The sequence below is a fragment of the Budorcas taxicolor genome, chromosome X, assembly GCF_023091745.1.
Source record: "Budorcas taxicolor isolate Tak-1 chromosome X, Takin1.1, whole genome shotgun sequence".
In the NCBI taxonomy this organism is placed as follows: Eukaryota; Metazoa; Chordata; class Mammalia; order Artiodactyla; family Bovidae; genus Budorcas; species Budorcas taxicolor.
Genome location: NC_068935.1, coordinates 142,493,981 through 143,070,696, shown reverse-complemented (window position 1 = coordinate 143,070,696; position 576,716 = coordinate 142,493,981). Strand labels below are relative to the sequence as shown.

The window sequence follows — 576,716 nt, the reverse complement described above, 5'->3', positions numbered from 1 at the left end:
TACTCAGCCATTAAAAAGAATACATTTGAATCAGATCTAATGAGGTGGATGAAACTGGAGCCTATTATACAGAGCGAAGTAAGTCAGGAAGAAAAACACCAATACAGTATATTAATGCATATATATGGAATTTAGAAAGATGGTAATGATGACCCTGTATGTGAGACAGCAAAAGAGACACAGATGTAAAGAATGGTCTTTTGGACTCTGTGGGAGAAGGAGAGGGTGGGATGATCTGAGAGAATAGCACTGAAACATGTATATTACCATATGTGAAACAGATCGCCAGTCCAGGTTGGATGCATGAGACAGGGCGCTCAGGGCTGGTGCACTGGGATGACCCAGAGGGATGGGATGGGGAGGGAGGTGGGAACGGGATTCAGGATAGGGGAGACATGTACACCCATGGCTGATTCATGTCAGTGTATGGCAAAAAAACACTACAATAATGTAAAGTAATTGCCCTCCAATTAAAATAAATAAAGTTAAAAAAAGAAGTCAAAGATCAAAAAATAAATAAATAAACTTACGTTCACCATCAAAAAAAAAAAGGAAAGAAAGAGATGGGGACTTCCCCCGGCAGTCCAGTGGGTAAAAGACTCCAAGCTCCCAGTGCGGCGGGGACCCAGGTTCAATCTCTGGTCAGGGAACTCCATGCCCAAAGTCTTGACCCTGCAAGCTCGAATGCAGGTGAGAGATCCTTTGTAGTGAGACTAGAGACTAAGATCCAGCGTGGCCAAAGGAATATTCGAAACTATTTTTGAAATAAGAGAAACAGATGCTATTCTATTGTACTCATCAAACTGAATTTATAAAATGTGGGAAATACTCCCCTCTGTTTGTAAGGAAAACCCCTTTGGGACAGATCTTAAATAAACAGACTTCCCTGATGATCCAGTGGTTAAGATTCCATGCTTTTAATGCCAGGGGCACAGGTTCGATCCCCGGGCACAGAATTAACATCCCACATGTTATGTGTTGCAGCCAAGAAATAAAAATTAAAGATATGTACGTACGGGCTTCCCTGGTGGCTCAGCTGGTAAAGAATCTGCCTGCAATGTGGGAGACCTGGCTTGGATCCCAAGATTGGGAAGATCCCCTGGAGAAGGGAAAGGCTGTCCACTCCAGGATTCTGGCCTGGAGAATTCCATGAACCGTATAGTCCATGGGGTCGCAAAGAGTCAGACTTGACTGAGCAACATTTTCCCTTTCATGTATGGAGAGATATATATTTATATGCCTGCATGTGGGCCAAGTCGATTCAGTCATGTCTAACTCTTTGCATCCCCATGGACTGTAGCCTGCCAGGCTCCTCTGCCCATGGGGATTCTCCAGGCAAGAATACTGGAGTGGGTTGCCATGCCCTCCTCCAGGGGATCTTGCCCACCCGGGGATCGAACTTGCGTCTCCTGGTCGGCAGGCAGATTCTTTACTGCTGCACCATCAGGCGGCAGAACTTTCATAGCTCAATCATATCTCATAGTAGTTTTTAACTTGTCCTGCTGCAAATTTGCAAACAGGAAAAAAGAAACGGAAACGAGCTGTTCATTTACCACGGATGTGAGCTGCAGACCTTTTCCATTAAGAGAACTTTGAGTGGCCAATTAATAAAACGTGTCACCCGAGTCGGCACCCTGAATTGTATGAAAAGTCGAGACGCGAACCAGAAAGATTTCTGAAAACCTCTTCCAAAGGCCTGCAGTGGCCAAGGTGAGAAGGATCGGGTGTGCAAAAACCCAGCTTCCTGCCCTGTGTCCTCCTCTGCTATTTTCCCATGTTCAACGTCTACTGTCGGGCGAAGGCGCCCTCTCCGTGTTAATACCTCTTCTCAGAAGAGGCCTCTCACCTTGTCCTGACATGCCCCCTCATCTCATAACCAGCTCAGAATTCTCCCTCCCACCCTCTGCTTAGTTTGAAGGCTGCACGCTGTCTTTTGTGGTTTTGGGAACAGCCCTTTGGAATTGTAAAACGCTTTGCACATTGTTTCAAAGGCGTCGTCCTTTCTGAGCACCAGGAGCAGCTCAAAGAAGCCTCTCTCTGTGCCCCATTTGCCTTTCAGCTTTTAGCCACACGCACGCACACACACACACACACACACACACACACACACACACATCCAAAGGAACAGGAGGGCATGTTTACTTGGTGCTAATAAGAAAGGACCACCGTCCGCCCTGGTCCGTGTTGAACCATGACCCTCCCATTTATGGTTTGAAGTCGTCACTCTCGGCATCTCGACATGGGACCTTATTTGAAGAGGCAGATGAGCTGGGAAAAATCCATGCCGGTGGGGGCCGATCTGATAGCCCGGTGTCCTTCGGAAAGGGGGAAATTTGGATCAGAGGCACATACCCAGGGAGAAGGCCAGGTGAAGAAAACAGAGGGAAAAGATGTCCACGCACAAGGCCAAGAGAGAGGTCTGGAACTCGTTCTTCCTTCCCAGGCTGGAGAGGGAACCACCTCCAAGGCCAGCTTGATCTGCACCTTCTGTAATTCGTGGCTTATATATACGTAGGAGCTCTATCGATCTAGCTAAAGATTTATATGCCCATCACTCACCAGACGAAGCAACTAACACTTTCACTTTACACACTCCAGAATACCCGGGATGTTGTGTGTGGATGGATGCTGTGTTCAGTTGCTCAGTTCATGTCCAACTCTTGGCGATCCCACGGACTGTGTAGCCCAACAGGCTCCTCTGTCCATGGGATTCTCCAGGAAGTATACTGGAATGGGTTGCCATTTCCTCCTCCAGGGGATCTTCTTGACCGATGTCTCTTGCATCTCCTGAATTTACAGATATTTATATTACAAACAAGTTTATTATGCAGTGTGTTGGATTCACTTTCTTTTCTTTTCTTTTTTTTTTTTTTGATAAATCGCTCATATAGTTTATTTCAAGGAACTGGCTCCCAGGATTTGCATGGTGGAGGGGAGAGTACCTTCACATTCAAAATCTGTAACAGACTTTAAAGTTAGGCGGGAGTTGATGTTTTAGTCCTGAGACAGAATTTCTTTTTCTTTTTTGGTGGGAAATCTCAGTTCTGATATAAAGACTTTTCATCTAACCAGGAAAGACCCCTTTTTCATTATGGAGGACAAGCTACTTTTTTTTTTTTTTTTAACTTTTATTGGAGTATAGTTGATGTACAATGTTGTGTTGGTTTCAGGGTTACACAAAGTGATTCAGTTATACGTATACCTGTATACGGACTTCCCTGATAGCTCAGCTGGTAAAGAATTGGCCTGCAAATGCAGGACAGCCCTGGTCAATTCCTGGGTTGGGGAAGATCCGCTGGAGAAGGGATGGGCTACCCACTCCGGGATTCTTGGGCTTCCCTGGTGGCTCAGCTGGTAAAGAATCTGCCTGCAATGCAGGAGACCTGGGTTCGATTCTTCAGTTGGGGAGATCCCCCTGGAGGAGGGAATGGCTACCCACTCCAGTATCCTGCCCTGGAGAATCCCAGGGACTGTAAAGTCCATGGGGTTGTAAAGAGTCGGGCACAACTGAGTGACTTTCCCTTTCATACATGCATACACTTTTTTTTTTTTTAGAGTCTTTCCCCATGTAGGTCATTACGGAATATTGAGAAGAGTTCCCTCTGCCGTACCTTAGGTCCTTATTAGCTGTCTATTTTATGTACAATGGTGTGAGCCTGTCAGTCCCAACCTTCCGATAGATATATCCTTCCTCTCCACCCCGGATAACCCTAAGTTTATTTTCTACATTTGTGATTCTAGTTTTGTTTGGTCTTTCTTTCTTCGCTCATGTTGGAGCTATAGTTGATGCAGGATGTTCTGTTCCTTCCGAGTGTATGGCCAAGTGATCCAGTTATGCATATTCATATATGCACTCTATTAGATTCTCTTCCCACAGAGGTCGTCACAGATCCCTGAGTAGAGAGGTCCTAATTAGTCATCTATTTTACACGTATTAGTGTGCCCGTGTTCATCCCAATCTCCCAGTTTATGTCTCCCCACTCAACTACTTTTCTTGAAGCCTCTGATCGTGGATGCTAACCACACCGCCCAAAGACCTTCACAGCCGCATGCAAACTAGTGTTTGATTAAGCTCCCCGGGCACTATAGCCTAACCCAGCTGATATGCTACAGAGGAAATCGTGTTCCCACCCCCAGCACCATTCACGCGCTAACGCCCCGACCCCCCAGGACCTCAGAATGTGCTTTATTTAGAGGGGACGGTCTTTAAAAGGCGGATGAAGGTCAGATGACGTCACTGGCTGGGGGGGTGGTCTCTGACCCCACAGGACTAGGGTCCTTATAAGAAAAGGAGGTCAGGACTCAGACCCACACGGGCGGACGGCCACGTGAGCAAGCAGGGAGGAGACGGCCGTCTACACACCCAGGAGGGAGGCCAGCCCTGCTGACTGGTTATCCCCAATTCCAACCTGCAGGACATCGAGAGGTAAATGTCTTTCCTCCAAGCCGCTCAGTCTCGCGTCTCTGTTTTGGCAAACTTTGCAGGCTAAGGATACATGTAAGACTAACCATTAAAAGAGCTAACAGACTGGGGGCTACCATGCTTAAAGGATGTCCAGAATATTCACCCCAAACAATAATAACAATCGAGTTTGAGAGGAACAAATAATAAATAGCATTAGTGTTAGTGACACAGTCCTGTCCGGCTCTTTGTGACTCTCTGGACCACAGCCCGCCAGGCTCCTCTGTCCATGGGATTCTCCAGGCAAGAAGACTGGAGTGGGTTGCCATGCCCTTCTCCAGGGGATCTTCCCTACCTGGTTCTCCCCAGTTGCAAGCAGATTCTTTACTGTCTGAGTCTATATAAATTTCCCACTTATTTAAATTTATATATATATATATATAGAAGACTTATTACATATATATGTAATTTTATTTATATATACAATTTCCCACTTATTTAAATTTATTAGATAAAGTTTATATATATAAATATATTAAGTTAATACATAAAAGATATGTATATATATTAAGTTTATATAATAAATTTAAATAAGTGGGAAATTATTTTTCCCTCTAAAGTAAAGAAATACAAACAGGGATGGGAACCCATATTTTTAAACCTTCCACTGGAGATCTAAAAGCTTGATAACACCTAGGAAGTTTTGATAAGAACAGTGTCGATGGGGCAGCTCCCTCAGGGGAAACTTTGGCAGAGATGCTCCCCACTCACAATGCACACAGCCTGTGACCGAGCAGCGCTTCCTTTGTAGGGGTGAGCTCAGGTATACAAGCACCCTCATGGCAGACAGATCTGGGTGGTAGGGTGCATATACTACACAGTTGCTCCGTGATAGTGCAGAAGGACGCTGGAATCACCGTTGACAAGAGTGCAATGACAGCCATTGGTAAATGGAATATTAGGCAGCCATGGAAAGGATTGTGTGCATGGGCCTGTGTGTGTGTATGCACACGTGTCTACCTTGTTCTAAACTATACTATTTGCAGAAGCTTACAAGAGAACTTTGTAGCAGCCTCTAGGAAATGGGGACTCTGAATCTGCTGTCCAAGAATGGTTGATTCTTAGTTGTAGAACTCTATGTTCTTGCACTCATAATGTTTCCATATGTGTCCTGGCCGTCAGTGAAAAGTCATCAGTTAAATATTCTTGAGTTCCTTCACTTCTCTTTAGACAATGTTAGATAGGGTTCTGTTTTCTGTTGTTATTGTTTCCTTTTATTTTATTTTTTCTTTTTGTTTTTTAGGGTTCTGTTTTAAAAACAGTCATGGGCTTTGTATGACAGTGAACGTTTTTTACACAAGAGGCTTGTGAAACGCTGGGTTCTGTAGGTGGATTCTACTCACTTACATCTTTCTCTGCTGAAGAAGTAATTTAAAATCAAATGCAGCTTCACATACAGCTCCTTGTTAGATAAAGATTAATCACGAGTTCATCTCTGGACAAAGAAAACGTCAACCTTTCACTGAAGGTTTGATGTTTCTTTGAAGCAGCCAGTTCTTTAAGATCAGTCATCTTGAGTTTACCTTTTACATAAGAAATAATCCATTTTGAGGTCTGGGTTAAAATTTGTCGTGCCCACCACGACAGGTATATAACTATTGATTTAATTTCTGAGCACACCTTTCAACCTGTGTTTTCTGCCCAGAGATACAGAAGGAATCATTAGTACTAATATAAAATCTGAACCATAAAACTTGCATCAGAAAACAACTAAGAGGAAAACTTGAGAGCTTCGCTTTGCAGGTTTTTAATCCAGGTTCTGAACATTCTGCCAGGAAGCACGGCAAACTTAAAACATTCTCAAGTGCCGACAATCGTCAGTGCTGGTGCTGAGGAAGCAGGCTGTAATTGCTAAGATAATATGTGAGAAATGTGCTGAGAAGAAAAAGTACTTGACATCTATTTAATTGTGCTACGGTAAAAAGGGAAAAGTTTCCAAAGTGGACATTAACAATGACGCGAACTTGAACTCATAACCTTTGCTGTTGTTTAGTCACACGGTCGTGCGGTCGTGTCCGAACCGACTCTTTGCGACCCCATGGACGGTAGCCCACCAGGCTCCTCCATCCGTGGGATTCCTCAGGCCAGAATACTGGAGTGGGTTGCCATTTCTGCTGTTCCATGTCAGCTTCTAACTGTTGCTTCTTGACCTGCATACAGATTTCTCAGGAGGCAGGTCAGGTGGTCTGGTATCGCCATCTCTTAAAGAATTTTCCACAGTTTGTTGTGATCTACACAGTCGAAGCCTTTGGCATAATCAATAATGCTTCCCTGTCCTTCACCATCTCCCAAAGCTTGCTCAGACTCACGTCCATCGAGTTGGTGATGATCCAACCGTCTCATCCTCTGTCGTCCCCTTCTCCTTTTGCCTTATGTCTTCCTCCAGACCTCAAATTCCCTTCATACCGTGTGACTTCTCATTTCTCTGGAACCTACTTTAAAATAAGTACATTGAAACAGACGAAGTTCACTTTAGTAATATAATTCATGTAACCCACTGTAGACAAGACGCTATCATTTCAACATGCAATTTGTATACAAATAACACCTTAACGTCTTTTTGGAGGGACTTGCGCTGTCTTTGAAATCTGTTGAGTATGTGATACTCATAGCTTCTCTCACACTGGACTGCCCACATTTTTCATGAGGGCCATAGCTGTGTGTTCCTAGAGCCGCCATATTAAGCAGCAAAGATGTCTATTTTTATTTTCTTTTTCCAGTCAGTAACCTATGACTGTATCAACAGTAAGTGTCCTAGGAGGTTAGAGATACACAGGACCATAAATATTTTTCTAGTCCATAGAGCTAGACTTCTGTTTCCCTTTTGTTGTTTGGTCCATTCACATTAAAGCATCTTTTTTGTAAAAAAAAAAAAAAAAAAAGGGCAAAGTATAGAGGCTTCCCTAGTGGCTCAGACATTAAAGAATCTGCCAGTAATTCGGGAGATCCACATTTGATCCCTTGGTTGGGAAGATCCCCTGAGAAGGGCATGGCAACCCACTGCAGTGTTCTTGCCTGGAGAATCCCATGGACAGAGGAGCCTGGCAGGTTACAGCCCATGGGGTCGCAAAGAGTCAGACACAACTGACCGACTATCACTTTCACTTCACAGTTGATATTCAGTGCTATCATATAAGTACACGTGTGTGCTATAGTGATTCATTATTTTTAAAGATTATACTCCATTTATAGCTTCTATAAGATGCTGGCTACATTTTCCATGTTGTACCACTCATTCTTGCAGCTTGTTGTAGACCTACCGGTTTGTACGTCTTAGTCTCCTACCTGAGTTTTGCCCCTCCCCACCTTCCCTCTCCCCGCTGGCAAGCACCGCTTTATCCTCTATAGCTCTGAGTCTGCTGCTTTTTTCGTTATATCCACCAATCTGTTGTATTTTTTTAGGCTTGCTATATACGTGAGGTCGTACAGCATTCCTGTTTCTCTGACATCTCACTTAGCACAGTACTGTCCAAGCCCATCCATGTTGCTGTAAATGGCATCACTTTTTCCTTTTTTGAGGCCGAGTAATATTCCACTGTGTATGTGAACCACATCTTCTTTCTCCATTCACCTGTGGACGGACACTTAGATTCCTTCTATGTCTTCGCTGTCCTGAACACTGCTGCTGTGAATACCGGACTGCGTGCATCTTTTAAAATTAGTGTTTGAGGGGGATGCCCTGGTGGTCCAGGGGTTAGGACTCTGCACTTTCACTACCGAGAGTGTGAGTTCAATCCATTGTGGGGGAACTAAGATCCCACAAGCCATGCGCTGGGGCCAAAAAATAATCAAATAAAATTAGCATTTTTTTTTTTTGATGAATAGCCAGGAATAGAGGTACTGGATCATATGGTATTTGCAGTTTGATTTTTCTTCAAAACCTTCCATCCTGTTTCCCACAGTGACTGTACCACTTTACAGAAGCAGAAGTTGAGATTTCCTTTTACAAAATCAAGTAACCTGAGCCTGTAAGAAGCTCTCACAAATAATAAAAAAAAATGGCTTGTCCTGCACAAATGATTAGAATATATATATATATATTTTTAATGTATGATGTCAAGAGTCACACAACTAGAGGGGAGCTTTATGGTTTACATTTCGGTTGGAGATTGCAGTCCAAACACAGACGAGCAAAGTTCAACAGTCAGGCCTTATCGATGATCGGCTTATATATCTGCAAGGTATCTTAGCAGACGCTCTATCAGGGAGACTGGACTTAGCTCATATAAAGGCCATCCCCAGTGTCTTAAAGGCTCTTGGCATTGTAATACGAGAGAGAGAGAGAGAAAAATCAATGCGCTCACCTCAAACATCAATAGCTTGTTGAGGTTTGGGAATGAGCATAGAAGGCAGATAATTACAGAGACCTTGGGAGAGGAGAGGCCTGATATTTAAACCTGTCACACAACCCAGAGAGGGTCCTGTATTCTGGAAAGAATGGCTCTTCAGGCAATTCCTTCCTCTCTGAGCAGGATTCCTATTAGATCTGAGAAGCAGAAAAAGAATACAGTAAAACTAGCTGAGCACCATTCACCTCTCTGAACATTCAGTCCCTGGGAAAAGAATCAGTACAGCAAAAATGACAGTGATAGCTTTATTAAATAAATATATATATATATATTTATCCAGGGGATCTTCCCGACCCAGCAATCAAATCTGGATCTCCCAAATTACTGGCAGATTCTTTAATGTCTCAGCCACTAAGGGCTTGACTCTCTGCGACTCCATGGACTTTACAGCCTGTGGAATTCTCCAGGCCAGAATACTGCAGTGGGTCGCCCATCCCTTCTCCAGGGGATCTTCCCAACCAGGAATCGAACCCAGGTCTCCCGAATTGCAAGCAGATTCTTTACCAGCTGAGCCACCAGGGAAGCCTAACAATATTGCAATGGGTAGCCTTTCCCTTCTCCAGGGGATCTTCTCGACCCAGGAATCGAGCCGGGGTCTCCCGCTTTGCAGGCGGATTCTTTACCAGCTGAGCTATGAGGGAAGCCCCCTGAAAATGAACACTATCTGTATAATGAGCTGGTGGGATGAAGCATCACTGGCTCAGTGGACATGAATGTGAGCAAACTCCGGGAGATAGTGGAGGACAGGGGAGCCTGGCGTGCTGCAGTCCATGGGGTTGCAAAGACTAGGACACAACCAAGCAATTGAACAACAACGGCAATATATATGGTGAATCTAGGATGGTGAGGCTGTTATTTGTTCCAGCGGATAGGTGAGCAGGAGTCAGAGAGAAGCAAAGTCTGTTTGGATTCGAAACCCAGGTCTTACACTCTCTGCTTCTCCTTACATTATAATAGTATCACATATGCCCTCCTCGCACGCTCAATTGCTTGGTCATGTTTGACTCTTTGTGATCCCCTGGACTGCAGCCCACCAGGCTCTTCTGTCCAGGGGATTCTCCAGGCACAAATACTGGAGTGGGTTGCCATTTCCTCCTCCAGGGCATCTTCCCAACCCAAGGAATCAAATCCACATCTCCTGGGTTCCCTGCATTGCTGGCGGATTCTTTTCCACTGAGCCATCAGGGAAACCCCGTAATTGTGTCTTCCAGAAATCATAAAATCTTGCTGGGGAAAGAAAATTTAAATTCTTATCTAGAGAGCCTGGTTTTCTTTCAGAGACTGATGTTCTATCTTGCCAACTTCCAGTAGGGTCCGTGTAAACCTTTCAAATTTAGGTCTTCTTCTAATATTGATATAATTCCTTTCTCCAGGGAGGTTCGGCATGTTTTTCAAGAAGTTTCTTCAGTTCAGTTCAGTGGCTCAGTCGTGTCCGACTCTTTGCGACCCCAGGGACTGCAGCACACCAGGCCTCCCTGTCCATCACCAACTCCCGGAGTTCACCCAAACCCATGTCCATTGAGTGGGTGATGCCATCCAACCATCTCATCCTCTGTCATCCCCTTCTCCTCTTGCCTTCAATCTTTCCCAGCATCAGGGTCTCCTTCCATCATTATGATTTGTTAATTATTTGCGTATTTATTTTTAGCTGTGCTGGGTCATTGTTTCAGCATGCATGGACTCTTCCTGGACCAGGGACCAAACTCCCGTCTGCTGCTTTGGCAGGTGGATTCCTTATCACGGAAGCCCTGCTCGTATTATTGATTCTTTTTTTTTTTTTTTCTGTGATAGAAGCATTCACTCTTGATTGCTGTGTTTCTAATAAGTTTACCTGTAGACTCTTCCTTTTCAAAACAAGCATTCATCTTAGAAACACCTTTTGGGCAATTGAAACATTGCCTGATAGTCTAGAGAAACCATATGGTACCTGGAAGTATATTGATTTACAATTTCCCTGAAACATCCAGGCAGGAGATGAAGCGTGAAAACAAGGAAATCACACGAAAATAAAAAATAAGATGAGTTCACTAATTATTTTTTTTTTTATGCTGACATTGAAATTTCAGGTATACGTTTTTCAAAACCATTCTAATGTGACAAACGGTTTAAAGAAATGTCCAAGAGAGAAAAAAAATAAAATAAAACTGCTATTCATCAAATAAAACTATAGACAATTCTGTAAAAGATAAGTATAGAAAAACTATAGTTAAGTCCATAGAAAGATGTACCATTATACACAGATTTGTTACAGATGTCCTTTTTAAAACTGCATGTTGAATAATTGAGTGGGTACATATGGAAGATAAATTTCTCACTTTATTCTTCTTGAACTCTGTAGCTGCAATTTAACTTTGAAGAGTTGCTTATGGGGGTTTCCCTGGTGGTCTGATGGCAAAGACTCTCAGCTCCCAATGCAAGGGGCTTGCCTTCCATCCCTAGTCAGGGTACTAGATTTTGTATGCCACAACCAAGAGTTTGCGTGCAACAGCTAGACAGCCTGACCTCTGCGACTAAGACCCAGGGCAGTCAAAGTAATTAATTAAAATAAATATTTTTTAAGAGTTGTTTATAACTGGAAAATAGACACTGATTACTGGCCCTTAAGGATATATCATCTTCCATCTGAAGCCATGCTGTATTGAGTGAAATTCCACGAGGAAAAGAAAGAGAAAAGCAAAAAGAACTAGAGTTGCAACATATTCTTTGCTGGCATAATTCCGTGTGATGATAATAATAATCACATTAAAGTCAGCACCTTTCCTTATTAACCCCATCTCATAATAAAAGCAACTGTGAAGATTCCATTAGAAGTTGAAAAGTGTTAACCCAAGCACGTTCGATTTTAAACCAGGAAGCAATTAAAGAGAAAACAGCATTCACTTAATTATTTTCTCCAAAATAAGATTTTCCTCAGAATCCATTTGGCACTTCTCAAAAACATGATAATTTTTTTTTTCCTATCTCCTTTCTGTATCCAAGAATATGCTTGGAGAGCAATTCTAGGTGTCCACGTCCCAAACCTCTAATAGCTAAGAGGACAGGTCGAATTAAAGTTAATAATTGGAGGAGACTGGGTGATAACTGTCATCATGCAGGTCGTATACCTGAGTAATTTCCACTCTGTAACTGCAGAAGGTAACGGAGCATCACCCACAGGCCTGAACCCAAATCCTCCTGTCTTTGGAGGTCCCCTTGTAATTGCACCTCTTAAGAGATACAGGGCTTGTTTCAGATTCTGCCTTGGTGGCCCTTGCCCATTCTCATGGGGTCCGGGAGCCTTGCAGACTCGGGCAGTCAACGTTTGGGGGTGCGGTACACCTGACATAGGGGTGTCAGATGGGGGTGGGGTACACCTCCATCTTCCTGTAACCCTGTCCACACTGACTTCAAACTGTGGAAAAAAAAAATCACCTGCCTTATCAATGAGAAAGGATATCCCAGTCATCAAGCCACTGCAACTACCCATGGAATAAAAATTAGTCACAACCTGCAAAGAGTCAGACATGACTGAAGCAATTTAGCAGGCTCACAAGTAGAGGGCTATTTTACTTGGTGGGAACGTTTAGGACCTCTGATCACCTAGAGACAGCATCTCAGTAGGTCTGAGAAAACTGCTGGGGAGTCAGGCTGTATACAAGTTTGCAACAAACAGAGCAGGTTGTCTGAACGTCAAAGATTATTCTGAGGTGAAGAAGACCTTGATGCTGGGAAAGATTGAAGGCGGGAGGAGAAGGGGATGACAGAGGATGAGATGGTTGGATGGCTCAAACTCATGTAGTTTGAGCAAGCTCCGGGAGTCGGTGAAGGACAGGGAGGCCTGGCATGCTGCAGTCCATGGGGGTCACAAGGAGTCAGGACTGAGTGACTTAACAACAAAAGGGAAATGACATATCCAAGAGAGGAATTTAGTGTTCTCTGTTTGGGTGAAGAAGCAAAGGAACAGGCTGAGCTGACTCCATCTTGATAGAGAAGCAAACTCCATCTTACATTCCCCGTGAACTTGGGACGGCATGCCTAGTAGTCATGGAAATCACACACGGAACAGGCCTCCCAGACTGATAGACACCAGATTCCATACTAAGATTTCCCTTCACCAGAAAGAATGCACCAGTCCCCTATGTGGTCAGTCACCTTTGGAATCTTAACGGCACCCGTTGATGCACGTTGCAATGTAGAGCCAGCTGACCCTTCTGATTATTATGACTCATGGCTGTGACCTGATGGCATGTCCCAGTAACATTTTCCAGGCTAGGTTTAAGGAATTTGCGGATGTGGGCTTGAGCACGTCGTACACTTAAGGGACATAAGGTTTTCACAAAAGCCGGTCAGGGTCCCTGGCTAAAGAGGATGCTCTGCCTCAGACCTGCCGGTGTAATAAACTGCAGGTTGTCCTTCTGAGTGAGTTTGTTTCCTAGAGCGTTTGACTATAACATGGGAAGATGCAAGCCTCTAGGGCTGACCGAATTCATTCCTTTCAGCTATCTGGGGCCAAGTCCTGTGTTTTTTTTTGTTTTTTTTTTTTTTTTAATTTTTTTAATTTCTCAGACTGGATCTTCATCACTGTACTCCCTTTGGGGAGCCCCTTTCACTTTTGGAGGTTTGCAACGGCTGATGGCTACTCAATGCATGTTCACTGATACTCCTGCTGCTGCTAAGTCGCTTCAGTCGTGTCCCACTCTGTGCGACCCCATGGACGGCAGCCCACCAGGCTCCTCCGTCCATGGGGCTTTCCAGGCAAGAGTAGCAGAGTGGGGTGCCACTGCCTTCTCCATCATTGATACTGGCCAGAGATGATTCCAATTCGCACACCCCTGACTGTGCACCCTGAAGGGATTCAGGGTGGAGAAAACCTGCTCCTTGGCCCTCAAGAGCTGAGGTGTGTATCAGAGGAAGGGTTTCATTCCCTTCTCCAGGGGATCTTCCAGACCCAGGGTTTGAACTCACATCTCCTGTGTCTTCCTGCATTGGCAGGCGGATTATTATTTTTTTTTTTTTTAACAGCGGAGCTGTCTGGGAAACCCAGGAATGATTTCAGGGAGCCCAGATTCCTACATTTTCCCATACATAGGAAAGCTCTAAAGTCATTACCTTGAAATGCCTGTTTTTTGTTTTTTAATAGTAGTTGTTTGATCTTCCAGATACTGATTTTTCTTGCAAGATCTGCTATCCATGGTGACCCCTCCCTCAGCTGCTGAGAGCAGTCCCTTGCAGCTATCGGAGGGGCCACCTTCCTGGCTTAGGATCTCATCAGGTCCACCGAGTAAAACATAATTTTCAACTTCTAGGCTGCCTGCTAAAGGGCTGCTTGAAGGACCTAGACTTGCCTTCGAGATTTCTCCCTCTTCCTCGGTCCTTGACTTTAGAAACAATCCCGCTTGCCAGCTTGCTCCTTCTAATGATCAACCCACGGTTTAAGCACAAAACCATGACTTTTAAAAAGTTTATCAGGCTCAACTCTTTTATTTTTGTTTTAAATTATTTCCTTTTGTAGTAAGTAAAAAGAAAAAAAAATTGTTTCCCTTTTGTCTTTTGGATGAAAAAACAAAAATCTTCCCAATCCCACGGTCAACCTCCCTAGACATTTTGGGCACACACATCACTGACTGTACTCTTGCAAATGACCGTGGTGATATTGACCCTGTATGTGGGAATTTATGGTACTTAGCACATCCAAGCTTCCAGGAAATGCATGTTAATTATGGGGAATAAAGAAGGATGTTTCTCACGTTGAATGTTTTGTCTGCAGAATGAAACAGGTGGCTATTCAGAGCAGTCTATACATACAATAGTCTTATCTGGCTTAACAAAGATAACTGGACATGGACCAACAGACTGGTTCCAAATAGGAAAAGGAGTACGTCAAGGCTGTATATTGTCACCCTGCTTATTTAACTTATATGCAGAGTACATCATGAGAAACGCTGGACTGGAAGAAACACAAGCTGGAATCAAGATTGCCGGGAGAAATATCAATAACCTCAGATATGCAGATGACACCACCCTTATGGCAGAAAGTGAAGAGGAGCTAAAAAGCCTCTTGATGAAAGTGAAAGTGGAGAGTGAAAAAGTTGGCCTAAATCTCACCATTCAGAAAACAAAGATCATGGCATCCGGTCCCATCACTTCATGGGAAATAGATGGGGAAGCAGTGGAAACAGTGTCAGACTTTATTTTTGGGGGCTCCAGTATCACTGCAGATGGTGGCTGCAGCCATGAAATTAAAAGATGCTTACTCCTTGGAAGAAAAGCTATGACCAACCTAGATAGCATATTCAAAAGCAGAGACATTACTTTGCCTACTAAGTTCCGTCTAGTCAAGGCTATGGTTTTTCCAGTAGTCATGTATGGATATGAGAGTTGGACTGTGAAGAAGGCTGAGTGCCGAAGAATTGATGCTTTTGAACTGTGGTGTTGGAGTCCCTTGGACGGCAAGGAGATCCAACCAGTCCATTCTAAAGGAGATCAGCCCTGGGATTTCTTTGGAAGGAATGATGCTAAAGCTGAAACTCCAGTACTTTGGCCACCTCATGCAAAGAGTTGACTCACTGGAAAAAACTCTGATGCTGGGAGGGATTGGGGACAGGAGGAGAAGGGGATGACTGAGGATGAGATGGCTGGATGGCATCACGGACTCGATGGACGTGAGTCTGAGTGAACTCCAGGAGATGGTGATGGACAGGGAGGCCTGGCGTGCTGTGATTCATGGGGTTGCAAAGAGTCGGACACGACTGAGCGATTGAACTGAACTGAACTGAACTGAACTGAAGTAAATGACTTCTTTGTTTAAGTTTTAAGGCCTAACTATGGGAGAGGTTTCTTCTGTTTTGCCTCTAACTTTTATAGCAGTGAAATGGGAGGAGGAAAAGTTTAAAAAATAGGGTGGGAAGTCCCATGACATCAAAGTGAAGCTAAGCATTCCTAAATGGAACTCATCATACAATTTTCGTATTTGAGTTTCAGGAGGAAAAGCTATAATCTGCTTTATCATTTTTTTAATGTCATGAAAAGCAAACACTTTTTCTAAATGATGCTCAACACTGACTTTAAAGGTTTTTTTTTTCTTTTTTTCACATCATTCAAACTGGTAGAAGCTTTCTTTAATGCCCAGACCAAATCAAAACTGACTTAATGTCCAGACCAAATTGGTTGTTCAATTTCAAGGTCTACCAAAACAAATTGAGTGTGTCTTTTATCCAGATAGTCAGACTACAGACCTATTAGGATGGCCGATCCACTTCTTAAAAAAAAAAAAAAACCCAAAAACTTAATTTCAGCTTTGTGTGAGGTCTGACGTACCCAGAAGCAGAATCAACTGCCTTTTTCTGCAGGTTTTCTTAGATAAACCTTTCACGACCATGTTCCTATGGACTGTATATGGATTTGTTTGGGAATTAAACACTTGACTCTTTCAACCCATGGTTTAGCCAGAAGACTCTTTTGAGTGTGAAAGGGGAGTGTAAGAGATCATTTGGTCTCTCTTCCTTATTTTCCAAATCTCAAGGGAAGACATTCTTCCATTGGCTATAGTAAGCTAAATATTTGTTTATCTCAATAGGAAAATGTCCCATGAAAACTCATAGAGCAATGTGGCCAACACTGGTCTGATTTGCAAACAATAAAATGAAGCTGAAATGGTGGGAAACGGATCTTTAGGGAGTTTGGGACGGACATGGACACACCACTGTATTTAACATGGAGAACCAACAAGGACCTGCTGGGCAGCACAGGGAACTCTGCTCAATACTCTGTAATAACCTTTTGGCCACCAGGGGGAAAGATGGGGGAAGGGATAGTCAGGGAGTTTGGAATGGGCATGGGCACACTGCTGTATTTAACATGGAGAACCAACAAGGGCTTGCTGTCCAGCACAGGGAACTCTGCTCAATACTATGTAATAACCTTATGGTCACCACAGGGGAAGGATGGTGGAAGGGATAGTCAGGGAGTTTGGGATGGACATGGACACACTGCTGTATTTCACATGGAGAACCAGCAAGGACCTGCTGGACAGCACAGGGAACTCTGCTCGATATCATGTGGCCGCCTGATGGGAGGGGAGTTTGGGGGAGAATGGACAATACTTTATAATTATGGTCCTGGAGAAGACTCTTGAGAGTCCCTTGGACTGCAAGAAGATCAAACGAGTCCATCCTAAAGGAAATCAACCCTGAATATTCATTGGAATGAGTGACATTGAACTTGAAGCTCCAATACTTTGGCCACCTGATGCAAAGAGCCGACTCACTGGAAAAGACCCTGATGCTGGGAAAGACTGAAGGTGGGAGGAGAAGGGGATGACAGAGGATGAGATGGTTGGATGGCATCACCGACTCATGAGTTGGACATGGACATGAGTTTGAGCAAACCCCAGGAGACAGTGAAGGACAGGGAAGCCTGGCTTGCTGCAGCCCATGGGTAGCAAAGAGTTGGACACGACTGAGCTACTGAACAACAATATGTATGGCTGAGTCCCTTGCTGTCCACCCGAAAGTAACAAAATGTTGTTAATCAGCTGTACTGCATTACAAAAAAAAAAAATGTTTTTGTCAAAAATGGAGCTGAGTTCTTTGTGGCTGTGCAGGTTTCACAAAGCTCTTTCCTTCATCTAGACTCTGAGTCCTTGTGTTTGTACATCCTTCAAATAGATAGTATTCAGAGTCCATGGGTCCATCCAAATGGTAACAGCCAAAGTAGCTTGGGAACATCTTGCTGGTCACAGCTCCAACTTGTAAGTCTGAGGGCACTTCTCCAGCTGCAAGTCTACTACACAGGCAGTCTTGCAAAGAAGGAGCCAATTTTACAACAACAAGAAGTTCATTATTTCAAGATGGTTAAAGCCTTGGGCAAGCCTCCGTGGTGGCTCAGATGGTAAAGAATCTACCTACAATGCAGGAGACCCGGATTCACTCCCTGGGTCAGGAAGAGCCCCTGGAGAAGGAAATGGCAACCCACTCCAGTACTCTTGTCTGGAGAATTCCATGGACAGAGGAGCCTGGTGGGCTACAGTCCTTGGGGTAGCAAGAGTTGGACACAACTTAGCGACTAAACCCACCACCACTAAACCGGGTTTGAGCATTTGGGAAGCAGTGGAGATACGTCTAGATTGACTCTTTTGCTGGAAAAAATGCTGTGCCTACATGCTCAGTCACTCAGTGGTGTCTGCCTCTTTACGACTGTAGCCCACCAGGCTCCTCTGTCCATGGGATTCTCCAGGCAAGAATACTGGAGTGGGTTGCCGTTCACTTCTCCAGGGGATCTTCCTGATCCAGGGATTGAACAAGCATCTCTTGTGTCTCCTGCATTTTGTAGGCAGATTCTTTACCACTGAGCCACGTGGACAGCCTCAAAATGCTGTTCCAGAAAGGTTATCCACACCCCACATGAAACATACACACTGCACATTACCTTCCTGTTCCTAACTTGCAATTTGCCACTGCAAGCTCATTGACTTTATCACAGTGTCAACATATATTATAATTCACTGTGGTTCTTCATTGTTGCAGAAAGACAGGCAAGTGACCTTTTGTAAACACATAGTATCTTAACTGTAGCTCTCTGATGCTCACCGCTAGGAAAATTGTTAGCCACGATCATTGAGTCACACCTAACTGAGAACACATTTAAAGAAATATGAACACTTCTCTGGTGGCTCAGATGGTAAAGAATCTGCCTGCAATACAGGAGTTCTGGGTTCCATCCCTGGGTTGGGATGATCCTGTGGAGGAGGGCATGGCAACCCACTCCAGTATTCCTGCCTGGAGAATCCCAGGGACAGAGGAGCCAGGCGGGCTACAGTCCATGGGGTCACAAAGAGTTGGACATGACTGAGCAACTAACACTTTCAAGGTAGCCCTTAAAATCAGCAGAAAGATATTTGATATCAGTTATTTGCCTTCGTAGAAACATCTCCAGTTGACAAACCAAGGACTTTGGCAGCAGCTTAAAAAAAAAATGTAACAGTGTGTCCATAAGCGTTTTTAAAACATCAGCTTTGACCAACAAAACATTTCGACTGCCACTCTGTTAACGTAAATATGAGTGACTTTTTAGAACAAAAACTTTGTGATCTGTGTAACAGCATTGGTCTTCTCTGTGAAAGCCTCCTGCATTTTTAACCTCTGCATCAGTGAATGGAAGAAATCAAATCTAGTACATTCCTATAGTTAGTCTCACCAAATATCTCTTGCCAGTCTTTTTTTTTCTCCATAAAATGAAATATTCATCTATTGCAAATGTTCATATTCAATCACTATATTACTTTTACTGAAATGTCTACTTCGAGAAGGGAAAGCAGAAGATATAATAAGAACTGAATGTCAAAAAATCTACTAAAATCAACTGAAATTTGTGTAGCCATTACTAATCCGGTTAGAGTGTGAGACGAGCTGCAAAGCTGGCACCAGTGCTAAAGAATCCGCCTGCCATTGCAGAAGACCTGGGTTCGATCCCTGGATCAGGAAGATCCCATGGAGGAGGGCATGGCAACCCACTCCAGTATGCTTGCCTGGAGAATCCCATGGACAGAGGAGCCTGGAGGGCTACAGTCCAAGGGGACGCAAAGAGTCGGACACGACTGAAGCAGCTTAGCACACAGGCACTCAGAGTGTGAGATACGGCGTTTGAGTTCCACCCTGTGAACAAAACAAATCTCCGTAATTGCACAGAAAAAAAAAATATTGCTTTTAATTCTTTGTTCTTTATCCTTAAATATCATTGCCTTGTAATTAAAAATGAAACATTTGCCAGTCCTCAAATGACAGATGACCAATCTTTTCCTGATGACTCCATCTGAGTCAAAATATCTAAGATAAGTGAGCTTGGTTCATGTCCAGTCAGAGAGAGGCAGGTTGGGTTTTTGTGGTTCTTATATAAGGTTCCTGGGTGAAGGACTGTTTCTGGAATCTTCATGAGGCAGGGAGCTTGTGTGTGTCTAGAACAGGCACGGCTTGCGTTCTGTCCACTTGGCTAGGACAAGAATATATAAGAAGTATAAAATTTCTGAAGTAGGCTCTTATAAAATCATCAAACGTTATCAGCAAAAAGGAAGACTGCTCTCTAGTAGTTATAGGAAGAGATTATCTAATACATTAAAATATGAACGCCACCGACTTTAATACCTGTCCCATAAACCTATTATGCTAAAGCCTTTGACTCTGTGGATTACAACATACTGGGGAAAATTCTTAAAGAGATGGAAATACCAGACTACCTTACTTATCTCCTGAGAAATCTATATGTGGCCAAGAAGCAACCATTAGAATTGGACATGGAATAAGTGACTGGTTCAAAATTGAGAAACAGTGTAACAAGGTTGTATTGTCGTCCTGTTTTTTTAACTTCCATGAAGAGTACATCATGTGAAATGTCAGGCTGGATGAATCACAACCTGGAATCAAGATTTCTTGGAGAAATGTCAACAACCTCAGATATGTAGATAATATCACTCTAGTGGCAGGAAGTGAACTAAAGAGCCTCCTGTTGAGGGTGAAACAGGAGAGTGAAAAAGCTAGCTTAAAACTTGATATAGCCGCTATGGAAGATGATATGGAGATCCCTTAGAAAGCTAGGAATAAAACCACCATATGATCCAGCAATCCCACTCCTAGGCATATAACCTGAGAAAACCAAAATTGAAAGAGACACGTGTATCCGATTGGTCACTGCAGTACTATTTACAATAGCTAGAACATGGAAGCAACCTAGATGTCCATCAACAGATGAATGGATAAAGAAGTGGTGGTATATATACACAATGGAATATTACTCAGCCGTAAACACATTTGAGTCAGTTCTAATGAGGTGGATGAACCTAGAACCTATTATACAGAGTAAAGTGAGTCAGAAAGAGAAAGATAAATATTGTATTCTAACACATATATATGGAATCTAGAAAAATAGTACTGCAGAATTTATTTACAGGGCAACAATGGAGAAACAGAGAGAATAGACTTATGGACAGGGGGAGGTGAGGGTGAGATATATGGAAAGAGTAACATGGAAAATTACATTACCATATGTAAAATAGATAGCCAACTGAATTTGCTGCATGGCTCAGGAAACTCAAACAGGGGCTCTGTATCAACCTAGAGGGGTGGGATGGGAAGGGAGATGGGAGGGAGGTTCAAAAGGGAGGGGACATATGTATACCTATGGGTGATTCATGTTGAGGTTTGACAGAGAAGAACCAAATTCTGTAAAGCAATTATCCTGAAATAAAAAATAATTAAAAGAAAAAAAAAAAATAAAATAAAAGTCCCATGCTTTGGTTTTTCTTGCACAGAGATCATCCTCACCCCCAACCCCCAGATTGTAAGAATTTGACGCCCCATCTCCTTCGGAAAAAGAGTCCTCAACAGAGAACAGGAATCAGTCAGCAACTGTATTCTAACCAGGTTTGTGTTTTTATTTAAATACCAGTGTGCATGTTCACAGGGCAGGTTTGACGAAGTTTCATTTACAAGACATATTCACTTTTTTTGGAAGTGATTGAAGTATACTTGGTTTAGAGTATTGTGTTAATTTCTGATTTCTGCGGTACGGTAAAGTGATTTCGCTATATATGTATATGTATATATACATACATATGTGTGTGTGTGTGTGTGTGTGTGTGTGTGTGTGTGTGTGTATGTGTGTGTGTGTGTAGGAGAAGGGAATGGCAACCCACTCCAGTCTTGTAAGGTATAATTCCGGCCGAGGCAGAAAGAGGAAAGACGATCTCAACAGAAGTAGGTTACCTTTATTCAGGCGAGGAGGGGCGACGGTTGGCCTTACTATCAGGCTGAGCGCAGAGAGGGATCAGGGATGAGCGCAGAGAGGGATCAGGGAGGTTTGTGGAAGCGATAAGGAAACGTTAATCAGGGGGGATGTTTCGGGTATTCTTTAGTTGAGATGGCATTTGTAGTTTGGCAGGGGGTGATAAGTCTTCTGAGCAGGTGTAGGGCGTGGAAGGTTTCTGGACAGGGGTTGATAAGTCTTCTGGGCAGGTGTAGGGGGTGGAAGGTTTCTGGACAGGGAGTGATAAGTCCCAGATAGATGCAACCGGCCTGGAGCATCAGGGCGGGACCTAAAGTTCTCTTTTATTTTCTCCGAAGTTAGATGATTCAGCAAGAGCCTTTGAAACTGTTGTTTTCTTTTCTAGGCCCAAAAGACTCCTTCACTTGTTGCCTGGAGAATTCCACGGACAGAGGAGCCAAGCGGGCTATAGTCCACGGGGTCGCAAAGAGTCACGCACGACCGAGAGAGGAAGACACGCTCACACACACACGCCATGCACACACACACGCATTTTCTTGCTCGTTTCCATGATGGTTTATCACAGGATATTGGATACGGTTCCGTGTGCTCTATAGTAGGTCCTTGGTGTGTATCCACCCTATATGTAATAGTTTTCGTCCGCTAACCCCAAACTCCCGCTGCGTGCCTCACCCTTGACAACCACACGTCTGTCCGTTAGTCTGCTTCTGTCTTATCGAAGGATCCTTGGGTCTTATTTTGGATTCCACGTATCAGTGACAGCCTGTGGCCTTTGCGTTTCTCTGTCTGACTTACTTCGCTCAGTATCACTTAGTACGATCATCTCCAGCTCCATGCATGTTGCTGCAAATGGCTTTGCTTTATTCTTTTAAGCGGCTGAGCAATATGCCTTTGTGGACCACGTATTCTCTGCCCATTCGTCTGTCAGTGGACCCTTGGGTTGCTTCCATGTCTTGGCTAGGAATTCCCAGAGGTCTCAGGTGGTGAAGAAGCCGCCTGCCAAATGGAGAAGACACAGGGAAGGCATGGCCAGAATCCTGGAGTGGGGAGCCTTTCCCTTCTCCAGGGGATCGAACTGAGGTCTCCCACATTGCAGGCCAGTTCTTTACCATCTGAGCCACCAGGGAAGCCCAAGAATACTGGAGTGGGTAGCCTATCCCTTCTCCAGGGGGTCTTCCTGACCCGGGAATCGAACCAGGGTCTCCTGCATGGCAGACGAATTCTTTACCAGGTGAGCCACCAGTGAAGCCCGTTCTCCATACTCGTAGACTTTCTGATGATGGCCTTTCTGACCAATGCGAGCTGATACCTCATGGTAGCTTTGCATTTCTTCAATAATTAGCCATGATGAACATCTTTTCCTATGCCTGTGGGCCATCTGTACGTCGTCTCTGGTGAGATGTCTGTGTAGAGCTTCTGCCCATTTTTCAATTGAGTCGCATTCTGTTATTCAGTTGTATCAGCTCAGATTGAGTATCCTGAGTGCTCAGTATCATACTTGGAGCTCAAAGTATGAAGGAAGAGATCATGTTCTTCCTATTGTTTGTCTTGCTAAATTTTTTTTTTTTTTGGTTTCTCTTTTGGTTATTTTTGGGGGCAATTGCAGTGAGGGCTTTAGCACTGAGTGATTACAGCCCAAATGGGAGATACATGGGTTTACTGAGCTTCAGGTGGTACAGGGTATAGACGCAAAAAGCCAGGTTTACTAGGATAGGAAATGCAAAGCAGAGACATCATTTGAATCATTCCGGTTCCTGTTTTTCTAAACTGGTAGAAATCACCACTTTTTTCATTCACTGTACAATTAGTTGCTCAGTCGTGTCCGACTCTTTGGGACCCCATGAGCTGTAGCCCTCCCGTGGCAACCCACTCTGGTATTCTTCCCCGGAGAATCCTGTGGACAGAGGAGCCTGGTGGGTCTACAGCCCACGGGGTCGCACAGTTGGACATGACCGAGAGACTTACACACGCGGCAAACACCGTGATAAGAAAAGCCCCGACACTGGAAATAACTGAAATCAAATGTGGGGTGGGTAGCTGACAACTTTAAGAAATGAGCCAAGAAAAAGTCTGTTTTCCCTAGGAATTCTCCAACCGTCTTCCGTAGCTTCCAAGCCACCACTGGGCGTTTGATTTCAGTGAGACGTGAAAGCGTGTGTCCTTTATAAAGAAAAGAAAGTGGCTTGAAAGCAACCACATGTTTGAGGAATTAGTCACTGGAGAAAAGACAGCTCTGCCACTCTGACAAAACACTCGTGGGGCACACTGATGAACCCCAGGAAGAGTGTGTCTCTTGTTTAGTTGCTCAGTCGTGTCCGACTCTTTGTGACCCCACAGACTGCAGCACACCGGACCTCACTGTCCAACACCAACTCCCAGAGTTTGCTCAAACTCAGGTCCATGGAGTCGGTGATGCCATCCAACCATCTCATCCTCTCTCGTCCCCTTCTCCTCCTGCCTTCGATCTTTCCCAGCATCAGGGTCTTTTCCAACGAGTCGGCTCATCGCATCAGGTGGTCAAAGTATTGGAGCTTCAGCTTCAACATCAGTCTTTCCAATAAATATTCAGGACTGATCTCCTTAAGGATGGACTGGTTGGATCTCCTTGCAGTCCAAGGGATTCTCAGGAGTGTTCTCCAACACCACAGTTCAAAAGCATCAATTCTTCAGCATTCAGGTTTCTTTACAGTCCAACTCTCACATCAGTACATGACTCCTGGAAAAACCATAGCTGTGGAAATACTGATCTTGGTCAGCAAAGTGATGTCTCTGCCCCTCTCATTTCAAGTGCCCTGTGTGGACTAGGTGGAATCTTGTGGGCTGCAAGTGGCAGCGTGGTGCTGTTGTCACAGAGCAGACAGATGAAAGGGGAGATTTCTCTGGGGCAGTCTTTCTGCAAATGTTGGAAGTGCCATCTGGAAGCCCTGGAGGAACCGGCCAGTCGGAATGACCTGAGGGCATCCGAGGCTAAAAAACATCTCCATTGTTTGAGGCTTGTGCTATCCCAGCAAATGAAGACAGACTAAAGGAATAGGTTATAAGGATCATGGAATCTTTAAACATAAATTTATACACACTGAAATAATGTTCTCAGAACAGAACAGAGAAACACACCACATTGATTGTTTGGGGGCCAAAACGTCTCAGGCTGGGGTCTCCTCAACCTCTGAGTCTCCTACGCCCCAGCTTTTTAGGGGGGGCTGCAGGGCCCTGGAGATTGGCTAAGGGAAGGCTTTCCTGGAAGGGGATGACTCTGGGAGCCTGCGGACACATGGGCGGGTCTGGGGGAGGCTGAGGACTGAGGATACTCGCGGTTCTCAAGGGGAAAAGAGGATTCAGCCTGCAACCCAGAAGGACCTGTGAGGTTCCTGCAAGGAACAAGAGAACTTGCCCAAAAATAGAACCCCTGGTATGCGCTCCCCAGTCCCGTGCAGGGAAAAGCATGTGTGTGTGTGTGTGTGTGTGTGTGACTGATTGAGAGAGAGAGAGAGAACGCGACGGAGTGATCCTTTGCCCTGAGTAGAGTGAAACTCGCTTCTGCTGTGATTTAAGAAAGATTACAACCGAGGTGGGCTTCCCAGGTATCTCAGTGATAAAGAATCCACCTGCCGAGGCAGGAGATAACAGGTTAAGCCCGTGGTCCTGGAGGATCCAGTCATACCATGGAGCAAATAAAACCCGTGCCCCGCAAGTCTGGAATCCTGCGCTCCGCAACAAGGGAAGCCACCGGCACGACAAGCCGGCCCACTGCAACTCGACAGTAACCTCCCCACCCCCCAGCTCAGCACAACTAGGGACACACCCACGCAGCAACAAAGACCCAGCACACCCAGAAATAAAGAATGCAATCATTTTAAAAAATACGATCTAGGGACGTCCCTGGTGGTCCAGTGGTTGAGACCTCGCCTCCCAATGAGGAGAGTGTGGCTTCAGGCTTCAGTCCGCATGACTTGAGACCAAAAAAAGCCAACAAAACAGAAAACAGCTTCAGCCAAGACTTTAAAAATGGTCCAGAGAAGAAACTTCAAAAATATGATCCGTAAGTAATCTTTACATTCTTTAAATCGGCCAACCTAGGATACATGTATGGCTGTGCAGTCTGATGGCCCACGGGCTGGGTACTCACGTTAAAGACTGTTGATCCCCAGTGGCTATCAGAGAGGACTTGTTTATAATCACGGTCTAGGATCTAGGGACAGACACCTTGATGATGCTAGTTACCTTTGAGGTTGACTACAGACTGGCTGATGGTGACTGCAGCCATGAAATTAAAAGACGCTTACTCCTTGGAAGAAAAGTTATGACCAACCTAGATAGCATATTCAAAAGCAGAGACATTACTTTGCCAACAAAGGTCCATCTAGTCAAGGCTATCGTTTTTCCTGTGGTCATGTATGGATGTGAGAGTTGGACTGTGAAGAAGGCTGAGCGCCAAAGAATTGATGCTTTTGACCTGTGGTGTTGGAGAAGACTCTGGAGAGTCCCTTGGACTGCAAGGAGATCCAACCAGTCCATTCTGAAGATCGGCCCTGGGATTTCTTTGGAAGGAATGATGCTGAAGCTGAAACTCCAGTACTTTGGCCACCTCATGTGAAGACTTGACTCATTGGAAAAGACTCTGATGCTGGGAGGGATTGAGGGCAGGAGGAGAAGGGGACGACAGAGGATGAGATGGCTGGATGGGATCTTTTCTGGGAAGGATCTTTTCCATCCTTCCCAGTAGATTTCCACTGAGGTTTTTGGAGGAATCTGCCCAGTCTATGAAATGAAAGCAAACTGAAAAAGGTGAAGCTAAAGTCAAAACATAACAAATCTTTTTTTTTTTTTTTTTTAAGTGATCCATAGACACGAATGCTGGGAAACATCGAAGGCAGAAGGAGAAGGGGGTGGCAGAGAATGAAATGGCTAGATAGCATCCCCGACTCAATGGACATGAGTTTGAGCAAACTCCAGGAGATGGTGAAGGACAGGGAAGCCTGGCGTGCTGCAGTCCCTGGGGTTGCCAAGAGCCAGACACAACTGAGCGACGAGACAGCAGCAATAGAGTGGATTTACAACAGACTGACAATGTCGTGTTAGTTTTCGGTGGACAGCAAAGTGATCCAGCTGTATGCACACATATGTAAATATACATATTTTCACATTCTTTAGCTTTTTATAAGATACTGAATACAGTTCTTTGCTCTGTAGTGGTTTATATTTCCCTAATCCCAAACTCCTAATTCATCCCTCCCCAATTCCCCGGTGGTAATTATAACTTTGTTCTCTTAAGTCCCTGGGTATATTGCTACTTTGTAAATAAGTGCAATTGTATCATTTTTAAGCTCCACATATAAGAGACATCATATGAGATCTCTCTTGCTCTGCCTGACTTAACGTCACTCATATGATCATGTTGCTGAAAATGGAGGCACTTCATTCCCTTTTCATGGCTGAGTAATATTCCACCACATATATGTATCACATCCTCTTTACCCATTCTTCTGCCACTGGACATGCAGGCTGCCTGCACGCCTTGGCTAGTGTAAACAGTGCTGCTGTGAACACTGGGGTGCACCTATCTTTTTTCTTTTAACAGCTTTTGTCTTTTCTGGACATATGCTCAGGAGTGAGACTCCTGGATCAATATCGGTAGCTCTAAAAAAGTAGCAAGCATTTTTAAAGTGAGGCATTAAGGATAGACTTCTAAATGCAGCCTACAGGGGACAAGATACACACACACACACACACATAAACACACACACACGTACTTTCTAGATGCCACCAGGAGCAGGCGGTTTACGTGCTAGCAGAGGGTTAACCTACGTGGAAAGAGGAGGAGGTAGAATGGTGAGTTTTGTGTACAGGAAGATGTGGGGGAGAGGGGAGTGAGGGAATCTATCACGACACTATGCATCCTTTGCCACTGAAAGGTAGTATCCCCAAGGCCCCGACATGCTGGTTAGCACACAGAGCTGATTGGACGAGGGGGGAGGTCCTCTGTCATCCCATGATGTCATAGACTGTGGTGGACACACAGGAGCCTGCTGATGGGGATTAAACAATGCTCAGCCAGAGGGCACACCGTCTATTCTGCCGGTTGCAGCAATTACAGATCTCCTTGTTAGGTTCTGCCTCGCCGTAATTTGATAGCTTTTTGGCAGGCTTCACGGGCAGATGATAATACTTCTTCATCTGGGTGTGTTCATCTGCGCTGTCCCTTGAAAGAGCCATCCCCATCACGCTGCACGCTGTGAAATCCTTAGCATCCTGGTTTGACTGGGTCAACGTTCTTTTTTTGTTGTTTAAATAATTATGTTTATTTGTTTCCTGGGTTGTAATCGGTCTCCTTTGCTGCATGGGCTTTTCTCCAGTTGAGGGGCGTGGGCTCATTGCAGTAACTTCTCTTGTTGGAAAGCTCGGGTTCTAAGTGGACAGGCTTCAGTAGTGGCTGAAGCCCTGGCTTCAGAACATTGAGGCTGAAAAGTGTACAACCCAGCGACGGTACTAATGATTTTATGGTCAATCTCATTTTTATTAACGATAAAGATTTGTAAACCATTTTGCATTTGCCAGAGTTGTTCCATTTCCCTACTGACACCTGGACTCAGCAGTTGAGGCTTGTGGGCTTTAGAGTTTGGGCCCAGTGGTTGTGGCCGACGGGCTTCAGTTGCCCTGCAGCACGTGGGGACTCTTCCCGGACTGGGACTCAAACCTGTGTCTGCTGCATTGCAGTGAGGACTCTTGAACCGCTGGACCGCCCCCACCCCCAGGGAAGCCCCAGTCAGGATTCTTTTACAACCCCTGTTTGCTCCAGCTTGGTAATGGCCCTCCACCTCCACATCCATTCTTGCCTCTGTTCAGGCAGCCCTCTGTGTTGAAACAACTCAGCTGTCTGTCACAGTGTAAAATATTCGCAGCTGCGGAGGCTGGGACGCACCCTGGCGACACCGGAGTATACCTTGGCGGAGTCCCCTGGTGCTAACTGTTTTCACAGGCTGCGGTCTGGATCACAGTTGAGGCTGGAATCTCAGCGCAGAACTCAGTGAGGGAAGGACCCACTTTCGCAGTTCTGTGCGTGGGAATTCAGTTTGTCACAGGCTGTCGGACTGAGCATTTCAGCTCTTCACCAGGATTTAGCCAAAAAGCAACGTCAGTATCTTTCTCTCTCTTTTTTTAAAAACTGAGGCATAGTTGATTTACAATCTTTTTATTTTATTTTTAAATTTATTTGATTTATAGTTGTATGTCCATTTCTGCTGCACAGCATGGCGACTCAGTTATACATGCATATCCGTTCTTTTCTGCATTCCTTCCCATGATGGTTGCTCACAGGACATTGCATAGAGTCCCCCGTGCTGCACAGGAGGACGTTTTTCATCCGTCCTATATATAAGAGTTTGCACATGTTAATCCCAAACCCCCAGGCCTTGCCTCCCCTACCCACCTATCTCTTCCTTGTAAACCCCAAGTCTGATTGCTATGTGAGACTGTTTCTGCATTGTAGGCTGTGTTCATTTGTACCATATTTTACATCAGTTTCTTGATACGAGGATATTTCACATGTTGGGCTGTTTTCTGTATAATTTGGGTCACGGCTGTTCCGGCAGAATATTGCCTTATGATTCATGTACCAGTGTCTTAGAGCAGAAGTTGGTCCCTCTTTAAAACTAATCCGTTGGTATAAATATACATCTTCTTGCTTTGATTCCACAGGCACATAAATCCACTTTTGTGTGCATGTCACGCAGTTTCCCTGGTTGACTTCCCTTGTGGCTCAGTGGTCAACAATCCACCTGCCGTTGCAGGATAGATGAGTTCAATCCCTGGGTTGGAAAGATCCCCCGGAGGACCGAATGGAAACTCATGCCAGTATCCTTGCCTGGAGAATCCCATGGACAGAGGAGCCTGGTGGGCTACAGTCCGTGGGGTCCCAAAGAGTTGGACCCGACTGAACAACTTAAGAACCACAACTGCAAAGCACAATTTGGAATCCCTTCCTCCTCTTCCCAAGGAAGGATTAAAAAAGGAAATGATTATTAACATTCCATAATGAACCTTGAGGTTGAAAAGGTACATGAGAGCAATGGTATTAATCATGTTATGCTCAGCTTCATTTTATTAACAATAAAGTTTTAAACCACATTGCATTCACCAGAGTTGTTCCCTTTCCCCACTGGCGCCGTGGGTACAGGTCATAACAAGACAGAAGGCTCTTTGCGTCAATGAATAAGGCACATCTAGGCCACTTCTTAATTTGTCCCCTCGGCGCTAAACTTCTTTCTTTTTAAATATGGCTCTCTGAAGTGTGGGCTTTCCTGGTGGCTCAGCTGGAAAAGAATCCGCCTGCAATGCATGAGACCTGGGTTCGATTCCTGGGTCGGGATGGTCCCCTGGAGAAGGGATAGGCTACGCACTCCAGTATTCTTGGGCTTCCCTGGTGGCTCAGCCGGCCAAGAATCTGCCTGTAATGCGGGAGACCTGGGTTTGATCCCTGGGTTGGGAAGATCCCCTGGAGGAGGGAAAGGCTGTCCACTCCAGGATTCTGGCCTGGAGAATTCCATGGACAGAGGAGCCTGGCGGGCTACAGTCCACGGGGTCTCAAAGGGTTGGACACAACTTAGCGACTAAGCGGAGCACAGCACAGCTGAAGTATAGGGTATAAATTAGGAAGAGAAGTTGTGTGTCTACACCGAACAAGAATACAGGAACAGAATCAGGAACCAAGCAACTTTTAAAGAAATGTAAACCTCTGTCTACAATCTACATACATATAAATGATGTATGGATGTTTATATAGTATGCAATAGAGAAGGATTATGTATAACATAATAATTACATCATCACTTCAGTTCAGTAGCTCATGACTGAACCGAACCAACATATAACACAGATATGTTCCCTACTGTTGTTAACAGTTCAGTCACTAAGTCGTGTCTGACTTTTTGCGACCCCATGGACTGCAGCACGCCAGGCTTCCCTGTCCTTCACTGTCTCCTGCAGTTTGCTCACGCTCATGTCCATATATATGTATAACTCTCTATATGTCATATATAATGCTATATGGGCAGAGGTGGTGCAGAGGTTAAAGCATCTGCCTGCAATATGGGAGACCTGGGTTCGATCCCTGGGTCGGGAAGATCCCCTGGAGAAGGAAATGGCAACTCACTCCAGTATTCTTGCCTGGAGAATCTCATGGATGGAGGAGCTTGGTGGGCTACAGTCCACGGGTTGCAAAGAGTCAGACACGACTGAGTGACTTCACTTTCACTTTCATAATGCTATACAGACATACCTCATTTTCTTGCACTTTGCTTCATTTTACTTCATAGATGTTGCTTTTTTTTTTTTTTTTTTTTTAACAAACTGGAGGTTTGTGGCAACCCTGCTTCAAGAACATCTATCAGGGCCATTTTTCCAACAGTATTTGATCATTTCACGTCCCATTTTGGTACTTCTTCAGTTCAGTTCAGTTGCTCAGTTGTGTGTGACTCTCTGTGACCCCATGGAGTGCAGCACGCCAGGCTTCCCCTGACCATCACCAACTCTCGGACCTTGCTCAAATTTATGTCCATCAAGTCGGTGATGCCATTCAACCATCTCATCCTCTGTACTTGGTCCTTCTTGGAATATTTTGTACCTTCTCATTGGTATTATATTTGCCACAGTAGCTGTGATTCATGATCATTGATGTCACTTCTACAACTCGCTGAAGGCTCAGAAGCTAGAGAGCATTTTTTAGAATCAAGTATTTTTTAATGAAAGGATGGACATTTTTAAAGACATAATGCTATTGCATACTTCATAGACTACACTCAAAAGTAAACATAACTTTTCTGTGCGCTGGGAAACCAAACCATCTCTTGACTTTATATAGACATTCACTTTATCCTGGAGGTCTGGAACGGAACCTGCAGTATGTCTGAGGTATGATGCTGGGAGAAGGAAATGGCAACCCACTCCAGTACTCTTGCCTGGAAAACTCCATGGATGGAGGAGCCTGGTGGTGTATAGTCCGTGGGGTCGCAAAGAGTCAGACACAACTGAGAGACTTCACTTTCACTTTAATTTCATAATTTTGGGGAAAGATTGAAGGCGGGAGGAAAAGGGGACAACAGAGGATGAGATGGTTGGATGGCATCACTGACTCGATGGACATGAGTTTGAGTAAACTCTGCAAGTTGGTGATGGACAGGGAGGTCTGGTGTGCTGCAGTCCTTTGGGCCACAAAGAGTCAGACATGACTGAGCGACTGAACTGAACTGAATGCCTATATATTATATATAACCATTGTCATTATATAAATACATAAAAATTATATATGTATATTTTAAAATACAAATTTACACATAACATATAACGCTTCTCTATAGTATTATATAATATAGTACGTGTGTCCGACTCTTTGCGACCCCGTGGACTGTAGCCCTGCCAGGCTCCTCTGTCCATGGGTTTCTCCGGGCCAGAATACTGGAGTGGGTAGCCTTTCCCTTCTTCAAGGGTTCTTCCCGATCCAGGAACTGAACCCAGGTCTTCTGCACTAGGGGCAGATTCTGTACTGTCTGAACCACAGGGAAGCCCTACCAGTCATATATATATGTGTGTGTGTATATATATATATTCCTTCCCTCTCCTCCCCACATCCCACCCCTCTAGGCTATCACAGAGCACCGAGCTGAGGTCCTTGTGCAATACAGCAGATTCCCACTAGCTCTCGGTATATATCTATATGTGTTTTATTAAATGAGGATGGGGTGTTGCTGCTTCTGGTAAACATTTTCCTTCTTTCCTTTCTCTCTCTCTGTCCCTTCCGATTTCCCCAGCACAGCTCATGGGATCTCAGGTCCCCAAACTAGGGTTGGAACCCTTCCCGCAGCCTTGAAAACGCCCCGTCCTCACCACTAGACTGCCAGCAACTCCCTACCCTTGTTTCCATTCTTCAACTTTGAATATATGCAAAAGTTTCCATATTTCATTATATGCAAAAGTTTCCATTCTGCAACTTTTATTATACCTTCAAAGGTTCACGCCTGGAAGGCAGAGCCTTGTGGGCGCCCTGTCGTGTATATTTCAGGCAACAGGCAAGATAGTTTCACCAAAGGGGCGGAGCCAGCATGACGGATCCCAGGAAATAGAGCACAAAGATTAAACCGGAAGGATTCGATTCACCGGAAGGATTCGGTTCAACATGGGGTCCGGTCTGCTCTGGTGTGTTGCAGTTCCTTCCCAGCTTTCTCCTTCACTTCCACCTCCATGGATCCCGGTGAATTCATGCATCAGAGGTATTTCCACAACTTCAGCTACTCTTTCTTTCTTTTTTTTTCTTCATTTCTTATGCTGTTGGCTCCCTTATCCACTGGATTGTTTGTGTCTTCCGAAATAAAATGGATGGGTGTTACTCACACACGCCCTTTTTCCTTCTTAGCGTTATGCTTGTGCTCAGGATACACTTGATAAAGTTATAAATAAATCAGTTAATTCACACTTTGTTGGCAAAGCCAATGACTTTCTGGCCTGCTGTAAGTTTTGTGTTTGACTTGAGGCTCTGCTCCTAAACTCCACTTTAGGAAGGATGTATGTGTGTATCTATGCCTGTGTGCATGCATGCTTAGCTGCTTCAGCTGCGTCCGACTCTTTGCGACCCCACAGACTTTAATCCCGCCAGGCTCTTCTGTCCATGGGATTCTCCAGGCAAGAATACTAGAGTGCATCACCATGCCCTCCTTGTTTATAACTACCGTCTGTATATATTTATATTTTCGTATCTGAAAGTGAAAATGGCTCAGTTGTGTCTGACTGTTTGCAATTCCATGGACCATACAGTCCATGGAAGTCTCCAGGCTGCGATACTGGAGTGGGTAGCCTTTGGCTTCTTTGGGGGAATCTTCCCAGCCCAGGGATTGAACCCAGGTCTCCCGCATTGCAGGTGGATTCTTTACCAGCTGAGCCGCAAGGGAAGCCCTTTGTATCTGAAGTTACATGTTTTACTACTTTGGAAGGAAAGCTATTATTGGCGATACTGTTATTGGATTTTAAATATCTATTCAATGATAAAAAGAAAGTGAAAGTGAAGTTACTCAGTCGTGTCTGACTCTTTGCGACCCCATGGACTGTTACTTACCAAGCTCCTCTGTCCATGGAATTTTCCAGGCAATAGTACTGAAGTGGATTGCCATTTCCTTCTCCAGGGGATCTTCCCGACCCAGGGATTGAACCCAGGCCTCCCACATTGTAGACAGACACTTTACCGTATGAGCCACCAGGGAAGTAGAAGAAAATAAATATTTATATAAATCATATGTACGTTTCTTCTACTATTAGATTGTGTATCTATTTTGTGTACATATAATGTATATATAACAGTGATTGAAATAGTAACCTCTTTATGCATATGAGATTTACAGCTCTTTTTGGTAAAGGGTGTTTCGTGCATATTATCTCATTAGCCATCCCGAGGGACCCACAGGAGAGCTATTTTAATCTCTGTTTAAAGGATCTATTCCCTAAAGTTCACCGACCCTAACAGACTTTCCAGAAGGTTACGGCTGGCACAGATCAGACACTTGATCTTAAACTGGGTCCCCTAAATCAGTGTGCATCACCTTCCCCTCTATAGACTGTGTCCCTGAAGTGTCTTTCTCTTAAAACTTGTGAGGAATCCCTAACTGTGCCATCACACCAAATAAGACAGTGGATGGGATTCCGGAGCACTTGTGAGCATGTCCTCTGGATAGGAGACATCATCTTTGTCTTCCAAGACACGACGCCATAGGTCTACAAAGTAAGGTGATTAATAGAAGCAGACATTTATTTACAGCATCTTACATGCCTGAGCCCTGTATCACTCATCACATCACAAGGATATCATGAGGTGATGACTTTCATCTGCTCCACGTCACAGAGGCAGAAACCCAGACACAGCATCTCAGCACACGCCCCGAAGGTCACAGGCCGCTGGAACCCAAGGAATCGAGTTTGGGAATCTGTGTGCAGCTTGCCACAACACTCTACTGCCTTCTGCACTTTGTGGGCAGTAAGCAGCCTCAGATATCACCCAGTGGACAGCCAACTCAACCTCAACTCAGTGATGAAAACCAGGTCCTGTCCACAAACGTGTAGTTGGCTGGAAAAGATCTCAAAAGTGAAGAGGGACGTTTCAAAGTACATGACAGACGCCACCAATGTCTTCACTATTTTATTCATCAGAACCATTACGTGTTTTATTCATCAAAACCATACGTTCTTACGTGTAAAAAACAGACCCCCAAAGGGATTAATATTAGCCCATGACCTGGACAAAAAAGAGCCTGGTGGGCTACAATCCACGGGGTGGCAAGAGTCTGACACAACTTACTGGCTAAAGAGAAAGAGAAAGACAAACCCAACACCATCCAGAAACAGTAACAGGTTTTGTCAGTCCCACTCCAGCACTCTTGCCTGGAAAATCCCATGGATTAGAGAAGCCTGGTCGACTACAGTCCACGGGGTCCCAAAGAGTCGGATATGATTGATCGACTTCACTTTCACTTTGCCTACTCAGGAATCTGTGTATGCATTAATCTACAAACCATTGCTTCCCAGTACCAGGCAGAAACGGTAACGTACTTGTCAGTCTGTCTGCCTGTCCATCTTTGTATCTATCTACGTATATCTATGGGTATGTATCTATGTGTTGGTCTGTGTGTTTCTCTGTGACTGTGTGTATGTATCTCTGTGTTGGTCTGGGTATCTGTCTGTGACTGTGTGTATCTGTCTGTGACTGTGTGTATCTGTCTGTGACTGTGTGTGTCTGCCTGTGACTGTGTGTATGTATCTCTGTGTTGGTCTGTGTGTCTGTCTGTGGCTATGTGTATCTGCCTGTGACTGTGTGTATGTATCTCTGTGTCGGTCTGGGTATCTGTCTGTGACTGTGTGTATCTATCTGTGACTGTGTGTATCTGTCTGTGACTGTGTGTGTGTATCTCTGTGTTGGTCTGGGTATCTGCCTGTGACTATGTGTATCTGTCTGTGACTGTGTATGAATCTCTGGGTTGGTCTGGGTATCTGTCTGTGACTATGTGTATCTGCCTGTGACTGTGTGTATGTATCTCTGTGTAGGACTGTGTATCTGCCTGTGACTATGTGTATCTGTCTGTGACTGTGCATGAATCTCTGGGTTGGTCTGGGTATCTGTCTGTGATTGTGTGTATCTGCCTGTGACTGTGTGTATGTATCTCTGTGTTGGTCTGTGTGTGTGTCTGTGACTGTGTGTATGTATCTCTGTGTTGGTCTGTGTGTCTGTCTGTGACTGTGTGTGTCTGTGACTGTGTGTATGTATCTCTGTGTAGGACTGTATCTGCCTGTTACTATGTGTATCTGTCTGTGACTGTGTATGAATCTCTGGGTTGGTCTGGGTATCTGTCTGTGACTATGTGTATCTCCCTGTGACTGTGTGTATGTATCTCTGTGTTGTTCTGGGTATCTGTCTGTGACTATGTGTATCTGTCTGTGACTATGTGTATCTGTCTGTGACTGTGTGTATGTATCTCTGTGTTGGTCTATGTGTACCTGCCTGTGACTGTGTGTGTGTATCTCTGGGTTGGTCTGTGTATCTGCCTGTGACTGTGTATGTATCTCTGTGTTGGTCTGTGTGTGTGTCTGTGACTGTGTGTATGTATCTCTGTGTTGGTCTGTGTGTCTGTCTGTGACTGTGTGTGTCTGTGACTGTGTGTATGTATCTCTGTGTAGGACTGTGTATCTGCCTGTTACTATGTGTATCTGTCTGTGACTGTGTATGAATCTCTGGGTTGGTCTGGGTATCTGTCTGTGACTATGTGTATCTCCCTGTGACTGTGTGTATGTATCTCTGTGTTGTTCTGGGTATCTGTCTGTAACTGTGTCTATCTGTCTGTGACTATGTGTATCTGTCTGTGACTGTGTGTATGTATCTCTGTGTTGGTCTATGTGTACCTGCCTGTGACTGTGTGTGTGTATCTCTGGGTTGGTCTGGGTATCTGTCTGTGACTATGTGTATCTCCCTGTGACTGTGTGCATGTATCTCTGTGTTGTTCTGGGTATCTGTCTGTGACTGTGTGTATCTGTCTGTGACTATGTGTATCTGTCTGTGACTTTCTGTATGTATCTCTGTGTTGTTCTGGGTATCTGTCTGTGACTGTGTGTATCTGTCTGTGACTGTGTATGTATCTCTGTGTTGGTTTGTCCATCTGTCTGTGACTGTGTGTACGTATCTCTGTGTTCATCTGTGTATCTCTGTGTCATCGCTTCCCATTAACCATCAGTCAGGAAACAGTAACACTTTTGTCTGCCTGACGCCCAGGGAATCGCTACCACCGCTGGCTCTCTGGCTGTCGCCTAGCCCAGCAGTAAAGGGTTAAAGCTGTTTGCAAATACGGCGGCACGTTTGCTATCTCCGAAGGGTGCCCTAGGAGCGCAGGAAGCTCTCACCTCCCCACCCCACCCCCCCAACCCCCGCGCTTCGGGCACTGGGGGCCCAGGGAGACGCGGCTCACCTGTTCACCACCCCCGGCACACCCGGGGAATCTCTCCGTTCCAGCTGGTTTGCACTGGGATTAGCTGCTCTTTGCAAGCGCTTTGTAGCCGCGGATGTGGTTTCTGTAGTGACGGGGCCGACTGCGGAGATCTATTGGCTGCTGGCTTTGTAAATTTCATTCAGTTTGGTCCAATAGCAGAGGGCGAGCTGGGAGCCATCAGGACCTTTCGCTTCAATCTCTCTCTCTTTCTTGCAGCCCGGGTCTCTGTCTCTCCGTACAGAGCGCTATTCAGACCTCACGTTGCCCTTCGAGCTCCGCCTGCGTCCTCGTTTCTTCCTCCCCGCCAGACTATTTACGCCAGGAACACCGAATTTTCCTGCCAACGGCCGGGGTCGGTGGTCCTCGCATTCCTTTGGGGACGTGGGTTGGGGGTGGGGGACGGTGTGCAAATCTGGTTGGGATTCGACAGAACCCCAGGCGTCTGGACTTATACACATCCTCCTGAATCATAAGCACCGGTCAGGGTTCCCTGGAAAAATCTGGATGTCTAACAGGAACACTCAGAACCGATGCGGCTTCTCCACGGCTGAGGTAGGTGCTGTTTTAAGATATACGTCTCTGGGTTATTTTTCATTTAAAGTCTTTAAAAAAAATTTTTTTTAAACGATTGGACTCGTGTGTGCTTCCCAGAAAAAGAATGCTAATAAGCCTGATTGCTAACGTTTGCGCTTCACTTCATCCGACATTTTTTAAAATTATTTTTTTCCCCCTAATTTTGAAAATTTCAATAGGACTTTCTTCTGTCGCTCCATTTCTTAGGTGTGGGTGGGAGTGTGGACGTGCGTGTCGTCTGCCAGCTCCGTGTACATCTCGACACAAACGTTATATTATTATTATTTTTCTTTTCTTTTGACTTAGAAAAATCGCGATATACCACCGTGGGGTTGGAAGCCTTTTGGCTGCAATCAGCTGTTTAAACGGCGCCGGGGCCGTGTTTGCTGTTTACAAAGTAGCGCTGTGTTACATACAAATAAACAGAGAAGAGTGTGGCCGAGAGAGAAAGGGGGAGAAAAAAATATATATCTGCAGTACAGGGACAGGAAGACCGAAGCGCTAGCTCTCTGCAAAGCGGGACTGGCGAGGCAGCCTGGAGGACTTAATGGAAACTGTGAGCAACCATGGCATTTTTTTTTTTTTTTTTTTGCCTCCCTCCTTGTTTAAGGAAAACTGTCAGCTGCTACCTCCTGGGGTGCATTTTGGGGGGGAGGCGGTTAACCAGGGAGAGGAAAAAAAAACACACACAAAAAACAGGCTTGTCTGGTCTTGCATTAACCGATTTTCCTTTTTTTTTTTTCTCCCTTCGTTCCTCTGCTGGCCTTGGGAGCAGGTGACGGGCTTGTGTGATGCGCTGAATAACGCACGTGACTGGTTAGGACCGGGCTGGGGTTTGCTGGGCAGCGACCCGGGGCGCGCTGGAGACCCCGGGGTGAAGACGGATTGATGGTTAGCTCCGCGCGGCTTCTGCCAAGCTTGGGGGGGGGGGTGGGGGAAGAGGGGGGCGGGCTACCTGCACCCCCCAATCTTCCTCTTCCCGTGCGTGTGGGCTGGGAGGAAAAGCCAGCGGCGCGAGGTGGAGGGTGCTGGGGGGAAGCGACTCGGGGGCGGCTGGTGGCGGTGGGGAGCGGGGTGGTGGGGGGTCTGGCCTGGACCTGTTCGAGGGGCACGCGGCTCCCGCGCGCGGCACGGTCCCCAAGGCTGTCCGCTCGGCCCCAGGAACCACAAAAGTTGCTTTAGCAGCGGGCACCCTCGCGGGGCGCTCCAGGCCGGGGTCTCGGGTGGGGGTGCGGACCGACCCCATCCGTGCCCCTTGGAGGACCCCGATTCTCTAGAGCAGAGCCCGCTCCCCTGCTCCCCCATCAGCACCACCACCGCCGCCGCCGCCGGGCGCGCGGCCGGCCAGCCCTTTCGTCCCAGGTTGGGGCTGGGGGTCTGGGGAGTCTGTGGGATCTGAGGACCACCCTCACAGCCTGTGGCCCACAGAAGCGCCCCCCACCCCGACCTAAAAGCCGGCGGCTCTCCTCCCGCCCTCCCTTCCCCACGCTTTCAATCTGATTTCGTCCCGACCACCTCCCGTTACCCCCCCCACCCCCCCACCTCCACCCCACAAGGCATTCCCGCGCGCCTCGGCCTGGTTATGCCGCCACCTCCAGCGGGCGGAACTGGTGGCCAAGATCCGCCGCCTGGGGAGGGGGAGTTGGAGATGGGGCGGCGGGGAAGCGGGTACCCGGAGGTGGGTGAGGGGTTGGGAGAGCCGGGCAAAAGCCAGCCCCCTCCCCCAGGCGGCTGCGGCGGCGGCGGCGGGCTGCCCCCTGGGCCTGAGTGGCCGGACCTGCGGGCGCGCGGGGTGGGGACCGGGTCTGGGGAGGTGTTGATGGTGGTGGTGGGGGGTGTGTGTGTGCGCCGCTCGGCTGCAGACGGTGCGGGGGGTTCTCGAGCTGGAGGAAGGAGGAGAGGCTGAGGTTCCCCGGCTGCAATCTACCACCCACCCCCCCCCCCCGCCCCGAGCCCCCAGGCACGACAGTTGCCTGCCCCCCTCCGGCCCCCAGGACGCCCGCCGCCTTCTCCCGGCGCGCACCCATCTTTCTGTCTCCTAGACGCGCCCCTCTCTCTTCACCCCCTCCCCGACCTGGACCCCCGCCCCCCGGCTCTTTTCCTCCCGCCGAGAACCCAGGAGGCTGGCTTTCTCCCCTCCGATCCTCCCGGGCGGCCTTCCCGGGTTGCGGGGGTGGGAGGGGGTTGCACCTCCAGATTCGGACGCGGGTACCCCGCGCAGCCCTGGGCCCGGGCGCACCATTCCGGCGCCTCTCTCTCTCTCTCTCACACACACATCACCCGATCTTCCCCCATCGGCGGGGTCCCGGGGTACCCCCCTACCCCGACCCGCGGACCATCCCCCTCCCACCGGGGGCCCGGCTGGGGGACCACCCTGGGAACCGACGTCCGGCCGGGAGGACGAGGGGCGCTCGGACGACGTCCTCTGCGTCTCTCCCGCCTCCCCTTTTCTCAGCGGGTTTTGATTTTTTTTTTTTGGCTGCGGGTTTCCTCGGCTTCGGACTCATTCCTCGGAACCGACCAGCAGGTGTGGGCCTCTTTAAAAAAAATTTTTTTTTTTTTACTTTATTTCTGGAGCCACCAGGTTGCTATTTCGGGGCTGGCGTGGGGGGAGGGGGGCAGCAGGCAGCGTCTCGGGGGTCCGGGGTGGGGGTGGACCCCCCCCAACCCCATAACCTGGAGCTGAGGCTGGCATGTGGCGCGCGCGCGGGGTGCGCGCGTAATGTATGAAACCCGGAGCGCGGGCGGGTCCCGGGGCGAGCCCGTGTTTCAGGTGGACCCAACTTAAGAAATTTGGGGGGAGGGGTGTCGGGGGCGGGGGGCAGGGGGGAGTAGCGAAGTAAGCAGGTGCTGTCCTTGCGAGCAGGATCCGCAAGGTGGTAGTATGGATGCTTCCTTTCATTTTGATTTGCCTTCTTTTTCTTTTTTCTTTCCTTCCATTTGGTCAGTGGGGTGAAATAGCTTTCTGTGATATCCTATAGTTTTGGAAAGGATCCACTGGCCGACCGGGTTTCCACCTTCTGAGCGCGTTCCATTTTCCCCGTATCCCGGTGCGAGGTGGTGCCGACCTAGCTTCTTTTCTGAGTCAAGCTTGTCCCCTGATTTGAGGAACAGGACGCAGAAGGAGGTGGGGTGGGGAAGGAAGAAAAACGAAGAAAAAAGTTTGGGGAGACTTAGTGATCCTCACGGGGCCGAATTTCGAGTCCGTGGAGGTCTCTGCAGGCCAGACCAGAAGCGCAGGCGTCAGGCACCGTCTGGTGGGCACCTCCTTCGGGCTAGAAATGAAACGACCGGGGTGTCGAGACCTGACTTCCCGGCGGAACAAAGCAACCTCAGCTGCCTGGGAGAGCGGCGTGATTTGAATGGAGATGCTTTCGCGTTTTTTCCTCGGGGCTGGCGGAGCCAGGGGAAATGGTTTTGATGGCCCCGAAATCTGCGTGTGTGTTGGGGCACATTGGGGGGTGGGGTAGGGACAGGTTGCGGGCCTCCCATCCGCGTTGGGAAGAGGTTACTAGCGATCTCGAAAATATTCAGGGCTGGTGCCCGTGTTTGAATGCGGCACAAGGTGTGTGTGTGTGGGAAGCCGGGCCTTTATGGCACATGGTTGCATTCATCCTTTATATCCAGATTTTTAAAAAAATATTGAATTTTAGAAACGTGCCCCGATATTAAAAACAGAAGCATCTCACAGAGGCCTCTACAAATAATTATTTTTCCAAGATCAGAACCTCAGGATTCTATTACTCAAAGAAATGTAATTGATAGTTTTTAAAGAGTATTTTCCTTGACATGGAAGGAAAAAAAAAAAAAAATGAGGGCCAGGATGTAGCAAGTGGAAAATTACTTCATCAGTTTTAAATTACTGGATTAAAATGACACATTAAATTTTTTGGAAACCAGTATGATTTTGAGCAAGGGGTTAATGATCATTGCATTTTCATAATAACAGCCATGCTTTGATGCTGTTTGCAAGGTGCTTTGACATGTTTTTCTTTGGTGGAAGAATTGTTAACGTTCCTTTGTAATTTTTTTCCCCTTAAATAAAAGAATGCTGAATGTACATTTAGCCCTAAATCCAGCTATCCAGGTAATTTTTTATCCCAGTCTTAAGAATAGATAACGTGCTTGATAAATGAGGAATTGTTCTGTAAGAAGCACAGAGCAGGTATGATCCTATGAAATTCACAAGTGAATACATGTGCAGAATTGTTAAGTTATTTTTTGGCCTGGCATGTAGACCAACAGCAAGTTGGTGTTTTTCTTTTATTTTTGAACTTGGCCTTTTCATTTTTTTTTTTCTTTGCAGTAATTTGTGGAAAGCTTCTGGTTTCCATACAAAGACAGGAGTGTTTCCTGTCTATAGACATTTTGTTGCTTTTCAGAATGCACAGGCAACTCTGTAAGAACTCTTTAGAACACTGGGCTTTGATGCCTGGACCACAAAACAAAAACGCAGAGATGGTTCTCACAAAAGTGAATATTCAAGTGCATGGAATCTGGCAGGGGGCTCACCGTTCTTCCGTTTTAATTGGTACTCCAGATTCTCAACCTTTGTTACAGCCTGAGTATTGTCGATGGTGCAACCTGTTGACAGAATTTATGTGATTCAAATGAAGCGACCCTGTGAAAATATTTAAAGTCCTTTAAATGACCTCACTCTGAAGACAGGCTTCTCTGATGAAAACAGATTTAAATCCCAAACTTGATGACAGTTGATTTTTTTTTTTTTTTTTGTATGTGAAAGTCAAGGGCAAGGACCAGATTTTTAATATATCAACGATGACTGTATTCTTTCTGAATATTCTCCATCCTTCACAGCATGCCTTTATTTTCAAATGAGAGAAATATGTTCAGCTTTAAATCAGTTGCTCAATTAAAAAAAAAAAAATTCTGGATGCCGTATTTTTTTTTTTTCAGAAGTGACACTTGATCATCTGCTTAAGGACTTTAAAAAATTTCTGAGACAGATTATGCCTTCTAACATAGCAACAGCTGATTTCTTCAGCGTGTCAGCTACCAGATTCAAATAAAATATTCCGCTTGTGTGCAGAGACGGGGAGACAGTGAGGCTCTCAAAACTGAGCCCCCGTGGTTGTAGGCAATTAGGTCATCTGTTGTGGCCTGTAAACCATTCATGGGCCATTCATGGCACGAATATTTTCCAGTTTTGTCATTTTTTTTCCCTCTCTAAACAACCTACATTTGGCCTTTCAAAGCCTCTTCTGTTCTTTCTTCAGTGGATGGCAGGATGGGAAATCCTTCCTCTTATTCTCTTGGAGAGGGGCAGATTAGCGCAAATGAATAAAGGAGAGGGGTGGGGGAAAGTGGTGGTGGTTGTTGTTCATTTGCTAAGTCGTGCCCGACTCTTTGCGACCCCCTGGACTGCAGCACAGCAGGCTTCCCTGTCCTCCACTGTCTCCCCAAGCTTGTTCAAACCCATGTCCATCGAGTCAGTGAGGCCATCCAACCATCTCATCCTCTGTTACCCCCTTCTCCTCCTGCCTTCAATCTTTCCCAGCATCAGGGTCTTTTCCAATAAGTCAGTTCTTTGCATCAGGTGGCCAAAGGATTGGAGCTCCAGCATCAGTCCTTCTAATGAGCATTCAGAGTTGATTTCCTTTAAGATTGGCCTGTTTGATCTTGCAGTACAAGGGACTCTCAAGAGTCTTCTCCAACACCACAGCTCAAAAGCATCACATCTTTTCACTCAGCCTTCCTTATGGTCCAGCTCTCACATCCACATGTGTCTACTGGAAAAACCATAGCTTTGATTATATGGACCTTTGTTGGAAAAGTGACGTCTCTGCCTTTTAATGTGGCGTCTAGGTTTGTCATAGATTTCCTTCCAAGGAACAAGCATCTTTTAATTTCGTGGTTGCAGTCACCATCCGCAGTGATTTTTGAGCCCAAGGAAAGAAGTTGGCAATTTATAGGCTGCGAACAAACATCTAGGCTGTGAGAAGGATTTATGTCTGCGGTGGGCATATGACACAAAAATGAAATAAAAGGCTCGTAAAATTGGTGCCTGAGTGGAGAATATATCCAGGCCACTTGGGGCTCTGGTTTCAAACTTCAGACATTCACTGTTGAGAGCAACTGCTCTCCGTGTGCAGGACTCTGGAGCGCCCTCTGCCTGTGGAAATGGGCCAATCAGTTTCCAGAAGGAGTCTCTAAATCAGTCCTGAACGTTCATTGGAAGGACTGCTGCTGAAGCTGAAACTCCAATACTCTGGCCACCTGATGCGAAGAAGTGACTCATTGGAAAAGACCCTGATGCTGGGAGAGATTGAAGGCAGGAGGAGAAGGGGACAACAGAAGATGAGATGGTTGGATGGAATCACTGACTGGATGGATGGATGTGAGTTTGAGTTAACTCTGGGAGTTGGTGACGGACAGGGAGGCCCGGCGTGCTGCAGTCCATGGAATCGCAAAGAGTTGGACATGGCTGAGCAACTAAACTGACCTGAATCTGGTCCAGCCTTCCCCTCCCTGCTCCCCAGAAGGGATAGAACAGAAACCAAACCTTAGCAAACATAAAATATACAGTTAAGATGAGGTATTATTGAATTGATTCCAGGAAAGAATAAGTGTCTTAGGAAAGGCTTGAGAAAGAGAAAACCCCGTAGGGCCTCATTGGAAGACATCTCAAAGAGGCAAGTCTTGATTTCAGGATGTGTTACATCTGACTCTTTGTGACCCCCTGGCCTGTAGCCCTCCAGGCTCCTCTGTCCATGGGATTCTCCAGGCCAGAATACTGGAGTGGGTTACCATTTCCTTCTCCAGGGAATCTTCCTGACCCAGGGATTGAACTCAGATCTCCTGCACTGTAGGCTGATTCTTTACTGCCTGAGCCACCAGGGAAGCCCTCATTTCAGAATGGTATTCGGGAAATAGCAAGGTGCTTTTACAGGTCTTCAGAAATGAGGTCGAGAAACCCAGAGCTCTGGTGGTTTTCTTTAAAATGTGCATTGAGTATAATGGTTTCCCATTAACAGATGACAGTGTTTTGGCTGACAGTTGGAACTTGGTTTGACGTGTCAACATTGGTGAACATTTTGGTTTCCAGAGGCTGAAATCCCATTGGGTGATGAAGTCATCATTTGATCTTGAGGCCACCACCCCAGGCACATCTTTTTAATCTTAGGAAACTTAGTAGCTCAGTTGTGTATGATGCTTTGTGACCCCCATGGACCGTATGTAGCCCGCCAGGCTCCTCTGTCCCTGGAATTTTCCGGGCAAGAATACTGGAGTGGGTTGCCATGCCCTTCTCCAGGGGATCTTCCCAACCCAGGGACTGAACCCAAGTCTTCTGCACTGGGGACAGATTCTTTACCGTCTGAGCCACCAGGGAAGACCTTTTCATCTTATGGCATTGTGGTAAGAACAGGGGAAAACAGATGTACCCTTTTAGCTTGGGTTTCAGTGTATCATACAGTCTTGTGGGGTGTAGCTACAACATTATACAGCAGGTGTAAAACATTGTCACCTTGCTTTGAAAGTGAAAGCGTGAGTTGCTCTGTCCTATCTGACTCTTGGTAACCTCATGGAGTATAGTCTGCCAGGCTCTTCTGTCCATGGGATTCTCCAGGCAAGAGTACTTTACCTCAGCTTTATAAGCATGGATTTGCTAACCTGCCGTTTCCCCTGACCACCCCCATTCTACACTTTCATTCTCTGCACTTGGCTCTCTGTAGGTTCCTGTAAGCACTCATCCCCCATCCTGACTCATCTTCCTCTTAAAAAAAAAAAAAGAAATGGAAATATGGCTGATTTGTAGGGTTGGGTTTCCCTGGTGGCTCGGATGGTAAAGAATGTACCTGCAATGCAGGATTCCTAGGTTCAGTCCCTGGCTTGGGAAGATCCCCTGGAGAAGGAAATGGCAACCCACTCCAGTATTCTTGGCTGGAGAATCCCATGGACAGAGCAGCTTGGTGGGCTACAGTCCCTGGGGTCACAAAGAATCAGACACGACTGAAGAGACTTTAACTTTTCACTTTTCCTAGCTGGTTTACAAAGTTGCGTTTCAAGTGTGTGATTCACGTATACGTACATACATATATATATATATTTTTTTTTTCTTTTGCAGATGATTATAAAATAATTGAGTATAGTTCCCTGCACTTTTCAGTAGCTCCTTGTTGTTTATCTATTTTATACATAGTAGTGTGTGTCTATGAGGCTTCCCTTGTGGGTCAGTTGGGAAAGAATCTGCCTACAATGGGGGAGACCTGGGTTTGATCCCTGGGTTGGGAAGACCCCCTGGAGAAGGGATAGGCCACCCACTCCAGTATTCTTGGGCTTCCCTGGTGGCTCAGCTGGTAAAGAATCTGCCTGCAATGGGGGAGACCTGGGTTTGATCCCTGGGTTGCGAAGATCCCCTGGAGAAGGGAAAGGCTGCCCACTCCAGGATTCTGGCCTGGAGAATTCCACTGACTGTATAGTCCATGGGGTCGCAAAGAGCTGGACACGACTGACTGACTTTCACTTTAGTGTGTATCTGTTAATCCAAAACTCCCAATTTACACCATCCCCTTTCCCCTTTGCAAACCACTTTTATTTTTGTTTGGCAGATTACGGCTTTTATTTTATTTTATTTTATTTTTGCGGAGGTCGATGATGGGGAAAAGAAATTTTGTTCCGCCAAGTGCAGTCCTTTGAAATGTGGAATTTCTCTTCCGATTTTTCTCACATTAAAAAGCAAGCTTGTTTAAGCTTTGGAATCCTTTAAGAAAAAAAAAAAAATGAAGGTGACAGAAAGTGTGATTGGCAGTGATGAGAGGTGTGCCCTTGGAGCCCCTGATTATTTTTGCAAAGCTCGAGAAAGAGCTCCTTGCTTGTGTTCTTACAGCGGTGATGGGATTGGAACGTGGTGTCATTTTCCGGGTCTCGTTTGTCGGTATCACCCGTGTTTGGTTCACAGTCACGGCGGGAGACGTAGATTGGGTTACCTTGACGGCCTGCCAGCTTTGAATCTCAGCCCGAGGCGTCAAACTGTGGTCTCGGAAAACCACCAAGAGGGTTGCGAGGGTGGGGGCGGCTGGTGGTTATGGGGTGAGGAGCCCAGAACCCACTGAGGTTGGGTAGCTGCAGAGCTTTCAAGTTTTTTTCCTGCACGAGTATCCTCTGTGAATGCGCTCGATGGTGGGAAAGCAAAAGCTTGTTTTTAAAAGAATTTAGGTTGCTTTGCATAATTTTCCTAGTTTCTCACGGCCAACACAGTGATTCGGTATGTTTACACGTTATGCAACACAGTTCCCTGTGCTGATTGGTATATCTTTATCTCTTTTATAACAGCAGCTTATCCCTCTTTTTAAAAAAATTTAAAAAATTGAGGTATAGTTGATTTACCTGCTTACCAGTGGCTCAGATAGTAAAGAATCCGCCTGCATTGCAGGAGACCCTGGTTCGATCCCTGGGCCAGGAAGATCCCCTGGAGAAGGGAATGGCAACCCACTCTAGTATTCCTGCCTGGAGAATCCCATGCACAGAGGAGCCTCAGTTCATGGGGTCACAGAGAGTTGGACCCAACTGAGCGACTCACACTTTCAGTTTCATGGTTGCTTTACAATGTTGTGTTAGTTTCAGGTACACAGCAAAGAGTATCTGTTTGTTTTCTACGTCTGTGAGTCTGTTCTGCAGATAAGTTCACCTGTGCCCTTTTTTCCGTTCCACGTGTAAGTGATGTCACGATACTTGCCTTTCTCCTTCTCCCTAACCTGGCTTGGCATGATCACCTCTAGGCCCATCCACGTTGCTCCAGATGGCATTGTTTCATTCTTTTTTTTTTTTTTTTGTGGCTGAGTCGTGCTCCATTGTGTGTGTGTGTGTGTGTGTGTGTGTGTACATTGCATCTTCTTTACCCTTTCAGCCATCGATGGACCCTTGCATTGTGTCCACATCTTGGCTACTGTAAATAGTGCTGCTGTGAATATTATGGTTGAAGGGGTGGTGCGTGTGTCTTTTTGAATGAAAAGCTTTTGTGTTTTCCCGAATATATGCCCAGGAGTGGGATTGCTGGGTCATATGGTGGTTCTCTTTTTAAGGTTTCGGAGAAGCCTCCATCCTGTTTGCTGTCGGGGCTGTAGCAGTTCACATTCCGTCCAACAGTGGGGGAGAGCTCCCTTCTTCCCATGCCTGTTGACCGTTTGCAAGACTTTTGATGACGGCCGCTCTGACCCTTTTGAGGTGATATCTCCCTGTGGCTTTGATTTGCATTTCTCTTAGTTACCGGCATTCTCTCACTTTTTCTGTACCTGTTGGCACACTCATAGGAGGGTAGTGTCTTTGTCTTATTGCCCCTCCATCTTGCTGTATAGGTTTGTGGTAGCTTTTCTTCCCGGGAGGAGGTTTCTCTTATATACGTGTATCTCTGTATATACGTGTATATATGTGTATCTCTGTGTTTTATTCAAGTGTAGTTTATTTACAACGTTGCCTTAGCTTCAGGGGTACACCATAGTGAGCCAGCTATACATATATGTGTATCTGCTTATTTTATCGGTGTTTTGTTGATTTACCGTGTTGCGTTAGCTTCAGCTGTACAGCGCAGTGACCCAGCTATACATATACCTGTATCTGTTTATTTTATCGGTGTTTGGTTGACTTACAATAAGTGTACAGCGCAGTGGTCCCTTTATGCCTATGCAGATTCTGTTTCATGCGCTTTGCTGTTAGGATTTATTACAGGATGTTGAGACTTCAGTCGTGAGACTGAAAGAGTTTGCGAGTGTGCGTTGAGGGGCACACGTGTACTTTCTCTAATTTTCCCGGAAGCTTTCTCTTCCGATATGAGTGATGTTTTCCGGCTGGGTATCATTGTGCACACCAAGGGTGAGCCCCTCTGTGAGGTAGGAGTGAAATCAGACAGCCCCTTCATGTTCATTCATATTCCACCAGCTTGCATAACTGGGATGCAGAAACTGACTTTTTTTTTCCCCCTGAGGATCAAACCAGACACTCTTTTTTTTTTTTTTATAAAAAGACAAAACTAAATAGCCCTTTTATCTGCCTGGTAGGAGATGCCAGCCTTTGTGTCTTTCTCGGTGTGCAAGGGCGCTGATGAGAGGCTGTTGCCATTCACTTCGCCTGGCATGGTCCAAGGAGCTTTGTATCAGCACAGCAGACAAAGCCGGGGTTCATGTTCCCTAAACCCTGAGAAGCTGCAAGTCCCCAGAGTGGGGCTACTCAGGAGAATCTCTTTGTGGCCTGGGGTCCCTGCCTTCCTGCCGTTCCCATGGATTCCGGTTCCACGTGGATCGCTTCCCTGCAGTGCACCTACCAAGAAGCGTGGGCAGTATCCCAGCCCCTGGGAAAGATGGGTCAACGGTGAATTAACACCTCAGGGTTTCCAGACCCAAATTGCCACTGTGTCTTCAGCCATGGGTTCTTTGGAAATCAGATTGCACGTAATAGTAAATAGACTTATATAGCAAATATATAAATAGCTATATATACACATACACCTACCTATATATAGCAAAGACCTCAATAGCAAATGGACTTAAATAGACTTTAAGCCCCTGACATGTCTGTTCACTGCCATGTAGGCACAGGGGGGTCTCAGGATAGTTACAGATGACATCACAGAGCTGTTTCTCGAACAAAATCATTTCATTGGCAAATCATATCTAGAAAGCCTTCATCCAGTAAACTAGCTAAAGTTAATTTGAATATATGTGTATATAATTATTTCAGTCTTGCATTTATATATATATTTATATTTATACATTGCATTTTTAAATTTGTTTGGTCGATTTGCAGTGTTGCATTAGTGTGTACAGCTAAGTGATTCAGATATATATTGATATATATCAGTGTATATACATATGTATACATGAACTTATATATATATATATATATATATAACTTATATATATATATAACATAGGGGTGTGTGTGTGTGTGTGTGTGTGTGTTGGTATCTTTTCAGATTCTTTTCCCTGTAAGTTACTACAAAATGTTAAGGAGAGTTCTCCATGCTATACAGTAGGACCTTGTTGGTTGTCTATTTTATATATACTCTGTGTTCTGCATATGTAAAATTGAATTTGTATATAGTTTATACAACTGATAAGAAAAACCCGTCAAAACATGCTTTATTTCAACATCTGTTGGAAAACCTTTATATCCATAATGAATAAAATTCATTCAGCTACCTAATGTCTTATACAGAGAAGGAAATGACAGCCCACTCCAGTATTCGTGTCTGGAGTACACCCATGAACGTGAACCTGGTGGGCTGCCGTCCCTGGGGTCACAAAAGGGCCAGGCATGACTTGAAAACTAAACAATGTGTTATAGAAATATAGCTGTGTTATATAACGTACATGAAGCTTAGTGTATATAAGGAATCAATAAAAATATATAAGATTGAGATAGATATAAATTATATAGACAGATCGATGGATGGCTGGATAGTTTGATGGGCATTTTCCAGAAGAAACTGTGTCATCTGTGGCCAGTCCGTTTCCAGGCTGGTCCCCAGAATCTCCATTTAATGGTCCCCAGAAACTTCCCACTTCCCACTCAAGTGAAGTTGCGTATTGCTATGGTAACAGGCTTATTACAGCCCTCACTGAAACATACCTAATTGATACTTAGTGGGCAACCTTATGTCAGTTTGGGAACATATGTATCAAGTCAACCGTGATAGGTTTCTTCTGCCCTTAGAATGCAAGACCCAGAATCTATGTCAGCCCGGACAGAAGTCTCAGGAAACCAGTGCTGGGCACCACGGACCTGGGGCGGTGGTGGTGGTCCCCTGTCTCTGCGTCTGAGTAGCTCCTCTTGGCGAGGTGTCTTTTGGGGTCTTCTTCCGGGTGGGAAGTCAGTATGGTGGCTCAGGAATGGAGATCCTTTCAGCAGTGGCAGGAAGAACAATTGGGCGATTAACAAGTATGCATCTCTTTTTCTAGAAACTGGTTTCTGACTTCTATTCCTTCTTACCTTCATCACTTTTCTTGAGCACGTCCAAGGTGCAAGTCTGGAAGGAAACTCAGTCCTCGTGTTGTAGAGGGGAATTACGCATCAGTTCAGTTCAGTTGCTCAGTCGTGTACGACTCTTTGCGACCCCATGGACTACAGCACGCCAGGCCTCCCTGTTCATCACCAACTCCCAGAGTTTACTCAGACTCACATCCATTGAGGCGGCGATGCCATCCGACCAACTCATCCTCTGCCGTCCCCTTCTCCTCCTGCCTTCAGTCTTTCCCAGCATCAGGGTCTTTTCCAGTGTGTCAGATCTTTGCATCAAGTGGCCAAAGGATTGGAGTTTCAGCTTCGGCATCAGTCCTTCCAATGAATATTCAGGACTGATTTCCTTTAGGATGGACTGGTTGGATCTCCTTGCAGTCCAAGGGGCTCTCAAGAGTCTTCTCCAACACTATGCTTCCTCAAAAAAGCTTGCCTATGTGTGTAAATGATCATGAGAGGGTTGTTAAGATATTTAATTCATGTGTATGTCACTGCTTCCCATTTCTCCGTATGTACTGTGAATTTTCCTTTTTTTATTTCTTCTTTTCTCCTTCCCTCTCCTCCTTGTCTTTCTTCTGCTTGACTGAGTAATGAGGACTCAGAGGTCCTTAAAGGATTAAAGGACCAATGAAGGTAATTAGATAGAGGATAATTCTTTCCATTAGTCACGAAAGAAGAGCAAAATGAAATGGCTAAGAAGATTTTCCATGACAGTGTAATAGAATCCTTCACATGCCCTGTTTGTTTAGCCTCGTGGAGCTTTCAAAGTTGTCAAATCATACATTTGTGAAACGTTGATTTTTCATTTTAGTACATCATGTGAGTGAATACATATATGAAACAGATTATTTTGATTCAACAAAGAATTGAGGGCCCATAAAATACTGTTTTTTTTTTAAAAAAAAACATAAAGTAGTGAATCTAGCTAATGAATGGCTATTTCATACAGTCACTATAAAAATTGATAGGCAACAGTTGTGTATTTCAGCAATTTTGTGGGCCTGAAAAATACCATGGATCCTCATGTAACAGAGTCTCAAAGATGATAAAATCTCAGATAGTTGTCTCAAACTCCACCACCTCTCACATATGTTTCAGCTGTTTAAGGTCTTTGACAAGACCTCCCAAATCAGGGATTCCCTTTTCTTAGATTTCTTTTATTGGAATATAGTGGATCTGCAGTGTTGTGTTAATTTATGCTCTGCAGAAAATTGATTCAGTTTATATATATATAAATATATATTACACACACACACACACACATATATATATATATGTATGTATGTATAGCTTTTCATATTCTTTTCCATGACGGTTTATCACAGGCTATTTGGTATAGCTCCTTGTGCTCTACAAGGAGGACTTTTGCTTTCTATCCATATATACTAGTTTATCTCTGCTAATTGCAAACTCCCAGCCAATCCCTTCCCTGCCTTCTGTATGCTTAGTTGCTCAGTCATGTCTGACCGTTTGCGACCCCACGGACTGTAGCCCACCAGGCTCCTCGGTCCATGGGATTCTCCAGGCAAGAATACTGGAGTGCGTTGCCATGCCCTCCGCCAGGGGATCTTCCCCACCCAATGATGGAACCCAGGTCTCCCGCATTGCAGGTGGATTTTTTTTTTTTTAATCTGAGCCACCAGGGAAGCCCCTACCCTCTCCCCATCGGCAACCACATATCTGTCATCTTTGTGAGTCTGTTTCATAGCTCAGTTCATTGGCTTCCATGTATAAGCGATATCCGGGCATGTTTGTCTGGCCTCCTTCACTTTGTTTGGTCCTCTCTAGGCTCATCCACGTGACTGCAGATGGCATGATTTCATTCTTGTCTGTGGCCGAGGAGTATTCCATTGTATGGAAATATACACACCACATCCTTAAGGAGTTCTCCTTTAAGGAGACTCCCACATCCAATAATTCTGGAAAACCTCACTCATCATACTTGGGTCTTGAGTTTTACACTGAAAACAGGCACCCTGAGGATTTGAGAAACCCCACGCCGATGGATTCAAGAGACGTCACCTAATTCGAGATTCTTTGTAACGAGTGTTCCCAAAATTGTGGAACCGGAGTAATATTGAAGGCTTCTATGATATTTTATTGACACAGAGCTAACAGGATCTAAGGTGACTTGGAAGTGTTTCAGTTGCCAGAGCAGCTTCTTTCCCCTTTCTTGCATCTATTCAGCATTTATTGAGGGCTGAGACACAACTGAAGAAGACCGAGTTGTTCATCTTTCTTATATGATCCATGTGACGGGTCCACCAACAAAAACAGTGGGTGGAGGACGGGGGGCGGGGGGTTGGGCACCTAACAGGAGTCAGACTCAAGACTAAGAACAGAGAGGTTTTATAGCAGAATCTCCCTGCTGGTGAGTGCGTGCATGGGGCTGAGTGCGTGCATGGGTGTGTGTGTGTGTGTGTGTGTGTGTGTGTGTGTGTGTGTCTAATTCCTCGTGTCCTACAGCCAACAATAAGGGAAATGGCAACTTTATTCAGTGTTCATCAATATTTTTCCAAGAGTTAAAGGCAATTATTAGGGCCACATAGCTGAAATATTAGAAGATCAGTAATTGTATAGGAGAAGGCAATGGCACCCCACTCCAGTACTCTTGCCTGGAAAATCCCATGGACAGAGGAGCCTGGTGGGCTGCAGTCCGTGGGGTCGCTGAGAGTCGGACACTGCTGAGCGACTTCTCTTTCACTTTTCACTTTCATGCATTGGAGAAGGACATGGCAACCCACTCCAGTGTTCTTGCCTGGAGAATCCCAGGGATGGGGGAGGCTGGTGGGCTGCTGTCTATGGGGTCGCACAGAGTTGGACACGACTGAAGTGACTTAGCAGCAGCAGTAATTCTATGCTTTTCAGATACAGATGATATTGTTGTTTGGTCGCCCAGTCTTGTCTAATTCTCTGCAACCCCATAGACTGCAGCACCTCAGGCTTCCCTGTCCATCACCATCTCCCGGAGTTTAGGCAGACTCGTGTCCATCAAATCGGTGATGCTATCCGACCATCTCATCCTCTGTCGCCCCCTTCTCCTCCCACCCTGTTAAATTTTATCTTCTTCAACAGCATAGGCTGCTGAGGTTAATACGCAGAGAGACGATTTGCTAAAGAAGCAAGGAGTTAACCAGGGTCTTCCGGGGAAAACTGTCTGTCTGTCCTTGTGCAGGCTGAGGATGCTACCCGTGTCCCGGCCCTGAGCTCGCCATCTAGGTCTGTCTTCATTAATTTCCTGTTTGCTCACCCACGGCTTCCCTGGCAGCTCAGCGGTAAAGGAACCGCCTGCTCCTCTGTCCGTGGGATTCTCCAGGCCAGAATACTGGAGTGGGTTGCCATTCCCTTCTCCAGGGGATCTGCCCGACCCAGGGGTCGAACCTGGGTCTCCTGCACGGCAGGCAGATTCTTTTACTGTCTGAGCCACCAGGGAAGCCCCAGTTGTTTTAAAAACAGGAAGATGGAGGAGGCATGTTAATATAATGGCTATCCTGGGAGAAATCCCATCTCAACCCGCATCTTCTGATAATTTCGGGTCACAGTGGAAATCAAACAGCGGCGTATTATGGGAATGGACATGCAATTCACACGTTGCTTCACTTACAATTTGTGGGGAGGTTTTCCATTGATTCTGCTAAAGCAATTTCACAGATAAAGCCATGTCTCTGAGTGTGTGTGATGATTTTTATTGATGGAAAAGTCTCTGATGAACAACAGGGATCAGCTATTAACAGTTATCAAAATTACATGAAAATGACACATATAAGCCTGTGTTTTAATTTCACGAGTTTGGGGGAGGGGGAGTATTGATTCTGGTCCCATCTAAATTAATAAGAAATTGCCTAATTCTCTGAATATATGTCTAAATTGTCAGGATACATGTTGGGCATTTGTAGAGACAACCGATTTCCTGTGCATTTCTTTTATTCACATTTTTTGGAAAATTGGAAAATAATTGCTTTATTATATTACGTTCCTGCTGTACAACAGCGTGAATCAGCCGTATGTATCCATATATTCCCTCCCTAGTGAACCTGCCTCCCACCGCATCTTGTTCACTTAGATGTGTTTGTGTGAGTGCTGAGTTGCTTCAGTCATGTCTGACTCTTTGTGACTCCATGGACTGCAGCCCGCCAGACTCCTCTGCCCATGGGATTCTCCGGGAAAAAAATACTGGAGTGGGTTGCCATTTCCTCCTCCAGGGAATCTTCCCGAACCAGGGATCGAACCCACGTCCCTTGCAATCTCCTGCCTTGGCAGGTGGATTCTTTACCACTGGGCCACCTGAGAGGCCCTGTGTTCACACAAAGAAAGAGAATAGTTGCTCTGTGTTGTGTAAAACCGTAACAGAATCAGCTGAAAGGTACGAATGTGTTGATGAGGTGGACAAAGTCTGACTGGTAACAGTTCTATTGCTAAGTCGTTCCAAGGTGTAAATTTACCTTTTCTCTCTTTGAAGGTCGCTGAAGGAAAAAGTCAAAGGGAAAGGAGCTTGAAATATCATATTTAACTGTCAACTGTATCTCCCGTCTTCCACTGTCTGCATGGTGTGTATTTAGAGAAATCACAGAACAGCCTCAAACCCTGTATGATCTGTGAAGACCTCAGACATCCCTGGAGTGTGGGGCTGAGCCCAGGGAGGGGGCTTTAGTCACAGCTAGGAGTCTTCCCCGGATTACCTGCTGTTGAAACAGCTATCTCTTCCCTAGCTGTCATCCTTGCTTCTTCTGGTTTCTCTTGATACGCATCAGTGGCATTTCTTCAGAGGGAATTAATTCCCCAGGTGGTCCTAAAGGGGTCCTCCCCAGGGCGAGGGACCAGGGGTGCCCTCTGGGTCTGGCTGCACCTCTGAATCTCATCGGAGGAGATCAGAACGAAACACAGCCGTCTTTCCTCTGTCCCCCTCCTCCTCTGGTCTGATTTCCTTCCAGACCTACTCAGTAGGAAAAACAAATCCTCTCTTCAAATTAAGAACGCTATTTAAGGGACTTGCCTGGTGGTCCAGTGGTGAAGAATCTGCCTTCCAAGGCAGGGGCGCAGGTTTGATCCCTGGTCGGGGAACTAAGATCCCACATGCGATGAGGGAGTTGAGCCTGAGTGCCAGAGAGATGAGATGGTTGGATGGCATCACCGACTCGGTAGACATGAGTGTGAGCAAGCTCCGGGAGCTGGTGGTGGACAGGGAAGCCTGGCAAGCTGCAGTCCATGGGGTCGCAACGAGTAGGACACGACTGAGCGCCTGAACTGAACTGCCTCAACTAAGATCCAATGTAGCCAAGTAAATAAATACTTAAATTAAAAAAAAAAATGTTCAAATATGCCTTATCCTTTCTTGGCTGTTTCAGTTTTGGGCGTAGAGAGATGGCAGGTGTAATAATTCTACGAAAGTGTGCATTTGATTCGACCTTTAATTCCAGGAATATAAAAATGAGCTTAGATCATGATTGAATCACCTATGTCAACTGTATAGGCACTTGGGATATTTGTGAGAAAATAAGATGGTACTTGAGAATCACGGGTTATGGGAACTTCTAAAAACTGAGTAACTATTTGTATTCACTCTGTATACAGAAGGTAACTTAAGTCATAGGGAAAGCCCGTGATTCACTCATCTCTGACCACACAGGGGGTCAGTCCTTTCAAACACGGTTCTTGAAATGAAGATTGAAAATGAAAGCGTTAGTGCCTCAATCCTGTCCAACTCTGTGACGCCGTGGACCATATCCCACCAGGCTCCTCTGTCCATGGGTTTCTCCAGGCAAGAATAATGGGATGGGTTACCATTCCCTTCTGCAGGGGATCTTCCTGACCCAGGGATTGAACCCATGTCTCCTGCATTGAAGGCAGATTATTTATCATCTGAGTTACCCGGGAAGGCCTGAAAATTTCAGGGCCTGGTATCTCTATTTTTGCCCATTTTGTGAGAATCTCAAGAAGTCAGACACTTCATCAAACAGGTTACTAAGGGACTTCCCTGATGGTCTACTGATTAAGACTCTGCCCTCGCAATGCAGGAAGCTGTGGTTCAATCCCTGGTCAGGGAACTAAGATCCCATATGCCCCCACAAGCTGATTGGTGTGGCCCAAAAAATAAGATAAAGTAAAAACACATCAATTAAAAAAAAACATAAAAAAGGAAGTACAGATTACTTAAAAAAAAGAAAAACAGGTTACTAAAACAAAAGATATAATTTCATTTTCAAAACTGACTTTATTTTGTGTCACAGGGATTGAAAAAAGCAAATCTTTCTGATGAAAGGAACTCGGGGGGGATGCAGGGGGGAAAGAAGTCTTCAAAATCAAAAGTAAAACGTGTTACTTGGACCTCCATTTAAAGAAATTATTTTATTATTATTATTATTATTTTTACTTTACAATATTGTATTGGTTTTGCCATACATCAACATGAATCCGCTAACAAATTTTTTCTGAATTGCAATGAAAGCAGCTTACTTGCCTCTGATCTCCCTTTTCTCTTGATTCTTAATTATTCTCTGTAAGAATCCAATGCCTCTCTCTTTTTTTGAAACGTTAGTTAATTGCACTTGTTTATTACACCTTGCTGTGTTTCACACATTGCTAGGAGGAGATGAGACGATTTTAGGAATGCTGTCTCTTTTCTTCCTATAAGCCTTGCAGTGTAATTTTATCCCAGATAGAAACTTTGTGTTTCTTTAAAAAAAAAAAAAAAATCATTCATTTCCCTGGCCATGACAAGTCTTAGTTGTGAGATGCCAGTTGTGGCATGTGGGGTCTAGTCCCATCGCTGAGGATTGAACCTGGGCCTCCTGCTTTGGGAGCATGATGTCTTAGCCACCGGACCACCAGGAATGTCCCTGGACATTCTTTCAGTTCAGTTCAGTTGCTCAGTCATGTCCTACTCTTTGTGACCCCTTGAATCACAGCACGCCAGGCCTCCCTGTCCATCACCAACTCCCGGAGTTCACTCAAACTCATGTCCATCAAGTCAGTGATGCCATCCAGCCATCTCATCCTCTGTTGTCCCCTTCTCCTCCTGCCCCCAATCCCTCCCAGCATCAGAGTCTTTTCCAATGAGTCAACTCTTCTCATGAGGTGGCCAAAGTACTGGAGTTTCAGCTTCAGCATCATTCCTTCCAAAGAACACCCAGGGCTGATCTCCTTTAGAATGGACTGGTTGGATCTCCTTGCAGTCCAAGGGACTCTCAAGAGTCTTCTCCAACACCACAGTTCAAAAGCATCAATTCTTCGGCGCTCAGCCTTCTTCACAGTCCAACTCTCACATCCATACATGACCACTGGAAAAAGCATAGCCTTGACTAGACGGACCTTAGTCAGCAAAGTAATGTCTCTGCTTTTGAATATACTATCTAGGTTGGTCATAACTTTTCTTCCAAGGAGTAAGCGTCTTTGAATTTCATGGCTGCAGTCACCATCTGCAGTGATTTTGGAGCCCCCCAAAAATAAAGTCTGACACTGTTTCCACTGTTTCCCCATCTATTTCCCACGAAGTGATGGGACCAGCTGCCATGATCTTCGTTTTCTTTATGAAGGCGTAATGCTCTTGCTCACTCACTAGACTGCAGTCTAGAATAAGCATCACTTTTACATGCAGTGGGAACCCAAAGCATTTTTGTCACCAAATTCATATAAACGGTATGGAACCATACCTGCATTATTCCAAGGTATGCACCCACTGTTTTCATCTTTAAAAAATAAACTAGGGACTCCTTGGTGGCCCAGTGGTAAAGAGTCCACCGGCCAGTGCAGGAGACGTGGGTTTGATCCTTAGCCCGGGGAGATCCCCTGGCGTCCCTGGTGGCTCAGCTGGGAAAGAGTCTGCCTGCCATGCGGGAGACCTGGGTTCCATCCCTGGGTTGGGAAGAGCCCCTGCGGAAGGGAAAGGACTACCCACTCCTGTACTGTGGTCTGGAGAATGCCGTGGACTGTGTAGTCCATGGGGTTGCAAAGAGTCGGACAAGACCGAGCGGCTTGCACTTTTTCTGGGAAGATCCTGCACGCCGCAGGGCAAACTGAGCTTGTGCAGCGCAGCTGCTGAGCCTGTGTTCTCGAGCGTGGGACTCACAGCTCCTGAGACCCACGTGCCCTAGAAGCGGGGCAGCTGCAACAAGGGAAGCTATCACAGTGAGAAGCCACGGCTAGAAGTAGTGCCCGCCCCTTGCCGCAACCAAAGAAAGCCTGCAGGCACCAGGGAAGACCCAGCACACCCAAAAAATAAAAAATAAAAATTCTAGATATCCCCCTCCCCCAAAACCTGTAAAGTTAGTACAGAGGCGGCTTGCTTACCCCATATTTAATTAATGTCTTATTTTACCCTGGAACGTCTGTCAAACTAAGGAGCCAACACTGGTACCGTGCTGTTAGCTAAACACCAGATCTGTGTAGATTTTCCCAGGTTTCACCAAATCCTGCTTTTCTGTGCCCGGGGCCCCTGCAGCCTACCAGGCTGAATTCATTAGTCTCTCCCATCTGCTCCATCTCCTCTCGTCTGTGACCTTATCTTCCGTGATTTTATTAATTGCTTCGTGATATTAGGTACAGAGGTCCCCCCGCCCCACCCCCCCGGCCCCGCCCCAGTTGGAGTTTGAGTGATGTCGTCTGGGATTCGTGTCTGGGCAAGGAAACCCAGAAAGGTCAGCTGAGTTTCTCAACTCTGTCAAGGCATCGCCTACCCATAGGGTAAGGTTGACCTTCCAAAACCTGGTGAAGGTAGGAAGTGGGTTTTTCCCACATTCAAGTCAAACCCTCGCTCACATTTTCCCAGACTGTTCTTCGTGATCTAGGCACTTAAAAGTGCACAGAGGCAAGGAGGTGGGCTGTCCGGCTGGTCGTCTTGGATAGTAGAGTATTGACTTGGATTATTTAGAATTTCTCTATAAGGGGACTCCGTGCCACCTCCGTCATTTCTTCACCGATTGTCAGTCTTTCCTTTGCAAACGTAGGGGTGAGTGGATGTGAAGCTGTGGATATTTAGCATGTGAAGCTGAACGTGTCAATGGCTCAGTAGTGTTCGACTCACTGCGACCCCATGAAGTGTAGCCCACCAGGCTCCTCTGTCCATGAACTTCTCCGGGAAAGACCCCTGGAGTGGGATGGAGCACGGGTCTCCTGCATCTTGACTGCTGAGCCACCAGGGAACCCATCCTCGGTTGTAGAACCACGAGGAAAAGTCCCATCCGGGGTTTGTACCTGGGAGGAGGATTCTGTTCCTGAAAGATCTAGAACAGCAAATGTGACTCTGCTGTTTCCTTGGGCCTCTTCCTCTCTTGTGGGTCAGCTCTGCTCAGCACACTGACCCGGGGGAACTCAGCTTGCAAAAACGCCACCTTCCACCTCAGTGGACGGGCAGAGGTCACAGTGTTGCTCACGGTTCCTCATTGCGTTCATCTGCAACCCTCCTGGGCAGCGAGTTTCAGAATGGCCTGGGGCTCACTCCTCACAGTTCATCCCAATATTTTTCTATTTCTTGTTGTTGTTAAGTCACTAATCATGTCTGACTCCTTGCAATCCAATGGACTGCAGCACTCCAGGCTTCCCTGTCTATCACTGACTCTTGGACTTTGCTCCAACTCACGTCCATCAAGTTGGTGATGCCATCCAACCATCTCATCCTCTGTCGTCCCCTTCTTCTCCTGCCTTCAGTCTTTCCCAGCATCAGCTCAGTTCAGGTCAGTCGCTCAGTCGTGTCCGACTCTTTGCAACCCCATGAACTGCAGCACGCCAAGCCTCCCTGTCCATCACCAACCCCCGGAGTTCACTCAAACTCATGTCCATCGAGTCATCAGTCTTTTCCAATGAGTCGGTTCTTTGCATCAGGTGGCCAAAGTATTGGAGTTTCAGCTCTAGCATCAGTCCTTCCAAAGAACACCCAGGAGTGATCTCCTTTAGGGTGGGTTGGTTTGATCTCCTATACAGTCACAAAAATAAAGCCTGGAGCTGACTGTGGCTCAGATCTTGAGCTCCTTTTTGCAAAATTGAGGCTTAAATTAAGGAAAGTGGGGAAAACCACCAGGCCATTCAGCTATGACCTACATCAAAGCTCTTATGATTATAAAGTGGAGGTGGATGAATAAATTCAAGGGGGTAGAATTTTTTTAATCAAGAGGCACAAATTTGAGGGAACAGATTCCTGACTTTTTTTCCACTGGCACCACAGGGAGGGTAGATTTTGAAACGCTCATAGGCACGGGGTCACCTTTTCACCTTGATCGATACTGTAAAACCTGAGCTTGTCCTCTTAACATTATGGCTGTGGGGATTGCTATGAAATATGCACACAGGTGATTATCATTTCAGCGTATCTTGAGAAGCCTGCTGTTTGGAATTCTATGAGTCCACTTTGTGAAGCACACAGAAGCACATGAAACCTTTTCAAGGACATTTTAAGGACAGTGTGATTTTCTTTGTAAAGAAAGGATGAGAGGCATCTTATAGGAATAGAGAACTTCTGAAACAAATGTTAGCATCAATCCTCACCCTATAAGTCACTGGTTAAACACTACGCAACTTGTACAATTTATCTCTGAATTTTCCATATATTTTACTATTGTCTGAATATTTTAATAATTTATTTACCTGTGTGTCCATCTTTATCTGTATGCTTGCGTGCTAAGTCGCTTCATTCGTGTCTGACTCTGCGACCCCATGGACCGTAGCCCACCAGGCTCCTCTGTCTAAGGGATTCTCCAGGCCAGAATACTGGAGTGGGTTGCCGTTTCCTTCTCCAGGGGATCTTCCCAACCCAGGGATCAAAGCTGTGTTTCCACGTCTCTTGCATTGGCAGGCGGGTTCTTTACGACTGGCACCACGTGGGAAGCCCCGTATCTGTATATGTGTATATAAATTTCTTTGTGTGGATGTCTGCATGCATCTTTCATCAGCACCTATATATCTGTATCTTTATCTATATCAGTGTATATCATACCCATATCATATCAATGACTATATGAGGTCATGTTGTTCCCACCTGGGTTTATGTCTGAATTATGTCCATGTTCATCTCTCTACCTGTATCTTTATTTATATACCTACTATGCATGTATTGGAGCTTCCCTACGGGCTCAGGTGGTAAAGACTCTGCCATGCCGGAGACCTGCGTTCGATCCCTGGGTCAGGAAGATCCTCTACAGAAGGGAATGGCAACCCGCTCCAGTATTCCTGCCTGGAGAATCCGATGGACAGAGGAGCCTGGCGGGCTATAGTCTATGGTATCGGAAAGAGTCAGATATGACTGAGTGACTAACACTTTGTTTTCTTTATATATTTACATCTATGCCATTCTGAACTCTACATTTCCCAAAGTATTGCTGCAAAAGCCTCTTTAAAGGTATTGCAAATGTCCCGCAAATGTCCATGAGTGTTATTTTCTGTGACTAATTCTCTCAGGACGTTACACCCTAACCATTTATTTTCTTTTCTATTACAGGGCATTATAAGATATTGACTATCGGTTATCATAAGATATTGAACGTACTACAGCACGTCCTTGTTTATTCTGTATATAGTAGTCTCTGCTAACCCAAGGACTTGAAACCTTCAACAGTAACATATCTCAACAGTCAAATAATCCCTAAGACTTCAAGCGCAAGTTTAAAAACACACACACACCAAAGATAAACAAGTTTACAAATCAAAACAGTGTATATACATCAATCTACAAAATGAAATAAGTAATGCCTCTCTAGTGAAGCATGTGGGATTTATATGTATGAATTTGAAAATAAGCTACAGGTGCAATATCCCTCCGAATATCCCTGCAGTATCCCTCCCTGCCTTGCAATATCCCTCCGAATATCCCTGCAGTATCCCTCCCTGCCTCTCCCTCTTGGTAACCGCAAGTTTGTTTCGTGTGTCTGTGAGTCTGTATCTGTTTCGTATAGAACTGCCTTTGTACTATTTTTTGAGGCTCAACTTGTAAGTGATACTGTATGTTTGCCTTTGACCAAATTCACTCAGTGTGATCATCTCTGGGTCCCACCGCGTTGCTGCAAATGACATTATTCCATCTTTGTTACAGCTGAGTAGTGTTCCTTTGTATGTACGGAGCATATCTTTATACACTCGCCTGTTGATGGACACTTAGGTACGTTCCCTCTCTTCGCCACTGTGAATATTGCTGCCGTGAACATCATGATGCCTGTATTGTTTCAAATTCGAGTTTTTGCCTTTTACAGATGTATGCCCAGGAGGTAGGCTTGATGGATCATATGGTAGCTCTAATTTTATTTCTTTTAAGGAGCCCCTACTGCTCTTATTGGGGGCTGCACCAGTTTCCATTCCCACCTGCAGTGGAGGAGGGTGCCTTTTCTCCATGCCTTCTTCATCATTAATTGTTTGTAGATTTTTTGACGATGGCCATTCTGACCGGTGTGAGGTGCTAACCTCCTTGCAGTTTTCTTTTGCATCTCTTTTATAATTAGCGACGTTGAGCATCTTTTCAGCATCTGTTGACCGTCTGTATGTCTTCTTTGGAGAAATGTCCATTTAGGTCTTCTGCCCGTGTTCGGATGGGGTTGTTTGTGATTTTCTGTCCTTGGGTTGCATGAGCTGTTTGTTTATTTTGGAAATTAAGCCCTTGTCCATCCTGGCTCTTGGATGTATTTCTCTCTCATTCTGTAGGTTGTCTTTTCATTTCGTTTGTGACTTCCTCTCCTGTGAAAAAAGCTTTCAAGTTTGGTTAGGTCCAATTTGTTTATTTTTGTTCTTATCTGTTTGCCTTTGGAGACTGACCTAAGAAAACATTGCTACAATTTATGTCAGAGAATGTTGTGCCTGGGTTTTCTCCTGGGAGTTTTACAGTGTCATGTATTATAATAAAGTCTTTCAGCCATTTTGAGTTTATTTTTATATGTGGTATGAAAGACTGTTTTAACTTCATTGATTTATATGCAATGTCTTTATTTTTTGGCTGGTAGAGGGTTTATGTAGTCTTGTACCTATAAATTATTTTCAAATTCATACATATAAATCCCACATGCTTTACCACAGGGGCATTACTTATTTTGTTTTGTAGATTGATGTATATGCTGTTTTGATTTGTAAACTTGTTTATCTTTTTTGTGTGTGTTTTTTTAAACTTATGTGCTTGAAATCTTAGGGATTATTTTGCTGTTGAAGTTTTCAAGTACTTGCAAGAAAAAAAAAAAAAAGAAAGAAAGAAAATGGAATAATGAATCCCAAGTACCCCATCACTCAACCTTAACAATTATGAATGCCAGATCTAAATGTTCCTATATAACGCCATGCCCCTTCCCTCACCAAATCTCATTATGGGGACATATGATTCATGTCCTGACATGGCAGTCCACTACTTTAAGATGAAAAAGAACTATTTTTTTTCCCCATATGTAACAGTTGTATCTTTACTCCCTCTAAAAATTATCAACAGCTTCTCAGTGTCACCAACAATGAAGTCACGAAACTCAGAGGATTTTTAGTTTGTTTTTTTTACTAGTTTGCTCGGATATGACTGAAGCGACTGAGCAGCAGCAGCAGCAGCTTACCCAAGGTCTGTGCCTTGCGGTCGGTTGATGTATCTTTTGAGTTTTGAGTGTCTCTGACCCTCTGCGTTTTTTTTCTTGCAAATTCTTATTGAAGGAACCGCTCTTTTTATCCAGTGTGAAAGTAGGTTATAGGCTCAGCAAAAAGTAGCACTCAAGTTATTTTTAAAAGAACCAGAGTGTTTCCTGTGATACTCAGTCTTAGCTTACCAGCTCCTTAGGGAGGAAGCCTGCCTCACCCGAGCCATCGTTCTCCTTAGAAGGAAAGCTTTGTGAGTATGGACCGGTATGACTGGGTCCCTTCTGGGATCACTGGTACCCATTTTATCTGGGTGCCCATAGGAGAGGCAGAGATGGAGAGACTCGGATGGTAACCTTTGCCCCATCATTGCAAAGGCATCTACACACACACACACACACACACACACACACACTCCTGCATTTTTATCCCCCTTTGCTAGCTCAGGTGCTGTGCTTAGTTGCTCAGTGCTGGTGCTTAGTTGCTTAGTCTGACTCTTTGTGACCCCGTGAACTGCAGCCCGCCAGGCTTCCTCGGTCCATGGGATTCTCCAGGCAAGAATCCTGGAGTGGGTAGCTAGTGCCTTCTCCAGGGGATCTTCCCAACCCGGGGATCGAACCCAGGTCTCCTGCATTGCAGGTGGATTCTTTACCAGGTGAGCCACCAGGGAAGCCCGAGAATACTGGAGTACGTAGCCTATCCCTTCTCCAGGGGATCTTCCCGACCTAGGAATCGAACCGGGGTCTCCTGCATCGCAGGCGGATTCCTTACCAGTTGAGCCACCAGGGAACCCCTGGTAGCTCATACTTAACCCAATTTTATCATTTTTTTTTTCTTTTTTAAGAAGAAATGTGTTGATTGGTTTTTGGCTGTGCTGCTGGGTCTTCTTTGCTACCCATGGGCTTTTTCCCGTTGCAGCAATGGATTTGGGGAGGGTGGGTGGAGTTTACTCTCTAGTTGCAGACCACAGGCTCTCGGGCAAGTGCGCTTCAGTAGTTGGGGCTCCCGGTTCCAAACCTACTGAGTGTAGGGGTCAGTAGGCTTAGTTGCCTGTGGGGTCTTAGTTCCCAGGCCAGCGATGAAACCCATGTCCCCTGCATTGGCAGGTGGATGCTTACCCACTGGACCAACAGAGAAGGCCAAATGTTGTCAGTTTGGTTAATAGTCCGTGCTGTGTATCCTATTTACAAAAATAAAGACGAAACACAAGCAACCTAAGCTAGCCAGTTATAGGGCTTCCCTGCTGGCTCAGCTGGTAAAGAATCCACCTGCCAGGTGGGGGACCTGGGTTGGATCCCTGGGTTGGGAAGATCCACTGGAGAAGGAAAAGGCTACCCACTCCAGTATTCTGGCCTGGAGAATTCCGTGGACTGTATAGTCCAAGGGGTCGCAGAGTCAGACACGACTGAGAGGCTTTCACCTTCATCATTCTTATGGGGCCCCTGGTTAAGACAGTTTAGGGTCAGGTGGCTAACCGAGGGGCTTTCTCATCACTGTTGGTCTGTCTCATCCTTTCTTCCCACGATGGGTTTCCTGAGACATGACTGATACATTATAAGTGGAAGGTAACTTCCCTGGTGGCTCAGATGGTAAAGCATCTGCCTGTGATGCGGGAGACCCGGGGGTCGGGAAGATCCCCTGGAGAAGGAAATGGCAACCCACTCCAGGACACTTGCCTGGAAAAATCCCATGGACGGAGGAGCCTGGTAGGCTATACAGTCCATGGGATGGCAAAGTGGAAAGTGTCCAGTCTGGTGATTTGATACCTTTATATATTATAGAATAACTGCCACCGTGGTATTAGCCACCAGCCCCGTTACACCATGCAATTACTGTTTCTTATTTGTGGTGAGCACCTTGAAGGTCTATTCTCAACAGTGTCCAAGTGGAGGAGACAGTCTAATGAGTCCCCTGCATACGAACCTTCACGCTGCAAAGAAGTGGATGTGTTATAAACCCATGACAGAGAAGGACTGCTTGTGTTAGCTGGGCCCCTGGGCTCAGTCTGATGGACTTTGGAACAAACCGGACTTAAGAACGTGGTCTCCGGACGGAACCAGTTCATGGGTAGGGGACTCACTGTGTTGTCAGACCTTATCTCCTAACTGGAAGTTGTGACCCTTTGGTTGCCATCTCCCCATTTCCTCCGTCCCCCAGCCCCTGACAACCACCGCTGTACTGTCCGATTCTAAGTTTATTTCGTCCTTCAGCACAATGGCATAGACCCTTTCAGTCAGTGGGTCCATATTTGAGAAAAATAATACCTCTTGGGTTTCTAACTTATAGAGTAAAAGAAAAGGAATGATGTTATTATCATTGATGTTGTCAAATAAAAGTGAATTTCATTGTCTTGGCAGAGTGGTAAAGAATCCACCTGCCAATAGAAGAGACCAGGGTTCAATCCCTGAGTGGGAAAGATCCCCTGGAGAAGGAAATGGCAACCCACTCCAGTATCCTTGCCTGCTGCTGCTGCTGCTAAGTCGCTTCAGTCGTGTCCGACTCTGTGTGACCTCATAGACGGCAGCCCACCAGGCTCCCCCGTCCCTGGGATTCTCCAGGCAAGAACGCTGGAGTGGGTTGCCATTTCCTTCTCCAATGCGTGAAAGTGAAGTCGCTCAGTCGTGTCTGACTCTTAGTGACCCCATGGACTGCAGCCTTCCAGGCTCCTTCTTCCATGGGATTTTCCAGGCAAGAGTACTGGAGTGGGGTGCCATTGCCTTCTCTGATCCTTGCCTGGAGAATCCCTATGGACAGAGGAGCCTGGCAGGCTACAGTCCATGGGGTCCCAAAGAGTCAGATGCTACCGAGTTCATGCACTTGGGATTCTGTTAGCCTAGTATGCGTGCCAGGCATGATCATAAAAACTGGGGGAACTGTTTGCCATGAGAGGTAGTAATTGTATTATTTTGGAAGCTCTGTTTTATACAAACCAGGCTTTTTTGAATTATGTCGGTTGTAATGCAAATGAGGATGGTGTTGCAGATACTCATTATTGTGTTCTTGACCGCAAAGGAAGATGGAATTGATTTGTATAAGGGAGCACTTCAGAGCAAATAAAAAGGGGAAACAGGAACAGCAAAATCTCAGTGACTATGTTTCAGAACAAAGTGCCGAGCAAAATGCAGCTAGCTTATCTGCAACTGGACAGAATCGCGTTGCAGTTGGAACACTCGGTAGATGAGGGTTGAGACAGTGTTGGAACATTTGATGCCTGGAATACGATTTGCACTTCTGTAGATGAGCATGAATGGGGGAGAGCTGCCCGTTGTTGAGAAGTTATTGGCATCAGTGGAAACCATAGAGACGTTCTTTGCAGAGTTTCTGACGCCTTGAAAATGGTGTTGCCTTCTGTACAGTGTTGCATTGATGGCTTAAATTTAGATTCTTCCGCAAAATAAGAAATGTTAATATTCTGTGAGTGATCACAAGATGGATTTGTGTGGGGAAAGGGTGTTTTTGAGACATGCTGTTGTTAACCTCAGAGGTTCAGATTGAATATCGTTGACCCCAAAGAAGGCAGTGTAAGATCTGTGATAAGTGACTGCATTATAACTTACTTTCTGTTATCATTTTTAATTTCTATAAGACATGGGCACCTTCTCCCTTTTTTTTTTTTTTATGATCAAAGGATTACGCAGCAACAGTGATTTTCATTCAGCTGGTAGTAAAATAGCAGTACCTTGCCATGCTTCATTTAAACTGCTGATACCCACCGAATAATGGTCCCTAACAACCTAGATGAGACACCCTAACTAATACTTAACAGTTTATCTCCGTAAAATTGGATCATGACACTTGCTGTTTTTTTTTTTTTTCTTCTACAAACATTTCTTTGGTTTGTATGTTTGCTACAATGGATAAGGATTTCATCGTATTCCGTTTGTAGTTTGTAAACAGGAATGCTTTACTTTTCCTTGTGTGTGTTTTTAAGAGTCTCCCTTATATGGTTGAGGTGTTGATGCCATGGCAACAGTGTGTAAACTAATCACTAGAGCAGATTTAAAATGAGAGTCTGAACCACAAGGAAAGAGGTGAAGAATCTGGGCTCCGGGAAAATAGAGGCAAGGAAAAAAGTCAGTTCATTACTCAGGGATGGCAAAGAGCTTTCTTTCTTTCTTTTTAGATTATTCTGTTTTACTATGCTTTGTGAGGTGTTGGTCATCTCCAGCAATTCCTTTATCATCAGTTTCGTGTTTTTTTAATATTGTTTATTTTTGGATCATCATATCGTTTATTTTATATTATTAGTTCTGGGTGTGCTGGGTCTTCCTTGCTGGACCAGCTTTCTCTAGTTGTGGTTCACGGACTTCTTATTCTGGTGGCTTGTCTCATGGTGACTCCTGGGCTCCAGGCGGACTCCCAGACGCAGTACTTGTGGTTCAGGGGCTTAGCTGTCCCGTGGCCTGTCAGATGGCGATCGGGCTTAGCTGTCCCGTGACAAGTCAGATCTTCCCTGGCCAAGAATCGAACCAGTGTCCCTTGCATTGGCAGGCCAATCCTTCACCACTGAACCGCCAGGGCCATTCTTGGGAAAGAGCTTTGGATGCTCGCATGCAAATTGTTCCCAGGGCCCATCTGGTTACCATTCTCCTTACATTTCTGGGGGGGGGTTCCTGGGTGCATGTGGCTTCTGCAGAAAACATACCTTCTGGCTTCATGCAAATGTACAGAAAGTAGTTCTTTGTATAAAGGAAAAGTACAATAAAATACCTGGTTGAAAGCAACCATCCAGCCCATGGTTAGAATGTTCTTGTTTCGGGATTCCAAATGTGTGTCTGTCACACACACACACACACACACACACACACACACACACACACATAGACACACACATACACACACACACATACACGCCTGGAGCAATTTTCTTCTATTTCTTTCTAGGATTAACACTTAGACACTTAAAGCCAAAAAGTCCAAAGCCCGACCATCTCATTTTGTAGATAAACCCGGCCCGGTGAGTCGAATTGCCCTTCTCCAACCCTGAGGACCTCCGAAGGTGACCTTGTTTGAAAGTGCGGGCTTTGCAGATGTCAGGAAAGATGAGGTCATTGGAGCGGGCTGTGATCTAACATCCCCTTTAAGAGGGGCAAACGCCACGTGCAGACACAGACAAGGCAGGGCCGGAACAGACAACACACGAGGAAAAGATAGCGATGGGAGTGCCTGGCAACAGCTCCGAGTCAGGGAGGGAGGGCCCACCGGGCCCACCCTGGCCAAGAGCCCTCTGATTCTAGAACACAGCAGGGAACACCCTCCCCAGGAGTCTTCAAAGGCAGGGAGGACACCTTGACTTTAAGACTTCTGGCTTCCAGAAGCAATAGTCCCTACTTTTTTTTTTTAATTAATTTTTTTTTTTTTTTGCTCACTGAACATTTTTAATTGGAGTATGGAGAAGGCAATGGCAACCCACTCCAGTATTCTTGCCTGGAGAATCCCAAGGACGGAGGAGCTTGGTGGGCTACAGTCCACGGGTCGCAAAGAGTCGGACACGACTGAGCGACTTCACTTTCACTTTGCTTTCCAATGGGCTGTTAGTGTCTGCTGTGCAACACTGTGAATCACCCAGATGTCTACATACATCCCCTTCCTCGTTTCATTTTTATTTTTGGCTGTTCTCGGTTTTTATTGCTGCACCTGGGCTTTCGCTAGCTGCAGAAAGAGGCGGGTTGGGGGGGGGTGTCTACTCACCAGTAGACTTCTCACTGCAGTGGCTTTCTCTGGTTGTGAGGCTCTGGGGAGTGCATGGGCTGAGTAGCTCTGACGCCACGTGGGATCTTCCTGGACCCGGGATCGAACCCGTGTCCTCTGCACAGGCAGGCGGATTCTTATCCACTGCGTCTCCAGGGAAGCCCTCATGAAGATTGCTAGGATGGCGCTCTACCCTAAAACAGCATCACCCGTCCCGGGGCGAGGATGGGCCCCCTCCACTTTTTAATCACAGTGCTTACAAGGGAGGCAGCCTCCTGCCCCCTCGACTGTGAAATGAGTGGGTTGGACCCATCCCCAGGTCCTCTCCAGCTCTTAATTCTGCCTGATTCAAGAGCCGTGATCATTGTAATTACGACTCTCCATGTGAATAGGGCTCGTTGGACACCGTGATTATCGAGACCACATGCTGCAGGGATTTTACTTAGTGTCTTGGCGATCGCGTGAGACATCACAGACAGATTGGGAAAAGGGCAGGGCTGGGGAGGGGGGCGGTTTGCGATTTGAAATGTGTCACTGCCCTTCTCCAGGGGATCTTCGTGATCCAGGGGTCCAACCTGGGTCTCCTGCATTGCAGGCAGACTCTTTACCATCTGAGCCACCTGGGAAGCCCCCAGGATGTAGGGTTTGCCCTATCTCATCTTCAGCTCTCTCTCCAGCGTCCAATGCTAAGCAAACAGAAGATGCCACGTTGGTCTGCCCCAGTGTATTTTTCCACTTGCAGCTCACAGATTGTAAACAGTTAAGCAAATAACAGACCTTTTGTCTTACGCGTGTTTGCATGAGGTGACACGCTGTCCAGCCCTTCACGCCTTCTCTCTTCTCTGCTCCCCGAGGACGGTATTTCTTGACCTTGACCAACTGGATGGATGGGAACGTGGAAAACAATCTCCCAGTCGCTGTGAGTGTCAGAACCTTTAGAAGCGTAGTCATGTGTTTTAACACGCTGGGCAGTCCTGGGCGGGCATGGGACTTGCCATGGGGGTTGCTAGATGAGCGGGAGACCCCGTCTTGGTCTTGGGGTCTTGTGGTCTGTTGGAGGACTCCGATGCTGACATACTTGCAGGTGATGTCATTCCTTGAATCGGGGTGATGTCATGTTTACGGCCCTAGGGGAGAACGGCAAGGAGGGGGAATGCTTCTTTAGACCAAGTTCACCGGACACCTTCCTAAAGGACTGACACCCGCCCGCTGGGAGGGTCTTGAACAGATCGTGAAGGATGGGAGCATTGGGGATCAGAGAAGTGTGGAGTTTAGAGCAACTGCCGAAGAGCCCTTACTGATGGCCCATGAAAGACTTGGCGGGCGTCCCTGGTGGCTCAGATGGTAAAGAATCTGCCTGCAATGCAGGGGACCCAGGTTGCCTTCCAAAGGGGGTGTTCACTGGCTATGTGTTGAAGAAAGGGGCAATTGTCAGGCACCCTGTACATATTCACTGAGAGAATGGAGAAATCAAACGTTGCCTGTTAACAAGTGTTAACCGAGGCGTCACTGTTGGACTTGTAGGTGAGGCAGAGAGGCTGGAGAAACCACCTCTGTCATCGAGTCAGTTTATGGTTGGAGAAGCTGGCCACATGAGGCAAGGTGGGTCTTCTTTGATGGTTCAGCTTGTTTATAGACCAACACGATTTACTAAAATACAGGGCTTCCCTGGTGGCTCAGATGGTAAAGAATCCACCTGCAATGCAGGGGACCTAGCTTCAATCCCTGGGTCTGGAAGATCCCCTGGAGAAGGGAATGGCAACCCACTCCGGTATTCTTGCCTGGAGAATCCCATGGACAGAGGAGCCTGGTGGGCTACAGTTCAAGGGGTCGCAAAGAGTCGGACACGACTGAGCGACTAACACACCCAGTTAGGAGCTTTGTGCCCGAAAGCAGGGGCAGAGAGCTACGTGTATATTTTCGCCATTTCACATACAGGCATCCTTTGTCCGTCACATGAGGCTACGGCTCCGTTCCCCTCACCCCCTCCCCTCTCTCCGATGGGCGCTACTGACCACCCTCTTTGATACTCATCGGTGCCACTGTGGCCAGGCCGCCTCTGATACTTCCCAGGTGGTGAATTGCAATAGCTGATTTGTCACGTTCCAGTTTTCTCCTCCTCGAAGAGGCTTATACGAGAGTCCATGCTTGTAGAGATGGTTGCAAAATAGGTCGAGGAATCAGTGAAAGCTCATTGAAATAGAGGCAGATAGTAAGTGCCTGTGAGGGAGGTTTTTCGTATTATTTATCTTTGACCTGCTGCTGCTCCTTCTCAGCCTAAAAGAGCTCACAAAGAAGGGCTGCGTATGAATGATGCTTACCAGCAACCCCACATTCCTTCCCGTGACCTATTTGGCTTTGCGGAAGGAGCTTCCCGCCTGCCTATTGTGTAGGGTTACAAGATTCCTCACGTAGCGTTCTCCGAGGACGTCGCTGCTGGTATACCAGCTGTCTTTAGCTTTCCTGGTCCAACCAAGCCAGGTTAGCATGTGGCCCCTCTCCCTGCCTTCGTCCCACCATAAACTGGGCTGCACACCGTTGCTTTCTTCTTAAAAAATATCAATAGATCTGTCTATTTTTGGCTGTGCTGGGTCTTTGTTGCTTCACAGACTTTGGTTGAGGTGCGTGGGCTTCCCACTGCGTTGGGTTCTCTTGTGGACCGCAGGCTTCATAATGGCTGTGCCGCACGGGCTTGGTTGCTCTGTGACACGTGGAATCGTCCCTGACCAAGCATCGCACCCATGTCCCGTCATTGGCAGGCGGATTGTTAATGGCTGGAACACCAGGGAACCCCGCCTGCTGTTTTCATATTTCATCTCCTGCTTGCTGCCGTTTCCGTGCTCGCCCAAACTTGAAGGCATTTTCGCGCTTTGGCTACATGTGTGGGTTGAAACGTTTTTCTGCCTTGCCCTCACAAGGGGGTGTTGATTGGCTATGTGTTGAAGAAATGAGCAATTGTCAGGCACCCTGTACGTATTCACTGAGACAATGAGGACATCAGGCGTTGCCTGTTAACAAGCCTTAACAACCGAGGCGTCACTGTTGGACTTGTAGGTGAGTCAGGCTGGAGAAACCACCCCTGTCATTGAATCAGTTTACGGTTGGAGAAGCTGGCCACGTGAGGCAAGGTGGGTCTCCTTTGATGGTTCAGCTTGTTCATAGACCAGCACGATTTACAAAAATATATGAACTTCCCTGGTGGCTCAGATGGTAAAGCATCCACCTGCAATGCGGGAGACCTAGGTTCAATCCCTGGGTCTGGATGATTTTGCTGGAGAAGGGAATGGCAACCCACTCCAGTATTCTGGCCTGTAGAAGTCCCTGGGCAGAAGAGCCTGGCGGGCTACAGTCCACGGGGTCAAAAGAATCAGGCATGACTGAGTAACTATCATGTTCATACATTCATGGATCATTCAACATCCTTCTGTGATTTATTTCTAAATGTCTACTTTGAAGATCTCTGCCAGTATTCATGTCCCTTGAATTTTTAGTTTCTTTTCTTCTGTATTATTTTAAAGACACTGTCATAGAAAAGCTTTATCAAATTTCCCATTCTAGTCCACACCTAGAAAAATTTAGAGGGATACAGTTTAGGAACGTTAAGGATTTTGGACTTTAATCCTTTTAAGTCTTATCTGAAAGCTATAAATGTACATTTATAGCTGTTTCTTTGCACCATTTGCTGGATAACGACTCTAGTACTTTTTAATTTTGTTGTAAAGATTTGGTTCAAAATTAGCAAAGTGAATACGAAATGAATTTCTTGAGAATCATCAGAATCTGGGATGTTTTCGGCAGAGCAGAACTGTGTACAATTGGCTATCTGTATTTTCAGTTACTCTTTAACTGCTAAGGAAAATTTCTCTCTGTTTCTCCTCGCTGGATTTTCCTAATGCTAAAAATGAAACAATTCGAGCATTGCTTAAAGTTGGGAGCAAATCCAAGACAGAAACACATGTTTTATTAAATATGCGTCTTTTCAAAACTGAATGTGGTTTGGAAGATTGTGACAGAAAAGAGATAAAGTCTGGGTTGGATACATTAGGGTGCAAATTAAGATGATTTATGTTAATTGGGACATTTATCTGCACATTAGACGTGTCTGGGTCACCCTGCTAAAACCTTGCAATAAGTAGTATTCTCATCTGAGCATGCATTTTACTCAATTTTTTAGCTACTCATGAAAGTCTATCAAAATTCAACTTCTCCCATTTTTCATTTAAATTCAGCAAGTCACTGAGACTCAAAAGACAGTTAAATGATGAATGATACTATATTTTTTTAATTTAAAAATATCTCCGAAATATCTTGTGGTTTTAAAGACAATTTTATATTTTCCTCTTTCTGTGGATGTGTGTGCAAGATGACAATAAATGATGCCTGCCGCTAGATTGTTCTTTTCTTCTGAACATTTTTATTTTCTATTGGGGTATAGCCAGTTAACACTGTTGTGATGGTTTCAGGTGAACAGCAAAGGGACTCAGCCGTACACATACATGTATCCACTATCCCCACAAACTCCCCTCTCATCCAGGCTGCCACGTAACATTGAGCAGAGTTCCCTGTGCTGGACAGGAGGTCCTTGTTGGTTCTCCATGTTAAAAACAGCCGTGTGTCCATGTCCATCCCAAACTTCCTAACTATTCCTTCCCCCATCCTTCCCCCATCCTTCCCCCGGTGACCATAAGGTTATTACAGAGTATTGAGCAGAGTTCCCTGTGCTGGACAGGAGGTCCTTGCTGGTTCTCCATGGTAAATACAGCAGTGTGTCCATGTTCATCCCAAGCTCCCTGACTGTCCCTTCCCCCATCCTTCCCCCTGGGAACCATGAGGTTATTACAGAGTATTGAGCAGAGTTCCCTGTGCTGTCCAGCAGGTCCTTGTTGGTTCTCCATGTTAAATACAGCAGCATGTCCATGCCCATCCCAAACTTCCTAATTGTCCCTTCCCCCATCCTTTCCCCTGGGAACCATAAGGTGATTACAGAGTGTTGAGCAGAGTTCCCTGTGCTGGACAGCAGCTCCTTGCTGGTTCTCCATGTTAAATACAGCAGTGTGTCCATGTCCATCCCAAACTTCCTAACTATTCCTTCCCCCATCCTTCCCCCGGTGACCATCAGGTTATCACAGAGTATTGAGCAGAGTTCCCTGTGCTGTTCAGCAGTCCTTGCTGGTTCTCCATGGTAAACACAGCAGGGGGTCCATGTCCATCCCAAACTCCCTGACTGTCCCTTCCCCCTTCAGCAACCATACCAAGTCTAAAAAGAAATGATACACATGAACTTAGCAAACAGAAAGAGACTCACAGACTTAGTAAACAAACTTATGGAAACTAGAGTTTTTTTTTTTTTTTTTTTTTTTAACAAATCTCTCTGAAATATTTTAGGTTTTAAATGTACGCTTGTATTTTCCCATTTTGTCTATGTGTGTGCTGGACTACGTGCAGACATTGGTCACGAGTGATGTGGAAACCTCAGGCCCCCTCAGCTGTAATCCTGGCTCCAACTTCTTGAGAGCTTCTGGTGGCTCAGTCGGTAAAGAATTCACCTGTAATGCAGGAAACTTGGGTTCGATCCCTGGGTGGGGAAGATCCCCCAGAGAAGGGAATGAGAACCCACTCCTGTATTCTTGCCTGGGGAATCCCATGGACAGAGGAGCCTGATGGGCTGCCATCCATGGGGTTGCAAAGAGTGGGACACCACTGAGTGACTCTCACTTCCCTTACTTTACCTTATTCATTTGGCTGCAGTCAGTCTTGCTTGCGGTCCATGGACGCTGCAGTCTTTGCTGTGGCGTTGGACCTCTTAGTTGCGGCCTGTGGCGTGTTTAGTCATTGCATGTGGGGTTTAGTTTCCTGAACAGAGATGGAACCGGGGCCCCTGCATTTAGAATGCAGAGTCTTAGCCATTGGACCACCAGGAAAGCCCCCGATACTTCTTTTCTACTATCCTCAAATCTTATGCAAAGTCTGTGTTCAATAAACAATTCTGAAATGAAATAACTTAGGATTTCTAGGCAGTGCTTACTGTACAGCATTTGTTGGTGTTGTTTAGTTGATAAGTCCTGTCTTTGTGACTCTGTGGACTGTAGCCCACCAGGCTCCTCTGTCCATGGGATTCTCCAGGCAAGAATACGGGAGTGGGTTGCCATTCCTTCCTCCAGGGGGATCTTCCTGACCCTGGGAGCGAACCTGCATCTCCTGCCTTGGCAGGTTGATTCTTTACCACTCAGCCACCTGGGAAGCTCACAGTATTTAGCTACCAGGGAATAAAATCATATTCATACCCTATTGAAAAGTCCTAGCTTCATCAACGGCGTCGTTTACGAAAGTACTTATGTCCCTGTTAACCTTATGTTCTAGGTGTCTGCCGGACCTGCTGCCCGGGGCCATTTGGAATGGCTGTGAACATCTCTATGAAACCCCAGGTCTTCGGTCGTAAAGATGAAATCATTTGGAGAAGCTTCCTTGAATCGTTGTCATAGAGTGGAGTAGACCGTTCTTAGCTTCTGCATCGACTATTCTGCCAGAGGTCTGTATGCTTTCACTCCTGTGTTTGCTGTGTCCTGAGATGCCAGCAACGTGACATAAGATGTTCATGCTAGTATTTGCTAACATCTCAGTAACTTATCAATACTGGTGTAACTTGAGAATTTAATATCAGTCACCCCAAGGGATTTTTTTTTTTTTTTTAAATCTGCACTGGTTCTTCATTGTGGAATGCAAGCTTAGTAATTGTGGTACACGGGCTTACAATTCTGGTACATGGGCTTAGCTGCCTCGAGCATGTGGCATCCAAGTTCCCCAACCAGGGATTGAACCCATGTCCCCAGCACTGGCAGGTGGATTCGTAACCACTGGACCACCAAGGAACTTCAGATTTTAAAAGAAACTTTCACAGATGAGTCAATAACAAAATAATTATAGTGTAACTTTTTTACAGATGGTATATATATGGTAGCATATAATTTTATGCCCTATATAGGGAAACTGCATAATAAAATGTAATTTCCTATTAATTTTCAATTAATCAGCAATTTGTTGTCATATTTATCCGTTTTCAGGACATCTGTAATATGTCCTCCAGCACAAATGTAATAGACACATCGATTTTTTTTCCCCCCAATAAGTGGTTTACTGTTTTGGTAGTTCTTTCCTGACACACACACATATGGTTGACTTTCACACCTTGTGAAATGGACACTGAGCTGTGGGTGTGAACCAAGGCAGGACCTCTGATCAAGTGAAATAGAAACAGAGCCAGTTCGTAAGCTGTGATATGTAATCCCGCTATGTTATAATCGCTCCTAGTCCATCAGATCAGATCAGATCAGATCAGTCGCTTAGTCGTGTCCGACTCTTTGCGACCCCATGAATCGCAGCACGCCAGGCCTCCCTGTCCATCACCATCTCTTGGAGTTCACTCAGACTCGCGTCCATCAAGTCAGTGATGCCATCCAGCCATCTCATCCTCGGTCGTCCCCTTCTCCTCCTGTCCCCAATCCCTCCCAGCATCAGAGTCTTTTCCAATGAGTCAGCTCTTCACATGAGGTGGCCAAAGTACCCGAGTTTCCGCTTTAGCATCAGTCCTTCCAAAGAACACCCAGGACCGATCTCCTTTAGAATGGACTGGTTGGATCTCCTTGCAGTCCAAGGGACTCTCAAGAGTCTTCTCCAACACCACAGTTCAAAAGCATCAATTCTTCGGCACTCAGCCTTCTTCACAGTCCAACTCTCACATCCATACATGACCACTGGAAAAACCATAGTCTTGACTAGACGGACCTCTGTTGGCAAGGTAACGTCTCTGCTTTTGAATATACTATCTAGGTTGGTCATAACTTTCCTTCCAAGGAGTAAGGGTCTTTTAATTTCATGTCAAGCAGTCGAATGCTTGCTATTACTATCCGCATCACGGGGATACTGAGGCTCTTTGGTCCTGATACAAAGTAACCTTTGATGGAAGCCTGTCAGGCAAAGATTCTCACAGGCTGGGGACTAAGAGTGTGACAAAGAGAAGGTATTAATTGCTCCACTTGATACAATCTGTCTTGATAGTCTGACTGCCCACTTTGAGCCTTACACTGCCATTAACAGCTCTGTGATCTTGAGTGAGTTGCCTAATACCGCCTTCATTTGTGGGTTTTTTTTTTTTTCAATTAAAAGAGATAATGCTGCTTTTTGTGCTCATTGAGAGGACGAAAAGAGTGCGAATGAGAATTCCCTGGTGGTCCAGTGCTTAGGACTTGATGCTTTCATCACTGGGGCCCCGGGTTCCATCCTTGGTCAGGGAAGTAAGATCTGAAAAGCCAAAAATGAAAGAGTCCATGCGTAAAGCAGTATGCTTAAGGTTGACCCGCCATATCTATGGGCTTCCTAGGTGACTCAGTGGTAAAGAATTCTCCTGCCAGTGCAGGAGGTGCAGGAGACTCAGGTTCGATCCCTGGCTCAGGAAGATTCCCTGGAGGAGGAAATGGCAGCCCGCTCCAGTATTCTTGCCTGGAGAATCCCCAGGGACAGAGGAGCCTGGTGGGCTACAGTCCATGGGGTCACAAAGAGTCCGCCAACTGAACACACACACACACTGTACACGTTTAACGTTGACCCACCAGGGACACGTTACCTCCCGTAACAATTCCTATTATGTTTGGACAAAGAGGCATCTTGATTCTGGGAAAAACATGTGCTCTCTGAACTCAAGGCAGACATGGGCCCAACTCTGTGTTACAACTTGTGAGTCGTGAGACCTAACATCTGAATATCCTTTTTCCTAAAAGTACTTAAAATCAGTGTGATGGTAAACTGTCCTGCATGACTATAGAAGGGTCAAGAATAATGAGTGCAACTAAAATTGTTTGTTTCATACAAATTCATTTTCATAAATGTATTTGCCTCGGCGATATTTATGACATAGTAACTGATGGTGGTTATGTGTTATGAGTGATCAAAAAAAAAAAAATTAGACCATGAACCTCCCTTCCTACAATCAAAGAATGGGCTCAAGTCGTTAGCTTTGAAAGCCAACCATCAGTACCGATGTCCTCTAGGGTTGAAGTGTGTTAAATTGAGGGTAGAAAGGTTTATCCTCTGTTCCCACTTGCTGTCTTCCTGCAGAAGTAAAATGATGACTCAATGACAAGTGTGTAGTCTGTCCAAATATCTCACGGGCGGTGGGGGGCGGTGATGCGATGGTCACTTGCTTTGTGGTGATCCTCAGTTAGAAGTGGGAAGAAGTGGGGTTGTTAGAGTCGTCCTGTTAAGAGAAGACTCCAGCCTGAGATGACAAGTAAAGTGCCCAATGGTTCCAAGATGGTTACTGACCAAACAGAGCCTGCTTTTGCCATAGGAGAGCCGAGAGACATTGACCGCTTGAATCGTGCCCGTCTGACATACTGCTGTTGGAGAAAAAAAAAATCCCTGCAGGCTGAGAATCAGTCTCTCAACTAAATGATGCCTGAGGTGTTGTTGGGCTTCCTCAAATCAAATTGTGCAAGGAGCTTATTGTTGTTCAGTTGCCTCAGTCATGTCTTTTTGCGGCCCCCATGGACGGTAGCCCCCCGAGGTCCGCTGGCCATGGGATTTCCCAGACAAAAATACTGGAGTGGGTTGCTATTTCCTCTTCCAAGGGAGTCGTCCCAACCCAGGGATCAAACCCTAGTCTCCTGCATTGCAGGCGGATTCTTTACTCCTGAACCATCAGGGAAGCCCAGGCAAAGAGTTTAAATCCTTAACTTAAATAAACTAGATCAAACATAGACATGAACTAAACTGACTGTTCATTTTCAATGAAAATTTAATGGCGGCCCAATGAGTGTAAGTGGTAAGTATTAATACACTGCTGACCTCCAATCGCCCCAGTTTATTCTGAATTCTCAAATCGCCCGTGGACTCGTGTGGTCAGACAGAAAACCTACAGTTTGCTGTAATGACTGTCCTTTCTTGATTGGTTGCTTGAGTTTAGGAAGTCGGTTCAGAATTACTTGATGTCTCTATCCCCTACTTTTTCTAATCACCGAAAAGAAGGCTTAGGAGAAATATCACATTGGTTTTGACACAACGATACCGTCTCTTTTACTGAGTGGATTTTTCTCTCTCTTTCTCTGTGTCTCTGTTTTATGGTAACAGGGGAAAACTGTGCTAAGATGGAAAAGCAATCAAGTAGATTTTCACGGAGGCATTTTTAAAAGCATCTTCTTAGAAGGACGATGTAATGGTAAGTATGAGAAAAGTAAACACTGATCTCCGCTGGTTTATTTTCTGGAAGCATTTACTGCCTGGTTAATTCACATCTAGCAGTGCTTTGAAATTACTTTGGTGGGGGAAAAATGGTTTTCTTTCAAAAAAAAGAAAAAACAATCTATTTCAAATTCACCACAGTGCAGAGCAGCGATTTCAGCCTCCTTTGGCGGGTACAACAGGCATGCCCTGTGAATTTAGGACTTCATCATAATCACTTGTTTCTGCAAATAGCCCCAGTGCGGAGTCTCTCTCATTAATGAGACAGAAGAGTCAATCCTCTGACTCACCTTGTGTATATTTCTTCTGAAATGGACCGTCATCCCACTTTATCCTGCAGGCAGTATCTCAAGCTGCTGAGGTCTTTGAATGGCCTCAGTGTATCCTTGTATCATTTATGCCTGAGGCCCTGAGGAGTGGAATACAAAATATCAGACGTACTTTAAATGCAGGTTGGGGGCTCACTGAGGCCCCGGAATCCTTCTCTTTATCAGAAATAGAGCACAGCACAAAGAAGGGGAAATGGACAGAATATTTTGATGGTTGTGAGCTCACATTAGTGAAGATACTTCACAAGTCAAAACTGACACACTTACCCCCCTCCCCCCCATACTTAAAAAAAAAATGCGTGCATACTTAGTCCATAGTCGGGTGCAACTCTTTGCAACCCCATTGACTGTAGCCCGCCAGGCTCCTCTGTCCATGGGGATTCTCCAGGCAAGAATACTGGAGTGGGTTGCCATGCCCTCCTCCAGGGGATCTTCCCCACCCAGGGATGGAACCCCGGTCTCCCGTATCGCAAGCGGATTGTTTACCATCTGAGCCACCAGGGAAGCCCTTTAAAAGTATGTCAGTATACTAAAAAGAGTATGTCTTAATGTATTTCAAGTAAATAGTTGAGATTTTTCATGACTCAGCGGTCCATTCAAGCCCTGCTGATATATATGTGATTCTTGTTGCTGTTTGTTCAGTCAGTAAGTCGTGCCCGACTCTGGCTTTTAACTGTTTCCCGTTTAACCACTTAATTTTCCAGTCTTCACTCTAACAAACTTGAGTGCCTTTCCGGGATTTTAGGTGATTGCCAACGTCATGTCCTTCACTGGACTCTTGCTTTCAACCAACTAGAATTCTGAACTCCGCTTCCTGTATCCTGCCATAAACAAATGCTAGGTTGCTTTCTTTTTTGGCTTCCCAGAAAAGTAATTTGTAATGGATAAAGAAAGACTAATGCCACCCCTGTTTTTGCTGTTAACATGGAAATGTGAAAGATAGTGGATGAGGAAACAAATGAATCGCAGTTTGCTCTTTTTATCTTGTGTAGACATACCTATGTTATCAAAAGAGTTGTGTGCACACACATTTCTCATCAGGATATATGGCTCAGCAATCAATAACAACACAGTAATCAAATCCGTTTCTCTTGTGAATTCCGAAACTTTTTTTTTTTTGTATTGTCATTTTCTTTTTGGAGGAGCATGGGATATATGTAACCAAGGCGTGAGGTTGCGCAAGTATCGGGTCGGCTGAAAAGTCTGACACCCCAAGGAACTTCTTGGCCAGCCCAGTACGTGTCTTCCTTCTCATACCACCAACCTTTAGAACAGCTGTATGCAGTTCTGCTTGCCGTCACTTCAGCAGCCGCCCTGCAAGGAGCAGTCAGTGCAGTGAAGCAGGCCGTCCTGGTTCTAAGGAGAAGCGGTGGTTACTAGGTCTGGAGTTAGAGCTCTATAGACAGCACAGCTCTGAATATGGGCCTCCCGTGTGGCTCAGCTGGTAAAGAATCCGCCTGCAGTGTGGGAGACCTGGGTTCGATCCCTGGGTTGGGAAGGTCCTCTGGATGAGAAGGGAGAGGCTTACCCACTCCAGTATTCTGGCCGGGAGAAGGGTTGCAAAGATTCAGACACGACGGAGTGACTTTCATTTCAGGCCATGAAACCCAAAAAGGAAGATGATAGACAGTGCCCCAGGGAAGGGCTTTCCCAGGCGGTGCTGGTGGGAAAGAACCCACGCGCCAGTGCAGGTGGCATTCGAGACTCGGGTTCGATCCTTGGGCCAGGAAGATTCTCCTGGAGGAGGACTACAGTCTGTGCAGTCGCAAAGAGTCAGACGTGACTGAGCTTGTGTGCACGTTAATATACAACAAATTATGGATACTATAGGTGTGTGCTTTCATAATTAGGAATTTTGTGAATGCACCAACTACAGTCTCTTAACTGTACGGCAGGTGTTTGTCAGCTGAAATTTGGGGTGCATGCAAGCCTGAGGCCTGGGCTGTTGTTGAGCTGCCCAGTCGCGTCTGACTCTTTGCGACCCCACAGACAGCAGCACGCCTGGCTTCCCTGTCCATCACCAGCTCCTGGAGTTTGCTCAGGAACGTCTGGGAGCTCCCCAGAGTTTCATGTCTGAAAGTGACCTGCCCTGGGGAGAGCCACAGCCATCCACAGAAAAGCGTGTGTGATTCAGCCGCCCTGATGAGGGCGGGTCACCCCCAGCAGCTGTCATCCCCTGTCCATCAGGATCAGAATCAAGAGGAAAGGACTGCTTGAGGAAGTGCCTTCAGTCATTAAGACTTTTGCTTTCTGCTCCCCTGAATATTTTAACGAAGGGCATTTATAGGGTTCAAACCAAGCAGTTCGCAGATCCCATTTGTGCCTGTCTCAGAGAGCCAGGTGATTGTGACTCAGCAGGCTTCCAGGAAGAGGGTAATTAACATCAGGATGCAAGGGACTTGTTTTCTCTTTTCTCTGCCGGGTTGTCGGACGTCACGCCTTGGCGTGCTGGGGACCTGCAGTAAATATTAAGAAAATATATTTTTGTTGTATGTGATTTGGGATCTTTTGCGTAAACATATGCCTTTTTCTCAGTTTTTTTTAAAATTGGAGTCAAGATGCTTTGCAAAGTTGTGTTATTGTCTGCTGTGCAAGAGTGTGACTCTGTTATATGCATACATATATCGCCTCCTTTGTGAGCCTCCCTTCCACTCCTCTAGGTCATCACAGAGCTGAACACCCTCTGCTATATGCCAACTTCCCACTAGCTAGCTGTTTCACTAGCTCAGTTGGTAAAGAATCCGGCTGCAATGCAGGAGACCCTGGTTTGATTCCTGGGTTGTGAAAATCCCTTAGGGAAAGGATATGCTACCCATTCCAGGATTCTTGGGCTTCCCTGGTGGCTCAGCTGGTAAGGAATCTGCCTGCAATGTTGGAGGGAGAAGGCAATGGCAGCCCACTCCAGTACTCTTGCCTGGAAAATCCCATGGACGGAGGAGCCTGGTGGGCTACAGTCCATGGGGTCGTGAAGAGTCGGACACGACTGAGCGACTTCACTTTCACTTTTCTCTTTCATGCACTGGAGAAGGAAATGGCAACCCACTCCAGTGTTCTTGCCTGGAGAATCCCAGGGATGGGGGAGCCTGGTGGGCTGCTGTCTGTGGGGTCGCACAGAGTCGGACACAACTGAAGTGATTTAGCAGCAGCAGCAGCAATGTGAGAGAGGCTACCTACTCCAGTATTCTGGCCTGGAGAATCCCACGGACTAGTCCATCGGGTCACAAATAGTTGGATGTGACTGAGTGATTTGCACACTTCAGTGTGTATATATGTCAGAGCTACTCTCTCCATTCATCCCGCCCTTTCCTTTCACCTGTGTGTCCACGAGTCTCTTCTCTACATCTGTGTCTCAATTCCTGCCCTGCAAACAGCTTAATCCATACTGTGACTCAGAAAGACGCAAAGCACCCCAGTGTTTGCAGCCAGGACATGGGAGCCACCTAGATTGTCCATCAACACACAAATGGACAAGGACACTGTGGTACATATATTCAGTGGAATTACACAGCCATAACAAAGAGTGGATTTGACTCAGTTGTTATGATGCAGATGAACCTAGAGCCTGTCAAATAGAGCAATTTAGAAAGAGAAAAATAAATATTGTATATTAATGAATACGTATGACAGCGAGGAGATCCAACCAGTCAATCCTAAAAGAAAAGAGTCTTGAATATTCAGTGGGAGGATTGATGCTGAAGCTGAAACTCCAATCGTTTGGCCACCTGATGCAAAGAGCTGACTCACTGGAAAAGACTGATGCTGGGAGGGATTGGGGGCAGGAGGAGAAGGGGACGACAGAGGATGAGAGGGTTGGATGGCATCACTGACCCAATGGATGTGGGTTTGGGTGAACTCTGGGAGTTGGTGATGGACAGAGAGGCCTGGCCTGCTGCAGTCCATGGGGTCACAAAGAGCCAGACACCACTGAGCCACTGAACTGAACTGACTGATGGAACCTCAATACATGCCTCTAACATGCTCTGCCCTCCTTCCCTTTCCATGGTGACTGCTGAAACAAGATTTTCCACTGTGTTGCTCAATATTTATTGAAGCATGACATGGGGTCATGGGGAGTAGAACAGTTTGGACCTCAGTGAGGTATCCCGTAACATAACCTCATGAACACCATTAGCAAACGGGACTGGAGACGTGGTCCTGTTCCGTCACTTGAACCTTCCTGGGATCCTTCTTGGCAGGCGGTTGGAATTTCTTTTTTGACTGTCCTGGGTCTTCATTGCTTTGTGTTTTCACACGCTGTGGCGAGCGGAGGTTACTCTCTAGTCGAGGTGCACGGGCTTTTCATTGCAGTGATTGCTCTGGTTGCAGAGCATGTTTTCTAAGGTGTACTGGCTTCAGCAGTTGCAGCTCATGGGCCCAGACGAGGGATCAAACCTGTGTCCCCTGCACTGGCAGGTGGATTCTCAATCACTGGACCATCCACGAAGTCCTGGTGATTTAACTCGAGAAGATTGAGTCTTCTGTGTTCCCATCAGAGCACAAGGCCTTGCAGAAGGTTCTCAGTAAATGACGGGTGAATGCAGGTCAACAAGCTTGACTCCTGGCCTCACAGGGACACGTGCTTTCTGGCAACCAGTAGCTCTAAGGTCTAGTCCGGGTTGAGACGCTCAAGGGCGCAGGTCAAGGACACTGCACTAGTTCTTCGACCTCCTTCCTGTGCCATCTGCTGACAAGTGAAGGAATCAGCCTGGCAGATGCAGTTTTATCCAGGTGTAAGTGGTCCCCTCCTATGTGTGAAGCTTTTCTGCCCAGCGTCTGAGTGGACGGGACTCTTTCCCATTGTGCACGTAATCCTTCTTCGAACCTTTAATATCAGACGGATAAAACAAAGTCATTCCAGCCCATGTTTGCTGTGTTCAGGAGACCAAACATCTTTTGACCCCAGGGATGGAACTCCTTTCATAGCTCAGTGGATAAAGAACCTGCCTGCCTATGCAGAAGAGTTGGGTTCGATCCCTGAGTTGGGAAGATCCCCTGGAGAAGGGAATAACAACCCACTCTCCAGTATTTTTGCCTGGAGGATCCCCATGGACAGAGGAGCCTGGTGGGCTACAGTCCATGGGGTCACAAAGAGTCAGACACAACTAAACGACTAACCAACCACCACCACAATGGAGCCTCGATTCTCGAGAATTTTTATTTCCCTCGCTATTTGTTCTGGTCTGGTTCATATGCACGGAAGACCATAAATTATTTAGCATTGACTTATCTGTAATTAAGTCTTCTAAATGGACTACGATTTCAGCGGCTGTGTTTTCTTCTCAATTACTTAGAAAATTTAAGGCTTCCTTGGCGGGGGGTGAGGGGGGGATGTTGAGTCTTTCACTTGTCCTTTCAATGGTAATTGATTGGCTTGTTCAAATTAGGCTGTTCTGGGGAGAAGGTTAACAAATAAAACCTGGCGAGGGGAGAAGCAGGTGGCGTCAGATGAATGAAGCGCTGTTCGCACTGGATCTGTGTCCTCATTAATTTCTCACCTTCAGAGAGATTGCAGATTCATCACGAAGGGTAACTTGAGAAAGGAGCGTGTGTCAGCTCCAGAGTTTCACTTTCCTAACAGGTGTTCCTTTGCTCTCTTCTGTTGCTGTTTTTTGCATGGGGTCTTTTATTTTTTGTTGGTGTTTCGTCACTCAGGCGTGTCCGTCTCTTTCTGTCCCCCAGAGTCTGTAGCCCACCAGGCTCCTCTGGGGATTTCCCAGACAAAAATATTGCAGTGGGTTGTCCTTCCCTTCCTCCAGGAGATCTTGTCAACCCAGGGATCCAACCCACGACTCTGGAGCCTGTTGCCTCAAAGGCGGATTCTTTAACAGTGAGCCACCAGGAAAGTCCCTTGAGTCTTTTATAATCCAATGTTAATTAAACATGTCTGCTAACTGTGTTCTCTTGACATTGTAGGCTTAATTTTTTAAAATGTTGAAACCACAGACGTCCTCAAAAATCGATGGATGAGGGGAACTGAGGCTGAATGTGGAATCATGGTTGGTCATTTGTTATTTTATGGTTGGAAACGTCAGATTAGAGTTGAAGCATTTTACAACACCGAGATTTAATCTTCTCAAGTATTTTCAAATCATTAGGTTTTCTGGGGTTAAGTCTTAAATCTCTGACAATGATGTGCTGTGAAAACCATAAAAAAAAATGTTTAGGTTAATTCTTTATTTTGGCTGCACTGGGTCTTAGTTAAGGCATGCGGATTTTTTGAGTTGCAGCATGCAAACCCTTAATTGAGGCTTGTGGGAGCTAGTTCTGGGATTAGAGGTCAAACCCAGGGCCCCTGGATTGGGAGCAGACTTTTACTCACTGGACCACAGGGAAGTCCCTAATATATATATAAATTATTATTTTTTTCTTTCTGAAAGCAGTCAAGTGGCACTGTGAATGAAGTAGGACTCAGGACTATCTGACCCAAAAGGAACTGATTTGAGGATAGCAGTCATTTCCCACCGTGGGGCCATCTTGTTTTCACACTTCTGAAGGTCCACGAATTGATCTTAGGTCTTCAGGACAAATTGGAAGGATGCTTGTACTGAAATGGCTAAACGGCTTTGGAAAGAAGTGTCGCCGTTTGTGACATCTCAGGGCTTGGAGAGAACCCTCTGGAGCTCTGATTCTGTCCCTTTCTCCCCAGTGGTTTCCGCCAGCTGCTGGTTGAGAAGCTTTCAGATCCATTGCTCTCTCAGGCCGTTCTGTTGGGAGATGCTACGTCAGTCGTTGCAATCTGAAAGGCACCCTCTTGAAGCCTCACCATTACGTCTGCTGTATTTTTCTCAGCCAGTCATCTTCTTTTTGTTTTTTAACTTTTTGTTTTGATTTGGGCTGTAGCTGATTAACAAGGCTGTGGTAGTTTCAGGTACACCATAAAGGCACTCAACCATGCATGTACATGGATGTATTCTCCCCCAAACTCCCCTCCCATCCAGGCTACCACACGACATGGAGCAGAGTTCCCCGTTCTCAGCCAGTCTTCTTGAAGAAAAGAAAGTGAAACTTGCTCTTGCGACCCCATGGACTATACAGTCCGTGGAATTCTCCAGGCCAGAATACTGGAGTGGGTCATCTTTCCTTCCTCCAGGGGATCTTCCCAAACTCAGGGATTGAACCCAGGTCTCCTGCATTGTGGGCAGACTATTTACCAGCTGAGCCATGAGGGAAGCCCAAGAATCCTGGAGTGGGTAGCCCATCCCTTCTCCAGGGGATCTTCCGCACCCAGGAATCAAATCCCGGTGCCCCGCTCTGCAGGGGGATTCTTTACCAGCTGCGCGGTCAGGGAAGCCCTCTTGAAGACAGGGGTCATGGAAACGCATTCGCGTCACTTCCCTCTGCTTTTGCAGTCTGTTCATTTCCTTCTAGTGCTGAACAGATGATCATGAAGTTACTGGTGTGAACGGGACACGTGGACAAGCTCAGTGCTGGCGCTCCCATGTCTGGGGCAAAAGCCAGGGTCAGCAGGGGCAGTTCCTTCTGGAAGGTCTAGGGGAGGGCAGGATCCACTGTCATGCCTTCTCCCGGTTCTGCCCCTACTTGATTCCTGCTGTCTTCTCCCATCATCTCCTCTGTCTCCGTAATTTATTACATCACCTTCTCTCACTCTGACCCCTGCCTTTTCCTTCCAGTTGCTGCTTAGTCACTCAATCCTGTCCCAATCTTCTGGCACCCCAAGGACTGTAGCCCGCCACGCTCCTCTGTCTGTGGGGATGCTCCAGGCAAAAAGACTAGAGCGGGTTGCCATGCCCTCCTCCAGGGGGATCATCCTGACCCAGGGATCAAACCTCCATCCCCCGTGTTGGTAGGCTGATTTTTCCCTGCTGAGCCACCTGGTGAAGGAGGCCCCCTCTTCCTTTTAAGGACTTTGTAATTCTTCTGGCCTTACCCGGATGAACCAGGGACATCTCCCCATCCTAGGACCCTTCGTTTGATCACGTGTTCGGCGTCCACATAAAGTTCTCTGCCAGGGAAAGCTGTGTGTTCTCAGGAATTCTGGAAATACAGAAGTGGATGGCTTTGTGGTGTCTATGTGTATGTTTGGCTGTGGGTGGAGTCATTCAAAAGCATCAAAAGCTGATGCTTTTGAACTGTGGTGTTGGAGAAGACTCTTGAGAGTCCCTGGTACTGCAAGGAGATCCAACCCATCCATCCTAAAGGAGGTCAGTCCTGGGTGTTCATTGGAAGGACTGATGTTGAAGCTGAAACGCCAATCCTTTCTTCACCTGATGCAAAGAGCTAACTCATTGGGAAACACCCTGATGCTGGGAGAGATTGAAGGCAGGAGAAGGGTACGACAGAGGATGAGATGGTTGGATGGCATCACCGACTCAATGGACATGGGTTTGGGTGGACTCTGGGAGTTGGTGATGGACAGGGAGGCCTGGCGTGCTCGGTTCATGGGTTTGCAGGGTCGGACATGACTGAACCACTGAACTGAACTGAACTGAACTGGAGTCGTTCAGCCTAGCGCAGGTTGAAGGCTGCAGTCCTATGAGTTATGAGTGTCAGGAGATAAGTCTCAACGCTCACCTTCACTGACCTCTGCCACACCCATCTCCTTCCCTGGCATGGTCTCTCTTCCTTCTGTCTCTCTCTCTCTCTTTTCGGCCGCACCTCCTGGCATGTGGGTTCTTAGGTCTGAACCAGGGATGGAACCTCTGCCCACTGCAGTGGAAGCCTGGGGTCCTAATCCCTGGACCCACAGAGAAGTCTCCTCCTGCATCTCTTTTACAACATTCTCATTCCCTTTTATTTTTCCCTTCCTTCTTAGCATCCTCTTCACTTCCATTCCACCTGCTCTCACCCCTTCTTTCTCTTCCACTCTTTGTGACCCCATGGATTGCAGCACGCCAGGCCTCCATGTCCCTCACCCTCTCCCAGAGTTTGCTGAAACTCATGTCCATTGAGTCGGTGATGCCATCCAGCCATCTCATCCTCTGTCGTCCCCTTCTCCTCCTGCCCTCAATCTTTCGCAGCATCAGGGTCTTTTCCAATGAGTCAGCCATTCGCATCAGGTGGCCAAAGGATTGGAGCTTCAGCTTCAGCATCAGTCCTTCCAATGAATATTCAGGGTTGATCTTCTTTAGCCTTGAGTGGTTCAATCTCCTTGCAATTCAGGGGACTCTCAAGAGTCTTCTCCAGTAGCACGATTTGAAAGCATCAATTTTTCAGTGCTCAGCTTTCTTAATGGGCCAACTCTCATATCCATACATGACTACTGGAAAAATCATAGCTTCCCGAAGATGGACCTTTGTCAGCAAAGTGATGTCTCTGCTTTAAATGCTCTGTGTAGGCTGTCGTCTGTGGCATTGCATAGAGTTGGACAGGACTGAATCACTGACACTTTCACTTTCCTCCCTTAACTCAGCTTTCTGGGCAGCTAGGAAAAAAATCCCGTTCAGCCTTCTGACTCCATTCCCACCCACACATCACTTCTCAGGGAAACCTTCCTCCCCCTGTAAAATCCCTTATCTAACAGCATCTCAGGCTAACTGGATCGCTCCCTGTTTACTGGAAGGTCTCACTTCTCTCCCAGACTAAACATTAGAGTATCGGAAATATTCTGTGTTACTATAACCACCACCTCATTGGAGACAGTGCTCATGCACAGTCAAAACTTATTTGTTGAACTGACGTTATAATAAATTATGATAAGCTTATATGTTATAAGCTTGTAATATAATTATAATAGATTATATTACTGTTGTAATAAAAATATGTATTAGTAGCAGTGAAGGCTGTGTTTAGAGCAGTGATCCCCAACTTTTTGGTACCAACCTCTGGTTTCATGGAAGACAGTTTTCCCACAGACAGGGAGGGGAGGATGGGGGATGGTAATGGGATGATTCGAGCATGTTGCATTTATTGCGGTCTTTATTTCTATTATTATTACATCAGCTCCAGCTCAGATCATGAGACATTAGATCCAAGAGGTTGGGGACCCCAGGTTTGGAGGTATATCTCACTACTCAACGGTCAGTCTCTCTTAGAGTTGCTTGTTCTTGTTAATTTCCATAGTATGTATATGTTTAGCGCTGATTTACTCGCTAAGTCGTGTCCCAGGTCTTGCGACCCCGTGGACTGTAGCCCGCCAGGCTCCTCTGTCTGTGGGATTCTCCAGGCAAGAATACTGGAGTGGGTTGTCATTTCCTTCTCCAGTGGATCTTCCCGACCCAGGAATCTAGCCCGGGTCTCCCACGTTGCAAGCCAATTCTCTACTGACTGAGCTAAGAGGGAACATCTGTGTAAATGATAACGGGGCTTCCTTGCTGCCATCAGTGGTTATGAACCCGCCTGCCAGTGCAGGAGACACAGGAGCTACGGGTTGGATCTCTGGGTCGGGAAGAGCCCCTGGAGGAGGAAGTGGCAACCCACTCCAGTATTCTTGCCTGGAGCATCCCATGGAGCCTGGCAGGCTACAGTCCATAGGGTCACAAAATGAGCTGACGAAACAACAATGTGGAGAAGGCAATGGCAGCCCACTCCAGTACTCTTGCCTGGAGAATCCCATGGATGGAGGGGCCTGGTGGGCTGCAGTCCATGGGGTCGCTAGGAGTTGGACCCGACCGAGCGACTTCACTTTCACTTTCATGCATTGGAGAAGGAAATGGCAACCCACTCCAGTATTCTTGCCTGGAGCATCCCTTGGAGCCTGGCAGGCTACAGTCCATAGGGTCACAAAATGAGTCGACTAAAAGACAAAGTCAGAATGAATGACTGAAGACGTCAGGAATCCCTTGGCAGTTCCCCGCGCCACCTGCTAGAATTTATTCCATCTGTACAGAGTTGGCAGAAGACGGCCAATGTCCCCAGTGACCTGAGCGGTCTGGTTTCTACTCGGCCAACCCTGATGTCCCCGAGACCTCTCGATCTACGGATGCAGGTGAAAATAAACCTCCCTCCTGAGCACACAGAACGTTTGTCTCTGTCTCTCTGAAGAGACAGGCTAAATATTGCTGTCTTCTGATGCAATATTGTCTTCCTCCAAGAGGTGCTCAGCCTTCACTTAAAAGAAAAATGTTGGCCGGGCTGGTGGAAATGAACTGATAACCTTGTTTGGGGGGACAGGACTCTGCTCCAGGGTAGCTACTAAAGAGTAATGTTTTCAAAATAACACTGAGAGATGAAAGTGAACATTAAAAAAAAATGCTGTCAGCAATTTAGACCTTCTCAAGGTCATGTGGAGAATTGCTTAACTGGAGTTATTGCCACTCTGATCTCATATATATATATATATATATATATATATATATATATATTTTTTTTTTTTTTTTCCCCCTGAGAAATGGCCTAGCCAAAGATTTATTTATGTTTTCTCTTTTTTTTAACCCAGTTCAGTTGGTAGTTTCTATATTTATAAGCAGGAGAGAAACATACTGGATGTTAATTGTAATCAACAGACACAATAGGATGGAACCTGTTCCTCTTGATTTGTGCTCTGGTGGAGTTTTATCAAGGACGGTTGAGTTGAAGGCTCTCTCTGTCGTGGAAATGAGTTGTTTTGTTCTGTCCAAGGGCTCTTGTTTTAATTTCTAAAGGGGATGTACTCTCTAAAGCTACACATTTAATTTCGTAACACAAAAGGAGCTAACTTTGCTTAAAAGAGGAAGGGTTTGTAGTGTTAGTGACTTGTCACTTCCTGTGTGAAGGTAGCTGTCTTCAGCATTTTAGTCATTAGGTATGTGCGTGCTAAGTCACTTCAGTGTGTTTGACTCTCTGCAACCCCACGGACTGTAGCTTTCAAGGCTCCTCTGCCCATGGGATTCTGCAGGCAAGAGTTCTGGAGTGGGTTGCCATGCCCACCTCCAGGGGATCTTCCCAACCCAGGGATCAAACTCGGGTCTCCTGCACTGGCAGGCAGATTCTTTTACCCCTAGAGTCACCTGGAAAGCTTAACTCTTAGGTGACAGAGAGAAATAAGGAAATGTCTTTTGGAAGGTGGAAAGGTTCAGAGGGCGCGCACATCCCAACTTTGCAAGGGAGCAACAAGCCATCTCTTGCTTTACCTTCTCTGAACCCGAACTTTGCTAGCCTCCCTGGGTCGTATAATTGCTTTTTGGTCCCGAGAGACAAGCACTTGCTCCCTCAAACTTTTGGACAGTCAAATCTTGCAGGGCCCAGAGGTCACACTGGCTAAATCTGCCATCGGATAATACGCTATGAACTCAGCTGTGATCACACTGGGGCGTCCAGGTCAGCATGCTCACACCCAGTTATCAGACCACCATGCCCCTTGTGGAGACCAGGGGTTTTCTCTCCTTGTAGAGGAATGCTCTAAGATTTTCGCAAATGGCTCTTCTCTCAATTTGAGCTTACCGTCACTTTTTCTCTGTCTAACAATATGTTTTTTATAAGAGTCAATTTTTGGCTGCACTGGGTCTTTGCTGCTGTTCAGAGGCTTTTCTCTAGTTGGGGTGATCAGGGGCTGCCCTCGACTTGTGGGCTCCTCCTGTTTTGGTAATTATGGCTCAGGGCTGAGTAGTAGCATCTCCTGTGCTTAACACAGGCTCGGTAGTCATAATGCAGGGGCTTAATAGCTGCGTGGCATGTGGGATCTTCTTGGACCAGAGATGGCACCCATGCCCCCTGCACTGGCAGGTGGATTCTTAACCACTGGACCACCAGGGAGGTCCTACTACTGTGTTTTAAAAGATAACTGCAGACACTCACCGGAGATGGTTGACCTTCGGCATACTCCTTTCCCGCATGTCTGGATGATGCTGTTGCTAACATAACATGACCTGAAGCCTCCTGCTTTTACCCGTGGCTCTGTGATGGTTTTAGAACCTTGGCAAACAAAGCCTGCCTTTTCTTCTTTTTCATGCTATAATCAGTGGTTTGATTTTTTTTTTTTTTTTTAGTTATTAGCGCACGGAAGTTTTGTTAGCTCAGAACTCCACAAGGTCAGGTTGATCTTTGCCAGTCCCATGGAATTTAGGATTCTGCCGTTCTTGTTGTTGTTCAGTTGCTCAGTCATGTCTGACTTTTTGTGACCCCATGGACCATCGCACGCCAGGCTTCCCTGTCCATCACCATCTCCCGGAATTTGCTCAAACTCACAGCCATTGAGTCAGTGATGCCATCCAACCAGCTCATCCTCTGTCGTCCCCTTCTCCTCCCACCCTCAATCTTTCCCAGCATCAAGGGCTTTTCCAGTGAATCAGTTCTTCACATCAGGGGGCCAAAGATTGGAGCTTTGGCTTCAGCATCAGTCCTTCCAGTGAATATTCAGGACTGATTTCCTTTAGGATGGACTGGTTGGATCTCCTTGCAGTCTGAGGGACTCTCAGGAGTCTTCTCCAACACCACAGTTCAAAAGCATCCATTCTTCTGTGCTCAGCTTTCTTGATGGCCCAGCTCTCACATCCACATCTCCTGGATTTTAGTTCGTCTCTGGCATTTCAGTTCGTCAGCTATTTCAGCATGCACACATGTGTGTACACACACACACATACACACACACCACACCACACCACACCTATAAATGTGACTGTTTTCTGTATAGGAGATGTAGCAGATTTACGTTAATTATCACCAAAAAGATCTGTGATGATGATCCAGACATCAGGAATCCTCTCCTTTCGTTTCTGCAAACATTTCTATCACAACGTCGTAAGTGAGCTTACTTACGACTTACACAGACCCGCAGAACGTCTTTCCACAAAGTGAACGGCAGCTTCCTCTGTACTGCCTTCCGTTTTCAAGATCATAGCGTCTTGGAAACATTCTGTGCTGGCGATGGGTTTAAGAGCTCAAACCATGGAGGGACTGATTTAAAGGCAAACACTTTATATTAATGCTTTATGTTAGTGCTGCCAGATAGCTTGAACTTAAAACGGAGGTAAGGGGCACAGGGAATTTAAAGCTCAATTAACACGTTCAGTTTAGTTCAGTCGCTCTGTCGTGTCCCACTCTTGGTGACCTAATGAATCATAGCACACCAGGCCTCCCTGTCCATCACCAACTCCCAGAAGTCACTCAAACTCATGTCCATCAAGTCGGTGATGCCATCCAACCATCTCATTCTCTGTCCTTCCCTTCTCCACCTGGCCCCAATCCCTCCCAGCATCAGGGTCTTTTCCAATGAGTCAACTCTTCCATGAGGTGACCGAAGTACTGGAGTTTCAGCTTTAGCATCATTCCTTCCAAAGAACACCCAGGACTGATCTCCTTCAGAATGGACTGGTTGGATCTCCTTGCAATCCAAGGGACTCTCAAGAGTCTTCTCCAACACCACAGTTCAAAAGCATCAATTCTTTGGCGCTCAGCTGTCTTCACAGTCCAAGTCTCACATCCATACATGACCACTGGAAAAACCATAGCCTTGACCAGATGGACCTTTGTTGGCCAAGTAATGTCTCTGCTTTTGAATATATTATCTAGGTTGGTCATAACTTTCCTTCCAAGGAGTAAGCGTCTTTTAATTTCATGGCTGCAGTCACCATCTGCAGTCATTTTGGAGCCCTCCAAAAATAAAGTCTGACACTGTTTCCACTGTTTCCCCATCTATTTCCCATGAAGTGATGGGACCAAACGCCATGATCTTCGTTTTCTGAATGTTGAGCTTTAAGCCAACTTTTTCACTCTTCTCTTTCACTTTCATCAGGAGGCTTATTAGTTCCTCTTCACTTTCTGCCATAAAGGTGGTGTCATATGCATATCTGAGGTTATTGATATTTCTCCTGGCAATCTTGATTCCAGCTTGTGCTTCTTCCAGCCCAGCGTTTCTCATGATGTACTCTGCATAGAAGTTAAATAAGCAGCGTGACAATATACAGCCTTGACATACTCCTTTTCCTATTTGGAACCAGTCTGTTGTTCCATGTCCAGTTCTAACTGTTGCTTCCTGACCTGCATATAGATTTCTCAAGAGGCAGGTCAAGTGGTATTCCCATCTCTTTCAGAATTTTGCACAGTTTATTGTGATCCACACAGTCAAAGGCTTTGGCATAGTCAATAAAGCAGAAGTAGATATTTTTCTGGAACTCTCTTGCTTTTTCCATGATCCAGCGGATGTTGGCAATTTGATCTCTGGTTCCTCTGCCTTTTCTAAAACCAGCTTGAACATCTGGAAGTTCACAGTTGACGTATTGCTGAAGCCTGGCTTGGATAATTTTGACCATGACTTTACTAGTGTGTGAGATGAGTGCAATTGTGCGGTAGTTTGAGCATTCTTTGGCATTGCCTTTCTTTGGGATTGGAATGAAAACGGACCATTTCCAGCCCTGTGGCCACTGCTGAGTTTTCCAAATTTGCTGGCGTATTAACCCTAATTAACACATAGTGGTTTTATTGTTTCATTGTTTCAGCTTTGCTAGGTAGAATATTAAAATACTGAAGAGACTTTGTATCCTAGTGGTTCAGAGCACAGAATTTGGAAAGAAACAAAGCATAGTGTGACTTCTGATATCACCTCTGCTTCCTTAGACAGGTTTCAAGTTCTTTAGAGCATCAACCTCCTTCTCTGTAAAGTGGGTAGAGAATAGTTGCTCTCATCACCGTGTGGGGGGTAAGAGAGAGAGCCTGGCATTCAACCTGGAACTCTGGTGGTACTCAGTGATTTCACGGGGACAAAGTAGTTTATTTCAAAAAAATATTTTTTGCAGTTATATGACCATTTTCTGAATTTGTCTTTCTTCAGTTGCTCAGTCATGTCTGACTCTTAGGGACTCCGTGGACTGCAGCACGCCAGGCTTCCCCTGTCCTTCACCATCTCCTGGAGCTTGCTCAAAGTTATGTCCATTGAGTTAGTGATGCCATCCAACCATCTCATCCTCTGTTGTTGCCTTCTCCTCCCGCCTTCAATCTTTCCCAGTGTCAGGGTCTTTTCCAATGAGTCAGTTCAAAGTATTAGAGTTTCCGCTTCAGCATCAGTCCTTCCAGTGAATATTCAGGACTCATTTCCTTTAGGATGGACTGATTTCCTGACTCTCAAGAGTCTTCTCCAGCACCAGCGTTTGAAAGCATCAATTCTTTGGCGCTCAGCCTTCTCTATGGTCCAGCTCTCACATCCGTCCATGACAACTGGAAAAACCAGAGCTTTGAGTAGACGGAAGTTGTCGGCAAAGTGACGTCTCTGCTTTTTAATAAGCTGTCTAGGTCTGTCATATGTTTCTTTACAAGGAGCATGTGTCTGTTTATCTTAAGGCTGCCTTCACAGTCTGCAGTGGTTTTGGAGGCCAAGAAAATACATTATCTATTTAACTAAGGGATAACCTGCATTGCCACATTGTCAGCATCCAAAGGCCAGCCTTTGCGTTAGAGTTCACCGTGGGTCTTCTACATCCTATGGGTGTGGACAAGCGTGGAACGACATGGATCCATAGTTAGAGTGTCCTGAAGAGTATTTTCAATGTCCTAACAGTTCTGTCAGAGAAGGCAATGGCAACCCACTCCAGTACCCTTTCCTGGAAAATCCCATGGATGGCGGAGCCTGGTGGGCTGCAGTCCATGGGGTGGCTAAGAGTCGGACACGACTGAGCGACTTCCCTTTCACTTTTCACTTTCATGCATTGGAGAAGGAAATGGAAACCCACTCCAATGTTCTTGCCTTGAGAGTCCCAGGGACAGGGCAGCCTGGTGGGCTGCCGTCTGTGGGGTCGCACAGAGTCGAACATGACTGAAGGGACTTAGCAGCAGTAGCAGCAGCAACAGTTCTGTACATCACCCTTCTCACCACCCCAGTCCTGGCACCCACTGATGCTTTTACGTATATACATAAAATGTAGAGATAATGTCTCTGCAACGCTGCCTTTACCAGAACGTCACCTACCTGAAATCACACACTCTGTACCTTTTCAGATCAGCCTGTTGCACGGAGTGAAATCCATGCATTGAAGGTTCATCCGTATCTTTTTTTACGGCCCAGTAGCTCGGTTCTTCTTTATCACTGAGTACTCTTCCCTTATCTGGATTGACTATAGTTTATTTATCCATCTGGCTGCTGGGGACTATCTCGGTTTCTTCCAAGTTTGGACCATGATCGCTAGCGATACTATAAACACCAGCGTGTGGATTTTTGTGTGGCTACAAGTTTTCAGCTCCTTTGGGTAATTACTCAGGAGTGTGATTGCTGGAATCTACTGTATTCGTCACGTCCTATGCAAGGGAAGACTCTGGGTTTTCTTCTTGAATACCAAAACAGTGGTATGCCTCAGGAATGACAACACACTTGGCAAAATTAGGCTTCCCAATTCAGGGGCGATGTGTTTGCCAAAGGGATTAATCACACCTATTTTTAGGATAGCATTTCTGGCAGGAGAAGCAAGGAAAGGGAGGAAGCATTTGAAAATGCCCACTTCTCCACAGACCAGCCAATCCTAAAGAAAATCAACCCTGGATATTCATTGGCAGGACTGATGCTAAAGCTGAAACTCCAATACGTTGGCCACCTGACATGAGGGGCCAACTCACTGAACAAAGACCCTGATGCTGGGAAAGATTGAGGGCAGGAAGAGAAGGGGATGACAGAGGATGAGATGGTTGGATGGCATCACCAACTCAATGGACATGAGTTTGAACAAACTCCAGGAGACAGTGAAGGACAGGGGAGCCTCGTGTGCTGCAGTCCATGGGGTCACAAAGAGTCAAACATGGCTTACTGAGTGATCAATTTCTCCCCAGACCAGCTCACTGATGGCACTTGCTTGGACAAGGCTCTTATTTGAGTCAGATCTACCTTCATAAACAGCTATGCTTCCGTAGCAAAGCTCTACCTCTGAGAACTTAAAGAATTAGAAAAATCTAATATATCACTGATGCTCCACAAAGTTACGTCTGATCCCCTGTCCTGTCTCTTCTTTTCTGTGAATGCAATTCCACCCCCCCCCCCCCCCAACACACATTATGACAGACTTTCCCCACCAAAGCTTCTCTCCTGGGGAAAAATGGTTGGATTTAATTTTCTGTGTACCTAATTCTAAGATTGGAAAGTTAATCCCATGGTACTGTTTAGATAAGCTATTGGGTTTTCTTTGGCAAATTCAAGAATATGGAAATCGCCGTATATTCCTGACGTGTTTCATGTAAGAGATGAAAGGGCAGGAGCAGGGCTGTTATTCTCTAATTTCTGGCATGGCTGCAAAGTAGCTATACTGCATTCGTCTGCTGTGACTGTTGTTTACTCGTTTAATCATGCCCAAAACTCTTTGCGACCTCATGGACTGTAGCTTACCAGGCTCCTTTGTCCCTGGGACTTCCCAGACGAGAATACTGGAGTGGGTTGCCATTTCCTCCTCCAGGGGAATCTTCCTGACCCAGGTCTCCTGCATTGGCGGGCAGATTCTTTACCCTCTGGGCCACCAGGGAAGTCCAAAAGAGGCATAAATGGCTTACAAGAGGCTTCCCAGATGGTGCAGTAAGCAAACAGTCCACCTGTCAGGGCAGGAGACGCACAAGACACAAGTTTGATCCCTGGTTCGGGAAGATTCCTTGGAGGAGAAAAGGGAAAACCCACTGCACTGTTGTTGCTTGGGAAATCCCATGGACAGAGGAGCCTGGCAGGTTATAGTCCTTGCAGTTTCAAAGAGGGGAACATGAGCGAGTGATTCAGAACACATGCAAATATCTTATAAATAAATTCTTCTGCTGTCATTGAAAGATCTCAGCTTCCATGCCTGCACGGCACACTGCATGCCCAGCATGAGAATGAAATGAAATTCACTCCCGAAGCACGCCGCTGGGAAGTTTCACAACAGCAGCTACAGAGAGAAGATCCTAAGAATTTGGGATCTTCAGGTGGTTGGAAGGGCAAATAAAAAAAAAGAATGACCCCAAATAATCAAGAGTTAGACTACCTTGGGCACTTCAAAAATCTTCCGTTAATCTAGGTAGAGGGCTTCCCTGGTGGCTCTGTTGGTAAAGCATCTGCCTGCAATGTGGGAGACCTGGGTTTGATCCCTGGATTGGGAAGATCCCCTGGAGGAGGAATTGGCAACCCACTCCAGTGTTCTTGCCTGGGAAATCCCATGGACGGAGGAGCCTGGAGGGCTACAGTCCGTGGGGTAGAAAAGAGTCAGACACCACTGAGTGACTAATCACACATTCTAAACAGAACTGATTTCCAATCTATAACTCTATTCTGAATGATACAGTCCACTGAAGGTCAGAGTCTAGAATCTTAACTCATCCAGGGTCTCTAAAGATAGCCTTCTCATGCCTGTTTTTCCTCGGAAAGCTGTGTGATGATGTGTTTCTTCAAATAGCAGAATACATCGAGCTTCCCTGGCAGTCTAGTCGGTAGCACTGTGCACTTCCCACTGCTGGGGACTCGGGTTCAATCCCTGGTCAGGGAACTAAGATCCCACAAGCCATGTGTCTTGGCCAAAAACCAAAAAAGCAGAATGCTTAATGAATGGAAAGACTTGCTTTCCAAGAAGCAGTGGACTTCACAGAACATAGCCAGAGCCACTGAGTCTCCCATAAATTCCGGGCAAAGGCTGGGACAGAAAAGGATGTTCAAGAGAGATATTTAGGGGGGAAAAAAATAAGTAAACAAGAAGGAAATGGAGTGTTTGGTCATTTGCGCATGCTCATGGGCTGCCCAGTTGGACAAATGATGCTTTAGAAAAGGGTATCCACCTGGACGCACCCTCAAACTTTGACTTTATTATTTTTTCTTTGAGAAAAATTTCATTTCAACAAAGAAAGACTTAGTGTTGTCTTTTTAAAAAAATGTTTATTTCTTTTCTTTATTTGTTTATTTTGGCTGTGCTGAGACTTTGGCTGTGTGTGTTACTGCCCACGGCCTTTGCTTTAGTTGCAGCGAGCAGGGTCTGTTCTTGGCTGATCACAGGTTTCTTGTTATGGTGGAGTCTCTTTTTATGGAGCACAGGCTCAGAAACTGTAGCACAGGAGCCTTCTTGCCTCAAGGCATATGGGATCTTCCCAGACCAGGGATCGAACTCGTGTCTCTTGCTTTGGCAGGTGGAATTTTAACCATTGCACCATCACAGAAGTTCCCCATGTTGTCTTAAAAGTCAAACTACTAGTATTGTTTAAGGACCAACAGCAACCTCAAACAGCTAATTCGTGCCCCAGGGTCCACCCCCTCCCTCACAATCATGCTTGTCCTGAGAAGAGAGTTTCTGGTGAAGACAGTCCTGGAGATGGGGATCATGTTTTTTCTTTTTCTTTGAGAAGGGAAGCATTTAGAAAAATGAACAATAGGTTCACAGCAAACATGAATACGAAGTTCTGAGGCTGTTAAACTGTCTCCAGTTAAAACAGGTCATTAAAAAGAGGAGAGTTTTTTTAGACAGCCAATGGGAATTTGCTGTATGTCTCAGGAAACTCAAACTCTAGACTCTGTATCAACCTAGGGGGGTGGGATGGGGAGGGAGGTTCAAAAGAGAAGGTATATATGTACACCTGTGGCTGACTCATGTTGAGGTTTGACAGAAAACCGCAAAATTCTGCAAAGCAATTATCCTTCAAAAAAAAAAAATTTTTTTAAAGGAGATTTTTGTTAGACTCCAGAGCTTGCTTCAAGAATGCCCATTAATTGCACAGGGACAGTGATGTTTGTAGTAGAGAATGATAAAAGCTAGAGTATCTGTAACTGTTCTGGGAAGTTTAGACACCAGAGGCAAAGAGGATGGATGCTGTCTACGTATGATGTAGACATTCTCTATCTGCCCTCGTACCTCCCTAGCTAGCTGTTCTACATACGATGGAGAGTCATTTCTGCATGTTCTAGCTGAAAATCATGTATCGAGAAAATGTAGCGGGGGCTTCCGAGGTGGCTCGGTGGCCAAGAACCCACCTGCCAATGCAGGAGACACGGGTTCGATCCCTGATTGGGGAAGATCCCATACGCCGCAGGGCAACTAAGCCCATGAACCACCAATATCAAACCTGCACTCTGTTGCCCGGGGGCCGCAACTATGGAGCCCACATGCCCTAGATCCCTCGCTCCAGGAGAGAAACCACCCCAGGGAGAACCCCAAGCACCGCAATTAGAGAGTGGCCCCTGCTCGCTGCAACTAGAGAAAAACCCGCCCAGCAACAGAGACCCAGGACAGCCAGAAACAATATACACAATGAAAAAAAAGAGAGAGAAAGTAGCAAAGCATATTTTTTTAGAACTATGTGGGGAAGGATAGATAGATTGGGAGTTTGCGATTGACACACAGACACGGCTCTATTTAAAACAGATAGTCCACAATGACCTAATGTTAAATTAAAAAATTTTTTTCGATGGAGCATAGTTTAAGAAGCAAAGCTGAGACATGCCTGGAAATCTTTCTGCCTCCAAGGCAGGCATGGTGGTTGGGGGTGGGGGAGCAAAGGGGTTGAACCTTGGGGCCCACATTTGCTGTGTCCTGTTATTGCTGCTGCTTAAATAATACTTATAGTTTCCCTTTTAAGACAACATATGAGTATTTGTGGTGAAATGAGATTTTCTTAAAAAAAATAAATAAATAAAATAAGGCCCAGGTTTCATGAGATTGTTTTACGTGTAAGCAGAGACCCTGGGTCCAAGCATCAGTGGCCGGTCGGGCGGCCCATTTGGATCTCCTGGAGGATCTGGTATTTACAAATACCTGGTCTTCCGCCCCTCCCCACCCCTGGAGATGTTGACCACGTGGGTCTGGAGTGGAGCCTGGACTGGAGGATTTCTCAGTTCTTCCCCAGGAGTCTAGTACCGAGCTGAGTCTCACAACCAGAACTATAGTACAGGGTTTCCTGCTGATTCAAAAATCACGACCCTGGTTCCCTTCACCGAGGTACGGCACTCTCCCTTAAAAGATAAAAATGAGGCTGTGCAGCACGTGCCATTGGCTCTCTATTTTACATTTGGTAATGTAATCCAGGCTACTCTCTCCACACATCTCACCCTCTCCTCCCCTCTCCCGATGTCCGTAAGTCTATTCTCTGTGTGTTTCTCCACTGTTGCCCTGTAAATAAATTCTTCAGTACCATTTTTGTAGATTCTGTAAATATGCGTTAGAATGCAATATTTATCTTTCTCTTTTTGACTCACTTCACTCTGTATTATAGCTCTAGGTTTATCCTCCTCATCAGAATTGACTCAAATGGCTTCCTTTTGATGGCTGAGTAATATTCCATTGTGTATATGTGCCCCAACTTGGAACTCAAACAGGGGCTCTGGATCAACCTAGAGGGGTGGGGTGGGGCAGTAGATGGGAGGGAGGTTTAAGAGGGAGAGGATATATGTACACCTATGGCTGATTCATGTTGAGGTTTGACAGAAAACAGCATAATTCTGTAAGGCAATTATCCTTCAATTAAAAAAATGAAATACGTTAAAGAGCAAAGAAAGAGAGAGGGACTTAATATCCGAAGCCCTAGTTTAAATCTGGAACTTACACCTTATTAACTATATAATACTGATTCATTTAATCTCTCTTTTCTTCCATTTTTTCACCTGTTAAAAGGAGGGTTACGTACGACTGTATTTAGGGTTACTGTAAAGATTACATCATTTTCAACCTTAAAAAAAAAAGACGAGGGTGTACCACGAGCCAGCTTCATTACTCGTTTTGTTGTTTTCGTTTCCCCCTTATTCTTGGATGTGTTCTTTCCAGAAAGGCAGCCGTGGCTGATCAGTGACCTAATGCCCCTCTCAGAAAGCCTTTCACTCTTGGAGTTGTTTTCCTTGTCTTTTCTTTAAAAACTCAAGTCGCAGGAAGTCCTCGGGGTAGAGGGCTTTTTGTCTGTCCCGCGGGAGGCCCATCGGGCCGGTTCAGAGGCGCTTCTGACAATTCCACTGCTGCCCCTTCTCTTTCCTGTTTCTGGAACATTGCATGAGGTTAAATTAAACACACTTATCTCAGTTTGCATTTCCTGGGGAAGTCCGGCCTTCTAAGTGGCTCCTTGGATGAGTTCCCTGAATTCCAAGGGTCTTAATTCCATGAGGTCCTTTCATGACGTCATTACCTGCTGTAGAAATGTGTCCAGTGGTCAAGGATGCGCGTGTGGAAGCCAGGTTTTCCTTTCACCATAATCTGGCTTCTACTCAGCTTCTACCTTGATGCTGGGAAAGACTGAGGTCAGGAGAAGGGGACAACAGAGGATGAGATGGTTGGATGGCATCACTGACTTGATGGACATGAGTTTGAGCAAGCTCCGGGAGTTGGTGATGGACAGGGAGGCCTGGCGAGCTGCAGTCCATGGGGTGGCAAAGAGTCAGACCCGACTGAGCGACTGAACTGAACTGAGCTTCTATAGTGAGAAGTATTGACCTTCTCCTGACAAAACCTGGCCACTATCAACAGCATGCTTTACCTTCTACAGCTAGTATACCCTGCATTTCTTCAATACACTTTATACCCGATAAATAATCTGATGCCGTGCAGGTAGGTCTCTGTATTATGAGACAAGAAGTGACAGACTCAGCTCCCTTCTGTTTATTTTTAAAAGAGAATGTTTTTTTTTTTTTAAGGAGTTGCTTTCTTCCAAGCAGAAACCTGATCAAAATCCACGTTGGGGGCTGGCATATTGAGCTGGCACTGTGACACGATCTGATCCTTGAGTCTCTTTCTCAGATGATGGATGTTGCTGGAACTCATTTGTTCCCCAGTGGCAGACACCTGTGTTTCCTCTTGCCTGGAGGTCCCTTCCTAGGATCTAGAAAACTCTTCTTCATGGGTGGTGGGCTGTCTCTCCTTCCTGCCTCTCGTGATTTGTCTTCACCATTTTCTTTAAAGAGTTTTGCCTTCCTGACTTTTCTCTTGTGTGTGTAAGCCTTACTCAGTTGCTTGGTTGGTCATGTCCGGCTCTTTGCGACCCCACGGGATGAAGCCCTCTAGGCTCCTCTGTCTGTGGATTCTCCAGGCAAGAATACTGGAGTGGGTGGCCATTTCCTCCTCCAGAGGATCTTCCCAGCCCAGGGATCGAACCCATGTCTCCTGCGTCTCCTGCACTGGCAGGCAGATTGTTTACCACGGAGCCACAGTCTTGTTAAAGCGAGTGAATTTCTGATGTTCTTGAGTGTGTGTGTGTGTGTGTGTTTAAATTGGAGGATAATTGCTGTACAATGTTGTGTTAGTTTCTGCTGTATGACAGTGTGAATCTGCCATACGCATGCATGCATCCCCTCCCTGTTGATTCACACCTCGTCCCACCCAGGTCATCTCCGAGCCCAGCCGCACTCCCTGTGTCATGCAGCAGCTTCCTAGCGGCCTGTTCCACACGCGCTGGTGTATAGCATAGAAGTCAGCGCTGTGGTCACAGTTCACCGCCCCCCTTCCCCCGCTGTGTCCACGAGTCTGTTTTCTGGGTCTGCATCCATATCCCCCCCTGCAAATAGATTCATCGAGACCATCTTTCTATATTCCATATATATGCCTTAATATTTGATATTTGTTTTTCTCTTTTTCACTTTCCTTTCTTCTTGATGACAAACTCTGCATTTCTCCACCTCACCAAAACAGACTCAATTTTGTTCCCTTTTTATGGCTAATATTCTGCAGCCTAGAAGTCCATCAACATGAATGGATCAAGAATCTGTGGTACATACCGACAACGGAATATTGAGTGTATTTTTGAAAGCTCTTCATTTGGGAAGTAAAATCAAGCATCTAAATGGGTCTCCTTGAAAGAGGGTGAAAGTGAAAGTCGCTCAGTGGTGTCTGACTCTTAATGACCCCATGGACCCATGGAGTTCTCCAGGCCAGGATACTGAAGTGTGGATAGCCTTTCCCTTCTCCAGTGGATCTTCCCAACCCAGGGATCAAACCCAGGTCTCTTAAATTGCAGGCAGATTCTTTACCGTCTAAGCCACCAAGGAAGTACCTCTAATAAAGTGAAGGGAAGTGTTAGTCACCCAGTCCTGTCTGAGTCTTTCTAACCCGAAGACGTATAGCCAACCAGACCCCTCTGTCCATGGGATTCTCCAGGCAAGAATACTGGAGTGGGTTGCCATTTCCTTCTCCAGGGGATCTTCCCAACCCAGGAATTGAACCAAGGCCTCTTCGGAGAGACACTTGTTTGCAGCTCATCTGTAAAAGTCTTGGATAAGCAATTCTGCCCCCTCCCCATAGACACAGACAAGTGAAGTTTATAAATACATGTGGAAGGCGGTCACCTGGACTGCCATAAATTCAGTTTGTTTTCCTAACGACCTAATTAATTCAAAGACATTCTCAGCAGAGGCAAGTTGCTTTGTATGTGGCTGTTTTAAAACCTCTTCAACATGATCACCCTGCCCTCCTCCAGTATGTGAAGCTCCTTTGGAATTCAGTCTTAAAATGGCAGTGTCGTGTTGGTGAATTCCCACTTGGCAGGGAGTCTGCCAGGTGAAAATCTAACGTGAAGATTTAATCTGCATGTGTATCACGGCCTCTGAGTGATAACGCTGGGGGTGTGGGCCAGTGGAAAAGAACACGCAGTAACAGAGATGTGCTAATGGATAATTAAGGCAGGGGAAATAGAACCGTCAGGCAGAGGATTTAATTGGGTTTAATTGGGTTAAGAGGAATAGGCCAGAAGGAAAGAATAGCTCTTAATAGGAGGTCTGAAAATAACCAAAGAAAGCATTCATTGCAAAAAAAAAAAAAAAAGCTGTGACATCTGATAATTGTAGTGCAAAGGAAAAATCAACCTTTTTATATCCTGCTCTGTGCTAAATGAGGTGAAGGGTAGAAAGAAATCTTTCCATATATTTATGTGTGTGTGTGTGTGTGTGTGTGTGTGTGTGTGTGTGTGTGTGTGAAAAGTCTGAAAGTGTTAGTTGCTCAGTTGTGTCCGACTCTTTTCGACCCTGTGAACTATAGCCCACCGGGCTTCTCTGTCTATGGAATTGTTCAGGCAAGAGAACTGGAGTGAGTTGCCATGCCCTCCTCCAGGGGATCTTTGCCACCCAGGGATCGAACCCAGGTCTCCTGCCTTGCAGGCAGATTCTTTGCCATCTGATACATATATAAGAAAGGAAAGTTCTGAGTTGTGAAAGGGGAGATGCCACAGGTTACACGTCAGAAAGGATAGCGTTATCTTTAGGGTTTCAGGATTTCGCCATTAAACACTCTGGAGCGTCTATAACATCGAGGTTTTCTTGTGTCCCTTGTCTCAGACACGGATCGCAGGAAACAGGTGAGCAACACGCCCGAAAACAGCGGCTTTATAAATGCCGTGATCAGTTCTGTTCTTGCCTGTATTGCTTCTCCACGGCTTCAATGAGTGGAGACTCCGTCTTGGGTACCCAGCATCCAATGGCATCTTTTTTTTTTTTTAAATTGGAGTATATTTGGTTTACAATACTGTGTTCATTTCAGGTTTACGGCACAGAAAATCAGTTATACGTATACATATATCCACTTTTGCTTAGGTTCCTCTCCCATCCACGGCATTATACAGTATTGAGTACCGTTTCCTGTGCTTTCCAGGAGGTCTTTGTTCTTTCCTATTTTATAAATAGTAATGTGTATATGTCAATTTCGATCTTCCAGTTTATCCCTCCCCTCGGTCTCCCTGGTAGCCATACATTTGTTTTCTACACCCGTGACTCAATCTCGGTTTTGTAAATAGGTTCATTTGTATCATTGTTTTTTATTAATAGATTCCACGTAGAAGTGACGTCATATGATATTTGTCCTTCTCTTTCTGACTTACTTCACTTCGTTTGATAATTTCTAGGTCCATCCATGTTGCTGCAAGTGGCAAAATTTCATTCATTTTTTTATGAGGTAAAACAAGCAGGAAAAAAGACTGCTTGGCATGTGGGACTCCTTACTTTGCTTGCAGAGGTCACACCAGTAGGTCCTCAAAACCAGATCTGAGCCTTAGGTGATGGTTTGTTTTTTCCACTTTTCTTATTAATGGAAAGATTAATTGCTTCTCGGTGTGTTGGTGTCTCCTCTACAACACTGCAGACCAGTCCTAACTATATATATATATATACACTATTTTATATTGGAGTATATGGTTAGAGTCTTTGGCAATGACATGTACACACTACTTTATTTCAAAGGAATCTCAGTTTTTACAGTTAGATTCCATGGGGACTGGCTGGAATTTGTCAAGTGCCAAAGACTCTGCTGCAGCTGCTGCTGCTGCTGCTGCTAAGTCGCTTCGGTCGTGTCTGACTCTGTGAGACCCCATAGACGGCAGCCCACCAGGCTTCCCCTTCCCTGGGATTCTCCAGGCAAGAACACTGGAGTGGGTTGCCATTTCCTTCTCCAGCCAAAGACTCTAGCACTGTTGATTTCCTGTGTCAAAGGGCAAACGCTAGAGGCGCTCTTTAGCATGAAATTTCTGCGGGCAGGAAGCATAGAGGCTGGGACTTCCCTGTGGTCAAGTGGTTAAGACTTCGCCTTCCAACGCAGGGGCTGAAGGTTCTGTCCCTGGTTGGGGAGGGAGGATCCTGCATGCCTCGTGGACAAAGGACCAGATACGTAAAACAGAAGCAATATGGTAACAAAATCAATAATGAATGTAAAAATTAATGATAATAATAATAAAAACCGTTCAACTTCAGCTTCTTCAGCATTACTGGTTGGGGCATAGACTTGGATAACTGTGATATTGAATGGTTTGCCTTGGAGACGAACAGAGATCATTCTGTCATTTTTGAGACTGCATCCAAGTACTGCCTTTCGGACCCTTTTGTTGACCATGATGGCTACTCCATTTCTTCTGAGGGAATCCTGCCCGCAGTAGTAGATATAATGGTCATCTGAGTTAAATTCACCCATTCCAGTCCATTTTAGTTCGCTGATTCCTAGAATGTCGACGTTCACCCTTGCCATCTCTTGTTTGACCACTTCCAATTTGCCTTGATTCATGGACCTGACATTCCAGGTTCCTATGCAATATTGCTCTTTACAGCATCAGACTTTGCTTCTATCACAAGTCACATCCACAACTGGGTATTGTTTTTGCTTTGGCTCCACCAATTCGTTCTTACTGTAGTTATTTCTCCTCTGATCTCCAGTAGCATATTGGGCACTTAATGACCTGGGGAGTTCCTCTTTTGGTATCCTATCATATTTTAGCCTTTTCATACTGTTCATGGGGTTCTCAAGGCAAGAATACGGAAGTGGCTTGCCATTCTCTTCTCCAGTGGACCACGTTCTGTCAGACCTCTCCACCATGACCCGCCTGTCTTGGGTTGCCCTGCAGGAATGGCTTGGTTTCATTGAGTTAGACAAGGCTGTCCGGTCCCATCACTTCATGGAAAATAGATGGGGAAACAGTGGAAACAGTGTCAGACTTTATTTTTTGGGGCTCCAGAATCACTGCAGATGGTGACTGCAGCCATGAAATTCAAAGACGCTTACTCCTTGGAAGAAAAGTTATGACCAACCTAGATAGCATATTGAAAAGCAGAGACATTACTTTGCCGATTAAGGTCTGTCTAGTCAAGGCTATGGTTTTTCCAGTGGTCATGTATGGATGTGAGAGTTAGACTGTGAAGAAGGCCGAGCGCTGAAGAGTTGATGCTTTTGAACTGTGGTGTTGGAGAAGACTCTTGAGAGTCCCTTGGACTGCAAGGAGATCCAAGCAGTCCATTCTAAAAGAGATCAGCCCTGGGTGTTCTTTGGAAGGAATGATGCTAAAGCTGAAACTCCAGTACTTTGGCCACCTCATGTGAAGAGTTGACTCATTGGAAAAAAACTCTGATGCTGGGAGGGATTGGGGGCAGGAGGAGAAGGGGTCGAGCGAGGATGAGATGGCTGGATGGCATCACGGACTCGATGGACGTGAGTCTGAGTGAACTCTGCGAGATGGTGATGAACAGGGAGGCCTGGCGTGCTGCGATTCATGGGGTCACAAAGAGTCGGACACGACTGAGCGACTGAACTGAACTGAACTGAATAATAAAAGGGATAGAGATTGAACCATGGGACTCAAAGGAGGTTTATGTCTGGAGTATGAATGGAATTGACGAAAAGGCAGAGGTTTACCAGCTACCCAGAGGAGAGGGAGTTAAGGAGAGAAGCTTGAACGCTGGCCTGGCCTTCCTCATCCGGGTACTTTCTGACTTCTCTCTGCATCTCGTCTCTTCCTTTTCATGGAATAACCTTTGCTGAGGACCTCCTGTTTCACCAGAATCAGTATTAATCGTCTGTGGTCTTTGACCTTCAATTGGTCATTGTCTGGCAATGAATGTCAACCTGGAGGAATTAACTCTGACATAATGTGTGTTCCTTGATCCTTTCCGCTGTCCATAAGCCCTTGTAGGCTTGTATTCACACGCTCAAAATTCAGTCTTTCACTCCTCTGGTACCGCGTGACCAAACCCCTTGGAGCTCTGTCTCCGTATCTAAGATACTCAAACACATCTCTCAGACATGCCATCTCAAATTGCAGCCTGCACGAGCCCAGGGTCCCACAGGAGGAGGGAAGAGGAGGAAGTGGACCAAGCATTTGCTCAACTGTAATAATTTATATCTAGGCTTGATTTCATCTTCTGGAATATAGACTGTCTTCAGATGGAAGTTTGATGGATGTATCTTCATACTGATCAAAGTGGGTTTCACAGTGGAACCACTGACTAGCACCTTAATTAGTAATTACAGTTAGCTCTCACTTCTCTAGGGGACCTGTCTTGTACTAAATGTATGTTAACATACAGGTAAGTGAAACTGAGAGTTGGGGTGGTTGAGGTGGTAAAGATCGTGCCTGCACTGCAGGAGACCCAGGTTTGATCCCTGGGTCAGGAAGGTCCCCTGGAGAAGGAAGTGGCAACCCACTCCAATATTCTTACCTGGAGAATCCCATGGACAAAGAGCCTGGGAGCTACCGTCCATGGGGTCACAAAGAACTGGACATGACTGAGCTGACAGTGGCTCAGATCATGAGCTCCTTATTGCCAAATTCAGAGTTAAATTAAACAAAGTCAGGAAAACCGCTGGACCATTCAGGTATGACCTAAATCAAATCCCTTATGATTATACAGTGGAAATGAGAAATAGATTTAAGGGACTAGATCTGATTGACAGAGTGCCTGATGAACTATGGACGGAGGTTTGTGACATTGTACAGGAGACAGGGATCACACCATCCCCATGGAAAAGAAATGCAAAAAAGAAAAATGGCTGCCTGAGGAGGCCTTACAAATAGCTCTGGAAAGAAGAGACGTGAAAAGCAAAAGAGAAAAGGAAAGATATACCCATTTGAATGCAGAGTTCCAGAGAATAGCAAGGAGAGATAAGAAAGCCTTCCTCAGTGATCAGTGTAAAGAAATAGAGAAAAACAATAGAATGGGGAAGACTGGAGATCTCTTCAAGAAAATTGGAGATACCAAGGGAACATTTCATGCAACGATAGGCTCGATAGAGGACAGAAATGGTAGGGACCCAGATAACCACGATGGTGTGATCACTCACCTAGAGCCAGACATCCTGGAATGTGAAGTCAAGTGGGCCTTAGGAAGCATCACTACGAATAAAGCTAGTGGAGGTGATGGAATTTCAGTTGAGCTATTTCAAATCCTAAAAGATGATGTTGTGAAAGTGCTGCACTCAGTATGTCAGGAAATTTGGAAAACTCAGCAGTGGCCACAGGACTGGAAAAGGTCAGTTTTCATTCCCATCCCAAAGAAAGGCATTGCCAAAGAATGTTCAAACTACCACACAATTGCACTCATCTCACACGCTAGTAAAGTAACGCTTAAAATTCTCCAGGCCAGGGTTGAGAAGTACATGAACCATGAACTTCCAAATGTTCAAGCTGGTTTTAGAAAAGGCAGAGGAACCAGAGATCTATCAAATTGCCAACATCTACTGGATCATGGAAAAAGCAAGAGAGTTCCAGAAACACATCTATTTCTGCTTTATTGACAATGCAAAGCCTTTGACTGTGTGGATCACAATAAACTGTGCAAAATTCTTCAAAAGATGGGAATACCAGACCACCTGACCTGCCTGTTGAGAAACCTGTATGCAGGTCAGGAAGCAACAATTAGAACTGGACATGGAACAACAGACTGGTTCCAAATAGGAAAAGGAGACGTCAAGGCTGTATATTGTCACCCTGCTTATTTAACTTCTATGCAGAGTACATCATGAGAAACGCTGGGCTGGAAAAAGCACAAGCTGGAATCAAGATTGCCAGGAGAAATATCAATAACTTCAGATATGCAGATGACACCACCCTTATGGCAGAAAGTGAAGAAGAACTAAAGAGCCTCTTGATGAAAGTGAAAGAGGAGAGTGAAAAAGTTGGCTTAAAGGTCAACATTCAGAAAATGAAGATCATGGCATCCGGTCCCATCACTTCATGGCAAACAGATGGAGAAACTGTGGAAACAGTGGCTGACTTTATTTTTCTGGGCTCCAAAGTCACTGAAGGTGGTGACTGCCATATTAAAAAGCAGAGACATTACTTTGCTAACAAAGATCTGTCTAGTCAAGGCTATGGTTTTTCCAGTGGTCATGTATGGATGTGAGAGTTGGACTGTGAGGAAAGCTGAGCACTGAAGAATTGATGCTTTTGAAACTGTGGTGCTGGAGAAGACTCTTGAGAGTCCCTTGGACTGCAGGAGATCCAACCAGTCCATTGTAAGATCAGTCCTGGGTGTTCTTTGCAAGGACTGATGCTAAAGCTGAAACTCCAATAGTTTGGCCACCTGATGTGAAAAGCTAACTCATTTGAATAGACCCTCATGCTGGGAAAGATTGAGGGCAGGAGGAGAAGGGAACGACAGAGGATGAGACGGTTGGATGGCATCACCGACTTGATGGACATGAGTTTGGGTAAACTCCAGGAGTTGGTGATGGACAGAGAGGCCTGGTGTGCTGTAGCCCATGGGGTTGCAAAGAGTTGGACATGACTGAACGACTGAACTGAACTGAACTGGAGGACTAACACTTTCATTTTCACACACACGTGTGTGTTTATAAAAGAATATGTATATACATTCACACAGACATGCATTCCCATATCCCTACATACAGTAATATGATAAGTGTCATTCTAATCTATGCTCATTGTGCAAAGAAGAATATGGCATCATTCATGCGTATTTCATGTGTATTCGATCTCTTGCTTTATAGTTTTCATCACATTTAGAAATTTTAGTCACTGCTTTCAAATACATTTATTTTTGTCCCTACTTCCTTCTTGGGGTTGCATTTTCATTATTTAAGATTTTGGGGGGAAAAATAAAAGAATATGGTGGCTTTGATGGCCGAGAGCCTTCCCTGTGGTTGCTGATGGGCAGGCCACATTTAGAAAGTATGTTCCTAACCCTTGCTCCATACTCCTACCAAATGTTTAATACCTGGATGAGAGAATGTTTCGATGCCCACTGGTGCATATTTGAGCCTGTGTCTCAGATTGCTCACGCTTGACCCATCTATCTAGAAATGGGTGGTGACCATCACATGTATTTGATTGATCATCTCCAACACAAGGAGCATTGATCAAGGTGTTGTAGAGATTTTCAAAGAATGGAGAAGGTGTACTTCTGAGCCCAGGGAACTTAATTCCTCAGTGAGTTGGTTTAAAGGTAGACACACACACATAGACATAGATATACACATACATACACATATCGTATATTAATGGCTTAAATGTAGATATATGTATATTTTAAAACTTGTTGTTGTTTGGTCACTCGGTTGGGTCTGACTCTTTGCAACGCCATGGACTGTAGTGCACCAGGCTCCTCTGTCCATGGGATTTTCCAGGCAAGAATACTGGAGTGGGTTGCCATTTCCTCCTCCAGGGGATCTTCCCAACCCAGAGATTGTACCCGGATCTCCTGCGTTGACTGGCAGATTTTTTTACCACTGAGCGACCGGGGAAGGCTGTATTTTGAAACTGTATACATGTAACTACATACATGTATATATAACTTACAGTACTGTTCACTTCAGTCGCTCAGTTGTGTCCGCCTCGTTGTGACCCCATGGACTGCAGCACGCCAGGCCTCCCTGTCCATAACCAACTCCCAAAGCTTGCTCAAACTCATGTCCATCGAGTCGGTGATGCCACCCAGCCATCTCTTCCTCTGTCATCCCCTTCTCCTCTTGCCATCAGTCTTTCCAGACCCTGTGAAATAACCCTGTGTGGTTAAATATGGGAATAAGGCAATAGATGCTTTGTATGGGACAGTGAATAGAATGAATACTGGGGGTAAAGAGAGTTAGTATTCCTTCTGAATCTGGCTGTAGACTTCAGGTGCATGAACCTCCAGTGACATTTTAATCCTGCTCATAGAGGGTGTGTGGTCTTGAAAAGTACATCCATTAAGAACGGGGTTGTAAGGCTGCTTTATCTGCTTCTGACAACATTAATCTTCCCGTATTCTTCAGTACCAGTGGTCTCCCCTGAACTGTGACTTCCTGCTTCACTGGAGACCTTTCTGTCCCCACGACCTCCATATTTCATGTACAGTCTGGGTGTTGGTTTAGTCGCTTTGTTGTGTCTGACTCTTGTGACCCCATGGACCATATCTCACCAGGCTGCTCTGTCCATGGGATTTTCCAGGCTAGAATACTGGAGTGGGTTGCCATTCCCTTCTCCAGGGGAATCTTCCCAACCTAGTGATCGAACCCGGGTGCCCTGCATTGCAGGCAGATTCTTTACCACTGAGCCACCAGGGAAACCCACACACACTCTGCTTTGAAGATAACAGTCAGGTTTCTGAGGACCCTCGGGCTGAAGGCAACTGATGAGGTCACTTCATCCAAGCCCTCGTGGCTCAGTCCAGGACGCTGAAGCACTGGGCGCTACGTGATGTTTCAGAGGTCTGCTGGCTAATTGGTGACTAAGGCAACGGCAGTCTTAGGTGACCTGACTCTGTGTGAGCAATGCTGTCAGCCTCTGCTGCTTTTTCTGGATTGTGTGGGCAGCTGGTCTATCTCCTTGGCCTTGGAATGTAACCTTGGCGTTGATATCTTTCTTCCTTTCTTATTTTCTTATTTTTCATTAATTTATTTTAATTGGAGAATAATTACAATATTGTGATGGTTTTCCTTTGGCCATACATCAACTTAAATTTTCTTTTAAATTTCAGATAGTTTTTAAGTGCTTGGGAAAATTAATTTTGGGGAGAAACCTGTAAAGATATGCATCTCCTAATGGAAATTTGCACTGTAGGGTGATAGAAAGCGAAAGTGTTAGTCGCTCAGTCGTGTCCAACTTTGTGACCCCATGGTCTACCAGGCTCCTCTGTCCATGGGATTCTCCAGGCAAGAATGCTGGAGTGGGTTGCCTTTTCCTTCTCCAGGGGATCTTGCTGATCCAGGGATCAAACACAAGTCTCCCACACTGCAGGTGGATTCTTTACCATCTGAGCCACCAGGGAAGAACTGTACAATAACCACACTTAGAAAATGTGCACTGTATGGAAACAGAGAAATATATATATATATATATATATATATATGCATATATATGTATATAAGTTAAACAGATACATCTATGGACATACTGTAAAAGAGAACGTCACCAATATCTTTGTATGTCCATATGAATTGCTACCCAGAATCGGGTAGTTACTGCCTTGGCTTTTGGTTTTTATAATGCCCTTGTTGCTTTTTTGTATTTCAGTACAAGTACAGCTCTAAGCTGTTTATACAATGCCAATAATAGCATCCCATCATATGTCTTTTTCTGAGACTTGCTCTTTACTTGGACAATGTATCTGTTTTGACTCAGATCTTCATTTTATACATTTGTCACTGTTGTGCAGTATTCTAATATGCTAAAATGTACTTATCCGTTCACCTCTTAGTGAATGTCTGGGGTTTTCCCAGTGTTTTTTTTTTTTTTTTTTTTCTCTATTATGATTTTGCTTGTAAATGGAACTTTTTGGTTAGGTCTCCTGACATGACTATCAAGGAAGCTCTATAGGAGACATACAGACTGTTTAGGTTGTATAGTTTGTATGTACGCATTGTGTGTGTGTGCATTTATCTGCGCCAGAGTCGAGTGCACGCCTGACACTCTTCTATGACACAGAATTGTTTTCCCGGGGGACCGCCCTAATTTGTGAGCAGCCTGGCATGGAACTGCTCCACATCGAGGCTCAATGCTTTCTGCCTCTTGGCTCTTGCATTTTCGCTGACCCTAAGTGACCTCTTCTCTCTTTCACCAGTACCCAATGAGTTAATCTCTCTGGTCCAGTATTAAGACTCTCTGCTGATTTGAGGACTTACTGTATGTGGTGTCTTGAAAAGGGGAAACACTGGAGATGGCTTGGAATTTATCTAAAGTGAAAGTGAAGTAGCTCAGTCATGTCTGACTCTTTGAGACCCCATGGACTGTAGCCCGCCAGGCTCCTCCGTCCATGGGATTCTCTAGGCAAGAATACTGGAGTGGGTTGCCATCCTCTCCTCTCCAGGGGATCTTCCTCACCAGGGATTGAACCTGGGTCTCCCGCATTGCAAGCAGACACTTTAACATCTGAGCCACCAAGGGAAGTCCTGAATTTATCTAAATATTTAGAAGAAGGATGGTCCTAGTTACTGGAGTGTGGAACAAAAATTATGAAGGCTATTTGAAGAGCACAGAAATGGGAAATTTTTCAGAGACAAGATGTCTTGAAGGCCTGACACTTTGACCATGATGTTCTGTGACTGAGTCTGGTGAGAGAGTTCCACACAAACCCTGGAGATATTTGCAAGTAACTTGATTTATATTTGGAAATCATGTTTGGTAATATGTAATCATTTTTTTTGCAAAAAATTTAAACGTGTTTATTAAATTTTCTGTTAAATATTGAACACTTTTGTTTGTCCTAGGGCTGCAGTGATTAATAAGATGGATAGATTTTTAAAATTTATTCATTTATTTTAATTAGAGGCTAATGACTTTACAATATTGTGGTGGGTTTTACCATACATTGACATGAATACGCCGTAGGTGTACCTGTGTTCCCCATCCTGGAGCCCCCTCCCACCTCCCTTCCCATCCCATCCCTCTGGGTCGTCCCAGTGCACCAGCCCCGAGCACCCTGTCTCATGCATCGAACGTGGACTGGCGATCTGTTTCACATGTGATGATATGTTTATTTCAATGCTTTTCTCTCAGATCATCCCACCCTCGCCTTCTCCCACAGAGTCCAAAAGAGTGTTCTATACATCTGTGTCTCTTTTGCTGTCTCGCACATAGAATTGTCCTTACCATCTTTCTAAATTCCATATATATGCATTAATATACTGTATTGGTGTTTCTCTTTCTGACTTACTTCACTCTGTATAATAGGCTCCAGTTTCATCCACCTCATCAGAACTGATTCAAATGCGCTCTTTTTAATGGCTGAGTAATATTCCCTTGTGTATATGGACCACAGCTTCCTTAAGGATGGATAGATTCTTTTGAAACTTTATTTTTTGTTGGAAGGTAGTTGAGTTACAATGCTGTGTTAGTTTCAAGTGTACTGCACAGTGATTCTGTGATACGTATACATGCATACATATGTACAAGAATCTGTTTCAGAATCTTTTCCCTTACACGTCATTACAAAATATTGAATGTAGTTTCCTTTGCTATACAATGGGTCCTTGTAGTTTAGTTAATACGTAGTAGGGTGCATGTGTTAACGCCAGACTCATAATTTATCTCCCCCTCCCCTTAGCGTTTCCCTTTTGGTAACCATAAGTTTGTTTTCTGTCTATGTGGGTCTGTTTCTCTTTTGTCTGTAAATTCACTTGTATCTTTTTATTTTTTTTTTAAGACCCTCATATAAGTGATAGGACATTTGTCTTTTCGTTTGACTTACTTCACTTAATGTGACAATCTCTCCATCTATGTTGCTGCAGAGGGCATTATTTCATTCTTTATTATGGCTGAGTAATGTTCCTTTGTATCCCATAATTATCCATTCGTCTGTTGATGGACGTTTAGATTGCTTCTGTGACTTGGGTGCTGTGAATATTGCTGCAGCGGATATAAGGGGTCATGTGTGTGATTATGGTTTAGTCCAGATACATGCTCAAGGCTCAGGCTATCCAATAAGTCTTGAGTGGACCGCCTACGAGCCATTAGATCCTTTTACCTGGGTTTGTTCTGAGTTCTGTCTCTTGTTGCAAAGTCCACTTCCTATGGCCGTGCCCCAGATGTGTTCCTGACCCATTAAACTTCAGCACAAGAACAGAAACGGTGATGGAGGTGACAATTTGGATCCCCTCACTGGGCACCAGTCCACCTTGAAGGAAGTTCCTATGGCATCTTTGCTGTTTGATTATTTACATGGAAGCCTCATGGTTCAAAAGCATGGATTTTGATGGGCTCTGCTTTTTAGAAGTGCAACTACGTGGATGGGTGTGCAAAGAACTGTAAGAACTGACAAAGATAGAGTAGTACTCCTGTCCATCTTGGAGATAAAATCAAAGCCAGGATTTTTTTTTTTTTCAGGAAACACAAAACTGCTAATTGGCTGAGTACTGGCATGGAGTAAGTCTTGAATAAGGACTGGATGTGTGTGTGTGTGTGTGTGTGTGTGTGTGTGTGTGTGTGTGTGTGTGTGTGTGTTGTAAGCCAGTGAGAGTGTGTGTGTGTTGTAAGCCAGTGAGAAGTGTGGAGGTTGTAGACATTTGTAACTGGTGCCCTGCGCTATCTCACAACAGAGATATGTATTCTAAGGTAAAAGATGAACCACACGTCACTTGAAGAAGTGAAAGTGTGAAAGTGTTAGTCACTCAGTCGTGTCCGACTCTTTGGGACCCCATTGACTGCAGCCCGCCAGGCTCCTGTGACCATAGGGATTCTGCAGGCAAGAACACTGAAGTGGGTTGCTATTCCCCTCTCTAAGCGATCTTCCCGACCCAGGGATCGAATCCACTTGGGTATCATAAAACACTGGTGTGTCCGCCCCAGAATCTAAAGACAAAATAATAGATCTTGGGAGAGATACAGGCTCTGCAGTTTGGGGGAAGGCTATTTCAGACTGCTAGCCCACAGGGTGGAAGGACTGTCGTACAGGCTCCCTCACTGGGACAAGGACCGGGATCTGTTGGTCTTGTTTTCTTGATGCTTCATGGTGCGAGATGGAAGTGTATCTTCCAAGTGCCTCTGCTTGTTGGCAGCCTCCCGGCAGCAGAAAGCAAATCCCAGACGTTCCTGGGAGCTGAGAGTAACACCAGAGAAGGCTGTTTCTGACCTCATTAATTCTCTCATTTTTTGTTCCCTTTTTCTCCTGGGAGATGCATCCTCAAAGTTCTAACATGTATTTCATGACCACAGAGTTGTGAGGCCGTGAACACCCCAGAGACGTGATTTTACTCCTTGAAAGGCCAAAACACCAAGGTAAATTTGACCAGGCTTCCCCTGAATTAGGGCCTCCCTCATAGCTCAGTCGGTCAAGAATCTGCCTGCAAATGCAGGAGACCTGGGTTCGATCCCTGAGTCAGGAAGATCTCCTGGAGAAGGAAGTGGCAACCCATTGCAGTATTCTGGCCTGGAAAGTCGCATAGACAAAGGAGCCTGGTGGGCTACAGGCCATGGGTTGCAAAGACTCAGACACGACTGAGTGACTAAACCACCACCGCCACCCCTAAATTAAATATATACGTTTTAAAATTAAACCAGTCTCAGTCAGAGTGATGTTCACTTTGGGAGGAAGTGCATTGCAATTCTAGATTGACAGGCCTGAGTTGGTTGGAGCCTTGCCTAATGACAACCTCAGATAGAGTTGGGTCCTACAGAAATCTTTCACAAATACCCAGTCAGGGGTCTCCCTGGTCATCCAGCGGTTGGGAGTCCACCTGCCAGTGCAGGAGACGCAGGTTGGATCCGTGACCCCAGAAGATCCCACGTGCTATGGGGCAACTAACCCCAGGGGGTACAACTGCTGAGCCCAAGCGCTAAAGCTCGCAAGTTGCAACCACTGGGCCCATCCATCCGAGAGCCTCTGCTCCCCAGTGAGAGTAGTCTCTGCTCAGCAAAGCCAGAGAAAGCCTGGGCATGGCAATGAAGACTCAGCACAGCCAAAAATGGATAAATATATAAATAAGTCTAATTATGTATTTTATGTCGTGTATGGATAAGAGAGTGGGATTATAAAGAAAGTTGAGCACCGAAGAATGGATGCTTTTGAACTGTGGTGTTGGAGAAGACTCTTGAGAGTCCCTTGGACTGCAAGGAGATCCAACCAGTCCATCCTAAAGGAAATCAGTCCTGAATATTCATTGGAAGGACTGATGCTGAAGCTGCAATACCTTGGCCACCTGATGGGAAGAGCCTACTCATTGGAAAAGACCCTGATGCTGGGAAAGATTGAAGGCGGGAGGAGAAGGGGACGACAGAGGATGAGATGGTTGGATGGCATTACTGACTCAGTGGACATGGGTTTGGGTGGACTCTGAGAGTTGGTGATGGACAGGGAGGCCTGGCGTGCTGGAGTCCATGGGGTCGCAAACAGTCGGACATGACTGAGTGAGTGAACTGAAATAAAAATATATAAAAAGAAAGCCCAATGTCCTTAAAAAATACCCAGTCAAGTTATAAAGCACGTTGAAATGCCACTCAGAGGTATTACTCTTTGTGCAACTTTTGCAGAGAAGATAGGCTGGTAAGATCCCTCCAAACTCCTCAGTTTCATGTATGTAGTAAAGTTAGGTTTTTAACCTTTTCCATGAAAATATTTTATTCAGGAATTTCTTTTTTGTAGTACTTTGTTTTCATTTTGGACACATTTGAAAGCTACGTAAATACATCTTATAGAGAAAAGATGTATAAATATGTGTACTATTAACGTTTACTGAGTATACACATATATTATGTGTAGCTGGAATGTTCCATTCCCTGTGAAATTATTTTCAGTGTGAAATTTACATGAGAAGTCTTTTTTTTGTCTTCAAATGTGTTTGAAAGGCTTTTCTGGTGGCTCAGATGGTAAAGCGTCTGTCTGCAATGCAGGAGACCTGGGTTCAATCCCTGGGTTGGGAAGATCCCCTGGAGGAGGAAATGGCAACCCACTCTAGTACTCTTGCCTGGAAAATCCCATGGACCGAAGAGCCTGGTGGGGCTACAGTCTACAGGGTCACAAAGAGTCGGACACGCCTGATAGACTTCACTTCACTCAAATGTATTGGTTCATTAAATTTCTTCTGTGGAGAAGGAAATCGCAATGTGCTCCAGTATTCTTGCCTGGGAAAGCCCATGGGCAGAGGGGCCTGGCGGGCTACAGTCCATGGGGTGGCAAAGAGTCAGGCGTGACTGATCGTGTACACACACACACACACACACACACACACATTTATTGTGATTTTTAAGTGATGAGGAGGATGCCCATTTAAAAAGTTTACTTAAAAAAATCTTTGTTGTCTGTAATGTTAAAACATTTAAGGTTGCCAAGTAATTGAATGTGACACACACACACACACACATACACACACACATATATACACACACATACACACACATATACACACACATACACACATACATATAAATACACACACATATACACACATATACACACATATACGCACACATATATATACACACACACATATACACACATACACACACATATACACACACATATATACACACACATACACATATACACACACATATACACACATATACACACATATATATATACACACACATATATACACACACATATATACACACACATATACACACACATATATATACACACACACACATATATACACACACATATATACACACACATATATACACACACATATATATACACATACATATACACACACATATACACACATATATACACACACACACACACATAATTACACACACACATACACACACATATATTTAGTTCCACTGATAATTCTCACACATACCTAAAGATGCTTAGTCATTGAGATGGCTGCTGTAAATCATAAATTTGGTGATGTACACCAGCAGTTCTTACCTTGAGATGCTTTTGCCCCCTGGGGGTCACTTAGCAGTGTCTGGAGACAATCTTGATTTTGAAACCTAGATTGCTAAATCTAGTGGGTATAGACCAGCAAAACTGAGACACAAGACTGTTGAGACTCCCTTGGACAGCAGGGAGATGAAACCAGTCCATCTTAAAGGAAATCAACCCTGAATGTTCACTGGAAGGACTGATGCTGAAGCTGAAGCTCCAGTACTTTGGTCACTTGATGGGAAGAGCTGAACATTAGCAGTGGCGCCAGAGAAATGTTTGTGGGCATATGTATGTGAGTCACCTTCAAATATTTGGCAACTTGAAGAAGAGTGGGGTCCGAAGAGTCACTAGTGTGGCCTCTGAGAGACAGTGCTGGAGGTTGATGGTATGCCATTTTCTGCAAATTGGCAGATGCTAGAACATGATGACTTAACGTAGCTCAGAATGGTTATTGTGACGCCTAACCTGGACGTCATGAGTGTCCTGGTAACGCCACCGCCAGGCTCCTCCTCCAATGTCCTGCTGGTTCATGGTCTCTCCGTGGCCTCCTGCTCCTTGTGGGGAGGTAGCTTGAGTGCAGGACTCCAGCATGAAGGCCCCATGTGATCCCACTTGCTCAGTCGTAAAGAACGTGCCACATAGTGGTGTTCTCCTAGAGGAGTCATGGAGTGGACCATACTTCCTCAAGGCGCACACCTTGGAAGTCCTGGGACCAAGCCCCTGCCTGAGTACTTTCTCTTGTTATTCAGTCGCTCGGTCGTGTCCAGCTCTTTGCAACCCTATGGACTGCAGCACACCAGGCTTCCCTGTGCTTCACCATCTGCTGGAATTTGCTCAAACTCATGTCCGTCGAGTCAGTGATGCCATCCAACCATCTCATCCTCTGCCGCCCCCTTCTCCTCCTGCCTTTAATCCTTCCCAGCAGCATCAGGGTCTTTTCCAGTAAGTAGACTCTTTGCATCAGGTGGCCAGAGTATTGGAGCTTCAGCCTCAGCATCAGCCCTTCCAGTGAATATTCAGGGCTGATTTCCTTTAGTTTGATCTCCCTGCAGTCCAAGGGACTCTCAAGAGTCTTCTGCAGCAAGACAGTTTGAAAGCATCAACTAAATGCTACTTGTATGAAATGCTGCCTTCCAGGGACAGTGTGGTGCCTTGTGTAAGCTAACTCAGTTACTCCCCAAACGAATTAGAAACAGGTAAGTGAAACGAGGATCAAATAACTTAAACGACTTGCTCTGTCTCTCTACGTGCTTCATGCCAACAGGGGGCTGACTTCAGTGCGTTTTATGTCTATGCTCAGGAGCCTTTTGAGCAGCTGTGTGTACAAACTCCAGGCATGTCAAGTCAGGAAGACATAAAGGAAATGCTGCATATTAATATGCATATGTGAAATGCCAAAATATGGTACAGACGATATTACTTGCAAGCAAGAAACAGGGACACAGTTGTAGAGAACAGGTGTATGGATACCAAGGTGGAAAGAGGGTAGAATGAACTGGGAGGTTGGGATTGACGTACATACACTATTGTTAGTATGTATAAAATAGATAACTAATGGGAACCTGGGCTTCCCTGGTGGCTCAGACAGTAAAGAATCTGCCTCTAATGCAGGAGACTCAGGTTCGATCCCTGGGTCGGGAAGTTCCCCTGGAGAAGGGAAAGGCTACCCACTGCAGTATTCTGGCCTGGCGAATCCCATGCACAGAAGAGCCTGATGGGCTACAGTCCATGGGGTCGCAAGGAGTCGGACACAACTGAGCGATCAGCACTTTCACTTTTCAGTGAGAATCTATTGTCCTGCACAAGGAGCGCTAGTCAGGGCTCTGTGTTGATCTAAACGGGAAGGAAATGCAGATAAGAGGGGATATGTCTACACGTGTAGCTGATCGACTTTGCTATAGAGTAGAAAGTAATCGAACATTCTAAAGCAACTATACACCAGCATCTCCTGATACTGAGGGGAGGTTTTCTAAACCCTGACCCTCTGCTCACCTGTGGCTCACCCCAGCCCCATGAAGAAGGCATGACACTCCATCCACATAAAAGCTCAGGGAGGTTGAGTCACGTCTCCCAGCTCATAGACAGGTAGCATTCGGCCACACAAGTCTATCAGAGTGGGATATGACTGACACCTCCTATGACCACGAGGCAAGGTTGAGAAGGACCTGCTGAGGGCTGGTTCTAAACCAGAAAGGACTTTCAGGATCAGAAAGCCCGAGCAACTCAACACCTCTGCCCCATTCTTATCTGTCCCTGAATTATCCAGCAGTTGGATCACCGCGTGGCAGGCATTCAAGTGTTGTCTCCAGTGCAAAGATAGACGCAGACACAGCCATCAGCTGCTGGGTGCGATGCGGAGTTTTCCCTGTTGATGCTACCACCCGGCGCCTCAGCGCGTTTTCATCCAGCTCTGATTAACTCGGCCTGGGCTGTCATGGATGGCGGAGCTTCCCCCAGGGGTATTCTAGCTCCTCGATGGACAGATCTGGCTCAGCTACGTTTCATTAAAAAGTAAATTATCTGTTTGACATATTTTGCTCAGCCCCGTTCCCTGAAATGAAATGCGTAATTACATTCTGGTCCAGAAAGACTCTTGAGTAACCCACCGTGTCCTTGGAAACACATTCGTTTATTCTGGGTTGCAGAATGCTGCATATTTAAAGGTAGGATCTGATGGAGAGTTGGAGGAGGAAATGGCCACCTACTCCAGTATTCTTGTGTGGAGAATCCCATGGACAGAGGAGCCTGGGGGGCTACAGTCCATGGGGGGCAGTCGCAAAGAGTTGGACACGACTGAGCAACTGAGCAGCTGATGGAGAAAAGACTGGTGGTTGCCAAAGGTGGGAGGTTGAGGGAAGGATGGAATTGGAAGTTAGGGTTAGCAGATGTGAGCTTTTATATACAGAATGGAGAGACAGCAAGATCCTCCTGTATAGCACAGGGACCTGTATTCAGTATTCTACGCTAAACTATCATGAAAAGGATTCTTAAAGTACGTGAAGGTATAACTGAATCACTTTGCTGTACGGCCAAAAATACCACAACAGTATAATCAACTATATTGTTTTGTCACTTAACTTGCGTCCAGCTCTTGCCACCTCATGGACCGTAGCCCACCAGGCTCCTCTGTCCATGGGATTCTCCAGGCAGGAATACTAGAGTGAGTTGCCATGCCCTCCTCCGGGTGGGGTGGAGGGGGGGGGGGGGCGGGTCTTCCCAATGCAGCAATCAAGCCCAAGTCTCCTGCATTGGAGGCAGATTCTTTACCACTGAGCCCCCTGGGAAGCCTGTAATCAACTATACACTTCAAGAGAAAATGTTGATTTTTAAAAAGTAGCATCCTTGTATGATCACTTGAAATACTGTCTCTAATGCATTAATTGTAATGCTTGTGTGTGACATTCTTATAAATATCATACATCCCTTATCTATTGAGAGTTGTGGGATCCACACCGAGACGCAGAGAAATGGTCAGGGTTTTTTTTGTTTGTTTGTTTGTTTGTTTTGAGGGGAGGGGGAGGGGAAGCAAGTGGCTTGCAGGATCTTCAGTTCCCCAATCAGGGACTGAACCCGGGTCCTTGGCAGCGAGGGCGTGGAGACCTGATCCCTGGACCGCCAGGGAATTCATTCCCAAGGATGTCACTCTTGGAAAGTGGGCTCCTCCCAAACTCCACAGGTCAGTAGCTTAGACGTATCATAGGCTTCTTACATAGGCTGCGGGCTTTCCTCTGGAAGGCAGGCGGTATTTGACATGGACATCAGGATCGCTCTACCAACACTCTTAACTATGAATGGTGACTTGATATGACAGAGGCTGCATGACTTGTTGATGACCCTGGAGATGTACCTACCATGTTGTCCAGTCTCTTCCAAGGAAGCTAAGGTTCAGGGCAACAGTGCCTGGAGCCCAGATGCGTGCTGTTGAGCCGCCCGAGACTGATAAGTATTCATGGTCTGCATGCCTGCTTAGTCGTCTTAGTCCTGTTCTGACTCTTTGCGACCCTATGGACGGCAGCCCTCCAGGCTCCTCTGTCCATGGGATTCACTGGACAAGAATAGGGGACTGAATTGCCATTTCCTCCTCGAGGGGATCTTCGTGGTCCAAGGAAGATCTTTAACATCTTTTGCTTTCACAGGCGCTTTCAATTTGATGCGCCCTTTGTGTTGGGCCTCTTAGGTGGTGGCTAGTGGTAAAGAACTGGCCCGCCAATGCAGGAGACTTGAGAGATGTGGGTTCCATCCCTGGATCTGCAAGATACCCCTGGAGAAGGAAGTGGCAACCCACTCCAGTGTTTTTGCCTGGAGAATTCCATGGGCAGAGGAGCCTGGCGAGCTAGTCCTTAGCTTTGCAAAGAGTCGGACATGACTGAGGCGACTTGGCCTGCCCTTGGTATTGGCTGATAAATGTCCACATGGCACGAAGCCGATCTGTTTTCCACATCTTAGAAGACTTTCAGAGTTCCACTCATAATATTTTAGGGCATAGTGACGGGTTTTTTTAATATTTATTTTTTTAATTAAAGTATAGTTGGTTTTCAGTGTTGATTCAGCTATATATGAGTGTGAGTCTGTGTATGTGTGTTTCTGACTCTTTTCCCATATAGCTGGTTGTAAAATATTGGGTATAGCTCTGTGCTGTACAGTAGGTTCTTGTTTATCTATTTTATAAAAGTAACCGAAGAATTGATGCATTTGAACTGTGCTGTTAGAGAAGACTCTTGAGAGTCCCTCGGACTGCAAGGAGATCCAACCAGTCCATTCTGCAGGAGACCAGTCCTAGGTGCTCTTTGGAAGGAATGATGCTAAAGCTGAAACTCCAGTACTCTGGCCACCTCATGCAAAGAGCTGACTCATTGGGAAAGACTCTGATGCTGGGAGGGATTGGGGCCAGGAGGAGAAAGGGACGACAGAGGATGAGATGGCTGGATGGCATCACCAACTTGATGGATGTGAGTGTGGGTGAACTCCGGGAGATGGTGATGGACAGGGAGGCCTGGTGTGCTGCGATTCATGGGGTCGGCAAGAGTTGGACACGACTGAGCGACTGAACTGCATTGAACTGTTTTTTTTAAACATCCCAGAAACAGTGTTGCCTGTCCATTGACGGGCTGATATCAACAATAGTGAAATTGTACTTGTTTAGTTGCTACACTTAGGAACTTGTGTGACTGTATGGACTGTAGCCCGCCAGGCTCCTCTGTCCATGGGATTCTCCAGGCAAGAATACTGGAGTGGGTTGCCATGCCCTCCTCCAGGGGATCTTCCAAATTCAGGGATGGAACACACATCTCTTGCAGTGGCAGGCAGGTTCTTTACCACTGAGCCACCCCGGAAGCCCAAGAATCAAATTAGATGTCCATACCATTGTCTGCGTCCCTATCAGTACATGTTGTGGTGACATGTTGGTTCACGTAACGAAGTCTCAAGGGTTCCTGGAATATTTTGTTCTCCGGTGGGGGAACACTGTGAAGTTGTCAGGACACTGGCTAGAGTCTACGGCCTGGAGAGACCATGCACTCGATTGATCGGTGAAAAAAGCATTTCCAGGAGTGATGTGCAGGGTTTCCCAGAAGACGTAAAGTGCTAGCGGTGACGCTGGTGTTCCGTTCACCATCTGTGTCTGCTTTTTCCTTTCCCTGCAGGCCGCCTGCTGTGCGTCGGCGTTCTTATAAAGGACCACTGTTGCTGGGAGGTGCCGGACGGGCCTGGCATCTTTGGAGCCCTGCAGCGGCGGGAATCCGGTGCGAGGATTAGGGCCCCACCACGGTCTTGCAATGGGCGGTCAGGACCACCGCCGGGCTGGCTGTTGACCTTGGGCTCTGTCTATGCCTCATCGGGAGTGGGTTTGCAGGAAGCCCTTCGCCTCTCCCGGCTCTCGGTCCTTGGAAGCCCCTCTCTCTCCCCGAGGGCCCCCCGACTGCCCTGTTCTGCTCACAGTCTCCACCCCAGGACGTCCCACCCACCCAACCCCGGATGTGCGCGTGAGCCATGTCGAGACCCCAGGGACTGTTATGCCTTCCGCTGGCCTTCACCCCCGTCTGCGTCATGGTCAGTTCCAACGTCCTGCTGTGGATCACCGCCCTGGCCGTCAAGTTCACGGTCATCGACAGCCAGGCCCAGTACCCCGTGGTCAGCACCAACTACGGCAAGATCCGGGGCTTGAGAACGCCGCTGCCCAATGAGATCCTGGGTCCCGTGGAGCAGTACCTGGGGGTCCCTTACGCCTCGCCCCCCACTGGGGAGAGGCGCTTCCAGCCCCCCGAGCCCCCCTCCTCGTGGACCGGGGTCCGCAATGCCACCCAGTTCGCCGCCGTCTGCCCCCAGCACCTGGACGAGAGGTCGCTCCTGCACGACATGCTGCCCGTGTGGTTCACGGCCAACCTGGACACCCTGATGACCTACGTGCAGGACCAGAATGAAGACTGCCTCTACTTGAACATCTACGTGCCCACGGAGGACGGTGAGTATGCGTCTTCCGCAGAGCGCACCAGCTGGGTCAGCCTCCCCGTGTGCCCGAAAGCCTTTTATCACGTCCTGTGCGTGATTATTTCTATGACCCAGTTATTATCTTCCATCGTCACGGTGCAGTTATCACTTGTGACTTAGCGCAGTGTGTATTTACGCAGCTGGACAGTCCTGTAATGAAGGACTTAGCTCTTTCCGGACATTGCCTTTGTAGTATTGCTGTCATCTTTATTCCCAGATGAGAATCCATGCGAGTGGATAGTCTTGTAGGTTACGCTGGGATCACCTATAAAAGGTGAATTTAAAGAAACCAATAGAATTAACGTGATCGGCCTTCAGCGAGCCACTGAAAATAACATCAGGAATAGTGCCCTTGGCTTTAACGTCTTAAGATGCTAGCACTTTTCCTTTTGAGTCTTAAGAGGAACCACAGATTGTTTTAAATACCCAAGCGAGGGATAGTTCGTTGAACGATTGAAATTGGTTGTTGAGAAGCCACCTTGTCGCCGTAAACTTGTACGTCATTTTGTTCCAGTAGTCACTGCCAGCAAACGGCAGATGTGTGTCGTCAGAAGGGTCTAGCTAAGTCATAAAAATAATGTTCTTGCTGGGACCCAATGCCCCCTTTGCTTTTGGATAACTCAGCAGTGAAAGTCTTGGTAACAGTAATGTTCCATCTAAATCCAGTGCTGTAAAGCTTGGGTATCTCCTTCTTTGTGTAGACTTCAGAAGGCCAACCAGACTGAAGTTGGGCTAGGTTCATGAGGAAAATTATGTTCTTATGTTAGAACAAAATGACCGTTTTTTGTTTTTGTTTTTTTTTTGCTTGGATAACACACCAGTGAAAGTCTGTGAAAGCCATCACGTTCTATATATTATTATAATTTAACCTCATGCTAGTCAAACTTGGCTATCTCCTTGTCCGTGAAGACTTTGAATTAAAATGTTTGATACAGACCAACCAGACCACTGGATACAGGGTAGACCCATTTTTTTTTTTTTTCATTTCTTATTTACATGTGCTATTTTCGTACCAGGAGAAGGAAAAGGGTAGAATGCAATCTTCCTGGAATTTTAAATTTAGAGGCATCATAGTAGCTATCCGTGTCTACTCTGAAAACCAAAATGCATCCTTGTCCTTGGTAACTTTCACGCGCACCTTTGTCTTCCTTTTTTTTGCCCTCTTTAATCCTTGAGAGATATTTCTCCGTGAGACTCAACTGAGAGTCTAGCCGCAAATGCTGTGGTTCTTTCTCAGAGTAGACGCAGGGAGGTGGTGTGATGACTGTTCAGGAGAAACCAGGCCACAGGTGTCTGTTAGGGAGATGACAGGTGACGTCCAGGGAAACGTATAGAAGGGTTGGGCTTCATCATATCAGCATAGGTTGGCATGGAGACGGCTTCCTTGTTGCTATGGAGACAGGCGAACCAATCACCTTGCATAGTCTAGGGCTAAATGGGGTTCAAGGAGTGACACCGGGTGCCTTACTTCCATGCCGTGCCCTGAGCTGTCCTTGCATGTGGCAGCTCCTAGTTCCTCCTTGGTGCATCGACAAGGACCGCATCCCAAGCGAATTAAGGGTTCGCCTTTCAAAGCCACCTAAGTCCTGGAGTTTGTCATCATGAGCTGTCCACATGAAGGAATTAAAAGAAAGATGGAAGGGGAGGCAGGGTAGAGAGAACAAACTTGGGTAAAAGATTAAACTTGCTTTCACAGTAAATTTGACATGCTGGTGTTTATGAACAGGTAACTTGAGAGTGCTACCCTTCCAGATAAGGCACGTGCTTCAAAGGGGATGCCTCCTTATGAGAAAGTGAAAAACAGTGTTAGTCCCTCAGACATGTCTGTCCCTTTGCGACCTCGTGGACTGTAGCCCGCCAGGCTCCTCTGTCCATGGGATTCTCCAGGCAGAAATGCTGGAGTGGGTTGCCATTCCCTTCTTCAAGGGACCTTCCCAACCCAGGGATCGAACGAGGGTCTCCCGCATTGCAGGCAGGTCCACTACAGTCTGAGCCTTGAGAGGTAGGGCACAATTACACCATCCAGGAAGAAAAGTCAATAGCTTCCTTGATGGCAGACTCATAAGTGTGCAATTGTGTGGATGGAAACCATAAGCAATTTGGCCATTTCTTTGTGGTTCAGTATTCAATAGGAATTTGGGGGGAAAAAAAAAACACGTGAAAAATGCTGCCTAACAGAGAAGCAGTCTAAATTTAAGAATAAAGGCAGTGCTGCTTGTTGACTTCTGGGGTATTTTTATAGCACTTTTGCACGCTGTATCTCACACCATCTTGACGGGAGAGTCAGAAATCTAATAGGGGCTGAATAGCTAAAATTGATCTCCCTATAATATTTAAATAATGGAGTTTCGCTGGTGAGTGAAGCCACACGCCTGTGTGTCTGCAGAAACAGAAAATTGCAGCCTGTTGGGTCAGGAGTTCTGTGCGTTTAAAAAAGATAACTCGTGTCCATTTGACAATGAACATGGATGTTTAGATATTTAATTACTGGTTCTTCCTAAATGAAGAAATCCTACTTCTGCCATAACACATGGAAATTATGGCTTCATGCTGGTTCCTGCAAACAGTTTCCTTTAGGGCATATCTAAATTCGTAACTGTGCCTTTGATTAAATGGATGTATGGCGATGCCAGCTATTTGAAATTCAGAATTCCACTTTGGCACTCGGTTATTTGTTTATTTATTTATTTTTTGGTTTGTCCTGATGGTTTGATCAGTTGGTGTGTCCATGTGACTTCACTACCAATAATGTAATTATGGGTTGGTGTCACGTACCAGTTAAGCTTTACATGTTGTCATGGCAACAGAGACAGCCATTCCTAATTTCCAGAGACATGCACTTATTGTAAGCAGAATAGTGGCTCCCCCAGAGAAGGGCGGGCTTCCCAGGTGGCTCAGTGGTAAAGAACCCGTCTGCAATACAGAAGGCGTGGGTTCCATCCCTGGGTGGTGAAAAGTCCCTGGAGGAGGAAATGGCAACTCACTGCATTGTCTTTGCCTGGAGAATCCCATAGACAGAGGAGCCTGGCTGCTGCAGTCCATGGGGTTGCAAAGAGTTGGACACGACGCGACGGAATTCACTTAGCAGGCATGCATGACCACACATGGAGGGAAGGGCAAGTCCTAAGCCCAGGAAACATTGACTGTTATTACCTTAGAGTGCTAAGCAGAGGAGGTTGCATCTGAAATTAATACCTGCTTACCTGTGGACTTTAAGATGCAAAGAATATACCCTGGCTTATCTGGGTGGGTCCGTATGTGATCGCAGAGACCATTAATTGTGGATGAGGGAGAGAGAAAAGGGGAGCAGGGCCAGAGGAAAGCAACAGGGAAAAGGCGCGACAGCCATTGCTGCCTTTGAGGAGAAGACGGAGCTGGAAGTCGTGGGATTCGGCAGCTTCTCGAAGCTGGAAAAGACAAGATTTCTCCCCTTGAGGCTCCAGAAAGCCCTGCCCACCCCTCAATCTTAGCCTGGTGGAACTCTGGCCTTCAGATCTCTAAGAGCTTCAATAGCTGCCTCTTGAAGCTGCAACATTGGTGGCGATTTGTTACGGCAGGGACAGAAATCTCATACAAAATTTGGGCGGCTTTTATCACAGTTTGAAATTTATCGTAAAGTGTTCCCCTGATTGAAAACAACCTACACACCACTAAACAGTTAATGCGAAGTTTCTCCGTCACTACTCATTCTGAGATGGTAATTCCTTTGTTTACCTTTGTAACGCCAGAATGGCTTGTTTTCATAAAACTGTGATTTTAATGCTGGGTAGTTAAAAGCTTACTGCTTTCTGTTATACATGTCAAGGAGTCAACGTTAGTTGTGATGGCTGGGTGGAGATTTTGAAGATGTGAGGTTTAAACTCTAGAAAGCAGACACCCAACTTTTGGTTGGAGGTGTGAAAAGAGGTTTATGGCAAACCTTACTAGTATTCAAAAGCAATGCTGATTTTACACAGGAGCGTAGTGAAAATGCTAGTCGCTCAGTCGTGTCTGACTCTTTGCAACCCCGTGGACTGTAGCCCGCCAGGCTCCTCTGTCCGTGGGATTCTCCAGGCAAGAATACTGGGGTGGGTTGCCATGCCCACCTCCAGGGGAATCTTCCCGACACAGGGATGAAATGAAGGCGCTTTTAAAGATCTCCAGATGCCCAGAGTGGGTGTAAGTGAATGGCATCAAGGAAAACACCCAAATGGTTCTCTTCCCTCATCTGACATTTAGAAACAGCTGTACCTCTTGATGGCTTCTTCCTGTGTTAGCATAATCTTTTCAGCTCCTTGTTCCTTCGGTCAAGACCTTAAGATCTGATCTCTTCTGCAGTCAGGTGGATTCTCTCCCCTTTTGAAAAACAACTTACTGGTGAATTTATTTCAGAGGATGTCAGTTAATTCTGTTCCCTCCTCAGTTTTAGTGAGATGTCTCTGAGGGACATCACCATGCAAGTTGAAGGCAGACAGCATGACGGTTTGACTTCCATGAACTGAGAGACATGATCACAGCAATAGTTTCAGCTAACGTCCATCTTCTCACGGGCTTCCCTGGAGGCGCAGTCTGTCGAGAATCTGCCTGCAGGAGACATGAGTTCGATCCCCCTGTTGGAAAGGTACCCTGGAGGGGAGGGCACGGCAACCCACTCCAGTATTCTTGCCTGGGGAATCCCGTGGACAGAGGAGCTTGCGGGCTACAGTCCATAGGGTTGCAAAGAGTTGGACACAACAGAGCACCTCTACCACCTACCACCACAGATCTCATATAGCTGTAAGAAAAAGAAAAAAAGGAAAGATTTTCTTTTCCTTGTGATGAGAACTGTTAGGCTGTACACTTTAAAAAAAATTATTTTAATTGGAGGGTAATGACTTTACAATATTGTGGTGGTTTTTGCCATACATCGACATGAATCAGCCATGGGTGTACATGTGTCCCCCATCCTGAACCGCCCTCCCACCTCCCTCCCCATCCCATCCCTCAGGGGCATCCCAGAGCACCAGCCGTGAGCGCCCTGTGTCACGCATTGAACCTGGCCTGGCGCGGTCTCCAAGTTGCCTGTGTCTCATCGAGCAATCGTAACTACAGCCGTCAACCCTGTACATTACACCCTTGGCGCTTGCTTATCTTAGAACTGGGAGCTTCTACATTCTGACAACTTTTATCCAACACCCTACGCCTCTGCCATCCCCCTACTTCTGGCTGCAGCAAATCTGATCTCTTCTTCTATGAGTTTGGTGTTTTTAGAAAACTTTTAAATTGGAGTATAGATGGTATACAATGCTGTATTAGTTTCCGCTGTACAGCAAAGTGAATCTGCTAAATATATACGTATATCCCCTCTTTCTCAGATTCTTTTCTGGCATAGCTCACTACAGAGCGTTGAACAGAGTTCCCTGTACTATGCAGTAGGTTCCTGCTCGTTATCTAATTTTTATAGAGTCCTGTGTATTTGCCAATCCCAATCTCCCAGTTTATCCCTGCCCCCCTCCTTACCCCTTGGTAACCATAAGTTGGTTCTCTACATCTGTGCCTCTGTTTTGTAAAGAGATTCCCTTGTACTATTATTTTTTTTTATATTCTACATATAAGTGATACATTACGATTTTTAGATTCCATATAGATGTGAATACAATATTTGTGCTTTTTTAAAACCAATCTCACTGAGCGTTATGCCATCAAGGCCCACTCACTTTGTCACAGACAGTGGGGATTTCCTTTTTAACAGCTGAGTGATACTCCACCGCATACCTACACCTACACACCTACTTGTGTATCCATTCACGTGTGCGTGGTTGCTTTGGTTGTTCCCCCGCCTTGACGATTGTGTTCAATGCTGCTGTGAAGGTAGGGACGCAGTAACTTCTCTGAATCCTCCCGACTGTCAGCTTGCTTCACTCCTTCCACTGAGCTTGTAGCACTGATTGGCTGAGAACACGCCTACCAGCCTGCAAATGCCAGCCTGTTCCCTTCCCGGTTGAGTGATTATGGCTGGGTTCTTAAGCTAGTGCGTGCCTCATTTTCCTTGGGTATAAAATAGAGGTGAGCTGGGAGACTTCTTTGCACACATATCCAGCCCCCAATCAGATGTTTGTGAAGCATAGTTAATGCAAGAACAGAGAACCTGAAGATGTTTCTCGCTCAGTTGTGTCTGACTCTTTGTGACCCCATGGACTGTAGCCCACCAGGCTCCTCTGTCCATGGGATCCTCCAGGCAAGAATACTGCAGGGGGTTGCCATTCCCTGCTCCAGGGGGTCTTCCCGAGCTAGTGATCGAACCCGGGTGTCCTGCATAACAGGCAGATTCTTGGTCGTCTGAGCCACTAGGGGATCCCGGAGAACCAGAACTTTTCAGCTAATTTGTACATGTGGGTCTGTCTGCTATAATGTCCAGTCCATCGCTAACATAGGTTGCCTGTAACAGAAGTGTTTATATGTCATAGTGGAAGGGTCAGTTTAGGAAATGGGACCGAGGGTCTATCAACTTCTGGACAGTTCCTAATATGGCTTTAACAAAAGAGGAGTTTTGAGAAATGGAATATGTTTTTTTAAATTGAAGTGTAGTTGAGTTACAATGTTGAGTTAGTTTCTGCTGTACAGCAAAGCGATTCAGTTACACACACACACACACACACACACACACACACACACATATTGATTTTTATGTTCCTTTCCATGGTGGTTTATCGCCGGATATTGAATGTGGTCCCCTTTGCTGTCCAGTAGGAACTTGCTTGTCTGTTCTAAATACAGTAGTTCCCATCTGCTAATCCCACCCAAGGTCCTATTCCATCCCTCCCCCTACCCTTAGGCAGCCACACACCTGGTCTCTCGTGCCTCTGAGTCTGTTTCTCTTTCGTAGATAACTTCCTTTGTGCCCTGGTTTAGATTCCACGTATAAGTGATATCACATGATATTTGTCTTCCTGTTTCTGAATCACTTCACTTAGTATCATCAGCTCTTGGTCCATCCACGTTGCTGCAAATGACAATATATCAGGAATGGCCTTTTTTTTTTTTTAAACAAAGAGCAGAGTATTACCTTCTGCTTTATTCCTAAGCTTTGTCTTTTACGGCCTGAGTCGTCAACTGGATTTTTAGCATCCCACTTGATTTACAGAAATTAATCACCAAAGAAGCATTAAAATGCATTTCTTGGAACAGGCTCTCAGAACAGCCGAAGACAATAGCACAATTCTTTTTTTTTTCTTTTTAACGTCAGATAAAGGAAAAATTAAGTGCCTTTCTCTTCTCATCAAGTCACAAATAGTTCAGGTGTATGCAGAGGGGGAAAAAAAAATCTAGGTGAAAAACTTAAAGCTGTGCCAGTTAACATGGTGAGACAGGTGTTTTAGCCGGTCCACATCAGCATGAAGCTACGTGAGAGTCACTAATTGCTTCCCATTTTCATGTCAGGGGGATGTTTGACGTTGTGTAGACGTGGCTTGTAAGTGGAGATAATTGCGAAAGATTATTAGATAAATATCTCCCTGACAAGGAATAATTGAAAACAGTTTAGCATGTTGTGAACACGGTTAAACGAGAGTGGATTTCTGGCAACATGTGTTTCTCTCCCAGCTTAAGAAGTTCTCCAATAGAAGAATAATCCTGTGGAGGGTTTAGAAATTTTCCATGTTTCAACGAATACTACTGGCTTAGCATGCCTTGCAAGTTAGAAAACCTGTTCTCTAAGGAAGAGAATTTCCCATTGCACTTGTCATCTTCCAGAATATGAGTTTTAACTCACTTGGCAGTTTATAATTTTTTTCCCATTACTACAACAAGTCCCAGGGACATCGTTGTTGTTGTTAAGTCGCTCAGTTGTGTGCGACTCTTTGTGACCCCATGGAGCACAGCATGCCAGGCTTCCCTGTCCTTCGACATCTCCCGCAGTTTGCTCAAATTCATATCCATTGTGTCGGTGATGCTATCTACCTATCTCATCCAAGTCACTTAGGATGTATTAAAAACCACGTTTGCTATCTATGCATATTAATAAGCAATATTTTTTAAAAAAAACTGTTAGAAAGTTGAGGTACAAGTTAGTCCGATAGAATATGTGTGCGTGCCCCAGATTTGCTCGTTATTTGTTCAGTATCCCACCACCCACGAGGGCTTCCCTTGTAGTTCAGCTGGTAAGGAGTCTACCAGCGATGCAGGAGACCTGGGTTCAATCCTTGGGTTGGGAAGATCTCCTGGAGAAGGGAAAGGCTACCCACTCCAGTGTTCTGGCCTGGAGAATTCCACGGACTGTATAGTCCATGGGGTTGCAAAGAGTCAGACACAACATAGAGACTTTCAGGTTCTTTCATCCCACCCCCAGGACCTGTAATAGGTTCATTTGCTAGAGACTTTCAGGTTCTTTCATCCCACCCCCAGGACCTGTAATAGCTTCACTTGCTGCCAGAGACGCTGCTGGTTTGGACACTGTTGTTTATTTTGCATATCGTCTTGGTGAAGCCTTCAACCTCCTTAGTGTGACCTCACTTACGAATAATAATAGTATTGTGTGTGTGTGGGTGTGGTTAGTTGCTCAGTTGTGTCCGACTCTCTGCGACCCCATGGACTGTGGCCTGCCAGGCTTCTCCATCCTTGGGATTCTCCAGGCAAGAACACTGGAGTGAGTAGCTGTGCCCTTCTCCAGGGGATCTTCCTGACCCAGGGATCAAACCCAGGTCTCCTGCATTGCAGGCAGATTCTTTACTGTCTGAGCCACCAGGGAAACCCAATAGTATTACATCTCCTGTGAATGTCTTTTCATGTTATAGTGATTTGGGTCTAAGCTACTGTATAGGAAATAATTAGAAAAGAGAAAACGTGGGTATGTTCTTGTGACTTCAGTTTTATGGCCATTCAGCGTTGGCCTCATTACCAGTATCTGTCACTGGAAGATTAAGTTTCTTCAGTGTCATGAAGGGGAGTAGATTCCTGTCTTTTTGGTCCCCTGCTTGCTGAGACCAGGCTGTTTGTGTAATGAATTACCTTCATTAATGTTGGTACAATGAATTCGTGTTATGTTTTCTCCTTTATGGTTAACCAGGCTGTTGGGTGTAATGAATTAGGTTAACCAGGCTGTTGGTGTAATGAATTCGTTTCATATTTTCTCCTTTATAGTTACACGTGCATTAATTTCATGTGTTACTCCCTGAATGGTTAACCAGGATGGTTCTGTAATGAATTAATTTCTTGTTTTCTCCTTATAGTTACACATGAATGAGTTAAGCAGGCTGTTTCTATAATGGATTAATTTCTTGTTTTCTCCTTTACAGTTAGCCATGAATTAATTTCACCTGTTACTCCATGTACGGGTAAGCAGGCTGTTTCTGTAATGAGTTAGTTTCACGTTCTCTCCCTTACGATTAAACACGACTTCGTTTCATGTCTTACCTCCTTTACGGTCACTGAGGCTGTTTCTGTAAGGAGTTAGTTGCGTGTTGAAGGCAATGGCACCCCACGCCAGTACTCTTGCCTGGAGAATCCCATGGACGGAGGAGCCTGGAAGGCTGCAGTCCGCGGGGTCGCTGAGGGTCGGACACGACTGAGCGACTTCACTTCTTTCACTTTCTCTTTATGCTGCATCCAGAGACACACAGACTTCAGTGAGAGTGAACGCAAGGTGATACTCCATTCAGTTCGGCTATCAGGACTGCAGAGAGTTTGTGAGGCGTGCACAACAACAGCCCTGCGTCAATAAATCGGACCTACAAATCACCGGGGAGCTTGCAGATGGAAAGTGTGAAAAAGAGCTGTCTGTTCACGCCCTGACCCCTTGTTAGGATGAAATGAAGCTGAGACACATGGTCGTCCCTATCTCATTAATTCAGTCGAATATTCTGTGTAGGCTTGGAAAAGTAAGTTTCTACAACTGGAAACAGATTTTTTAAAATGGGAAAAACCAAAAAAATTCTTGGTAGATTTCACATCTCTGAAGATTTGGAGTGGTGATGACGCAGGTTGGTGTGTAGTTTGTCCTGTGTCTGTGTGTGTCTGTCTGTATGATTTAGGAGGAAAATCCATAAGAAAAACCGCCCATAATCCCCTCAAGATCCCGTGTGTTCCGATTTTCTGGAAAAAGCCAAATTGCGCATGGAGGAGACAAGACTGTGCCTTCCTCCCAGAGTCCCCAGGCACTTTGGATTTTCCCTTCATCAGGACACTGCCTTGTCAGACGTGACTGCGGTCCCATGTACAATCCTAGAGTTTTCCCCTGGGGAGGAGGGTGTGTGCCCATCTGAAAGGGAGGAACACTGAGAGTACTGATTTGTCTCAAGTCAAGGAGCTTTTGTAGTTTCCACGAGTTCTGAAAATGACATGTCCCCGAGCACTCCTATCTCTTTGCCTTAGGACGGGTGCTTTCCGCTGGGTTGTGTTTTATTTATGACGCAACATAATCCATCACTCCATCCAAAAGCGCACACATTCACCTCACGAGCTATATCTTCACCGTGGTTCTAACTCGAGCCAGATCCTCTTTGGGTCTTTAGAGCCCATCGGGGAATCTTTCTGTATTTTTTCTTCTCTCCTCCATTTCTTATTCTCCTCGCAGCCTTCTTGGATGGTTCACTGAGAAATAGTGATGAGTCACTGTTTGTACTTAGCGTATGCAAGGTTTTGGGTGAATCCAACAAAGGTCCGTCTAGTCAAAGCTGTGGCTTTTCCAGTAGGCATGTGTGGATGTGAGAGCTGGACTATAAAGAAAGCTGAGCACTGAAGAACTGATGCTTTTGAACTGTGGTGCTGGAGAAGACTCTTGAGAGTCCTTGGGCTGCAGGGAGATCCAACCAGTCCACCTAAAGGAGATCAGTCCTGAATATTCATTGGAAGGACTGATGCTGAAGCTGAAATTCCAATCCTTTGGCCACTTAACTCAAAGAACGGACTCATTGGAAAAGACCCTGATGCTGGGAAAGATTGACGGCAGGAGGAGAAGGGGATGACAGAGGATGAGACGGTTGGATGGCATCACCGACTCAATGGACATGAGTTTGAGCAAGCTCCGGAAGTTGGTGATGGACAGGGAGGCCTGGCGTGCTGCAGTCCGTGGGGTCGAAAAGAGTTGGACATGACTGAGCTGCTAAAACAACAAAAAAGATGACGTAAAGAGATATAAGCCTTTGATGGGAAAGTACATGAGTCCCAGCAAAAACTATAAGCTTCAGAAAGGCATCAATAGGCACGGTGAATTCAAGCAGGGAGTGCTTTAAGTTACCATGGAGAAAAAAGAAAAAGAATTTGCAAGTTACCTTTTCTGTTGAGGATCCAGGATGGAAATGTTCCCATCCGTCTTGAGATGACGATCCAAACATCCACTCCTTTACCGTGAGATGAAGAAACTCTTTCTGAGTTTCCGAAAGCTAAGCTTCTTGTTCGTTGCTTCTCTAGATGGACCAAGACATAAAAATGTACAGAATGGTGAGGGGGGGGGGATAAATAAAAACCCTGACAGAACTATAGGGAGGGGCTTTGATGGTGCAATTCAACATGCAAAGTAGTCACTTGGGTTTTTTTTTTTTTTTTGCATCGCTTTTTTTTTGACATTGGAGGATTCATAAATGGAATTACATCCGAAGGAATACTAATGCCTATTTTTCTTCTCAACAGACTGTGCAATAAAATTTATGTCAAAGAGCACAAGTTTCCATTCTTACCAAATTCAAATATACTTATCTTCTGAAATTAGGAAAAAAAAATATCATTAAAAGCTTTGCTGCTCCTCCGAAATCTTTGCCTAGTGAAATACTTTCATAATGCTACATTTTAGACTCCACAAATCTTATATCACTATAATATTAATTTCCTACATTTTGACAAATAGCTTAGGAACTTCCCTGGCGGTCCAGTGGTGAAGACTCCACTTTCCAATGCAGGAGGCGTGGGCTTGATCCCTGGGAAGGAAATAAGGTCCCGCATGAAGAGGAGTGCATCCAAAAATTAAAAAAAAAAAAGTTTTAATTTAAAAAATAGAGCAGTAAATTGTAGAGAGGAAACTGTCTCTTCCCTAAGAAAATTAAATCGATAAAAACATAAGAAAGCTCAGTTCGATATTTCCTTTTGAGTGTAAGTCAGGTAATGAGATTAGCATATGGTATAAGGATGTTTGCCTTCCTCTTCCCCCCTCTCCTCCCAAAGAAAGGCATTTTAGTAGGTTGACTATCCTACGACCCAGTGATCATATTACCCAGGAGTGACCGGGGAATTCAACCAGCACGTGAATCACAGAATGATGAGGTCCTCCCTAGGCTGCTGTGGATAACCTGTCCGTTAATTATCTGACTCTTGGTTGGATGTCTTGGTACTAACAGTCATAGCCAGTATCAACCTATAGGCGTGCCTTTTCTCTCATTGATCATGACATGTGTGTGGCAGTCATGTTATTATTTTTTTAATTGGCGGGTAATTGCTTTACAATAGCGTGTTAATTTCCGCTGCTCAGCAATGTGAATCAGCCATATGTATACATGTATCCTCTCCCTCTTGAGCCCCCCACCCACCCCCCGTTACCCCTCTAGGTCATCCCGGAGCACTGAGCTGAGGCCCCTGAGCTATACATAGCAGCCTCCCACTAGCTGTCTGTTTTACGCATGGTGCTGAATATGGGTGGGGTTCTCTGGTGGCTCAGATAGTAAAGAATCTGCCTGCAGTGCCGGAGATGCAGGTTCGATCCCTGGGTCGGGAAGATCCCCTGGAGAAGGGCACGGCAACCCGCTCCAGTATTCTTGCTGGGAAAATCCCATGGACAGAGAAGCCTGGTGGGCTACAGTCCATGGGGTCGCAAAGAGTCAGATACGACTGAGTGACTGACATTATCATTTTCAGTGTATATATATCAGCAGTTTTTTTTTTTTTTTTTTTTTTTTTGCAAATGCATGTAGTTCTTGGCTCATCTATATTGAACCTGAAATATTTTTATACTTAAAACAAAAAAGTAATACAGATCCAATACGAATTATAGAATGAGAAAGAAAATAGATCCCCTCTGCTTCCTGCAACAGCCAGATCACGTGCACCAAGGAGGAAGTGTTTTGCAGCTGAGGCTTCAATTGCCCCACAGGAAACCCTCTGCATGACAATTACCAGCTTCAGTCTTTCTGAAGCTGCATATTTCCCCAAAATAGCAAACCCCAGAGGTGTTCCAGGAGAAAGAAGCAGAAAATTGTGACGGAATAGGCGGCACACTAACGCACTTGCATTTCGGGGATAGCAGTGGGTTGCCCGGCTGTAAATGCAGTCGTCTATAATTTGATTTCATGGAGATGGAATCGTTTCCGAGGAATTAATTAAAGTTCACAGGTAGGAAAAAGAGTGGAGCTTAACATCTCAGAGGGCTTTCTCTAGACTTAGGGGAAAATGCTCTTCCTCTAGTCTTTTTTAAAAATTAAGGTTGTGCAATTATTATTACTATTGTGTGTGTGTTAGCTACTCAGTCATGTCCAACTCTGTGCGACCCCATGGACTGTAGCCCGCCAAGTTCCTCTGTCCGTGGGATTTTCCAGGCAAGAATACTGGAGGGAGTTGCCATGTCCTTCCCCAGGGGATCTTCCCGACCCAGGGATCAAACCCGGGTGTCTTATGTCTCCTGCATCGGCAAGCAGGCTTTCATTACCAGTGCTGAGAAGCCCATTATTATTGTTACTTTTTAAAAAATCATTATTTATGTTATTTATTTAGGGCTGCAGAGAGGTTTTTGCTAGTTGCTGTGCTCGGGCTTTTTCTTGCCAAGGTTTCTCCTATTTTGGAGCTTGGGCTGAGTACTTGTGGAGCACGGGCTGAGTACTTGTGGAGCACAGGCTGAGTACTTGTGGAGCACGGGCTGAGTATTTGTGGAGCACAGGCTGAGTACTTGAGGAGCACGGGCTGAGTACTTGTGGAGCACAGGCTCAGTACTTGTGGAGCACGGGCTCAGTACTTGTGGTGCATACATTTAGTTACTCTCTGGCAAGTGGAATCTTTGCAGACCAGGGATTGAACTCTGGTCTCCTGCATTGGCGGGACGACTCTCCTCATCACTGAGCCCCCAGGGGAGGCCCCTTATTATTATAATTACTATGGTCATGGTTTACAGTAGATAAGCTATGAACAGGTAGCAGGAGGTGTCTGGGGGCACATGAGATGTGGCAGGGGTGGGATATAGTCTGGGAGTGTATCAATGCTTATTGGGATTCCCTGGTGGTTCAGTGTTAAAGATCCCGCCTGCCAATGCAGGATTCATAATAGAATTGTGGGTTCTACACCTGGGTTGGGAAGATCCCCTGGAGAAGGAAGTGGCAACTGACTCTAGTGTTCTTGCCTGGAGAATCCCATGGACACAGGAGCCTGGGGGACTACAGTTCATGGGGTCGAAAAGAGTTGGATGTGACTGAAGCGACTTAGCACACACAGGTCAGTTGGAATCTTTTAAAAACTTTTAGAGACCACGCCTTGGCTAAGCATTCTTCAGACTTTTTTCTTGTCACATGTTTTGAGTTTATATTTTGAGTGAACTCTGGGAGTTGGTGATGGACAGGGAGGCCTGGTGTGATGCGATTCATGGGATCACAAAGAGTCGGACATGACTGAGCGACTGAACTGAACTGAACTGAGTAGAGGTTGAATTGTGTCCTCCCCCCGCCACCCCCACAAAGATATGTCGAACTTTTAGCAGCCCCCCAATATGTATGAATGTCACCCGATCTGGAAATAGGGCTTTTACAAATGTCATCAAGGTAAAAATGAGGTCACACTGTATTAGCAGGGACCCTAAATCTGTTTTACCTGGTGCCTTTATAAGAAGAGTTAGTGTATTCATTCAGAAATTTCTATTTATGATAAAAATGGGCAGAAAATCAGAATAGGTGTTTTCCGAAGAAGCCGTAACACAAGGTCAGTGGGTACTTGAAAAGATTCTCAACATCTTTAATTATCAGGGAACTGCAAGTCAACACCGGGAGATATGCCTTCACACCTGTTAGAACACCTGATGTTCAAAAGACAGATTTGGCAAGGATGTGGACAAGAGCGCACTCCTGTTAGCTGTCGGCAGGAATGTGAATCGGTACAGCCCCTAGGGAAAACAGTGTGGAGGTTCCTCAAAAAAAGCAGAAAAAAAAAAAAAAGCAGCCATAAGATCCATCAAACCCACTTCTGAGTATTTATCCAAAGAAAGCAAAAGATGCTAACTTGGGAAGATGTGTGCACCCCTGTGTTCACTGTAGCATTAGTTACAATAGCCAAGATATGGACAGTCCACCAATGGATGAAATCAGTGTCCATCAATGGATGAAAGAAAAAACAAGATGTGATTGATATATTCAGTGGGATATGGTTCCACCATTAAAAGAAGAAAACCCTGCCGTTGGCAACAATACGGATGGGTCTCAGTGACAGTATGTTTAGTAAAGGAAGCCCGACAAAGAGAAATACTGTGCTTTTTTCAGTTATGTGTCCAATCTGAAAAGCAAAACCAGAAAAAGAAAAAAAAGCAGGACACTCAAGCTCATGCTGAGAGCGGACTGATGCTTATGTGGTAGGGAGTTGGGAGTGGGAGAGATAAAACATAAGAACCCTGTAAATCTCACTTCCTTCCTTTGTACAAGTGTATAAAAAGAAAAAAAAAAAACTAGCTTGGGGGAAGCTGTCCCTTCTCTGTGAGCTTCGCCCATGGAGTCCTAGTGAAGCGTTTGCCTCAGCATTCAGAAGGAACTAATATAGGAGTCCTGGGTGTTCATCGGAAGGACTGATGCTGAGGCTGAAACTCCAATCCTTCGGCCACCTCATGTGAAGAGTTGACTCATTGGAGAAGACTCTGATGTGGGGAGGGATTGGGGGCAGGAGGAGAAGGGGACGACCAAGGATGAGATGGCTGGTTGGCATCACCGACTTGATGGACATGAGTTTGGGTAAATTCTGGGAGTTGGAGATGGACAGGGAGGCCTGGCATGCTGCAGTTCATGGGGTCAAAAAGAGTCGGACATGAACTGACTGAGTATAGGAGGGAAGATAGTCAAACACATCAGCAGCAAGCTTGGTCTTTGTTTTCTCTTGGGCAAAATGTTCTTCAGTCTGGAGAGTGGATCTTAAAAAAAAACCCCCAAATCTTAGCAGAAGTGTTCATACCTTTTGTATGAGCAGATCGTGAATTTAATAAACAGGGATTGAGCCCTTACATTGGGAGAAGGAGGATGATGGAGGAGAAATAGGAGGAAAAGAGAAAAGGTCAATGGAAGTGGGTTTTGGGGAGGGGATGAGATCAGAATGAAGCCCGCAGAGATTCAGTGGGAAAACAGCTATGATGATGGAGGCAGAGACGCAGAGATGGAAGGGGTGCATCTCCAAGCCAAAACCCACCAAGGACCAACACCAACAGCTCTGAGCTGAGAGAGAGAGACATGGAACAGAGCTTCCCTCACAACCCACGGAAGGAACCCACCCTGTGAACTCCTTACTACTGCACGTCTGTCCTGCAGAACCGTGTGACCATCACATTCTCGTTGCTTAAATAAAGCCACCTAGTTGCTCAGACTTCCCTGATGGCTCAGACGGTAAAGTGTCTGCCTGCAATGCAGGAGAGAACCTGGGTCTGGAAGATCTGGAGAAGGACATGGCAACCCACTCTAGTATTCATGCCTGGGAACTCCCACGGACATTTGGTTGTAGTTCATGAGGTCACAAAGAGTTGGACACAACTGACTTCAGTTTTAGTTGGTGGTCATCTGTTCTAATTGCGCTAGTCATCTTTTTCTTTTTTTAGTTTAACATCCAAAGCATTTTGCATTGAGGTATAGCCGATTAATTATGTTGTGATGGTTTCAGGTGGACAGCAAAGGGGCTCAGCTATAGGTAAACACGTATCCACTCTCCCCAAAACTCCCTTCCCATCCAGGCTGCCACATGACATTGAGCAGAGTTCCCTGTGCTGTCCAGCAGGCCCTTGCTGGTTCTCCATGTTAAACACAGCAGTGTGTCCATGTCCATACCAGACTCCCTGACTGTCCCTTCATCCCATCCTTCCCCCTGGTGACTGTAAGGTTATTACCGAATATTGAGCAGAGTTCCCTGTGCTGGACAGTAGGTCCTTGTTGGTTCTCCATGTTAAATATCAACTGTGTTAGGAATCTTAATACACCCTGGACTGTGTATTTTCTATCTGAACTTCCTGTTGAGGCCAGAAGAAGCTAGAACAACTGTCCTCCACCTTCACGCTTCCAAAAACCATCTCTCTCTCCTTGGGAAACCCTCCTGAGACTCTCACAGTCTTCTTCCCCTGTGCTCAGCAGAGAAGAATGTCTTGTCTTCCCATCCCCCAAGAAATGAAATTGTGTTTGAATGACTCTTCAGCATATTCCACTGGGAGGTTGGGAAACTGACAAGTTCCCTCCCTCATTTTCTCTATTTAGTGGAGTCTGCAAGAAGCAAAGAAGGTCATGATGCTCAGTTGCTGCTTTCTGCTTACTGGGCTCTTTTTTAAAATTTTGGTTGTGCTGGGTCTTCATTGCTGGGTGAGGCTTTTATTCTAGTTGCAGTGAGTGGGGGCTCCTCTCCAGTTGTGGTGGGTGGTCTTCTCACTGCAGTGACTTCTCTTGCTGTGGAGCACGGGTTCTACGCACGCGGGCTCAGTCGTTGAGGCTCGGGGTCTCAGTACTTGTGAATCACGGGCTTAGTTGCTCTGAGGCGTGTGCAATCTTCCCGGGCCGGGGATTGAACCTACGTCCCCTGCGTTGACAAGCAGATTCTTACCCACTGTGCCAGCCCTGGGATTTTTGTGTCTCGGGTGGGTGGGTTCTCGGGATGGTGGTCTTACCTGGTTTTCCCTTGTCCTGCAGCGCTGCAAATCCAGGGGGCACCACTGGTAACCTTGCTTCACTGACTTTCTTTGCCTTGGTTGTTAACCTTTCTTATTCTGTGGGCCCTGACATGAACAAAAACCCAGTTATTCACCTGTCTTCATTGATCTCATGAATACTTATTTATTGTTGTTGCTCAGTCGCTCAGTCATGTCTAATTCTTTGTGACCCCAAGGACAGGCGTCCCTGTCTTTCACCATCTCCTGGAGTTTGCTTACTCTCAACATCCATTGAGTCGGTGATGCCATCCAACCATCTCATCCCTTCTCCTCCTGCCCTCAATCTTTCCTGGGATCATGGTCTTTTCCAGTGAGTCAGGATCAGGGTCTTTTCCAGTGAGTCAGCTCTTTGCATCAGGTGGCCAAAGTATTGGAGTTTCTGCTTCAGCATCGGTCCTTCCAGTGAGTATTCAGGATTGACATCCTTTAGGATGGACTTGCTTGGTCTCCTCGCTGTCCAAGGGACTCTCAAGAACACTTACTGGTCAGCTTCTAATTATCAGTCCACTTGGCTCGATGTGGTCGCTACCCCTGTCCTTGTTACACGGGAGAAACCAGACGGCTACCTGGAATAATCGTTTAGTATAATGAACGCGATAGTCTCACAAGTTGGAGAGATATGCAGATATTCAGAGAGACACAGACTCTCGATGCAGGGTCAGAATCCACTTGGGAGGAACTTGAAGGACATCCCCGTTGCTGTGGGGAGGGGTACTTTTGAGAGCATGAATCACGGCTTCAGTGGTGGAGCCCAGAGGCCGCCGTTCAGATCGATTCTCTTAGAGGAGCCTCATTGTTTAAAGAGATGGAGCGAGTGAATTGAAAGTGTTTGCTCAGCCGAGGAACTGAAGTGCGGCCGCTGTGGTCAGTGAATTGCAGGTCAGTGTGTTCCCGGCATCAACTGAGCTAAAGAGAGTATTGACAGATGTGCTTTTAGCAAAAATTGAGAAGCCCAACACGGACAGGTATTGAACTGAAAGAGTGCCCGCCCTGCCTTGCGGAGATGTGAAGCAGGAGAGGCTGGATCCGTCCTGCCACTGCAAAAAAAAAAAAAAAAAAAAGCGAATGCAACATAGCCATGCCCACGAATTGGCCTATTTTCTGCGGCTACTCTCACACTGCAGTGGCAGGGTGCAGCAGCGGCTATGTGGTTTACGAATGTAAAATGCTGTCCTGTATAGAAAACGTTTGCAGCCCCTCTATGTGAAGGAATGAGTTCATGAAGTCATTTGGGCATCTTCTCGTAAGCACACAGAAATGAAGGACAGAATCCAGGGGTTCATGTTCTGGAACACTTGCTCCCAAACTAATTGGCGCTTTTTCAGTATGTGTGTGACTATATCCGTGTCCCCACTGGCTTACTCATTTAGGGAGGGTGGACCCTGGTGGCTCAGCGGTAAAGAATCCGCTTGCCAAAGCAGGAGATGCTGTTGCAATCCCTGGGTCAGGAAGATTCCCCTGGAGAAGGAAAGGGCCACCCACTCCAGTCTTCTTGCCTGGGAAATCGCATGGACAGAGGAGTCTGGTGGGCTACAGTCCGTGCGGTCACAGAGTCGAACATGACTGAAGTGACAACTTAGCACGCACGGGCCCCTAGAAGCTATATTCTAATGATCCTGAAGGTCATGCTGGCAAAGATCTTTTCTGTAAAAGTCATAAACAAGATGTGTTTGTCTATAAAAACTCCGGGAGTTGGTGATGGACAGGAAGGCCTGCAGTCCATGGGGTTGCAAAGAGTCTGACACGACTGAGCAACTGAACTGAACTGATGGCTATATGAAGACCATCTTTGAAGATGGGACTAACTATATGAAGAATCGGCACAAACAGGACCTCACAAAATTCAACCTGGCTCATTTTCCTTTTTCAGAGATGATTTTAAAATTAAGAAAAAATTTTTTTCTTTTGCGATATTATGTTGGTTTTCTTCGTACAGTAGTGCAAGTCAGCTGTAACTATACATGCGTGCACTCACTCCTGGGCCTTCTTTTGCCCCATCCCACCCCTCCACATCATCACAGAGCACCAGCCTGGGCTCCTTCTGCTATGCAGCAGCCTCTCACCGGCTGTCCATCTTACAGTTGTTAGTGTATATAGGTTGGTGCTGCTTTCTTCATTTCCCCCACCCTCTCCCTCTCCCACTGTGTTCCCAAGTCCATTCTCTATATCTGCGTCTCCATTCCTTCCCTGCAAATAGTTCATCAATATCATTTTTCTAGATTCTCTCTCTCTCTCTCTCTATATATATATATGTTGCTGCTGCTAAGTCACTTCAGTTGTGTCTGACTCTGTGCAACCCCATAGATTGCAGCCCACCAGGCTCCTCTGTCCCTGGGATTCTCCAGGCCAGAACACTGGAGTGGGTTGCCATTTCCTTCTCCAGTGCATGAAAGGGAAAAGTGAAAGTGAAGTCGCTCAGTCATGTCTGATTCTTAGCGACCCCTTGAACTGCAGCCCACCAGGCTCCTTCGTCCATAGCATTTTCCAGGCAAGAGTACTGGAGTGGAGTGCCATTGCCTTCTCCGATATGTGTTGTGTGTGTGTGTGTGTGTGTGTGTGTGTGTGTGTATATGTGTATATATATATATGTTAATATGTATTAGTTTTTTGTCTTTCTGACTTTTCCATTCTGTATGACAGGCTCTAGGCTCAAGTACCTCAGTGGAACTGACTCAAATTCTTTTTATGGCCAAGTAACCGTCCATTGTATGTATGTACCACACTTTGTTTATCCAGTCATCTGGACTTGATACGTTCCTATACCAAACATAAACAAATACTCGTTTCTGCCAATAGGGAAAAAATAGGAAAAAAAAAATAGTGAATCATTAAAGAAACCGGGGTCTATATACAGTAAGTTTTTGGAGAGAACTTCAAGAAGGTCAAGTTGTGTATTTTATCTGTAGGCAGTTTAATGAATGGATGTGCCACAAGGGATTACAATAGAGCTTTGATTTTAAGTCATTTTAAATACAACTCTGACATCCTAGTAATAAAATACACAACCAGCCGATAGATGAATAAATATAGTTCTAATAGGTGATTTTGGTGAAGTTGTTGATATAAATGAAGAATATGATGGTGATGAGTGGTGATGAGGGGAACTATGATCGTGGTGATTGTAGTGATGATGATTTTGATGGTACTCATGATGGTGCTGTGATGACAAGGAAGATGACGGTGGTGTTGCTGCTGGTGGTGGTGATGGTCATGATCATGGTGGTGATAATGGTGGTGTTGAGGTCCTGATGATGGCGCTGTGATAACAAGGAAGATGACGGCGGTGTTGCTGGTGGTGGTGATGGTCATGATCATGGTGGTGATAATGGTGGTGTTGAGGTCCTGATGATGGAGCTGTGATAACAAGGAAGATGATGGCGGTGTTGCTGCTGGTGGTGGTGATGGTCACGATGATGGTGGTGGTGATGGTCACGATGATGGTGGTGATAATGATGGTGTTGAGGTCCTGATGATGGTGCTGTGATTACAAGGAAGATGACGGCGGTGTTGCTGGTGGTGGTGATGGTCATCATGATGGTGGTGATAATGGTGGTGTTGAGGCCCTGATGATGGTGCCATGATTACAAGGAAGATGGTGATGATGGTGTTGCTGGTGGTGGTGGTGATGGTCATCATGGTGGTGGTGATAATGGTGGTGTTGAGGCCCTGATGATGGTGCTGTGATTACAGGGAAGATGACGGCAGTGTTGCTGGCGGTGGTGATGGTCATGATCATGGTGATGGTGTTCATAATGGCAATTGTGATGATCCTGATGATGGTTCTGTGATAACAAGGAAGATGACGGCAGTGTTGCTGCTGGTGGTGGTGATGGTCACAATGATGTGGTGATAATGGTGGTGTTGAGGTCCTGATGATGGTGCTGTGATTACAAGGAAGATGGTGATGATGGTGTTGCTGGTGGTATTGCTGGTCATGATCATGGTGATGGTGGTGATGATACTGATGATGGTGCTGTGATTACAAGGAAGATGGTGATGATGGTGTTGCTGGTGGTATTGCTGGTCATGATCATGGTGATGGTGGTGATGATACTGATGATGGTGCTGTGATTACAAGGAAGATGGTGATGATGGTGTTGCTGGTGGTATTGCTGGTCATGATCATGGTGATGGTGGTGATGATACTGATGATGGTGCTGTGATTACAAGGAAGATGGTGATGATGGTGTTGCTGGTGGTATTGCTGGTCATGATCATGGTGATGGTGGTGATGATACTGATGATGGTGCTGTGATTACAAGGAAGATGGTGATGATGGTGTTGCTGGTGGTGTTGCTGGTCATGATCATGGTGATGGTGGTGATGATACTGATGATGGTGCTGTGATTACAAGGAAAACGATGACGGTGTTGCTGATGGTGGTGATGCTCATGATCATGGTGATGGTGCTGATGAGGACATTGGTAATATTGATGATGGTGTTGGTGATCACAGTGAAGATGGCAATGGTGATGATGGTGGTGATAAAGACGGTTCTGAAGATGATAATTTTTCCGATGATAATTTTTTGGGTGGTTGTGGTGAAGATGTCTGTGATAATAGACATCATGATAGCGAGAGAGTATCCCTCGCTCCTTTCCCCTTTGGCACCCATGAGTTTGCTGTCTACGTCCATGAGCCTGTTTCTCTTTTGTAAATTAGTCCATTTGTACAATTCTTAAAACAGATTCCAGAGGTGATGTGATATAATGTTTGTCTTTCTCTGACTTAACTTCCCTTAGTATGATTACCTCTAGGTCCATCTGTATTTTCTGCCGGTGATGCTGTATCTTTCTTCATGGCTGAGTAATATTCTATTGGCGTATATGTATCTGTGTGTGTATGTTTATATATACACACTACACCTTTTAAAAGCAGTCATATCTTCATTGGCAGTTGGTTTGCTTCCATTTCTTGGCTGCTGTAAAAAGTACTGCTATGAGCATTGGGGTGCATGAATTAAAGTTTTTCCATGGAATTCTCCAGGCCATACTGGCATGGGTAGCCTTTCCCTTCTCCAGGGGATCTTTCCAATCCAGGGATCGAATGCAGGTTTCCCACGTTGCAGGCAGATTCTTTACCAGCTGAGCCGCAAGGGAGCTCAAGAATACTGGCGTGGGTAGCCTATCCCTTCTCCAGTGGATCTTGCTGATCCAGGAATTGAACTGGGATCTCGCACATTGCAGGCAGATTCTTTACCAGCTGAGCTACTGGGGAGGCCCAATAGTGACTGCACTCAGTTTACATTGTCATCAACGGTGTTGGAGGGAGTTCCCTTTTCTCCACACCCTCTCCAGCGTTTCTTATTTGTAGACTTCTCGATGAAGGCCATTTTGACTGGTGTGAGGTCATAGCTCATTGTCCTTTTTGATGTTCATCTCTCTAATATAGATTAAGGCTTCCCTGGTGGCTCAGATGGTACAGAGTCTTCCTGCAATGCAGGAGATTTGGGTTCAGGCTCTGGGTTGGGAAGATACTGTGGGGAATTAACAAGGTTGAGTATCTTTTCACTTGCCTATTGGCCACCTGGATGTCATCTTTAAAATGTCTGCTTAGGTCTTCTGCCCATTTAAAAACAAACAAACAAATTTTTTTTTGATAGACTTTTCGAGCCATTTGTACAGTGTAGATATTAACCCTTTGTTGATTGCATTATTTGCAAATATTTTCTCCTATTCCGTAGGTTGTTTTTCTGTTTTGTTGATGATCTCCTTTGCCGTGCAAAACCTTTTAAGTTTGATTAGGTCCCATTTGCTTGCTTTTGCTTTTACTTCTTTTGCCTTGGGAAACTGAGGTAAGAAAACATGGCTATGATTTATGTCGGAAAATATTTTGCCTATGTTCTCCTCAGCGGTTTTTATGGTGTGCTCATGGCTTTTCTTGGTAGGCATTTTTGTAAATCGGTATATGAAAAAAGCATGTTTTTGGAAAAGCAACATAACAGTATGTGTGAAAAGGATGAAAAATATCCATCAATTTTTTTAAAAATATAAACTTATTTATTTTAATTGCAGGTTAATTACGTTACAATATTGTATTGGTTTTGCCATACATCAACATGAATCTGCCACAGGTGTACATGTGTTCCCCATCCTGAACCCCCCTCCCTCCTCCCTCCCCTATCCATCACTTTTGAATCAGTCCCTCGGCCTTGTTTTTACAAAGTAATCTTAAAAAAATGCTCCTGAAAACTTAGGCTTAAGAATTTTCCATTTACTATAGAGGAAATAAATGATAAATAAAACCAGTTGAGAGGTAATTGATGGTCTCTTCATGGAATGAAATACTGTGTTGGCTGCTTTCGCTTATTGTGTTTAAGGACTTGCTGATGAATAATACCTCAGGTGCAGGGACTAGTTAGCTGTAACCAGAGTTGAGGGCAGGCAGCTTTCCATGCATCTTCCTTTAGGAGCACAGCTTCCTGTGCCTCTTCACAGCCACTCAGGGCCCTTCTGTGACCAGCACATGAGCAAGGGAGTCTAACCAGCAGATCCCTATGTAGGCAGATAAAGAATGTGGCAGATGACCAGTAGGAGCTATGGAAAACGGACGGTGGCCGTTGGGGTCACACCCACTCTTGACGGTTGATACACAGGGTCTCCTTAGAACTCCTTGACCATGAAGGAACCCGGGAACTGAGACCTGGGTTCAGAATCTGCCTCAGGCATCGGTAGCTGGATGTCCTGTGACATACCATGGACAAATGACCAAACCATTCCATCATTTTCCCATGCCCTTTAACACCTGTCATCCACACTCAATCAGTAATATCGTCTTTAGGTTCTAAATGATTTGTTGATGTTCAGTTGCTAGGTTGTGACCAACTCTTTTCAATCCCATGGACTGCAGCACACCAGGCTTCCCTGTCCTTCACCGTCTCCCTGAGTTTGCTCAAAGTCATGTCCATTGAGTCGGTGATGCCATCCATCCATCCATCCATCCTCTGTCCTCCCCTTCTCCTCCTGCCTTCAGTCTTTTCCCAGCATCAGGGTCTTTTCCAGTGAGTCAGCTCTTCCCATCAGATGGCCAAAGGATTGGATTTTCAGCTTCAGCAGCAGTCCTTGCGATAAATATTCAGGGTTGATTTCCTTTAGGATGGCCTGGTTTGATCTGATTCAGTAACACAGGTCAGATGTTGAAGCACAGTCTTCAGGCGTGAACCTAGGGCTGGTGTGTTGGTTCCAGACTGATAAGAACAGAACCGTCAGAGGGCACCGTCTCTTTCACGTTCTAGAGATCTCTGCGTCCTTCGTGCTCCGGTTAACGTTTGGTGCAGGGAGGCTTGATTGTATAAATGTGTGCCTGCCATTTCATTTGCAGTCCTCTCCACAGGGAGGGGACTGGACCACTAATGTGTGACTGTCTCAGCTTGGCATAGGACCCTCACTTTACACAGCTCTTCGTGGAGCACATTCCTGTCTGTTATGTTTGCAAGAATGGTTCATGTAACTTCATGGCAGAACAAGGAACATCAAAAACCCTGAGTGTAAACACTGTATACATATACATACACGTATATATATACACACAAAAATATTGTAGTTGTTATATATATATGAATGTACATATGTGTATGTATATATGTGCATGTATATACATGTATGTATATATAGTTAAGCCAGGCTTCAGCAATATGTCAGCCGTGAACTTCCAGATGTTCAAGCTGGTTTTAGAAAAGGCAGACGAACTGGAGATAAAACTGCCAACACCCGCTGGATCATTAAAAAAGCAAGTGCGTTCCAGAAAACAAACATCTATTTCTGCTTTATTGACTGTGCCAAAGCCTTTGACTGTGTGGATCACAATAAACTGTGGAAAATTCTGAAAGAGGTGGGAATACCAGACCACCTGACCTGCCTCCTGAGAAACCTGCATGCAGGTCAGGAAGCAACAGTTAGAACTGGACATAGAACGACAGACTGGTTCCAAATAGGAAGAGGAGTACGTCAAGGCTGTATATTGTCACTGTGCTTATTTAACTTGTATGCAGAGTACATCGTGAGAAACGCTGGACTGGAAGAAACACAAGCTGGAATCAAGATTGCCGGGAGAAATATCAATAACCTCAGATATGCAGATGACACCACCCTTATAGCAGAAAGTGAAGAGGAACTAAAAAGCCTCTTGATGAAAGTGAAAGAGGAGAGTGAAAACAGTTGGCTTAAAGGTCAACATTCAGAAAACGAAGATCATGGCATCCGGTCCCATCACTTCATGGCAAATAGATGGGGAAACAATGGCTGACTTTATTTTTCTGGGCTCCACCGGATAGGCCTTCACTTTCCAATTCAGGGGGTGTAGGTTCAATCCCTGCTCGGAGAACTAAGCTCCCATATGCCCCCCCCCCAAAAAAAAAATCCTGAAATATAAAATAAGCCATATTGTAATGCATTCAATAAAGACTTTTTTAAACAGAAGAGTTGGAGCATTTGGAGGAGGAAGGGGTAGCACACAGAAGGAAAATAGGACATTGTCTCAATTGTTGTTCACGCCCTCAGTCGTGTCTGACTCTTTGTGACGGCATGGACTGTAGCCCCGCCAGGCTCCTCTGTCCATGGGATTCTCCAGACAAAAATACTGAAGTGGGTTTCCATGCCCTCCTCCAGGGGATCTTCCCAGCCCAGGGGTCAATGCCGAGTCTCCCGCATTTGCAAGTGGATACTTAAGTGTCTGAGCTATCAGGGAAGCCCGCTCGTCTCAGTTACTACCTGCTTAATTTTGGCATGGAAACGTGTGCTGGTGCAAGGTATTACGTGGTTGGTTCTGCTTCCCAAGTTGGGTGATGAACATTGTTTTGGTCACTCTTGTCCAAATGGTATACTAGTATAGTAAGATTGAAAGGGAATATCCACAGGTGCATTTAGAAAGAAAAGATGAACCTTCCTTCATGGTAGGAGAAATGATCTAGTTACTATTGCATGGAACATAAAGCAGAAGCTGACTCATCGGACAAGACCCTGATGCTGGGAAAGACTGAGGGCAGGAGGAGAAGGGGGCGGCAGAGACTGAGGTGGTCTGATAGCATCACTGACTCAGTGGACATGAATTTGAGTTCAGCATCTCGAGGAGATGGTAAAGGACAGGCAAGCCTCGCATCCTGCAGTCCGTGGGGTGGACTGAACGAGAACAAATTCTGAAATCACAGACAATTATCTCAGAGGTCCTTCCTCGCTGCAGTGATGATGGCTCGAATGAAACGCCAGAAAGAAATACTTTGCCCCTTGTATATACAACTGGGACAAAAATGTCCCCATATGCAAACACTATAAAGAGCACACCCTACAAAGAGAATGTTCCACCATCACCATTAACAAAATTAGCCAGTGGTCATTATCCTGGGATTTGTGGTACATTTAATATGGTCCTGATTAGATTCAAGAAATGAACAATAAGGCCTAATTGATGAAAAACAGGCTATAATTTTGTGCTTTTAATATAATGGCCACTGGCCAGATACAGACAAAGGGAAGAGGGTTTGGTTTGTTACTTTAGATCCGTTTTCCCCATCCTCCTTGAAAATAGCCGTGATTTACAGTTTTAATATATTTTTCACGCACAATTAACATCATTGTTGCCAGATTTACGGAAGAGCTAGGAGTGTGAAGCTGCAGTGATTTATGTGGGATGCGTGAAAGAGAATTAATGGCACCAGCAGCCAGAGTTTAATGGGAAAACGCTGAAGCTCAAAATCTTAAAAATGAAAATAAAGTCGCAAAAACATCTCTGCTTTGCGTAAGCGTCTGGCCTTCGTGGGGGCTTCCCCAGAGGGCGCTGGCACTAGGGAATCCAGTAGCTAGTGCAGAAGAGGAAGGAGACTTGGGTTCGATCCCCGGGTCGGGAAGAACCCCAGGAGAAGCGCATGGCAACCCACTCCAGTATTCTTTCCTGGAGAATCCCAGGGACAGAGGAGCCTGGCGGGCTACAGTCCGTGGGGTCACAAAGAGTTGCCAACCACTGAAGTGACTTAGCACACACACCCGGGCCTTGTAGATGCCTGTTTTTACTCTTTGCGAACCCACGGATTATACAGTCCATGGAATTCTCCAGGCCAGAATATTGGAGTGGGTGGCTATTTCCTTCTCCAGGGGATCTTCCCGACCCAGGGGTCGAACCCAGGTCTCCCACATTGCAGGTGGACTCTACCAGCTGAACCACAAGCGAAGCCCCTTTTTAAACAACAGTAGTGAATTCACACTGAGGACTTCTCTCCATTTCAGAAGATTTCTTGTGGGCTTTCCATATGGGAAAATATAATGACTCTGTGATAAGAGGGACTCAGGGAAAATCCAGTGATTAGATGGACATTTGTAGAAAGAAATGTGGCATCAGGGAGTGTTTTAAGAATGAGAAACCTTTTTTTTTTTTTTTTTGCACAATTGGTACGGAAACTGACAGCCAGGTATTGGATAGATAAATAGGTCTTCAAATTGAAGCATAGTACATTATGGAGAAGGAAATGGCAACCCACTCCAGCGTTCTTGCCTGGAGAATCCCAGGGACGGGGGAGCCTGGTGGGCTGCCGTCTCTGGGGTCGCACAGAGTCGGACACGACTGAAGCGACTTAGCAGCAGCGGCAGCGCACTTGCAGGTATACGGCAGAGTGATTCGTTGGTGTATTTTTTTCAGATTCGTTTCCATGACAGGTTGTTATGAGACAGTGGATATACTTCCCACTGCTGTACAAATGCGTGTTTGCTGGTGTTCTGTTTTCTGTATAGTCGTGTGTATCTGTTGATCCCAGACTCCTAATTTAGTCCTCCCCTCCTTCCCCTTTGTAACCGTTTGCTTGTTTTCTACGTCGGTGAGTCTGTTTCTGTCCTATAAATACATTTCAGTGTTTTTTCATATTGTAGATTCCACACACAAGTGATATCACATGGTATTTGTCTTTTTCTATAAGAATTGCTTCAGTTAGTATGAACATCTCTATGTCTGTGTTCCTGCAGATGGTTATCATTGCATTCTTTTTCATGGCTCAGTAATATCCTATCGTATATATGAACCACATCTTTATCCGTTCATCCATTGATGGGTACTTGGGTTGCTTCTGCAAATAGGTTTTTGTAGACATTTTAGTATATATAAAAAAATTGTCAGTCTTGGGTGCTTGTGAATAACTTTGTTATGTTTTTGTTATGTTTTGTTGTTGTTTTTGAGAGAGAGGAAGGGGACCTTTTCATTGAATCTTGGAAATTTTACTGAAGGAGGACATGGCAACCCATTCTAGTATCTTGCCTTGGAAATCCCGTGGACAGAGAAGTCTGGTGGGCTACAGACCCTGGAGTCATAAAGAGCTGGATACAGCTGAACACACAGGCATGGGAGATTAAAATACATTTTTGGCAGGAGGCGCACCCATAGACAGATTTCTTGACTTTTCGCACGCCTTTGTTTGAGTCGAGCAGCAACTGAAACTCCTTTTAAGCGCAAAGAAGTGACCTCCTACGCATGACACCTGTTCTCTTTTAATGGAAAGGGAGACATTTTGCAAAAAAAAAAAAAATAAAATAAGGACAAGGTAAAGATCTTGCCAGATAATATTCAGCTATCTGTGAATTTAGCGTTTTGGAGCGATGATTATACTTAGGGAAGCCTGCTGGTCTATGTAGATCATAAATGTAGACAGGCAAAATCCTGCGTCAATCCAGTGGGTTCAACGAAGCTTGTTTCTAGAATGCCTTCTCCCCGACTGTGACCTCAAAGCTCCCTCCTGTCTGTAATGGCAGGTTTTCTCTGATTTGCAATGCTCTGTTCTGCCCCGTTTACATCAGGTGACCTGCTTTCCTTCTAAATCCACCGCAGGCAGGAGTCTAGTAACAGGGCTGTATTCCTCTCCAAGAGTCTTCAATGTTGCTAATGATGGGGGCATTCAAAGTATAGCTGAGTCTTATTATCCATAAATTGAGATCCGTTGCTGCCTGAATATTAGACCCGTCTTTTCTCTCTCTCTCTCTTTGAAGGGAGGACTTCAGTTTTCTCTGCAGCTGCTGTACTTTACAGCATCAATTCCTCTTCGTTCTCCTAAAACTCCCCAAGCTGCAGGATGGGGTGAAATGCCCACCCACACAGTGTTGGAGGGTTTGCAAATTGTCTAGTCTTCTCAGGAGACAGCACAGCAGTAGGTAGCAAATGCTAGGAACACATCACACGACATGGGAGTTTTATCCTCAGGAAGAATTTGGACATGTACAGAAAGACCCAGGTAGAAGGCATTTTCATAGCCAAGCGCTTAAGATGGCAAGAAGGAAAAAGAAAATGGATGCACCGTTTTTCACAGTCTAGAATTTGTTATGCAATTAGAGATACAATATAAGCGTGGGATATCAGCCATTAGAAAGCCATTATAGGGTAATGTTTAGGGACACGGTGGAAACAGAGGGTCAAAAGCATCTTAATCGTATCAGTTCCTTCCGTTGCACTTCCAGTGTTTTTAAGTTGCCTTGTGCAATCGACTCTGTGGCATCTCAGGTTTATTTCTTATTATGACAAGAATAGAAAGCAATGACAGGCTGACACAGTGGATTTTGAGAATATTGACAGTGGTGTCAATACAAGATCCCACTGGCTTCCTTCATCCTTCAGGTTACATCCCCCTTAGGGACCCCATGTCTTGGCTTTCCAGCCATAGGGTGCCAGGCACACAACTCAGCATGCTCTGCTTTAAAAAAAATCAGCCATAAATTTTTTTTAAACATTTCAAGTGTGTTCTCCCAATTCCCTGCCATCGTTTCCACCATGTCTGAAGCAAGAAAAAAAAATAATGAATATTTTTCATTTATCAGTAATCCCTCAACACTTTCTTTTTTTCTATTTCCTGAAATCTTTTTGTGAAGGACATATTGAAGAAATACTAGTTTATTTCAAGGTCATGAGATGTTTGCCTTACATAGGAGTTTGGAAATGCTGGACTTCATCCCTGCGTTTTTTTCTATGCGGATTTTATTTGTAAGTGTGGTGTGAGGTAGGGATCTGATGTTATTTTCCTCCAAATGGTGAACAAATGTTTTCCAGATTGAAGATAAACAGTGTGCATCTTTAGCCAGTGATTTGTAGTGTTACCTTGGGTCCAGATAGGGCAAGATGGTGCACGGACAGGGGGTGTGTTGAAAGATGTGTGTGTGTGTGTGTGTGTGTGTGTGTGTGTGTGTGTGTGTCTTCTATTTCTTCAGTTCTGTCTGACTCTGTGTGAGCCCGTGGACTGTAGCCCACCAGGCTCGTCCATCCATGGGACTCTGCAGGCAACAATCCTGGCGTGGGTTGCCATTCCCTTCTCCAGGGGATCTTCCTGACCCAGGGATCGAACTAGGGCTGCATTGCAGGCAGATTCTTTTCTGTGTAAGCCACCAGAGAAGCCCAGTAAAGTAAACTAGGAATCAAACAGAACAAATAATCTGTGTTTTTCTTCTTCACCCATTCTCTTCCTTCTTTGTAGATGTTTATGTTTCCCTGTACAGGAAGGATCAGTGTGACAAAATCTGTAAAGTTCTGCTGGCTTTGTTGAAAGCTGTATTGAGTTGAAGAATTAAAAAAAAAAAGATACTTTTCCAAATTCTTGAAGCCCCCATGCATAAATTGGTAGAGTTCAGCACTTACTGAGTTCTTATTTTATCTGTGTTAAAATGATATCGAAGGTAACTTATTTGGGGGGTACATGTTATCTGTTTTCCTATGTCACTTCCTGCTTCTGATACAAAATGGTATCTTGACTCTTGATACGTTATGAATATATATTGAGCGATCGTTCTGAGTCGTCTACTCTTCTGAGTGCCTTACCAATTAAAGTGCTTGTGGCTAAGGAGGCTCATTTAGCCTCCAGTCTGCGCTCCTCAGCAAGACAAGCCACTGTATTGAGAAGCCAGAGCATCGGGACTGCACAGTAGCCTCCACTCCACACTCTGCTCTTTTTTTGTAGAGAAAGTCCACACACAGCAGCAAAGACCCAGTGCAGCCAAATATAAAAATAAATACATAATAAAGAGATTTTTGAAAGTGTGATGTTGACTAGAGGGTTGTTTTTTCTTTTCACAAATGGCTATTACCAGATAAAAGAGATTACCCACAATTTGCAGTGTTTTAGTAAGTTATTAAAGAATTTTTTCTAAACTCTAAATAGGAATTTTGAATATTGTTAAAAAAAATAAAGTAAAAGTCTTGGCATGTCTACAGTTGATTACATGACATGTTTCTATTTTTTTCTCTTCACCCGGTTTAATAATCTGTTTTTTCCTATTAATGTATTTTGAAAATAGCCCCATGTCGATCATGGTGTGAACTTTTAAAAAATGGTGAGTGCTCTATTAAGTGGTTTCTCAGTGTTTCACTTACGATATGTGCATCTGCACATGCATCAGTGAATTTGATTTAAAATCGTATTTGAATTTGATCTACGTTTGGCAACTGAAAAAAAAATTTGTTCTTGCTGTTTCATCGCTGAGTCCAGTGTGACTATTTTGCGACCCCACGGACTGTAGCCCACCAGGCTCCTCTGTCCCTGAGATTTCCCAGGCAAGAATACTGGGACGGGTTGTCATTCCGTTTCCTACGGGATCTTCCTGATTGAGGGATCGAACCTGGGTCTCGTGCATTGCAGGCAGACTCGTTACCATCTGAGCCACCAGGGAGGTTGCAAGCTCAAGTTACTCGTACAAAAATATTTTGGCTGCTTCCTTTCATTTTATCTTTTCTGAACAAATGTCAACACACAGGATTGTTAGCAGTTGCCTGAAAGTTATCTTGATTGGAGCGTTTTATGTGGGAATTTGTTTTTATTTACAATAGTCTTTAGTTAGTTTCAGTTCAGTTCAGTCGCTCAGTCGTGTCTGACTCTTTGCTACCGCGTGGACTGTAGCAAGCCAGGCCTGCCTGCCCATCACCAACTCCCGCAGCTTGCTCTAACTCATGTCCATTGAGTCGGTGATGCCGTCCAACCGTCTCACCCTCTGTCGTCCCCTTCTCCTCCCGTCCTCATCGGTGTTTAAGATGGTGATGGACAGGGAGGCCTGGTGGGCTGCAGTCCACGGGGTCGCAAAAGAGTCGGACGCGACTGAGCAACTGAACAACGACAAACTTTTCTTATTTTTTCTCAAATATTTAGTTACGAGCGACTGAACAAGAAATGTTTATCTTTTCGCAAACATTTATTTCAATTTAAGTTTTTTATCATCAGTGATTATATCATTAAAAGATTTTTTTTTTCCAATTCTTCTCTATTTTTTTTAATCACTTACTCAGTCCAAGCTTGGTCTGCTCACCTCATGAGAGGCCAGTGAATCCCAGAGGTGAGGTGTTGAGGCAAGGAAGAGGCTTTAACTGGGGAGCCAGCGGACCTAGAAGACCACTGGCTAGCTCCTCAGAATAACCGTCTGATAGGGATCTGGATGCCAGGTTCTTTTATATATCAGAGAGAAAGAAGCAATGTGGTTCAAAGGTCAAAAGGCAAACTAGAGAGGGAGAGAAAGTTGGGAGGTAAAGTGAGAGGGTCTTCAGTCTTGCAAGACATCTCCAGGGGAACAGACAACCTTGGGAAGGGGTGTGTTAATCTCTCCTACTCACAGGTGGGCAGGGACAAACCCTCTCTCCTTGAGCTAAACGAAAAGGCTGTTTAGTTTATAGTCCAGCAGAGGAGCAGGTCCTCCAGGCAACCACTGAGTATGATGATAATAACAAAAGCAAGGAAAAGCAAGGCAGACAAACAGTTTCCAACTTGGAGTTACAATTGGCTTTTCCCCTGCAACATATATGCCATTACTTCCAATGAAATCCCCCTTTGTTCATTTCCTTTCATCACGTTTTGAACTTGCTTCATCCCTCTTACCAGATGTTTGCTTACATGACTAAGCCTTTCGGTAAATTAGATTTCATGTTGCTAATTATCTCAACTGTTTTCCTGTTTCCTGTTTCACAGATTTCTACTCTTGTCTCTATCAGACATTATTTTGCTATTTACTTGCATTTATTCTGTTTCTTTTATTCTAGGTTTTCTGTTTGTTTCTCTGGCTCATTTATCTCCAATCTTTCTTGTTATCTTGTAAATGTATTTCAAAGTTTTAATTATCTCTGAAAGCATTTTCTTTGGATCTGTGAAATTTATACATGTGATGCCTTACTTGTCATTGAATTTCAAGTATATTGTATCTCTACTCTAGCTTTAGTGTGTATTTTCAGACAGATCCAATGTCCTAGCACCTTTTGTATGCACTCAGTTGCTCAGCCATGTCCAGTTCTCTGTGACCCCATGGACTATACTCTACCAGAATTCTCTGTCTGTGAGATTTCCCAGGCAAGAATACTGGAGTGGGTTGCCCTTTCCTATGGGATGTTGTCAAGTATTGAGTTATAATTCGAATGAATTATGTATCAAAGAATATATTGGCTTATGATGATGCTTCTTTAAAGTACCACTTGCGATTTTGTCAATATTCTGTGTGTGCTTGAAAGCTGTACACACACACACACACACACACACACTCACAGACACACACACCTCTATTTCTGCATATGCACATTTACAAACATGTATTTTGAGGGGCATAGATTTCCATGTATAGCTATCAGATCACATTTTATCTCCTAATTTGATCAGTTCCTAGAAGATGCTATTTTAATTTCTTGTCATATTTTTTCTTACATTTCTTGCATCTTAAATGTTACAGGTTAACATTGTATATTAATATATAATAACACATTATCTGTTATACAGGGAAAGTGAAAGTTTCTCAGTCATTTCTGACTCTTTGCCAACCCTATGGTCGGTAAACTGCCAGGGTCCTCTGTCCATGGGTTTCTCTAGGCACGAATACTGGAGCGGGTTGCCATTTCCTTCTGCCAAGGGATCTTCCTGACCCAGGGGTCTCACCCAGGTCACCTGCATTGTAGGCAAATTCTTTACCCTTTGAGCCATCAGGGAAGGCGACATTGTATAATATAAAATATTAAATGTAAAACTTATAAAAGTGAATTATATATATATTGGGTTGGTCAGAAAGTTTGTTCTTTTTTTTTCTATACCATATCGCAGAAAAACCCAGATTAGTTTTTGGACTAACTGAATATTATTGAATGTATAAATAGATTACAGATTGCACATCTAAATCTATAATTATAATTGCAATTATCATCATACTATAAATATAATATTTCTGAATAATACATATGTGTTACTGTTTAATAGAAAGCTTTACACGTTCTTCATATAAATGTACTATATATATATATATTACATTTTTTGCACACTTTGAGGCTTTGTTATGAAGGAGTTACATAAATATGTCCTTTACATCTTTTCTCTCTTTTACTCCTTTCCCAGAGTTTAGTAAATCATCATGACGTTTACGATTTTTCATCTGAGATTAAATTTGCATCCCAGAAATGTTTTCAGTCAGTTTATATTCTGCTTTATCTTTTTAGTCTGTTCTGTGTCAAGTTTACTTAGCCCTGAGTTTTAAACATATCTACTGTCAACAGCATATTGATGAAACTATTTGTGGTTCTAATCTATCAGTTTTCTCCCACTTGTTTTTCTGCAGTTACATTTTTCTGCAGTTACATTTCCTCTACAGTCGAAATAATTGAAAGTCGCTCAGTGTGACTGATTCTTTGCTTCCCCATGGACTAACGGTCCGTGGAATTCTCCAGGCCAGAATACCGGAGTGGGTAGCCTTTCCCTTCCTTCTGCAGGGGATCTTCCCAACCCAAGGATCACACCCACATTGCAGGCAGAGTCTTTACCAGCTGAGCCACCAGGGAAGCCCGAGAATATTGGAATGGGCAACCCACCTCTTCTCCAGGGGATCTTCCCGACCCAGGAGTCGAACCTGGGTCTCCTGCATTGCAGGCGGATTCTTTACCAGCTGAGCTATCAGGGAAGGTCTATAATTTATGTTACTATTTTGGTGTAGTCTGTTTGCCACGCTTGCTCGGTTTTTATTTACTTTGCATTTTTTCGAAGTGAAATTGTCGAACTCTGAGTTATTATCGCTACTGTTTTTTGTCATATTGTCTTTTCCTGGGGTTTGTTTTCTTCCGTCTTCCGATAGGATGGATTCGTCAAGGTTTCTTGTAACCGCTTGAACGTTAGCATCCGTAATTACATTTTACAGTGAGAGGCACATCTGTTCTTAGTATTATCAATTAAATGTTTTGATAGTTGGAGATCAGGATAAGGACTAGTAGGCTTTTTGCCTGCCTCTCTTCTCAGCCCCATCGTCCCCTACCATGCTGGATGGTAAGGGAACGTGCGCTCTAAATGACTGTTTCCTGAGACTGCTAAAGCCGTAAGCTTACTTCTGTTCTATTGATTTCTTCTAGTCCTGTGTCTCTCTTGGCAGAACCAAATCATTCCAAGAGTATTTTCCCTGAGGGCTTAATGCAGTCAATTTTATAAGACTTGCAAATTTGGTTTTCCTTTTCATTTAACAGATAGATTCACTGTATTTAAAGTCCCACACTTCCTTCCCTTCCCTTTAACTTGTTGAAAATAATACTCCACATATATAGTGTGTTGCTTTTTCTATCTTGACTTGCTGTGAAAACCTCTGATTACAATGATTTCGTTTCATTTGCTCTTTTTTTTCTCACTGGAAGCTTGAAAAGTATTCTCTGTGTTGTTAATGTTCCTAAAAATCATAGTATTTGGTCCAGAAATTGATTTTTTGGTTTGGTTTTAAAAATAAGCCTGTTCTTTCACTTGTGAATTTCCCATGCTAAGCATACATTTTCCTTTACTGCTTGGACAGTCTCAGACACTCTTTTATCCCCCTCTCCTTCCTTTTTTTTTTTTTTTCTTCCAGTTTTTTTTCTTTATTGAGATAAAATTCATGTAACATAAGGTTTGTCATTTTAATAATTTCAAAAGAGGCTTTGCTGCTGGCTCAATGATTAAGAACCTTCCTGCCAATACAGGAGATGCTGGGTCGATCCCTGGGTCGGGAAGATCTCCCGGAGGGGGAAATGGCAACCCACTCTAGTATTCTCGCCTGGAGAATCTCACGGACAGAGGAGCCTGGTGGGCTACAGTCCACGGGGTCGCAAAGAGTCAGACACGACTGAGCGACTCAACAAGAAGAACAGTAATCATTTAAAAAGGGTGCACTTGAGTGTCCTTGAATAGAATGCCTCTCATCCTTCTTGGGCTGGTAAAGAATCTGCCCGCAATGCAGGAGATCTGGGTTTGATTCCTGGGTCAGGAAGATCCACTGGAGAAGGGATAGGCTACCCACTCCAGTATTCTTGGGCTTCCCTGATGGCTCAGCTGGTAAAGAATCCGCCTGCAATGCAGGAGACCCTGGTTTGAGCCCTGGGTTGGGAAGATCCCCTGGAGAAGAGAAAGGCTACCCACTCCAGTATTTTTGCCTGGAGGATCCCATGGACTGTAGAGTCCATGGCGTCCCAAAGGGTCGGACACGACCGAGCGACTTTCACTCTCAGCCTTTTAACCTGCGTTGTCTTTCGATGATCCTCCTCTGAGATGACATACAGATTCAGCCTTTGTCTTCCATATCTTGGGATGGAGAGCATTTCTTTTTCCCATTCCTCCATTCCAGATCCTTCTGGGAAAATGACTTCATCTTTTGGCGTTCACATTGTCTTTGTTGGCTGAAAGTGTTCACTGTTGCTGGAGCTTTGAATTTGGCAGTTCCAGCACCCTATTTCTCTTGCGCGGCAACTCTCGCGACCCCCTTCAGAACTGTTCCTGTGTCTGTTGCCTTCCAGTGGGGGAGGATAGTTAATATCCTTAGAGTGAAGCCTTATGTTTACTCCAGTCATCCATCGTTCTCATAAACAGATGATTCTGTCTGTCGTATTTGTTGGATTCCATCTGTCTTAGCGGTTCCTGTTTCCTAACTGGCTTCACTGTATTTCCTATGAGTTGATCAGGAACAGTAAGTCCCCTACATACGAATCCGTTTACTTCAGAGAGTCTGTTATTACATCAGAGTTGTTGAAAAGTCCCAACAAAGTTAGCCTAGGTGCCCAATGAACACAGTTGCCTCTGTACTTAAACTGCTTCAGCGCTTGCTTTCTGGACTTCCTGCGCTTGAAATAAACATCCTGTATTCCTGTATTCTATCCAGTAACGCACAACCGCTCGTTAAGGAGACTCGTGACAATGTACGCAAGACACGTGAGCTACGTTCCCGGATTGGACATGCGAACACACACGTTCGCCTCGCTGATGGTTTGCAACTTGAAGGTTCCTATGTGGGTGACTTGCTATGTTTCCTTGGAGCCAGCAGATAACCCTGGCAGATCACTTATGTCCATTTTCTGCTCAGAAACCCTGCTCTCAGCTTGATGCCTCGGGGCATATTGGAAGGGGCTGTGGATCTCCCTTAAAGGGGCTGTAGAATTTTCTGGCTCCTCAACCAAAGTCTTTATGCCCTTTTCCCTCCTGTCCCATCTCCCTTCCAGAGGCAGGCTCTTCTCCAAAAAATCTACAAGGTTGAGTTGTAAATACATGACCTGCTGCATGGAGGGTTCAGGGAGGAAAAGTCCCAGTGTTTCATCAGCGTGACTTTCCATCATCATAGAAACCTCAGTCTTTTGCTGAAATTCGTCCTCTGTGTATGGGTACTGCATTATATCTCAGAGGTTTGGGTGAAGTAGAAACAGCTAGCTTTCTAGCTTTGCCAGGCAGAGGGGAGCCGCCGTGGGCAGATGCCCTCAAGATTGTGTGTTCTGTTTAGATGGGATGGAAAGGAGTCTTGTAACTTGCAAGAAGCAGGGCGTGGTCAGCTCACGGACATCCTTCTTATGAGATGGTGATGAAGTAACCGCAAGTCCGCATCAACAGCTTTCGTGTCCAGCTGGTCTGCAGTCTCCATGCTTGTGGGCAGCATGAACTTAATTTATCCCACCTGGCGGGCTTTTAATAAATGCTAAACAGCTCAAAGACTTGGCTCAGAATATTATCTGTAGCCCCTGACTGTGTGTGTGCTATGTTGCTTCAGTCATGTCAGACTCTTTGCAACCCCGTGGACCATAGCCCGCCAGGCTCCTCTGTCCGTGGGATTCCCCAGGCAAGAATCCTGGAGTGGGTTGCCATGCCCTCCTCCAGGGGATCTTCCCCACCCAGGGATCGAACCTGCGCCTCTTATGTCTCCTGAATTGGCAGGTGGGTTCTTTACCGCTAGGGCTACCTGGGAAGCCACTCTATCCTGTGAGGAGGAGCTAAAGGCCCTTGACTTTGTGTAATGGCTAAAGTATTATTATTGTTGTCTTGCTTGACTATTTTCCTTTTCTTCTGCATTTCCTCACATGTGTGATTAAATACATCCTTAAACTAAAGTTTTCGTACAGAAGCAAGGCAGGGTGAGGACCGGGGTGGGGGTGAATTCTGGGAAGGCCTCACGGGGTTCCTGCTTGGCTACGCCTCCAGTGGGAAGCCAGACCTCTGTGGAGTTCCCAGGAACCCAGGCACCTTGGGTTTTCCCAGATCTGTACCGTGAAGTCCCTGATTCAGAATCCTGGTGATGGGAAACACCATGATCCTCTGGTAACCAGGAAGGGTTAACTGTGAATTTATGCTGCATGTGTTGTTGGAGAAGACTCTTGAGCGTCCCTTGGACAGCAAGAAGATGCAACCAGTCCATCCTAAAGGAAATCAGTCCTGAATGTTCATTGAAGGGATTGATGCTGAAGCTGCAATACGTCGGCCACCTGATGTGAACGACTAACTCATTGGAAAAGACCCTGATGCTGGGAAAGATTGAAGGCGGGAGGAGAAGGGGACGACAGAGGATGAGATGGTTGGATGGTGTCACCGACTCAATGGACATGGGTTTGAGCAAACTCTGGGAGTTGGTGATGGACAGGGAGGCCTGGCGTGCTGCAGTCCATGGGGTGGCAAAGAGTCCGGTTTGCCTTAGCTACTGAAGAATAGCAAAAGGCTAGGTCTGCTCCTGTGGCTGTAACCCCCCATCTTGCTGCTTTTGTTATTGCAGGCTGTTGTTAATGTAATAGATACATTATTATGTAAACATAATGGCCTGCCTCGGGGAGATAAACTAAGCCACCCTCTTGCGAAAGACTGAAAAGCAGGAATAAGCATCCCCCTGCCTGAGGCTGGCCATCCTGGGGGACATTAGCAAGAACTGAATAGTCTTTTTTACTTCGTTTCTTCACCCCACCCCACCCCCCTCTCAGATCCGTAAGCAAACCTGGCAACCAGCCCATTACAAGATGGTTATTCAGAGTCCCTCCGGAATGGGAGTTCCAAGGTGGCTCAGTGGTAAAGAACCCACCTGCCAGTTTCAGGAGATTCTGGAGATGCAGGTTTGATCCCTGGGTCAGGAAGACCCCCGTGGAGAAGGGAATGCCAACCCACTCCAGTATTCTTGCTTGGGGAATCCCATAGACAGAAGAGCCTGGCGGGCTACAGTCTACGGGGTCCCAGAGAGTTGGACATGACTGAATGACGACACTTTGTTTTTTATTGTGCTAAGTCGCTTTAGCCGTGTCTGACTCTGTGTGATCCTATGGGGTGTAGCCCCGCAGACTCCTCCGTCCATGGGATTCTCCAGGCAAGAATACTGGAGCCGATTGCCGTGCCCTCCTCCAGGGGATCTTCCTGACCCAGGGGTCAAACCCAAGTTTCTTACATCGACTGCATTGGCAGGTGGGTTCTTGACCACTAGCGCCACCTGGGAAGCCCATTCTTCTTTTAATTAGAATGTTGAAATGCGATCGTCTTGCAGTCTGAATCTGGATTCTAAAATAACTAAGCACAAGAACCAAATGTAAACGTGATTAGTAAAGAATGTTGAGGAAATGGCAGAGGCTTTGCTTTCAAAATACAGTAGTCATCTGAGCCAGTAACACACAAACACAGCCTCCAGAATCAAGTCCCTTCCTGGTTCCACCACCTTGTCTGGGATTCATGGGCCTTCCTTGCAGTGAGCAGGGTGACCTTGGACTCAGTAACATCTCTATCCAGTGAGGGAAACGTGGGCACTCAGTCTGAAAGCTCACTCATCTTTCTCACCTGGGTGGTTCAGGTTCTAGGACACCCCTGTCTTGTCACTACGGAACACAGCTACTGTTTATCTCTCCAGTTAAGCTCAGTCACTCAGTCGTGGCTAACTCTTTGCGACCCCACGGGCTGCAGCACCCCAGGCCTCCCTGTCCATCACCAGCTCCCAGAGTTTACTCAAACTCATGTCCATTGAGTCAGTGATGCCATCCAACCATCTCATCCTCTGGTATCCCCTTCTCCTCTTGCTTTGCCAGTATCAGGGTCTTTTCCAATGAGTCAGCTGTTCGCATCAGATGGCCAAAGGATTGGAGTTTCAACTTTAACTTCAGTCCTCCCAGTGAACACGCAGGGCTGATTTCCTGTAGGATGGACTGGTTGGATCTCCTTGCAGTCCAAGGGACTCTCCAGAGTCTTCTCCAGCACCACAGTTCCAAAGCATCAATTCTTCAGCGCTCAGCTCTCTTTATAGTCCAACTCTCACATCCATATGTAACCACTGAAAACACCACAGCCTTGACCAGACGGACCTTGGTTGGCAAAGTAATGTCTCTGCTTTTTAATATGCTGTCTAGGTTGGTCATAACTCTCCAAGCCCTTCTCAATTTTTGTAGTGATCTCAGACGAGATAAAGAGTTGGGTCACAGAAACAGAGAAAGGAATCAAGGTGGCTCGTTGAGAAGGTGGTGCGGAAAGTTCTGTGACTGAACTGCTTCTGGCGTGATGCTTTTTCCATCCGTCGATCGGAAGAAGCAGTTTCCAGAACTCTTAAAATAATTGATGCTGGCTCTGCGAGGAGTCTCTCACAACATCTGGCCACATCTCCATCCGATATTCTTATCCTGTGAGCCAGCCAAGCTCTGGCATTCTGGAACTTTGGGATTGCCAGTGGTCCTCTTAGAACATGGAGCAGCTGTGTATTTCTCACGACACCTCCTCATGTCCTGCACTTTGTGACCTGTTGACTGTCTCGAAGACCCGAATTGACTTTGGGAAGCTCCTCTTTATTGAGACAGAGCTACACAGTGGGCTCTTGTTTTCTTGTTTCATCGCTTGAGGCATGTCTGACTCTTTGTGACCCCCGTGGACTGCAGCCCGCTAGGCTCCTCTGTCCATGGGTTTCTCCAGGCAAGGATACTGGAGTGGGTTGCCATTTACTCCTCCAGGGGATCTTCCCCACTCAGGGATCGCGCCAGAGTCTCTTTCATTGGCAGGATGCTAAATGTTAGATTGGTCGCTGTGGATTGGAGCGTTGGCTGGAAATGGAGAGTGTGGCCTGGAGATGCCCATTCAGGAGACCTCAGAAATTGGAGGCGTTTTGAAGTTATGAGATTAAATGAGGGTATGTAGAGAAGCAGATATGGTCACTGAAAAATAAGGGGGAAGGGGAGGGAAGGAGGAGAGGAACAGAGAGATATAGAAGGGGTAAAAGTTGTGTCATCCAGAACCATCGTGCCAGTTATTTACAACACAAGTGGTTCCTCTTCCTTCCGGTGGTGAGCTGCTTTCCGCCTTGCTTTCCTGCCGCGTCATCCTCATTCTGGAATCCAAGCCGAGGGGACTCAGGAGACCAGGCTGACCACACGGGGGAAACTGGCAGCCGTCCTTCAAGCTTCTGCTCCGATGTGGGATGTGTCATGTTGAGAGAGTCGGCACGAGTTGAGTCTAGTTGAGGTGCCTAGAGTCAATTTCGAGGCAGGTTGATAAGACGTCCGGAGCCCCCGAGGAGGAGAGAGAGGTCTGGAGTTCTTGAGAAGGAGATAAGGGGTCTGGAATCCTCAAGGAGGACGAAAAGACAAAGCTTTTTTCCAACATTCCTTAGTCTCAGTCACTTCCCTTGTGGCTCAGCTGGTTAATAATTCACCTGCAATGCAGGAGACCTGGGTTCGATCCCCAGATTGGGAAGATCCCCCAGGGAAGAGAAAGGCTACACACTCCAGTATCCTGGCCTGGAGAATCCCCTGGACTGTATAGTCCATGGGGTGGCAAAGAGTCAGACCTGACTGAGAGACTTTCCCTTTCTTTCTAGTCTTGCCACATAAAACATTGTTTCCTTTAAGGTGGTAATTACAGAACAAGCCAACTCAGTTTCACCTCTGTACTAAGGATTAGGTAACAGCAAGGTATCCTTGCTTGAGGACAGGTTCCTCTTCTTGAGAACCTTCTGACTAATCCCGTCATCTTAAAATGTATATTATGGGAGTGGGCCTGGTAAGATCTTTCTATTGTTAGTTCTAATCCTCTCATCTGAAACTATAAATGGTGGGAGTGGGTCTAGGAAGATCTTTACAACCTTGACACATTCTTTTCATATATTGTAATCACCAGTTTAAAAAGTATATATCTCCTTAGCAAGGGGGTACTCTCTGTCCCTCTTCTGGTGTTGATGTCAGAAGTTTTGTCTGTCCCGTTTTATACTTTAATAAAACTCTGCTGCACAAAAGCTCTGGAGTGGTCAAGCCTGGTACCTGGTTTGTCCCGAAGGTAATTCTTCTTCTAGAGATCACGAGTCCAACACTGTTCACTGCAAGCTGCCAGTGTCCACGCTCAAACCTCTGGCTCCACGCTGCAAGGAGCCAGCCAGTGGCTCTTGATGGAGACTGAACAGGAGACGTGTTGCAGCCGGCACGCAATGTATGCAGAGTTTCAGAGGGAAAAAAACAGAATTAGGAACTGACCGTGCTAAACGCACCAGCTGAGAGTAATGATCCAGAGATCGCAGGTGACTGACCACTGTGACCGTCGCTTGGAGGTCATGGTGACCATGCTTTGTCGGGGCTAAAGCTGCTTTGAAGAGGCCTCCAAAGAGTCAAGAAAACCAACGGAAGAGACTCCGCTTAAGGAATTGTGCCGTGTAAATAGCGGCATATGGGTGGGGCCGTCTAACTGTGGGTCTGAGGCGGGAAGGGTGTGGAAAGTGCAAGGTTTGTCCAGGTGCAGAAGGTTAGAGCAGGTTTGTGGGATGAACTGAAGAGGGGGTGAAGATACAGGACGGGAGACTTGCGTGATGGTCCTGCACTTCCACTTGGGTGATGGTCCTGTGGCCCAGCATTTCCACTGCAGGGGCTGAGACTTCCACGCCTGCTGAGATCCCACGTGTTGTCTGGTCCAGCCAAAGGGAAAAATAAAAGATACAGGATGAAAGAGACAGCTGCAGTGTGATGTCAGTGAGTTCAGTGGGCTGGATGGTCCCATGGAGTGGGGAGCTCACGAAGACGGGACCTTTCCATGCGTGCCTGAGACCCTCGGGGTGACGGAGACTCTTGGTTGAGAAGCAGGAGGCTGGGCTGCTGGGACCTTTGGAGGGGTATTCTTCTGATTGTGTGTGCTTTCTCCCATCTGTCCCTGAGAGCAAGGCTGTGGAGGGGCTGGCACAGAGTGTGGAACAGACCGTTAGGAGACAGGGTTGATGAGACCGTGGTGTGACAGGTGATGGACAGAGATCTGTCTCCTGCTCAGGTGCCCAGCAAGGGGGGACGGCAGGAGCTGGGGGGAGCCTTCCAGAAGGATGGATCTGAAACCTAATGTGGGCAGGCTCATGTCAGGTAGGGGAGAGGAAAGGCTAGGAAGCTTCCTGCCTGATTGGTTACTTATGTACTTATTTTGTGTTGAAGTATAGTTGAGTTACAATGTTATATGAGTTCCAGATGTATAATGTAATGATTCTGTATTTTGTAGTTTATGCTCGATTTAATGTTATAAAATAATGGCCATATTCTCTATGTAGTATAATGTTCATTCGCACAGTTGAGTCCGACTCTTTGCCACCCCATGGACTGCAGCACGCCAACCTTCCCTGTCATTCATGAGTTGGCTCTAACTCCTGTCCATTGAGTCGGTGATGCCATCCAACCATCTCATCCTCTGTCGTCCCCTTTGCCTCCCGCCTTCAATCTTTCCCAGCATCAGGGTCTTTTCAGTGAGTCAACTCTTTGAATCAGATGGCCAATGGACTGGAGTTTCAGCTTCAGCATCAGTCCTTCCAATGAACACCTGGTCTGATTTCCTTTAGGATGGACTGGTTGGATCTCCTTGCAGTCCAAGGGACTCTCAAGAGTCTTCTCCAACACCACCGTTTGAAAGCATCGATTCTTCGGCATTGCATTATACATCCTTGTGTCTCATTGATTTTACACGTGGCAGTCTGTACTTCTTACAGCATCTTTCCCCTTCTGCCCAGTGGCAACCGCCAGTTTGTCCTCTGAGTCGATGAGTCTCTTTCTGTTCGATTATATACCTTCATTTTACTTTCCAGATGTCGTAGAATCACAGAATATTTGCTTTTCGACATTCTCAAGACGTGATGCGAGTTTGTTCTGCTTCGTGCTGGGCCATCATGTAAAATTCGTCTCTTCTCCCAGGACCCCCTCCCCTCTGAGCGATCAGTGTGTTCTGAAATTCCTGATCTGAATTATTAAATGATTCTCTCGGCCACTCCCTCGTTCAAGAGCACACCTCTTTCATCACAGGATCAATTTTTTTTCTTTTCTTCTCTTCCCAAAAGCCACTTAGAGACAAAGACCCACTTAAGGAGATGGGTTGATCTTTAAAACTAGGTTATTGATGGCAAGAACCGAGGTCGTGGTGACTGGTGTCAGTATCTGTCAGGGATTCGTTCTCTCGATTGAATGAAAGAGAGAACCTTTCGTGTCGCTGGTTCTCCACAGGCTTTGGATGGTTTGCGAGATGAAAGTGATGCTTTCTGAGAACGCAGATGTTTAAAAAGAAATGGCAACCTGCTCCAGTATTCTTGCCTGTGAAATCCCATGCACAGAGGAGTCTGGTGGGCTACAAGTCCATGTGCGTCGCAACACTTAGACATGATTTAAGTGACTAAACTGTCTCAGCAGACATTAGAAAATGGGCAAGGAGGTTTATTGAACTTCCTGTGGGTTGAAATGATTCACAGCCTCACAGATAAGTTTTATACCTGCAGTCACCACCGACCACTGTACCGGGGTACCTTCATTTTAATATTTTGCCTGTGTGAAGCAAAACGTTCTCTGATTTGATGTTTTGTTTCCCTGACTCTCATAACTGCAGTAACAAGGAAGAAATGTCAATAATGAAGAGAAAAAAATTATACTTAAGGCTGTAGATAAGCTTATCAGATGTTGCAGGGAGAGGTGGTGTGTGTTGTGTTTTGGCCAGTTGGGTTGCTATTTCATCATATCTGACTCTTTGTGACCCCATGGACTTTAGCCCACCAGGCTCCTCTGTCCGTGGGATTTTCAGGCAAGAACCCTGGAGTGGGTTGTCATTCCCTTCTCCAGGGGATCTTCCTGACCCTTGGGTTGAATCCATCTCCTGCTTTGGCTGCTATCGCCCCGTGGGAAGCCCTTGCCAGTTGTATAGGAAGAGACTTTACAGCTGCTACGGCTTCCCTGGTGGCCCAGCTGGTAAAGAATCCGCCTGTGACGTGGGAGACCTGGGTTCGATCGTTGCATTGGGAAGATCCGCTGGAGAAGGGAAAGGCTACCCACTCTAGTATTCTGGCCTGGAGCATCCCATACACTGGTAAAGAATCCGCCTGCAGCCTGGGAGGCCTGGGTTCAATCGTTGCATTGGGAAGATCCGCTGGAGAAGGGCAAGGCTAGCCACTCTAGTATTCTGGCCTGGAGCATCCCATACACTGGTAAAGAATCTGCCTGCAACGTGGGAGACTTGGGTTCGATCGTTGCATTGGGAAGATCCGCTGGAGAAGGGAAAGGCTACCCACTCTAGTATTCTGGCCTGGAGCATCGCATACACTGGTAAAGAATCCGCCTGCAACGTGGGAGACCTGGGTTCAATCGTTGCATTGGGAAGATCCGCTGGAGAAGGGCAAGGCTAGCCACTCCAGTATTCTGGCCTGGAGCATCCCATACACTGGTAAAGAATCCACCTGCAACGTGGGAGACCTGGGTTCGATCGTTGCATTGGGAAGATCCGCTGGAGAAGGGCAAGGCTAGCCACTCCAGTATTCTGGCCTGGAGCATTCCATGCACTGTATAGTCCATGGGGCCGCAAAGAGTTGGACACGACTGAGAGACGTTCACTTTCAAGTCTTGTTAAGAGCTTTCCATTACAGTAGAGCTTCACCTTGGTTTTAACATTGATGGCATCAGTCGGGGGAAATGGGAGAGTGTGAAACTTAAAAGGTACTCACACGTGGTAGTGACCCAGATGGGCATGTGTGCGTATGATGCTTTTATCTCTGATTGTAAACAAGAGCTGAATGTTGGGATCTGTCTCAGTCATTAGTTCCATCAGTGGATGCAGGAAGTGAAAGTGAAAGCGTTGGTCCCTCAGTTATGTCCAACTCTGCGACCATGGGTTGTAGCCTGTCAGGCTTCTCTTTCCATGGGGTTTCCCAGGGAAGAATACAGGAGTGGGTTGCCATGCCCTCCCGCAGGGGATCTTCCCCACCCAGGGATCGAACCTGGCTCTCCTGCACTGCAGGCGGATTCTTTATCACTGAGCCGCCAGGGAACATGTAATAAATCAAAGTGACAAATATGCTTCTAAGGCTATTCTTTCCCACACGCTCTTTGCCAAGAGCGGTTTTAAGTCTCTGAAGCTTTAAATCTGTGGCTATGAGACGGGAGAAGAAACACTGGGAAAATGAAAATGGAGGCTAATTTAAGATTCATCGGTTTAAAAGAAGCAGTTCAATTCTGTGAACATCTACAGTAGCTCAGACACGAGTTGACTCTTCAAGTCTATCTGTCTATGGTATCATATGTATCTTTTGCATCATATGTATCTTTTTGAGAATGAAGGATGTCCCAACCTGAATTAACCCTTAGTATCCTGCTCAGAGCCAGGTCCTTCAGAAGGACTGTGATGATCCTCTGTTCAGTTCAGTTACTCGGTCATGTCTGAGTCTTTGCGACCCCATGGACTGCAGCACCCCAGGCCTCCCTGTCCATCACCAACTCCCGGAGTTTGCTCAAACTCATGTCCATTGAGTCAGTGATGCCATCCCACCATCTCATCCTCTGTCGTCCCCTTCTCCTCCCACCCTCTGTCTTTCCCAGCGTCAGGGTCTCTTCCAGTGAGAGAGTTCTTTGTGATGATGCTAGATGGTATAATTCTGGGATTTTTGTTAATTCTTTCCGAATTTGGGAGTTATTGAATTGTAAATCACTCCAGGCTTTCTTTTTTCTGTAATACCTAGTAAGTCTTAAAAAAAAAATATCAACTACTTATTTCTTTTCATTAAAAGGTTTTTCTACTACTTTGCATTTTTAGATTTTTTTCTCAAGTTTAAAGTATAAAAGAAATATGTTATATATAAATTGAAATGTACATTTTAATCTCTTTCAAGTTTATATGTATGCAGATTACTCCCTTGAGAACACAGTATGTAAGATTTACATTCTTGAGACAATATTATCAAAAACTGCTTTTAGACTGTACTTTTAACTGTAGTTTTATTTTTTTTTATATAGAGAGTTTTTTCTTTTTTTTTTTTTTTTTGATGTGGACCATCTTTAAAGCCTTTACTGACTTTGCTGTAATTTTTCTTCTATTTTGTATTTTGCATTTTTTTTTTTTTTTGGTCCACAAGCCAGGTGGGCCTCTTAGCTTCCCAGCCAGGGATTGAACCTGTTTCCCCTGTACTAGAAGGGGAAGTTCCAACCACTGGACTGTCAGGAAAGTCCTGGTTTAATTTTCGCTTTACAAATTGTTGGAGGGGACATCCAGTCTCCTTGGAATCTCATGTGGTCCATATCCCACCCTGGATTCCCTTCTCATTAGCATCCTCTGTTACTAATGTACATCTGATACAAATAAGGAACCTGTCTGTGTGCAGAGTTAACCAACCACAGTCCACACAGCTTCCAGGCTGCATCAGTCTTCATCCTTTGTGTGCGTCTGAGCCAGGATCCCATGGTCTAATGCCTCTATTCCTTATAGCTGATGGGCAGCTCTTGTCTGTGACCGTCTCTCCTCCTTTGCTTGTCTTTTGGGACCCTGACGATTTTGGAGGAGGACCGATTGGGGATCGTGTGGAATGTCCCTGCATCAGGGTTTCTGTGGCCGTTAGACTGCAGTTGTGGGTCAGGCGCTGAAACCCACAGAGGTGCCCTGCCTATCTGCTCACGTGGCGGCCAAAGGGCTGTGCCCTCATGGCCCATGGTGTGACCTTCATCGCCCGGCCGAGATCGTCTTCCCGGGGCCCTCTACCACGGAGGGACTGTCCCCCTTTGCCTGCCGTCCTCTTTGGAAGAAGCCTGTACTGTGTGTTGCTGGCTTCAGGATCGGGACTCACTGCTCTCTTTCTGTTCTTTGTCTACATCATTTGAAGGTTTTTTGCATGAGAGATTTGTCCGTCTTCCCCTGTTTATTTATTCAGTCATTTACTTGTGCCAATATGGAGTCAATAGATACTTTAATCTTTGGTTTAGAATCCAACATTGTGTATTTATCCACAACTGGTTTTAGGAAATAATCTACAATTGCTATAAATCAGGCACATATCTATCTATCTATCTATCTATCTATCTATCTAAAATATGTTATATATTTTGACTTTATAATATATATTATATATTTTGAATTTATGATATGTATTATATATTTTGATTTTATAATATGTATTATATATTTTGACTTTATCATATGCATTATATATTTTGATTTTAACTAAGCATGTTAGAGTCCTCAGTAACTGAATGCGGGCTTGCCAAGGAAATGAATTCCATTTCTCTTGGGTGGATCTCACAAGCACCTCCAAGGTCATGTGCGTTTTTTTTCCTTCTTTATTTTATAGAAGTGTGCATGCCTGCTAAGCCAGTGCAGTCGTGTCCAACTGGGTGAGACCCCATGGACTGTAGCCCGCCAGGCTCCTCTGTCCATGGGATTCTTCAGGCAAGAATACTGGAGTGGGTTTCCATGGCCTTCTCCAGGGGATCTTTGCCCAAATGTGCTGTTCCCAGTGAGCCTGGTACGTCTGTCTCTTCTTGCCTCTATAGAACCTGGCATTAAAGTCGATGCTCTTCTGCAGTGCTTTGATATTTATTTGTTGTTGTTCAGACGCTCGGTCGAGTCTGACTCTTTGCAACCCCATGGACTTCAGCATGCCAGGCTTCCCTATCTTTCACTGTCTCTGGGAGTTTGCTAACACTCATTTGCCTTGAGTCAGTGATACTATCTAACCATCTCATCCTCTGCCGCCTCTTTGCTAATAGAGACATTGCTATAACTCCTCAACGGCTCTTGGTCTGTTCACTGGGGCTCTGCTATTCCCAGTGTGGCTTGGCAGATGAGAGTGTGGATATCTACCCTTCCTCCAGTTGAGTGAAAGCTTTCAGTGTACCTTTTCTGCTTCGGAACAGTTCTCTGCTTCTTGACCTTGGAGCTCCAGGACGCAGGTACCCGTTAGGGCATGCTGGAATCTTGCCTGGCTTATTTCTGAAACCTCTCCATTTCTGGTTTCATTGCTCTAATTACGGAACCTGTTACCAGCGGGTCAGCGAAGGATTTGCAGTCCCAAGAGAAAGCATTCCTCTCAAAAGAGAAATAGACCGTAGATTCAACCATGGTGTTTGCGCATTCTCGTTGTTTTTTTTTTTTTTTTTTTTACCTACTTGGGGTTTTTTGTTGCTGTTATTTTTTTTTTCACCCAGACTGCTCAGAGAATAAACCCCAAAAGGCATGTATGGTAAACATATGTCTGCTATTTGCTGCCATGGAAACTCTGAGTTTATGATTCATGTGCCCAAAGGTTAGAGATCAGGAGATTTAAAAGAAGAACGCATCCACCAATTGATAAGCTACACGATTATAACCTACATGTTCATTATAATGAACGGTTTTGGTTCATCAGCCTTAGCGAGTCTCTGAATACAGGCAAGCGTGTCGATAGATCCCAGAATAATGAGAGTTGGGTCCTGTCCTCCTGTTTAGCCCCATCCTTCTGTACGTCTTTCTTTCCCTTTACTGGTTTCAACGCTCTTGTCTCTTATGTCAGCAGACCCCAGGCTTTTTGGCCCCAGCGACCGTTTTTGTGGACGCTAACGTTTCCAAGGACCAGGGGTCGCTGGTCGTTTCCCGATGATTCGAGCACGTTTCATTTATCCGGCACTTTATGCTTAACGGAATATGCTGCTCTCAGTCTGACTGGAGGTACCAGTCAACGGCATGGAAATCGGGGGCCCCTGTTTGATGTGATTCAGTGCTTAAAGCCACATGTACAGTGTACAGCCAGGTGTTACTTGATTCCAGAAGGCTTTTTGTCAGTGTGATGTGTAGGGCGTTGAGCTCTTGATAGAAGGGAAGAGAAACAGTAAATAAATACTTTAAAAAAAAACCCCGAAGTTCCTCTCGTGCGGCTTTTAAGACAAATGACACATTTGGAAACAGCTAGAAATCACATCTGAGTTGATCTTGCACACAGCCTGGAGGGCTTCCTGGAGGAAGCACATTATGGCAAAACCCAAAAGATAAGAAGGGAGGCCGTGAAAACCCACACATTGAACTCTGTAGTCAGTGCGTTGAATGCTATGGAAAAGGGGTTTCTCCGACTAAGCATTATGTTTCCTCTCTCTCTTTTTTAAACCTGATTTTCTCTCTGTTGTTTTAAATTGAATGGAAGATTGTTTAAATTCTGTGTGTGCTAAGTCGTGTACAACTCCTTGTGACCCCATGGACTGTAGTTTATCAGGCTTCTCAGTCTACGGGATTGTCCAGGCAGGGATACTGGAGAGGGTTGCCATTTCTTTCTCCAGGGGATCTTCTGACCCAGGGATTGAACCCATGTATCCTACATTAGCAGGCGGATTCTTTACCACTAAGCCACCAGGGAAGCCCAAATCAACTCTACAAAAAATAAAGTGAGAAAACACAAGAGCTAAGAAATGATTTAAAAACGTGCAAAAATTCTAAATCCCCTCCCTTTCCACAAAGCATCTTCCTTCTCAAGTGTTTCCAGATCCCCTTCGGTAGACCCAGCATACCAAAGGTGTTATTCAGAGTCTTGGTGGTCGGGGGTCACATGGGTATAAGATGTGCAGAGAAAGGCAATGTAGCCTGGACGTTAGGCAGTGTCTGTGGCAAGAAGTCATATTCAGTGTTTTCCATATGATGGCTAGTAATTTGTCTCTGTCCCTTGCCTCTGAAGACTTACATATGGGTGGTACCTAGAGAAGATGCTACAAGTTGAAAAATAAGCGTGGTACCCATTACATGAGCTGAGTTATTGGAAAAGACCCTGATGCTAGGGAAGATAGAAGACCAAAGACGGGGACGTCAGAGGATGAGATGGTTGGGTGGCATCCCCGACTCAATGGGCATAAGTTTGAGTAAACTCCGGGAGCTGGTGATGGACAGGGAAGCCTGGTGCGCTGCAGTCCGTGGATCACAGAGATGGACACGACAGAGTCTGAATGACATGCAAGACTGCATTTCTTTGTAGAGAATGGAGTTGGATGATGAGTCTCTGTGTGAGTTGCTTAATTTTTTTGGACTGCACCTACTCTTAGCTATCACATGTGGGCTCTTTAGTTATGACCTGTGGAATCTAATTCCCTGCCCAGGGATTGAACCCAGGCCCTCTGCTTATGGAGCACAGAGTCTTAGCTTCTGGACCACCAGGGAAGTCAGTGTGTAAATGAAGCTCCCTCTTCTTCATGGGATGGATTTCCAAGGGATGATTCTGGGACTCGGTGATCATCAGAGGAATATGCTAATTTCCCCTATTCATAGTAATGAAGTAAAATAGTACTTTACTTAATCAGACATGTCAGACAACACTTTCTAAGCACTTGGAAATTATTGAACCCATTTACATCTTGGAAGGAAAGTTATGACCAACCTAGACAGCATAGTAAACAGCCGAGACATCACTTTGCCAACAAAGGTCCATTTTAGTCAAGGCTATGGTTTTTCCAGTGGTCATGTATGGATGTGAGAATTGGACCATAAAGAAAGCTGAGCCCTGAAGAATTGATGTTTTTGAACTGTGTTCTTGTAGAAGACCTTTGAGAGTCCCTTGGACTGCAAGGAGAGCCAACCAGTCCATCCTAAAGGAAATCAGTCCTGGATGCTCATTGGAAGGACTGATGCTAAAGCTGAAACTCCAGTCCTGTGGCCACCTCATGGGAAGAGCTGACTCATGGAGAAACACCCTGATGCTGGGAGAGATTGAGGGCAGGAGAAGAAGGGGACGACAGAGGGTGAGATGGTTGGATGGCATCACTGACTCGATGGACATGAATTTGGGTAAACTCTGGGAGTTGGTGATGGACAGGGAGGCCTGGCGTGCTGTGGTCCGTGGGGTCGCAAAGAGTCAGACACGACTGAGCGACTGAACTGAACTGAACATTTGTTCACATCCAACCCCTTAGTCTGTTTTTCAAATTTATTTATTTTTGTTATTTTTTTTCACTTCTCCCCCAACATTTGTTAGGAAGGTTTTCAAACATAACTTTAGCAAACCAAAGAATTCTGTGACTTTACATTCATACAGCTATTACCTAGATCCTAGAATTAATATTTTGCTCTGTGTGGTACATCACGTGTCTCTGCACAGAGTGCCTTTTAAAGAAGCCAAGTTTTATGATTTTTACAAAAGACACATCCAAGACAACATGGCACAGGCTAGTTAAGTCAGAGAAAAAATAGCCTATATTTACACATATACGTGGGATCTAGAAAAATGGTCCCAGATGGACCCATTCGGAAGGCAGAGATAGAGACACTGACGTAGGGAATGTAGGTATGGAGACAAAGGGTTTTAGTAAAAGGCGGGTGGGATGAGTTGAGAGGTTGGGATTGACAGGTACACTACGGTACTATGTGTAAAATAGACGGCTAATTTAAACTGCCTAATAGCACAGGGAACTGTAGTCAGTACTGTGTGGTGACCTAAATGGGAACGGAATGCAATAAAGAGGCGACACTTGTACACCTACAGCCGATTCACGTTGCTGGACAGCAGAAACCATCCCAGCTTTGTAAAGCAACTCTACTCCAATAAAAATTAAAAAAAAAAGACAGTAAGAGGATTCAACAGTCCTTCGAGTTTTTGCAGATAAATTGAACACTTAGGTCCACATGTAAACCCACCCCACCAAGGCTTATCACTGCTTTCATTCATACCTGCTAAAACTTGGGACTAACGGAGAATAAAACCACCCTGTGCCCCAGCAATCCCACTCCTTGGCATATGCCCTGAGGAATCCAAAACTGGAAAAAGACGTCGGTCTCCCATTGTTCATTGCAGCACTGTTTACAATACCTAGAACGTGGAAGCAACCTAGATGTCCATCGAAAGATGAATGGATAAAGACGTCGTGGTACATATACCCAGGGGAACATTACTCAGCCATCAAAAGGGACGCCTTTGAGTCAGTTCTAACAGGTGGATGGACCTAGAGTCTATAATGCAGAGTGAAGTCATAGAAAAATAAATATCGTATTCTAACGGGGGGCCTGGCGTGCTGTGATTCATGGGGTTGCAAAGAGCTGGACACAACTGAGCAACTGAACTGACCTGAACGCATGTATTTGGAATCTAGAAAAATGATACTGAAGAGTTTATTTACAGGCCAACAGTGGAGAAACAGACATAGAGAATAGACTTATGGGCACGGGGAGAGGGGAGGAGAGGGTGAGATGTATGGAGAGAGTAACATGGAAACTTCCATCACCATATGTAAAATAAAGAACCAATGGGAATTTGTTGTATGTCTCAGGAAACTCAAACGGGGCCTCTGTGTCAACCTAGAGGGGTGGCATGGGGCAGGGAGATGGGAGGGAGGTTCAGAAGGGAAGGGATATATTCATACCTATGGCTGATTCACAGAGAAGGCAATGGCATCCCACTCCAGTACTCTTGCCTGGAAAATCCCATGGATGGAGGAACCTGGTGGGCTGCAGTCCATGGGGTCGCTAAGAGTCGAACAGGACTGAGCAACTTCACTTTCACTTTTCACTTTCATGCACTGGAGAAGGAAATGGCAACCCACTCCAGTGTTCTTGCCAGGAGAATCCCAGAGATGGGGGAGCCTGGTGGGCTGCCGTCTCTGGGGTCACACAGAGTCTGACACGACTGAAGTAGCTCAGCAGCAGCAGCAGCATGGCTGATTCATGTTGAGGTTTGAAAGATAACAATAACAAAAAATCTGTAACGCAATTATCCTTCAATTAAAAAATAAATTTAAAAAACAATGGGAAAAAAAAAAAAAAACCCAACTCGGGAGCAATCAAGAATGGCCCTCTGTAAGTGAATGGATGAACAGTGGTCCATCCACTCAGTGGGATGTGACTCTTTGCTCAAGAGAAATGTGCTATCAAGCCATGAAGAGACATGGAGGAATCTTAAATGCGTAAGACTGGGTGTGAAAAGCCAGCCTCGAAAAGGCAAAATCTATGATGACAGTGAACAGACCCGTGGATGCCAGGAATTTTAGAGCGGGGGTGAAATAGGGGAGTATAGAGGAGTTTTAGGTCCTTTTGCTATTTATTTGCCTTTAATCTCTCGACTGTACTTAGCAGTGTGCAGGATCTGACTTCCCTGACCGGGAGTCAGGCTGGTGCCCCCTACCTAGGAGCCCAGAGTCTTAACCACTGGATCGCCAGGGAAGTGCCCATTTCGTCTGCTTTAGACTTGCTCATACACAGTCTGAATGCAAGACTCTTGGAAGGCACTCTCTTTTGGTTCATGCTTTGACTTCCTTTTCACACCCAGTTTAAGTTTTCTGTGAATACATACACACACATACTAGGCTGCCAGTTAAGGTCCTAAAAAACCAAGACAGACACTTGCAGACATTTGTAAAAATAACGTTGATTAAATGCTCTCAAGTGATTTGGTTTTGCTAATCTGATTTCCGCTCCCACATACACACACACACACACACACACACACACACACACACACACACACACACACATTATTCTTCCAGCTCAAGCAGGACAGATATCTAGCAGTTGTGCCTCCATCCCTACCTTGAAGGGGACGGCAGAGGACGAGATGGTTGGATGGCATCACCGACTCGATGGACATGAGCTCAAGCAAGCTCCGGGAGTTGGTGATGGACAGAGAGGCCTGGCGTGCTGCAGTCCATGGGGGTCGCAAAGAGTCAGACACAGCTGAGCAACTGAACAATTCTTCTCCATTCCCGCATTAGATCTGGCAGTTCTATTTGGATCGATGCATGAGGTTCTTTTTGCTCACCTCCATCTTCATTATATAAGTTGTTATTTGCACCTCACCCACCATGCATGTGGCTCACAAGTGTCTCCCTGTGTGCTAAGTCGTTTAGTCCTGTCCTACTCTTTGCAACCCCATGGACTGTAGCCCGCCAGGCTCCTCTGCCCATGGAATTCTCCAGGCCAGAATACTGGAGTGGGTTGCCATTTCCTCCTCCAGGGGATCGAACCCAGGTCTCCTGTGTCTCCTGCATTGCAGGCAGACTCTTCACCCACTGAGCCATCAGGGAACCCCACATGTGTCTAGTTCCCAACAACAGTGCGTGTCCTCCAGGAATACACAGAGGGGAGACGGGAACTCTGGGTCTATCCAGGTTGTCTGTCTTCCATCATCCTGTATTTATGCATGCTTTCTCTCTATTTGTCCTAACACTTGTCTCATCACGTAAACACGCCCAGAGCAAAACTACATCCTGGAGGCCTTCCTGTGGGTATTATTTTTTTCTCAGAAAGACCTTCAGGATGCAAGTCAGAGAAGATGAGGAAGGAAGCATGCAAGATATGAATACCCTCAGATATAATCCTCCAGACTAAGTTAAGAGCGTGTGTGTAGTTAGAGATGGTGCAACCTGTAAAGGTAGGTACGTGGAGGAGGGGACGGCCACCCGCTCCAGTATTCTTGCTGGGAGAACCCCGTGGACAGAGGAGCCTGGCGGGCTGCAGTCCCTGGGGTCACAGGAGTTGGACGTGACTGAGCGCAAAGCTGGTTTACAGAAATACATGACATATGTATTTCTGCATATGCAACACTGTGTGAAGCCCTCAGTGAGGATGAGAAAGACAGTAACAACTTTAACAGCTCTGCAATAGCTTTACTTTTATTTTTTTACATTTAATGCGTGTTTTTTCTTTTTACTTTTTTATTTTCCGTCGGCGTGCAGTCAGTTAACCATCTTATGATAGTTTCAGGTGCACAGCAGAGCGACTCAGCCGTGCATAAACATATATCATGAAATATAAGGTTTTCTTTCTAGAAATGCGTATTTGTAGAAACATGTCAGTACTTGCCATTCCAAGAATGCGTTCAAGCTGCTTAAGAATAAGTAGGAAGTAAACGAGCAGCCACGACAGCTGGCTCAAGAGGTGACTTTTACAGTAAACGTTAGCAATTTTGAAATCTAAGGTGGAGATCTGTGTAGTTTCTGAACAATACTGAATCGCTTTTCCAATTAATTTGTTTTATTGCAGTGTAGTGGATTTACAGTGTGGTTCGTTTCTGCTTTACCGACAAGTGATTCGATTATACGGATACATGCATTTTCTTTTTTTTCCTATCCTTTTCCCTTATATTTTATCCCCGTATGTGAAGTAGTTTCCAGTGGTGTGCAGCACGTCCTTGCTGTTGGTCCATCCTATGCACTAGTTTGCTTGTCTTGACAGTTCACGGCTCCCGTCTTCCTTGTGTAGATTTTAAAGTGAGTCAGAGTATATATGGGGCTTCCTTGGTGGCTCACTTGGTAAAGAATCCGCCTGCGATGCCAGAGACCCTGGTTTGGTTCCTGGGTTGGGGCAGATCTGCTGGAGAGGGGGTAGGCTACCCACTCCAGTATTCTTGGCCTTCCCCGGTGGCTCAGCTGGTAAAGAATCCGCCTGCAATGCGGGAGACCTGGGTTCCATCCCTGAGTTAGGAAGATCCCCTGGAGAAGGGAAAGGGGGTAGGCTACCCACTCCAGTATTCTGGCCTGGAGAATTCCATGGACTCTGTAGTCCATAGGGTCGAAAAGAGTTGGACGCGACTGAGCGACTTTGACTTTTTCAGTTTCAAGAGTGTATACACACACACAAATGTATGTGTGTGTGTGTGTGTGTATATATATATATATATATATATATATATATATAGGTGTGTGCATATATATATGGGTGTGTATATATATATGGGTGTGTGTATATATATATGAGTGTGTGTGTATATATATATAGATGGGTGATATATATATGGGTATGTGGAGATATATATATATGGGTGTGTATATATAGATGGGTATATATATAGATGGGTGTATATATATAGGTGTGTGCATATATATATATGGGTGTGTATATGTAGATGGGTGTGTGTGTATATATATATGTGTGTGTGTATATATATATATATGGGTGTGCATATATAGATGGGTGTATATATATAGGTGTGTGCATATATATATGGGTGTGTATATATATATATGAGTGTGTGTGTATATATATATATAGAGAGAGAGATGGGTGATATATATATGGGTGTGTGCATATATATATACATGGGTGTGTATATCTATATATGAGTGTGTATATATATAGATGGGTGTGTGTATATATATTGGTGTGTATATATATAGATGGGTGTATATATATGGGTGTGTTCATATATATGGCAGTGTGTTATATACAGATGGGTGTATATATATGGGTGTGTGCGTATATATATGAGTGTGTATATATATAGATGGGTGTATATATATGGGTGTGTATATATATAGATGGGTGTGTGTATATATATATAGGTGTGTATATATATAGATGGGTGTATATATATGGGTGTGTGCATATATATATATGGGTGTGTATATATATAGATGGGTGTATATATATGGGTGTGTGTATATATATATATATGGGTGTGTATATATATAGATGGGTGTGTGTATATATATAGGTGTGTATATATATAGATGGGTGTATATATATGGGTGTGTGCATATATATATGGGTGTGTATATTCATATGGGTGTGTGTATATATATAGATGGGTGATATATATATAGATGGGTGTGTGTATATATATATGAGTGTGTATATATATAAATGGGTATATATATATGGGTGTGTGCATATATATATATGTATGGGTGTGTATATATATGGCAGTGTGTATATATATAGATGGGTGTATATATATGGGTGTGTGCATATATATATATATGGATGTGTATATATATATGGGTGTGTATATATATAGATGGGTGTATATATATGTGTGTGTGTATATATATATATATGGGTGTGTATATATATATAGATGGGTGTATATATATGGGTGTGTGTGTATATATATATATGGGTGTGTATATATATAGATGGGTGTGTGTATATATATAGGTGTGTATATATATAGATGGGTGTATATATATGGGTGTGTGTGTATATATATATATGGGTGTGTATATATATAGATGGGTGTGTGTATATATATAGATGGGTGTGTGCATATATAGATGGGTGTGTATATTCATATGGGTGTGTGTATATATATAGATGGGTGATATATATATAGATGGGTGTGTGTATATATATATGAGTGTGTATATATATAAATGGGTATATATATATGGGTGTGTGCATATATATATATGTATGGGTGTGTATATATATGGCCGTGTGTATATACATAGATGGGTGTATATATATGGGTGTGTGCATATATATATATATGGATGTGTATATATATATATGGGTGTGTATATATATAGATGGGTGTATATATATGTGTGTGTGTATATATATATATGGGTGTGTATATATATATAGATGGGTGTATATATATGGGTGTGTGCATATATATAGATGGGTGTGTATATATATATGGGTGTGTGTATATATATAGATGGGTCTATATATATGGGTGTGTGTATATATATATATAGCACTCACATACAAATACATGTACACATACAACATGTATACGTAGACACCACATTTAATCACCCCTTCCACTTATGCATAAAGACAGCCTTCACACATAATCACAGCACACACACAGACACAGACACACACACACAGACGGACACACACGTACCCCTCACAGACATGTACTCTGTAGTTTTTGTTTGCTGTAGGCACTGAATTTTGGAAAAAGTGTAATATACCAACCTCCTGGTTTGGTAAGTAGCACCCTAATGGCTCACATACTGCATAGCTGGCATGGATTTTCCCTGTAGTGCTGAACTATGACTTGTTGATGTTTAGAAACAAAATTGGTTTGCAGGTTGAAAGAAAATCCTGACATATTATCTGTGTACTTTTTTTAGAAAAATTTACTTTTTTGAATGATCGGTTCAGTTCGGTCACTCTGTCGTGTCTGACTCTTTGTGACCCCATGGACTGTAGATAGATAGAGATATATGCATAGAAAGATACATATTTCTATAGATATCCATATCTCTCTATCTGTGTGTGTGTGTGTGTGTTAGTCACTCAGTGGTCAACTCTTTGCGACCCCATGGACTGTAGCCCACCAGGCTCCTCTGTCCATGGGATTCACCAGGCAAGAATATTGAAGTCGGTTGTCATTCCCTTCTCAGGGGGATCTTCCCAACCCAGGGATCGAACCCAGGTCTCCCGGATGCAGGCAGATTCTTTTCCGTCTCAGCCACCAGTGAAAGTCGCTCAGTCGTGTCAGACTCTTTGCAACCCCATGGACTATACAGTCCAGGGAATTCTCCCAGCCAGAACACTGAAGGGGACAGCCGTTCCCCTCTCAGGGGGATCTTCCCAACCCAGGTCTCCTACATTACAGGCAGATTGTTTTCCGTCTGAACCACCAGTGCAAGTCACTAAGTTATGTCCAACTCTGTGACCCCATGGACTCTACAGTCCATAGGATTCTCCAGGCCAGAATACTGAAGTGGGCAGCCATTCCCCTCTCAGGGGGCTCTTCCCAACCCAGGGATCGAACCCAGGTCTCTTGCATTTCAGGCAGGTTCTTGACTAGCTGAGTCACCAGGGAAACCCAAGAAGAGTGCAGTGGGTAACCGATCCCTTCTCCAGGGGATCTTCCTGGCCCAGGATTCGAACCGGGATCTCCTGCATTGCAGGCAGATTCGTTACCAGCTGAGCCACAGGGAAGCCCCTAAATCATGCTGATTGATACAGAGTATATAATTCAATCCAGTGCCAGTATTTCCAGAATATTGGTTGAGTACCTGGTCTGCACAGGACACGATGGTGTCGGTACTAACTGACATCACAGTGAGCAGGACAGCCCTTGTCCCCATCTGCTTTGAAAGGCAGGTGCCTGGTGGTGGACTCATGTCACTAAGCCCTTGTGGGAATGAAGACATGTGTCTGCAATCAGTTAGCTCAGAAACCACCTAGAGAGGGAGCAAAAGCAGGATTATACTGAGAACCGCAGAGGTCATAGACGGAAAGAAGCCAGGCTCTCACGTGTTTTTTTATCTTCTTCAGACTCACCCAAGTGCTCAGAACTTGGCAGAAATCGATAGATCACACTTGCTGATTTGAGCTGTGCCTTTGAGAATATTCCACCAGTTATCATTAAATCTGAAGTTAACCCACCGTTAAGTGTCGATTGATTCATTTGCACGCCTGAATGTCATCCGTGCCTCCTAGGTGTTCTCTGTGGAGCTAAGCTCTGAAACTAGAACATTGAACAAAGCAGTTTCGTACCTTAGATCACTGGTTGTCGTCCAGTGGTGATTTTGCTCCCGGAGGACACGTGACCATGTCTTAGGGCAGTTGGGATGGTTGTGACTGGGATTCACTCACGGCTTCTCAGCCAAAGATGCCTCTGAACACGAGATCATTCTCACGAGAATTAAGTTTTCGACCCATAAAGAAGACACAATACAAGTACAGAAAGGAGTGCTACGCAGCCACGAAAAGGAATGGAATAAATACCATTTGCGGCAACATCGATGGACCTAGAGATTATCGTACTGAGTGAAGCCAGTGAGACAGACAGACAAATATTATAGGATATCACTTAGATGTGGAATGTAACATGTAACACCGGTGAGCTTCTCTGAAACAGACTGAGACTCACAGACAGAGAACAGCCTTCTGGGTGTCAATGGGGAGGGGGCAGGGACAGAAATAGATGGAAAATTTCAGCTTAGCAGATACGAACGATTATATATAAGGATGGGTAAACAGTGAGGTCCTACAGTACAGGACAGGGAACTTGGTTCAATATCGTGTCATAAGCCATAATGGAAAAGAATATTAAGAAAAGAATATATATATATATCAGGAGTACTTTGCTGTTCAGCATGAGTTAACACAACATTGTAAATCAACTATCATGGAAGAAAATAGAAAGCAGAGAATTATCAGAGAAAATATCAACAATGCCAAACGAGGCTGAGAAACTCTCTACTTTTGGAGGAAAAATAATCTGCTTCTTATCCCAAGGATAATTACACATTGTAGTATCTGCTGTCTGTCACTCATTTTACGGGTTTCATTACCAGGAGACACGTGGATAGTGAGAACAAGGATCCCAAAGGATGGGGGTGGATTACCAGTGAAGCAAGTCTCGGGGGTAGAGAGACATGAATGAACGAAGACCCGGGGGTCAGAGAGGGGTGGCATAATCCAGGACCTCAGGGTACTGGGGCAGTTCAAGGGCAAAGGTAGAGATGGCCAAGGGTGAAAGTATATAGAAAAGCAGGGAGCGGTCGGATTTCTGGATTTCCCCAGCCATTAATAATATGGGACACTGATATGATTCTCTGGACTCCTGTCTTCTCTCCCGTAATAATATTCAGCGTCTGGATCAACATTTTTTGCTGTGTTTCGTTACCGGGGTTCAGTGGCTGAGTCGTATCTGACTCTGTGACCCCATGGACTGCAGCCAGGCCTTCCCTGTCCTTCACCCGTTTGCTCAAACTCATATCCATCGAGTCTGTGATGCCATCCAGCCATCTCATCCTCTGTCGCCCCCTTCTCCTCCCACCTTCACTCTTTCCCTGCATCACGGTCTTTTCCGGTGAGTCGGTCAAAATTATTGGAGCTTCAGCATCAGTCCTTCCAATGAACACCCAGGACTGATCTCCTTTACGATGGACTGATTGGATCTGCTTGCAGTCCCAGGGACTCTTCAAGAGTTTTCTCCATCACCACAGCTCAAAAGCATCCATTCTTCGGCCCTCAGCTTTCTTTATGGTCCAACTCTCACATCCACACATGACTGCTGGAAAACCATAGCTTTGACTGTATGGACTTCTTGTCCACTCCCATCTAAGCCAATGACAGACCCCTGGGGATTCAAGCAAAGATAAGAAATTGTGCCTGGGGAAGCGAATTGGTGTTCTCAGAAGACCCTGGCTGGGCTACACCCGTGGGTCTCAGATGTCTGTAATTTCATAGCCATCACTTATGCTTTCCTAGCTTTCCACCGGGCTCTTTACTTCCCACATTTTAGGTCCAAGCCATTGAGGCTTCACTGTGGAGGTGTTTCCTTTTCTTTCTCCATCCCCCCTTTTTCAGAGTCAGATGGCAAATAGCAAAACCTTGTCACTCACGCCCCTGAAATGCTAGACGTCAGTTCTGCAAGTGGCTTGTTGCCAAGAGCTCTGATTTGAGAGCTTCTGGCATTTTTTTTGGTTTGAAGCCTGATGTTGAACTGATTTGAATTGTGTGTGATCCTTCAGCTCTTTCGAATGGGTGGATCTGTGAGCTGATGCGTGACATGGAGTCTTTGAAAAACTCCCTTTTTCAGATTGAGAGTACTCTTTATAAAGTTATTGTCTTAGAGCACCTGAAGGTCACGGGGTGTATTTGCTGCAGATACATCCAAATCTCTAAGATGAATGTATTTGTCTTTGATTTTAACTTTTCCTGACGTCTCCCCCATCCTGTTAAACCATGTCTCTCATTCTGGGGGTTCTGTAAATTTTTTTTCCCCTTTCGGATCATACAAGGAGGACTAGCTGGCTGGGGTTAGGATGCGGGAATCTCCAGAAACCCCCCCCCCCCCCCCCCTTTTTTCTTTTTTTCCAAAAAGCAATCACAGCAGTATCATTAAGAGTAGCTCATTAGAGTTTGCTTGTCCTGTGGCTTACGTTTTGGAACACAACTCAAAGCATTTTCAAGAGGATAACCAACGAAAACATAGGGTGATGATTACTTTCCTTTTACAATAAGATCTGAAACAAGACACAGATGTCTGCTCTCCCCACCTCTGTCTAACAGAAAATTGGAGCTCTTCACCGGGGCAGGAAGGTTTTTTAAGAAGGAATTACGTGTATGTGTTTGGAATGGAAGTAGTGTCTTTGCATGCAGATGACATGGCTTGGTTATGTAGTGAATCCTAAAGAATTTACACAATGGTAAAACAGAAATGATTTTATCAAGATCTCAGAATTAAAGACACACATTTGTGTTACTCTTCAGTTCAGTTCAGTCGCTCAGTCGTGGCTGACTCTTTGTGACCCCATGGACTGCAGCATGCCAGGCCTCCCTGTCCATCACCAGCTCCTGGAGTTTACTCAAACTCATGTCCATTGAGTCGACGATGCCATCCAACCATCTCATCCTCTGTCGTCCCCTTCTCCTCCTGCCCCCAATCTCCCCCAGCATCAAGGTCTTTTCCAGTGAGTTGGGTCTTCCCATCAGGTGGCCAAAGCATTGGAGTTTCAGCTTCAGCATCAGTCCTTCCAGTGAATATTCAGGGGTGGTTTAATTTAGGATGGACTGCTTGGATCTCCTTTCTGTATTACTGTATTCAACATAAAAATGCTGGAAAGTAAAACTGATCATAAACCATTAACCATAGCAACCTTTAAAGGTGAAAATATCAGAAAAAAGCTAATTTGTGAAACACCATACAGACTTACAGATTGTGTATTATTTTAACAAAGAAATGAGATTTGGGGATTTTTCATTAAAATGGTTAGGATTCTATAAATCATTTGACAACTTTTAAGACTATTGAGTCTTCCAATTCATTAACGTGAGTTAGTGCTCTGTTATTGGAATCCTCTTAATTTTTTGAGCAAGTTTATCAGTTTTAATGTAGAAATCTTGCCAGTTTCTGTTAAAAATATTTCTGTATCAGAATGTGTCCACATAGTGTAGCTGAAATTCTGAAACATACATACGTAGTCCTCATCATTCTTGCTGATGAAAATAAAATTAATAATACTTCTAAAATTAAAAAATCTTAACTTTATAATATCTGAAAATGATATAAAATTTGAAAAGCCAGCAATTGAATGTTATTACTGAATTTGTCTCTTCTGAAATATTAATACCTGCTTAATGGTTACCTATTTAATATTTAATAGTCCTTTTTGAAACCTGTCGTATAAATCTGTTTTCCATTTTCATAGCAAGGGCCAAACTCACTATACGTCCATTTGTATAGGTTTTTTCTTTTTATATGTTGTATGATTTCTGTACTTTGCTAGAACATTCTTTTCATGGCTTTTAATTGACTTATTTTTTGTCTCTCCACCTGGTTCTTCCTTAACCCTTGATATTCTTTTTATTTTTTTTCCTTGATATTCTTTTCTTCTGCATTTAAACTAGTGATTTCAAAACATGTTTCATTCAAGTAGAGTTCCTTTACAATGTTGTGTTAGTTTTAAGTATATAGCAAAGTGATTGTTACACACATACACACGTATATACACATATATTCTTTTTTTAAATATTCTTTTCCACTATAGTTTATCATGGGATATTGAACAGAGTTCCCTATGCTGTACAATAGTTCTTTGCTGTTTATTTTTATATACATAACTGTGTGAATTTATTACTCCCAAATTCCTAATTTATCCCTCCACTTCCCTTTCCCCTTTAGTAACCATTAAGTTTTTTTTTTTTCTTATATTCAGAAGTGTTTTTCTCTTTTGTAAGTAAATTCATTCTGTCACTTTGCAGATTCCACATACAAGTCATATCGTATAATATTTGTCTTTCTATATCTGACTTCCCTTAGTGTGATCATCCCTAGGTCCATCTGTCTTGCTGCGAATGGCATTATTTCATTGTTTTTATGACTTCACAATATTCCTCTGTGTGTGTGTGTGTGTGTGTGTGTGTCTTGCATGTTCCTTATCCATTTCTCTGTGGTTGGATATTGCGGTTCCTTCCATGTCTTGAGTATTGTGACTAGGGCTGCAGTCAACACCGGTGTGCATGCATCTTTTTGGATTACAGTTTTGTTGGAATGCATGCATATGAGTGGGGTGGTGGGATGGTATGGCAGCTCTATTTTCATTTTTTTAAGAAACCTCCATGCTGTTTTCCATAGTGGTTGTACCACGTTCCCTTCTCACCTACAGGGTTCCAGGGTTCCTTTCTCCCCCTGCCTTCTGCAGCTGTTGTCCTCTGCAGACTTTTTGATGATGGCCATTCTGACCGGTGGAAGGTGATGCCTCACTGTAGTTTTGATGTCCGTTTCTCTAACAACAAGTAGTACTGGGCGTCTTTTCCTTTGCCCGTGGCCATCTGCATGTTTTCTTGGAGAAACGTCCATATAGGTCTTCTGCTTATTTTTCCAATGAGTTGTTTGTTTTCTAAATATAGAGTTGTATGAGCTGTCTTTATATTTTGGGAATTACGCCTTTGTCAGTTGTATCATCTGCAAATATTTTTTCCCGGTCTCAGGTTGTCATTTCCTCAATCATCCTTTCTTGAAGGAAGAAACTACATCTTCAGATCTATGCTGTCTTCTCTTATTGCTTATGTGATGGATCAAGGGTCTGCCATATTATAACTAGGAAGTAGTTTTTTTTTTTTTTCTTTTTTCGCTCAACCAACTGCAATCATTTTTGAAGGTCCTATTTTACACAGCTTCACAGACTAAAAGATGGCATCACTGACACGATGCACATGAGTTTGAGGAAACTCCAGGAGTTGGTGATGGACAGGGATGCCTGGTGTGCTGCCGTCCTTGGAGGCACGAAGAGTCAGACACGACCGAGCACCTGAACTGAACTGAACTGAAAAGACTAAAAGAGCAAGTGTCTTTGAAATCAGCATTTTCATAATTTCGTTCTTGTTTCCTCACATTTTTGTAGGACTCTTCAATGTCCACACTGCCACATAAATGTTTTGATGGTATTACTACTCACTTCAAGTCAGATGGATAGCATTGTTGGAGTTGTTTCCTTGCTGAGTCACGTCTGACTCTTTGCCAACCCCCATGGACTGTAGCCCACCAGGCTCCTCTGTCCATGGGATGTCCCAGGCAGGAATAGTGGAGGGGAAGCATTTGCTTCTCCAGAGGACCTTCCTGTCCCAGAGACCAAACCCTCATCTTCTGCACTGGCAGGCAGATTCTTTACCACTGAGCACCAGGGAAGCCCCATGGATAGCTTTAGTGAAGTCGCTCAGTCGTGCCCGACTCTTTGCGACCCCGTGGACTGTAGCCCACTGGGCTCCTCCGTCCATGGGATTCTCCAGGAAGAATAGTGGAGTGGGTTGCCATTTCCTCCTCCAATAGATGAGCCAACCACGTGTGAGGTGAGTGACTCATGTGAGGTCTAGTTAATCCACTGACACCTCAGATCCCAGTGATTAGACAGAGTCTTTCCATCCTTTGCAGGAATCTAGCCGCTTGAGAATAAGGAAAGCACTCTTGCTGCTGCTGCTGCTGCTGCTGCTGCTGCGTCTCTTCAGTCGTGTCCGACTCTGTGCGACCCCAGAGATGGCAGCCCACTAGGCTCCCTCGTCTCTGGGATTCTCTAGGCAAGAACACTGGAGTGGGTTGCCATTTCCTTCTCCAATGCAAGAAAGTGAAAAGTGAACTTAAAGTCACCTAGTCGTGTCCAACTCCTAGCGACCCCATGGACTGCAGCCCACCAGGCTCCTCTGACCATGGGATTTTCCAGGCAAGAGTACTGGAATGGGGTGCCATTGCCTTCTCCAAGCACTCTTGAGATATATTTAAATAGCTATTAGGATCAGTTCAGTTCAGTCACTCAGTCGTGTCTGACTCTTTTCAACCCCATGGACTGCAGCACACCAGGCCTCCCTGTCCATCACCAGCTCCCGAAAATTGCTCAAAAGTCATGTCCATCGAGTCAATGATGCCGTCCAACCATCTCATTCTCTGTCGTCCCCTTCTCCTGCCTTCAGTCTATTAGGATAGTTTCACTGGTTACTTTTATTTATAACTTGATTTGCACACCTCCTTTTGCTGGGATTGAAATGGTTGATTTTAGCCAAACATTTCTGAAACATTTTCTTTCTCGTAGCAAGACGCACTCATGATTGTATGTGCTTGCTTCTGCTCATGAGATCTTAATGTCAAACAGCCAGAGGCTCTCAGCAGATTAACATCTGTGACCTTGAATTCCTCGCATAATGGCTTACACTGTCCATTCTTCTAGGAGAGGCATTTTGAGTGTCTCGAGACACAGTCGTTTTCCCTTGCAAAACAGAATTTCATTTGCATTGTTCATGGAGTCCTTGCATTGGGGTATACCTTACAGCCTTAATATATTTTTAAAAAATGCATATTCTAAAGATTAATTCTGAGCATGACACTGTAAAGGTTGTACAGTGAACCAGGGTGCACTCCAGAGTACATTGTTGATGTCAGTGATTTCAGATAATGAGATTATTGTTGATGCCTTCCCACTCCAGAGTGGTTGCTAATCCGTGGGCGAGGCTAGCCCTGAGACGCAGGCAGTGGGGCTGCAAGAGTCGGGAAGCACCCCTGTTAATGGACCGTGACAACACAAGAAAGAAATGTGAGGGAGATTGATGGATGTGCCCTTTGACGGGCTTGTTTTGGGTTAGATTTGTGGCTCATTGACCTCTTCCCTCTCCAAATGGTCAGCAGGATGAGTTTTCTTTTTTTTTAATTTTTATTTTTACTTTATTTTACTTTACAATACTGTATTGGTTTTGCCATACATTGACATGAATCCGCCACGGGTGTACATGAGTTCCCAAATGGTCAGCAGGATGAGTTTTCAATAGCAAAATCCCAAACGTGTCCTCCAGAATCTGAATTTGTCTGTGAAGCTTCACTTCTGTCTGGGCTGGAAGATATATGACAGTTGTCATCTTCTTTGGGCAGTCAGTCGTATTCTATGAGTATTCTCCACTTAGTTAATAGTCAAAGCTTAGGTAATAGTCAAAGCTATAATTTTTCCAGTAATCATGTATGGATGTGAGAGTTGGTCCATGAAGAGGGCTGAGCGCCGAAGAATTGATGCTTTTGAACTGCGGTGTTGGAGAAGACCCTTGAGAGTCCCTTGGACTGCAAGGAGATCCAACCAGTCCATCTTTGACTGCCTTTACCTGAATATTCATTGGAAGGATTGATAATTGAAGGCCAAGCTCCAATACTTGGGCCGCCTGATTCGAAGAGCTGACGCGTTGGACAAGACCCTGATGCTGGGAAAGGTTGAGGGCAGGAGGAGAAGGGGACGACAGAGCATGAGGTGGTTGGATGGCCTCACTGACTCAATGGACATGAGTTTGAGCGAGCTCTGGGATACAGTGAAGAACAGAGCTGGTACGCCGCAGTCCGTGCAGTTGCAAAGAGTTGGACACAGCTTAGCAATTGAACAACAGTTTTGTGGGAAAGCCCTAATCTTGGCGTGAGATTTTAAATTTGTGTACATGTTGCCTGATTTCTTTCCACAGAGCCTGTACTGATTCCCCTTTCCACTATGAGGCTATCTGTTGATACCTCTCTTGCCAAATTGACGTGTTCAAGTCCCCTGACCAGAAAGAGAAATGACTGAATTTATATCCTGAATTCATCACTCTGCGAACTTCTTTGTAAATGGGCTTCCCTGGTGCCTCAGACGGTAAAGAATCTGTCTTCAATGCAGGAGACCTGGGTTCGATCTCTGGTTTGGGAAAATCCCCTGGAGAACGAAATGGCTACCCCCTCCAGTATTCTTGCCTGGAGAATCCCATGGACAGAGGAGCCTGGTGGGCTACAGTTCACAGGGTCACCAAGAGTTGCGCACGACTGAACGACTAACACGTTCATACTTTGAGAATGTTCGCTTGACTCATTCTCAGGCATATTTGAGATGCACTGCATATACTTTCTGTGATTCCCCTCCCCGCCCGAAATGTTAATATCCAGGATGGTGACCTACTCTTGGTGGTTCATGTAAGAACTTTTCCATCTCTAGGCTTCCCTCCTAGCTCAGATGGTAAAGAATCTGCCTGTAGTGCAGGAGAGCCGGGTTCGATCTCTGGGTCGGGAAGATCCCCGTGGAGAAGGAAATGGCAACCCACTCCTGTATTCTTGCCTGGAGAAATCCCATGGACAGAGGAGCCTTGGGGGCTGCGGTCCATGCAGTTGCACAGAGTCTGGCACGACTGAGTGGCTAACGCTTCCCTTCTGTAGCACGGAGAGCCCCTGACTCAGGAAACACCTCCATCCCAAACAAAGCCGGGCATACGGTCGCTCTAATTTTAGAGCTGGTGGACACAGCCATGGGTTCCTTCGGCTTTGAGGTAAAGGTGTCTGGAATTGGGCAGTGACTTTCAAATCTCTTCACTGAGAAGATGCTCTACTTCATTCCTAGTACTTTGGGATCGAATGTTGGTGTGTGTGTGTGTGCACTCATTCGTGCCTGACTCTCTGCGACCCCCATGCACTATAGCCCTCCAGGCTCCTCTGTCCGTGGGATTCTCCAGGCGAGAACATGGGAGTGGGTTGCCCGTTCCTCCTCCGGGGAATCTTCCTGACCCAGGGATCTTCCCGAACCTGCGTCCACTGCGTTTCTTGTATTGGCAGGTGGATTCTTTACCCCTGCTCTACCTGGTAAGCCCCCAAAGCATGTCTTACTCAGATGGGATTGTTCTAGAGAGGGAGGTTCTGTCCGAGTATTGTGTATCATGTCGTAGCTACCGATGATGTAAGGGGAAGCTTTTCATTTCAGAAAGTCTCTCCTGATCAAGAGATAAAGAGAAAGAAATGGAGAGAGAGGGAAGAAAAGCTGGAAGAAGGGAGGAAGGGATGGAAGTGTGGGAATAAGCAAGGCTCGGAGGATGGAACAGAGGAATAACGATGCTGACCTTAGCTAGCTGTCAAAACTGTCATACGCTCTTCCTTCATGAGCCAGTAATTTTTTTTTTAACCCCGGAGAGAATTGGACTATCTCTTACTCTGTAACACGGATCCACGAGACAATAGGTTTCATGAAAAGGGATTTCGCGGTATTAAACAGTTGGCAGGAATAGAGCTCCATGTTTTAGTGATGGATCCTAATCTTAAATAGGAGGATGAGAAGAACAAAGAGCATTAAAAGGGTAATTCCATTTTGTGTGTGTCTGCATGAAACCCGTCCTGTACCGATTACTGATTTTCCACAGTGCCTAAGTTCTTGAGGCAGCTGCCGCTGCTGCTGCTGAGTTGCTTCAGTTGTGTCCGACTCTGTGCGACCCCATAGATGGCAGCCTACCAGGCTCCTCCGTCCATGGGATTTTCCAGGCAAGAGTACTGCATTGGGTTGCCATTGCGTTCTCCGCTTGAGGCAGCTACTCGGCCATTAACAGAATCTGTTTTCATATCCTGTAAGGGAAGGGCACTATTTTAGAAACCAGGTTTTTGCATTCATGTATGAAAGTGTATTGGAGGAGGAAATGGCAACCCACTCCAGGATTCTTGCCTGGAGAATCGAATGGACAGAGGAGCCTGGTGTGCTGCAGTCCGTGGGATCACGAAGAGTTGGACACAACTGAAGCAACTTAGCTGAGCATGAAAATGTGTATTCCTTTTCTGAGGGTTCTGTTTCCTGGGACCTAAGACAGGTGACTTAAGAAGGTGTCTTACAGTAGCAAATATGTTAAGTCATTGACTTGAATACTTTAAAAATACGTGTATTTATCTGGCTGTGTTGGGTCTCGATTGCAGTATGTGGAATCTTTGTTGCCACATGCGAGCTTCTCTCTATTTATAATAGGAGGCCTTAGCTACCCCATGGTATATGAGTTCTTGGTTTGCCAATCAAGTAATGAACCCGCTTCCCCTGCTTTGGAAAACAGATTCCTAATCTCTGGACCACTAGAGAAGTCCCTCTTTCTTGACTTCATGTAAATAGAAGGTCTCCAGGAAGCAGACACTTTGAACCTACAGTGTTTGGGGCAAATCATTGATCTCAGTTCTGTTCAGTTCAGTCGTGTCCGATTCTGTGACTCCATGAACCGCAGCACGCCAGGCTTCCCTGTCCATCACCAACTCCCAGAGCTTGCTCAAACTCATGTCCTTTGTGTCAGTGATGCCATCCAACCATCTCATCCTCTGTCGTCCCCTTCTCCTCCTGCCCTCAATCCTTCCCAGCATCAGGGTCTCTTCCAGTGAGTCAGTTCTTCACATCAGGTGGCCAAAGGATTGGAGTTCCAGCATCAGTGCTTGCAACAAGGTATTGCAGTTCTTGCAGTTAAATGGAGATAAAAAGGTCTAGCTTTGGGTTACTTGTGGAAATAAATGATCTGTTTTTGCATATAACCAACTGCCATGATAGCAAATTGTTTCTGTGGATGTCTCAAATTCCCGCCCTCCATTTCGGCATCCTCTCTTTATCTGTTTCTCCGTTCTGCCAGCCTTCCTTTCTTCCTTTTCCTTTTGCTTCTTTCCATCCCTTCCTTATAATACTAGATTTCTCAACCTCGCTTCTACCGACATTTCCGCCTGGAGATTTCTGGGTTTTTTTTTTTTGGTGTGTGTGTGCGCCTGTGTGTGCATGTGTGTGACCCTTCCTCTCCATCTTAAGAAATGTAGCATCAACCCTTTCTGCTACCCACTGGACCCCCGTAGCATTCTGCATCAAGGTATGACATCCAACAGTGTTTCCACACATGTCCTCTCTGGGGCAAAAATCACAGAGCCCCTTTCTCTAAAATGTTCCACCTGTTCTGAGAATCCTGCTTCCTCTCTTTCACTCAGTTGAAAGTGCTGTTCACTCCGTTGAAGGGTGCAGTTTTATAAGATGCTGGTGGTGTGTTTATCAAGTACTCTTGGATTGAATCTCATTCCCACTCTTGATGGGAAAGAGGCAAATGATACTGTTGCTTCTGTAGCTCCTCACACAGAACCGTGAACTTGGGAGTTTTATGGGAATGAGCATGAGCCTAAATCTGATTATATCAACTACTTTTACATGTCTGAAAAAGAGGTTGTACTAGGAGAAAAAGCAAGGACAAGTGTAAATAGAAAGATAAAGATATGGCATTGTAATTAACTTGCTTGTTTTCCCTGTCAGGTTTGGGGTATTGACTTTATTCCCCATTGTTTCAGGTAGGTTCTCGGGACTCTTTAAGATAAAAAGAAGCTTTTAAGTCTTTATTTATTTGGCTGCATCAGGTCTGATTTGCAGTACGAAGGATCTTCATTCCATCATGGGAGATCTCTAGTTGTGGCTTACAGGGTCACATGGGATCTGAGTACCCTGCCCAGGGATTGAACCCGCGTCCCCTGCATTGCAAAGTGGATTCTTCACCACTGCATCTCCAAGCGAGTCCCAGATGAAAATAACTTTAATTCGCTCTTCTCTAAATATATTCACAGAGGATTATAGAATCTATATTACTAGTGGACACTACGTGCCTCTTTATCTACCCACCTGGTTATCTATTGATTTATATGTTGACAATGAAGTAACAGGAAGAATATTATTATGTACAATTATTGTTATACAGAATAGTAATAGTTGCTGCTGCTGCTGCTGCTAAGTCGTCGCTTCAGCCGTGTCCGACTCTGTGCGACCCCGTAGACGGCAGCCCACCAGGCTCCCCTGTCCCTGGGATTCTCCAGGCAAGAACACTGGAGTGGGTTGCCATTTCCTTCTCCAATGCATGAAAGTGAAGTTGCTCAGTCGTGTCCGACTCTGTGCGACCCCATAGACGGCAGCCCACCAGGCTCCCCCGTCGCTGGGGTTCTCCAGGCAAGAACACTGGAGTGGGTTGCCACTTCCTTCTCCAGTGCGTGAAAGTGAAGTTGCTCAGTCATGTCCGACTCTGAGCGACCCCATGGACTGCAGCCTACCAGGCTCCTCCATCCATGGGATTTTCCAAACAAGAGTACTAGAGTGGGGTGCCATTGCCTTCTCCAGTAATAGTTGAGCATACAACATTGGAGGGACCAAAAGACTTGTTGGATTTTTCTATAACAGCTGATGAAAAATCTGAATGAGCTTTATGGCCAACCTCATAATTAAGAGGGTAACACCCACTCCAGTGTTCTTGCCTGGAGAATCCCAGGGATAGTGGAGCCTGGTGGGCTGCCATCTATGGGGTCGCACAGAGCTGGACACGACTGAAGTGACTTAGCAGCAGCAGCAGTTACGAGAAAATAATAAAACAGTACGTGAACTTCGTGTTTTTGCTTGTCTAAATTTTACTGGAGTGCTACTGTATTTTTTAGGATTCAACAAAGACAGCTAAATGCCAGCTTTGACACTGTCGGGTAAGAATTAGGATCGAGGAGACAGAATGGATTTTTCATGGAGATGTGAGTGATCCAGTGACTGGTCAGATGATAAAGCTAAATGTCCACCCTTCTCCATCACTAATATCCCTTGATGTGTGCGTGGTGTTGCCATGGGTTACATCATTGTCCCGGATGACAGGGACCCCGATGCCATGTGAAAGCATCATTGTCACCCAGGGAACAGTTAAAGAAGGAGCTGTTCCCTCAGTTTTATTCTTAAAGGAAATAGGTTGCTTACTTCCTAGGTATATAAGAAAATTATTAATTTTTTTAATATGGTCCATTTTACAGTCTTTATTGCAGTTGTTACCATACTGCTTCTGTTCTGTGTTTTGATATTTTGACCTCAGGGCATGTGGGATCTTACTGATCTGACCAGGGGTCGCATGCACACCCCCTGCTTTGGAAGGCAAAGTCTTAACCCCTGGACCACCAGGGAAATCCCTAAAGAAAGCATTTTGATGACAACCAAAGGACGGTTTAGTAATTTCGTCATCCTTTAATCTCATGTCTGATTCCTGTGATAACGTCGAGGCAACAGACGTGTGCATTGTTTTCTAAGGACCAGGATGGGGTAGGGCAGAGAGTTTGATAAGACAGCCAGAGACGATTCTCAGGCTGAGATCCTGGTGTGAACACACGCCCTGATGGCACAGCGGGTAAGGAAACCATCTGCAATGCAGGAGACACGGGAGACGGGAATTTGATCCCTGGGTCGGGAAGATCCCCTGGAGAAGGAAATGGCACCCCACTCCCATGCACCCCACTCCAGTGCACCCCACTCCCGTGCACCCCACTCCAGTATTCTTGCCTGGAGAATCCCATGGATGGAGGAGCCTGGCGGGTACAGCCCGTGGGGTCGCAGAGAGCCAGACACGACTGAGTGACTAGCATCTTTGCTTTTATTTTTTCAAACCGTGTGTAGTGAACCTGTGTTAACAGACTTGTGGGGAGAAACAGAAAGCTCCACGTTATCTTCAGATTTGATGCCTAAAGGGTGTTTTGTTGGAGGCAGTGAAGAAAGAGTTCAGTGGACAAAACAGACGGCAAGCAGGCACTTGGGGCGTGGTACGTGTGATGGTCTTGGGCAAAGCCAGGGTGGTACACCGTTCTCGATGGGGGCAGGGTGGTAGGTCCTGAATGCGAAAAGTAGATTTGGGCAAGACAGTGCCCTTCCTGTCATGTCCTATAAGGTCGTGATCTTCGTGCTGTTGGAAATGAAGAAGTGAAGGGAGTTGAAGCGTGTTATTTTTGTATATTTTAATTTTCTTATTTTTCTGGCTGTGCCGGTTCTCAGTTGTTGCCCCGGGATCTTTCCTTGTGAAATGTGAACTCTTAATTGTGGCATGCAAACTCTTAGTTTTTTATAGTGATGACATGCGGGATTTAGTTCCCTGATACAAATATTGGGGAAAAAAATGATTGTCAAAATGCATTTTCCTAGAAAACCTTTGTTTTTCCTTAATTTCACATGAAAATTCACTGCTGAGATGGCATCATCCGTATTATCTTTTTAAGGTTTTAGAGAAGTCGTTAAATCATTTTAATACTAAATACATATAAAGAGACATCTATTGGCCTTAAAGGAAAAATTGATCAGATAACCGAGAGACATTTCTTAATATTTATTTTTAGGTCATTAAATCATATGTCACAACAGATTTTAAAATTAAATTATTTGTCTTTCATTGTTAAATGTACCCAAATGTTAATGACTGTAAGTAATCTTTTTCTTCATTGTATGGTGTGAACTCTACTTCCTGACGTTTATGAAGAGATTCTTTTATTAATTTAGAATAATGATCTATATGAATACAGCATTATATATGTGTGTGTGTGTGTGTGTGTGAAGGTTGTCAAAAAGTTCCTTTGGGTTTTTCCATAACATCTTGCAGGAAAACCCAGATGAACTTTTTTGGCCAACTCTGTACACACACACACACACACACACACACACACACACACACATATATATTATATTTTATATTATCATCAGACATGTTCAAAATTCAGCAGTGTTTACTGTTACTTTGGTGAAAAGGCTATATGTAAAATAGTAGATAAGGTGCTTAGGTGGAGAAAGTAGAAGTTGAGTATTTTTCCTTTCCAGTTTTAACCCTTGAGGGTCTTTGATGACAACCTGGTACAAGCCCTCTTCAGCCACCTGATGATGTAGAATAAGTTTCTAGTTTCAGTAGCGATGAGGGGATTTGCCCGGCCCAGACTACACAGCAGCATATTAAGAGCTGACTTCCTTTTTATTGAGGATCCAGGCATGTAGCATCACGCTGCACCATCCCTGAATAAAAGCAGAGAAAAGCAAGCTCCCGCACACGGGGACAGCCATGTGACTACCACCCACCTGGCGTGGATGAGCGTCCCTGTGTGAATGGCTCTGGTTTCAGGCATCTTGACACTCTTATGGGAATCTCTGGCCACGGACCGTGAAAAACGGCTTCTGCACGGGCCCAGGGTAGAAAGTGAAGACGGCTGCATTTTCTCTCGGCATTTGCTGCTATTGCTAAAAAGGTCACACGTGCAATTTAAAACGCTCCATGCGTGCAGCTTGAGAAATGCCACCTAGAAAATGAAACTGCTTCCGTCGGCATTTATGGCCAGTTTCCAAAGGGGATTGTTTCCCCCCCTTTCCCCTCTCATGGATTTGCAAATTTGGGCTTCTGTTGAAAAAAAAAAAAAGCCTGCTCCCCTGTGAATCATGGGCAGAGAAATGTACTGGGAAGATATGGGAACTGTGTGTAGATAAAAAGATTAAATGGAGAATGAAAGTGATTAGTGGCAAAAATAAAAAACAGAGAAACAACTTGCAAAGGATGCTTTCAAAACTATTAGGAAGCTCATAGTTGAGGAAGTTAAATGTCTAAAACTCCATCAATAGAAATGCTGAAGCCCATTCATGTTTAGAGACAGGCTGATGAATTTTATAATATTTTGCTTCACTTTATTTGCAAGTGAAAGTCGCTCAGTCCTGTCTGACTCTTTGCGACTCCATGGGCTGTCCATGGAATTCTCCAGGCCAGAATACTCGAGGGGGTAGCCTTTCCCTTCTCCAGAGGCTCTTCCCAACCCAGGGATCGAACCCAGGTCTCCCACATTGCAAGTGCATTCTTTACCAGCTGAGCCACCAGGGAAGTCCACAGAGACAGGCAAATATATATTATTTTCCTTTATGCTATTATACTCTTGCCTAGCTTAATGAGAAAGCTAAATACATTTATCTGTGGGCGTGGTCAAATGATCATTCTCACACTTTGCTGAATTGATGGAGAATTTTGAAAGAAATTAGGTGTTATATATAAAAATGTAATAAGATACCTGTTTCTCTCTGCAGCAGCACTCCTCTGAGGATCTTTCATATAGGAAAGTGAAAGTCCCTCAGTCGTGTCCGCCTCTTTGCGACACCACGGACTACACAGTCTACTGAAATTCTCCAGGCTAGAATACTGGACTGAGTACCCTTTCCCTTCTCCAGGGGATCTTCCCAACCCAGGGATCGAACCCAGGTCTCATGCATTGTGGGCAGGTTCTATACCAGCTGAGCCACAAGGGAAGCCGTTCCTCTATAATTAAGTGCAGAGATTCACTGTCTCAGTTCCTTGGAGCTGCTGTAACAAAAATGCCTCTGATTGGCGGTGGGTTGGGTGGGGCAGGGTTTAAACAGGAGACATTTATTTGTTACATTTCTGGAGGCCGGACGTCCAGGATCAAGGTGTCAACAGATGTATCTGGTGAGAACCCGATTCCTGGTTCACAAATACCATCTTTTCACGGGGTCCTCACATGGTGAAGAGGGTGGGAGAGTTCTCTGATTTGAGTGGAGGTGGTTCCTTTTCTAAGGACACTGATACGTCTGGGTCTCCCATTTCTGCTCACGTTCCCTCCACTTTCTGCCGAGCACCGTGCGTTCTCTTCCCCTGGAGCACAGGGCTCGCAGGCCCCCGAGTACAGTCTGCTCTCGCATCCGCCCCCAAGCCTTCCTTCTGATGAGCTGTACACTCAGATGGCCTCCACCACATTCTCCATCTGGGAAAGTCCCAGGCGTTTATTACATCCAGTAAAAAATTTTTTTATTCCCCCCCCCACCTCATTTTTTTTTTTTTTTTAAGAGCATAAGGGAAAGGGAGGATACAATCTTTTTGAGAGAGAGTGTGTTTTCAGGTATCATTGTGGGTTTTCAAATACTTCTGTATGTATTTGGTGGCACTGCGTCTTAGATGCCTCACGCAGGATCTATTTTCGTTGAAGCTTGTGGGGCCTTCAGTTCAGTTCAGTTGCTCAGTCCTGTCCAACTCTTCGCCACCCCATGGACCGCAGCAAGCCAGGCCTCCCTGTCCATCACCAGCTCTGGAGTTTACTCAAACTCATGTCCATTGAGTTGGTGATGCCATCCAGCCATCTCATCGTCTGTCCTCCCTTTCTCCTCCCACCTTCAGTCTTTCCCAGCATCAGGGTGTTTTCCAGTGAGTCAGCTCTTCCCATCAGGTGGGGATTTCAGCTTCAGTCCTTCCAATGAATAGTCAGGACTGATTTCCTCTAAAGCAAAATCCTAAGAATGACTGGTTGGATCTCCTTGCAGTCCAAGGGACTCTCAAGAGTCTTCTCCAACATCACAGTTCAAAAGCATCAATTCTTTGGTGCTCAGCCTTCTTTATAGTCGAACTCTCACATCCATACATGATTACTGGAAAAGGGGTCTTCAGTTGCAGCATGTCAGCTTTGAGTAGGGGCATGTTCATTCTAGGTCCGGGACCAGGAATCGAACTTGGGCCCTCTGCATTGGGGAAAAAAAAGTCGTAGCCAGTGGATGACCAGGGAAGTCCTCTATCATTGTATTTCTAATGCTTAATCTCATTTTTTTTCCCCCAAATGTTTCTTCTCTCTCTCTTTAGTCGCTAAGTCCTGTCTGACTCTTGCGACTCCATGGACTGTAGCCTGCTATGCTCCTCTGTCCGTGGGATTCTCCAGGTGAAAATGCTGGAGTGGGTAGCCATTTCCTTCTCCAGGGGATCTTTCCGCCTCAGTCATAGAACCCTGGTCTCCTGCACTGCAGGAGATTTGCAGGCAGATTCTTTACCAACTGAGCTACGAGGGAAACAAATATTTCCTAGCAAATAATTGTTGGATTGACAAATGCGTGTGAGAGATGATTTCTTTTCTTTTCTTTTCTTCTTTTTTGTTTAACCAAATTACAGGATATCCGCCAGTGAGTTCTGCTTAAAACAAAGAGGATGGACTTACTTTATGTTTGAAAATCATTCAGTGAATTATATAAAAAGGGCATTTGTCTAAAGTGTTGAGAACTTAAGAGAAGGAGATATGAATCATTGCAGCCTTCATCAGAGCAGAGGTTAGAGAAACATAGGGGGTCTCTTGGTTTTCCTTTTCAATCTTCCATAAGTGTAGTTCCGGCGCCCACAACTCTGTGTCGGCATCATCATTGCGGTGTTGCAAAATGAGATCATGTATTTCTTCATTTATGTTGCTTCAGCTTGCATTTTGAGTCCTTAGTTCAGTTGAGTTCTGTCGCTCAGTCGTATCCGACTCTTTGCGACCCCGTGGACCGCAGCACGCCAGGCCTCCCTGTCCATCACCAGCTCCCAGAGCTTGACTCCTCATGGGTTTATTGTTCCAGGTGTTTGGTTTCTGGACATGGGCAGGAGGTGGAGTGAATGATGCAAGGAGAGCACTTGCTCTAGAGAGATGTCGTCATGCCTTCCGGGCGCTCCCCGTGTCTTTTTCTGCCCCGACTTTGTGTTGCTTTTCCTTGAGTGCTTTGCCTCTGGGTTGTCTCCCAGCCTTCATGTCCGACTCTTTGCGACCCCATGGACTGTAGCCAACCGGGCTCCTCCGTCAATGGGATTTTCCAGGCAAGAATACTGGAGTGGGTTGCCATTTCCTTCTCCAAGGGAAGGAAATTTTTTTCCTCTTTGTCAGGGGCCACATTGTCCAGCTGACTGGGAAGACATACCTTCTCACCCCCTTGCTTGCACTTTACCAATCTGGAATGATTCTGGAACCTTCCAAGGGAATGATATATAGGGGGCCCTTATCGTTCGAAGGTAACAAACATTAGCAACCTGTCTACAACAAGGTAGACGAGTTGTCTTGTTCGCTGCTTTGGGCTTCTCCAGTAGCTCAGCTGGTAAAGAGTCCACCTGCAATGCAGGAGACCCCGATTTGATTCCTGGGTCGGGAAGACCTCCTGGAGAAGGGAAAGGCTACCCACTCCAGTATTCTTGGGCTTCCCTGGTGGCCCAGCTAATAAAGAATCCACCTGCAATGCGGGAGACCTGGGTTTGATCCCTGGGTTGGGAAGATCCCCTGGAGAAGGGAAAGGCTGCCTACTCCAGGATTCTGGCCTATACAGATGGTCACAAATAGTTGGACACAACTGAGCCACTTTTGCGATAAGGCAGACAGGCTGTTGTTTGCTGCTTTCCACTGTGGGCTAGACTAATTGACTTTTTTGCTACTTTGCTCAATTTATATTTTGTTTCGGTTGGTAAAGAAAAGAGATTTTTGAAAACCCGATAACCACACTGGTTAAGTAGAATTGTACATATCATAATAGTTTAAAAGCTTTTATCCCAACAGTCTAAGCACAGAGCGTTTTTTAAATCATATTAATTGGTAACAATGTTTGTGAGTGAGTGAGTGAAGTCGCTCAGTCCTGTCAGACTCTTTGTGACCCCATGGACTGTAGCCTATCAGGCTCCTCCCTCCATGGGATTTTCCAGGCAAGAGTATTGGAGTGGGGTGCCATTTCCTTCTCCAGGGGATCTTCCTGACCCAGGGATTGAACCCAGGTCTCCCGCATTCCAGGCAGATGCTTTAACCTCTGAGCCACCAGGGAAGCATGAAAAATGTTTATAAGATGACTTAAAAAAAAAAAAAGAAAAACAAGCTGAATGTTTTCATTAGACTCCACAGACGCCTGATTGCATTTCAGTGAAGCCAATCAGAACAAATATAACCTACCAGAAAGGAAAATAATTGCAGACAAGGTGCACGCTGCTTGTGAAAGTCTGTGTGTAGCCATTAGGTACAGAGAATTTCTGTTACCTCCACAGCCTTCTGTTATCTCATACCATGACATCAGATGACTTTGTGCTTTGGTGGTGCCTCTTACATGTATATTGTTTTGGAACCGCCTTTTCTCAGCCTTCTTTTCTTTTTTTTTTTTAAACTGAAGTATAGTTGATTTAAAATGTCTTATTAATTTCAGGTGTACAGCGAAGTGATTCAGTTACACTTACATATGTTATCTATGTTTTTTTCCAAATTCTCTTCCCTTCCAGGTTAATATAAAAGGTTGAGTAGAATTACCTCTGCTTTACAGTAGGTCCTTGCTGGTTATCTATTTTATATATAGTAGTGTGTATATTTTAATCCCAAACTCCTAATTTATACCACCCCCCCCCCCCCCCCAATCCATTTGGTGACCATAAGTTTGTTTTCCATACCTGAGACTCTGTTTCGCAAATTAGCTCGTTTGGATAATGTTTTGGATTCCACATATAAGTGATACCATATGACGTTTGTTTTTCTCCTGTGTGACTAATGTCACTGAGTATGGTAATCTCTAGGTCTGTCATGTTACTGCAAAATGCTTTTATATGGCTGAGTTCTGTTCCACTGTACATATGTAAAAAGCATCTCATTATCCGTTCTTCTCTTGATGGGCATTGAGGTTGTCTTTGCTGTTGTAAACAGCGCTGCTGTGAACATCAGGATGAATGTATCTTTTTGGATTAAAGCTTTGTCTGGATATATGCCCAGGAGTGGGACAGCTGGATCATATGTTAGCTCTGTTTTTATTTTTTTTAAGGAAGCTCCATACTGTTCTCCACAGAAGCTGTAGCAGCTTACGTTCCTGCCAAGTGTAGGAGGCTTCTTAGGAAGGGATAACCTTAAAAGTGATGTAGGTCTGTGTGTCCCTGACTGTGGTCTGTGTGTCCCTGACTGTGGACTGTGGTTTCTGATCAACCCACATAGATCCAGTAGTCTTAACCTAATTAGAAATATGTGGATCTTATCTGTAGACAAATTAGTCAGCAGCCGGGGAGACAAGGATTAATGACAAGTCTCTGGTTTGAAATCCTGGCCCGAGATCATCCCATCTTTCCATCTACTGCGCAATCACTTTCTCCGTCTGTGAAATTTGAAACGCCCAGACAATTTTTTTTATCAGATCTTGACTGTTACATTAAATACTATAATCTTGTTTCAGCTGGGTCAGTTCATTTTCTAAACAAAGGTACACGGTTGTTATTTTCCTGGGAAAAGTGTCCAGGCTAAATACATTCCTCCCAAATAATAGAAAGTTTGCTTTCAGTCTTTATGGCCCAGTGTCTGTCAGTAAACACGCCAGTCCCTTGAGAGGATATGTTTAGACGGGAAAAGAAAGATGCACTGTTTTATTAATTTTTATCGAGCACAGTTGACTTACCCTGGTAGTTTCAGGTGTATAATGTAGCAATTTGGTATCATGTATATATTGTGCGCCCTGCAGAGTTGTCACAGTGTTACTGACTGGATTCCCTGAGCTGTATGTTACAATTCCGTGACTGTTTTCCATCTGAATTTCTGCCTCTTAATCTGCATTTCAAATTTCCAGTTAGTTCTAGAAATCTGACTCCATGAACCTTTCATATATAATATCACCTGTTTCTGTCGGATGAAGATAATTTTGCATCCTTGGATCTAGATATTCTCAGCTAAGCCCCACGGATCTTGGGGAAACTCCTCGCCGCCAACCTTTATGGCGCTTGAGTGAATACGTGTGAGTGTATTTTCCATGGAAAGGGATAACTCCTCGGAGAAGGCTGTGACCCAGAAAAGAAGAAGCATCTCTGACTTAGATTCTGAATGTCAGGACCACTCACTTGAAACCGAAGAATCTCTTCCTAGCACCTATGAGAGGGAACCATATGGAACTGACATTTGCTTGGACCTAAAAATGTCAAATACTGTCACGTTCCCAGAACTCATACTATATTTTCCCCTACATTTGCATTCTATCCCTTCCTAAATAGTCATTTCCTTCAGAAGACAGGGGGATTTATGTGCCTTACTCAGCTCATGGTAGAGACGGTGACTTGAAAGGGTACGTGTGAGTAAGGTGGCTCTTGTTTGAAGTGCCATCTGTATAATCCAGGATGAGTTAATGCCGCTGTCTGGAAGACTGGAATAATAAGACCTCTTTGGGTTTTGGTAAGCATTCCTTGAAACTATGAGTTTTACAATAAAGAGAATTTCCCTCTCCCCTGGTGTGACTAATACGATGTAGACAATGATGCCAGCGGTCTCCTTGCTGTTTCTTTTTTATTGTAGTTACTTTACAATGTGGTATGAGTTTCTGCTGCACAGCAGAGGGAGCCAGCTGTACCTATAGCTATATCCCCTCTTTTTGTGGCTTTCTCTCCTGTTTCGGCCACCCACAGGTTCTCATTGTGGAACCCAGTAGGTTCTCACTGGTTATCTATCTTATACATAGTATCAGTAGTTTGTAGCTCACCCTGAATCTCCCTATTTATCCGTCTCCCTTTCCCCTCTTTGTGACCACACATATGTTCTCTACATCCCTGTCTCTATTTCTGCTTTGCAAACAAGATTATGTATGCAGTCTTTCTAGATTCCACTCAGTATCTTAATATAGGATAATTTGTTTTTCTGTGACTTCCTTCACTCTCTGTGAAAGTCTCTAGGTTCACCCACATCTCTGCAAATGGCATCGTTAATATTTTAGACAGATAAATGCAACTCATGTTGACTGTTCACTACATGTCAGGTACAATTCAGAGTGTTACGACACTGATTCCCTGCAAAACAGGTGTTTATTAAGTGGCTGTATGTGTCCAAGCCTGAAGACAGAGGCATCAGTTTTGTTTTTCTCTTAATTAAAATTTTAAACCTTTATTTATTTATTTTGGTAAGTTAATTTATTTACTTTGCTGCTGCTGCTAAGTCACTCCAGTCGTGTCCGACTCTGTGCGACCCCATGGACGGCAGCCCACCAGGCTCCCACGTCCCTGGGATTCTCCAGGCAAGAACACCGGAGTGGGTTGCCATTTCCTTCTCCAATGCATGAAAGTGAAAAGTGAAAGTGAAGTCGCTCAGTCGTATCCGACTCTTAGCGACCCCATAGACTGCAGTCTACCAGGCTCCTCCATCCATGGGATTTTCCAGGCAAGAGTACTGGAGTGGGGTGCCATTGCCTTCTCCATTGTTTACTTTAGTTGGAGGCTAATTACTTTGCAATATTGTCGTGGTTTTTGCCGTACATTCACATGAAAGCTGTGGGTGTACATGTATCCCCCATCCTGGACTTTATTTATTTTTAACTGAGGGCCGATTGCTTTACAGTACTGTGTTAATTTCCACCAAACATCAAGACGAATCGTCCATAGGTTGACCCCTGTCCCTTCCTGCTTGACACTCCCTCCCACCTCCCGCTCCCTCCCACCCCTCTCGTTTGTTACGGAGCCCCAGGTTGAGTTCCCTGAGTCATAGAGTAAATGCTCATTGGCTGTGCCTTTTAAATTCCCTGAGTCATTCCCATTGGCTATCTGTTTTAAAGATGGCAATGAATGGTTCCATGTTGCTCTCTCCATACCCTGTCCTTCCCCAGCTCCCAGCCATGCCCATCTGTCTCTTCTCTAGGTCTGCATCCCCATTGCTGTGACAGAGTTATCTTTAGCTACAACGGCTCCACCTTGTCCTGGCTTCCATGTTGTCATGGGGACAGAGGAACCTGATCCATTAGGCTCAGGAGTATGAAATGGTACAGCTGGTCATAAGGGACTCTTGTGATTATTAAGGCAGGATGGAGGTTGACAGGACTTGAGGTTGCAGTTAGATTAAATCAGGAGCTTTTGGGTGGGCACCGTTGCTAGGTGGCATTTCATCTGGGACTTCCCTCGTGGTCCAGTATCTTAAGACGCTGCATCCCCAGGTTCAATACCTGGTCACGGAACCAGATGCCGCATGCTGAAACTAAAGGTCCCACGTGCTCCAGCTGACACTTGACTGCTATTGTTGTTGAGTTGCTCAGCTCAGTTGTGTCCAGCTCTTTGCAGCCTCATGGACTGCAGCATGCCAGGCTTCCCTGTCCTTCACCATCTCCTGGAGTTTGCTCTAACTCAGGTCCATCAAGTCGGTGATACCATCTAACCTCTGTAGACCCTTTCTCCTCCTGCCTTCGATGTTTCCCAGCTTCAGGGTCTTTTCCGATGAGTCAGTTCTTCACATCAGGTGGCCAAAGGATTGGAGCTTCAGCATCAGTCCTTCCAATGACTATTCATGGTTGATTTCCTTTCGATGGACTGGTTGGATCTCCTTGTAGTCCAACGGGCTCTCAAGGATCTTCTCCAGCACCACAATTGGAAAGCTTCCATTCTCTGGCACTCAGCCTTCTTTAGGGGCCAACTCTTACATCCACACATGACGACTGGAAAAATCATGGTTAAATCGTAAGACCAAGTAGACAACGAAAAGCAACCTGATGTGACTTTTCACAGTAGGGTCAGGAGATGATGTTATTCATGGACTGCAGTTTATAGATCTGGAAATGGAAAATTAGGGCTGCGAGAGAACTCAGCAGTCTTCAGATAAGGACTAGGGTAAAAGCCTTTATTGCTAAACTGTCTTAGCAGCTGCGTACATACTTCCAGCAACCAGAGTATAAGACCAGAGCTCGTCTCAGACCTGTTTATGAGGGCATGTCCACCATTTAGTCACCTCATTCAGCTGCCCCCAAAGGGTTAGTCAGGGAGCCACAGGAAAACATTTCTGAATGGTTTCAGTGTAACTGAAAAGTCCTCCACCCTGTACTTGTAGCTTGTGATTAATTAGAAAATGGTGAATTTCATCTCAGAGGCTGGGCTCATTGGATTACGTGGTAGACATTGGGGATGATCCATTGCCGGGAGCATATAATTAGAGTCGCTGTGAGCGTATAATTAGAGTCGCTGTGCTGAGTTGCCATGGAAACAACTCTGTCCCTTCATCTCCCATCACAGCAGGCTTGCCAGGGGATGGACACACTCAGTAGTGAGATGTTAGAAGTAACAGGAGATCAGAAGTTGGTGGAGAAGGACCAGCAGAGTACCTCAGAAACACAGGTGCTTGGGAGCAGGTTAAATGAGCCCTGTGGAGCCCCTCCACTGAATAAACCAACCAACCCAATGAAAAAAAGGAGGGGGGGAGGGAACAGAAGATCTAAACAGACATTTCTCCAAAGACGCCATACAGAGGGCTGATAAGAACATGAAAAGGTGCTCAACATCACTCACTCTTCAGTTCCGTTCAGTTCAGTTCAGTCGCTCAGTTGTGTCCGAGTCTTTGCGACCCCATGAATCGCAGCACGCCAGGCCTCCCTGTCCATCACCAACTCCCGGAGTTCACTCAGACTCACGCCCATCGAGTCCGTGATGCCATCCAGCTATCTCATCTTCTGTCATCCCCTTCTCCTCCTGCCCCCAATCCCTCCCAGCATCAGAGTCTTTTCCAATGAGTCAACTCTTTGCATGAGGTGGCCAAAGTACTGGAGTTTCAGCTTCAGCATCACTCCCTCCAAAGAAATCCCATGGCTGATCTCCTTTAGGATGGACTGGTTGGATCTTCCTGCAGTCCGAGGGACTCTCCAGAGTCTTCTCCAACACCACAGTTCAAAAGCATCAGTTCCTCGAGATGCAAATGAAAACCACAATGAGATATCACCTCACACCAGTCACGATCGCCATCATCAAAAAGTCTGCAAACAGACTGGAGAGGATGTGGAGAAAACTGACCCTCCTACACTATTGGTGGGAATGTAAGTTTGGTACAGCAGCCTCGGAGAACAGTATGGAGATTGCTTATAGAAACTAGAAATAAAGGTACCATATGACCCAGCAACCCTCCCACTGGGCGTATCATCTGAGACAAATGTAACTGAAAAAGACACGTGGACTCCGCTGCTCACTGCAGCGCTATTTATAATATCCAGGACTTGGAAGCAACCTAGATGTCCAGCAAGAGAGGGATGGATAAAAGAGCGGCACCACATATATACAGTGAAATACTACTCAGCCATAAAAAAAGATGGAATGATGCCATTTGGAGTAACATGGATGGACCCAGAGATGACCTTACTAAGTGAAGTAAGCCAGACAGAGGAAGACAGATAACATAAGAAATCACTTATATGCAGAATCTCAATAAAGGAAAAAAGAAAAATACAAATGAGCATTTTTCTTAAGACAGAAAGAGACCCACAGACAAGGAAAACAAATTTATGCTTCACAAAGGGGAAACACCGATGAAAGTGAAAGTTAGTCACTGTTGTGTCCGACTCTTTGCAGCCCCATGGACTGTAACCCACCAGGCTCCTCTGTCCATGGGATTCTCCAGGCAGGAATGCTGGAGAGGGTTGTCACTTCTTCCTCCTCCAGGGGATCTTCCCGACCCAGGGATCGAACCCACATCTCTGTCTCCTGCATTGGCAGCTGGGTTCTTTACCGCTAGTGGTACCTGGGAAGCAGGGATGTCTATATTGGAAGTTTGGGATTAACAGGTGCAAACTACTGTACATAGGATGGATAAACACCAAGATCCTCCTGTGTAGCTCAGGAAACTATATTCAATATCCTGTTATAAATCATAATGGGAAAAATGTTAAGAAAAATGTGTGTGTGTGTGTGTATAAAACTGAATCACTTTGCTGTATACCAGAAAGTAACAAAACATCACAAACAACTCAACTCACAGTCTTTCTAAAAAAATGAAAATTTGAAGAAAAACAGGATTTCGACGTGTAATGAGAATTGTGAAGGAACCCAGAGTAACTCCCATGTGGTGGGGTTACTTAATATTGCATGATCGGGGAGGGCCTCTCTGAGGTTGAGAAATTCAGGCAAAGAACAGATAAAATCACGATAGAAAGAACAGGGCAGATAGAATCCAGACGGAGATTCTGCGCTACACGTTTGTCTTTTTACCACGTGCACGAGCGTTGTAAGTTTGCTGAAATTTAATAAACTTTAGCGGCGGGAGTTCAGGATCTCACTGCAGGGAACTCAGCTTTCTCCGTGGCTTGTGGGATTACAAAAGGTGCTTTGCTGGAAATCCCATTTGCACTTTCGAAAGCTGGTGACAGGCTATGACCGAGAACGTCTTATCGTTTGCCAAGCAAGGAAAAGTGTACTGAACGTGGTGAAAAAGCAGTGTCTTTCTACAAATCCTAGTCTTTTCTCATGTTCAGCTTCCGTGTTCGTTTCCATTTTGGTTGAGTCAGTGGGTGGGTGGATGATTAGCTCGATGTTTCTGGTGTAAGAGGAAGGTAAATGAGAGAAAAAGAAAAACAGCCAATTTCTATTTAATGCCAGGAAAAAAAAGAACGGGACTTTTTTTCTGGTGATCCGGTGGTTAAGGCTCAGAACATCCAGTGCAAGGGATGTGAGTCCCATCTCTGATCAGGGAACTCCGATTCCACACACTTAGTGTTTTGTGCAGCGCAGCCAAAAAAAGAATTATTTTAAAGAAGGTAAGTAGAGTGAAAAAGCTTGATTGGAAAACATTCTAAAGAAGAAAGAGGTAATCGGTTCAGTTCAGTTCAGTCGCTCAGTCGTGTCCGACTCTTTGACCCCATGGACTGCAGCACGCCAGGCCTCCCTGTCCATCACCAACTCCTGGAGTTTACTCACACTCATGTCCATCAAGTCGGTGATGCCATCCAGCCATCTCATCCTCTGTCGTCCCCTTCTCCTGCCCCCAATCCCTCCCAGCATCAGTCTTTTCCAATAGTCAACTCTTTGCATGAGGTGGCCAAAGTACTGGAGTTTCAGCTTTAGCATCAGTACTTCCAGTGAACACCCAGGACTGATCTCCTTTAGGATGGACTGGTTGGACCTCCATGCAGTCCAGGGGACTCTCAAGAGTCTTCTCCAACACCACAGTTAAAAGCATCAGTTCTTCAGGACTCAGCTTTCTTCACAGTCCAACTCTCACATCCATAAATGACCACTGGAAAAACCATAGCCTTGACTAGACGGACCTTTGTTGGCAAACTAATATCTCTGCTTTTCAATATGCTGTCTAGGTTGGTCATAACTTTCCTTCCAAGGAGTAAGCGTCTTTTAATTTCATGGCTGCAATCTATAATGCTGCCTAAAACTATAAAATGTCTGAATGTAATATTGTGGCTACCGTGAACTCTGAAATAAGATCATATAAAATATATATATTTGAACCATGTGATGTAACTTTCTCTCTAGGCTTTAGTTACCAAAGTTTGAACATAAACATTTTTAAACGCACACCTGTGCAAACGGCAGGTGGAACATCACTTTTCATATTTAAGAATTACGTGGGAGTGAAAGAAACGGTTTTCAAAATGGGAAGTTTAACAGTATTTAACATAAAATTGTGGAGAAAGAACATATTGGATGTATCCAAATATTTTTTAGGACTTTGTTCTTTTAGGGTCTGATCATAGGCAGTGCTAAAAATAGTTCCTCTCTTTTCTTTTTTTATTTTGCCATTCTTTGGAAATAAATGTTAATTACTGAAAAGAAATAGCGTAAAGAAGCAACAGGAATTAGCAAAAATGCATTTCCTATCTTCTCGTTTTCCTGTCTCGAGGAAATAGGAAAGACCTGTAGAGTTAGTCTAATTAATTGGTGTTTCCTTTCAGTGGAGAAATGATGCCTGTGGTTAAATGCACACAGTATTTCCAACTGCAGCTTCCTTTAGATACCATGGGAGAGTGTACTGAGTGGTAAGGTTTCACATGGAGTTTGTCTGGGAGTTGGTGAAGACAGGGTCCTCGCTCTGACCCCAGAGCACTTGTTGCATGACAGATGGACCAACCTTGTCTGCTGAGAGATGAGCCAAACTGCATATTCTACAGAGTTAAGGTGTTTGCTTCCCTGAAACTCTGCTGGGCGTTCAGGATCACCGTGATGCTGGGGAAGATTGAGGGCAGGAGGAGAAGGGAACGACAGGATGAGATGGTTGGATGGCATCACCGACTTGATGGACATGAGCAAACTTCTGGGACATAGTGAAGGACATGGCCCAATACATGGGGTTGCAAAGACTTGGACAGGATAGAGCAACTGAACAACAGCAATTCAAGGTCACAAAATAGAGCTCTTGTCGAAGAAAGTCTGTTAGCTGCTCGTCGTGTCTGACTTTTTGCGACCCCATGGACTGCAGCCCTCCAGGCTCCTCAGTCCATGGGATTCTCCAGGCAACAGTGCTGGAGTGGGTTGCCATTCCCTTTTCCCAACCCGGGGATCAAGCCTGCGTCTCTTGCACTTTATGGTCCAAGCTGCCAGGGAAACCCTGTCACAATATTATCCTAACAATTAATTTCCTCTCCGACACCTCTTCCCTGCTTGGGATACCTTTTTTTGGAAACTAAGCCCAACCTTAACTTCTTGCAAAATTCTCATTCCTCTTTCTTGATCTTCTCTCATCCTGCACTTGGAACTCGGTCTCATCATTTTATTCTTTTCTAGTTGATGATTCAGCTTTTTATATATTGTCTGATAATCACCCCCCTTCATTTCACCCCTGTGTATTTTTCTTCTTTGCATTATCCCCCTCCCTCCCTGAGGACAGATATCTGGCCTTACGTGTCTTTCATCTTCAAAACAAAGTATCATGATGGCACAATGAATTATCTTTCATGACCCCATTTTTCTTTGTACACAGTGGCACGAATTTTGTCTAGATGGCATAGGTCCTCTGAGTAAATTTCACCATCGGGAAGAGTTCTCAAACCCACCATCAATCTTATGTATAATTTCTACTAGTTTTTAAATATATACCCTTGATGCTATTGTTGACATTTTATGTGGGCATTAATTCATTCCAACAGCAAACATTTATGGTGTTCCAGATCTTTTGACTGCAGTGACATTGGTACCACTGGGGGGGGGGAAAGTGTGGAAAAGTCACTTTGTGTTGTAAGAGAAACACAATATGTGTTCGTCATAATCTGGGAAAAACAAGGTGTCTTCTTCTTTATAAGAATTTTTTTTTTTTTTTTTTTGGATGGGGGACCATTTTTAACACCTTTATTGAATTTGTTAAAATATTGCTTGTTTTATATTTTGGCCATAAGGCATGTGGGTCCCTGAGCAGAGATTGAACCCACTACCTCCTGCATTGAAAGGCAAAGTTTTAACCACTGGATCACCAGGGAAGTCCCAAGGGGTCTTGATTATCTAAAGCAGAGTATGTTCGAAGCTGGAGCAGAAGATGAAGTTACAGCCAGATTTGGGAATGAACCCAGAGTACAGTGAAAGGTCCGTCTAGTCACAGCTATGGTTTTTCCAGTAGTCACATATGGATGGGAGAGTTGGACTATAAACGCAGCTGAGCGCCGAAGAATTGATGCCTTTGAACTGCGGTGCTGGAGAAGAGTCTTGAGAGTTGCTTGGACTGCAAGGAGATCCAACCAGCCTATCCTAAAGGAGATCAGTCCTGGGAGTTCATTGGAAGGACTGATGCTGAAGCTGAAACTCCAATATTTGCCCACCTGATGTGAAGAACTGACTCATTGGAAAAGACCCTGATGCTGGGAAAGATTGAAGGCAGGAGGAGAAGGGGACAAGAGAGGATGAGATGGCTGGATGGCATCACTGACTCGATGGATGTGAGTTTGAGTGAACTCTGGGAGTTGGTGATGGACAGGGAGGCCTGGCATGCTGCAATCCATGGGGTTGCGAAGAGTTGCCCACGCCTGAGCGACTGAACTGACAGTGAATGTGAGAGAAAAGACTTTGGGGTTACTTTGGGCTGTTGCTGTGACTGTCCCTAGGTTTTTCAGACGTGGCTCTGCCAACACTGAGTGGCACAGAGGAAGGTGGGCGGGAGGGAATTGGACACTTCTCTTTAGGATCCTTGGGAGGAAGCTCAGCGAGGAATGAGGCATGATTTACAAGGGATAACAGGGCAGCCATGATGGGCGAGAGGATAAACACAAGGGTGACCCCAATGGTGGACTCAGCATGACCTCAGCAAGGGAGACCCATGCTAAGGGAAGGTGAACACAGAGACAGACACACACGTCACGTGGAGGGGCTGGGAACCACTGATAACTGGGCATTTATTGTAAAGCTAACCTGAAGGCTTGGAGAAGGCAGTGGCACCCCACTCCAGTACTCTTGCCTGGAAAATCCCATGGACGGAGGAGCCTGGTGGGCTGCAGTCCATGGGGTCGCTAAGAGTCGGACACAACTGAACGACTTCACTTTCACTTTTCACTTTTCACTTTCATGCATTGGAGAAGGAAATGGCAACCCACTCCAGCGTTCTTGCCTGGAGAATCCCAGGGACGGGGGAGCCTGGTGGGCTGCCATCTCTGGGGTTGCACAGAGTCGGACACGACTGAAGCAACTTAGCAGCAGCAGCAGCAGCAACCCAAAGGCTAGAAAAAAAATGGAAGCTTTCCTTAGAAATGGAGCAGTTCAGAGCTGTTAGTCCCAATTCAGAATCTCACACCTCTGCTCTCACGTGGTTCCCTTTGTTTTAGTGGGAAAGAAGGGAAAGAAAAAAAAGACAAGCTGGAAATAAATCTCCCTGACATTGTGCTATTCAGGAAGTCAGACCACCCCCCACGCATCATGGAAGTCTGTATCCGGCTTTCTCTTGCAGTCTCTGAAAATGAAAGGACACACGCGCCCTCCCCCACCATCCCTTGGGCCAATAACCTGTCTCAGCTCATCGGGAAAAGTGGGGGGGCGGGGGGAAACATGCATTTGTTGTAAAGCTCTCTGTAATCTATTGAGGCATCATCAGCTGTCCGTGGTGCTGAATTTATAATGGCGGCGTCCAGTTGACAAGCCTAATCCTTGCTCGTCTCTGAAGGCTCCCTGGGTGCTGCTTTCAAGCTCTCAAGCATCCAGACTGTCATGTATAAAGCACTCTCCAAGTATCTCCCTTAATGATGTTGGGTAAGGAGCCTTGGCGGCCATCCTCAAATTCAGATCTTGCTTGTGCACTGACGAGGTCTGGGTTTCTACAGATATTCAGATACTTCTCCAGCCATGGGAAGCACGTGATACATGTCAGTGATGTCAAGGAGCAGAGCAGCTGACTGTGTCTAGAATTAGGCTGCTGCTGCTGCTGCTGTTTCAGTCTCTCAGTCATGTCAGACACTTTGAGACCCCATTGACTGAAGCCCGCCAGGCTCCTCTGTCCATGGGACAAGAATACTGGAGTGTGTTGCTATTTCCTTCGCCAGGGGATCTTTCAGACCCAGGTATCAAACCTGGGTCTCCTGCATTGCAAGCTGGAAATACCATCTGAGCCACCAGGGAAACCCCCGAAATTAGGGTGATACAAACCTGATGAGGATTTTTCTCCTGGCCCACTTACGGCAAAGGGGAAAGAGAACAAAACCAGAAATGTGTCATTTGGCTTCACCTTCAGTTCATGCCTTCCTCCTTATGCTCACCTATCAGGCAGCTTATCCTTCACTGCTTTTAGATTTTTTTTCTAGCAGCGTGTTTTACAACAGCACATTTTAGTATGGTTAGAAAGACTTTTAATTTTAAGCTTGAGCTGGTCTTAAAGAAGCATAATTTTCCCTCCCTCCCACCACTGTCATTGACCTGGAACATAAATTCATCCCAATACACCATGAATACAAACTCTTGGCCTGAAAGGGTCTTGACCACAAACTTAGCTGAAGTTTTGTTGAATTAATTCATTTAGACTCTTGTGTTAATTTCTGCTGTAACCACTGAAGGGACTCGGTTATATGAATGTATATATACATATATACTTAGGAAAGTCGCTCAGTTGTGTTAATTTTTGCTGTAACCACCGAAGTGACTTGGTTATATGAAGGTATGTATACATATATACTTAGGAAAGTCGCTCAGTCGTGTCCGATTCTTTGCAACCCTGTGGACTATACAGTCCGTGGAATTCCCCAGGTCAGAATATAGGACTGGGTAGCCTTTCCCTTCTCCAGGGGATCTTCACAACCCAGAGATGGAACCCATGTGTCCCACATCACGGGCGGGTTTTTGCCAGCTGAGCCACAAGGAAAGCCCATTTATATATACTTATATACACATATATACACACGTGTACAGATGGGCTACCCAGCTGCCACAGTGGTAGAGAATCTGCCTGGCAATGCTGGAGACAGAGGTTCGATCCCTGGGTTGGGAAGATCCCCGGAAGAAGGAACTGGCAGCCACCCCGCTCCACTATTCTTGCTTAGAAAGTCCCATGGATAGAGGAGCTTGATGGGCTGCAGTCCATGGGGTCACAAAGAGTCGGATGTGACTGAGCTTGCAACACATATGCATAAATATACGGGAATACTCTTTTTCATGTTCTTTTCCATGGTGCTTTTATACCACAGGATGCTGAATACATTTCCCTCTGCTATGCAGTGGTTAGTCGCTCAGTTGTGTCCGACTCTTGGCGATCCCATAGACTGCAGTAATGCAAATGTCAGTATCTTCCTTCCTATGGCTGAGTAGTGCTCCAGTGTGTGTGTGTGTGTGTGTGTGTGTGTGTGTGTCTGTGTGTCTGTGTGTGTGTGTGTACACCAAATCTTTATCCGTTCCTCAGTCGACGAACCTTTAGCTTACTTTCATAAATGGCTGTATTACCTTCTTAATGGTCATGAAGACATGTTGCCCTTGGTTCTAAGTGGTTTCTTACAGACAGTAAGATGCAGTCATTTTATCAGGGAAGATAAAACCTGTGTGTCACATGCATGCAATGTAAGGTTTTCTATCAAAGATACCGTCTCTCTGTACAAGCTCTTGGGAAATCTGTATTAAGTAAAAAAAAAAAAAATACTATAACCATTAAACATTTGGGAAATAGCTGAATTTTCAGTAAAGCCGCCCGTTTAAATAGTTGTGTTTCTAATCTCTTCCATGCACTTCTTTTTAAAGGTTATATACCCTTTTCTTTGTTAATGCTGGTATTGTTTTCGCTCTTTTACCTGTCCTGCTAATCGGGAAGCATCTCAAGAATCTGGACCATCTCCTATTTTAACAAATACTGTGGTGTCAGGAACCCAGGGTGAAAAAAAATCACATTATTACATTTGTATTGGTTGATTATTGGTTGATGACTATAGTGGCTTTTTATTGTATTGGATTCATACATCTTTCATTCCTACCTCGTTATTTTCCATCAGTGGAAGCTAGAAATCTGTTCACTTACCTCAGTTATCTTGTATCAGGCACCCAGGAAATTTTCCTCTATTTTGCATTTCAGTATGATGTTTGGAAAAATTATGATAAATTCTCACAATGACACTTCTTACTTCTCTAAAGGGCATGTCCTGTGTCGGTCACAAAGAACATCTGTCTAATGGAAGTCATCTTTTTGAAATGATTAAAGATTGTTTATAGATTCTATTTCTGGATGAGCTCCTGGCTCATTAGATATATTGCCAGGTGATTTTTTTTTTTTTTTAACTGCTGGTGCTTCACTTAATTTTTCAGTTTTACTTTCTGTAACATTTATCTTTAAAGCTTGAAATCTGTGAGAAAAACGTACTGATAAGAATTAGCCATCACTCACTTTTCTTAGGAAGAGCAGTTACTTTTGACATTTGTTAGTATCCTCATAATATTTCCTGGTCTTGATTTTTGTTGGTATTTAATGTTTATTCAGTGTTTTTCTTTTATAAGTCTTGTCTCTTCAAGACTCAGCACGAGAACTATCTTTTATGGTGGCGCCCTTAGCATGTAGGCAGGACAGCCTGTCCTCCTAGAGGCTAAATACATCTGTGTCTTCTGACTTTATTCTTTTTGATGGATTGTTCATTTATTGGCTTGGCGAAAAACGTTCATTTGAGTTTTTCCGTAACATCTTATGGAAAAACTGGAACTAACTCTTTGCCATCCTAACATATTGTTGCTTTCAGATGAAGGAATTGGAACACTAATCAAATCCTTAAGTTCAGTGACATTCAGGCATTAAAATGGAATTTCCCACTGACAGCAAAACAGTTCTTAGAACTAGACACACCTTGGTTGGCTGTCCCAGTGCACTCTCACAACCTGTATGTGGGCAGGGAGGGGATCAGAGATGAATGCTGTCAAAAAGACATCTTATGTGTCTAGTTCAATTAATTGATTTACACTGTAACATACCAATACATGAACACATGTGTATACATGCATATATATGTTTATATGAATACATATGTGTATATAGTGAGAGTGTGGAGAAGGGAATGGCAACCCACTCCAGTGTTCTTGCCTGGAGAATCCCCTCAACAGAGGAGCCTGGTGGGCTACAGTCCGTGGGGTCACAAACAGACAGACATGAATGAGCAGCTAACACACACACACACACACACACACACACACACACACACAGTGAGAGTGAGCATTCTCTGTTGTGTGCGACTCTTTGCGACTGTGTGGACTGCAGCCTGCCAGGCTCCTCTGTCCATGGAATTCTCCAGGCAAGAATACTGGAGTGGGTTGGCATTCCCATATACCCAAGTCACTTTGGTGGTTACAGCAGAAATTAACACATCAATGTCAATCCAGTAATTGAACTGCACACTAAGACAAGTAAGGAGTCTTATGGATTCTTCTGGGGACTATTTCTTCTCAAGCTTCCTCTCTTCTGATAAAAGAGACCCGGGTACCTTGCAGCAACAACCTCCCTTCCTTGTACGTGTATGTAGGTGACTTACAGGGTCATCGTCTGTCAGGAGCTACAAGTGTGAAGACAAGATAAAAACTCAACACTGAACATGGGGCTGTTGTTAGCAAGACAGAGATGACCTCAGATCCCGTTGGCACAGTGGAATACCTGCTCCATAAACATCTCTCGTTGGCTGTCTCATTGCATAAAATATGTTACCTTCTTCTTTTATAAAAATTCTCTTGGGCTTTCCATTATATACAACCTACAGCAGACTCCGGGAGGTGGTAAAGGACAGGGAAGCCTGGCGTGCTCAAGTCCACGGGGTCACAAAGAGTTGGACACAACTTAGCAAAGAGTCAGACCCAACTTAGAGAAGGGTCAGACAAGACTTAGCAAAGAATGGGACACAGCTCAGTGAGTGAACAGCAATGCTTTTTAACCACAATGGTGGAGAGGAACAGAATCTAGCCAAACGGGGAGGAGGATCATCACTGTAGTGTTAATTTCAGCAAGTGATTTCCGTCTGAGTGTGTTTGCCATGAGTATCCGTCTGTTTCATTTTTTTAATTTTTCGTGAACAGAATAACCATTAGCCATTGATGTAAGGGATGAAAGTAATAGCGTGAGATGTGGATCATCCCAGATTCTCCATCTATGGCCCCTGTGAGTGGGCAGGGGTCTGTGCTGCAGGGTAACTGGTCTCTGGGGAGCTAGTCTGCACGGTCACGTGCTTGGAGAAATGACCTGCTGAGTCAGTGGACTGTGAAGGAACCCACAATATCACCATGCAAGACCACTCCAGGGAGCTCATTGCAAGTGGCACGTTGCAGTGAAGGTGTGTACAAAGACAAAGCCTTTGTTATAAGCTCTTTTGTTTGTGTATGTGTGTGAGTGTGTGTGTGTGGTGGTGGGGGGGGATGTGTGTATGTCTTCTCTCAGACTCAAGGTACCAGGGAAATCCAGTTGTATGAAAAGCAATAGTGTCAACAAGGAAAGAAAAAGAATAGTCGAAGCAGGACAGAAGAGATGAGAAGAAATGGAAGTTGGGAAAGAATGGGCATCCCTGAAGGGTATGAAGACCACAAGCTCATAGCAGGACATCTCCATGAACCAGGGAGCCCAGAACTCCCCTGAGAGCCACATCCACTTAAGGATGGACAGTGAGAACTGTGAGGCTGGTTGTCACATTACACGTCTCCTGAGAACTTGACTTCGGCACAGTTGTAGGCATTTGCTAGCTTCTGGTCTTGACTGGTATTTAAACAGTGAAACAGAATGTGACTGGGGTAGATCCACGTGGGAAAAACCACCAGTGGTTCCGAAGAGGATGTGCAGAGGAGAAAGAAAGAATTATCCACAGTTGGAGATGAAAATCAAAGTTACGGGTGGAGGAAGACAAGAGAAGACTAGCAAATGATAAATGTTTGACAGGACACTGAGCATCTCAAAAGTGGACAAAGTTCATAAGGGAAGGGAATCACTTATGGCTTGTGGTCCTCATATACCCTTCAGGGATGCCCATTCTTTCCCAACTTCCATTTCTTCTCATCTCTTCTGTCCTGCTTCGACTATTCTTTTTCTTTCCTTGTTGACACTATTGCTTTTCATACAACTGGATTTCCCTGGTACCTTGAGTCTGAGAGAAGACATAAGAACGAAAGACATAAGAACTTGCACCTCTGAGCAGAGCAACTCAGGGTGCAAAGAGTGAACATCACACCAAGTTCAATGCCATGTTAAATCATAGCTACTTCGGGACATCCCTGATGGTCCAGTGGTCAAGAATACGCCTTCTAATGCAATGGCTGTGGGTTCAGTCCATCGTCAGGGAACCAAATTCCCCCATTCCTTGTGGAAACTAAACTCTTGTGCAACAACTACAGAGCTCAAAGGCTGCAACCAAGACCTTTATTTGCCACTAAGCCAAAGAGGAGAGTGAAAAAATTGGCTTAAAGCTCAACATTCAGAAAACGAAGATCATGGCATCTGGTTCCATCATTTCATGGGAAATAGATGGGGAAACAGTAGAAACAGTGTCAGACTTTATTTTGGGGGGCTCCAAAATCACAGCAGATGGTGACTGCACCCATGAAATTAAAAGATGCTTACTCCTTGGAAGGACAGTTATGACCAACCTAGATAGCATATTGAAAAGCAGAGATATTACTTTGCTGACTAAGGTCCGTCTAGTCAAGGCTGTGGTTTTTCCAGTGGTCATGCATGGATGTGAGAGTTGGACTGTGAGGAAGGCTGAGTGCCAAAGAATTGATGCTTTTGAACTGTGGTGTTGGAGAGGATTCTTGAGAGTCCCTTGGACTGCAAGGAGATCCAACCAGTCCATTCTGAAGGAGATCAGCCCTGGGATTTCTTTGGAAGGAATGATGCTAAAGCTGAAACTCTAGTACTTTGGCCACCTCATGCGAAGAGGTGACTCATTGGAAAAGACTCTGATGCTGGGAGAGATTGGGGGCAGGAGGAGAATGGAACGACAGAGGATGAGATGGCTGGATGGCATCACCGACTCGATGGACGTGAGTCTGATTGAACTCTGGGAGTTGGTGATGGACAGGGAGGCCTGGTGTGCCGCGATTCATGGGGTCGCAAAGAGTCGGACATGACTGAGCGACTGAACTGAACCGAAGCCAAATACATGGATACTTTTTCTAAAAAATAACATAGATCATTTACTACAACCTCTTATGATCTGTCAGGACACTGAATATTAAACCTGGAATAGGTAGTGTCTTTTTAAAAACTGAGTATTCTACTTAATAATCCATTTTAAGAATATTATAATGTGTTGAAACCTTCTACTCGATTTCCCTGGCGAACATATAATCTAATTAGATGGTGCAAAATATTTTGCTGTGTTTTACTGTTTTGATTTTTTTCTGTTGTCAACATTTTCAAATTAGAAATGTAGTTCATCGAAAAGCATTGTTAAAAATAAACAATCTCAGTGTCAGGAAGTGCAAGAGAAAATCTTAGGCACGAAATCGTTGATGACACATTTTCTGACCTATCTTATGTGACTTGGATGGAGAGATTGTTTTTTTTTCTTTAAAGGAAAGAGTTGATTCTATTTTTACTGCACCAAAGCAAAGTTTCAGGTTATATGTGGAAATCGGCTGTAAAGAGGAAGCCATTTAGGTCACCATGGAGCATTGAATGCACTTCTGTGTGCTGTAGAGTGAGTTCTCATTAGTCAGCTATTCTGTACATTGCAGTGAATATGTGTCCATTTCAGTCTCCCTGTCCATCTCATCTGCAAACGTGAAGGAAATCCAAGAAAGGGCAGATATATGTGTACATATCTGATTCACTTTGCTGCTCGTCAGAAAGTAACACAACATTGGAAAGCAACTATGCTCCAATAAAAAACAAATTTAAAAATTAAAACACAAAGAGGAACACATGTCTAAGTCGTCCACCCTCAAACCCCCAAAATACTGGACGATAAAATATGATAAAAGCCATCCCTGGTGGTGCATTGTTTAGAATTCACCACTTTTACTGAGGACACAGGTTCAATCCTCGGTTGGGGAATTAAGACCCTGCAAGATGTGTGATACAGCCAAAAGAAAAAAAATTTTAAGTATAAAGTAATCATTGTGTTGAAGCTGAAACTCCAATCCTTTGGCCACCTGATGCAAAGAGCTGACTCATTTGAAAAGACCCTGATGCTGGGAAAGATTGAGGGCAGGAGGAGAAGGGGACGACAGAGGATGAGATGGTTGGATGGCATCACTGACTCAATGGACGTGGGTTTGGGTGGACTCTGGGAGTTGGTGATGGACAGGGAGGCCTGCTGTGCTGCAGTCCATGGGTTGGCAAAGAGTTGAGCGACTGAACTGAACTGAGTCATCGTGTGCAATCGAGTTTCTTGTTGTCGTCTCTTTTCTAACATCTCTGTATTTCCTGAAATTTCAAATTGAAATGTAGGCACCTTGTAATTGGAAGCCATGATGACTGTTTTCCTCTTTGCTGATTGACTCATCTGTTTGTAGTTTTCACCATCTTTTGATTTCTTGCTTCCTTTGCATACCATAGCCTGTCTTCTTGAGTACACTGTTGGCCCCTGTTTCCACATTTGTTCCCACAAATCCACACACACCTCACCTCAAGACGCTGCTTCTGTTTCTTTTTCGTGGTCTGTTTTGAGCTCAGAGCGCACCCTTCCCTACATGGTGTGAAGATGAGATAATTATACATGTGTTTCCCGGAATGGAATGGCTCCCAAGAGAAAGTCATAACATCTCTTCTGGAAATGGTGGGGAGCATCATAAGTGCTACGCACACCAGTATTGTGGCCTGGGGGAATTCCATGCACTGTACATTCCACGGGGTCACCAAGAGTCGGACATGACTGAGCGAGTTTCACGCACTCCCGGGTTTCAGATGCAGTGTGGACGATTGTCTTTCTGTGCAAGACAGAGGTTGGATCCATCATCATCCAAACACCTTCCCCAGCTGTGCGCCTCCATTACCAGTCTGCACGAAAGCAGAATAAATGTGGCAGCCAGTCTTGCCAAACGAGAACCCTGCTTTGCGACCACAGCCCTTTAGGAGTCTTACCGGACTATTAACTGAAGGCGTATTGATACCTCTTTTGTTTGCTGTTGTTGTTTAGCCGATAAGTGATGTCTGAGTCTTTTGCGACCTCCATGGACTGTATAGCCCGCCAGGCTCCTCTGTCTGTGGGATTCTCAAGGCAAGAATACTGGAGTGGGTTGCCATTTCCTTCTCCCGGGGATCTTCCCAACCCAGAGGATCGATCCCACATCTCCTGAATCATAGGCAGATTTTTTTTACTGCTGAGCCATTGTGGAAGGCCCGAACTTTATTGACTGGAGACATATCAATACATTTTTAGAAAGTGATAACAGTTAACATCACAGTGTGAAGCTGTAAGAGCCTAAAATTGATCAAGGATTGGTTATACAACTTAGGATTATTGTTTTCATTCATATTTTGCTCCATCAGGTTTTTGTTTCAACCTTGTATGTATTATTAATTCAAGTTTATTATCATAGAAGGTTCAGAAAGAACATAATTCGAAGTTTTGAGTGAAGAACAATCTTCCAGTGAATTTGATGCAGATACTTCCTCTGATTGTGCAAGTGACATGTAGACTAGTGTCCAGAAGATGATAGATAGTTCTTTGGGATGTAGTTCTGATTCAGATAATGTGACGATTAGGCCCAGAGAAAGATAGAAATCCTTACTGTGACAGACTCCGATATGGAAAGTGAAAATAGAGCTCACGGCACTGGAGAAGACTTTAAAATTGTGCAGCTATTCAATGAAATAACCCACAAAGTGATGGTGAAATCACAGAATGAATTGTTTTTGTCCTGTCAAAAGCAAAACAGCTTCCTGTTCATTTCTGCAAAAATACTCCAGTCAGTAAGAAGTTAAGAAAATCCGGAGAGAGAAGTTATGGGGAGGTAGGCACAAGATGGGGCTGGAGGTGACAGAAATAAATAAAAACCATTAGAAAACCAGAGGATCTGTACGCTTCACTGACTTCTCAGATATCTGTGCAGAAGAAATATAAATTCACTGATGATGCCTAAAAATAGGACAGACATAGGGAAGAAACAATAGGAAATATAGGTTCATGTGTGACAGAAACAAGGACCCAAATGAGCAAATTAAATAGAGCCTCCTGCAGCCCTGGAAGCAGCCGTCTTACTCATGGTTCAGTGACCTTGGAAGGACTTCTCAAGTATTTCCATATCTGGTGAGGCACAGTCTGTACCTTTTCTTGATTTGTCCTTCGACAATTCTGTGTCTCAACTAACCCGAAAATTCATCTTTTCAAAAGATTTTTGTCTCTAAAATTTTTAGAGCATTTTTCTGGTTTACCTAGACAGCTTTCAGCTAGACCGCATATTAAAAAGCAGAGCCGTCACATTGCTGACAAAGGTCTGTCTAGTCAAGGCTGTGGTTTTCCCAGTAGTCATGTACGGATGTGAGAGTTGAAACATAAAGAAGGCTGAGCTCTGAAGAATTGATGCTTTTGAACTGTGGTGTTGGAGAAGGCTCTTGAGAGTCCCTTGGACTGCTAGGAGTTCCAACCAGTCCATCCTAAAGGAAATCAGTCCTGAACGTCCATGGGAAGGACTGATGCCATAGCTGAAACTCCAATACTTTGGCCAGCTGATGTGAAGAGCTGACTCATTTGAAAAGACCCTGATGCTGGGAAAGACTGAAGGCAGGAGGAGAAGGGGACGACAGAGGATGAGATGGTGGGATGGCATCAGTGACTCCATGGACATGAGTTTGAGCAAGCTGCAGGTGTTGGTGATGGGCAGGGAGGCCTGGGTGCTGCAGTCCATGGGGTCACAAAGAGTCGGACCAGACAGAGCAACTGAACAACAAGAGCAATATCAGTGTCTAAAGTTTCCAAACAATACTCACAATATAGGATCTTTTACTAACTGATTTTTGCTGTGGATTCTCTCTTTCCGCTAATGCTTATCACGTGTCTGTTTTGCTCTAAGCATTGTACATGCATTGAAGTAGATAACAGACAAAACTGCCTACCTTATGAAATTTATATTCTGTGCAGGGGATGGAAAATAAACTTTAGAATTAAATATGTTACGTATCACTTTGGGTTAGTGATGAGTACTTTGAAAAATAAACGGGGACAAAGTGAGCTTTTCTGTTACGGAGTCAACAGGGCCATCACTGAGAAGCGAGAGTGTGAGTAAGCAACCGAAAAAGAGGTTGTGAGTTCCCTGGTGGTCCAGTGGCTAACAGTGTGCATGCCCAGTGTCGGGAGCCCAGATTTGATCCCTGATTAGGGGACAGGATCCCACATGCCTCAGTGTGGATGGAAACATCCCAGGTGCTTCAGCTGAGACCCAGAGGAGCCAAATAAGTGAGTTCAATAAATAGCTTTCAGAAAAAGAAGGAGGTGAGGAAGGAAGCCAGGATGATGTCCCTGAAGGCGGTCCTCCAGTCAAAAGGAACGAGCAGCCCAAAGACATCAGATGTATTGCCTAAAAAATGCTTGTAAATGCCTCCACCCTGTTGCATTGGGGAACACCCATGAGAAAGAGGGGGATCAAAGTGGAATCAGGCTCTGAAGGGTTTGATTTTAATTGTGGAAACAGAAGGAGGCCTGTTAGAGAAGTTTAGCAGGAGGATGATAACGGGAGTTGTGTTTTGAGAAAACTGTTTAGCTGCCTTGTTGGGAGTACCCTGGAGAGTCAAGACTAAAAAGCAGGAAACAGCTTGGAAGATGAAGGCCAAAGTCCACGTGGGAAATGATGACTGCGTGTCTATGACAGTGGCGGTGGAGATGGCGAAGAAACGTTGTTCCATATATTTTGTTACGTCATGCAAAATGCCGGGCTGGATGAAGCACAGGCTGGAATCAAGATTGCCGGGAGAAATATCAATAACCTTAGATCTGCAGATGACACCACCCTTATGGCAGAAAGCAAAGAACTAAAGAGCCTCTTGATGAAAGTGAAAGAGGAGAGTGAAGAAGTTGGCTTAAAACTCAGCATTCAGAAAACTAAGATCATGGCATCAGGCCCCATCACTTAATGGGAAGTAGATGGGGAAACAATGGAAAAAGAGACTTTATTTTGGGGGCTCCAAAATTACTGCAGATGGTGACTGCAGCCATGAAATTAAAAGATGATTGCTCCTTGGAAGAAAAGCTACGACCAACCTAGACAACATATTAAAAAGCAGAGATATTACTTTGCCAGCAAAGGTCCATCTAGTCAAAGCTATGGTTTTTCCAGTAGTCATGTATGGATGTGACAGTTGGACTATAAACTGAGAGTTGGCTGAGCACTGAAGAACGGATGTTTTTGAACTCTTGAGAGTCTCTTGGACAGAAACGAGATCCAACCAGTCCATCCTAAAGGACATCAGTCCTGAATATTTACTGAAAGGACTGATGCTGAAGCTGAAACTCCAATATTTGCCCACCTGATGCGAGGAACTGACTCATTTGAAAGGACCCTGATGCTGGGAAAGATTGAAGGTTGGAGGAGAAGGGGACGACAGAGGATGAGATGGTTGCATGGCATCACCGACTCGATGGACATGAGCGTGAGTAAACTCCGGGACTTAGTGAGGGACCGGGGAAGCTTGATACGCTGCGGTCCATGGTGTCGCAGAGAGTTGGACACGACTGAACTGAACTGAGCTGATATTTTGTTACTGTTTACTTGTTTTGGCTGTGTTGGGTCTTTGTGGCGTCACACTCATCATTTGTAGCGGCACGTGGACTCTGAGTTGTGGCTTCTGGGCCTTGGCAGTTCCAGCCTTTCTAGAGTTGTACAGTACAGGCTTAGCTGCTTCATGGCAAATGAGGTCTTCCTTCCCCAAACAAGGATTAAACCTGCATCCCTTGTGTTACAAGGCAAAATTTTAACCACTGGAGCACCGGCAAAGTCCCAGTGATGGATTTTTTAAAAATGCAAATGATTTGGATGTGGAGCGTAGGGAGGAAAGGTCTCCATTGTTTGGATGTGGAGCGTAGGGAGGAAAGGTCTCCAGTGTTTGGATGTGGAGGGTAAGGGAGGTAAGGTCTCCAGTGTTTGGATGTGGAGCGTAAGGGAGGAAAGGTCTCCAGTGTTTGGATGTGGAGGGTAAGGGAGGAAAGGTCTCCAGTGTTTGGATGTGGAGGGTAAGGGAGGAAAGGTCTCCAGTGTTTGGATTTGGAGCATAAGGGCGGAAAGGTCTCCAGTGTTTGGATGTGGAGCATAAGGGAAGGAAGGTCTCCAGTGTCTGGATGTGGAGGGTAAGGGCGGAAAGGTCTCCAGTGTTTGGATGTGGAGTGTAAGGGAAGGAAGGTCTCCAGTGTTTCTGACTCAAGCCCAGGTTGGCCACACAAGAATCTGGAGAAACAGCTGGTGGAGAGAACCTGGAGGATTCCGTGAGGTTTGAAAGTTTGAATGGGAAATGTTTTGGGGATATCACATAATTGGCATTCCATAGATGAACAGTGTCAGAGTCTACCACTCAAGGGAAGGAGCTGTGTAAAGAGAAGAACGTTGAGCTAGTGAACATAGGCTGTGTTTACACACACACACACACACATTTATACGCACACACACTTTTTTTTTCCTTTATCTCCAGCATGCAGCTTGCAGAATCTTACTTTCACGACCAGGGATCGAACCTCAGGGCCCTGGTGGTGAGTTCACGAAGCCCCGGTAACCGGACCCCCAGGACTACCTCTCAACGTAGATGGAGTTTAAAAATCACAGAGTCGTGAGGCTGAGTGCGGTCATGAGCAGAGTTCTGAACATAGAGAAATGAGAAAACAATTTCGCCAACATGGCAACTAGGAAGCTTCCTGGCAACTTTCACTGTTGTTGTTCAGCCTCTCAGTCATATCCGACTGTCTGCGACCCCATGGACTGCAGCACGCCCGGCTTCCCTGTCCTTCCCGACCTCCTGGAGCTTGCTCAGTCTCATGTCCATCCAGTCAGTGACACCAGCCTACCTTCTCATCTTCTGTTCTCCCCTTCTCCTTTTGCCCTCAGTCTTTCCCAGCATCGGGGTCTTTTCCAATGAGTTGGCTCTTCCCATCTGAAAGGCAAGGAGCAATCACAGCAGCTGGGGTAATTATTGATACTTGGGCAACTGGGTTGTTGGAGATAATATGGAAATTTTCTTCAAATTAGTCTGATTTTTTTTCAATACAATTGGAGACAAGTTCATACGCCGACTGTAGTGATGGGAACAGATGCATCAGAAATCAGAGGAGGCAGGAAGCAGGTGTTAGGGATTTAAGGAAACTCTGAAGGAAATTTATTTCAGTCTCCACCTTGAACATACTGCACTAATCGCCAGTCCAGATTCAATGCAGGATACAGGATGCTCGGGGCTGGTGCAGTGGGATGACCCAGAGGGATGGTACTGGGAGGGGGGTGGGAGGGGGGTTCAGGATGGGGAACACGTGTACACCCGTGGTGGATTCATGTCAAGTATGGCAAAAATCACTACAATATTGTAAAGTCATTAACCTCCAATTAAACTAAATAAATTTATATTAAAAAAAAAAACATACTGCATATCTGTGGGCAGCCACTGAAAGTGAGACCAGTCAGGATGGGCCTACAAATTCCTTCATCTATGTTCAACCAGCAAACATACAGGTGTGCCCTAGATGGGAAAGTCCAGTTTTATCAGGTTTCAGTGCAGTTCAGTCGCTCAGTCGTGTCCTACTCTTTGCGACCCCATGAATCGCAGCACTGCAGGCCTCCCTGTCCATCACCATCTCCCAGAGTTCACTCAAACTCACGTCCATCGAGTCAGTGATGCCATCCAGCCATCTCATCCTGGGTCATTCCCTTCTCCTCCTGTCCCCAATCCCTCCCAGCATCAAAGTCTTTTCCAGTGAGTCAGCTCTTCGCATGAGGTGGCCAAAGTACTGGAGCTTCAGCTTTAGCATCATTCCTTCCAAAGAAATCCCAGGGCGGATCCCCTTTAGGATGGACTGGTTGGATCTCCTTGCAGTCCAAGGGACTCTCAAGAGTCTTCTCCAACACCACAGTTCAAAAGCATCAATTCTTCAGCGCTCAGCCTTCTTCACAGTCCAACTCTCACATCCATACACGACCACAGAAAAACCTAGCCTTAACTAGTCAGACCTTAGTTGGCAAAATAATGTCTCCGCTTTTGAATATACTGTCTAGGTTGGTCATAACTTTTCTTCCAAGGAGTAAGCATCTTTTAATTTCATGGCTGCAGTCACCATCTGCAGTGATGTTGGAGCCCCAAAAAATAAAGTCTGACACTGTTTCTACTATTTCCCCATCTATTTCCCATGAAGTGATGGGACCGGATGCCATGATCTTCGTTTTCTGAATGTTGAGCTTTAAGCCAACTTTTTCACTCTCCTCTTTCACTTTCCTCAAGAGGCTTTTTAGCTCCTCTTCACTTTCTGCCATAAGGGTGGTGTCATCTGCATATCTGAGGTTATTAATATTTCTCCCGGCAATCTTGATTCCAGCTTGTGTTTCTTCCAGTCCAGCGTTTCTCATGATGTACTCTGCATATAAGTTAAATAAGCAGGGTCACAATATACAGCCTTGACGTACTCCTTTTCCTATTTGGAACCAGTCTGTTGTTCCATGTCCAGTTCTAACTGTTGCTTCCTGACCTTTAACAGGTTTAGGGTTTTGCTAAACAAAAAATGAAAATTTGAGAGAGTGACCTGTGGGAACTGAGGTTTATGCAAGGTTATGACTCTCTAGGTTGAAGGAGGAAATATCAAATCTTAATCTCCTGTTCTTGGAAATGATAAAAGAAGGAAAGGAATGTGTTTAGCATTTTGTAGCCTTCTGGAAAGAGTTCCTAGGTTGCCTATTTTCTTTATAATTCTCCTTGTGTGCGTCAGAGCATCATTGAGGGTATGCGCTGTAATGGGAACCATACAGATTCTTGGAATGAAAGCGGTAAATGAGAGAACGTATTGATGAGACATTGTCGTATTTTCCATATTCAGAGAGTGGCCCCCAGTGTTTCTTCCCAGCAGCAGAAGAAATTTGTCATGTGTCCAATTTCCGTCCAAGAGCAGTGTTTTGAAAGCAGCGGCACCATCAGTTAGGTGACTGATAAACTGTCAGATCATGTGTCGATGTGTCCTGACTCAGGAAAGAGTCCTTGTGCCATCTTGGGAAAAAAGAAAAAAATAATACAGCATTACTCGTTGCGATGAGAGAGTGAACAGAACGTGACAGCAACATCATACATCGTGGAGGCAGAAAGCCGCAGAAAATAAATGTTCTCAAGACAATAAGTGGCTGGCTTAAGTTCTCATCATTTTTGCTCCAGACTTCTTCTCTTGGTCTCTCAGCTGAAGTTGCCCTTCGTCACAACTCTTTGAGCATTGTGACGTTGGATTCTTATTTAGCAGAAAGTCTTTGTTGACGGTATATTGTGCCGGGCAGGTAAAGAAAGTTGCTTCAAAGAGCAGCATAGATTTCCATGCAGTTCACGAGAAGTGTAAATTCTTGTTGAGAAAACCCACAAGGCTGCAATTAGGGAATAATAGAATGTGCAATTAACTGCCAAGCCTGTATGGGGTACGTAATTAGAGAATAAAGAGGCACTGATATTTTAAGGTGCTGATGGAGGGTTTTAGACAATAATGGAAAATTGAAGGAAACGTCATCCCTGTGGGCTGAAATTGTTAGCTTGAGAACTCCATCTTTCTGTCACGTTGTAACCGTCGAACCAGTGTTAGCTGAATTTGATATTATTGCTCTGAATGCAGGTTTCTTATCTTCTCTCACTTTATCAGAGAACTGTTTCACGTCGTAAGTGGAGGGATTCATTCATGGATACACACGTGGGTTGTGAATTTCCATTTCTCTGGGGGCAAAGGAGAATTCCTAACAAAATCAAATCATACCGCTTTTCTGGAAAATGCCCAAATGCATTCTGAGGTCCACGGAGGTCTAGTGTGTGTTTTCAAGCCAATTCCATAGCGTATTCCACTTGTTCAACAGTTTCGTTATGAATTCTGTGTTTTCCTTCTCTGTCAAATATCTCTGTGATTATTCTTCCAATAGACCAGAGGTCAGAGAATTGGGGTTTATGCTTATACTCGATCTTGAATGATTCATCTTCACTAGGGGCAGACACATCCATCATATTGAACCCATAGCGCGTCTGGTTGTATATCCTTATTTGTCTTCTATTATTTTTAAGCAGCTAATGCAGTTGGCAGAGATCTTCAAATGGGAAAAATATCTGAGATAAAAGTGCAGTGCTCATAATTATTCTTATACATTTACATTCATGTTTAATTATAAGAAAAAAATATTTATGTTACATTCTCTAGTATCAGTCCTTTGCTTAAAATCACTTTTAATTTATTATGTTTTTTTTTCTTTTTTGAAATTAATTTTTATTGGCATAGAGGTGATTTACACTGTTGTGTTAGTGTCTGTTATACAGCAATGTGAATCAGTTATACGTATATACACATATTTCCACTCATTTAGATACTTTTCCCATATAGGCCTTACAGAGTATTGATTAAGGGTCCCTATGCTATACAGCACGTTCTTATTCGTTCCTTATTTTATCATTTCTTAATTATTATACTCCTTTTTACTATTATCTATGGTCTTGAGGTTATTTGTATTTTTAAAAATTTATTTATTTTAATTGGAGGCTAATTACTTGACTGTATTGTAGTGCTTTTTGCCATACATTGACATGAATCAGCTATGGATGTACATGTGTTGCTCATCCTGAACCCCTCTCCCACCTCCCACCCCATCTGTCTATCATATACTAACAATAAGAATTCCTGACAGTGAGCAAGCAAATTTTATAAACGTGCAAAATATGCACATAGGTAGTTCAGAAATAGAATTTCAACAAAATATTTTGTGATTAAATAGTTTATGTTCATGGAACTTTTAATGATCTATTTATAGTAACCGAGTTGCTCTTTACTCGGAAAATCGTCATCAACTCTTTTGCGACCTGATGACCTGTATCCCACCAGGCTACTCTGTCCACAGGTAAGAATACTACAGTGGGTTAATTTTCTTTTTCTATTTTACTTTATTCTTAAATTACTTTTTAATTTGAGGTATAGTTGACTTTCAATATTGTGTTAGTTTCTGGTGTACGGGAAAGTGATTCAGTTATACATATGTGTGTGTGTGTATATATATATATATATATATATATATATTTATACATGTATATATATATATATCTACAACTACCACACAATTGCACTAGTGATTCAGTTATACATATGTGTGTGTGTATATATATATATATATATTTATACATGTATATATATATATATCTACAACTACCACACAATTGCACTCATTTTACATGTTAGCAAGATCATGCTCTAAATCCTTCAGGCTAGGCTTCAATAGTATGTGATCCAAGAATGTCCACATGTATAAGTTGGATTCGGAAAAAGTCAGTGAAACCAGAGATCAGATTGCCAACATTCAGTGGATCACAGAAAAAGCAAGAGAATTCCAGAAAAACATCTACTTCTGCTTCACTGACTACTTTAAAGCCTTTGATTGTGAGGATCACAAGGAACTATGGAAAATTGTTAAAGAGTTGGGCATATCAGACCAGGTTACCTACTTCTTGCAAAACCTGTATGCAGGTCAAGAAACAACAGTTTGAACTGGACATGGAACAACGAACTGGTTCCAACTGGGGAAAGGAGTATATTAAGTCTGCATATTGTCACCCTGCTTATTTAACTTCTATGCAGAGTACATGATGAGAAACGCTGGGCTGGAGGAAGCACAAGCTGGAATCAAGATTGCCAGGAGAAATATCAATAACCTCAGATATGCAGATGACACCACCCTTATGGCAGAAAGTGAAGAGGAGCTAAAAAGCCTCTTGATGAAAGTGAAAGAGGAGAGTGAAAAAGTTGGCTTAAAGCTCAACATTCAGAAAACGAAGATCATGGCATCTGGTCCCATCACTTCATGGGAAATAGATGGGGAAACAGTGGAAACAGTGTCAAACTTTATTTTTGGGGTTCCAAAATCACTGCAGATGGTGACTGCAGCCATGAAATTAAAAGACGCTTACTCCTTGGAAGGAAAATTATGACTAACCTAGATAGCATATTGAAAAGCAGAGACATTACTTTGCTGAGTAAGGTCCGTCTAGTCAAGGCTATGGTTTTCCCAGTGGTCATGTATGGATGTGAGAGTTGGACTGTGAAAAAAGCTGAGTGCTGAAGAATTGATGCTTCTGAACTGTGGTGTTGGAGAAGACTCTTGAGAGTCCCTTGGACTGCAAGGAGATCCAACAAGTCCATTCTGAAGGTGATTAGCCCTGGGTGTTCTTTGGAAGGAATGATGCTAAAGCTGAAACTCCAGTACTTTGGCCACCTGATGCGAAGAGTTGACTCCTTGGAAAAGACCCTGATGCTGGGAGGGATTGGGGGCAGGAGGAGAAGGGGATGACAGAGGATGAGATGGCTGGATGGCATCACTGACTCAATGGACATGAGTTTGAGTGAACTCTGGGAGCTGGTGATGGACAGGGAGGCCTGGCGTGCTGCAATTCATGGGGTTGCAAAGAGTAGGACACGACTGAGCGACTGAACTGCACTGATGGGTAAAGGTATTTACATACCTTTCCCCACATGTGCAAGCTTTGTTTTGTTATGATGAGTTGTTCAGATCTGCTACATTAGAAACATTTTGGGTAGGGACTTGATTTAGGATGACTAAAATCTTACAGCCAGTGTGTAGCTGAGTTACTTTTCCCTTCTCTGGAGGCATTTTTTTTTTTTTTTTTTCCTCTATCACTATCCATTCTAGTAATTTGGAAATAAAATCTCCTTCTCTGTTGTGCTTAGTGATTCTGTCAATTTGTGAAACATCTTCTGTTCGTTCACATCGTGTGGTTAATTACAGGCCGGCTTAAGTAGTTTGTTTTAAAGCTAGAAACGTGGAACCTGTATGGAATTGCATGAAGTTAAATCAGCCTGATAGTCTGCAGCAGTGATCTCATGTTCATGAAATCTGTGATCCTTACATATAGACCTGGGCGTGTTACTGATCTGGAAATATGAAAAAGCTGATCGTTTTCTCTTTCACTATATCCATCCATCCATCAACCCATCCAGGCATCCATTCTTCTGTCCGTCTGTCTAATCTTTCCATCCATCCGTTTGTGCACTTTGTGATTTAGCCTTCTTGTAGAACTGTCAATAAGGGGTTTCCTAATTCTTCTTCTAAATAATTCAGAGCCTCTTAACGATTTTCATCTGGACTCCTTTCCTCTGAGTGTCTGTCTAGGCATCTTGACCTTCATACGCTTGAGTGAAGTGAAGTGAAGTGAAGTCGCTCAGTCGTGTCCGACTCTTCGCGACCCCATGAACTGTAACCTACTAGGCCTCTCCGTCCATGGGGTTTTCCAGGCAAGAATACTGGAGTGGGGGTGCCGTTTCCTTCTTCAGGGGATCTTCCCCACCCAGGGATCGAACCCAGGTCTCCTGCATTGCAGGCAGACGCTTTACCTTCTGAGCCACCGGGGAAGTCTGGTACACTTCAGAATCATCTGCAATCCTGTGACTCCCATGTAGCCCTCGCTGCTTGAGCCTGATTCTCCAGAATCAAAGTCTCTCCACAGCCAACCTAACCCAGTTTCCTATGATGAGGCTCCTGGATCCCTTTTTCCAAAGCTGCCGAAACACTTCTGTTTGGTCTAGGGAAAAAACGAATAACATTTGCAGTTTACCCAGTCAACATTAGGCACCTTACCTTTTGGCAGGCTCTATTCTTTCCGATGTGCCCTTGTGGTGATGTAACACTCTCTATGCATTCAAATAACCAGAATGGTTGAAATCAGCACCATTGTTTAATACCAAGTGTCTTATACCGTCACTTCTGTTTTCTTGTGCAGCTTCACTGCATTAGATTTGTATCATTAAAAATATTCACAGCATCGCTGCAGTCACTCCCCAGTAGCTAAGGAATGTGTTCCTCTGCAGAGTGATCCAGCTACCATTGGCAGTTGCTGGGGTTTAGAAGGCTGTGCCTCCCTTCCTGCTGCTTTTTGTCAATAACCCCCTTTCCTTGGTGACAGGGGAAATGTTCCGTGTATCCACAGTGACGCCTGCTAGATTTATTAATAGAATTCATCTTCACACTGGACTGGTCCCAATCTGGTCTGTTCCGCGCAGCCTGTCACCTCATAATATCTGGCTAAAAAGATGCTAATGCGTTGCTGGGCCACGTCCAGTCATCTCTGCCTAATTGTTTGATTTCAAAGCGATAGTCCATGTTCCGCGTGATCACCTCTCTGTCCAATTAACGCGTGTTCCCCGGCCATTCTGATAGAACAGACTGATGCTTCTTCCTCCGGCCGGAAGAAAACAAAGCAGAACGCTTACGTGATGCACAACAACGTGATTCAGTTTTGTGTGTATGTGTCTGTGTATGTGTGTATATATGTGGAAGTGAAAACGTCGCTGAGTCGTGTCTGACTCTTTGCGACCCTATGGACCATACAGTCAATGGAATTCTCCAGGCCAGAATACTGGAGTGGGCAGCCTTTCCCTTCTCCAGGGGCCCTTCCCAACCCAGGGATTGAACCCAGGTCTCCTGCATTGCAGGCGGATTCTTTACCAGCTGAGCCACCAGGGAAGCCCGAGTATGTGTGTGTGTGTGTGTGTGTGTGTATATATATATTATATATATATAAATATATATATATATAAATATATATATAAATGTATACATACATGTTGTTTCGTTGCTAAGTCATGTCTGACTCCCTGTGACCCCATGGACTACTGCACACCAGGGCCTTCTGTCCTTCACTGTCTCCTATGTTATATATTATATATATATTTATATATACATTTTATATATATATATATGCATGTGTGTGTGTGTGTGTGTTATCTGCTCATTTGCGTCTGACTCTTTGCCACCCCACAGATTGTAGCCCGCCAGGCTCATCTGTCCCTGGGATTCTCCAGGCAAGAATACTTGGAATAGGTTGTCATTTCGTATTCCAATATGTATGTATATATGTGTATAAATATATATCCCTTTTTAGGTTCTTTAACAAAATATTTATTTCCTTATTCGGTTCTTCATTGCAGCATGTGGGGAATTTAGCTGCAGCATGCGAATTGTGGTATCTAATTCCCTGACCAGGGACCGAACCTGGGTCCCCTGCAATGGGAACAGAGTCTTAGCCAGTGGACCACCAGGGAAGTTCCCTAGATTCTTTTCCATCAGTTTTCTGAAAGATATTGTGTAGAGTTCTCTATGCTATAAAGTACCAGACAGTTAAACAACATTGTATTATAAATCAAGTATATTTCAATAATAATGTTTAAAAAAATTACAAATGATCCTGAACTTTGCTTCTTTGTGAATTGCTTAGGCTACATTTCCTCTGATGGATAACGTATCACTTATCCATCTTTCCAAAGCGTGGATCTGTCTGGTTATAATTGCAGCTCTTTATTGGTGGCATGAAGAAGCTTCGTTTGGACTTGTTAAAATAGGGGTAGCTTATGAAGGACAAGATGACAGCATCCTTCAGCCTCTTGTCTTGTTGACGTTTGAGAAGCCTAGCTTGGCAGTGGGCTCTTTGCACCCGCAGGGTCGTCCACTCATTGGATGAGCTAGTCAAGTGGACATACGGGTCGTTCCATTTGTCCTGATGGGAATCCGAGATGGCAGGGTGAACAAGGCCAGGTGCTCAGGAGCTGTAGGCACTTAAGAGCTTTTCCCTCGCAGCAAAGAGTTCAGCTGCTGGGCACCAGCCTTCCATCCTTGTGGGGTGCGTCTGCCTCAACAGCAGAATAGCTCATCCTTCCCAAACCTGAATGGTGGGGGCCAGTGCACAGTGCACGTTGGCAAACTCCAAATATTCGAATGATGCTGTGGGAGACCCGGAAAATCGTGCCCAAGAAGGCACACCCAGCGATTTCCTCAGTTATGTAAATCAGCGTAGAGTTGCTGTTGTTCAGTGGCTAAGTCGTGTCCAACTCTGCAACCCCCTGGACCACAGCACACCAGGCTTCCCTGTCCATCACCAACTCCCAGAGTTTACTCAGACTCATGTCCATTGAATGGGTGATGCCATCCAACCATCTCATCCTCTGTCGTCCCATTCTCCTCCTGCCTTCAGTCTTTCCCAGCATCAGGGTCTTTTCCAATGAGTCAGCTCTTCATATCAGGTGGCCAAACTTTGGAACTTCATCTTCAGCATCGGTCCTTCCAATGAACATTCAGGGTTGATTTAGAATTGACTGGTTTGATCTCCTTACAGTTAAAGGGACTCGCAAGAGTCTTCTCCAGCACTGCAATCAATTTTTCGCTGCTCAGCCTTCTTTATGGTCCAGCTCTCACATCCATACATGTCTGCTGGAAAAACCATAGCTTTGACTAGACAGACCTTTGCCAGCAAAGTGATGCATAGAGATCCACTTTCAAAAGGCAGTATCTCGGACTTCCCTGGTGGTCTAGTGGTTAAGACTTTGCATTCTGATGCAGCAGGTGTGGGTTTAACCCTTGGTCAGCGAGCTAAGATTCTCATATGCCTTGCAGATAAAAAACCAAAACGTAAAAGAGAAGCAATATTGTAACTAATTCAATAAAAATTTCAAAAAATGGTCCATAGCAAAAAAAAAAAATTCTTTAAAATGATTTTGCTTTAAAAATCTTTGCTTCTGTTTTCATGATGTTATGGGAAATCCCAAACAAACCTTTTAGCTCCTCCAGTAAATGGAAGGTTGGAATAATCTGGTGAAATAAAACACGTGGTTTTTGATTTACGATTTGACGTGATAAAATTTGGAATTAACATTATGAAATTTAGAATGTAAATTACTTTCTTATTCCTGCAAAAAACAGGTTGTGTTCTAGTTCAGGGACAGACATCAAAATTACTGTATTAACTCCCTTTTGACTAAATGCTTATCAATGAAAATTACTTTATTTCTTCAGTAATTTCTGGATAATAACAGTGCAGGGGGACTCTGTTGACTTTTAGTAACTTCTGAAAGGGAAAGTCGCTCAGTCATGTCCAGCTCTTTCAGATCTCATGGACTGTATAGGCAATGGAATTTTCCAGGCCAGAATACTGGAGTGGGTAGCCTTTCCCTTCTCCAGGGGATCTTCCTGACCCAAGGATCGAACCCAGGTCTCTCGCGTTGTGGGCAGATTTTTTACCCTGTGAACCACAAGGAAAGCCCAAGAATACTGGAGTGGGTAGCCTATCCCTTCTTCAGGGGATCTTCCCTACTCAGGAGTAGAACCGGAGTCTCTTGCTTTGCAGGCAGATTCTTTACCATCTGAGCTCTCAGGGAAGCCGAGGAACTTCTGTGTTTCCCTTAAATGTAGATCATCTGGGGACAACGTCCCAGGTGGTTCAGTGGTAAAGAGTAAGCCTGCAGTGTAGGAGACCCTGGTTCAGTCCCTGGGTTGGGAAGATCCTCTGAAGAAGGGAATGGAAACCCACATCAGTATTTGTGCCTGGAGAATCCCATAGACGGAGAAGCCTGGTGGGCTTGTCCATGGGGCTGCAAAGAGCTGGACATGCGTGAGCACACACACACACATTTGGTTTGCAAACTGCATTGTCTTACGGAGCTGGTCCATTGTGGAGTCATGATAACAGAGACTGCTTTCCAGGTGAAATGTGAAACAAGGAAGACCAGGCTTCGTGGCTGGAACCGTTCTTTTCCGAGGCTCCCTTTAAATAGCCCTGAGCGAATCCATGGCAAATAGAATATTTCTGCCTTAAAATGGCTTATTTAGCTCGCTGTGTTTGGGAATACTTCTTCTGTGAAGCAGGGTGCCAGAAGCTGAGAGATGCTTTTGTGGGGAGCCAGAGTCAGCCTGGGCGATGCTTACAGGACGCTGTTGGAAATGGTGCTGGGGTTTCCTCAACCATCTCCGTGGCGATGGGATTATGCTGTCCATCAGAGATTATGCTGAAATTATTTTTTTCCCTGTCTCTCTCTCTCTCTCTCGAGTCATATGCCTGTAAATACAGGGACTTGACCTTTAAAATAAGATTTAAAAAAAAAAAAAAAAAAAAAAAGCCCTGTCTTCCCCTTCACTGACCTGATGGTTCTGTGCCATCCGAATGGCAAGGAAGCCGCTGGCCTGGCTCCAGTGGTGCGTGCCCATCGATGCTGGCATTAGCTCTGCCGTGCCCTGGGCCAGCAGGCACCCGGACTTCCAGTCTGTGGCGTGAACAGCAAGTGGAGAACCACGCTCTCCCCGAATTGCCTGCAGGCTGCCACATGGATGATTTGTGGGACCTCAGAATTCCTGCTGCGTGCAGGAAAGCTCGCTCCTCACCAAGTTACTGCTTGTGTGTGCCACCCGGGAGGATGCGGAGAACGGCATCATCCTTAACGAACCGGCCTGTCTCAGCACTGATGTCTGTGTTCAGACACCACCAGGGCTTAGAGGGGCGCTTGGCAGGCAAGGAAGCATGCAGGGGCCTGGGATCTTTCCTTGCTTTCTCCAGCTGTGTCCTGGGTTTTCCAGTCTCGATAATTTTTTTAACTTATTTTTTATTTTTATTTTTCTAAATGAAACAAAGTGAAATATTTTTCGTGATAAACGGTACAGTCCACAAAGATGACAGACATCATAAACCATTAGGCTCCTAACACCAAAGAGACAAAGATACATACAGTGAAAATGGGAAGAAATATAAGGGAAAAGAAAAAAAAATAATCACAGGGAGACATATTAATGTTTCTCTGCATTTTATTCAGTGGGAAAAGCATAAGCATCTTTTTTTCATGTCATTAATGATTTAAATTAGATTGATTTATTTATATGTTACTGTAGGTTAATCTTGGGCTTCCCTGGTGGCTCAGACCGTAAAAAAATCAGCCTGCGATGCAGGAGACCCAAGTTCAATCCCTGGGTTTGGAAGATCCCCTGGAGGAGGACATGGCAACCCACTCCAGTATTCTTGCCTGGAGAATCCCATGAACAGAGGAGCTTGGCAGGTTGTAGTCCATGGGGTTCCAAAGAGTCAGACGTGAGTGAGCAACTTTCACACTCCCTTATTAATCTTATACCCTACACAAATATATTTCAAATGTTGTGTCTCATATGTTCTTATTGCACAGGCGATTCAGAAAACCTGGCAAAAAGATAAACAGTACTAAATTTCAAAATGTAGAATTTTTTTGTGATTCACATGTATATATACATGTATATACATATATTATTTTTGAAATTATTCTCTTTATTTTTTATTGCAAGATATTGAGTATAGTTCCCTGTGCTATATATAACCAGCCTCGATAATTAATTTCACGAGGAAGTTCAGGGGTTGTCCATCTAATGGCTCGTGGAGGAGGAGGTTCTTAGATTCTGATGATGACAAGTAAAGGGGAAAGGGAAAAAGGCAAAGAGAAAGAAGCAGGACAAACCGTGCAGGGTTTTCCAAGCAACCGGGAGAAACCGGACCGGATCCAGGCGCAGCTTCCACCTCTGAGCTGCGTTCTCCTTTGTCGTGTCGGTGGCTCATAGGGAATTTATGCCTTTGCTCACAGGTCTCTCTTCACGGTAGCTCTGCCCCTCATCTGTAACGAATTGAGAAGCAGTGGCTGCCTGGTGGAAAAATGCAGTGTTCTTCACTTCCTATCGAGAGGCAGGCACGCGGCTCTTCAGCCCCCAGACATGAAGGTGGAGCCCACTGTGTGAGGTGTAAACAAGTGGGGATGCTCGGTCTGGGGCCGCATCCACGCTGCAGGCAAGGCTAACATCCCAGCACCCGAATGGGTCCACATGGTGGCTGGTGTCCCGTGGCCCTGCTTCAACTCCTGCTGATCTGGGTTCGCTCCCAGAAGCCCCATTTACCTGGCAATGCAGGGAAGGCATGGGGTTGGCGTGATTGGCCAGTTGATGAAGAATCAATCTGCAGGGCGGGAGACCCAGGTTCGATCCCTGAGTCAGGAAGATCCCCTGGAGGAGGGCATGACAACCCACTGCAGTATTCTTGCCTGGAGAATCCCTTGGACAGAGGAGCCTGGTGCGCTACAGTCCGTGGGGTCTCAAAGAGTCAGACACCACTGAGTTACGGACCTTACCACAACTACACTATTTTTAATATGAGCAGAATCTGTTTCTAAATATGCTAATAGTTATATATACAGACGTTGATTTTTGTGTTTTGCGTTGACATATTCAGAGAACGCAATGGTGACCCAGCTCCAGTACTCTGGTCTGGAAAACCCCATGGATGGAGGAGCCTGGTAGGCTGCAGTCCATGGGGGTCGCTAAGAGTCGGGCACGACTTGAGCGACTTCACTTTCCCTTTTCACTTTCATGCATTGGAGAAGGAAATGGAAACCCACTCCAGTATTCTTGCCTGGAGAATCCCAGGGACGGGGGAGCCTGGTGGGCTGTCATCTATGGGGTTGCACAGAGTCGGACACGACTGACCTGACTTAGCAGCAGCAGCAGCAGTTCATATATTTAGAAGTAATAAGTCACCCATTCTATCTTATTTATTTATATGTATAGAAGTAGACTTTTCTATTTTGTATTAATACATTTAGAAGTAATAAGTCACCCATTCTGTCTTCTTTAGTCGGTGATGTGAATTCCTTTTATCTGGTTAGATACACATCAGAAGGAGTCACTCCTTTGAATATTTGCATATAACTCAGCCTTTTCCACAGCATGTTGTTTGCACTGATACATCAGCTCTTTATAAACTGGATGAAAAAAGGGTTCTTTGTCAAAACAAATACTGCTGCTAAGTCGCTTCAGTTGTGTCCGACTCTGTGCGACCCCATGGACAGCAGCCACCAGGCTCCCCCATCCCTGGGATTCTCCAGGCAAGAACACTGGAGTGGGTGGCCATTTCCTTCTCCAAAAACAAACACTACAGAGCCTCTAATCCTTTACTTGACTGTATTAATTGCATCAGATGTTATTTTCCATATTCCCAATGGTGTTTTCTCCTTTGACCATTCTGTTGCTCAAAAGTGAATGTTGCTCAGTCATGTCCGACTCTTTGAGACCCCATGAACTATTCGGTCGATGGAATTCTCCAGGCCAGAACACTGGAGTGGATAGCCTTTCCCTTCTCCAGGTGATCTTCCCAACCCAGGAATCGAACCCAGGTCTCCCTGCATTGTGGGTGGATTCTTTACCAGCTGAGCCACCAGGGGAGCCCATTGCTTCTCACTTGTCTTTTCTCCTTCCCCTGTTGATGCCAAGCAACACACCTCCTTTCTTCCCTTTGATCTGCCATCTGAATTCTTAAACTCATTTCCTTATGTTATCTTTAGACCGTTTCCCTTCCTTTTGAAAGCTTAGCATTTTATAGTGTTCAGCAAAGTGTTTCTCTTGAGGAGAATGTGTCAGGATTCCATAAAGTGAAAGTGAAAGTCGCTCAGTCATGTCCAACTCCTTGCGACTCGTGGACTACACAGTCCATGGGATTCTCCAGGCTAGAATCCTGGAGTGGGTAGCCTTTCCCTTCTCCAGGGAAAGTTCCTGACCCGGGGATCGAACCAGCGTCTCTTGCATTGGCAGGCATGTTCTTTACCAGTGAACCAACTGGGAAACACCACATTTTCGGCAGAGAGGAATAAAATTCCAGTAGAATTCTCTGTTTGGAGACTTTATACCTGCAGTAACACCTAGCAGTTGACATGCAGGGTCTTGATCATTTGTTGTTTTTTTGTTTGTTTGTTTGTTTTCTTAGCTTTTTCTACCATCTCCTAATGGTAGACCTCTTGCAGGTCATCCTGGCGTTGTGATCCTCAAATGCATAAATGCTCGGTATTCTGAGTGTTCCCTTCAAGACTTCCCGTTCTTGTGCTCAGTTGTTCAAGCAGGCCCAACTCTTTTGTGACCCTGTGAACTGCAGCCCTTCAGGCTCCTCTGTCCATGGGATTCTCCAGGCCAGAATACTGGAGTGGGTTGCCATTTCCTTCTCCAGGGGATCTGCCCGACCCAGGGATCAAACCGCATCTCCTGCCTTAAAGGTGGATTCTTTACCATCTGAGCCTCCAGGGAAGCCCAGTTCCTTCCACTACACTTGCTGTTTCTTTCTGTGAACATTTATCAGCTTACTCTTTTCTGTCTTAGACTGGCCCCATTTCATGCCTCTCAACCAAGGAAACGGCATCTTATTCTACTCCATGAAAAATGGCAAACAGTTATCTAAATGTCCCCACGGAGTCTTTCAAAGTCTGCGGTTATCTTTTGTTCCGTGCTGCTTTCATTCCCCGACAAAACATATACCGTCCTTCTTTATTTCTTCTTTCTTTATCATAGAGCAAGTTAGGATTTACCCAGATAAGGTGTCTGCCAACTGAAGGGAGGAATCTATAAGAATATGTGTAAGAATGAACGAAAGCGCCTTTCCTTTGCCAAGGGTCCAGCGGTCTTCATCATCCAGTGGAGTGGTCACAAAGCACCATCACACATTCCTGGGCGTTCCTAACAAATGTAGTGGTTGTGGTAGTTATTGGGCTCAGCCTTCCAGTCCCTTCCCAGTGGCTGATCCAGTCAACTCCTTTGCAAATTCAGTTTCTAAAGAAACATTCACCTCCAGGCAACCTGGGCCCCTTACCAAGACAGTCTACATATTTGTTAACACTCAAGCACTCTGTATTTGCTGAGTGTGTGAAGAACTTCAGTGGACTTCTCAGATTTGTTCCGAATTGTCCATTTCGGCAGCAGTTAGTGACTGGGCGTTTCCATGCACCGACCCTTATTAAGCCTTACCTGTTTCTTCCAGTTGCTTTCATTTAAAGGTACGCTTTGCAAAGCTGGAGTCAGGAGGTTTCCTGAAATAATGTCCAAGCAACACCCTGAGGTAGGATTGTGTCTCCATTTTGTAGTTTTGTGTGGTTTGTGGACTCAGTTGCTTACAACCCTTTTGTGACCCCATGGACTGTAGCCCGCCAGGTTCCTCTGTCCATGGGATTCTCCAGGCAAGAATCCTGGAGCGGGCTGCCGTGCCCTTCTCCAGGGGATCTTCCTGCCACAGGGATCGAACCTGCATCTCTTAACATCTTCTGCTTTGGTAGGTGGATTCTTTACCACTGAGCCACTTAGAAAGCCTTGTTGATAGAGACAGAGGCGCTATTTTTAGGAAGAGGTCAGTGAATATACTAGGAGAAGAGATTCCAATGGTTTACTGATTGATTTTCTGTAATTTTTTTTAAAGTTCATTTTGTGTTGTGGTATACCAATGAGGGATTCAGCCATACAAATATATGGATCCATTCTCCCTCAAACTCCCCTCCATCTAGGCTGCCACGTGACACTGAGCAGATTCCCTGTGTTGGACAGCAGGTCCTTGCTGGTTCTCCATGTTAAATACAGCAGTGTGTCCATGTCCATCCCAGACTCCCTGACTATCCTTTCCTCCATCCCTCCCCCTGGGCACCTTAAGGTTATTACAGAGTATTGAGCAGAGCTCCCTGTGCTGGACAGCAGGTCCTTGCTGGTTATTCATGTTAATACAGCACTGTGTACATGTTCATAAAATGATTTCCAGTGTATTACCGCCTCCGGAAAATTCCTCACTAGCCTGAACTCTCTTCAGCGTTGGGATTAGGTTTCATCGAAACCTACCAGATACAGCCTGAGATATTCCTCTGTTCTGGGTTTCCTAAGATGTTTACATCTTCTTTTTTGTTTTCCTGAGTGTTTTAGTTGGGAAATTTGCATCCAAGGATGCCTCTGAACACAGCATCAAGAAGGCGCTTCTTAAGAGAGGTTCCTGCAGAAGAAGTTCATGCGAATCTTGAAAGCTGGTGGGATAATGACTAGTCACCACACGTAACCGTGGGAGCAAGAATGGCTTTTCTTGCTGAAGGACCAGCGGTTGAATATATTTCAGCACTATTAGCCATCTTCTTGTTGACTGTATGGTGATGAACGTTTTGAGCAGGACTCAGTGCAGTTCAGTCACTCAGTCGTGTCCGACTCTTTGCGACCCCATGAATTGCAGCACACCAGGCCTCCCTGTCCATCACCATCTCCTGGAGCTCACTCAAACTCATGCCCATCGAGTCCGTGATGCCATCCAGCCATCTCATCCTCGGTCGTCCCCTTCCCCTCCTGCCCCCAATCCCTCCCAGCATCAGAGTCTTTTCCCGTGAGTCAACTCTTCTCATGAGGTGGCCAAAGTACTGGAGTTTCAGCTTCAGCATCATTCCTTCCAAAGAAATCCCAGGGTTGATCTTGTTTAGCATGGACTGGTTGGATCTCCTTGCAGTCCAAGGGACTCTCCAGAGTCTTCTCCAACACCACAGTTCAAAAGCATCAATTCTTCGGCGCTCCACCTTCTTCACTCAGTCATTCCCTATTTCTTCAACTGAAAATAAGAAGAATCATGACCCCAATCCATAACCTTGAGAGATTTCCATAAATACCTGGAATTGCATATAATTACCAAAGAGACTGAATCATCAAGCTCCCAGTTGAATTTGTCTCTGGTTCTCAAAATAACATGCTTTCAAAGCTGGAACCCCTTGTGCATAAATCTGTAAACACCTAGAGAGATATTAAGCTTCCATCTTGGCCCAAAGCAAATGCTTTATGAATTGACAATATATTGATTGCCTTGGAGTCCTTTAAGCCTATGGGATTAAACGTTTGTATTAATGAAAATCCCATCCTGGTGTAACCATGCAGTTTTATTTTCTGAGGCAGTGTCTTGCTAATGTAAAAATGCAGGCGTATCGAGATGGAAGACAATTAGAAATGATCGGAATGTGGTCAGCAAGACTGGGTCATATTTTGTGATCGCACCATATTGTAAGGATTCTGAGTCTTTGTGGACAGTTTCTTAAATAACTTAAGGCTCTGTTTTCACTAACATTTAGGACTATATCTAAAACACAATTGTGTTTCATTTTTGTTTCCAAACTTAGTGCCACATTCTTGCCTGAAGAATGGTTTAACTTAATAAACAATTTTCATAACAATATTGTTATGATAAACAGTCATAACAGCGATGAACACATCTACCTTTAGTCGAAAGGGTCTCTTTGCACGTACTTTTTTCCTCCCCATCTGGCTCTTTGAAACACAGTTTCTGACATCTGGTTCTTACGTTTCTCTGAACAAGTGTTTTCCTTCATATACACAGCTCTCGTTGTTGTTGCTCCCTTGCTAAGTTGTATTCAGCTCTTTGTGACACCTCGGACTATAGCACGCCAGGCTTCCTTGTCTTCCACTATCTCCCGGAACTTGCTCAAACTCATGTCCATTGAGTGAGTGATGCCATCCAACCATCTCATCCTCTGTCATCCCCTTCTCTTCCTGCCCTCAATCTTTCCCAGCATCAGGGTCTTTTCCATTGAGTCAGCTCTTCGCATCAGGTGGCCAAAGGATTGGAGCTTCAGCTTCAGCGTCAGTCCTTCCAGTGAATATTCAGGGTTGATTGCCTCTAGGACTGACTGCTTTGATCTCCTTACAGTCCAACGGACTGTCCTTCTCAATAGTTATTTAGGTATAATTTTCTTTTTCTTGATTACACCAGTGGTCTTAGGTTGTCATCATTTGCTTATTCTTCTGTGATGCGTAAGTTTATTTGGGGACCAAAACAAAACCACATTCCCCAGAGACTAACCCACCACGTCACAGCAGTACCCTTCACCCTTTGTTCCTACATACATGCGTTTGCTTGCTGGTTTTCACTCTGCCGACTGTGGCACGTTGATCTCCTGGAACAAATTACTCAGCTGCTTTCGGATTCCGTCGTCCCATCTGTACAGTGGGGGCAAAAATAGTTTCTGACAAGTTTTCAGGTGGTTACAAAGTAGATGGACCAGCGCCCTGCAGGTTCTAAGCCAACATGGTAATTCGGACAATCGTAGTGTTATAATGAAATAGCCATTGTCGTGATAGGAAGATGAGCTGGATGAGGGTCATACGAGTGATCAGGCTTGGTCCATCACTGGCTTGCATGTTTTATAGGCCCAGCTGCACGCTGTAAAGCCTGTCACGTAAATATCTGCTAGGTCACCAACTCATTCCGCATCTGTTAAGGAAGACATCCTCATTTGACCTCCTTCAGCTTCTGGACTTACAGTATATACAGATGTCAAATTGAAGGAACCAGAACTCCCTGGAGAAAGGGCTGACTCTAGAAATGCAGTAAAAACTGTACCAGACCATCCTGAAGTATCTGATAGTGTCAGGAAGCAAAGCAGTGCTTAAAAGTCAATGAAAAATAACCACAGTGATGGGGGTATGTTGAAGGGGTATAGGGCTTCCCTAGTAGCTCAGCCCATAAAGAATGTGGTTGTAATGCAGGAGGCCCCAGTTTGATTCCTTGGTTGGGAAGGTCCCCTGGAGAAGGGAAAGGCTACCCACTCCAGTATTCTTGGCCTTCCCTGGCAACTTAGATGGTAAAGATTCTGCCTGCAGTGCAGGAGACCTGGGTTGGGGATTTCACCTGGAGGAAGGCATGGCAACCCAATCCAGTATTCTTGCCTGGAGAATCCCCTGGATGGAGGAGCCTGGCGGGGCTACAGTCCTTGGGGTCGCAAAGAGTCAAACATGATTGAGTGAATAAACATGTCACAGAAACCAAATAAAGACTTCTTACTGGCCAAGGCTAGAAGAACTTGAGGAACAGCATTAAATACTGTTGTATCAGAATACATACTTACAACCTCATATGGTCGTAAATGAGGGGGGAAATAAAAAGGAAGTATGAGTTTTGTACTGCTGCTGGAACAAATGACTTACTGGCTTTTAACAACACATATCTAACTTACAGTTTTGGAGGTCAAAAGCACAAGCGGGTCTCACTGGGTAAAATCAAGGTGTACACAGGATTGAATCCTTTCGATGGATTGAAGGGAAAACTTCTTTCTTCAATTTTTTTTTTTTAGTAGATAGAAGCCACCTACATTCTTTGTCTCAAGGTGCCCTCAATCCGCAAAAAACAATACAGAATGCAAAACTCCCCCAGCATAGCATTTTCCAATCCGACTTCTCCTCTCTTTCTGCCTCCGTGTTTCATTATAAAGGACTCTTGTGAAGACACTGGGGCCCGACTGATGATCCGGGATAATTTCTTTATGTTAAGGTCAAGTGATTATCATCCTTAATTGCACCTGCAAACTGCAAACTTAAATCCTCTTGCCACGCATCGTATCATATTCTCAGATTCTGGGGAGCAGGGTGCGGATGTCTTGAGAAAAGTGTGACAAGATTCTCCCTGCCATGGGGAGAGGAAGCCAAGCTCCTGTACAGAAGTCGTGTCGATAATTTTTGAAGATTCCATCCCTTGGCGCGTTGGAGCATGCCTCTACTTGAGTTTGACCCTGCCTGCTGTTTTCCACCCAAGCAGTCTAAAATTCAAGGAGGAGAAACCCGACAATGGAGGAATCTGACAGCCGTGACCTTCGCCAGGGGATGGAGGTCCATTTTCACCTCGTAAGTCATGCTGAGAGCACACGCCCTTGATATGTGACAAGAAGGACATTTCACCCCCGAGCCTCCTTTCCAAAATCGTAATCCTCGTCTACTCGTGAAAAATACAAAAAAAAGAAAGGCCAATTGTGGGAAATTCTCCAAAAATGCCTGGTGAGAGCTCTTCAAAACTGTCAAGGTCAGAAGAAAGAGGGAAAATCTGAGAAGCTGTCATGGCCAAGAGGAGTCTAAGCAGACATATTGACTAAAATGGAATGCAAGATCCTGGGACTGGAAAAAAAAAAAAAAAAGATATATGGTAATAATGAAGGAAACCTAAATTGAGCATGGTCTTTACTTACTTGTAATATTTCACAATTGAATCATTTGTTATAACACATGGACCAGGAACAGTTCAGATGTTAATAATAGAGCAAGCAGGATGTGAGACAGAGAACACTATATACTGTCTTGACGTGTTTGGGGTTGTTTTTTACATTTGAAACTATCCTAAAATCTATGTTTATGAGTAAAAGGAACAACAAAAAAATGCAGATACCCAACCTTCCCTTCTAATTCCCAAGGATGCTTTGAACATCTCAATGGTTGATATCCACGCAGATGTTTTCAAAGAAGTGTCTTGCATTTAAAATCCAAGTGGGATTTTGCTTTTTTTCTCTTCTTCTTTAATGCTGTCAATCTTACGGGCATTGAGCAATCTAAAAAAGAAGTGGATATGATTAGCTTCACGCTAACCAGCAAGCACTGTCCGAAAATCTACATTTATGAACAAAAGGAGCAACAACAAAAATTGCGGATACCCAGCCTTCCCCTCTAATTCCCAAGGATGCTTTGCACATCCCAATGTTTGATAATCCATGCAGATGTTTTCAAAGTGTCTTGCATTTAAAACCCAAGTGGGAGTTTACTTTTTTTTTTTTTTCAATCTTGCTGTCAACCTAACTGGCATTGAGTGATCTAGAAAAGAAGTGGATATGATTAGCTTCATGCTAACTAGCAAGCATTGTGTTGGCACCTCTGGGTTCAGTCTTCCTCTCCCAAGTGGTTTTGGTTCCACAAGTCTGATTCTTTGCGACCCCATGGACTGGTAAAGCGTCTGCCTGCAATGTGGGAGACCTGAGTTCCATCCCTCCGTCGGGAAGATCCCCTGGAGAAGGGAATGACTAACCCACTCCAGTACTCTTGCCTGAAAAAATCCCATGGATGGAGGAGCCTGGTAGGCTACAGTCCACGGGGTCACAGAGAGTCGGACAGGACTGAGCAGCTTCACTTTCTCTCTTTACGTCATGACTATAGTCTGGTCATCATGTAGTTAACTTCCTCACCTAGTGGGGGTTTCAGTATCTATAAGGCAGCTCACAGGACAGGGCTCAGAATACTCTCGATACCTCTTCAGGAGGAGCTCAAGGTCCTTGACTTTGCTTAAAGTGAAAGTGAGTGAAAGTCGCTCAGTTGTGTCCGACTCTTTGCGACCCCATGGACTGTACCGTGCATGGAATTCTCCAGGCCAGAATACTGGAGTGGGCAGCCTTCCCCTCCTCCACGGGGGTCTTTCAAACCCAGGGACCAAACCCAGGTCTTCCTCATGGCACGTGGATTCTTTTCCAGCTGAGCCACCAGGGAAGCCCTGCCTTTGCTTAATGAGGGTATTATTATTATTTGATCTTTTCAGTGTTGTTTCTTCCTGCGTGTTCTCACTTCTCTGATTAAGCTTAGGCTTTGGCTAAAGCTTGTCACAAACAAAAGACAGGCAGGGGACAAACGGTTCTGCTCCGTTTCAGACGCACCTCCTCTCCTTGCAGAATGTCGGGCACGTAACGTGACAGTGGAAATCAGTCCTGAATATTCTTTGGAAGGACTGATGCTGAAGCCCCAATACTTTGGCCACATGATGCGAAGAGTCGACTCAGTGGAACCAGGAGGCTAGGAAAGATAGAAGGCAGGAGGAGAAGGGGACGATAAAGGAAGAGACGGTTCAATGTCGTCACCAACTCAGTGGACATGAATGTGAGCAAACTCCAGGAGATTGTGAAGGACACGGAAGCCTGGCTTGCTGCTACTCATGGGGGAGCGAGGTTCAGTTCCTGGGTCTGGAAGATCCCCTGCAGGAAGGCATGTCCACCTATTCCACTATTCTTGCCTGGAGAATCCCATGGACAGGGAAGCCTAGCGTGCTGTGGTCCACAGGGTTGCAAAGAGTCGGACACGCCTGAAGCGACTTAGCACACCGCACATAGTCACACGTGGGGGATAGTGCTACATACAAAACTGTTACTTTTCTTTAACATGAAAACAAAAAGTGGAGATGCCAACCGGTAAAGGAGGCGTGCACTCTTTAAGGAAAAGTATTACATTGCCTTTGGTTCACGAACATCACGCATGCTGGCTTCAACAAGATACGTTTCTGATCTAAAGTGATATCTTTCGTGGAGGTACATTTGGGGATGTTAGCAGGCATGTACACATGGCTGAGGCTGTGCGGATGTATCTGTGTATGTGTGAGCGTGAGTGAGAGAGAAAGTGTCTCATGCAGACAAGCAAATAGTTACAACAAATAGTTACAAAGGCTGTGCTGCTGTAACAGAGAAGGTGTACGTTTCAGCAGCTTGCAATAACAGAAGCTTCCTTCTCTTTCATGAAATCTGTGTCCATTTCAGGCTGATCAGCTACTTTCTACACCCTCTTCTTTCCAAGACCGAGGCTTGAAGGAGTAGTTCTCATCTGGGAGGTACTGGACTGGTGGTGTTTCAGGAAGCAGGACCCCTTTCAGGGCCCAAGAGTGGGCTCTTGTCTAACACTCGGAAATGAGCTGTCCGAGGAGACACAGGTGCTGAGAAACCAATAGACTGTAACGGGAAGGGGCCTCCTGGGCGGAGAGCCAGAAGGGTCAGGGAACCCAGGAGGACTGCCCTGCCTCTTGGTTCAGTCTTGGGTTTTATGGTGATGGGATTAGTTTCCTGATTTTCTCCTGCCCATCACTGACGTCAGGCTCCTTCCTGGTGGCTCACGCATTGCTCAGCCAAATTGTGATGCCAGAGAGAGGAATTCTCGATGGTGGAAGGACACATGGTGTCTCCTTCTGACCTTGGCTGAATTCTCCCTGTTGGTGATGGCTTGTTAGTTCTGTGTTCCTCATCAGGACCCCCTGTCGTGAAATAAAATTGTCGGCAAATCACGCAGATGGTCACTGTGGTGCCTGGCCAGGGTGGACAGTTTCGGTCAGCGTGCTTCCCCTGATGGTGGTGGAGGGTAAAACCACCGTGGAGATGGATCAGCTCCTAGAGTTTTAGTGTACTGGTGTCCTGCATCTCTTTCATTCTTTTTTTTTTTTTGGTGAGGAATCCTTGTAACACATGGGTTAGGTGTGATGGTTCGCCCAGGGGATGCTTGTGGGGGGTATTTTGAGTGAACGATAGAACCCATTTTGCAGACTGTGTTGAGGGAATATAATCAGTCACACTGAGAAAGGGTTGCTAGTCATTTCCCCTTGAGTTTATTTTCTCATCTCTCTTGTTACATCAGTATATCCTTTTGTTTCTAGCCGAGCAGAACCAGTGGCCAGTCAGCTAGGTTCTGCAGTGGATAAAGTGTCTGAAGTTCTTATCGTGAATAAAAATGGTCCCGTATTCCAAAGACTTGGGCTGTCTTATGGTTTTTTTTTTCTTTCTTCCTTCTTTCCTCTATCTCTTTCTCTCCTTGTAGCAAGACTTGAGGGATCTTAGTTCCCCAACCACATATTGAACCCAGCGTTTCGACAGTTAAAGCTCAGAGTCCTAATTGCTGAACTTCCAGGGAATTCCCATGACCTTGAAATTCTTTAAGAAAGAAAATAAACATAAAAGAATATATATAATAAATATAAGAATATATTTATTAATATATACAGGTCAATACATATTAATATATAGCACCTACATTAATTTATACATAATACATAAATATATACACATGTATCATTTTTACAGCCATTACCTGAGGTCACTTAATTGGCGGCTTCTCGCTTGACAAACTCAGGCGTTGGAGAGAGGGATGATTTTGTATAATCTAGACTTTATTTCATTTTGAAGACATTGTGCTGTGTGTCAGACAGACTCGGGAAGACAAAGACATCTTGACTGACTTGCCTGGTAAAGACGGAGAAGCCACTTTTCAAGGCAGATAGTCTAGTCTCTTATTTATCTGTCTCTTTTATCACAGGATAGCAGATTTACAATGTTGTGTTCATTTCAGGCGTGTAACACAACTGTATATACATACATATATATCTGTGTTTCCCTATTTATTCTTTTGCATCAACAGCAATATGCCAAGGGTTCTAGCTCCCCATAATTCTTGCCCTGAACACCAAAAAGCAAGGGCTTCCCTGATAGCTTAGTTGGGTAAAGAATCTGCCTGCAATGCAGGAGACCCTGGGTTGGGAAGATCCCCCTGGAGAAAGTAACCGCTACCTACTCCAGTATTCTGGCCTGGAAAATTCCATGGACTATAAAGGTCACAAAGAGTCATATAGGACTGTGCGACTTTCACTTTTCACACCAAAAAGCACATAGACATTTCACCCAGTCTTCAGTGGTGTGTATTCTGGCTATTTCCAGAAGCTTTTGTTCACAGTTAACACTAGGAAACAGAACTGAGAACCTTCCAGAATCTCCTGGCAAGAATAATGTGTTTGAGAACCCTCCAGAATCTCCTGGAAAGAATAATGTGTGTGTGTGTGTGTGTGTGTGTACACACACATCCATATATATATATATATATATATATATATAATTTTTTTAATACAGCATCTTAAGAAGTGTCTAAGGGCAAGCCAAAGCCGATGTAACTCTCAGCACGAGAACAGAGATGCATGGGCAACATCAAGCATGATTCAATACTGACGTAGCTTCAGGTATTAAATATGTTCTCACTCACTCTCAGGCTCATGGAGATGTTCAGTCAGTTTAGTTGCTCATTCGTGTCTGACCCCGTGGACTGCAGCACGCCAGGCCTCCTTGTCCATCACCAACTCCCACAGTTCACTCAAATTCAGGTCCGTCACGTCGGTGACGCCACCCAACTATCTCATCCTCTGTCGTCCCCTTCTCCTCCCGCCTTCAATCTTTCCCAGCATCAGGGTCTTTTCAGTTCTTTGCATCAGGTGGCCAAAGGATTCGAGTTTCAGCTTCAGCATCAGTCCTTCCAATGAACACCCAGGGCTGAGCTCCTTTAGGATGGATTGGTTGGATCTCCTTGCAGTCCAAGGGACTCTCAAGAGTCTTCTGCAACAGCACAGTTCAGAAGCACCAATTCTTCTGTGCTCAGCTTTCTTTATAGTCCAACTCTCATATCCATCCATGACTACTGGAAAAGCCTTAGGTTTTACCAGATGGACCTTTGTTTGCAGAGTAATGTCTCTGCTTTTTAACATGCTGTCTAGGTTAATCATAGATTTCCTTCCAAGGAGCAAGTGTTTTTTAATTTCATGGCTGCAGTCACCATCTGCAGTGATTTTTGAGCCCAAGAAAATAAAGTCTCTCACTGTTGTTAGGGGAGGTAATTAGGGGAGTTGTTAAGGGAGGTAATGTATTCTATCAGGGGAAAGTGCTAATAAACATATGTGACAGTGATCTAAATCTAATTGGATTTGTCTCTTATTCCTGTGGATAGAAGTGTTTCAGTAACAAAATTCATAAGAACAACAAAACAACTTGGGGAAGTCTGCAGTGCCCTGAGGTTTTAATAACCAGTGTTGACATATATCAGAGACCTATAAAGTTTTAGATTTATTTTGATTCCTACCAAAGTGTGAAATAAGTGCTTCCTAATTCCACCAAATGGCAACCCACTCTAGTGTTCTTGACTGGAGAATCCCAGGGACTAAGGAGCCTGGTGGGCTGCCATCTATGGGGTTGCACAGAGTCGGACACGACTGAAGCGACTTAGCAGCAGCAGCAGCAGCAGCAATTCCACCAAAACTAGAAAGCAAAGTTGTTACTCATATTTTTCTCTCATTCTGCCTTCCACAGCCAGTCAGAGGAAAAGAAAACATAGCCACCCCCCCCCCCCCAACCAAAAAAAAGGCAAGAACCTTTTATTTATTTCCATTATTGCACAGAGACATTTTAAACTGCCAGAACATTAGAAAGAGTTAGATCTGTTTTTATTGTGATCACAAACATATGCCTTTAATTTTCCTGCAGTGACAACTGGCAGAATTCTTTTTTTTTTCTTTATTAAACTAAAGTTTACTGCATTTACAGTCTCCTTACTTTCAAGTGCACAGCAAAGCAATTCGGTAAATATATATTGTCAACTTACTAATGAATAAGCAGTCCAACATGATGCTGAGAAACATTGAAGGCGGGAGGAGAAGGGGGTGACAGGGGGTGAGATGCTCGGATGGCATCACCGACTCGATGGACATGAGTTTGAGCAAGCTCCGGGAATTGGTGATGGACAGGGAAGCCTAGCGTGCTGCAATCGACGGGTCACAGAGTAGGACACCACGTCTTAGCGACTGAACAGCAAGCCACAGCCCAGAAGTTGAGAGTTTTGTTTTATTCGGTGGGCATTTTTAGGACTTCAAGCCCGGGAGATAGAATCTCAAGTAACCCTGAGGGAACTGTTTTGAGGGGGTGAGGGGCAGGGCGTGGGGATGGAGTCGAGTTATCCAGAAGTTTGCCACAAAGGGCAGGTAGTCTGAACATTTAAAAATTGTTTATTTTTTATTAATTGTATTTCATTTGACTGTGCTGGGTCTTTTTTGCTGCATTTGTGCTTTCTGCAGTTGCGGGAAGCATGACTTACTCTTCCTGGCAACGCACAGGCTTCTCATTGATTTGGCTTCTCTTGTGGGGCACAGTGTCCAGGGTGTCCAGGCTTCAGTACTTCTGGCTCATGGGCTCTGGAGCAAAGGCTCAGTAGTTGTGCCACATGGGGCTTAGTTGCTCCCAGGCACATGGGATCTTCCCAGGCCAGGGATCAAACCCATGTCAACTGCATTGGCAGGCAGATTCTTTACCGCTGCGCCCCCAGGGGAAGTCCTAAAACATTATTGTTAATGAAGGAAACACTGGGTATCTCAGGGTGAGGAATTTATGCTTTTCTATATAGGGGAAGAGTCAAGTCTGGGCTCACTGAAACCCCTCCTTCCATATGCATCTCAGTTATCTAAGAGGGAGCATCCTGAGATGGGATTGTTAGCATCCCTAGTTCCTTGTTCACCTTAAGGAGTGGCCACAGCTCTCCGTGGCGGCTCAAAGGCTGGCAGCCAAGTTAGAAAGGCTTGTTCTTCCTGGGTTCAGAAAGTCACATGTGGAGGGCCGGAATGTAGCAGAATCCGTGATGGCTGTGTCATCCTTTTTCATTAATACGGCAGGGAATGCTTAATTTCACGATATGAAAACATTTTTCAGGGAGGCACCTGCATTGGATGGACCCATATGTAAAAAGTTTCACGTCATCTTTGAAATTCACTGTGCCCACTGTAATGTTTACTTGGAGGTGAGAACATGTGTTATGGTTCATGTGTGGAGTGTGTCGAATGAAAAAAAAAAAAAAGTACGCAAAACTAAAAGTTGAGAATGATGTTTTATCTGGTGGCCTTTCTGAGGACTTAAGCTTGGGAGGCAGGCTCTAGGATGACTCTGAGGGAATGGTCCAAACACGGTCAGCGAAGAAAAATGCAGGATCTATGGGATATTTTGCAGCAAAGACCAGGTTGTCAGGATATCAAAACGTGACAGCTACTTAATGAAAACTGGAGACCTCAAATTAATGAATGTGATGTGTTTTGTTTCCTTTTTTCTGTGAATGGAGAGTTGCAAGAGTCTGTGCTCATGGAAATAAATTCTTTTGATACGCATGTCAGCTCTCTGGGGCCAGCATCCTCGTTTTCCCCATCCTGAATCCCCTCAGGGTACCCGTAGCTGCGGACTTGATTTCCTACAGCAGGCTTTGTTTATTGGTGAGGCAGGCATCCTTCCTGAGCCACCCTTGTCCCGGGGCAGGGGGATTTCCTCCTGTCCTCCCATCTCCCACAGTCTCAGTTGCCCCGGCCCCCCCTCTAAAACTGCCCCCTCAGAGCAGTCCACTTTCTTTGCTTCTAGAGAGTGAGTCCTCACCCTAGCGTAACTGAAAGCTCAGCCTCTCAGCACAGTTGAGCCAAATCATGTCTCAGAGGCAGAGTGCTGCACGCAGTAGAAAAGGCTAGCTTTATTGCTTTGCCGATAAAGAGAGACACTCTGGAATTTCTGCCTTGAAAAACTCCATGTCTCAGCTCCAGAGGACTTGATTAGGGTTTTTTTGTTGTTGTTGTTGTTTTTTTGTTTTTTTTTTTAATAGCAGTGGGGTCAGAGGTGTGGTCTCGGACAAGACTGGGATGTGAACAGAGCTTGCGGTCCCTTAATCTCATCTGTCTTGAGAATGCTTTGGACTGCAGATCAAATCAGTCAATCCGGAAGGAAATCAACCCTGAAGATTCGTTGCAAGGACTGACGCTGAAGCGGAAGCTCCAGTACTTTGGCCACCTGATGCAAGGAGCCGACTCACTGGAGAAGACCCTGATGCGGGGAAAGACCGAGGGCGGGAAGAGGAAGGGGGAGACAGAGGATGAGATGTGTGATAGCATCCAGTCAACGGATGTGAGTTCGAGCAAACTCCTGGAGATGGTGAAGGAGAGGGAAGCCAGGGCTGCCTCAGCCCGTGGGGTTGCAAAGACTTGGACGTGAGTTAGAGAATGAACAGCAGCAAGAGCTTTAGTCCCTTATTGATTAGAAGATGGTAGACTGGTCCCCTGTGGCCTAGTCACTACCTGATCAAGGACACATCTCTGAGAGCCAAGAAGGCATCCGTTTCCCCCATTTGTTGCTGCTCAGGAACAATCGCTCGGTCGTGTCTGACTCTTTGTGACCCCATGGATTGCAGCATGCCAGGCTTCCCTGTCCTTCGGCATCTCCCGGAGCTTGCTTAAACTCATGTCCATGTCCAGTCAAGGGATGCCATGCAACCATCTCATCCTCTGTTCCTTTCCCATAACCCAGTATATAATAACTTCCTCTGTATGGACAACAGTGCGTTTAGCCTAAGCACTACACTTTTTAAGGTACTTAAGACAACATGAATAGGTAATACTTAGAATTTGCCCTTGCAAGGGACAGAAAAAAAAAAAACATTTTGTTTAATACGCTGTATGACGTTTTGCTTTTTCTGAAGTGAGTCACAAAGAGAAAAATATATACATGGCATTTTCATGCATATATCTGGAATCTTAGATGATTTTAGTCACAAAGCAGAAACAGAGATACAGACACAGAGAAAAACAAAGACACCAAGGGAGGAAGGAGAATGGGGTTGAATTGGGAGATTGCATTTGATATATACGCCACTGATACTCTGTGTAAAACAGATAACTAATGAGAACCTACCAGATAGCACAGGGAACTCTGCTCACTGCTCTGTGATGCCCTAAATGGGAAAAAAATCCAAAAAAAAAGGGGAGATATATATATTTATCTGATTCACTTTGCTGTGCAGCAGAAATGAACACAATATTCTAAAGCAACTATACCACCATAAAAATTTTCTTCAAATAAATACCAAGCAAAAAATGTAGGATAAAATGAAAATAGTTTTATTCATAAAAAAATTAATGTGAGCTGATGAACGCATTTTTAATATGGTAGACCACATTAAGAGCCATCATTCAAAGGGTTTTTGCGGGTTCTGTCATTTTTGTTTTTATATCTTACATAGATAATGTGATTTCATAGCACCACTGGTGACTTTACAGGACGATTTGCATCATTGGTGATAACATATCATTATGTATATTTTAAAAAAAAAAAAAAAACAACACATGTAAATTTACTTTCCCGCATCCAAATTGTGATTGCAGCATCTACGGGCTTTCTATATTCTTGTACTTTCTCATTGACTCCGGTTGGTCCACCTGTTTCATAGCCTCTACAAAGAGTTTTTTATCACATTTATGACATAAAGTACCTCTGTGGTGGCTGTGATGGTAAGGAGTCTGCCTGCCATGCAGGAGACTTGGGTCTGGACTATCCCCTGGAGAAGGGAATGGCTATTACCCACTCCAGTATTCTTGCCTGGAGAATTCCATGGGCAGAGGAGCCTGGCGGGTTACGGTCTGTAGCTTCGTAAAGAATTGTACAGGATGGAGCAGCTACAAGTTTCACTGTTTAAAATAGTTTGGCTTGGAACGTGATGTAGATATTGTGGTAGAAGGGAACATCAGAAGAACTGGTGTAAAAAAAAAAAAAGGAATAAAAAAAGACCTCCTTCAGGACTGGGGACTGAGATAGTTCATTTTTAAAATCACATTGAAATTTTCATGAAAGAATGGCTACACATTTGTTTGAAGTTATTTAAATATTCCCTCTCATGTTTAGAGCCATCTCCCCACGAGGTTTGCTGCAGCTGCTCATTATTAGATGTAAAGGAATCAGATGCTGGCCTTCTGGGGACCGGGAAAAAACTCAGGGCCCATCTGGACCTTGAAACACCTTTTCAGTATGTATGGAGTAGGTGTCTTCAGGACTAAATTACAGCAAAGTCTTTTTTCCTGTATCCTCTAATCCCTGTATTGACATAGTTCATGAGTGTAACTAAATGAGATACTCAAAGAGAACTTGGTTGGTTTTTTTAGGCCTTTTAATTAGTTGTATCTGAGAGAACAAATATTGCGGCAGCTTACCAAAAAAGAACAAAAGGCTGGGAAGTTAAATAGACATAGAACATTACAGGTGACATCTAATTATGTTTCTGGGTCAGACTGCTATATCCAATTAATTTAAAATTGTGGTGTGGCAAGTAATTTCCATCAGAATCTCAGTGGGTGTTTCTTGCTTCCATTGACAAGCTCATTCGAACATTTCGTCTGTACGGAGAAGAAGCAAATTGTGTTGAAAAATCAGAGGAAGGTTGGAAGACTTGTCTTTCCCTATTTCCAAACATACTCTAAAGCTCAGACAGTAAGGTACTCACGTGTACAGAAGTATAAAAGGAGATATAATTAGAGTCCAGAAATAAGCCCTTGCATTCATAGGCAGTTGAGTCGTAAAAATGGTGTCACAACACTTCTTCACTGAGGAGAGTGTGTTTAATCAGTGGTGCTGAAACAATTGGATAAGAGATGCATTTCAAACCTCCCCACATACCATCTGCCAACATTCACCAAAGATAAACGAAAGGTGGACGTCACAGGAAAGCTTGAACCATCTAGGAAAAAAAGAAAAAATCTTCCGGGTTAGGCAAGGATTTCTTAGATATGATAGCAAAAGCAAAAGCAAAAAAAGAAAAAAAAAAAAAAAACAATAAGTTAGACTTTTCTTGAAATTTAAAACTTTTGCACTTTAACAGAAGCTGATGCAATTTTATTTTATTCTGGAAATTGGCACTGATGAATGGTGTTGGATTTGTGATCTCCAAAGAAGATTTCGGGACCTGGGACCAGGCTTGATGCCTCAAGAACTTTTGTGTAGCAGAGTTTTATTGAAGTATGAAAACAGACAGAGAAAGCTTCTGACAGAGACATCAGAAAGGGGAGGGAGAGTGATCTGCCTAGCTAGTCTCAGCAGGGGAGCTGTATACTTTTTCAGCTGGTTGTTCTAGTTAAGCAAAAGAATGTCTCAAGGTTGTAAAGGTCTTAGCAGACCCACTCTGGTAATTTACATTTGAAGATAACAAGATTAGCCAGAAGGTTTTCAGGAAGGAGGAGAAATTGTCTTCCAGCAGGGTACATTGTTGTTATATAACCCTTGCTGCTGCTGGTAAGTCGCTTCAGTCGTGTCTGACTCTGTGTGACACCATAGACAGCAGCCCACCAGGCTCCCCTGTCCCTGGGATTCTCCAGGCAAGAACACTGGAGTGGGTTGCCATTTCCTTCTCCAGTGCAGGAAACTGGAAAGTGAAAGTGAAGCCGCTCAGTCGTGTCTGACTCTTAGCGATCCCATGGACTGCAGCCCACCAGGCTCCTCCGTCTATGGGATTTTCTAGGCAAGAGCACTGGAGTGGGGTGCCATTGCCTTCTCCTATATAACCCTTAGTACAGAGTTTAAGCTGAGTTGTTTGTTCTTTACTTGTCAGTACTGGGCTTGCTAAGTCGCTTCAGTCGTGTCCGACTCTGTGTGACCCCAGAGACAGCAGTCCACCAGGCTCCCCCGTCCCTGGGATTTTCCAGGCAAGAACACTGGAGTGGGTTGCCATTTCTTTCTCCAGTGCATGAAAGTGAAAAGAAAGTGAAGTCGCTCAGTCGTGTCTGGCAGTACTGGGCTTAAAGGAAAAAATAAAAAAAAGTTTTTTGTGACTAAGACTAAGGAATGCAGAGAGGGGAGGAAAAAAAGACCAAGGCTTTTGTCCTTTCTTTCTCTGAGAATTCGAGACACCTGTCTGTTTTTTGAGAGCCCCAGACTCCTCTTTCCTGCTTGGAGACCCTGGACGTCTTATCAACCTGCCCAGGAATTGACTCTCCCGGCACCATGCCGTGCGTCTGTTCTGTCCAGTCTGTTAGTGGCCTTTCCTCCGAGGGGTTCCCTTAAGGATGCTCGCTGAGCTGGCTCTTTGGTCTTGCCACCACCTGCAGCCTTTCCTATCAGCTGTTGCGTGCCACTCGGGTCTCTGCACTGCGGCGTTCTGCTTCGCAGGGGCTTCTGTTTTCCGTCAACTTGGCACGTGTCATTCGTGACTGTGACTCTTGCGCGTTGGACAGGGAAGAGAGATGCCGGGTAGTCACTCAGATCTGCCTCTTATGGGGGCTTTGGCCCATCCCGTCGAGCCCTTGATGGGTGATTAGCATTGCCTTCAACCTCGGTTTCCAATGCCTTTCATCCTACATTTCAAATGAAACCTGAGGGCTTTCCCTGGGGTCTCGGTTGTAAAGAATCCACTTGTCGCTGCAGGACACGCAGCTTCGATTACCCCACACGCCTCTGAGCAGCAGAGGCCGTGTGACACCACCATTGCACCCACACCCAAAAGCCTGTGCTGTTCTACAAGAGAATCCCGCGCGCTTGAGTGTAGCACTTGCATGAAGCAACTAGAGAAAAGCCAGTGCCAAAACCAAGACCCGGATCAGCCCAAAGTAAAAATAAATATGTACTTAAGAAAAGACACCTTGGGAAAACCCAAAGAGAAGTGGTGGACCGGGAGGAAAGATTTGCACGTTATCTTTCCAGTAAAAGATCCGTCTCTACAAAATATAAAGGACTTTTTCAAGAATGATGAGCCAAGAAACCAGTTTTTAAAATGGCAAAATATTTGCATTGATCAACTGATAAAGAATCCGCCTGCAATGTGGGAGACCTGGGTTCTATCCCTGGCTTAGGAAGATCCCCTGAAGAAGGGATAGGCAACCCACTCCGGTATTCTGGCCTGGAGAGTCCCATGGACTTTATAGTCCGTGGGGTCGCAAAGAGTCGGACATGACTCAGTGACTTACACTTTAATTGTGCTCTTTCATTCACTGAAAAAGATTGTACAGGAGAAGATACTTGACAAGATTAAGTCATTATCTAAATGCAGATTAAGACCACAGTGAGGTACCGCCTCACCCCCACTGCTGCTGCTAAGTCGCTTCAGTCGTGTCCGACTCCGTGCGACCCCATAGATGGGAGCCCAGCAGGCTCCCCCGTCCCTGGGATTCTCCAGGCTAGAACACTGGAGTGGGTTGCCGTTGCCTTCTCCAATGCATGAAAGTGAAAACTGAAGGTGAAGTCGCTCAGTTGTGTCCGACTCTTAGCCCCACTAGGATGCTTACAATCGAACAGATAGTAGCAGGTCTTGGTTAAGAGGTGGAGGAATTGGAACCGACATACACTGCTGATGGGAATATACCGTGATTCGGCTGATTTGGGAAACGGTATAGTTTTTAGATTATTAAACATTTGAATGAGTCCTGAGAAGTAGCAGTTCCACTCCTCCATATCCACTTAAGAAAAATTCAAATATGCATCCATAAAAATATTGCATGTAAATGGTTCATGGGCATCCCTTGTAGCTTGGGGCCGGGGGAAACGCCTCAACTGCAGGTGACCACCTGGTAATCGAAGAGGTGCAGCTTTGATCCCTGCACTGAGAGGATCCTCTATAGCAGGAAACGGCAGCCCAATCTGGTATTCTTTCCTGGGGAATCCCATGGACAGAGGAGCCTGGTGGGCTACAGTCCATGGTATTGCAAAGTGTTGGACATGACTTGGCGACTAAACCTGCAACTGTTCATAGCAAGAGAGACGGGAATACATATTCTGTGAATATGATTATAGGAGATGCCCCCAAATGGCAAGTGACCACTAACAGACTGGACACTATGCCATTAGTTGACCAAGAGAGATTAATGTGAGAAATTTTGAATACCTGCAGTGGACACAAGCAGTCATTTTACGGTGATGGAAATATTCTCAAACCAGGTTACGCAGTGAGTAATATGCCACACGGTTCAGTAGCTCAGTGGTATCCGATTTGTTGTGATATTTGTTGGAGTGTAGCCCGCTGGGCTTCTCTGTCTGTGAGATTTCCCAGGCAATAATCCTGGAGTTCGTTGCCATTTCCTCCTGAGAAAGATCTTCCCGACCCAGGGATCGAACCCACGCCTCCTACTTTGGCAGGTGGATTCTTTACCACTAGCGCCACCTGGGAAGCCAAGTTTATCTTGCTGGATGAACAGCTCCATACCTTTGTACACACACACGCACAGAGACACAAATCCTTCAACTTTACACCTTGGTGAGTGGATTTTATGATTGAAAATTATACCTCTCTGGAGCTCTTACAAATCATACTTGGGTGATCAAAGGAATTTGCTGAAGCCTTGAAGACGCTGCCTTTGTATTGCCACTTAATCAGTGATATAACTAGGCTGTGTGACTTCTGCCGCTGCTGCTGCTGCTGCTGCTGAGTCGCTTCAGTCGTGTCCAACTCTGTGCGACCCCATAGACGGCAGCCCACCAGGCTCCCCCGCCCCTGGGATTCTCCAGGCGACAACACTGGAATGGGTTGCCATTTCCTTCTCCAATGCTTGAAAGCGAAAAGTGAAAGCGAAGTCGCTCAGTCGTGCCCGACTCTTAGCAACCCCATGGACTGCAGCCTACCAGGCTCCTCCGTCCATGGGATTTTCCAGGCAAGAGTACTGGAGTTGGTCTAAAACATTGCATATCTTCAAAGCATTTTCCTGTACCCTTGTGGAGGGGGTCGGGATAGTTTCCTTCGATACTGCCTCCCATCCTTCCCCAGGGAAGAAGTCCAGATTCCTGCAATTTCATGCCCTGATGGTGAGCCTGAAGACATTGAGAACTGGAGCTTGAGACAGAACTCTGGCATTTAACTCAGCCCAGACCTTGCAGAGTGGCCTCTGTTTGGGTTTCAGCCAGGCCAGCGGTCGTGTTCCTGAGATTTCAGCTGGGGCTGGGAAGACAAAGAAGAAGAAAATCCAGAAGAAGGCAGGGCTATAAGGGCAGACTCATGCAAAAGGCAGAGTGCAGGTGTGGGGTCCAAGCTCATTGCCTACCGAGCTGGAAAGGGCTGTGGTCAAGAGAGATAGTCAGACTTCATGAGAAACATATTTTCTGGGAAGGAACTGACATCATCAGATAACACTTTCAGTCCCTTAGTCCATTCCACATCTCTTGAAAGTCAAAGTTGCTCAGTCCTGTCTGACTCTTTGCAACCCCATGGCCTATACAGTCTGTGGAATTCTCCAGGCCAGAATACTGGAGGGAGTGGCCTTTTCCTTCTCCAGGGGATCTTCCCAACCCAGGGATCGAACCCAGGTCTCCCACATTGCAGGCGGATTCTTTACCCCATGAGCCACCAGGGAAACCCACACCTTTATTTTTCTAGCCTCTTGTCTTTTTCGATGAAAGAGGTGATCTGTTCTTTTTAAAAACTTAGAAAATCTTCAAAAAACTTAAATTTTGATCAGAAATGCAGAGGAATTTATTTCTAGCCTCCACATAGACTATGTGTGTTAAGAAAGGCATTTCTTAGACTTGTCTGGTGGTTCGGTCATTAGGACTCTGTTCTTCCACTGCAGGGGACACAGCTTCCATCTCAGGTTCAGGAACTAAGATTCTGGAAGGTGCATGGTGCAGTCAAGAAAGCAAGGTACTTCTTACACTCTTCTTAACAATATGTAGCCATAAGTTCAGCCCATGAGATAGCTGTGAAATAAGTGTTATACTGATAAACTATGAACAGAGGACAATGAAGCTTATTCGAAGAAGGTTGATTCTTTAAGATCTTTCATGGCAGTGGAATTCTTGGACATGAATTGACTTCCATGTTAAGCTGATGGCTATAATAGGTTGACTCATCAGGGTCATCAGTTCAGTCCCTCAGTCGTGTCCCAACTTTCAGTTCAGTTCAGTTCAGTCGCTCAGTCGTGTCTGACTCTTTGCTACCCCATGAATCGCAGCATGCCAGGCCTCCCTGTCCATCACCAACTCCCAAAGTTCACTCAGACTCAGGTCCATCGAGTCAGTGATGCCATCCAGCCATCTCATCCTCTGTCGTCCCCTTCTCCTCCTGCCCCCAATCCCTCCCAGCATCAGAGTCTTTTCCAATGAGTCAGCTCTTCTCATGAGGTGGCCAGAGTACTGGAGTTTCAGCTTCAGCATCACTCCCTCCAAAGAAATCCCATGGCTGATCTCCTTTAGGATGGACTGGTTGGATCTTCCTGCAGTCCGAGGGACTCTCCAGAGTCTTCTCCAACACCGCAGTTCAAAAGCATCCATTCTTGGGTGCTCAGCTTTCTTTATAGTCCAGCTCTCACATCCATACATGACCCCTGGAAAAGTGTCATGGTGGTTCCTTAAAGACTGGGTATGAACCTGCTACCGTAAGGAGAAAAGACTGTCTCTTAGAATAACCACAGCCAACCTTTCAGGCACCAGGGACCAGTTTCATGGGAGGCAGTTTTTCTAGGGACTGAAGTGGAGGAGATGGCTTTGGGTTGATTCAAACACACTGCATTTATTGTAGACTTGATTATTATTGCATGAACTGTACCTTAGATCATCAAGCATTAGATCTTGGAGGCTGGGGTCCCTCTCCTAGAACACCTCATTCCACCTTCAAGCAGTTAAGGTGAAAACCTGCTGATAAGCTTGAGTTTCAAGGGGGCCACTGCTTTCCCAAGCTCTCCTCAGAGACTTTATGTTGGTAGCTTGACATTGTCTACAGCGGGGAGTATTTAAATCTCAAAAAGTCTACCAGCAGAAGGAATCAGGTTCTCACCTTCCCCTCCCAGTTCTGCTTGTTTAATCCAAGTGATATTTCCAATACTCAACCCTTGTTGAGGGACAAAAGCAGCAATTTCAGATCTTGGTTTTGAAACATGATGTTGTCCCCCTCCGTTTGGAACAACTGTAGTTGTCTTTTCAGATACAAGTCTTGTGGGTGACAGGGACGAGGTTCATCCAGGCAGGAACGTAAAGGGAAAGTGTTAGTGCCCCTGTTGTGCCCAACTCTTGGCGACCCCGTGGGCTGTAGCCCACCAGCCTCCTCTGTCCGTGGGGATTCTCCAGGCAGAGACAGTGGAGTGGGTTGCTATTCCCTTCTCCAGGGGATCTTCCCGACCCAGGGATCAAACCCTGGTCTCCCACATTGTGGGCAGATTCTTGACCCTCTGAGCCCCCAGGCAAGCCAGGAAGGAAGGTAAAGACCATTTTTTCACTATTTGCCACCACTCAGGTTTTCCAGAACTAGTGCATACGTCCTAGTGGGTCAGGTCTGTCTGTAAAAAGAAGACAGTTGAGCAAATGGAGTAACTGAGTTGTATTTAATGTTTTAGCTTCTTGTATCTTTAAGATAAAGAAACCAGAATGGCACACTGCATACAGACAGCCTTGTTTTGGGTTTTTGTTTTTGTCTGTTTTTGAGGGTTTTTTGGTGGCATTAAGGGAACCTCTCTGTTCATTTTGCTGACAAAGAAATTTCAAGGTGCTTTATATTTCATGTCATCCAGGTAGGTGACTTTGTTTATTTATTCTTTTTTGTAAACAAATAACAATAATCTTCAAGCGATATTTAGTAAGTCTTTGAAACAGAAAACCATGATTTATAGTGTTTTATCTTGATTTCAGAAACGCTTGTTGAAAGTGGTAGCTTACAGTAGACCGAAGGAATCAATTATGTGACGTGTTCTCTAGCTAATAGTGACAAGTGAGCATTCATGATTTAAATAAATTACACTGACTATCTGATGTTTATCAGGAATGGTACGCTTTTAAGTTCTTAAGCATGAAACGAATGTCAATTTTAAGATATTTTGATTCACCTTTCGTGTTTATTGTTTAATGTGTTTCTTCTTACTGTATAGAATTTCCTAAGCAAAGTGTATGAGTGACATTTCAAAAATGTATCTAGATTATTAGTTGTTAAAATTAGAGGAATATTTCATATGCATTTCTTTTTAAAATTTGGGAAACCCTTTAAAAAATAATTTGATTTTCTTTTTTTTTTTTTTTTACAACTCACATTACTTTTTTTTTTTTTTTGCAGTAGTATCATTTTAACCCTCAAACTGCATTTTCACTGGGTATCTAATTTTTTTTTTGCAAGTAACATTTTGAATTTGTTCTTCTTGACATATTTATGTTTATATGCATTTTGCATCTCCCTATTTCATGATTTTGAAATCAAATGTAACAGATTTCAGCTTTTTGTATGACTTTTTTTTTTCTTTGACTGCGTAGTATCTCTCTTCTGAATTTTTTTGCAAACCTGTTGTTTTTGAATTCTCTTTTTTTCCCTTTATTTTCCTTCTCAATATGACCCCAGGAGCCAACTCAAAGAAAAACGCTGATGATATAACCAGTAATGACCGTGGTGAAGATGAAGGTATTTTTTGTTTTTTACAAAGCTCGATCTTGATGCATGATTTTATATCTTTTTTTTTTTTCCATTTCAACCCGTTTTTCCTCCCCTTATCTGAAGAGAGTACACTTTTATGTGCTTCTTTATTTTCTTCTTGTTTGGGGACTACTGTCATTTGTAACCACAATGACTATGTAACCCCCCCTGGCAGAATGTATATACATGTTTCTCAATATGAAGTGAGTAAGAAAATGCCATTTCCAGGGAAACTCACCATTTTCTTTTTTCTAAGCTTTTTTTTTTTTTTTTTTGCTTGATCACAAGAAGAGAAAGTGAAATTTTAAAGCATGCATGTATGCCTTCTTTTCTTTCTTCCAAATGTTCTTTTGTAATTTCATGTTGTATTTTGGAGCTTCGGTCTTGTTGGTTTCTTCTGTGGACACCAAGACAGCTCAGTACAACTTTTTTTTAGGCCGGGGGGGGGGGGGGCGGGGGGGGGGGGCGGGGCGGGGGTGGCTGGCATTTCCGTCTTTGTTTGTTTTTACGATTGTTTCCCCCGAATGTACTGATTCCAAAATAGGGTTTTCAAAGCATCTTCTCTGGCTCGCAGTAAAACACATGAGAAAGTGTCTTGAAGAGAATTTGTTATTTCTCTCTGAAACACATTTTGGAAGCTTTAAAGGAAAAAAATTTAAAAGTAGGGGATATAAGCAAAGAATTGAAAAAGGCTGAAAAGCTAGATCTTTTCATCTCTGTTTTCACACCACGCCTGCTCTCAGAACTTTTTTTTTCCCCCCTCCTAAAAATGTTTAGTTGCTATGGAGAGTTTCTTTTCGAAGGCTCTCAAATTGTTGGACAGATTACCCCCTAGAAGTAGAGTGATTTTTTTTTTTTTTTAAGATGGAAGATAACGCAGCAAGTAACCCATCATTAGCAAGTGGTATCTTCTTCCTTCAGTGGAACAAATGGTTTAGAAGAAAAGAAACAGCTTAAAATCAGCCTTTGCAGGCTTGGGCAGCTTGGGTCTGCCTCTGTGTACTTAGTCGTTCAGTTGTGTCCAACTCTTTGCGACCCCGTGGACTGTAGCCCACCAGACTCCTCTGCCCATGGGATTTCCCAGGCAAGAATACTGGAGTGGGCTCCCATTTCCTTCTCCAGGGGACCTTCCCGACCCAGGGATGCAACCTCGTATATTCCATTGGCAGGCGGATTCTTTACCCCCTGACCTGTCAGGAAAGCCCAGGGCATGGATTTCTGACTATTTAAGTTAAAGGGACGAGCGCCCTCGATGGACCTGTGGTTCTCTAGCTGAAAGACGATTTAAAGTGGACCTGAGACACATCCTTGCTGGGAAGCAAAAGTTCCCTCCAAAAAAGTTTGCCTTTTTATCACTTGCTTGGCTTTTCCCATCCTCTTAGGTTTGTCTCATAAATCAGCAGGTCTCTGAGAAAAGCTCTGCCATAGCTGTCTTCTCACCCGCTGTTCTCACAATATGACTATTATTTAGTATTTTGTAGACCCCCATTCAGAGTGTCCTTCTTGCTTTCGGTATTCACCTTAGAGGTTTCTTCTGATGCCTTTGGAACACAACAGCTGCCCTGAGTCTCAGCTACCCTGTCCTTGTCAGGCCCCCAGACCACTTGTAATTTCATCCGTATCCTTATATAACCAACTACAGGTGTCATTTGCATCTTGTACCCTTCTATCCTCTTAGCATCTTATTCCTTTTTTTATCACTGGCATCTGTTTTCACAATCCCGCCAGCTACCTGTTATATTAAAATGCTTTCTCCTTTTACTTAAATACCATAGAAACTGTTATTTTGTTCTTTTTCCCCTAACGTTGAATGAATATGACATCTGATTATTTCTTCCCCGAGCTCACAAGAACCTTCTTCTGTGTGTCTTAGAAGGTAATAGCTGTTAACCTAATGCTTTTTTTTTTTTTTCACCCGAGGGAACCCCTTTAAACAGTCCCAAAAATGTCAACATTTTTGTTTCCGGTAATGCAACCAAGAAGGGTAACATTAAATAAGAACTCAAACAGCAAATCAGTGTCCAGAGACACTAGTGGCTGGTGTAAGACACCACACTTTATACGGATGATGATTGATGAAAGAGTTCCAAGTAGCATATGATGACTGAGGGCCTCCCAGGGGGCTACGCAGTGAAGAATATTCCTGCCAGTGCAGGAGATGGAGGTTCAGTTCCTGAGTCGGGAAGGTCCCCTGGAGAAGGGCATGACACCCCACTCCAGTATCCTTGCCTGGAGAAGCCCATGGACGAAACAGCCTGGCGGGCTGCAGTCCATGGGGTCGCAAAGAGTCAGACACGACTGACCACTGTTAAGTGAAAGATTCAAAAAGGAGTTTTTACTTCTTGCTCAAATTTTACATGAGAAGATAGTGTTCTTCTGCTGTGGGTTAAGTATCTACAGACAGATGCGGCTTGACACTTTTTCCTGTACTTGACTGTGACCACGGGGTTCTTGGGCCTCCTGGAGGGTGTCTGGTAGCAACCAGGAGCCTGTTTTCAGATGGTGCTCATAATTCATTTTATAAGCAGCCTCCATCCACATGTTGGTTGATTTCCTTAAAATTCATTCCTGATCATTCAAACATGTCTCCATAAATTAGGGGAAAAAAAAGTTTTTAAGGAAAAAAAATGTAAATACATTTACATGGATACATTTGCTTTTTTCTTGATAATACATATCCATCATTCGCTCAGTCATGTCCGACTCACTGCGACCCCATGGACGGTAGCCCTCCAGGCACCTCCATCCATGGGGTTCTCCAGGCAAGAATACTGGAGTGGGTTGCTATTTGATAACGTGCAGGTATTTAAATGACACATGTGTGTATGTATATACATACAGAAGTTCCCAGAAATAATTATAATTGGGGTCAGGATTCTTAAAAGACTACATTTAAGCTCAAGGGATGATGAACACCAAAGAAGTTATTTGATCACAACTTTTGAGAAAGCAGTCATATGCTGGGCAAATTTCTCTTGTCACAGACCATTGCAAAGTAGGATTTTCACATCAGTGTCCAAGTAATGATGACTAAGGATACTCTGGTTTCAGATCACAGTGGGAGTTTTTATTCCATGTGGAATTGAGCAGGATTGCAACCATTTCATCTTGAGGTTGCAATCTTGCACCATCTTTATTTCAGTTTACATCTCTTCCACTTTTTTTTTTTTTTTTGGTCACTTCAGTTGTTATATCGTTGCAAACAGTCATTTAGAGAAAAGACACTTGCTTGGGTACCTTTGTTTTTCCATGTTTCTGTTCTGTTGATCTTTTTTTTAACTATTTTTTCTTTCTGTCATAATGCATCGAGAGCTTGTGGTTTCACTACCAGTCTTACTTCTGATTCTTACGTCGAAAGTGAATCTTGAAGCTCATGTTTGACTGAAGAAGGCAGTTACAGTAAAAAAGTGATAATTTTGAAGTTGAGTTTGCACTAACTTAGATAGTTAAAATATATGCTTTAATAGATACTACGTACCGACTCTTTGTGATTCCATGGACTGGAGCCCACCAGGCTCCTGTGTCCATGTGGTTTTCCAGGCAGGAATCCTGGAGTGGGTTGCTGTGCCCTTCTCTCCAGGGGATCTTGACATCCCAGGGATCAAACCCAGGTCTCCTGCATTGCAGACAAATTCTGTACCAGTAATAGACGCCATGGGCTTGTTCTGGGCATGTCCCCTTCTAGGGTTTGATTACTATGTGGGGAAGAAGTGATTCATTCATCTCAGGGGTGAAATTTGTAGTGTCATAGGTACATATGGAAGCATACCCATGCATGCAAATTCATTCCAATGTCTGCGTCATTTCTATGAGTAGAAAATGTAGCAACATCGACCATTATCCTTAAGCCATCTTAACTGTCTTCATTCAGTCGCTCAGCCCTGTCGTACTCTTTGCGACGCCATGGCCTGCAGCGCGCCAGGCTTCCCTGTCCTTCCGCACCTCCCAGAGTTTGCTCAGACTCATGGCCATCGAGTCTATGATGCCATCTGACCATCTTAACCGAGGTATTCCTAATTCAAGAAAGGGCCACGCGAGGGATTCCCATTTCAACTAGGGAAAGTCACTCACGTCTTTTGATTTACTCTCAGTTAATCAGTGTGATTTTTTTTTTTTTTTCCCTTCACTTGGCTCTTTCTTGCAGACATCCATGATCAGAACAGCAAGAAGCCGGTGATGGTGTACATCCACGGTGGGTCCTACATGGAGGGGACGGGCAACATGATTGACGGGAGCATCCTGGCCAGCTACGGCAACGTCATCGTCATCACCATTAACTATCGGCTGGGGATCCTAGGTGAGTGAGTGCCGGCTGACAACCAGCAGGTGCTGCTTCTTGTTCTGTGGGGGTTCCTTGCTTCCACGAATGTTACTGCATTTCTTGGGAATTTCTGCTACAAACCTTACTGAATGCTCCAAGAGGCATTTCCTCCGTAACTTTGACTAATGCTCCAAGAGGCATCTGTTCCGTGACTTTCACGGCACACCGTTGGTCGGTCCGTCCGTTTTCTTTTTTATCACGCTGTGAGATGCATCTGCTCCGTAACTTTCACGTTTCTTTTTTTGTTTGTTTCTGTGACTTTTCATATTTTCATCCCTTGGAGGCTCCTAAAGCATCAGCACACAGGAGTCCGTGAGAAATTTTTGCTTCTTGTTCTGTCGGCTCTGTTGCTTCCACTCATGTTCCTCCGACACCTAGGAATTTTCTGCTCCAAACGTCACTTCATGCTTCTTGCTACATTCCTTCCCTGACTTTCAGGTAGCACCATCCATTTCCTTTTTTGTTTAATTTTCACATTTGACTCCAGTGGTTTCTTTCCCTTGAACCCTCCTCACACAGATTCAGCCTCTTGGGTCATCGAATGAACTTGGGATGTTAGGGAAAGCGCTTTTCTTTCCCTGGGCTTGGCTGACATAAACCTGTTGCATGAACACAGTTGGGTGCTGTCTGATAAAGCGTTTGGGAACAGGTGAGAACTCGATAGAGTGGACAGTGGGCCATGCATATGAGCTTTTGTGGCTTTGTGGCTGTGTTGATCATGAGTTGGAAACTCTCTTCCTTACTTACTCTCTAGGACATTGCGTATCTAATGGATCTTGAAGAGGAGAGGCGGCAGGTGGTCACATGACTTGCATTCTCGTGCGATGAAACACTCTTATTTGAATTTTGTAACTTGGTGATATTTCATTTTGTGTAAATTTTACGATTGACGGTGAGCCGACCTTGTCTAAGAGCATCGGAATTCAAGAGCAGCAGTCTCTTGCTATGGTATTACATTCATTTTCACCAACAGTGTGGTTGCGAAAAAAAAAATAGCATTTTGATGGAAATATTTTGAGGCTTATCTGCTGTGGTTTTTCCTGCTCTTGGTCAGTTCATGAAGACTATCCATGGTCTATATAACCGCATTTATTTTCAGGGAAAAAATGCACTGAGGGGACTTCCCTGGTGGTCTAGTGGTTGAGACTCTGAGCTTTCACTGCAGCGGGGCCGGGGGGGGGCGGGGTACATGTTCAATCCCTGGTCAGGGAACTAAGATTCTGCAAGCCTAGTAGCAAGGCAGAGGGAAAAAAATGCATTGAGATGGTGCAGAAAATTGAATTTGTAACAGTATGGCTCTGAGAATGAGATCAGTGTGTCATAGGATGTTTATGGGTTAGAAAAAAAAAAATCTGGACTCACGGAGTTGTGTCAAACAAGAAAACATCGAAAATGTTTTCTCCAGACATACAAGTATCACCAAGAATATTTTATTTTCAACTTGATGTTTGAGTTTTATTGTGAGCATTTCGTTTCATTCACCAGTAAAACATTCACGGATAGAAGACCCCAGGGAAGCGGGACAGTTGTTGAAGTGACTTTCTAATTGAAAAATGCAAGATGTGTGCACACTTGTACCTTTGGGAACAACCATGGAGTACTTGAAATTTCAGGTTTTCAAAATGGAAACAGTGATGGACATTATTTATTTATCTTTTTGTCTTGAACTCCAAAATCACTGCCGATGGGGACTGCTGTCATGAAATGAAATGACACACGCTCCTTGGAAGAAAAGCTGTGACCAACCTAGTCAGCATATTAAAAAGCAGAGACATTGCTTTGCTGACAAAAGTCCTTGTAGTCAAAGCTATTTAGATTTTTCCAATAGTCAGGTATGGATGTGAGAGTTGGACCATAAAGAAGGCTGGGCACCAAAGAGGATTGATGCTTTTGAATATGGTGCTGGAGAAGACTCTCGAGAGTCCGTTGGACTGCAGGGAGATCCAACCAGTGCATCGTAAAGGAGATCAGTCCTGAATATTCATTGGAAGGCCTGATGCTGAAGCTGAAACTCCAATCCTTTGGCCAGCTGATGCAAAAAGCTGACTCACTGGCAAAGACTTAGGGCGGGAGGAGAAGTGGGCGTCAGAGGATGAGATGGTAGACAGCATCACTCGGCGTCTAGAGCCTTCTCGTCTCGTGATTTTTATTTCCTCCTCTTTTCTCACGCTGGTGCTCCGAGCCAAATCTTGGTCGTTTCCGTTCATTTTGAGGACCATGGATCGCAAGCCCCTCTGAGTATTTTCTCGTTTGTTTGTTTCAGAATCCTCTGGGGAGTTGCCTTGGCTACTGGTGTTTGAGACAGGAAGTGGTGATCCGTGATCCCTCACAAAAGGTCCATTCTCAGGACGAGGTGGGCAGAGGAAGCCAGGGATCACCGCGTGCCCCCTGGCAGCGCTTTCAAAGAGCGCAGTGTGGGGGTCTGTATGGAGCGTCACCAGCTCCCGGTGCTGCTTTCTGAACGGGGCCGTGGTTTGGGGCAAGCTCTCGCTTTGCAGGAATAGCAAAACATTGTCTTGCCTGAACGCCGTGGCGCTGACGCGACTTGAAAGGTTAGATTTCAAGAGAAATCGACGCCTCTCCCCTCTCTAACGCCCAGCTGGGTATTAAGCAGCTTTACACAGTGATCTCTTATCTGTTTGGCCTGTTTTTTGAATCTGGAACAATTTTGTGGGAATTACACACACCTTTTTTTCTTTATCTTTTTTTTTTTTCCTCTTTTTAAAAAGCTTCTGATTCTAACTTTCCTCATCTGAACCGTTTCAAGTTTACCTTCTGCTGCTGAGAGATAGAAGAAACAAATCTTGGGGAGGGCAAAAGAGAAGCTGCAAGAGTCACGGGAAGGAAATGAAAGAAGCAATTTAGCATCCCCGAGACAGTCTATTTACATTCTGCGAATGAGTTCGTGTGAAGCCCAACACCACAGACCCCCTTTTATCTGAAGCTGTGAAAGTGTGCCAACTTGGCCGATTGTACAGGGCGATAGATTTCGTTCAAGCGTGACTCGGTCAATCTTTTTCAGACTTCTTGCGTGGACTGCCGTCCCCTTGCAAACCAGGCGGTGGTCGTTTACTTCTTTGCTTGCAGGGAAAATTGCTATTATCATTGTCTGAAAATATTTCAGACTGTTATTTTTTTAATGAGTCAATGAAATGGTATAGCATATGCTGTGATGATTGTCTGTAGTAGAGCTTTTCATAGGAGTAGACGTTTATTTTACTAAAACATAAAAATCACTGTTTGAACTTTTTCTTCAAAAAGTCATACATGCCGAAACGCTGTTTTTCTGCCTAAGGAATGGAAGAGCTTTGTTTGAGATGATTACTGCTTTTTTTTTTTTTTTTTTAAACAGAGTAACAAATTCTGTTTTCCTACCCCCAAAGAGAAGTTTTGCAAAATGAATGATGGTCAGAAAGAAAGCATTTCCTGAATCTCTGTAAAAGGTGGTTCAGTTCTCTCCCTCGTGAGGTTATTGTGCATGCCATACTAACCATCCAGTGGATTTGTGCTTATGAGGTTTGATAGCCCAGGACTTGGTTGCTCAGTTCCTCAGTTGATTTTCTGCGACCCCATGGCCTGCAGCACACCGGGCTTCCTTGTCCTTCACCATCTCCTGAATTTTGGTAAAACTCATGTCCACTGAGTGGGTGATGCTAGTGACCCTTAAGCCCAGTCACGAAATAATTTCCAGTGTTATTAATAGCCTTGGACAGCTTATTAACGTCACTGTTGAGCCACTGGAGAAAAAAAAAAAAGTGCGACTAGCCAAAAATGTAATGTAGTATCTATCCAATACCACCTAAATTTCCATGTATCGTTCTTTCAAAAAACAAAGATAAAGCAGTTGTAATAGGAAATCAATGAGATGATCCCCACACTTGCTTTTCAGACAAGGAATACTTTCTTTCATCAGGACTGCCTAACGCAAACCTTGCTTATCTAGTGAGCACCTAGTTGATTGTCTAACCTAGGGCTGTTTGGGAAATGTTAATGATGCTGCTGGGCTTACACTGTAGTTTTATTTTCCTGAAAGCAGGTCCTTGATTGCTGATGCAGTTTCCTTAAAATCACTATTGATGGGCCCCTGTGGCACATATGATATGTGCCCCCAGCCGTGATGTCTGAAAAAGCGAGGCTCTTGTTGCTACAGATCTAAGGCTTTGTCCACCCATCCAGTGTCTAACCTCTGAAGCCCATTTGGTTGTATTCTTAACTGCCTTTGACCCACATGTGGAATTAAGACCATTGACCCAAGGAATGAGTTCATCAGACTTCTCGCTGGACAAGTATGTTACAGTCTGATGAAATGTCACCCATACCGTTTTATATAACTGCCTTTTTTCAAGGATTCCCAGAACATCAGAAACACCTGCTTATTTTTCATGTGCACACAAGCAAATTTCCATCTGGGCAACTCAGTGGCTCCCTTCTATTAGAACATTCCATATATTTCTGTGCTGAAAAACGTCGGTTTCCTATTTAGCTGGTATGTACATTTCGCTTTCACTGAAGAGTTGCAGATGCCATCTACTGTTTGGTACTTTGACCATTTCCCCCCTTCCCCTATAAATCTTTCTTCTTTATTTGACTTTATCTTTTCCTGCAGATTTTCTTCCGGAGTTCTCATGGAAGTCATTTTCCCATCAGCTCAAAAGTTTGTGTGTGTATGCCTGCCCACGCATGCTCTGTTGCTAACTCATGTCCAGCTCTTTGCAATCCCATGGATTGTAGCCCTCCAGGCTCTTCTGTCCATGGAATTTTTCAGGAGAGAAGAACTGGACTGGGGAAAAAAAGAGAATCCTGGAGTAGGTTGCCATGTGTTACTCCAGGGGATCTTCCTCACCCAGTTATCTCTTTACCCCAGTTATTATCTTGTCTCTCCTGTATTAGCAGATGAATTCTTTATCCCTACTGCCACCTGGGAAGCCCTCAAAAGTCCATCAGCATATCTATTAAGAAAACAAAACAAAACACCATCTCTCCCTTCTGGGACCTTCATGCTTCCCTCCCAAGCCCATTCTCTTCTCTCACCTGTCAGATTCTCTGGTTAGGTTTCCACCTTGAAAAACTTGCCTTCTCATCCTCAAGAGAGAAAGTCTTCACTAGTCAGTGATGGAAGATGCTAAATGGATAGAGGAAATATAAGTTATTGCCCTGAGGGGAAAGACAAACAAAAGGAGGTCTGAGAAAATGGGGAGTGTCCAGACACTTTATGTAGGACCACTCACAACTCCCACTGCTGGGATAGACTGAAGGCAGGAGGAGAAGGGGAGGACAGAGGATGAGATGGCTGGATGGCATCGCCGACGAGATGGACATGAGTTTGAGCAAGCTCCCGGAGTTGGTGACGGACAGGGAGGCGTGCTGCAGTCCGTGGGGTCTCAAAGAGTCGGACACGACTGAGTGACTGAATGAGAAAGGCAAGCCACAATCGCGAAGCCAAATGGGGATGGAAGGAGCCCTTAGAGTAAGACCCTCCGTGGTGGGTCTGCGTGGGGGTGATTGGCCAGCCTGCAAACAGGCTTCCAACCTCTGTGTCTCCAGTGGTCACTGATGTCGCTCTAGTGGGTGTGGGGGGTGGAGGAAGGTGTATGCACTAGGGTCAAGATGATACAGTTATATGGGATGGACGAGGTGCAGCAGGGAAGGTCGAGCTTCCTTGATCCAGGCAGAGTGCCCAGTCACTCAGCTGACTTGGACGCCTCATGATTGCATGTGCTGTAGCCCACCAGGCTTCTCTGTCCACGGGATTCTCCAGGCAAGAATACTAGAGAGGGTTGCCATGCCCTCCTCCAAGAGATCTTCCCCACCCAGGGATCGAACCCACGTCTGTTTTGTCTCCAGCCTTGGCGGGTGGGTACTTTACACTGCGTTATCTGTCAAGCCCTCCCTGAATGAAAAGTTAGGCAATAGAGAAAAAAAAGGCAAGATGCTTACCCCTTCCCCTCTGCCTAACAGAAGGTCTTTCGTCATCTTCATCAGTAGCTCTGCGTACATTTAATACTCGCTGGGAGACTGTCAGTCTGGTCTCTGTTGTTGCTGGTGTGTTGAGAAGTACCAGGACCTTGGACAAAAAAGTGTCAGGTTTCCTGCGGATGATCATGGACTTAGGTTTTCCTCTCCTGCCTCCTGGTGGCTGAAAATGCCCTTTGCATTCGTTGATGTGACCCGCACATAAGGAGGAGGTTAGGTTGAGAGTGAATGCTCTAGTTCTGGGATTTTAGAAGAACATGAGGAGGGTAGATATGGAAACCACTATCGTGGGATAAAGAACCTGTCATGAGATAGATGTCGCTTCAGTTCAGTTATTCAGGCGTGTCTGACTCTTTGCGACCCCATGGATTGCAGCACCCCAGGCCTCCTCCCTGTCCATCACCAACTCCCAGAGCTTGCTCAAGCTCATGTCCATGGAGTCAGTGATGCCACAGAGAAAAGTAATACTCTGCAGCCGATAAAGGCAGTGAGGCGTGGCCACGAATTTGAGGGCTGATGAGAAGCTACAATAGAAAAAACTTTTTTGTTCGATCTCAAACGCACAAAATTATTGATTAGGTTATGATGTAGAATTTCCTCCAACTCTCGATGAGTGATTCAGAATTTCTTCAAAGGAGTTGCCTTCTTATTTTTGCATGCATAGTCTGTTTTGGAAATCACAGCGTTCGGCCGCGCTTGATAAAAGAGTCTGTTCTAAAAGCATGTGTTGGGACTTTCCTGGCTCTCCAGTGGTTTGGATTCCACCTTCTGATGCAGGGGACACAGGTTCGGTCCCTGGGCCAGGGACTAAGATCCTACATGCCCTGGGACGACTCGCATGCCTCAACCAAAGATCCCACACTCTGCAAATAAGACTCGACTCAGCCAAAAATAAATTCATTAGTTCATAATTATTTTAAACACACAGGTATGTGCTTACTTGCTCAGTTGTGTCCAACTGTCTGTGACCCCGTGAACTGCAGCCTTCCAGGCTCCTCTGTCCATGGGAATTCTCCAGACAAGAATGCTGGAGTGGGTTGCCATGCCCTCCTCCAGGGGATCTTTGCAACCCCGGGATTGAACCCAGGTCTCCCACGTTACAAGCGGATTCTTCACCATCTGAGCCACCAGGGAAACCCATTCGTTGCAATGAACTGATTTTAGGGGGTCACATGAACGTTTGCTCGTGATCACCCAGGGCATCCGTTAAACAGTGCTCTTTCTTGGATGTTTTCTTGGACGTTTGCCTCGCAGACAGAGTCTCCGATGATGGCTCATTCTAAAAGAAAGAATCCAGTTTCTCTGCCTTGTGCCCTTTCTTCCTTTGGCTTTGCACACAGCAAAAGAGGGGCTGATCGATTTTCCTTCATTCAAGGGTGGTTTCTGTCTTCACGGGGATAAACATCATTGTAAATGAAAGGAAACGTGTGAGACTTCGTTCTTGGTCCAGTGTTTAATAAGACTTTGTTTTCCCACCGTGCAGCAGAGGTTCCCCAATTTAGTTTCCTCATTGAGGAACTAAGATTCTGTATGCTGCACAGCCAAAAAAATTTAAAAAAAAAATAATATGTTTTGAGTCATGATTTGAAAAAAAAGAAAGGAAAGAAAGGTGTGACTGGTATTTGAGTTGGGGAAGAAGATGGTGTACTGTGATTTAAAAAAAAAACAAAAACACTGGTGAGTTCCCAGGAGTAGCATTGAATTTGAGAGCCTCCAACATTAGCTTGATTGGGGTGAGCCGGAAATTCAATTTCAGGCAATGATTCCATCAGAGAAATGATTTTTAACCAACACCTGTAAGAGACACGTCCTTACCTGCTTTTTTTCCTGAGTACCTTTTCTTCCTCACTCAGATGTAGTTAAAGAATTGGTCCTTAGTCCTAAGTCAGATCACTGAAAAAATCTCTAAAAGGCAATTAAGTGTGACCTTGAAAGACCCTTGAGGCTGAAACGCTCCAAGACTGTACACATTCTGGCCTGCGGAGCATTTTTCTTTCTCTTTTTACCCCTCTCACACACTGGACTTCCCATCATGGTCTTTATGAAAATAAATCCTTGAAGACACAAGGATCAGCGAGAATACGTTTTTCTGGTTTTGGATGTGTACCGTTTTAAAGTCTTTATTGAATTCTGTTATAGTATTGCTTCTGTTTTACATTTTGCTTATTTGGCCCCGAGGCATCTTAGCTTAGTGGGATCTTTGCTCCTTGACCAGGGGACGGAACTCTCACCCCCTGCAGTGAAAAGTGAAGTCTTAACCTCTGGAAGACCAGGGATGTCCTCAAAGAGAATATTTTAACGTTTAAAATGTAACCCAGAAATGGCAGATATGCTATGCATTTAACAATGGAAATCATATTAAAAAAAAAATACTTCAGTCCATCAGTTCGGTTCAGTTCAGTCGCTCAGCCGTGTCCGACTCTGCGACCCCATGAATCCCAGCACGCCAGGCCTCCCTGTCCACCACTGGTTAGTGTTTTCTTTTCACTGCATTATAGAGAGATCAAAGGCTGTGCTTTCAAAGAGTATACAGACATGTACTCACATCGAAAACTAATCTGAAACAGTGTGACTTGAAGAGATACTCCAAATTGCCAATCATCAGAGAAATGCAAATCAAAACTGTAATGAGGTATCTCTTCACCCCAGTCAGCATGGCCATCATTAAAAAGTTTACAAATAGCAAACGCTATACAGGGTGCGGAGGAAAGGGAAGCCTCCTGCACTGTTGGTGGGAATGTAACTTGGCAAAGCCACTACGGAAAATGACATGGAGCTGCCCCATAAAACCAAAATCAGAATTGCCATGTGATCCAGCAATCCCATTCCCCCGGTCTATACACAAACAAAACTGTCATTTAAAAAGATACAAGGACCCCTTATGTTCATAGAAAGACTGTTAACAGTAGCTAAGACTTGGAGACAGTGTAAGTGTCTGATGAACAGATACAGATGGATCGATAAAGAACATGTGAGATATATATATAAAAGAGAGTAATTGACGGCCGTAAAAAAGCACAAAGCAATGCCAGCGTGGACCAACCGAGATATCGTAATGTGAGGTAAAGTAAGTCAGAAAGAGAAAGATATGAAATCCCTTCTAAGCGGACTCTACCACACAAACGATCTTACCTGCAAGACAGAGGTATATTCACAGGCATTGAGAACATCCTTGTGGTTGCCTAGGAGTCAGGGGGCAGAGGGATTTGAAATGTGGGGTTAACAGATTCAAACTGTTGCATATAGGATAGGTAAGCGGCAAGGTCTGACTGTTTAGTACAGGGAGCGAAAATGTAAATCCTGTTTTTTAAAATAAGATTCCATAGTAACATATGGTTTGGATTAAGTCCCATCTGATGCGCTGGGCAGCGTTTCCTTTGCTTTAAAAATAATAATAATAGTTCTTGGAAAGAAGGGTGTGATTCTCAGCATAAAATCTCAAAAGTCTTTTGGAATGTTAAATGCATCGCTTTGACGTAACAGACATTGGACACGGATTACCTGAGGTCTTTGTGCAGATAAATCATTTGGAAGACTCTTTATGCCATTAATTGGGGTCACAGGCATTGGTTTCTGTTGCGTTCAGTACAGTGGTTTTTATTCTAGGTTCTGATATCATGGGGAAAAAATCTAGGTCTTGGGCAGTGGGTTTGTCATAGCGAGGTAGGTAGGATAGGCATGCATTGCTATAAAGATACATATTTCAGTATAGACAGAGGTATGAGATAACCTCATTAAGAGACACCACCAATTCTGAAAGTGAAGTGAAAGTTAGCTGCTCAGTCATGTCCGACTCTCTGCCATCCCGGGGACTGTAACCCATTAGATTCCCTCCATCCGTGGGATTTTCCAGACAAGAATACTGGAGTGGGTTGCCATTCCCTTCTCCAGGGGATCGTCCCCACCCAGAGATGGAACCCAGGTCTCCTGCGCTGCAGGCAGACTCTTTACCAAGTGAGGCACCAGGGAAGCCCTCAGCATAGACAGAGGTATGAGACGACGTCACAGGAGACACCCCGAATTCTACCAAAGAGAACCAAGATTTGTTCCAGAGTTGCAGACGGGACTTTGAAATAGCGAAACATTTCCCGTTGGAATTGAGAAATGCTTTCTGTCACTCAGCATGGTCGTTGTGTTTAATAAAATATCCCAGTGATGGTTTAGATAACTCAGTTGTGAGTTTTTCCTTAGCCATCTGGCAGATACAGTTGATCTTAGCCATCTGCAGATACAGTCAATAAAATAGGAAAGACAGATAGTAGATAGATAGGTGATACGTACGTACACAGGCAGGTAGGTGGATAGAGACAGAGAGAGTTAAAGATACATAGATAAATACAGATCGAAAACATAGAAAAGACAGACGGTAGCTAGACGCATGGCGGAAAGGTAGGTAGAGAGGAAGACACATAGACTCAGGGAGAGAGAAGAATAAAGAGATGGGTGTATCTGTTACATATAGATACAGATAGTTATATGTATAGTGTATAGACAGATATGGAGAGATGGTTCAGCTCAGATCATTTCAGTTCAGTTCAGTTCAGTTGCTCAGTCGTGTCCAGCTCTTTGCAACCCCGTGGACTGCAGCACGCCAGGCCTCCCTGTCCATCACCAACTCCTGGAGTTTACCCAAACTCATGTCCATTGAGTCGGTGATGCCATCCAACCATCTCATCCTCTGTCGTCCCCTTCTCCTCCCACCTTCCATCTTTCCCAGCATCAGGGTCTTTTCCAATGAGTCAGCTCTTCGCATCAGGTGGCCAAAAGGATTGAAGTTTCATCTTCAGCATCAGTCCTTCCAATGAACATTCAGGGCTGATTTCCTTTTGGATGGACTAGTTGGATCTCCTTGCAGTCCAAGGGGCTCTCAAGAGTCTTCTCCAACACCACAGTTCAAAAGTATCTGTTCCTCGAAGAACTAATGAGCCTATGGATGAAAGTGAAAGAGGAGAGTGCAAAAGCTGGCTTAAAACTCAACATTCAGAAAATTAAGATCATGGCATCAAGTCCCATCACTTCATGGGAAATAGATGGGGAAACAGTGGAAACAGTGTCAGACTTTATTTTGGGGGGCTCCAAAATCACTGCAGATGGTGACTGTAGCCATGAAATTAAGAGACACTTGCTCCTTGGAAGAAAAGCTATGACCAACCTAGACAGCATATTAAAAAGCAGAGACATTACTTTGCCCACAAAGGTCCATCTAGTCAAGGCTGTGGTTTTTCCAGTGGTCATGTGTGGATGTGAGAGTTGGACTATAAAGAAAGCTGCGTGCTGAAGAATGGATGCTTTTGAACTGTGGTGCTGGAGAAGCCTCTTGAGAGAGATGGTTATATATCTGTATATAGAGAGATATAATATCCAGAGATAAATATGTATGTATTTAATAGGTATACGCACACATGTATGTTTCTTAACTCAACTCTATGCTTTTCGAAGCACACGTAAGACACCCCAGAAGGATTCTTATTTCAGTTCATTCTTGATCCTCTAAGTTATCTTTTACCCTGTCGCCTTCTCCCTTCTATATAACCCAAACTTTAACATCATTTAGAAAGACCACCCATCTTTGTCTACAGCATTGATACTTCTTTGATAAAATCAAGCCTTTCACATCTTTCTGGAAAAAAAGAATCTTGTACAAGTGGCCTCATCTGTTTCTGCATCTCCTTTCTGCCCCCTTGGTATTCATGTTTTGCTTATATTTATTTCAGTTATATTTATCGGCTTCTTCTTATGCCAATTAGCCTTCTCTGTCCATTGTGGCAATAGTTCATGGACTTAGTTTTCTGGAGGGTCTTTTTTTTTTTTTTTTTTTTTTGGATACTCTGAATTCTTTTAATGGCCATTCCCGCACCCTCTTTTTCACCTTCTTGTAAATGAGCCATTGGGTTGCCTCATCTCCCACATTGCAGTGTCTGTATCCTTTATTTAAAAGTCTGTAGACAGGGTGCACATTTAAAGGGTACAAAGCCGTGGTCTTTGAGAAGCACCACCATCAACGCCCTCTAATTGTTGAATATTTTCATCCATCCAAGGAGAAACATAATATTTATTCTTCCCGACTTCCCAAAACATGATTAATCATCAATCTATCATCTCTCACTCTGGATTTGTCTTTTCTGGGCATTTTATGTCAATAGAATCATATATTGGGTTGGCGAAAACATTCATTTTTCTGTAAGATGTTATCGCAAAACCTGGAACAAATGTTTCAATCGACTCAGTACAAGGTGCTATATTGTGTCTGCCTTTCACTGAACATAATGTTTTCAAGATCCTGTCCTCATTGTGGCATACCTCAGTACTTTGTTACATTTTTATGGATAAATATTATTCTCCTGCATGGATATAAAGTTTTCTTTATCCCTTCATCTTTTGATTTCTATTTTTTCCCCCACTTTTTGGATGTGATGAATAATCACACTCTGAACATTTACATACAGCTTTTTATGTGGATATACATATTTGCTTCTCTGGGGTGCCTGCCTAGGAGTGAAATTACTGGGTACTATGATAAGGCATTATGTTTTAATCATCTCACTAACTACGTTTTTAATCATCTGACTAACTTCCCATTTATTCTCTAAAGTGGTTGCACTAGTTTATATTCCCACCAATATAAAGTTTCCAATTTCTCCACTTTCTTGCCGAGAGTGGTTCTTGTCTGTCTTTAGGACTATAGCCGTCCTGCTGCTACTGCTGCTAAGTCGCCTCAGTCGTGTCCGACTTGTGCAACCCCATAGATGGCAGCCCACCAGGCTCCCCCGTCCCTGGGATTCTCCAGGCAAGAACACTGGAGTGGGTTGCCATTTCCTTCTCCACTGCATGAAAGTGAAAAGTGAAAGTGAAGTCGCTCAGCCGTGTCCGACTCTCAGCAGACCCCATGGACTGCAGCCCACCAGGCTCCTCCGTCCATGGGATTTTCCAGGCAGGAGTACTGGAGTGGGGTGCCATTGCCTTCTCCTAGTGGGTATAACACTGCCATTTTTTATGTGCATTCTTCAGTGTCTAATATTGTTGAGTGGTCTTCTCATGTGAATATTGAAATATTGGCCATTTGTACGTCCTCCATTTACCCGTGTTTTGTTGAGTTATTTACCTTTTTAGTTAGAGAAGAAAATGGCAACCCATTTCAGTATTCTTGCTTGGGAAATCTTATGGACAGAGGAGCCTGGCGGGATTCAATCCCTTGGGTCGCACTGAGTCAGAACATGGCCTTGGGACTAAACAGCGGTAGCAATGGTTTTCGTATTGATTTATGGAGAGGGTTTTTAAAGTTTGATTTTTAGATGACATGTTCTAGATGCATATTCCTTAGCTGTTAAATTGAATTTATTTCTTTTACGTCTTTCTGCCTTTGCCCTTTGCTCTTTTTTCCTTTAAGAAGTCTTTACATAACCCAGGATCACACCTTTTTATACCTATTTTTTAACAACTTATTCACAAGAGATGTATTAATATATTTTATGACCCACATGTTATTGAATGGAGATGTCTCAATATTCACCTTACCTAAAAATTAGGCAGCCACAGACCTTAGTTTCTGCAAAAATCCCTTAATCTGTTATGTGTTCAGAGCTCTGCAGTTTTAGACGTTGTTTTAGACCAGATCCCTTTTGAGCTAATTTTTTTTTTCTCTTTTGAGTATTTCCATGCGGTTTTTGTTCTTGATATATTACATTAATCAATTTGGGGCTCTTGAAGTGCCATCATAACCTGTGGTAAATCCCCACTTGGTCATGGTGTATAATCCATTTTTTCATGCTGCTGGGCTTGGTTTGCTAGTATTTTTTTTTTATTTTTTGAGGCCTTGTTTTTTTGTTTGTTTGTTTAACTTTCCATTCTAGGAAAGGAAGTGATCTCTAATTCCCAGAGTATTATTGCGCTTCCCAGGTGGCGCTGGTGGCAAAGAACCCACCTGCCAATGCAGGAGACGTTGGAGATACAGGTTCGATCCCTGAGCTGTCAGATCCCCCCTGGAGGAGGACAGGGCAACCCACTCCAGTATCCTTGTCTGGAGAGTTCCACGGACAGAGGAGCCTGGCGGGACTGCAGTCCCTGCGGTCACAAAGAGTCGAGTATGACTGAGCAACTAAGACAGATACGTCAGAGTGTGTTACAGATTTCATGGTTCCTGGACCTCTGCACTCCTGACATTTGGAATGCATGTTTCCTGTTTCATGGGAGGTCACTGTTGTGCACAGTGGGGTCTGAACCGCCTGACCTTTGCCCTCTGGATTCCAGTGACATTTCCCAGCCCGCAGTTGAGACAACCACACACGTGCTCAGGCATGGCCAAGAGTCCCCTGCTGGGCAGGGCACGGGAAGCGTGGACCCGGTTGAGAACTGCTTGCTCTTTCTGTATCTCCGTGCTCTGAGAACGAAGGGGCATTGCCACTTTATTGAGAAAAGTGCACACTCAGTGGCATCCGCCTTTGTTTCTTCACGGGAAGGATGGACCCAGTCTTCCTTGTGGGCTCGCGGCGGGGAGGTGGTCATAGCTCATATTGTACTTAGCTTCTAAGTGTTTGCTGTTGTTCAGGTGCTAAGTCATGTCTGACTGCTTGCAACTTCACGGACTGCGGCACGCCGGGCTTCCTTGTCCTTCGCTACTGCCCGGAGTTTGGTCAAACTCGAGTCCATTGAGTCGGTGATGCCGTCCAATCATCTCATCCTCTGTCGACCCCTTCTCTTCCTGCCTTCAATCTCTCTCAGCATCAGGGTCTTCTGCAGTGAGTCAGTTCTTCGCATCAGGTGGCCAAGGTACTGGCGCTTCAGCATCAGTCCTTACAATGACTATTCAGGATCAATTTCCTTTAGGATTAGAACCACAGCTTTGACTCTGTGGACCTCTGTCTGCCGAGCTGTGTCTCTGCTTTTTAATTCTGCGTGTTTACCAGACAGTAAACACCTTTCGGATGATTCCTCCTGGCTCTGTTCTGGACTTCGTAATGCAAAATTAAATCTCGTTCACGAAGGAGAGAGTATATTTACTCCAACATTTGTTTTCAGTTGCAGAATGAGTGAACTCCTAGTTGTCAAAATCCTTGAATGCCTAATTTTATGGAAATTGTGTTTATTTCCACTTCTTACACTCAGCAGCTGTTGCTTTTTCGCGAATACCGGAGGTTTCATTTTCCTTGAAACACGTCCTGATGGCAGTGTCATCCATGCAGAATTCATTTTCATTCCATGTCGGTTAGCTTGAACAGAGAAAGTTTTGTCAGTGACATGCATTTGTCCTTGAATGAAAACCAAAGGTTTTAAACAATGTTTTCAATCTGCATGTGTTTATATTTTCATCAGATTTTGATAGTTATAAAAACAAAACAGTACAAGTCTCTGAGAGCTTTTTTTTTTTTTGTCTTCAAGTCGTTGCATGGATATTTTAACCAATTATAATATTTTTAACCTTTGAAACGTACCTGCTAGCTTTGAAAGAACAAAACGCATTTTTCCTCATTGGCTACAGAATGCATGCCTTTGTTCCGGCAATGCCTAAAGGCTGTGTCTCCCATTTTCTTCTTAAATTAGAAGAAAGAAAAGTGAAGTCGCTTAGTCGTGTCCGACTCTTTGTGACCTCATGGACTGTAGCCTACCAGGCTCCTCCATCCATGGGATTTTCCAGGCATAATACTGGAGTATGTTGCCATTTCCTTCTCCAGGAGATCGTCCTGCCCCAGGAATTGAACCCCAGTCTCCCACATTGTAGGTAGACCCTTTAGCGTCTGAGACAGCAGGGAAGTCTTAAACTACAAAGCTGTGCATATAAAGCAAAAACTGTGACTTTTCTATTTTCTTTCCACAATCCAATTACAAATGCTTCTTAATGCCTTCTCTGTGGATTTCAAAGAAGGCCCCTGCCATCTTGTAAGTTGAGTCTACTGAAGGTTCTTATGGAAGATTAGTTTAAGCAAACTAGGTGTCCAACGGCCGATGAATGGATAAGAAAGTACATATACACAATGGAATTTGAGTCAGTTTAAAGAGGTGGATGAAAAAGTGAAAGTCGCTCAGTCGTGTCCGACTCTTTGCGACCCCCACGGAGTATACAGTCTATGGGATTCTCCAGGCCAGAATCCTGGAGTAGGTAGCCTTTCCCTTCTCCAGGGGATCTTCCCAACCCAGGGACCGAACCCAGGTCTCCCGCATTGTGGGCGGATTTTGTACCAGCTGAGCCACGAGGGAAGCCCAGGGAAGCTCTAAGTGGATGACCCTAGAGCCTATTACACAGAGCGAAGTAAGTCAGATGACAAACACCGTATACTAACAAATATCAATGGAATCTAGAGACACGGTATCGACAATCCTACACGCAGAGTAGCGAAGGAGACCCAGCTGTGAAGAACAGACTTTTGGACTCAGGGGGAGAAGGAGAGGACGGGGTGATTTGAGACAACAGCCCTACAACATGTACATTACCATGCGTAAACCAGATGGCACGTGGGAGTTTGATGTTTGACTTGACGCCCAAAGCCAGTGCCCTGTGACAACCTTGAGGGATGGCTTGGGGAAGGAGGTGGGAAGGGGAGTCAGGATGGAAGGGATACACGTGTGCCTGTGGCCGAGTCGTGTGGATGTATGGCAGAATCCATCACAACGCTCCAAAGTCTTTAGTTCAGATCAGTTCAGTCGCTCAGTCCTGTCCGACTCTTTGCGACCCCATGGACTGCAGCACGCCAGGCCTCCCTGTCCATCACCAACTCCCGGAGCTGACCCAAACTCATGTCTATCAAGTTGGTGATGCCATCCAGCCATCTCATCCTCTGTCGTCCCCTTCTCCTCCCAGCCATCTCATCCTCTGTCGTCCCCTTCTCCTCCCACCTTCAATCTTTCCCAGCATCAGGGTCTTTTCAAATGAGTCAGTTCTTCCCATCAGGTAGCTGAAATATTAGAGTTTTGGCCTCAGCATCAGTCCTTCTAATGAATATTCAGGACTGATCTCCTTGAGGATGGACTGGTTGGATCTCCTTGTAGTCCAAGGGACTCTCAAGAGTCTCCTCCAACACCACAGTTCAAAAGCATCGATTCTTTGGCGCTCAGCTTTCTTTATAGTCCAAATCTAACATCCATACATGACCACTGGAAAAACCATAGCTTTGACTAGACAGACCTTTGCTGGCAAAGTAATCTCTCTGCTTTTTAACATGCTATCTAACTAAAGTCATTATCTTTTAAGTTAAAATTATTAACTTAATAAAAACACTATAGTAAAAGAGCGAAAAAGAAAGTTATGTGGTCTTTTACTCATTATTGACTGGGGGTTTTTTGCAGAAAATGATACTCATGAGCAGTGGGTTTTTTGAGGGGGGTGGGGAGAGGGGGCTGGCCAAAAATTAAATCTGTTATTTCACCAAGAGTTTGGGGGTTATGATATTCAGCAGGTACAGGTGACACACCTGTAAATTTTTCTAATCGTTGTGAAATGTTGCATTTAATGCACTGTTCTGCAGAAGCAAGAGAGCTGTCTCACGTACCATGATTTTCATTTGCACTTCCCATGCCAATCACTGACGTTTTTTTTTGTCTTTTCATTGATATATAATATTCACATCGTCCCAATCAGACCTATATTCCGAAAGAAATGACATTTTCTGGGACACAAGGATCCATGTCATTGGGATAATCAGAGAAAGCTCCCACATAAGGTTCACTGAAAAGTTCTTCTGCACTCAACATTTGACAATACGTCAGTTTTATTTTTTATATAATCAAATTTATATTAAGGTTAAATTATATTATAAACATTTTAGACAAAAAAAATAAACATTTTAGGAGGAGACACCTAATGGAGCGAAACGTGAATGATAACAGTAGTCATTTGTTTTATAAGGAACCCTTGATCAATTTTAAGCTCTAACAACTTTGCACAGTGATGTTAACTGTATCAGCCTCTAGAAACATATCGGTAAGGCTCCAAGCAATAACATTGGGGTAACAAAAGAAGTATTAATACATCTCTGGTCAGTAATGTGCTGAGAACGGATTTTAAATACATCTCAAGTCTTAAAGTGATTGACAGACTTTTCAAGAAAGCTGAACACTGAAGAATTGATTCTTTTGAACTGTGGTGTTGGAGAAGATGCTTGAGAGTCCCTTGGACTGCAAGGATATCCAACCAGTCCATCCTAAAGGAGATCAGTCCTGGGTGTTCACTGGAAGGACTGATGCTGAAGCTGAAACTCCAATACTTTGGCTACCAGATTCGAAGAACTGAGACTCATTGGAAAAGACTCTGATGCTGGGAAGGACTGAAGGCAGGAGGAGAAGGGGACGACAGAGGATGAGATGGTTGGATGGCATCACCGACTCGATGGACATGAATTTGAGTGAACTCCAGGAGTTGGTGATGGACAGGGAGGCCTGACGTGCTGCAGTCCATGGGGTCGCAAAGAGTCGGACATGACTGAGTGACTGAACTGAGCTGAAACTTTTGAAAAAAGGAGTGACCTTCTGAAAGCCTCATCGTTACTTTTCAAACTCAGTGGCTTTACCCATTGACTTCCAAATTATCTTTGGTTTTCTGGAAGATGGTATTTGTGTGGTGGCTTTTTACTTTGTCTCCCTGTTACTTTGAAGAGATATTTGAACACTCTTTTCTGGTTTATAGGCGGGGCTGACTAATGACTGTGTCTTGCACATGCAGTTAGCCAGGGGTTGTTCAATATTTTTGGGCCCTTTGCTTACTGAGTCTCAGATATAAGAGTGGTCCTCACTGTTGTCAGGACCTCCAGCTAGTGACAGCCAACTTAAAGGACGGATGATAACAGGACAACATGGGCAACAGACATGCCTAAACCCCACCGTTCTGTAGCACACTGGTTGCACGGGCGTGATATTTTTTTGAAAGGTCACCTCATCTCCTCATCTTACAGCTATTCCAACAGACTCTGCCCAGTGCAGATAAAAGAATCCCTTATCAGGATATTCTTTTTCTTATTTTTATTGGAGGAGAGTTGCTTTAAGCTATTGTGTTAGTTTCTACTGTACAGGAACGTGAATCAAATGTACGTATACCTATATTCCTGCTTTTTTTTTTTTTGCATTTCCTTCCCATTTAGGCACCACTGAGCACTGAGGAGAGTCCCTTGTGCTGTACAGGAGATTTTCATTATTAGTCATCTGTATTTATGTCTTAGTAGTGTATCCATGGACGGAGGAGCCTGGTGGGCTGCGGTCCATGGGGCCGCTAGGAGTCGGACACGACTGAGCGACTTCACTTTCCCTTTTCACTTTCATGCATTGGAGAAGGAAATGGCAACCCACTCCAGTGTTCTTGCCTGGAGAATCCCAGGGACGGGGGATCCTGGTGGGCTGCCGTCTCTGCGGTCACACAGAGTCGGACACGACTGAAACGACTTAGCAGCAAGCAGCAGCAGCAGCAGCAGCAGTGTATCCATGTCGGTCCCAGTTTTTATTTTTAATTTATTTTTCATTTCCTAGAATGATTCTAGAGTGCCACTTCTGAAACATAGATATAAAATATTTGTTTTTATATGTATGTGTTATGTGTATATATATATATATATATATATATATATATATGTAATCCTGAATTGTAGGTGGTAGTTGTTGGCAGAGAGTCATTTGAATGGAAACAAGCTTCCTTTCCTTTCGGCCGACAATTATATTCTCCTTTTCCCCAGATTGGCCAAATGAGTGGCTTCAACATACAGGGGTAACTGAGGCTAGCTTGCTAATAGCTCCTGTTACTGCTCGCCGAATTCATTAATATTCCTTTATGAGCTTACCTGGAGAGACTCAACACAGAGACTAATTTTGCAGTTTCATGCAGATGTAATTGACAGCTAACATTATGTTCCTTTTGGGTGTATAACAAGGAAGTTTGAAATTTGTCTCTATTTCCACCTCGGTACAAAATAAATAAAAAACATTTCAGAAGGCATATGCCTCACTGAGCTCCCCTCTTTAAAACAGTGTAAAAGCAGCTCAGTTCAAAGCTACGTCTCAAGAGGAACACATCGACAAACCAAATAGCCAGCAAAGGAACATGTCGGCCCACACCGCGTTTTATAATGGGGCTCAACTTGACTTTTTACAACTCCAGTGTCTCAACTTGAATTCAGAGTGAACTAGAGTTGCTCTTTGAATTTCTGTGCTTTTGACCAGGTTTAAAGACCTCATTTTAAGACCTTTCCTCAAAATGGAAAAGTTACAGAATGTTATGTGTATTAATATATGTTATATGATGGCATGTTATCCATATTGCTTTCATCAATTGCGTGTTAAAAAATTGGTACAACGTGCAATGCATAGAACATGTTATGTTATTCACACACAAGTTGCAAGGCTCTATGCTCATAACCTACATGTTTCACTTAGCATTTGCCTCCACTGTTTTGTTAGCAATTTATTTAATTGTTGGAGTCCATTTAAATGTAAATCATTCTGGTGGAGGGGGGAAAAAATAAACCCACTTATGATTTAAATTTAACACTGAGCACCTCTCTCTTATTTCCTTCAGAAATAACAATAGCAACTCATTGTCAACTTAAATTGTGCATATAAATGACCTTTAGACTTGCTAAAGTGGTGATTTTTAAATCTTCATCAGTGTATACCAATGGAGTGGGCTTCCCAGGTGGTGGAGTGGTGAAGAATCCACCTGCCTCTGTAGGAGATTCAAGAGATGCAGGTTTGATCCCTGGTTCAGGAAGTTCCCCCTGAAGGAGGACATGGCAACCCACTCCAGTATCCTTGCCTGGAAAATCCCATGGACAGAGGAGCCTGGAGGGCTACAATCTGTGGGGCCTCAAAGAGTCAGATGTGACTTTATTGAGCACCCACCACCAATGGAATAATTGATGCTGTTTGTGATGCAAAGAAATGGATTGTCGTCCTTGGTGACAATTTTAAAAAACAGGAATATTCTTTAAAGGAGCGTGTTTCAACTCAGCTTTTCAGTATTCTGGTCATCCGTTTCTGTTTGTATTGTAACCTGTTAAAATGATGACTTTTCACAACGAGAAGGGAAATTATATTTGTTCGCTATGTATTAATGCCGTGTCATTTCTAGTCACAAAGGCATGCTGAAGCCCCATGTTGAAATGCGGAGAATTAAACCGCACCAGATTCAAATATAAATCATTCGGGAAGGAAATTTGTCTTCAGAATGATTAAATCTTTTGAGATCGCTGTTTGGTGTGGATTTCTAAGATTTCTTAATATATTCTTCACAGTACCCAAATTATTCAGGCTTTGAGCCAAATGCCAAGATGTTATTGACTTTTGCTTGGGTCGTAATAAAATTTCAGAGTCTTAGTGAAAAGATGATTTTCATTAGTAAAATTGTTTTTGGGGGCATTCAGAATTAGTGTTTAGATTTTTTCATATTTTCTGTTGCTTTTCTAGCCACTGGAAATCTGCAATAAAGAAACAGGCCACTCCTATTCATCCCTTACAAGTCTGTTAGCCTTTTTTTTTTTTTTTTTTTTAACGTTCTGCATGCTTTAGAAGCGAGTGGCCGAGGTAGGTGAGAAATTTGCCTTTGATTAAAAATACGATTAAAAAAAATATCGGAGAGCTTCTGCTTTAAGAAAATGAAGAGAAGGGGACAGCAGAGGGTGAGACGGTTGGATGGCATCACCAACTCGATGGACATGAGTTTTAGCAAGCTCACGGAGATGGTGAAGGACAAGGAAGCCTGGTGTGCTGACGTCCATGGGGTCAAAAAGAGTCGGACTCGACTTGGTCGCTGAACAACAGCAAGAATGATGCAATGGATCCTGGATTTGTGCTTGATTGCTTTCATAGGGTTTTGGCTCATCCTGAATTGAATCAGTAACCCGAACTCTGGCATGACTTGGTGGCAACCTCAATATGCAAGCTCTAGGTTTAATATTTTAAAAGCCAGGACTCACAAAGAGCTTGTAGGAGATGAGGTCATCCTGCTTGATTCTGAAGTGGTTTGTTAATGTTATTTTTTAAACCCCCAAATGAATTTTTTTTTAAATGAAATGCTTTTTTCCCTCAGCATTTTTCTCACATCTAAACCTGGCCAGTGTTCCTTTCCTCAGAGCCGTCACCCTGCAGGTAAAAACCTTGTTATAACTGTGATCGTGATCCACAAATCAGCAGTTTGCTGTAAGATATTTGGGACTCTTTTATCAGAGATATAGCCCGGCCCTTTCTAGGCATAATGGAGAGCATTTTTAAATTATTCCATTTCGTTTTAAAAAACTGATTTACTGTTTGTACTGAAGTGTAGTTGATTCCCAGTGTCCTGTTAGTTTCAGGTGTACAGCAGTGATGGAGTTTCGTATGCATATATATGTGTGTGAATGTGTGTATATGTGTGTGTACGTGTATGTATATGTGTGTGTATATATATATAAGTATATATGTATGTGTGTATATAATCTTTTTCATGTTCTTTTCCATTATGATTAATTACAAGATGTCCAAATACAGTCCCCATGCTATACACTTGTTGCCATTGTTCACTCGCTCAGCTGTGTCCGACTCTTTGCGACCCCATGGACTGCAGCAGGCCAGGCCTCCCTGTCCATCACCAACTCCCGGAGCTTGCTCAGAGTCATGTCCATCGAGTCATGATGCCATCCAACCATCTCATCCTCTGTCGTCCCCTTCTCCTCCTGCTGTACAGAAGGTCCTTGTTGCTTACCCATTTTTTTTTTTTATATAGTAGTGTATGTAACTGTCAATCCCAAACTCCTAATTTAGCTCTCCCCTGCTTTCCCCTTTGGTCACCCGTAAGTTTGTTTTCTACGTCTGAGAGTTTGTTTAGTAGATGGGTTCATTGGTGTCATAGTCTAGAGTTGATAAATATGTGATTATTGTATGTTATTTGTCTTTGATTTCACTTGGTAGGATCATCTCTAGGTCCAGCCATGTTGCTGCCAATGGTAAATTGTACCATTTTCATTTTTTTAGATTTTAATTTTTTTTTATATTGACCGTTTTTAAAGTCTTGATTGGATTTGTTACAATATAGCTTCTGTTTTATGGCTTGGTTTTTTTTTTTTTTTTTTTGGCTGGGAGGCAGGTGGGATCTTAACTCGCAGACCTGGAATGCAACCCAGGCTCCCTGCATTGGAAGGGGAAATCTTAGCCACTGGACCAACAGGGAAGTCCCAGTTATGTTAAGTGAAGTACGTTATGTGAACCCCCCACATGTTTTTCCCCTGGTTCTGTGTTAACTATATGCCCTGTTTTCTTTTCTTTCCGTTTGATATGGTTTACACAGTTCCATGTAGCTCAGTTGGTAACAAATTTGAGTGTCGTGCTGGAGACCCAGGTTCAGTTCCTGGGTCAGGAGGATCCCCTGGAGAAGGAAATGGCAACCCACTCCAGTATTCTAGCCTGGAGAATCCCATGGAGTTGTAAGTCAGACAAGACTTAGTGACTATTTCAACATATTTCAGCAGCAGTAAATACAGTTCGCAGAGTAACATTTGCACAGGAAAAGGCTCCTACTGGTTTCTCTTTGAAACCGAAATCCTGCTGGGGTTAAGAAGCCAGATTTAGAACATTTTCTGGCTCAGAAATGGTAAAGGGATTCACGTGGAAGTTATTTCATAGGTAAGATCCTGGCTTGCTGTGGCAGGCAATTTCCCACCATCAAACCTCCTTTGAGAGTCCCTTAAATAGAATCTGATTGCGCACCTGCTATTCAGTAAATGCCCGGGACCTGGCAAGTAGTGAAGGTTAGCTCTTCAGACACACACAATCCGTGTGTCCCATCCATCACATCAACTTGTGTAATATGTGAAGGGGCGTGAAGAACAGATACTTGGCGTTACCAAAGCTATTCCCAAGTGGAATTGACTTTTGGTCTGAGAATTGTCCATCTGGCCTTAGGAGAAGAAAAGAGCAGAAAGAATACATTTTGCTGACCTCATTGTTCACTGGCCATAATGAGACAGATGTTATTGATAACTGATCCGAGCCCTGGAACTGTCTGATCAATAGAAATGGATAAGATAACAGGCAAGGCATTCAGGCGATGCTTAGTTGGAGCTTATGTTTGTATCATCACGTCCAACTCTTTGCGACCCCATGGACTGTAACCTGCCAGGCTCTTCTGTCCGTAGGATTCTCCAAGGAAGAATATACTGGAGTGGATTGCCATTTCCTCCTCCAGCCGATTGTCCTGCCCCAGGGATGAAAACTGCATCTCTTGAATGTTTCAGCAGGAGGCACAAGAACCAGTTCTCTGGGAGCTGGGGTGAGCTGGTTCCTTCTATGGGTTGTGACTGGGAGCGGGTCCAGTGGGCTGTGTTCCAGGGATGTCTTGAGTGGTTTTGCCCATCTCCTTGGTGGTGTGTGTGCAGAGATCACGCATAGGACTGTGCTTTTTCTCCCAGCTTTTCAGAAGTTGCAGCTGTGATTTTGGTCTTTCTGTTGCCCCAGCTGTGTATATGGGCACTCATTATCAATCCCTCATAGTTTCCTTCTATCTGCTGCTCCAGGAGACATTTATCCAGCTGCGAGCATTGCCTCCAAAGAGTCCCAGGTCCTAGCCTATCTCATTCTTAGAGATGTTTGGTTAGGTAGATAAGAATGAAAAAAAAAAAATACTCTTATTACCATGATTTACTAAAAATTACACAGTAATTAAAAAGATAGACTTTCTGAAATATCAGTCTTTTTTTTTAATAGAGAAATATTCCAATGAATTGCTAAAAGGTTAAATCAGAGGGCTTCCCTCATAGCTCAGTTGGTAAAGAATCTGCCTGCAATGCAGGAGACTGCAGTTCGATTCCTGGGTTGGGAAAGAACTGCTGGAGAAGGGACAGGCTACCCACTCCAGTATTCTTGGGCTTCCCTGGTGGCTCAGCTGGTAAACAATCTGCTTGCAATGAAGGAGACCTGAATTTGATTCCTGGGTTGGGACGATCCCCTTGAGAAGGGAAAGGCTACTCACTCTAAATACACTTCCCTGGTGGCTCAGACAATAAAGCGTCTGCCTACAATTCGGGAGACCCGGGTTCGGTCCCTGGGTTGGGAAGATCTCCTTGAGAAGGAAATGGCAACACACTCCAGTATTCTTGCCTGGAAAATCCCATGGATGGAGGAGCCTGGTCGGCTACACTCCATGGGATCACAAAGAGTCAGACGTGACTGAGCGACTTCACTTTTCTTTCTTTAAAACAGAAACTAAACAAGAGGCCAAAAACCTTCCATTCATTGATAATTACTACAGCATTCTTGATATGAAAGCTTATTAAGATTTGTTAGATTATATACTTTTAAGTATATTCCTAATCAATACATTCCAACATTAAAGTGTATATTCGATAACAGCCCAATTAAACTAATCTCTTTAGGAAGATTCTTGCTGGCTTTTATGCTTAAACTATTTAGGATAAATTATTTAAGATTCTTGCTGGCTTTTATGCTTAAATTATTTAGGACAAATGGTTTTTTTGTTTTCTTTTTATTTCTGATGTTTTCTACCTCCTTGAAAATTATGCTACATAGTGAAATCTAAAGCAGAAAGTCTCCTGTCCTGGGAACTTTGTCATCACATAATAGTGAGAGTAACTGTTACCATGATGGCTCCATCTCTTTCATCCAATCCTGACATAAAGCTGTTTGCTTGTGATGTCCCATTCAATCTGCAAGGCCAAGTTAGAGAAGAGATGCTACTTTCATCTCTTTATCAACTCTTGGAGGCATTAGTGATTCCCGTTAACGACATGGTTGGCAATCTTTGGGTATATGGTTGTCATTGTTAACTGAATGCACGTTCATTTGCCCAAATCACAATGAGGCTAAACAAACCGCATCTTTTGGAGTTAGGATCGGAGAAAGGTTTATTGCAGGAGCATGCAAGGAGGTGGGTGGCTGGTCCCCTCAAAGACTTGGATACTGAACTCCCTGAAAGGTCTCAGAAAGGCACTTCTTCTTAAAGGCCAGGGGCCGGGTGGGTGTAGATGGTTGTTGCCAACTCCTTGGTGCAGGAATCCTTGGTTCTTGCAGCTGTCCACGTAGGTCAGGGGTCCTTTTTTCTCTAAATCTCAGACAGGACAAATGTTATTCTCTGTTCTGCGACTTTATATCTCCATATGAATGGAAAGTTACGACTTTAAAGGTGAGGCATGAGAGCAGTCTATCGGGTATGTTTCAGGCTGTAAGCAACATTCTTTGACAAAAGGCACAGGGCAAGCATGACTCAGCCCAAGACACAGAGCGCAGATATTAAAGGGAAAGGAACCTATCTAAATATAGAGTCAGATTTGTTCTTCCCTATTAGAGAATGCTGCTTCCGAGCCCCATGGATAGATAACCAGTGGCATTTCTTTGCTTGAGCAGTTGATATCAATCCAAAATCTTCTTTAGGTAAGAAGTTATCATCAAGGCTTTTATAGCCCTTTTCTACTTCATCAGGCCACTGGGCTTCAAACCACAGAGGTAGTGGAGCTTGTATGAATTGAAGCAGTGCAGCGTGTATTATTCTCAACCATACGATAGTACGCTCTACAGTGGTGACGGTGAAGCTCTGGGCTATGGAGCCCACACTGATTAAGTTAAGTGCCCACATATTGAAAGGAAGCTTGACCTCTGTTCAAGAGGGACTTCCCAGGTGGTTGAGTCGTAAAGAATCTGCACGGCAGTGTAAGGACACGAGTTTGATTTCCTGGTCCAGGAACTTCCCACCTGACATGGGGCAAGTAAGTCTGTGCACCACGGCTAACAAAGACCCTGCGCCTAGAACCCATGTTCCACAATCAGAGAAGAAACCACAGTGAGAAGCCACGTACCACAACGGGAGAGTAGCCACTGCTTGCCACAGCTAGAGAAAAACCCACGCGTGCCAACAAAGACCCAGGGGAGGCCCCCTGCCCCCGCCATGTACAGTTCAGTTCAGTCACTCAGTCGTGTCCAACTCTTTCCAACCCCATGAACCGCAGCATGCCAGGCCTCCCTGTCCATCACCAACTCCTGGAGTCCACCCAAACCCATGTCCATCGAGTCAGTGATGCCATCCAGCCATCTCATCCTCTGCCGTCCCCTTCTCCTCCTGCCCCTAATCCCTCAAAGCATCAAGGTCTTTTCCAATGAGTCAACTCTTCACATGAGGTGGCCAAAGGATTGGAGTTTCAACATTGGAAGCATCAGTCCTTCCAATGAACACCCAGGACTGATTTCCTTTAGGATGGACTGGTTGGATCTCCTTGCAGTCCCAGGGACTCTCACGAGTCTTTTCCAACACCACACTTCAAAAGCATCCATTCTTCCACACTCAGCCTTCTTCACAGTCCAATACTTTGGCCACCTGATGCGAAGAGCTGCCTCATTTGAAAAGACCGTGATGCTGGGAAAGATTGAGGGCGGGAGGAGAAGGGGATGACAGAGGGTGAGATGGTTGGATGGCATCACCGACTCGATGGATGTGAGTGAACTTTGGGAGTTGGTGATGGGCAGGGAGGCCTGGCATGCTGCAGTTCATGGGGTCGCAAAGAGCCGGACTCAACTGAGTGACTGAACTGAACAGTTCATGAAAACCTTTTGCCTCTGCAGGCAGATGAGCAGTTTCCTATCTCAGGCACGTATTTGATCTGACTTAGTTGATCGCTCCGGCTTCAGTGGGGACATCCGGCCAGGGCCCAGGTGTGAGGTTCTTTCCCAGGTAACCGGGATTTCTGAATCCTAAGAAAGCAAGTGCCAAAGTCTCTCAGCAAAGACTGTCCACTGGAGTCTCGGCTGTTCACCTTCAACCACCACCAACATCAGTGCCACCGTTTTTATTTGTTGCTGAAATGGGACATCCTATACAATCGGTGCGTTCTCTAGTGGGATGCAGTCTTCATCAGACTCTTTAGAGTTTCAGGAAGCTGGAAAAATAAACAGGAGTTGTGTTGCTGGCATACAGGGGGGCACTTGTGTGGCTGATCAGCAGGTGATGTCTGTCTCCTAAGGTTGAGAAAATGTTTACGATGAGCGAGGCCCATGTACAGCCCAGTCTCTCCCCATGCTTGGGGTGGGGCTGGTCAACACCAGCATCTGTGAGTTCTAGTTGAATTGTTACCCTTTGTGTATCTGGTAAAGACTCTTCCACACTGCAGAATCTTTTTTTTTTTTTTTTTTTAATCCTCTGATTTGGCCGGTTGTGGTCAGGTGTTTGTGAGTCAGTGGTAGCCAATTAACTGCAGATAAAATTACCTTTATGCCTGAATTCCATAGGGCAATCTATGACCCCTAGTTCTTCTCTCCTTCCAGTCGCAACTATAACTTGTAAGGCCATATGGACCTGAAGAGAGTGAAATTCACCAAGAGCTGGCAACAAGATTGCAACATGCAGGGAGAGTAACCTAGCTGAAAACTCAAGGAGAACATGTGTTCACCTACCTTGCTTCTCAGGTTGAAAGTAAATGATGGAAGACCAAAGGAAAATATGGGCAAAAGGCATCCTGGTAACACCTACTGGCAGTCATAAAGGCCTGAATTTGTCCACTTTCAACCTGAGTTTTCCAATGTATGGGATTCTAGGTTTTGAGATCCGGAAGAGATACAAGGAGACTTTTATGTATCCAGAAATGCAAGTTATGTTTTCTTGCTTCTGATGAGTGAGCATCTCATTTGGTGGTGGGGGGGGGGGGGGAACTTTTTATTTTGTTTAGGCGTATAGCCAGTTAACAATGATGGGAGAGTTGCAAGTGAATGGGAAAAGGAGTCAGTCATACATATACATGTATCCATTTTCCCCCAAACGTCCCCTTCCATCCAGGCTGTCACATGACATTGAGCAGATTTCCCTGTGCTGGACAGCAGGTCTTATTGGTTATCTGTGTTAAATATAGCCGTGTGTACGTGTCCATCCCAAACTCCCTGCCTGTCGGTTTCTCCTGTCCTTCCCTGCTGGTAACCATAGGTTCATTCTCCAAGTCTGTGAGTTTCTGTTCTGTAAATAAATCATTCGTATCATTTCTTTTTAGATTCCAAATATAAGAGATGTCGTATGATATTTCTCCTTCTCTCTCTCTGACTTACTTCGCTCAGTATGACTCTATATCCACCCATGTTTAACAGCTCATTTTCGATAAGGTTTCAAGAGTGGTGATCATGTCCTATTGATGTATTTTTTATTCTTTTAAGATTGAAGTGTATTTGATATACAATGCCATATTAGTTTCAACTTTACAACACAGTGACTCAACAGTTTTTATGCTTTTATACGCCATTTAAAGTCACCACAGCAGAAATAAAATACAGTCACCACAAAATAACGGCAGTGTTTGCCTCGACTCTACAATACGCACGGAAGGTCATGCGTCTCAGACACAGTAGGTTGTCCCTCTCAATTCCTGACTCTCCGAACCACCTCTTATATTATCCCTCCCCACTGGTAATCATGAGTCTGTCCTGTATTCCTGAGTTGCCTTCTCTTTTGTATGTTCATTCCTTTGTATTATTTTTTAGATCCCACATGTTAGTTATAACATGATACTATTTGTCTTTCTCAGACTTATTTCACCAAACATAGTATGCTCTCCTGGAGAAGGACATGGCAACCCACTCCAGTATTCTTGCCTGGAGAATCCCCATGGACAGAGGAGCCTGGTGGGCTATGGTCCATGGGGTTGCAAAGAATTGGACACGACTGAGCAACGAAGCACAGCAACATTCTCTAGGTCTGCTCATGTGGCTGCAGACGGGATTGCTTCATTCTTTTTATGGCTGAGTAATATTCCATCATCTTTATCCATTCCTCTGTCAGCAGACACTTCACTTCTCTCCATGTTCTGGCTACTGTAAATACTGCTGCTGTGAACACAAGAATGCATGTGTCTCTTTGAATGACTCTTTTCCTGTTTTTAGGAAGTGTACCCAGGAGTGGAATCCCTGGTTCATAAGGTAGTCTAAGAAGGTCAGGTTAGGAAAGAAGCTGACGGACTGCTTTAACGTTTTTCGATACAGAACTTTACGGGTAGGTTTCTTCTGGTTGATAATTAATCCTGTGGCCTTTAAACCATTGCTGGGAGTGTTTACACAGGAGTGTTGAAGCCACAGGCAGAGCTGGCGGGCAGATAGCAGGAGTGGTCAACGAGTAGAAAGGAAAAGATATATGTTGTGTCCTCTTGCAGAAGCAAACACTCCTGGTTAACCAAGAGAGATCACTGGGAGAAGTCAGAGAGGGGTCAGCTCCATCCTGCTGCCTGTTTGAATGTCTGTTTGCTTTTAAAGCTCAGGGCTAGAAAGAGCTGCCGAGGAACCTTCCTCATGATGAGGAAGAGTGCTCATGGACAGAAGGCACAGGGATCCTAATATTTGTTTTGCACCAGGTAGGCAAATTGTGCACATTTTTTTGACAGAATCTACTTCACCTGGATATATGTGGTGGTGGTGAATTGATAAGTCATGTCCAAGTGTTTGTAACCCCATGGACTGTAGCCCACCAGGCTCCTCTGTCCATGGGATTCTACAGGCAAGAATACTGGAGTGGGTTGCCATTTCCCTCTCCAGAGAACCTTCCTGACCCAGGGATGGAACCCACGTCTCCTGCATTGCAGGTAGATTCTTGCGGCGCTGAGCCACCCCAGTACTTTATTGAAACGGAACTACAGCAGTTTTAAAAGGTGCCATTTTCGCTCTTGGAAGACAAAATCCAATATGCTTTGTTCATATGCCTGAACGGTTGGGAAGTCTGAAGCTCACATTTGAACATACTCTGCAAGCATTTTAAACATATGTTTGATACAAAATCATTTTCCTAAGCTGCTGTCACATGATACAAACGTGATATAAGATCATGCTCGTATCTTGGGGTCGTGTCAGCCAAGAGGTCTTTCCAAATGATGCTCATATTGAGAAACGTGTCCTTGAAATTGCTCTTGGCGATCTGTCAGAATGCACAAGCAACTTTGGTATCACTGTCAGAAGAGGTGTAAAAACGTTCAGAGTGCAGCATTCAGCAAAGGATGATTAAGATTCCCGAAAAGTGCATCCCCCCGATGTACGTCTTTGCTGCTGCTGCTGCTGCGGAGAAGGCAATGGCACCCCACTCCAGTACTCTTGCCTGGAAAATCCCACGGGAGAAGGTGTCTTTACCAGTGGCCAAATGAACGCTGCTGTATGACCTCAGGAGCTGTGTGAAGCTGAACAGTTGACTTAACCTCTCTCGTCTTCATTTTCTCTTCTGTAAGATGCAGACAATCAGAGAACTCCTCCGATTCTTTGTGAGTGAATCAGAAGGTGCTCGTAAAAACACCTGCCACGTGGAAAGACTGAACAGACGTTGTGTTCTTCTTCAGTAGCTAAGAGGTGTCTGACTTCAGTTATCAGTTGGACTGCAGCACACCAAGCTTCCCTGTCCTTCACTATCTCCTGGGTTTGAATTAAACTCATGTCCATCCAGTCGGTGATGCCAGCCAACCATCTCACCCTCTGTCTCCCCCTTCTCCTCCTTGCCCTGGGTAGTCTCCTCCAAGCCAGCATCAAGGTCTTTTCCAATGTATTCGTTTTCACATTCCTTTCCATTATAAGTTATCACTAAATATTGAGTAGAGTTTCCTGTGCTACACAGTAGGTCCTTGCTGGTCATCTGATTTATACATCAACATCGTACTATGAAACGAAGTCCCTCAGTCATGTACGACTCTTGGCGACCCCATGGACTGTAGCCCACCAGGCTCCTCCATCCATGGGATTTTCCAAGCAAGAGTACTGGAGTGGGTTGCCGTTTCCTTCTCCAGGGGATTTTCCCAACCCAGGGATCGAACCCAGGTCTGCTTCATTGTAGGCAGATGCTTTGCCGTCTGAGCAATCAGGGAAGTCCTCAATATCGTAGTATGTATATATTACTCTCAAACTCCTGTAATTTATTGCTCTCTATTTATACTCCTCTTATCTCTCTCAATTTCATACCTTTCAAGTAATATGTGTGAGAAAGGACTATTAGATAGATAGCCATATATTCACAGGTGATATCTCTGGGTCAGAGTAAAGACTGTACTTCTATCCTCCTTGCAAATTCTCTGTAATTAGAAAGATAACAATATTTTTTTTAAAAAAAGGCTACATCTTCCCTTCGAATATTCATTGGAAGGACTGCTGCTGAAGCTGAAATTCCAATCCTTTGGCCATCTGATGAAAAAGAACCGACTCATTGGAAAAGACCCTGATGCTGGGAAAGATTGAATGAAGGAGGAGAAGGGGATGAAAGAGGATGAGATAGTTGGATGGCATCACCAATTCAAAGGACATGAGTTTGAGCAAACTCTGGGAGTTGGTGATGGACAGGGAGTCCTGGTGTGCTGCAGTCCATGGGGTCGCAAAGAGTCAGCCACGACGGAGCGACTGAAATGAGCTGAACTGAAGTGGACATGTGCCCTTTGGTGGAGCATTTCCAGGTGTGGGTATTAGACTGAGTGTGCATCGGGTCCTCCTCACTCCCTGCCTGGCTGGCCCCTCTCCTCCCTTCTTCCCTCGTCTACCTTCCCACTCATGGCCCAGTCTCAACATCCCCTGTCTGGGTTCTTGTTCTCCCAGACCAGCCCTCTGGTCTCTGTCCTCCATTGATCCAGTGACGTGATGCCCTCCCAGCCACACGTGGTCCCCACCTTGGGCCCCTGTCTTGCCCTTCTCCTCCAGGAGGCTATGTCGTCACCTCCCCATCGCGTAGGAGAGCCACCTGCAGGGAAGGAAAGGAGTTGTTTTGTGCACTGATATCCTCTTGGTAAACAAAAAATGGATGGTGGATGTTGGGGTAGGGGTCTTAAGTGATTGTGGAGGGAATGGTTACTCAGGAAGAATACTTGGAAACTTATGTACACACACAGATGAATAAATACATAAAAATACATACGTGTGTGTGAGTGTGACTGCTCAGTCACACAGTCACGTCGGACTCTTTGTGACCCCATGGACTATAGCCCATCAGTCTCCTCTGTCTGTGGGATTCTCTAGGCAAGAAGACTGCAGTGGGTTGCCATGCCCTCCTCCAGGGGATCTTCCTGACCCAGGGATCAAACCTGCATCTCCCACGTTGCAGCTAGATTCTTTACGGCTGAGTTACTGAGGATGCTATATTTCACACACAAATATGTATGTATATTTGCTACAGACATGCCATATAAACATATACATGCTAAATATTCATAAATTTGTATGTGTGTGTGTGTGTGTGTGTGTGTGTGTGTGTGTGTGTATAAGGCTTCCCTGGTGGCTCAGCTGGTGAAAAATCTGCCTGCAATGGGAGAGACCTGGGTTTGATCCCTGGCTTGGGACGATCCCCTGAAGGAGGGAATGGCAACCCACTCTAGTGTTTTTGCCTGGAGAATCCCATGGACAGAAGTGCCTGGTGGGCTACAGTCCATGGGGTTGCAAATAATGAGACATGACTGAGCAAGGAAGCACATTTATAAACAGATACATAGAATATACACAGGTGTATTTTTTTCTAAGTTGTATATATACATAAGGTTCTCTAAGTTTTTTTTTACATATTTTATATACATATAATATTTTGTTACAAACTATATGTTTTTATATGTATCTATAGATACATTTTATATAATGTATAAATAGGTAACATATCCCTGCTTACATATTTTATATGTGTATATATATATAATTTTCAACGAGTATAGCCTTGTTATTTTCATGCAACCCTTACCTTCACTCCAGCTCTAAAAAATGTGGACACTGAAAGAAAGAGAAGGTCAGGTCCCACCTGCCTTACACAGGACCAGCAAACAAGGTTAGCAATGAACACGTCATCTTATTACACAGTGTTTACTTTCGGGCTTTTTTATTAGCACAATGTGTACTTAAGAGCACATTATACACTTAAGCCTGCTCTTACATGATACCCCCTCAGGTTCCACTAGGAAAAAAGACATGGCATCTTTTATGACTAATTTCTTTTTCTTTTCTTTTCCTTTCTTTTTTTTTTTTTTTTAAATTGAGGGATAATTGCTTTACAATATTATCTTGCTTTTTCCTATATGTCAGCATGAATCAGCCACAGATATACAAATGTCGCCTCCCTCTGACTCCTTGGCAGAAAAGCTATGACCAACCTAGACAGCATAGAAAGCTATGACCAACCTAGATGGCTTTTTAAAAAGCAGAGACATTACTTTGCCAACAAAGGTCCGTCTAGTCAAGGTTATGGTTTTTCCAGTGCTCATGTATGAATGTGAAAGTTGGACTGTGAAGAAAGCTGAGCATCGAAGAATTGATGCTTGAACTATGGTGTTGGAGGAGACTCTTGAGAGTTCCTTGGTCTGCAAGGAGATCCAACCAGTCCATCCTAAAGGAAATCAGTCCTGAATATTCATTGGGAGGACTGCTGCTGAAGCTGAAACTCCAATCCTTTGGCCAACTGATGTGAAGAACTGACTCCTTGGAAAAGACCCTGATGCTGGTAAAGACTGAGGGCAGGAGGAGAAGGGGACAACAGAGGATGAGATGGTTGAATGGCATCACTTACTAGATGGACATGAGTTTGCGTGCACTCCGGGAGTTGGTGATGGACAGGGAGGCCTGGCGTGCTGCGATTCATGGGGTCGCAAGGAGTCAGACAGGACTGAGCGACTGAACGGAACTGAACTGAACCTCCTTTTTGAACCTCGCTCCCACTTCCCACGGTGTCCCACCCCTCGAGGTTGTCACAGAGCCTTGGCTGAGCCCCCTGAGACACAGCAGATCCCCCCTGGCTGTCTATTTTACCGCTGGTAGTCCACATGTTTCCATGTAGTCTAGCCTTTCGCCCCACCCTCTCCTTCCTCCACTGAAGACAGGCGTCCTTATTGATGTCTCCTAGGGCAGGGCGACACAGTTCTGTTCCTTAGACAGGGCACCTGAACCTGTGAGAGCACCTGAACCTGTGAGCTTCTCTCCTGAGCTGGGACCCAGCCTCACCCTCTCCGGAACCCCTTCCTGTGACCACAGCCTCCGTAAAAACAGCTCCTTCACCCTCTGTCATATTCCAGGACCTCAGTGAGTTGGGTGGAGAGAAAAGGGGCTGAAACGAAACTAAGGAGGAAAGGAGGAGAGCCCAGAGGCCAGGACGAAATGCAGGTTGTAATCGCAGGGGTCAAAACCAGACTCTTGTGTTCAGAGAGCTCGCCTGAATGTCTGCTTCAAGCCTTGAGCTTTGGGAACCCCTTCAGACCTCAGAGTCGCTTCATTGATTCCAATCTTTTCTGTATATCCACGGAGGCGCTGACTTACATCACTCGATGGACTCCCTCTTTGGAGGCAGTCCTTTTGGAAGAATCTCTGAGGGTTTCTCTCTTGGTGCAGTGGTTAAGACTCCGTACTCCTGATGCAGGGGTCGTGGGCTCAGTTCCTGGTCAGGGAACTAAGAACCTGTATGTAGAACCATCTAGCCAAAAAAAAGAGAAAAGCCTCTGAGAAGAAGTATATCCAGAATTGCTTTCATGGCAGAGCTATTCTTCACCCGTGACAGGATACATATATGTCTGTGTCCATGTGATGTATTCCAGGCTCATGAAAAGTTGAAGCACAAGACACAGGGTTCCTTCCCAGAAATACAGCTGCACCGACGATGCTGCCTGATGGGTTTGGGTGTATAGCTGGTTCCATCAACCTTTGCTGTGATGATGAGCTGGCTGCCAAAATGTCAGAAAATAAGCAGAGTCAGAAAATGGGACGTGTGTAGGGCTTGTCAGCAGGGCTGTTACTGACGAAAGAACACCAGGTTTCAGAACTAAACTCGCATCTCTTGCACCTCCAGCACTGACAGGCAGATTCTTCACCAATAACGCCACCTGGGAAGCCCCTATATCCTGAACAAACCACAAATGAAAGAGATGCTACACCCCAGTGTCTGTTTCAGCATTTTGTACAGTAGCTGGGACATGGAAGCAACCTAGATGTCCTTTGAGAGATGAATGGATACCGAACTGGGGGCACGTGTATACAATGGAAGATTTCTCAGCTATGAAAAGGAATACCTTTGAGTCAGTCCTAAGGAAGTGGATAAAGCAAGAGCCTATCACACAGAGGGAAGTAAGTCAGAAAGAGAAAGATAAATATGGTATATTGACAGATACATATGGAATCTAGAAGGATGGTACTAATGAACCTATTTGCAGGGCAGTGATGGAGACGGAAATGGCAACCCACTCCAGTGTTCTTGCCTGGAGAGTCCCAGTGACGGGGGAGCCTGCTGGGCTGCCGTCTATGGGGTCGCACAGAGTCGGACACGACTGAAGCGACTTAGCAGCAGCAGCAGCAGCAGCAGCAATGGAGACTCAGACATAGACAAGAGCCTCGTAGACACCGTGTGGGAACGAGAGGGTGGGACGAATTGAGAGAGTTGCATGGAAACCTCTCCAGGATCGTACATGAAATAGATGGCCATTGTGAATTTGCTGTGTGATGCAGAGAGCTCAAAGCTGGTGCTCTGAGACAGTCTAGAGAGGTGGGATGGGGTGGGAGATAAGAGGGAAGGGAGATAAGAGGGAAGGGCTGATTCATGGTGATGTGTGGCAGAAGGCATCACAATATTGTGAAGCAGTTATTCTCCAATTATAGTAAAATTTAGCGACTTCCCTTCTGGTCCGGCGATTAAGAATACACTTTGCAGTGCATGGGACGTGGGTTCCGTCTCTGATGGGGAGACTTCATATCCTACATGCCAATGAAGTTTGCGCACCACAGCTCCAATCAGCGTGCCACGGCCAAGACCCAACACGGCCAAATAAATAATTGCAAAGAAAAATAAGAAATTTAATAACAGAAGAACACAGCGTTTCATTTCCATTTTAGCCAAACCCAGTGTCTTAGCCCTGCCTGATGCTAACTGCTGTTCAATCAACTACTTGTAAATGTCCTTTCTTTTTTTTTCCAATCCCACAGGCATAATTTTATTTTCCTTTTGAAAGAGATGCTCCAGTGTAAACATCACACTGGGCACACAGTTAGCATTAGATAAGATAAAATAAGATTTTTGTTTTACTTAAATCTCCGCTGGAAAGCGTACATGCGTGGGCATGGAGAAGTGCTTAGGAAAGAGATAAGTGTGAATATTTAATTGCACCTGCCTTTCAAAACTACTTCCCATTAATCATATATCACCTCCTTCTCTGACTCTCTGACCTTTCCCCACCCCATTCTCACTTTATTATCAGATGGAATTGAAACAGTCGATGTAGGTCAATTTCTTTTTCAAAGCAGTTTCATGAGAAATTCAACCTGACAGTAATATTAGCCTTGAGTTCCACGATTGAGAACAGAATTGCATTCTAATTTTTTTTTTTTTTTAGTATCTTTTCATACTTGGATGGAGTCTTTCTTTCTTTTTTTTTTTTCTTTTATTTGCTTCCTTAATCATAAGACAAGTAATTACACCTAACTTTTCAGAAATTGAGGTCAGGGATAACAGAAAAAAGAACAAACCAGTTCATTGACGACCTGTCAAATGTAGCTTGTCTGAGGTCTAGTTGCTTTGGTGTTCCCGGAGCTTCTCAGAAATCTTCCATCAGGGCTGCTGAAATTTGTCTCTGCCTTCTTGTCTTCAACATCAGTTCATTTGCTACCTGGCTACACAGCCAGCCTCTTTTTGATGTTGCTCAGTGACTAAGTCGTGTCTGACTCATTGTAACCTCGTGGACTGCAGCACACCAGGCCTCCCTGTACATCACCATCTCCTGGAGTTTGCTCAAACTCAGGTCCATTGCATCAGTGATGCCATCCAACCATCTCAACCTCTGTCGTCCCCTTCTCCTCCCGCCTTCAATCTTTCCCAGCATCAGGGTCTTTTCCAGTGAGTCAGCTCTTCCCATCAGGTGGCCAAAGGATTGGAGTTTCAGCTTCAGCATCAGTCCTTCCAAGGAATATTCAGGGTTGATTTCTTTTAGGATGGACTGGTTGGATCTCCTTGCGGTCCAGTGGAGTCTCAAGAGTCTTCTCCAAGACCACAGTTCAAAAGCATCAAGTCTTCGGCACTCAGCTTTCTTTATGGCCCAACTCTCACATCCATATGTGACTACTGGAAAAACTGTAGCTTTGAATGTATGGACCTTTGTTGGCAAAGGCTGTTACCCTGAGGGAAAGCTCAGTCCATCCTTTAGTTCATAAACTTTGACCAAGTCTTACAGTTGGCAACATAGTACCACAATGAGATCAGACATCTGTAACTTCTCATGACAGAACTCCGTTTCCGCTTTGCAAAACGCATCAGTCATTGCGATACACTGTTTTTTGTTTTGGGGAGGAGAAGGGGACAACAGAGGATGAGATGGCTGGATGGCATCACCGACTCGATGGACATGAGTCTGAGTGAACTCCGGGAGTTGGTGATGGACAGGGAGGCCTGGCGTGTTGTGATACATGGGGTCTCAAAGAGTCGGACACGACTGAGCGACTGAACTAAACTGATACATGAAAAATGAATCAGACATAATCAACATGCTGTGACTGAAACTCAATCAAAGGCGTGCTTCCAAATGCTTTGATTGAAACTCAAAATCTTTGATTCCCAAAATGCTTTGATTGAAACTCAATCAAAGGGGGTGCTTCCCAAACCTTCTCCTCCTTTCTGATTTCTCCTTAATTCATCTTTTTGTTGCTGCAGACCTCTCTTCTTTTATTATCGTCAGACTGCCTTCTGCACATAGAAGCAATTTTGCACACAAGATTCCTCAGGTAGAGACCTGGTACCTTCATGCAACGTTCTTTTGCTGTTGAGTAGGATTCACGCACTTCATCAAGGCATTTACTTCACTTCATTAAGTGCCGTGGAGGACGGCTTGTGAAAAGGCAGCTAACTTGAGAGGGATTATTTTAAAACATGCTCCTCTTCATTGGATGACCAGTGGCAAAAGGATGATATCAAGAAGGATTATTATCATTTTTTGTTGTTTTTTGTTGTTGTTGTTGCGCTGGATCTTACTCACTGTGCAGGCTTTTGTCTAGTTACAAAGAGTTGGGGCTGCTCTCTAGTTGTGGCTCGTGGACTTTTCCTTGTGGTGGCTTCTTCTGTTGTCGAACTCGGGTTCTAGGCATGTGAGATTCATTAGTTGCAGCACCCAGGCCCTCTGCAGTTACATGTGGTCTTAGTTGCCAGGAAGCATGTGGCATCTTCCCAGATCGGGGATCAAACGTGTGCCCCCCACCCTGCAATGGCAGATGGATTCTTAACCACTGGACCACCGCAGAAGTCCCTCAAGGGGGATCATTAAAGGACCTAGAAGATATGAAAACATTGGTTGGGAACAGCGTCAGGACGTGCTGTGATCGGGCTGGTGATGATGTTCACCTGTCTTCTCATGAACTCCTTCATCTATTCTCTTGAACTGACGTGGTTTCTAGAGGTGGTCTTCTTCTGAGGTCACCACAGAACAGTTCTTCGTAGGAGGTCAGTCACCACCCCAGGCTCATGATTTTCACGTTGCAAAAACCTGGGTCATGATTTTCACGTTGCAAAAAAATAAGGGTGCTTCCAAGTGGCTTCCAAGTCCTGTTGGGGCCACTGCATTCTTACAGGACACGAGCAGGACGTCAGAGGCTCTTCTCCCTGAACAGAGAGCGTCACGGTCCCTGTGAATCTGCCAAACACTCAGAGAAGGGACCCAGGACACAAAGACATCATCCTTATATGACGGGGTCTCAGAGGTAGATCCGGTGGCGAGGTTCTCCATGGACAAATACAGAATGCATCCACCAATGTGGTTTTGGTTAAGGGATGTATAAGATAACCTTTACCTCCACTATGTTTCAAAGACAGTTAAAACCAGAGTATCTTACACAACTGACCCCATGGGTTGTGTTATTGCAGCCCTGAGAGCTTGCTACTCATCTGTATATAATATCACAAGAGTAGGTCATTAGCTTTCTAATCGTTCATGAGTAAATTCCATCAATTGGGTTCCAGTAAGGAGCAGACTGATGCTATTCACTGCAGCATCAATGGAAGCAAGTTTATCCTTTCTGCAGGTTACATTTCCGTCCACTCTGTGATCTTCTTCCTCCTCTTTGGAATATTTGGCAAGAGCAATCCTGGCCACTTCCAGATGGTAATTATCCAGGTCGATCAATAGCGGCGACTCCTGTGGTGTAGAGCTTGCTCATTCTGCTTTCCTGGAGGAGAACCATTCAGTAAGAAAAGAAGAGAGTCAGGCTGGCCCATTTTCTCATCAAGATGAGACAAGAAATAAAGAGGAAAAAAGCAAATTCTGACATGGCCAGTGGAGTTAAAAATCTAATGCTGCTGCTTTCTGGGAGTTTGGCCAAAGCCGAACCTGACTTAGAAGGCATTTCTGGATTCCAGGATCTGGGGGTGGGTCCTGCCTCCCAGGGTTTGTTGCACTGGGGTTGCAACTCTTCTCTTGAGCTCCTACACCTATTCTCTTGCACTGACGTGGTTTCTACAAGGGGTCTTCTTTTGAGCTGACCGCAGAACCGTTCTTTGTAGGAGGTCAGTCACCACCCCAGTTCACAAGATCTTCTCTCCACAAGCCCTCTGGCTCCTTTAATCCTCTATAGTCTTTTCTCTAGACCTGACTGAGGCTAATGGGGTAGGTAAGAATGCAAAGGCAGCCTCCAGTCGGCAGGCAGGTGTTGCATCTTTGGACCATCTCATTGATTAAGAACCTTGGGGTAACTCAGATGGTAAAGAATTCCCCAGCAATGCAGGAGACCCAGAGTTCGATCCCTGGGTTGGGAAGATCCCCTTGGAGAAGAGAATGGCAAACCACTCCAGTATTCTTGTCTGGAGAATCCCATAGACAGAGCAGCCTGGTGGGCTACAGCGCATGAAGTTGGAAAGCGTTGGACATCACTGCGCAACTAAGTACCTAGATTAAGAACCATGACTCGTAATCAAGACAGCTTCCTAGTATTTGAAAAACTTTCTGATGATCTCAGCAGTGATAATGACAGGTGTGAGTCTGTGATATTGTTTCAGGAAATCTGTCAACTTTTGGGAGAACTGCATAACTCAGAGAAGCAAGTGTTTTTCAAATGACCAGTGAATGATGTTACAAAATCTTTCATGGGCAGAAGACCCATTCAAAATGTAAGATAGGTCAATGTATTTTAATGTAATAGAGCATGAAGTGTTCATTGATATGGTTTCAAATTTTGTATCACAACCTAACCTTCCAGAACTTTCCACCCTATTTTGGATTTTCTGTAATATTCAGGAAGAAATATCCATAATTGTGGGATAAGGATATTAGAACGCTCCTTTCCCAAGTGCGGCTTCCCAGGTGGCTCAGATGGTAAAGAATCCACCTGCCAATGCAAGATACGCAGCTTCCATCCCTGGGTTGGGAAGATCCCCTGGAGAAGGAAATGGCAACCCAGTCCAGTATTCTTCTGGAGCATTCCATGGACAGAGGAGCCTGGTGGGCTACAATCCATGGGGTCACAGAGTCAGAACATGGCTGAAGTGACTTAGCATACATGCACACAAGCTCCTGCTCAGGGTCAGGCTTGAGAATTCAGGAGCCAAGAGCACAGGTTCTAAAGATGTGGTCCCTGGAGACTGAACTGCAAGCTTGGATTCTTGTCTATGATGTTGGGCAAGTTGCTCTTTCTGTGCCTCAAAAATGTGTATTGGTTTCTTCATGCTTCCTAAGGCTCAGCACAGAAGATCAGTAGATGCTAGCTGTGGGTGTAGTTGGTAGGAATTTCTCTGGTGGTTCAAATGGTAAAGAGTCTGCCTGCCGTGGAGTAGACATGGGTTCGACCCCAGGGTTAGGAAGATTCCCCTGGAGAAGGGAACAGCTATCCACTGCAGTATTCTGGCCTGGAAAATCCCATGGACAGAGGAGCCTGGCAGGCTACAGTCCGTGGGGTCCCAAAGAGATGGACACGACTGAACGACTTTCACTTTTCCACTTTGAGCTGAGCAAGAGTGAGCATTTGGGAAGTGTGCTTCTTGTTAAGAGCTCCGTGTTTCCATCTCTGGGACACGGAGGAAGCACGAGAAGGCTTGTATGAGGATCCCTCCCACACAAACCTCCCTCTGTCCAGAGGCAGTCCATCTGCTTGCTATCAGATAATCTGACACCTCAAGATTTTTTTGCATGTCTGTCTACCTTGTCCCATTCGTTAAATACATTCAGAGTTTCAGCAAAGGTCACGTAAAGCAGTGAGAAGCGTGTCTTCTCACTGGACGTCCAATTAGTAGCATCTTCATCTGCAAATTCAGTTAGAACTCATTGGCGTTATCCGGCCACCTGGAGATATTATAGCTCTGTCTCGTCAGGATTTCTCATCAACAGCTGGCTTCGTGCACGAGTTTCCTGCTATGAGAAGGAATGGCTAGGATCTCCGTGGCTTCCTCTGACTCCTGCCTTCCCAGGAAGAGATCTCATTTCCTAGCCGGTTTCTACTGCTGCTGCTAAGTCACTTTGGTCGTGTCCAACTTTGTGCGACTCCATAGACGGCAGCCCACCAGACTCCTCCATCCCTGGGATTCTCCAGACAAGAACACTGGAGTGGGTTGCCATTTCCTTCCCCAGTGCATATACACATGCTAAGTCGCTTCAGTCGTGTCCGACTCTATGTGACGCTATGGACAGCAGCCCATCAGGCTCCTCTGTCCACAGGATTCTGTAGGCAAGAATACAGGAGTGGGTTGCCATTCCCTTCTCCAAGCAGGTTTCTAGACCTCACCTCTTTCCCTCTTGTTCATAGAGAACTCTGCTAGCCCCCTGAAACTCCCATTGTATCTGTCAGCTTCTGGCACCATGATTTTACAGGGAAGAGTGATTATGACTCCCAAGTGAGACCTGCCGCCTTTAGTTTAATCTTTGCTTCCTGTGGCTTTTGTTCACTGAAAGATTGTTGCCGGTACATAATGGTCTGCCCCAGAGAAAACCTGCCCTTCTGCCTGAATGTTACACCAGAGTGCCTTTGTTCTGAACCCAGTCCACCCGTGGGTGGGCTCCAAGAAGGAGTCAGTTAGCACATCCCCTCCCCGAGGCTGGCCGTTCCAGGAAAAATTGCCAGGTTAAATGGCCTTTTTACTTTACCCCGTTGGCTCCCTCCGTTCTCTGTTCTATAAAGGGAAAGCTGGCATCGAGACCCCGAGAAGTCGGTTATTTTGAGACGTTAGTCTGCCGTCCTCTCAGTCAGCTGGCTTTCCAAATAAAGTCGTACGCCTTGCCTTGACACCTCGTTCTGTGATTTTGTTGGCCTGTCGTGCTGTGAGCCGAGCGTGCTTCAACTCGGTTAGCAGTTGGGGGGGAGGGGTGGTGCAAGCCTGCCTCTGCTTTTAGAAACTAGGACAAAATTCTCAGCCTGTGAGAAGCTTCCGCACGCTCCGCTCACTTTTCTGTCCTTGGAGATGGAAGAACCCAGCACGGTTGCACTACATTGTGAGGAGGGCAGACAGGATGGATGCCGTCCCTACAAAGAACAGCGGCTCCCCAGATATGGTGCTGTGGCAAAAGAAGTGATTAAATATACGCCCATTTCCTTTTTCTTCTGACTTGCCTTTGGAACCTGGATGCCAGTCAATCTCACTGGCGACTGTCTCACAGGGAGGAGGTGGTCCATGTATGTGGGTTCTTGGTGCCAGCTCATTTAGGTTTTTACTGTTTCAGGGGTAGGCCGGCTAGATGCCAACCCAAATAAAGGCACTCTTCTTGCAATTCTGAATGTTAAAAGTCTGCACACAGGCACACTTGCAGGCTTGTGAGTTGTCCACGTTGTTTACTAAGCAAAGGCAGGTGGCCAAGGCAACCACAGAGTCTGATATTCAGTCCTGGAAAGGCTCTGTAAGCCGTGTGCCTGGGAGCGCGGGTGTTCTCTGTCCAGAGGTGTACATAATTCTAACAAACACTGGTCACAGACGCCTTGTTGGCGTCAGGCTCTCCTCCCTTACCCTGTACCGACGAGATGCAGGTTGTTTGTGTGTGAACATGCTTATTGTCTGTAAGCAAACTTTGTCAGTTTGTATTCGCCTTGTCCTGGGCATCTAAATCAATTTTTGGAATCTTGAAGGCCTTCAGCAAAAACTAGCTGAAGAAAAGAATGGTTGAATTTCATGCTTTTTATGGCTGAGTAGTATTCCTCTGTGAATCCCTATACTGTATCTTCCTTATCCATTCGTCTGTTGATGGACACTTAGCTTGCTTCCATGTGTTGGCTGCTGTGAACAGTGCTGCAGCTAATGTTGCCGTGCATGTGTCTTTTCTAATTAGTGGGATTTGTTTTTTTCCACTTGAAGAAACAGGATCAATGTGGAGGGCATGACGATAAGTGAAATAATTCAGGTAGAGAAAGACATATACTGTATAATCTGACTTATAGGTGAAATCTTTAAAAAAAAAAATAGTATTACAGAAAAAACAGACTCACAGATATAGAGAACATACCAGTGGTTATTAATGGTGAGAGAGAAGGGGAAGTATAAGAGTGAGGATTAAGAGAAGGAAATGGCAACCCACTGCAGTATTCTTGCCTGGAAAAGTCCCATGGACGGAGGAGCCTGGTAGGTTACAGTCCATGGGGTCGCAAAGAGTCGGACATGACTGAGCGCCTTCACTTCACTTCTTCACTATATATAAAATAAAACAAGAATGTATTATACATTGCAGGGGAACAGTGATATTTTATAATAAGTATAAATTCAGTGTAACCTTTACAACTGGGAATCACCATGTTGTACACCTGTAGCTTGTATGATGTTGGGCATCAACTATACTTCGTTGACAAAATTGGTTGAGATACCAACTGCGCAAAAGGGAGAAAACACAAAAGGGAGAAAGACCATGTCTACCATGTCCCTTTGTCTTGACCTGCTTTTATACGTCGTTCTGATTCTGTTTCTCTTTCTTTTTTCATAAATCATTATTTTAATTCATTTACTTTCTCTTTTTATTTTTAAATATGTGTGATGTTGGGGTTAACCTTATGGTATCCAGTGTGGTGTGACTCCGCATGGGATTTTAGGTTTTTCATTCCTTTGGAGGCTTATTTCTTGGGGTATTGGCAAGTGTTCTGCTTTGTTATTTTTTTAGCTATTTCTGCCGTTCTGCTTTTAATACTCTTGTCTTTGAAAAGACTCTCAAATTTGAGAACTCAGATATTTAAACTATTTTTCTTTGTTACATATTTTATCCTCATTTTTTTTTTAAATATTGCTCTCTAGGAAAATAATTTTCTATTTAATTTTTTAAATTTCAACTAGTATATACTTGAGTTGAAAAATTATACTTTTAAAAAATAAAATGTTATTTCTTTTTCAAACATTTCAACAGCATTTCCGGTATGTTTTTATGGCACTAGAGTTCTTTTTTTTTTTTCAATGGATGCATCATTTTTCCTTATTCTCATAATATTCAATATTATTTTTTTGCTGATCACTCATGTCTCCATTTCCTCCAGAACTTACTGTTTATTTGTTTTGTTTTTTAAGGTGTTTACTTAAAAAAAAAATAATGCTTCTGCCTGTTTATTGGCCCCTTGTATTTCTTGATCCATAAAGGGCTTTCCCTTTTAAGAGCATGTTTAAGAGTTAGAACAAAATTGAGGGAAAGGTACAGAGATCCCTGGGAAAACTCCAGCCCCTCACATGTGCAGCCTCCCTTACAATCCAACATCACGCACCCGACCAGCACGTTTCTGACCGAGGAGGCCCTGTCCTGACAACGTGGTCAGCACTGACCACCCCTGGTTCATATGAGGGCTGATTCTTAGGTTGCACATTCTGTGGGTGTAGACAGTGTATCCATCATTATGCTATCTGGCCGTGTGGTTTCCCCGCCCTCGTGCATGCTGACAATCCTCTATTCATGCTTCTTTCTACACTAATCCCCCTGGCAACCGCTGATTCTTTGACTATCTCTGTACTTTTGAGAGTCAATTCTTAGATAGGTTGATAAGAAGTCTGGGGTCCCCAAGAAGGAGAAATGGGTCCAAGGCTTTCACGGAGGAGAAAAGGACAACCCGGTTATATAACAACAATGTATCTAGTTTCAGGACACGTTTTAGCTTAATAAGAACCTTCTGACTAATCTTGTTATTTTAAGAGGTATGTTGTTGGGAGTGTGTCTGGTAAGACCTAACTATTGGTAGTTCTGCTGCTGCTGCTGCTAAGTCACTTCAGTCGTGTCCGACTCTGTGCAACCCCATAGACGGCAGCCCACCAGGCTCCGCTGTCCCTGGGATTCTCCAGGCAAGAACACTGGAGTGGGTTGCCCTTTCCTTCTCCAATGCATGAAAGTGAAAAGGGAAAGGGAAGTCGCTCAGTTGTGCCTGACTCTTAGCGACCCCATGGACTGGAGCCCCCCAGGCTCCTCCGCCCATGGGATTTTCCAGGCAAGAATACTGGAGTTCTGATCTTGTTAATTTAAGACATAAGTTGTGGGAGAAGGTCTGGTAAAAGTATAAAAGACCTTGATAAGACTGGTGAGGTGGGCATTCTCCAGCCGCCTCTGTCAGAAGCTTTTCTCTCTCCCTTTTCACGCTTTAATAAAACTCTGCCACACAAAAATGCTTGAGTGATCAAGCCTGGTCCCTGCTCCTGAAGATAAATCATCTTCTTCAGAGAGCAGGAATCCAACATCGTTCACCATAAGCTATCAGTTTTGTTCTGTTGTTAGAATCATGCAGTATATAGCCAGTTCAGAGTGGCTTCTTGCACTAGGGAGTGTGAATTTAGGGTTCCTCCAAGTCTTTCCATGACTTGATTGCTCCTTTCGTTTTCAGTTCAGTTCAGTTCGGTCATGTCCAACTCTTTGCGACCTCATGGACTGCAGTATGCCAGGCCTCCCCTGTCCATCACCAACTCCCGAAGGTTACTCAAACTCATGTCCATTGAGTCCGTGGTGTCATCCAGCCATCTCATCCTCTGTCATCCCCTTCTCCTCCCACCTTCAGTCTTTCCCGGCATCAGGGTCTTTTCCAAGGAGTCAGTTCTTCACATCAGGTGGCCAAGTATTGGAGTTTCAGCTTCAACATCAGTCCTTCCAATGAACATTCAAGACCGATTTTCTTTAGGATGGGCTATTTGGATCTCCTTGCACTCCAAGGGACTCTCAAGAGTCTTCTCCAACACCACAGTTCAAAAGCATCCATTCTTCAGTGCTCAGCCTTCTTTATAGTCCAACTCTCACATCCTTTCTTTTAAGTGATGAATAGGAGAAGGCAGTGGCAGCCCACTCCAGTGTTCTTGCTTAGAAAATCCCATGGACGGAGGAGCCTGGTGGGCTGCAGTCCATGGGGTCGCTAAGAGTCGGACACGACTGAGCGACTTCCCTTTCCCTTTTCACTTTCATGCATTGGAGAAGGAAATGGCAACCCACTGCAGTGTTCTTGCCTGGAGAATCCCAGGGATGGGGGAGCCTGGTGGGCTGCCGTCTATGGGGTCGCACAGGGTCGGACACGACTGAAGCAACTTAGCAGCAGCAGCAGCGATGTTCCATTTTCTCGATGGACCACAGTTTATTAATCCATTCACCTTCTTGTTGCTGTTCAGTTGTTAAGTTGTGTCTAACTCTTTGCTACCCCACTGACTCCAGCGGCCAAGCTCCTCTGTCTTCTACTATCTCGCAGAATTTGCCCAAATTCATCTCCATTGAGACAGTGATGCTATCTAACCATCCAGCCCTCTGTCGTCCCCTTCTCCTCCCGTCCTTAATCTTTCCCAGCATCAGGGTCTTTTCCAATGAGTTTCCTCTTGGTATCAGGTGGCCAAAATATTAGACCTTCAGCTTCAGCAACAGTCCTTCCAGTGAATGTTCAGGGTGGATTTCCTTTAGGATTGACCGGTTTGATTTCCTGGGAGTCCAAGGGACTCTCAAGAGTCTTCTCCAGCACTTACTGATGACAATATCTGTTAGTAAATATTTTAATAAATAATAGTAAAATATTGAAGAAGTATAAGTGCTGACTGTTGCACAATTAGGCTGATACAATTTAGCAAGCATATCAGAAACTGTACCAAAGGAGTGTGATTATATATAAATGAGTCACTTCAGAGGCAACGCTCTAATTGCAATAAAATAAGATTGCTGGAACCTATTTCATTTCTACTCGCTTTAAATTGCTTGAAAGCCCTTGGTAATTTATTTTCAATATCTTGCTACGAGGCAGCTCTTAATCCTGAAGGCGGCAGGGTGGGATTTATATTTGGAAGCAGCCAAGGTTCTGTTGAGTACCGTCGGTAACCATGTTGCATGATGCAATTTTAATTCAAAAAAGAAGGTTCAGTCAGAAACGTTAGCTTGATTCAGCTAACTCCTGAGGCACATTGAAAAGAGAAAATCAAAATCCTCTGAGCCACCTGAATGCTGCCCGTACCCCTTTCCAAATTGACTCTTGTGAGGGACGGCTTTCATTCCGAGCTATGATTTGCATCCCGCCTATTTTTAGAAAGCTCATTTTACACCCTCACCTTTAAAAGCCTGTTTAATGAAGATACTTCCTGACTGTTTCATGTATCTTCAACACAGTTTCGGCCAGTTGCACAGTCATCGGTAACCCATCATGGTACCTGATCCTTGTAATTAAAACGTAGGCAATGTGTTTTCTGTGGAACTAGGTCCTTTTCTAACAAAAGAAGAAAATGTCTTTGAAGGAATTCCCTGGTGGTTCAGTGCTTAGAACTCTGTGTTTTCACTGCCCAAGGGCATGAGTTCAATCCCTGGCCAGGAAACTAAGATCCCGCAAGCCATGTGGCATGGCCAAAGATAGTATATTTTTTTTAGATGTCTGTGAATAATTAAAAATTTGATCATATCCTCTCCATAGAAAAAACTCTGAATACTTCATGTAGCTAGATAAATTGGTAAAGATACAATGCCTACTGTTGTAGATTTTTAGGATGATGTTTAATTGTTCAGTCACATCGGACTCTTTGCCACCCCATGGACTATAGCACGCCAGCCTTCTCTGTCTTCCCCTATCTCTAGGAATTTTCTCACATTCATCTCCATTGAGTTGGTGATGCTATCTAACCATCTCATCCTCTGCAACCCCCTTTTCCTCCTGCCCTCAGTCTGTCCCAGCATCAAGGTCTTTTCCAGTGAGTTAGCTCTTCCCATCAACTGGCCAAAGCATTGGAGCTTCAGCTTCAGCATCAGTCCTTCCAATGACTATTCAGGACTGATTTCCTTTAGGATTGACTAGTTGGATCTCCTTGCAGTCCAGGGGACTCTGAAGGGTCTTCTCCAACACCACAGTTCAAAAGCATCGAGTCTTTAGCGCTCAACCTTCCTTATGGTCCAGCTCTCATATCCATACGTGACTGCTGGGGAAACCATAGCTTTGACTAGAGGGACCTCTGTTGGCAAAGGGATGTCTCTGCTTTTTAACACACTGTCTAGGCTTGTCATAGGTTTCCTTTCAAGGAGCAAGCGTATTTTAATTTCCTGGCTGTTTTAAGATGACTGATAACTTACCACACATGCAGACATGCAGTCGGAAGAAATAACTTTCCCATCAACCTCAGACGATGCTAACGATGTGAGTGTACCCAAGGGATGTATGGAATGACAGATGGGTCTACGTTGGTGTTTGACATCTGGGAATGAATAGACTCCGGCTCTCAACCAGCTGTTAGTCCTGTAGGAAAATGGGTAAATTTAGCCATGTCTGAAGGGACTTGGAGTGAGGGCTTTCCCCAAACCTTTCCTGTGTATCTGTAAGAGGTGGACTGTAAATGTTCCCCGTTACCATGAACAGCTCTCCAGTGATGGGCCCGTATTTCTAATGGTACCATGGCTCAGAGGTTAAAGCGTCTGCCTGCAGTGCGGGAGACGTGGGTTCGATCCCTGGGTCGGGAAGATCCCCTGGAGAAGAAAATGGCAACCCACTGCAATATTCTTGCCTGGAGACTCCCATGGACAAGGGAGCCTGGTGGGCTACAGTCCATGAGGTTGCAAAGAGTTAGACACGACTGAGCGACTTCACCTTCACTTTCATTTGCAGGATGACCCATTTAAAGGCACCCATCAGAAGCTACTAATAATGCTGGAACACACGTATGTATTAGATATATTGATACTGGTTTATTGGGTTGGTCAAAATGTTAGTGAAGTTTGGTTTTTTGCCAACCTAATAGAATGTAAACCGGTCACTATTTATCTTGCAATTCAACCTACACTAACTGAAAAATAAAATCACTCTAGAGCCTGGTGGGCTGCCATCTATGGGGTCGCATAGAGTCAGACACGACTGAAGCGACTCAGCAGCAGCAGCAGCATCTGAAATACAACACGCACAGAAGTCCACACAGCATCAATTTTCAGGACAATGTCAAAAAGGAAAGCAGATATTCCCGTGACTATAGCCCTGTCAAGAAAGAGAAACCTGCCATCTTCACAGAAGCATTTCTCTCTTCCTATCTTCAAGCCCCTCAGTCGTGTCCGACTCTTTGCGACCCCGTGGACTGCAGCCCTCCAGGCTCCTCTGTCCGTGGGATTCTCCAGGCAAGAATGCTGGAGTGGGTTGCCATGCCCTTCTCCAGGGGATCATCCCAACCCAGGGATCGAACCCGGGTCTCCCGCATTATTCTCTTCAGCAGATCACGTCTTTGTTTCCTCTTTTCTTTTCCCCACCAACATAGGCATCCCCGCATCACATGAATTAAACTTTTCGTGTTTGGGGACTTGGAGATGAATGCAGCTGTCTCTTCTGATGTCTTCACTCATGGTTGTGATGTTATTTTTAATTATTTTTTTTAAAGGAATTCATTTGTTTTGGGCTGTGCTGAGTTTTCTGAGCCGTACACAAGCTTTTGTCTAGTTGGGTTGCATGGGGGCTCCTCTCTGCTTGTGGTATGCAGACTTATCATCGCGGTGGCTTTTCTTGGTGCACGGCATGGGGTCTAGACGCACCGGCTTCAGTAGCTTTTAGCACTGGGACCCAGTTTTTGCAGCAGTCAGGCTTAATTGCTCCCTGTCAGGGGGAGTCTTCCTGGACCAGCGATCAAACACATGTCCCCTGCCTTGGCAGAAGGATTCTTAACCACTGGAACGCCAGAGAAGGCCACGATTGTGCTTTGACAGTACATATGTGTTGTCTTTATGTTATGTCTCTTGAATTTATTTTAATTGTTCTATAGTGTCACCTTGACGGGCTTCCCGGGCAGCGCTTGTGGTCAAGAACCTTTCTGCCAATGCAGCAGGCTAAAGAGACGTGGGTTCCATCCCTGGGTGGGGAAGATCCCCTGGAGGAGGGCATGGCCACCCACTCCACTATTCCTGCCTGGAGAATGCTATGGACAGAGGAGTCTGGTGGGCTACACTCCATGGGGTCGCAAAGGGTTGGACACAACTGAGCGAGTTTGCACACTCACACATCCCATGACGTGACTGCATCAGAAGGCATTTTTCCATTGTATTGTTAGTAGATGAATGCATTGTCTCCATTCTTGGCTATTAGAATCATTTACGTTGGAACAATTCGTGGAAATGCATTCTCATTTCTGAACGCGTATGCAGCTTCTGAGGCACATGGTCATGCTGGGCCTGTTGGTGGGAATCTTGACTTTTAGCTTTGATGGGAATGAACTGTTTTCCAACGTGGGAATAAGTGTTTTCACCAGCAGTGTGAAATCCATCCCACATTTGGCACTATCAGAATTTCATCTTCTTTCTCCAATCTAATGAGTGTATGGGGAAACTCAATGTATTTTCAGTTATGGCTTCCTGAAGTCGAGACTTTTCCACAGATGACCTGGCCATTTTATTTCCTGTTTGATGAATTGTCCCAGTTATCAATTTTTCTATTGCACTGTTCAATCGTTTTCTTACTGATGTATTTTGATGAGTGTGTTTCAACAGTTACTTCTACTGCAGATATTTCATATCTGCTGTATTGCCTGTCACCATCATTAACTGAGCTAAAGTTATTCATTAAATGACTGTATAGTAATTTACTTTAGCGTTAGTGCTTTTGGAATATTGCTTAAAATATTTTTTTGACCCAAAGATGTGAACCTATCTTTCTTTAGTGTCCTAAAAAGCCTATTTATGTCTTTTTAATGTTATAATTCCACATGGGAGTTTTTATTTTTTATGATTCAGATGAGTACAATTGATTTTTTTCTATATAGATAATTCAACATCACACAATGCCATTTCATGAAAAAAAAATTATCTCATATCCCCAAAGTTCGTATCTGTCTCTGTGCCAAGATCATATTCTCTTAAATATTATATTTTATAGTGATTCACCCTATGTGCTATCACAAGTTTTCTCTTGTTGATATTTTTAAAGTCTTCATTATTTTTTTAACTTTCCCTATTTGTATAAACTTTAGAGTCTCCCCTTGGAAAATAAACATCTGATTTTAATTAAGAATTTAATTAATGTCTTACTAGATTGTGTTTATTGGACATCTTTCAATATTGAGTAGAAAGCCAATTTATGAAAATGATGTATCCTTAACACTAGTTTAAGAATTTTTATTTTTTCTTCGTACTGTTTTATAATATTCTGAGTAGAGATTTTGTACACTTTTTGTTTAACTGATTTATAGAAACTGGTGTTTTCAGATCATCTTTTAAACCTGTCATTTTCTATCTGTTTTTGCTGCAGTAGTAAATATAATTTCTGTTTAATTTCTCAATTTGATAATCAGTAAATGTATTAAATTCTCATATTGTTTGGGATTTTTGTGCATATACACATATCATCTGTGAGTAAAAAAACTAATACTTACTCTGATCTCTATATGTGTTTGTTTTCACCTCCAATATAATCCTAAATAGAAACAAAAGCTGTGGGTATTTGTTTTTTCTAGTTCTGGCTTCAAAGACGGTGTTTCCTACCTTTAACCAACTGGGGTGATATGCCCACCAAAGGGTTTTACTCAAGAGGTTATATCAAATAGAGAAGTTCCCTTCTATTCTTTGTTGCTTAGACTCTTTGTATATGGATATTTGATTTTATTAGCATCTTTTTTCTAAATGTGGTGAGTTGGTCATTTTTGAAAGATTATTTTTTACTAGGTTGATATTATATATCTAAATGGCACCCCACTCCAGTACTCTTGCCTGGAGAGTCCCAGGGACGGGGGAGCCTGGTGGGCTGCCGTCTCTGGGGTCGCACAGGGTCGGACACGACTGAGGCGACTCAGCCGCAGCGGCAGCAGCAGCAGAGATAGACATTTAAGAGCAAATAAACTAGAGACATATGTGATAAAGATATATACGTGTGTTTTCATCACTCAGTCCTGTCTGACTCCTTGAGACCCATCATAGACTGTAGCCCGCCAGGCTCCTCTGTCCGTGGGATTCTCCAGGCAAGAATACTAGAGTGGGCTGCCATTCCCTTCTCCAGGGGGATCGTCCTAACCTAGGGATTGAACCTGGGTCTCCTGTATTGCAGGCAGATTCATTACTGTCTGAGCCATCATATAGCAAAAGTGAAAGTCACTCAGTCCTATCTGACTCTTTGTGACCCCATTGGCTATAGAGTCCATGGAATTCTCCAGGCCACAATACTGGCGTGGGTAACCTTTCCTTTCTCCTCCAGGGGATCTTCCCAACCCAGGGATCGAACCCAGGTCTCCTGCACTGCAGGCGGATTCTTTGCCATCTGAGCTAGCAGGCAAGCGCATACACAGTAATATATAAAGAGGATATGTTTGTGTATTATAATGTTAATATAACTTGGTGTGTTGGAATCAGTCTGACATAGTAGTAATTAATGTTTCTGGTTTTCATATGCTGGTGAATATAGCTCATGAGTGGCTTGCTTTTCCGTTTGCTTAGTTTATTCTCTGCTGCGGTTAGTGGGCACGTTACACTCTCCTACAGCAAATCGAGATAGTCATTTAAAAAATTTATTTATTGGAATATAGCTGATGTGCAGTGTTGTCTTTATATCCTGTATGTGGCAACATGATTCGATTATTCGTAGGTATATAAACATATATATGTATTATTTTTTTCATTATAGAGTCATATAAATATTGAATGTGGTTCCCTGTTCTAGATGGCAGATCCTTGTTATTTTTCTACTTTCTTGTTAGTAATTTCTGTCTGCTGATCCCACACTGCTAATTTATCACTCCACTTTTGCCCTTTGGTGGCCATAGTTTGTTTTCAATATCTTTGTATGTTTCCGTTCCATAAAGAAGTTCATTGATATCATTTATTAAGATTCCACATATAAGCAATGCCTTATGATATTGGTCTTTCTCTGACTTACTTCACTTAATATAATAATCTCTACGTTCATACATGCCTCTAATTTTCTCTGTAAGAAAAAACTTTTTAATTTAAAATTTTTTAAAAATTTAGATTTGTTTTAGTGATATATTTTCAGAGCATGTGAGCCGTTGAAAACCCTAGTTCACTTGCTTAAGAATTTCTTTTTGATATCCACTCGTGAAGAATATGGTCACCAAATTTTAATTTGCAGTTTTCCCCACAGATGTTCTTTTGGTCATCGAAAATATCATTCATTTGGTCTCGGTTCTCTTGTTGCTGTAGAGAATTTAGCTGCCTGTTTAAAAGTTACTGCTTTTAAAAGGGCACATTCTGCAGATATCAGTTTTCAGGGGGGTCTTTGCCTTTGAATTTCTGCATGTTTTCTGTGATGCAGCTGACAGTGGTGTTCTTCTAATTGACTTGATTAGAATTTCTTAATCTTCTCAACTTTTGGAATGGTGTTTTACTTCTGAGAATTCTTAGTCCTCTCTTTCTCAAATGTTGCTACTATATATATATATATATATATATATTTTCTTTTCTTCTGTTATAGCCTAATTAAACATCTCTTATTTTTTATCTCCATGACCCCATTTTTACTGTTATTTTTGTATTTCCATCTACTTTTATTTCCAGACTTCATTCTGCATAATTTTTTTCTCCAGTACTTTGTTTTATTTCAGCAATTCTCTTTTCTTCTGTATCTAATGAGTTGGGTCAGCTATTTCAGCAAACTTGTAATTTTGTTACATGTTTTCTTTGCCCTGCTAAATTTAATTCTTGTTCTTCCCTATAATTGTCACATTTTTGAAATTTTCAATTTCCTATTGTCTTGACTGTGTTTCCCCAGTTGTGTTAAATCCTGAATCTTGTATTTGCTTCATTTCATTCCCCCCTGCATGTGTTTCTCTCCCCTGACGATCTCATTGTCTAATATTTTCATGCTCCAAGAACTGTGATTATGCAAGACTTGGAATTTCTCATTTTCTTTTGTCTGTTACTCTCTTTTCTATATTCTCTTCCTTTCAAGAATCTTTCCATGACACATTCCAGATAACTTCTCCTCTCTTTTTCCTCAAGTTTATTCATTTTCTCTTCAGTTTTGCCCCATCTTCTCTTCAGTTCAGTTCAGCCACTCCGTCGTGTCTGACGCTGTGACCTCATGGACCACAGCACGCCAGGCCCTCCCTGTCCACCACCAACTCCCGGAGCTTGCTCAAACTCATGTCCATTGAGTCGGTGATGCCATCCAACCATCTCATCCTCTGTTGTCCCCTTCTCCTCCCACCTTCAATCTTTTCCAGCATCAGGGTCTTTTCCAATGAGTCAGTTCTTCCCATTAGATGGCCAAAGTGTTGGAGTTTCAGCTTTAGCATCAGTCCTTCCAATGAATATTCAGGACTGATTTCCTTTAGGATGGACTGGTCGGATCTCCTTGCAGTCCAAGGGGCTCTCAAGAGTCTTCTCTAACACCACAGTTCAAAAGCATCAGTTTTTTGGTGCTCACCCTCCCTTAAGCTGATCTATTAATTTTTTTAAATTCTTCTGATACTCTCATTTAGAATTTCCACCGGGTCTTTTACGATACCCTTTACCCAACGTTTGAATCATTTCTCACTCCCTGCAGAGTTTTTTGGTTGTTTGAGCATTAAGTTGGCTTGTCATACGTATCTGATGATTACACTCTCTTCTTTAGTTGGGCGAGGGGAACCCCATTTCAGTCACTTCTGCTGGATCTCGTATCAGCAGCTTCTTGTTATGTTATGGGCTTGATCATCTTTGTGACCATTTTACGGGAAAGTGAACTGAAAGTCACTCAGTTGTGTCCGACTCTTTGCGACCGCGTGGACTGTGCCCTCCATGGAATTCTCCGGGCCAGGATTCCAGAGTGGGTAGCTGTTCCCTTCTCCAGGGGATCTTCCCAACCCAGGGATCAAACCCAGGTCTCCCGCATTGCAGGCAGATTCTTTACCGACTGAACTTTCTACCAGTACAAACCCCAATATTGTATTTTATGTTATTGGATCTTTTATTTTAAATATATATATTTAAATATAGAAATATATATATATGTATCCAATGTATTATTGAAAAGGAAAGTAATAATAGTAATAAATTGCACAGACTAGAGGTTTGTTTCTCCTGGGCTGACTCCCTGTGGATATTAAATTCATGTTCTATAATTCACAAAGACCTGCTATTCTTTGAATTTTTTTTTTTTAAGATGCTGTGGGAGTGGGCTGCAAGTCCCTGTTAATCTGAGTTTGCATTTGTTAGAGGGAGTCAAGTATTCCGGGGAATTGATCAGACTGCATAATTTCCCTGGATCCTGGGCTCTGACACTGCTCCCTTCTACAACACTTCCTTCCAGAATGGAAAATTCTTTAAGATAAAGCCGCTTTGTGCATGGGGTGTCCTGGTGGTGTACCTCCCTGAACCCTCACGTTCTCATCTGTGTTGGTGCCATCATCTCTATGCTTTTATGGAATTTTTTTTTTTTTTAACGTTTTGGCTGTGCTGGGTCTTCACTGCATGAGGGTTCCTCTAGTTGCAAAGAGCGAGAGGCTACTGGGTACTTCTGGTACATGAACTTTTCATTGGTGTGGCTTCTCTTGTTATGGAGCACGGACTTTAGGGCTTTAGGGCCCTTGGGATTAGTTGCTCCATGCCAGGTGTAATCCGCCTGCAGTGCGGGAGACCTGGATTCGATCCCTGGGTTGGGAAGATCCCCTGGAGAAGGGAATGGCTAAGCCACTCCAGTATTCTGGGCTGGAGAATCCCATGGACTGTATAGTCCGTGGGGTCGCAAAGAGTCCGACACGACTGAGCAACTTTCCCTCTCATTTTCATGTGTGACCTTCCCAGATCAGGGATTGAGCCTGTGTCCCCAGCATTGGCAGGCAGGTTCTTTACCAGTGAGCCCCCAGGAAAGCACCTAAGTGTGATTTCAGCATTCAAAGTTTTATAAATAATTTTTTTTTTTGGATCATGCAAATTTTCTCTTGTTCTCACAAAGGGGTTGGTTTGAATTTCCAATCTGTTGCTACATAATGAAGATGTCAGGTTTCTTCTCATTTTAACACAAATATGATAAGATAGGGGATAACAATTTATAGAGATAATTCAAAATACCATATTGAAGCTGTACTGTCTTAGCTCAGAATTCAGACAAGGACTTCTTCGTTTTACAAGCATTAAATAGGTAATATTATTCCTAACACCCCAGACTTCAAAGAAATTTCAGACAGTTATTCATCTTTCATAAGACAGCACATGCAAGTTGAGTTTTAATTACGATTTATGTTACTGCAAGAGTTATGGATGAGAGGATATTTTCATTAACAGTTCTCTGTGAAACACTGAATCATACTGTTGGTTTTTCACACGTTTCTTTCAACTTTTCAATCAATATTTGAGTGTTTCTTGGGAAATAAGAGTTTGGCTCCGTTGGTCTGTCGGAGAGTGCTTGATCTTTTTGAAATGCATGATGAAAAGCCATCATATAAATAAACTCGTGGGTGTTTTGCATAGAAATTACTGTAGCCAGTGTTTCATTTGAAATTCAGGTATTAAAAATTGCTCATCAAAATGCCCTCATTCTTATTTGCATAATTTTATGTAAGGTCACTGAACTTAAAGATTAACGGTGAAGATACAGCCAGCTGTTCATGAGTATGTGCATGTTAAATCTATCAGAAGGCAATAGCAACAGCTAATTCAGAGAGTTACTGAGAGAAATAATGAAACAGTGTATATCTGAGGACCCAGTAAGCTTCATTGTATATATTGAAGAATCGGTGAATAATGGGCTTGTGATTGTACGTCTATGGATCTGTTTCATCGTAGTGAATTTACGTTTGAAATCCAGGCACAGTATAAAAGCATAAGGGTGTATTTTATGCCAAAATGACATTTATTGGGATATCAACAATAACATACTCTTCTAGAAATGCAAATTGAGCTTTTATATTTTTGAATATGTATAATTCGAATGTTTATAATTTATAATTTTGAGTACTTGACTCTGAAATCCATTCACAGTTTTAGTTGCCTGATTTGGAATGCAGAGCACCTTCCAAAACTTTTCAATATTGAGAGTTTCTTTAAAATTTCGTTTATGAATTGAAGTACAGTTGATTTACGATAGCATGTTAGTTTTAGGTATGCAGCAGAGAGATTCAGTTATACGCCTATATCTATGCCTTTTTCAGATTCTTTTTTATTATAATTTATTACAGGTTGATGAATGTAGTTGCCTGAGGTATACACTAGGTCCTGGTTTTATATATTTATATATAGTAGTTTATATCTGCGAATCCAGAACTCCTGATTTATTTCCTCTGTCCTGTCTTTCCCCCTTTGGTAACCATAAGTTTCTTTTCTATGTCTGTGAGTCTCTTCTGTAAATACACGCTTTTGTATTATTTTTAGACTCCACATATAAATGATATCATATGATATTTGTCTTTCTCTGTGTGACTTGGTGTCATCATCTCTACATCTATCCATGTAGCGGCAGGTGGGATTGTTTCATTATTTTTCATGGCCAAGTAATATTCCGCAGTGTATATGTGTGTATATATATATCTCTCTTCTTTATCTGTTTATCTGTTGATGGAGTGAGTTTTAATAACAGTGAATTTCAGTCCATCTAACTGTCACAGACAAACCAAATGAACACAGACCAACATATAAAACTTGAAATTTATCAACTAGTTCAGGGGAACAGGAGTGGAGGTTGTCTCAGATTTCCAATGAGAAGCAGAAACAAGAGCAAAGTAGATGTCATCAGAATGTTAGCGAATACTTCAGAAATGAAGAAATTTCAAAAGATTACTATTTCTCAAGAAAAGTCTCACAATCTCATAGCACAACAGTTTTAAAGTATTTGTCTTGGATAATTAACTTTTATTATTTTTATTTTTGGGGTTGTTTGTTATTTCCAATCCATCACAGAAGGGTAATTTCATATATAAATATGCAACCTATATAGTGTTAAATCTGATGAAATGTGTGCAAGATTGAAAACGGAATGGAAGAGTTGAATGAGTGGTTATTTCTAGCCTAAAATTGCATGATGTACAGTATTAACATAAAGAGAATCTACTAAAATATACGTGAAAGTGAAGTCACTCAGTCATGTCCGACTCTTTGTGCCCATGGACTGTAGCCCGCCAGGCTCCTCCATCCATGGGATTCTCCAGGCAAGAGTGCTGCAGTGGGGTGCCATTTGCAGTTAAAAACTTTTAGCCTTAAAAGTTAGATTTTACTAGCACTTTTAAATCATGCAAAAAATTAAATTATACCTGATAGTCATAGTATCGGAGAAGGCAATGGCACCCACTCCAGTACTCTTGCCTGGAAAATCCCATGGATGGAGGAGCCTGGTAGGCTGCAGTCCATGGGGTCGCTAGGAGTCGGACATGACTGAGCAACTTCACTTTCACTTTTCACTCTCAGGCATTGGAGAAGGAAATGACAACCCACTCCAGTGTTCTTGCCTGAAGAATCCCAGGGACGGGGGAGCCTGGTGGGCTGCCGTCTATGGGGTCGCACAGAGTCGGACACGACTGAAGCGACTTAGCAGTAGCAGCAGCAGCAGTCATTGTATACTCCATAATGCAGTTTTTTTTTATTGTTGTTGTTGAATATTTTTTTGATCCGGTTGCAAGTATTCATTGCAGATGGTTTAAGTGAAATAGATTCAGAAGTTTATTAACAGATGGAAACGTTTGAAGGGTAAAAATATTCGTAAAAGCCAGTGTGTGTGTGTGTGTGTGTGTTTATTCTCTAAGGATTGCTTATAAACTGTTTCTCAATTCAAGAGCATTCCGATTATTTTGGAATTATTTATCTAATGTTTTGAGTAAAAAAAAAAAAAAATCCTACCCAGTATGTAGTGGATATGTATTGGTATCCTTCCCAGTTTTTTCATTTTTTCAGCTTCATTAAAGTATAAAGTCGGCCAGTATTTCTTTATTTCTCCCTGGCACCCACTCTCACCATGAGACATGACATGTCTATAAACTAATCAACAGTGAAACAATCTTATTTTCACCTCATTTTCTTCTGTGTGATCTACATAATTAAACAGGGACTAACTTTTAAGGGAACCATTTCCCTTAAAAAAAAAAAAAGGCAATTTTACTTCAGTATTTATATGGCATTGTAGAACAGAAATAGATTTAGGAAAAGGCATGTGAATTTGTCATTCACCTACGTGAGACTAATTTGGAGAAAAGATATGTAAGTCTACCTTGAAATGTGTTAATGAACATTCATATCCATGAGAAATGCTCATGAATGACACAGTATTGTTGGTCACATTCAAAACAGATTTGAATCCCATAAGCCAACAGGGGAAAATTTCAGTAGTTTTATGAAATTGTTCATCTTTTTTTTTAACCATCATGAGACAAAACGTATGACCAGAGTATTCTACCATTGGTCCTATTTCTGTGGAGGCGGAGGGTCAGGCAACGTAGATCAACTGTACTTTCTTAAAGATTTTGGCCATACCCGGTGGCACACTGGACTTTAGTTTTATCGTCGAGCAGGGATCAAACTCATGGTCCCTGCAGTGAAAGTTAGGAGTCTGGACCACTGGGAAGTGTCCAGATTGCATTCTTTATTTTCTGAAAAGGCGGTAGGGACTTAGAATGCAATACCTTCAACAGAGTCATGCAGAGATCTTCAAAGCAAAATCATTGCTGAGATCCAGAGTCAAGGATGTTGGGATTGGAATAGCTCTGTTTGCTTTCAGTTGCTATGGTATAAAGAACTGAGGCATGAAACCGGATCACTCACTTTATTCTTTGTGAGCAGCAAGAGAGCAGAAAAACACAGTAACCAGAGGGTAAGAGGCGCCAGTGTGTATGACTCTCTGTCCCGAATGTTTAATTTTTCTTCGCTCCATGCACTGCGCTAGAAGATCCCTATCTCAGCTTTAGATTTTCCATTCTTAATAATCGTGGCCTTTCATAACTAGGCACGAGAAAGCCACTTTGTGTCCACATAAGGGATACCATCATGTGTTTGCAAATCAAAGGATACCATCACGTGACAGTGAGTGGAAAGTCGCTCAGTTGTGTCCGACTCTTCACAATCCCATGGACTATACAGTCCGTGGAATTCTCCAGGCCAGAATACTGGAGTGGGCAGCCTTGCCCTTCTCCAGGAGGATCCTCCCAACCCAGGGGTCAAACCCACGTCTCCTGAATTGCAGGGGGATTCTTTGCCAGCTGAGCCATCAGTTCAGACCAGTTCAGTTGCTTGGTCATGTGCAACTCTTTGCGACTCCATGGACGGCAGCACGCCAAGCCTCACCAACTCCTGCAGTTTACTCAAAGTCATGTCCATTCAGCTGGTGATGCCATCAATCATCTCATCCTCTGTTGTCCCCTTATCCTCCCGCACTCAATCTTTCCCAGCATCAGGGTCTTTTCAAATGAGTCAGTTCTTTGAATCAGGTGGCCAAAGTATTGGAGTTTCTGCTTCACCATCAGTCCTTCCAATGAATATTCAGGGCTGATCTCCTTTAGAATGGACTGATTGAATCTCCTTGCGGTCAAAGGGACTCTCAAGGGTCGACTCCAACACCACAGTTCAAAAGCATCAATTCTTCAGCACTCAGCTTTCTTTATAGTCCAACTCTCACATCCATACATGACTGCTGGAAAAACCATAGCTTTGTCTGTATGGACCTTTGTTGGTAAAGTAATGTCTCTTCTTTTTAATATGCTGTCTAGGTTTGTCATAGCTTTTCCTCTAAGGAGCAACCGTGTTTTAATTTCATGGCTGCAGTCACCATCAGCAGTGATCCTGCAGATGAATTTTCAGTTTATCGTGATGTCAATCCGTATGATTTTGGGAAGGGAAAATTCATGAGTTCGTTTACTCTTTATATTTTCGCTTTCCTCCATTCCTGCTTTACCTGATTCTCACTAGGCGTTTTGTATCCTTCCATTATGCATTTCCGAACTTTAGTTGGAGACCTAACTTGTGTTTCTGTACCATTTCTTAAGCTTGCTTCTTGCATTGCATCACAAATGTGCGTCAGAAAGGCAAATCTGAACGGCTTTTTCAGCTCAGCACACCATGTGTTTTGGTTTTATTTCTGAAACGTTCGTTGTGCCTGTGCCTAAAAATCCAATATAGCTAAAGGCATACAGGGAAACACAGACTCACCCAGCAGATAACCTGTGCTCAGAGTGCAGCAGAGAGCGTCAGGTGAGGTTTTTTTTGTTTTGTTTTGTTTTGTTTCCCATGCATATGAAAACAATGTTTACAGATCCCTGCAGTCTGCTAAATGTGCAATAGCATAATGTCTGAAAATAGCCTAGAGACCTTACTTTTAAAAAGATTTTGATTGCTAAGAAATGCCATCTCCTGAGCCTTCCACTGAGTTACAGTAGTAGCATCACAGATCACTGATCACAAAGATAATCGCAATGACAGTGTTTGAAATATTGCCAGGGTATTATATGTGGAATCTACAAAAGAACGTAGAGAGTGCAACAATGAAGAAGCAGGTTCACAGCTCTATAGAGAACAAACTCATGTCTACCAGGGGAAAGACAGAGTGGGAGGGGCAAGACAGGGAGAGGATTACAGAGAGGGAACTAAGAGACATAAACTACTGTGTACAAAATAAACAAGCCACAAGGATACATTGTATACCACGGGGAATATGGTGATATTTTATAATGACTATTAAGGCTTGGCAATGGCACCCCACTCCAGTACTCTGGCCTGGAAAATCCCATGGACGGAGGAGCCTGGAAGGCTGCAGTCCCTGGGGTCCCTGAGGGTCGGACACGACTGAGTGACTTCACTTTCACTTTTCCCTTTCATGCATTGGAGAAGGAAATGGCAACCCACTCTAGTGCTCTTGCCTGGAGAATCCCAGGGACAGGGGAGCCTGGTGGGCTGCCGTGTATGGGGTCGCACAGAATTGGACACTGTTGAAGCGACTTAGCAGCATTAAGGCTTCCTTGGTTTGCCCAGACGGTAAAGAATCTGCCTGCAATACAGGAGACCCAGGTTCCATCCTTGGGTTGGAAAGATCGCCTGGCGGAGGGCACGGCAACCCACTCCAGTATTCTTGCCAGGAGAATCCCACAGACAGAGGAGCCTGGCGGGCTATAGTCCATGGGGTCACAAAGTGTCGGGGCCTGACTAACACACACACATAATAACTATTAGTATCAATGCAGTGTAATTTTTTAACATTAAGAATCACTGTGTTGTACACATGAAACTTACATTATACATCAAGCATACCTCAATAAAAAAATTTTGTTTTAAAAATATAATATTACCTTCAAATTTAGTTTGGTTTAAAGTTGATAAAGGATAGAATAAGCAAAGAAATTAGAAAGTCGTTTTACTCCAGAACATGTAAAGGCTGTGTACAGAACACTTTCTGGTGAATCACATAATTAGTGAAATAAATTTATTTTCATTATTGAAAAGATACCATTGAAAAAGATTGACAAGTTTCAAGAACTACCAGTGTGTGATACCATGATAGGAAATGACCCAATGCTGTTGGAAAAATGGTGGCACTGACTTGCCTTCCACTTGCCTTTTTTTTTTTAATGCGTTATATTCAAAGCACAATAAAGCAAAGAGCAGTAAAAGGAAATATTCCTATATCTGTGCTTCTGTGCATATATGCTAAGTTGCTTCAGTCATGTCTGACTCTTTGTGGCCCTGTGGACTTCCCAACCCAGGGATCAAACCCAGGTATCTTGTCTACCTGCATTGGCAGGCAGGCTGTTAATCACGAGGGCCACCTGGGAACACCTTCCTGTATCTGGGGCTTCCCCTGTAGCTCAGCTAGTAATCTACCTGCATTTCATGAGACAGAAGGCACACAGGTTCAGTCCCTGCGTCAGAAAGCTCCCCTGCAGAAGGAAATGGCCACCCACTCTCGTATTCTTGCCTGCAGCATTCCATGGACAGAGGAGCCCAGCTGGCTTCAGTCCATGGGGTCGCAGAGTTGGACATGACTGAGTGTCTTAACACGCACACAGCTTCTTTAGTAACTATTAATTTTACATTCAGTGGAATACTTTGCAAAGTTGTTTTTTTTTTTTTTTAATGTTTAGTAAAGGATTGTTGTTTAGATACCTGGTCAGTTCAGTTCATTTGCTAAGTCGTGTCCGACTCTTTGTGACCCCCATGCACTGCAACACTCCAAGCTTCCCTGTCCGTCACCAACTCCTGGAGCTTTCTCAGACTCATGTCCATCGGGTTGGTGATGCCATCCAACCATCTCATCCTCTGTCATCCGCTTCTCCTGGTAGGTTCCTGGTAGGAACCTGGTAGGTTCTGGGTTTTTGACTTTTAGTCATAAATCTTGTTTTTTAGCATAAGAAGGATAGCACTAAAGAATTAATGTTTCAAAATACCAGCTACTACAGAAGGAATTGGGGAAGTCACAGAGTAACTAGATTTGGGAGAAGTATCTTCTTTTGTTAAATGCATTTGATAAACGGGGTTCCAGGTTATTTTCTCCTTACTTGGTATTTTGCATTTGTGTCTCAAGTATGAAGGGTTTGTAGTGAATCCCCTTAAGAGGCTGAGACAGTGTGGGTACACACCCATACACAAGCCAGTCTGGATCTGGGATGCTAAGTTTCATATGACTTCTCTGTGTTAAACATCTTTATCCTTCATTATGTACATGTGTGTTCAGCCATGTCTGACCCTCTGAGACCCTGTGGACTGTAGCCCACCAGGCTCCTCTGTCCATGGGATTGTCCAGGCAACAATCCTGGAGTGGGTTGCCATGCCCTCCTCCAGGGGATCTTCCCGACCCAGCCTCGATTCTTTCCCATTTGCACCACCATTATCCTTCATTCAGTTCAGTTCAGTTCAGTTCAGTCGCTCAGTCATGTCCGACTCTTTGCGACCCCATGAATTGCAGCACGCCAGGCCTCCCTGTCCATCACCAACTCCCAGAGTTCACTCAGACTCACGTCCATCGAGTCAGTGATGCCATCCAGCCATCTCATCCTCGGTCGTCCCCTTCTCCTCCTGCCCCCAATCCCTCCCAGCATCAGACTCTTTTCCAGTGAGTCAACTCTTTGCATGAGGTGGCCAAAGTACTGGAGTTTCAGCTTCAGCATCAGTCCTTCCAAAGAAATCCCAGGGCTGATCTCCTTCAGAATGGACTGGTTGGATCTCCTTGCAGTCCAAGGGACTCTCAAGAGTCTTCTCTAATACCACAGTTCAAAAGCATCAATTCTTGCTCAGCCTTCTTCACAGTCCAACTCTCACATCCATACATGACCACAGGAAAAACCATAGCTTTGACTAGACGGACCTTAGTCGGCAAAGTAATGTCTCTGCTTTTGAATATGCTATCTAGGTTGCTCATAACTTTTCTTCCAAGGAGTAAGCATCTTTTAATTTCATGGCTGCAGTCACCATCTGCAGTGATTTTGGAGCCCCCAAAAATAAAGTCCGACACTGTTTCCACTGTTTCCCCATCTATTTCCCATGAAGTGATGGGACCAGACACCATGATCTTTGTTTTCTGAATGTTGAGCTTTAGGCCAACTTTTTCGCTCTCCTCTTTCACTTTCATCAAGAGGCTTTTTAGACAGTGTTTATTGACACAGTACCGTGCTATAAGATTGCCATCACTTAAAAGATGGTTCACATTCCACTTCAGAGCAAAAAATCAATTAATTGCCTTTAAGGATGTGCTTGCGTCTGGCCAAAAGATGAACGCGAACATAAAAGAAAATCTGAACGCTGTCCTTTTGAACTAACGTCCTGCTTCACCTTCCCCCGCCCCACCCCGCCAAGAACAGTCTCTGCTTCCAGCCCCATGTTATGATGCAGTTACTAGTTTAACCCTCTCTGACCCTGGACCCAAGATCTTGAGAAAAGACAGTGGGGAGTCTGCATTGAAAAGACAGCGGGGCATATCTGCATTGAATTCCCAATTGTGTCTGACGTTTTCCCCAAAGCCCATTATCTCGGTTATTCTGCAAGTCACGCCCAGATGGTACAGGCCGTTGAGAGGAAATTGATGAAAGAAGTGTTCTCATCCTCTCCAGGAAGGGAGGGTGTCATTGAAGGAGCTGCATCTGATAAGACTCAAGTGTTGACATCACTCCCTTCTCCTTGGCCGAGATGAGCATCTATCTTCCGAAAGCCTTTCCGGGAAGGGAAAAAAATTACAGCGCATTCAGCTCGGATCCGTCATGACTTGACCCTCCGTTTCAAAGTCACAGCGGACTCGATGATTCACGCCCGTGACTGCGGTTTCCTGCAGCTGAAGACAGTCACTGCCGATGGCGGCGCACACAACCTCAAGGCTTTTGTGAAGACCCAGCAGGGAGACTGTTAAGTCAGGAGAAGAGTGTAAGACATTTCTACTGGGTATGGGCTTCCCCGGTTGCACAGTGGGACAGGATCGGCCTGCAATGCAGGAGCCGCAACAGACGCGGGTTCGATTCCTGGGGCGGGAAGAGTCCCCTGGAGAAGGGCTTGGCAACCCACTCCAGCATTCTTGCCTGGAGAATCCCCATGGACAGAGGAGCCTGGCGGGCTGCAGTCTATGGGGTCTCGGATTCGGACACGACTGAGCGATCAGCACTATGGCTGATTCATGTTTTCTTACAGCCGAAAGGAGCAGACCGTTGTAAAGCAGTTATCTGGGAACAGACCTGTGCTGTTTCCATCTGCCCTGAACACTGCCAGAACTTCAGCAGCTAGCTTGCCAAGGGTGGAACCAAGCTCGGATGAGGTTTACATTTAGAGAGCTGCCCCTCAGAACTGGTCCCATGGAGGGTACCTCAGAAAAGCTGCTTTTCTCCAGCCCTGGAATTACTCGTCATAAATAGATCGATATTACTCTGCTGAGAAGCTCTATTTAGGCGACAGCTGTAGTGGAAATGCATGTCGAATTGTGTTCATTGCTCAGTCGTGTTTGATTCTTTGCGACCCCCTGAACTGTAGCCTGCCAGGCTCCTTTGTCCATGGAATTTTCCAGGTAAGAATACGGGGATGGGTTGCCATCTCCTCCTCCTGACCCAGAAATCAAAACCGAGTCTCCTGTATAAGCAGACAGATTCTTTACCAGTGAGCCCCCAGGGAAGCCCATATTCGATTGAAATGTCTAGGTATCCTTGATTTCAGGGGACTTGACAAGAAGCAAAGTAGTGAATGAGTCCTGTGACCTGGAGCTTGGCCTGTTGGAGCTCCCATAATTATTTCTAATGATCAAAGTTAGATTTCGTATAATTATTTTGTTTCTAATAATTATTAACTATTTCTAACAGCTATCAATTATTTTCTTATAACTGAGCTCTCCAGCCGTGGGATGGGCCTCATGAGGTCACAGTGATTTCCTTATCGCTGAAGGTATCGTAACAGCAGCTGGGCAAAGAGTGACCAAGCTGGGGCAAAGTGGGTTCTCATTTTCGGAAGATTTGAATTGCACTAAGGGTGTGGTTCTTGGCCTGCAATGCAGGACTCCTGGGTTTTATCCCTGGGTCAGGAAGATCCCCTGGAGAAGGAAATGGCAACCCACTCCAGTATTCTTGCCTGGAAAATCCCATGGACAGAGAAGCCTGGTAGACTACAGTCCATGGGATCGCAAAGAGTCAGACATGACTGAGCGACTTCACTATACGCTATACTGTACTAAGGGTGTGGTTCTTGGCCGTGAAAGATGCTTTAAGCCCAGCCTCTGAAGACCCAGACCTCCTCACCCGCTTCCCCGTCGTCACAGTTCTCATTATCTCCTGTTTTATTGTTTGAAAAATGAGTTCAGGTGCGTCCCTGTCTTCTGACGGGGCAAAGTTTTCCTTGATTGCTTAGGGTTTTAAGATGAAATTGGTAAAGACCAAAGGACTTACCTTGTGGTCCTGTGGTTAAGGCTCCGAGCTTTCAGAGCAGGGGTACAGGTTTGATCCCTGAAAAAGTGAAGTCGCTCAGTGGTGTCTGGCTCTTTGCGACCCCCTGGAGTGTAGCCCACCAGGCTTCTCTATCTTGCCACTGGCATTTCCATCAGGAAACTAAAGAGGCTTCCTGGGAGGCTCAGATGATAAAGAATCTGCCTGCTATCCATGATGCCTTGGGGTGGAATTCATGGGTGGAAAAGATCCCCTGGAGAGGGAAATAGGAAATGGCAACCCACTCCAGTATTCTTGACTGCAGAATCCCATGGACAGAGGAGCCTAGCGGGCTACAGTCCACGGGGTCACAAAAGAGTCAGACAAGACCCCCACATGCCGCAGGGTGTGGCCAAAAAAAAGAGACAGGTGGTAAAAGGAGAAAGACATAATGGATAGATTTAGTTTATGTTTTACGTGACCTGAGAGCCTTCTTAAGGAAAGGAAGGCCCAGAGACACAGGGAGATGGTATTTCACAGCTGGCTTGATGACGAGTGGAGAGTCTTGGCGGGATATGGCAGCTTAAAGGGTGTACGGTGAATGAGGTCAGCTTGAGGAGATCACCAAGGTCCACCAGGGTTTTTCTTTTGTTGCCTTGTCTTAGAGATGTCAAAGCTTCTTTTTCTTGGGTACAAAGAGGGCACCTCTCCCTTGAGGGTCTTAGGACCTGTTTAAGGGGAGATGGGTGGGATGTCCAGGGGCCCTTCCTGCTTCTACCCTTTCCTCAAACTCCTTCAGCTTAAAATATTCTCTGCGAGGGTGCCGTATTTTAGGGGATCATGTCCTGAAGCCTATTGCAATCAAACTGGTATACATGCCGATCCAGTTGGTACAAACAAGACCAAAAATAAATAAATAGCAGGATGTGGACAGAAATTGCAAATCCACATAGTCGTGTTGAAAGTTTGCAACACTGATAGAGGAAGCCAGGAGACAGATCAGCTTCCCATCAAGTTTATTTTCGGTCCCGGTGGCTCTGTGGTAGAGGACTTGCCTGGCAGTGCAAGAGATGTGGGTTTTATCCCTGGGTCGGGATTTCCTTGGCAAAGGAAATGGCAACCTACTCCAGTATTCTTGCCTGGGAAATCCCATGGATGGCGGAGCCTGGTGAGCTACAGTCCATGGGGGTGGCAAAAGAGAGAATTTAGCAATTGAAAAATGACAATGTCTATCTACCAATGTCTATCACAGTGTCAATTACCATTCCAGTCTCTTTCAGAGAAGAATGAAATATTTAGAACAGAAGGGTACAGTGCTCTTGAGAGTCGGAATAAAAATTCCTCACGTGGGATTTTCCACTTTCCTTTCAGCGTGATTCATTGATTCCTCCTTTGGGGGGAAAATATATATATACACATATATATATATGTCAGCCACTTAGCTTGTGGCTTCTTCCCTCAAAGACTCAGATCACAGTCAGTGGGGAGGCTTGTCCATAAGTGGATTTTTTTTTCCTTGCAGTCCGAAGGTAAGCAGAGAACAGAATACTCCCTGATGTCCAACCCAGGTGGGAAATCGGGTTTCAAGGCTGTCAGTGTCAGAACTGCTGGGAGTTAAGTAGATAAAGACAGGCAGTGAGTGGGCGGCGCGAGTGATGCTGTGTGATGGATACAGGGTTGTTGCCTTAGCAAAGCATCCCTCATTTAGTCCCCAGGGTCCCGCAGGAGGTAGGCGAACCCCTGACTGATCCTACGGGGCTATCGGGTACGAAGCTCAGGGAGCCCCCTTTCCTGGGCGTCCACCACGTGCTTCTCTTTGTCTCTGAGGTTTGCAGGAGAGTCGTCACCCGGACCCCTCCTCTCCCGGCTGTGTCACTCACGCACAGCCCTGTGGACGCAGAGAAAAGTAACCTTTGCTTAGAACTGCCAGCCCAGCTGGCAAGATTGAACCCCTTTAGCGAGACCCAGGGACAAGGAAACCTCCAGCCCACAAGGCAAGCGGAAGCAGAGTGACTCATGGTAATTTTTTTTTTTTTTCCCAAATTTCCTTGAGGTTTTTTGTGTGTGTGTTTGTGCAGCTTTTGGGCTCTGCATTTTGATCAGGGCACTGTCCTGTGCCACTTGCTGAAACACACACGGAAAATCCAGACAGGGGCAGGGACATACAGGAAAAGGAAGCATCTTCTATCCTTTGGTAGCCTTGTATCCTTCAGGCTTCCATTATGGAAGCATGAGAGTGCTTCAGTTTTTCTTTTAATTAAATTAATTAATTAATTGTATTTCTTTTAATTAGTTTATTTATTCTTTAATTTTGATTAATTTTTTTTTTACTTTATTTCTTTTCCTTTATTTCTCTCAATTAATTTTAATGTATTTAATATATTATTATTTTTAACTTATTAACTAATTTAATTAATTTATTTATGACACTATGAAGCATGCTAGTACTTTTATTTTTCTTTTTATTTATTTGTTTTTGGCTGTGTGGCGTTTTCCTTGCTTTCCCTAGTGGCCGTTGCAGGAGCTACTGTGTCGTTGAGGTGTGCAAGCTTCTTTTTGCAGTGACGTCTCTTGTTGCAGAGCTCAAGCTCTAGAGTGTGGCCTCAGAAATTGTGCCCCACGGGCTTGGTTGCCCCCGAGGTGTGTGCGATCTTGCAGGGTCAAGGTTCGAACTCGAACTCCTGCATGGGCAGGCAGATTCTTAATCCCTGAGCCCCCAGGAAAGTCCCTGTGAGTCCTCTTAGACAGTAGATTCTTTAAAGGCTGAAATAGGCAAGGGAAGATGTTTTTCAACGTTCCATAGACCATCAGTGGTTGGGTTAATATTTTGCAATGAATCCTCCCAACCTTTTGCTTTAGAAATTGGTGTTTGAGTCTGCATCAAGGCTCTAGACACGAATACATGGACAACCCCAAAGGCATCGGGCTCAGCCTTCACCCGTGATATCTAATCTTTCTCCCTCGTGACAGAGTGACCTCATTCTGTCGGCCAGAGGTCCCTGGAGCTTTTGCTCCTACGACAGACTGGATTTATCCCCGGTCTGTTAGGCAGCTCTAGTACCTTCCACACAGCAGCCTGCCGTATTTAGGGTTGTGATGAAGAATGTACGGTGTCACCCTGTCTCATAGAAACAGGAAAAGTGGAAATGCTCCTACAGACTTCTCTTCCAGTTTGAGGAGTAGGTTTCATGACGCGGCCACATTTTCCCTCAAGTATTAAGTCTTCAGGATTCACAGCAGTCTCTCATTCCCAGTTTGTGCCATGGCTGACTCCTAACTTCCCAAATGAGCTTTATTCCCTTTCATGCAATTCTGTGGAAACTGGTTGGTATTTTACTAAATGCTGGATATTCCACTTTAGCCACTGAACTGATCTTAAAGGGTTCATTTCAAATGCAGAGTTTGTATACAGTAGTCAGGCTTTTATCTGCTTGGATGTCCCTGGAAAGGATCCTTGCAAAGTATATTTGAATGCAACATTAAAGCCTGTAGACCCAACATTAAAGCCCGTAGTCCTGAATTCTCCAGGCCAGGATACTGGAGTGGGTAACCTTTCCCTTCTTGAGGGCATCTTCCCAATCCAGGGATTGAACCCAGGTCTCCCACACTGGAGGCTGATTCTTTACCAGCTGAGCCACAAGGGAAGCCCAAAAGCCTGTAGACACTTGCCCGTATTTATTTGGGTTTCACTATATTTAGTGAAGTGAAAGTGTTAATTGCTTAGTCATGTCCGAATCTTTGTGACCCCATGGTCTTTAACCCGAAGCCCAAAAGCCTGTAGACACTTGCCCGTATTTATTTGGGTTTCACTATATTTAGTGAAGTGAAAGTGTTAATTGCTTAGTCATGTCCGAATCTTTGTGACCCCATGGTCTGTAAGCCACCAGGCTCCTCTGTCGATGAAATTCTCTAAGCAACAGTACTGGAGTGGCTGGCCATTCCCTTTTGCAGGAGAGCCTCTTGACTCAGGGATCAAACCCAAATCTGCTGCACTGCAGTCATACTCTTTACCACTAGAGAAGCCCATAAGAGTCCCTTGGGCTGCAAGGAGATCAAACCAGTCAATTGTGAAGAAAATCAACCCTGAATTTTCATTGGAAGGATTGATGCTGAAGCTCCAATCCTTTGGCCACCTGATGTGAAGAGCCAAGTCATTGGAAAAGACTCTGATGGTGGAAAGTTTGAGGGCAGAAGGAGAAGACAGAGGATGAGATGCTTGGATGGCATCACCGACTCATTGGACATGCATTTGAGCACACTCCTGGAGATGGGGAAGGAAGGGAAGCCTGGCTTGCTGCAGCCCATGGGGTCGCAAAGAGTCAGACACGGCTGAGTGGCTGAACAGCAAAAAGTATGTTTTTTATTAATAGTAATGAAGCAGTGTGATATATGGTGAATCACCCCCTTTTCAGAGTCCTAGAGTTCTTGCTTGATGTTCCACTTCCGCCCTGTACGTAACAGTTATGAATTATCCTGCAAATCTCTCCATGAATCTTCAGGACCTGTGTGGTATAGGAACAGAGCAGCTTTGTTAAAGAAGCCACCAAGGATACTACGAAAAGTGGAGCCGCATCCATGGAAAAGAAAATGATTGATTCACTAAGTGTCTGTTCCTATTTTAGTTGACGTATGACTCAGCATGTTACACACAAATATGCTCCTTTAGTCCCCAGCTATCTGGGATCGAATATTAAAACAGCAACTAAAGTATTAATATGTACCAGCCTTCCCAGGTGGCACTAGTGGAAAAGAAGCTGCCTGACGATGCCACACATGCATTAGACAAGGGTTTGATCTGCAGGTCGGGAAGATCCCCTGGAGGAGGGCATGGCAACCCATTCCAGTATTCTTGCCTGGAGAGTCCCATGGTCAGAGGAGCCTGGCGGGCTACAGTCCATGGGGTCACAAAGAGTCGGACGTGACTGAGTGACGAGCGCTCGGGGCATAAGAATATATACCGCAATTTAACCTTTCGAGAGCTCCAATGAGCAGATTTTGCTAGATGCTGTTTTTTTTTTTATTTTTTAAACCACTATGACGAAAATTGCAAAGCCATACCTTTGCAGTTTCTCTGCAGAGGGTGATCAATTGTCAGAAACATTTGTGAGGATCTCAGAGTGAGCCTTGTTCTTCTTCAGCCTCTGACATGTTTCCCCCCGGGGCTCCTTGCAGCCAATAAGGCATTAAATTTTATTAACTGAAAAGGATGTTAAATCTGCTCTAGTGATGCTGGTACTTAGAGCCTCTTCTTGGATTTTTTTATGGGGTTTGGGCAACACACAGGAAATCTTCCTGCCACTCTAGCTGAGCAACACTGAGACACCGAAACCATCAAATGCACATTTGTATAGTGAGGGTCATCGTTTCATGTAGTTGTAGGATGTTTGAAATGAGGTTTCCTCCCCAAGAGATTGTAATTGGTCAGTGGCTTACCTTGTCGTGTGCCCAATTTTATTAGTTACGTACAATGAGGGAGACCCGGGTTCGATCACCCTGGGTGGGAAAGATCCCCTGGAGACAGGCATGGTGACCCACTCCAGTATTTTTGTCTAGGAAAATTCCATGGACAGAGGAGCCTGGCGCGCTAGAGTTCCTAGGGTCCCAAAGAGATGAACTCTGCTGAACGCCTGATGCGTTCACTTTTTTTCAATGCAAGAAAAAAAAGAGAAGGGGAGTGGCCAGGAAGCTAGATGTCCTAACGCTTATCTCCTTCTGGCCGGATTTCAGCACCCAGCCCCGTGGACAGGTCCAAACAGTGCCTCTAGTGCCTGGTGGTCTCTCACTGTAGTACTCAGTCTCAAGCTGTTGAAGACCACAGCAGGCACCACCCAGCAGTGCAGCCGAAATAACACCAGCGGGGTTGAGGGCTGGATTAGAGTGAGCAATGCCTCACTCAGTCTCCTTTCAGACATTGCGAGCATTCTGAGGTTTCCCAGAGGAACTGAGCTCCACGTGGCCACAACGGAAACACACTCACTTCTACCCCTTTTAACAACAGTTCCCCCATCCAGATAGCATGCATTTGCGTGCTTATGTTTTTCTCATGTGGTGTTTTTCAGTTCAGTTCAGTCACTCAGTCGTGTCCGACTCTTTGTGACCCCATGGACTGCAGCACGCCAGGCCTCCCTGTCCATCACCAACTCCTGGAGCTTCAAACTCATGTCCATTCTGTCGGTGATGCCATCCAGTCATCTCATCCTCTGCCATCCCCTTCTCCTCCTGCCTTCAGTTTTTCCTAGCATCAGGGTCTTTTCCAGTGAGTCTGTTCTTCACATCAGGTGAGCAAAGCATTGGAGTTTCAGCTTCAGCATCAGTCCTTCCAATGAATACTCAGGACTAATTTTTTTTAGAATGGGCTGGTTGGACCTCCTTGCAGTCCAAGGGACTCTCAAGAGTCTTCTCCAACACCACAGTTCAAAAGCATCAATTCTTCGGTGCTCAGCTTTCTTTAGAGTCCAGCTCTCACATTAGTACATAACCACTGGAAGACCCATAGCTTTGACTAGATGGACTTTTGTTGGCAAAGTAATGTCTCTGCTTTTGAATATGCTGCCTAGGTTGGTCACACCTTTTCTTCCAAGGAGTAAGTGTCTTTTAATTTCATGGCTGCAGTCACCATCTGCAGTGATTTTGGAGCCCCCCAAAATAAAGGCACCTCGTCTAATAACGCTCTCCTGGTATAGAGTCCCTGTCTACATTTGTTCAGACAGTACAAGGGAACGTAGTCAGCTCTTTCTTTCTGAGCCTGCTGAGCTTTGATTACCTTTACCCCAGGATAATCCGTATGCCGAGGTGTTGTATGTTGGAGTCTCATCTTCTGTTCCCTCTCAGGTGAATAGGTTTTGATATATGAGTTTTAGGGGGGACAGAATCTTTCAGCCTGTGACAGTTTCATAGGATGATGTTAGAAGGTGTTTCAGCTAATCCCTACCCAGCTCTTAACTTCAGTTCAGCATGTAAGTGTTTTCCCTTCGTGGTCCATGCAAGATGCATGCCCGTGTGCCTGCTAACTTGCTTCAGTCGTGTCCGACTCTTTGCAACCCCGTGGACTATAGCCCACCAGGCTCCTCTGTCCATGGGGTTTCCCTGGCAAGAATACTGGGTTGCATTTGGACGTAGACTTTTAGCCACTGGACTACTACGGAAGTCCTGCCATCTTACATTTTGGTCGAAAAGACCCAGGTCTGAAATGAAAAGCAATCAGCGAGACTGCATTGTTCTTTGAAGAAATTAATTTGCCAATTCAACCTTGCCTCCCCTGCCCCCCCCCCCTTTTTTTCCTGTCACTCTTTGGGAGGCAGCCCATTCTTATTTTAGTTGTAATCCTTTTAGAGTACCTAGGACTAGAATAAATTATACCATTCTCTGTACTGTAATGACCCATTTTAGTAACTTGCCATCATATTTTAATGATTTGTGTTGGACAAGTCCATCACCCAAATGTGCTGGGAGCCCTCTAAATCAAGAATTCCTCCAGGGAAGGGATTTCCTCTCATTTATTTTTTGCACGGTAGGCAGGTTATTCCGAACTGAGCACACTGCCCATTTCTGCCAACCCACATGGTATTTCCTGCACACTCTATTAAAGGCACTTAGTTGTATTGCTCTTTAGATAAAATGCAATCTTATTTTTGTTTTTAAGATATTGACTAGGGGGCCAAGGAGATTTTGCAAAGAAGATATGGTGATCCACAAGCTCTCCAACTTTCTTATTAAAAGAATGTTTTGTTTTGTTTGTTTGTTTGTTTGTTTTGAAAAATCCTTTTTATTTTGTATTGAGTTTCAAGTGAACGGCGGAGGGACTCAGCCATACATATACATGTATCCATTCTCGCCCAAACTCCCCTCCCATCCAAGCTGCCACGTAATGAGCAGAGTTCCATGTGCTCTACAGTAGGCCCTTACTGATTATTTATTTTATTTTCTTTTTTTCTTTTTCTTTTTTTTTTTTTAATTTTAAAATCTTTACTTCTTACATGTGTTCCCAAACATCAACTACCACTTGATCCGTGCTATGCTGAGTCTCTCGGTCATGTCCGACTCTTTTGCAACCCCGTGGACTGTAGCTCGCTAGACTCCCCTGTCTATTGAATTCTCCAGGCGAGAGTCCAGGCGTGGGTTTCCATTTCCTTCTCCAGGGGATCTTCTCTTCCCAGAAGTCAAACTTGCATCTCTTCTTTCTCGTGCATTTTGCACGTGGATTCTTTACTGCTTGGTCACCGGGAAAGTCTTTAAGGTTAACTGTGTTCCCCTTTATTCAGACAAGCAGTGTACGTAGTGATATTCCATCTTCTTCCAATGTGTTGGCCAAAGTGTGGCTTTGCTTCTCCGGAAGTCTCATCTCAGCCTGTTTTATTTCTTACTTGTAGGTAGTTTGGAGTGTGCTGGGTCTTCGTTGCTGCACACTGGCTTTTTTCTAATTGTGTCGAGCGGGAGCCACCCTGTAGTTGGGGTGCCCAGGCTTCTGATTTTGGTGGCTTCTCTTGATGCTACCCTCAAGCTGTAGAGAGTGGACTGAATACTCGTGGTATGCCGACTTAGTTGACCCCAAGGCATGTGGAATCTTACCAGACCAGAAATCACACCTGTGCCCTCTGCATTGGCAAGCGGATTCTTAAGCCCTGGGCCACCAGGCAAGTCCATCTCATCTCTGACTTTTTGTGATCTTGAGAAGTTTATCCCATATTCAGAGCTTGGTTGCTTGACTCTTAAAGGTGAGTGTGGAGTAAAAATGGTTTCTCTGAGGTTCTAGGTTCCTGGCTGGGGCCAGTGAAACTGAAGACAGATTAATAAGAGAAAATCAACCAGAAGGTTTTGAACACGTATGGCACCCCAATCCAGTACGCTTGCCTGGAAAATCCCATGGGTGGAGGAGCCTGGTAGGCTGCAGTCCACGGGGTCGCAAAGAGTCAGACACGACTGAGCGACTTCACTTTCACTTTTCCCTTTCATGCATTGGAGAAGGACATGGCAACCCACTCCAGTGTTCTTGCCTGGAGAATCCCAGGGACGGGGGAGCCTCGTGGGCTGCCGTCTATGGGGTCGCACAGAGTTGGACACGACTGAAGCGACTCAGCAGCAGCAGCAGCAGCCTGTATACATGAGAGATACACACGATGTGTATCTCTGCAAGAAATGGCTTAGAATTGAGGCTTAAATACCGTCTTCAATGTAATACATATAGACAGTGAAATAGTGCTCAGCCACAAAAAGAATGAAGCAATGCTATTTATAGCAACATGACTGGACCTAGAGATGATCACATTAAGTGAAGTGAGTCAGAGAAAGATAAAGATCACATTTATTGATGGAATCTAAAAATACGATATAAATGCACTTATTTGTAAACCCGAAACAGACTCACACAAACAGAAACCACCCTTACGGTTACCAAAAGGGAAAAGGGTGGAGAGATAAGTTAGGAGTTTGGAATTAACGTATACACACCACTATATACGGTGTTGCTGCTGCTGGTGCTGCTAAGTCACGTCAGTCGTGTCTGACTCTGTGCGACCCCATGGACTGTAGCCCACCAGTCCTCCGTCCGTGGGATTTCCCAGGCAAGAGTACTGGAGTGGGTTGCCATTGCCTTCTCCACCACTATATATAAAAGTTATAAACCACAAGGTCCAACTGTATAGCACCGGGAACTATATTAATATCTTCTAATAACCTATAATGGAAAATAATCTGAAAAAAAATACACACCCACACACACACATACCACATACATGTGCCTGAATGACTTTGCTGTATACTTGAAAGTAACATTGTAAATAAATTTACAAGTAAATTTACAGTGTAAATAATATTGTAAATCAACTGAATTTTGATAAAAATCTATATATATATTTATAGATACAGACACACGTGCACACACACACATATATATACCTGAATCACTTTGCTGTATACTTGAAACTAACACATTGTTAATCAACTATATTTGAATAAAAATTAAAAAAAAATAAAAAAGACCTTCAGAAATAATGGAAGTCAGGGGAGGCCAGTTTCTCGGGGATGACCAGGAAAAATAAGGCTAACAAAAAGTAAAATCATTAAACAGACTAACATGTATTCCTTATTGTTTCTTGTGGAAGAAACAAGAGTTTCTTTTGCTATAAATTCATCGGTCCATTCCTGCTAACAGTGAGGGAGATGCCCCTACAAATGGAGGTTTCCTTTATAAATGTCGCTGCCGCTTAGAAAAGGCTAACTTCTACTCTGTGTTCAGAGCCTCAGGGTCTCCTGCCTCTCTGAAAAATGAGCTCAAAACAATCCACAGGCCCAGAGCACATTATGGATGTCGTCTATTCCGCCATCTCTCAGCTGCAGTGACCCGGGTCCTACCTAACTTTTCAGGCCATACTTGGCGTGATCCGTCAGTTTGCATGTCTTTGAGTAAAGAATTCTTGTACTCCGCCTCTAGGGATTATTGTCATCCTTTTGAGTCTCCATCTCCTCTTTCTTTGAAAGCATGCATACTTAAAAAAAAATAATAATTTTGACTGGTGTCTAGTTGCTTTACAGTATTGTGTCGGTTCCTGCCGTATAGCAAAGTGAATCAGATAAACGTCTACATACATCCCGTCCTTTTTTTGGATTTCTTTCCCATTTAGGTCGTCACAGAGCATCAAGTAGAGTTCCCTTCACCGTACAGCATGTTCTCATTAGTTATCTCTTTTATACATCAAATCAATAGTGTATATGCATGTATCGATCCCAAGCTTCCAGTTCATCCCACCACCACCCCGCTGCAGCTTGGTTACCATACATTTATTCTCTATGCCTCTGTCTGTTTCTCCTCTGCAAATAGGAACATCTATCCCATTTTTCTAGATTCCACTTATATGTGTTAATACATGATACTCGTTTTTCCCCTTTGGACTGACGTCACTCTGTATTACAGACTCTAGGTCCATCCACGTCTCTACAGATGATGCAGCCTCGTTCTTTTTAATGGCTGAGTCATGTTTCATTGTATATATATGTGCCACATATTCTTCATCCATTCATCTCTAGATGGACGTTTAGGTTGCTGCCACATAACGGCTATTGTAAATCCTGCTGCTGTGAGCGTTGCATTTCATGTGTCTTTCTGAATTATAATGGTCTCAACTCCGGGCGTTGGTGATGGACAGGGAGGCCTGGCGTGCCACGATTCATGGGGTCGCAAAGAGTGGGACACGACTGAGCGGCTGAACTGAACTGAACTGAACTGGGTATGTATGCCCAGGAGTAGGATTGCTCGGTCATATGTTAGTTCTATTGGAACCCTGCATACCCTTCTCCATAGTGGCTGTACCAATTTACATCCCCAGCAACAGCATAGGAGGGTTCCCTTTTTCCTCCACCCTATGTAGCACTCACTGTTTGCAGACCTATTTGATGATGGCCATCCTGACGGGTGTGACATGATACCTCATTGTAGTTTTGCTTTGCATTTCTCTAATCATTACTGATGCCAAGCACCTTTCCGTGTGTTTGTTAGCCATCTGGAAATGTACATTAATTTGTTGTTGCTATTCAGGCACTAAGTTCCATCTGACTCTGCAACCCCAGGGACTGCAGCTCAGCAGGGTGTGAACGTCACCATCTCCCAGAGCTTGCTCAAAGTCATGTCTGTGGTGTCGGTGATGCTATCCAGCCATCTCATCCTCTATCGTCCCCTTCTCCTCCTTGCCCGCAATCTTTCCCAGCATCAGGGTCTTTTCCAATGAGTCGGCTCTTCGCATCAAAAGTATTGGAGCTTCAGTTTCAGCATCAGTCCTTCCAATGAACACTCAGGATTGGTCTCCTTTAGGATTGACTGGTTTCACCTCCTTGCTGTCCAAGGGACTCTCAAGAGTCTTCTCCAGCAACGCAATTCAAAGGCATCAATTATTTGGTGCTCAGCCTTCTTTATGGTCCAACTCTCACATCTGTACATGACCTACTGGAAAAACCATAGCCTTGACTGTATGGACCTTTGTGGGCAAAGTGATGTCTCTGCATTTTAATATGCTGTCTAGGTTTGTCATAGCTTTTCATGTATAAACAGTTGATGTCAAGTGGTGTGGATTATTATATTGGCTGAAATGGAGAAGCAGCAATCTCTGTCCATTGCATTTTTTTGGACTCCACCTGCTAAAAACTCAAGATAAGATGAGTTTTTGATTCATGTTTACATGGACGTGGAGACAAGGAAACTTAATGTAGAGTAGAAGTGGAAGAGGGATGTTTGAGATTCCTCTTTGGCTTCTCCCACGCCTTGAAGAGGTGACACCCATCTCCTTGAGTATCCATGGTTGAGATAAGCCAGTTCTTAAACACCACCTTTCAGGGGTTCATCATCCTGTTTCATGTTGTAAGACAGTCACGGGATAAATCCTCCTGAAGATTTCTCAGAGGCTCACACACAAAAATGTAGAAACATGGTTAAAGGTTGCAATGACTCATGCCTTTCAGTATCCATGGCAAACAACTTCTATCCCAGCCTTAGTAGGATTTCAAATTGACATTGACATTTTAGTAAATCAGAATTAGCTTTTTTTCTGTTTCAACTCCCCTGTCTTATGTAAATGGCTGTGCTGACGTTTGTGGAATTGAATATTCCAGAAAATGTCATGGAACCTAATATAAAACATGTTAACATTCTCATTTTTAGAGCTTAAAGGGGTAGGGTGTTAAAATATAGATGTTGACCACCATGGAGCCTGTGCTAGGCTTTCTGTGTGTGTGAATTTCAAAGCCAGAAATTTAGCAGGTATGAAGGCACACCTATCCCCATTGAGAACAGAGTCAAAATTCTGAAGGAATTATTATAATTTACATCACTAAGAATGCTTTAAACATCGAAGACTCTATTAATGGGGTGACAGTGGGTTCCCACTGAAAACTTCAAAAGCTTTCCATTGCAATTACTGCATTACAATCTTACAAGGCTACCAAAACAACTGTTAGAATCTGAAAGCCAGCCTCCTGTTACAAAAATCATTATTCAAAAATTTAACTTTATTTTTACACAAAGAAAATGCTCCAGGGTTACTGTACATGTTCATACAGTAACAGTGTCCCTCTTAAAGTCGAAAGATTATGACTAGTGTGAAAATGTTGCGTATTTTCAGAAGGAAATAGTTCTGAGATGATTTTCTAAGTTATGGAAAACACCCCAAAACAGTATAAATTTGCCAAACTTGATAGAACATTTACATGCATTATGAACTAATTTTTGGACCACATGACAAGGCTCAGATGACTTCCTGGCTAGAGAGGATAAAATTTATATATAACTAATTGTTGGACCATATGACGAGGCTCAGATGACATCTTGGCTAGAAAGAATAAGAATTTATATATATATATGGCAATAAATATGTACTTACTTTCCAAAAACATACCCTGCTGCTGCTGCTGCTAAGTCACTTCAGTCGTGTCCGACTCTGTGTGACCCCATAGACGGCAGCCCACCAGGCTCCCCCATCCCTGGGATTCTCCAGGCTTGCCTTCTCCAAAACATACCCTACTGAGATTCTTTTTATTTGAGTTACCCCTTGATTATTTCATCACTTTAAGAAATCTTGTTTTTGCAAGGCAGTCAATTAATATGCTCTGTGTGTGCTCAATAGCTCAGTCATATTAGACTCTTTGTGACCCCATGAATTGTGGCCTGCCAGGCTCCTCTGTCCATGGAATTTTCTAGGCAATAATACTGGAGTGGGTTGCCATTTCCTTTCTCCAGGGGATCTTCCCAACTTTGGGATGAAACCCACGTTTCTTGCATTGCAGACAGCTTCTTTAATGTGTTAGCCACCAGGGAAGTCCTAAACCCCTAAAATTTGTCATCTGGGTTTTTTTTTAATCTGACGGTTTTCTTTTTTCCAACCTTGTACCTTTTAGTTTCTAGGATGTGAAACTGAAGGTATTTGTTACAGCTGAAAGGAAAGTTGAGGTAATTAAAAAAAAAAAAAAAAGAAGAAGAAGAGGGACTTCCCTGGTGGTCCAGTAATTAAAATTTCACCTTCCAATGCAGACGATGTGGATTTAATCCCTGGTTGCCTCTTGGCTGCCACTCCCCTCCCCCAACCCCTGAAAAAACAGTCATAAAACAGAAGCAGTATTGTAACGTATCCGGTAAGGACTTTACAAAGAGTCCACATTAGAAAAGCTTAAAATACACACAGAATAGGCAGTTCGATACTTTGTATAAACCAAGCTGTTTTCAGGAGAAGGTTGGAATGTTGTTGTTGTTCCCTGGCTAGGTTGTATCTGACTGTTTTGCTACCCCATGGACTGTAGCCTGCCATACTCCTCTGTCCACGGGGATTCTCCAGAGAAGAATACTGGTGTGGGTTGTCCTTTTCTCCTCTGGTGATCTTTCCAGCCCAGGGATGGAACCCGAGTTGTGTGCCTTGCAGGTGGGTTCTTTAGCACTGAGGGGCCACCGGGGAAGCCCCTTTCAGGAGGATGTGCTAAGTCATTTCAGTCATGTCTGACTCTTTGTGATCCTGTCTCTGTAGTTACTTTGATGACATGTCCTCACTCTAGGAGTGATCAGCTAGCCCTCCACCAGAAAATTCACAGGCTAGTCCTTCAGCTGATCTGCTTGTCTTCAGTATGTCATACATGCATTATATTTGTGAACGGACTTGCCTGTTACTTTGGGATAAATGTAAGGCTGGATTCTCATTGGAGAGATTAAAGATATCCAGGATAGATGGGTTGGCTGAAATATTTAGAGACCATCCGCCCAGCTGAATGATTAAGTGCAGGTGGTCATATACTGGATGGATTTGTACAAATCTGGAACTGTTTGTACCTTTGACATTGCGCCATGCCCATGGCTTGAAGGCCTAACAGCCGTGTACAAGCCCACCAACTAAGGAAAATTACTCACAGGTGCCTGAGTTTATCTCTGGACTTCCTATTCTAGTCCATTGATATGTATTTCTGTTTTTGTGCCAGTACCATACTGTTTGATGACTGTAGGTTTGTAGTATAGTCTGAAGTCACAGATTGATTTCTCCAGCTTCTTTTTTCTTAAGATTGCTTTGCACCTCTGAGGTCTTTTGTGTTTCCATACATGTTATAAGCATTTTTGTTCTAGTTCTGTGAAACACGCCATTGGTAATTTGATCTGCATTGAATCTGTAGATTGCTTTAGTCAGTATAGTAATTTTGACTATATTTATTCTTCCAGTGCTAGAAGATGGGTATATATCTCTATCTGTTTATATCATCTTTGTTTTCTTTCATCAATGTCTTATAGTTTTCTGCATACAGTCTCTTGTCTCAGGTAGGTTTATTCCTAGGTATTTTGTTCTTTCTGTTGCAGCAGTAAATGGGATTATTTCCTTAATTCTGTTCTCTGATCTTTCATTGTTACCATATAGGTATGCAAGGGATTTCCATGTATTGATTTTGTATCCTGCTACTTTACTAAATTCCTTGATTAGCTCTCATAGGTTTCCGATGGGATCTTTAGGGTTTTCTGTGTATAGTATCAGTTTCTCTGCAAACGGCGAGAGGTTTACTTCCTTTGTTTCCAATTTGAATTTCTCTTATCTCTTTTTATTCTCTGATTGTCATAGCTAGGACTTCAGGATTTCATACTGTAATCTTAAAAGGCCACCCTTTGGGCTGTCCTTGGAGACTTGGGGGTTAGTGGGGCTTTGGGACACAGTTTGTGCCTACTGAAAGTCCTTAGGGCACCAATTCTTCTGTGTGCCTGCTGTGGGCATACACAAAATGGCCATCTATACGACTGATGTGGGTTCAGTAATTACAGCAGTGGAAGAAGAACTTACCACCAGCTCCTTCATTTTGGGGTGTTCCTGTTACCCAAACGTATGTATGCATTTGCATAAACAAATCCAGTTAGGGAGCTTTGCATCGCTGACTTTACCGTCTGACCCGAGGCTGCCCCCGGGGATAAACAGAATGAAACTCGGCCAGGTTACATAAAATTGCACAATACTGTGTCTCTTGGCTTTCCACAACCTCGTTTCTGTACAGGGAAATGGTGCATGCCTTTGCTGCAGGCAGATCTTAAATAAATCATGATGGAATGAGATGGTAATAGAATTATGTGGAGAGATCGTTTAGGGAACAGATAAGACTGCGACATTGAATGTGAGCCAAAACTGTACAAATACTCATGTTCCATTATAAATTTAGGAGGTTTAATTATTTTGGAAAGCCATGTTTTAGGTTGTGCTAATGAGGTGTCAAGCATTCAAGGTAACCTGCCAAAGCCATAGAGTCTATGGTGATAGCATCACTCCTTAGACCCCAGGTAGTACAAAAACAACAACAACAAAAAAAAAACACCCGTTTAACCACTTAATGCCATTAAAGCACGAGGATGGGAGGAAGCAGTGTTATTCATTCTGTAGGTAAAGTCATTCTGCATTGTCTTCCCAAATCGCTACAGCCTGTCTTTAATGTTAGATAGAACGAAACTCATTTTGAAGCTGAAACTCCAATCCTTTGGCCACCTGATGCGAAGAGCTGACTCATTGGAAAAGACCCTGATGCTGGGAAAGATTGAGGGCAGGAGGAGAAGGGGATGACAGAGGATGAGATGGTTGGATGGCATCACCGACTCGATGGACATGAGTTTGAGTAAACTCTGGGAGTCAATGATGGACAGGGAGGCCTGGCGTGCTGCAATTCATGGGGTTGCAAAGAGTCGGACATGACTGAGAGACTGAACTGAACTGACAACGAAAGAACTGTGAGTGGATGGATAGATGGATGAATGGGTGGGTGGACAGGTAGGTGAATAGGGAGATGGTTATATAGCTGGATTGATGGCTGGGTGGATGAGAGAGTGGTTGGGAGGATGGATGAAAGGATGAGCGAGTTAATGGGTGAATGGACTCATGGATCCATAGAGGAAAGGATGGGTGAGTGAATAGATGGATGCCTTGAGTGGATGGGTGGTTGGGTGGATGAATGGATGGAAAGATCAATGAGTGAGTTGGTGGGTGGATGGATGAAAAGATGAGTGGATGGATGGGTGGATGGATGGGTGGAGGAGTGAGTTAGTGGGTAGGTGGATGAATGTATGAAAAGTTCAATGGATGGATGAATGGATGGGTGAAAGAATGGGTGGGTAGATGGATGGCTGGATGCATGGATAGTTGGGTAGATAGATGGACAGATGGATGGATGGATGGCTTGTTGGATGCATGGTTGGACGGATGGATGGATGGTTGGTTGGATGCATTGATGGATGGATGGATGGTTGGATGGATGGATGGATGAATGGATGGTTGGATGGATGGATGAGTGAGTTAGTGTGTGGATGGATGGATGAACAGATGGGTTGGTGAATGGATGGATGGATGGATGGATGAAAAGATGAATGGATGGATGGGTGGATGGATGGATGGAAGAGTGAGTTAGTGGGTATGTGGATGAATGTATGTAAAGTTTAATGGATGGATGAATGGATGGGTGAAAGAATGGGTGGGTAGGTGGATGGCTGGATGCATGGATAGTTGGGTAGATAGATGGATAGATGGATGGATGGATGGATGAAGGGATGGATGTATAGATGGATAGATGGATGGATGGATTGATTATTGGATGGATGGATGGTTGGATGCATGGATGGATGGATAGTTGGATGGATGGATGGATAGTTGGATGGATGGATGGTTGATGAATGGATGGTTGGATGGATGGATAGATGGATGGATGAGTGAGTTAGTGCATGGATGGATGGATGGACAGATGGGTTGGTGAATGGATGGATGGATAGAGAGACAGCAAGCAGTAACACTGATTTTAGGGAAGATAGTACATATTTAAACTCACTTTGGCCACCTGATGCAAAGAACTGACTCATTTGAAAAGATCCTGATGCTGGGGAAGATTGAGGGCGGGAGGAGAAGGGGACGACAGAGGATGAGATGGTTGGATGGCATCACTGACTCATTGGACATGAGTTTAAGGAATCTCCGGGAGTTGGTGATGGACGGGGAAGCCTAGAGTACTGCGGTTCATGGGGCGGCAAAGAGTTGGACACGACTGAGTGACTGAACTGAACTGAAACTTCCTGTATTGCATTGAATAATTTACTTTTGTTCTGCAGTCTGTGAAAGTTCTGGAATTATCGTCACTCTTCTCAAACGTGCACATCCTCTTCCTGTAGAAATGCTAAACTTGTCCCCTCACTTATCTGTGCTCTATTCTATCAGTACACCCTGCGTTTGAGGGGGTTCCTCTGCAGGTACCATTTGACTGCATTTCACTTGTCCGCCCGATGTTGTATACAAGACTGGCTTGATGGAAGCCATCTCTTGTGGGAGAGAAGGCCAAAAGTTGTATTAAAATATTATATTAATAATGTTTAAAATTATGCTGAGTTTTTATCTTATGATGATGTGTAAAATCATATTTAAAATTATACATAAGAACGTATAAAATCACTGGTAATAAAAACCGGGAGAATATTATTTAAGAAAGACTCAAAGAAAAAAGGAAGAACCAGCATTTTATTTTCTGCCAACAAGAGGGAGAAGTCAGTCCTAAATGTGTCTGGGAAGGTGGAATTCTAAGGAATTAAGCTCATTGTGTGTTTAAGAAAAATTAACTCTTAGCACAGTGGAATAAGCACCGTTTGGTCACTGTTGTTAACACGGATTGCTTTTTGAGTGTGGCTTGTAATTTATCCACGTTTCTCTTTGTCAGTAGCTCATCTGATGATTTCTGAGCTCCAGTTAAATTTACAGAATCCTGAAATCTTTGCAGATTGGCAGTTTCACTTCCCCAGTATCTTGCTCTGTTTGGTCCACTCACAGGACCTGGCAATTGGTCAGAGCTGACCAAAGTTGCTTGGGTGTATACGTGGGGGGATAAAGGGAAGAGTGTGTGGAATTAAGGATGGTTGCATGAATATTTCACATTATGACTTAATTTCTTCCCAAATAAGTAAATGTTGAATGGGAGGGCTTTGATCCTGATCCTATCAATGGAAAGGTGATGTCTTTGTGTCCCAAATGGTAAAGGTAATAAGGAGTGAACCCTACTTGTGTGGCAAAAAATGCCTCATCGGTCTTGAACCTGGGTGTTCCTCTTCCTTGTTAACTTCCCTGCAGTTATGATGCTGTAAATGGCCACTGGAAGCAACTCTTGAAAGTCAGGATCCACTCTCAACAGAGGCAGTCTTTAGTTCAGTTCAGGCACTCAGTCGTGTCTGACTCTTTGCGACCCCATGGACTGCAGCACGCCAGGCCTCCCTGTCCATCACCAACTCCCGGACTTTGCTCAAACTCATGTCCATCGAGTCGGTGATGCCATCCAACCATCTCATCCTCTGTTGTCCCCTTCTCCTCCCGCCTACAATCTTTTCCAGCATCAGAATCTTTCTTTTCCAATGAGTCAGCTCTTTGCATCAGGTGGCCAAAGTATTGTAGTTTCAGCTTCAGCATCAGTCCTTCCAGTGAACACCCAGGACTGATTTCCTTTAGCATGGACTGGGTTGGATCTCCTTGCAGTCCAAGGGACTATCATGAGTCTTCTCCAACACCACAGTTCAAAAGCATCAATTGTTTGGCGCTCAGCTTCCTCTATAGTCCAACTCTCACATCCATACATGACTACTGGAGAAAACATAGCTTTGACTGGAGGAAGTCATTAAGCCCATGTTGATATTTTACTTACAGGCACTTTGAAACTCAGCTGGTTATAGAGTGTGTTGGATTTTTATCAGTAACTGGCCTTGGTTAACAAACACCAGGGTTCAGCAAAGATGTTTGTGGAGGTATGCAAAGATAGTCATGAGGTGTCCCTTCACCCGTCAATCGTAGAAGCAATCGATTTCTCTGTGTTTTCTCTCTTGGTCTCTCTAAAATTGCATTAGGAAAAATTCAATATTTTTCAAGTACCCGATTGAATTCATCAACACTCATCAGTTTTGAGAGCATCTATGACTGATATTCCTGCATTTTAATATCTCTCTCACTGTTCCTGTACCTTTTTCTTTCTGCCCATCTGTCCCCTCTTCTTTTCTCTGTGTTTTTAGTCTCGTATTCCTCCTTTTTGGGTTAATTTAATAAACACCCCAGTGCTTCAGATTTTTCATGATGGTCTTACTAAAAACTGGATGTATTTTGCAAGTAAATGTCTTAGCATGCATTTCTGAAAAAAAAACAACACTTCCAAAAGGTTTTTTTTTTTTAATTCTAATTAAATATGTTTCTGTGATTATTTGGTTATTTTGTATTACATTCGGTTCCATTATTATCTCAGAACCCTTTTAGACTCTAGCACTGAGAACTGTTTTCTACTGGACTAGACCGCTTAAGCGGACCTTTGTTTCCTCTGACATATTAAGCGCAAGCCTCGTTTTTTTCTTTTTTAATGTGCATAGAAATTGCCATGGATTTCTACTGCTTCAGCAAATACTCAATTTTTAAATAATATACCTCCTTCTGGAATTACATGTTTTTTTAAATTAATTTATTTATTTTGATTGGAGGCTAATAACTTTACAATATTGTGGTGGTTTTTGCCATACGTTGACATGAATCAGCCACAGGTGTACATATATACCCCCATCCCAAACCCCTCTCCCACCTCCCTCCCCATCCCATCCCTCTGGGTTGTCCCAGAGCACCAGCTTTGAGTGCCCTGTTTCATGCATCAAACTTGCCCTGCTCATCTATTTCCCATAGGGTAACATACATGCTTCAGTGCTATTCTCTCAAATCATCCCAGCCTCGCCTTATCCCACAGAGTCCAAAAGTCTGTTCTTTGTATCTGTGGAATTAGATATGTTTTAAATGAAACTGGGGCTTTATATATTCATGTGTACAAAATTAAGGTTTGAAACTCTCATTGGTGGCAGATTCATTGATTTTTTTCCTTAGCTGGCATGCCAGCGTACAGTGGCTATACTCAGTGAATAGATAATTTATCAGTTACTGATTAATAAATTAAAGACTCTCTTTTGGTGCTAAGTGGATTGTTGTCCCCCAGTCTGGTTACATGGGAAGGTCTGATGCTGAACCTGAAACTCCAATGTTTTGGCCACCTGATAGGAAAAACTGACTCATTGGAAAAGACTGTGATGCTGGGAAAGATTGAAGGTGGGAGGAGAACAGGACAACAGAGGATGAGATGGTTGGATGGCATCACGAACTCAATAGACTTGAGTTTGGGTAAACTCTGGGAGATGGTAAAGGACAGAGAGGCCTGGTGTGCTGCGCCCCACGGGGTCGCAAAGAGTTGGACACAACTGAGCGTCTTTACTGAATTGAATCTAGTACCTGAGAGCTAAAACTTGGGGTTGTTTCTGAAGGATAAGAATTGTGTGAAAAGAATCTGATCATGGTAGAGCCCACTTTGCTAAGTCGCTTCAGTCGTGTCCAGCTCTTTGCCACTGTATGGACTGTAGCCCACCAGGCTCCTATGTCCATGAGATTCTCCAGGAAAAATACTGGAGTTCCTCCTCCAGGGGATGTTCCTGACCCAGGGTTTGAACCCACGCCCACTGTGTCTTCTGTGTTAGCAAGTGGATTCTTTACCACTGAGCCACCCAGGAAGCCCAGGGTCCACTCTAGATGTTTGCAAAGCCCGATGCCACTTTGCGAGTTGATAAACTTTGTTTTAGAGCGATTTCATATTTGTCAAGTATCTGGTCGAGTCAGTCGACACTGTCATCAATTTTGAGAGGGTCTTGACTTACGTTAGGTTTTCATGGTTCAAAACAATCAACTCACAAGATATCTAAGAAACAGAAACTGGATGGGATCTGAAAAACACTAGCTGTGATAATGATCTCTGACACTGGATCTCTCCTTGTGATCATTGCAAGTCTTGTTGAAATTAAAAGATTAAAAACATGTATATATTAAATAGAAGAGATAAAGAAGAAAACGCAAATGAGCCCCAAGGCCCTTTGAAGTTCTGGATTCTGCGTTAGACACATACAGCCGCTATTTCTTTTGTTTTCTTTTTTAAAATTTTGATTGGCGGAGGCTCAGACGGTAAAGGATCCACCTGCTGATGCAGGAGATGCTTGTTTGATCCCTGGGTCAGGAAGATGCCCGGGAGGAAAAAATGGCAAGCCACGCCAGTATTCTTGCCTGGAGAATCCCATGGACAGAGGAGCCTGGCGGCCTGCAGTCCATGGGGTTTGCAAAGAGTCAGACACGAGAGTAACACCAATGTAGCAGGTTTGCAAAGCTGTCTTTTGTTCCTACTGTTTGTCCCGATTTCGGCAAAGTGAGTCAGCTACACGTATCCTCTCTCTTTTGGATTTCCTTCCCATTCAGGGCCCCACGGAGCACTGAACAGAGTTCCCACGTTCTCATTAAGTATCTATTTCATACGAAGTGTCACTATCTGTCAACTCCAATCTCCCGATTCCTCCCACCCTCCCACCCCAGCTTTTCCTCTTGGTGTCCATGTCTTTCTTCCCTAGGACTGTGTCCGGATTTCTTTTTTTGCAAATAAGATCATCCAATACCATTTTTCTAGATTTCACATGTACTCCTTGTGTGTGTTAGTCGCTCAGTCATTCCCGACTCTTTGCAACCCCACGGACAGTAGCCCACCAGGCTCCTCTGTCCATGGAACTCACCGGGCAAGAATGCTGCAGTGGGCTGCCATTCCCTCCTGCAGGGGATCTGCCTGACGCAGGGACTGGCCCTTGGTTCCCCGCATCACAGGCAGGTTCTTTACCATTTGAGCTACAGGGAATACATGATATTTGTTTCTCTCTTGGTGACTGACTTGTCGCTGTATGATGGTCTCCGGGTTCAGTCGTGTCTCAGAAATGACCCAGTTTTCTCCTTTTTCATAGCTGAGTAATATGGCATTGAAAGTGTGTATCACAGCTTCTGTGTCCACTCATGTATTGATGAACACTTAGGTTGCTTTCTTATCTTGGCTATGGTAAATAGTGCTGCTGTGAACGTTGGAGTACTTGTGGGTTTTTTTTGAATTATGGTTTTCTCAGGGTATATGCCCAGTTGTGGGACTGCTGGGTCATATAGTAGCTCTATGTTCAGTTTTTTTTTTTTTTAAACTGACCTCCAATGGAGGAGAACGGTAACAGAGAGAGGGGAGGAAATTTAGCTGGGAATTGCCAATGCTATGGACTAATTCTTCAGCCCTTTCTGTTTCCCCAAATACCTTGCATTCCTCATAAACATGGAGTTTTCTCTATAAACTTCCCAGATAACTGGGCCAGAATAGAGTGCACTTTTTTTGTTTTCACAATAAGCCATCTGCATGACCAGGAATCCCCAGCCAAACACCAGGACTCCCCTCTCCTGCGGACTCTTCAATGCAGGCATAAGTTATGACTTTATTCAGCTGAGCACATCTGGCCAGAATCCACCAGAGGCTCTCCAAGGCCCAACTTGTTGAGAAAGACAGCAGCTTCTTTTTCACTGTGATCCCCATCCCATGATAGGAAGGATGAAGCTACGCACACTATTCTCTGCCTCTCTCGGGTGGTACCAGCATCTTGTAAGTGAAAGGTTGTTGCTGAACGAAAAGACGCTGGATTCTCGGCCTCCGGAGGAGAAGAATTCAGTCTGGGGCCAGAGACGAGGCTTGATCGCTCAGAGCTTTTGTGTAATAAAGTTTTATTAAAGTATAAAGGAGACAGAGAAAGCTTCTGACATAGGCATCAGAAGGGGGCAGAAAGAGAACCCCCCTGCTAGTCTTCAGTGGGATGTTATATCGTCACTGCTGCCGCTGCTGCTGCTAAGTCGCTTCAGTCGTGTCCGACTCTGTGCGACCCCACAGACTGCAGCCCACCAGGTTCCCCCACCCCTGGGATTCTCCAGGCAAGAACACTAGCAGTTTGTTAATGAAAGAAAGGAATGCCTTAAACTCAGAATGGCACCAGGCCCCTCACCCATAAGATGCGTTTTGGAATTATCTTGACACCAAATGATTCATCCCCGGTGTAAAACGACTGACTTGAATCTTGCAGAAGGGCAGATCACCATACAAATAGTTTCGTTTACATAGATTAGGGGAACCATGTCTGAGTATAACATTCTGGTTGGTCAAGTAGGTTCTGAGCCAAGAGGTGGAACCAACTTGAAGACAAGAGTTTGGGGTAAATGCATAGTACATTAGCATAGCTTAAGACAAACATTCCCATAAGAAAAAGGCATTGTTTATCTCTAGGTTTGAGAATGGTTAACTTCAGGTGAAACAAGGTGTCATTATGGCAATACATTATTTTAAGAGAAACCTCCTTTTAAATTTGTATAGAGAAGGAAAAACAAGGTGTCATTATGGCAATACAGTATTTTAACAGAAACCTCCCTTTAAATTTGTATAGAGAAGGAAAAAATATCGCTTTTTGTTTACTCCTGCTGCTTAAAGAGAGAAAAAAATGTCTGACAACTTGCAGGCTATTTGCTCTGTTTGGAGACCCCTGGCCTTCCTGCCCGTTATCCTCTCATAAAGACATGCTAAATGTTCTAACGCCCTTTTGGCCCCTGGGTAAAAATGGTTGCAGGAGCCAGACACAGCATAGCAACTGAACTGAAAAACGACTCCTATTGCATTTCCAAAGGAGGAAGAGAGAAGAACCATATTCCCACCTATTCTTCAGAGTTTGGTACATGAAATTTAAAGTAGAAAGCTCTTGGTTTTAAATTTATAAGTTGCTCTTCCAATAGAGACAGTTTTATCTTTGACTCGACTTGATGGAGTTTCCACAACAACTGGGCCTCCAAAAACATCTGGGGATGAAAGAAGCACCCCAAAAGACCTGTTGAATTGACATTAATCTGAGTTCATGACTGACGAGAAGGGACCTTATGGTATCTACACAGATCCACGAAGGCTGTGTCTGTTGCTCTGCAAACCTATAGGTGGAAATCCAGGCACAATACATAATATTGTTGTTTAATTGCTAAGTACTGTCTGACTCTTTGTGACCCCATGGACTGCAGCACACCAGCCTTCCCTGTCCTTCAGTATTTCCCCGAGCTTGCTCAAACTCATGTCCATCGGGTCAGTGATGCCATCCAAGCATCTCATCCTCTGACCCCTTCTCCTCCTGCCCTCAATCTTTCCCAGCATCAAGGTCTTTTCAAATGAGTCAGCTCTTCACATCAGGTGGCCAAAGGACTGGAGCTTCAGCATCAGCATCAGTCTTTCCAGATTGACTTCCTTTACGATTGCTTAATATTAGAACAGTGCAAATTAAATATGGAATATGGGGTGGATACAGATTTTCTTCAGGATGTCATATGGTGTGGTCTTTGCCCACACCTGGGGTGCCTTTCTGTGAAAACCAACAGGCTTTCCTTTATGTAACCTTGACTAGTATTTTGCACGAGATGCCTAGAGCCGGGTAGCTCCGTTAATGATAGCGGAATTTTCATCTGTTCCGTGTAGGATGCTCAACTGTCTGGAACAACTTGGTTAGACTGTATAGTACCTTGTCATTTAATCATCTAAGTGTTGCTGTGCATGCCATCTTGTGGATGTGGTTAATGTCTAAAATCAGTTGATTTCAGTAAAGCAGATCACACCGTGATGTGGGTGAGCCTCATCTCATCAATGAGATTTTAATTGCAAAACCTGAGATTTCCCAGAAAAGAAAGAATTCTGCCTCACGGCTATAGTGTCAGCTCCTGCTCGAGCTTCCAGCCTGCCAGCTCCCTCAGTGGCAGGATGACGTTCTTAAAATCAGTTAAGTTCAATTCAGTTGCTCAGTCGTGTCGACTCTTTGCAATCCCGTGGACTGCAGCACACCAGGCCTCCAAGTCCATCACCAACTCTTGGAGCTTACCCAAACTCATGTCCATTGAATCAGTGATGCCATCCAATCATCTCATCCTCCGTTGTCCCCTTCTCCCCCTGCTTTCAGTCTTTCCCAGCATCAGGGTCTTTTCCAATCAGTGAGCTCTTCTCATCAGTTGGCCAAAAAATTGGAGCTTCAGCATCAGTCTTTTCAGGTAGACTTTCTTTAGGATTGCTTGATATTAGAAAAGAAGAGAAGGGAAAAGCCAAGGAGAAAAGGAAAGATATAAGCATCTGAATGCAGAGTTCCAAAGAATAGCAAGAAGAGATAAGAAAGCCTTCTTCAGCGATCAGTGCAAAGAAATAGAGGAAAACAACAGAATGGGAAATACTAGAGATCTCTTCAAGAGAATTAGAGATACCAAGGGAACATTTCATGCAAAGATGGGCTCGATAAAGGACAAAAATGGTCTGGACCTAACAGAAGCAGAAGATATTAAGAAGAGGTGGCAAGAATACATGGAAGAACTGTACAAAAAAGATCTTCACGACCCAGATAATCACGATGGTATGATCACTCACCTAGAGCCAGACATCCTGGAATGTGAAGTCAAATGGGCCTTAGAAAGCATCACTACGAACAAAGCTAGTAGAGGTGATGGAATTCCAGTTGAGCTATTTCAAATCCTGAAGATGATGCTGTGAAAGTGCCGCACTCAATATGCCAGCAAATTTGGAAAACTCAGCAGTGGCCACAGGACTGGAAAAGGTCAGTTTTCATTCCAATAAAAAAATGCTCAAACTACCACACAACTGCACTCATCTCACACGCTAGTAAAGTAATGCTCAAAATTCTCCAAACCAGGCTTCAGCAATACATGAACCATGAACTTTCAGATGTTCAACCGGGTTTTAGAAAAGGCAGAGGAACCAGAGATCAAATTGCCAATATCTGCTGGATCATGGAAAAAGCAAGAGAGTTCCAGAAAAACATCTTATTTCTGCTTTATTGACTATGCCAAAGCCTTTGATTGTGTGGATCACAAGAAACTGTGGAAAATTCTGAAAGAGATGGGCATACCAGACCACCTGACCTGCCTCTTGAGAAATCTATATGCAGGTCAGGAAGCAACAGTTAGAACTGGACATGGAACAACAGACTGGTTCCAAATAGGAAAAGGAGTACGTCAAGGCAATATACATATACAATATACATATTGTCACCCTGCTTATTTAACTTATATGCAGAGTACATCATGAGAAATGCTGGACTGGAAGAAGCACAAGCTGAAATCAAGATTACCAGGAGAAATATTGATAACCTCAGATATGCAGATGACACCACCCTTATGGCAGAAAGTGAAGAGGAACTCAAAAGCCTCTTGATGAACGTGAAAGAGGAGAGTGAAAAGGTTGGCTTAAAGCTCAACATTCAGAAAACAAAGATCATGGCATCTGGGCCCATCACTTCCTGGGAAATAGATGGGGAAACAGTGTCAGACTTTATTTTGGGGGGCTCCAAAATCACTGCAGATAGTGATTGCAGCCATGAAATTAAAAGACGCTTACTCCTTGGAAGGAAATTATGACCAACCTAGATAGCATATTGAAAAGCAGAGACATTACTTTGCCAACAAAACTCCATCTAGTCAAGGCTATGGTTGTTCCATTGGTCATGTATGGATGTGAGAGTTGGACTGTGAAGAAAGCTAAACACTGGATAATTGATGCTTTTGAACTGTGGTGTTGGAGAAGACTCTTGAGAGTCCTCTGGACTGCAAGGAGATCCAATCAGTCCATTCTGAAGGAGATTAGTCCTGGGTGTTGTTTGGAAGGAATGATGCCAAAGCTGAAACTCCAGTATTTTGGCCACCTCATGCGAAGGGCTGACTCACTGGAAAAGACTCTGATGCTGGGAGGGATAGGGGGCAGGAGGAGAAGGGGACGACAGAGGATGAGATGGCTGGATGGCATCACTGACTCGATGGACGTGAGTTTGAGTGAACTCCAGGAGTTGGTGATGGACAGGGAGGCCTGGTGTGCTGCAATTCATGGGGTTGCAAAGAGTTGGACACGACTGAGCAACTGAACTGAACTGAATATTAGAACAGTGCAAATTAAATATGGAATATGGGGTGGATAAAGATTTTCTTTAGAACAGTGCAAATTAAATATGGAATATGGGGTGGATAAAGATTTTCTTTAGGGATGTCATACAGTGTGGTCTTTGCTCACACCTGGGGTGCCTTTCTTTGAAGGTGAAAACCAACAGGCTTTCCTTTATGTAACATTGACTAGTATTTCGCACGAGATGCCTAGAGCTGGATAGCTCCGTTAATGATAGTGGAATTTTCATCTGTTCCGTGTAGGATGCTCAACTGTCTGGAACAACTTGGTTAGACCGTATAGTACCTTGTCATTTAATCATCTAAGTGTTGCTGTGCATGCCATCTTGTGGATGTGGTTAATGTCTAAAATCAGTTGATTTCAGTAAAGCAGATCACACCGTGATGTGGGTGAGCCTCATCTCATCAATGAGATTTTAATTGCAAAACCTGAGATTTCCCAGAAAAGAAAGAATTCTGCCTCACGTCTATAGTGTCAGCTCCTGCTCGAGTTTCCAGCCTGCCGGCTCCCTCAGTGGCAGGATGACGTTCTTAAAATCAGTTAAGTTCAATTCAGTTGCTCAGTCGTGTCCAACTCTTTGCAACCCCGTGGACTGCAGCACACCAGGCCTCCCAGTCCATCACCAACTCTTGGAGCTTACCCAAACTCATGTCCATCAAATCAGTGATGCCATCCAACCATCTCATCCTCTGTCGTCCCCTTCTCCCCCCACCTTCAGACTTTCCCAGCATCGGGGTCTTTTCCAATCAGTCAGCTCTTTGCATCAGGTGGCCAAAGGATTAGAGCTTCAGCTTCAGCATCAGTCTTTCCAGTGAGTATTCAGGACTGATTTCCTTCAGGATGAACTAGTTTCATTTCCTTATAGTCCAAGGGAGTCTCAAGAGTCTTCTCCAACACCACAGTTCAAAAGCATCCATTCTTTGGTGCTCAGCTTTCTTTATAGTCCAACTCTTACATCCATGCCTGACCACTGGAAAAACAATAGCTTTGACTAGACTGACCTTTGTTGGCAAAGTAACATCTCTGCTTTTTAACAGGCTCTCTAGGTTGGTCCCAGTTTTTCTTCCAAAGAGCAAACATCTTTTAATTTCATGGCTGCAGTCACCATCTACAGTGATTTTGGAGCCCCCAAAATAAAGTCCTTAAAAGGGATGACTTTAATCAATTTCCCCCCATACAGTCTGATACTGTTAACAGAGAACTTTGAGACAGCTTGGTATTACAAGTCATATTTCATAGTGTTCACGGAAGTTGGAACAACTTACGTTAATGTAGAACTCATTTTATGGCATTATGTGTTCATAGAGATGCTCAGATCGACTCAAAAAGTGGTGTGACAACAATCAGGCATAGAAATAGACAATACACGGAGGAAGAAAGACCCAAACATAAACCATCCTTTGTTGGAAATCCCATCCTTCTCACCCCCAGTCAAGATGCCCCCACCCCCCATACCTGTCTCCTCTTCTTCCTCTCCCCCGACACACCGTACCACCACATAAGAGTTCTCATATTGATCCCTTTTGCAAATATTTAACCACACTTTAGTTTCCCACTGTGCCCCATATCTTTGTTCGTATAGCATCATTCTCTTGGAAGTGTTCTCCCCCAGTCACCATCTCAATTCCTCTTTTCCTATCCTATCTTTTTTTCTTTTTAATTTTTTAAAAATTTATATTTAACTGAAGGACAGTTGTTTTAGAGTATTGTGTTCGTTCCTGCCATACATCCACAGGAATCAGCCATAGGTGTTACCCCTGTCCTCTCCTTCTTGAAGCCCCGTCCCAGCTCTCTCCCCTTCCCAGCCCTCTAGGTTGACACAGAGCCTTGGTTTTGGTTCCCTGAGTCATACAACAAATCCCCATTGGCCGTCTATTTTATATATGGTAATGGATGTTTCCATGTTACTCTCTCCAAACACCCCACACCTTGTCCATAAGCCTGTTCTCCATGCCTGTGTGTCCGGTGCTGCCCTGCAGCTCATTTCATCAGTACCATGTTTCTAGATTCCATATATATGTGTTAGTATGCAATATTTGTTTTTCTCTTTGTGACTTACTTCACGCTGTATAATAGGATCTATGGTTTGCCAGGGTTCTGTTGTGGCCTGCAGGATCTTTAGTTGCAGCATGCAAACTCTTGGCTGCACCATGTGGGATCCAGTTCCGTGACCGGGGATTGAACCCGGGTCCCCCTGCATTTGGAGCACAGAGTCTCGGCCACTGGACCAGCAGGGAAGTGCCTTTGTTCCTCTGTCTTGAACCTGCTCCCATCAGTGTATTTCCCTCACCACTCCAACAGATGCCTCTGCTCCAGGTCACCATTGGGCTTTTCACCTGCTGGATCCAGAGCTGACTCCTCAGCCTTCATTCCATCTGCTCTTGTTGGACTAGAGAACCTTGAAACATTTGAGGAAGTCCTGAGCTTAGAACTGTGGTGTTGGAGAAGACTCTTGAGAGTCCCTTGGACTGCAAGGAGATCCAACCAGTCCATCCTAAAGGAGATCAGCCCTGGGATTTCTTTGGAAGGAATGTTGCTAAAGCTGAAACTCCAGTACTTTGGCCACCTCATTTGCGAAGAGTTGACTCATTGGAAAAGACTCTGCTGCTGGGAGGGATTGGGGGCAGGAGGAGAAGGGGACGACAGAGGATGAGATGGCTGGATGGCATCACCAACTTGATGGACGTGAGTCTGAGTGAACTCCGGGAGTTGATGATGGACAGGAAGGCCTGACGTGCTGCGATTCATGGGGTCGCAGAGTCGGACACGACTTAGCAACTGAACTGAACTGAACTGAGGTTAGACTTTGCTGCAGGAAGTATTGGAAGGAGATGGAAGAGTCCACAGATGCTTTGGTGCGTGTGGTGGTAACCCTCTGTTTTCCCAACAGACAGACTCAGGAGGGTAGGGTTTGATGTGTTTCATGCCCTTCTTTCTACCCGCCACGTCCGACAGACATGCAGATTTCTAACTTTCGTGGTCTTTCTGATCATTTGTCAAATTGCTCACTTGCCGGAAAAATGAATCACGGGACTTCTTAGTGATTCTGGAGTCGAAGCAAGGAAAGGAAGGGAGCCAAGCTCTGGTGCCATCTTGGGCTAGAAGTTCCAGGGATTTTGTTTGTTTTGCGAACGTCGATTACGCCCTCCCACCTTCTTCTGGACCTTCTTGTTTGATGGAGCTGTAAATAAATATAACGTCCTTGATCCCTGAGAATTCGGGGCAGATAATTAAGACTCCTCTTAAGTGAGAGAGTGTGGTTTTGTAAAAGAATAGTTAATGACACGGTGAGTCACTGTAACTCCCTTCATGATCAAGGGGGAAGTAAACGTATTATTCGGGGCATAAGAGAATGCTAATTATCAAAGGTTAATTATCATTCTCCGAGTATATTCTGACATGCGGTGACACAGCCCCCAGAAACAGGAAGGGAGAAGGACCACCCGCAATCCGAGCCTTCTTACGCTCTCCTTTGGTGGGGGTCTTGTCTCTCCGTCCCCCCCCCCCCTAAGAATTTAAGGATGGGTTCTTACACCGAGAAGGCAGGTCAGGCCCATCCCAGTCACTTCCATGGTTCATGGCTTATTGGCACTCTGTACTTTTGCATTCTCTGCAAATCAAGGAAAGCAAGGCATCTCAGAAACACAGTTTTCTCCAGGGTGGCGGTGTCTATAGACATGTCCTATGGGGACTTCCCTGGCAATCCAGTGCTTAAGACTCTGCACTGGGCATGTGTTCAGTCCCTGGGCGGGGAACTAAGATCCCACATTACTGTGGCAAAAAACAACAACACCACCCTTTTTTAAAAAAATTGCAATAAAAAGATTTGTTCCAGGAACTACATGGCATAATTTTGTATTTTCCAATACTGACATTAAAGAGAGTTAAAAAAAAAAAAAAAGATTAAGACTGAATTTCCTTTGTCAAAGTATTTCCAAAATATTAACATGTAATACAGACAAAAGTATTGCTAAGATATTTTGCCTTTTTTTTTTTTTTTTTTTGCTAAATACTTGCTATCCAGTGTGTATTTTACATTTACAGCACATCCCAATTCAGAGAAGCCACATTCCAAGACTGCATAGTGAAAGATGCTCAGCCGTGTCTGACTCTTTGTGACCCCTTTGACTGTACAGTCCATGGGATTCTCCAGGCCAGAATACTGGAGCGGGTAGCCTTTCCCTTCTCCCGGGGATCTTCCCAACCCAGGGATCCAACCCAGGTCTCCCACACTGCAGGTGGATTCTTTGCCAGCCGAACCACCAGAGAAGCCCAAGAACACGGGCGTGGGTAGCCTATTCCTTCTCCAGGGGATCTTCCTGAACCCAAGAATTGAACCGGGGTGTCCTGCATTGCAGGTGGATTCTTTACCAGCTGAGCCAGAAGGATTCCATAGCCATAAGTGGTTATGGCTACCATCTTGGAAATCACAGAAATAGAATCGAAACATTCCCACCATTATTAATAATGCCTTCTCCATCAGCCATCATCTCTTGATTGGTTACTAGACATCCATTCCTACCCACAAAATCAGGTGCGTTCTAGGAAGACCATGTAACCTTCTCAGCAATGCATGATCAGTATTCGTTTATATGTTCAAATCAACTTTACAGTTGGACTGTCATTACTACAAGTTGTCTTGAAGTCTCAGCATGGGCCCTGCTAAGCCATTTTGCTTCTTCTCAAGCCATCGCCCCCTCCTTCTGCGGACTCTAGGTTTTCTGCACTAAACGTCCATGACCCTCCACTTTACCTTCACATCTGTTCTGATGCGCTTCGTCTTGCCTGTGTATCTGGCTTCAGTTCTTGGTCATAAGCCCCATGGTAAGGAGCACTGTGCCTGCCTTCTTCACAGTCCAGCCAGCTGTCCTGGATAGAAGGGGACTCAAACATAGCAGGCCCAGCACTCCATCAAGTGTGTTGGATTTGTGTATGAAAAAATCACAGCTGCCGGTGTAACGGATCGCACAAGTGTATAGTGTTGTTGTCTATATTTTTAAAAAATTGTGAAAGAATGCAAGTTCCATCTATACCCTTGTTACCACTGTAGAAAGGAAGAGACAGTATTTCAACAGCAGGCTGGCTTAATGTGATGGTTAGGGACTAGGTGTGAACACACATGATTGCTTGGCGGGGGGGGGGGGGGGGGGGGGGGTCCTGAGTTCTATTTTTGATTGACACCCCATCTGTGAGTTGATGTTTAATGTATGACTTTGGGCAGTTGGAGGGACTTGCACTCATCTGTGCTAAATCTCAACTTTCCCGTGTTTCAAGGGATTTTTTCCTTAAGAATAAATCAGTGTCTTCAATTCATAGACTGGCCTTTGCTCCTGGCAGACATAACTAATCGATCACAGCGTTTGGTTTATCGGAGTCAAGAGGCAGATTCTTTTCAAGGTAGCATTCTGCTTATAAGCCTTGCATGCCTGCTCAGTTGCTCAGTTGCGTCCGACTCTTTGCAAACCCATGGACTGTCGCCCGCCAGGCTCCTCTGTGCATGGGATTCTCCAGGCAAGAACACTGGAGTGGGTTGTCATTCCATTCCCCAGGATCTTCCCCACCCATGTCTCTTGCGTCTCCTGCATTGGCAGGCGGATTCATACCGTGCCACCCCCTGGGAATCCCAATAAAATAATCGTTAACATGCCTTTCAGAGGTATACTGTTATTAATAATCTCAGTCGAGCATAATTTCCGTTGTATAGTAAAAGGTCAGGGATGCAATTACTATAATAGATTCATCATCCTTCTTTTTCTGCTGCTTCTGTGTACCTTGTCAGCACCATTTTAATTTTCTCGTATAATCCATGCCTGTTTCACTGTTTGAGTCATATAGAGATCGATTTTTACATTATGAATCTTGCAAAACCTATTCCCACAGAAAAAAGAAGAATTTATAAAACTTGCAGGCTATAGCTGTCTTGTCTTTCCAAGTGAGTTTCCGACTAGTTTTCCTTCATTTTTATGACTTTGCATCTGTCTACTTACTCTTTTGTTCAGTTCATTCCCAACTATTCCTGAACGTTCTGGTAAAGCTGAGAATTATCCTTCAAATTCTTCTCAGTGTTTCGCTGCCTACCCAGTACTTAAACTACATATTTATTTCACTGAGGGTATCCCTCATGGCTCAGATGGTAAAGCATCTGCCTGCCAATGCAGGAGACCCGGGTTTGATCCCTGGGTCGGGAAAATCCCCTGGAGAAGGGAATGGCAACCCACTCCAGTACTCTTGCCTGGAAAATCCCATGGACAGAGGAGCCTGGTGGGCTGCAGTCCATGGGGTTGCAAAAACTTGGACAGGACTGAGCGACTAACACTATCACTTTAACTTCTTAATTTCATTTTCTACTTGCAAGTATCTGTTTCCATTTTTGAGCTCAAAGTAATGTACACATTCATCTACATTTAAGAGATAAGACATATAGAAAAATAGGACATCTATATTTTGTTGCAGAATGTTTCTTTTCTTAAACATGTGTTACTTTCCTATTTGACAGTCTCAAATGCATCCACACATGTGTTTGTTAATGATACAGTTATGTTTTTTATGTGTGTATACATATACATATATGTGTGTATACATATACATGTATGTGTCTTTGCTAATGGCTCAGTGGTCAAGAATCAACCTGCCAATGCAAGAGATGCGGGTTCAATCCCTCAGTCGGGAAGCTCCCCTGGAGGAGGGCATGGCAACCCACTCCAGTCATCTTGCCCAGAGAATCCCCTGGACAGAGGAGCCTGGCAGGCTACAGTCCATGGGGTCGCAAAGAGTCAGACATGACTGACTGACGCACTTTCTATGCTGTTCGCAAGTAAGATTATGCCCGTGTGCTTACGCAGTTTCTCTTTGGAGCACAGAGCTTGAATACGGGGCAGGGTACTTCCCAGCAGTTTCCATGTCAGTGAGAACATGGCTTTCTCGAAATTCCCCAGGGACATGGGTTTCCTGATTTGGACCCTGAAATAGTACATTTGTGTGTATGCTCTCGCATTTGAATGTCAAAGAGCTTTTCACCCTCTCAAAACTCCCTTCCAAATTCAGTTGCTCCAGGCAGACCAGCAGGGCATTCAACAGCCTGCTGTCTTCTGCTGGGATCTTTGACAAATGAATCATATGTCATTTTTCCTTCCCGAACCAGATGCCGTTTTATTTTATTCTGGGAGTTTGCATCGCAGCAGGCATTAGCTGTCTCTAGTACATCCTCTACCGTCTTTCCTCCGAGGGGTTTCTTATAAGATGCGCACTGACCTAACCCATCAATCTCGTCTCTGCCGCCAGCCCTTTCTGTAAACTGTTTAGAGCTACGCTGGTCTTCTCATTGCAGTGCCATGCTTTTTACCTGCCTCTGTTTTCAATCGACTTGGAATTTATCGTTAATTATCGTGACCCTTCCCTTCTGGACAATCAGAAGAGACGCTGGGTAGTCACTCATGTCTGCCTCTAACAGGGCTGTTTCTGATCACATCACGCGCTTGAAATACGATGAGCGTTGCCTTCAACACGGGTTTCCAAAACAGTTAGTCTGCCTACATTTGGAACGGAGCCCGAGGGCTTCCCTGGTGGCTCAATGGGTAAGAATCTGCCTGCCAGACGTGGAGAACACGCTTGTGGACACAGTGGGGGAAGGAGAGGGTGGAGGAAATAGAGAGTGGTATGGAAACGTGTGTTACCATACGTAAAATAGGTCTTTTTGTCTTTCAGTCACTCAGTCGTGCCTGATTCTTTATGACCCTATGGCCTGCAGCAAGCCAGGCCTCCCTGTCCATCATCAACGCCTGAAGCTTGCTCAAACTCCATTGAGTCGGTGATGCCACCCAACCATCTCATCCTCTGTCGCCCCCTTCTCCTCCTGCCTTCAACCTTTCCCAGCATCAGGGTCTTTTCCAGTGAATCAGTACTTCTCATTAGGTGGCCAAAGTATTGGAGTTTCAGCATCAGTCCTTCCAATGAATATTCAGGGTTGATCTCCTTTAGGATGGACTGGTTGGATCTCCTTGCAGTCCCAGGGACTCTCAAGAGTCATCTCTAGGACCACAGTTCAAAATAGACAGCCAGTGCTAATTTGCTGTATGACTCACGGGGCTCAACCCAGTACTTTGTGGCAGCCAGGAGGGGTGGGGTGCAGTGAGAGGTGGGAGGGAGGTGCATGAGGGAGAACCAAAAAAAAAAAAATACAATCCATGGGCCAGTGCAGGACATACAGGTTCAATCCCTGCTCTGCGAAGATCCCATGTGCCGCAGAACAGCTAAGTCTTTGCCCTTCAGCTATGGAGCCTGTGCTTTGGAGACTGGAAGTCACAACTTTCATAGCCTGTGCACTTAGAACCCGTTCCTGCCACCAAGACAAGCTTCATCAAGGAGAAGCTCCCACGCTGTAACTAGAGAGTTGCCCCCTGCTCCCTGCAACTAGAGAAAAGGCCACATAAGCAATGAAGACCTGGCCCAGCCAAAGGGAAATTTAAAAAATAAATACAAAGTTTTATAAAGCTATCATATTAAAAAGAAACAAGATGGAACATGAGTGTTTGCACCATTTTGGGTCATGTTCCACATTGCTACCTTGTCCTGTCTTATGAGCTCCTCTGTCCTTCCACATAGAAGCCTTATTATTTACATTCATATCTGACACAACAGTAGAACATTTCACAACCTGCCGGGTATTCTCCACCTGGGGATCCAACAAAACCAGGGAGTTTGAAATCTGTCTTCTGGATCCAAATGGATTGTTCTTTGTATGTTTTTTGCTATTATCCTACTGAAAATAACCTTTAAAATCCAGTGGTGTTTATTTATCTTTTTTTTAACCTTTGGCCAATATCCTCTTTCAGGCAAGAGGGGTTTCCAGGGTTGACATGATCCAGCAGTGTAATTGTCTCCCTAAGTCTCATTAAGGCTCTGGTTTTTCCAGTGGTCATATATGGATGCGAGAATTGGACTATAAAGACAGCTGAGCATTGAAAAATGGATGTTTTTGAACTGTGTTGTTGGAGAAGACTCTTGAGAGTCCCTTGGACTGCAAGGAGATCCAACCAGTCCATCCTAAAGGAGCTCAGTCCTGAGTGTTCATTGGAAGGACTGATGCTAAAGCTGAAACTTCAATACTTTGGCCACCTCATTAGAAAAGACCCTGAGGAGGTGTGACAGAGGAGGAGATGGTTGGATGGCATCACCCACTCAGTGGTCATGAGTTTGAGTAAACTCCGGGAGTTGGTGATGGACAGGGAGACCTGGCGTGCGGCGGTCCATGGGGTTGCAAAGAGTCGGACATGACTGGGCCACTGAACTGAACTGAGTGACTGTTTTCCTTGAAGTCAAATAGCGATTTCTCGGGTGAGTCAAAGCTCCTCCATTCAAGGTTGGAGGAAGTTAATCTTGAAGGTGGAATGCCCAGAATGTAAGTGGTTTTCTCCACTGAGCTTGTGGGTCACCTCAGCCACATAGAAAAGACCTGGAGTCAATGCATTTGCAAGCTTTATGATCAGAGTTGGGGCCTGCGGATACATTTTCCTCTCACATTCTCCTGGCCTAGTCCAGGCCCCGTAGATATTACCTCGGGATTATCAGTTGGGAGCGGGGCTTCCCTGGTGGCTCAGATGGTAAAGAATCCGCCTGCAGGGCATATTTCCTCTTTCAGACCAGAGAGATTTCCAGGGTTGGGGAGATCTGGGTTTGATTCCTGGGTAGCGAAGATCCCCTGCAGGAGGAAATGGCCACCCACTCCAGGATTCCTGCCTGGAGAATCCCATGGACAGAGGAGCCTGGTGGGCTACAGTCTGTGGGGTTGCGAAGAGTCAGACACGACTGCATGACTAAGCCCAGTTCAGCACATGGATGGTGCTTAACAAACCAGCATGAGAGTGTAAGTCACCCAGAAGATGCAGGTAAAAACCACCTAACAAGGCTTTGCTATGGGCTTCCTCAGTGGCTGTGTCGTAAAAAAATTGGCCTGCAGTGCAGGAGACGCGGGTTCGATCCTTGGGTTGGGAAGATCCCCTGGAGAAGGAAATGGCCACCCACTGCAGTATTCTTGCCTGGGGAATCCCATGGACAGAGGAGCCTGGTGGGCTATACAGTCCATCAGATCGCCAAGAGTCGGACCCGAATCTAGTAATGAGACAGTTCTCCCCTTAAACAGTCATGGTGAGCTGCCAATATTCATGTTCTTTTATTAAAAAAATTTTTTTACGTGTATATTGCTTTATTTATGTTTGACTGCGCTGCATCTTGGTGCACTGGGCTTTCTCTTCCTTGTGGAGAGTGGGGGCTTCTCTCTAGCTGTGTTTCCTGAGCTTCTCGTTGCGGTAGCTTCTGTTGTTGCAGCACACAGGCCCTAGGGCACGCCGCGGGTTTCAGTAGCTGCATCTTGCTGCCTCTCGGGTGCTCAGCTTCAGTGGTTGAGGCACATGGCTCGTGGGTTGTGGCAGGCGGGCCCCAGGGCACATAGATGTCAGTAGTCATGACTCAAGGGCTTCATTTTTCCTTGGTATGTGGAATCTTCCCAGAGCAGGCATGGACTCCTGTCCTCTGCACTGGCAGATGGATTCTTCTCCACTGTGTAACTGGGACAGGGAAGTCCTCCTGGAATTTCTTAATCAGGGTGGCATCTTATTTGGAAGGCATGGCGACCAAGTAGGACCTGGTAGCTCTGTGTATTTAAATTCTCTAACTCGGAAGGAGAATTTACCACTGAGTGGGTACTGAGAATTTCAGATTCCATGCAAATACATTTCTGAGTGTTCCCACATTTGTGTCTCCCAGCCCCATGCTTTGCAACATCAAGGTCCTACTTGCGATCAACTCTGCCCGCATTTCCCTGCATCCGTTTCCTGCTGCTGCTGCTAAGTCGCTTCAGTCATGTCCGACTCTGTGCGACCCCATAGACGGAAGCCCACCAGACTCCCCTGTCCCTGGGATTCTCCAGGCAAGAACACTGGAGTGGGTTGCCATTTCCTTCTCCAGTGCATGAAAGTGAAAAGTGAAAGGCAAGTTACTCAGTCGTGTCCGATTCTTAGCGACCCCATGAACTGCAGCCCACCAGGCTCCTCCATCCATGGGATTTTCCAGGCAAGAGTACTGGAGTGGGGTGCCATTGCCTTCTCTGATCCATTTCCTAGGGCTGCTATAACAAACAGCCAGCACTTAGTGGCTTCAAATAGCTTACAGTTCAAACAGAAAAAAAAAAAGAGGAAAACCCTAATCTGGTTCTTCCCTGTGAGTCCAGTGGTTAAGGCTTTGCAGGGGATTTGGGTTCAATCCCATATGCTTTATGCCTCCCCCCCCCCCAAATAAATAAACCACATAAAATAGAAGCAGTGTTGTAGCAAATCACATCATAGTACATATATACAGTGGAATCCAACTCAGCCATTAAAAAGAATGAAGAAATGTCATTTGTTGAAACAGGGACGGACTTGGATATTGTCCTATTGAATGAAGGAAGTCAGACAGAGAAGGAGAAATAAATGACACCTCTTGTATGTGCAGTCTATGAAGAAATGATACAGATGAGCTTAACAGAAGCTGACTCACAGAGTTAGAGAACGAACTTCTGGTTACTATGAGGAAGGATGGGAGGAAGGGATGGTTGGGGAGTTTGGGATGGACGTGTGTTGAGTCACCAAGTCACGCTTGGCTCTTTGCTGACATTCACGTCCATTGAGTTGGTGATGCCATCCAGCCATCTCATCCTCTCCTCCCACCCCCCAACCCTGCCCAACCAACTATCAAACCCACGGTCCCCTGAAGTGGAAACCTGGAGTCCTAAGCAGCCCCAGTCATGTCTGCCTTCTTAGTTAACACACCGGAAACCCCTCTCACCACTCAGCTTTGTTCTCTCTTTATTGCCTTTCTCTCCGAATGCAGCTCCCTGAAAGGCACCCACGTGAAGCGTATGGAGGAGATGATCTATCCATTTCTGCCTAGGGTGGACGTTTCATCTCCCCTTAAAGGACTCTGGTGCAGAGGGCTCTTGAATCTGATACAAGAGCTCCTACCTTGCTTTCTCCATGCCTTTGACTCATCCCATGTTCACATTTTCCCTTCATCAGTTTTCAGCCCTGACTCCAAAGGTGGATGCATTTTCATGCATCAGCCATTTTGACACCCTCTTCATTTTTAAAAGCAGCTTGCAGTCACAGCAGAGAACAAGGAAAGACCTTGGGAGATGGTTCTGTTCTTTTGAAGTCTTCTGTTCTTATGAAGAAAATTGCAATGCCTTTGTTTTTTTTTTTTTTTTTTTTGGCCTCAGGGTTTCCCCACTGTCTGCACAGTTAACTCATTATTGACAGGGGAATTTTTTTTTCTAGAAACTAATGCCTGTGACCGCTGATGTTTCTTTTGACTGGTCAAAAATTCGTTCTCTTCCTTTACTAACATTTTGTGGGTTATGACATTCTGTGTGACACTTGATACACCTGTGAAGCCTTCTCATTTTCATAAACCGTGGTCTTCAGTACTCTTTTCTGGAAAAAGAGCAGAGCGCTCTCTAGCAGCGTTTCCATGTCCCCTCTCCATAGCAGAATCGGTCACTAAGGATTCTTGTCTTTCTCTTGCTCTACTCTTTGCATCGTCTGAATCTTAACTATGTTCTAAACAGCTGTCACCTTCTGAGACAATATATGTTGCTTAGGCAATGACAGAAACTATCTGCATAAAACTCACTGAAACACCTCTCTCTCACTCAGACTCCCAGGATGCATCATTTCCTGCAATTTTTTAACGATAAACTTGTGTTTGTAGTAAACACAAAGTTGGAACAGAATCCTAACGGAGCAAACCGTGAAAGATGGCCGTCATAAGGTGTATAATGGCGGGAAAGAGACGGTGCAACCAATAGCCTTGGAACATATACGCTGCTGCTGCTGCTGCTGCTGCTGCTGCTGCTGCTAAGTCGCTTCAGTCGTGTCCGACTCTGTGCGACCCCACAGACGACAGCCCACCAGGCTCCCCTGTCCCAGGGATTCTCCAGGCAAGAACACTGGAGTGGGTTGCCGTTTAGATAGAGCCAGTGGGAATTTGCTGTATGAATCGGGAAACTCCAACCGGTCCTCTGTGACAAGCTAGAGGGGTGGGAGGGGGTGGGAGGTGGAAGAGAGGTTCAAGACAGAGGCGAAATATCCATTTTTATGGCTAACCCATGTTGATGTAACAACAGAAACCAACACAATATTGTGAAGCAGTTATCCTTCAATTACAAATAAGTAAACTTTAAAGATACTCTGTGTAATGAACCCTTGATCAGTTTTCATCTCTAACAACTTCACATGGGGACATCAGTTGTGTCACTCTGTAAAAAACATATGGATATGTCTTGAATCAATAATATTCAGTTAAGAAAAAAACCACACCATTAATAATATATCTCGGGTCAGGAATGTGCTCATATTTACCATGTTTCCTCCCTGAAGTTCAAAGTCATTGCCACCGTATCTCGCATCTATATCCTTCAGTTCAGTTCAGTCGCTCAGTCGTGTCCGACTCTTTGCGACCCCATGAATCGCAGCACGCCAGGCCTCCCTGTCCATCACCAACTCCCGGAGTTCACTCAAACCTCATGTCCATCGAGTCCATGATGCCATCCAGCCATCTCATCCTCGGTCGTCCCCTTCTCCTCCTGCCCGCAATCCCTCCCAGCGTCAGAGTCTTTTCTAATGAGTCAACTCTTCGCATGAGGTGGCCAAAGTATTGGAGTTTCAGCTTTAGCATCAATCCTTCCAATGATCACCCAGGGCTGATCTCCTTCAGAATGGCCTGGTTGGACCTCCTTGCTGTGTCTTATTCACGGTCCTTTTGCAGCCTGAGACAGCTCTATAAGGACAGCTACCTGACCCACACAACTTTTCTTGTATTTATTTTCCCTTAAATTCATTTGCTGGTTTGGGTTCACGGTTGGGTTATTTCCCATACACTAGTTGTAATTTCTTAGGAAATACTTCTTTAGATGACAAATGGTCTTTCTTCACCTCTTGTTGTTGTTGTTCAGTAGCTCAGTCGTGTCCAGCTCTTTGCCACCCCATGGACTGCAGCATGCCAGGCTTCCCTATCCTTCACCATCTTCCCAAGTTTGCTCAAATTCTTGTCCATGGTGATGCCATCCAACCATCTCATCCTCTGTCATCCCCTTCTCCTGTCCTCAATCTCAGCCAGCATCAGGGTCTTTTCCGGTGAGTCGGCTCTTTGCATCAGGCGGCCAAATTATTGCAGTTTCAGCTTCAGCATCAGTCCTTCCATTCGGGACCGATTTCCATTAGGATTGACTGGTTTGAACTCCTTGCAGTCCCAGGGACTGTCTATAGTCTCCTCCAATACCGCAGTTCAAAAGCATCAATTCTTCGGCACTAAGCCTTCTTTATGGTCCAGCTCTCACATCCATTCGTGACTACGGAAAACCATAGTGTTGACTCGATGGCCCTTTCTCGGCAAAGTGATGTCTCCGCTTTTTAATATGCTGTTTAGCTTTGTCATAGCTTTTCTTCCAAGAAGCAGGCATCTTGATTTCATGACTGCAGTCACCATCCACGGTGAATTTGGAGCCCAAGAAAATAGAATCTGTCAGTGTTTCCACTTTTACCCTATTTGCCCTTAAGTGATGGAACCAGATGCCATACTCTTCATTTTCTGAATGTTGAGTTTGAAGCCAGGTTTTTCACTCTCCTCTTTCACCTTCACCAAGAGGCTCTTTAGCTCCTGTTCACTTTCTGCCATTAGAGTGGTATCATCTGCATATCTGACGTTGTTAATTTCTCCCAGCAACCTTGATTCCTTGTGAATCATCTGGCCTAGCATTCTGCATAATCACTCAGTCGTATCCAACTCTTGGCAATCCCACAGACCACAGCATGCCAGGCCTCTCTGTCCATCACCAACTCTCCGAGTTTACCCAAACTCATGCCCATTGAGTCAATTTGTATAGAAATTAATAAAACTGTTAGCATAACCTCCAGACCAACATTTTATCTTTGGATCTCTCTGAGATTTCCATTGCTTTGTGCGGTCTTAGAAGTTGCACGTATGAACCTGGCTTGCTGATTTAGAGATTTAGTCATCACGTTTTATCAGCTTCTCCAGGACCAGAGTAGGTCATAGTGGAGCCTGTGGAAGGAAGGAAGTTTAAAGTGATTTCTGATTGTAGGTCGCGTTTTGCTCACCTGTACAAAAGAAGCTGTTATTTCCTTTAAAATAGAGCCGAGCAGTGCCACTGTGAACACTAATGGAAATATTCCACAACACCCAGTTCCCCCATGGATGTGATTCCACCATTTCCTCCCATTTTTTTCATAGCACAATAGCTATTAAGCCATTGTCCTAAAGGCAACAGAAATTAGCTTCTTAAAAGACAGTGAATCGTAGATGAGCTCTAAGAAAGGGTTTGACTCATCTCTTTACCCCCTAAAAAATCCTCTCTTAAATTGCAGCTCAATTAAGAATTAGCCTAAAATAGACATTTTAATTTAAAAAAATGTGGTTATAAGTTATGAAAGTGACTTTTAAATCTCACCCCTGTTATAAGAGAGTTGAGTAAATTTAAAAGAATGTTATAGATGCTGATAGAATCCCTGAAAAGTACAGCTTTATTTTCTACAAATGAGTAATTTTTGCTGTTGCTGTTCACTCAGTTAGTTGTGTCTGACTCTTTGCGACTCTGTGGACTGTAGCACGCCAGGCTTCCCTGTCCATCACTGCTGGAATTTGCTTAAGCTCATGTCCATTGAGTCAGTGATGCCATCCAACCATCTCATCCTCTGTCATCCCCTTCTCCTCCTGCCCTCAATCTTTCCCAGCATCAGGGTCTTTTCCAGTGAGTCAGCTCTTGGCATCAGGTGGCCAAAATACTGGAGTTTCCGCTTCAGCATCAGTCCTTCCAATGAGTATTCAGGGTTGATGTTCTTTAGGATGGACTGGTTGGATCTCCTTGCAGTCTAACAAGGGACTGTTGAGAGTCTTTTCCAGCACCACTATTTGAATGAGTATTAGACATAAGTGGTGTTTTTCCCTTATGTGAAATGCAGCCTGGAATAGAAGAGGTGTATGAGTAGCAGTGTATTTTGGTGTATTCCTTCCTGCAACAGCATGGTCCCAGCGCTCCCCAGATGGCTCAGCCAAGGTAGGGAAAATGATGGGGTGACATTCTGGATTTTTCCAAACATGCTTGCCTATTTCCTCCATCTGTCTCTCAGAGCTGTCTTACCTGGGCAGCCCATGCAGGTGTCCAGGGAACCTTTAAAAAAATTAGCATCCAAGCAGAAGGAGCCTCCAGGTATTTAAAAACAAGAGAGCTTGCCAACACACCACATTCTATATGCTTTGCGTTTCTAAATCAACCCAGCTATTTTAGGTGTGTCTTTCTGACATTTTTTTTTTCCCTTGTGTTATTTTAATTTTGGAACATCACTGGGAACTTAGCACACCACAGGGCTTCCTTATCAGATCCATCGTTTTGATTGAAAATCATAATTAGGCAAGCACATGGGAAAGAGGAAAACTTACTAACTGAGGTAGATATTCAGGAGACAGAAATGCTGAAACAGAGCAAGCATAAGATAATTCTGCATGGTAGGAGGAGAAAGCTTATTTTAAAATCTAAGGTTTTTAAATGTGTTTTCTTAAATTTTATATAAAGGTTTTTATTTAAAATGCATATTTTAAAGGTTTTTAAATTCGTATTTTGGGCACACAAAGTACCAGAAAAGGATGTACTATCAATATAGTAATGTAGCCAATTGATTTGATGAAATATGGATATTCTGACCTTCTTTTAGCCAAGAGCCCCTTCTTAAGTCAGTCCATTGGGAGTTATGGAGATGGTGTGAGTCTCTGTGTGTGTATTCATGGGTGCGCACGTCTTGGCCATTCCAGTGGTGAGGATTTTCACAATATTGCTATTGTAAATATTTTGGCAGTCCTCCATGTACATATTTACGCATTTGTGGAATCTGAAAAAGGAATGATTGACATGATCTTACAAGACAGAAACAGACTTACAGGCTTAAAGAACAGACTTATGTTTGCTTTGGGGAGGATGGGGGAAGGGATAGTTAGGGAGTTTGGGATGGACATGGACACACTGCTGCATTTAACATGGAGAACCAGCAAGGACCTGCTGGACAGCACAGGGACCTCTGCTCAATACTCTAATAACCTTATGGTTCCCAGGGGGAGGGATGGGGGAAGGGATAGTCAGGGAGTCTGGGGTGGACATGGACACACTGGTGTATTTAACATGGAGAACCAGCAAGGACCTGCTGGACAGCACAGGGAACTCTGCTCAGTGTCACGTGGCCTCCTGGATGGGAGGGGAGTTTGGGGGAGAATGGGTACATGTGTATGTGTGGCTGAGTCCCTTAAGGTATCCACTTTAAGCAGTCAGAACATTGTTGACCATCTATACCCCAAATTCAAAATTAGAAGTTTAAAAAATGTCAGTTCTCATGTATTTTCATAAATTATTTGCAAATGTTCCCTTCCTCTGTTAGCAGTGTCCTACAAATTTCCTATCGGGGCCTGCACATCCTGCAGGCCCCGAGCGCTCCCTGTCTTCCACGCTCTTTTCCCGTTCACTTCCTCTGTGTGTTCTAGCAGGAAACCACGCTGTCACAATTGTGTGGTGAGACCCTTCGCATCATGGAATAGAATTCCCCAGGGAGAAAGTCACAGGCTTAGAATCATCGGCTCTCTGGAGAGAATAAAGTGCTTAAAGCCGCACTCTTTAGCAGTGTACCTTAAAGAGAAACTGAAAGTGTTAGTCACTCAGTCAGGTCCGACTCTTTGCGACCCCGTGGACTGTAGCCCACCAGGCTCCTCTGTCCATGGGATTCTCCAGGCAAGAGTACTGGAGTGGGTTACTGTTCCCTCCTCCAGGGGACTTTCTCGACCCAGGGATCTAACTTGGATCTCCTGCATTGCACACAGATTCTTTCCCACCTGAGCCACGAGGGAACCCCAGTTTACTCTAGAGGCACTTATAAACATTCTTTTATATATTTTCAGATAAATCCTGATAGCAGGACGTATCAGGATTATAAATGCTGGAAGTGCATTTATAAAGTTTCTCTTCGCATAGACCTATGACCAGTTTTTATTAGCAGGACACTAAGAACCCTAATTATGTCTTTGAGTGAAGAAACAGTAATTCATTATCGTTGCATTGTGCCCATGGCAACTCACTCCCATATTCTTGGCTGTGGAATCCCTAGCTGGAAAAGCTTGGTGGGCTCAAGTCCGTGGGGTTACAAAGCGTTGGCCACAACTCAGGAGCTCAACAACAAAAACCTGTCCATGAGTTAACAAGTGGTTCAGTGAAATAAATCAATTTATGTACACGTATGCTTGTACATATGTACAGATAGTCATATATGCTCACTTACACATCTTATTTCTATATCTGAATAGAATGAAAGTACGGATAATGTCATTATATACACATATAGAACCCTAATATATATAATATATGGAGTTTGTGTTCAGGGTGATCGAAAAGTTCTAGAAGTGGTAGCTCTAGGGGTGTTGGCATTACAACGTTGTATAAGTATGTTAATACCACTGACTTCTACCTTTAAGAATCGCAGAGATGCTGTTATGGAGAATCCCATGGACAGAGGAGCCTGGCGGGCTACTTTTCATAGGATGGCAAGAGTTGGACTCAATTTAGCGCTATCGTCACCTCTTATGGATATTTGACTACAATTAAAAGCATATATATTGCATTTGAACGTGGATCTGCAAGAATTCAAATTCTGATGTGAACACTCCCTCTAAGCTAACCGCAGGGTGCTGACTTTACCTCTTGCCTTAGACACGTGATGCTAACTCCTCCCAGACGAAACTTGACCTTTGACTCTTGACCCCTGATATGAACCCTGACATGGAAACTTGAACAGAACCTTCGTCTGAGATTGAAATCTGACGCCAACCCTCACCAGGAAGTGAAACCTTGAAACTAAGCCGGCAACTTTGACCTCTTCATTCCTGACCTTTGATATGAGCCATGACCCCAAACAGTGCATGTTGACCTGAGCCTGAGCCCTGACACAAATGGAAGCTGAATATAAACCTTTAGTTCAGTTCAGTTCAGTTGCTCAGTCGTGTCCGACTCTTTGCGACCCCATGGACTGCAGCACGCCAGGCTTCCCTGTCCATCACCATCTCCTGAAGCTTGCTCAAACTCAGGCCATGGAGTCGGTGATGCCATCCAACCACCTCACCCTCTGGCATCCCCTTCTCCTCCTGCCCTCAGTCTTTCCCAGCATCAGGGTCTTTTCAAATGGGTCAGTTCTTTGCATCAGATGGCCAAAGCATTGGAGCTTCAGCTTTAGCATCAGTCCTTCCAATGAACATTCAGGACTGATTTCCTTTACCATTGACTGTTTTGATCTCTTTACAATCCAAGGGACTCTCAAGAGTCTTCTCCAACACCCCATGAATTAAGAAGGAATCTTAATTCTGCCCAATCTTAAACAAACCCAGACCCAACCCCTAACTCTATCATAAACCTTTGAATTAACCCTTGAGCTTTGACTGGAACCCTTGACTCTCGGCTCTTGAATCAAGCACCAAAGACAGCTTTCACAGAGAGACCTTGATCCCGCGGCCTTTGAGCTTTCATGACCTTTGACCCCTGCCACTGTCATGAACTACAAGCCCTTTTTGTTAATATTGACCTCTGCCCCTACCTCGTCGGTCTGAAATTTGACCTTGCCGTAATCTCTCTGAACCTGAATCCATCCTCACAACGTATCCTAACCGTGGACCTTCAGTTTTCAACCCTTTGCCTTTCACTCCTTAAGTCTTGACTTTGAATCCTTCACCTGTACGGAAACTCAGTTGTGTCCTCCCTCCACTTCCCTTTCTCACCTGAATCTTAACCCAAACGCAAACTTGAAACTCAGCCCTGACCCACCAGCGACCAGTCTGACTCCCAAACCCGTCCCTAAATCTAAGATAGGCAATTTGGTGTCTGGGTCGTGGAGGAAGGGTGTGGGTTTTGCAGACCCACCAGCCCTACAGACATCTCAGACTCAGACCCTCACACGCAGTTTTCCAAAAGGTTTCATTCACCAGAGATCTAAGCATTGCAGGTTTATGGTCAACCCCTGTTCCTGCAGATTTCAAGGTGAAATAGGCATGGCTTCACCTGTGATCTTCCCAATTTCAAACGTGTAGTAATTGTGGGATGGAGAGAGAGCTGTAGGTGTCCACGTCCTGGAAAATCCCATTCTTTCAGCAAATTCTTTATTGAGAACCAGAGATGGCAGCTGGGCACAGCCAGGAGTGAAAGTGATGATGACGCCCGGCCCAGTAGAATGGACATTGTTTTTTGTAGTGGACATACAGTAACAGTCAAAACCAAGACTCACTCCACGTTGAAGTCCCAACTGCAGATCAAAATGAAGATTTTAGTCACTCAGTTGTGTCTGACTGTTTGGGACCCCGTGAACCGTAGTCCAGAGGCTCCTCTGTCCATGGGATTCTCCAGGCAGGAGTACTGGAGTGGGTTGCCATTCCCTTCTCCAGGGGATCTTCCCAACCCAGGGATCAAAGCTTGGTCTCCTGCATTGCAGGTATATTCTTTACCATCTGAACCACCAGTGATCAAACATTTCTTCAGCTTTCTTGCAGAGCATGGTAACACAGTTATCTCTGAAAGCAATTTTCTCTATTTCTATATATGAATGATTGCTTTACTACCTTGGATACCAACATGAGAAACTCAGCTGCTTCTCAGTTTGTACAGAAATCCACCCATCTGTGTGTATAGGTGTGTGCCCGTGTGTTTTTTATATCTTAGTATTTATCCGATTTAACTTACGATTCGAGGAGAAACTCAAAACATTTTACTGTGATGAAGTAAACTTAAACCGTTCAAATGGATTATCTCTCAGTTCTTTTCATCTTTTGGGTATCCTATAACCGGGGATTTTGTTCTGTGGGTTTTAACTCATCAAACTGGCTGATTTGCTGAGTCATATTTATAATCTGGGCTTCCCAGGTGGCGCGAGTGGTAAAGAACCCGCCTGCCAGTGCGGGAGACGTAAGAGACCCCGGTTTGATCCTTGGGTGGGGAAGATCCCCTGGAGGAGGAAATGGCAACCCACTCCAGTATTCTTGCCTGGAGACTCCCACGGACAGAGTTGGACACGACTGAAGCAACTACGGACAGCCCAGCACCTTTACAATCTGTTCTTTTCTCGGCATTCTCTTTCTGCTATGCATGATTTAAGAAAGAACACCGTGTAACTTGCTTCTCTCCCCAAGAAGCATTTGCTTCTCTCATCAGGATAATAATAAACTTGTACTTTGTTAAGGTAGTTCTGAGTACATGACGGAACCCCTTTAGAAGCTGTATTGTCTCCATAGCTGTTGTTGCCATTTGAATAAGTATTATCCTCCCAGCCCAGGAGCACAGTCAGTAGTAGGTCAGAATCCTCAGGAGGTTTAGTCTGAAACTTTTTTGAAAATTCCTCCCAGGTGTTCAGCTGTGTCTGGAAACCCCTAGTAAAAAGTTAGAACACATTCCCCAAATGTGGCAAATTAGAACATCAGGTTTAAGAAAAATTGTACTAAATGCCGTCATAAATTCTAATTGAGACTTAATTCTTTAGATTCCTTAGTTCTCGATACTGCAAAACAGCGTTTGGGACAAGCCAGGGAAGAATTAGAACACGTGTTGTTGTCTACATTCCAGATAAACGATTGTTCTTTTAACGTTTATCTAAAACAAGACCACAAATGTAAAGCCATCAGCTTCTCTGCCTTAGAAAATTTAGGGTTGGTGATTATGCTGGTTGTTGAACTGCTGAATTTGACCTGGAAAAGAATAAAACAATTTTATGTTTTAAACATCTCTAGCTACTTCATGGAGTCCTGAATCCAGTTTTTAAGGCAGTTGTAATCTTTTTATTGTTTTTAACATGAGAGAAATTTTCATCCATGGACATGAATAATTAAACAGCTTGCTAATGCGGTATCTGAAATAAAAGGAGAACACAATGAAGATTTTTTTTTTGGTATCCCTCTCTCTTCCCCTTTTAAACTGTATGCCTTTGGTCTTAGAGAGTCATAACCTCTCTGATTCTTGTTTATCATCTCCTTTTTCAGGTCTATTTTATTTATACAAAATCGTCTCTAGCATGACTGCTTTTGATCTTCTGTAAATTAAATCATATATTCATCTTCACCTGACATTTTGCATGGAAGGCCGTGATTTTGGTGTTCAGCCGTGGTGATGTTTGAAGATGTAGCTTGTTTATGCATGAATTCCTCTTAGTGACATCATCATACATTTCACTTCCTCGTTTGCTTCTTTTTTGTTATACGTACTAGGTTGTTATACTTTGTAGAGTCTGTATGTAAGTAATATCATACAGTATTTATCTTTCTCTGTCTGACTTTTTTTTCCACTTAGTATAATATCCTCTGTGTCCATCCATGTTACTGCAAATGGCATTATTTCATTCTTTTTTACGGCTGAGTAATATTCCATTGTGTGTGTGTGTGTGTGTGTGTTTACAACACCTTGTTTATCCATTCATCTGTTGATGGACATTTAGGTTCTTTTATGTCCTAGCTATTGTAAAAAGTGCTGCAGTGAACATTGGGGGTGCGCGTATCTTTTTGAATTAGAGTTTTCTTTGGATACATGCCCAGGATTGAAATTGCTGGATCACATGGTAACTCTATTTTTAGTTATTTTGAGGAACGGCCATACTGTTTTCCAAAGTGGCTGCACCTGTTTACATTCCCACCAACACTGTATGCCTATTATGTGGCTTTTTCATAAAAAAAGGAAGAGCTTCTAGTGAGTTTCTTCCAAACCCTTCATGCACCTTGTGAAGAATCAGTCTTTCAGATCAGAAGAGACTCGTCACCCTTAAAGTCGCTTCAGTCGTGTCCAAATCTGTGTGACCCCATAGACAGCAGCCCACCAGGCTCCCCTGTCCCTGGGATTCTCCAGGCAAGAACACTGGAGTGGGTTGCCATTTCCTTCTCCAAGGCATGAAAGTGAAAATTGGTAGTGAAGTCGCTCAGTCATGTCCGACTCTTAGCGTCCCCATGGACTGTGGCCCACCAGGCTCCTCTGTCCATGGGATTTTCCAGGCAAGAGTACTGGAGTGGGGTGCCATTGCCTTCTCCGAATGGCACATAAGGTGGTAGAAATGACATTTCTATTCCATTCAGTTGACTTTTCAGCAAGCTGACATAAATCTATATTTAAAATTAATTTATTCCATTCTGTAATTATAACAAGATGCCCACTTTGTGATTTTTCTTTCTAAACCCCTGCTTATACATTAGGAGTTTGGCTTTCACATACACACAGCTGCTGTACACATGCAATTTACCAGATATATGATTTGGACAAGGAAGGTGATTTAAAAAACCTACATGAGAATCTAGACAGGGTATTTAAAAGCAGAGACATCACTTTGCCAACAAAGGTGTGTATAGTCAAAGCTGCTGGTTTTTCCAGTAGTCATGTATGGATCTGAGAGCTGGACCACTGAGAAGGTTCAACACGGAAGAACTGATGCTTTCAAGCTGTGGTGCTGGATAAGACACTTTAGAGTGTGTTGGACTACAAGGAGATGAGACCAGTCAATCCTGAAGGAAATCAACCCCGAATATTCATTGGAAGAACTGATGCTGATGCTCAAACTCCAATATTTTGGCCACCTTATGCAAAGAACCAACTCATTGGAAAAGACTGTGATGCTGAGAAAGATTGAAGGCTGGAGGAAAAGGGTACGACAGAGGGTGAAATGGTTGGATGGCATCACCGACTCAATGGACAAGAGTTTGAGCAAACTCCAGGAGATAGTGCAGGACAGGGAAGCCTGGTGTGCTGCAGTCCATGCGGTTGCAGAGAGTTAGACATGACCTAGCAACTGAGCAACAACTAAGATGATAATCAGCTATTTTCTTTTAAAAATAACTCATTACTAATCAACTGTTTGGTGTCACCTTATGCTTTTAAAATAACATGGCGGTTTAGCCACACACATAACTCTAGAAGCCATCAATATTGTTAATTAAAGGAAAGCTCAGTTTCAGGAACACAAAATGAATTTGTTAATTATAAGTTGTTGTGCATGAAAAGGTCAGGTGTTATTTGAAGTTTGTATTTAATTATGAAGGTCAATTAAATTTTTTTTTTCCATTTCATTCCTTGCATTTCAGCGAGGAAGAGTGTAGAATTTAGCTATGTGGCAAAAATGAAAAGGATCAACATAATGGAACTTTTCTTGGAAACTGAACATTATGCAATATTCCATAGTCATCCTGTTGAAAATTAGCCATGATTTCCAGTTCCTCAGCCAATTGCTCTGAGGTTAGAAGCATTTTGGATGATCCAAGGCCTCACTCGAGCGGGGAATACTGGTTGGTTTTTAAACAAAATTTGAATAATGAGATAAAAGGTATTCTGTTTCTCATTGTATGTTGTTTCCCTTCTTAAAGTAAATTCATTTCATAGTTGCTTTACCTATGTAAATTAGGTTATAAAAATACATCCACAGTGAGACCAAGATAATATGAAGGGGTCTTACAAGTTGAGTGCTATAGTAGACTCTTCATTGGAGAAATGGACTTTCAAATCTCCTCATCAGCAAGGGTGTGTTGAGTCAGTTCAGTCACTCAGTCGTGTCTGACGCTTTGCGACCCCATGGACTGCAGCCCTCCAGGCCTCCCTGTCCATCACCATCTCCTGGTACTTGCTCAAACTCATTTCCTTTGAATCAGTGATGCCATCCAACCATCCCATCCTCTGTTATCCACTTCTCCTCCTGCCTTCAATCTTTCCCAGCATCAGAGTCTTTCCTAGTGAGTCAGCTCTTTGCATCGTGTGGCCAAAGTATTGGAACTTCAGCTTCAGCATCAGTCTTTCGAATGAATATTCAGGACGGATTTCGTTTGATTTGATTTGGTTTGATTTCCTTGCTGTCCACAGGACTCTCAAGAGTCTTCTCCAGCACCACAGTTTGAAAGCATCAGTTCTTTGGTGCTCAGCCTTCTTTATGGTCCCACTCTTACATCCGTACATGGCTACTGGGAAAACCATAGCTTTGACTCTTGGGACACTCATCGTTTAAGTGACGTCTCTGCTTTTTAATATGCTGGTCTAGGTTTGTCATAGCCTTTTTTCCAAGGAGGATATTTGATAATTGAGAATTTACCAGGAAGACAGCATAGTCAAACTATTCAACCAAAGGGAAAATTTGAGTGTGTGTTACACAGAGGGAATATACACTCAGTCCTGAGAAATATCCCTACTTCTTCAACAATCACCTTTCTGTACCTGAAACAACTTTCTGTTGGGATTTTATTGGGTTGTCCTAAACGTTTGCTCAGGTTTTTCCATAGCATCTAATGGAAAAACCCAAACGAGCTTTCTGGCTAGCCCAATAGCCCTTTCCTAGGTCATTCCATTCACTTGTTGCTAATGTTGTGTTTCTCTCAGACCTCCCCAGGGTCTTTCCTTATCAGTCTTTTTTTCCTACAGTGTTGTGTTAAGTTTCAGGTGAACAGCAATGTGATTCAGTTTGATGGATGTCTGGATAGATAGATAGATGAATGGATATCCATCCTTGGTTATTACAAGATATTGATTAAAGCTAGTTCCCTCTGCTATACACGAAGATCTTTTGTTTATATAGTTTATATATAGCTGGGTGTGTATGTTAATCCCAAACGTGCAGTTCCTACCACTTCGTATCCCCTTTGGTAACGATAAGTTTGTTTTTTGTGTTAGTCCATTTCTATTTTGTAGATAAGTTCATTTGTAGTATTTTTAAGATTGTATGTATCAGGGGCTTCCCTGAGAGCTCAGTTGTTAAAGAATCCACCTGCAATGCAGGAGACCCCAGTTCGATTCCTGAGTCTGGAAGATCCCCTGGAGAAGGGAATGGCTGCCCACTCTGGTGTTCTGGCCTGGAACATTCCATGGACTGTATAGTCCGTGGGATTGCATGTATAGGTGATATCATATATTTGTTTTTTTCTGACTGGCTTCGCCTAGTATGATCATCTCTGCATCGATCCATGTTGCTCCAAGTGGCCTTATTTCATTCTTTTTCATGGCTGAGTAGTATTCCACTGTATGTATGTACCATATCTTCTTTCCATTCTCCTAAGGCAATAGAAATAAAAGTGAAAATAAACAAATGGGACCTCATCAAACTTATAAGCTTTTGCACAGCACAGGAAGCCTTAAATTGTCTTCTTAACCAAGTTCCAAGGTTCCCATTGAAAAGCAACATTGGAAAGCCTGGGAATATTTCTGGACACAACTAAGATTGCATGCGTTAGTCGGCATGACTTGGTTTTGATAGAGATGAAGAAGAATGTCTGTTTTTGTTTGTTTTTTTTTTTTATTTAGTTGTTAGCATTTTATGGACAAATAACAAACAAGATTAATTCTTATCTGCCCCTAGATAGTACCAGTCGTAAATACTAGGAAGCCCAGCAACCAGCCATGCTTGTCTTGCACTTGAGGGTGAAATAGTGTATCTAATAGTGAGCTTCCCTGGTGGCTCAGCTGGTGAAGAATCCACTGCAATACGGGAAACCTGGGTTCGATCCCTGGGTTGGGAAGATCCCCTGGAGAAAGGAATGGCTACCCACTCCAGTATTCTGGCCTGGAGAATTGCATGGACTGTATAGTTCATGGGGTCGCAAAGAGTCAGACACGACTGAGCAACTTTCACTTAGTGTGTCTAAGCAGATCAGCATATTTGGAATTTGTGCACTTTGTGAGAAACTATCAGAATTACGTTTCACATTTGTAACATTGAGTTATGTGAATCATCTTGATTTCTTAAATACAATTTGTAGTGCCATGAATACCATATAAACACAAAATCGGTATGGGCTTCCCTGGGGGCTTAGTGGTAAAGAACCCAACTGTCAGTGTAGGAATCGGGGGCTTTGATCCTCTGGGACTGAAAGATCCCCTGAAGGAGGAAATGACAGCCCACTCCAGTTTGCTTGCTTCTGAAATCCTATAGACAGAGAAGCATGGTGGGCTACAGTCCATTGAGACACAAAAAGTCACACACAGCAACGGAGCATGCAGTCAGACACACACGCTCGCACACGCGCGCGCACACACACACACACACACACACACATATATTTCATGCATGTTTCATAAACATACTGTGATGGCACAAAAATATGACTTTCCTAATAAGTTTTAAAATATTTGTGTTAAAAATGAACTGTAGCTCACAAATGAAATAAAGCTGTAAGTTTTCAAAATATCTGTCAAAACCCACTCTTATATCATTTTCCCTCAGCTTTTATCACGTTAGTTGGGTCATTGCATGTATATCAGAAATTCGGTTGAGTAAAGGCCTCCATCATTTTCCCAGCATGATTGCAGCTATGATATATTTTTGCCTTGCGTTTCTCTTTAGACTCTGAGTACCCAATAAACACTAGGTAAATAACAGACAAGCACTGAATACACAGACTGAACAGATAAACGTTCATCACCTTCATGCAGAGTTATTCACCAACAACATTTGCAGTGAGAGCATATAGGCGTTCTTTATCGTCTGCATAATCTTTCTTTTAATTGAAGTGTAGTTGATTTACAGGAGAAGGCAATGGCACCCCCACTCCAGTACTCAGTACTCTTGCCTGGAGAATCCCAGGGACAGAGGGGCCTGGTGGGCTGCAGTCCATGGGGTCACGAAGAGTCGGACACGACTGAGCAACTTCACTTTCACTTTTCACTTTCATGCATTGGAGGAGGAAATGGAAACCCACTCCAGCGTTCTTCCCTGGAGAATCCTAGGGACGGGGGAGCCTGGTGGGCTGCCATCTATGGGGTCACAAAGAGTTGGACACGACTGAGCGACGTCACTTTCACTTTTTACTTTCATGCATTGGAGAAGGAAATGGCAACCCACTGCAGTGTTCTTGCCTGGAGAATCTCAGGGACGGGGGAGCCTGGTGGGCTGCCGTCTGTGGGGTCGCACAGAGTCGGACACGACTGAAGCGACTTAGCAGCAGCAGCAGCAGTTGATATACAATGTTGTTTTAGTTTCTGCTATACAGCAGTGTGATTCAGTTATACATACATGCTCTTTTCCACGATGGTGTCTCCGAGGATATTGAATTTAGTTCACTGTTCTCTGTGGTCTGGGGTAGGCTCTTGCTCATCCATCCTGTGTATAATAATTTGCATCTAGGAATCCCAAACTCCCACCCGACCCCTCTCTCCACCCTGTCACCCATAGCAGCCGCAAGACTGTTCTCTGCCTGGGAGTCACTTTCTGTTTCATTGGTGTCATATTTTGGATTTCACATGTGATATCAGAGGATATTTGTCTTCCTCTGTTTGACTTACTTCACTTAGTATGAAAATCTCTAGGTTCATCAGTGTTGCTATAAATGGCATGATTTCATTCCTTTTATGTGGCTGCGTAATATTCCTGTGTGTGTATGTGAACTCACTGCATCATCATCTTTTTAAAGTTTTTATTGTAAGATATTGCTTTACCATAATATACCACATCTTCTTTATACATTCATTTGTGGATGGGCATGTAAGCTGTTTGCATACACGGCTATCGTGAATACTATTATCTGTATAATACAGACAGAGTCTAGGTAGACCAGTTATCCACTTTCCCTATGGCATTCTTTCACTTATCAACAGACACTTCTCCTTACTTGTTCTCTGTGGGTGAAACAGAAATAAATGGCAGCATCTGTGGCATCACATTGGTAGCGTAGAGTTTTATGTAAATCATCTTTATGTCTTAAATACAATTTGTAGTGTCATGAAGAACGTATAAGTGTAAAATGTATACGGGCTCTCCAAGAAGCATGATGCTTTCAAAAGCACATCATCCAGTTAGTTTCTCAAGCTGTGCTGTTCGACTGAGATGTACTCTTCTCAACTTTACAGCTGAGAAATGCGAGGCTTTCCTGCACATTCAAAGCCAAAGCTGACTGCCTCTGTGTGTGTGTATGCATGCGTGTTTGCACACCTTTGGGCAGCTGTGTCTCTTTGCGACCCCATGGACTGCAGCCCGCCAGGCTCCTCTGTCCGTTGGATTCTCCAGGCAAGAATACAGGACTGGGTTGCCATTTCCTCCTCCAGGGGATGTTCCCAACCCAGGGGTCGAACCCAAATCTCCTGCATTGGCAGGTGGAATCTTTACCATTAGCGCCATCTGGAAAGCCCCCTACTGCGTGACTCCAGTACAAAGTATTAACATGCTCCTGACCTGGGAGCAGATACCCGTCATAGAAAGTGCTCGGTTCTATCACCGTAACTCACTTAATGCAGTTTACTGACTTGAAAGAACTAAGACCATTAGGAGGAACTTGAGAAGGGACTCGCGTTGGTGGTGGATAAGAGATTAAATGTCTGTGGTTGATTCCTGCATAAAGGGATGGACCGCAGAGGTTATGGAGTCAGTCTCCGGGTGGCGCTGTGCTCCATGATATGATAGTAAGGTTTGAAGTCAGGCTGTGTGTACAGGAGGAAGGGACCTTACAGGATGCTGGCAGTCGTATAAAGGGCGTCCTAGGAAGAGATGGGTTTCCCAGGTAGCTCAGCTGGTAAAGTATCCGCCTGCAATGCAGGAGACCCCGGTTTGATTCCTGGGTCAGGAAGGTCCCCTGGAGAAGGGGTAGGCTACCCACGCCAGTAGGCTTCCTGGTGGCTCAGCTGGTAAAGAATCCGCCTGCAATGCAGGAGACCCTGGTTTGATTCCTGGGTCAGGAAGGTCCTCTGGAGAAGGGGTAGGCTACCCACATCAGTGGGTTTCCTGGTGGCTCTGCTCGTAAAGAATCCACCTGCAATGCAGGAGACCTGGGTCAGATCCCTGGGTTGGGAAGATCCCTTGGAGAAGGGAACGGCTACCCACTTCAGTATTCTTGCCTGGAGAATTCATTCCATGGACTGTATAGACCATCGGGTCACAAAGTGTTGGACAAGACTGAGCGACTTTCGGTTTCACCTCCAGGAAGAGATGGAGTGTACAAAGATGGATGTGTACAAAGAGAGCTGGAGATGCAAGGTGTATCCCAGGGGACAGTCAAGTGGAATGTGGTAGATTTGTTGGCTAGAGGGCATGTGTCAAGCATGGGCAGCAGTGTAGAGATGGACCACAGTGGATGGCCCTGGACATCCCACTAATACATTTGACTTTCACACAAGCTTGCTGTGTTGTGTGTATACGTGTGTATGTTGGTGTACAATGGGTGAAAAAGCAGTTATACCTGGGAAGAAAAAGCAGTTATTTAAAATTAAGTGTGAAAATCACTTATAGCCACCTTCTTAATATTAGTCACTCAGTAGTGTCTGAGTCTTTGTGACCCCATGGACTGTAGCCCACCAGGCTCCTCTGTCCATGGGATTCTCCAGGCAAGGATACTGGAGTGGGTTGCCATTTCCTCCTCCAGGGGATCTTCGCGACCCAGGGATTGAACCTGGGTCTCCCACATTGCAGGCACATTTTTAACCATCAGAGCCACTAGGGAAGTCCCATCCTAGGGACAAGCACTATGAACTGTTTGATTTCCTTGCAGAGTTTATATTTCACACACCCTTCTTTTTATGGTCATAAAAACGGGATCTATAAGACAAAGTATTCCGTTTTCTCTGAAGACATCTTAGACGTGATTCTGTGTTTACACATAGAAATACTCTGTATAATTTTATATACGTATACAGCCTCCTGTGTCATGGATTCAGCCAACAGAATTCATGCAGCAAACCTATTCATGGATTTTGAGATTGCTGTCATTGATGTCTGATTGTTGTTCAGTTGCTAATTTGTGATCAACTGTTCACGACCCTGTGAACTGCAGCCTGCCTGGCTTCCCTGTCCTCCACTGTCTCCCAGGTATGCTCAAATTTATGCCAGTTAATTTGCTGATGCTGTCCACACATCTTACATTCAAAATTATAATCAGTAGGTATATTCCTGGCCAATCAGTGGTTAAGACTCTATGCTTCTGACGCAGGGGGCTCAGGTTCAATCCCTGGTCAAGGAACTAAGATCCCACATGCCATGAGGCTTGGCCCCCAAAAATAATTTATATATTTTAAAAATTTTGAGCAGTAGCACATTGCAAACCCTCTCATGGCTATTTCTGTACCAACAGAGATTTTTATAGAAAGCATGTATGGAAATAGAACTGCTGAGTCAGAGGGCTTCAAGTTTTGATTTTTGTCTGTTTTGTCCTTTTGTATGCTTTGGGGAGCACCGTGATTATACTGATGGTGTAGAGATGGATTGGAAGCAGCAAGGTTGAGTGAGTGAATCAGACCTCTTATCTTGGGCACCGCGATGCACCCTTGAGGAGTGATGAAGTGTGTGAGCTATTCAAGAGATCAAATCAAAACGATATGACAGCCAGCTGAGTTTCTTGTTGTTTAGTCACTAAATCATGTCTGACTCTTTGCGACCCCATGGACTGTAGCACGCCAGGCTTCCCTGTCCTGCCCTCTCTTCTGGAGTTTCCACAAAGTCACGTCCGTAGAGTTGGTGATGCCCTCCAACCATCTCATCCTCTGTCATCCCCTTCTCCTCCCGCCTTCAATCTTTCCCAGCATCAGGGTCTCTTCCAGTGAGTCAGTTCTTCACATCAGGTAGCCGAAGGGTTGGAGCTTCAGCTTAAGCATCAGTCCTTCTAAAGAATATTCACGGTTGATTTCCTTTAGGATTGATTGGTCTGACCGCCTTGTTCCCCAAGGGACTCTCAAGAGTGTTCTCCAGCACCACATTTCAAAAGCATCTGTTTTTTGGTGCTCAGACTTCTTATCAACAAATGTGGAAAATATTCAAGGATGAGGTTTTAATTTAAGAAAAAAAAAATCTTGTTGGCTCAAAAGGGATTTGGCTCCAGACTAGCTGTTGCCAAATTCTCATCATCATGAAATATGTTTATCAATGATCTTCACCTTTTGATCAGCGTTGTATAACAAGTAAGAGTTGTATCATTTTGTATTTTGTTTCCAAAATTTAATGAGTGTTAGTTTTGTGAATCCATATATTTTCAGCTAAAATACTCTAAGACATCTGTGCAGGCTCAGTGTAAATTGTCAGTCAGGGATGCTGCTGCTAAGTCGCTTCAGTCGTGTCCAACTCTGTGCGACCCCATAGACGGCAGCCCACCAGGCTCCCCCATCCCTGGGATTCTCCAGGCAAGAACACTGGAGTGGGTTGCGGTTTCCTTCTCCAAGGCATGAAAGTGAAAGTGAAGTCGCTCAATCATGTCTGACTCTTAGCGACCCCATGGACTGCAGCCTACCAGGCTCCTCCGGCCATGGGATTTTCCAGGCAAGAGGACTGGAGTGGGGTGCCATTGCCTTCTCCACAGTCAGGAATAGAATATGCTTTATAAAAATAGTTCAGGGAATCCCACTGACACTCTCATGGGCCCCAAGTTCTGAAACACGTGCTGTAGGAATCATGTGTCCATCATCATTCCCTTAGATTTATTCTCCTGACATTGGAAATTGCTGTGACTCTGTGCAATATTGAGATGGCAATGAAATATCATAAAAGTAGCACTAGTTACAACTTGGGCCATTTTTAAGCAAAATGCAAACTAAAATCAGACACAATCCAAATAGCTTTGCCTATCCCACCCACAGAATTTAAATGTTTTTCCAGTTTTATCCCGTTCTTTAGAACCTGTGCACTTTTGTTAAATCATAAATGAGTCCGATAATAAAAATTCAGGGACTTCCCTGATGGTCCCGTGGCTAAGACCTCATGCTCCCTGGCCGGGTTCAACCCCTGGTCAGGGACCGAGGTTCCCCATGCCTTGACTAAGACCCCACATGGACAAATAAAGAAATATTTTTTTTTAAAGAAGAAAACTTCAGTTTCACCTCATAACAAACACACCCAGGCAATGATTTTCTGTAAGCATCAAAGAACAAAAACGGGCATTTATTGTCCTGCTTCGTATTTCTACCTTAGCTCTGATTCTTGTTACACAGGTTTCTGTTCCAGCTAGTTTACATGACCTGAAGTAAATTGTGTGACTTTTCTCATTGAAATGTTTTCATTTACACATTTCCTTTTTGCTTTTAGTCCATTGAATTAAATATTGTGTGCACAAATAGAAAATTCTCTCTCAAATGCAAGCACCTTGAAAATGTAAATGCTTTTCTTCTATGTCCATTTAGTTGTCATCTTCTGTTTAATGATCATTAAAAAAATGCCCACTGTGCTTGCTGTTGCTCAGTTGCCCCGTCGTGTCTGAGTCTTTGTGACCCCATGGACTGCAGCACGCCAGGCTTCCCTGTCCTTCACTCTCTCCCAGAAATTGCTCAAACTCATGTCCATTGAGTCGATGATGCCATCCAGCCATCTCATCCTCTGTCGTCCCCTTCTCCTCCCGCCCTCAATCTTTCATGCTTAGGTAATGAATTATTTCTCAAGAGATGACATCATCTGTGGCATTAAAGTCATGTTACAAACAACTGAAGTGTAGTTATTAATACATCTGACCCCACTGGGCTTCTTACGGCCAACTGAAAGTGGACAGAAAGCTGTGTGTTCTGGAACCAATCTCTTAAGCTCTTGCAGTTCAGTTGAATGAGGAACATTTTAGATCCTGGTTAGCCATCCTACAACCCTCAACTTTCTGTTCCAGAGCAATATTTAGACCAAATACAGTGCACACAATACTCATTTCATTCACCGTGCAATGACAGACGGGATTTAGGTTTTCTAAGCATCTTTTCCATGAATCATATTTTAAAATAAACACCCAGCCACTTAGCACATCTCATGTGTGTGTGTGTGTGTGTGTGTGTGTGTGTGTGTGTGTGTGTTTTATTCCTTCCAGTGCTTTGAATGAAACTCAGTATCCGTCTAGTCCCTGCTGCTGCTGCTGCTAAGTCGCTTCAGTCGTGTCCCACTCTTTGTGACCCCAGGGACTGCAGCTTACCAGGCTCCTCCATCCATGGGATTTTCCAGGCACCAGTACTGGAGTGGGGTGCCATTGCCTTCTCTGAATCTAGTCCTTAATCTGTCCAAATTCAAGTGACTTCTTTTATGCGTCTCTCTCCTTGTTCACTTAACGTTGTTGGTGGTGGGAGGGGGCGGCTCACTGATTTACAAGCTTCACTTCAGAGACAGTAAATCTCAAAAACCAACGTTTCATCAGCTGAGATGCTTGGAGGATTTGGAGCCAGGAGTGTGTGTCCGTGAACAGGAGCCATTTGTTTAAAATCACCGGGTTTGGCCAGTTGAGGGACTGGCTTCTGTGAATTCATCTCTAGCATGTTAGGGAAGTTGCGAGCTTATCTGGGAAACTGACCCCTTCGGACCCTCCGATCTTTGGTAAAGTGTGTGATTGTTCCCCGGTTGACAGGCTGCTGTCCTGTTGCTCAGACAATCCCACGCCAGGAAACCGCCGCCCGTGCTCTGTCTGGATTATATCAAGCACTGCAATTTGTTTTGCTCTGTTTCTAGAATTTTTGATGTGACACATTTCTAAAGCCTGTCTTTGATTTGTGAAACAGTGTTGCCTCTGCTTTATGTTTTGGTTTCTTGGCCACAAGATTGGTGGGATCTTACCTCCCTGCCCAGGGACGGAACCTGCACTCCCCACCCCCTGCTTTGAAAGGTGCAAGTGAGGTCGCTCAGTCGTGTCCGACTCTTTGCGACCCCATGGACTGTAGCCCACCAGGCTCCTCCGTCCATGGGATTTTCCAGTCAAGAGTACTGGAGTGGATTGCCATTTCCTCCTCCAGGGGATCTTCTCGACCGAGGGATTGAACCCGGGTCTCCCGCATTGCAGACAGACGCTTTACCGTCTGAGCCACCACGGAAGCCAAAGTTGTAGCAACTGGACCACCAGGAGAATCCATCAAACGCTGTATTTTGACACTTAGACGAGGAAAGCAGTATGCTTTCACAGGGAATATAAAATCACTTGCGTTAATTCTAGTCCTGCCACGGGAACTCAGAAGCACTAAAAAGAACAAAATGGGGAAAGGGATAGCCAGGGAGTCTGGGATGAACATGGACACACTGCTGAATTTAATGTGGAGAACCAGCAAGGACCTGCTGTCCAGCACAGGGAACTCTGCTCAATGTCATGTGGCAGCCTGGCTGGGAGGGGAGTTTGGGGCAGAACGGATACATCTATATGTATGGCTGAATCCCTTTGCTGTCCACCTGAAACTTATCATAACACTTTTAATTGGTTATACTCCAGTACAAAATAAAAGGTGAGCAAAGAGTGAAAAAAGCCATCCCTGGTTGTAGCAGTAAATGAAAATTCCATGTCAGACGCTATGGAAACACCAGCTTCAAAACACTCAAGGTACAGCGTACCTTTCAAAGGTACAGCGTACCTTTGCTGGGGTTCAGAGACACATGGAAAGCTGCTTCCTGCAGACCTTTTGGAAGGAGGTTAGAATCGCCAGCATCAAACCTTTCCATGGGATGCTTTTAGAAGTAGGATTTGCCAGGGTGCGAAATGTTAATGGTCCCTCCTATCGCAGAGTTTATTGGACAGCCATGTTCTGCAGGAGAGACGGTCATGTTTCACTGTGAACCGAGGGTCTCTGATTTCCTAAAGACTCGTGGTTTACCATCCATTGCAGATTGTCAGGCTTATAGCCAGAAAATAACTGAGGAGGTCCTTCCCTGAGAGCAAAGCGTAGGAGAGAGCTGGATGGAGGAAGGATGGGTTAAAACCAGGACAATTCTGCCAGAAAATTCCTGTAGCCTTTAGGAAGGAATCGCCTCTTAGCTGAATGGAGGGAGAGAGGCTTTCTCTTTATGGTTATTATCCGGTACCCAAACCATCATTATCAACCAGTTTCATCCATAAAGCCGGCTAAAAGAGGCTTCCCCCGCACCCACCTGAGCAAAGTGGGACTCATTTTATGAGAAGGCATGTGAAATGCCCTGTGTAGGGAGAGGGTATTCCAGCACATTCTCGGGCAGGAAAGACTAATTAGTAATTGCCAATTACATAAGGGAGCGCCTGGTAATGTCTGAACACTCCCATCCTCTCGCTCAACTCAAAGCCACCCCCATGAACTCTCGAGGGGAGTGGATTTGTGTGACGTCCCCTAAATGTGCATCCTGGCAGTTGACATCCTTGTATGTACTCAGGCAAGGAGGTTGGGAGCCCAGATGATTGCAATTTCAGAGCAACAATGGCCAAAAAAAAAAAAAAAAAGAAAAAGAACACATTCTTGCTGCCTTTATTTGAACCAGACCATTCATTCCCAATGCCCTCCTGGTTCACACATGCCATGGCTCATAAGTACTCAGGCAGACTATGGAACTGAAACTGTGAAAAGGTAACCTCATTCCTCAGTTAGTGAAAGATCTCATCCTTCACGGTTTTATTTTATGTTTTGAGAAGCTGGTTCAGTTTCAGTTCAGTCGTTCAGTCGTGTCCAACGCCTTGTGACTCCATGAATCGCAGTACGCCAGGCCTCCCTGTCCATCACCAACTCCCAGAGTTCATTCAAATTCACGGCCATCGAGTCAGTGATGCCATCCAGCCATCTCATCCTTTGTCGTCCCCTTCTCCTCCTGCCCCCAATCCCTCCCAGCATCAGAGTCTTTTCCAGTGAGTCAACTCTTCACATGAGGTGGCCAAAGTACTGGAGTTTCAGCTTTAGCATTATTCCTTCCAAAGAACACCCAGGGCTGATCTCCTTTAGAATGGACTGGTTGGATCTCCTTGCAGTCCAAGGGACTCTCAAGAGTCTTCTCCAACCTACTCTGAGGGTTTCTTGGGTTTCTGCCAGCTTTGCTTCTGTGCTCAGTTGATGTCTAACTCTTTGGGACCCCATAGATGGTAGCTCACCAGGCTGCTCTGTCAGGGGATTTCCCTAAGAATTTCCCTGGAGTGGGTTGGGTTGCCATTCCCTTCTCCATGGGATCTTCAGACCTAGAGATCAAACCCATGTCTCCCGCTTGTCAGGTGAACTCTTAACCACTGAACCTCCTGGGAAGCCCTCCAGGTTTTCTTAAGGATGTCTTTGAAGGCGTTGGTTCTCATTTCTGTTATTTTCAGTCCCAGATAGCTTGTCTTCGTGTAAACACTGTGCTTGCTGGCCATGCTTATTTAATAAGCAGTCCCTGAAATATGTGACTGTCATAACCCTTGCAATTAAGAGGAAAATAAAGGGGAAGAAGTGGAAGCAGTGGCAGACTTTCTCTTCTTGGGTCTAAAATCACTGGGGATGGTGACTGCAGCCATGGCTTTAGAAGATGCTTGCTAAGAAGGAAAGCTATGACAAACTTCACCAGTGTATTAAAAAGCAGAGATATCACTTTGCCAACAAAGGTCCATGTAGTCAAAGCTATGGTTTTTCCAGTAGCCATGTACAGATGTGAAGAGTTGGACCATAAAGAAGGCTGAGCGCCAAAGAATGGATGCTTTTGAACTGCAGAGTGGGAAAAGACCCTTGAGAGTCCTTGGTTAGCAAGGAGATCAAACCAATCAATCCCTAAAGGAAAGCAACCCTGAATATTCATTGGAAGGACTGATGCTGAAGCTGAAGCTCCAATACTTTGGCCACCTGATGGGAAGCACTAACTCATTGGAAAAGACCCTGATGGTGGGAAAGATTGAGGACAGGAGGAGAAGGGGGTGACAGAGGGTGAGATGGTTGGATGGCATCACCGACTCAATGGACATGAACTTGGGCAAACTCTGGAAGATAGTGAAGGACAGGGAAGCCTGGGGTGCTACAGTCCATGGGGTCGCAAAGAGTCGGACACAATTTAGTAAATGAACAGCAACCACACAGAGGAAATGTATTGATATTCTGTGTAGGGTCATGTAAGGGTGGGAAGTAGGGTGGAGAAAAACTTTTTATGACTCTTTTCTTCCCCCCAGAAGGCTTACTCAAGACAGATTTGGATGTAAAGTTGGATTAAAGTTTGTGCTAGTATTTAAGCTTGGCGGACGCTTCATAAAATATTCATAGTTTTAAATCTGAGCAAGAGAGCATCTGTCTGTCCCACAGGAAGACTTCAAGCATCAGAGGAAAGCAGAGGCTCCAGGTCAAGATATTTCTGCAGTGTGAACGCAAAAGGGCATGTGATCTCAAAAATCAAAAAAATAATCACTTTGCCACAATGAATGCCCAGATGGTCTTCTTTGCAGCTTTTAAGGTGGCATTTAGGGTTTGATTCCTTAGCTTACACTTTTTAAAATTAAAACTAAAAACTAAAATCCTCCTAGTTTTTAAAAGAAAGTATCGCAGTCCGTGCTATTTTGGGGGGACAGTTGGGGAGATTTGAATATGCATTTCCTTTTGGCCGAGATTAAAAAATTGTTAAGTTTCTGCATGTAACTGTAATATCTTTTTTAATATAGAAAAAGAGAGATAGATGCATTCCAAACTATTTAAAAGTGGCATGTCCTGATGGTTCTAATTTCCTTTGAAATTTGTGAGTTGAATGGAGTTAAATAAAATGTTAATGAGGAAGTCAGTGGGCAAAAGGTAACCTATACTATTGTTATAACAGTGCACACAATCTTATACACTGATGACACACAGACTTTTCGCCCTGAAAAGTTAGTTTGTTTTTCTTTTTCCTGAAGTATTTTTGTTGTTGTTTTTTGTTTGTTTGTTTTTTTTTTCCAAGGAAAACCTAGATATACACGAGAGTAATGACTTGAATCTAGTAAAATGAATGTTTAATCGCTAAGTCGTGTCTGAATCTTCGTAACTTCAGGGACTGTAGCCCTCCAGGCTCCTCTGTCCTTGGGATTTCCCCGGCAAGAATACTGGCATGGGTCACTATTTCCTTTTCCAGGAAGTCTTTGTAACCTAGGGATTGTATCAGCATCTCTTGCATTGCTGGTGGACTCTTTACCGCTAGCCTATAAAATGTATAGGATTCTGATACTGTCGTGTATTGTGAATATTTCAGATTCACTTTGCCTCATACAAAGCCCCAGTGTGACATTTCCTTATACTGTCAAGAGAAACAGGGCTTCCCTGATAGCTCAGTTGGTAAAGAATCCGCCTGCAATGCTAGAGACTCCGGTTCGATTCCTGGGTCGGGAAGATCCGCTGGAGAAGGGATAGGCTACCCACTCTTCGGTTTTCCTTATGGCTCAGCTGGTAAAGAATCTGCCTGCAATGTGGGAGACCTGGGTTCAGTCCCTGAGTTGGGAAGTTCCCCCGGAGAAGAAGGGAATGGCTACCCATTCCAGTATTCTTGGGTTTTCCTTATGGCTCAGCTGGTAAAGAATCCACCTGCAATGCAGGAGACCTGGGTTCGATTCCTGGGTCAGAAAGATCTGCTGGAGAAGGGATAGGCTACCCACTCAAGTATTCCGGCCTGGAGAATTTCACGAACTGTGTAGTCCAAGGGGTTGCAAAGAGTCGGACACGACTGAGTGACTTTCGCTTTCTTTTCAAAAGAAAGAAAAACCATCATAACTATTGTTTATATCATATAACCCTTTCTGCCATGAAAAGGTGCTATTCTATTGCTTCTATATCCAGGGAGCAGAAGCAGACAAGGAACAAGGTGCCCCATGAAATACCTTTCCAAGTAGCAGCAACGCTGCAGCTGTGTACTCTATACGTGACGACCCCCAAATCTCCTGTCTTCCTCTGCAGGCTTTCTGAGCACCGGCGATCAGGCGGCAAAAGGCAACTACGGGCTCCTGGATCAGATCCAAGCCTTGCGCTGGATCGAGGAGAACGTCGGGGCCTTCGGTGGGGACCCCAAGAGAGTCACCATCTTCGGCTCGGGTGCGGGCGCCTCCTGCGTCAGCCTCTTGACCTTGTCTCACTATTCAGAAGGTAAGAAGAGCTTCCCCCACGCTGGGCAGGGGACCCCTGGGACCAAGAGCTGAGCCTCTCTGTGAACTCCATAGAGTTCTTTTTTTATATTGATATAATTTCATTTTATTATATACATGCTGCTAACCCAGTTCAGTGGTGTCCGACTCTGTGTGACCCTATGGACTGCAGCCCACCAGGCTCCTCTGTCCATGGGATTCTCTAGGCAAGCTGGAGTGGGTTGCCATTTCCTTCTCCAATTATTTATATATATAATATACAATTAAAATAATGGAAAGCAGTGATTTTTTCCAAAGAAATTCTCCAGTTGGCCTTCTGTCCTACCCTTTGATTCTGATCTGTCACACCTATTTTGGTGGGGGTTTGTTTTGCACTTTTTTATTTTTAAATTGCTTTACAATATTGTGTTGGCCCCTGCCATACATCAGCGTGAGTCAGCCCCAGGTATACTATGTGGGATAGCGTGGAAGCATGGGATCCTACAGGTTGGTTGCTGCTGTTGCTATTCCATCAGCAAGTCGTGTCTGACTCTTATCGATTCTATGGACCGCTGCACACCAGGCTTCCCTGTCCATCACCAACTCCCAGAGTTTGCTCAAACTCATGTCCATTGAGTCGGGGAAGCCACCCAGCCATCTCATCCTCTGTGGCATAGACTTGACCACATGTAAAATAAACAGCAAGGAGGAATTTGCCAACTGACATAGGGAACTCACAGCACCGTATTCTGTGATTAATCTAGAGGGATGGGGTGGGGTAGGAGATTACAGGGGGCTTCAGGTGGGTGAAAGTGAAAGAAAGTGAAGTCTCTCAGTCGTGTCCAACTCTTTGGGGACCCCATGGACTGCCTTACCAGGCTCCTCCATCCATGGGATTCTCCAGGCAAGAATACTGCAGTGGGTGGCCATTTCCTCCTCCAGGGGATCTTCCCTACCCAGGGGTTGAACTCAGGTCTCCCACATTGTAGGCACATGCTTTGCCATCTGAGCCACCAGGGAAGTTGTGCGTGGGGACATGTATATATACCTTTGGAGTTCTTATTCAAGACACATGCAGGCGGGACCGTGGTGCCTCTTGAAACCTCCACAGAAAATGCCCCAAAGGACTTCCCTGGTGGTGCAGTGGTTAAGACGGCACACAGCCAGTGCAGGAAGCCCGGGATTTCAGATCTAGATCCGGCATGCCATACTAAGACCCAGTGAAGTGAAAACGTGTTAGTCACTCAGTCGTGTCCGACTCTTTGCCACCCCATGGACTGTAGCCTGCCAGGCTTCTCCGTCCCTGGGATTCTCCAGGCAAGGATACTGGAGTGGGTTGTCATTCCCTTCTCCAGGGGATCTTCCCCACCCAGGGATTGAACCCAGGTCCCTTGCGTTGCAGGCAGACTCTATACCAACAGAGTCTCCAGAGAAGACCACACGGCCACATAAAGTAATTAATTTTTAAAAAAGGAGAAAATGACCCAAATGATGTGTATCTGCATCCTCTTCTAACCTGGCTTGCTTTCCGATTTTTCTACTTGAGGTATAATTTGACATACACCGTTATATGTATTTCCTGGAGAAGGAAAAGGCAACCCACTTCAGTATTCTTTCCTGAGAAGTCCCATGGACAGAGGAGCCTGGCTTCCATGGGCTCGCAAAGAATTGGAAATGACTCAGTGACTAACAGTTGCACTTGCAATATATATATTTAATAATATGCATTTAAAATAATGATCACTTTCAACTGTACAAGGTAACAATTCAACCTTTCGTATGTAGTGCAAAGCAACCACCACCGTAAGTCCAATTAACATTCATCACCGTTGAGTTAAAAACCATTTTTCCTTCTCATCAGAATTTTAAGATCTGCTCTCTTGGCAACTTTTAAACATGCAGTATAGGCTTCCTGGTGGCTCAGTGGTAACGAATCTGCCTGCCAGACCAGGAACCCAGCTTTGGGTCCGGAAGATCCCCTGGAGGAGAGCATAAGAATACCCACTCCAGTATTCTTGCCTGGAGAATCCCATGGACGGAGGAGCATGGTGCGTTACAGCCCAGGGGGTCACAAAGAGTTGGACACAGCTTAGAGACCAAAAAACAACAACTAGGATTATAAGCAATGTTAACAAGATTTTCTTTTTTTTTTCCACTTGAGACTTGTGACCGATAGCCGTTGCCTATCATCACTGGAGGAAAATAACTTCTATAGAAATGCTTGCACCCTGGGTTTGCCTATCTGAGTTTATTTGGTCAACTTTAAATGTTATTAACTTCAGTTTTCAACTTGGAAGAAGAAGTGTGAGAGGGAATTAGTATGTGGATGATGGTTGCAGATTTGTAGATTTCATCATAAACACAGTTTGCAGCCATATGCTTATAGACTTACGTCTTTGTTGCAAACTTAACTCAAGGTGATTCCCTCTGGTCCTTTGTTGCTGGACAGATAAGAGATTTTTGAAATAGAAATGAACAGAGGTTGGATGCAAGAGGTCTGGAAGCAGTGTAATAACTTCGGAAGACTTCCTTCAAAAACGAAACAAAAAGAACAAAAAAAGTGCAGCCCTGGGATAACTTTTGCAAGTTCAGGTGGACATTGGCAATCATAATCTGAATCTTCAAGGTCTTGTTATATTTCCTCCTGTGTCCACTTGTTGGTTTAAGAATTTCACCATATCTATGTGAACTATGTAAATCAAAACCACCTGAACTTTAAAGGAATTATTATTTTTTAAAGAGTCTAGCACTATCTTTCTTTAAAAATATGTAGTTCTGTTTAAAAATATGTATCTTTCTTTATTAATATGTGCTGTTTACTTGCTAGGTCATGTCTGATTCTTTGGCGACCCCATCGACTGTAGCCCACTGGGCTCCTCTGTCCATGGGATTTCCCAGGCAAGAATACTGCAGTGGGTTGCATTCTTGCCTGGGAATCTTTGTGACCCGGGGGTAAAACCCGACTCTCTTCTATCTCCTGCGCTGACTACTAGCTTTCTTTTACAAATATGTGTCTTTCTTTATAAAGACATTTTTTTGAAGATATAGCGGGAGAAATAAATTGGGAGACTGGAGTTGACATATACACACACTACTCTAAATAAAATGGGTAACTAATTAGCAACCTAGTGTACAGCATGGGGAATCCTACCGAAGACTCTGTAGCAACCTACGTGGGAGAAGTCTAAAAAAGAGTGGACGTTTGTATATGTATAGCTGATTCGCTTTGCTGGCCTCTTGAAACTGATGCAACATTGGACATCAAGCGTACTCCAATAAAATTTCTTTAATGAAAAAAAAAGTACCATATAAACGTGCTAAAAAAAAAGAGGGTGAAGTATAATTGTACTGTGTGACAGCATGCATTTTTTTTTTCTGCTACCTGCACTGCTGTGGACAATTTTCTGCATTGATGACTTCATCAGAAATGTGTGATTGGTGATGATTTTTAAGTCTTCTGAAGTCTGAATTTCTTTTTTTCTTCATATATATATATTTTATTGAAGTATACTTGACGTACAATGAACAGGTGTACAGCAAGGTGATTCAACTATACATACACACGTGTGTCTATGTTTATCATTTTCCATTATACGTTATCACGGCATATTGACTACAGTTCCGTAAACCTTGGTGACTTGTTGTTTATCTGTTTTTTTTTTTTTTTTCTACTTAGAAATCTAGCATTCTATCCATACTAAGTCAAACAAATGAAATCTGAATGTCTTGATTCTTTATTTAAAAAAATGACTGTGGAGGAGTTGAATGAAAGGCTTACGTTTCATATTAACCTTTTATTCAAAAAGATTAAAAAAAAAAGAGTACTGTAGATCCTTAGTGATCACAATTCCTATACCGTTTCAGAAGATAATTATACTTTCCCACTTGTCAGTGGCTGTCATTTTACAGTTCTCGATTTACGAAATAGTCAGGTCCAACTTCAGGAGTAATCAAACAGCTGTCAGCCCAGACGAATGGAGGGAGAGGGTTAATTGCTTAAATCAATAGATCAGAAGTGATTATGGGAGTGCCTTGCATGGGTCGTTTCTACAAAGCAGCTCTCCAGTTACAGTCCAGCAGTACAGAATCAGGACTTACCAGTCAAAATACAGCCAGACTGCTGACCTTGGCCTTCCACTTCTAGTGGCAGCGCTTAATAAAATCAAGGTACAGAAGGGAAAAGGGTGTTCTCCTGCAAACGTCCACCACAGCAGTCTCATGGCAAAGAATGAAGCAAAAAGCTTCAAGACTGAAAAGATAAGAATGTTATAGGAAACTTGTACATTTACTCCAAGGAATGACAATTTGCTTCAACACTTGTGCTTAAAATACGCATTAGACTGGCATACCCAGTGTGAAGGGGTCATTCATCAAACCATCACCTTGACCGGGTACCACTTGACCCTGTTGTGGACAAGGATGCCATTCCAGGCACTTCTCAGACCCTGATGGAGCAGGGAGAGTTTCTTAATGATGACATCCAATATACTATCCAGGTATCAGGCACAATTGGATAAGACTCTGTTTGCTAGGAAAAGACTGAAGGCAAAAGGTGAAGCGGGTGGCAGAGAGTCAGATGGTTGGATGGCATCACTGACTCAATGAACATGAATTTGAGCAAACTATGGGAGACTCTGAAGGACAGGGAAGCCTGGCGTGCTGCAGTCCATGGGGTGGCAAAGAGTTGAACCTGACTTAGCAACTGAACAACAATAAAAACTAACCATGTTTAGACCAGTGGGGTAAAGAACACCGAGAAGGAATGATACTGAAAATATTAAAGTAACTCCCATTTTATAGTATGAGTTGTAGGTGACATTTTCTTCAGTTTTTTTTGAGTTTTATCACAGGTTATATTAATATCGCTTTCTTGACAAACCAATGTCTATACGTACACCGCTATTTCAGTCATGGCCAACAGTTGTGAGAGAGAGAGAGAGAAAAAAATACATTCCTTCTAGCAGCATTTTCGGACAAGGCAATGGGACCCTACTCCAGTACGCTTGCCTGGAAAATCCCGGACGGAGGAGCCTGGTGGGCTGCAGTCCATGGGGTCGCGAAGAGTCAGACACAACTGAGCGACTTCACTTGCACTTTTCACTTTCATGCATTGGAGAAGGAAATGGCAACCCACTGCAGTGTTCTTTCCTGGAGATTCCCAGGGATGGGAGAGCCTGGTGGGCTGCCGTCTATGGGGTCGCACAGGGTCGGACACGACTGAAGCGACTTAGCAGCAGCAGCAGCAGCATTTTTCCTAATTCTGGTTGTTTTGATTTATGACTGTCTTTATTAGGTCAAATATGGACCTTGTTTCCCTGAGGTCCTTTAAGGTAGCGGTCCCCTAGCCTTTCTTGGCACCAGGGACCAGTTTTGTGGAAGACAGTCTTTCCAAGGACCAGAGGCGGGGGGATGGTTGTGGAATAAATCAAGAGCATTCATTACATTTACGGTGTATTTTATTCCTATTTTTACTGCATCAGATCCACCTCAGATCATCAGGCGTTAGGTCCCAGAGGTCGAGGACCCCTGCTTTAGGACATTTATCTTGAGAAGCAAACACACAAGTCAATAGCTGCCCGTTTCCAGCGGAATGATAAACGTTGGGAAATTGGCCGCCAAATGAGCTTGATGGTGTGTTGGGCAAAGCCAGATTTGTTTCACATTTCAGTCTTGTGTGGGCAGCCCGCCAGTCTTTAGAATCGCATTTTCCCCATGGCAGTGATATTTCCTTCATCCTTGCTTGCACGTAGGACCTTCAACAAGGACAGGACTTGAGCTGGTGGACTCTCAGGTGAATGCCTTATTCTCCCAGCAGCTCATGAGGCACTGTGACTACATCCTGCGGGGGTTCAGGGCAAAGGCAGGAAGAGATAAGGACTAGAATACTGTGATCTTACAGCCCTTCATCTCTTGTACTGGAGTAGTCAAAAGTTCACTTTACTGGAGACTTCCTTGGTGGTCCACTCATTAAGACTTCTTGCAAGGCAGGGGGTGTGAGTTTTATATCTGATCAGGGAACTAAGATCCCACATGTCTCTCAGCAAGAAAGAAAACAGAAGCAATACTGTAGCAAATTCAACCAAGACTTTCCCCAGGGACTCAGACAGTAAAGAATCTTCCTGCAGTGTAGGAGACCCAGGTGTGATCTCTGGCTTGGGAAGATCCCCTGGAGAAGGGAATGGCAACCCATTCCAGGATTCTTGCCTGGAGAACCCCATGGACAGAGGAGCCTGGCGGGCTACAGTCCATGGGGTCGCAGAGAGTTGAACACGACTGAGTGACTAACACTTTCACTTAAAAGCGGTCCACACCAAAAAAAAAAAACAAAAAAAAACATTTTTTAAAAATACTTTTATCTCTAGACATTCACGTACTAGACTGATCGGATCTTAAATTTTAAGCTACACAGAATTTTACTTGTAAAACAGCCTAAAACTTTTAAAACCATTTCTCACCAAATGACATGTTTGAAACGTAGCTGGATAAGTTGTACCAAAGTCTGGGTTTTGAATGGATGCCATTTTGAGATTAATGACTTTTTTTTTTTTTTTTTTGGAAAAAAAAGTATGTTTTAGTGGGGGCATTCGAGTGAAGGTTTCTTTAGGAATAGCTAATGTAATGGATTTATTTTAATTGCAGTTTTTTAGCACCTTCAGTGTATGGAGCGTGGAAATTAAAATGCATTCCAGAATGTTATGCTCTGAACCTGATATCGATGGAATCCCCCCCATCCCCTCCACCCAATAAAGTGGTACTTGGTTTTGCCAGGAAGGCAAAACGGCCTTTGACCTCTTATGACCACAAAGCACGTTTTAGGGGATGGCGGGGGTGTGACCACTCTGAGAAGCTTTGTTTATAACATCTAAGGATGGAGCCGTATTGCACACAGTCAGGGAAGAGGAGAGGGATTGTGTCTTTTATGACCACTGCTGCCAGAGTGTGAAGGCAGTTTCATTTTCCTGAATTGTGGTGTGTGTGCGAGGGAGCATCCTTCAAGTCCAGCGAGAGGGGGAGGGGAAGGCCCAAGAACCAGAGAGATATGAGAGGCAGATATTGAAAGGGCTGCAATGCTCCTGAATCCAGAAACTCACATGCCCGCGTGGGACAGTTAGAGCCTTCTTTGCCGGGTGGAAGGCTGCCCTTCTGTGTGTTGGGTTTTAATCTGCACGTCCGCCGTTTCGCCCCTGCAGGTCTCTTCCAGAAGGCCATCATCCAGAGTGGGACCGCCTTGTCCAGCTGGGCCGTCAACTACCAGCCCGCCAAGTACACTCGGATCCTGGCAGACAAAGTGGGCTGCAACATGCTGGACACCACAGACATGGTGGAGTGCCTGCGGAACAAGAACTACCGGGAACTCATCCAGCAGACCATCACGCCGGCCACATACCACATCTCCTTTGGGCCCGTCATCGACGGGGACGTCATCCCCGACGACCCCCAGATCCTCATGGAGCAGGGCGAGTTCCTTAACTATGACATCATGCTGGGCGTCAACCAGGGCGAGGGGCTGAAGTTCGTCGACGGCATCGTGGACCACGAAGACGGCGTGACGCCCAATGACTTCGACTTCTCCGTGTCCAACTTCGTGGACAACTTGTACGGGTACCCGGAGGGCAAGGACACCCTGCGGGAGACCATCAAGTTCATGTACACGGACTGGGCGGACAAGGAGAACCCCGAGACGCGCCGCAAGACGCTGGTGGCCCTGTTCACGGACCACCAGTGGGTGGCCCCCGCCGTGGCCACTGCGGACCTGCACGCCCAGTACGGCTCGCCCACCTATTTCTACGCCTTCTACCACCACTGCCAAAGCGAGATGAAGCCCAGCTGGGCCGACTCGGCCCACGGCGACGAGGTCCCCTACGTCTTCGGCATCCCCATGATCGGTCCCACCGAGCTCTTCAGCTGCAACTTCTCCAAGAACGACGTGATGCTCAGCGCGGTAGTCATGACGTACTGGACCAACTTTGCCAAGACCGGGTACGTTCTTCTCCTCCCTGCCATCACGCTATTGCCTGTCTGGTTCCTCCTTGTGCGTGCGTTTTCTCTACCCAGCTTCACCACGGTCCACAGGCACGCACGCATCTGCCCACCCAGTAATGAGAATAGCCATTTCCACCACCCCGCCTCCAACAGAGAGGGAAACCTCAGTTCTTCTTTACCCCTGAGTCCTTCTCTGTGAAGCCAGATGATTTTTTTTTTTTTTTTTTTTTTTTATTGTCGTTTTCCCTGCCGTGTTAAAATTTCTCCATTTGGTCCATGCTGGGGTAGGAGCTAAGCATTCTCGCCTATTCTGTTGAACATCAAGCTGGAGTTTCAAATCTCGGTTTGGACTTTGTCTGGTGGGGGCGTTAGATACACTTGGCTCTTCTGCTCAGAGTTGAGTTGGGAGTTTCAAAGGTAGGTACGACTCTGTCTTATTCGGGATTTAGACATACTTGGTTGCTCCAAAGTTGAGTTGGAGTTTTAAATCCAGTTAAGGCCTTGTCTTGTCGGAGATTTGGACATACTTGGCTATTTTATCAAATGTTAACCAGGAGTTTCCAATCTACACAGGATCTTGAGGTGTCTGGTCAATAATAGGGTAATCAAAATATATGTACCCCAGGGAAATTGTCTTTACTGCATAGCCAAGGAGTGAAATAAATCTGATAATGAATATATAGAAATGCTATTTGTGTATATTGTATAGCTATATATTACATATGCGTCAGCACATATAAGGGTGGCTATAGTGAAAGTCGCTCAGCCGTGTAGTCTTTGCGACCCCATGGACTGTAACCCACCAGGCTCCCGTCTCTGTGGGATTCTCCAGGCCAGAATACTGGAGTGGGTAGCCGTTCCCTTCCTTTGGAGATCTTTGCAGTCCATGGATTGAACCCAGGCCTCCCGCATTGCAAGTGGATTCTTTACCGTCTGAGCCACACTCATCTCATAAGTGTAGAGAAATCCTGTTTGTGTATATAGAAGATATATATATATACACACACATATACGTTATGTGTACTCACATAACATTCTCCGTATGAGTTATGGGATTTATTTATACATGTTTACAAATATATTTTATTTATATATAAATATTTATATATTTATTTCATATAGATATACACATATATTTGCAAATATATTTATTTCATTTATATATAAGTATACACTTTAATACTCCTTTCTGTTGGTTTCCAAACTCGTTAGTGCTAATGGTCTGCTGGGAGAGCTGATAATTTGAAAGGCTTTTGGTAGCCATTTCTGGATTTGTGGACTGACCAGTTTTTCAAAGGCTAATTAACCATCCCCAGGTTAGATACTTGAAATGTTTTTTAACTACCCCTAGGTTGTTACTCCTTGGAAGGAAAGTTATGACCAACCTAGATAGCATATTGAAAAGCAGAGACATTACTTTGCCAACAAAGGGCCATCTAGTCAAGGCTATGGTCGTGTATGGATATTAGAATTGGACTGTGAAGAAAGATGAGCGCTGAAGAATTGATGCTTTTGAACTGTGGTGTTGGAGAACACTCTTGAGAGTCCCTTGGACTGCAAGGAGATCCAACCAGTCCATTCTAAAGGAGATGAGATGCTGAAGCTGAAACTCCAGTACTTTGGCCACCTCATGCAAAGAGTTGAATCATTGGAAAAGACTCTGATGCTGGGAGGGATTGGGGGCAGGAGGAGAAGGGGACGACAGAGGGTGAGATGGCTGGATGGCATGACTGACTCAATGGACGTGAGTCTGAGTGAACTCTGGGAGTTGGTGATGGACAGGGAGGCCTGGTGCAGTGCGATTGATGGGGTCACAAAGAGTCGGACACGACTGAGCAACTGGACTGAACTGAGGTGGTTACCCTGGAGGAGGAAGTGGCAACCCCCTCCAGTATTCTTGCCTGGAAAACCCCATGACAGAGAAGTCTGGTGGGCTTCGGTCCATGGAGGTCACAATGAGCCGGACACGACTGAAGTGGCTTAGCACAGCAGAGTACACACACTTTAGTTTCATTAATATACATAAATTTTATGTATTTGCCTAGATTTATCTATATATCTCTCCACGTACATATATAGAAAGCTCATTGGCTAAATGCAGCAGAAATATACAAGAGTTCCATACGCAGTGGGGTCCACCTACGTTCCCTGGAGCAGATTCTCTGCAGACAGTGAGATAAAACACTCCCCAACATCTCAAGCAGCCCCCAGTATCACAGAATCTTCTCATTTTCTCTCTTGCCGAGTAACTTAATTGTGGAAAATAATGAGGTGTCTTTGTGTTCTACCTGTGTGTACTTCTGTCATTAACCTTGAGCTCCTGGTTCTGAATTTAAAACGAAGATGCTAAATCTTCCTGTCGACCACTGGCAGCGGGGGAGCAGTGGGGGTGAGTTATGAGCTGAATTGGGCCCACTACATTGCAGCCTCACACAGCCCTGGTGAGGGGATGAGGGGAGGTGCAGAGGGTTAGCAGATTTGGGGACCCCATGGACCATAACCCAACAGGCTCCTCTGTCCATGGGATTCTCCAGGCAAGAATACTGGAATGGGTTGCCGTTAAGAGGGTTAGCAGATTTAGGGATGCTGTGGACCACAACCCAGCAGGCTCCTCTGTCCATGGGATTCTCCAGGCAAGAATACTGGAGTGGGTTGCCATGCCCTCCTCCAGGGGATCTTCCCCACCCTAGGATCGAACCCACGTCTCCTGCATTGCAGGCAGATTCTTTACCATCTGAGTCACCTGAGAAGCCCTTCCTTCTTTTCCGTGTTTCCACATATTCTCTGGTGGGAAGTGGTTTCTCGGTTTTAACTTCCTAGGAAAAGAACTTGAGTTTTTTCCTGAGCAGCAAACGGTTGTGTGTGAAGGCCCACTTCAAGTGCTCCCATTTTATGGGTTTGATCTAAAGAAGACAGCAGGGAAACAGGGAAGGTCACAGTCATTGCAGGTAGAGATGCTTGTCTGTCACCGCGAGGATCTGTCTTCCACGGGGAGATGATTTGAGTCAAGTCAGCAAGTGTCGATGTTTTTACATAGCCGTGTTTATTAGATCCCTGGGGCTGCTGCAACACAGTACCAAATATGGGCCTTCCCACAGCATAAGTGTATTGTTGCACAGTTCTCAAGGTGTGAAGTCCACACTGAAGGTGGGGCTGGTTCACCTCCATCCAAGACCTGTCGGGGGCTGTTCCTGTGATGATTCTCAGCTCCTGGTGGCTTGCTGGCACTGTTTGGTTCAGCCTGACTTAAAGCTACGTCTCTCCAAGCTCCGGATCTCTCATCACACGGCCCTCTCCCAGGATGTCTGTCTTTACACGGCCAGCTTCTTCTATTTATTGAAATATGGTTGATTTACAATGTTGTGTTAATTTCTGCTGTACAACAAAGTGATTCAATTATACATATATATATATTATATATACACACCTGGTTTTTCATCTTCTTTTTCATTCTCTTTTTGCTTTTCTTGTTGTTAAGTTGCTCATTCATGTGCAATACTTTGCAACTCTAGCAATCGTAGCCTGCCAGGGTCCTCTGTCCCTGAGATTCTACAGGCAAGAATACTGCAGTGGGTGGCCATGCCCTCCTCATTTAGCACATGTCTAGCTTTTTTTTGTTAGTTGAGAGAAGTGCTCAGTATATCTTCTGTGTGCTAAGTGTTCTTCAGTCACGTCTGACTCTTTTACGACCCCATGGACTGCAGCCCGCCAGGCTCCTGTGTCCATGGAATTCTCCAGGCAGGAATACTGGAGTGGGTGGCCGTTTCCTCCTGCAGGGGATCTTCCCAAACCAGGGATCGAACCTGCATCTGCTACATCAGCAGGCGGATTCTTTCCCCCTGAGCCAGCAGGGAAACCCTTCTCCTGGTTTATCGCCGGATATTGACTATCGGTCCCTAAGCTCTGCGTTATCCATCCTGTATATAATGGTCGGTATCTGCTAACCCCAAAGTCCTACCCAGTCCTTTTCCCAACTTCCCCTCCCCCTCGGCAACCATGAGTCTCTCCTCTTATGTCTGTGAGTCTGTTTCCTAGCTAAGTTCGTTCGCGTCATATTTTAGATTCCACATATAACTGATATCATATGGTATTTATCTTTTCCTTTGTGACTTACACTTCGTACAATGACCTCCACGCAGGTCTGTGCCCCACATTGCCACAGGTGCCATTGTTTCATTCTTTTTTTTTTTTTTTTTTTAAGGCCACCTTCTTATAAGGCCACCAATCATACGGGTTTAGGAGTTCATCCCTGCTCCAGTATGACCTCATCTTTTTTTTTTTTTTTTTCAATATTTGGGCACACCCCTTGGCTTGCAGAATCTTAGTTCTCTGACCAGGGATGGAACCTGGGCCCTCTGCAGTGGAGACACAGAGTCCTAACCAGTGGAAGTCCTGGTATAACCTCGTTTTCCCTTGACTGAGGGCACACCTGCAATGACCCTGTTTGCAATAACATCACCCTGCAGGGACCTGGGGGTTAAGGCTTAAGCATGTCTTAATTTGCTGGGGATGTACTTCATTGCATAACCCCTTTTAAAGGCAGGACAAATGTCCAGTTATATCAGGGAACTCAGATACATGGCTGCTCTTGGCAGCTTTTGCCTTCCCTTGAAGCAAAGGACCTTCACACAAATATTCCACGCACTCTGGCCGAGCCCATCCCTGATGGCAACACCCTCACCCATCGTAACTCCATAATATCTAAACAACATCATGACTCACCTTTGTGAAGGCCACCCACTTTCTATTTCTCTTACGTGTTTTGGGGAAAAAAAAAAGTTTTTGCATGACTTTCTTAAATGGAAAGCTAGGATCATTCATCATCCGTTTAACGGAGCCATTAAAGAAAACTGAAAAAATCCAGATAAAGCCATTAAACTCTCATTAGCGGTTCTCGCCTGCCAACGGCTCTGAGATGAATTCTCTCTCACTGTTATAAAAAAGAAAAAGAAAAAGGTAAAGGAAATTCGTTAATGCCATGAGATGGTACAGAAATACTTGCACCAAATGGGTACTTTAACCAGCACCTGTGGGCGACTAAGCTAGGATTGCAGATGTTGAGTGTTTGAAATGTAGAGTATTTTTTTTTTTTTAAGGTATGACTTTTTTTTTCTTTTTTTTTTTGGTTTGTTTATTCATTTAGGGAAATTGAATTACTTCTACGTTTTGAAAGTGTTTATCTGAGGGAAATTGTTTAATCTTCTAGATCTGTTTTAACTATAATCAGAATATCAGGGTAAAGCATTGAGTGGTTTTTGATGCTGTAATTCCATTTTCTAAAATCACTGGGCGAGATGCCTGTGGCCCACGCCCCTCATCTGAGGAACGTAGCCTTGGAGATACAAAGTAACTTGGGCTTGATCGCTGCTCCAGGTTCCTCTTGTGGCCATTGGTGGCATGTGTTTAGGATACTTTGGAATCTCATAAAGTCGCTGGTGGAGAAGACTTAAGAGAGAAGGACGTAGCTTGGAGAAATAGCCCCATCTTCTCACCGGAGTCCAAAACTTCAGGTAGAGATGTCATTGCAATAGCAAGGTGAGGCTGCTGGGTGGCCTTGGAAGTAAGTCTGAAGAATCTGGACTTTACCCAAGCAGGAGCAATTTTGGCTCCCAGGGTCCATGTGGAGCGTGGCTGAAATCATCTTTGGAGATGTTAATGCAGTGAGTTTTGACAACTCGTTTGAAAGGCCGTTGGAGGGACTCGAGTCATCTTGCAAGGAAGTTGCTCAGACCTCCCTCTGACCTACAGCACAAACGTGCAAATTCAGATGCAAGTCAGGGGAGGACCACTATTCAGTGGTGTCTAGTTAAGCAGAAAACGGGAGACCGAGCTGATGGCAGAGACAGTGACTGAGGTGTTTGCCAAAGGATGACACGGCTTCACGGGTGGTCACTAGTTAATACTCTAAAATACTTCAGTTTATTTAACTGATACCATGAGGGGTTTCACACCTGATCTGATGTCAGTCAGGGGGCAGCTATGGGGTAAACCATCTCTGATGTCATGAGGGGTCTCACACCTTATCTTGAGGCAGTGACTCTCAAAACATGATTGAAAACACTCGACTATCATCCACTGCTCCCCGGGGGTGCAGAGAGAGCCTGTGGTTCTGAGAATATCATGTCATGTCATCTGTCCCAACATGTGACCGAGAAGAAAGGATTGTGCTGAATTGAAGCATGCTTAGATGCGATCACTGGGTGGAACTTTGGATCTGCGGGACCTTGTTACCAGCCTCCCGTGTTCCTGGTTGTTCCTCCCTCTGCCGAGATGAAGTGAACGCTTTGTCTGCTTTTTGCATTTGACCACAGCTGACAGCTCTGGCCTTACTTGTAGGCGTAAACCTACACACTTCCGGTATGGCACAGGCTCTTTGTTAAGCACAAAAAAAACAATGTGGGGATGGTGAGTTAGCAGTTATGGAAGGCAGGGTAGGAGGGAAGGAAGAAGGAAGCACGGAAGGAAGGAGGGATAGAGAAGAGGGAAGGATGGAAGGAGGATGCTCTTGTTGCTAGGAGACCGTTTCAACCATCCAGGTGAGAAGACTCTACTGAAACAGTGCTGGGGGGGGCGGCGGGGAAACAGTGAAGCCATAACATTTAAATATTAAGTTTAAATTTAAGTATTAAGCTCCTTGGAGAGCTCCATGATCCTTGAGAAGTACTGTCAAGGAAAGGTTAAAGCTCATCCCAAGGTTTACAAATGGTCACACAGATTGCAGCTCTTTGTCAGAGATTCCCACCTGTTTAGACAGGATGGTGTTGATCCTGACCGGTCTCTAGGAATGCGGTGTGTGTCCATCAAGGACCAATGCAGTTTGGCTTCTGCGTGTTGGATAAGAAGGGCAGAATGAGAGTCCCAACAGAAATCACGGCTGTGAATGGTACTTTGCAAGTATCCTACTCTGAAGACTCAGAGCCTCTTGGAATTTAAAGTTGGGAACGCGCTTGGCTAACAAGCCAGTGTATATGGTGTAAGAAAGGCAAGCTTATATTCCAGTATGTCTGAGTACACTGGTGTAGGTCAAGTGGGTAGAATGACATGCTTTGCACTGGCTTTCAGATGTCATCTCTCCTCTTGACTTTGCTCATATCCTGTGGTCAATTTCTGCGTCTGCTTCTGTGCAATCTTTGCAGAGCTCGAGAAATGGAGAAGATGGCTTTGAAACAGTTGCAGCCCAAGTCCGGTGTTAAAAGTGACCTTTGTTGTCCCGAAGCATTTTGAGCTCAGTGAGTGAACATCACTCGCTGCGGTACGGAATGGACCAAACACGTGATTCTTGGTGTAGGGGGTAATTTTCTTCTCAGACGTCTAAGGAAGAATAGTCAAGCACGACCTTGTTTTAGGGGTGAGGCAGACCTCGTACCAACCTCCAGAGGAGCCTGGCAGAGGGGTCACTGGTGTTTGTAAAGAAATCATGTTACCCGTCTCTCCCAAATAAAATTAGCCACAAGACCCCGAATACACATTTAACTGTCAGCTACCAAGGTGATGCTGCCAGAGAAATAGTACGGGTGAAAATGGACCTTTAGAAAGAAGATGTGTTTGTTTCATTCTCTCCTTAATCCTGTTAATCTTTAGTTTTGCCTCTGGGAATTAAACGACAGGGTGTGCTGAAGGAAAGTCTAAAAAACAAGGCCCTGGTACCCGACGTAGAGATCTTGCTTTCTTCAGAGTGTTTGACACAGGAAAGTGATGTGCCTCCTTCCATAAGTGACCCGAGTTTATCTCCGTTTAAGGCTTTTGACGGTGCATCACCAAGAACTTTAACAGATTGTTCCGGGTCTAACGCGTACTTATCTGAATTTTTAAAATCCTTTATTCTCTGAGAACAAAATAAATGTGTTTTCCTTACCTTTCAAATGTACACCAAATGCCAAAAAAGAAAAAGAAAAAAAAGCCACATATCTAACATGAACACTCTTTCCTAGATGCCATCTCTTTAGGAAAAGGTCAGTAGAACCGGAAGGCCTGATTCTGTGAAATCAGATCAATTCAAAAAGAGTAGGAATCCTCACTCCCTTTCATTGTTTTTAGAACAATAAAAGTCAATTCTTACGCTCAGCCTCTGAGTTTTATTTTATAAAAATGTCTCCATGGCAGGTCCAATTAAATAGGAATTTTGCAACACTTTAAATCAGAAGACTCAAGTAAGAGAATGCAAGGTGCTATGTTGCATCCAACATTTTTTCTAAAACATGTAAAAATAAAAGCACAAAGGCAGATTATTTTAGAATACATCAACGGTTTTACATGAACACATGGATAAGAAGGCTTATGGTATATGTTTTTATATTTTTTCATGTCACTAATAGGAGCACAGCAGATGCAATTTATTTATCTTGCATGGCACATATGTAATCATATGTGTAGGTCATGTATGTATCTATCCATCTATCCGTGTGCATATATAGCAGGCAGGAAGTCCTATAATATGCAAGATGGGAAAAGGGAAAGTGCTAGTCACTCAGTCGTATCCAACTCTTTCCAATTCCACGGACTGTAGCCCCGCCAGGCTCCTCTGTCCCTGGGATTCTCCAGGCAAGAATACTGGAGTGGGTTGCCATTCCCTTCTCCAGGGGATCTTCCCGACCCAGGGATGGAACCCGAGTCTCCTCTGTCTCCAGTACTGCAGGTGGATTCTTTACAGTCTGAGCAACCAGGGAAGCCCGTTATACAGTACAATTTCATGCAATATATGCTGTTTATACTATCCGGAGAAGGCAATGGCACCCCACTCCAGTACTCTTGCCTGGAAAATCCCATGGACGGAGGAGCCTGGTAGGCTGCAGTCCATGGGGTTGCTAAGAGTCAGACACAACTGAATGACTTCACTTTCACTTCTCACTTTCCTGCATTGGAGAAGGAAATGGCAACCCACTCCAGTGTTCTTGCCTGGAGAATCCCAGGGGCGCAGGAGCCTGGTGGGCTGCCGTCTGTATCCACAGTATATAATACACATATTCTATGTGATACAGCATTTATTGTATACAGTATAGAGTGAACCATATAAGCTATGATACACATAGTATCCATTTGTACAGGGCACACTATATACAGTATGCCATTTTTTGGTTGCTAAGTCATGCTTGACTCTTTGCAACCCCATGGATTGCAACACGCCAGGCTTCCCTGTCCTTCACTATCTCCCAGCGTTTGCTCAGATTCATGTCCACTGAGTCAAGAGATGCTATATCACCATCTTTAATGATAAACATACAGAGTACCATCTATACTGTGGTACACAGTGTATGTGAAAGGGAAGTGGAAATGTTAGTCGCTCAGTCATGTCCGACCCTTTGCGACCCTGTGGAATGCAGCCTGCCAGGTTCCTCTGTCCATGAGACTTCCTAGACAAGAGTACTTGAGTGAGTTGCCATTCCCTTCTCCAGGGGGGTCTTCCCAATCCAGGGACTGAACCTGCATCTCCCTCTTTGCAGGCAGAGGCTTTAACATCTGAGCTACCAGGGAAGCCCATATGAGTATATATATGAAACATTTTATATAAGTATATAAAAGTATACTATATACAAAGTATACCATATAACACACACATACTGTTGTATAGAGTACACTTTGACGCAGCATAAACCATATGAAGTGTACAATGTAGCATATATGCTATGATACATGCAATATTCTTTAAAACTGTATACGATATACAGTCTACACTGTATCATGTAAACAGTATCGTTATGCAGATACTCCATGTATAGTATATGGCGTACCATATATGCTAATAGGCAGTATACTTTTATGCAGTGCATGCTGTATAAAGTATTTAGTATAAGATCTGTGGGCTTCCCAGGTGATGCAGTGTTAAAGAACCCACCTGCCAATGCAAGATATAGAAGAGATGTGGGTTTGATCCCTGGGTCGGGAAGATCCTCTGCAGGAGGAAATGGCAACCCACGCTCCAGGATTCTTATCTGAAAAATTTCCATGGAAAGGGAAGCCTGGTGAGCTACAGCCCACGGGGTTGGAAAGGATTGGACACGGCTGAGCGACTAAGCACATGAGATTTATACTGTGGATATATACTGTTTATTATTTATAGTCTTCTCTCCCTACCAGTTTGTAGGTATGCTGATGTATCAATACGCTCTTGCTATACACCAGGAATATTACGGCTTCCTCACCTAATTCCATTCCCGATATTCATATCCACTCTATAGATCAGGCTAAGAGAGGTTTAAGAATTTGCTCGAGATCTCCCAACTTGTAAAGCTGGAGAAAGGCACAGCTTAATGTATGTTCATGATGTTGACAGCCTCAGACTGAGGACTAAAGCCCTTCCTATGGCAATGCCTGCATCTGTGGGTCAAGGGTATCATTTGAAGCCTGCATGCCACCTGGGAATGTCTGCAGACGTTGAGTCTTCCAGTGGAACCTCCTGGTGCCCCAGCCTTCTGGCACATAAGCAAAGAGGCGGTGGCTTTCTAAGTGTGTTGCCAAGAAGGCGTTGCCTGGAAGGTAGAGGTTAGGGCACCCACAGCAGTACACCAGGGCAAGCTAGGTCTGCACACCACTTCTGAGAGTTCACTGCTATCCACGAGGTGACTTTTTATCATGCACAATCGCAGATGTTCCTAACCAGCAAACAGGAGAAGACAAAATCTGTCTTACAGGTCATTTTACCAAGCAAAAAAAAAGAAAAAAATTGGAAGAAATTAGAGTATACCTTTGAGGGGAATTTCTGTTACCTTAAAAAAAAGCTGGGTGGCAGCCATGTTTCAAGTACCATGTTTTGTGGACAATCTTTCAATATTGATGACTGTCTCTCTGCCTGTGGCTGTTCATGTACATCACAGGGGATTTCAGTTTCATAGTTGCCGAGGACACTTGAAATCTATAAAAACCCCAATTTACTGCATCTTGTGGTATTTCTCCTAAAATCCTTGACTTTAGCGTGTCTAAAAGCACTGTCTTGCGAAACTTAAGACATCAACGGAATGTTATTTGATCTTCATGTGACTCAGTCTTGAAAAGGTTTTCAAGTTTATATATGTATTTCTAATAGCACAAACAGTGGATGCATATTTCTGTTTATTAACATTTTGTAATGACAGAAGCCAGATTTATTTTTGCATTTTTAATGCATTTTAATTGTTATAACTGCAATATATATCCATCTACCTAAGAAGCAGTTCTTGAGGAAGAAAGACAATGTACAGATTTAGGACAACAATCTCTGAATCGGGATTTCTCACGTTTCATACTGTTTGTTGACATCTGGGATGAAAAATTTCTTTGCTGTGGCGGGGAGCTGTCCTGTGCCCTGGAGAGCATTTGACAGTCATCGTGGTATCTACTTTCATTCATGACACCATCCTTCATGTATAACAACCAAAAATATCTCCAGGTATTGCCAGATGCCCACCCCCTCCCCCGCCTTGTGGGGGCCGATCACTCTCTGGTTGAGGTTAGTGACTCCAAAAGTGGTTCAGCCTGAAATGCTGAAAATTTTCCAACAGAAGTAGTTTAAATTTGAAATGCTGAAACATATCCAAGACACGTGTTTGTTTTCCTCCTGAAAAATCTCCCAAGTTTGGAAGACAACTGGATGCATTAAAAATATAGAAATGTTACAGAAACGGTATTGTATTTTCATTGGGAAGTATTTTAGGGTAAGAGGGGATTCTTTTATAGACAAGGCGGAATGGTAGGCACATGTGGATTAAACCACTTCGGTACTTTGCGCGTATCAATAAACACGTGAGATGATCTGACCGTCATTTCGTTTTGCTTGATCAAAATTGAGTTGTGACATGCAGAAGAGTGTGACCTTTTTTTTTTCCCCTCTCTTTTCTCTCTCTCCCTTCTGTCCTCAGTGACCCCAATCAGCCTGTCCCGCAGGACACCAAGTTCATTCACACAAAACCCAACCGCTTCGAGGAGGTGGCCTGGTCCAAGTATAACCCCAAAGACCAGCTGTATCTGCACATCGGCTTGAAGCCCCGCGTGAGGGATCACTATCGAGCCACAAAAGTCGCCTTTTGGCTGGAGCTGGTCCCACATCTGCACAACTTGAACGAGATATTCCAGTACGTGTCCACCACCACCAAGGTGCCCCCTCCGGACATGACGTCCTTCCCCTACGGGACCCGGCGGTCACCCTCCAAGATCTGGCCCACGACCAAACGCCCGGCCATCACCCCAGCCAACAGCAACCCCAAGCACTCCAAGGACCCTCACAAGACGGGCCCCGAGGACACCACGGTCCTCATCGAGACCAAACGGGATTACTCCACCGAGCTGAGCGTCACCATCGCCGTGGGGGCGTCCCTGCTCTTCCTGAACATCCTGGCCTTCGCCGCCCTCTATTACAAGAAGGACAAGAGGCGCCACGAGACCCACCGGCGCCCCAGCCCGCAGAGGAACGCCGCCAACGACATCGCGCACATCCAGAACGAGGAGATCATGTCCCTGCAGATGAAGCAGCTGGACCACGAGTGCGAGTCGCTGCAGGCCCACGACACGCTGAGGCTCACCTGCCCGCCAGACTACACGCTCACACTGCGCAGGTCCCCCGACGACATCCCGCTCATGACCCCCAACACCATCACCATGATCCCAAACACGCTCACAGGTATGCAGCCGCTCCACACGTTCAACACCTTCAGCGGAGGCCAGAACAGCACAAACATTCCCCACGGACACTCCACCACCAGAGTATAGCTCTGCAGTCCCCCCTCCCCTCGCCGCCCCCTCGCCACCCCGCCCCCTGCAACTGGAAGACAAAGAAGCACCATCTCCAAACAAGGAATGTGTTTCATCCCACTGGCTTAAGACACACACACACACACACACAACCCAAAAGGGCAACCATTGTGTCTTTGCAGACCTCCCATGCTGGCATTTCCTGGTACCACGAGATCAACTTTCGACCCTACGAAATGTGAAACCGTATCCATTCGCTGTTATGAGTTCTGCTTTTAAGACCCACCACCATCCAAGCCGACTTTAGTGCGACAAGGACGTCGATGTATCAAGGACCTGGGCGTTTCCAACCGTGACCGTAGAGGCTGACACCCTTCTGGAACTCAGCCGGGGACACTAAATTTTTTTTTTTTTTTTAATCACAGTTGAAAAATAAAGTTCTTTATGTGCCACACGACAGATGGCTCTCCTTAAGTGAAAAACAAAAACAAAAAAGAGTCTGTGGGCTTTTACCCAGCATACGGAGCAGTAATCCAGAAAAGAAGGAAAAGTAGAATTTTATTATTAAAATAAACGAACAGACTATGCAGTTAGATACCTAGAGTTCTGTGCAAAGAGATGTTCTGCCAGCCTGAACTATATTTAAGAAACTTTGTAAAAAAAAAAAAAAAAAGAAAGAAAATGTATATAGCTGTGAGTTTAAACAAACACACATGGAGAGAAAAAGAAAACAAAAAAAAAAAAAGCAAAAAAAAAAGCGCTTTTATTGGTGTTTTCAGTTTGAAAAAGCTTTTAGCAAGGTTGTGCTCTCCATTAGTGGTCTGTATGTATATAAATCGGTATATACGTTAGTCATATCACCTCTTTTCCCTCCAAGACACAGAGGGGCTTCTTCTTAAATCCTTGTGGCCAACAGACACGGGGTTTTCTAAGGCGTCTCATTTGTAGGAGGATATGGTTGTCACACAGCGGACTCTGACCGTCCCTGTGACCAGGCTCTCTCCCCATTTTTTTTTTTTTTTGTTTGTTTGTTTATTTTGTTTTTGGGCTGGAAAGTGCATGCCAAGGGATTCTTAGGAGACTGTTGTTTTGTTTTGTTTAGGTAAACTTTTATTTTTGTGTTGCTAAAGACGTCATGAAGTTGCAACCGCTCCCCCACCCCCTGCAAGAAGGGTCCCCAGCGTGGAGTCTATTTAAAAGCTTGTTGAATTAGATACACGCGCATGCAGAGAAACCGCAGGGCCTGGGAGGGGAGGGGGTGGGGAACAGAATACAAGTCTCCTTCTGTAGCTGTGGCTCTTTGAATCTGCTAAGGAAGAGTCGCTTCCCACACCCAGGGTCCTGCCAAAAGGGAGAAAGAAAGCTTGTGTTTGGTGGGCCCGCGGTGTGCTGAGTCAATACAGCTCTGTGTTCCCCAGCAGCTGCAGAAATACCTGTTCAGCTTAGCTAATCAGATCGAAGGAGGGGGGCATGTGTCTTTCCTTTCTGGTAAAAGCAGTCAAGTCCCTTATTTATCAGTAAGCGGGGTTTTGTTGTTGTTGTTGTTTTTGAATTATTTCGATCATTTACGGGGTAAAACATACGCTTGTCTGAAACGATTATCTTTTGTGCACTTTGTGTATCTGTCACTGATCCGGGACTATCAGAGAGAGACCGAGGAAGGGAGAAAACACTTCAAGTGCTTTGTGGGGGTTATCCAGGAAGTTAGAGAATGGCCTGACTGTCAAGATAACACCCGGAAATATTCATGCATTGTTCACTGGTGAGGTGGGGATGAGAATCTTGGCGCCTCTGACACCAAGTGATTTTCTTATTGTCTTTTTAGCTTTCTTTAAGGGATATCACGCAGGTGTCGTTAAAGGAAATCAGTAGCAGCCACGGTGACTTGACGTTTTGGCTTTCAAAAACCTATTGCCGCGCCAGGAAATAGGAGCCAAAGAGGATGTCTCGGGGCGTGGTTATCAGAGCAACTCAGCTAAGGTGCACATTCTCAAGAAAGACGGTCCAAATTCCTTGTCCCTTGCTACAATCTTTGATTACCGGAACCCTTAGACTAAAACTGTAGCAGTACTTTTTCAAAGTCTTTGAAAATGACCGCCCCCTCCATCCCACACCCCCAGAAAAACAGAGTTCTTAGGAAGTCTGTGCAGACCGATCTCCCAGTAAATTCTGCTGTTCATCTCGGTTGAGATTTTAAGAGTGAGTCTGTGTATAGACGTACGTGAAATGTAATCCCAATTTTGCACAGAGTGAAGTGCAGGCTCCTGCAGCTAAGAGGTGTCATGGGTAAGGTTTTTGTTCATCCTGTTTTAAAGCTCCTGTCAGACCATTTCTGCAAGCTATTGTATTTATTACCCCAGCTAAGCCACGACAAATAGGCTGTCCAGGAAACGACGGAGGAAGTGGCACTCGACAGCCTTGTGGGACCTGGTATGTTTGTAATGTGAATTCCAGTATTTGTTTAGTATTTCCAAGCGTCTTCTGCTAGCAATATGCACAGTAATGTATCAGGCTTGTGACATTTGGATAAGGAAAAAAAAAAAGTTCTTGTTAAGTGAATAACTTTAGCTTTTACAAAGGGTTATGATCAAAAGCAATTTAATACACCTTAAATGATATCTTATTTCTACATGGAAAGAAGTTATAGAATCTTCATAGAGTTCTATGAGAATAAAATATACTTGCTATCTATAAAAAAGAGAAAAATGAGGAAAAAAAAAGTTAAAAAAAAAAAACTTTCCTAGGCTTTTATTCTTGAACTTCACTGGCACGCAGGGTTTAATGGTTTCTTGGATTATTATTTTGCGATTTTGTTTTTGATTTTGCCTTAAGTAATGATAGAAGATATATATGGCTGGATACATATGTATAAACTTTTCAGCAGCATTTTTAATAATAAAATATCACAGTATTTTCTAATGCTTTGTGCAAATAATCACGCGTCCATTCTTTCTTTGGAGGTGGCCTGTCGTATTTCTTTTCCCGGCTTCAGACGCCTTTCTCGCTTTCAGAGCTAAGTGAAATGTAATTTGATGTAGATGGTCCGTGGTATGCTCAGTCGATTATGGACCGGTTTCTTGTGGTTTGTCCTAGGGAACAGATTTCGTGTCCCCAACAGGGACATTTCTCTTGGCCTGAAGCTGAACACGGTGGCGGGGGGTTGCTCTGAATGGTGAAATTGGCCACAAGAGGGTATTTCCTGAAGTGAAACACTTGAGTTTATTTCTTTGACCTCAGCTGCTTATGTTACTGGATTTTGTGTTTGCAGTCATGTCTTCAAACTTTCCAACAAAGAGCCTCCTTTGGGTATGTGTCCAACAGCAAGTTTATTTGAATACACCTCGAGAGATGAAAGACTCAAATTTGTCCAGGCTTCCCATACACTGGGGCTTCCCAGGTGGCTCAGACGGTGAAGAATCTGCCTAGTATTTCAGAAGACCTGAGTTTGATCCCTGGGTCAGGAAGATCCTCTGGAGAAGGGAATGGCAACCCACTCCAATGTTCCTGCCTGGAGAATTCCATGCACAGAGGAGCCTGGCCTGCTACAGTCCATGGGGGTCATAAACAGTCGGACATGGTCCAGTGACTAACACACTTTTCTTTGCATGTGGTCATTGTTTATCTTGGCAACTTATCGAAAGCTGTTGACCGGAGACATTCCAGTATTCACTTGCATAACAAATCGCCAGCCACAGGCATTACTTTCTGTACAAGCCACCCCAGGTCAATGATGTGTTGACATCCTCAAGAGGCCTAAGGGGACAGGCGCCTAGAGCATTTCTGTTTTAACACTAGAGGTGTTGAGAATCAGGAAGGTTAAGGGACGAGGTAGCAGCAATACTTAGATTCAAAGGAAGATGGTGTGTTCACAGCCCAGGCTCTTCACCAGTAAGGAACACAACTTGGACTTTTAACTCAAGTTCATGGATGTCGTGACGACGTTAGCTAATTATCAGAGAAAGGAAGGCAGCAAAGACTGTGAATGATGTATTCAAACTCGGAAGTTTTTTCGCATATTGGACTGAGGTTATTTGCCAAATGAGAGGTGCACAAGACTTATACGTGAATGCTAAGTCATGTCCGATTCTTTGTCACCCCATGGACTGTAGCCGACTGATTGCTCTGTCCGTGGGATTCTCCAGGCAAGAATACTGAAGTGGGCTGCCATGCCCTCCTTCAGGGGATCTTCTCAGGCCCAGGAACTGAAACGAACCCAGATCTCCTGCATTGCAGGCAGATTCTTTACCATCTGAGCCACCAGGGAGGCCCTAAAGAAAAGAAAATCCCTAAAAAAAAAAGAAGAAGAAGAAGAAAAAGATTACTATCATGGCTCTGTACCTTGAGAAAACGGATAGCTTTACACTTTTTAAAGTGCTTTTCATGTAGTCATAAACCTCACCCTGGTGCACACACTGTGGGTACCGTTTGTGTAGGTATCGAATTTTGTAGAACGTCGGTTGATCTGAAAACACAACTTTTATCAATTTTCCCTGCCATTTTATGCACAATTTGGAGGTTCATCTGAGGCCGTTAAACATTCGCAATCTCACTTTTGCTGAAATGGCATTTTAAAAATGCTGACGATCCCTGCCTTTAGCCGGAACGAGTGAAGATAGAAGATGAAATTTGGCGTAGGAAGGTTGCGGGGTCTAAGGAGACACACGAGGAAACGTTGTAAATAATTTATCACAAACAATGGGAAGCTGTGCGCCTGCAACCTGTTTGTTCGGCAGACACCTTCTAAAACCATCTTTGGAAAGATGTAACATTTGAATGACATGAATGCAGAGAGAGAACCTGATCCCAGCCAAAGATGCTCCTATAGCCTCCACCTATCTATGGGTCCTCAGTAGGTGCTTTGTGGAGTATGTGTTATAATAACCCCATGAATCCCAGTACACTGGAGGCATTCTAAGGGGACTATAGGAGGAACCACATGTCCTCTGACTTTGTCATTATTCTTGAGTTGCTTAGTCATGTCCGACTCTTTGCGACCCCATGGACTGCAGCACACCAGGCTTCCCTGTCCTTCACCATCTACCAGAGTTTACCCAAACTAATGTCCATCGAGTCAGTGATGCCATCCAACCATCTCATCCTTTTGCCTTCAATTTTTCCCAGCATCAGGGTCTCTTCCAGGGAGTCAGCTCTTCAGATCAGCTGGCCAAAGTAGACTTACTCAGTGTCAGAAACCATTCTCTGATTGTCCAGTAATCTCCATTTCCATTGGTCTGCTTTAAAAGCCCTTCTGTGCCTCTCACAGTATTGGAAGAAGGGTGCAGGGGACTAAGACCCGATCCCACGTTCTGGGCAAATACTGCTAAGTTGCTTCAGTCGTGTCCGACTCTGTGCGACCCCGTAGACGGCAGCCCACCAGGCTCCCCCATCCCTGGGATTCTCCAGGCAAGAACACTGGAGTGGGTTGCCATTGCCTTCTCCAGTGCATGAAAGTGAAAAGTGAAAGTGAAGTCGCTCAGTCGTGTCCGACTCCTAGTGACCCCATGGAGTGCAGCCAACAGGCTTCTCCATCCATGGGATTTTCCAGGCAAGAGAACTGGAGTGGGGTGCCGTCGTCTTCTCTGGGGCAAATACCTACCTTTGTTTAATGCTGCGACTTAGGAAATATACTTCCACTTTTAATATCTCTGCTCTGTTTCTATGCAGTGTTTTCCCTTGCTACGTCTGGTACTCAAATTTCCATGAGCCAGCTTGTTTCTAACAGGATAAGAATTTAACAGGACCTGTGGCTTCCCTTGTAGCTCAGCTGGTAAAGACTCTGCCTGCAATTGGACAAATGTGTCTAATGTACCAGCAGAAATACAGTACTCAGTCATGTTTTTGTGGGAGAACTGGGTTTGATCCGTGGGTTGGGAGGATCCCCTGGAGAAGGGAACGGCTACCCACTCCAGTCTTCTGGCCTAGAGAATTCTATGGGGTCACAAAGAGTCGGACATGAGTGAGTAGCTTTCACTTTCACATGGTCAACTTTTTGGGGCTTCCCAGGTGGCACTATTGGTAAAGAATCCACCTGCCAGGGCAGAAGACGAAAAGATTCATGGGACTTGATCCCTGCGTCAGGAAAATCCCCTGAAGAAGGAAAAGACAGTTTCCTTCCAGTATACTTCCCTGGGACGTACCTTACAGTTCACGGGGTCGCAGAAGAAGCAGACTCGACTGAGTACACACGCATGCAGGGTCAACTCTGACAACGTGGAATCCCGTTTTTATTCTAGACCTAATTGCTACCCGTCACATAATAAGATTTCATCTTGTTCTTTCAAATTGCTTTTCAGTCGCATTTAAATGTGTCCACTGTACCAGCAGAAATCCTGTAATATGTTTTCAGATGTGTCTGTGTCCAAGTGGGGGCTTATATAAGATACTATGTAATGTGGAGAGCTAAAATTCTGCCTCTTGCATGAATTATCAGGGTAACCAGGAAAAGTAGCAATCTGTATCTTGTCTACAAAGAATATATGCAAAAGAATGTCAGCATTGGCTGATCTGGGTGTGCTAGCCAAACAGGCAAAAATTCCTTTTATAGAAAAGATAGCCGGGACTTCCTTTGGGAGTCCGATGGTTGAGACTTGGCCTTCCAATGTACAGGGTGTAGGTTGGATCCCGGGTTGGAGAACTAAGATCCCATGCACCTCCTGGCCAGAAAACCAGAACACAGATAGCAGCAGCAATATGGTAACACATTCAATAAAGACTTTGAAAAGGGTCCACAGGAAAATATCGAAAGATAGTGGATGACTGTTGTTGTTCAAAATAGTCCCTGGAGATATCATTCCAGTGTTAGGCTTATGAGAGAAATGGACAATTTGCTCTGCTCTGATGCTGAATAAATGGTCTGCAGTGTCACGGTTATGCTATCTTTATGGGTGTTTGGCGTCTACAATCTAGAGGAAAGGTGACCTTCCATGGTGGGTCATGAAAATGAAAGCATGCACCTTTTTCGCCTCGCAGGAGTTTTGGACTCTTGGAATTATGACAAAAATAATTCAGCACAAAGGGTATCCACATGGGAGCCAGGTGATCTGGCTAAAATGGCTGGATTCCTGTTTATACCAGAAGTCGAAGGGTACCTTCTATTTACTTTTCTCTTTTACCGTAACATGCGTTCATGCTGGTTTATGGTAAGAGAAATGTTGGAGCCACATAATGCCAGTATTTCTACAAAGAAGCAGTAGAAACTGGCTTTCTTATATGACGCACCATATGATTAATATAAGCAGTGCGTCTCGGTTGCCCAGGGGTGTCCGATTCTTTGTGACCCCATGGACTGTAGCCCAGCAGCCTCCTGTGTCCATGGGATTCTCCAAGCCAGAATACTGGAGTTGGTAGCCTTTCCCTTCTCCAGGGCATCTTCCCAACCCAGGGCGATCAAACGCAGGTCTCCCGCAGTGCAGGCGAATTCGAAGCCCCTGACCTGTAAGGCATGCATCTAAATAAGAGGCGAGGTACCCACAAGCCAGGGGCCAAAATGGCTTTTGGGGGAAGGGGGCTTCATGTTTCTGCTCCACCTGCCAAGGGAAGGTCAAGTGCCCTTCAGCAGTTCACTTAATTTCCATGTGTTGATCTGCCAAGCAGGCACACAGTTTGGACCTCAGGGTGCAGCTAAAGGTGAAACAAGAGGGCAAGTTTCAGAATTTCGTTAGCAACACATACACACCTCCGAGGGTCCTTAGCAGTCACCTCCTCATTCAAGTTTGTCCCCAGGCAATACTGGAAGAAAGGGGTTCCCTGGTGGCTCAGAGGGTAAAGAATCTCCCTGCAGTGCAGGAGACCTAGGTGTGATTCCTGGGTTGGGAAGCTTCCCTGGAAGAGGACACAGCAACCCACTCCAGCATTCTTGCCAGGAGAACTCCACGGACAGGGGAACCTGGGGGGCTACGCAGCCCGTGAGGTCACAGTCGGACACGAGTGAGCGACTAAACCACCACCGAATGTTGGAAGAAAGGTGTCACTGGATCCTGTGGACTTGCGGGAACTCTGCTTAGCAACCTGGCATCATTTGTGTTTCGTTTCACCTTTGTTCGTTCGGCTTCTTTACAGCTAACACGCGAGGAGGTCCTGTGAAGCTACAGGAGTCGTACAAGCAACGTGCTTTGCTTGTCTCCCTTAGGAGACGGCAGTGTTAGGAAGAAAGAGCGTTTTGAAAAGAGTGTTCAACTGGTATTTATGGGAGGAGAGAAAAGAAAGGGAAAGGGGCTTAGGTGGGCATGTCTCAGATGTGATGCTTTTGATCTGAGAGGAAGCAGGAGACGTGAATGGTGAAAAGAAAGCGCTAAAATTTCATCCCTCGCGGTCTTCACACACCTCTGCGCGCGCACACTACGTTAGGTTGTTTAAATCCTAGTAATCCCCTTCAGGGGCTAAAGAGACAGGGTGCGGTGGAGAAATGTATGATGAGAGGGGGACACTTTCCCAAGATGTTTATGGAATAATAAGTTATTGGAGAAATTTCTCTGTGTTTCTGGATCAGTAGCAAGTGTTACTATAAATCCATATGTAGTATTAACAGTAGGTATAATATATATTTGGGGGCTTCCTCTGGTGACTCAGAGGGTAAAGCATCTGCCTGCAATGCAGGAGACCCGAGTTCGATCCCTGGGTTGGGAAGATCCCCTGGAGAAGAAAATGGCAACTCACTCAAGTGTTTTTGCCTGGAGAATCCCACGGATGGAGGAGCCCGGTAGGCTACAGCCCACGGGGTCGCAAAGAGTCAGACACGACTGAGCAACTTCACCTTCACTTTCATAATATATATTGTACATTTATAATTTATAGAAATAACATTCAGTTCTGGTTGAAAGGCCGCATTTGCTGAGGCATTATAACAGATATGCATATATGCACATATGTATATCCTAGGATAATATATCTACATATACAATTCTAGTATTATCCTAAGTATTAAATATTTGTGTTGAATTGGCCAAAAAGTTCATTTTTACGGAAAAACGCAAATAAGCTCTTTGGTAAGCCCAATATATATCATATATATAATTTTATTATAATGGGATGGCTACATATATCTATAATACAAAAAACACTCATCATACCAAGTATATAATATGTCCATTACGTATGGTTCTTGTTCAGTTGGTGAGTTGTGTCCGACTCTTTGTGACCCCATGGACTGTAGCTCACCAGGCTGCTCTGTCCTCTTATTGTCTCTTGGAGTTTGCTCAAGTTTGTGTCCATCGACTTCATGTATCGAATAGTATACTATACTTCGTATACTATGTATGTAGCATACTACGTGTATTATGTATATAGTAGCTACACATATGTATACTGCGTACATATATGTATTCTATGTACATACATGTATACCAAGTACATATAGGTATATGATATACGTATATGTATGCTACATATACTATGTATAAATATAGAAATATATTTTATACATGATATATAAACACAAAGACTGTATGTGTTGTGTACACATATATATGCAGTGATTTCTACCGGGAGTTATGAGTGTATATACTCATAACTCCCGGTAGAAATCGAAGTGTCTACAAAGCATACTAACTTTCCTTCCGAAACAAACCAATTGTACATTTTTTTTCAGATTGACTCTTATACACGCTTCACCCAGTACTTGAACATCATTCTTTACGTTTCTTAAACTATTTGATGAATGATCTTAAGATAAACACAGACCGTATCAATCATTTCAGAGTAATTTAAACCTACGCTGCTAAGACAAAAGAGGATTCTGGAGACAGGTTCTTAGTCTTAATGTTAGCGCCGTGTGAACAGTAGCAGTCCAGATCATGTCGCTATATGCTTCCATCAAAGACAGCACCAAGACCGGCTTAGGTGTAAGTCGACACCCCAAGGGGCAGATCTCTCATATGCATGGCGTTGTCCCAGCAGAGGAAAAGCTATACTTGCAAACAGAAAAAGATGACAATACTAAGGTTTGTTGTTCTTGCTGTTTAGTTGCTAAGCCATGTCTGACTCTTTGTGACCCCACGAACTCCAGCACACCAAGCTTCCCTGTCCTTCCCTGTTTCCTGGAGTTGGCTCAGATTCACGTCCATTCAGTCCGAGTTTAATTTTCATCAGTTCATTTGGACATACATCTCTCTCATCTTTTGGAGGACAACCAGAGACCAGCTTCGTGCTTTGTGCTTTAGAAAATATTTTTAAGGATGTTGAGGATGTACACACACACACACACACACACACACACACACACACACACACTATATCATGTAAGGTTAAGGGTGTGTGTGTGTGCATGTGTGTGTATAAAACATAAATTGTAGATGGTACATGAATAGTATATATGTTTGCATATAAGTAAATAAATAAATGGGCTTCCCTGGTGGCTCAGACACTAAAGAATCTGCCTGCCACGCAGGAAACCTGAGTTCGATCCCTGGATCAGGAAGTTCCCCTGGAGACAGAAATGACAACCCACTCCAATAGTCTTGCCTGGAGAATCCCATGGACAGAGGAGCCTGGCAGTCTACAGTTCTTGGGCTCACAGAGAGCTGGACACGACTCAGTGACTAACACTTTCACTTTTTCACTTCATATATGTGTGTGTGTGTGTGTGTGTGTGTGTGTATACACATGCCCACATATATGTTTTACTATATAATATATATGTACATGTGTGTGCATATATGTACATGTGTGTATACATGTATATATATGCATACACACACATATATAGTATATACTTTACTATGCCATTAGAAATTCTTTCTATGAAGTTGTTCAGGGCCCTTTGCGAAGGTGTCATTAGATGAACATAAGGCAAGGATTTTTTTCATCCATTCCCTTCTTCTCTCCTGAGACGCGATATTTTGTAAGAGGACTTGTCCGAAACCACACTGATTCCGTTTCCGGCTCCCACACTGACTAGCTGTTTCCCCTTGGACACGTGACTCATATTCTCCCATTTCTTCCCTCTTATACTTTTAGGATGGTAATAAAAATAATGTCACATATTAATCCATGGGAGGAATGTTTTAAATATTTTTACATTTCCCTCTTCTTTTGGTGCATGTATAGGAATGGTATCATCAGAAAAGCATATAAACATTTTTTTAAAGATTTTTTTTTGAAATTTATTTTTTACCATGCCGGTGGTCTTTGCTGCATGCGAGCATCTTGTTGTGATGACTCCTCTTGTTGTGGAGCATGAACTCGAGGGCATAAAGGCTTCAGGAGTTGCTGGATATGGGCTTAACTGTCCCAACGCGTGTGGCATCTTCCCAGACCAGGGATCGAAACCTGGGTCCCCAGCATTGGCAAGCGGAGTCTTTACCACTGGACCACCCAGGAGTACTCCAAAATATTCAGTTATTAAAAATCAATTCTTTATTGCAAATTCCTAGAAAAAGAATGAGTACTTCTACAGCCTTTTTTTTTTATGTTCTGTTCCTTTGGCCACTATAAAGTATTTTTGTAAATGATGGTCTTTACCTATTGGCAAGTTTTTTATACGTTCACCTTCTCATCTGCATTGATCCACATTCTCAATGAGTATATATGAACTTTCAGTACTTTGACTATTTGTTAAGTTACACCTTTTTTTTTGGGAGGGGGTCAAGAGGGATTTGAAGTGATTTTTTTTTTTTTGGAGTATAGTTGGTTTAGAATACTGTGTTAGTTTCTGGTGTATGGCAAAGTGAATTAGCTGTAAGTATATTGGATCCCTTGTTTTTTGGATTTCCTTCCCTTTTAGGTCACCACACAGCACTGAGTGCAGTTCCCTGGGGTGCACAGGAGGCTCTCATTCATCATCTATTTTATACACAGCATCAGTGATGTATATGGGTTGATCCTAATCTCCTAATTTATCCCATTCCCTCTTCCCCACTTGGTGCCCATGCATTTATTCTCTATGTCTGTGTCTCTGTTTCTGCTTTGTACTACATAAATTCATCTATACCATTTTCTAGATTCCAAGTGTGTGTGTTCATATACGATCAGTTTAGTTCAGTCGCTCAGTCGTGTCTGACTCTCTGCGACCCCATGGACTGCAGCACGCCACGCCACCCTGTCCATCACCAACTCCCAGAGTTTACCCAAACTCATGTCCATTGAGTTGATGATGCCAACCAACCATCCCGTCCTCTGGCGTCCCCTTTTCCTCCCGCCTTCAATCCCTCCCAGGATCAGGGTGTTTTCCAATCAGTCAGCTCTTTGCATCAGGTAGCCAGAGTATTGGACCTTCAGCTTCAGCATCAGTCCCTCTAATGAACAAGTTCATCTATACCATTTTCTAGATTCCACGTATGTGCATTAATATATGATATTTGCTAGAAAATATATATGTATATACATTTTGCAAGAGAAAAAAAAAAAACTAAAACCCGGATGAAGGCTGCATTGCTGCATGAAGCCTTGGAGTGACCCAGTAGGTGGCACACTCTGCTCTGTGTGTCTGGACAGACAGCAAAAATGTTGAAAAAAAAATGAGGACAGGATGGTCAATGGTTTGACACACACAGAAAAAGGTGCAACCCAGGGGAACAGGCTCCCCATCAACATCCAGGAAACCTCTGTGAAGGCACTCACGAGCATCCTTCATAGGCAGCCTCAAGACTGTCAAACTCATTTGAAAATAAGAGCAAGATTCTCTGGTTTCATAGACGTCCCTTCCACCTCACTGAGCACTCTTTTCAATCCACTTCCTGGGGGAAACAAGCAAAATCCCAACCAAGATTTTACTCTCAACCGGCAGCCAAGGAGAGCTATCGACAGGAATATATGAGCATCTATTTTATTAACACCCTTGAATTCCCAGTATATCCTCTGAACATTTTTTAAAAATTTAAAAAAACCTCTGCATGATTACATTGGGAATTTGTGCCATCTCAATTGGAGAAGTGTCCACTGCTTCAACTACACAAATTAGAGAATGATTTCTGCATTTGGTTCTTGTAAAATCGGACCTAGGAAAGGATGCTAGTTATTTCAAAAGCTTGGGCAGAGAAATGTACGCAGACGTTTCATCCTCACGCTTCCCAGTTGGCGCTAGTGGGAGAGAATCCGCCTGTCATGGCAGGAGGCACAGGAGATATGGGTTTGATCCCTGGGTTGGGAAGATCCCCTGGAGAAGGAAATGTCAACCCGCTCCAATATTCTTGCCTGGAGAATCCCGTGGACAGAGGAGCCTGGCATGCAATCCACACACACATCATTGTCAATCACACTGCTTAAAAGAACTGAGTGATGTGGTGTAAAACTGGGGGGTAATGTATCTTGCACTGTTTAGACCATCTTCTGTATTACAATATATCGACTCTGAGTATCCCTCATGAGACGGTCTTCTTTTCACAGCTGAGTCTTCTATTTCCGAGTGCTAAACAGTTTGCATCCAAAAGTGCTTTCTTAAAAATTGGTCTCTTCCAGGGGTATCTATTGAGTGATTTTTTTTTAATGTGTCTGATTTCCCACGTGCTTCGGGGACACGGTTTCATATAGAAGCCGAGCTTCTGGTTTCACGGAGAAGGTAAATAATAAGACCCTGGAACCAACAGGCACGGTTTCAGACTGCGTTTTGCACTGTACAGAACAGAACAGGTGCCTGGTGCATCCTCAGGCAAGACATGCCCAGGCAACGGAGTTTGGTCTGATGAGAACAGAAAGAATGCCAAAGAGCCCATCGTTAGAAAGTTTCAGGGTGGGTGGGAGGAAAGATACAGACTGGAAGAAATTCATTGTCAGGTCAGAAACGTTATAAGGACCAAAGGAAGCCTTCCTTGGAGGACTAGATGGAGTGCCTGTGCATCAGGCTAAGTCGCTTCAGTCGTGTCTGATTCTTGAGACCCCATGGACAGTAGCTCGCCAGGCTCCTCTGTCCATGGGACTCTCCAGGCAAGAACAGTGGAGTGGGTTGCCATTTCCTTCTCCAGGGGCTCATCCCAACCCTGGGGATCAAACCTGGGCCTCCTGCATTGGCAGGTGACTTCTTTACCAGTAGCGCCACCTGGGAAGCTCTTGATGGAGTCCGTGTGCTAAAAAGGTGAGGCTGTAAGTGTGAACAGGAGTTGACGTATCTGTGAGATGGTGGTTCTGTGGAGAGATGGACGGGTTGCTGGCAATTCTCAGGGAAGCGACTGGTTTCAGCCAAACAGTGATGTGAGGCTTGCATCCACAGAGCTCTGTGAAGCTCTGCAGAGAGCAGAAGCAGAGAGGCAGGGCAAGGTGGGCGGTGAGGAGATAGGTTTAAAGCCAACTGGTGAGGGTGAGAGAAGGTGGCTTGCATGACATAGTACAGATGAGGAATGCTGGGTGGCTTCTGTATGGGTCGTGGGCATAGGAGCTTATGGGCTTGCACTTGGATGGGCAGGGTCAGAGATGGGAGAAGCCAAAAGTCTCTGTTGTTCTTCAGCCACCCAGTTATTCAGTCCGCCTCTTTGTGACCCCACGAACTGCAACACACCAGCCTCTCCCTGTTCTTCACCATCTTCCAAAGTCTGCCCAAGTTCATGCCCATTGCATCGGTGATGCCATCCAGCCATCTCATCCTCCGACACCCTCTTCTCTGTCTGCCCTCTCTCTTTCTCAGCATCAGGGACTTTTTCCATTGAGCCAGCTCTTCCCATCAGACAGCCAAAATACTGGAGCTCCAGCTTCAGCATCAATCCTTCCAACGAGGATTCAGGGTTGATTTCCTTTAGGATTAACACCTTTGATCTCCGTTCCCAAACTCTACTCGTTGGGAAAAATGCTGAAGATACCTTCTCGGCATTAGGAAATGTGGAAAGGACTCAACGCGAGAAATCAAAACATCTGTCCTGGCCATGAAAAGTGGGAGAGACGTGAGGTGTGATGTGTTTGAATGTCTGTGTCAAGGGTTCAACACCAGAGCTCACAAAAGAGAGAAAGTGAGCCAAAGTCAATGGTATATGCTATCTGATTTGGGAATGGATGGTTCTACCTATAGACAGAGGTGCCGAGAAGTTTTTTTTTTTTTTTTTTTTTTTAATTTATCTTATTTTGCTTTATAGTTGATTGATAACATTCTATTAGTTTCAAGTGTACAGCAAAGCAATTCAGTTATTCATGTATCTATTCTTTTTGACACTCTTTTCCCTTGTGAAACTGAAAGTCACTCAGTCGTGTCCGACTCTTTGCGACCCTGTAGGCTATACCATCTGTGGAATTCTGCAGGCCAGACTACTGGACTGGGTAGCCGTTCCCTTCTCCAGGGGCTCTTCCCAACCCAGGGATCGAACCCAGGTCTCCTGCATCGCAGGCGGATTCTTTTCCCAAATGAGCCACCAGGGAAGCCCTCATAGCTTTTCCCATATAGGTTATTACAGAATATTGAATAGAGTTCCCTGTGCTATACAGTAAGTCACTGTTCATGATCTATTTTCGATATAGTTGGGTATATACCTTTTTGGGGGCTTCAAAATCACTGCAGATGGTGACTGCAGAAATGAAATTAAAAGACGCTTACTCCTTGGAAGGAAAGCTATGGCCAACCTAAACAGCATATTCAAAAGCAGAGACATTACTTTGCCAACAAAGGTCCGTCTAGTCAAGGCTATGGTTTTTCCAGTGGTCATGTATGGAAGTGAGAGTTGGACTGTGAAGAAAGCTGAGCACTGAAGAATTGATGCTTTTGAACTGTAGTGCTGGAGAAGACTCTTGAGAGTCTCTTGGACTGCAAGGAGATCCACCCAGTCCATCCTGAAGGAGATCAGCCCTGGGTGTTCATTGGAAGGACTGATGCTAAAGCTGAAACTCCAATAATTTGGCCACCTGATGCGAAGAGCTGACTCATTGGGTAAGACCCTGATGTTGGGAAAAGATTGAAGGCGGGAGGAGAAGGGGACGACAGAGGATGAGATGGGTGGATGGCATCACCGACTTGATGGACATGAGTTTGGGTAAACTCCGGGAGTTGGTGATGGACAGGGAGGCCTGGCGTGCTGCAGTCCACGGGGTCGCAAAGAGTCAGACACGACTGGGTGACTGAACTGAACTGAGCTCTGTATATATCTTAATCCCAAACTCCTAATTGATCTCCTGTCCTTACCCCCTGTGATATCTGTAAGTTTGTTCCCTATGTCTGTGACTCTATTTTGTTTTCTGATGTCTGTGACTCTATTTTGTTTTCTGAATAAGTTTATTCGCATTGTATTTGAGGTTCCACATGTAAGTGATGTCATAAGATATCTCCCCTTCTCTGTCTGACTTACTTCACTCAGTATGACAATCCACAGGCCCATCCACGTTGCTGCAAATGGCGTTATTTCATTCTTTTTTGTGGCTGAGTACTATCATATGGGCCACAGCTTCTTTATCCCTTCATCCGTTGGTGGACATTTATATGGTTTCTGTGTCTTGACTATTGTAAACAGCTCCACTATAAATATAGGCGTGCATGCATCCTTTCAAGTTAGCGCTTCCTCTGCTCACATGCCCATGAGTGGGATTGCTCGGTCACGTGGTACCTCTCTTTTTAGCTGTTTAAGGAACCTCCTTACTGTTCTCCATGATGACTGTGACAATTTACATTCCCACCAGCAGTGTAGGAGGGCTGTCTTTCGCCACACTTTCTCCAGTGTTTACTATTTGTAGATTTTTTGATGATGGAGGCGATACCTCACTGTAGGTTTGATTTGCATTCCTCTAGGAGAAGGCAATGGCAACCCACTCCAGTACTCTTGCCTGGAAAATCCCATGGATGAAGGAGCCTGGTGGGCTTCCCTTCATGGGGTCGCTGGGAGTCGGACACGACTGAGTGACTTCACTTTCCCTTTTCACTTTCGTGCATTGGAGAAGGAAATGGCAACCCACTCCAGTGTTCTTGTTCTTGTTCTTAGAGAGTCCCAGGGATGGTGGAGCCTGCTGGGCTGCCGTCTATGGGGTCGCACAGAGTTGGACACGACTGAAGTGACTTAGCAGCAGCAGCAGCAACAATGAACAAGGTTGAGCATCTTTTCATGTGGTTTCTGGCCCTCAGAAGTCATTTATGAAGATGCACAATGTCCATGAAGAAGGTAGAGGGCAAGGTTTCAGGATTCAGTATTTTGGGGGAACTGGGAAATTGCTTTCGGAAGCAGCTATCCCATTTGACAGTCCCACCAGCAACTGTTGTCAAGGTTCGGATTCCTCTACGTCCTCTCAGCACTTCATCCTCTTTTGTTTAAAAAACAAATTTCAGCCAGCATAGGTTTGCAGTGGTATCTCATTGCAGTTTTGATCAGCCTTTTCCAGTGGCTCAGCGGTAAGGTCTCAGCCCATGCAGGAAACATAAGCGACACAGGTTCCATCCCTGGGTCAGGAAGATCCCCTGGAGGAGGAAATGGCCACCTACTCTCCAGTATTCTTGGCTGGATAATCCCATGGACAGAGGAGCCTGGCGGGCTACGGTCCACGGGGTCACAGAGAGTCAGAAACCAGTGACCAAGCAGACAGCAACAGTGATATGAAACATCTTGTTATGTGTTCAGTAGCTATTTATGTCTCTTGTTTAGAGCAGGATTATTCAATTCTCAGTTTTTCAAATTGGGTTATTTGTCTTTTTTCTTTGGCTGCCTCACAGTATGCAGGATCTTAGGTCCCCTGCCAGGGATCAAACCCGTTCCACCTGCAGTGGAAGGACGTAGTCTTAAGCACTGGATTGCCAGGGACTTCCTGGGCTACTGGCATTTTGCCTGCTGAACGAACCTACTTTTAATGTTTCTTTTGGTGCAATAACAGACTGATTTGAGCAGAGAGAATAAAGGACAAAATGTCACTATCTTCCCACCTGTAAGATGGTTGTAAAATATAGCTGTGGATGCCTCTCCAATCCTGGGAACTATGTGTGATTAGACACTCAGTCATGTCCAATTCTTTGCAATCCCGTGGATTGTAGCCTGCCAGGCTGCTCTGTCCTTGGGGATTCTCCAGGCCAGAATACTGGGGAAGGTTGCTATACCCTCAAATCAAATACCTATTGTTTAAAAAGCTGTACACTGGCATGACTGTTGGACCTGGGTAGGCTGGAAAGCAGAGTGATTAATTCATGCTATGTTTTGTTGCAGTTTTAGACAGATACCAACCGAGCAGTCTATGTCTTTATCAGTAAATAACACATGCATGCTAGAAAATATGTTTTAAAGAATGCTTTTATTCTGTTATTATGGCCGTGGGCTGATTCCTTTACCATAGTTACTCTTTATAGAGTATTTTTGATTGCACTGTTTGCAGCTAGGGAATGCATGCTAAGTTTCTTCATTCGTGTCTGTGGACTGGAGGCTGCCAGGCTCCTCTGCCCATAGGATTCTCCAGGCAGGAATACTGAAGTGGGTTGCCGTGCCCTCATCCAGGGGATCTTCCCAACCCAGCGACCGAACCGGAGTCTCCTGCGCTGACAGGCAGGTTCTTCCCTTCCGGGGTCCAGCCTCAGCAGAGTCCAGGGATATCCTCAGGATGGACAACGTCGGCGAATGAAGAAAGAGATAGAGATAAGGAAAGAACGACACAGGGTGCCCAAGCTTCTTCGGTGAGCGAGGCCCGTTTTACTTTATTTTCCTCGGGGCTTCTTGACCCTGAGTTGTACATACAGCAAGGTGAAGAATGCAGAGTCAACTCAACATTCCATCAGTAATAGCTTTTATTGACATCAGGTTCCTTCTTGTCTTATTTTTTGTACATCATCTTCTGTCCCGGAGGCCTGTTGATATTCCACGACCTCTTTTTGATAAATGTTGGTCAGCCAGAACAATAATCTTCCTTTAAAGTGTTTCTTCTTAAATTCTTAGCCTGCGTCACCCTGAAAGTACAGAGTTACATTCCTATGGAGCAAAGATTCAGCAGGTTACAGCAAAGAAAGAACATTAGACTCAAAGTCTAACATTGCTAATGCTAAAGCTACTGCTTGTTATTTCTACATCTTGACTATATGCACTCCCAGGAACACAATGGATAAGGGATGTGAGAACTTGGCAGCAAGCATAGGCTCAACAATATTTCAAGAGTCTGGATAAACCTGCCAAGTAAGCTAGAATGCTAACAGGGGGTTTGAACCACTCCTTTCATGCCCAGGAGATTTATCAACTAGAGCCCTAAGTTAACTCTTTCCAGAGAAAGGTGGTCAGGGCAGCCCCCTGCTAATGTCAGAAGAGCTGGTGAAAGACACAAAATAGTAAGACAGACAGATTCTGGTTTGAGGGTAGATGCTCGAGCAGGTCCAGGGGGTCCGTCGAGTCCTGAGGCCTTGCTTATCAGGACTCTTCTGCATGACCTTGTCATGGGTCGGATGGCCCAGGGAGTCCCTCGAGTCCTGCATGACCTTGTCATGGGTGGGATCTCCCATGCTGGCTCCCAGCACTTTACCACTAGCAGTACCTGGGAAGCCCCAACTAGGGTATAGCCCCAAAGAAATCATTACCCCAGCCCCCTGCTCTGACCAGCAAGACGCAGATGCCTGACATGACGTGATTAATACATCATCCTTTCATGAGGAACTGCCTTCGCCTTAGAAGCCCTTTTCTAAGCTGCAGCATTTTGAAGCCAAAAATCTCATATGAATTTCTCCCACTGCTTTCTAACTTATCATCTTTCTATCACATGCATGGACTTGACGCATTTAGCGATTTCACTCTCGTACACTCTTTGTCATATAAGCTACCTTTCCCTTCTGCTTTACCATGTTTGCGTTCTGTAATCTGAAAGCTTCTGCTAGAGAAGTGAAGTATCTCTCAGCATCTATTTCTTTCTTAAAATTTTATTTACTTCATTAATTATTATTATTATTTTGGCTGTGCTGGGTCTTCATCACTGTATGTGGGCTTTCTCTAGTACCGATCAGGGACTACACTTCATGGTGGCAACACGGGCTTAGTTACCCCGTAGCATGTGGGATCTTCCTGAACCAGGGAACTAAATCCGGTCCCCTGCATTGGGAGGTGGTTTCTTAACCACTGGACCATGAAGGAAGTCCCTCAAGGTCTATTTCTATTAACAAGTAACAAATGGTGCCCCTTTCACTTTTTTATTGTTGTGGAATCAGAATGATTCTGCCGTATGAAGATTCCTAGGACTTGGCCCCCCGTTTGAAGGCTAAATTTTCAATGAAATCCAGCTTAAGTCATTTGTGTTGAAACATTCTGCCTTTTGCAATCGAGGAGAGAAACTGCTCTCTTCTGTCCCCTACTATCTCTTCTTGTCCTCTTGCTAAATGACAGTGATGACTTCCATGGTCTCCACAGACAGATCCTGCTAAAACATAAATGAGAACAGAGTCCAACCCCACCCCCCCCAACCTCAGCCATTTAATGAGCTAAAACTGAGTTACGCCTGTTCACTGTAATTCAATTCTGTATGATTTTCATGTAGTTAGTGCTCTGAGCTTGTTATTGCAATGATGAACAAGAGACTTTGCACATCAAAGAAAGGATGGGAGACAGCTAATGTTTTATTGAGCACCATCATCGACCAGAGTATGTCTGATTAAAGCAGAAGCTACTATTTGCATAAGTTTGTTCCGGAGTGTGTTCGCAGCCTCCCAAATGAATGACTCCTCTCGTTGATTGAAGAGACCTCATTAACAATAACTTTATCAGATGAAGATTGTGAATGATTGATTTGCACTCTAGGGGAGTTCTTCCTGGCAACAGGAGCAGTGACCCCAACCTACCCCCTGCCCTAGCTCTTTCCCCTATATGACATGCTTTTGGAACCCAGGCGGAGGGACCGATTATTTTTTTTTTTTTCCAGTATCAAAACTATCTTGGGGCTTGCCTGGTGGCTCCTCTTCATTGCTGCATGTATCCAACTCTTTGCAACCTTGTGTACTGGCTAGCCCTCCAGGCTTCTCTGTCCATGCGATTTCCCAGGCAAGAATACTGGAGTGGGTAGCCATTCCCTTCTCCAGGGGATTTTTCCCAACCCTGGTCTCCTGCATTGGCAGGTGGGTTCTTCACCACGGAGCCACCAGAGAAACCCTGTGTCTCCTTTAGTTACTTATAAAGCCAAGATAAGACCCAGAGGCTTTCTCCAAGCAGCAGGTACATGAAGAGTGGGCTTCACCAGATTTAACAACCTCTACCAGTGGCTGTCATCTGACAAGCCATCCAGACTGACTCTGTTGACTTTAATCTGGACTAAAATGCATGCTTCCAGCATCTGAAATTTAGTTGTCTAACTCTGAGGAGTCAAAAGCCACTGATAGCCAGCTATGCAAGCTGTAAAAATCAAGCAAGTTTGAATGCATTATTCATTAATGGTCCCAGCTCTGGAATTTGTCACTGCATTTGAACCAAAATTTCAGCCTGCCAGTGCCTGGAAGAAGCCAGGAGACTAAGGCAGGCTTTTTTTTTTTTTTTTTGGATGTCACATGATGCGTTTGGCCACTGACTTTTGACTTTGAGAATCCTCCCACCGTCTTCCAGAATTTTCTTTGAGCTGCCCTGCAAGGTAGACAAAATGCTTCCTTACCACCATCTCGCTTTCTTCGTTTCAGGGGTCAAAGACTCATCACAGTCTGATGTCTTCCTTCAGCCCCTCCTGGCTCCCTCTCTGTGTCCTCTCACAAGAATTCCTGTCATAAATGTTTTGCACGTTAAACTCTGTCCCGTCTGTTTGTCCCTGTATCTGGACTTACATGCAAGCCTTGATCAAGCTAAGAAAGGGTGACAGTCTCCCAAATAGGTGCAAGTTTTCCTTCTTGCTTTTTTATTCTATATTTTTTAATCTTTTTTTAATCTTTTAATCTATTTATTCATGGCTATGCTGGGTCTTCATTGCTGTGCAGGACCTTTGTCAGATTGCAGCAGTCGGGGTCTACCCTCTGCAGTGCACGGGTTTCCCATTTCCGTGTCTTCTCTTGCTGCAGACCATGGACTCTAGGGCGTGCACACTTCAGTACTTGCGGCTCCTAGGCTCTCCAGCACGGGCTCAGTGCTTGTGGAGCACCGGCTTAGTTGAACCAGAGCATGTGGGATCTTCCCGGATCAGAGATCGAACCTGTGTTTTCCTGCATTGGCAGGCAGATGCTCAACCACTGGACCACTGGAGGGAACGGGGGTCCCTCATTCCTGCTTTAAATCGTGTATCACATCGATCACTTTTTTCATGGAAAAATAAAACTAGTAATTCTGTATTATTTTATTGGCTTCATTATTCATGAGAAGGCCCCGACTGTGGGGTAGCCTTTGTTTTTTGCCATCTGTCACAGGCACTCATGGCCTCAGATGAAATAATATCACAAGGAATGTCTGCAGCTCAACTCAAGACAATCTCATCCGTTTACCAAACAGCAGGTCCCTAAGGTTCTATCTGAGGCATTCAGGATTCTCCCAAATTTCAGTCTGGTGCCCCGTTCTACTGCCTAAAATATACTCCCTTGAGAATGTTTGGATGTTTCTTCAAATCCACCTAAAATGCAACTCCCTGACTTTGGTGAAAGCTGGACTCATCTCTCCTGTATCTCTGCCCCAGTAGCAGCCCTTCTACCCAGGGTCAAGGGCAGTTTAGATCCAGGGGAAGGCACTCAAGGGAACCCTGATTGCATGATCTGTAATGCATACATGTGACTTCAAAGAAAAAAAAAATTGACTCTGTCCAATAAATTCATTCATTTCTCAAGGCTTTGTCCCTCAGAGCAAAAAATTCCATCAGGCCAGAAACAATTACCACAATGCCTTTTATCGATGGCTCAGATGGTAAAGAATCTGACATCAATGCAGGAGACTTGGGTTCAATCCCTGGGTCTGGAAGATCTCCTGAAAAAGGAAATGGCAGCCCACTCCAGTATTCTTGCCTGGAGAATCCCATGGACAGGGAAGACTGGTAGGCTACAGTCTATGGAGGCCATTCCATAAAGCACAGTCCATGGCATCCCGAAGAGTCAGATATCACTAAGTGACTAATATAACTGCTTTTTATCTAGATAGCAATTGGCAATCTTTTTTGTTGTTGTTGTTGTTAAATGGTGAGATAGTAAGTATTTTTGAATTTAAGTGCCAACTTTGCAACTTTGCCATTTTTGTGAGAAGGTAGCCATAGATAAGACTTTGATCCCTGGGTTGGGAAGATTCCCTGGAGGAGGAAATGGCAACCCACTTCAGTATTCTTGCCTGGGAAACCCCATGGACAGAAGAGCCTGGTGGGCTACAGTCCACAGGGTAACCAGAATCAGACACAACTTAGCGACTAAACCACCACCTACCCATCTGTTCACTCTCTTAGTATTAAAAAAAAAAAAAAGGATTGTCAATTGTTATCCAGATAAAAGGCAGTTCCAGTAGTTTAATTTGACCAGCAGTTTGTCAAATGCGGGTATCCAAAAAGCTAGTAGTAATTTTTCGTCTAACAGAACTTTTGTTCTGACGGACAAAGACTAGAGAAAATAATAAAATAATTTGTTGGACAGATTGATTTTTTCTTCCAACTTGGAATTTCAGAAGTTCCATTGAGGAGAGGAAGCACTAACGCTTTACTTACAACACATTGTCTCGAAGACCCACTTCGCGCTCGTCTGATTAACACAACATTCAGTGGCCCTGGAAGGAGCTGAGATTTATCATGTTACATAAATTCCAGCTGTTTCCTTCTGTGTTTGTCTGTATGTGTAACCACAGCCGGTAACGCCTGATGTCAAGTACCACTGTTATGCTGGTCTCTAGAATACTATAAAAATAGAAAAAAGATCAAGACAAAGCTTTGAAAGCATTCCTCATACCTTTGCCTTTACAAAATGATTTTTGTCCCGAACCCTATAAAATCACTTAGCACTCACCCTCTTAGCCAGCATTTCTATTCTGTAAAATGACCTTCAGTGTGGTTCAGTTGCTCAGTCCTGTGCGAATCTTTGTGACCCCCATGAACTGCAGCACACTAGACCTCCCTGTCCATCACCAACTCCCACAGCTAACTCAGACTCATGTCCATCAAGTCGGAGATGCCATCCAACCATCTCATCCTCTGTCATCCCCTTCTCCTCCTGCCTTCATTCTTTCCCAGCGTGTCAGTTCTTCGCATCAGGTGGGCAAATATTGGAGTTTCAGTTTCAGCATCAGTCCTTCCAATGAATATTCGGGACTCGTTTCCTTTTGGATGGACTGGTTGGCTCTCCTCGCAGCCCAAGGGACTCTCAGGAGTCTTCTCCAGCACCACCGTTCGAAAGCATCAGTTCTTCGGCGCTCAGCTTTCCATATGGTCTAACTCTCACATTCTTATATGACTACTGGAAAAACAATAGCTTTGACTAGAGGGACGTTTGTTGGCAAAGTGACGTCACTGCTTCTTAATATGTTGTCTAGGTTGGTCATACTTTTCTTCCAAGGAGCAAACATCTTTTAATTTCACAGCTGAAGTCCCCATCTGCAGTGACTTTGGAGCCCAAGAAAATAAAGTCTGTCACTGTTTCCATCATTTCCCCATCTATTTGCCCTGAAGTGATGGAACCAAATGCCATGATCTTCACCTTTTGAATGTTAAGTGTTTTTTTTTCTTTTTTTTACTTTATTTTACTTTACAATACTGTATTGGTTTTGCCATACATTGACATGAATCCACCACAGGTGTATACAAGCTCCCAATCCTGAATCCCCCTCCCACCTCCCACCCCATATCATCACTCTGGGTCATCCCCATGCACCAGCCCCAAGCATCCTATATCCTGTATCAAACATAGACTGGCACTTCATTTCTTACATGATAGTACACATGAATGTTAAGTTTTAAATAAGCTTTTTTTTACTCTCTTCTTTCATTGTTTTAATGTAAGAACTACGGGCTTCCATGGTAGCTCAGCTGGTAAAAACTCCACCAGCAATGCAGGAATTCCCCAGTTCGACTCCTGGGTCGGGAAGATTCCGGGTAGGCTACCCACTCCAGTATACATGGACTTCTTGGTGGTTCAGATGGTAAAGAATCCACCTGCAATGCAGGAGACCTGGGGTCAATCCCTGGGTCGGGAAGATCCCCTGAAGGAGGGCATGGCACCCACTCTAGTATTCTTGCCTGGAGAATCCCATGGACAGAGGAGCCTGGAGGGCTACAGCCCAGGGGTTTGCAAAGAGTCGGACAGAACTGAGCAATGAAGCACGGCACAGCTGAGTTTTTGCTGTATGAACATACTAGTTTACAGTAGCTTAAAATCAGTTCTTTAGCTATGTTTTGTAAGATTTCCCTTGACAATAGTATTCAGATTTTGTTGTATGGGTTTTAAGTCTGAAGTGTGTACATTTGGGCTTCCCTGGTGGCTGAGAGGGTAAAGAATCTAGCTTCATTTGGTATTTGGTTTTTATTACGAGCATGCATCCTAAGTCGCTTCAGTTGTGTCTGATTGTCTGCGACCCCATGGACTGTATAGCTCACCAGGCTCCGTCTGTCCATGGGATCCTCCAGGCAAGAATACTGGAGTGGCTTGCCATGCCCTAATACCTAAAATTAAATCTTCGTTTACTTACAAAATAGGGCTGTCTGCATGTTTAATTTCCTATCCATATCATTACAACTTGACTTATTTGCTAGAAATTTTCCCTAGCATAATTATTACACTTTGCTCTAAACCTCTAATGAGTGTTTTATATTAAATGTTGCTTCTCTGAATTAAAATCTCTTAATCCTCTTTCACATTTTCCTTATAAATGTATGGCCGTATTTCTTTCTGTAACACCCAGCAAAGTGCCATATCTAAGTTATAGGTGGTGCATATAAGTAGTTCAGAAGACTCATTTAAATAGTAAGTAATTGGGTCATTAAACTGAATTATTTCCAGAGATATAAAAACAAGAAATTCATTTGTTTAAAGGTAGCAAATCAAGAATATTTCTAAGCAGAGATTTCCAAGTACAGCCGACTCCAACCCAGTTGCCAAGGCAATATAACTCATGTCCATGACTTTAAAATGTTTATTGTATATGGTATTCATTATTAAGAAGCAGTACAGAAGTTCCCTGGCAGTCCTGTGGTCCAGACTCTGTGCTTCCATTGGCAAAGGTTTAACCCCTGGACAGGGAACTAAGATCCTACGTGATGTAAACCCCCCCCAAAAAATTAATATACAGACTCCATCTTATGGCTAAGACCTTAATCAGCACCTATATCACTGTGATTATTTTTAACCAAAAGTCAAAGGCCTTTTAGAAATGCCCAAATGCACATACAGAGATGCCGGTTTGATCCCCTGGGTGGGGAAGATCCCCCGGAGGAGGAAATGGCAACCCACTTCAGTAATCTTGCCTGGGGAATCCCATGGACAGAGGAGCCTGACGGGCTATAGTCCATGGGGTGGCGAAAGAGTCAGACACAACTTGGCGACTACAACAAAATAAAGATATGCACAATCCTGGCCTTCTGATAGAGTTTCAGTTCCGCCGTCTCAGTAGGAAAAACACAAAACCTTAGGTCAAGAAACTATACCTAGGGACTTCCTTAGGGGGCCCAGTGGTTAAGACTTTGCCTTCCAATGCAAGGGACACAGGTTCGATCTGTGGTTGGATAGCTAACATCTCACATGCCTCAAAGTCAAAAAAAAAAAAAAAAAGAAGAAGAAGAAGGAAAAAATAGGAAACAGAAGCAATATTGTAACAAACTCAATAATGACTTCAAAAATGATCCACATTAGAAAAAGAAAAAAAATCTTAAAAAAAAAAAAGAAAAGAAAAGAAACGAAAGGCAGAAACTGTAGTCTATAGCAAACTCCTCTTTCTCATTGTGGAAGAACCCTTGTGGAACGCACTAGCACTTGTCAGCCTCTCTTGCCCCAAAGAAAGGAAGGGAGAGGTTCTTCTTCATGCAGGGGGGCTGTGATGTGACCTTTGGAGAAACCAGGCGAAGGCAGCTTGACTGATTTCAAAATCAAGAAACCCATTGGAATTACCACCCTGCCTCAAAGCTCTCTCAGAAGCCCAGTAAATTTTGTTCATATGGGTTAGCCTCAGAGCATAGACTGCCCAGGTGGTACTGCCCAGTGGTAAAGAACCCGCCTGCCAATGCAGGTTAGATTTAATAGAGACACGAGTTTGATCCCCAGATCAGGAAGATCCACTGGAGGAGGGCAAGGCAACCCACTTCAGTATTCTTGCCTGGAGAATCCCCATGGGCAGAGTTGGACACGACCAAAGCAACTTAGCACACAGGGAATAGCAAAAAACAGACAGTGACTCTCAACAGGCAAATGAAAGGTATTCTTTTTTTCTTAATTCTAGTATTTATCAGATAGGAACCCAGCCCTGAACTAGGCTCATTTATATCTGATTCTTTGCAACCCTACAGACTGTAGCCCTCCAGGCTCATCTGTCCATGGGATTTTCCAGGCAAGAATCCTGGAGTGGGTTGCCATTTCCTCCTCCAGGGGATCTTCCCCACCCAGGAATCAAACCTGCCTCTCCTGCATCAACAGGCAGATTCTTTATCTTGGAGCCACCTGGGAAATTCATGACCCTGTTCTTTGATCCAAGAATGTTTCTATTGTTGCTTTGCACCATTTTCCGAGATCTCATCATTCTTTTTTGAGATACATTAAATATACATTATTTTCTTGCTGGGGCTTGCAGGACCAAAGAATTCAAGATTTTGCCTCTTTTCAGATGATTTTTTTCCTTGACAGAAAATTTTAAAATGCAGTGTTAATATTATTGTTTCTTTCAGCCCAGATTGAATTTAATCAAAGACCTCTTACACTTTCATGATTAAAAACATGAAAACTCTGTGTGTGTGTATATGTGTCCAATAAGTGGTGCAACATTTATGAGAGCTGGTAAATGCATCAGGGTCAATAAGAGCCCATTGCTTGTACATATGTTAATCTGAAATTATTTATGTGAGTTTGGTTTGTGTAAAATAAATGATTAACATTTGCATATGTAATTTCAGCTTCAAGTGATACAGTTCTTTAAATAAGATCTGCAATCCCAAATGTTCTCACTTGTTATTTTTGCAAAGACCAGATTGAGATTTAACCATCCCCATCCTAAATCAGTGGACTGACAGAATAAACCAGCTCTTAGGAATAAAATTAAACTGAAAGTGAAGTTGCTTCAGTCGTGTCCAACTCTCTGCGACCCCATGGACTGCACCTGTCCATCACCAACTCCCGGAGCTTGCTCAGACTCATGTCCATCCAGTCGGTGATGCCATCCAACCATCTCATCCCCTGACGTCCCCTTCTCCTCCCGCCTTCAGTCTTTCCCAGCATCAGGGTCTTTTCCAATGAGTGAGTTCTTTGCATCACGTGGTCAAAGTACTGGAGCTTCAGCTGCAGCGTCAGTCCTTCCAATGAATATCCAGGGTTGATTTCCTTTAGGATGGACTGGTTTGATCTCCTTGCAGTCCAAGGGACTCTCAAGAGTCTTCTCTGGTGAAATTGTAAAATTAATGAAACTGCTTTATATTTTCCTAAAAAGATAGTGGTTTTCTACTCTCTTCCACTATAAAATCACATTTTAAATGCACTTTGCACACACCTTCTTTGTGATCGCAAGTATGAAAACACAGTTGTGGAACTGTGGGGATTCAAAAACAGGTGCACACTTTTGTTTGCTTGAATTTTTCTTCTTAGTTTTTGAACAGTCTGAACCTTGAAAGCATTTATCAAAAGGTGAAAACTTTGCTTTTTACATAAACCTTTGCTGCCATCTGAAAGCAGGAATATCTGGTCTTTAACAACTAGCAGATGGTTTCCCTAAATTACAAGAAATGATTTTTTTTTTCCGACATTTCTCAAGATATCAGCAGGGTTAGACACAATATTATTATTTAAGCAGCAATCAGTGACATTCTTTCAGTCCCAGACACCTATGAGTCTCTGATCAAAATGAATGACCTTCGCCAGGAAAATGCACCCAGCTGCCTTTGCACATAACACACGCTCAGGAATTTTCAACTCACCTATGGATCAGTGGTTAAGAATGCCTCCTTCGGAAAGTAAATTATCCTCGGGGGAACAAGCTGTCTTTCTTAATTTGGGAGGAAGAAGAACTGAAAGAAAGAACTACCAGCAAAGATTCACAATGAAAATGATAAGTTACCAGCATTTCCTGAATGCTTCTGCCTTAAATAAAATGATTTCCAGGAGTGAGACGTTTTCATGACCTCAGTGTTTGCAAAGATGTTCTAAGAATAATAGGCGATGCTGAAAGCTCAAACACACTTTTCTAAAGCTGAGTGCTTGTTAGGTAGAAACTGAAGCTAGAGTCTGATACTAGTGGATTCTCTATATTCTGTATTCTGATCTGATTCTATATCCCTATATTATATCACTATGTTCTGATATCAATGGAGTCTGGTATCAGTGGTTCCTGGTGGGTACTGGAATGATCGACCATCTTTCTGTTGTGCTAATGTTAGATTTTAGACGCTGCCAAGTTCTGATTCAGAATATTGAACCAAGGGTTATGATGTCTAGTTAAGTCTCCTGGGCTTCTATGATAACTCATTGATAATGAATCTGCCTGCAATACAGGAGACCTGGGTCCAATCCCTGGGTTGGAAAGATCCCCTGGAGAACGGAATGGTGCTAAATTGAGATTTTTAAGAGATTAGCATTATTTAAAGGAAAGCCAGGCATCTCAAGCTAATGAATTTAACACTTTCTAAGCCTGGTGATTCACTGGTTAAGAATCCACCTGTAATGCAGGAGATACGGGTTCAATCCTTGGGTCAGGAAGATCCCTTGGAGAAGAGAATGGCAACCCACTCCAGTATTCTTGCCTGGAGAATCCCATGGACAGAGGAGCCTGAAGGGCTACAGTCCATAGCATTGGACACGACTGAGTGACTGGCACACAGCATCATGACAGCCTCGAAAAATATCTTTGCATTTGGTAGACATCTCCAATAAATGTAATTATTTGGGGAGAAGCATACAAAGCTTTCAGCTCCTTGGTAGACATCTCCAATAAATGTAATTATTTGGGGAGAAGCATACAAAGCTTTCAGCTCCTTGGTAGACATCTCCAATAAATGTAATTATTTGGGGAGAAGCATACAAAGCTTTCAGCTCCTCAGAAACTGGATCGCAGCGTGGGTCTCCTGAGTGTCTTTTAAATCTGAGAATTCTGTGATGTGATGGTTAAATCTGTAGTGGTTCATTTTTAAGCCTACTCATTTCATGAAAATTCATGAAGGTGGATTTTTCTTTTTTCTCCTTAACCGCTCCATACACGCTAAAGCTGAAACCTTCAAGGCTTCCAAATGAGACCCAAATGCTTTGCCTCACATTCTCAGCAAAGCCATGTGTGGTGGAGATTGTGACAGACCCTTTTAACTTAATGATCTTTGCATGGCTGCCTGTCTCTTGTCTCCATAGATTTTTCTCTGACATTTGTAAGTAGGACTGCAGTTCCATTTTCGTCTGCCACTGGTAAACAGGTCTGTTATTTATATCAGCTACAGCCTCCACTTGGAGAGAGGTCAGGAATTCATTCTCCCTGGAGTCTGAACACCCAGCTGACCCAGAAATGATTACTGATATCATGGTCGTCATCACACATCCAACAAGAAGCCACTTACATCCTGTGGTTTGCTTTAGCGACAAATTAGAACACAATGAAACATAGGAAGCTGACACTGCTTGAATAAAAATGGGGTAGAATTTGAATCTGGAGCTAAACTTCTTCACACCACTTCCCACTAATTCCATCCGTCTTTTGGCTACAGATTGACCCATATAGGTCACAGTCATCTTTTTTGTTGTTGTTGTTTTCTCCCGTGCTGTGCTAAGTCGCTTCAGTCATGTCCAACTCTTTGTGACCCCACAGACTGTATAGCCCGCCAGGCTCCTCTGTCCATGGGATTCTCCAGGCAGGAATACTGGGATCGGTTGCCATTTCCTCCTCTAAGGGAATCTTCCTGACCCAGGGATTGAACCCACATCTCTCCTGCATTGGAAGGCAGATTTTTTTTCTGCTGAGCCACCAGGGAAGCCCAAGAATTTGCTCCTAAAACACAGAAAATCAGGTCAATAGATAAAAGAGTGTGTTTGATAAGTTATTGGAGGAAAAATATAAAGCAATGAAGAATGGAAACTTCCCTGAAGGTATTGGTAGGACTCCGCTGGATTTTTCTTTTCCTAACTGCAGGGTAATTCTCATTCTAAAATCTCAGATAGGTTACAGCAGTTATATCAATTTGCATTTGGTTCTTAAATGAATTTGTGCTAGGTTTTAAGCCTCTTTTCTTTCATTGCCTTGTGTTGGAGAGAGGTAATTTTCTTTCAGGTTGTATTAAAAGATATTAAATGTGGTTAAGACTGGTGGTCCAGTGGTTAAGATTTGTTGTTTTAAGTGCTGTGGCCCCAGATTCAATCCCTGGTTGGGAAACTTAGATCCCAAAGACTGTTCAGGGTGGCCAAAAACTAGAATAAAATGAATGTTGGACATTTTCAATTGCTCAGCATTTTTTATTGAGATACCTTTGAACACCCAGAAAAAGCACTGACTTGAAGTACTCAATTTGATGCTTTTTGTCAGTTTATGCATTCATATAATAATCCCCTGATATTTGCACAGAATATTTCCATTATCCTTGACTGTGCCCATATGTAACCATCTCTCATCAATTAACTCCCCATCAGAGGCTAGCTTCTGTCACTCTAAGAAGCTTTTCCCAGTTCTTATTATTTTTAAAAATTAGACAATATTATATATTGTGTTTTTCAGACTCAGTATGACATTGCTGAGATTCATCATGGTGCTCTGTATATCAAAGATCATTCATTTTTCTTGCATGTTAGCACTGGTACTGACTTGGACAAATATTCATATTGTTAACCTTTTGTCCAGATGTTGGACATTCAGGTTGCTTCTAGGTTTGGGCTTGTTACAAATATAGGTTCTGTAAACATCCCTGTGCATGTCTTTGCAGGGACATATTTCTTCATGTAATTGAGACTTGTTGAGTTGCAGAGTTGATGTACTTTTTAGAGTGTTGATATACTTTTAGGAAACTACTAAATAGTTTTCCAAAGAAGTTTTCCCGTTTTGTAGTCCCCTAGCAAAGCAATAGCACCCTACTCCAGTACTGTTGCCTGGAAAATTCCATGGATGGAGGAGCCTGGTGGGCTGCAGTCCATGGGGTCGGTAAGAGTTGAACATGACTGAGCAACTTCACTTTCATGCATTGGAGAAGGAAATGGCAACCCACTCCAGTGTTCTTGCCTGGAGAATCCCAGGGACAGCAGAGCCTGGTGGGCTGCCATCCATGGGGTCGCATAGAGTCAGACACGACTGAAGTGACTTAGCAGCAGCAGGAGCAAAGCATGAAAATTCCAGTTACTCTAAGTAGTCAGCACAGTATGTGGAATTGCCAGTCTTTATCATTTAGGCTGCCCTGGTAGATATGGCTTGAATGTAATGTTGAGCAAATGTTCATAGCGTTATTGGTAATTTTAATATATCGCACTGTAAATTACACATTTTAGTCTAACCCATTTAATTCCATTGTTCATCCTGTATTGTTTGTTTGTAGCAGTTGTTTATATAGTTTGAAAGTGAAAGCCGCTCAGTCGTATCTGACTCTTTGAGACCCCAGGGAGGCCAGAATAGTAGAGTGGGTAGCCTTTCCCTTCCCCAGGGGGTCTTCCCAACCCAGGGATCGAACCCAGGTCTCCCACATTGCAGGTGGATTGCTTACTGTCTGAGCCACCAGGGAAGCCCAAGAATACTGTAGTGGGTAGCCTATCCCTTCTCCAAGGGATCTTACTGACCCAGGAATTGAACCAGGGTCTCCTGCACTGCAGGCGGATTCTTTACCAACTGAGCTATCAGGGTAGCCCTTATATAGTATACACAAATTTAATTCTATTAAGTTATAGAATTCAATATAATTTTATCATTCTAAGGTTGGGAAATGGCAATCCACTCCAATATTCTTGCCTGGGAAATTCAGTAGACGGAGGAGCCTGGCAGGCTACAGTCCATGTGGTCGAAGAGTCAGATATGACTAACGTGATTAAAGCGAATTATTAGCTGATTGTGAGACAGAAATCTAGGTTCTTGATTTTTTTTTTCAGTTTACTAAATAATATTCCAAGCTCATTTATTGAAAGTTGTTTACATACACTTGAATCTGCTCAATCTCCTGTTTCTTTCTGTGGTATCCTTACCCATGTTCCTGCCACAATGTCAGTATTCTGAAAGTAATATTATAGGATGTCGCTCAGTTGTGTCCGACTCTCTGTGACCCCAAGGACTGCAGCCCACCAGGCTTCCCTGTCCATCACCATCTCCTGGAGTTTTCGCAACCTCCTGTCCATGGAGCTGGAGATGCCATCCAATGTCTGGGGGGTGTAAATTCTCCCTTTGTTCTCATTTTTCAAAGTCATAATGTAACAACCTTTTTATAAGTTGCTGGATTCCATTGCCTAATATTTTATTTATAATCTTACCTCTAGATTCGAGAGCCTACTGTCCAGTGTTGTTTCTGCTTGTTCATTTCATCAGACTTTCATATCAAGGTGATGCTGACTTTCAGAACAAGAGGGAAAAGCGTGTGTTTTGTTTGCCAAAAGTGTTTCTCTGGTATTGGTATCGCATCTCCTTTAAAATGTTTTAGAAAATTTGCCAGTAAATCTATTGGCCTGGAGGGAGTGTTTATATGGTAGTTTAAAATGATTATTTTTCAAGCTAATTTGGTGGCTTTATATCTGTTTGAATTTAATTTCTCCTTATGTCACTTTTGATAAGTGTTTTTTTTTTTCTTTTTTAGGCAATGTTTATTTTTGTCTTAAGTTATTGCATTTATTACCCTAAAGTTATTCATGGTGTGCCCTAATCATCATTTTAACATCTGTTAGCCTTTTACCGTTCCTGGCTTTAGTAATCTATGTTTTCTGTGATTTTCTTGATCACTCTTCAGAAACATTTATCAATTTTATTAAATTTTCAGAAAAAAGAAAAACACTTAACGGTCACGATTATCTCTATTTTGCTTGGTTTCTAAAATATTAGTTTTTACTATTTCTATAATTTCTATTTAGTTTCTTCAACTTACTTTGGCTTCGTTTTGCTCCTTTTTTCTTTCGAGCTTGTTCATGTCAAATCTTGGTTTACGTTTTATTTTTCCTTAAATCCAAGCACAGTTTCGCTGCATCATCTACACATTGACTTGAGTGTTCTTTTCCTCTTTGGATGTCAACATTTTCTAACTGTATTGCAATTCTGTGTTCATTCTCTGGGTTACAAACTATATATATATATTCTTAGTTTCCAAATACATGGATTTTCTCTCTGTCTCACACATGTACACAAAACACGGATACAGACCTCTTGCTTTGTTAAAGTGTTTGAGATATATTTTTCCTGTCTAATTGCCATTTCCTTCTGCAGGGAATCTTCCTGACCCCAGGATCCAACCCATATCTCCTGTGTCTCTGGCGTTGTAGAGGCAGATTCTTTAACCCGCTGAGCCACTGGAGATGCCCATCCAATTGGTGCTGTTGCTGCTAACTCCCATCAGTCGTGTCCGACTCTGTGCGACCCCATAGATGGCAGCCCACCAGGCTCCCCCGTCCCTGGGATTCTCCAGGCAAGAACACAGCTCAGTTCAGTTCAGTTTAGTCGCTCAGTCGTGTCTGACTCTTTGCGACCCCATGAATTGCAGCACGCCAGGCCTCCCTGTCCATCACCATCTCCCGGAGTTCACTCAGACTCAAGTCCATCGAGTCCATGATGCCATCCAGCCATCTCATCCTCAGTCGTCCCCTTCTCCTCCCGCCTTCAATATTTCCCAACATCGGGGTCTTTTCTAATGAGTCAGCTCTTCACATCAGGTGACCAAAGTATTGGAGTTTCAGCTTCAGCAACAGTCCTTCCAAGGAATATTCAGGGTTGAGTTTCTTTAGCATTGACTTGCTTGATCTATAAGTTACTGTAATTAATATTACCTGTATTTTGGGGGGATTATATGCAACTTGACACTTTGAAGCATGTGTCTGTGAGTTTGCAGCTGAAATTAATTTTGCCAGTGTTTTCTGAATGAATGAAGCTTATGTTGCAGCATGCCAAAAAGCAAACAAAACCCACAAAATAGTATCGGGACTTCCCTGGGGATCCGGTGGTTAAGACTGTGATCTTCCAACGCAGGGGATAAGCGTTCCATCCTTGGTCAGGGAAGTGAGATTCCACGTGACAGTCCTGTAGTCAAAACAAACACAAACCAAAACATAATGTTGAATAAATAAAAAGTAAAAAGTAAAGTGTGTGTGTTAGTCTGTTAGTCATGCCCGACTCTTTGTGACCCCATGGACTGTATTCCACCAGGCTCCTCTGTCCGTGGGATTCTCCAGGCCAGAATACTGGAGTGGGTTGCCATGTCCTTCTCCATGAGATCCTCCCGACCCAGGGACTGAACCTGGGTCTCCTGCATTGTAGGCAGACATTTTATCAACTGAGCTACCAGACTGAAAAAAAGATGCTGATATCAGGAATCAACCGCAGAACTAAAGTTCAGTTCAGTTCAGTTCAGTCTCTCAGTCGTGTCCGGCTCTTTGCGACCCCATGAATCGCAGCTGCCAGGCCTCCCTGTCCATCACCATCCCCCGGAGTTCACTCAGACTCACATCCATCGAGTCAGTGATGCCATCCAGCCATCTCATCCTCGGTTGTCCCCTTCTCCTCCTGCCCCCAATCCCTCCCAGCATCAGGGTCTTTTCCAATGAGTCAACTCTTCGCATGAGGTGGCCAAAGTACTGGAGTTTCAGCTTTAGCATCATTCCTTCCAAAGAAATCCCAGGGCTGATCTCCTTCAGAATGGACTGGTTGGATCTCCTTGCAGTCCAAGGGACTCTCAAGAGTCTTCTCCAACACCACAGCTCAAAAGCATCAATTCTTCGGCACTCAGCCTTCTTCACAGTCCAACTCTCACATCCATACATGACCACTGGAAAAATGACATCTAATTTCAGATCCTTTTCGTATGTGAATATACTTCATACAATTGCACCCCATTAACGATTTTTGAGGCTTCTTTTAGGGCATAGCACTTTATCTTAGCGAGTGTCCTGTGCACTTGAAAATCATGATACATTGCAAACGTCTTTCAGGTCCTGTTACAAAAGTGTCAGTGAGGTAAGTTTTACTAATCATGTATTGCAAACCTGCCTTATTTTTACTGAATTTTTGTTCACTCCGTGCTACGAGATGTGAGTGAATTTTTTCCCCTTTCTTTTGCTCTTTGCTATTGTTCAGCCACCCAGTTGTGCCCGACTCTTTGTGACCCCCATGGACACCAGATGTCTGTGTCCCTCACCATCTCCCAAAGTTTGCCCAAGTTCATGTCCATCGGGTCGGTGCTGCCATCCAGCCGTGTCATCCTCTGATGCACCCTCTTCTCCTTCTGGCCTCCGTCTTTTCCCACTTAAAACTGCGTTATTTCCTGTGTTTCAAAGCTGTATCAAACATCTCTTGTGTCTCAAGTCTGCAAGAGTGCAGGTAGTTCAGCAATTCATAGCTTTTATTCTGTTGTCTTCCAGGCCCCTTTGTTTACACAGAATTTCTCCTTCGCCTTGCCTCCCTGAATCTGTGTCTCGATTCTGTGACTCCTTTGACATTTATCTTTCCTTTGATTTTCAACAGACTGTGCTGTAGCTGGTCTGCTTTTCTATGTATTTATTCTGCTTGGCGATTGTCAAGCTCCTTATCTTATCTGGGTGATGTATTTTTATCAACTTTAGAATTTTTTTTGTTTTTTGGCCATTTGACTTTCAAATATTGATTCTGCCCCTTTGGGTGTCTCATCTCTTTCTAAAATACTGTTTGTATGCTATAGCTTTCCACGTTGTCCATCAGATATCTGATGCTATGGTTTGTTTTCCACTCTTTTATTTATTTAAGATTTTTGTTTATCATTTTGGATACTGTTCTTCCCTCTGTGAAAGTTATATCTACTTTTCATTTGAGTATTCTGCTCTCTTGTGGGGTGAATATATCATTCCATGGTTTAAAGTTGCCAGTATTTCTCTGTAATGAGGTAACCTACTCCAGTCTTCTTGCCTGGAGAATCCCATGGACACAGGAGCCTGGGGGGCCTACAGTCCATGGGTTGCAAAGGGTCAGACATGACTAAGTGAGTGGGCAGGGCTTTTAGCAGTTTCCATATCTCTACCAAAATACCCACTCTTTGTTGAAACTGAAATGTATTGGTGCAATGATTAAGAATCCACCTGCTAATTACAGTTCAATCCCTGGATTAGAGAGATCCCCTGGAGGAGGAAATGGCAATGCACTCCAGGATTCTAGCCTGGGAAATACCATGGACAGAGGGGCCTGGGGGGCTACCGCCCATAGGGTCATAAAGAACTGGACCCAGCTGAGCGCACACACATGCATAGCTGATTTACAATATTGTGCTGGTTTCAGATATATTGTAAACGGAGTCACATAGAGATGGATAGATGGATCCTTTTTCCAATTCTTTTTATTATCAGTTATTACAAGATATAGAATATAGTTCCCTGCACTCTATGGTAAATCCTTTTTGTTTCTCTTTCTTTTTCTATTTTGGCCATACTGCACAATTGGAAGAATCTTAGTTCCCCAACCAGGGATTGAACTTGACAGTAAAAGTGTGGTACCCTAACCACCATTTCATCGGGAAAGTGCCCTGTGTGTCTGTTTTGTACATAGTGGGGTGTATCTGCTAGTTTCAAACTGCTATTTTACGTCTCCTTCTGTCTTCCCTTTGATAACCGTAAGTTTGTTTTTGAAGTCAATCAATCCATTTCTACTTTGTAAATAGGCTCGTTAGCATTATTGTTTAGACTCCATCTATAAGTGGTATCATACGGTATTTGTCTTTCTCTGAATTACTTCACTGGGTATGATCATCTCTGGGTCCATCCATGTTGCTGCAGATGACATCATTTCACTGTTGTTTTTTATTTCAGTTCAGTTCAGTCGCTCAGTCTTGGGTCTGACTCTGTGACCCCATGGACTGCAGCACGCCAGACTTTCCTGTCCATCCCCATCCATTGTGTTTTGGGAGCTGAGTAGTATTCCATTTGGAGCAGGCAATGGCACCCCACTCCAGTACTCTTGCCTGGAAAATCGCATGGACGGAGGAGCCTGCTGGGCTATAGTCCACAGGGTCTCAAAGGGTCAGACACGGCTTCACTTTCACTTTCACGTCACATTCATGCATTGGAGAAGGAAATGGCAGCCCACTCCAGTGTTCTTGCCTGGAGAATCCCAGGGATTGGGGGGGCCTGGTAGGCTGTGGTCTATGGGGTCGCACAGAGTTGGACACGATTGAGCAGGAGCAGTATTCCACTGGGTCTATGCACCATATCTCCTTCACACAGTCATCTGTTGATGGGCGCTGAGGTTGTCTCCATGTCTTGGCTACTGTGGATAGTGCTGCTGTGAGCTTCAAGGTGCACATGTACCCTTTCAAAGTAGACTTTTCATCTTTTCCCGATATATGTCCCAGAGTGGGGACTGCTGGATCAGATGGCAGCTCTATGTTTAGTTTTTATAGGGACCTCCATCCTATTTTTCACTGTGGGCCGCACCATCTTCCATTTCCACCAGCAATGTAGAAGGGTCCCCTTTCCTCCACACCCTCTCCAGCATTTATTGTCTGTAGACTTTTGATGCTGACCCTTCTGGCTGGTGTGAGGTGATAACTCACTGTTGTCTTACTTTGCATTTATCTAATAATTAGCAATGTTGACCATCTTTTTGTGTGCTCCTTGGCCATCTTGGTCTTTGGAGAAATGTTAACTGGGTCTTCTGTCCACATTTTTTTTTTTAATTGAATTGTTCGTTTTATTTTCTTTTGCTAATGAGCTATTTGAGCTGTCTATGTATTTTGGCAATTAAGCCCTTGTCAGGGAAGCCAGGTTAGCACAGAAAATAAAAGAGATTGTGAGAAACGCAGAGTCCCTTGGGATGCACTCACATATATGGTTACACACTTAAGCTTCCAAGGTGGCTCAGTGGTAAAGAGTCCACCTGCCAATGCAGGAGACTCGAGTTCAATCCCTGGCTTAAGAAGATCCCCTGGAGGAGGAAATGGCAACCCACTCCAGTATTCTTGCCTGGAGAATCCCACGGACAGAGGAGCCCGGTGGGGCTACAGTCCATGGGGTCAAAAAGAGTCAGACAGAACTGAGCACACAGCACCCTTATATATAAATCCACACCTATGAGTCTACTGTGAACTTTCTTGTATTTTTGACATTATGTAAGGTCCAGCAATTGCATGCAGAAGGTCCAATCATGGAAACCTTTTTTTTTTTTCATCTGTATTTAGTATTATATGATTGAGTGGTGGAGAAGAAAGAAGCTCAGGTTTCCCACAATACACATTTCCGTTTCACAGACTATTTTGTAATCCCTGCTCATTCAAGTCTCTCTATAAAGTTATATTAATAGGTTTTATATAAAATTCATATCTTAGGAAGGCATTTAGTCCTTCGTAACCTCACATATTAGAATGTTCAAATCATTACACTTTTATAGTGATGAGAAGAAGCATATTTCACTTTATAAATTGAAGGACGCACGTGTAGAATGAAGATAAAGGGTATTATGCATTTTCTGTGGAAGAAGAAAATCTTGGGAATTTGAGGCTCTATGTTCTTTTCTGTGCAGAGGCAGGTGGAAATGATACCCTCCAGGCTCAGACACTATGAATAGGGAAAATGACATTTCCCCAAGATCAGAGGTCAAATCACTGTCTTTTCTGTGCAGTCTTGTGTTTTCCTGACATTCCTGGCTGAATTCCAGAGGTTTTCTAATTTTGTTTTTACACAGTGAGGAAATGAAAACACTAGTCGTTCAGTCGTGTCCAACGCTTTGCAGCCCCATGGACTGTAGCCCACCAGGCTCCTCTGTCCATGGGATTTCCCAGGCAAGAGTACTGGAGTGGGTTGCTATGCCTCCTCCAGGGTGTCTTCCCGACCCAGGGATCAAACCTGCACCTCTGAAGTCTCCTGCATTGGCAGGCAGGTTCTTTACCACTACTGCCACTGTATGTGTGTGTGTGTGTGTGTGTGTGTGTGTGTGTATCAGCTCAGTCCAGTTCAGTTGCTCAGTCGTGTCCGACTCTTTGCAACCCCGTGGACTATATGGTCCATGGAATTCTCCAGGCCAGAATACTGGAGTGGGTATCCTTTCACTTCTTCAGGGGATCTTCCAACCCAGGGATCAAACCCAGGTCTCCAGCATTGCAGGCAGATTCTTTACCAGCTGAGCCCCGAAGGGAGCCCACATGACTATGTATAAAATAGATCGCTAGTTGGAAGCTGCTGGGAACTCAGCCCAGGGAACTCAGCTCGGTGCTGTGTGATGACCTAGAGGCGTGGTGGGATGTGGTGGGAAGGAGGTCCAGCAGGGAGGGAATTATATGTATACACAGGGCTCAGTCACTTTGTTGTACAGCAGAAACTAACACAACATTATAAAGCAATTATCCACCAGGGGAGGAGAAAATAAATTTCATGATGAAAAAAATAAACAAAAATCCCTTGAAGGCTGAAGGTTGGTCATCAAAATGATCCTTAGCTCTCACACATGGGCTGGTCTGCTTTACATTTGAATTGCTGTTTCATTTTTTTAGCAAGTAGTAAGTTAACAGGGAAGTTCAGTTTTCAGTGGAAGCTGAGTGGTACCCACGTAACAGAGAAATCAAGCTGGACTTTGCCGCCAATTCTGGTCTTACCCGTAGGCTGGTGGCTGAAGCATCGTATCCTCAGACTGGTGGTCGCGTGAACGCTGTACATCACTAACTTCTCGCTGGTCTTGTGACAAGTACTTTCTTTCTATCTGAAGAGGCTTATTTCTTAAAAATTGTGATGTAGTTACCCAAGGGTCCTTGGAATGCAGATAAGTCAGCCATTCATCTATAGTTGGTTCAAGGACTCTTTGCAGATGGTCTTGAAGAGAGAAGCACACTCCATTCGAGAATGCATGAAATGGGGGGCTTCCCTGCTGGCTCACTGGTAAAGAATCTGCCTGCAGGACACGCAGGTTCGGTCCCTGGTCCAGGAACATGCCACATACCCCAGAGTAACTAAGCCGTGGTGCCGCAACTATTGAGCCCGTGCTCTGGAGCCCGGGAGCTGCAAATACTGAGCCCACCAGCTACAAGCGCCGATATCCACCTGCCCTGCGGCCCATACTCTGCAATAGGAGAAGCCCGAACGCCCCAACTGAAGAGCAAGGCCCTGCCCGCCACAACTAGAGAAAGCTGGTGCAGCAATGAACACCCTGGGAAGTCAAAATAAATTTAAAAATATAATTATTTTTAAAGTACGTGATCTGGATGATTTACATGGAGCATGAGTTCAACGGAGAGATTCCTTTGTTGTATTTTGAGAAATTCCATTTCGCTTTCTCATATGGACACATCCTGCCTTCCAAAGTAGTTGAAAGGATTGATGCAGTTGTTGGCTGAAGGCCTTTGCCCAGTTTAAGATGGACTTGGATGGAGGGTGGGTCAGGAAGAGCCTGGGCTCTCGTCTTTCTTTCTTTTTTCAATTGATTAATTCTTGGCCACACTGCACGCTGTGGGGGATCTTGGTTCCCCTACCAGAGATTGAACCCAGGCCTCCTGCAGTGGAAGTGTGGTGTCTCCACCACCAGACTGCCGGGGAAGTCCCTGGGCTTTGCTCAAGAATATGTGTTTGCAAAAGGGTCATTAAATCCGGGGAACACTTGGTTGGAAAATGGGATTATGTCCAGGGGAGATCGAGGACATGAAATGGTACGGTCACACAGTTACATTCTCAGATAATGTTTCAGACTATATCCTGACGTTTTCTTTAAGAACTTAAAAGCAACGTCAGCCAGGTAACAGAAGGAAAATCAACATTAGTCCCACAGCCCTTGCTGGCCGCCATTCTGAAGCCGTGAGCAAGACTGGAAGTAGGTGAGCTGCCCACATCAATTTACTGCTCACAGAGAACGCGTAAGCCTCTTGTCTTTCCTAAGACCTGATATTTATAAAGGCGGAAGCTAAAAAAGGGTGGATACATGCTGGAGCGTTTAGAAGATGGCCTAGACATGCATTAATTTAGCTTGTTAAGATTTCCTGGAAACACAATTATAGACCCTGATCACTGTTGGGCTCTCCTGCTTTGAAGTGACCACTCATTAGGATAAAAGTAGAGGTTGACGTGTCATACAAGATAGAAAGAGAAAATGCCACCCCTTGAAAATGCGTGTCCATGATGGCGACTTCCAGAAGCATTGACGGCCACTCAGTGCTGTCACAGTTTTGCAACCTGACCTCCTCACTTCTGAATTCTGAAAAAAAAAAAAAAAGCGTTGACACAGGGCCAGTCTGAGCCATTCAGCCCCACCCTGTGAGTACAGACCAAGATGTATGGTGTTGTCCATATGTCTTGTCTGCATTTTTTCTAGAGCCCACTTGCAGGCAGGAGGTGACTGTGACATAGATCACAAGAACTCAAGGATAAGCCCTACCAGTGCTGGAAAGGTTCCATCCTCTCCTCCCATAATATCGGTTCACGTCTTCGTGACCAAAGAGAGTCATGCTGTTGTTGTTCACTTGCTAACTTGTGTCCGACTCTTTGTGAGCCCGTGGACTGCAGCACGCCAGGCCTCCCTGTCCGTCACCAACTCCTGGAGCTTGCTCAAACTCATGTCCATCCAGTCGGTGATGCCATTCAGCCATCTCATCCTCTTGTCGCCCCCTTCTCCTCCTGCCCTCAGTCTTTCCCAGCATCAGAGTCTTTTCTAATGAGTCAACTCTTCACATCAGGTGGCCAAAGTACTGGAGCTTCAGCTTCAGCATCAGTCCTTCCAGTGAATATTCACAACTGATTTAGGATGGACTGGTTTGATCTCCTTGCAGTCCACGGAACTCTCAAGGTTCTTCTTCTCCAGCACCACCATTAAAACCATCATTTTTCTGCTTTGCAATCTCTGAAGTAGTATTTATAATTTGATGGAAGCACTGGCAAATTGTAACCATGAGCCTCAGACCCCTAGAGCTTCGTGAGTTTGCTGAAGCCACTTAGCAAGTTAACGTTGTATCCGAAATAAGCAACTGGTGATTCTTGAAGCCTTCAAAGAAGGCAGAAGACCATATCAGGGACTCCTGATAATTCTAGAAAATTCCATTTGTTCTGCTTGCCAAGGCTTTTTATTTTTGTGTGTATGATAATATTTCTCATTGGAGTAGAATTGCTTTACAATATTGTGTGGTTTCTGGCATACATCAACATGAATCAGCCATCGGTATACATAGGTCCCCTCCCTCTTGAACCCCCCTCCCACCTCCCGCCCCATCCCACCCCTCTGCATTGTCACAGAGCTCTGGGTTGAGTGCCCTGAGTCACACCACAGATTCCCACTGGCTTTATCCATTTTACATATGGTGGTGTATATTTTTCCATGCTCACCTTTCAATTCGTCCAACCATCTCCTGCCCCTACTGTGTCCACAAGCTTGTTCCCTATGTCTGTGTCTCCATCGCTGCCCTGCAGATAGGTTCATCAGTACCATCTTTCTAGATTCCACAGCACAGCACTCTTCTTGACACAACCCTGAAGACAAGAGTTTGAGTGTTTTGTTATTAATCGCCCACTGTGCTGACTTCAATGTAATTCTATGACACACGTATCTTGCTAGTATAATCTGGTGCAATTTACTATTTCGTTTGTTTTGATAGCCTCACTGAGGTGTAATTGACAAGTAAAAATCCTATGTATTTAGATGTAAAGCATGATAATGTGAGTTATGTATCTATTTGTAATGATGATCATAATCAAGGTAATTCACATACTCACCACCTCACACACTTGCAATCTTTCCACGTGTGAGAAAAACACTTAAGATCTACTCCATCAGCAAATTTCAAATACACAATACAGTGTTATTGATTAGATACATCAGATTGCTTCTACATGTTTTCCTTGCATAACTGAAACTTTTTAATCCCTTGACCGATATCTTCCCATTTGTACCAGCCTCCAACCCCTGAAAGTTTAGTTACCTAGTCGTGTCTGACTCTTGGCGGCCCCATGGACTCTAGCCTGCCAGGCTCCTCTGTCCAGGGGATTCTCCAGGCAAGAATACTGGAGTGTGTCACCATTTCCTTCTCCAGGGGATCTGCTTGACCCAGGGATTGAACTTGGGTCTACCACATTGCAGACAGAGTCTTTACTGACTGATCCACCAGGGAAGACCTCCCAAACCCTGGAAACCACCATTCTTCTCTCTGCTTTCCTGAGTTCATTTTTAAGATTCTACACGTAAGAGCCAAATTCCTGGAAAACACCCTGATGCTGGGAAAAATTGAGGGCAGGAGGAGTAGTGGGTGACAGACAGTGAGATGGTTGGATGGCATCAGTGAGTCAGTGGACACGAGTTTGAGCAAACTCCGGGAGAGGTGAAGGACAGGGAAAGCCTGGTGTGCCGTGGTTCATGGGGTCGCAAAGAGTCGGACACGACTTACCGACTGAATAACAAACGACAAGGGAGAGCTATTTGCTTTCTGCAGAATTTTGCAGTATTTGCTTTCTTGTGTCTGCCTTATTTCACTTAGCATGGTGTTCTCGTGGCCCATCAATCTCATCATACACAGCTGAATTTACTTCTTTTTTCAAGACGCGATAACATTCCCTCGTCTGTGTGTCTGTCTCTACTATCGGTCTCTCCATCCATTTTTTATCTATCTATATATCCTTCTAATCTATTATCTCTGTATCTGTCTCGATTCTCTTATCTCTCATCTACTCCGTCTGCTGCTGCTGCTAAGTTGCTTCAGTCATGTCCGACTCTGTGCGACCCCGTAGATGGCAGCCCACCAGGCTCCCCCGTCCCTGGGATTCTCCAGGCAAGAGCACTGGAGTGGGCAGCAATTTCCTTCTATATATCTATCTACCTATCTCTGCTATTATCTCCACTATCCATCTGTCTATCTGCCCATCCGTCGTTCTATCTATCTCTTCTTCCATCCTTTTCGCTCTCTTTCTCACATTTGCTTTGTCCATTCATCCACCCACAGACACGTAGGTTGTTCCCACATCTCGGCCATTTTGAAAAAGACCACGATGAATATTGTCCTGCGCTTACCATTTGAGGCCGTAATTTCTTCACTCACTCCTTCTTAACCCCTTGTTCTTAGACTGTCATTCTTGCTACACCACACAGGACAACACTTGCATGCCGATCTGGGATATTAATGCCTTTTTCTGCAGTGGATGGTTGCCTCGAATATCCATCCTTAAATGTTTGCCAAAACCTTTTAGAAACACTGCAATTGCTAGGTGGCTTTGGAGTTCAGTGGCATATTACAGAATTAGAATTGTTAGCAAGCCAAAGCAAGCTGCTGGCAGGAGAATGAAGAATGAGGTAGCACCAATTGTTTTCCAGACTTTTCTAAGAAGCATTCCCAACTTCGCCCACTCCTGCCACTGAAAATGACTTTCAGCATCGTTGCCTGCTTTTGTGACAACCAACGTGCCTTTTCCAGGTGAGATATTTAGGAGTGACTAACCTCGCAGGTGGATGACAAGACGTGTTATAAACGAAGACAGATAAGTGCTGCCTTTCACAGTCTTTAAATTTCACACGTGTCGCCTGCAAACCCGAGAGTTAATTAGATTTTCATTTTCTCAGCAGTTTTCTTTTTCCAGAATAGAAGCAAGCTTGAAACTAAAAAATGATGTGCTTTTTGCCACTTCTAGAAGGATGGGAGAGATTTCAAAGTCTTGCGTCTTTTCAGGACCTCTGTATATATGAATATGTTCATCATGCATGAATTGCAGCTGGAAAAACAAATCAGCTTTAACAATAGATTTCGAAATTCACCTGAAGATACTCTAAAGGATGCATGTCTTTATGTTCTTACTACATTGGAGGAAGGTAAGACCACATGGGAAAAGGATCTATTGTATGTAATATGTAGATATTTCCAAAGAACACATCTTATTATCAAAAATGAATTTTCCAAATTAATAAATGATAAAGTGCAGCAAAGGAGGATAATTATTATTATGCATGCATGCTCAGTCGTGTCTGACTCTTTGCGACTCCTTAGACTGTAACCTGCCGAGCTCCTCTGTCCATGGCATTCTCCAGGCAAGGATACTGGAATGGGTTGCCATTTCCTCCTCCAGGGGATCTTCCTGACTCTGGGATCAAACTCAAGTCTCTTCTGTCTCCTCCCTTACCAGGAGATTTTTTTTTTAACCACTGAGCCACCTGAGAAGCCCACAGAAGTGTTATCTTGTGGGAAAAAAAATAATTACGGCCAAATCAGGTCATTATTGTCATCAGATACAAATCTTCCAATGTGAAAGGAATCTTAGACACTGTTTTATCCAAACGACTTAATATATAGATGAGAATGCTGAGTACAAAACTGTGTTTTATTTTTACTCTCCATAATAAAAAACAATTACTTTTCAGTAATTTTTCCATTTTTTGACTCTATTTCTCAAAAAGTTATGCCCATACTTAGTAGGGATGAGGAAATTCCCTTTACATAGGTATGTGGATGCTGGAAAAATAGGATCTTTTGTGCAGGCAATTTCAGAGACTTTAATATTCTTGTGTAGATTTTCCAAATCTGTAAATCTTATTAGATGCCAGAACACAGCCCCATGTTTTTCTTTCAGAGAATCTCCTTAGATGAGTGTGTCAAGTCATAATACACTTTAGGAAAGGTCAAGGTCCATTCTACCCTTGCTCTTTCACCAACTTCCATGGAGATTGTTAACTTCAATGAGTCCATATTATTTCTGCCCCTCCAATACTTTATTGGTAACTGGTCTACCATGATAAATCTGTAGGAAATGCTTCGTTATGCACCCCTTTCCTGTCTCGGGTGGGCAGCCCTCTGCATGACCCTTAAGGAGAGAGAGCACTCCTGAACTCGCTGAGAAGGCTTCAGAAATTTCATGGTGACCTCGTATACCTGTTTCGGCACAGAATTTGTGCAGGTATGCTTAAGTCTTCCTCTTTAAAATACTCCTCTTCTGATGCAGTTAACACGAAAGAAGATGGAATAGGTTCCTGCTTCCTTAGTCGCTCAGTTGTGTCCGACCCTTTGCGACCCCATGCACTGCAGCCCGCCAGGCTCCTCTGTCCATGGGATTCTCCAGGCAAGAGTACTGGGGTGGGTTGCCATGCCCTCCTCCAGAGGTTCCACAGTAAAAGGAATATATACCACTTGAAAATAAAAAAAGTGGATCATGCTTGTATCTTTATAGTTGCTGATGGAAACACATCATGATGTCATGATGAAATATATATCCAAATACATATCATAAGCACATGTGTGTATGCTATAGACATAGATAATTTGTAATCATACATATACAGATTATATGTATTAATTATAAATATTAATATATGTAATATATTAGTGTATATTGCATGCTCAGTCACTCAGTCATGCCCAACTCTTTTGTGACCCCGTGAACTGTAGCCCACCAGGCTCCTCTGTCCATTGGATTTACAAGGCAAGGATTCCGTACTGGATTGCCACTTCCTCCTCCAGGGGATCTTCTCGTCCCAGGGATCAAACCTGCATCTCCCAGGTCTCCTGCAATGCAGGCAGATCCTGAGCCATCAGGGAGGCCCTCAAATTTCTGTACATACAGAAAGCAAAGAACAGTTCATATAAAAAAGAAAATGTATAGAATACCCTTAAAAGAAAGAAATATGTGGTATTACAAAAATGCGTTTGTATTTTCTTCCTGCTCACTGAGTGATAAAAGCACTAATTAAAAAAAAAAAAAAAAAAGACAACCCAGGATGTTAAAAACAGATTTGGTTTAAAAGAGGTAAAGATGGAAAAACAAAGTAATAGTCAGGAAAACTCGCCGTTTCATTGCAGTGCCCAGGGCCAGTTTGGAAGGATCCCAAATCTATTTGTCAAAACTCAAATTGCCTGGAAAATTTATGGAACTAAATTTGGTTTAGAATTCCTTGAGAGGATAATATCATAGACCTTGCCTCCTTGGCTTCTGTTTCACTTGAATTACAGTGTTCATTCTTGGAAGGAAGTTCAGGATTATTCAGAAATCCTAGTTACCAAATTACATCCAAAAAGGGCATTTCCCTGGCATCTTACAATAAATGGAGTTTCTGTTTCGATTAGGTATGGTTACGGGACTTTGGTTTTGTGAAGGAAATATCCACACAATTATTGAAATCGGATCCTTATTTCTTCTTTCAGAGGGCTTCCCTTTGACATGACCCAGATGTTGAGGAGACCCAGGTTTGACCCCTGGGTCAGGAAGATCCCCTGGAGAAGGGAATGGAAACCCACTCCAGTATTCTTACTTGGGAGATTCTATGAACAGAGGAGTCTGAAGGGTTACAGGCCGTCGGGTTACAAAGAATTGCATATTCTCAGAAGCCATCACTGAATTCATTAAAAAATCACTTGGAGCAGTTGTAGAGATCTATTTTTTAATTCTGTGCTTCATTTGAATCCATTTTTTCTCCTGTTATCTAAACATATATATATGCTTTTATTTCTCCTCGTTTAATTTCCATTTCACATTGCTTTTCCTAGTAGTTCCCTTTCTGAATTTAATTAACATTTCACATTTCTTAATTTCTTTCCTGGATTTGGGTAATTTTGTCTTATTAGCACTTCAAAGTCAGACGGAGAACCTCAAGCAGAGGCCTTAATTGCGTGAGTGGTTAATTTCCTGTTATAGACGAACTCATACATAGTAAGTGGTCTTTAACGTTTTAAATGTTCACAGGAAAGCTAGGTTGTGAATGTCATACATCCATTTTTACACATTAATGTTCTCCAAACTTCCATGGAATAAGAAGCTAACATAATGCATCCTCCTGCCATTCAAAAAAAAGTCAACATCTATTGGGTTTGCTCATATGTCACAGTTTTTTAAGCACCTATTTCCTTAAGACTCGAGCTCTGAGATTTGCTGCAGTGCAATTTTTTTGTTGCTTGCCCTTTTTGGAAGAAGTTTCAGCATGATTTTTTTCATTTTTAAAGCGAGATGATGTATATTTATTTTAGCAGTTTTCGTTAGGAAAACGATGGGCAAAGTGTTAAGGGTTTTATCTGCATATATATTGTATACAGATTATTTGTTTGTATTGATTTATTTAACTGTACCAGGTCTTAGTTGCAGGAAACAGGATTTTTAGTTGCAGCATGTGGGATGTAGTTCCCTGACCAGGGATGGACCCTGGGCCCCCTGCATTGGAAGCCTGGAGTTTTAGACACTGGGTCACCAGGGAAGTCCCAGGGTTAAGTTTTCTGATGAGAATATTTATCACTATCACCTTTTATAGCTTATAAACAGGATACTTCAGCTTTCTAAATATATACCAGTAGATTACTGTGCAAATTATTTGCACTATATACAGATGTATTCCATGGATTACTATGGTAATACCGAAAAGTGCATAATACAAAGGGGGAAATTCTTTATAATATTTATCAATTGAAAAAATGCACCTTTCAAAAAATGTGAGAATATGAAAATATTATGATAAAATACCATGTAATATAATAAGAGTCCCTTGGACAGTGAGGAGATTAAACCACTCCATCCTGAAGGAAATGAACCCTGAAGATTCATTGGAAAGACTGATGTTGAAGCTTCAATACTCTGGTCACCTGATGTGAAGAGCCAACTCATTTGGAAAGGACCCGATTCTGGAAAGATTGAAGGCAGGAGGAGAAGCTGGCGACAGAGGAGAAGATGGTTGGATGGCGTCACTGACTCAATCAATAGACGTGAGTTTGAGCAAGCTCTGGGAGTTGGTCACGACAGGGAAGCCTGGAGTGCTGCAGTCCATGAGGTCTCAAAGAGTTGGATAAGACTGGGCAGCAAAACAGCAAGTAGAACGCAGAATGATCGGCAGTTTATAGAGGAAAATGTTAATAGTTACCTCTCCAAAAAAAAAAAAAAAGAATAGTTATCTCTAGGTAGCAGATAGAGGCAGGTTATTTTTTTTCCCTCCGTTGGGTTTTTTGATGCAAGATAGATATTTTTTTACAATGTCTGTGTTTACCTAATGGAAGAGTGAAATTGCATTAAAATATGCTTTTATAAATGTATATTTCCACTATTTTGAGCAGCTTAGAGTAGGAAATGGCAACCCACTCCAGTATTCTGGCCTGGAAAATCCCATGGATGGAGGAGCCTGGTGGGCTACAGTCCATGGGGTCACAAAGGGTCAGACACGACTGAGCGACTTCACTTTCACTCTTCACTTTCAGAGTATATTTAGAGGCCCATGGGTCTAGCAACCTAAGGTTGTGTGGTATAACTTAATATACAATAACAACAATATTCACTGTTTCTTGAGTATTTTCACAACCATCTGTGCCCTCCTAGTCATGGATGCCTGTAGGGTGACGTGATGCATGGTTGAAACCTTCCTGATTAAAGAAAGCTAAGAAAGAAAAACCAGCATCATATCAGACCTGGGATATGTCACAGAGAACAGGTCATCATTTACTCAGACTCCACTAGGAAGCCTGTTAATGTGAAAAGTGCATACCCAAGTTCATTTTTTCTTTGCTTTCATGACTATTCCTTTGGGGCTTCCCAGCTGGCTCGGTGGTAAAGAACCCGTGGCTATGCAGGAGGCACAGGAGACCCGGGTTTGATCCCTGGGTTGGGAAGGTTCTTTGGAGAAGGAAATGGCAACCCACTGTACTGTTCTTGCCTGGAGGATCCCATGGACAGAAGAGCCTGGTGGGCTACAGTCCATGGGGTTGCAAAAGCGTCCGACAGGACTTAACGACTAAACGACTATATGCCCTTGGACTTAGCATCTTATACTCTGTACGTGCGGCATTTAGAGCATCCTTAAATTGGCCTGAAATTGTTGCCAAGGAGTGAGTGACACTGAGACTTATTTAGGAAAATATGAAAGACGGGAGAGCTTCATGTCGAGAACTTATTGTGGGTTCAAGGAAGACGGATCCCATGGACAGAGGAGACTGGGGGGCTACAGTCCATGGGGTCCCAAAGAGTCGGACAGGACTGAGCGACTGCTTGTCATGGGAGACGGATCCTGTTTTCAGAGTTGCACGCTAGTCCCTCTCTGCTGGAAATTTTGGCTGCTCCAGGCTCCATCCCTTCCTGAGAACAACCCTGGACATTGCCTGTCCTCAAGTCTGTGCCTCCACCAAGGAAGGGACCTTGACCCTTGACTGGTTGCTGGAAGGCCATAAGCTGGGAGCCACTTACTTCAGCTTGGCAGAAGTCTGGCTGTTCTAGCCACAGAACTCCCCACCAGGTCGGCCGAACCTCTGCAGGATCTGGATTGCCAATCCACTTCAAGATTCTTAGGTTCCTCAGAAACTCTTGTTCAGCTGGAACCTTACAATGGCATGTTATTTGGAAACATGGTCTCTGCAGACGTGATGGGGTGAAAGGTCTGAGATGAGGTCCTCCTGAACAAGGGTGGCCCTAAACCCAGGGACAGTGTCCTTACAAGACAAAAAGGAAGAGAGACGTGGACACAGAGGAGAAGCCCCGTGGAGATGGAGGGGGAGACAGGAGGGAGGCAGCCACCAGCCCAGGGATGGACGCCTGGAGCCCCCATAAAGCTGGAAGAGATGGGAAGGACCCTGCCCTGGAGGCTCTGGTGGGTCAGCCCTGGAGGCTCTGGTGGGTCAACCCTGGGGCAACTTGACCTCAGAACAGGACCTATCTTGAAAACAGGGTCTTCACAGATGTAAAGCAAAGGATTTGGAAATGAGGTCCTCCTGGATGTGGGTGGCCCTAAACCCAATGGCAGGCTCTTTATAAGACACAGGAGAGGAGAGACACAGACACGGAGAAAAAGCCACGTGAGGACAGCGGCGGAGATGGGAGGGAGGCGGCCACAAACTCAGGGATGCCTGGAGCCCTCAGGAATTGAGAGAGGGAGGCTTGGAGCAAGACAGCTTCATTCATGCTATTGAATTCCTCCACCAGGGTCAGCAAGCTCTTCTCTTTTGGAGATGTTTGAAGACCTTGGTGGCCATCACTGAGATCCATCCATTCACAAGGGGCTGAAAAATAGGGATTCTTTCCTTATGCCCATCTCTGTTAATTTTTCACTTGAAATTCATCGATAAAGAATTCCGTCCATCAGCTTTGCAGTTACTAGGAAGCAAAGCTGTCTAAGACTTCTGGGATGGTGTCAAAGACACACAAGAGCCAACTTGAATGGGCTCCCACTGGCTAAAGATGACACACTCTGGCTATTAATAAGGATGGTGACTTTTTTTACACACATAGAGTGTTTTTGCTCACTCAGTTGTGTCTGACTCTGCAACTGCATGGACAGGAGCCCACCAGGCTCCTCTGTCCCTGGAATTCTCCAGGCAAGAATACTGGAGTGGGTTGCCATTTCCTTCTCCAGGGCATCTTCCCAACCCAGGGATCAAACCCGGGTCTCCCTCATTGCAGGCAGACGCTTTACCATCTGAGCCACCAGGGAATCCCTATATATACTATCCTTCCCTATAGGGAAATCTATATATTCTTTTTATTTCCACACTTGTCCCCCTCCACTCAAATTGTCTTCAAAATTAGTTGAGCGTGTTTATTAGTGTCTTGTGTATTCATCCTTTTTTTTCTTTGCTTCCCTCTTTCCTTTTCTTTTTTTTTAAATTTTGCAAGTACGATAACACATTTACAGGTGACTTGGAAAAATACAGAGCAAAGTTGCATACAGTTCCACTATATAATACAATTAGTTTTTTAGTAGGTAAATTAAGATTTTTTACTAGAGTTTTGATATCAAACTCTCACAAATTGATAGAATGAGTAAGCAGCAAAGTAGAAGGGTATATAGTAGGCCTGAAAAGCACCAAGAACCAATTCAGCATAACTGAGATTTATACAATCTTAACATAACAGTAGGATGCAAGTTCTGTTCAAGTTGAAATAGACTATATACAACTAGGAGACACTGGAACATATAAGGATAGCGATTTTAATATAGTAATACAAGTTTTCAGACTTCCCTGGCAGTCCAGTGGTTACCCTCTGTGCTTCCCATGCATGAGACTCGAGTTTGATCCCTGGTTGGGTAACTAGGATCCCACATGCCGCGTGATGCAGCCAAAGAAATGAAGAAATAAGTGAAAATGCAAATTTTTATTACATGTGTGAGTTCATGATCTTGCTATAAGTAGGCGCACTGATCATCTCTAAAAACTACTTGAGAATCAGGTCATGCCTTTGCAAGCTATTAAATACAGGGAAAGACGCAAGCATATATCCCGATTTTGCTGTACAAACTGTCACTCAGATCAGTCAATGGATTTTTAACTTTTAAAAATTGAACGATTCAATTTTTCATCGGCTCACTCTGAGATACGTAGGATGTGAACATACATCTCCAGCTTCTTATATAAATCTGATAACCACATATATTATTCATGTTAATGTAAGGTGCTCACAATAAAATAAGAAATGACTGAAATATCACCCCAAAGTTGAAGCAACCGTGGTGCACAGCAGTGTGGAACCCATTGGGCTTTTTTTTTTCTTTTTTTTCAACATGAGATGGCAAAAGCTAGTCAGAGTTGTATTTTGTGTATCAGGAAAGCATTTTTCCTATTTTGTTGGCCGGTGGCACATAGTATATATCTTTGAGTAAAAGTTTGGAAGAAATAAAGATAATTTATAGGAGCATATTAACGGCTCATTATTACCTGTTGTGTGATTTACTTCCTAATGATTCCAACCGCTCTAACAGGAGATAAATAGAGCCCAACAAAATAAGGGTGAGATGAAAGAATCCAGTGAATGATGACAAAATGAGATAAATATGAAGTAAATTATAACCACCCTCTTAAAAATACAAATGGGATAATGTCAGATAGCGTGATTTTTAACTTCCAGCCGCATTGATTATGTCATGCTTTGACTCCTAAATTTACTCAGAAGCAGAATGAGGCATCGTGGTGATTCCAGCTCCTGCCAGATTTTAAAGAAACCATACTTTACCACGAATGGGCTTCCCAGTTGGCTCTGGAGGTGAAGAAGCTGCAGGCCAATACAGAAGACATGAGACATGGATTCAGTCCCCAGGTTGGGAAGATGCCCTGGAGAAGGAAATGGCAACCCACTCCAGTATTCTTGCCTGGAGAATCCTGCGGACAGAGGAGCCTGGTGGGCTTCAGTCCATGGGGTCGCAAACAGTTGGACGTGACTGAAGTGACTTAGCACACACATTTTAAATCAAAGGGAAATAGACACAAAGGTGGAAGCTTGAGACTATCACTAGAACACAAAATGCTCTGATACTCTGACTTCCCACAGGTTGTAAATCAATGAACAGGACAAGGATAATTTAATAATATTCCAGGCATTGCTCCCGGACTTCTGCTTTTTTTTTTTTTTTCCCCACTGCTCTCACTGGAAGCACATCCAAGGAAAAAAATACATCAGGCGACAGAAGCAGAGAGTATTTTGCAGAACGGAGGCTAATTAATCTCCTTGTCACTATCGTCGTTGTAAGGCATTACTGTTGGCTGTTGAGAAAAGAGATTTGGACTTTGAAACACATACACTTTTCAAGAGCCATTTAGTTTTATCACTTAAAGTGTAACCTCTACTAATAAGGTTGGGAAAATGTACATCTAAACAAGGGCTGGGGTTGAAGAGAAACATGAGGACCACTGATGCCTGAGAGCTGGTTTAAGAGTTCCTCATATTTGGAGGTGGTGGTTAGGTAAGGGAATACTGTTGTTACTGCTGTTGTGGGCTTCCCAGGCGTCTCTAGTGGTAGAGAACCAGCCTGCCAATGCAAGAGATGTAGGAGACGCAGGTTCGATCCCTGGGTGGGAAAGATCCCCTGGAGAAGGGCATGACAACCCTCTCCAGTATTCTTGCCTGGAGAATCCCATGGACAGAAGAGCCTGGCGGGCTACAGTCCACAGGTTGCAAAGAGTCAGACAGAACTGGAACGACTTGGCACGCATGCACCACTTGCTAAGGCATGTCCGACTCTTTGCAACTCCTTATACTGTGGCCTGCCAGGCTCCTTGGTCCATGGAATTCTCCAGGCAAGAATACCGGAGTGGGTTGCCATTTCCTTCTCCAGGGGAATCTTCCCGACCCAGGGATCGAACCTGCGTCTCCTGCCTTGGCAGGCGGGTTCTCTACCACTGAGCCACCAGGCAAGCCCAGGAATACATTGTTACATAAATTATTTTTGTTATCTCCCCAAGGAACCAGCTATGAATTATAATCCCCCAGACTTAACAGTCAGATAGTCTTGGATTCCAAGTCTAATCCTGGCCCTTCTTAGTTGTATATTCTTGGCAAGTGGACTCACCATGTGTTTTGGGGGGGCTTTAGTGAGAAGTCGAGTTAATGAAGCAAAAATTTTTGGCACAACGTAGCAATTCAATAAACTATAGCTATTACTCTGTGGCCAAGGCACGGGGCCGCAAAGATGTGAACATGCCTGCCTGAGCAGAGGTTTTTAAAGGGCCCTCCGCTGCCGTATCCTCTTTTCACCATTCATTTGCTTATTTGCACATTTATATAACAGACTTTAAGCCCTACACCCTAGCTGAGCATAAGGATACATGGCAGATACATACACCTTTGTTTCTTTTTTTAAAATTGAAGTATTGTTGATTTACAATGTTGTGTTAATTACTACTGTAGAGTTAGGTGACTCAGCTACACACATATGCTTGCATGCTAAGTCCTGTCTGACTCTTTGCGACCCCATGGACTGTAGCCCGCCAGGCTTCTCCGTCCATGGGATTCTCCAGGCAAGAATGCTGGAGTGGGTTGCTGTTTCTTTTATCCGGGGATCTTCCTGATGCAGGGATCAAACACAGGTCTACCGCACTGGGAGGCAGAGTCTTTACTACTGAGCCACCTGGAAAGTCTCTCTCTCTCCCTCTCTCTCTCTCTCTCTATATATATATATTCATGTTCTTTTCCCTTATAGCTTACTTAGTTGGAGAAGGAAATGGCAACCCACTCCAGTAATCTTGCCTGTAGAAATCCCATGGACAGAGGAGCCTGCAGGGCTACATTCCATGGGGTCACAAAGAGTCAGACAGGACTGAGTGACTGATGCTTACTCCAAGTCACTGAATAGAGTTCCCTGGGTTCTGCAGGATTACCTTGTTGATCCATCTTACATATAATAGTTGGCATCTGCTAATCCCAAACTCCCAGGCTATCCCTCCGACTCCCAGCTTCCCCTTGGGTACCCTAAATCCGTTCTCTATGTCTGTGGCAACTCATTTTGCTTGATTTTATTCTCTTTAATCAGAGGTTTGAAGACCATTTCAGCAGTTGTGAAGACCGGTAAGTTTCATAGGTAAGCATGTCTCATTGGATGTGGGGGTCTTTGTACCTAATTTCAATGATTAAGTAATTTTTTTACACTTGACATCTGGGCAACAGGACCCAGACCCATCCCCAAAGGTAGAAGGACCATTTATTATACTTTATTTCCACATTTCCTGATGGAGAAGGGAATGGCAACCCACTCCAGTGTTCTTGCCCAGAGACTCCCGTGGACAGAGGAGCTTGGCGGGGTGCAGTCCATGGGGTCACAGAAGAGTCTGAATTAACTGAACAAATGGCACACACGGCTTGACTGAAATGCCAACCACACTCAGTAACACTTCTTAAGTGCAACATCCATCCAGAAATACAGTTATATCAAAACCTGATTGAAGAACCCAAGTTATTTTCAGCTACTAGGAGGCTATAATTCCCCTGTTGAAATCAAAATATTGATTATCTTGGGAAGTCTTCTTGTGAAGACTTCCTAAAAGTTGAGCAGTTCATTTCCTGGTTGGTTTTATTCTTTCCATTTTAAGGGAACGTACATCTTTCAGCATCATCTGGGTCTGATCCTTCTTCCCCTGAATCATTATTTTTTTTTCCTGCAACCCTGTGACATCACATTTTGTATATTCCTGCTGCTCTGAAGGTTTTCTGGAGTAGCTCATCCTAGCAGTGACATGCCATAATTCAACATTATTATAGCTAACTTCCGAGAGAAGCCCGGTCATTCACGCAAAGACACAAGCAACTTGATTCTCATCGTTTCAAAAAAAAATGATCAAATTAGAAGCAATTTTGTTTCTTCGTTGGCCTCAACACTTTTATAAGAAGAGTCTATCTCTCGGGACTTCCTTGAAAGTCTGCTGGTAAGACTCCCTGCTTTCAACATAGAAGGCAAAGGTTCAGTCTCTGGTTGGGGAACTAATACCCACATGCTATGAGCTGAGGCCAAAAAAACTTTTAAAACCAAAGTCTGGCTCTCACTGGAAAGGTCTCCTTGGAAAAGACCTTGATACTGGGAAAGGTTGAAGGCAAAAGAGGAAGAGGGTGGCCAAGGATGAGATGGTTAGATAGCATCATGGACTCACGGATATGAATTTGAGCAAAGTCTGGGAGATGGTGAAGGACAGGGAAGCCTGGCATGCTGCGATTCATGGGCTTGCAACGAGTTGGAAATGACTTTGTAACTAAACAGCAACAACAGTCCATGTTGATAGTCCATGTATAGTTGACCTTTTTCTTTTTTGATCTTGAAAAACAGTCACAAAAAATAGATCCAGTTTTAGTTGTTGAATAAGATGAAAGTGTTTCCGCCAGTATGTTTTCACTTAAGAAGGAGGGGGGGAAAAAAAAAGAAGGGGGGGAAATTTTAGCTTTCATGTATATGTTTGCATGCATGCATGTGGGCTAAGTTGCCTCAGTCACTTCCGACTGCTTGCAACCCCATGGACTGTAGCCCGCCAGGCTGCTCTGTCCATGGGATTCCCCAGGCAAGAACACAGGAGTGGGTGGCCATGCCCTCCTCCAGGGGATCTTCCCGACCCCAGGCATCAAACCTACATCTCCAGCATTGGCAGGTGGATTCTCTACCTGCTGAGCCACCCGGGAAGCCCCATGTATATGCTTAATTTTAATATATTTTATATTGTCCATTTCACATATATTTTTAAATTAGAATGTTGGCTTAGAAATGAACAAAATTACAAATTATCAACAGTGATTCACCCAAACTCCCTTTCATATTAAAAAAAAAAAGGTATCAGTTTTCATTCTATTGTGTATTGCCCAAGTCACACAAGAAAGATACAGGACGGCCTACTATTCTGGCCAGCTGTTGTCCGCGAGTCTCAATAGGTACTCTTTGCTTTATTTCTTCGTGTTTCTGATTTATCCATCATGGGGAAAAACGGGAAATCATCTCACTACCTAAATGCATAAAAATATGGCACAGATTCATGAATAATTCAATCGGACCAAAGCCACGGTCCCTCTCCTCAAGGGAACATGGGACGTATACTGTGTTTAATATTAAAGCCTGTCCCCTCCCTGCTCTTAAGAATTTCAAGATTAAATTAATGTCCCAAGAAGGGCAGCATATAATCAGTCCCTTTCATTCCACTTAACGAGAACAAAATAAATCCTCCCTTCAATTATGTTAATGGAATCCCAGGGGGATCAAACTTTCAGAGTTCGCAAAGAAACCTCGTCAACAGCAGTCACTTCCTGCAGGCACGTCAGCTCCGTCCGAATTTCCCAGCAGCAGGTTCATTAATTCTGCAGTAGGGACAAAGTCCTTGGCAAAACAAAGTTTCCAGCTACTAAAAAGAAAATGCACAATGCTGAGAGTTACGAGTTGATTTTTTTCAGGGGCAAAATGAGGACGACAGTCTGGGAGACAGCACCTCAGACAGCTTGGAGAGACTGCTCCAAAGAGGCAAAGAGGAAGGTCAGTATATATGTGATTTTGCGGAAGGGGAATGCATGTAATCAGGCACACACACACATATATATATATATTGGCAGAACTTTTCACTAATCAAGAGGAACAGTTATCACTATGAAGGGATTTAGTGCTTTTCTGCATAGTAAGAGATACAAAAACTTGGCTCACAAAATCAGCTCCTAAGAATATCTAACTGTCTGAAAACCTGTTCTGCCAGTTTTTCCCTGAGCACGGAAGTCTGCTCTGTACTCTAAACTCCTTTCAGGGGGTGTTGAAGGTGAGCAGCTGCAGCAGCATCTGATTTAATCCTTGTAGACCTGGATAGCAAGTGTAAATGACAAGGGCCAATGTGTAGATGACACCTAGGTTACCATCACATTGTTGCCTATATTTGGAAGCCCCTCATTGAGCGAAAACAGAAGTTCCTGAGTTTGAAAGAACTGCGACCTTGCCATTTATTTGAAACTGATGTAAAACATGGTGCCCTTTCTGAATTAGTTGTCCAAGCGGGAAGCTCAATGGTAGAGGGGACTTTTGTCAGCCTCCCAGATTGCCTTCACTGGGTCATCGAACATAATCGCTGGCTGCTGTGAGCATTGGCTGCTGATGCACACAGCTTCATTCTTCTCCGGAAGAACGTCCTTGGAGAGTTTTCCAACTCGGTTTCTATTGACATCTGAGGCGGGATCTTTCACGGCTGTGGGGGCTGCTGGGTGCTTTACAGGATCTTGACAAGCATCTCCATTCTTCACACCTCAGAGCTCCCTCTAGGATAAACTCTCCAGCTGAAGCCTTTCTTGTTGTTTACTCACTGACTCGTGTCCGACTCTTTGTCACCCCGTGGACTGTAGTCCACCAGGCTCCTCTGTCCGTGGGACTCTGCAGGCAAGAAGGCTAGAGTGGGTTGCCATTTCCACCTCCAGGGGATCTTCCTGAACCAGGGATCAAACCCACGTCTCCTGCACTGACAGGCGGATTCTTCCCTGCTTTCACCAGCCAAACCCCTGCCGGAAGCACAGTTTTGCTCGACTTGGTCTTCTGTTCCTTTCTGCTTCCATCGCTTCCTTACCAGTTTGTATGAGTAAGTTATTTCTATCAGGTGCTTGCTCTTAGGCAGGGGTCCCCAAACTCTGGGATCAAACGCCTGATGATCTGAGGTGGAGCAGATGGGATAATAAAAGAAGTAAAATGCACAGTTAGTTGTATGCACTTGAGTCATCTGGAGATGAGCCCACCCTCCACGGTCAGTGAAAAAGATTGTCTTCCATGAAACTGGTGCCCGGTGGCCCAAAAGGTAGGAACTGTGCCCAAGAGAACAATGTATTTCAAGATCTTTCTTCCTTCTCTTCTTCATCATTTAGTAGGGACTGCAATGGCAACCCACTCCAGTACTCTTGCCTGGAAAGTCCCATGGATGGAGGAGCCTGGTGGGCTGCAGTCCATGGGGTCGCTAGGAGTTGGACAAAACTGAGTGACTTCACTTTCACTTTTCACTTTCATGCATTGGAGAAGGAAGTGGCACCCCACTCCAATGTTCTTGCCTGGAGAATCCGAGGGACGGGGAAGCCTGGTGGGCTGCTGTCTATGGGGTTGCACAGAGTCGGACATGACTGAAGCGACTTAGCAGCAGCAGCAGCAGTCATCAGGTATGGGCTTGCCAGGTGGCTCAGTGGTAAAGAATTTGCCTGCCATGCGGGGGAGACACGGGTTTGATCCCTGGGTTGGGAAGATGCCCTGGAGAAGGAAGTGGCAACACACTGCAGTATTCTTGCCTGGGAAATCTAATAGACAGAGGAGCCTGGTGGGCGGCAGTCCACAGGGTCACAAACAGACACACCTGACTGAGCTCACACAAAATAATTATACTATTTCCCACAAATAAGTAACCATCTTGATCACCTCTTGTATTAAATTCAAATACTATGAAAAGATTATTTCTAAAGGCAAATATGTATTTCTGGATAGAAAGACAGTTTGTTAGATGTATATAATGTATATCAACTGAAAAAAAAAAGAAAACGAAAAATGCACAACCTAAACATTGAGACGTCTGTTTGATTCAGTGGACAAAGCTGAGGACTTAAGCCCGGTACACAGCATCTCAGGTAACTCTGAGGGGCTGCTCTGATGAGACAAGGGGAAAGTCAGGATGTATAGGAGTTTTTGCAGCAAAGGCTAGGTACTCACATCATCAGAAGTTTCAGTTCAGTTCAGTCGCTCAGTCGTGTCCAACTCTTTGTGACCCCATAGACTGCACACAGCACGCCAGGGCTCCCTGTCCATCACCAACTTCTGGAGTTTGTTCAAACTCATGTCCATCGAGTCAGTGATGCCATCCAACCATCTCATCCTCTGTCATTCCCTTCTCCTGTTAATTTAAAGAAAATCAGACATCTCAAAAAATTGATGGTTTCAAATTGTGCTGCTGGAGAAGACTCTTGAGAGTCCCTTGACAACGAGGAGATCAAACCAGTCCTAAAGGAAATCAGTCCTGAATGTTCTTTGGAAGGACTGATGCTGAAGCTGAAACTCCAATCCTTTGCCCACCTGATGCAAAGAACTGACTCATTAGGAAAGACCCTGATGCTGGGGAAGATTGAAGGCAGGAGGAGAAGGGGAAGACAGAGGATGAGATGGTTAGGTGGCAGCACCGACTCCATGTACATGAGTTTGGGTAAACTCTGGGAAATAGTGGACGACAGGGAAGCCATGCGTTCTGCAGCGCATGGGGTTGCAAAGAGTTGGTGAGACATAATTTAGTGAGTCAACAACAGACATCTTGAGTTAAGGAATTTATTGCTTTTCTGTGTACTGCTGCTGCTGCTGCTAAGTTGCTTCAGTCGTGTCCGACTCTGTGCGACCCCATAGACTGGGCTCAACAAAATCATTCCTTTGCTCTGCCCCTCAGCTGTTTGGGACCAGTAACTGTTTTTCTGGCTTCCCTTGTGGCTCAGCTGGTAAAGAATCCGCCTGCAATGTGGGAGACCTGGGTTCCATCCCTGGGTTGGGAAGATCCCCCAGAGAAGTCCGTGGATACCCACTCCAATATTCTGGCCTGGAGAATTCCATGAACTGTATAGTCCCATGGGGTCCAAAGCGCTGGACACGACTGAGTGACTTTCACTTTAACTTATGTTTCTTTACATTCTGAGCCACTACGGAGTTTGGTTTCTCTGCTCAATGTTGGGCAGCTGTAAAGTGATGACTTGATGTCTTTAGAATCCTTTTTTTTACCAGTATGGCAGGCAATATTTTCCTTCACGTATAATATATGCATTACCATGTGTGTGTGTTCTCATAAAATGGGCTAAAAACTCCAGGAAAGACCGTACAGTCGCGCCTGAGGAGCACGTGAGTATCCCCAGGGGTGACATCTGTGCCCAGTTTTTTTCACATTCAGAAACTCCAGGGTCTTGTCTGCAGAGAGGCAACGCAGTAATTAGTTTTAGGGTCTGAGGTGAAACGTTTGTTTGCTTTGATTGTAGGCAAGAGGTCTCCAGGTCCACAATACATCATTCCCTGCGGGCCCCCAGCCTCCTGATTTAATTCCCCGATGCCTAAGTCATCTCTCTCTAATGGGAAAGTGGACGAGAGGTGAAGTCATCTTGGTTCTTGCTTTGATGTCCAGGGTCACGTCCTCCTTAAGGATTCACAAACATCTGGAGAGACTGCCGGGCTAAATTTGTGTGCCGAGCAAGCCCTTTGTATTTATAAATTCTAAACAACATCTTGTGCTCATTTGTCAGTGTCCCCGGACCAGCATATTTCTGTCTATCCTCTGCCACGTTTGATCTGATACCACTATATCTTTATTTGGAAACAGAGGTTTTATTTCTTTCCTTATTTATTTATTTTTTTGGAATTGGGAGATAATTGTTTTACAATATTGTGCCAGTTTCTGCCATACCTCAACATGAATCAGCTGTAAATATACATGTGTCCCCTCCCTCTTGAATCCCCCTCCCCCCTCCCTCCCCATCCCACCCCTTCTAGGTTGTCACAGAGCCCCAGTTTGAGCTCCCTGAGTCACACAGTAAATTCCCACTAGCTGAGAGTTGGACTATAAAGAAAGCTGAGCGCTGAAGAATTGATGCTTTTGAACTGTAGTGTTGAAGAAAACTCTTGAGAGTCCCTTGGACTGCAAGGACATCCAACCAGTCCATTAAAGGAGATCAGCCCTGAGTGTTCATTGGAAGGACTGATGTTGAAGCTGAAACGTCAATCCTTTGGCCACCTGATATGAACAACTCACTTTTTGGAAAAGATCCTGATGCTGGGAAAGATTGAAGGTGGGAGGAGAAGGGGATGACAGAGGACGAGATGGTTGGATTGCATCACCGACTCGATGGACATGAGTTTGAGCAAGCTCCGGGAGTTGGTGATGGACACAGAGGCCTGAGTGAGGTGCTGCAATCCACGGGGTGACAAAGAGTTCAACACAACTGAGCCACTAAATTGAGCTGAACTGATCTTTTTTACAGACAGTGATGTGTATGTTTCCCTGCTACTGTCTCAGTTCATCCCACCCTCTCCCTCCGACACTGTGTACACACGTCTGCTGTCTTTCTCTGCATCTCCATTGCTGCCCTGCAAATACGCACCATGGGTCCCACCTCATGCGAGGAATATACCCTGTGAGCCTCTGGTCGCTGTCAGTCTTGCGAGGTAAGAGGCAAGCAAAGGCTGCATTTTGTTTACAGAGTAGCGGGGCTGTGCTAGTGTGGCCTGGGAGCATAATTCTCTGCTTCCTCATAAATAAATTCAGCTGCCACTTTCCCCAAGGCAGCCTCAGTGCAGGGAGGACATGAGGAGGAGCCAGCCCTCTGCAAATCAGAGCTTTATTTCTGGCTGAGACCCTGCAATGCACATCCCCAGGATTCTGGCCTGGAAAATCTCCGTGTACCGGGGAGCCTGGCGGGCTGCCGTCCATGAGGTTGCAAAGAGTCGAGGACAGGGCTGAAACCCAACATAGCAGATACAAACGGAAGAACTCCCACCTGATTTTCTCTGCCCGGGGTCTTCACATGGGTGCATTTCTCCTCTCTTAGTGTCTGCCCAGACTGCAAAGGCCGTTGAGTTCTGAGGGGCCCTCAGGAAGCCTCAGATGGCTTCTGGGTTTTCATGTTCCCTGTCGTTTGGGTCAGAATGTTGCAATCACCCTCCAGGTTTTGCGGAAATCTTTCCTGGGACACTCTCCGGCTGAAGAAATAGACAATGAGAGTGAATTTTATTTAGGTAGCTGGTGGTGTGTATGCCTGTGGCTGATAAGATATGAATGAATGGATGCATGATAGATACCTAGATACACAGAGAAGATGGAGTGTTGGGTGGATAGGTGGATGGATACTGCTCAGCCGCTTCAGTCGTGTGCGACAATTTGTGACGCCATAGACTGCACTCAGCCAGGCTCTTCTGTCCGTGGGATCTTTCAGGCAGGAATGCTAGAGTGGGTTGACACTTCCTTCTCCAGGAGATCCCCCCGACTCAAGGATCGAACCCTCTCCCCTTGTATCTTCTGCACTGGCAGGTGAATCCTGTACCATCGTGCTGCCTGGAGTAGATACATGCACAGGTAGATAGATGGATCGATATAAATAGATGGATTGATAGATTATAGATAGATGGGCTGATAGATATAGATGGATTTGTAGATAGGTGATGCAGAATATAGATAAGATAGATAGATGGATAACTATAAAAGATGGCTGTATAGACAACTGATAGATAATGTATATGATTATAACATCATAATGTATACAATTATATATATAAATAAATACAGCATGCGTATTTTACTGTTTGGAGTATCAAAGATCAAAAAGGCATGTCATTAGCTATAATTAATAAATGACAGAATTATAATCTGGATTCAGTTTTAAACTTAACCTTTCCTGCAACAAAAAGATGTTAGGTGTTTATTAATGAAAATCTTCTGTAGTTTTTCAGACTTACAGAAGATGTTACTTCTTCATGGCAATGCCATTAGGAGTGTGGAGTCACTATACAACTGAATGAATATAAGATATATGTGAGTAAAGACAATTTATCTAGGTATACATGGCATGTATACATTATATATATGCAGTGTTTCTAGATATATACATATTAGGGACTGAATGTCTCCTCAAATTCGTATTGTTGAGGCCTTAACCCTCCATGTGATGGTATTTCAATGTAGAAGGGATGATTAGATTTAAACAAAGACACGGTAGGGGTCCTCTACAATAGAATTGGGCTTCCCTGATAGCTCAGAGGTTAAAGCGTCTGCCTGCAATGTGGGAGACCCGGGTTCGATCCCTGGGTTGGGAAGATTCCCCTGGAGAAGGAAATGGCAACCCACTCCAGTACTCTTGCCTGGAGAATCCCATGGACAGAGGAGCCTGGTGGGCTACAGTCCACAGGGTCGCAAAGAGTCGGACATGAGTGACTTCACTCACTCACTCACAATGGGATTAGTGCCCTGTTTATAATAAATGTATGTGAGCATAAATGATAATTTTCCCCTTCTGTCCACTCAGGTGGATCAAACCAGTCAATCCTGAAGGACATCGACCCTGAATATTCATTAGAAGGATGGTTGCTTAAACTGAAGCTCCAATACTTTGGCCACCTGATATGAAGAGCTGAGTCATTGGAAGAGACCCTGATGCTGGGGAAGATTGAAGGCAAGAGGAGAAGGGGATGACAGAGGATGAGATGGTTGGAGGGCATCACTGACTCGATGGACATGACTTTGAGCAAACTCCACGAGATAGTGAAGAACAGGGAAGCCTGGCATGCTGCGGTCCATGGGGTTGCAAAGAGTCAGACACAGCTTGGCAACAGTCCACTCAGGTAATGTATGAGTTGGTAGCCCTTTGTGAAATCGGTGCTTCTCACACCATTGAACTTAAACCACATTGTAATTGCTTTCTTACTTCCTGTCTTCCCGAACACAGTTGGGAAAGGGTCAGTTGAAATTTTAGTCATCTAATGGATCTATGGAACTCAAAGAAGCACATGGCACACAGGAGAAGCTCATTAGAATTTTTCTGAATGAAGAGAGGTTGAGCTGGAAGGCTCTAGGTTAGATTTGAGAACCTGTCCTTTTTTTTGGTTTAGTTGAGATAGAAATTGACATATCCCATTATATTCACTGTAGGCGTATACCATCATGGTTTGCCCAATTATTCGTGGGATAGACTCTGCAAATTTGGAAAAATTAGGGAACTTACCCCAGCTCTGTTGACAAGCCTGAGGTCCTGAGGAAGGCAAACGTGGCTGATTCTGTCTTAACATAAGTGATGTGGGCCTGTTTCTATGGTTGGGGCGGGGTGGGGTGGGGTTAGTGGGATTCTAGAGGTGAGAGTTCTGATGGAGATGGGATTGTAGGGGAGTAAACGCTTGCAGATTGCATTGGTTGGGTGGGTTACCCCAGATCCTGTGTGTGGCTCTGGGCATGTAGCCTAATATTTGTAAGTGTGTGTGTGTGTGTGTGAGTGTGCTAAGTCTGTTCAGTCACGTCCAACTCTTTGCGACCCCATGGACTATAGCCCGCCAGGCTCCTCTGTCCCTGGGGTTCTCCAGGCAAGAATACTGGAGTGGGTTGCCGTTTCCACCTCCAGGGGATCTTCCCGACCCAAGGATCGAACTTGTGTCTCCCATGTCTCCTGCATTGGCAGGCGGGTTCTTTACCACTAGCGCCAACTGGGAATCCCAGGGTTAGTCACTCAGTGGTGTCTGACCCTTTGCGACCCTGTGGACTGTAGCCCACCAGACTCCTTTGTCCACGGAGTTCTCCAGGAAAGAATACTGCCGTGGGTTGCCTCTTCCTTCTCCAGGGGATGTTCCTGACCCAGAGATCAAACCCCCATCTCCTGCATTGCAGGCAGATTCTTTACCATCTCCGCCACCTATTCGTACATGTACATCTAAATCTGTGCCTATTCACAAGTTGCCGCAAAATCCCCAAGAACATACCATGATTAATTTTAAGGAGAGGAATGCTGGGTAAGAAGCAGAAATGTAGAGCAAACGCAAGTATTTCCACATGACTGAGGGAAACTCGGACGAAAACCAAGGAAACGTGCTAATAACTCATTAGGCGTGACATCCCAACGTTTTCCCAGACACGGGAGGCTGATCAGAAAAGGGCTCTCTAGGTCAGAGTGGAGTGCAACAAAGTTCTCTTACAGGTCATCTCATTCTTATTTTCATATATTTTTTAGACTTTTTTTTAATTGTAGATTGTTGGTGATGGATGGGGAAGCCTGGCCTGCTCTATGCCGTGGGGTCACAAAGAGTCGGACACACGACTGAGAGACTGAATGGAGAGTCGACTCACAATGTTGAGTTAGTTTCAGGTGTACGGCAAAGTGATTCAGTTATGCGTGTATCTCTTCTTTTTCAGATTTTTTCCGCAAGACGGTTACATCGTATTGAGCACAGTTCCCGGTGTAATTCTCAGGTCATGTGAGTATTCATCAGTGTTGAATACATCATGGTCATTGTGGTTTAATCGCTCAGTCGTGTCCGACTCTTTGTGACCCCATGGACTGTAGCCCGCTGGGCTCCTTTCTCCATGGGAATTCTCCAGGCAAGAATCCTGGAGTGGGTTGCCATTTCCTCCTTCGGGGAATCTTCCCGACCCAGGGAGCGAACCCCCATCTCCTGCATTGCGGGTGGAGTCAAACGGTTTCTAGGGAACCCGCGCCCATCCGTTTTCTCCAGACACCGATGTCTATTACACATGCAGGATTGGAAAGATGCATGAAAAATTAACAGTTTCCTTTAGTTTTCCCTGATCTGGGCATCACACGTTTGGCAGAATTCCAGCATGGAATCCTGAAAACCTTTGCTGCTTCCAGGGGCTGCATTAAGTTAAAGCTTCCCCAGGGCCCAGGAAAGCTGGCTGCATCTTGGAAGGAAGGTCAGGCAGGATCATTACTTCTATTGTAAGAAACTGCAGTTGTTTGATTCCCAAGAGCCTGGGAGGCTGTTTGTATGAAGGGCCTATGATTTTTATCGGCACTGAACATGCGTCTCATCTCAGCTGCACACCCCCACGACTTATCTCTGACCCCTGACAGCGAGTCACCAAGTCCCAGGGAATGGCCAGCAGTGAAACAATTTATATTCTTCAAAGGACGCAAAAGCGTTTGATGGTATCTGCACCCTTAGACAGAGGCTTAAAAATGAAGTCTGGGTCCCATTATAAATCTACCTTGTTGTTGTTCAGTCACCAAGCCATGTTTGACTCTGTGCAAACCCATGGACTTCAGCACACCAGGCTTCCCTGTCCTTCACCGTCTCCCAGAATTTGCTCAAACTTGTGTCCATGAAGTCAGTGATGCCATCCAACCATCTCATCCTCTGTCATCCCCTTCTCCTCCTGCCTTCAATCTTTCCCAGCATCAGAGTCTTTTCAAATGAGTCAGTTCTTCTCATCGGGTGGCCAAATGATTGGAGTTTCAGCTTCAGCATCAGTCCTTCCAATGAATATTCAGGGTTGATTTCCTTAGCTGCATTCTCTTCATCAGCTTTCAATTATTATTATTATTTTTTTAATGATCCTAGGTTATGCAGAGAATGACCTCAGTCTGACTAGTCAATTTTTCTGTTCATCTGCCAATGGCAGGCGTAAGAACTTAAAAATTCCACAAACACACATTTAAATGACCTTTGTCTTGAAATGTCTGAAATGAACATACATAGCAGAGAAATCATTTCTGCAGGGACTTTTTCTCCCTGACAAATCTGAATGGCATTTCCTGACCTTGAAATGCATGGCCCTTTTATAGCGAATAAAAGAATATTTCAAATTGGGTAGAAAGCACTACCTCTAAGGCACGTTTTTGTATAAGAAAGACGTCTTTTGAACTCTGTCATGGAGATTTGCATACTGAAGTAGGAAGACCAGCCAGTGACAATTCCACAATCTGTACATAAATAGATAGTGACACGGGGTATGAAATTACGCAGACAGAGAGCAGTAATGAAACCTTTTGTCCAACAGCCATTTTGCCTCCTAAGGCAATGGATTTGATGGTGTTTTTCGAAAATACGAGCAAGGAAAAGAGCCTGTGTATCCACAATGTTGTTTATTTTTCAGTTTGTGTCAGCAATAAGAATTTGTGTGGGTGTTGACCCTACTAACATTTCAGACTTAAAGCACATGATGTCTTATCTATCTGCTTTTATAAAAGCATATTTATATATCAAAGCACACACTTAAATATTTATGTATTCAGAATCAACAACGATAAGATGCTCATATTGGAAGTGTTATTCTGTTTCTTTCCTGGTGGGGGTGGGGGATCCCTGCTATTTCTTGCAGACGTTTCTTAAGTAATATTTGTATATTTTAAAAGAAAGTAGAGAGTTTCCTGGTGGTCCAGAGACTAACGCAGTGCAGGAGGCTTGGGTTCTGTCTCTGGTTGGACAAATAGATCCCCTGTGCCACAGGTAAGACCCAGTGGAGCCAAGCACATAAATAAAGTTAAAGAAGAAAAGAAAATATTTTTCTGCTGTTAAAAAGGTGGATCACTACCAAAGATATGTGACCTATGAATCCTGTCTCACTGTGACGAATTGAGACTCTGGAACCAACAATTGCCGCGGAAGTTGAAATGAGAAAAGAAGGAAAAGGACGTGGAGGGTAGATGGACAGAATCTGATAATCTTACGTCTTTTTACTTTTCTCCGCGTCATCAATCAAGAGCAATACAGTGGATGAGCCAAGTCTTGCATTAGAGTTTGGTTCGAGCAGGTCGAGTGTTATACGGAAAGTGAAGAAAGTGAAGGTTGCTCAGTCCTGTTCGACACTTTGCGACCCCATGAATATACAGTCCGTGGAATACTCCAGGCCAGAATACTGAAGTGCGCAGCCTTTCCCTTCTCCAGGGGATCTTCCCAACCCAAGGATCGAATCCAGGTCTCCCACGTTGCAGGCAGATTCTTTACCAGCTGAGCCACCAGGGAAGCCCACGTATAGGAAAAACTCGGGTTTTTCAAAAGAAGTATTTTGTCGAAGCATAGTAGATTTGCAGCGCTGTGTAAATTTCTGCTCTACAGCACAGTGCTTGTTAAAGGGTATCTGTGTTCTTTGTATTCTTTTTTGCATTGTGACTTATCCCAGCAGATTGAATCTAGTTCCCTGTGCTATATGGTGAATCCTTATTGTTTATCTATTTTATATACAGTGGCACGTATCTCACCTATTTTATATATACAGTGGCACGTATCTCACCTATTTTATATATACAGTGGCACGTGACCCACCTATTTTATATGCTGTGGGTACATATCTCACTTATTTTATGTGCAGTGACATGTATCTCACCTGTTTTATATACAGTGGTACGTATCTCATCTATCTTATACACAGTGGTATGTATCTGTTACGGAGAAGGCAATGGCACCCCACTCCAGTGTTCTTGCCTGGAGAATCCCAGGGACGGGGGAACCTGGTGGGCTGCCGTCCTATCCCCTCCCCACTTACCATTTGGTAACCCTAACTTTGTTTTCTGTGTGAGTCTGTTTCTGTTTGGTAGATACGTTCATTTGTATTACTTTTTTAGATTCCACATTAAAGTGATATATAGTTAACTTTTTCAGGTTTTAATGGAAGAGTAGTTGATTTACAATTTTGCACCGATCTCTGCACACAGCAAATGATTGTTACGTGTGTGTGTGTGTGTGTGTGTGTGTGTGTGTATTCTCATTGAAATTCTTTTCTGATATGCTCTATCACAGGCTATTGAATATCGTTTGCTATGCTCTATAGGAGGACCTCATTGTTTATCCATACTAGAGAGAGTAGTTTCTTTCTGCTAATCCCAAACTGCTAGTCCGTCCCTGCCTCTCTCCCTGGCAACCACAAGGCTGCTCTCTGTGTCAGTCTGTTTCTGCTTTACAGAGAGGTTCATTTGCACCATATTTCAGGTTCCACCCATATTTGGGCTGCCCTGGTGGCTCAGCTGGTAATGAATCCGCCTGCAGTGTGGGAGACCAGGGTTCGATCCCTGGGTCGGGAAGGTTCCCCTGGAGGAAGGCATGGCTACCCACTCCAGCATTCTTGCCTGGAGAACCCCATGGACAGAGGAGCCTGGTGGGCTGCAGTCCGTAGGGTTGCAGAGAGTTGGATAAGACTGAGTGACTTTCACTTTTCAGATTCCACATCTGAGTGATATCATATGATATTTCTCCTTCTCTGCGTTGCTTCAGTTAGTATGATCATCTCTGGGTCCATCCATGTTGCTGCAAACAGCGTTCTTTGGTTCTTTGTTTATGCCTTAGTAGTGTGTGTGTGTGTGTGTGTGTGTGTGTGTGTGAGTGGGTGTGGTGCTGGTTTAGTAGCTCAGTCGTGTCCAACTCTGGCGACTCCATGGACTGTGGCCCACCAGGCTCCTCTGTCCATGGGATATAGTTTCCCAGGTGGCGCTTGTGGTAAAGAACTTGCCTGCCAGTGCAGGAGACTCAAGAGACGCAGGTTCCATGCCCAGGTCGGGGAAGAGCTCCTGGAGGAGGGCACATCACCCCTTTCCTTTCCAGTATTCTTGCCTGGAGAATCCCACGGACAAATCTTCATCCATTCATCTGTCAGTGGGCATTTCGGTTTCTCCCAAGCCCTGGCTATTACAAATAGTGCTGCTGTGAACACTGGGCTGCATATGTCTTTCTGAATTAAGATTTTGTTCAGGTAGATACTCAGGAGTGGGATTAGCGGATGGTTCTGTAGCTCTGTCTTTCGTGACGTGAAAGTCACTCAGTCGTGTCTGACTCTGTGACCCCACAGACCTGGAATTCTCCAGGTCAGAATACAGGAGTGGGTAGCCTTTCCCTTCTCCAGGGGCTCTTCCCAACCCAGGGATCGAACCCAGGTCTCCCGCCTTGCAGGTGGATTCTTTACCAGCTGAGCCACGAGGGAAGCCCAAGAATACTGGAATGGGTAGCCTGTCCTTTCTCCAGCAGATCTTCCTGATCCAGGAATCGAACCAGGGTCTCCTACATTGCAGGCAGATTCTTTACTAAACTGACCTGTGAGGGAAGCCCAGATTTTCTTAAAGAAACCATACGTTTTTCCATACTGGCTGTACCATCGCTCCCAGCGCTGTAGGAGGGTTCTCTTCCCCACACCCCCTGCAACATTTGTTATTTGTGGACTTTGTGATGATGGCTGTTCTGACCGGGGTGGGGTGATGTCTCATTATGGTTTTGATTTGCATTTCTCTCATAATTAGGGATGTTGAGCATCTTGCATGTGCCCCTTGGCCATCTGCATGCCTTCCTTAGAGAAACGTCCCTTTAGGTCTTACTCCATTTTTGTTGTTGATGTTGTTGTTGAGTTATGTGAGCTGCTTGTGTATTCTGGAAATCAGTCCCTGCTCGGTCACATAATTTGCTAATATTTTATCCCAGTTCATAGACTGTCTCTTCGCTTTGTTTGTGGTTTCCTCTGCTGTGCCAAAGCTTGAAAGCTGGATCGGGTCCCTTTTGTTTATTTTTGCTTTCGTTGCCATCATGCACATTTTCTTTTTTTGGCACAAGGCAATATGAATTTCTAAGGAAAAGGACCTTTGCTGTGAACCCACATTGCTGGCAATCCCATCAGATAAACCCAGGAGGCGGCAAAGAATTAAAAATTCCACTAGAGTTGTTATTGCTTCTTGAAATGAATTCATCTGATGACATAATTATTTTCTATCTCTTTATATTATTGATTTTCCTCCCTTCCTTCCTTTAATTTTTGACAAAGTCCTAGCTTTGTCTCTGCCGCGTGAATATTTCAAAACATATATAATTTAATCTGTTTTAATTATGTATTTAGATGAGGAAATATTTAGATGTCTCTCGAGAAAGATAGCTTTTGTTGTTGTTGTTGTTGTTGTTTCCTATTCCAACTCAAAATATTGAAATCCTCCAAGGTTCAGATTATACCTAAACATATCCAAAAAGAATTTATTTGACTTACAATTCAACTCTTCTAAAACTTGAGTCTGCCATGTGGAAAGTTTTGTGTTTAGCAGACAAGTGGTGAATGGCCCTGTGTACTTTCTTCCTCTGTTTGACCCATGCACAGAGAGACTGTCATATATAAATGATGAGTTCAAACCAATTATAGAAATAGACATCTTAGGGGCTTCCCTGGGAGTCCAGTGGTTAAGACTCTGTGCTTCTGCAGCAGGGGACATGGGTTCGATGCCTGGCTGGGGGAACCAAGATCCCGAGATGCTGTTCAGTGTGGCCAAAGAATAGAAAAAGTCCTCTGTCCATGGGATTCTCCAGGCAAGAATATTGGAGTGGGTTGCCATTTCCTTGTCCAGGGGATCTTCCCGACCCAGGGATCGAACCCAGGTCTCCCGCATTGGAGGCAGACACTTTAACCTTCGGGGTGTGGGTATTTCATCTGGAGATGACAAGCAAGTGAAGGTTTCAATAAAAAAAAATGAGGCAAAGAGATTCTAGTCTGTGATAATAGCCTGACTCAAGGCTTCAAACACGGAAATTAAAAGTTTGCACACAGAACTTTCCATTAGGTTTTATGCTTGAGGTGCAAAGTCAGACCTGACTAAGCTGCTCGAAAGATCTTTACTGGTGTAATCACGTACCCTTATTCTGTAATACAAGGTGATAATCACCATGGTAATTATAGTGATTAATTGCTAAAAATATGATAGGCTCATCAAAAAAAAAAAAAATAAAGAACTAATACAGAAGAAGGCAGAATTAAACTGAGATGATATTGTTGTTGTTGAGTCGCTCGGCTGTGTCCGACTCTGTGATCCCGTGGATGGTATTAATAAATCTGAAAGGGAGCCAAACAGGTATCTTGGGAAGAAACGTTACAGATCTTATTTTTTTTTAATATGTACTTTGATAATCAGAATTAAACATAGTTTGCAAGTGTCTTAGAAAGAATCTGAAAATTGGAAGAGAACAGTTAAAAAAAGAAATAGAATGTGAAGGGATTCACAGAGAATGGAGGACAGAGGCAAAAAATAGTCCAACTGTCAAACAGAAGGGTAGAAGCAAAGTAGATGAATACAGATGATATAAGATACATCTCTTTGGACACTCAAAGAAAGAGTTCAGTTCAGTCACTCAGTCGTGTCTGACTCTTTGTGACCCCATGAACCGCAGCACACCAGGCCTCCCTGCCCATCACCAACTCCCGGAGTTCACTCAGACTCACATCCATCAAGTCAGTGATGCCATCCAGCCATCTCATCCTTGGTCGTCCCCTTCTCCTCCTGCCCCTAATCCTTCCCAGCATCAGAGTCTTTTCCAATGAGTCAACTCTTCGCATGAGGTGGCCAAAGGACTGGAGTTTCAGCTTCAGCATCATTCCTTCCAAAGAAATCCCAGGGTTGATCTCCTTCAGAATGGACTGGTTGGATCTCCTTGCAGTCCAAGGGACTCTCAAGAGTCTTCTCCAACACCACAGTAGCAATGTACAAATAGCTAATAGGAAATGTGAGTGTTCTGTGCAAAACTGTTCCCAATGTGATCACATTCCATAGTTCAGAAGTCATTCTAATCCACCCTGGGCTGTTTGAAGGATTAACCCTAAGAACTAGAAGCGTTTTCCGAAATGTTTCCCACCTGGCTATCAAAAGAATACAAAACATTCAACAAGGTCACCAGGAGTGTCAAGACACAGGAACGTCTTAACTATCTTTGGTCAAAGCTAGCAATGAAGTGAAATGTTAGTTGCTGACTCATGTCTGACTCTTTGCAACCCCATGGGCAGACCTGGTTGGATTTCTGTTACTCTCACCAAAATCTTCTTCTGGATATCAGATTCTAAGATACCTGGACATCTCTCAGGTGGGGTATCAAGGCAATTATAATGGTTGTTGTTCAATCCCTCAGTCGTGTCTGACTCTTTGCAACCCCGATCAACTGCAGTACACCAGGCTTCCGTGTCCTTCACCATCTCCCCGAGTCCACCCAAAGCCGTGTCCATTGAGTCGGTGATGCCATCCAACCCTTCTCATCCTCTGTCACCCGCTTCTCCTCCTGCCCTCAATCTTCCCAGCATCAGGATCTTTTCCAGTGAAATGGATCTTAACATCAGATGGCCAGAGTAGTGGAGCTTCAGCTTCAGCATCAGTCCTTCCAATGAACACCCAGGACTGGTCTCCTTTAGGATGGACTGGTTGGATCTCCTTGAAGTCCAAGGGACTCTCAAGAGTCTTCTCCAACACAACAGTTCAAAAGCATCAGTTCTTCACTGCTCAGGTTTCTTTACAGTCCAACTCTCACATCCATACCTGACCACTGGAAAAACCACAGCTTTGCCTATACAGAACTTTGCTAGCAAAGTCATGGCTCTGCTTTTTTAATACACTGTCCAGGTTTGTCATAACTTTCCTTCCTAGAAGCAAGCATGCTTTCATTTCAGGGCTGCAGTCACCATCCACGGTGATTTTGGAGCCAAAGAAAGCAAAACCTGCCACTGTTTCCGTTTATTCGCCATCTGTCTAAAAGGAGGACTTCCCTTGTGGCTCAGCTGGTAAAGAATCCACCTGCAATGTGGGAGATCTGTGTTCAGTCCCTGGGTTAGGAAGATCTCCTGGAGAAGGGAAAGGCTACCCACTCCATTATTCTGGCCTGGAGAATTCCATGGACTGTATAGTCCATGGGGTCGCAAAGAGTCGGATACGACTGAATTTCACTTTCGCTGTCTAAAAGGAAAAGGGATGTATTTGTTCTTTGCTGAGACCAGTAGACTACTGGTGCAAAAGATTGCATGCTCAGGCATGTCCCGCTCTTTACGACCTCATGGACTGTAGCCCACCGGGCTCCCCTGTCCATGGGATTCTCCAGGCAAGAATACTGGGGGTGCGTAGCCGTTTCCTTCTCCAGGGGATCTTCATGGCCCAGGCACTGAAATCACATCTCCTGCATGGGGAGGTGGACTCTTTACCCCTGAGCCACCTGGGAAGCCAGACCAACTTTAACCGCAAGTCATAGAACCGTCTCACAGAGGCTCAGTGATACAGGAAACTTCTCCATGTCTCTCCTAAGTAGCCAAAATATCACCTAGCTTGACAAATACAATCACCTCTTTCGTGTTATCTATTTCCTCTTACTCTTCAATACCTGTCTCTCTCTTTTTATTTTTAACCACAACATACATGCGTGACAGTGCTTTCCTGTTTACAGTTTATTCATTACTGAACACCAGGTCATACATTTTTGATTAGTGATTTCCATTCCTTTTTTCTTGCCCCACTCTCTCTATCTGAGCTGTGGGTTTTCTTCATCACATTAATCATTTTCTGATATTTCCCCTGGGGCTAAAAGTTCATTTTCCAATTTTTTTTTTTTTTTTGGCCTAGGATTTAATTTTGTGCTGGTTTAGCTTCTCTGAACCCATAGAATAAAATTTAATTTTTAAAACCTGACCTGTTTCTATGATTTCTTTCATCCCACTTGCTTAGTTACAGGCTGTCTTCCAAAAAATCCACCCTGGGGCTGGATTCCACAGGGGCGACCTGGATAATTGGGAAGTATAGTCACTTCTGGGCTTCCCAGGTGATGCTAGTGCTAAAGAACCCACCTGCCAATGCAGGAGACTCAAGATATTCAGGTTCCGTCGCTGAGTCAGGAAGATCCCCTGGAGGAGGGCATGGCAATCCACTCCAGTATTCTTGCCTGGAGAATTCCATGGACAGAGGAGCCTGGCTGGCTGCAGTCCATGAGGTCACACAGAGTTGGACAAACTGAAGTGACTTAACACATACACACACAGAGTCAAATAATCGGATAGCAATATTTAAACCATGCTCTTTATATGAGATAAGAATTGCAACTTCAAGAAGAATTGAAACTGCTCAACACAGTTTAAAAAAAAAAAAAGGTTAAATGTTTCTGGATCTGTCCAGTGAACATGTTCCAAGGCATGCTGCTGCTGCTAAGTCACTTCAGTCATGTCTGACCCTGTTTGACCCCATAGACAGTAGCCCACCAGGCTCCTCTGTCCCTGGGATTGTCCAGGCAAGAACATTGGACTGGGTTGCCATTTCCTTCTCCAATGCATGAGAGTGAAAAGTGAAAATGAAGTCACTCAGTCGTGTCTGACTCTTTGAGACCCCATGGAGTGTAGCCTACCAGGTTCCTCCGCCCATGGGATTTTCTGGGCAAGAGTACTGGAGTGGGTTGCCATTTCCTTCTCCCAATCCAAGGCATACCAATGGATTTATCACACTGCACCTGGATTTCAGTCTTTACCATTCAACCTCTTTACCTGTGGTAATCTTGGACACTTGCCCAGGAGGTCAGCTATGCTTATCTAGGGTCAGCTGTCGAACATGCTGCAGCTTCAGCCGTGGCTTTCAGCATCAGTTCACACCCATGTTTCACGGTCCTCTGGATCTGATGTTGTTCCATCACCAAGGTGTGTCCAACTGTTTGAACCCCAGTGACTGCAGCATGCCAAGGCTTCCCTGCCTTTCACCATCTCCCAGAATTTACTCTAACTCATGTCCATTGAGTCGGTGATGCCATCCAACCATCTCATCCTCTGTCGTCCCCTTCTCCTCCTGCCTTCAATCTTTCCCAGCATCAGGGTCTTTTCCAATGAGTCAGCTCTTCACATCAGGTGGCCAAAGGATTGGAGCTTCAGCTTCAACATCAGTCCTTCAAGTGAATATTCAGGACTGATTTCCTTTGGGATGGACTGGTTTCATCTCTTTGCTGTGCAAGGGGCTCTCTCTGACTCTTTGCGATCCCATGGACTGTAGTCTACCAGGCTTCTCTGTCCATGGGATTTTCCAGGCAAGAGTACTGGAGTGGGGTGCTATTTCCTTCTCCAAGGGATCTTCCTGACCCAGGGATCGAACCCAGGTCTCCTGCGATGCAGGCAGATGCTTTACCCTCTGGGCCACCGGGGAAGCCCCTCTCCCTTCTTAGGTGGCATCTATTGCAGAGGTTGACCAGCTACACACCCAAGCCCCGGGACCTGTTTTTGTAAGGTTTTGGTGAAACCCAGATAACCTCCGTCTTCTGAATGTGGCCAATATCTGTGTGCTGTGTGTTAGTCACTCAGTTGCATCCAACTCCCCGCAACCCCGTGGACTGTAGCCCGCCAGGCTCCTCTGTCCATGGGATTCTCCAGGCAAGCATACTGGAGTGGGTTGCCATTTCCTCCTCCAGGGGATCTTCCTGATCCAGGGATAGAACTCACATAGCCTGCATTTACAGGTAGATTCTTTACCACTGTGCCACCTGGGAAGTGCCCAACATCTGCTTTTACTATATCAATTCAGAATTGACCATCTGGCCCCCAGGGCCAGTAACCCTGATTATCTGTGCCCTTGTAGAAAAATATGGCAGTCATTTTTCCAAGTTGTAGAATGAAGCCGGGGTTTGTTATGAGCCAAATCTTGTATAGATTTTCTTGCTAGTTTTCCACCCCCCACCAAAAAAGCTAATTGTTTGGATTCATATTCTGGATTCTTCCCAGGCATGTTGGCACAAGGTTCTCTGTCTTTTTTTGTAAATGTTACTGACATCTCTCTTGCTTTCTCGCTGTATACGTTCTCAGCATAAAGTCTTTGTGCTGTCTTGCAAAAAAGTATATCCTGAATAAAGGGTGTATGTGATAGAGACATTTTCTGTTTAATTGATACTTGTAATTTCCTGGTAAGATGGCTTGTAGTCTACGTTAGATATTCCCAAGCACCTAGAGAAAGGAATAGAAGAGGGTATTTTGCAAGATACAATGAATATCGAGGACCTGCTGTATAGCGTGGGGAACTGTGGTCAGTATTAAGTAATAACCTCCATGGGAAAAGAATCTGAAAAAAGAATAGATGCATGCATCCGTGTGGCTGATTCCCTTTGATGTCCACTTGGGATTCAGATATACACGCTACTGTGTGTAAAATGGACCGCCAGCAGGACCTACTGTGTAACACGGGGAACTCTGGTCAATATTATGTAGTAACCTACGTGGGTGGTTCAGATGGTAAAGCATCTGCCTACAATACAGAAGACCTGGATTCAATCCTGAGAAGGGAGGATCTCCTGGAGAAGGAAATGGCAACCCACTCCAGTATTCTTGCCTGGAAAATCCCATGGATGGTGGAACCTGGTAGGCTACAGTCCATCGGGTCGCAGAGAGTCGGACATGACTGAGCAACTTCACTTTCACTTACATGGAGAAATATTTTGAAAGACAGTAGATATAGATACATGTATATGTATAACTGAATCACTTTGGCCTGCGGCTAATGTAACATTGTTAATTAACTATACTCCCATATAAATTAAAACAAAATAAAATGCCACTAACATTCATGGGGTCGCAAAGAGTCGGACACGACTGAGCAACTGAACTGAACTGAACTGAACTGAACATTAAAAAAGATAATGAAATTAGTGACAGAAAAGTCTTTAGGTAAGAAAATGCACAGGTTGTAAATACATTATTATATTATATACAGTACTATAGGTTACTATACCATAGTGTACATACTATAGTGTATAACATTGTACAACAGCATATAATATTATATACAGTATTAACGATATAGATACCTGTATAAGAAAGCAGTTATTAATTGATACAGAACATTCCATCATTAGCTCAAAACAGTCCTTGATTTTTTTGTGGACGTGTAACTTAATATTTTATAAAGAATTCAAGGGGAAGAGTGCATTAGTGCCGACTGATGGTAATATGACAAAAATCCTGTAACTGCCAGATGAAGACAGCGTGTAAAGGGGGGGGAAATAGATCTTTTATTTTAAAAGGTAAATCAAAAGTGGAACACTTTTGAAATGTAGAAAACATGAAGAAAAAAATAGCATTATCCTATCACCATGGAAATAACTAATGTTGAGTACACAGGTTCACATTTCAACACCTTGTCTCTTTCCCTTTTGCCAAATGATTGCTCTTTTAATTGCCGTGATGGCTCAAAGTGAAGGGAAGAGAAAGGGGAGCATTGAAGAGCCTTCATTGTCTTCCCTGGTGGCCCCATGGTTAAGAATCTGCCTTCTGATGCAGGGGACATGGGTTTGACCGCTGGTCGGGGAACTCAGATCCCACATGCTATGAGGTAACTATGGCCCGCCTGCCACAACCAGAGAGAGAGTCTGCTCGCCACAAGGTAAGAGCTCGTGTGCCAAAACTAATACCCATCTCAGCCAAAGAAACAGAGAGAGAGACTTAAAGCTATGGTGAAAGGGCGTCTAAAATGAAACTCAGACATGATTTAAAAATTAACTTAATGGCCAGTGTCTTGCATGCCTACCTGTGTGTCTGTACACATCTGAATTCCAGAATGAAAACTCAGTATAATGCCATTGCCCCAAGAAATTCAGGAATCATTTAAATAGGAAATTCAACCCAACATATTTTTCCTTTGTTAGATCATTTTGAGGACAAATTATAGATAAACAATTTAGCCCAAGAGATGCCCTTTAGGAAAATCTTATTCGCTTGTTGAAGCATTACAAAATATTGAACATGATTAAATTTAATCATTCTCTCAAAAGCACAGTTACTTTAAAAGAAAAAAAAAAAAAACAAAACACACAAAACTGTACTTTGCAAATAATCATTATTTGGAAACAGTGATTTTTTTTGCTGTTTATTTTAATACATAACAACTGCTGTGAGCTTATTGCCAAATCATGTATATTAGTATTTTATTTTGTATCTAAATGATAATACTTTCTTCTGTGGTGGTATTTTTTTTTTCTCCTTTGGGAGGACTATATCCGCAGTAAAAATTTAATAATAAAAAGGGTTTCTATTATTTGATCATAATACGGACTCAAATTGCATCCGGCAAGAACAACCAGTCGTAACAAGTATGAGTCCACTGAGTTCAATATTGTCTCTCTTATCTGCCTTTAAAGATCTCAGGGAATCCTCTGAGACTCAATGGCAGGAATTTACTCTCTTTCCAGGTAGCCATTTTTTGGGTTTTGTGCCTGAGAAAAGTGGCAAATGATGGACACTCTCTCTCTCAGGATTTCCTCTTTAAAAATAATAACAAGATATGTGTTAAGTCGCTTTGGATATTCCTGACTCATGGATCGAACCTGGGTCTCCTGCTTTAGAGGCAGATTCTTTACCATCTGGGCCACTAGGGAAACCCATAAACAAGTTTCGTGTGTTTAAAATACAGTCAAAGCATTTCAATATGTGTTACGCCATTTGTAACCTCCTAAGAAAAGTCCTGCCATCCTTCCCTTTTAGTATCTGAGGAAACTGAGCCACAGAAACTTCAAATTGTCCAAAACTGCCCGAAGTATTGAGGGTAGTCGACAGAAGCGTTGAGATGAAAACATGGGTTTTGATACTCCATCCCTTTCACTCTTAAATCGCTACATAGTTATGTAACAACATAGGTTTGCGTATTTGACTCTGATTTTAAAAGATACATACTTCCCAATGTTCATAGCAGCATTATTTACTGTACCCAGGACATGTAAACAACTTCAGTGTCTATCCACAGAAAAATGGATCAAGAAGTGCTACATACATACAGTGGAATGTTACTCAGCCATTTGCAGCAACGTGGATGGCCCTAGAGGTGATCGTAGCGGGGGAAGCCAGTCAGACAGAGAAGGAGAGATGTCGTACGATATCACTTCTCAGTAAAGTTCAGTCGCTCAGTCGTGTCCGACTCGCTGCGACCCCATGAATCGCAGCACGCCAGGCCTCCCTGTCCATCACCATCTCCCGGAGTTCACTCAGACTCACGTCCATCGAGTCGGTGATGCCATCCAGCCATCTCATCCTTGGTCGTCCCCTTCTCCTCCTGCCCCCAATCCCTCCCAGCATCAGGGTCTTTTCCAGTGAGTCAACTCTTTGCATGAGGTGGCCAAAGTATTGGAGTTTCAGCTTTACCATCAGTCCTTCCAAAGAAATCCCAGGACTAATCTCCCTTAGGATGGACTGGTTGGATCTCCTTGCAATTCAAGGGACTCTCAAGAGTCTTCTCCAACACCACAGTTCAAAAGCATCAATCCTTCGGCGCTCAGCTTTCTTCACAGTCCAACTCTCACATCCATACATGACCACTGGAGAAACCATAGCCTTGACTAGACGGACCTTTGTTGACAAAGTAATGTCTCTGCTTTTCAATATGCTATCTAGGTTGGTCATAACTTTCCTTCCAAAGAGTAAGCGTCTTTTAATTTTATGGCTGCAATCACCATCTACAGTGATTTTGGAGCCCCCCCAAAATAAAGTCTGACACTGTCTTCACTGTTTCCCCCTCTATTTCCCATGAATGATGGGACCAGATGCCATGATCTTCATTTTCTGAATGTTGACCTTTAAGCAAACTTTTTGACTCTCCACTTTCACTTTCATCAACAGGCTTTTTAGCTCCTCTTCACTTTCTGCCATAAGGGTGGTGTCATCTGCATATTTAAGGTTCTTGATATTTTCCCCGGTAATCTTGATTCTAGCTTGTGCTTCCTCCAGCCCAGCATTTCTCATGATGTACTCTACATAGAAGTTAAATAAGCAGGGTGACAATATACAGCCTTGACGTAGTCCTTTTCCTATTTGGAACCAGTCTGTTGTTCCATGTCCAGTTCTAACTGTTGCTTCCTGACCTGCATATAGGTTTCTCAAGAGGCAGGTCAGGTGGTGTGGTATTCCCATCTCTTTCAGAATTTTCCACAGTTTGTTGTGATCCACACAGTCAAAGGCTTTGGCATAGTCAATAAATCAGAAATAGGTGTTTTTCTGGAACTCTCTTGCTTTTTCCACAATCCAGTGGATGTCGGCAATTTGATCTCTGGTTCCTCTGCCTTTTCTAAAACCAGCTTGAACATCTGGAAGTTCATGGTTCATGTATTGCTGAAGCCTGGCTTGGAGAATTTTGAGCATTACTTTACTAGCATGTGAGATGAGTGCAACTGTGCAGTAGTTTGAGCATTCTTTGGCATTGCCTTTCTTTGGGATTGGAATGAAAACTGACCTTTTCCAGTCCTGTGGCCACTGCTGAGTTTTCCAAATTTGTTGGCATATTGAGTGTAGCGCTTTCACAGCATTATCTTTGAGGATTTGAAATAGCTCAACTGGAATTCCATCACCTCCTCGGGCGTGGGTTAGTTCATCTCGGCCGCCGCCCCTGACCTCTGGCGTGGGTTGCTCCTCTTGGCCGCCGCTCCTGGCCACCGCTCCTGGCCTCGGATGTGGGGTAGCCCCTCTCGGCTGCTCCTGCGCAGTCACAGCCTGGCACTTGGCCACCACCCCTGACCTCCGGTGTTGGGTACCTCCTTCCGGCCGTCGCCACTGACCTTTAGAAAGGGGTAGCTCCTCTCGGCCACACTTCTGCGTGGTCCATCACAGAAATCAATACCGCTTTGTAAAGCTGTTATCCTCCAATGTTAAGTATATAATTAAAAATATAGAGATGAATGGGCGGGGGGGGGGGGGGAACAAACTACAACCGAGAATACTCAGACCCGTAGGGCTCTCCATCAGATTTGATGGAGAAATGAAATCTTTACAGATATGTGTATACACATGGCTGTTTTCACTTCTCTGTACAGCAGCAATCAACACAACCTTGTAAAGCAACTATACCTCAATTCAAGAAGAAGCAGAAGAAAAGAAATTGTCACAAACATAGTGCCTTGAAACAGCACTGGTTTATCATCTTGTCATGCTTGGAGGTCAGATGTCCAACATGGGGTTTTGCTGGGCTTAGATCTAGGGAGCCCATGTAGGTGCGTTCTTCTTGGGGGTTTTATGGGAGAATCCGTATTCTCGCTTTGTTAAGTGTCTGGTTCATGAAAGTGTTAGTCGCTCAGTTGTGTCTGACACTTGTAACCCCATGGACTGTAACCCACTGGGCTCCTCTGTCCATGGGATTCTCCAGGCAAGAATACTGGAGTGGGTTGCCGTTCCCTCCTTCAGGGGATCTTCCCGACCCAGGGATCGAACGCGGGTCTCCTGCACTGCAAGCAGACTCTTTACCTTCTTAGCCACCAGGTCATCTGGAGGTGCCTGTAACACTGGGCTCCTGGCCCAGCCCTGAGCTGACCCTGCCATCAGTGTCACCTCATAGACCCTGACTTTTCTCTTTCCCTCTCAGAAAGGTGCTCCTGATGACAGCAGACCCACCGGGATACTCCAGCATCGTGTCAGCACCTCGTGGTCCTTCAGCATGCCTGCAAAGTCTCTTCCACCAGGCAAGGCCAGCCTTCTACAGTTTCCAGGGGTGAGGGTGTGGATGTCTTTGACGGTTGCCACTGTACCCTGCACAGACCTGTTCTCGATTCTGATTCTAAAATTTTGTTTTGTTGAAGTGTGTGTGATTTTTCTCTATTATGTCAGTTTCAAATCTACAGTTAGCTGCACGTGCTGTGCTAAGTTGCCTGAGTCCTGTCTAACTGTCTGCGACCCCACAGACTGCAGCCTGTCAGGCTCCTCTGTCCATTGGATTTCCCAGGCAAGAATACTGGAGTGGGTTGCCATTTCCTTTATCCGGCAACCTTCCTGACCCAAGGATTGAAGCGGGAAGCCCTGTATGGCAAAGTGAGTCAGATATATCTGTGTACACACACACACACACACACACACACACACACACACACACACACACACACACACACTTTCCAGGTAGCTCAGATGGTAAAGAATCGGCCTGCAATGCAGGAGACCCCATTTGGATTCCTGGGTTGGGAAGAGCCCCTGGAAAAGGGGTAGGCTACCCACTCCAGTGTTCTGGCCTGGAGAATCCCATGGACAGTCTGTGAGGGTGGGAAGGAAGGACAGAACTGAGCGACTTCCACACTCAGTTCCACTTTTCCACTATAGGTTTTTACAAGATACCGATATAGTTCTCTGTGTTGTACAGCAGGTCCTTGTTTATCCGTCTGTATGTACCAGTTTGCATTCTGTAATCTCAAATTCCCAATCTAACCCTCCCCCAAGCTGACCCCCCAGTCTCACCGCCCTGGGCAACCACCAGTCTGTTCTGAATGTCTCTTATTCTCTTTCTGTTTCATAGGTAAGTTCATTTATATCATAGTTTAGATTCCACCGACAAGCAGTATCATGTTTCTCCAATGTCTCTCAGTATGATCATCTCCACATCCATCCGTGCGGCTGCAGATGGCATCTGGTATTCCTTTATACGACTAACATTGTGTGGTATGCTGCTAAGTTGCTTCAGTCGTGTCCGAATCTGTGTGACCCCATAGACGGAAGCCCAACAGGCTCCCCTGTCCCTGGGACTCTCCAGGCAAGAACACTGGAGTGGGTTGCCATTTCCTTCTCCAATGCATGAGAGTGAAAAGTGAAAGTGAAGTCGCTCAGTCGTGTCCGACTTTTTGCGACCCCATGGACTGCAGCCCACCAGGCTCCTCTGTCCATGGCATTCTCCAGGCAAGAGGACTGGAGTAGGCTGCCATCCCAGGAGATCCAAGAGGTCTTCCCAACCCTGGAATCGAACCCAGGTCTCCTGCATTGCAAACAGATTCTTTACTGTCTGAGCCACCGCGGAAGCCATACACACACACACACACACACACACACACACACACACACACACAGCCCATATCTGTATCCATTCCTCTGTCGATGGACATTTAGGTTCCTCCCATGTCTTGGCTATTGTAAACAGTGCTGCAGTGAACGCTGGGGCACCTGTCTTTTCGAATTAGTCTTTTGTGTGACATTCCCAGTTCTTAGCTCAATATCTGTTAAGCTGCCAAGGTGGGCACCTGGTGGTTCCCAATTGACAGAGTGAATAAGAGCCGTGAAGACTGCTTGGCTGAGTGGAAACAGCCAATGAGACTTCTCACTTCACTTTATTTAACTGTGTTGGAGAGACTTAACTATTGGGAATATTGCTCTATGAACTCATATGAGCCAGGGCTATAAATTTTCAACTGTGATGGGATTTCATTTTCATAGATATTGAGAAGGTGAACTGTGTTTGCATTTAAAATGGTGTGTGGATGAATTAAGAAAAAAAAACATGATTGATGGAAGGGAGTATTAGAAGCAATATTCAAGGGGCGATTGCTTTCACAAATGATCATTCAGCTCTCTGGGTGTGGAAAATGGATGATATCTTACTTATTGTGTGCAGTAAAGGTCCTGCGATGGAACCTATTTATAAATAACGTTCCTAACTGCTTGATGAATTTTAGAAATAAGAAAGCCACATCGATCAATTTTGAAGGGCGATTTTAAGACTATTGCAGGAAGGAGAGGGTTCAGGTGAGATTTAAAATGCCATAATCAGAGGGTTATTAAAAATATTATGCCCTCGAATGGTTTCCTAAGCTTATTAGCACATTCCCCCCACCCCAATTCTTTAACCATTTCTGTGCAAATAAAGAGAAAATAGTTATACTTTTCCTTAGTGGTAGAAATTGACCTAGTCCCTTATTGAGCTTCTAGACACATCGATTTATTCAGAAATGCTTGGGGAACGTCTTCCCTGGTGGTCCATAGATATCTCTTTCCAATGTAGGGAGTATAGGTTTGTTTGATCCCAAACGGCTGGCTCAACAGTGGCAAAGTATAACGAGTCCTGTTCTGAGATGTGCAGAGAATTTAGTACGATTGCAGTTTATGAGGTGGTATGACAGATACTTGGCAGAAATGCCAAAGGAGCAAAATTAAGAGGAAGGGAAGGGACATCTTTTATTTTTTCAAAAAAGAAATCACTTATTTATTTGGCTATGTCAGATGTTAGTTGCATGTAGGATCTTTGGCTGACACATGTGAGCAAATATTAGATGTAGCATATGGGATCTAGTTCCTTGATGGGGGATTGAAACTGGGCCCCCTGAAATGGGATCACTGGACCACCAGGGATGTCCCAGGAAGGGGCAAATCTTGAAAGAGCTGCTTGCTAAAGATTTTCTGGGCACCCCCTAAGGGATACTTGCCATCCAGTGAGTTCCTTGATCAGAGTTGACTTTAGAATTTGTGTGGCTGCCCTGCAGAAGAATTGATGGGATTAAAAACAGGACCAAAGGATATATTCAGGAACACTCAACCAAGAATGTGATGGTTGGTTGAGATGGCTGGGTGGCATCGCCAACTCAGTAGACATGAGTTTGGGCAAGCTCTGGGAGTTGGTGATGGACAGGGAAGCCTGGTGTGCTGCAGTCCATGGGGTCGCAAAGGGTCAGACACAACTGAAGAACACTTAACAACATCCAGAGATGGAAGGTGCAGTAATGAGGACCTGCATCAAAGCAGCAGGGGTGGAAGTGAGCCAAGAGATTCAAAATACAGGGGAACAGTAAGGTGACTTGAAGAGACAGACCATGGCCATCGGAATGTTGGAGAATGGAGAAGGAAAAGTGCACAGATAACTCGTAGTGGCACTGGGCAGCTTTGTGGCTAGCGAGGCCGTTCACCAGGGATAAGGCGATTCAAGAGCACCAACTTTGAAGAGCTTGTGGGAATTTCATTTTCAGACCATGACGGGTCTAGGTGTCTGCAGAGCCTAAAGAAGCAACAGCTGTGTGTGTTGGTACCTTGGAGAGCGCAGCAGCTGTAGGTGTTGGTACCTTGGAGAGCGCAGCAGCTGTATGTGGTACCTTGGAGAGCGCATCTCCTTGGACACATACGTTGGGGACATCATCAGATATCAGTCCTTTTGGAGTCATAGGAATGAATGTGGTTATCCCAGGGGAGAATTTAGAGGGAAGGAAAGAGAAAGGAGGGTCAAAGACAGACTCCAGAGATAATCTTCTTGACGGGTCTCGTTCGGAACCATATTTGGAAGAGATGAGGCCAGTTTGGAGAAGGAAATGGCAAGCTACTCCAGTATTCTTGCCTGGAGAATCCCAGGGACAGAGGAGCCTAGCGGGCTGCCGTCTATGGGGTCGCACAGAGTCGGACACGACTAAAGCGACTTAGCAGCAGTAGCAGGAGCAGCAGCAAACATCTCCCCATGGGTTTTGTCAACTGGTGCAAAGGGAACTCCATCTTTGAAACAAAATAGCATAGTGGTCAAGCTCATTGACCCTAGAGTCAGCTTTCCAGAGTTTTCACTCACTCTGTGACCTGGAACACGTTATTCAATGTCTAAGGTTCTCAGTTTCCTCATCTGTAAAAATTATGTTTCTACCCACCTATTAGTGATACAATGACCGCAATACAGTAGGACATTTATTGACATTGCCTTGTTGAGTATCAACGTTATTATGTTAGGACTGCAGTTTCAGTAGGAGCCAAGTCCTTTTTTTAAAAAAAAAAAAAATTGAAGTATAATCGCTTTAAAATACTGTGTTAGTTTCTGCTATACAACAAGGTGAATCGTCTATAAGTATACATATATCCCCTCCCACTTGAGTCTCAGTCACAGCCCACCTCCATCCCAGCCCTCTAGGTCATCACAGGCTGAGCTCCAGTGCTATACAGCAACTTCCCACGATCTTTACGCATCAGTTCAGTTCAGTTCAGTTCAGTCGCTCAGTCGTGTCCGACTCTTTGCGACCCCCATGAATCGCAGCACACCAGGCCTCCCTGTCCATCACCAACTCCCAGAGTTCACTCAAACTCACGTCCATCGAGTCAGTGATGCCATCCAGCCATCTCATCCTCTGTCATCCCCTTCTCCTCCTGCCCCCAATCCCTCCTAGCATCAGAGTCTTTTCCAGTGAGTCAACTCTTCGCATGAGTGTCTAAATATCAGGGCTACTATCTCAATCCGTCTCACCCTCCCCTCCCCACCCCCTTCCATGTCCATAAGTCTGTTTTCTATGTCTTCCTATGTCCTACCCTACAAATAGATTGATCTGTACCATTTTTCTAGATTGCATATATATGCATTAATGTGCAATCTTTGATTTTCTCTGACTTACTTGACTGTCTATAAGAGGCTCAAAGTTCATCCACCTCAGTTCAGCTACCTCCTGTTTATGGCTGAGCAATATTCCACTGTATCTATACCACAGTCTTCTTTATCCATCCATGTGTTGACAGACATCTAGGTTAATTTCATGTCCTGACTATTGTAAATAGTGCTGCAGTGAACACTGGGATACATGGGTCTTTTTGAATCATGGGTTTCTTGGAGCTTCCCTGGTGGCTCAGAGGGTAAAGGGTCTGCTTGCAAAGCAGGAGACCTGGGTTCGATCCCTGAGTCGGGAAGATCCCCTGGAGAAGTCAATGGCAACCCACTCCAATACTCTTGCCTGGAGAATCCCATGGACAGAGAAGCCTGGTAGGCTACAGTCCATGGGGTGGCAAAGACTGAGCGACTTCACTTTTCTCAGGATATATGTTCAGTAGTGGGACTGCTGACTCATTTAGTAGCTTCATTCCTAGTTTTTCAAGGAATCTCCACACTGTTCTCCATAGTGGCTGCATCAATTTACATTCCCACCAACAGTGCAAGAAGGCTCTCTTTTCTCCACACCCTGTACAGCATTGCTTATTTGTAAACATTTTGGTGATAGGCTTTCTGATGGGTGTGAGTATGACGGGTACATCATTGTAGTTTTGATTTGTATTTCTCTAATAATTAGCATTGTGGAGCATCTTTTCACGTGTGTGTTGGCCATCTGTATGTCTTTGGAGAAATATCTGATTAGGTCTTCACAGTCCTTTATTTTTCAAGAGGATGGGTAACATTTAGATGCCCCGGAGGCTCAGACAGTAAAGTATTCACTGACGTATAGCTGTTTTGGGTGTCCCACGTGGCAGTGCTAAAGAATCCACGTGCCAATTCAGAAGACACAGGTTTGAATCCCTGGGTCGGACAGATCCCTTGGAGAAGGATATGTCTACCCCTCCAGGATTCCTGCCTGGAGAATCCCATGGGCAGAGGAGGAGCCTCGTGGACTACAGTACATGTGGTCACAAAGAGTTGGACTTGACTGGGTGCTTCTCAGCTGTCAACACTGTGCAGCATCAGTGACTTCATGGTTCATGCCACTGTGGAGAGGCACCTAGCAAGCTGTGCTCCTGGAGGGGCCCTGAGAGTCTGACCACCCAGCCCCGCCTCCCCAAGTCCTCTCCACGGGGTCTCGAGGACCCCACAGCTCACACGGATTGGCTGACACGCTGTTAAACCATCTCCCAGTTCCCTTTTCCTCCTTCCAAGTCTTCCTTCCTCGGCCTTAACCCCAAGTGCCTTCCTCAGCCTGCATCCCACATCTCCATGGTAACAGCTCGGGATGCCACAGTGGTGATGTCATGAGGCTGTCACAAAGGCAGTCACCTTCTCAGAGGATCCTGAATGTGGGGGCAGGGAGCAAACATTCAGGGAGCTGGTTCTTATCATTTATGGACTCTGCAGATGGTAGCATGCTAGTATTGGGAAAAAGTAATACCTATCTGTACATTAAAAAAAATTTTTTTTCACTGTTAGTTTGTATATATGTCCAAATTAAATTTTTCTTAATTTTTTGGAGTTTATATACGTCTGTATAGATAGTTTCTATATATGTTCAAATTTTTTTTTTCTCAATTTTCATGGAGTCTAGTTGGTTTATGGTGTGTTGGTCTCTGCTGTTTTTATTGGAGTACAGTTGCTTTTTATTGGAGTATTTATTGGAGTATTCTTTTGGTTTTTTTTTTTTTGGAGTATTTTTACTTCCCTGGTATCACAGACAGCAAAGAATCTGCTCACAATGCGGGAGGCCCAGGTTGAATCCCTGGGTTGTTGTGATGATCCCCTGGAGAAAGAAATGGCAACCATTCTATTATTCTTGCCTGGAGTGTTCCACGGACAGAGGAGCCTGGTGGGCTACAGTCCATAGTGTTGCAAAGAGTCGGACAGGACTGAGCAATTAACTCTTCCCTTCATAGTTGCCTTATGTGGCGTTAGTTTCTGCTGTGCAGCAAAGTGAATCAGCCATAAATATACATATATGCTCTCTTTTTTGAATTTCCTTACGAAGAAAACCACAGTTCCAAACAATACATGCACCCTAACGTTCATTGCAGCGCTGTTCAGAATAGCCAAAACATAGAAGCAAAATAAATGTCCATCAGCAGAGGAATGGATAAAGAACTTGTTGTAGATATACATATATAGTGGAATAATACTGAGCCAAGGTCTTCCCTGGTGGCTGTCGGTGAAGAGTCTGCCTGCAACATGGGAGACTTCGGTTCAATCCCTGGGTCGGGAAGATCTCCTGGAGAAGGAAATGGCAACCCACTCCAGGATTCTTGCCTGGAGAATACCCATGGACCCAGGAGCCTGGCAGGCTATAATGCATGGCGTCGCAAAGAGTCGGACATGACTTGGCAAAATCCTCCTGCTTTTAAGTAAGCTCAAGTAATTTAGTTGCATCATCAAAGTTGTTAAGGACTTTTTATTTATTTGTTTTTGGCCATGCTGTGCATTCACGGTGGTGCGTGGGCTTTCTCTAGTTGTGGTAAGTGGTGGGGACTGCGCTCTAGTTGTGGTGTGAGGTCTTCTCATTGCAGTAACTTCTCTTTTTCTCACGCACAGGCTCCAGGCCACATAAGCTTTAGTAGTTGTGGCGTGTGGGCTTAGTTGCCCCATGGTACGTAGGACCTTCCCAGACCAGGGATCGAACCCATGTCCCCTGCATTCCCAACCAGTGGACCACCAAGGATGTCCCAAAGTTTATTTTTGCAATGGAACATAACGTATTCACCGGCAGATCTTCCCGACCCAGGAATCGAACCAGGGTTTCCTGCATTGCAGGTGGTTCTTTACCAACCGAGCTCTCAGGGTAGCCCAACATCTTTTCAGGTTCTTGGATTAGAATGGTTCATTTTGGGGTGTCCGTGTTGCCAGTTAAAATGCACAGGGACTGCGTACAAGAGAGTAGCTGGATTAAAGGGGGACCACAAAGAAGCTGCAAGTAATCACGGCAGTACAGATCTTACTGCTTAGAAGCCCATCGAGAGAAGAAGGCAGCAGTTACCAAAACCTAAAGGAGATGGTCCTATGCAGAAGGAGCATTGTGATAAGATTTACGTTAGTCTGAGAGACCCCCCCACCATCCTGTGAAGCATCATAGGGAGAAAGCCAAGAAAATATATAAATACCCTCAAAGCCTTTGTCCTTTACCCCACCCTCTGATCTCCTGGTGGGGCACCCCATTGGCCAAACCTGAGCAGGACCGTAGAGTCAGAAACCCCAGTGATGGAATCCATCCAGCTCTGTCGTTCGGGACAGGCAGATGGGTGACCGTGTCGAGCATATGTACAAGTGTGACTAGAAGATGTCTCAGTGGTCCGGTGGCTAAGAATCTGCCTACCAGTGCAGGGGACGTGGGTTCCAGGAAAAGCGCATATCCCACGGAGCAACGCAGCCCATGAGCTGCACCTCCTGAGTCTGTAGGTGAGTCCTGCTGAGTCCACAACAAGGGAAGACACCACAGTGAGAAGCCTGCACCACAGCCAGCAAGCAGTCCTGTGCACAGTAATGAAGCCCCTGTGCTTAGTCACTCAGTTCATGTCTGATTCTTTGTGACCCCATGGACTGTAGCCCGCCAGCCTCCTCAGTCCACAGGAGTCTGCAGGCAAGAATACTGGAATGGGTCATCACACCTTCTTCCAGGGCATCTGCCCAACCCAGGGATCAAACCCAGGTCTCCTGCGCTGCAGACAGCTTCTTTGCCATCTCAGCCACCAGGAAAAAGCCACTGAAGACCCAGTGGAGCCAAAAAAAAAAAAAAAAAAAAGGAGATGACTTTCTCAGCATCATGCACCATCCACGCCCCTCAAATCGCATCCTCTTCCTTCATTTGGGACAAGATTCTGACCTTGATATTCCATCAACCTTCGTATCAGTGGGAATGGACACCCATCTGTTCATAGTCTGCCTGTTGAATGTCAGCCACCTCCCTGTCCTTGACCTAAAAGATAAACCACAGTATAAGTTCCTTTGCATCTGTGTTTTAGACTCCAGTTGTAAGTGACGTCATATGACAGTTGTGTGTATCCGTCTTACCTCCCTTAGCTTGATAATCACTACGTCCGTCCATGTTGCAAATATCTGTATAACTAAAGAACTTTATTGCTCGCCTGAAACCAAGAACTAAATCCGCTGTTAGCTTAGTTGAGCTTATTCTCAGTCATGTCCGACTCTTTGCAACTCCATGGACTGCAGCCCACCAGGCTCCTCTGTCCATGGGATTTCCCAGGCAAGAATACTGGGGTGGGTTTCCATTTCCTTCTCCTGGATATCTTCATGACCCAGGGATCGAACCTGTGACTCTAAAGTCTCCTGCATTGCAGGCGGATTCTTTACCCACTGAACCCTCATGGAAGGCCAAAAAAATCAACTACCCTTCAGTTTTTTAAAAAATAGCTTTTTTGGAAAATAATGGAAATTCAAAGAGAGAAGCAAGTGTCATACAGGCTGCAGTCAGCTTCTCTGTTCATCAGAAGAAGACTTGATTGGCGATGATATCAGGTCTTCCTCAGCGTTGTCCATTTTCCCCTGCATCTTCCAACAGCCCAAGTTTGGTTGGGGGGCAAAACGAAACAGGACTGAGTGTATTATTATTTTCTAAGCTTCCATTTGTACCCGCTAGTCACTGAGGTAGATAGGAATGTGTTTATTGTTATGAGATCCTTACACCCTGAAGCAGACAGAACAACCTGATTTTTAAGTTCATTTTTCTCCCATCACTTCCAATGTGTCATTTGCCTCCTAAAAAAATTGGCAGGTGTGCACAGAGCTTGGCAATGTCAACAGTGGGTCACTAAGGGGAGATGAGAGAGAAGTGCGTTGGTCGTAATTTAAATGAGATATTGATTACACTCTTCTTGTAACGCAGCGCGTTGAGTTTGTGTGTGTCTGAAAATTTTAACAAGCTCTTATGTTCTACCCCTCAAAACAAGAGCGAAGGAAGAAATGCAGACAGGTTAAGGCTGTGCTGGTAGGGACAATGATACAGGCTATTGTGTTTTAACTGCTAAAATAGAGAGTTTTTTTTTTTTTTCTTTTTTAGCATGGTAAAATTCAGATAAAAGTGGACCATTAACTATTTGAGAGTAGACAATTCAGCGGCCTTTGGTTACAACTATTACTACTAACTGCTTTTGAAGCCTTTTCATCGTCCCCAAAGGACATACCGTGCCTTTTAAGGAGTCTCTTCTCACTATACCGTCCCCCTTAGACACTAGTGTGTGTGTGTGTGTGTGTCTGTGTGTGTCTGTGTGTGTAATGCTATATATTGTCACATAGGCATAAAAACAAATCATCACACCTCCCTTGTTTTATCTTCACGTGCTAGTCCTGAAAACCATCAATACCATCCTTACCGTTAATGCTCTTTTTTGAACAGGAGAAAAATCCAAGTTTAATACCACGTATCCATGGAAGAGACCCAGAGAACTGACTTACTCTCTCATAGGTTTTTAAAACTGTGAGCTTTATTTATTCCTGCATTCCTGGCTGCACTGCGTCTTTGTCGCTATGCACGGGCTTTCTCTGGTTGGGGTCAGCGGGGGCTACTCTGCAGCCACGGTGTGCAGGCTTCTCACTGTGGTGGCTTGTGTGTTTGTGGGGTGCGGGCTCCAGGCACGCATGCTTCAGTAGCTGTGGCTCAGGGGCTCAGTAGTTGCTGTGCAGAGGCTAACTTGCCCCAAGGCTTGGGGATCTTCCGGGACCAGGGATCAAACCTGTGTCCGCTGCATTGGCGGGGGAATCCTTAACCACGGGACTACCAGGGAAATAAATCCTGGAAGGAGATAGCTTACGAGGTTGAAGCACTTGGACCCAAGGTTTATTATTTCCCTCTGCTTTGTCCAAAAACCTGTATCTGACCTTCCTAAGTAAATACCTCAATTTGGGGGCTAGTAGGGAGAGATTTTTCATGATTTTCCTTTGTGTTACCTTTTCTACACTCCTCTGAAATGTTTGAACTGTGGTGTTGGAGTAGACCCTTGAGAGTCCCTTGGACTGCAAGGAGATCCAACCAGTCCATTCTAAAGGAGATCAATCCTGAGTGTTCATTGGAAGGACTGATGCTGAAGCTGAAACCAATACTTTGGTCACCTCATGCAAAGAGCTGACTTACTGGGAAAGACTCTGATGCTGGGAAAGACTGAAGGCAGGAGCAGAAGGGGACGACAGAGGATGAGATGGTTGGATGGCATCACTGACTCAATGGACATGGGTTTGAGTGAACTCTGGGGTTGGTGATGGACAAGGAGGCCTGGCGTGCTGCAGTCTATGGGGTCGCAAAGAGTTGGACAGGATGGAGCGACCGAACTGAACTGAACTGAACTGAACTGAACTGACTAATGGGTGCTCTGAAGGAGAGATAATTAATCATCGGATGTGAACTGAGAGAAGGAATGAATTTTTTATATGTTAGTAATTCACCCCTTCCTCCTGGGAAGACTTGCTTACATAAAGACACTAAGATAGAACAGGGATGAGGAACTCTGATGCCTCAGGGTGAGGGACCTTGGGAGACAAATTGCTCCCATTTACTTTCATGTCTTCCGTTCAAATTTTGTACTCTCTGCCATACTGTGGGTATGACCACAGATAGCTTCTTTGAAGGGCACCATGTGCTTTTTAGTGTGTTGAACACAGAAGCATGGTGAGAACTATATGTTTTAAAGTCCTTTGTGTAAAAAAAAAAGATCTTAAAAATATTAGTGAAAATCTACCTTCCCGTGCTCAGAATATCTTTCGGTTATATTTGAATGTCTGATACCCACATTAGCACCTGTTGTTTCAATGTTTGATACCCACATTAGTACCTGTTATGTTTGAATGTTTGATACCTACGTTAGTACCTGTTATGTTTGAATGTTTGATACCCACATTAGTACCTGTTATGTTTGAATGTTTGATACCTACGTTAGTACCTGTTATGTTTGAATGTTTGATACCCACATTAGTACCTGTTATGTTTGAATGTCTGATACCCACTTTAGTACCTGTTATGAATAGATCATGAAACTCCTGCACTGATTAAAATGAGACATTTCAATCATTCAGTTCAGTTCTGTCGCTCAGTCGTGTCCAGCTCTTTGTGACGTCATGGACTGCAGCACGCCAGGCCTCCCTGTCAATCACTGACTCACAGACTTACTCAAACCCATGTCCATCGAGTCAGTGATGCCATCCAACCATCTCATCCTCTGTCAACCTGTTCTCCTCCTGCCGCCAATCTTTCCCAGCATCAAGGTCTTTTCAAATGACTCATTTCTTCACATAAGGTGGCCAAAGTATTGGAGCTTCAGCTTCAGCTACAGTCCTTCCAATGGATATTCCAGGCTGACTTCCTTTAGGATGGACCGGTTGGATCTCCTTGCAGTCCAAGGGACTCTCAAGAATCTTCTCCAACAGCACACTTCAAAAGCATCAACTCTTCGGTGCTCAGCTTTGTTTATAGTCCAGCTCCCACATCCATACATGACATGTTGTAGGTGTACGTATAATTTGCAACAACAGGAAGCAAAGATACTCATAAATATTATAACTATGAGACTCTACTGTATTTATAGAGGATAGAATCGCTCTTTTGAACCAAGCAAAGCAGTGACTCTAAACACTAGGAAATGACCTCTGGGGTTTAGGTCATTTCTGAACAGGAAGCAACAGATATATTGCAAGTTGCATGCGTGAGACATACCGTAGTGTAGAAATCAAAACCAGTTCCTCCTAATGCAAGCGAAAGTGCTAGTCATTCAGTCCTGTTTGTCACTCAGCCGTGTCAGACTCCTTGCAACCCCATGTAGCCCACCAGGCTCCTAATGAAACAGTTGAGAAATCTGAATTTCAGTATGTGTACCCAGCAATGCAGCTTCAGCTCACAAACCACAGCAGAATTTTCTAGAGTGTGTGTCCAGAGCGGTCTGCTCCATACACGTGGAGCAAGGGGGTGGCTGAGAGGCGGGCCACGTAGGAATAACTGAGAGTCTGCACATATTTCTCTCACAAAATAGGACACGGCTTTTTGCCAGGATACTTTCCTGGTAAGTGATGCCTGTTGCACTTTGAGCATGGGTAGCTGCTTGTGTTGGCCACGCAAAGCAAGTGTTGGTCTGTGGCTCGTGAAGTCGTGACTGTGATGTGTCCACTCTCTCACCGCTTTTTCATTTGTTTGATTTACCCTTGGCCGCGATGGGTCTTTACTGCTGTGTGGATGTTCTCTAGTTGCAGAGCGGGGGCTTCCCTTATCTCAGAGCACTGCCTGCAGGCACGTGGGCTTCAGGAGTTGCAGTAGGTAGGCTCACTAACTGTGGTGCAGGGGCTCAGCTGCTCTGCGGAATGTGGGATCCTCCTGGACCAGGGATGGAACCCGCGTCCCCTGCATTGGAAGGCAGGTTCTTTGTCCCTGGACCACCAGGGAAGTCCTTCTCCCCTCTTATTTCTACCCTATTTACCCAGGAAATCAAAGTGATTATTACCATTTTCTTTAGTAGAGCCCTGTATGCAGCCATGAAATTAAAAGACGCTTGCTCCTTGGAAGAAAAGCTATGACCAAGCTAGACAGCATATTAAAAAGCAGAGACATTACTTTGCCAACAAAGGTCCATCTAGTCAAAGCTATGGTTTATCCAGTGGTCATGTATGGATGTGAGAGTTGGAATGTGAAGAAAGCTGAGCGCCAAAGAATGGATGCTTCTGAACAGTGGTGTTGGAGAAGACTCTTGAGGGTCCCTTGGACTGCAAGGAGATCAAACCAGTCCATCCTAAAGGAAATCAGTCCTGAATATTCACTGGGAGGACTGATGCTGAAGCTGAAGCTCCAACCCTTTGGCCATGTGATGCCAAGAGCTGTCTCACTGGAAAAGACCCTGATGCTGGGGAAGATTGAGGGCAGGAGAAGGGGATGACAGAGGATGAGATGGCTGGATGGCATCACCGACTCGATGGACATGAGTTTGAGTAAAGTCTGGGAGTTAGTGATGGACAGGGACGCCTGGCATGCTGCAGTCCATGGGGTCGCAAAGAGTCAGACTCCACTGAGAGACTGAACTGAACTCTGTGGATGCTGAGTCACTTCACTCGTGTCTGACTGTTTGGGACCCCATGCACTGTAGCCCACCAGGCTCCTCTGTCCATGGGATTCTCCAGGCAAGAGTACTGGAGTGGGTCGCCTTGCCTTCCTCCAAGGCATTTTCCTGACCTAGGGCTCAGACCCCAGTCTCTTATGTCTCCTGCCCTGGCAGGAGGGTTCTCTACCAGTAGCAACACCTGCCACCCAATCTGAAAGGTGCCATTAGCAACTTCACCTTGCACTTAAGAGGGGATTGCCAGACTTTGAGGGTCTTTGGCTGGATCCTGTGGCTCCACTGTAGTATGCTTTTTCCCACCTGGCTCCCCGTGGACTTTTGCAATTGTGACCTCAGTGCGGTCTGTTCCACAGCATACCCTTCATGCCCTTCGGGACGTGGATGACCCTTCAGGTATCCGTGAAACATACCATCCAGCGTCACCCACCTTTTCATAACGTCAATCAAAGGAGAACACCAGTATAGGCTTTTTACTGATCTCTTGGATTCCTTCGCCTTCATTTCTTTTATTTGTATATTTTCAAAGCATCTTGCATGCCTGCCATAAAACAACACACTTTAATTCAGAAGGTAGCCCCCTGGAGAAGGAAATGGCAACCCGCTCCGGTAATATTCTTGCCTGGGAAATCCCACGGAAGAGGAGCCTGGTGGGCTACAGTCCACAGGGTCACCAAACAGTGGGACCGGACTTAGCGACTCAACAGTAACAACAATGATTTAAAAGCAATGCGAAGCCCTTAATTGTGTGGACAAATACCTATGACAACATATATGGTTCCCTGTTGGTCTCAATTAGAGCTGCCTTAAACAGTAATAAAAATACACAGAAGGTAATTCTGCAGAAGTAGAAGAGAAAAACAAACAATGAAGGATATAGCGATCATTACAGTTGTTTTTGTTAAAGTTCAGACCTTACACATTACATATTTTGAAAGCAAAAAAAAAAAAAAAGTAAGGAGATGTAGCCTTTAATTTGTAAGTTTGTTGCTTCGTAATCCCTACACACTATGTCAACTGAACATTAAGTTGAGGAAAGCTTCTGTTATTCTAAAACACCGACTGCACACAGTATGTTTATTATGGGTGGTAAAATGCCAGTAATTCAGCGTTCTGAATATGAAAGTAGAGCAGTTTGAAAATCTCTCTCTCTCCTTTTTTTTGGGTCCTCATTACACAAATGTGTAATTACATGAAGCTGGAATTAGCAAGGAGCTCACTGTGTTAGGTTTTTTAGGTAGGAGTCTATTAATCGTTGAAGCTGAGTTTCCAGAGCTTTTATTTCTGGGGTGGAGAGCGGGCAAGGAGAATTCCTCCATCCGATGATTGCTTCTCAGGATTAAATGCGGGCAGTCAGCATCTGGTAGAGAGGTTGAGACCCGGGACCTTTTGCTATAGTGCTGGCTGGCACCTGGACAAACATCTCCCGGGGCAACAAATGCAAAGAGAGTAAAAGGGGCTGACATTAACTGCCTGCTTGTGCAGGTGGGGCTCATTTAGAACATTAAGATACAAAAGAGGCTACAAACCAGCTGCTCCTTCTTAGGTGCTGGGAGCAAAAGGAGGTCCTAGGCATGCACCTTGCCCAAGGCACCCATCGGACCCCACCCTCACCCCCTTTAAGGAAGCAACCTGCCCACCTCAGCCATGAGCAAGCTACTTGTTATTCCCACAGGTTCCCACTGATGCCTTGTGTGAGATGCTAGTCTTCTATTGAGTAAAGAGACCAGTTGACCCAAGGGCAGCATCACGCTTTGTGGTCCCCCAGGTGGGATGCCTGTGGGAGTCTTTTGCCTCCCCCTCGGGAAGAGGACTCAGGCACCCCTGGGAAGACCAAACACAGCTTTCCTGTTCCCTGGGTGACGAGTAGCCGCCAGAGCCTCTTGTTTTCAGCATCACTGCTTTTGCTGTCTGCACTCGTCTCCCTGAGGGCGTCAGGACCCTGGTTCAGGCAATGCTTCCTCCCTTACCTTTGTCCTTTAGGGGATGTTCAGTTGCTCAGTCGTGTTGACTATTTGTGACCCCGTGGACCGCAGCACGCCAGGCCTCCCTGTCCGTCACCAACTCCCGGAGTTTGCTCAAGCTCACGTCCATCGAGTCGGTGCTACGTCCAGCCATCTCATCCTCTGTCGTCCCCTTCTCCTCCCACCTTCAATCTTTCCCAGCATGGGGGTCTCTTCCAGTGAGTCAGTTCTTGGCTTTCTCCCTTACCTTTGTCCTTTTCCCCTTCCTGTGTCTCTCTGCTTCTCTCTTTGCCCTCTGCAAATTCTTAGTCCTTTCTTTCCCAGAGACATTGGAAATAGACAACCTCATTCCTCTCTGACCTTCTGAGACCTGCTCCTCCCTCAAAGAAATAGTTGCTCACATGTGTTATCTTACACTATATTCATTTTATGTTTTCATCTGCTCCCTGGGTGGGAGGAAATCTATCTGATTTTTAAAATATTTTTCTTTGATTTTGGACTGTGTCAGGTCTTAGCTGTGGCTTATAGGAACTTTCCAGTGGGAGGTGAAATCTTTTCTGCTGGGGTTCAGTGGTGCTCAGGTTTCTCTTTTGTTCTGTAGTGTGAGCTCTAGAATTCAGGCTCAGTGGTTGGCAGTGCACGAAGCTCAGCTGGTTCCCCAACAAGGGATCGAACCTGCATCTTCTCCATTGCAAGGCAGATTCTTAAACCCTGGACTTCCAGGGAAACTCTATATCCAGTTAGCATCCTGATCCTCTTTTCACATTAAGACGACTTAATTGGCTCATCTATGTTGAATATCGACAACATTTGTGCAATATTTTTTTTTTCCTGTTTGTAAATGAATTCTTGGCAAACACTTCTACTTTTATCGATATGCTATCAGACCCTGGCAATTTGAAACTGGGTTAGAATATGGCGTTTTGCTTAGAAGTATTTTATATTATTGACCTATGAAAAAGTACACTACAAATTGGCTCTCTGAATTAGAACAATATCAAGAATTGCCCTCCATTAGAAACAAGACCCCCAATTTTTAAGACATTTATGTAGAATTCAGAATGATCTTAGCTTGAAACCAAATGGCTAGCTCTTAAACACATGGTGTCTTGAGGCAGGCATGGGGAAACAGGCTATGCCTACATAAGACGGAGTTCAGGGTAGTCCAAAGACCTCTGTGCACCTTGAGTTCGCAAAGAGTACATGTCAGTGCCTCCAGAAACACAGAGAGGCCATCTCAACAGTTACTGTTAATACACAGTGACTCTGTGACAATGGGCATCCCTGGTAGCTCAGCTGGTAAAGAATCTGCCTGCAATGCAGGAGACCTGGATTCCATCCCTGGGTTGGGAAGACCCCCTGGAGAAGGGAGAGGCCACCCACTCCAGTATTCTTGAGCTTCCCTGGTGGCTCAGCTGGCAAAGAATCTGCCTACAATGCAGGAGACCTGGGTTCCATCCCTGGGTTGGGAAGATCCCATGGAGAAGGGAAAGGCTCCCTATTCCAGTATTCTGGCCTGGAGAATCCCACTGACTATATAGTCCATTGAGTCTCAAAGTGTCAGACACAGCTGAGCGGCTCTCACTTTCATGCCTTCACTTGCAGGACAGGGAAGCAACCTAGATGTCCATTCACAGATGAATGGATAAGAAAGTAGTGGTACATATACACCGTGGAATATTATACAGCTATGTAAAGGAACGCGTTTGAGTCAGTATAGTCTGTGCTGCCTTAGTCACTTTAAGGAATAGTTTACTTAACTTTCTGTTGAAGTGTAGCTGATGTGCAATACTGTCAGCTAAACACCAAAGAGATTCAGTTGTATATCTTTTCTGTTATATTCAGTGGGTTATTGCATGGTCTTGAGTATAGTTCCTTGTGCTCTACATGATGTCATGGTTTACCTGTTCTATAATATTAGTCTGTGTCTATTAACTCCAAACTCCTCATTTACCCTTCCTTCCCTTCCCTTGGGATAGTTATAAGTCCATTTTCTATGTCTGTGAGTCTGTTTCTGTTCTATGAGTCCATTTGTATTTTTAAATTCCACATGTAAGTGATATCACATGATAGTTGTCTTTATCTGTCCGGCTGACTTTGGTTAGTGTGATCATCTCTAGGGCCGTCCACGTGTCTGCAAATGACATAATTTCATCCTTTTTTTATGGCTGAGTAATATTCCCATTGCATATATGTACCATAATTTCTTTATCCCTTCATCTGAGATAACCACTTAGGTTGCATCTGTGTCTTGCCTTTTGTAAATAGAGCTGCACTAAACATTGGGGATACATGTATCTTTGCAAATGATAGTTTTTTTGTGTGGATTTATGCCCAGGTGTGGGATTGCAGGATCAAAAGGTAGTTGCTATTTTTAATTTTTTAAGGAACCTCCATACTGTTCTCCTTAGTGGCTGCACCAATTTCCATTCCCACCAACAGCATAGGGAGGGTTCGCTTTTCTCCACACCTCTTCCAGCATTTATTGTTTGTAGTGAATTTTTTGGATGCCGGCCATCCTGACTGGTGTGAGGTGATACCTCACTGTGGTTTTGACTTGCATTTCTCTAGTAAATCAGTCATGCTGAGAATCTTTTCTTGCCAATCCATATGTCTTTTTTGGACAAATGTGTTACTTAGGGTTTCTGCCAGCTTTTCTGTTGGGTCCTGTTTTTGTTTATTGTTGAGCTCTACGTTTGTTTGTGGTTGTTGAGTTGTATGTCTGTCTGTGTATTTTGGAGATTAATCCTTTGCTAGTTGCTTCATTTGCATGAAGCATGAACCCCCTCCTGTTTTGGGGGTTTTCTTTTTCATCTGGTTTAGGGTTTCCTTTAGGCCTTCCCTGGCGGCTCAGACGGTAAAGCGTCTGTCTACAATGCGGGAGACCTGGGTTCGATCCCTGGGTTGGGAAGATCCGCTAAAGAAGGAAACAGCAATCCACTCCAGTACTATTGCCTGGAAAATACCATGGACAGATGAGCCTGATAAGTTACACAGTCCATGGGGTCGCAAAGAGTCGGACATGACTGAGCGACTTCACTTTCTTTCACTTGCACTAGTTGCTTCATTTGCATGAAGCATGAACCCCCCTCCTGTTTTGGGGGTTTTCTTTTTCATCTTGTTTAGGGTTTCCTTTGCTGTGCAAAAGCTATTAGGCTTAATTAGGTCCACACTGTACTTTCCCTGTGGTCCCTTTGTCTGGTGTTAACCAGGACGTACATCAAGGGTCCCTCCGTGGTTAGCTGGACACTGACCTAACAAGTAGAGCATCCCGCAGTCAGGAGGTCAAATACTTTGAGTTGGAAGGTGTTATCATGTCGCTGGTGTATGGGGTGGGGTTGGGTGTGGGGCGAAATGAGGAAGGAGGAGATAGAAAAAAAAAGTGAATTTAGGATGGATTTTTATAAGAAGAATTTGCCAGTACAGAGGAATCACACAAAACCTTGAACCATGTTTTCATTAGGAGCAATGGCTAGAGACAAAGGCTAACACATTACCTAAAAAAAGAAGTCATTTAATCTCAAAGCTGCATTTCTCATGCTTGCTGGAGTCATTTCTAGAATTTATGTCGCAGAGAACCCCGTGGACATAGATAATTGTGCCTGTATCCTAGAGTCTTACCTAAGTATTAAGGCTCTACTTTTATTGCTTCTGCCCAAGTCTTCTTTGAAGAAGACTTCTTAGAATTAGGCCAAGGCTCCCTCTGACTGAATGTATAGAATCTGCCCATCTCATGCCGTCTTATCACCTTTGTGTGAATTCAGAAGAGTTTTATGGAGCTATCGTTTCAGTAACACGTTTTCACAGGGTTCCAGTATATCTCAGAAGACAATATTGAAAATGTCCTGTGAACCCACAATCCCATTAAAGAAATAAATAAACAAAAGTATGTTCAACACATGGAAATATATCTAGGGGTAGCCAAACAAGACGGCTTCTCTGGTGGCTCAATGGTAAAGAACCCGCCTGCCAATGCAGCCGACGTGGGTTCGATCCCTGGGTTGGGAAGATCCCCTGGAGGAGGGCATGGCAACCCACTCCAGTATTGTTGGGTGTTAGGGGCCAAACCCTGGCTATGACAAGCTCAGCGAGGTACACTAAGCCCAGGACCTGAGTTATGTTTCCTTAACAGAACATTCCTTGACCAAATTAGGAAGACTTCCCGTACACACCAACCAGGGAAAGACAGGACATGTGCTCATCCTGCCTAGCCACTCATGTAACGCCAGCTACTCCTGTAACTGAGACAAAGAGCTGCCTGTATATAAGCCGCCATACTCCGTTGTTCGGGGCTCTTGTCGGATTCCACTGTGCTGGATGAGACTTGGGCCCTAGCGCGCTAGAAATAAACTCCCTTCTTGCCTCTGCATTACTGTGGTGGACTTGCTCTCTCGGTCGGTTCGGAGATACGGGCTCGGAGTATGACATTGGGCTTCCCTGGTGGCTCAGCTGGTAAAGAATCTGCCTCTAATGCGGGAGACCTGGGTTCGATCCCTGGGTTGGGAAGATCCCAGGAGAAGGAAATGGCAACCCACTCCAGTATTCTTGCCTGGAGAGTCCCATGGACAGAGGAGCCTGGCGGGCTACAGTCCCTGGGGCCGCAGAGTCAGACTCGACTTAGCAACTGAACAACAACACCCAGATAAGAGGGAAAGTCTGCTGAATAGTAAGATATCTAGGTAAGCCACAGTGGTTTCAAAATATACTCTGTTCTGTTTTCCTTTGTAGGTTTTACAATTCATCTTTAAAAAAAAAAAAAAAAGCCCATCTCAGCATCACCAGCTGTCTCTGCTGTTTTTTTGTTAATCCTATCATATCCATTTCTGGGAATACGAAATGTGTCAGACTCCAAAAAAAAAAAAAAAATAGTGAAGGAGAAAGAGCATTATTTTATTTTTGTTCTTTATTCGTCTCGAAATGAGGTCAGCTTGAGACACCTTCAATTCATCAGAAATATATACATCCGAAGCAGTTCATCCCATTAACAATGTATCTTGTGTTTTCCCCTTCCTCCCCGCCCAGCCCCTATTTCTTCTAAAAACATGGGCAGAAATCAGCAAGTATCGAAACTGACATGGCTTTGCCTAGCATTGCTTTTAAATCAGAAATCTGAACGTTCAATGCATAGCTGTGCAGAATGGGCGTTCTCAAGAGACTGCCTTCTTTCTGTTTTTCGTTATTTCGGTGAAATTATGGGAGATGACTCTTTGAGTTGAGCTTTTGGAAACTGGAATGCTTTTCTTGTTGTATCACCTCAACCTTTCTCAGTAAAAGCTTGAGCTGTTCTTTTGTTCTCCAGCTCTTTACCCAGTTTGTGTATGTGTGTTTTTAGTCATGTCCAATACGTTGCAACCCCATGGGCTGTAGCCCACCAGGCTCCTCTGTCCGTGGGATTCTCCAGGCCAGAATCCTGGAGTGGGTTGCCATTCCCTTCTCCAGGGGATCTTCCTGACCCAGGAATCTAACCCACGTGTCTTGCGTTTCCTGCATCGGCAGGCGTATTCGTTACCATTGAGCCACCTGGGAAGCCCATTGCAATCTATGCTATTAGCAAAGGTCTAAATGGATGTTTCATTCCTGTTACATTAAGAATCATGTTTTTCTATGAAGGTTTGATTTTTTTTCCCTGAAGTTGTTCACGTTATCATTTCTTATTTTTACCTTGCCTGGTAAAATCCCTTAAATCATTCATTAATGGAATTCTAAGAACTGGAGCATCGCTCAATTTGAACCAGGGGCTTTATTCAGTTTTTAGAATTATTTCATGTGCATCTGGCAGTTTTGAACTGACAACACATCATATTTTTTTTTTTAAGTAAATATCAGAAATAATGGAATTCCCAGGTTTTGCTAGTGATAAAGAACCTGCCTGCCACTCCAGGAGACTTAAGAGATGCAGGTTCGATCCCTTTCAGGAAGACCACCTGGAGGAGGGCATGGCAGCCCACTCCAGTATTCTTCCCTGGAGAATCCCATGGACAGAGGAGCCTGGCGGGGCTATAGTCCACGGGGTTGCAAAGAGTCGGACACGACTGAAGCAACATAGCTGCATGCATGGGCAATGATGAAATTGTTATCTGTCATTTGCTCGTTAATGTCTCTATTGGTATTTCTGTCATGAATTCCACTCCTACAAAAAGCAAACTACATTTTTTTTTTCCTCTTTTTTATTCTGTGGAAAATTCAGTTCTGGTCATTTTACCCCTACGGCAGTAAATTCACAGAGGCTCAGAGTCAATGGTTTTAAGCCACCAGTTCAGTTCAGTCGCTCAGTCGTGTCTGACTCTTTGTGACCACATGAATCGCAGCACGCCAGGCCTCCCTGTCCATCACCAACTCCCGGAGTTCACTCAAACTAGTGTCCCTCGAGTCGGTGATGCCATGCAGTCATCTCATCCTCTCTTGTCCCCTTATCCTCCTGCCCCAATCCCTCCCAGCATCAGGGTGTTTTTCAATGAGTCAACTCTTCGCATGAGGTGGCTAAAATATTGCAGTTTCAGCCTCAGCATCAGTCCTTCCAATGAACACCCAGGACCGGTCTCCTTTAGGATGGACTGGTTGGCTCTCCTTGCAGTCCAAGGGACTCTCAAGAGTCTTCTCCAACAGCACACTTGAAAAGCATCAATTTTTCAGCACTCAGCTTTCTTCACAGTCCAACTCTCACATCCATACATGACCACTGGAAAAACCATAGCCTTGACTAGATGGACCTTTGTTGGCAAAGTAATGTCTCTGCTTTTTAATATGCTATCTAGGTTGGTCATGAGTACCACAAATCAAACTTGCATTGGCTTTCCAAATTCTATTTCATTTATTTGGGTCACAAAATTCCATCTTAGCTGGAAACTGTGTTAAGATACATTCTTTCTCAAAAACTGCACAGATGATTAAGCAGTTCCCCATGGTATTAGTTAAACCATTTCTTCATTGATGCCTTTCAAAGGCACATGGTGAGAAACCCCAGAGGGAAAGAAGAAAAGTCAGCCTCCATTACCCACCTTCCTGGAGATGCAGGAGAAAGGGGGACACATTATTTTTTAAACATGTAAAATAACATGGTGTTGAAGATAGGCATCATACACTTGGTGCCTCTTTTCCCCACGTAAATACAGATGCTGTGCTTTACTTTTGCACAATTGCAGAAATACCTGTTTTACACTTCAGTACTTTTGTTATTGCCTTTTTTAGAGATTTCCTTTTTCAATGTGGACCACATTTTAAAATGGCATCGATTTCTTTTCGGCCTTGCTGGATCTTTGTTGCTGTGCACGGGCTTTCTTCTCGAAGTGGCGAGCAGGGGCTACTCTCCAGTGGCTGGGCTTCTCCCCGCGGTGGCCTCTCTTGCTGCAAAGCACAGAATATACGTGTACAGGCTTCAGTAGCCGCTACACGTGGGCTTCAGCAGTTGCCTTTCCTGGGCTCTGGAAGACAAGCTCAATAGCTGTGGCGCTTCAGTTCAGTTCAGTCGCTCAGTCGTGCCCGACTCTTTGCGACCCCATGAACTGCAGCACGCCAGGCCTCCCTGTCCATCACCAACTCCCGGCATCTACTCAAACTCATGTCCATCGAGTTGGTGATGCCATCCAACCATCTCATCCTCTGTCATCCCTTCTCCTCCTGCCCTTCAATCTTTCCCAGCATCAGAGTCTTTTCCAGTGAGTTGACTATGTCAGGTGGCCACAGTATTGGAGCTTCAGCATCAGTGTATTTTCTAGCTATTACGCTGTTCTTGGAACTATACGCATGCATATTCTTGCTAATTCATACAACCCAGCAAATTTGTCCTTAACATCATCGTTTTACAGATGTTGAAATTAGATTTCAAAAAGCTTAAAAAAAAAATGTACGTTTCACTCTGTATCTACACCAAAGTATGGGCATTTCAGAAAAACTGAGGTCAGTAAGGCAAGTAAAATTGACCAATGTCTGTCCCATAAATGGACTTCCCTGGTGTCTAAGACCATCAAGTATCTGCTTGCAATGAGGGATACAAGCTTTCATTCAAGATAAAATGAAAGTCGCTCAGTCGCGACTGACTCTTTGCAACCCCATGGACTGTGCAGTCCAGGGAATTCTCCAGGCCAGAACACTGGAGTGGGTAGCCTTTCCCTTCTCCAGGGGATCTTCCTAACCCAGGGATCGAACCCAGGTCTCCCGCAATTGCAGGCAGATTCTTTACCAGCTGAGCAACCAGGGAAGCCCTTGTTTAGATAACCCGTACAGAATACACATATGCATAGGAAATGGTGGACTGGCCAGAAAGTTAATTGGGATTTCTCTGTAACCTCGTACAGAAAACAGACTGTATGGCCACCCTGGTATATCTTATAACATTCTCTACAGATGGACATTACATATAATGAAGCTCTTTCTTTTCTGCTGGGGTTTTTCCTTAAATGGGGGAAAAAAAATGACCTTTATTCAATGCTTTTCAGCCCTTGTAGTGATTTCAGAGATATGCTTGTGATAGTCGTAGGTTTAATCAAATGATACAAGAATTTACGTTTGTTCTTGAAAATAGCCCTCAAGCCATCACAGTGAATTTTTCTTTAAACATCAGTTGGATTCTGTTTGCTCATTTGAAACAGTTCTACCAAGACTTCCCTAGCAGGTTCAGTGGTTAAGACGTGGTGCTTACAATGCCCGGGGGGTGCAGGTCCACACCCTGGTTGGGGAGCTAAGATCCTATGTGCCATGTAGTGTGGCCAAAATTAAAAAAAAATATATATATATATATATATCAATTTGTTGTTGTTTGTGTTATATTCGTTGAGTCTTGCTAAGTGCTTTGCTAGCTTCATAATAAAATGTGGGACCATTTCCCTTTCTCTGTGTTCTGAAACAGGGTAAATATTAGCAAGTAAATCTTATTTTCTTTCATACTTGTGTGTGTATATATACATATATCTATATGTGTGTATATATCTATATATATATATATATATAGATATAGATATAATTTTTGGCTGAACCAGGTTTTCATTGCTGTCCATGCACGCTTTTCTCTAGTTGTGATTTCAAAGAAGAAAATTGTGAGTGAAGTCATATGGAAAGGCGGTCCTTGAGAGGGTGCGTGGGTGAAGCCAGGAGTGAAGTTAGGGCTCTCTGGGATTATATAATTAGTTTCCAATTTCACTTTCTTCTTGGTGGAAAAATGCAGGCACAGGAAGTCATCCCTTTTTATTCAAGCTTTCAAATGCATTTGCACCAACTGGACCAAAGGAGTTGATTTTGATTCTATAATATCCTTCTTAGCTAAGATTTTCTCTGATCATCTCTTCTATTATTCATATGGACTCTGCACATTTTATTACATTTATTATAGAAAACCGTTTATCCGTCTTATTTTTCCTTTTCCAAAGAACCCATCAAAGTCAAAATATAAGTCGTTCAGTCCTGTCTGACTCTTTGAGACCCTCTGGACTGTGTAGCCCGCCAAACTCCTCTGTCCATGGGATTCTCCAGGCAAGAATACTGGAGTGGGTTGCCATTCCCTTCTCCAGGAGATCTTCCTGACTTAGAGAACAAACCCAGGTCTCTCACATTGAAGGCAGATTCTTCAGCACCTGAGCCACCAGGGAGGTCCTTATAGAACCCATCCTAGGTCTTTTTTTAATAAACTTTTATCCTCATGTACCTTTAAAATCTTTTAATTTTTATTAATTTCCCTCTAATTCCTGCAGCATCTGTGTATTTTGGCTCTGGTTGCATTTTGCTTTTTGCTTGGGAAATGCAATATGTGGTTACAAAACTTCCCTTAAGCATCAGTATCACTCAGCAGGCTGAACTAGTTTCTGGAATAATATAACTCAGTTACTCAGTGTAATTCTTTATGGTTCCAGCACTCCTGGCTGCAGCGCTTGGAAATATTTCCATTTAAAATTTCATGCCCACTAGGCATAGACCCTATCACAAAATATATCCAAAATGAATATGAGAAAATAGCATGAGTTTCTGCCAGCAACCACAGCAGAAGACTTTAAAAATATACTTTGGGAATTTAGCCACAGTATTGTTTTTCCAAAAAAACGGGAAGGAGTCAGTGATGTTTAGTGGAAAACATTAAGTTTTAAAAGTTTCCCATCAACTGAAGCCTATTTAGTGACAAGTGCTAATCTGTTATTTCTTCTGCCTTTCTCCTGCGGAGTTTGAATTACTCACTATTTGACTTCGGAATTTCCAAGCATATGCACAATGATAAGAATGCCAGAGTGTTTCAAATAAAGCTTTTTCTGTTGCTGAATCTGAAGTAAAAGTGGTTCATTCCGTGAACCCAAAACATGCATTTTAGTCCAATTTTTTGGCATGGCCAGACAGCTTTTTGTTGTTGTTGTTGATAAGCTCAGCGGTAAATTTGGCCACTTAAAAGTGGCTCAGTGGTAAAGAATATTCCTGCCAGTGTAGGAGGCATGGTTTGCTTCCTGGGTCAGGAAGATCCCCTGAAGAAGGAAATGGCAACCCACTCCAGGTACTGTTGCCTGGAGATCCCCATGGACAGAGGAGCCTGGCGGGGTACAGTCCTTTGGGTCTCAGAAGAGTCAGACATGCCGACTAAACAACAACAAAGCTGGGTTTCTAGTATGATAGACACCTTCAGCTGTTGCACAATATCCGTATGAAATACTTTGTACTGTAGAAGTGTGATTACTGATAATCGCATGAATGGAAAATGCCTTCAAGCAGATCATTTTCAATAAACGTGTACTGGGTGTCTTCAGACCTAACTAGCCCTGGTCATTGAGGTGGCATCCTCAGAAAATTCTGTGCTTTTCAGAATTTTAGCAGCATCTGACTTTGTTATTTAGCAAAAACTTGTAAAATAAACCGACTGAGAGAAAACCCTCGTAACAGCAAGGATTCTTAGAGGTGGCCTCGATCCATATAGTTAATGCTCTGTATTATCATTATTTGTGTGTGTGCTGGGTCTTGTTCAGCTCTTTGCCACCCTGTGGACTGTAGCCCCGCCAGGCTCCTCTGTCCATGGGATTCCCCAAGCCAGAATACTGGGGTGGGTTGCCATTTCCTTCTCTAGGGGATCTTCCCAACCCAGGGATCCAACCAGCATATCCTGCGTTGGCAAGAGGATTCTTTACCACTGTGCCACCTGGGAAGCCTGTAATTATTTGTGTGTGTGTGTGTCTGTGTGTCTGTGTGTGTGTGTGTGAATGTTAGTTGCTCCATGGTGTCTGACTCTTTGAGACCGCACGGACTGTCAGCTCTGTCCATGGAATTCTCCAGGCAGGAATACTGGAGTGGGTTGCCGTTTCCTTCTTCAGGGGATCTTCCCAACCCAGAGATCCAACCTGTGTCTCCTGCATTAGATTCTTTACCATCTGAGCCAGCAGGAAAGCCATACACACACACACACACACACAAACACACACACACACCCCTTTTCGTTTAGCTATGTCCCCAGCACTGATATTGCTGTATTATGTGGTCATTCCAGTGTTCGTTTTTTGAACACACTCCATAATCTTTTCCATACTGGTTGTACCAGTTTACATTCGGACCAGCAGTACAGAAGGATTGCTGTTTCTCTGCATCCTTGCCCTTGTTTGTTATCGCTTCTCTCCTTGATGATGGCCGTTCTAACAGGTGTGGAGTGAGTTCACATTGTGCAGTTTTATATTTATTGTGTTTTATTTATTTATTTGACTGTGCCGGGTGTTAGCTGTGGCACGCAGAAACTTTAGCTGCAGCATTTGACTTCTAGTTCACTAAGCAGGAATCAGACCCGGGCCTCCTGAATTGGGAGTGTGCGATCCTCACCCCTAGACCACCAGGGAAGTCCTTCTCATTGTGGTTTTCGTTTGCAATTCACTGATGGTTAGTGACATCTAGATGTCCAGCACCTCTCAGACCCGGGCTCCCTAAATTGGGAGTGTGGGATCCTCACCCCTAGACCACCAGGGAAGTCCTTCTCATTGTGGTTTTCATTTGCAATTCACTGATGGTTAGTGACATCTAGATGTCCAGCACCTCTTCGGTTGGCTGTTTGCATATCTTCTTCTGAAAACTGTCTCATCAGGTCCTTTGCCTATTTTCAAACCAGACTATTTGTGGGTTCTTTTACTACTGAGTTATATGAGTTTCTTGTATATTTTGAATATTAATCCCTTGACAACAAACGTCCGTCTAGGCAAGCCTATGGTTTTTCCATTACTCATGTATGGACGTTAGAGTTGGACTATAAAGAAAGCTGAATGCCGAAGAATGGATGCTTTTGAACTGCGGTGCTGGAGAAGACTCTTGAGAGTCCCTTGGACTGCAAGGAGATCCAACCAGTCTGTTCTAAAGGAGATCAGCCCTAGGTGTTCTCTGGAAGGACTGATGGTAAAGCTGAAGCTCCAATACTTTGGCCACCTCATGCAAAGAGTTGACTCATTGGAAAAGACTCTGATGCTGGAAGGGATTGAGGGCAGGAGGAGAAGGGATGACAGAGGATGAGATGGCTGGATGGTATCACCCACTCAATGGACATGCATCTGAGTGAACTCCAGGAGTTGGTGATGGACAGGGAGGCCTGGCATGCTGCGATTCATGGGGTTGCAGAGTCAGACACAACTGAGCGACTGAACTGAACTGAACTGAGATTGTGTAGGGCTGGTGGCTTTGAGCAACCCTAGGGGAACAGGAATTATCTGAATGTTTCCAGGTGCTGACGGGCCTAATAGAAGACTCAGTGTCTCAAATTGACACATTATAGTTTCAGCTCCTCTTCATTTCTTCTCATGGAAGTACTACTAAGTAGGAAAATGGCCAAGAGGCTGTCAAAAAAGAAACAAAAAAAAGGAAAAGTTATCTGTGACATGACTGCAGTTTAAAACAGGGAATGAAACCCTGTTGACACTATTGTTCTATCATCCTTGTGTTTTAGAAAGTATTCCTGTATTTTGCCTAATGACAAACTTGAAATCAACTTGAATACATCTTGCTGGTTAATCAGAGAGAGGAAGGAAAGAAGAGAAAGAATAAGTAGGTTGAATATTAGAGATGGTTATTTAGAATTTTAGGCTGCGCCCCCTCCCCTCTGTTTTATAGTCAAGAATACCATATTTATTACCAGCAAATAGGTCTTTCGCAAGAATTATCTGAAAGCAAGATGGCAGTGGTTTAGTAATTGTCATAGCATGCCTCATGGGAACTTCACTGGGGGCCCAGTGGCTAAGACTCCGCCTTTCATTGGAGGGAGTGCGCGTCCCATCCCTGTTTGGGGAGCTAAGATCAGACATGCCTCGTGAGCCAGCAAACCCAAAGCGTAAGAGAGAAACTGCCGGGGTCCAGCCTCAGCAGAGTCCAGGGACATCCTCAGGATGGATGATGTCGGTGAATGAAGAAAGATAGAGATAAAGGAAGAATGACACGGGGTAACCAAGCTTCTTCGGTGAGCAAGGCCCGTTTACTTTATTTTCCTCGGGGCTTGTATACCCTGAGTTATACATACAGCAAGGTGAAGAATGCAGAGTCAACTCAACATTCCATCAGTAATAACTTTTATCGATATCAGGTTCTTTCCTGCAAGAGTCTTATTTTTTTGTACATTATCTGCTGGCCTGGAGGCCTGTTGATATTTTACGACTTCTTTTTGATAAAGGTTGGTCAGCCAGAACAAAAATTTTCCCTAAAAGTGTTTCTTCTTAAATTCTTAGTCTGCATCACCCTTAAAATACAGAGTTACATTTTTATGGAGCAAAGATTCAGCGGGTTACAGCAAAGAAAGAACTTATTAACTCAAAGTCTAATGTTGCTAACGCTAAGGCTATTACTTGTTTCTACTAAGTCCTGACTATATGCACTCCCAGGAACACAATGGATAAGGGATGTGAGAACTTGGCAGTAAGCACAGGCTCAACAATGTTGCAAGAGTCTGGATAAACCTGCCAAGTAAACTAGAATGCTAACAGGGGGTTTGAAACACTCCTTTCATGCCCAGGAGATTTATCAACTAGAGCCCTAAGTTAACTCTTTGGTCAGGGACAGCCCCCTGTTAATGTCATAAGAGTTGATGAAAGTCATGAAAAAACCAGATTCTGGTTTGGGGGTAGATGCTCGAGAAGGAGGGCCCCTCGAGGTCTGATCTCGCCTTTGTCCGTCAGGCCTCTTCCCCATGACCTTTGCCATGGGTGGGATTCTCCATGCTGGCTCCCGGCAAGAAACCATATTGTAACAAATTCAAGAAGGAGCTTAAAAATGGTCCATATTTTTTAAAAAAATCTTTAAAAAAAAGATGCATGGAAAAGAAAGAAAAGGAAATAAGGAAATGCTCTTCCTTCTAAAGTCAACCAAAGTTGTACGTTTTGTCTTATCCAACCCAAGAGTATCAGTGGATGCAACCTTTCTGCATGTTCTTCACGCTGTCCTTCATATGGGGTTCAGATTCTCCGGGTTGCTCTCTGGGAAGATACTATGTGTGTGTATGCTCATACATATGTGATATATAGCAATGGTCTGGGGGAGAAATGCCATGAACCACGGTATATTTCTCTCTCCCAATTTAATTCTGTGAAGCATATTCTACTTTTATATACCAGTACTGATTTGTCCGAAGAATATGATGCCTTTGGAGCTGAGGTGCTGGAGAAGACTCCTGAGAGCCCCTTGGACTGCAAGGAGATCCGAGCAGTCCATCCTAAAGGAAATCAACCCTGAAAAGTTGTTGGAAGGACTGATGCTGATGCTCCAGTATGCTGTTACAGACAGCTGACTCATTGGAAAAATCCAGTGAGGGCTGGAGGAGAAGAGGGCGTCAGAAGATGAGATGGCTAGAAGGCATCACTGATGCAATGATCATGAACTTGGGCAGACTTCAGGAAACGGTGAGGGACAGAGGCCTGGTGTGCTGCACTCCATGGGATCGCAAAGAGTTGGACAAGACTGGGCCGACTGAGCAACAGCTAACACTGTACCACTCCAAAGCTCCAGGGCACTGTCAGAAGTGTATAAATTCTTACCAGTGGAAGCATTCTCCCAACCTTATGCAGTGGGTGACATGTAGGGCGTTTAAATACAGCACTTGGAGAAAGAAATGGCAACCCACTCCAGTACTCTTGCCTGGGAAATCCCATGGAGGGAGGAGCCTGGTATGTTACAGTCCATGGGGTCACAAAGAGTCGGACACGACTGAGCGACTTCACTTTCACTTTCACTTTCTGCTCAAGAAGTTACTGCAACACAGGGGACTTTGATGATGGCCCAGTAGTTAAGACTTGGCCTTCTAAATGCAGGGAGTCAGGGAACCATTAAAGATCACACATGTACCCCAGTGTTCATCGCAGCACTGTTTACAATAGCCAGGATGTGGAAGCGACCTAAATGCCCGTTGGCTGACGAATGGCTAAGAAAGCTGTGGTACATAGACACAATGGAATATTACTCAGCTATGAAAAAGCATGCATTTGAGTCAGTTCTAAGGAGGTGCATGAAACTGGAGCCTATTATACAGAGTGAAGTAAGTCAGAAAGATAAACACCAATACAGTATGTTAGGACTTCCCTGGTGGCTCAGATGGTAAAGCGTCTGTCTACAGTGTGAGAGACCTGGGTTTGATCCCTGGGTTGGGAAGATTCCCTGGAGAAGGAAATGGCAACCCACTCCAGTACTCTTGCCTTGAAAATCCCATGTATGGAGGAGCTTGGTGCAGGCTCCTATCCATGGGGTCGCAAAGAGTCGGGCACGACTGAGCAACTTCACTTTCACAGCATATTAATGCACATATATGGAATTTAGAAAGACGGTAATGATGACCTAGTATGGAAGACAGCAAGAAACACAGATGTAAAGAACAGACTTTTGGAGTCTGTGGGAGAAGGCGAGGGTGGGATGATATGGGAGAATGGTATCGAAACAGGTATATTATCATATGTAAAATAGATCACCAGTCCAAGTTTGATGCATGAAGTAGGGCCCTCAAAGCCGGTGCTTGGAGCAACCAAGAGGGATGGGATGGGGACGGAGGTCGGGGGGGGGGGGGGGGGGGGCTTCAGGATAGGGGACACATGTACACCCATGGCTGGTTCATGGCAAAACCCACCACAATATTGTAAAGTAATTAACCTCCAATTAAAATAAATAAATATCATGTCAAGGTACGGCAAAACCAATACAGTATTGTAAAGTAAAATAAGGTAAAAATAAAAATTTAAAAAATAAATAAATAAAATAAAATAAATAAATAATTATTTCTTTAAAGATCACATGGTTCAAGGTGCAGCAAAAAAAAAAGTGCAACGTGAGAGATACATCTAAGCATTTATTTCATTCTTGGAGCCAAAGATGAATAGAAAAAAAATTACGTATTTCATAGAACTTGCTCTGGTGCTGTTTCGTGCTTTGTAGATGGTAGATATTGTGCAACTCCCATGATGATTTGCGGCTACATTTTCTTCTCCATAAAACTGAGTTAATAATGCTTATCCTCCTCTCAGTTTTTTTTTTTTCTTTATTATTCTGCAAGAATAAAAAGAGAAAATGCTTGGAAAGCACTATGTAAATTCCACAGCTTTATAAAGATGAAAGGTAGGATTATTCACTCATATTTTTTACACTTCACTTGAAAGCTCCAATAAAAGAGTCCTTCCTATAAAGGGCAGTTTTGCTTCTGCCTGAAATAAATTCTGATACTAGAAAGCATCAGATTTCTTTTTCGTTAATGAGAAATGGGGGATAGCCCTGGTGGTCCAGTGGTCGAGACTTTGCCTTCTAGTGCACCAGGTGTGACTTCAATCCCTGGTCTGTGAGCTAACCCAGGTGCCTAGTGGCCAGAAAAAAAAACCAAAAAAAAAAAAAAACCAATATAAAACAGAGGACATATTGTAATAAGTTCAGTGAAGACTTTTCAGAATGGTCCATGTCAAAACAATCTTTTAAGAAAATGGAGAGACGGTTTCTTAAAGTATTTCCTACCACTGTCTTGAATACAAATGTGTGAGATGGACTTTTGTGTGAAAGGCATTCTGTAAGGTGACTGATTCGCTAGAACTTTTTCAGTTATCCAACCATCATGCTCATTGTTGTAGCATTGCGTTCGTGTAGACTTCAGCCTTAACCATGCAGACAGGTTAACTTTTAAGCTATGTGAGAATAAAATAGTAGCTGGATCCACTGAGGATTCATTCAGGGCTCGGTCACTCAGTCATCTCTATTTTGGAACCTCATGGACTGTAGCCCACCAGGCTCCTCTGTCCATGGGATTCTCCAGGCAGGAATACTGGAGTGGGTTGTCATGCCCTTCTCCAGGGGATCTTCCCAACCCAGGAATCAAACCCAAGTGTCTTGCAGCTCCTGCATTAACAGGCAGGTTCTTTATCAGTTGAGCCACCAGAAACCTCCCCTGAATGTAGATATCTCCTCATATCTTATTATCTTTAAGACTCATAATGTATGAAATTGCAGAACATAAAACATGATGGACTACGTCAAATTAAATGTCGAGAGCTATACGACTGGTTGCAATTCATGTATGGAGAAGTGACCTTTTCATTTTACTTAATATTTTAAGTAGATATTAAACCACTTACATGGATTTTTTTAATTAAAATTTTTGATAACTTTTTGAAGAATCATTTCTTTATTTCTGGCTACACTGGGACTTCACTGGACTCTGCTGGGACAAGTCCGTGCTGTCTGTGTTTGCGGCGAGCAGGGTCTAGTCTCTAGCAGTGTACAGACTTCTCATCGCAATGCCTTCTCTTGCTGTGGGGTACGAGCTGTAGGCACTCCAGCTTCAGTCATTTGGGCACACAGTCTTAGTTGCTCTGTGGCACGTGGGATCTTCCTGAACCAGGGATCAAACCCGTGTCTCCTTCATTGGCTGGTGGACTCTCATCCACCCTACCAGATGAGAAGTGCTATATCCTATGTTTTGAAAATGTCTTTTGCAGGAGCAACACTTTTAAAAACTTCTGTTGCAAGGACACAGCACGTGTCATCTTCGGAATTTGTATGTGATGCTTGTTTTTTTTTTGAGGCTTCCTCCCTCTGTCTTACACGCCACAAGTTGAAATTATGAAAAACATAGTGATTTCCAGGAAACGTTAAACATCAAAGACATTTTTTTCCAGTGTTTTGACTTTGAAACTTTGAGTGACTGCTCTCATTTTTGATGCTGTTTGTTTAGTGATACGTACACCCCGTCAAAATATCTACCACTTGATTGATACTCTTGTGAGAATAGGCAAATTACAATGGAATATGTGACTGTCAAATTTGGACGCGAGGAAACTAACATTGCAGTGTAAATTTTAGTTTGACGTTTCCCCCCAGTTGCCATGTTTTGAAAGGAAACAGTTTTGCAAATTGCCTTTGAGCTCTTTGTAAGATCTTCCAGTAGTAATGTAGCACAGTGCTATTGCTGATTTCCAAATTCGGGATTGGCTGGTTGTTATTTAGTTGCTAAGTCAACCCCGACTCTTTGTGACCCCATGAACTACAGCCCACCAGGCTCTGCTGTCTTCCACTATCTCCTGGAGAAATTTTTACTGGGGTTTTAGTTGATTTACAATATTGTTAGTTTGTGATAAATAACGTTGTGAGTCGGTCACAAGTATACATGTAGCTACGCTTTTTTAGATCATTTCACCTATAGGTCGTTACAGAGTATTTGAGTAGAGGTCTCTGTGCTACAGGGTAGGTCCTTGTTAATTATCCACATGTAGTCATATCTATATGTCAGCACCACCCTTTCCATTTATCTCCTCCAGGGGAAAGATTGCAGGCAGGAGGAGAAGGGGGCGACAGAGGATAAGATGGTTGGATGGCATCACTGACTCAGTGGACATGAGTTTGAGCAAGCCCTGGAAGACAGTGCAGGACAGGGAAGCCTGGCGTGCTGCAGGCCTTGGGATCGTGAAGAGTCGGACGTGACCGAGCGACTGAACTGTCTTTGCTTTCCCACCTTGTAACCGTAAGTTTGGTGTCTGTGTCTGTGAGTGTGCTTCTACTTTCTATATAAGGGTTTTTTTTTTTTTTCTTTGTACTGCCTTTTTTTTAAGATTCCACATGTAAGTGATGGCATATGATATTTATCTCTCTCTGACTTACTACACTTTGTAAGGTAATTTCTAAGTCTGCCCATGTTGTGGCAAGTGGCATTATTTTGTTCTTTTTTACAGCTGAGTAATATTCCATTGTATATATACCATATCTTCTTTATCCACCCTTCCTCTCTTGATGGACAATTTGATTGTTTCCATGTCTTGGCTATCATACACAGCGCTGCTGTGAAGATTGGGGTGCCCATATTGTTTCGAATTATGGTTTTCTCTGGATATATGATCAGGAGTAGTATTGCTGGGTCATATGGGAGCTCTGTTTTTAGTTCTTTCCCATGACTGTGATCTTATTTGGAAACAGTGCTTGCAGATGTAAGTTAAGATGTCATGTGGGCGTACAGTGGGCTCACCATTAATATGACTGGTATCATATCAACCATCTCATCCTCTGTCGTCCCCTTCTCCCTCTTTCTTCTCTTATAAGAAGAGAAGAAATATAGAAGTATACATGGACAGAGGGCCTTCCTGGGTGGTGCATTGTTAAGGAATCTGCCTGCTAATCCAGGAGATGCAGGTTCGATTCCTGGGTCCGAAAGAATCCCTGGAGAAGGAAGTGGCAACCCACTCCAGTACTCTTGCCTGGGAAATCCTATGGACAGAGGAGCCTGGTGGGCTACAGTCCACGGGGTTGCCAAGAGTGGGACATGACTGAGCGACTCAGCACACACCCAGAGAGGAGACTTCCATGTAGAAACAGAGACACTCCAGGAAGCTCATGTGATGATAGCGGCAGAGATGGGAGTGATGAAGCGACAAGTCAAGGAATCTCAGGGGCTGCTAGGAGGCAGGGGCAGAGAGGTTCCTTAGATATTCTGAGAAAGGACACAGCCCCAGGGACACCCAGATTTCAGACATCAGCTCCAGAACCGTGAGAGAATGGATGGCTGTGGTCATTAGCTGCATCCTTTGAGATAGATTGTTTTAGCAGCTACAGGAATCCAACAGTTTTTGTTTTTTTTTCTTTATGCTTACCTATTAAAAAAAATAAATTTTGGCTACTCCCTGAGACACAGGGGATTCTAGTTCCCCAACCAGGAATAGAACCCAGAACATGAGCCTCTGCACACACTCACGTCCGTTGAGTCAGTGATGCCATCCAACTGTCTCATCCTCTGTCGTCTCCTCTCCCTCTTTCAACTCTGTGTCTTGTGGTTGAACCTTTGTCTTGCATTGCCCTTCCCTGATTTCGTGCCTGTCTAGCTGTTTTTTTTTTTTTCCTTCTTTCTTTCTTTCTTTTCCCGTGTTTGATTTCTTTTCCCCATTTACCCCTGCACTGGCGAGACGGAGAGTCAATATGGGAAGGTGCTACTTGGATCCGGGCTACAGACCTCTGTGGGTTCTATTTAAAGTTTGATCTGCACCATTTTTAAACTCTTTCTTGAATCTGTGACAACTTACCACCTCTGTTTTAAGTTTTGGGTGTTTGGCCGCAAGGCGTAAGGGATCTTAGCTCCCTGACCAGGGGTTGAACCCACACCTCTTGCATTGGAAGGTCAAGTCTTAACCACTGGCCCACCAGGGGAGGCCCGAGATCGGTGGGTTTTCATCCTCCTTGGGCACACACGTCAAGAATCTCATTCATCCCCAGCCTTATCTCTGTGCTTCATTGTCGTGGAAATGCCAGAGACCATCTGAGAAGACACATCCTAATGGATAAAAGACAAGGTTTCCACGGACTTTTGAAACTGATGCATAGATTGATATTTGCCATGTGACATTGCCGAGTGTATATATTTTTCCGATTCAGTGTGTCTATCTGTAAAAATTTAAAGTTGCATAGGCAAACATCCTTAATCTCTTTCCATCCTGGCTCAATGCCCATTCATGGATATGCTGTAACTTTATTTTCCTGTCTTTGCTCCCCCTGCGATGTCTCACTTAGCTTCTCCCCTTTAAATTTCAGAATAGATTTCTATTAATTTATTATACCACTGCACAAATTATGACAGATTGCCTTCCTACTCAGCCTCTGAGACTGTCTCCTGGGGACACTTGCCACCAAGCCCAGTGACACCACCCTCCATGATAAAGATGTTGAGCTTGATTTTAGATTATAACATTCTCCCAATAAGCTGCATTTATGAAGAATTATTTTTTTTTTGTCATTTTCTTTAGCCTGATGAGACTGGAATCATATTCTGAGTCAATAGAGCTAAGAGTGAGATATAGACCTTGTCATAAAGTCTCCACTTGGACCATATTTCAAATAAGCTGGCACAGTGTCTCCACAGTTCATGCAAACCTGTGTAAGTTTCCAGACATTTTATGTCAAACCCAGAAGCTAATCTCATTGGAAAATCATGTTGAAAATATGGAAGCAATGGCAATAAAAAAAAAAATCAGTAAGATAAAAAAAATGGATTAATAATGAAAAATAGTGAATGGCAATAGCAGCAATGTAATCAGAAATAAAAGCCTTCTAATTATTATTGCTAATTTTTTGTAAACTATTTTTTTATGTGAAGCATTTTTTTAAGCTATTAGGAGATGTTTATTTAAAATGATTATAAATGGGATGAATCATTAATCTAAGGTTTCTTAAAAGTAGTTACATATTCATGGACTTAAAAATAGGATACAGTTTATAAACTGAACATTAAATTTCTTTTTTAAATTTCTTTTTATTTTTTTATTTTACTTTACAATAAAGTCTTTATTGAGTGTGTTATAATATCGCTTCTATTTTATGTCTTGGGGTTTTCGGCCACAAGGCATGTGGAATGTAAGCTCCCCATCCAGAGATCAAGCCTGTACTCCCTGCATGGAGAGGAGAAGTCTCACACCCCTGGGCCGCCAGGGAAGTGTCCATGTTATTGTTTGTAAGGGGGTTTTATTCATTCATTGGCTTCTGGCTGTGCTGGGTCACTGTTGATGTCTGAGGGCTTTTCTCTAGTTGCAGCGAGCCAGGGCAACTCTTGAGTTGTGCTATGTGGGCATCTCACTGTGGGGGTTTCTCTTGTTGGGGACCATGAAGTCTAGGGTGAGGGGGCTTCAGTACTCGGGTTGAGTGGGCTCAGTTGAGCCTCGGCATGTGTATTCCTCCTGGACCAGAGATGGAACCCATGTGCCCTGCGTTGGAGGGTGAAGTCTCAACCACAGGACTGCCAGGAAAGTCCCTATTCTTGTTTCAGTTCAGTTCAGTCGCTCAGTCGTGTCCGACTCTTTGCGACCCCATGGTCTGCAGCAGGCCAGGCCTCCCTGGCTACCACCAACTCCCGGAGTTTACCGAAACTCGTGATGTCCATTCTTGTTTAGATGTACTATTTCTTAGTCTCAACTGAGAAGAATTTGCAGCTTAAAAGCTTGATGGTCCCATTAGTGATAAGGGAGGAGCGAGAAACGGTTGATGCTCACTTTGGGGATTCACTATTATCCAGAACAGCAGCGAGATACAGTCACGATTCTGTACAGAGGGAAACGGCAGGGTCAAACAGTGGAAACAAAGGGATGGGAATTACTTCTGAAAATGTAGCCCATTCATTTCTGCATGAGATTTTCTTAGGTGTGAGATTGCACCAGTCCGTGCCTTTGTGATTTCTTCACTCTATGCTGGTCAACCCTCCTGTCCGCAGCATCCCTGCTCCCCTCTCCTGTGAGAGTGTCCCTCCTCCCCTCTCTCTCCTGAGTGAGTCTCCCTCCTCCCCTCTCTCTCCTGTGAGGGCCTCCCTCCTCCCCTCTCTCTCCTGTGAGGGCCTCCCCGCTCCCCTCTCTCTCCTGTGAGAGCCTCCCTCCTCCCCTCTCTCTCCTGTGAGAGCATCCCTCCTCCCCTCTCTCTCCTGTGTGAGTCTCCCCTGCTCCCCTCTCTCTCCTGTGAGAGTCTCTGTGCTCCCCTCTCTCTCCTGTGAGAGTCTCCCTCCTCCCCTCTCTCTCCTGTGAGAGTCTCCCTGCTCCCCTCTCCTGTGTGAGTCTAGCCTGCTTCCCTCTCCTGAGTGAGTCTCCCCTGCTCCCCTCTCTCTCCTGTGTGAGCCTCCTCTGGTCCTCTCTCCTGTTCCCAGTCATCCCTGGTCCACCATCCCGTAGCCAGATGCTGCCATTGCAAATCCCTGTGTAGAATTAAAGCAATTGTCCACACAGCTTGGGTTTTGACAGGGACTCAAACCCTTCATACCCGTCCCCCTCACCCCTGGCTCTAGCACCGACTCCGAGGTTAACTGAGTCATCTCTTTGTTCTTTGGAATATTCTCCCAAATGATCTCTCTTTATTTCCTTTCAAAATGATGAATCTAGTGACCATAAATTGATTATTGTGGAAGAAAAAGCTTTATGAAAAAATAAGGATGTCTCCCCAATTTTAATGGATATTTAAGAACCGAGGACCAGGTGACTTCAGTCGTGGTCCAGTGTGTATGACTGCACACTCCCAAAGCAGGGGTTTCAATCCTTAGGCAGGTAATTATATCTTACAGGCCACAGCTAAGACCTGGTTCAGTCAAATAAATAAGTATTTAAAAGAAAAATACCTAGGATCTTCATTAAATTCAGAGGCTACCTCAAATTGATTCTCCATGAATATTTACTGAATGAAGGTCTGACATATAGTAGGCACGTAAGCATATATGTATGTTATATACAGAAATTCCGGTTTAAATAATAAACTATTTTTTCTATATCTTTGCATGTGCATGTATGTGTATGTATCTTACATAAATTTTTATTTAAATGATAGGATCATTTTAGGATAATTAATAGTAAATAAATTGTCAATTAATAATATTAACATAAAATAATTAATTGATATAATTAATTACTTATTATCTAACACAACTAATTACCATTAATAAATAATGTAAGATAGTTAATAGTATAATTGTATAATTGCTTTAAATAATAGAGTAACAAAAACAATATTTTTGCTTTAAATAAATAAGTCCATCTTATAAGGACTTCCCTGGTGACTCAGATGGTAATGAACCCACCTGTCAATTCAGGAGACATGGGTTCGAACCCACTCCAGTATTCTTGCCTGGAGAATTCCATGCACAGAGGAGCCTGGCAGGCTACAGTCCATGGGGTCACAAAGAGTCAGGCATGACACAGCGACTATGCAACATGTATATGTATACATATATGTGTGTATATATGTTATATATATGAACTCTGATTTAAATAATATACCATGTCCTTATATATGTATAATATATATGTTATCTATATATAAACTTTTTTATAAATAATATAATATCTTTTTTACATAAATTTTGGTTTAAATTATACATTATCCCAACATATAAAAATATGTAGTATTATATATAGCCATATAATTGCATAAAACGTATAGTATTCTGTCCTTCTCCAGGTGATCTCCATGGCCAGGGATCAAGCCTACATCGGCAGGCAGATTTTTTTTTACCGGTGAGCTACCTGGGCAGCCCTTTAAAGGCAGTTACTCTCACTCAAAATCCATTCCAAAGATTATCAGATAATTATAGCAACATTAATCGCAATATGGGCTTCCCTGGTGGCTCAGTTGGTAAAGAATCTGCCTGCAATTTAGGAGACTGGGTGGGGAAGATCCCCTGGAGAAGGAAATGGCAACCCACTCCAGTATTCCTGTCTGGAAGATCCCATCACAGAGGAGTCTGGTGGGCTACAGTCCACGGGGTCACAAAGAGTCAGACACGACTGAGCAATTAAGAAAAAAAAATGCAGTATCATTGAATATTGGAAAATTGTCCTTGAAGTGTTTGAAAATGACTTTGATTTCTCCTAGTTTGGTTGACATCTAAAGACATTGTAAGCAAGGTCACCTTGTCCGTCAAGACCAGCAAGACAGCGGACTGCTTCGATGCTTGAGATTGGGGGAAATGGTTACTATTGAGAAAGAAGAGAAACTTCCCTGTGGTCCAGTGGCTAAGACTCTGTGCTCCCAATTCACGGAGACCTGAGTTCAACCCCTGGTCAGGGAACTAAATCCCACCTGCCCCAGCTAAGACCTTGGGCAGCAAAATAAATTAATTGTAAAAAATTTTTTAAAAGAAAGAGGACATGGTGATGTAAATAGCCTTAAAATAAGAGATTGACATTCCAAACTGATGATGAAAAAGTGAAACAGAAGCCCCGAATTGCCTGAATTTGTTACTCTGTGTCAGGCGTTGGTGAACCGTGGCCATCAAACCTGACATCTAATTCATAAAATAATCGTTATTGGAAAATAACCCCGATTCAGTTCTGTGGCTTCATGAGACCTAAAAGAACAGAACTGAGTCTTTCCAACAGAACCTTTATGTCTGCGAAGCCTACAATAATGATTATTTTGACCTTTTAAAAATAGTTTTGTCACCCTGTCTTAGATTCAAGCAGAGCGTGTGTCTATATTAAAAATGATGGGCTTGTTACATTAACGGTGTTGGTGGAGGCTACTGTGGATATTGTTTGACAGTATTTCTACATCACACCATCATGGTGTATGCCTTAAACGTATGGTGAGATACACACACACACATCAGTTATTTCTCAATAAAATGGAAAAACAACAACAACAACAACAACCATGCTGAGAGAATGCACAGTAGCTGTTGTCCACATTGAGACTAAACACTATGATATTTATATGCACTTACTTTTCTCTTTAGAAGAAAACAAAAAATCATAATAATAATGGCATTAAGGGTATAAAATTAACGATTTTTATTAATGGATCATAATAATGGTAGTAATAGCAATAATGTTTCTTTAATCTCAGACAACATTGCGGTTCTGCCTCTGGCATCAAAGAGAAATGACATTGTATCACTGAGGCCTTAAAGTCTTTCTTCCGGTATTTTATAAGGAGAGAGCATATTCTGGGGACTGCCCTGGGGGTCCAGCCGTGAAGACTTTTCCTCTAGTGCAGAGGGTGTGGGTTCAATCACAGGTCAGGGAACTAAGATCCCACATGCCGCCAAGCCAAAAAAAAAAACAAAACAAAAAACAAAGTATAAATCAAAACAGTATTGTAACTAATTCAACAAAGACGTTTAAAATGATCTACATTAAAAAAAAACTTTTTTTTAAAAAAGAGCATATATTGTTTATACATTTCGTGGTTGAAATCAGATACAAAACCCTCAGAATTATGACCAAAGAAAGCAAAATTCCCATAGGTTCACATAATTTTGGAAACAATCCAATCTGTATATATAATTCTTGCAGTGTACGTTGAAATGCATGGAGATGTTTTTACAGGATGTTTTTAAGGGTTGAATTTGCACACAGTTATGAAATATGTGGAATTTCATGTATGGAACTCATTCTTTGAAACTAGTGTCTCTAAATACATGCAAGTTTGTAACTTGTAACTAACCCTGGCTGGTGGTTAGCATAAGGTACAGCTCAGACACAGAATATTTTCATCACTGCAGAGACAGTTCCACTATAAAGTACGGTTCTAAAATGTAGCAGAGCAGATTGCTAAAAGTTTCTAAAAGGCAAATCACTCATAATTTTCAATATTGTGACATCTTTTCTAAAGGGCATATACTTTATAATGCATTTTTCAAACTCCGCTCTCTAGCGATGTTTTAAGAATTACCACCGTTTATAAACCACACAGGAGCACAATTGAAATTGCAGTGAGATTTCCTTTATCTGAGAGAGGGTACTTTTGAATTCCCCCCTCCGCCTACAGTCAGTTTTGAAATATGCATCTTCTGTTCATTTGAATCCAGCCCCCCCCCAAAAAAAAGACTCAAAAGATGACCTTTTTGTGCAAGCTAAGTTAAATGTGCTAGCATTATCATATCTTATGTTTTATTATTTCTGTGTCCGTCAGCTCAATGCAGAGTGAAAAATGCTGGCTATCTTTTTTTCTCCCCCTTAAACTCAATAAAATCTTATTAAGTGGACCCTCGAAGGCATTCATTAAATCTCTATGAGGCAGACCGCTAGGACTGTCGATATCCTGGTTATTGGTTTCAAGGGTCTAACTTCATAATTCAGAACTAACTTAATTTGTGTGCTCCCTGGACTTGGTTTCAAGGGACAGTATCACTTTTCACACACACAGAAGTGGAAACAACTGTCAGAAATCAATGGCCATTTTCTTGAGTCTCAAATAAGTGTTTGTCTTCTAAAAACCAACAAATCGCCTCAGGATCAAAGACTCAGGATAGACTCAGTGGACTCATGGGCGTATTCCTGGGTTGTCAGCCTTACTTGAGAAGGAAATGGAATGTAAATTCTATTCTGTAGAACTTTCCTCACCTCCGACTCATTCATTTCTCCTAGAAATGTAGTCTTCACTGATTGAGTCTTTTAAATGGACTTTAACTGCCTTTCTGTTAAGCAAAATCTGTCTCCTTGGGAATAAGGAAAGAGACAAAAATTAGGGGGAAAAAGCAATGATTAAAAAATGTTCTGAGAAATGGAACTTCCCTGGTAGTCCGATGGTTAAGACTCCACACTTCCACTGCAAAGGTTCAACCCCTAGTCAGGGAACTAAGATCCCACAAGCTGTGCAGCATGGCCAATAAATAAAGAAAAAGTAAAGCTACAGGAAAAAAGGACAAGAATATATTTAAAAATACATTCTAAGAGAGGATATCAATGTTCATCTAAGAATTGCCTTCCAGTTAAATCACTGAGTTGATTATAGAAAGAACCTCTTGTTGCTCCCATATACTACCCAATGATTATAATATTACTTAAAATAAAGACTATTTTCAAGAAATGTTTTTAAAACATTTGTATCAAACTATGTAACTTATTGAAATATTTATGGCACTGCTTTTTTTTTTTTAATTGGTTGATCCTAATTGATAGGTTGGGGAACCTTTATTTTTTTTTCATTTTTAAACTTTTTTAAAAATTAAACTTTATTGGAGTATAGTTGTTTTACTATACTGTGTTAGTGCTGAGTTAATTTCTGCTGTACAGCAAGTGACTCAGCTATCAGTACATTTCAGTTCAGTTCAGTTGCTCAGTCGTGTTCAACTCTTTGCGACCCCATGAATCGCAGCTGCCAGGCCTCCCTGGCCATCACCAACTCCCGGAGTTCACTCAAACTCACGTCCATCGAGTCGGTGATGCCAACCAGCCATCTCATCCTCTGTCGTCCCCTTCTTCTCCTACCCCCAATCCCTCCCAGCATCAGGGTCTTTTCCAATGAGTCAACTCTTCACATGAGGTGGTCAAAGTACTGAAGTTTCAGCTTTAGCATCAGTCCTTCCAGTGAACACCCAGGACTGATCTCCTTTAGGATGGACTGGTTGGATCCCCTTGCAGTCCAAGGGACTCTCACGAGTCTTCTCCAACACCACAGTTCAAAAGCATCAATTCTTTGGTGCTCAGCTTTCTTCACAGTCCAACTCTCACATCCACACATGACCACAGGAAAAACCATAGCCTTGACTAGACGGATCTTTGTTGGCAAAGTAACATCTCTGCTTTTCAATATACTATCTAGGTTGGTCATAACTTTCCTTCCAAGCAGTAAGCGTCTTTTAATTTCATGGCTGCAGTCACCATCTGCAGTGATTTTTGACTGAGCTATACATATTCATATATCCCCTCTGATTTGGATTTCCTTCCCATTTAAGTTACTCCAGAGCAGGGTATAGACTTCCCTGTGCAGTACAGTACTTTTTCATCAGTTATCTTTTCTAAACATAGGGCTCAGATGATAAGGAATCCGTGTGCATTGCTGGGGACACGAGTTCAATCCCTGGGTCAGAGGGCATGGCTACCCACTCCAGTATTCTTGCCTGGAGAATCCCATGGACAGAGGAGCCTGGTGAGCTACACTCCATGGGGTTTCAAAGAGTCACACACTACTGAGCCTGGTTATTTTATAAAATAAAATATTTTCTAACACATACAATAAATAATAGTTACAAAGCTGATAAATTAAAATATAAATCTGTATCAACCCGTCATGTTCTCGCTCACTCTTTCCCCCTCTCTTTTACATGAAGAGTCTCGAAAGATACTGTCCATGATCCATGAGACCCGCTCATGTTCCTGTGCCGGGGTCCAGCCCCGGTGGATCCAGGGAATTTGAAGCGGGGATGGCGTTGGCGAGGGAAAAAACTTTAATTTATTAATATAAGATTAGATTAGGAAGAAATAGTATAGTAGGGAAATTAAGTGGAGAAAAGAGGCTGATTAACTTGGTTTACGTGGAAAACTAATAAAGTTCCAGACAAGGAGCTTGCACCATCTACGTTAGGCCACTGGCGCCCGTTTGAATATCGGAGAGTGCCCCGCCTTGGGCTCTCTCTCTTACGGATCTTAGAAGCCGGGACAAGTAAGTAGACATGACGAGCCTCCACGCCCCAGATGGGAATTCAGCCAGAAATTAGAGTAAAGAGGAGACACGGGGGAAACCAGTCCTTCCAATGACTGGCTCGGCCCCTATTCTCCATAAAGGCCTTTTATACCTTTTTGATTGTACATAGAGATCAATGGGCAATACAAAATTATGTAGCGTTAACAGCCCAGACTCTTTCTGTATATCTTTTTGTATACAAAAGGTCTCAGGTGATTTACATCATCTTCTGGCCCAGAGGCTTGCTAACACTTTTTGGCTCTGTTTCTTAATGAATGATAATCTCGTTTCCCCTGAAGTGTTTTTCTTTAATCTGCATCTTCTTAAAGCACTAAAGTGAACAAAGAACAAAGACGCAGTAGGTTATAACAAAGAAGGTGCTTAACTCAAAGATCTAATGTTGCTACTTGTTTTTTCTATATACCAACTATATCAACAAGTAAAAGATATGAAAATTTGGCAGCAAGTATTGGCTCAACAAATGAAACCTTTAATCAGTCCTATTCTAATGATTTTTACTCCTTGGAGTCCCTACATTCCTAGGATGTTTTAAGCTTCCTGAGCCTCCTGCGGTCAGGAGGGCTGAAACAATCACATGCGCAGCTGTACGAGTCCTGCAGGCAGGCTAGAAAGCCATCAGAGGGGTTTTGGATTGAAACACGCTTTCAAATGCAGACTAAAGCCTGGAGATGACTTTTTCCAGGCAGGCATATTCTTATTTTGGGGGGTACACACTCAGGAAATACCAGGGGGGAAACCTGAGATCTGATTCGACCTTGCCCATCAGATCTCTGCCGCATGGCCTTGTCACGGGTGGAATTCCTCACGCTGGCACCCGGCATTCCTGAGAACATTTTGCTGAGAATGATGAGTTTCGAGCCGCCAGAAACTACATGTTGAAGAAACTTAGGGGAGGGAATTTGACACACTGAAATCCAGGATCCACTCTCTCAAGGAACAAATGGAAACCAATCACTCACCAGGTGAATTTCCTTCTGCGTTTTCTTCTTGCTCACGTTGGTGGTCTCCTGAGTTCTCTCCGAGAGACAGCGCTTGGCTACTCTTTTTTTTTTTTTTTTTTTTTAAATTTAAGTCAGCACTATCTCCTTTATCTCTGTTAACATTTTCTCAGGGTCTGATGCAGCTGACACTCTATTTTTAGTCCAATGGCCTAAAAACTTACTACTTTGTGTAAGTGTAAACTGGGGCTTCCCTGATGGCTCAGAGGGTAAAGAATCCACCTCCAATGCAAGAGACACAGGAAATGTGGGTTTGACCCTGGGTCGGGAAGATCCCTTAGAGGAGGAATTGACAACCCACTCCAGTACTCTTGCCTGGAGAATCCCATAGACAGAGGAGCTTGGCGCACTTGGTCCATGGGGTCGCAAAGAGTTGGACACAACTGAGTGACTAAGCATGTGTGCAAATTTGTATCCTGTGAATCCCTGGTTGTGAGTTGATAGCTGATGTCACACAGAGTATAATTTAGCTCAGTTTAGTTCAGTTCAGTGGCTCAGTGTCTGACTCTTTGCGACCCCCTGGACTACAGCACACAGGCCTCCCTGTCCATCGCCAACTCCCGGAGCTTGCTCAAACTTATGTCCATCGAGTCAGTGATGCCATCCAGCCATCTCATAGCATATTGGGCACCTCCTGACCTGGGAAGTTCAGCTTTCAGTGTGATATCTTTTTGCCTTTTCATACTGTTCATGGGCTTCTCAAGGCAAGAGTACTGAAGTGGTTGGCCATTGCCTTCTCCAGTGGACCACGTTTTGTCGGAAGTCTCCAGCATGATCCGTGCGTCTTGGGTGACCCTACACGGCATGGCTTATGGTCTCATTGAGTTAGACAAGGCTGTGGTCCGTGTGATCAGTTTGGTTAGTGTTTTGTGACTGTGATTTTCATTCTGTCTGCCCTCTGAAGGATAAGGATATAATATAGCTCAGGATCCTAATTATGTCGATGCCATTATCTCTCTAAATTAATTGCTTAAGATGGCATCTAATAAAAAGACTTTATTGATTTATTCTCATAGAATGGTTTCAGCTTAAATGTAAGGAAGCAATGCATATCTTTAGTGCAACCTTCTCTGATCATATAATGCATGAAAATGGTGAGTATATATTGTGCATTTGGGTTTTTGTTAAATATATTTTATTTTGAAACAGTATTAGACTTAACAGAATTATCAAGAAGATTGTTCAGCAAGTTCTCATAGACTTCATGCCCAGTTTTTCTTATTATTAGCTTTGTCTATTAGCAGGACACATTGGTCACAAGTAATGAGCCACTAATAATCAATGCATTATTATTTCGACCCCATGGACCGTAGCCCGCCAGGCTCCTCTGTCCATAGGATTCTCCAGGCAAGAATACTGGAATGGGTTGCCGTTCCCTTCCCCAGGGGATCTTCCCCACCCAGGGAGGAATTTTACCTCCATGCCACCATACCAATGCTTTTTTACCCCTTCCTGGAACACCACACTTAGACTGTGGGTTTGCTGTGTCATCAGACCCAAGAGAAAGTGTCAAATGCCCACAGGTTACACGTCCATATATGAAGAAAGTTAATCAATAAAGGCACTTGGGGTGGATAGAATATTTGAGGAGGGTTGTGGAGAAGGGCGTGTCTGTCATTACAAATGTGGATGAATTTCATCCAGGCAAGCACGATCTTGGTGGCTCAAATGATGAAGAATCTGCCTGCAATGCAGGAAACCTGGGTTCAATCCCTGGGAAGGGAAAATCCCCTGGAGAAGGGAATTGCCACCCACTCCAGTATTCTTGCCTGGAGAATCCCATGGACAGAGGAGCCTGGCGGCTACAGCCCATGGGGTCATTAAGAGTCAGACAGAACTTAGTGACTAAGAGACACACTGACAAGCACGACCTGGCATGACCTGGGTCAAGAGTTTGAAGTAATGCCAGTGAATCGTGCAGGTCTTTTATATATATATATATATATATATATATATATATATATTTGGCTGTGTTGGGTCTCAGCTACGTCACTCTGCTTCCTTGTGATATGTGGGATGTTTCGTTCTGTTGAATGGACTCTCTAGCTGTGGTGGGCGGCGTTAGTTTGTCCGAGGCATGTTGGACCTTTGTTCCCTGACCGAGGGTTGAACCTGCATCCCCTGCAGTGGCAGGCAGATTCTTAACCCCTGGACCACCAGGGAAGGCCCCATGCAGCTCTCCGAAACGGGGACCTCTCTGGATGACTCCAGGCTGATGGAACATGTTATGAATTCAGAGAGCACCGACAGGGACAATGAGCTGTTGGCAGAAACGCTGAGGGAGCTGGGCCAGTGCAAAATGGGAGTTTTAAGAGCTGTGATCACCAGGCTCTGTGTGACTAGGAAAGCAGTGTGAATCCCTAGCCACATGGTGTACATGGCTCATGGTCCACACTGCTCTTCCAACACTGTCTGGGCATGCCACAAGAATCCAGCTCAAATCACTGCAGATGTGTGAGATGGATCGTAGGTTTGTCAACGTGTTTTCATAATAAGCAAGTAATCTGCAGTGGAAATGAACATGAGAGCTGTCGACCCAGAAGCTGGCTCCCAGGGAGCAGGCAGAGAGTTAGCACGGTCTCTCCGTAATGGATTGTATTTTTCTGCTTGTCCGTGACCCTGTTCTAATCCATCTGTTGGCGTGGATGGCCTGGGTCCAGTCTGAGGACGAGACCTGAGCCACTGGGATCTTTCTGTCCTCTGACGAGGACCGCCTCCCACGCTGAAGACACCAAGCACCAGCGGAAGAACAAAGGAGGAGGTTTGCTCTTGGAAAATGGCATCTGGGAATCCTGCTTCCGACCCAGATAAAGCATTTCCACTGTCATCTTTCCTAATCACTTCAGGGTTTCATCCACACCTCCTCTCTCCCCCACCCCCATGCACACACATCCACAGACACTGTCTTATCTGTCCATTGATCAGCTTTTGCTGCCAGGGTCCATGCAACTTAAAGCTGAAAACCTGCAGCCTCAAAACAGGAAAACCCCAATTATTGTCTTTCTTTCTCCCTTTCTCTTTTCTTCTTTCTGTCTTTCTCTTTGTCTCTGTCTTCATTCCTTTTCTTTCTTTCTCTTTTCTTCCGTCCATCCTTTCCTCTCAGTGAAATGTGAAAATTGTTGTTGTTTACTCGGTAACTCCTGTCTGAATCCTTTTCGACCCCATGGCCTGTAGCCCGCCAGGTTCCTCTGTCCATGAGATTCTCTGGGCAAGAATACTGGAGAGGGTTGCCACACCCTCCTCCAGGGGATCTTCCAGACACAGGGATCGAACCTGGGTCTCCCACATTGCAGGCAGAATCTTTTTTTTTTTTTTTTTTTGAAGGCAGGCAGATTCTTTACCAGCTGAGCCACCAGGGAAGCCCCAGAATACTGGAGTGGGTAGCTATCCCTTCTCCAGGGGATCTTCCCGACCCAGAAATTGAACCGGGGTCTCCTGCATTGCAGGTGGATTCTTTAATCAGCTGAATTACCCGGGAAGCCCATATTCCTCAAATTAGCACTAAGTAAATCATTTTCCAAAACGGCATAAAATCATTGAAATTGACCTTATGCCCTTTTATTTTCCACATTTATTAATAAATGCATGCTAAATCATGTTAGTCATGTCCGACTCTTTGGGACCCTATGAACTGTAGCCTACCAGGCTCCTCTGTCCATGGGATTTCTCAGGCAAGAATAGTGGAGTGGGTTGCCATTCCTTCATCAGTGGATGGTCCCAACCCAGGGACTGAAGTTGAGTCTCTTATTTGGCAGATGGATTATATACCACTGAGGCATCAAGGAAGCCCCAATATATTAACAGAAATTAGTACCTGCCTAACAGACACATACATGCAAAAAATCAGCCATGGGAGTACTTTTCCACACCTGAACATTTCCTTCCAGAACAGGTAGATGTAGCTGAAGCTAGTTTGTTGAAGTCATCAAGGAAAACACACTGGCTGTCATTTGTCAAAAAGAGATCAGTATTTCTCAGGGGAAATATCAATGCTGTTCACTGGGATCCATTTCCTCATAATTCCGTGTCTCCTTTAAGCTCACTTTGCCTCTCTGAGACACAGTCAGGGATTTCAATTATATTTCATTTACTTCCACATCCAGTGGTTTTTGAAGATGTGTGCTTATATATGTCCGTTTCAGTGATTACCAAAATAATTTAAACTTGTAATAGAAAATTTGAAAATAAGTTTAGCAGATACTCATTTTATGTGTCTTTTTTGACTTTTTCTTTAAATCAGTTCCCCATTAAAGAAAAAATTGAAGTGTAGTTAATTTGCAACATTGTGTTAGGTTCAGCTGTACAGCAAAGTGTTTCACTTTATGTATGTATGTGTTCTTGTTCATATTGTTTTCCCTTAAAGGTTATTACAAAATGTTGAAGATAGTTCCCTGTGCTGTACAGTAAGACCTTTTTTCATGCATCCTATGTATCTAATTGACATCTGCTAATCCCAAACTCCAGGCTTCCCTGATAGCTCAGCTGGTAAAGAATGTGCCTGTATTGTAGGAGACCCTGATTTGATTCCTGGGTTGGGGAAGATCCCCTGGAGAAGGGGTAGGCTACCCCACTCCACTTTTCTTGGGCTTCCCTGGTTGCTCAGCTGGTAAAGAACCCACCTGCAATGCAGGCAACCCTGGTTCGATTCCTGGGTTGGGAAGACCCCCCCTGGAGAAGGGAAAGGCTACCCACTCCAGTATTCTGGCCTGGAGAATTCCGTGGACTGTATAGTCCATGAGGTCGCAAAGATTCGGAAATGACTGAGCGACTTTCACTTCCCTTTCAACCCCAGACTCCCACCCCATCTCTCCCCAACTCCTGACCTTGTTGGCAAGCACAGATCTATTCTATAAGGATCTTTTAAAATCCTCATTTTGGCATTTCGAATGTGCCTTTGCGTCTCCTCATTGTTGCTCCATCAAATTACAGATATGAGTGTTTGCACTTTTTTTTGTTCACTTAATAGTTGTGTCGTTGCTCTTAGGCTTCTGTTTTCTTCTTAATGTTCGTGTTTTCCTTGGGTCTGATTGCATTTTAATGCATATGTTACTGCTTGTCTCTCGGGGTTTCCCAAAGCAAAGAAAGAACTAGGTCGTCATACAGGAATTCTCTTTTACCATGAAAAATCACCGAGTCGCTTCATAACTTTGTTCTCTGCCTGCCCCCCTCCCTCTAGCTAGCTCTTCACAGAGGTACAATAAGCCACGCCCTTCCCTTCTGACACAATACCTGTACTTCTCCGACACATCAACGCAGCGACGCTATTAATTCCATCACTGTGGCTTAAAAGACCCGCCAGGCAGTGTAACCAGGCTGCAGGTCACAGGCAGTGTAACCTGTGAGGTTCTCCCCGCCCGCCCCCCGCCATTTCTGCTGGGTTTTATATTCTCCGCCTTGGTGGAAAAAGAAGCCGGAATTTCCGGTGAAGCGGCTACCCACATCAGTATTCTTGGGCTTCGCCGGTGGCTCAGATGGTAAAAAATCGGCCTGGGTTCGATCCCTGGGTTATGAAGATCCGCTAAAGAAGGGAAAGGCTGCCCGCTCCAGTATTCTGGCCTGGGGAATCCCATGGACTGTATAGTCCATGAGGTCGCAAAGAGTCAGACACGACTTAGCAAAGAAATAGCAACATACATCAAACATTAATAGCATCAACACATACAGATTACTGTGTGTAAAACAGCTTGTGGAACGCTGCTGAATAGGCAGGGAGCTCAGCTTGGTGCTCAAACCACACAAGGTTGTAAAACAATTATCCTCCAATTAAGGAATAAATTAAAAACACAAAGAGAGCAGCAACAAAGACCACCAAAAAACTGTACAGCGAAATTTCAACAGATCCAAAAGGAAGAATTCTATTTCAACCCAAGCTAATTTAGGGTCACCTTCTCCCAAAGGTGGGTCGCCTTCTCTCAACCCCTGGTTGAGATAGATGGCTTAGGTTTACCAGAAGCCTGGGGCAATATTTTCAGCCGTCTATGTTGTCCAGTAGTCTTTCTAAGGCTCATGCAAATATCTGTGCGGGCTGTTTTCTCAAAGCCAAGCCACTTAACAAAGTGAGTTTTATCAAAGGATTAAGTCGTTAATAAATGAAGAGTGTTTATCCACAGGCGGGCTTCAAAGCCCGTTTTGATTGAGATGAGCTCTTATTTCTGGGTCGCAGCTGTCCTAGCCGGTGCTGGGGAAATTCACAGCCCAGGGTTGGGCGGAATTCACAGCCCCAGGGTTGGGCAGGACTCCAGAGCACTGCGAGAGGGGGTGTCCAGGCTGCCCGGAGGGTTTCACTGCAGGTGTTCCCTCCGAGTGAGGTTCAGAGGTCTCTGAAATGAATCTGGAGAAGAAAGGAGGTCACTTCCAGACCATGCCGTTCTCCTTCGATTTCAGAAGCACTTGGATAAGAATGAGCCATTCCTTCAGCACAGGGACTTTCTCTGCACTGTTACTGAATCATTCTGAAATTCAGGAAAAGCAGGCTGGTCCTAATTATCTGGGAGAATCCTTCAATTGAGATGTACGTCAAGCTTGCAAACAAACAAAAAGGTCTAGAGAGTAAAATAAATGTTAGCATCCCCCTGGTATCGATGAACCTCTTCGCAGAGCATCAACAGAGACTCAGTCGTAGGGAACAGACTTGTGGTCACAGTAGGGGAAGGAGAGAGTGGGATGAATGGAGAGGAGCTTGGAAACATACGTTACTATATGAAGTATAAAATAGCCAGTGGGAATTGGCTGTATGACTCAGGGAGCTCAACCTGGGGCTCTGTGACAACCTAGAGGGGTGGGATGCGGAGGGAGGTGGGAGGGGGGCTCAAGGGGGAGGGGACACATATACCCCTATTTCTGGCTTATGTTGATGTATGGCAGAAACGAACACGATATTGTAAACCAATTGTCCTCCATTAAAAACTAAATACATAAGTAAATGGGGGCTTTGAAGATGGCTCAGGGCAGAAGGCAATGGCAACCCACTCCAGTACTCTTGCCTGGAAAATCCCATGGACGGAGGAGCCTGGTAGGCTGCAGTCCATGGGGTCGCTAAAAGTTGGACAAGACTGAGCGACTTCACTTTCAGTTTTCACTTTCGAAGATGGCTCAGTGGTAGAGAATCTGCCTGCTAATGCAGGAGACGCCAGACATGTGGGTTCGATCCCCGAGTTGGGAAGATCTCCTGGAGAAGGGAATGGCGACCTGCTCCAGTATTCTTGCCTGGAGAATTCCACGGACAGAGAAAATAAACACACAAATGTCACCATCCCAAAATAGCACCTACAGTGACAATGGGATGCAAAATGGGAATTAGAGGATATGGAAGGAAAGTGAAGGACGTGTGTGGGAATGCTTAGAGGAGGAAGGACCTGGCATTGTCGTTGCCATGACCATGGACCAACACCCGGCTCATGGTTCCCACTGGTAGCTGAGTGTCTTCTTCTAGTGCACAGAAGGCGCAGCTGGCTTTCTGATTGGCTCTGGAAGGTAGCCTATGAGTGATGCAGTGAAATCACAGATATTCTTGGAGACACGGACCATCCAAGACCAGACCAGGTACGTGGTCGCTGAAGTCACTGCCAGCTCAGTCAGTGATGAAAACGCAGAAGATGTTTGTTCCTCCATTATTCGAGAGTTGTTAGTAGTTATTAGAAAGTTTAATTTTGCTTACATTTTGCTCTAATTTTAAATTATCCACATATTGAGTTTCCTGTCTCCTGACCATCTTTTTTTTTAAAAATTTCGGCTGTGATGGGTCTTCATTGCTGTGCGGGCTTTCCTCTATTTGCAGCTAGCAGGGTCTCCTCTCTAGTGGGGACGTGAGGGCTTCTCATTATGGAGGCGTCTCTTCTTGTGGACTACGGTCTTGCGAAAGAATATGCCTAGAGAATCACATCAATGTTACCATCCCAGAAAACGGTAGTTGCGGCTCCTGGGCTTAGCTGCTGTGGTGCATGTGGGATCTTCCTGGGCCACAGATGGAACACATGTCTCCTACATCGGCAGGCGGATTCTTGACCACTGGACCACCAAGGATGTCCATCTCCCCACCACCTTTATTTCAATATCTGGAAGGCGAGCTTCGGCAAATAGAGTAGGCATAAGATAACTCTTTAACCATCTCTCTCTCTTTTTACATTTTTATTGGAGCAGAGTTGCTTTACAATGTTGGGTTGGTTTCTGCTGTTCTGCAGAGTGTATTACTGCTGCTGCTGCTGCTAAGGCGCTTCAGTCGTGTCCAACTCTGTGCGACCCCATAGACGGCAGCCCACCAGGCTCCCCTGTCCCTGGGCTTCTCCAGGCAAGAACACTGGAGTGGGCTGCCATTTCCTTCTCCAATGCATGGAAGTGAAAAGTGAAAGGGAAGTTGCTCAGTCGTGCCCGACTCTTAGCAACCCCATGGACTGCAGCCTTCCAGGCTCGCACAGTGCATTAGCTCTATGTAAATGGCAACCCACTCCAGTGTTCTTGCCTGGAAAACCCATGGACAGAAGAGCCTGGTGGGCTATAGTCCATGGGGTCACAAAGGGTCGGACACGACTTGGCCACTAAACAGCAACAACATATATCCCCTCTTTTTTGGATTTCCTTCCCACTTAGGTGACCACGGCCCTGAGTTCCATGTGCTATACAGTAGGTTCTGATGATTTTTGTGTTTTATGCATAGTGTCAGTAATGTATGTATGGGCACAGAATTTGGGGGAGAATGGATGCATATATTGGAGAAGGCAATGGCACCCCACTCCAGTACTCTTGCCTGGAAAATCCCATGGATGGAGGAGCCTGGTCCATGGGGTCGCCAAGAGTCGGACACGACTGAGTGACTTCACTTTCACTGTTCACTTTCATGCATTGGAGAAGGAAATGGCAACCCAACTCCAGTGTTCTTGCCTGGAGAATCTCAGGGACGGGGGAGCCTGGTGGGCTGCAGTCTATGGGGTCGCACAGAGTCGGACATGACTGAAGTGACTTAGCAGCAGCAGGATGCATATATATGTATGACTGAATCCCTTTGCTGTTCACCTGAAACTATCACAACATTGTTAATCAGCTATACTCCGATACGAAATGAAAAGTAAAAAAAAAAGAAAAACAGTGCATGTATGTTAATCCCCATCTTCTAATTGATCCCAAACTCCCTTGGTCCCTTGGTATGCAAATGGTTCTTCTCTCCCAACTGTGTCTCTCTTTCTGCTTTGCAAATAAGTTAGTCTATACCAGTTTTTTTCAGATCCCACTAATATGTGTTCACAGACATATTTGTTTTCCTCTTTCTGACCTACTTCACTTTGATAACCATCTCTTGATCAGAATGATGCTTAACCATTGACAATGTTATTAATACCTGGGACTGAAATACTCAATTTGGAAAGATCATTTTGGAAGATTGCCAGTGTAATTTTGAGCTTCCTTCTTGTGTGTGTGTGTGTGTGTGTGTGTGTTGACTTCATGGATATAAATATATATTTTATGCAAGGACCAGAAATAATTGCCTTTCAGAGTGAGAAGTGTTAGTCGCTCAGTCGTGTGTGACTCTTTGCGACCCCAGACTGTATCATCACCAGGCTCCTCTGCCCATGGAATTCTCCAGCTAAGAATGCTAAGCTGGGTAGCCATTTCGACTCCAGAAGATCTTCCTGACCCAGGGATTGAACCCGGGTTTCCTGCATCGGCAGGCAGATTCTTTGTGGTCTGAGCCACCAGGGGAAGCCCAAGCTCGGCAAATAGACTAGTTTTCTAGAAGTGGAGGAAGTCCTGGCTTTAGATGAAGATGACACCATTGCCTAAATGTTGTTGTTTTATTTAAATATTCACTCTCTACACACTCACTTTTTTTTGTTTCCAGTGATAGTAGCAGCGTACTCGATGACAAAAATAAAAAAAAAATCCAGAGACCCCATGGACTGTAGCCCGCCAGGCTCCTCTGGCCATGGGATTCTCCAGGCAAGAAGACTGGAGTGGGTTGCTTTGTCCTTCTCCAGGGGATCTTCCCGTCCCAGGGACTGAACCCGTGTCTCTTCCATCTCCTGCATTGGCAGGCGGGCTCTTCATCACTAGCGCCCCCTGGGATGCCCACAGCATAGCACACCTGGTTAATAATTGCAAGTGGTTTCTCTACACCACAGTAGCTAGCATCTGTCACACCTACGACTATTTATTTTATTTTGGAAAAAATTGAGCTGATGTTTTCCACGGTCTCATGTGTCCTAGTCGGCCAGCTGCTGCACCAGCTGTTTCCAACTGACAGAGCTGAGATGAAAAGCCCGCAGATGTCTATTAATGCACAATGTTCTCTACTTGTAAGATCAGTTGCTAAATTTTAATGGCTTTCGGTCTCACAGAAACCAGCCCATGTAAAAACCCAGCTTCCCTGATGAGGCCACGTATCATCAGAATTGGGCTTCCCTGGCACCTCAGTTGTTGAAGGATCCACCTGCAGTGATGCAGGAGAGCTGGGTTCCATCCCTGGGTTGGGAAGATCCCCTGGAGAAGGGAATGGCAACCTACTCCAGTATTCCTGCATGGGAGATCCCATGGACAGAGGAGCCTGGTGGGCTACAGTCCGTGGGGTTGCAAAGAGTCAAACAGGACTGAGCTAATATATATATATATATATATATATACACATATGGGGCAATATGGTTCCCACGCAGTATAGTAGTAAAGAACGCACTTGCAGTGCAGGAGATATGAGAGATGCGAATTCAGCCCCTAGGTGGGTAAAATCCCCTGGAGAAGGCCATGATAACCCACTCCAGTATTCTTGCCTGGAGAATCCCATGGACAGAGGAGCCTGGCAGGCTACAGTCCACGGGGTCACAAAGAGTCAGACAGGACTTAGGGACTCAACCATCACCGCATCATCAGAATATCCTATGGCTTCTATGTCTTAAAAATAATTCAAGGAAACAATGTGATTCTGAGAATCTTACCTTCGGTATGTAAGTAAGGTGCTTTCATCACATGCTTTGGGCTTCTGCAGTGACTTGGAGACTTAAAAAAATCTGCCCGCAATTCAGGAGATGCAGGCTTGATCTCTGGCTCAGGAAGATCCTCTGGAGAAGGGCGTGGTAACCCACTTCAGTCTTCTTGCCTTGAGAATCCCATGGACAGAGGAGCCTGGTGAGCTACATTCCATGAGTTTGCAGAGTAGGACATGACTTGCTGACTGAGCACACCACTTTTGAGCTATTCACTGTTTTGCAAGCCAATACATTTGTTTGTTTGTTTAGTATGCTTTTGAAGTGCTATGCTAAAGATTCCCATCCATCTTGGTAAAGACACCCACTCAGTCAGACATGACTTTGTCAACTTAATATGCACGCATATTAAGACAGGCACCTCTGGATACCTGACCCTGGGAATGTTTCAAGGTAGCTGTTCTGTCTTTTTCTAAAACTTTGTATTTTGTATTGAGCTATAGCCATTTAACAATGTTGTCTTGGTTTCAGGGGGACAGTGAAGGGGACTCAGCCATACATATGCATGTATCCATTCTCCCCAAACTCTGCTCCCATCCAGGCTGCCACATGACGTGGAGCAGAGTTCCCTGTGCTGTCCAGCAGGTCCTTGCTGGTTCTCCATGTTAAATACAGCAGTGTGTCCATGTCCATCCCAGGCTCCCTGAGTATCCCTTCCCTCATCCTTCCCCCTGGGAACCATAAGGTTATTACAGAGTATTGAGCAGAGTTCCCTGTGCTGTCCAGCAGGTCCTTGCTGGTTAAATAAGGACCATTTAAAACTCCATGTTAAGTATACCAGCTTGTAGCAAACATACAATTTTAAAGCCACCCCTTACCATTCAGACCTGCAGCCCATTGCGATGACTCGTAAATTTCTTGTGAGTGAGGACAAGAAAGGGTCTTGTTTTAGAGGTAAGACCCTTAAATCTACAATAATCAGTTGGTGGGAAGTCCCTGGGGAAAATTTCAGCGTTTGTCTCTGTCCGCACGAATGACTCTAAATGTACTTTCTCACTATCCTGGATACATTTTGCATCGTTTTGCCTGGTACGGAGACAAAGTAGGAATATATCTGAAGCGCTTGACCAAGGTGCATGAGAACATTGAAGAAATAGGACAGTGGAGGATTATTGCTGTTTATCACATGGTCCAGACTTCGCATTTTAACACGTAGTGTATTCATTCACGCCTTCAGGATTCACCTCAACTCTGTGTGGGAACCCAGCATCATTCAGTCTTGAGGGCCGATTGTCACTTCTGACATCCTTCAAGTATACACTCTTTATTTCTTTAAATTTATTTTCACATGCTTATCGTTTATGTTAATGTCTCTGGAAACATAAATTTAAAAAAGAGAAACAAGTTGCTTTACAATGTTGTGTGGTTTCTGCTGTGCAGAAAAGTGAATCAGCTATACGTGGGCATAGGTCCCCTCTTTTCTGGATTTCCTTCCCATTTAGATCACCAGGGAACATTGAGCTCCCTGAGCTATCCAGATGAGCCTATTTGCAAAGCAGAAGTAGAGTCAGAGCCGTAGCCCACAAGTGTGCAGATACCAAGGGGGAAGTGGAAGGTGGCACAAACTGATTACACTGTTTATTTTAAGAGCTTCCTGTGTAGGATTTTTATGCTAAAGGTGCTTGAAATATATCTGGGGTTTGGGGGGGGTGGGTGGGCATTAAGTGCTCTTTTGCACAGATCCTGTGTTTCAGAAGCAAGATTTTGCTTCCTGTCCAGAAGCAAGATTTTTCTGCATTCTTGACAATTCCTGTGACATCCTGCAACACATTTAAGGAGCTGCCTTTTAATTCCATGCTTTAACAACAGGGAAAACCACATCTTCCAATTCTACTTTGATACAGTGTATTATGTCACATGGGTATATATTTGTACCCTTAATTCTGTTCTGCACATTTATTACAAATATATACATATTACACACACACATGTATGCACAGTGTTATGTGTGTTCTTAGTAAGAATGATACAACCTGGCTTTTATCTTCAGTAATGGTGATGTTTAGCCTCCATCTGTAATGTATATATTCTTACTTTCTTCCTTGCCTTTATCTTTCTGTCCTGGAATCAGTAAACTCTTGTGGGATACAGCTAGGGATCCTATTAATGCAATATAATATAGGTATCTGTGTACTCATATATATACATATATATATTTCATCTACAATATAGGTATCTTATGTATCCACTGTTGTATATATGGATATGTACATGTATGTAATACTCATCTATGTACAATCACATATATATACATACTCATGCATATATAATGTTTGTGCAGTTTAGAAATGCCTTTCTCAACTATATCATTGAAAGTGAAA

General features: G+C 44.4%; 1 protein-coding gene across 1 annotated transcript; it reads left to right on the top strand.

Moving 5' to 3' along the window:
- The first annotated feature begins 127,142 nt into the window (after window positions 1–127,142).
- Window positions 127,143–433,647, top strand: NLGN4X (neuroligin 4 X-linked). The gene is made up of 6 exons (XM_052663278.1): window positions 127,143–127,614; window positions 273,092–273,151; window positions 277,308–277,460; window positions 412,823–413,008; window positions 420,177–420,966; window positions 432,801–433,647. The coding sequence occupies exons 1-6, from the start codon at window positions 127,143–127,145 to the stop codon at window positions 433,645–433,647; spliced, it is 2,508 nt and encodes an 835-aa protein (XP_052519238.1).
- The last annotated feature ends 143,069 nt before the right edge of the window (window positions 433,648–576,716 follow it).

Bases quoted from the DNA above. Each gene is read 5' to 3' on its own strand.
- NLGN4X (XM_052663278.1), top strand. From the start codon at position 127,143: ATGTCGAGACCCCAGGGACTGTTATGCCTTCCGCTGGCCTTCACCCCC. The intron at 273,152-277,307 runs GTATTTTTTGTT...TCTTTCTTGCAG, and splicing joins TGACCGTGGTGAAGATGAAG to ACATCCATGATCAGAACAGC. The intron at 420,967-432,800 runs GTACGTTCTTCT...TTCTGTCCTCAG, and splicing joins ACCAACTTTGCCAAGACCGG to TGACCCCAATCAGCCTGTCC.